Source organism: Aspergillus chevalieri, chromosome 3, assembly GCF_016861735.1.
Source record: "Aspergillus chevalieri M1 DNA, chromosome 3, nearly complete sequence".
NCBI classification, from domain to species: domain Eukaryota; kingdom Fungi; phylum Ascomycota; class Eurotiomycetes; order Eurotiales; family Aspergillaceae; genus Aspergillus; species Aspergillus chevalieri.
This window is the reverse complement of record NC_057364.1, coordinates 3,672,814-4,104,860: the sequence shown is the minus strand read 5'-3', so window position 1 is coordinate 4,104,860 and position 432,047 is coordinate 3,672,814. Positions and strand designations below refer to the sequence as shown.

Genomic DNA, 432,047 nt, shown 5'->3' with positions numbered 1-432,047 from the left:
ACCCTAACCCTAACCCTAACCCTAACCCTAACCCTAACCCTAACCCTAACCCTAACCCTAACCCTAACCCTGACCCTGACCCTAACACCCGAATCACCCATCCCCAATCAATCACCATTCACCCCTAACCCCTCCGGGGGTCCATCCACTGCCCCTAACCCCTCATCCTTCATTCCCTCCTAAATCGAACACATACCACTTCACATACCACTTCCCACTGCCACCGCCACCGCCACACCCACCGCCACCCGTACCCTCCATCATCCATCCCCCTCGCCTGCTTCCCTGCTTCCCCTCCCAATCCATACTCACACTCCCAATCAACCCCCGCCCATCCACTTCGCCCCAATCCATTCACACTGCCCATCACTGCCTCCATCCCTCCATCCCTCCATCCCTCCATCCCTCCATGCCCCACCACTGCCGCTGTTGCCTCCTGCAAATCACTCCCCGCTCATCCCCATTCATTCCCATCCACAATCTCCCTAATAACCTCCTTCCACTCTATCCCTAATAACATCACATCGCTATCCATCCCTACTCATCCCAATCTCATCCTTCCACTCTAACCCTACTAACATAACATCATAACATCATATCCATCTCCTGCATAACCTCACATCATATCCATCTCCTGCATAACCTCACATCATATCCATCTCCCGAATAACAACTATCATCATCACTCTACCCTGCATAACCCCCGCATAACCCCCGTATAACCCCCGCATAACACTTCTATCCCTATCCTGAATAACATCATCCCCTATCCCCAATACCATTCCCAATCCCAATCTCATCCACCCACCCATCCCTGATAACCTCCTTCCACTGTCTCCCTAATAACATATCATCATATCCATCTCCCAAATAACAATCATAACTGTCTCCCCAATAACATAACATAACATCAATATCCTGAATAATGACTATTATCATCCCTCTATCCTGCATAACCCCCGAATAACATCATCTCCCTATCCCGTATAACCTCATCATCTCCCTAATAACATAACACCGTCATCTCCCTATCCCTAATAACATCATCATCTCCCTATCCCTAATAACATCATCATCTCCCTATCCCGTATAACCTCATCATCTCCCTATCCCTAATAACCTCATCATCTCCCTAATAACATAACACCATCATCTCCCTATCCCTAATAACCTCATCATCTCCCTAATAACATAACACCATCATCTCCCCAATAATCTTTCAATCCATCCACCCATCTCACCCCCAACCACCTCCGCCTCCGCCTCCGCCTCCGCCTCCATCCACTCCCCATCATCTTTCATTCCCTCCAATCAATCCACATCCACTGCATATCATCAATACCAAATACCACCCTTCTCCCTCCCCCAACCGCTTTCCACCATCAAAATCCTCCTCGCTCCACCTCGCCCCCATTCACCCATCGCCTCCCACACACCGCCCGCCACCACTCCCCATACACCCATTGCCCACCGCTTGCCCACCGCTTTGTTCACTGCTTGCCCACCCCTTCATTCATCCATTGGTTCACTGCTGCCTCACCCGTCGCCTCATCCATCACCCCGCCCCAATATATATCATCATCCCATTCCCACCCATCGCTATCTTGTATGATATATATCTCTATCCAACCACTCTTGCATCCCAATTCTCTCCCTCAACCAACCCCGTCAATATATATCCCTGTCAACATCCATATCAATCTATATATCCATATCAAAATCTTAATCCTAACCTCCGTACACTGCTTCGGTAACCATCCGAATTCTCCTACCAATTCATTAACCACCTCCAACCCATGCTGCTGCCCCATGCTCTTCGCCCACAAATCCCACCACTCCACTATCGTCCTCGACATCCACCCCAAATCCATCCAATCCCTGCCGCCACACTTGCCCAACTGCTTCACTTCCATCCCCATCCACCATCCCCATCCACCATCCACCCATTGTGGCAATCGTCCAAATCATCCTCCTATGCTATGCACATCCACCTGCATCGCACCACCACACCATCACCACCACCTCCTCCTCCGCCAAATCACTCCCCTGTCATGCCCATTCCCACCTGCGCCAAATCCATCCTTCAACCGCTGGTCAAATGGCGGTTTGAATGGGCTCTCAAATGGGCTCTCAAATGGTCTCTCAAATGGGCTCTCAAATGGTCTCTCAAATGGTCTCTCAAATGGTCTCTCAAATGGTCTCTCAAATGGTCTCTCAAATGGATCTCAAACGGCCAGTCAAACGGGCTCTCAAATGGGTGGTCAAATGGCTGATGAAAATGTGTGCTTGAATACATGGTCAAATGGGTGATTGAACAGTTGGTCGAATGCATGATCAAATGCATGATCAAATGCATGATCAAATGCATGATCAAATGCATGATCAAATGCATGATCAAATGCATCGTTGAATGGGTCAAATCGCTGATCAAATGGGTGACCAAATGCATGATGAAATGTCTGGTCGAATGTCTGGTCGAATGTCTGGTTGAATGCATGGCCAAACATGTGGTTTGAACCGGTCAAATGGGTGATTGAATGGCTGATCGAAATGGCTGATTGAAATGGCTGATCGAATACATGGTGAAATGGGTAATCAAACGGGCTCTCAAATCGGTGGTCGAACCGTTCGTCAAATGCATGCATTGTTGAATGCATTGTTGAATGGGTAATCGAACCGGTGGTTGAATGGATGATTGAATGTATGGCTGAACGCATGGTTGAATGCGTCAAATCACTGATTGAACGCGCTCTCAAACGGGTGGTCGAACGGGGCTTTGAAACGGGTCATTGAATGGGCCACACGGCTGATGAAATGCATGCTTGAATGCATGCTTGAACCGGTCAAATGCCGGATCAAATACACGGTCGAATGGGTGATTGAACCGGTCAAATGGGTGATTGAACGGGTGGTTGAACTGGTAATTGAATGCATGCTTGAATGGCTGATCGAATGGGTGGTTCAACGGGCTGTCAAATGGCCAATGAAACGGGTGATTGAATGCATGGTCAAAACAACTGATCAAAATGGATGATTGAATATATGGTTGAACGGGTGGTCGAATGGGTGATCAAACTGGTGATCAAACTGGTGATCGAACTGGTGATCGAACTGGTGATCGAACTGGTGATCGAATGGTTGGTTGAACGGGCTGTCAAATCGGTGGTCGAATGGGTGTATTAAAACAGCTCATTGAAACGGCTGATCGAACACATGGTGAAATGGGTAATCAAATGCATGCTTGAACCGGTCAAATGCCGGATCAAATACATGGTTGAATGGGTGATTGAACCGCCTGATTGAACAGTTGGTTGAATGCATGCTTGAATGGCTGATCGAATGGGTGGTTCAATTGGTTGTCAAATGACTGATTGAACAACTGATTGAACCAGCTGATTGAATACATGCTTGAACGGGTGGTCCAACGGGTGTATCGAAATGGCTGATTGAAATGGCCGATCGAAATGGCTGATCGAAATGGGTAATTGAATACATGGTCAAATGGGTAATCGAACGGGGTAATCGAACCGGTGGTCGAATGGGTAATCGAATGCATGCTTGAATGGCTGATTGAATGTATGGCTGAATGCATGGTTGAACGGGTCAAATCACTGATTGAATGGCTGATCAAACGGGTGGTTGAACAGTTGGTTGAACAGTTGGTTGAACGGGCTGTCAAATTGGTGGTCGAATGGGTCTATTAAAAACAGCTGATTGAAATGGCTGATCGAAACTGGTAATCGAAACTGGTAATCGAATACATGGTTAAATGGGTAATCGAACACGTTAAATGGCTGATTGAATGCATTGTCAAATGGGTGATTGAACCAGTCGAATGGGTGATCAAACGGGTGGTTGAATGGGTGTATCGAAACGCCTGATATTGAATGGCTGATTGAATGGCTGATTGAATGGCTGATTGAATGGCTGATTGAATGGCTGATTGAATACATGGTCGAAACCGGTGATCGAATACATGGTTAAATGGGTAATTGAATGCATGGTTGAATGGGTGATCAAACTGGTGATCAAACGGGTGATTGAACAGTTGGTTGAACGGGCTGTCAAATGGGTGGTTGAATGCGTGTATTGAAACGCCTGATATCGAATGGCTGATCGAATGGCTGATCGAATGGCTGATCGAATGGCTGATCAAATGGCTGATCAAATGGCTGATCGAAATGGGTAATTGAATACATGGTTGAAACCAATGATCGAATACATGGTTCAATGGGTAATTGAACGGGTCGTCCAACCGGTGGTCCAACCGGTCCATGTCATGCTGCCATGTCCACTGCCTGCCCACACTGCATACCTTGCTGCACTCACACCCACTGCCACCCAATGCCATGCTCCCATACACCACCTGTCATACACATCATTCACCACCCTGGCCCATTCACAATCACACATCATCCATCATCATCCATCATCATCCATCATCATCCATCATCATCCATCATTCATAATCTTCATCATTCACTACCACCAGTCTGCCTGTGTGCTCAACGGCCAATGCGCTTGTCCATGTCCATCCCATGTCCATGAAACCCTCGGCCTTCATCCACTGCCGTACTCAAATATCTACCCTCAACGCCTTCCCATCCATGCTATATATCTCCACTGTCGGACTACATACATACATATATATATATATATACATACATATCGATATACATATCACTATACATCTCTATATACATCGCTATATACATCGCTATATACATCACTATATACATCACTGTATACGTCTTGACATACAACTCTATATACATCTCTATACATCGCTATGGTCCTGGCCAATCCTCCATCTCTCTGCCTCCTGACTCCAACCCCAACTCAACCTCCTGACTCACCCGCCGCAGCCAACAAAACTCCTCAAACAACTGGCTATGGCCCGCCCGGCTGCGCTGCCCCAGCCACCCAATCACCGCCCCAATGTCCGCGCCGTCGACCTGCAATCCCACCAGTCGCCGCTGCCATGCCCCCGAATGCCCACCCCCCATGGCCCATGCAGCATCATCGCCACCATGGGGATCAAAACCCCCGGTACTGACACCGGCCGCCCGGCTCCCACCCGGCGCATATCGTCTGCGGCATCCCACAGGAAAAACACCCGCTGAATCGGCTGTACTGGATCCGCCGGCGAACCTGCAGCATCCACTGCTTGGCCGCCTGGCTGCGTGCATGCCGGCATGAATATAAATCGTGCTGGTCATCCGCCTGGGCCATGGCGCAGATATAACATCGATCCCGCCACTGCTGAGCCTCCTGCTCCCCAAACTCCTCATCCAGCCATGCCTGGGACTGTTGCCGGCGGAATTGAATGTCGGCCGCGGCCCACTGGTGCTGGCGTTGGCGGTGGCTTGCGCACTGGCGCTGCTGCTGGCGGTGGCTCGGGCTCGGGTGCTGGTGCTGGCGTTGGTTCGGGCTCTGGCTCTGGCTCGGGCTATGGCTTGGGCTTAAGCTATCGCTGTGGCGCCGGTGCTGACTTGGGCTTGGGCTCTGGCTTGGGCTCTGGCTCGGGCTCGGGCTATGGCTCCGGCGTGGGCTGTGGCTCGGGCTATGGCTATGGCTCCGGCGTGGGAAATGGCTCCGGCGTGGGCAATGGCTATGGCTCTGGCTCGGGCTCGGGCTATGGCTTGAGCTTGGGCTGTGGCGCCGGTGCTGACTTGGGCTTGGGCTCTGGCTCGGGCTATGGCTCGGGCTCCGGCGTGGGCTGTGGCTCGGGCTATGGCTATGGCTCCGGCGTGGGAAATGGCTCCGGCGTGGGCAATGGCTATGGCTCTGGCTCGGGCTCGGGCTATGGCTTGAGCTTGGGCTGTGGCGCCGGTGCTGACTTGGGCTTGGGCTGTGGCTCGGCCTATGGCTCGGGCTCCGGCGTGGGCTATGGCTCCGGCTTCGGCTTGGGCTGCATGAGCCCGCTGCTCTGCTGGAATCATACTCCATTCCGCGCCTGAGCCCCCGACCATTGGAACGCCTCGTGGCACTGCGCGCCCGCCAGTCTGGGTCATCTGCCAGCCCTAACACTGGCCGAACCGCCTGCCCTGGGCCATGGTGCAAGCCCACACACCCGGCCTCATGCCCAGCCTCATGCCCGGCCTCATCACCACCCACGTGCCCTACATGCCACTGCACATTACACCCATCACATGCCTGCTCGTCCCCGTCATCCCCGCAATGCTGCCGCCGGTATCCATTCACTGTCCCATCCAGATAATCGTCCAGTACCACCCGCCGGCACCCCCGACCTGCCACCACCCCCATGTATTGCTGCACCAGCTCCACCTCCGGTGTGCCCAGCTGTCGCTCATCCTCCGCCCACCCCGCCGGCTGGATAATGATCGCCTGGCTGGCCTGCCCATCCCGCCCGGCTCGCCCGCTTTCCTGTGCATAATCCAATAACGTCCGGGGTGTCCCAAGATGAATGATCACTCGGATATTCGGAATATCAACCCCCATGCCCAATGCACTGGTCGCGCAAAGCACTGTGGAATCCCCTCCCATGAACCGCCCCAAAATCCCACCCCGGTCCACCTGCCCACTGAAATACGCCTCACATCCCAATACCGCCGCCATCGCCTGCACCTGGTGGACCCGGTTGGCATATATCACCATCTTCCCCCCGGGCCCGGGCCCACTGGAGCTGCGCCTGCAGGAACTGAATAATCCAGGCATCCTGCTCCCATCCATATCCATGTGGTGCAGTGTGTGGAATCGGTGGCCGCCACACCCCATATGCCACATTGCCGCGGCTCGTGCGGGCCCGATATATATCGATCTGATCCTGTGGGTGGTGAATGCGCTGGCTGAACTCCGGTTCCATCTCGGGGGGCAATGTGGCCGTTAAAAACACCATCTGTGTACGGGCCCGAACGAGCTTCCCAAGCTGTGCCATGGCGGACCGGAAGTTCTTCTGCTGGTTCATAATGATGTGGCATTCATCAATCACCACCCGGTCCAGCCGCTGCATCACCACCAACCGGTTGATGAATGAATGGAAATCGGGGGTGACAGCCGATTCCGGTGTGACCAGCACAATGGCTGCTTCATCACATGGCTGCTGCCGGTCCCATGCCATACATGGGATGCCTAGCCGCCGGCACCGCTGCTGCATATCCTGCCGCAGCGAGATCAATGGCACCACCACAATGGTGGTGCCCCCGGGGACGGCCCACGCGGGCAACATGAATAACATGCTTTTCCCACCGCCGGTGGGCATGACTGCCACCACGGGGCTCTTGCCCTGCTGGATCGCCGCCATGGCGGGTGCCTGGATGCCCTGGAACTGCATGCCGGCCTGACCGGTCATCTGCTGCAGCGCAGCGGCCATGTCCATGGTCTGCAGCTGGTGGCGCCGCTCCATGTGGTGCTCCTCAGCCTCCACCTGCCATGGGGCCCGCTTGCGTTTCCCAAGCACGGGGCGAGCCCTAACCCGTTCCTGACCGGGATCATTCACCAAGCAAGCCCTAACCCGTTCCTGACCGGGATGGTGAATTGGACAGCTACCTTCATCCACCAAGCGAGCCCTAACCCGTTCCTGACCGGGATGGTGAATTGGACGGTTGCCTTCATCCACCAAGCGAGCCCTAACCCCTTCCTGACTGGGATCACTCACCAAGCGAGCCCTAACCCGTTCCTGACCGGGATCATTCACCAAGCAAGCCCTAACCCATTCCTGACCGGGATCATCCACCAAGCAAGCCCTAACCCATTCCTGACCGGGATCATCCACCAAGCGAGCCCTAACCTGTTCCTGACCGGGACGGCGGCTTGGACAGCTGCCTTCATCCACCAAGCCAGCCCGAAGCCCACCGGCATCAATGTCGGCATGGACATCTCCTGGAACCCCCGTGCCGCAGCCGAACCCCAGAAACTGGTGCCAATCCACACTGGACTGCCGGAACATTGCCCGCCGGTGGCTTGTTGTGCCCGCCTGCTCCATCAGCTGCCGCCCATATACCATCCCCGCCACGTGCGATGAATGGCCCGCCTGTAAATCCGTCATATGCGCCATCCACTGGTCCGCATCCATGCCGTCCTCACAGTCAGCATCCAATGCCGCCGCCTGCTCCGTTTCATCCTGGCGGTCACTGGTGAATGTGCTGGATGCCCGCAGGAACCGCCGGCTGATGCCAATGGCAATGTCCCGGTACGCCGGAATATTCAATGCCTGGCCGAGCCGGGCCTGGGTCTCCCGCTTCAACACCTCCCGGAATCGCTCGGGGGTCCATGGCCGCTGCATGCCCGGGTCGGGGCCCCATAAATATGGGCTGGGGGCTGCCATGCCGGTGTGCCGTTCGACGTGCCAATCAATGTGCCATTCAGTGTGCCGTTCGCCGTGCCATTCGGTGTGCCAATCGTTGTGCCATTCGACATGGCATTTGATGTGCCGGCCTGTGTGCCAATCGGTGTGCCAATCGGTGTGCTGTTCGATGTGCTGTTTGATGTGCCGTTCAGTCTACCATTCAACATGCCATTCACCGTACCATTTGGTGTGCCATTCCATGTGCCGTTCAATGTGCTGTTCGATGTGCCATTCACTGTGCCAGCTCGTGTGCCAATCGGTATGCTGTTTGTTGTGCCGTTCAACATGCTGTTCGATGTGCCGTTCAATGTGCTGTTCGATGTGCCATTCAGTGTGTCGTTTGATATGCCATTTGCTGTGCCGTTTGATGTGCCATTCAGTGTGCCGTTCGCCCTGCCATTCAGTGTGCCATTGACCGTGCCGGCTCGTGTGCCATTCCATGTGCCGTTCAATGTGCTGTTTGATGTGCCATTCACCGTGCTGGCTCGTGTGCCATTCGCCGTGCCGGCTTGTGTGCCAATCAGTGTGCCATTCAGTATGCCGTTCGCCGTGCCATTCAGTGTGCCATTCAATGTGCCGGCTTGTGTGCCATTCCATGTGCTGTTCAATGTGCTGTTCAATGTGCCGTTCGATGTGCCGTTCGACATGCCATTCACTGTACCATTCACCGTGCCATTCACCGTGCCGGCTCGTGTGCCATTCAATGTGCCGTTCGATGTGCCATTCGACATACCATTCGATGTGCCATTCGACATACCATTCCATGTGCCGTTCGATGTGCCATTTGACATACCATTCGATGTGCCATTCACCGTGCCATGCGCAGTGCCGGCCTGCCACGCTGTCAACTGGCCAATGAATGGCATCGCCAGCCACATATACCACACCACCAACTCCCCCGACCGCCCGTGGCACATACCGGTGGATCAGCTTGCTGTCGTTGCTCGCATGGAAGCCCTTGTGGTATGCAGTCACCAGTGTCACCATCCCATCCTCAATGAACACATTGCGGAATTGGTTGTTCGGCGTGTTGACATACTGCACACTGAGCAGCTCGGGGGCCCGTGCCGGCTGCCCCGCCGTCATATGGATGGCCACGGCCAGTTTCTCCTTGAACCGGGCCACCCGGGCCAGATACTGTGCCACCAATGGGCCGTGGATCGCCCCCGGCGCATGAATTGCTGCTGCACGGGGCGCTCTGTGCGCAGCCGCTGGATCATCCACCACCGGCCATCCACGGGCCACCGGGTTCGGCGATCGTGCAAAAAGTTCCAGCCCGGGTGCCCCTGGGTGGGATCATCATACAAGCCCTGCCACGGGATGGCGGGCAGCGGCATGGTGCTTGGGGTGTGGGCGCTGCTGGAACCATCGGCAATACATAATAGTTCACACAGCAGCTCCCGTGTGGCCCCAACCAACCCGTGGATGAACCCACGGAATTCACCCATCGTGAAATGCAGATCCTTGTACAACAGCTCATCGGCTCCCATCCACGCCACATGGCCCGGCGCCGTGCTATTGTAATGGATCTTCAACCCATATGTGCGCCAGTCGAGCAATGTCTGCATGGGCCCATGGGTGCCACGGATCATGAAGCGGCTGACCATCTGCTGCACATGGTCATGAAATGACGGGCGATCGTGCACCGTGGTGGGGGTGTGGCGTGTGGGACTGGCACTATCACAGCCCTCATCGATATCGGCCAGTTGGGCATCTGCACTGGCCAACGGCCATGCTATTGGGCTAGCCGGTGTGCCATTCACTGTGCCATTCACTGTGCCATTCACTGTGCCATTCGCCGTGCTAGCCTGTGCCTGCCACATCTGAATAATGTCCCCCACATGGGGATCCAACCACAGTGCCTTCTGCACCACCATGAACCGCGCAAGCTTGATCATCCGCGATAAAATGGGGGGTAACTGTCGGGATCACGCCACCCAGTCTCCCCCAGCCGAGCACCGCCATGGCACACACAAGGGGGCTTTCATATTCATGGGCACGGTGGCGCTGGTTGAGCAGCTCAATGCAAAACTCCAAGCAGGCACGCTCCATTGGGCTCATCATCCATGCCGGCTCGGTGCTGCCTGCATTGCCAGTCTCCTCTGCTTCTTCCACATGCTCGGGGCTCACCCCATGCCCGGCTGTGGGCTGATCTCCGGGGCTCACCCCACGCCCCTCTGTGGCCCGATAACTGCCGGGGTTCCCACCCTGTTCTAGGATCCGACCGGCCCCGGGGAACATATGGACCGCCCGAGCCCGGGCTCGATGGGGCGCCTGTTGGGGCCTCGCCATGGTGGGCATGGCAAGCTGCCACAAGATCTGCCACTTCCGCTGCTGCCGCGCGGTCATCCCATACACGGGCAGTGGGCCACACCACTCCTGCATGCCCTGTCCGGCCTGGGTGGCCTGTGTGCGTGCAATGAAGCCCAACACTTGCTGTCGGCCATGGACGGGTAACCCTAATCCAACAATAGTGTTCGTCAAGCTAATGGTGCCAAGCTTACGGGAAGGAATCGATGAAGAAGAAAGGAAACAAAGTGGAATCGAACAATATATATATATATCTCTCTCTCTCTATCTATCTCTCCATCGAGCTATATATCTCGCTATATATCTACATCTACATCTATATATATATATACACACCCCCACATACCAAACAGTGTATCCCTTAAGATGAATGGGTGTATAGTGTCTAGTTCTCTTTCATCTCAACAGTCACATACGGCTGCTGCTGCCGCTGCCGCTTTGCTGCTGGCTCCTCCCCTTTCCTCCCCCCCAGCCCCGCTTCCGCGGGCCTAGTGATACCTGAAACCCTAGGAAGGCATGCCACTCCCGACTGATGGCCCGGTATTGCACCCGCCGTGCCTGGATATGGCCAGGTGCCTCCTGCAGCCCCCGGGCATACACCGTCCCAGCAGCCCAGGACCCATGGCCGGCTTGCTGGTCGATCAGCCCATCATCGGCACTGTAGTCACGCTTGAACCCACCACACTGCAGGTGTGCCCGGGAGATGGCAATTGCTGCATGCCGCCAGGAAATCACATTGAGCTTGGTCTGCAGATTGTTACAGATCTCACTGCATCAGCCTCACGTGACAATGCGGGGAGTCAAGGCAGAATCATTGGGCAAAAAGACCATGCAGAAAGAACAAGGATTATGATGAGGAAGATATACACCCAAGCATCACGTGACCACGGTAGAAAGGACGACGGAGGAATTCTACCAATATACCAATATGGTAGATAGGACAAAGAGGGAATGCTACCAATCTATCAGGGAATGGATATTACAGGACAGAAGGAGGTAGCATGGTAGGAACGGAGAATCTACCATTGGACTAGGAAAGGTATATAAGGACATTCATTCATGTACCTAGCTTAGTTCTTCGCGATCAATTCAAGTCTTACAGCATTGGTTACCTTCTAGTTTCTGACTCGTCCGCACTTAACCAACAACCCAGTATACGTACTCGGTTGGCCTTGTTTCTCTACTCGTTACCTTTACCGTTCCTACTTGTTGATTATCTTACGGAGCCTGGAGGGGGCGATATACCCATCAACGACTATTGAACTACGGAGCCTGGAGGGGGCGACATACCCATCAACGCATACGACATACCGAATCGGACCCGAAGGGGCATTGAGCATACGACTACTTGGGAACACTTAAGGTAAGTGTTCAGTCTCGAAATACAACTAACTAGAACCCTAGGTACGACACGAGAGAAGCCAGGTTGTGACACATTGATCGCCAGTCAGTACGAGTCAGGTTTCGAGACTATATTGACTTAAAACACGAACTGCAACCATGTCTAACAACAGTAACAGCAACACTACTCCTAGATCCTCTCGTGGATCTGAGGGACGAACTCCGACTTATGAAGAACTCTTTGGAATGGTTAGCCAGCTGCAGGAAAGCATCACTACTTTGGAAGAACGACAGTCAGCCAAAGCTATCAAAGTTCGACCACCGGAACCCTTTGATGGTACTCGATACAAGTTGCGACCCTTCATCACTCAATTGGACTTGTATGTCCGCATGAACCGGAGCAAGCTCATATTTGAATCCGACAAAGTCCTACTTGCAGCAACTTACTTGACTGGACCAGCATTTGATTGGTTTGAACCTACCTTGCGTGACTTCCAGGAGAAAGATGAACAATACCATAACGACAATACCACCGAGGTTTTCAGCAGCTTCACTGAATTCAAGAAACGACTCCAGGGAACATTCGGAGATATTGACGCCACACGGAACGCTGAACGAAAGCTATGGCGACTCAAACAGACAGGATCAGTAGCCAAGTTGGTATCTGATTTCCAGCAGATCATCACCCATCTGAATTGGGACGAGACGATGTACATTGCGAAATTCGAGGAAATGTTGAAACCAGAGATTCAGGAGAAACTGGTTTGGATGGAACGACCGACTTCATTGAACGAACTCTTTGAACGAGCCGTCAAGATTGACAACACCCTGTATGACCTTAGAGTCAGACAGAAGGAGTCACGATATGGGAACACCTTTAGAGGAAACCCACGAACGAGCCACTATCGATCGAACGATAAACGACCAGCTCAACCACGAAGCCAAGGGTATGAAGATCCCTATGGACCACGACCGATGGAGCTGGATGCCACACAGCATAGGCCCTTCGTATCCGACAAGGAAAGAGAACGAAGAAGGAAAGAGAAACTTTGCTTCACATGTGGAAAGCCGGGCCACATGACGAAGGCATGCAGGCAACGACAGAACGTTAGGCCTCAGCAACAACGAGACGATAACAAGCAACTGCACGCTACCCAGGAGAGAGGAGCGTATGACACCACAGGAATTGTGAACCCTGAACTCAGAGCAACGAATGATTCTGGATGGCACACGCAAGAGGCTTCGGATGAGCATGGAGGACCATGGAGACCCAGAACTATGATTGTACCCAACCTGAGCCCATTGAGGAGGTTGATGGAAGAACAGACGACCCTCACGACAGAGGAAATTGATGAGATCATGAGTTCAAGCGAAGAAGAATATTGGCCCAATGAACGGACGGTGGGATCCGACAGCGGAAGCGACAAAGCCCATATAAGGACGGATGGGTCCGAAAAAGCCATCAATGAGCCAGTTCATGAGAAATCACTCGGCGAACTGCCCAACCAAGATTGGCCAGTTAATGATTTCCTTGACGAAGAGTACGGTGCTCAGTGGAATGGCCACGATCCCAACGTGGAGGAACTCCATGAGATACCGGAGACACCTCAGAACGCAACTCCCGAAAATGATGAACAAGAAGAACAGAGTCTGGCAGAAGATAATGAGGGATACACGAAGTCCAGTGTGTATAGCCCTATTTTGAAGCAACAGCTATGGTCCAAACGGTATACGGAACAACGAAAAGCCGACGAAGAAACGAATACCGACGTTGCCGCGTACTTCATTGATGATGTTGTTATCTCACTTCAGGAGAACCCCAAGAGGCTCTCTAAAGGATTGAAGGAACTATTCAATGAATTGATTACATACTGCCCACATCAGAACTTGAAATGTTGGGAACGAACGAACGAAACTTGGGAAGAACACCTACAGCAATGCGACCAGCACCCATACACATGCCACCACTGTGGACAGAACAACGGAGAACTATGGGGATACCTACGGGACATCACGACCAAACGACTACGAGGCCCCATCCACAGCTCATGCAAGTATGATTGGTGTGATTGCGTGCACTATCGAGAGCACCCAAAGCACAACCAATTACCTTGGATTGTGTGTTATAGTCACGCCTGTGGAGAACATTACGATCGAAAGAAAATGGCGCATTATTTCCCAGAACGACCTAGGAAATACAATGACAGTTGTCCTTGTTGGGATTGGAACTGTGCATGCAGGGGATATCTATTGCACCCAGAGCATTCAAGTATGCACTGGACTGCATGTTATGAAGATGACTGCATAGTTCACTTCGAACCCAAGGATTACTACCCAAGTCCACGACGTCTACGGCAACCAAGATGGCAAGCAAGCCTATCAGCGACACAGCGAGGATACCACTTGAAGTTTACGACACCAGTTCTCAATCAACTAGCCAGAGTGATGGTTGACTCAGGAGCTACTGGAAATTACATGGATCCTAGATTCCAGCGACAATTGGGGATCTTAGGAATTGAGAAGGCGCAGCCAGAGCCTATCTCAGGACTGAATGGTGAGAATTTGGGAAGCCACCTGACGGTCGAATCGGGATTTGTCCCTATGGCTGTAGCGGATCATGAAGAAAGGATCAATTTCGACGTGACACCGCTGGGACAATACGATATAGTGTTGGGGATTCCATGGCTCAGGAATCACAACCCGGAAATCAACTGGAAAACTGGACAAATGAACTTTGCAAATTGCGATTGCCCAAGAACAATGAAAGGACCGAGTCAACGGGAGGCCGGGACCTCACCACGATCTACAGGCAGGAGACCTGGTAGATACGTGAAGCAACCGAGAGGTGGGTTGAGAATGAATAACAGAGAAACGAATGACACAGCGACGAATATTGTTTTAGCAGCCACCAGGGCCTCAGAACGACATTGGCTGATGAATTTACCCGGATGGGCACCGGACACGACCCAGAAGTATTGCGAATATTTGATGGATGAGGATATATCCAAGAGATCAGCGCCGATTGAGGAATATCGCTCAGAAAGAGTTGATAGCAACCAAGAAGCATCAGACTCAGAGCTAGGCTCATGGGAATGGATTGACCATAAGGAGCTAGCAGCAACGACTCAGGAACCACAGATTCCACAGGAGTATATTGAGTTTCAGCACTTGTTCAAGCAGCCTGAACGACCTGAACTACCAGACCATGGACCACACGATCATCGCATACCCCTTATGGAAGGGAAGACACCGACATGCAAGAAGATTTACCCGATGTCAGAACGAGAATCAAGAATACTACGGGAATATATTGAAGAACAATTGGCGAAAGGATTCATCAGACCATCAACATCACCAGCAGGGCACGGAGTCCTATTTGTACCGAAAAAGGATGGAAGCCTACGACTATGTGCAGATTATCGACCACTCAACGCCATCACCATCAAGGATCGACATCCATTACCACGAGTTGATGAAATGCAAGACCGAATCAGAGGAGCAAAATGGTTTACAAAATTCGACATTGTAGACGCCTACAATCGACTACGGATCGCCAGAGGAGAAGAATGGAAAACGACCATCAGAACGAAATATGGACATTATGAATATTTGGTCATGCCATTTGGGCTTACCAACGCACCAGCATCATTTCAACGATTCATTTATGATGTACTTGGAGTATATCTTGACATCTTCGTGATAGTCTACCTTGACGACATCTTGGTCTTCTCCAGCACCTTTGAAGAACATGTGCAGCATGTCAAGAAAGTACTGCAAAAACTTGAGGAAGCGAAGCTACGATTGAAGTTGAAGAAGTGCGAATTCCATGTTCAGGAGACTGAGTTCTTAGGACACTGGATCACTACAGAGGGAATCCAGATGGATAAGAACAAAGTTCAAGCAATCTTGGATTGGCCAGAACTGAAGAACACCAAGGAAGTTCAGCAGTTTACAGGACTTGTGAACTACTACCGACGATTCTTGAAGGACTACTCACAATTCATGACGCCACTGTTCAAATTGTTGAAAAAGGGACAAGAATTTCAATGGGGACCAGAACAACAACAAGCGTTTCAACAAGCCAAGGAAAGAATTGTATCTGCACCAGCACTTGTGCAGTTCGACCCAGAGAAGGAAACCACGATTGAAACAGATGCATCAGACTACGCCATTGGTATGAGAATGACTCAACCAGGACCAGATGGAAAACCACGAGCTGTTGCATTCCACTCACGAAAACTAGTTCAAGCGGAATTGAACTATGACATCCATGATAAAGAATTGCTAGCTATAGTGGTAGCATTCAAGACTTGGAGAGTTTATTTGGAAGGAGCACAACACACTGTACTTGTGAAGACAGATCACAAGAACCTGACCTTCTTCACAACAACCAAAGAGTTGACCCGAAGACAGGCCAGATGGGCTGAAGTACTATCGCAATATGACTTCAAAATCATCCACTGCAAAGGAAATGAGAATGGACAAGCAGACGCACTCAGTCGACGACCAGACTATGAGATCAAGGACAGAACGATCAACCCAGCGATATTGAAAACCAACGAAGATGGAACCATCAGCTACAACCACCAGGTGTTAGCAGCAACGATGCATATCTCAAACGAACCTTTGGAAAAGAAAATCATTGAAGAAACACAAAAAGACAAAATGATCCAGGATATGATTGAAAACTCAGCAGAAAATGACAAATTGACCACAGATAACAATGGATTAGTGTACTTGCACAATCTCATCTATGTGCCAAAAAGCATGAGAAATGAGATCATCAGCATGCACCATGACACTCCACTCCACGGACATTTGGGAACAGAGAAAACAGCTGAACAAATTATGAGAAACTACTACTTCCCAAACACGCGAAAAGTTGTTCAAGAATATGTGAAGAACTGTGAAACTTGCATTCGAGATAAGGCAGCAAGACATCAACCCTACGGAAAAATGCAATCCCCGGATGCTCCAACACATCCATGGGAATGGGTTACCATCGACTTCATCACACAGTTACCGACATCACAAGGATATGACTCGATTACAGTCATCACAGACCGAATGACCAAATATATCCATTTGGTACCAGCCAAAGGAACCATGACCGCAGCAGATATGGCACAAATATTCCTGAAGCATGTTATTACCAACCACGGAATGCCTCAAAAGATCACATCAGACAGAGACAAGCTGTTCACTTCAAAATTCTGGACAACACTCACAAACTTGATGGGTATAGAACACCGCCTCACCACAGCCTACCACCCACAAGCAAATGGTCAAACTGAACGAACCAACCAAACGATTGAGCAATACCTACGGCATTACATCAATTATGAACAAGATGATTGGGTTAAATTCCTACCCATGGCACAGTTTGCATACAACAATGCAGAGCACTCAACGCTCAAAGTAACGCCATTTTACGCCAATTATGGATACCACCCAGTGCTATATGAGAAACCACGACCACAAGAGTCCACATCAGAAGCAGCAAATGAGACAGTCCAAAAGCTGAAGAACTTACACCACCAACTGTCAAGAGACATTGACTTCATGAACCTACGAGCGGCTATATATTACGACAAGCACCATGGAGAGGGACCTACCTTGAAGAGGGGGAGAAAGTATTCCTGCTCCGCAGAAATATCAAAACGAAACGACCAAGTCAAAAGCTCGATCACCAGAAGATTGGACCTTTCACCATTGAAGGAAAAACAGGACCAGTGAATTACCGCTTGAAACTACCGAAATCAATGAAGCGCATACATCCAGTATTTCACATCTCGCTATTGGAACCAGCACCGAAAAACGCCATGCCAACAGAAAATATCGAAATCGAAAGCGATGATGATGAATATGAAGTTGAACGAATTCTGGATTACCGACAAGTCAATGGACGACCATGTTACCTGATCAAATGGAAAGGGTACGATACCTCTGAGAACACATGGGAACCTATTGCGAACTTGACTGGTTGCCACCAGTTGGTGAAGGAATACCACCAGCGACAGCAGAGTCGAAGTTCTCCCAAAAGGAAGGAGAATTCATCATCTGAGACAGACTAGGATCATCTGTCACCGCAGCAAGCTGAGCATCCAGAGAAGCGGTCTCAGCAACAGGCCAGGAAACTTGAGAATCCAACTCCTCAAGAAGAGCCACGTCATTCTCTAACATAGCCTTATTTCGAGCCTCAAGAAACCGTTTATGTTTCCGCAACCGGGCCAATTTGGCAGACGTCTCGGAAAGACGCGCCAGTGCCTCATCATTTGAACGCTCCGCATCTTCGAGGTCGGCGGCTAATCTCATTCGATCACGCTCCAAATTTTGCCATTTTCGTTCATTATGAAAATCACGTTCACACTTGACGCCAGAACGCACACAATTATTGCATTTTCGATTTGACGAGATTCGTTTACATTCACAAGACATATTGGAAGCACTCATTTCGGAACAACGGAGACAAGGAGGAGAAAAGAAACCTTCCTTATCTATTTTATCAGCCAGACGATCACGACGAGGGTTTGATTTGGGCATGATAAACGAAGCATGAGGAAAAGAAAAACAGAAAAACAAAACACTCACCGACGGGAATGCCGCAGTTCTTATGGCTCTCGAGGACGAAAGCCTGAAAGAGGGGGAGGTAATGTTACAGATCTCACTGCATCAGCCTCACGTGACAATGCGGGGAGTCAAGGCAGAATCATTGGGCAAAAAGACCATGCAGAAAGAACAAGGATTATGATGAGGAAGATATACACCCAAGCATCACGTGACCACGGTAGAAAGGACGACGGAGGAATTCTACCAATATACCAATATGGTAGATAGGACAAAGAGGGAATGCTACCAATCTATCAGGGAATGGATATTACAGGACAGAAGGAGGTAGCATGGTAGGAACGGAGAATCTACCATTGGACTAGGAAAGGTATATAAGGACATTCATTCATGTACCTAGCTTAGTTCTTCGCGATCAATTCAAGTCTTACAGCATTGGTTACCTTCTAGTTTCTGACTCGTCCGCACTTAACCAACAACCCAGTATACGTACTCGGTTGGCCTTGTTTCTCTACTCGTTACCTTTACCGTTCCTACTTGTTGATTATCTTACGGAGCCTGGAGGGGGCGATATACCCATCAACGACTATTGAACTACGGAGCCTGGAGGGGGCGACATACCCATCAACGCATACGACATACCGAATCGGACCCGAAGGGGCATTGAGCATACGACTACTTGGGAACACTTAAGGTAAGTGTTCAGTCTCGAAATACAACTAACTAGAACCCTAGGTACGACACGAGAGAAGCCAGGTTGTGACACAGATGTATGTGGGCCTCACGCTGGAGCACCCCCCGCAGCCGGCCACTGTCCCATGCCCCCGCTGCCAGATTGGGGCCCCGTGGCCACAGGAAGGGGGGAGCGTGCCTGCCGGGTGCCATGGGCCAGGGCCTGCACTGCCCGTGCAAAGGGCAGGATCAGCCATAGATAGTACACCACAAGCTCACTGACCTCCGCCGGGAGGTAGCGATGGATGATCTTGGTGGACCCTGTCATGCTGTATCCCTTGTGGTATGCCGTCACCAGACTGACCACCCCATGCTCGATGAAGAGATTGCGATGCTGGCCACACACAGTGTTGCTGTGTCGGATCCCCAGCAGCTCAGTGGCCCGCGCCGGCTGCCCAGCAGTCAGGTGCATCAGCAGGAGCAGCCGCTCCAGGAACTGGTCCACCTGTCCCAGGTAGGCATCCACCACGGTGGTGTGCCACATCACCTGGTGGTCATGCGGCCGCACCCCCACCCACTCAGCCCGCAGCCAGTCGGTGGCCACCACCCGGTCCATCAGCCATTGCTCTCCTGTGGTGGGCAGCGCTGCACGGGTGCGGTGGTCCTGCAGGAAGTTCCATCCACGCCGGTTGTTGGTCGGGTCGTCTGCCAGCTCCACCAGGGCCAGGCGCGGCACCACCGCCTCCCGGGTCTCCTCCTCATGCAGCAGGAACAGCCCCTCCAGCTCCACCTGGGCCAGCTCCACCTGGGTGCGCACGAAGCCCCGCAGGCCCGCCATGGTCAGGTGCAGTGTAACGGGCTAGGCCCGAAAGGCACCTCGAACCATAAATGGTTCTCGATTGAAGCTATTCACAAGAGCGTGCCGAAGTCAGGTGATCGTAGATCACCTGATCACGAGTATATAAATCCACCGCCAGCGTGTCTTTCTTTCTTTCTTTCTTTCCTTTCCCCAACGAGTTCTTTTGTACATATCTATATATTAGATAGCAAGGCTTCGGCCCATTACATTAGAACTCGTTCGCCCTCATCTATCTACTTATTTATTGAACAACGGATTACGCATCGGATTGAACGCGCAACGGATCGTACATCGCACACTGGACACACTGGACACACTGGACACACTGGAAACACTGGACACACTGGACACATTGAACGATTGGACATACCGGATAACTGGATACATTGGACATCGGATATCAGACATCGAAATTCACGGATAGTTGAGCTATTTACAAACAAATCAATAGTCAAGTCAGTCATATGACCACATTTTCAGCGGAAATCAGCGACCACGAGTCAAACGACCAAACCGACGGCAACATGGGAGACAATATACACTCAGGAGGGACCACCACTCCTGTCCCACAAGATCTTGTCGCAGTTATTGCAGGACTTCAACGACAACTGCAACAAATGGAAGAACGGCGGATTGAAGATCTTCGTCGTCTCAAAGAAGAGTTGACGAGCCCACCCAGAGAGCCCTTGCCACAACCGACTATTGAAGAGATAGCCCCCCAACCAATGGCGGACCCTGTTAGGAGACCTCGACCCAAGCTGACAGACCCAGAAGTCTTTGATGGTCGAAACCGAAGTCTCTACCGTCCGTTTCGAAGCAAGCTGCGCGCTAAACTTGAGGTCGATAAAGAAGCCTTGGGCAATGCCTATGATCGTATGTGGTATGCTTTTGGCCGTCTAACAGATGGGGCTGCTATGCAGGTGCTGCCCTGGATGGAGCGGTTTGCTAAGAAAGGAGCTACTGAGAGCCAGCTGGACGGAATGCTTGATCAAATGGACTTCATCTTTCTGGACCGGAATCTGGAGGAGAAGGCTGTACGAGACCTTGCAAGCTTGAAACAGAACAACAAGCCCTTCACAGTCTTTCTCACTGAGTTCAACCGACTACTCATGGAAGCTGATGGCCATAACTGGCCTGAAAACACAAAAAGGTCCTACCTAGACAATGCATTAAACCGTGAGATGAACACACGCCTTGAAACTGTTGAAAAGAAAAATGGATTTGAAGACTATTGCCGCCAGCTACAGCAGATTGCGGACCGGATGGAGAAGAACCAATTGCGGTACTCACGGAACAATAAGCATACCACCTCAACTTCTCCAGCTCACCCTGTGAATACCACCCGTGCTTCCTCTCCACCCCAAGATATGGACTGGGAACCCACAACAACAACTTCTGCACGCAGCCAACCTCGACGCGTGGCTAAGCATGTATCACGAGAAGAAATGGAACGCCGCAGACAAGAACGACGTTGCCTTCGTTGTGGTGACTCCACGCATTTTATCTCCCATTGCCCCTACGACAGTCCTAGGAACAGTACCCGCATGGCTCGCTCACACATTCATGGGCCGGAACTTGAAGATGAAGAAGAGCAGTTGAGGGAACAACCCAAGCTGGGAAAAGAATAGCTCCTGCAAAAAGTCTCTTGCAGGAGCACCACCAGCAGTTGATGGATCTACCTACATGGCGACCGGCCCCAGCAGCTCAGATAGACCTTCAGAAGGAGTGGAACGACTTCCGAAAAAGAGTCAAGTTTGACAGACCTGAATTCAGAGTATCCGCATTAGTCAATGGAGAACAGGTCAGCAGAACGTTAGTGGACACCGGTTGTACTACATATGGTATGGTTTCTGAGAATTTTACCCGAAAACATCAACTGGAGCGTGTAACCATCAAACCACGAACTATCGACGACTACAAGGGCCCAACGGATGATTGTATAAGGGAGGTAGCGAAAATCTCATTGAACGTGGGGGAAACCACCAAAACACTGCATGGCTGTATGTTGTTCCTAAACTGGGTAGGGGACTCGACATGATTTTAGGCCTTGCATGGATAGACGACCAACAAGTGTTTATCGACCCGAATGGTCCGAAATTGCGCTTCACAAATGGCATTGTTGTTAGCAGCATGGAAGATCAACCACAAATGGATATCCAGCCCATCGGGGCGAACGCTTTTGCACTATGGAACCGACAAAAGAAAAAGGACAGCAGCGTACAGATTTTCGCCGCAAGTTTAAAGGACATTGAGAAAGCATTACGACCCAAATTGCTGACAGACCCCCGCACCAAACTACCACCTCATTACCATAAATTCCTATCAGTATTTGACCGGAAGGAAGCTGACAAGCAACCACCATATCGAGGACCAAATATCGACCATAAGATTGAACTCAATAAGAACGCTGATGGAACGACCCCTGAACCTCCATGGGGCCCCCTTTATAATATGTCAAGGGATGAACTGCTTGTGCTACGGAAGACATTGACAGAGTTGTTGGAAAAGAACTTCATACGTGTTAGCAATTCGCCTGCTGCAGCACCTGTATTGCTTGTCAAGAAACCTGGTGGAGGCTTGCGATTTTGTGTTGACTACCGAGCACTGAACGCCATTACAAAGAAGGACCGCTACCCCCTACCACTAATTAATGAAACATTGGAAAGAATTGGGAAAGCAAAATGGTTCACCAAGTTGGATGTTATTGCTGCTTTTCACAAGATTCGTGTCGCTGCCGGCGATGAATGGTTGACCGCATTCCGAACTCGATTTGGGCTGTTTGAATGGCTTGTAACACCATTTGGACTAGCCAATGCACCGAGCACCTTCCAACGCTATGTTAATTGGGTCCTACGAGATTTCCTAGATGAATTTGCTTCTGCTTACCTTGACGACATCTTGATATTTACGGATGGAACATTGTCAGAGCATCAAGAGCATGTCTGCAAAGTATTAGGCCGTCTCCAAGAGGCTGGCTTACAGATTGATATTGATAAATGCGAATTTGAAGTGAAGTCAACAAAATATTTAGGATTCATTATTGAGGCAGGAAAAGGTGTCAGCATGGATCCAGCAAAGGTTGAAGCAATCATGAACTGGGCTGCCCCTACCACTGTGAAAGGTGTCAGGTCATTTTTGGGATTCGCGAACTTCTACAGACGTTTCATCCGAAACTATTCTGAACTTACAACTCCACTAACAGCGTTGACTCAAAAAGATAAACCCTTTGTGTGGGATGATAAATGCAAGGAAAGCTTCCAACAGTTAAAAAGGATGTTTACAACGGCACCAATCCTCATGCAATTTGATCCAGACCGCGAGACTGTCGTCGAGACTGACTCATCAGGGTGGGCCACTGGTGGCGTACTTTCACAGTATGATGATGATGGTGTATTACGACCTTGCGCGTACTTTTCCAAGAAAAACACTCCTGCAGAGTGCAACTACCAGATTCATGACAAGGAACTTTTGGCGATCATCAATGCATTGAAAGAGTGGGAATCAGAGCTCATATCAGTGGTAAATTTCCAGATACTGACAGACCATCGCAATCTCCGTTATTTTACTACCATGAGACGACTGAATGAGAGACAGATGAGATGGGCAGATCTATTGAGCCGATACAACTTCACACTTCATTACCGACCAGGGAAGCTTGCAGGGCGCCCTGATGCACTGTCTCGACGAGAGCAGGATGTTCCTGTATTGGGTGATGAACGGCTAAAGCATCGCGAACAACGACTATTCGATCCTGAGATCCTCAAGGACGGACCAGTGGAAGGAAGCAGCAAAAGAGGACTAGTTGAAGAACCCCATCCTATTAATGTGTCCCGGATCCTTCTAGCACCAGTCGGCATGGAGCCCTATAACAGTGAGCCAAGCGCACCTCAAGGATATGAACAGGCGAACGAACCTACCAATCTCAATAGTGAGCGACCATCGTTGGAAGAGCTACTGGATATGACTCTTGATGAACATTGGGCTCGGGTAGAGCCACTAGATGAAAAGTATGGTCGTATACGAGAAGCAGTGCAAGTAGGAGCACATCAATTCCCACGTGAACTGGGGATCAAAGCCTCAATCTCAGAATGCTCTATTGAACCGAACAACCGCTTGTGCTACCGAGGCCGGCGATGGGTCCCTGACATTGAATCTCTGAGGACAAGGTTGCTACAAGAAACACATGACTCAGTACTTACAGGCCATCCAGGGAGGAGCGCAATGTATGCTATCCTGGCACGAAGGGTCTACTGGCCTGCAATCTCTGAGGATGTCAGACGATTTGTACGGAACTGTGACAAATGCAGTGCCAACAATGTATGGAGAGACCGCCGACAAGGCCTACTGAAGCCTCTACCAATTCCAGACCGAAAATGGAGATATATTGCAATTGACTTCATCGAGAAGTTACCAATCTCAAATGGTTATGAAAACATCATGGTTATTGTCGATCGCCTTGGAAAAGGTGTCATCCCCATACCCTGTGAGAAGATCGACACCTACACAGTAGCACAGAAGCTTATTCAGAGTTTCATTGGCTATCATGGCATTCCAGCCAGTATTGTATCAGACAGAGGAAGACAATTCACCAATGAGATGTGGAAGCGTTTTTGTGAGCTACTGGGGATCAAACGACAATTATCAACTGCCTACCACGCTGAAACCGATGGCCAAACTGAGCGAATGAATGCTACTATTGAACTATTCTTGCGCTCATTCTGTGATCACACACAATCGAACTGGGCGTCATTGCTACCAATGGCACAGCTTGCAATATGCAGCCGGGATGCTGCCTCCACAGGTGTCAGTCCATTCTTCCTTGACCACGGCTACCACGTCGATCCCTTTCAGTTAGAAGAGGATGTTGAAATCAACCTTTCAGCACCAGACCTGGGCACCATGCGTGAACGAGGTGAACGAATTGCAGCCAAGCTAAGGGGAGCTCTTGACATCGCCACAACAGAACTGGCTGTCGCCCAACAGAAACAAGAAGACTATGCCAATCGTCAAAGAGATGTCGCCCCTGAATACCAGGTTGGGCAGAAAGTCTGGCTTGACCTGCGCAATATACAAACAGAACGCCCTAGCAAGAAACTGGGAAGCAGGCAGGCAAAATTTACTGTGTTGGAAAAGATTGGATCCCACGCCTACCGCCTCAACACACCAGGCACAATCCACAACGTGTTTCATACAGCGCTCCTCCGCCCAGCGGCAATGGATCCCTTCCCTAGCCAACGGAAAGATGACTACCAACCTCCTGCAGAAATGATCAATGGGAATGAAGAATATATGGTCGAACGAATACTAGATGAGCGTTTTCGACGGTGGGGACGAGGCGAAAGACATGAGTTTTTAGTCAAATACATTGGCTGGCAGGAACCGGAATGGAACGATGCGAGGAACATGGAGGATACCATAGCATTGGATGACTGGGAAACCTACAAAACGATGAATGGGATTGTTGTCCAATCGGCCTTGAGTATACCAAATGAGCCACCCCACGCCGGGGGGCGATCGCGGAGGCGACGAGGAAGGGGGGTAATGTAACGGGCTAGGCCCGAAAGGCACCTCGAACCATAAATGGTTCTCGATTGAAGCTATTCACAAGAGCGTGCCGAAGTCAGGTGATCGTAGATCACCTGATCACGAGTATATAAATCCACCGCCAGCGTGTCTTTCTTTCTTTCTTTCTTTCCTTTCCCCAACGAGTTCTTTTGTACATATCTATATATTAGATAGCAAGGCTTCGGCCCATTACATGCAGTTCCTTGTAGCTCAGGGTCTGCTGGTCATCGCTCCAGTAGATATATCCCAGACTGGTGGTGGTGTTCTGGATGCGCTTGCCAAACGTGCGCAGCCCGTGTGAGCCAGTTGAAGGGGGCAGCCACCCCCGGGAGGAGGAACCGCTCCCGCATGGCCTCCAGGGCATCTGCCGGGTGCTCAACCTGACCATGGTCCGCCATCTGCACCGCGCGCTGCGCCACCAGCATCTGGGCCATCTTGATCAGCCCGGACAGGGAGCTGGTGAACGCGTAGGGGTCCCGGAAGGTCTGTTTCTCCACATCCACCCCCAACACTGCCAGGAAGGCCACCACCGCACTCTCAAAGAGATCCCCTTTCAGTGGGTGGTCCAGCAGCGCGATGGACAGGTCCAGGCAGGCATGGTCCAGTTGCTCATATGCTGCATGGCGCCGCTCGGTCCTCCGGTCCCCCTCCGGGTCCCGATCCCGATCCCCCACGGGGCGTCTGGATGACGACCCATGGGCCCCCTCCTGTGGTCCATGGTGGATGATCCGCCGCCCCGGGCCCGGGTGTGCAGAGTGGTGGCGAGGGCAATGACAGCAGCTCCGCTGCCGCCGTCTCCATCCGGTCCAGGGCCGCCAGCTGTGCAGTGGTGAGCTGGTGGCCGAGCTGCACGGCTGCATTGGGGCGGCTGGTGCGGTAGGCGAAGCAGATCAGCCGCTGCCAGACCTGCCGGTAGGCCCGGTAGGTGGAGGGCCGGAGCTGGATCAGGATGGGCCGGTCCCACACCCGTGGCCGTTGCAGGAAGCTGTTGATTCGGATCTGGTGGACCGGATTGAACAGGGTTAGCCATCCGTTGGATATTATCATCCATACAAATCGATGTACAGACGGAGAGATATAGATCGATATACATAGTATACACACACACATGCACACGCACATATATATATATATATATATATCTCCCTCTCTACATGCATATGGCATATGGGTGTGCACGTGCGTGCATGTGGTGTGGGAGTGCATGTGGTGTGGGAGTGCCAATATATATATATTTCTCGCTTGCTTGCCGACTCACCTGGTCAAACTCGTTGATCCGCCGCGTCTTGATGGACTGGTAGGCCGCCTCGATCAGCCGCTCGACGCTGGCGCTGAACACTGTCAGAAGGGGCTCAGCTGTGGGATCCGGTGGTGCAGCCAGCGGGGCTACCGCTGTGAAGGCATGCCCATGCAGGAACTCGGGCCACCGGGTGAGCTCCAGCCAGGGGGATATCTCGGTGGGCGCTTTGGCATCCGGGTCCGGCACCTGCTGGGCCCCGGCCTCCGCCGCCGCCGCGTCCTCGGCGAGGGCCCCGGCCACCTGCCTCCGGATGAACTCCACCTCACCCATGGTGGCCGCCTGGCGGGCCCGCTCCGTGTGCGCGGGTGGGGTGACCTGGAAGAAACCGCTGCCGGCACCGGAGGGGAAGAAGCGCTGACAGCTGACGGTCCGATACAGGGGCAGCGGGGACACCTGGCTGGCCGGGGGCTGTCGGCCCCGGGGTCGACGGTCCGCATGGATCCGGGTCCGGTGCCGCAGGAGGCTCTCAGGATTGCACACGATGTAGGCACAGTCGGGGTGGGGGCAGCGATAGCCCGGGTGGACGGGGAGCCCCGGGACCGGCGGACTCCCCGGGGCCGGGGGCGGCGGGACCGGACGGTCAGGCTCCCGCGCGGGGTCCCAGCAGGGCCGCTTGAGCATCAGGGCACAGGCGGCCCGGCGGAGGGCCGGGGTGGCCGCGGAGGGATGCTTGGGATGGCGGTTGGCCAGGTGGGCGGCGAGATGGGCGGGCCGCACGGCGAATCCACAGGGACCACAGATCCACAGGCGATGGGTGTCGTTGTAGAGGAAGAGGTCCATCCTCTTTCGTTCTCGGTCCTTCCTTCTTTCTTTTCAGGTTGTTGCCGGTGTTCGATTGGGTTCGATGAGCACTCACCGTTTATGTGTATGGGTATGGGTATGGGTATGGGTTTGTGGATGTGGATGTGGATGTGTATAATATCTATAGATATATATATATATATATCTATATCTATATCTATATATCGGGGACAGGAAGGAAAAAGGGAAAGAAGAGAAGGGGAGCTCGCAGCGTCTTAATAACCGGACAAACAGATCGAGATCGACGGATCGACGGACGGACGGGACGAAGGGGTGGGACCGGAGACGGGACGAACGGACCAATGAGGATTAGAGAAAACCGATCGGGCCCTGGATCGGTGACGCACTAGGGTATAGAGCAACGAACGATTCTGGATGGCACATGCAAGAGGCTTCAGATGAGCATGGAGGACCATGGAGACCCAGAACTATGATAGTACCCAACCTGAGCCCATTGAGGAGGTTGATGGAAGAACAGACGACCCTCACACCGGAGGAGATTGATGAAATCATGAGTTCAAGTGAAGATGAATATTGGCCCAAAGAACGGATGGTGGGATCTGACAGCGGAAGTGACAAAGCCCATATAAGGACGGATGGGTCCGAAAAAGCCATCAATGAGCCAGTTCAGGAGAAATCACTCAGCGAACTGCCCAACCAAGATTGGCCAGTTAATGATTTCCTTGACGAAGAGTACGGTGCTCAGTGGAATGGCCACGATCCCAACGTGGAGGAACTCCATGAGATACCGGAGACACCTCAGAACGCAACTCCCGAAAATGATGAACAAGAAGAACAGAGTCTGGCAGAAGATAATGAGGGATACACAAAGTCCAGTGTGTATAGCCCTATTTCGAAGCAACAGCTATGGTCCAAGCGATATACGGAACAACGAAAAGCCGATGAAGAAACGAATACCGACGTTGCCGCGTACTTCATTGATGATATAGTTATTTCACTCCAGGAGAACCCCAAGAGGCTCTCTAAAGGATTGAAGGAACTATTCAATGAATTGAACACCTACTGCCCACATCAGAACCTGAAAAGTTGGGAACGAACGAACGAAACTTGGGATGAACACCTACGGAAATGCGACCAACACCCATACACATGCCACTACTGTGGACAGAACAATGGAGAACTATGGGGATACTTACGAGACATCACGACCAAACGACTACGAGGCCCCATCCACAGCTCGTGCAAATACGATTGGTGTGACTGTGTGCACTATCGAGAGCACCCAAAGCATAACCAATTACCTTGGATTGTATGTTATAGCCATGTATGTGGAGAACACTATGATCGAAAGAAAATGGCGCATTATTTTCCAGAACGACCTAAGAAATACAATGACAGTTGTCCTTGTTGGGATTGGAACTGTGCATGCAGAGGATATCTACTGCATCCAGAGCATTCAAGTATGCACTGGACTGCATGTTATGAAGATGACTGCATAGTTCACTTTGAGATCAAGGATTACTACCCAAGTTCACGACGTCTACGGCAACCAAGATGGCAAGCAAGCCTATCAGCGACACAGCGAGGATACCACTTGAAGTTTACGACACCAGTTCTCAATCAACTAGCCAGAGTGATGGTTGACTCAGGAGCTACTGGAAATTACATGGACCCTAGATTCCAGCGACAGTTGGGGATCTTAGGAATTGAGAAGGCGCAGCCAGAACCTATCTCAGGACTGAATGGTGAAAATTTGGGAAGTCACTTGACAGTCGAATTGGGATTTGTCCCTATGGCTGTAGCGGAACATGAAGAAAGGATCAATTTCGACGTGACACCGCTGGGACAATACAATATAGTGTTGGGGATTCCATGGCTCAGGAATCACAACCCGGAAATCAACTGGAAAACTGGACAAATGAACTTTGTGAATTGCGATTGCCCAAGAACAACAAAAGGACCGAGTCAACGGGAGGCCGGGACCTCACCACAATCTACAGGCAGGAGACCTGGTAGATACATGAAGCAACTGAGAGGTGGGTTGAATAACAGAGAAATGAACGACACAGCGACGAACATTGTATTAGCAGCCACCAGGGCCTCAGAACGACATTGGCTGATGAATTTACCCGGATGGGCACCGGACACGACCCAGAAGTATTGCGAATACTTGATGGATGAGGATACATCCAAGAGATCAGCATCGATTGAGGAGTATCGCTCAGGAAGAGTTGATAGCAACCAAGAAGCATCAGACTCAGAGCTAAGCTCATGGGAATGGATTGACCATAAGGAGCTAGCAGCAACGACTCAGGAACCACAGATTCCACAGGAGTATATTGAGTTTCAGCACTTGTTCAAGCAGCCCGAACGACCTGAACTACCAGACCACGGACCACACGATCATCACATACCCCTTATGGAAGGGAAGACACCGACATGCAAAAAGATTTACCTGATGTCAGAACGAGAATTGAAAATACTACAGGAATATATCAAAGAACAATTGGCGAAAGGATTCATCAGACCATCAACATCACCAGCAGGGCACGGAGTCCTATTTGTACCAAAAAAGGATGGAAGTCTATGACTATGCGCAGATTATCAACCACTCAACGCCATCACCATCAAGGATCGACATCCATTACCACAAGTTGATGAAATGCAAGACTGAATCAGAGGAGCAAAATGGTTCACCAAATTTGACCTTGTAGACGCCTACAATCGACTACGGATCGCCAGAGGAGAAGAATGGAAAACAACCATCAGAACGAAATATGGACATTATGAATATTTGGTCATGCCATTTGGGCTTACCAACGCACCAGCATCATTTCAATGATTCATCTATGATGTACTTGGAGTATATCTCGACATCTTTGTGATAGTCTACCTTGACGACATCTTGGTCTTCTCCAGCACCTTTGAAGAACATGTGCAGCATGTCAAGAAAGTACTGCAAAAACTTGAGGAAGCAAAGCTACGATTGAAGTTGAAGAAGTGTGAATTCCATGTTCAGGAAACTGAGTTCTTAGGACACTGGATCACTACAGAGGGAATACAGATGGATAAGAACAAAGTTCAAGCAATCTTGGATTGGCCAGAACTGAAGAACACCAAGGAAGTTCAGCAGTTTACAGGACTTGTGAACTACTACCGATGATTCTTGAAGGACTACTCACAATTCATGACGCCACTGTTCAAATTGTTGAAAAAGGGACAAGAGTTCCAATGGGGACCAGAACAATGACAAGCGTTTCAACAAGCCAAGGAAAGTGTAATGGGCCGAAGCCTTGCTATCTAATATATAGATATGTACAAAAGAACTCGTTGGGGAAAGGAAAGAAAGAAAGAAAGACACGCTGGCGGTGGATTTATATATACTCGTGATCAGGTGATCTACGATCACCTGACTTCGGCACGCTCTTGTGAATACTTCAATCGAGAACCATTTATGGTTCGAGGTGCCTTTCGGGCCTAGCCCGTTACAGAAAGAATTGTATCTGCACCAGCACTTGTGCAGTTCGACCCAGAAAAGGAAACCACAATTGAAACAGATGCATCAGACTACGCCATCGGTATGAGAATGACTCAACCAGGACCAGATGAAAAACCACGAGCCGTTGCATTCCACTCAAGAAAACTAGTTCAAGCAGAGTTGAACTACAACATCCATGACAAAGAATTGCTAGCTATAGTGGTAGCATTCAAGACTTGGAGAGTATATTTGGAAGGAGCACAACACACTGTACTTGTGAAAACAGATCACAAGAACCTGACCTTCTTCACGACAACTAAAGAGTTGACCTGAAGACAGGCCAGATGGGCTGAAATACTATCGCAATATGACTTCAAGATCATCCACTGCAAAGGAAATGAGAATGGACAAGCAGATGCACTCAGTCGACGACCAGACTATGAGATCAAAGACCGAACGATTAACCCAGCGATATTGAAAACCAACGAAGACAGAACCATCAGCTACAACCACCAGGTGTTAGCAGTGACAATGCACACCTTGAATGAACCTTTGGAAAGAAAAATTGTTGAAGAAACACAAAAAGATAAAATGATCCAGGATATGATTGAAAACTCAGCAGAAAACGACAAATTGACCACTGATGACAATGGATTAGTGTACTTGCACAATCTCATCTATGTGCCAAAGAGCATGAGAAATGAGATCATCAGCATGCACCATGACACTCCACTCCACGGACATTTGGGAACAGAGAAAACAGCCGAACAAATCATGAGAAACTACTACTTCCCAAACACACGAAAAATTGTTCAAGAATATGTGAAGAACTGTGAAACTTGCATTCAAGATAAGGCAGCAAGACATCAACCCTACGGAAAAATGCAATCCCCGGATGCTCCAACACATCCATGGGAATGGGTTACCATCGACTTCATCACACAGTTACCAATATCACAAGGATATGACTCCATCACAGTCATCACAGACTGAATGACCAAATATATCCATTTGGTACCAGCCAAAGGAACCATGACCGCAGCAGATATGGCACAGATATTCCTGAAGCATGTCATTACCAACCATGGAATGCCTCAGAAGATCACATCAGACAGAGACAAGCTGTTCACTTCAAAATTCTGGACGACACTCACAAACTTGATGGGTATAGAGCACCGCCTTACCACAGCCTACCACCCACAAGCAAATGGTCAAACTGAACGAACCAACCAAACAATTGAGCAATACTTACGGCACTACATCAACTATGAACAAGATGATTGGGTTAGATTCCTACCCATGGCACAGTTTGCATACAACAACGCAGAACACTCAACACTCAAAGTAACGCCATTTTACGCCAATTATGGATACCACCCAGTGCTATATGAGAAACCACGACCACAAGAGTCCACATCAGAAACAGCAAATGAGACAGTCCAAAAGCTGAAGAACTTACACCACCAACTGTCAAGAGACATTGACTTCATGAACCTACAAGCGGCTATATATTACGACAAGCACCATGGAGAGGGACCTACCTTGAAGAGGGGGGAGAAAGTATTCCTGCTCCGCAGAAATATCAAAATGAAACGACCAAGTCAAAAGCTCGATCATCAGAAGATTGGACCTTTCACCATTGAAGAAAAAACAGGACCAGTGAATTATCGCTTGAAACTACCGAAATCAATGAAGCGCATACATCCAGTATTCCACATTTCACTACTGGAACCAGCACCGAAAAACGCCATACCAACAGAAAACATCGAAATCGAAAGCGACGATAATGAATATGAAGTTGAACAAATTCTGGATTACTGACAAGTCAATGGACGACCATGTTACCTGATCAAATGGAAAGGGTACAATACCTCTGAGAACACATGGGAGCCTATCGCGAACTTGACTGGTTGCCACCAACTGGTGAAGGAATACCACCAGCGACAGCAGAATCGAAGTTCTCCCAGAAGGAAGGAGAATTCATCATCTGAGTCAAACTAGGATCGTTTGACACAGCAGCAAGTTGAGCAGCCTCTTGCTCATCAGCAAGACGCTCAAGCTCTTGGAGATCCTCAGCACTCAAGGGATCCTCCTCATCCAACCGCTCCATAAGATTAGAATCATGCTCCAACATACGACCACCACGCTCCTTGAGAAATTGCTGTTGACGACGAAGACGCATTAATTTCGCAAATATTTTGGCAGAAGCTTCCTCTGCCTCATGAATCTCTTTTTCAATACGATCTTGCTCGCGATTAAGATCACGCCACTCCTTATCGCTATGAAATCGTTTTTCACACTTCCGACCATGACGGGTACAAGAAGCACAATTCCGACTCTTGGATTCCATAATACAAGCGAAACCGCGTTCAAGACAGAAGGAACAAGGATTGGGAACAACACAACCGTTGCGAACAATTCGTTGATACTGAGTTAAGCGGTTAGAAACACGACTTGACATGATGGACCATGACAGGAAAGAAAAAGGAAGTTGGGCAGCCAGGCGCTTACCTGAGGGATGCCACAGCTTTATGACTTTCGAGGACGAAAGCCTGAAAGAGGGGGAGGTAATGTTACAGAACCCAATGTATCAGCCTCATGTGATGGTATGGGGTCAAGACAGAATCATTGGATATCAGTTCATGAGAGAATGGCGCAGGAAGGACTAGGATAGTCGCACGGAAAACCGGGATCGGGATGATAATCAGCGACCATATCACGTGACTGTATACCGTCCTGACTACTTGGAAAAGTATACCGCTGAGTATATGAAGTACGACGCACTGATTGGCTATACTCTGGATATACCTCTTGAAGGTAGAAGGATAGTATATGGAGGAAAGATATATAAGGACGCTCATTCATGTACTTAGCTTAGCTCTTCGCGATCAATCTAGTTAATCAAGCATTGGTTACCTTCTAGTTTCTGACTCGTCCGCACTTAACCAACAACCCAGTATACGTACTCGGTTGGCCTTGTTTCTCTATTCGTTACCTTTATCGTTTCTATTTGTTGATTATCTTACGGAGCCTGGAGGGGGCGATATACCCATCAACGCATACGACATACCGAACCGGACCCGGAGGGGCATTGAGCATACGATTACTTGGAAGACGCTTAGGGTAAGTGTCCAGTCTCGAAATATAACTAACTAGAACCCTAGGTACGATACGAGAGAAGCCAGGTTGTGACATGGAGTCGGCCCCCGGGATGGGGAAAAACGTTTAGTCAGCGGAAGTTTGCGACCCGAGCTCCGATTGAATGGGGAGAGGTCGCATATTGGTCATGACGACCGATAGTAATCATCGGTTGATTCATTCCACGGCGAACCTCATTCCTCCCTTTGTTTGAATTGTACTATAACAAATACATAATGACACAGTGGTGCAAGTAATTAGCTTCTAATAGCCCAGAAGCCCTATTTCGAAATCACTCTTATATACTTTTACATCGCCCACGTAACATACTACCCAACGGCTCTTTACCCATGGTTCCTTAACACGAATACAGCATGGTGTTAATACAACAAAATGGAATTGATAGAGCAGACACTGAATGCGAGCCCCCCAAGTTAACTCCATCGGAATTCAAAGCTTACAACAGATTAGCAGACCGTATGGACATGTTCGTAAGTTTTTACCATCCCATTAGCTTTGCTCATCTAGCAACCCTTTTCAACTTGGCCAACGTAACGGTACTGACTGGTCCTCCCTAGCATAATAATTTTCGTGGGATGTGGAACGAGCTTTACAGCGCTTGCGCCGAGAACAAGCGCCGCAGAGGCCAATCGATACGCGCATTCCTCAGCCTCGCCAAGTCGTTCTGCTATCAACTCACTATGCATCACACAATCGAAGAGCGGCACCTTTTCCCCGAACTAGCCGTGAGAATGCCAGAGTTTCGCAAGGAGCTTAGCTTACTCAGCCAGCATCACGAGATTCATCAGGGACTGGAGAAATTGAAAGCATACGTGACCAAGTGTCGTACTGGCGAGACAGAGCTACAGCTGACACATATGAAAGCCTTGATGGATAACTTTGGTGGTGTTTTGTGGGCACATTTGAATGACGAGGTCATGGCCCTGGGTGCGGAGAATATGAGGAAGTATTGGAATTTACATGAAATGGCCCTCTTGTATCGATGAGAAAGTTATCCCGATGTATTTTCTGCATGTAATGGGCGTTGTGGCTTACAATTGACCATTCTAAATGATAATCTCCATTTCAAAGTCCGCTTCACTCCATCTATTTGTACATCTATCTGTCTATAGTGAAATATGAGTGTTGAACAGATACAGTAGACCGTGTTTTGGCAACATCCTTTGAACAGAAATACTCAAGCAGCAAGTTTGTTTCTCTTCTCTATTTTGTCCATTGTACGTTGCCAACTTAGAAATTAAACTCTTCGCAAATTTCCAAGCCCGTCAAAGTATGTACGTTACCTTCAACGCTAACAACAAGATTGACGGAGGGAAAGGATAGCAGTGTCACAGGCTGCGCCTGTAGAATAAATAATATGTTATCCGGAGGAATGATCGGAGTGGTTATCTGACTACCTGCCCCGCATAACGTACTTTTGTATATAAAAGGCTGTCCGATCGGACATCCGTTCTTCTCTTCTTCAATGAAACCTTTTGTATGATAGCTAGTCATTAGCACTACGGGCTTAGCCCATAACACATATATCTATACTGTCTAAGAGCTCGAGTTTGGGGCAGTTCACCGGATAATATGGCCTAAGAAATCGATCTAAATATGCATCACCTGCCCCATTTCACCAGTCAGGTGCGATCCCAGATCACTGGAGAGCAAGAAGGCCTGTTGTGCTGGTAATGCGGGCTGAAATAATATATATCGTCTCCACTCCCCAGGTTTTTGTACTACCAAAGCGACTCTGCAGCCCAGAACCTTCCACCGATTAGAACGAGGTATCAGGTTAGCGAATTACTACCAGCTTTGGCCTTGGAAAGCAGTAAATGTTGTAGAAGTATCTGAAAACGACATCAATCAGTCTCATAAGCGAGAGTGAAGTTCGGGAGGCATCAGAGTTGTACCTACCTTCCATCGGAAAATTGACCAGTTCGAAGAAAAGAATAAGACTAGCAGATCATGCTTTTCATGAATTCTATGTAGCCTACTCCGACTCCGACTCAATTACCCGATACCGAAAAGGTCCCAATCACAGCGCTGGATTGATCTTTCGGGGTCTATTTTCTAGAAAAATTCAAATCGATGGGCTATCTTTAGCAGCAACTATCACTGTTCTCTCTGGGTTATGATTGTATCTTCAGGAGGGCAGAATCTCATTCATGTCATCTAGAAAGCTGCAAATATTATGCCCTGTTCTTGTACACTTCGTAGAACATTTGGAAGGTTCATTCGTCCACAGCTCTACACGGCAAACCTATCGGCTTCCGTGCCAGCGTGTCTCTTTGCCTACTAGCCGAATAACATAGAATTATGTCGAGGCATGGAGCGGTAACTTGCCGCCTGCAAAGGGGTTATACTGTATGACTCACTCTTTCTTGTGTTTTGTATAGCAACCCGGCATCCTTGGCATTTCGGCCGTCGTAACACCCTGTACTCTAGCCATCTATGGGATATTTCACCCTGGCCCATGATATTCGTTCCCCCATCATTCAACCTCTTCATCCAAGATTGGTTCCGCTTGATCTCATCCTCGATCTTATTCGTCTGATTCGATTATTAGCCAATACTGTCTCAGAATGATTAACAAGCAAGATATGAAGTAAGATCGGCGGCAAGGCGCCGAATTTAGAAACAATGCAGATGTGCAAATCGGAAACCCGAGTCCAGGCGCATTCGTAGTCAAGTGTGGAGAACTGGAAGTGATGGATTACTAAGGATTGACAGCAACGCAAAGAACCGACTTTAGTGGTTTCTGTGACGAAGCGGTCTGCCAAAAGAGGAGGAACATTGGGCGAGATAAGGATTGTAGCTCGAGCTGAAACCATGAGGTGGAAACCCGGCGTTTCGGGGGTTCTCTGTAGCGCCGAGACCCGAACCCATTTGGTTAGTGCCCAGCGATATCCAATCACCAGCCAGATCAGGTTAGGCAATGCATACTTCTACCTACGTTCGTATAGCATCGCTGTGGATCTGCAAAAGAGTATGAGGTGGATGAGTACGAGTTGGCTTCAACTAATTGCAGCATATAGAAAGGAATTGTGTCCCGACTTTCATTCTGGTTCCATTCATCCATTGACTGACAACCCAACGTTGGATAACTTTCATCCTTTTCCATTTGTATTCATCATGTCTAAGATTCTCACTGTTGTTGGTGCTACTGGAGTCCAAGGCGGCTCTGTGGTTTCCTCTGCTTTGAAGTCTGGTGCCTACAAGGTCCGCGGTGTTACTCGCAACGTTAAGAGTGCCGCGGCCGAGGCCTTGGCCGCACAGGGTGTTGAGATGGTAGCTGCAGACGCCAATGATCTCGCAAGCCTCATCAAAGCATTTGAAGTAAGCTTGTCTGGTGGCCCGATACAGACGTATGCTAATCGGCGTAGGGATCTCACGCCATTTTTGTTGTCACCGATTTCTTTGCCTCTTTCGCGACGCACGGAGTTGAGGAAACGGTTGCCATTGAGTCTACGCAGGGAATCAATTGCGCAAAGGCCGCATCCAAGATTGCTACACTTGAGCATTACATCTGGAGTACTCTCCCGGACAACCAAAAGATCTCCGGCGGCAAATACTCCGTGCCTCACTTTGAAAGCAAGGTTAAGGTTGATCAGTACATTCGACAGGATAAGGCTTTGCTGAGCAAGACTACTTTCCTCTTCATTACTTACTATGCGACAAACATTCTTATGCCTATGTTTACGCTTAACTTATTTGTGAGTCATAAGACACCTTTCCAACCTTGAAAATAGATTTTATAGCTAATCTTTTGTTTGATGCAGAAAACCGCTGGTAAGCACGTCCAGCTGCTGCCTATCGCCGAGGATACCCCCATTACTACCCTTGGCGCGACAGCAATCAACACTGGAATCTACGTCCTTGCCATCCTCCAACAGCCCCACCTCACCCTGCCTGCCAGGACTGTCCTTGCCGAGACCGAGACACGGACCGCCAAGGATATTGTGAAGCTCTGGTCCGAGGTCTCTGGAAATCCTGCTGAATTTGCATCGGTTTCCCTTGACCACTACAATAACTTGTGGCCCAAATGGGGTCGTGAGGTTGGTCTCATGCTGCAGTTCTGGGATTACGCTCGTGAGAAGAGCTGGATCGCTGAGGACACGGTTATCAAGAAGGAGCACTTGAACATCTCTGGCCTGGTGGGCATGAAGGAAGTCTTTTCTGGAATCGACTGGGCCACCTTGTGAGCGCTTGGGTCCTGCTAGTTGTTCCTGCGTGTATGCCTGAGGGATCAGGCTTTCTTCCATGCCTTGGTGTAACTTATTAGTTGACGCAATTCGCTACCCAGCTAGACTGCGGCAACTCCAACTCCCACGAGACTTAAGGACTTTCTGTTCCATCTCCTACAAAAACGCATGGCATTTGGACCCGAGGGACAGACAGACCGACCGGAGGATATTATGCTGGGAGAGAAAGGACCCTGAGTCGTACGCAGCAGATGGTGTTGAAGAGATTAGACTCAGCCCCGTCTTTGTGAGTAAAGTAGTATTATGAATCAGATGATACAATAGAATGGATTATCAATATCAATAATCTCGTGTAAGCATGGCAAAACAAGCAATACTTGTAGGCGATACGATGCATTCTAGGCCAATGAAAATGCAACTTTCCGACTAGGATCACAACTATGAAATGCACCGGAAGCTTTTCATCCGGTTTTAGTTTATATTTGTTCGTATTTATTGCCCCTCCTTAGTCCTTCCTTTGTTTCATCCGTCTCTTTCTCAACTCTCAATCACCAATTGTCATCAGCAATATGGGTGTCCCTAAGCTCATCTTCGGCGCTGCTTCCTTTGGCATGAACTTTGTCACTCCTGAAGATGTACAGGAAGTTCTCAATTATCTCAAAGAGAACAACATCACCCACCTCGACACTGCCGGCAGATACCCTCCTACTTCGCCTGGGCGCTCTGAGGAACTGGTCGGCGAGACCAAAGCTGTCACTCAGGGCTTCACTATCGACACTAAGATCCTCACGTTGTCTCCGGATCACCGTGGCGAGTTGAAAAGGTCTGCAATTGAAAAGTCCATCAACACCAGTTTGCAGCGCATGAGTGTCGAGCAGGTCAACACTCTCCACATCCACTTTCCAGACCTAGAGACCCCATTGAAAGAACAGGCGGAGACTTTCGACAGTTTGCACAAAGCTGGAAAGTTCAAAAATGTACTACATATCCCTGAACAAGGCTACTTGAACACAGCTAATGTTTTCTAGCTCGGTGTCTCCAACTTCCAACCAGAGTTCCTGCAGGAATTCATCGACATTTGTGAGGCTAATGGCTATATCAAGCCCACTGTCTACCAGGGCGACTACAGTGCCGTCAATCGGGGCATGGAAAAGAAACTCCTCCCAATCCTGAAGAAACACGGTATTGCCTACAATGCATTTCGGTATGTCCTTCAACTCAGCCATGCTGAGCAAATATTGACACAATATACGCCAGAGTCCTGGCCTCTGGCTTTCTGTCCGGCAAACTCACCAATGGCAACGCCGAAGGCACACGCTTCGATGGCGATGGCCCCATGAACAAATTCATGCAGAGCCTTTACAACCAGGAATTGTTGCACAACGCGCTGAAGCAGCTGGAGAAAACAACACGCACTCTTGGAATCACAACTATTGATGCCGCGCTGCGGTGGGCGTACTACCATTCTTCACTGGAAGAGAATGATGGAATCATTCTCGGAGCCAGTTCCATCAAGCAGATCAAGTCCAATGTTGAGAGCATCAGTCGGGGTCCATTGCCGCAAGAGTGCCTCGATACATTCGAGCGTATTTGGGAGACATTGGAGCCAGCGAGAGGAGATATTCTGTAAGGTAGCAGAGTATATCCGACTATAGAGAGTGAACAGTATCTATCAAAATAAACTTGATAGACCTTGTTGTTGTCAAAATATCTCGTGTCGATGGTGGCCTTCCATCCCGACATGAGCTACTCGTAGTGGTTGCACCTGAGTGTTCCATACCATACAATAAGCGCAATAATAGACACGAAAGACTGTGACGGCCTGGTCACGTTGGTTGCTTATCACGTGAGGTATGGTTGTTTGCTTTGTTGCTTTGTTGATAAATATGGCGTTACCTCCTTTCTTCCTTCCTCATGTTGATTATTCTCGTCGATAGCTACCTAGGTAGAACCCATGAATTGGACGTTCCATTATCCTAGTAGAGCGCCGTGACAAAGACCCGAAATACAAGATCTCACTTGACTGTATATAGAAAATGCCACTATCGACTATCTATTTAAATATATATATCAATGCAGCAACATAAGAAAGCCCATTTAAGCAGTAGATATCTTAAATCCCGAGTTCTGCAGCTTCTGGAACACTTGCTGAGGATCATAGCTGGCAGCAACAGCCGCAAACCGCTGGAAGTTGTCCTCTCCGTAACTCTTGAGCTGACTTTGCGAGATATCTGCATCGTTCTGGAACTGGAAGTCGAGATACTTGCCAGTGCCAGTGGCCAAGTCGGTCATATTCGTCGCCATGCCATTTGCCGCAGCAAGAGCCGCCTTGTCATCGCTCTCATCAAACCAGGAGGCTACCACGTGCCACCAGTTGGTGCTGACGGCCTTCATGCCCAGCCAGTTACCACCGCGTTTCTCACCGGCTTGCACGGCAGCTTTGGTGATGGCCTGGATGGCGTATTGTAAAGTGCCCTTGGTTGGGGAGGTGAAGTGCTGGCGACTGATGAAAGAGCTGTAGGTGTTGTTGTACACATCTAGATCGGTCTCGTAGCTGACCGCGAAAGATAGATACCGAGCAGTCGGGGAGCTAGCATCCAACACGCTGACCAGCTTGGAGATGATGCCGTTGCTTGGAGGCAGGAGAGTCTGGATGGGCGTTGGGACTTGAAAGCAGTGAAAACGGCGGGGTTGGCGGTGGGCTCGGCGTAGACCAGACCGACCAGCATGGTGCCATTGCTGCCGGAGAAGAAGAGGCCGGCGTTGCTGTCGTCTTCCATCTAGCCCTGCGTGTCGAAGATGGCGGAGAGGACGTCCTTATAGTCGGACTCGTTGTATTGGACGACATGGTACCAGATGTTGGTGGAGATCGCGTAGAGGGTGTAGTGAGTGACGATGCGATAGTTGGGACCACCGCCTTTGAGGGCCTTGAAGAGATCAGGATGGGAAGTGGCAGTGGCATTGACGGGGGTAGAGTTGGTTAGGACGACTTCGAACTGCTGGACATTGTCACAGGCAAAGCCGTATTTGGAGGAGAAGAAGGGGATTCCGACTGGTAATTGTTAGAAAGAATAGTTGATGATGGTCCATAGAGAAAGACTCACCTCCCAGAATTAAACCACCAACGCCAACATCCCCGGGGCGTCCACCAACGGCAGCAAGGCCATACTTTTCCAACCGGCTGTAGACCTTAGAGCCCGTGGGCTATAGACTCAGCCCAAAGCCCGCCCGCGGGCCTGCAGAGGTCTACTGTTCCTGGATGTAATGACCAAAACAGCGATGAATTACAGTAGAAAATCAAGATGAATCATCATTTTATGCATCCAAAAAAGGAAACTCTTGGCAGAATTATGCAAATCAGGTTCAGGTTAGAGGTTCCGACCTTTGGAACCTGAATCAGACCATTTCGAGGCCTAGACTACTTTGTAGGCCAGAAAGTCTGGCTTGACCTCTGTGACATGACAACAGACCGCCCTAGTAAAAAACTGGAAGGCTTGCCATGCCGAGTACACCATTACCAAGCGTATCAGCCCTCACGCTTACCAATTGGACACACCCAATGGCGTTCACAATGTCTTCCATGTCGACAAACTTCGCCCTGCGGCTGACAACCCCTTCCCCAGCCAACGCACTGATGATTATCAACCCCCAGCCGTACTTAATGAAGGAAATGAAGAGTGGCTAGTTGACAAAAGTTGAAGAATACAAGGAAATCCGCCGCGGCCGAGGTGTGCAACGACTATTTCTTGTGCAATGGACAGGCTACCAATGCCCTGAATGGACAGCCGCTCGCCACATGGTAGGCACCACTGCCTTTGTCGAGTAGTGTCAGAAACAAGGCCACGACCCCGAGGAATTTGCTCGGATGTTAGGAGGGGGGTGATGTGATAGGCTACGCCTAGGGTAGTACTCGGAACAGGTCCTCGCAAGCACGTGACAATCCTGTTGGATTCCCGATGCGCGGTAAGGCACTCTCCATCCGCACCAAGCCGATCCAAAATGTGTGAGGGTGAGATGGAGCCGTGTCGCTACGGGAACTGCAAGGATAGCATCCGGACTTTGCAGTGAGCATATCTGATATGTCCCGGCAATCTTGGGTCGATGCTGAATCTTTTGTCGATTTCATTTTTCAGAACTTGAATCATGGCGCAATTCGAAAACAATCCTCCAGCACCACCGAAGATCAATTTCCGGGGTAGCTTTTGTCTTGACGATCCAGAATAATCGTACTTTGCTCGGAAATTACTCGAAGTATACCGAATGAGCTATGACATCGTTCAGGCGCATTGTCATCATTACTACGATTATATTATAATACAATGCCCACATAGATGATGTCGAACTGACAACTACATGTCTTCATTCCCGATACATTTTTACAAACGTAGGAAATTTCACTCTGCCACTTCAATTGCACCAAAGACAGAATGTCGCTCTTGCCACGCTGCAAGTTTATTCCCCGAATGCTTTCATACCAGAAAAGAGCCATACAGCATTCTCCCCGGACCAAAACTGCTTGGCAAACTCCAACCGAAACCCAGAAACATGGGTTCGATGCGACCCTAAAGATTCCTGAATTTGGACGGAAGTACGCCTCACAGAAGTCGGTGCGGAGTAATCAGGTGTTTTCGTATTTTATGGTCGGGACACTAGGGGTGATCTCGGCAGTGGGGGCCAAGGCCACTTTGCATGGTATCTATTCCAGGCAATGCCTTTCGGAGGTCATGCTAATCGAGTAGACTTCCTGGTCAACATGTCCGCCTCGGCGGATGTACTGGCCCAGGCAAAAGTCGAAATTGGACTTGCAGCGATTCCCGAGGGCAAGAACGCAAGTGTCTCAGCATGCAATTGGGAGCAGCACGGGCTAATGAAACTAGGTAATTATTAAATGGCGTGGAAAGCCCGTATTTATTCGTCACCGGACACAAGATGAAATCGACGAAGCTCGCAAGGTGGACTGGAAGGACCTCCGGGATCCCCAGCCGGACGAGGACCGCGTACAGAGGCCAGAATGGTTGGTCATGCTTGGTAAGTTAGGGCAGTCGATTCCAAACAGCGGACTTGATTAACGGGATGTAGGCGTGTGTACGCATCTTGGGTGTGTCCCAATTGGCGAGGCAGGTGACTACGGAGGTTGGTTCTGTCCGTGTCATGGGTCCCATTACGATATCTCTGGACGAGCGAGGAGAGGTCCGGCGCCATTGAATCTGGAGGTTCCCCAGTATAACTTTGCGACAGAGGATACTCTAGTCATTGGTTAGAGTGGGATCGGAAAAGGATCCGTAATAGAAATATTCATTAAGGGTAGTTAGTTAATCTTGAAATTTCTCTACTTTGATAGAAATAAGAAATGAAACGACTAGACATGATATAGACCGAATTGGTAGCATGATCAGCATCGAGAGAGCCGACGTCACGGTTCCAATTCCACCAACGCGAGTATTCTCCTGAAAATCGTTGATCAAGAGGCCTCACTAAAAGGCATAGAGATACACGGCAGTCACTACATAACTAGTGATGTTGTCTTACCTAATTCAACGCGGTGTCGGTGATGCCCTCATCAATCATGGTTGTTTCAACGAAAAAATATCCTCCATTGGCGCATGAGAAATAGCACAGGTACTGACTTTCAACCCGGTACGTACGGGACGATAAAGGAATCAAATAGACCTTGTGGAAGAGCACCCCCATCGCCTCTTCGGATAAACACGATCCTGTCTTTTCTCGGTTCCCAACAATGTTACGTCTTGGGTTTGATCAAGGAACAATTGACCTGCTCCGCATTTCATGTTGACGTTTGTGAAAACGATTTTATCGGTTATCGACAGTCATTTACTTTCTTAATTGCCTTTCTTCGATCAAGAGCCGACCATGGGGGATCTCATATTCCAATAAACTTCATGTTCTCCGGATCCCAGTTTCATCCATCGTATACAACATCGAAGGCACGGCAAAGAACAATTGTATCCGCAAGGACGTTGCTTCCACGTACTTCAGTTTGACAACCAGGTTGTTGGGTTGTTTTGATGAAGAAACTGATGATGCGGCGATCAAAACGAAGATGCGAGCGTTGGGGTAATGATGTATCTCATGTCACTTGGCCATTCCGGACATTGGCACGAAAAGAACGCGCGGAAAAAGTGACGACTTTTTTTTTTTCTTTTTTGAAAGAACGATAAATGGAAGAGACCTTTGTAACGCATTTTCGGTGGCTTTACGCTAGCACTAAAGCACAGTTGCTATCCCGATATTGCATTCCTAAACTATGGCTGCTCAAAACGCTTTCATGAACTCAAGACACCGTAATACTCCCGCGTACCCATACTGAAGGAAGGAAGCAGTGCGTTGATCTAGATGCAACAGTTTCTCATCGAAAAAAAAAAAATCCAGGAACTATCGAGGTTTCAAAAGGGAAATGGAAGTAAAAAGAGAAAGAGGAAGGGGAAGAGCAAGAAAGTTGTGGTTGACCAATCCATTTGCTATGTTTAACGAAAGACAATAGAAGATCAAAGACACAAATTTATACCCAGTTGGATGTACGAAAACAAAAATTAATAAAATTAAATCAAGAGAGCGCATCTCCTTCGCTCGCCCTAGCCGACAAGCTTTCCGGGACTGATGTCGGAAATCGACTTCAATCCGTTTCGACCAATCGAACAGCCCTCATTTAGTTGTGAGCGGGCTTAGGCTTGGGGGCGTACTTGAGGTCCTTGGGAGGGGGGACATCGCCACGCTTGTGGTGGTCATCCTTAGGCGGGTTCTTGGGGTCCTTCGGGGGAGGAGGGACATCACCACGCTTGTGGTGGTCGTGGTCGTCCTTCGGGGGAAGGTCCTTCAGGTCCTTCGGGGGAGGGACATCACCACGCTTGTGGTGGTCATCCTTAGGCGGGTTCTTGGGGTCCTTCGGGGGAGGAGGGACATCACCACGCTTGTGGTGGTCGTGGTCGTCCTTCGGGGGAAGGTCCTTCAGGTCCTTCGGGGGAGGGACATCACCACGCTTGTGGTGGTCATCCTTAGGCGGGTTCTTAGGGTCCTTCGGGGGAGGAGGAATTTCGCCGCGCTTGTGGTGGTCATCCTTGGGAGGAGGGGGGAACTGAGGAGGGACATCGCCACGCTTGTCATGCGGCAAGGCAACATCGGCGGGACCCTGCAACCCGTGGTGTTGAAGGCCATTTGGGTCTTGAAAACGTCAGTATGTCAAAGGATAGGTAACCAACGCTGCAGGATATACGTACGAGGGGCCGGAGGAGCGGCGGACACGAGCCCGGCTACCATCAAGGTGGAGAGAACGGCAGACACCTTCATGTTGGCGAGTTGGGGATGGTTATTATGAAAAAGAAAATTCAAAGTGACTGTTTGAGTTGGGAAGAGGATTGTTGTGAAGAGAGTGTAGGAGATTGGATTGGTGATGACGAGAAAGGATAATCGAAGACAGACAGCCCTCTTTATAGCTTTTCGGCAGCCAATATCCCAGCCATCACAACTCCTATTTATTATTGTTACATTCCTTCATGAGAAGCCACTTGACGTAACGGTGTCTACGGCCGTCGTCAGCCGTTCTCCTAGCTATGCTATGTGCAACTGAGGCGGAACAGATTGCTAGAATAGTCCATTGGGCTGTATTGACGCGATTGTGAACTGTACTGAGAGCATCGAACATCCGAGAGTCGTGCCATTACGGAACCGGTGGATCTCAATCTGGACCATGATTCTTCGGCATTATTCGATTGGGACATGTATCACCTCCTATTCTTGGAGTGCTCGGGCCGGGGCATCTACTATTGGACTTGGCAAATGACTATATATGAAAGCAGCTAAGCTCCATCTTCGGAACGAGTCATTCCTTACGGTGGATTGATCTACCTCGACGAAGGCAGCATTCCATATCATACTTGATCAGTACGATAACCCCCATACGCTGAGCCTCGACTCTATACATGTGGGAAACGCATATTACACATAGCAAAACTTTGGATTTATCTGTTCAATACTGCGAGTTCTCGACTTTCCAATGTCTGCGGTGTTTCCATTGCGATCAGCCTCTTCCAGAACGCTATAAACTAGCGCCGTAGCTTAATGCTGGCTCGGCAGTTTTCACTCCACACGCCCCACTGGCTACGTCGCCCTACGCCCGTCAAACGTCCGGATTCGCATGATTGATTGGGCTTTATTTTGACCTAAATTTAACCGGCCGGGAATTGGACACGCGGCATCCGCCGATCTTCCCGTCCTGAGCCAGCCATTTTTGCAGTATCGGCGACAAATCACAAACGAGCGTTGACGGACTTCGAGCCAGGCACGAGCAGTCATTGGCTATCAATCACGCTAGTTGGTTTCGTCACCAGAAGCTTAGCAAGGTTGGCACACCGGTCACTTGCTGACGAATCGGAAGTTGACCATGATTGTGGCTCCGAGACTCCGGGGATGGAACTCGGTATTAAATCCATTGTGCCTGTACATTTCGGGAGAAACTTCGAAAAGGGGAAGGAAAGGAGAGAATCGTTGCTACTGATTGCTACTGTGTGATTGATCCATTTACTATGCATTTTCGCTCCCTAGAACTTCTTAATGTGCGGACAAGTACAGAGTACTGTAGGCAAGTCACTACAACTGTCGCACACAGCTGCCTTCGTTGCTTTTCTGGCCCTGTAACAGCATAATTCATTACTTGAATTCCCTTACAGTACATATGGGCGAGCATCCATTGAGAAATATAGCGTGATGTTGGCTATTCATTGGATGTTTTGTTGCCATTCTATGGAAGGTCCAGACCAAGATTAACTGCATCCACTAGCTTCTTGAGGCTGACTGGCTTCCCAGCTCACGGTCACTTTTGTTATCACCGACAGAGCTTCCAACCGATGGTTATCTCCGAGCGTAGCCAAAGTCGAAATGGAAAATTACTTGAGCGTAATCGCCTCACATCCGGTTACTATAAGCTATCACCAGCGGGATTGTGACCAGGTTAAAAAGGACCGGAAAATGCCTCATAATGGTGGCCGGAATTTGATCTGGGGAGGGGACGAGGAGCGGGATCTTTGCGTCCTTGAGTTCTTGATTGTCATTATTGACTGATTTGCCTTTTGTATCATTCTCCGTCGACCTCTTAGTACTGAATCGCTTCTAACAGTGGCGGAAAAGCGAGAACGGCTGAAAGCATCTACGGCAATCAAACGATCGTACTCGCAGGTTTTGCGGTTTAGTATAGAACTCAAAGTGCGCGTCAGCACTCCTTGCTGCCCTTGTTGGTTCAGGACTAAATGTGTGCACTCCCATATACAACTTCCTTCTCGGTATCGTCATCCTACTCATCCGGATTTCGTTCAGGTGGCTATGCCGGAGTCTGCAAAAGTTAGATATAATCGGACCTCACCACTGTCGTCTTTAGTTGTAGTTACCCAAACAACTCCAATGGCGTAAGCATAAGCAGTGGCGGTGTCTCCACTCATGCCAAAAAAGTCTCATGTGAATGACATGGTATCTGGAGGTCTCTCAAGGAAGTATGTTCTTGACTACTTAAAAGTAGCAGAATTCATGTTATCTTCCAATCCAGAGCAATCGGGTTTATCGATACATTCTCTGTGAGATTCGAAGAAGAAAGAAGATGCTAATCTCAGTATTTCTCGACTGTGGTAGCTCCGTCGATTTGGAGTAAGCATGTTCCGTCAAGTTGGAAAGCAGCTATATAATGAGCGAGGAATGTCTACAAGCCTTTACGAAGATGGTGTCAAGAGCCTGGACCTCTTATTAAAAGTCGTGCATTATATTTTTGCTTCGCATACTACTAATAATGACACTTGCATAGGTTCAAGCATGTGCCCTTCAGAAATATATTTTGGCCGCAACAACGACATATGTATACCACATGCCCAGAAAAGCTGCGCAAGGCGAACCAAAAGAATCGCTACGTGATATATACATCAACCAGACTAGTGTGAAAGGTATACCAAAGAGAAAAAGTAAAGAAACGAAGTTTACAGGCATTTGGCCGCTACCTAAGGTGGGCGATTGCAAAAATCTAGTGTAAATGCATAACTCGATACGGTATATAACGGTCGCGAAGGATATTCGCATATCAACATAAACATTTATATTTACCATCATGAACAGAGAGAAAGACCGGATGCCAAATATTTATGCTGCAACTTGTTGCTTCTGAGCGGGCTGCGACGGCTCAGGAGGAACAATGTCTTCTTCGGGCGTTTTGTTCAAAGTAGGAATCGGAACGCCAGCAGCTCGTGCAAATTCGTTAATTTCCAAAGCATTCTGGGCAGTCTGGCTCCGTGCGTCGCCTTCGTCTTTGAAGATAGATTTGTGCGCCAGGTTCATGAACTCATCGACTCGAATCGCATCAGGGATGAGATCATCAAATTTGAGCGAATGACACCAATCATAGTATGACTTGGACGATCTTGAGTGCTCAAACTCTTTGTTCCTGCCCGGAACGAGGATGTTCAAGAGATATTTGGCATTGCCATATCGGTTCTCTGTTTCCAAGCAGGCTTGCAGATAAGCACGAGCAACGTCTCTCCAAGGAAGTAAGCCGCCTTCCGCCTTTGAGCGGAAGCACGAGGGATTGGCCTCGGCGGATGTAGCAATCATCGCCCCGTCTACATTGTATTCTTTCATCAATGCGAGGCCCTCATCACGCGACGTAACATCTCCATTCATTAGGCATGCAACTCCGGCCTCATGGCAAATATCAGCAATCATCCGCAATTGGTCACGAATTGCTCGTTCACGGGGTCGCATGGGAGTGGTACGGCAGTGTACTGTCAACCCTGTGATTCCTGTTCTGACTAGTCGCGAAACAAGCTCTTTGGTTTCTCCGGGTGATTCTAGAATGCGAATTTTGACTGAAATCCCAATTTGAAATGGATGTCCAACTTCCCTAACCAGCGCTTCAAGAATAGAGACTAATCTATCAGGTGTCCGCAACAGAGCTGCACCCATACCGCCACATGTGCTGAATGGTTTTGGACATCCTGAATTGACATCAATACCTGCCACATCCCCGGCTATAGTCTTGGCTGCTTCCACAGCTAGCTCAGGGGAAGCCGTGCCAATCTGGAAAATCAATTTCCCTTTCTCACGGACCGGGTCGATACGATAGATGATGGATTCCTTAGTAGATTTGGTGGTGCGTCCACCGTTCGAAGGGAAGCGGGTAAATTCGATGTTCCCATTGCGAGGATTCACACGGCGGGACGCACCGATGAGTGCCCGATCGATCGTCTCCGGGCCCCATACAAGATCCGCGCCGTATTTGAGAGCGAGAAGACGAGATGGCAATTCTCCAGAACGGACCATCGGCGCCAGAACGATTTTGCCACGGTAGTCCACCCCGTTGGCGGGGATAGGAACGCGGGCGGGAGAAGTCATGGCAGTCATTACAGAGCGAAGGAATTTAAGCATATCATTCTCTGGTTTGCCGGAAGAGGCGAGAGAAGGAGGGAACGAGTGTGATGGTTGACTTTTTCCGACGGCTTCGGAGTGCGACGATGGCGATAATGATGTGGCGGTGCAGTGGCGGTACAGTGTGGCTGTAAACCGTTGAATAGAAAGGAATAAGAAAAATCGATAGCCGAAGATTACGTTCTCGGAATAGCGAGTAAAGGAGTCAAGTTTGTGCATGCTACTTGTGCTATATATACACACGTCTTAAGTATTGTAAGACAGCTTGAAAACACCAGAGCGACTGATGTTCGCTCCATGCCCAAGAATCCGGGCTATCTCCTCCTTCTCAACCAACGGGCCCTCGCGAGACTGTATGAATAAGATAGCTTCTCCTGGAGTTTCCACAGGACCACCACCTGTTACCGCTTGTCCACGGTGCTCAAGTTCACGCCGCAATCTTTTGACCGCTGCGGCAAACTGCCCCAATGATCCTCCCTCCGGAATTCGCAGCCAGAGCATTGTCGTCATTAGGTTGCCATACTGCGTACCAGTCATGGTCACGTCCAGAAAAGACGAAGTTGGTGGAAGGTGTTTGATCTCAAGGAAGTCTTCGCGTTCTGTATCACACATCGACAGGAGCGCATCGACCATTTTCGAGTACGGCTCCGATTTGGCCATGAATGTCTCGTGGTCGAGTAGATCGTTCCAATCTGAAAAGCATCGTTAGAGAGTCTGATAGTTTTATTACAGAAGCATTTTTCTTCATACCGGTCAACCAGACTAACAATTCCTCCTCAGTCTTTGACCGGCCCTCCTGCAATAGCTGAAACCCAGGCTGACTGGTCAGAGTCTTGATGCCGGTCGTGTATTTGGCATGATTCTCGGGGCTGGACAGGTCAGTTCCAGGCTTCAGGTATAGGACCGTGACTTCACAGATTTTCGTCATGGCAACAACTGGCAAAGTGTACAAGCAAGTTGTATGTTGGTCTGGCAAGATGTTACGTATATTCTGACGTGGGTCAACGGCTCGGATTATCCGGAATTCCCCGCATGTTTACATGTTTCTCCTTACATTCTTCCCGAAACAGCGCTCGACGAATGTCTCTAGAATACATTCTATTGATACGGTCCGGGTCGAATTCTCCTGCCTTTGCTCCATGCCACCCGCGCTCTGATAGCCATAATCGACACAGGCTAAATGAGCCAAGATTTGTAGAAGTATAGCCATTATCAGCTACTGACGGTGTCGAGTATTTTGTTGTTCATATCCGTATGACCCGTTCAGCGCCCGGTCAATGTCCATGAAGGTCCCTGTGGCTTATGATATAAATTTTATTATCTCCCGCGTCCAGATGTGCTTGTTCCACTTGACAGGCCGATGGGTTTGTCCGTTCTTTTCTAGCAAGAGCTTCCTTGACCGAATTCTTTGTTTAGTGATTACCTCTGTCATGAATGCACTACTTCTTCTCCGAACTGCTTGCGCTTTAATAAGAGATCCTTTGCAGAATGGTCATATATACAGCCGCGCGGATTATCTCAATGTCTACGAGTACTATAATTCCATCATCAGTCAATGCCCACCGGCCGGAGATAATTACGGACGAGTTTGCTGGCCCGTTTTAGGAGTATTCGATACGGATAGTGGGGATACCGTTTTACATGCATTTATGCAGCATCGATGCTGTGCATAACGGAATACTCCGCCGCATCTCGAGTATCAACGCGTTGCAACAGAACGCCGAGAGTTCTGCAGAGCACATGGTCCAGGTGTATCGCGTTTGTATAAACCACGTTCAAGCTTGAAGCATCATCAAAGTATATCAGGCCGACTTTTGCTGCCGAATAGCATGTTATTACCTCGGATAGCCTCTGCATGCGGGGAGGAGCACTATCGACGAAACGCGACAAAAATCCCGAACCATACGCTGCAGTCCGTGTACTTCACTATCGGAGTATTTTGTATGTGCTTTGCTGGTCGATCCCGAGTCCAGCAGCCGACAGAACTCCCGAAAAACAGATAAGCTTCGTTCTGCGACCCAATCACCGTCCCAACCACATAATCGGACGACAGGATCTGCCCGTGATGGTGTTCCAACTTCCCCGCAGAACCAAATCCCGCGCATCGATGAACTCCTGTTGCCTTTTGCGTTTCAAATCCCCACGGGGGCAGCAGCGGGGTAAAAACGAGGGGATATAGGGATTGAGTGTCGACGAGACGGACATAAAAGCCAGTGTCTTCGAAACACCGAGAAGTTGAACCACGGAATTCGTTCTTATACATCCATTTACTTATTCACTTATCCATTTATCATGACTCGTTCCACCGAAGCACTGGTCGCCCACTCCCTCGGGGCGGACCCCGAATTCACCCCCGTCACGCTGGACAACCTGCAGCCGACAGAGGCCCTCGTGGAGGTTCATGCCACAGGTATCTGCCACACGGACATTGCCTGTATAGAAGGGAAGCTTCCAGCACAGTTTCCTAACGTTCTTGGCCACGAAGGTGTGCATAATTCATCTTCTCCCTTTTTTTTTTTTTTTTGTTTGGGAAACAACCGCTAATTAAAGCGTGTAGGCGGCGGTGTCGTTCTCGAAGTCGGTTCTGCCGTGAAAGATGTCAAGAAAGGGGACAAAGTCCTCCTCAGTTACAACTTCTGTGGCGACTGCTCCCACTGTACAGAGGGTCATCCAGCATACTGTGAGAGTATGATTCCGCTGAACTTTGGCGGTAAACGTTTGGACGGAACCCAGACGGTCTCCCTGGCCAAGGACCCCTCAACCCCGGTCTTCGCGAACTTTTTTGGTCAAAGTACATTTTCCCGCATCGCTCTCGTTAGTGGCTCGTCTCTCGTCCGTGTCCCCGACTCGACGCCATTGGAGCTCTTTGCACCCCTTGGATGCGGTTTGCAGACTGGAGCCGGCTCCATTTTCAAATCCCTTAACGTCAAACCCCGAAGTAAGGTGGCTATCTTTGGCGCCGGGTGCGTCGGGCTGAGTGCAGTCATGGCAGCCAAGATCCGCGGCGCTGCTATGATCATTGCGGTGGACATTCAGCCGGACCGTCTGGAAATGGCTCGTGAACTCGGCGCAACGCACCTCATCAACGGCAAGGACAAGGATCTCCTCCAACAGATTCAAGATCTGTGCAAGCCAGGCAAGGGCGTAGATTATGCCCTGGACTGCTCGGGTGTGCTCAGCGTGATCGAGACGATGATCCAATCGCTGGGGATGCGAGGGCGAGCAACAAGTGCGGGTGCTCCTGCGCCAGGGCAGCGAGTTGCGGTGGATGTGTTTTCGCATCTTGTCTCAGGACGAGAGTATGTCGGTTGCCATCAGGGAGGAAGTGTTGCGGCCGAGGTATGAAGTTCCTTGTGCACACATGTTTCCGGGATTACTGACTGACGAGAATTCTAGATGATCCCCTTCCTGATTGAACAACACAACCAAGGGAAATACCCGCTTGAGAGATTGATCAGATATTACAACGTGAAGGACGCACAGCAGGCATTCCAAGACATGAAGGGTGGAAAGGTCCTAAAGCCTGTGCTCGTTTGGAGCGAATCTAGCTTACAGAACTAGGATAACAAGAGCGTAATGTGTGCTTGTCTTCTTCAGAATCTTGAAGCATTCCTGGGCGTTTTGACGATACCGAATGATAATGATATTTCTGTTACGCAGTGATTACAGTGCAGGATGTCACATAATTTTTTTATATATCCAAGGGATGTCAAGACACTTAATCGAATAGGATTACCCAAGCTTACCAGGTATAAGACTAGTCGCCGGTATCCAGGTGTATTGACTGTAGTTATGTGAGTTTTCAGTAAATGTGGGTCGAATTCTACGGCCCGAGCCCCTTGCCGTCCGCATCCGGATCAGCAAGACGACCTTGACGGATGGTGTTGTCGACAATGTCGGCGCCGTCCTCAGATCAAATTAGTGCGCACTAATATTTACAGCCTGATATGGTCCATGCTTTGACATCCGTCCATTGCCAGTGCAGATGCGGCAGACAACACGACAAAACTTGAAGCGGAAGGAGATTATTCGAAATTTGCGAAAAAAAAAAAAAAGAGTATTTTCACGGTGTAGCTATTGCCTGTACAGAAAATTATCTCAGCAGAGAGACCACATTTACTGACGAAGGTGGCTGGCTGACTATGACGACCAATGTATAACGATGGACTGCAGAAACGGAGGCATGCTATGCTAGATGATGGAACGATTACAGTGATTCCGGGCGTCCCTCAGGTCTGCTGTAACCATAGGCCCTGACTGATCTAAGCTGATACAAAAGTACCATTGTCTAAATGACTGACTCGGTATGTATGCTGGTATGCTTTCACTTTCAGCCAGCCCCGATTCCATTACCCCAGCTGAACATAGTCTTCGACGTCATGGATACCTTCTAGCCAACGATTAGAACCTCCTCAGCCCGGTTTCAGACGTCAGCTCCCTCGGGAGAATGTGGTACAGTACGTTCCAGTTGTTTTGCGATCAGAATGCAACATGTCCTTGATCATTTGTACTCAATGGTAAACACTTACCGTTTAAATACGCGTGTAGTATCTTACTTTTTGATGAGAGAGAAGATTAACTATTGCACCAGCTATCTCAAGATTTTGTCCTGTGTTCGACATGAAATATTCATTCCTGGGTGCCGTGGCCCTGCTTGCCTCTACGGCATTCTCCCAGCATGCCCAGGTTCCGTTTTAGACCTGGAAGACCAAGCAATCCCCTCACCAAGAGAAGTCTATCACCCCTGGGGTTATTAGAGATCCCTATCTGGTGGCCAACACGACATATGACTATGTGATTGCTGGAGGTGGCCTCACTGGTCTGACTATCGCCGCTAAACTGCTCGAGAACGCAAACACGAATTTCACCGTCTTGGTCATCGAAAACGGCTTCTACGGATCGGAGTATGGTCCAATTATCGACGACCTCAACACCTACGGTCAAATATTCGGCAGCAGTGTGGACCATGCCTATGAGACGAATCCACAAAAGGCCCACAACCGCGTCGAAGTCATTCGATCCGGTAACGGCCTTGGAGGTTCGACTCTCATCAACGGAGGCACATGGACCCGTCCACACAAGGTCCAAATTGACTCGTGGAAGATGTTTGGAAACCCGGACTGGACATGGAGTGAGCTTGACCCATTTATGAAAGATATCGAGAAGCCCCGAGACCCTACCAAAGACAAGACCATAAAATCTGGCTCATGGCACTCATATGATCCGGCCTGCCATAATGACGGCAATGATACGGGTCAAGTGTGGGTAGGTGCTCGTGACCGAGGACGCGATTGGTCCCAGGTCATCCCGGCTCTCATGCGCACCGTCAACCACACCTATCCCGATGCACCGACCCAGCGAGATCTTTGTTGCGGAGATCCCCGAGGCGTCTCGATGTTCATGAACACCCTGACCCCAGGACAGATCCGAACTGATGCGGCCAGATCGTGGCTGGACCCAATCCTGAAAAACGCGACGACGAAGAATCGCATCACTGTCTTGACTGGTCAGATTGTCGGGAAGGTGAATCTCGAGAAGAACGTGCAGAAGAGTCCTGATGCGAACGGTTTGTATAAAGCTACAGGTGTGGAATTTGGTGTTCATAACAAGGACAACTGGCGGTGGAACGTGACTGCCAAACAGGAGGTCCTTCTTGCTGCCGGCTCGGCTATGTCTCCCTTGATCCTCCAATATTCTGGAATTGGGCCCAAGAAAGTGCTCCAGCATGCCAATGTAACACAGAAACTCGATCTCCCCGTGGGCTTAAATCTCCAGGACCAAACTACCACCAACGTCCGATCAGAAGTGACTGCCCAAGGAAATGGTCAAGGACAGGCGGCCTACTTCGCTACCTTCGCCGAGGTCTTCGGCCCCGATGCACAGGCATACGAGGGTATTTTGAATGATGACGATACGTTGAAGAAATGGGCGGATGAAACCGTTGCTGGCGGCGGTTTCCACAACAGCACAGCACTTCTCGAGCAATATCGGAACTACCAGAAGTGGCTTCTGCAGGAAAATGTCACCTATGCCGAACTCTTCCTAGATACCGATAATCGCATCAACTTCGACCTTTGGGATCTCATCCCCTTCACGCGAGGATACGTGAAAATCCTCGACAAAGACCCGTACCTCCGCAGCTTCGAGTATAACCCCCGATACTTCGAGAATGAGCTGGATGTCGCTGGCCAGGCCGCCGCATCGAGACTAGCACGCACGTTGTCTCGATCCCACGAGATGGCCCAATACACCGGAAATGAGCTCATCCCAGGTCATCTCCTGCCGTTGAACGCTACACTGAGCGAATGGATGCATTATGTCAAACAGAACTTCCGTGCTAACTACCACGGTGTTGGTACATGCTCGATGATGTCGAGGGAGCAAGGTGGTGTTGTCAATCAGAAGGCTCAGGTGTACGACGTTGACGGACTCCGTGTTGTCGACGGCTCGATTCCGCCGACGCAAGTTTCTTCGCATGTTATGACAGTGTTCTACGGCATGGCCGCCAAGATTGCAAAGGTGATTATTGACGAGTACAAGCCCTAGAGCAAGAGCTGATAACTGGTTCTATGGCAAGATGTTCGTGCCATCTTTTCCTGTATCTATCATGAACCTCCACCCTCCCCCCCCCCTCTGTACTTGCAGGCCATTGTGGGCGCGAAGCCGAAGGCAACGCAGTTCTATGCGACTATTGCGAATCTTAAGTTAATTTTCCAAATAAAACTTGCAAATTGTGTAACTTACACACGACTCATCACTAAAGATTGCCATCGAACACCGTAATGACAGTGACGGGAATAAATGACAGGTATTCAAGCCAATGGATCATCAAATTATGCATCCTATTTGGGAAAGTTATGCAAAAATGGGCAGGTGACGGGCGGCCCACGGGCTCTCGCGGGCGGGCTCTGGGGTGCCCTTCCCGCCCACGGGCGGTTTTGGCGAGGTCTAAACTGTACAGATGTGTCTTCGATACTGAACCAATGACAAAATATGTGCTTCTCACAGTATAAAGTAAACCCATGTACTTCATGCAGACAATTATGTACAGATGCCTCAAAAAAATGTAAAACTAAAAGAAATGTCTCGACCCTGGCAAACTTTCAACTCTTCCTCTTCGGGCCCTCAGCCGTGCAGGCATGGAAATCTCCTGCATTGGGATTGGCAGGTGTACCCTCCTTCTTCTTGGTCCCCTTGACTTCCTCCACACCATCATGAGAGATCATCCCGCAGTAGTGCTTGTCTTTGTCGTCAGTGTAGATGACACGGAAAGCACCGGGATTCTGCTTTGGCTTGACTGTGAAGGGATATAATTTGCCATCTGCGTATACTGGAGCTTCGAAAACAGTCTTTCCATGACAAACAGGATCAAGCTTTTCTATGACCTTCTGGCCGTTGTAATGGTGTGGGTATCCGGACTGTTCCGTCTTGCTTGGTGCGTTCTGCCAGGCCTTCTTTACCACATCCTCGGAGATTTGATTCGCTTTAGAAGTGAGGGCAACATTGCCACAGATGAGGGTCTGTATTTGGGTCAACATTTTACTTGTCTCCTTTCAACGAATTCACAGCCTACCAGCGAAGGTTGTTGTCAGGAGGACAAAGGGAGCGATGAACTCGATGGCGACCATTTTAATGGTTGAATTGATATAGACAACAGGATCTGAGGTCGGAGAAGCGTTAGATTTAAAGGACTTGATAGCTGAGGATAACTGAAGAAAGCTGAGATCAATGATGATGGATTCAAGATCTCTTCCAGCGAGTATCAGGAAGATATATATCTTTTAGTCGCGCTACATGATTGTGGTGTGCTGGATAGGAGTGATTAGCCTAATGTCCAAAGGAATGTAGCCCCCATCCCAGGCTCAATCTAGATGTAAGGCAGTATAATCAGGGCCCTGTAGAAGGGTCTCAGTGCAAAATAGATAGCTACATAGGATGGCCAGGGTCTCAGCCTTGTTGCGCTGTGGTTAGGCTGAACGGTCCCTGGGGATTTGGGGGATCTGCGGTAAGCGTGGTTCGATATCCGGGTCTTAGCTGGTCTCTAAGGCTTAACCAAGGGCATAATTGGAGCCAAAACATATTTCCTAAAATAACTGTCATAAGTACGAACTGTAAGTGGTATAGTGCTTACATTAAGGGCTGTGGAAGGTGGACCCCACATCACCACCCCCGACAAAACAGCCTTATCCCATCCATCAGTAATTCTCCTTAAGCACCAACATTCCTAAACTCCTGAAGCTCTGAACTACCAAGACACTCTGCAACAATCTGACAGCCCATTCAATCATTATGGGTATCGCGACAGATCTCTCTTTTCGGCTCGAGTCTCTCGAGGTCGACGAGCCTTGGATTGTGGAAAAGATGAATTTCGAAACACTCGTGGAGTATCTCCAACCATCCAGCACGACATCGCCTACTGCGGCTGCCCAGAGCATCGACAACCTGACTCCAATGAAAAGAACCTTTATAGGCACCAGCTTTGGAAAGAAGGAGGAGCCAGAGGGTCACATGTGGGAGATTTGGGGTCTATTTATCGCTATATCCAAGCAAGTCCCCCATGACCATCCGTCTATGGATCGCTTGGTTGCGTTGGTTTATGCACTTGTCGAGCTACCTCCTACTACTGTGAAGATCTGGACTGTTAGTATCATCAGGTACATATTCTTATTATGTTGCTCTAGGGAACTGACTGAAGGCTTTAAAGCAAGATACTGAAATTTGGACTGACCTCCCAATGCTGGGCCCGAGTTTTGCAGAAGCCTGGATTGGTATGTCAGCCACCAAACCTAATCATCAATATATGCTAATATGTATATCAAGGCCCCGAATGTTATCGCGACAAGCTAACCCCTAAAATAAAAGCGGAATGGGTCAACTTCAACTCCTTTGCTGCACGTCTATTAAACCATGATATGGTATCATGGTTCAAGCTGACTGTTTGGTCACTGCGCGACGCACTCGAAAGACCTCCACGAGAGGACCTGTTCGACTGTGACGTCGCCGCGGCTGCTCAGTGGATTATCCACAGTGGTGAACTCCTATTCTCTGTCCTTGAAGATGACGAGGAGGAGCCGGAGACTGATAAGTTCTGGTCGGGGCCCTTATGGAACGGAAAGGGTGTTCTTAACGTGGCCCGTTGGGGATTTTGGAAGCAGCGTTTTAGTGAAATTAGTGAGAAGGAGACTGGGCAAATCAGGTCGGCAGCTGAGATGGCCAGAATGAAGATGAACGAGATTGAACAGATAGGTGCACAGAAGCAGGAGTAGACCGCGGCAACTCCCATGGGACTGAAAACGATGCAAACGTCGAATACCCTGTGACTTGCATTAAATATGCATTTCCGGCCGTATTTTTGAGTATGTCTTTTACAGGCCTCGCGAGTCGCGACTGGTCCAAATCCAATGAAGAGATTAAAACGAGCTTGATTAATAAAATCTAGCAAAAAAACTATATTCGTCCTATTTCTTAACCTTCTAACATCTTGCCATGAGTAGGGGACCACACTGGTGTCAGACTGCGGCTTTAGGATGATTATGACTGCATTTAGCGAAAAAGGGGTAGCGCAATGAGGGGTTCTAGACGGAGGATCAATAGCAAAAATGCCTCACCAAAATCATAGGCAGCAGGGGCAAAAGATGAAAGAAGAAACAGCACAAATTTGGTTGAAGTTGAAGCAGCGATGGAGGGCAACTTTATAGAGCACGCACAGCGATGCCAAGCGGCAATGGGACGCTAAACCTAAACAGGCATGCTATACCGCTTCTAGTAATTCGCCGTCACCCAAGACTACGGAGTAGTCCATCCATGCAGCCCCTCCAAGTACTCCGCATTCTTACAATTGACAGGCAATCGGAATTGGTCCATCGGGTATGGATATTCTTCGCTGGAACAGTCAGGTTAACCGACCGGATACTACAAAAATGGAAGAATTCGCCGTTGCTATCTTGACTCTTACATACGAATTTGCCTGCATCGGACAAAAGTCCTTTCTCTGACTCGCCACAGCGTAGGTCGACGCTAATTGATCCGTGATTGGCTAGGCGGCCCGATGAAAAGTCTACCACGCGCCCACCGGAGGATATCGCGCTACATTATAGAGTACAGAGGTCCTGGATTCCCACTTTTCCGTCTGTAAAGTGTACTCCGGCATACGATTGAGAAAAAGCGCATTTCGACAGTGAAACGGCAGTCTTGCCAAATTAGGCAAGGCTTCTAGAACATTGAACCGCGGACCTTCTCCGCGGCCGGTACTCTTGAATAGTCTGTTAAGATTCTTACAGCGGAGCCGCTAATGCTTCCCACATGGTTCCCTGGGTGCGTTGATTCGCCGGAGGATTTGGGGATCAGCGGATTAGGGCTTGGGGCTTGGGGCTGGCGGGGGAAGAGCCTTCCAGGCCGAAGTCAGGACCCGGTTTAAAAGTTGCTTTTTCCTTCTCCCGCCCCCGCGAGGAGGATCCATTGGGGTCATTCTTGTTTTGGTGTTTTGTTTGTTTTCGTTGTTCGGTGTGAACTATGATACGCGTGCTCCCCGACGATGTTTTGCTGTTAATTGGGGACTTCCTCGAGGATCACCAGGACCGCTACAACCTGGTATTTGTCTGCCGCCGCTTTCATGATTTGTTTTTACGCCTGGCTTATCGGGCAGCTTCGTTAAAATCATGCCAGCACGTTCGATCTTTTCTCGGTTCCATCCTACGACGCCCCGAGCTGGCTCGGGCCATACGAGTTCTGCATTTCGATCGCTGGCAGGACAAGCCGTCTACAGGCTATGTACATATCACCGACAAGGAACGCCCGCTATTGATTGAATGGGCCTGGGTCATCAGTCAATCGGACGAAGAACACGCCCAGTGGGAGCAGGATCTCCAGCACGGCGTGTCGGAGGCATGGATCGCGCTGCTGCTGCCGCTGGCGAGCAATCTCCGCCGGCTTCGTTTGATTTACCCCAAGCACAACACGTATCTCGACCGCACTCTGACCCGTGCCGTCAACGGGGAATGTCCAGCCCTCCGATCGCTACAAGAAGTGTCGTTGAACCATTTGGAAGACGATGCTGACGACATCAAGGGCGACTACCTGCCGTCGCAGATTCTGCCCTTCTTCCGACTGCCGCTCATGCGCACCCTCTCCGCCGACATGGTGTTGGAATCCGATTCCGCTCAGGAAGCCCGGGGCTCCCCTCCGAGCACACCGCTGACTGGCTCATCCGTCTCGGAGATTACGCTCAATGCCAGCAACGGCTCGAAGGGCATGGAGAGCCTGATCGCTTCCTGCTCGTCGCTCAAAACATTCAAATACCAACACTCGGATTCGCACCTCCACGCCGAGGGGTACCAACCTTCCGCCTTCTACCACTCCCTGGCCGGCAGCAAGAACACACTGGAGACGCTCTGGCTCGACACCTGCGGCCATCACCTGCCTTTCACCATCGCGGGCGCCAATGAGACCCACGATGAATGGTTCGGCCCCCTGACCGAGTTCACTGCGTTGAAAGACGTCCGAATTCGTCTCCCGAACCTTCTTGATATCCGCTACCAAGTCGAACCCTCCACCTCGCTCCCGGATATCCTTCCACGGTCGCTCGAGTCGCTCTATATCGAAGGCTGCAAGGAGAGCACACTGTCAATGCTGTTGAACCAGGTACGTATGGTGCTTAGCCAGCACACTTCGCGCTTTCCGGAACTTCGGCGAGTGGACATTGAAGGTTTCTTCCACGACGAGGAAGACTACGAAGACTCGGGGTATGATGGGAGTAGCAACACGACTGAGAAGGTCATCAAGCGGCGGGTCTACGAAATGGTGAAACCAGTACAAAATGGTTGTGCTGGGGCTGGAATTGACCTATTTATTCGGGATAGAGCTTGTTTGGAGACCATGAAGGGGTCTCCTGTTTAATGTTGCCATGACCCAACTGATAGATTTCTTTGCTTTCTCTTGTTGTTTATAGAATACCCGTGAAGTTAGACTTATTCAAGGCGCAATGTTCGTTTTTGCATACAATGTTATGGAACGTCATACATTGAATTACATATCAATTCTACAACTGCATTATCGTCACTCCCTTCCAACGTGAATCCTGGCATCGGCGATGCAGCGATCAGAGGTAGCCTTGAGAGAGAAGGGGGGGGGGAGGTTCCAATGGCAACAGAAACGGTCCTTCCCGAGATTCGTGTTATGGGTGTTTTACTCAGAATACGTCAGTGGCTTGAGTTTGTAGCATACGATACAATGCTGTCCTTTTTTCAATAATATCAACAGGATCAACTGCCAATGACTTCGATTCCGCTCGATACAAGTATCTACCAGTTGCCACCTGAATGATAGATATTTCAACATCATGACATCAATTGTATAGTTCGAATTTTGAAGTCTACAAATTTTTAACGAAGTTGCGAGGCCATGCTACACTATGATATGCAATATGGCAGTGGAACACGGCACGCAGACAGACCTGTCGATTACTGTGGTCTCACGATGCGATAGCAGACGAGAAGAAGAACGAAGACGGTGAGAACGTCAACATTGTTAACTGGGATGGGTCGGATGATTTTGTACATGACAGGCCGATGCGTAAACAAGCAAAATGCTAACACTGCGACAGGAAAATCCCCAGAATTTCAGTCCCCTGCGCAAATGGACCGTCACCGTCATGCTCGGCCTGATGACTATCCCAGTGGCATTCACCTCGTCTGTCTTTGGTACCGCCATGCAGCCAACTTCGCGGCAATTCGGCGTGTCGCAGGAGGTGATGGTGCTGGGGACTAGTCTATTCGTGCTGGGATTCAGCTTTGGACCATCAATATTCGGGCCGCTATCAGAATTGTATGGACGCAAGATGCCGCTCTTCGTGGGTTTCTTTATCTTCGCTGTTTTCAGGATTACAGTGGCCGTGGCACAGAACCTACAAACGATTTTCGTCCGTCGGTTTCTCGGTGGTGTTTTTTCCAGTGGGCCATTGGCAATTGTATGGCTTTTCTTCATTTTCCTTGGCTGTGATGAAGCTAATGACAAAGGTTGGAGGAATACTGGCAGATATATTCGGCCCTGTCGACCGTGCAATTGCTGTCGCGATATTCGCAGCAAGTACCTTCATTGGCCTCGTGGCCGGCCCTGTTATCGGCGGCTTCATTACCATGTCGTATTTTTGGTTGCCGCTGGACCGAATAAATCACAGCCATCATGGCCTCCTTCTTTGGCACGGTCTGTTTTTTCTTCGTCCCGAAGACTTTCGATCCTGTCCTGATTCAGCAACGGGCTAAGCGCCTACGACACGAAACCAAGAACTGGGCCCTATATGCCAAGAGCGAAGAGAAACCCATCGACGTAAAGGTGATTGCGCACAACTACCTTCTCCGGCCAATTGTCTTCTTCGCACTTGAGCCAGTTCTCGTCCTCATAACCCTGTACATGGACTTCATCTACGGGTTCCTGTATCTTTGCTTCAACGCCTATCCAATCTCGTTCCAGGAGGAACGTGGTTGAAACATGGGTGTTGGTGCGTTGCCTTTCATCACCGCCACGGTGGGTGTGCTTTATGGCTGCGGGATTATTATCTTCTTTACCAAGGTGCACTTCCAACGTGTCCTGGAGAAAACTGGAAAGGTGATTCCTGAGGGACGGTAACCACCGATGATGATCGTAGGCGTCCTTTTACTGGCGGGTGTGTTCTGGTTTGGATGAATTTCGAGTCGCCATATAACTTAGGTGCTACAGGTGATGTCGGGTGCATTCCTAGCAGCCGGCGTGTTGTTGATATTCCTGCAGGTGAGTTGACCGGCTATTCAGATGTAATGGTGGCTGACGGTGGGCGAGAGTCTGAATTATAGTATCGACTGCTATGCCGTCAATTCGAACTCGGCTATTGCGGCCAATGGCTTTTCGATCAGCTCCGGGGGCAGGATTTCCCTTGTTTGCATTTGCCAATGGTATGTCACATCCAAGGTTTGCTATGATTGCGCTAACGATGATAGTTTCATAACCTTGGCTTCAACTGGGCCATGACGTTTTTGAGCTGTTTAACGTCCATTCTATTTCCAGCTATGATTCTCTTTTACATCTACGGAAGGAAGATTCGGGAATGGAGCCGATTCAGTCCTACATGAGCTGTACATATATGCATCTGATGTATACCGTAAATGTACCACACCGCGCCTACAATCTCGCAGTATCAACATTCCATTCGGTAGTACACAGTAGGAACGTATCACGAAGAGCCTAGTCGATTAGCATAGAAACAAGACTTCGAAAGAGGCGAACTCACCGATAGTCGATACTTCTCATTGATAGCCTGATAATCCTCCCCCGCAAGCATGTCGCAGAAATGTCGAATAGACGGATAATGCACGATGGAGATCTCATTCCACCACTCCTGCTCCGGCCGACTGCAATCACCCCGGGAGTCAAGATCATTCTTCGTAGGCTTAATCACGTTACCAACCAGCTTGGCATTTCCTCCTCGCTTCCCAGCGACAGGAATAAATGCCTGGCCATATTGATAATAACTCTTCTTCCCATCGGGATGATGAAAATGCAGCAAATTCAGCATGGTCACCGGTCGATCACCATACTCCCTCGTCAACTTTTCCATGAACGCGAGCAACTCCGGCGACACCTCGAGATTCTGCGACGTCGATCGCGCCTGCGACTGTGCCTTTTCCAACGATCCGGTCAATGGAATCGAGGACGTTTCGTGCTTCAGCTTCTCATCGCGCTCGGCATATGTCGTTAGGAGCTTTGACGGGATCCCGACCAGAATTTTGTATTCGTCGCGGACGGCAGATTGGAGGTCGATCGGGAGGACGGGCTTATCACCCGGGATTCGGAGGACGGTTAACAGATCCCATGGATGCGAGGTGAGAGCGTTTTGGTCGATAAGGGACGGATGGATCACGATATGTTGAGGACGTGAGGAAACAACGATCTCGATTCGGTGCTCACGTAGGCGCCGCAGGAAAAATTGGGAAGGTATATTAAGGGAGAAGAGGTGTAGCGTCAAGGCCGGCATGTTGTGTTGGGTATGTTGTTGGTACTTTCTATCGCCCTGGCAGAAGTCGGGGTAGAACTTACTGGACATTGCCGAGGTTATATATCGAGGTATGTGATGTCACGTATACTGTGCGAGTATACAATGCGTGTTTACCCCAACGGCAGACAATGATTTAAAGCTCAAAACGATAATTCTATACTCGATTTCATAAATCCAGCGCTCCTTCGGAATGTACAGTGTATCCTGTACAGACATGCATCATGTATATCACATGACTTTCGAGCACTTTTAGTGGGCAAGCGTCGTTGATTCGATGGGTGGTCTATCGGCTCAGCTAACTATATAACTACCGGGCAGAAAGCGAGGGCGGTGAGGCACGTGACCCGCTGGGTACTAACACCCCCCCTCGCCCGAGCTGGGTGCCCGGAGATCAGAGGTTCTAAATACACATCAAAACGCATACACAATAAAGCAGAAGAATAAACAGGCAAAAAAAATCAATCAAGAAGTGAGAAAGTAGTGAAAGTACATCGAACAAGAAAGGGTGCAAAGGTATAGGGGCTGAACGATTGGCTGCCCAAGTGAGGTGCCGAGATGTCGAATGCCTATTATTGAGCAATTAAATCTTCCCTTCTTTAACAACTTTCTTCATCCGCAGTATTGTCTGTTTGATGATGTTTATCCATATTGATGAGATGAAGGAAGTGGCGATGGGCTGGAGCGTTGAGGATCTTGGTAAGTCCATCTGCCGGATTCTCCTTGGAGCGAATGCTTTCAACGCTGACTAGGCCTAAAGCTTGCAGGTCTCGTACATGATGAAATCGCACGTCGATGTGCTTCGAGCGTTTAGTTCCTTCTGTTGAAGTTAACGCAATAGCGCCCTCATTGTCCATATAGAGCTCTAGTGGTGGAGTTTCATGGCCAATCAGGCCCATTTCAAAACAAAGACGGCGAAGCCAAACAGCTTCCTTGGCTGCCTCAGAGCCAGCCATATATTCGGCTTCATTGCTGCTTGTCGCCACGCAGGTCTGGCGCTTTGATTGCCAGGAGATAGGCGATCCACCAAATAGGAAGATATATCCGCCAATCGACTTCCGGTCTGAGTTGGGGCCTGCCCAGTTGGAATCCGAGAATCCCTGCAGCTGGGCAGTGACGGTTCTTTGTGTATGCGGGTAATAGATGAGACCTTCATCAATAGTCCCCTTTAGGTAACGTATGACATGAAGAAGTGCGTTCCAACATTTCCTGGTTGGTGCAGTGTTGAAACGGGCTAATAGGCAAGCTGCCTCAGCAATGTCAGGTCGGGTTTTCACTGCGAGCCATTGTAACTTCCCAGTACCACGTTGGTATTCGCGGGTGATGATGGTACTGTCGGGTAGATCATCTATCATCAAACCTGTCGGTAGGGGGTAGGCTGTGAGTGAGCTTTCTCAAGGCCAAATGATTTGATGAGTTCCTTGATATATTCGCGCTGATTGAGGTAAATACAGCCGTCTTCGGACTTCACTTCCATGCCAAGATAGTATGTCATATCGCTAACATCTTTGACTTCCCATTCATTGGCTAGGGCGTTCTTCGTCCATTCAATATCCTCAGCACGCTCAGCGACAAGCTGAAAATCATCGACGTGGGTGGTAATATAAAGATGTGGGCGTGTTTGATGAATGAAGAGTCCAGCATCATATGGACATGTCTTGAAGCCCAAGCGGTGAAATACTGCAGTCATGGTGTCATACCATATGCGGGCTGCAGGGGTAAGGCCATATATTGAATTCTTTAGCCTCCAGGCGAGGCCATCGCCCTCTTCAAATCCAATTGGCTGACGCATGTAGATTTCATCCATTAGTAGCCCATTCAAGAAGGCTACGGCGATATCAAATTTCCGCAGATGCCATCCATGTGCTGCAGCTAAAGCAAAGAGCAGGCGAGTGGTGGCTGCAAATACAACAGGGGCATACTTGCAGTAGTCATACTGCATATCATCTTTCTCAACAAGATTGCCCAGAATCACCCATCGGGCTTTATAAGATCGGTCATCTGTGGGCTCATAATCTTCCTTGCTGTCATACACCCATTTGCCAGGGAATATGCGCTTGTTTTTCGGAATATCACTAATGCGGACAAGCTCAAAGATCCCTTTGCTTTCTAGCTTTGCAATCTCTTTTTCCATTGCGTGCAACCATTTAGCTTTATCATCTCGATTCAGAGCGATCTTCAGTGTCTTAGGCACATCTCGAGATGTAGCACCAACTGTGTACGCAGCGAATCCTTTGGCAGGGCGTGTCATGATGTCGTCTGAATAAGATTGGGTGTTGTTCGAATAAGGTTGTTGGGGTGCTTCTTGTTGATTGGTTGATGGAGCGTGTAGAGCCACTGATGGCTCAGTGAATGACGGGTTGCTAAGTGAGACTTTTCCCTCATCGACGTGCCCATCAGGCACGTCAATTATGGTGTTTTTTTCCTGGTCCCAAGCCAGAGCTATGTTGCTCGCTCGATGACCTAGAAGTATGCCAGATGCTCCACGAGCATCTATTTTATCTTCTGGTTTCTGAGTGCCATGGCGATGATACCATATTTTAGCACCAAAGGGGCGGAGGTAAGCTATATTCATTGGGCGGTTTTCCCAAGCTTCCGCAGGGATATAAAAGGCTGACTTCTTGATGTGCTCGTTTAGGATATTGCCATCCGGTGTTGGATCATTGAACAAAGGGGTTGATGTGGGCAGATAGTTGGCTTTCTGCACTGTATCCATTAAGGCATCTAGCCAAAAACGGCGCGGCAAGCCTGATGCATACAAAACGGCTCTAGTGCGCTCCAAAAGAATCCGAATTCCACGCTCACTAACACCATTCTGCCAGGGTGAATATGGAGCGGATGGTTCAATTTTTATGCCAGGCCAATCTCGGGGGTTCTTGAAGAATTCACCATCTCCTCGCAGATAGGCTACTTGATAGCCTATTTTTGCAAGCCAGTCGATATGGTTCTTGATGGTGTGATTGGGTTTATCGCGATTTTGAAGAGGAAATAGCCATCGAATTCGAGTGGCGTCATCAGTAAGGATCATGACATATCTGTATTTGCCGTTTGCAGGAGGGGTATCGTCGTCAGATGGCTTGCCTAGTGTTAGGCCGCCACCAAAAATATCAACATGCAAACGCCGGCCAGGTTGGGTGGCACGGGGTGTCGGCCCATTGCCTACTCTTCTTGTAGTCTTTGCTTGGCGACAGTAATCACAGGTGGGTAGGAGCTTCTTTCCTTGAATATTGATTCGTCCAATTCGATGTAGGTATTGTAGATCGTGCTGATTCATATGGGATAGGCGATGATGCCAGTGTTCAATGGGGGCTGGAGGAGGCCTATTTGGCGTCAAGTTCCTTGATTTATTTTCATCGGTTTCCTTGGTGTCATTGACTGCATATGCTACACCTTTCTCAGCCTCTAGACGGTCGAACATGCCATCTTCAACTGTTCTGGAGATGAGGAAAGCGGAGCCATTGGGACTGATTATCCGGAATCGGTAAGGCTTTTCAGCAGTCAGCTGAATATGAAAGCCTTGCTTTTCGAGCTGGTTAAATGAAAGAAGGCGTGTGTGTAGTGCAGGCACATATCGGACATTTTTCAACTCTACCACGTGCTCTCCAATGGGTAGGTGAATGGTTCCAATTCCTTCTACCTTATGAGTGCTGCCATCTGGCAGTCCAACAGTCGACGTTGTCGTCAGTGGCATGTAATTGACAAATGCTGATTGATCATCATAGATAGTCCAGGTGGCACCAGTATCTAGTACCCAATCATCTGTGTTGGCGGTTGAACGGGCTAGATTGGCGAAGCCATCCGGCTTCCTCGGCGTTGTATTAGAGTTATTTGATGTCGAAATTGGATTGTCAGATTTCGGTGGGGGTCGTTTCTCTGGGTGAAGTATCCAGCAATCATCCAGTGGATGCGGGCCTCGTTTGCAATGAGAGCAGAGGGGTAATCGTTTATTAGGCAACGATGATTCGCTAGAGGTGTTGGAGCCCAGGGAGTTAGGTTGAGAGCTCCCCCCCTTGTGTGTGCCACGATTGGCTGGGTTGGAAGTTGGGTGACTGGGATTCCAGGGATCCTGTCGATAAATTGTGTATGAGAGCTGTCGATATGTGTGTGGTGGAGGTGGTGTACGGCTTTCTATTTGGTCAATCACGTCGGCCATATCCATCTCATGAAAGCGGTTTCTTTTTGAGCCGGCGAAAAGATTATCCAACTGAGTACGGACGAATGAGCGCTGGAAGTCACCTAAAAGGATGATGCCTATGTCATGGCATATCTCTGAGACATCATATCCTTTTCGCTCTATCTCAGTGGTTATACGTTGCCACTGCCGCATCATTGCAACAGTGTTGCCATTCGGTTTCAAATTCATGAGCGTTTTGACAAGAAGCAGGCGTTCTTCTGCAGGTGAGACACCATAAATGGTATCTAAATGTGATAGGATCTCGCTTGGGTGTTGAGTATGGTCTGTATGGACTTGATGGAGGATATCGAGGGTCAAGCGGTCTAAAATTCGGGTATGTAGCAGCTGCTTGGATGTGGTATATTGAGCTAACTGCAGTGGTGTGTCTTTAGGGACATTATTGGGGCGAAGTAAAACATCTCGGGCGCCAATATAGTCAGCATCAAATAGGAGGTTCTTTCTCCATTCGGAATAGTTATCCCGGCCTTGTAGGCGTCGAGTATCTCGCCAGTGAGTCTTTGCAAGTTCATGAAGTCTCTTTTCTTCCTCTCGGACTTCCTGCTTTTCTTGTTGAATTCGTCTTTGTTCATGTTCAAACGCTGACCGACTATCTGATCGCTCAAACAGTTCTGATAGTCGCTCCATAAGTTGACTACCCCCTCCAGACGATGTACGCTTAGGCTGTCTAGCCTGGCGGAGGGTATCGACTTCATCACGAAGTACACGAATGATCTCATCTCGATCATCTGTGGTTTCCGATCGGCTAGTTTGGTGTTCTGATTGGGTATCAGCCGGCTGGGCGGCTCCTTTGGCGTTCATATAGGCAAATTCCTGGGGTTGAGGTTGCGGTTGGTCCCCCCCTTGACCGGGTGGTGTATTGGGAATTGGGTAATCGGCGGGATTTACATGAGTTTGGTCGTCGATATCCATGACAGTTTCAGCATCAGGATTGGTAGAATGGTGGCGTATGGTATGAGGCGTCTCCTGCTGGAGGACTGCCGGCATTTTATTCTTCTTTGGGGGCATATTGGCGAATTTTACAACGTTGCTTCGGGAGGTGGTGAAAAGCGGTTGAATTCAGGGGATATCGGAGCGTACGATAGCTATGAATTCTCACAGACAAATAGCGCAATCTGATTAGTCTAGCAAGAGATTCAAACGCTAAAGGAACCAAACAAAAAACCTCTAAAAGAATGGTCTCTCACTATAGAGCAAGAGGGCTCATAACCTTTTAGTGGGCAAGCGTCGTTGATTCGATGGGTGGTCTATCGGCTCAGCTAACTATATAACTACCGGGCAGAAAGCGAGGGCGGTGAGGCACGTGACCCGCTGGGTACTAACAAGCACCAGCACCTTCCTAATCAGACATCGCATCCGTCAACTTGGTCTCTATCCGCATCTCGGCCCTGTTCTTGGACTCTGTACAAAAGACGATGCATATTTGAATTCGAGGCCAATGTATGGACAAATAATGGCAAATCGATTTCTACAATCCAATGCAAGCCGCGATTCAAGTCGCGCGCGCCAAATCAAGCGTGCCAATTGGCCGCCAGATGTTCTGTTTATAGCGTCCCACGACGGACTTAGGTTCAATAGGATTATTTAGTTGCTGGAATTCCAACGGTATCCTGGATGGCTGTCGCAGTTCATGTTCAGATTTGCCAATGTCAGTTAATCGGACAATTTCGAAAGATTCCACCATCAGCATCAGCCCGGACAGCCTGCCCCCGAAGCAGGGTGGCGTCAACGGTGCTCGTCGGCTGATCACATGGGCTGCGTTCGTTGCGATATTTCCCCTACTCCTCGTCGTCGGGATTATTGTCTATATTCTGATCCGCTATCATGTCCCCCGCAAGGCAGACGCAGACCCAACCCTGCGACTTCCCAGTGACCAGGATGATTCCAGCGTCTTCCTGGTCGATATCGATTCTGCCCGATTTGTCACCATTTCCAGCGTTGCAAGTACTGTGGTAGCATTATTGCCAGGGTTCATTATGATACTGTGCTCGTTTCGCCTGGCCAAGGTGTTGTCAGACACGATGCAGGAAGATCGAATCGCTCATTTGCCTACGCCGTACCAATTCGGGCTGTTGATTGAAGTCATGAACGCCCAGCTCGTCTCACTGTGGGATCTCATCTGTTACAGCCGTTGGAAGAAAATCGCCTTGAGTCCTGTTTTGCGGATGGCGGTTGGCTCGCTGGTTGTATCCTTGTTTCTAAGGTAAACTCACTCTCACTGTCAAGGAGACAATTAAGGCTAACGGAACAGTTATGCAATCTGGGTAGCTGACACTTGGCTTCATATTGTCACAGAAGCGACTGTCATATCCCAAGTGACACCCATAGATGCTCCAAATCACTCGCTAGGTTTTGATTTCTTTTCTGAATGCGCCGGCGTCCATGACGACACTAAGCATTTGCCCGACATATGTGTGCGTCTTATTTACGCTGTAGTCGATAGATCAGCACAGCCATATTTGGTCGTCAACAACTTGTCCGACACTTACCAGGTCAGGCAAGAGGCTCTGAACGACGAAGCCTTTTCGTATCTTGCCCCTGCATCGTCCCCGGCAAATATCGACTACCAGGCCCATACTCTCGCTGCCAGCAGTCATTGCGAGCCTTTTACTCAACAGTGTAATGTCCGCACTTTGAACGAGACTACGAGCATATTCAATTGCTCGGACAACTTCCACGGAACCATGACCGAAGGCGACGCTTTGAAAGGAACGGCCTGTAGCTCGGAGGGATGTGTGAAGCTGTTTACAGATGCAAGTCTGAACCACACAGCTAACATGAACACAGCCACACCATTCTATGCGGGAGTGATAGGGAATTTTCATCCGACCCAGGTTACTTTGGACAGCACTCTCACCAACGACTCACAAGTCATTGTCAACAAACAACAGTGGGTGTTCATGTTGCGCTGCGCCGTGCGCGTCCAGAATTTGACCTACTCGTTTGTCAATGGCTCGATGACGGCAGCTGAGCTGTCGCCTACGAACGATGATGTCCGCGCCATGTCGAGCCGATTTCCGCGTCTCGACACCGTTCTGATAGAGTTAGGAAATATGCTGCAGGTAGCCACAGCAGTGAGCAATACGTCACAGGAGATTGCAGATTACTACTCGACTTCGCTGCAGGCTTTGACGCTCGCCTCGACTGCAAACTTTTTCAAGCCATCACGCTGCCTTAAAGAGCAACTTCGGGAGACTGTACTGGTAACGCAGGTTCCCAAAGTCCCGTTATTTCTACTTGGGTCATTATGCTTGTTATTTGTTGCACTTAGCATGGTGCTGACGGGCACGGTGATCTTCGAACGCCCAACGCGATACCGTGATATTCAAGCGCGATTAAGCGTATTTGGACTTGCAGCCAGTCGGTTCGAAGCTGGTGCTGGTCGACGGGTGTCTGACATGGAAGATCTATTTGGAGAAAAGCGAGTTGGCAGCAGCCGTGTAGGCATCACAATGACCCCGAACGGAGGATGGGATTACTTTTCGGAGGTATAGCTACAGGTTCGAAATACATAATGCATTACGATTAATCATTCCAATGCCACACTGAACCAAGCCGAATACATGTAGAAGACGGCCCGAGCGCTTTACATTCGGAGAATTGCTCTCATGGCCTGATTTATAGTTGCCATAGCCGTCTTCGAAGCAAAGCAGCGAAAAAATCGCAGGGAATAGTATGAGTAACGAATGGTAATGGATAGTTCAGGATTATCAACACCCCTTACCGCTACTTTGTAGAACGTAGCCTGCCATCCCACGATCTTTAGCCGCCGGGGTGGGTAGCGAAGGAATGGTGCCATGCTGTACTTGCTCGGACGAATGAACGTTTGTTTCAGCCTTCTTGATAGGCATAGAACGCAGTTTTGGACAGCGCTTATTTTATTTCTCCTCGATTTTGTCATTTAAAACATCAGCCACATCTCCTCCAGCCCAAAGTAGTGGCCTATGCGCATTGTCGTTTCCTCTGCATTAGCCTTTTTGTTCGCGCTTATACTGTGTATCTATTCCCGTTCGGTCGAGCAAGTGACCGATTCTACGGAGGCTTCCGATGTGATGCCCTATCTATACATCTCTGTAGTTGGCATGGATATTAGGCAATACGCTGAAACTTCATTCTCGTCATAGCAAATGAGAGAAATTCCGCTCTTTCCTTATTTTCCTCTCCAGCCATAAGTCGAGCACATACGACCATAGGGTGTGGAAAACAGGGCTTCCCGTCCGCTCAGCCGTACTTAAGCCACACGCCGGCCGGTTAGTAGTTGGGTGGGTGACCACCAGCGAATCCCGGCTGTTGTATGTCTTTCGATTTCTTTTTGTTTGCGAAGCGAGCGTGTCTTCTACCAAGGAGTATATAAATGGACAAGGTATTCTATTTGTAGTATTGGTGAGGTTTTTTGCGCCGGGTGATCGGGCCACCATTCGCCGGACTCATACTGGGTCCGGCAACAGGAAGGTCGTGATACAGCAGGTCCAAACTGTCTGACGGTGATAAATTCAGTATGGACTACGTCATGGCCCTCGTTGGATCTGCCTTGGCTGCACATGATGTAAGAATGTATATCTTCAAGCTCTAATTCCACTGTACACTTCACTCATTGCCCCTTCCACGAACAACAACAGTCGCCATGGCTCGTCGCACTCGACCCAGCCAACGATGGCTCGCAAGAGATCCCGAGGCATCCCGAAAATGACTGATCAGCTTCATCCGGCAAGTCAAAGCCAAACCTGAACGACCGCTGGCCGACGTACTCCGCAAGTTCCAGCAACTTATTGAGAGCGAACCCAGCTTAGGAGACCTGACAAACGGCATGTTCAACGAGGTTCCCCGTGATGGCTTCTACGGCCACGGCCTCAGTGGCCGGTACGAACGAGTCCGCGACTATCAGCACATGCTCGAGCTCTTCAACGAGGTGCCCGACTTGCCTCCGAGATGGAACGAAAAGGCATCAAAGGCGGCATAGTGGGCGCTCCATTCAATGCCATCCTCCTGGCCGATGGCTACCCCGAGCGGACACGCGTTCTTCCTGAACAGAAATGTCAATTCCGCGCCACAGCGTGTCCTGCACGAATGGGGACGGTTCCTGCAGCAAGAGGGGTCTGCTGATGCAGTTGACAACTGGTTCACTGATAGTCCAGACACGTCTGTTCCACCCAACCACACTGTGGCTTCAGGTCCTGGGATGCGTTTTCCGTCCGTGAATTCTGCGAAGGGGTCCGTCCTGTTGCGGCGTCAGACTATGGAGGCCCTGTTTTGTTTCCGTCGGTGGGTGCTGTTGATCCAACAGCTGTAATCGCCAGTCCTTGCGAATCCGGTACTTACTGGCGATCGATGGCGGTACAAGCACGCGATACGTTCTGGCTCAAAGGCCAGCCGTACTCGCTTCCCGAGATGCTCGACTATGATGCGTTGGCACCCGCTTTCTCCAAGACACCGTGCATCAATCGTGGATCGAAGCTGAAGCTTATCATCGTTGGTATGCACCTGTGGCGGATCGGATCGTCAAGACTGTCCACGTCCCCCGGCGCCTTCTTCGCACAACTCCCATCGCAAGGTTTCCCGGACCCTGACTCCGACGGGCCAGAACTTCTCATTACGCTATCTCACTGCGGTGGCCACGCGCTGTCGATATTTATCGAAGCGGGCAACCCCGAAATAGGACTGAGGTGATTTATCGCGGTGGAAAAGATGTAGATCTCCAGCTGTGAGATCACCGTGCAGCCCGATCAGCATGTGGCCAAGGGGGAGCAAATCGGCATGTTTCATTACGGGGGGTTCGGGCCATTGCCCAGTTTTTCAGCCGGGAGTGAATTCGGAGTGGGTTAAGGCGTCGCCGCCCTTCTGTGGGGATTACTGTGTCGCTCCGAAGGTGATTCCAGTTCAAAGCAGCTTAGCCTGTGTACGTGAAGCGGGTTGGACGAAGATCTCGATAGCTATGTGCTTGTTCATAGGCTAGAAGTATGATGTATGCAGACTCCGATATCAATTGGCTGTTCGGTAAACATTAATTGTTTCCATACTTGTTACAGAGTAGTATCTACGTGTTGGGTCCAGGCTTGCTTTCGAATCACGGCCCCCTCTGTACTCCGTATAAACATTGTAAACATTGTAAACGGTAGCTGGCTGAAATTGATGCAACAATGCAGAATGGCATAAGTGGCGCTCGGCACAGCTGGGAGCTGAGCTCTGCAATGTAGCGGAATGTCGGTCAATGATGGCATCACTATCTGCAACTATGATAGCAACGACTTGCATTTCAGCTGAGCCCTGATTGTGTTGTGTCAGTCTCCCCGCACTTTAATCATCATTTTTTGAGTTGTCGTCTGTACGGAATACTCATTGCATTCCGGTCTTCTCTGGAAAGTGATATAAGGACTACATCGACCATCGAAGCCCTTCTACCAACTCAACCACATACCAAACAGATACTCAGCAACATGGCCTCGATTCTCTCTCCAGTTGTCGCGCAAAGCCTGAACAAGCCTGTCGATCAGTCTTTGAACGCTGGAGCTGGCTTCCGCAACCTCCAAACCCCATTCGATCCAACTGTCGATTGCGCAACCGAAAGCGAAATCGTCCAACATCTGCGCCACCTCGACTCGGCTCTGAAGGTCTACACCCCTTCCTCGCCAAACTACGAGACGCTCCGCAGCGTCTACAACAAGCAAATCTCTGCCCGGCCCCAGGCTATCTGTCGCCCGACGACCGTCGCCCAGGTGCAGGCGATTGTCCGTACCAGCACGCAACTGGGCGTGCCGCTGACCGTGCGTGCAATTGGTCATGCTTTCTTCGGCCAGTCTTGCATCGCTGACAGCGTCATGTTGGACATGCGGGAGATGGACTCGTTGACCCTCTCCCACGACCTGAAGACCGTTAACGTCGGCGGTGGCGTGCTCACCCGCAACCTGATCGGATTCCTCGATACACACGACCTCGTCACGGCGAGTAGCACGGCTGGCTGTGTTGGCTGGATGGGTTGGGCTCTTGCTGGTGGCTACGGCCTGCTGAACAGCTACGCCGGCTTCGGTGCGGATAACATCGTGTCTGCCAAGGTGGTGACAGCGGATGGAAATGTTGTCGACACTGCGGCCGACGATGATCTTCTCTGGGGTCTTCGTGGAGCTGGTGGAAGTCTGGGGATTGTTGTCGAGTCGACTGTGCGGACTTACGCCGTGCCCACGATGTTGGGTGGCCAGATCCAGTACAAGAAGGGCGAATCCGCCAAGGCATTACTAGGCTTGCAGCGTCTGCTCGAAGCAGGTGTTCCCGAGGAGCTCTGTCTGCAGCTTGAACTGTCGCAAAAGGATGCTGGCATGGCGGTTAATGTAATTGCTGGCTGGGTGGGTGATGCCGAAGAGGGCCAGAAGTGGCTGGATATGGTGCGCGGTCTTGCAGAGGTTCAGCTGGACACTGTCCAGCAGAGTGAGTAACCCTTCAAACCAATCCCTTAATTGTACAAGAATATTGACGTGAAAAGCCACCTTCAACGCTCTCCAGGGCCTGACAACTAAGGACATTCCTTTGTCCGCTCACACAACCACTCGCGGTGTCTCTGTCACTCGAATGACATCAGAACTCATCGACATCCTCCAGCAATCCTTGAGCCAGACAGGTGCCTCCTACACTGTCACTGGCCTCCTGAACTATGGCCGCTCCGCACATACCAATCCCTCTGCCTCGTTCGGCCTGCGTGAGGCGCACATCCAACTTTTCATCAACGCGTGCGACGAGCCTGAGCGGATGGTGGACGCTTCCAGATGGGTCAATGGCCTTGCCCACCGGATTCAGAGTACTGGTCAGGCCATGGAGGCTAGCTATTCTAGCTTTGCGGCGCCGGGAGACAACGTTAATGAGAGCTTCGGAGACGGATTGGACAAGTTGCGTGAGTTGAAGGCGGAGGTTGACCCCAAAAACGTGTTCTGTGGGCTTTGGAAGGCGGAGTAAATGGCATGACCCAGTGTATTAGGCACAAGTACGATGAGCGTATATAATGAATAACGATCTATATGTGATTCAAGTGATATATATTGTGTCCGTTTTGCGAAATAGTTTGTTATGTACAAGTGGTTGCCTGGGACAAGTGGTCAGACATTCATTCCAGAATATGTAACACAGATGGACTAAAGTGATTGACCAAGTAAGAGATATATTGATCGATATCGAATAGTAATCTACATGGGTTTGGGAATGATGCGGCGTATCAAAGAAATGGTTTTTTTTTTATTGCCGAGTTTCATATAGATCATGGACATTTCGAACACCACTGTATAAATACTTACCTCCCATCATTTCCAATTCAAAGCCAAGACATAACAAGATGAAGCTCTTTCTACTTACTCTTCCGGTCCTCGCGCAGTGCGGCGAAATCGTCTGGGACGGCCGCATCAACGCATCCACCACTGTTGACCACTTTGACCAGTGTACGACTAATTAGCCAATTCCACGAATATAAACTTGCTGATTTCCATGTACAGGGTCCTGGTCCAACCAAATCCAACCGTATCAATGGTACATCCACGGTGATGGCAAGACGGGCCGGTATCTGGGACTATCGACAGATTTCAAGAACCCCGCTCTGGATGATGGGAAGGGCATGAAGATCAGCATTGTACGTCTTTTCCGATGTACATTCAGAGCTCAACTAATAATCATGGACAGGATCAATCCTCCTCGTGGAACGGCCAACCGATGCTCCGAACTGAATTGATCCCGCAGACGACAGAGGATCTCGGTAGTGGACGGTTGATATACCATTTCTCGCTGCAGACAAGGAAGAAGAATGCGCCGCAGGGGGATGTCGAGCATCAGATAGCATTTTTCGAGGTATGTCCTGTCCCCTGTTTCGGTAGGTGTCTTTGGCTAATGGTAACTATAGAGCCACTTTACCGAGATCAAATACACCGGCAACACCCTGCACTGGATGGCAGACGGCGAGTCGCACTGGTCGACAAGGCTTCAGCCCGGAACATGGCATAACTTTGCGTACGATATCGACTTTGACAAGCAGATAGTCGGATTGTGGGCATCAACTGGAGCACAGCCGCTGAAGAAAGTCGTGAATAATGTATCTGCGTCGGCGTCTAGCAACTCGCAGGACTGGCATGTGGGAGAGTTGAAGACTGAACAGTCTGGAGCAAGAGAAGATTGGTACTGGTCTGGGGTCTACATCGAAAAGGCACCGGTAACACAGAAGATTTCGTGATTCATGACATCCGAGACTAGCTATTAATACAGTAGAGGTATCGACACGATGCAAACAAGAACCAAATGATTACCGCACAGTGTATCCTCCGTCAAGCTTCAGGTCGTTACCGGTCATGTAGGTACTGGCGTCACTGACCAGATACACGTAGGCGCCCTTGAGCTCCTTGGCGTTTCCGTTCCGCCCCATAGGGATCATCGACAGCCACAGATCCTGGATATCCTGAGGCACGAAGTCGGAGAGACCGGTGTCGATATACCCGGGAGAGATGCTGTTGACACGGGCGAAGTCGCGCCACTCGTTGGCCAACGAACGGGCCATGTGGATGCAACCGGCCTTGGCGACGTTGTATGAGGTTTGCTCCTGGGGGAAGTTGGCGATGTGACCGGACATACTCGAGGTGATGACGAAGCTGCCCTTGCCGCGCTGCTTGAAGTGCGCACCGACAGCCTTTGCGCAGTGGAAGGTACCGTTCAGATCAGTCTGGATGACCTCCTCCCAGGCCTGGACGGAGCCGTCGAGAACACCGCTGTCGGCAGTCTTTCCGGCGTTGGCGATGAAAGCGTCGATCTGACCAAATTCGGCAATGACGCTCTGCACGAGGTTGTTCACGCTCTCCCATTCACCGATGTTGCACTTGTAGGCCTTGGCCTTGACGCCATACTTCTCGGAGAGCTCCTTGGCGTTCTTCTCGCCACCTTCGGGGCGGGAGGCATAAGTGAGGGCGACATTGGCGCCGAATTCGGCACAACCACGGGCGGCTTCAATGCCCATACCACGGGGGCCAGAGGCACCAGTGATTACGACAGTCTTGCCCTTCAGGCTGAAAAGGTCGTGAAGGCTTTCGGCGGCGGGAACGGGGATAGGCATGGTTGCTTGCTAGAAGGACGGACTCGTGAAGAAATAGAAGAAATGGTAGTGTAGAGCGGTAGAGAGTAGAGTAGGGTATCGGATAGTAGAGTATACAGAGCTGTGAACTGATTGCAACAGAATTGGCCAGGAACTTAGTTCCTTATATGCTGCCGAGTGGGGAGACTCTGATGTCAACATTCCCGGTGTAGAGTCCTGTTTTGGGCGGTGATGTCATGCTGAGTCAGCTGATATAGTGGGATGTTGGCAGTTTGGAGAAAGAAACAAGAGAATTGACAAATAGAAAAGCCCGCAGAAGAGCAAAGAACAGCTACGAAGCCTCCATGACAGTCTGCCAAGTCGGCGCCGGTCAATCGCCGGTTGACACTACTTAATTGCTTCCGGATCGAGTAACCAGCCCTAATGACGTACTGGACTTGGAGACCCCGGCCTATGTGCATGCTCCGAGGGTTCTCCAGGTCAGTCCACAATCATATACAGAGTCAATGATACCATGCAAGTCTCCACGATTACATACTCTGCTCAGTGATGCTCGAATATGTATGCATATTCGGCAATTGTACCCCAGATTTCTCCGGTGGTGTCATCGGTCCTGTCCGCCTCGGTATCCCGAAGGTTGTCTATAGAAATTTCCGAAGAATGACGTCTCAGGCAAATACTAAACGGTTTTCGTCTTTTTATTTGAAAATTTTTTTCCTATTTCTGCTCTCTTCCGGTGATTTTTTCATAGTATACTCCGTAGTAAAGCATCATGGACGGCGAGCAGCAGCAAAAGCCCTCATTTTTTGGCCGGTGAGCTTCCCGGATCAGCTTGACACTATATATACTTTGGTGGATTGGCACTGACTATCCAGGATATGGTCGCGCTTCTTTTCCGATCAAGGCAAAGAGTCCCTTCGCAACAGCGCTGATATCGAAATACATAGCTGGAGTGGACCGGATGACCCTGATCACCCGTTCAATTGGAGCTTTTCCTACAAATGGGTCTTGACGATCACCATCTGCTTCATGTATGCCTCTACAGAACTCTACAAGAGATCGCGACGGCTAATGATTCCGTAGCTCCGTCCTCACCGGCTTACCAGCCGGTTCCTACGGCGCCGGAAACGATTATATGACAAAGAAATTCAACGTCCAGAATAAGCCCTTCCCCAACCTGTACTGGGCCACCACGTCGTGGAACATGGGTGCGGCCTTCTGGCCGCTTATCTTCGTGCCCTTCACGGAATCGTCGGGTCGCATGCCGGGGTATTTTGTCTCGTATGTCATCTTGATCATCTCGCTGTTCCCGTCTGCGTTTGCGCCAAACTTTGCGACACTAGTCGTGACGCGGTTCTTTGGCGGCGGTGCATCGTCCGTGTCCATCAACATCGTTGGTGGCAGTATCAGCGATGTCTGGCTGGGTGATAAGGCACGTAGTCTGCCCATGTCGCTGTTCGGGTTCACGAGTGTGATTGGAATTGCCTTGGGACCGTTCGTCGGGTCTGCCATCCAGGCCATCCACAAGGGCGCGCCGTGGCGATGGATCTTCTATGTGCAGATCATCTACAACACGGGCTTGCTTCCCATCTTCTGGCTTATCCTGCGCGAAACCCGCCCAGACGTGATTCTCGCGCGACGCGCGAAGAAGATCCGAAAGGAGACTGGCCGTCCTGTCTACGCAGAAAATGAAATCAGCTCCACGCACATGTGGGAGAGACTACGACTGTCCTTCGAGCGACCGACGCGCATGCTGCTAACCGAACCCGTCGTCGCCTTCTTCACCCTTTGGATTGCGTTCGCCTGGGGAATTCTCTTCCTGTTCTTCTCCAGCGTCGTCCAAACCTTCAACCAGAACTACAACATGAACACCCTGCAAACCGGCACTGCCCAGCTAGCCATCTCCGTCGGCGCTCTGATCGGTCTCTTCATCAACCCCGGCGCGGACTGGATTTACCTGCGCTCTGCGAAACGGAACAAGGAAACCCCTGGCAAACCCATCCCCGAAGCACGACTGTACACCTCCGTGCCCGGCAGTCTGCTCTTCGCGGGCGGCCTGTTCTGGTACGGGTGGTCGAATTTCCCGCATGTCCACTGGATCGTGCCCACGTGTGGTGTGGCCTGCACGGGACTGGGTATCTACTCCATCTACATGGCCGTAGTTAACTACCTGACCGATGCATATGAAAAATACGCGGCGTCGGCGCTGTCGGCTGCGTCGTTGGGACGGAATAGTTTCGGTGCGTTCTTGCCCTTGGCGTCGCCGCAGTTATTCTCGAATTTGGGATATGGATGGGCTGGTACGTTGTTGGGATTCATCGGAGTTGCGCTGTCGTTGGTGCCGGTGGTGCTGGTGCTCAAGGGGCCGGCGATTCGTCGGCGGAGTCCGTTTATGCGGGAGGCGTCGTGGGCCGGTGGAGGAGAGGATGAGAAGGAAGAGCCACAAGATGGGGAGGCCGCATGAAAAGTCAATTGTGTAAAGGAATATGTATAGCACAAAATTGTATGAAAGGAGACATTACATAGCACAAAGAAAGCATGTACAGGATGACAGAAGACAAACTCTGGTCGGAAACGATTATTGTAAAAGTCAATACCGAGATGATGGGACTCGATCAGCACAGACCAAGAGATCGAACAATCATTGCCCAGACTATGCCGGTCAAGAAAAGAAGTGCAAAAACCGCTAGACCCAGACCGGGGAAAGACTAGTCGCTTAGGCAATAGTAGATGGTCAATCACCTGAATTAGGCAAGAGGCATAAGCTTTGCTAATGAACCCGTCAAACTCTGTTCGTTTCGCATTTTCCCTCCTGTGTCGTCGTTCCTTCTTTTTATCCCGCCCCTGCCCTCCTCACCTCACGGATGTTTTGTTCCTTGAGCTTCAGTATGCACTATGGTCAGCGGCCGCAGTGAGGTTATCACCATTGTCACCGCAGTCTTCTTCGCCATTTCACTGACGACGGTGCTGCTGCGATGTTTCGTGCGATTGCGGGTGGTGCGGGCCTTTGGCTGGGATGATACATTGATGGTGATTGCCATGGTGGGTTCTGCATTCCTTCCCGGCGAGGCGAAATTGTGTTATATTAACCCCGACAGATCTTGAATACCGGGTTTGCAATATGTGGCTTGTTGGGTGCGAAGTACGGCATGGGCAAGCGACTTGAATATTTCCTCTTCCATTATGACTCATTTCACAAGGCGTTATTTGTATGACCTCCGACTCTCCTATCCTATTTACACCAATTAACAAAAAACAGTGCTGGTGGCTGGGCCAAGTCTTCTACATAACAACATGCATCGTCGCCAAAACCTCGATCATCCTGTCGCTACTCCGCATCACAGTCAGTCGCATCCACATTGGTATTCTCTATGGTGCCATGGGGCTCAACATGCTTGTTGGATTGCTCTTCTTCTTCTTCACCATCTTCCAGTGCACGCCTGTCAACCACTTTTGGAACCGCCTGGATCAGGACTCAGGCAAATGCATTGACGTCTGGGTCCTTATTGCCATCGCCTATCTGTATAGCGTTGGCGCGGCCATTACTGACTTCATTGTTGGTCTGCTTCCAGCATTCATGATCTGGAATTTGCGCATGTCGCGGCGGGATAAGATTGCCGTGGGCGGGATTTTGAGTCTGGGCTGCATGTTCGTTATTCCCCCTTTGCGCCCGCGTGGAATAAACTAATTCAAGTCGCGTTGCAGAGCAAGTGCCGCCGTCATCGTTCGCATCCCTTACATCCACCACTACGCCGACAGAGAATTCCTCTACAAAACCACCAATATCTCCATCTGGTCCAACATCGAAGCCGGCCTAGGTATCACCGCCGGCTCCCTGACGACGTTACGCCCTCTGATCCGGTTCTTCCGCGAAGCCTCGACGGGCTCCCACAGCTACAGTCGCAACCCGGGCTCGTACCCGCTGTCGAGTACGCTGGGGAATAACACGCCATACCATCAATCCAAACTGGAACACGAGGACGCACAGCAGCTGTGGCCCGGTGGCAGGGACGTCGAGGCGTATGGGGTGCGTACAGTGGTGCTAGGAAATGGTCGAGTCGCGGCTGCCCCCGCGAATAGCAGTGAGGAGGAATTGAATCCGCATCCAAATACGGTAATGGGGAGTCGGGAGTTGGGCCGAATGCGAAAGGGGTGACCTTTTTCCTTTGTTTTCTCTCTCCTTTTCTTCGTTTGCTCTTTGTTTCGTTCTGTATATACCCTTGACTATACTGTCTACTCGCGGTCCTACGATCATGTATTATGCGTTAGGAATAGATATTGGTAATAGCCTTAGTATGGAGACCAACCAAACTCGAGCTCAATGGGGCTGCCAAGTGCACCGAAATACCGATCAGCGCGGGGGCTGCACCGAGCGGATCGTAATAAGCTATTGATTGTGCTGCCTTACTGGTCTTCAATATTGCATTGATCTTTTTTCAAATTCAAAACTCGGTCTATCATGAGCAGTCGATGCTTACTATTTGCACTACAATACAGTACATGCGTTGATACACCTCAAATACATACAACTTCAGTACTGTAAGAGAATAAGGTAAAATACCGCCACTAAAAATAAACTCTAACTTCTGCATAATCCCACACTAAGTGGAGCCGCTAGTCGCATGCGGGAACGTGTTACATCCCCACGTGTAATCGTGGCAATACAATACGGATACTTATGGTACGTATGCCAATACCGGAGAATTTCCTACTTCGGCTCTATGCTCTATTATGCCATGTACTCCGTATTAGTTATTGCTATATAGTGTACTCTCTGACTCGTTTGACACCAGTCAACATCGGGATTGTCGGATCAGTGGAAGTGTGTCTGTCCATCTTAAAACAGAGACCCTGATAAAGTTGTGTTGGTCTGCAACGCCTGGAATTTGAGTCGAGGACATCATCGTAACTCTCTTGAATCTTGGCTGTTCGCGCCGTTTTCGTATAGGAAAGTTTAAATTTCAACGGTCGAGAAAATGGACCCGTTGGAAGTTGAGGGGTGTATAGTGGAGTATATCGGTGTATATATCCTGGAGAACATTTACTACCGGTTCAGGAGATCGAACCAATTGAACAGAAACGCTAAAGGAATTAATGATCATGGCTAGAACCTCTATCTATATACGGACCTTGGTTAATCTATGAATCGCTATGATGCATTCGCAACAACCCCTCAGCTTCCTCGTCATCGTCACCAGCGCCACCGCGGTCTTGGTTTAATGTCTCTGCCATGGCGACCCCCTCTCGTCGCCCCTTGTCCGCATTCACCATCCAAACCAATGGGATCGGGCATAGGATCAACACCGCGATGAAGAAGAAGCCCGAACGTACCTGCCCAGTCGCGTCAATGAGCACTCCCACAATCGCGGGCCCGATAAACGAGCTGCCCTTGTCAGTAGCCGCGTATAAAGCATAAAACGCTGCCTCGCTGCCTGGCGGGATCAACAGTCCGAAAAATGACCGGCAGTACGAAGACAAACCTCCTGATACCACACCATGCACAAATGCCAAGGGGAAGATCTCCCAAGGCTGCTGCAGGCCGATCACGCCCCAACGCTTGAAGAATGGAATATATGCCAGCATGCCGTACAGCGGGATAATCTCAAACAATCCAATGCACAGCATGATCGTGTGGTTGGATTTGAGCTGGAACCGTCGCGAGATCACCGGCCATAGGAACGCTCCTGCCATGCCAGACAGCGTCGCCGTGATGGACAGCAGACCCACAGAGGTCGTGCTCATCTTCAATTCCGTCCGTGCAAACAGAATCGCGGTACCTGATACAGTCGCCATCGCGTCTGACAACAGGAACCATGCGACCAGAAACACAATGACTTCGCGCAAGCGCACGGCCACTTTAATGGTCTTCCACAACGATCGCCATGCGAAGCCCATTAGACGCAGCCAGGCGCGCCATCGGCTCTGTCCTCCCGCCACGTCCAACGGAGGCCCCGGCCGGTTGCGAAGCCATCGGCGACTGACCAAGGTGAACGAACCCCACCAGATGCCTACCAGCAGAAGCACCAATCTCGTCGGAAGAGTTCCAGATACCTTTGACACGGACGTTTTGTTCAACGTAACCAACAGTAGGATACTCAGAATCTGTACAAATACCGCCGCACAGTAACCTAGTCCAACGCCTTTAGACGAGATGCGCGTAGACAGCTGCAATTCCGGCGATGTCGACTGAGCCCTCTTTCCTAGGTCGGGTGTCCCTTGTTCGAAATCATCCTCCTCATACGGCGGTGGATCAACCGACTCTCCGTTCGGGTTCAAGTGCGGAAGCTCCTCGCCACGATCCTTGTATTCTTCCTGAATAGATGGGTCATTGGCGACCAACACCGGGAGGAACGAATTGAGCACGACAAACGATGATCCCAAGCACGTCACGCCGACCACGACCAACAATGCCCCGAGCACGAAAACCGGCGGCGCGACAAAAATAAAAAGCATGCTGGCCACCGATCCGATCAATCCGAATGCGACGAGGAGCGTTTTTCGGTTGTTTTCTGGCGAGTCAGCGCGACTTCATTCGCATTCGCAAGGCTGGCAGCAAGTATAACACCCACCATAATCCGCCAGAGCGCTGAACGAGATCAACGTCAACGCCTGCACCAACACCGCCAGCGAAAATGTGTACATGGCGAAACTGGCGGTATTGATCTCCAAACCTAGCACCCCCACCACGCATTGTTCCTCCCCTTCTGCACGTCGAAATGCGGGTGCTGTTCCATTAGTGGATTCCGCGGGCGATCCGGGGCCAACGCATGGCAGATGGCTAGACTGGAGTGTGCCTCGTTCACGAGCCAATTGCTCCAGGGTCAGGGGTAAAAATGAGCCTAGACAATCCCGGTCGCATTGTTAGCGTTGCCAATAGATTGCAATATAAAAAGTAAAGGCATTACCATACCCACACCACAGACCGCAAAGACCTCGGCCGCAATGCCATACGCATACCATCCGCGGATCTCCCGTTGGCTAGTCGGCGTAGTGTCTTCGCCAGGGTATTTGGGGGGGCGATTAGCCGAGGTAGAATCGGAGGCGATGACCATTATGGATTTCGGTCTCTTCACTTCTTTCCGATCGAGGAAAAGAGAGAAGGAGGAGGAGGAGATGCGTCGGTTCGTTTGCGGAGTGTCACGGGATGCTGAGTCAGCAGCGGAACAAGGCGGGAGATCACGTGAATACTATTATCTTATCAAGATCAGATTAGATCAGGGCAAGACATGGACTTCAATCTGGAACTGGCACTGAGAAAATCAGAAACAGTACTCAAGGACAAGCTACAAAGATGGACAACAGACAAACTCAAAGAAGAGATAGAAATTGACACAATGAAGATAAAGAACGGCCAGACAGCAGTCTGGTAATGAAGGCTGCTTCAAGACGACGACTCTGTAGAGGAAGGTTGAAGTGTCAAGTTCAACAAACTATACTCGGAATGCGCCCACTGCAATGTCTTTAGTCTACGACTTCCATTTTATTGCTGTCGCTGCTGCTGCTGGAGTAGGAGCAACGCTCTTCCTGCTCCTTCCTGCGCAGTAAACAGCCCTCGTTCCTTCCCGTTTTGGAACCATTGACCTTCTCCTACAGCGGTCACCACCCTCCGTGCTCTTTTACTCTCCTTCTCGTCATAATTCTCTCGCTACTATCTACCCTTTTTATATCATATCCCCCCGCATTCTCGTTTATCTCGTTTTATTGTCCTAACGGTTTACTCAACTCTACAGCTCCCCCTGGCTGCCATCATGCCTAACCAGCAGCGGCAGCGAAATGGTTTTTCCAAATTCTGCCGGCGAAGGATTAGCACAGTGACCTCCTTTGTTTGCAACAATGACGGCAAGCAGATCCTTCTGAGCCCTGCATTCCGAGGTATTGAGAGCCACATCAAACTTCAGGCCGACGACGTTGGTCCCCATGGCTCCATCCTGCGTAAGGAGCACACCACTGACGCGGATGATGGAGGCCGTTTCCCCTGTCTTTCCTGGACGCACGGGAACCTGGACCATCACAGGTCCTACGCTCTGATTTGTGAGGATCTTGACGCTTCGTACCCCGACCACATGCACCATGGCATCTTCTACAACATCCCCCCTGCTCGCAGGAACGCGACTGTCAGCGATGTTGAGAAACAGGACGGCACCAACACTCCCCGCCTCACCACCACATCTTGGAACTACGTGAAAACCCACGGCAAGAAGTCGTATCTCGTGCCTGACCCTCCTGCCAATGAGGCAACCCATCGCTACGTCTTTACCATCATCGCTTTGAACCTGATGCCGCTCAATTTTACATGCCCGAAGAAAGTCACCAAGAAACAATTTCACAAGGCAATCGAGGGAAAGGTGATTACTTGGGGGCAGTGGATTGGTTTGTTTGGCTCTTTCCGTCTCACAGGGATGCCTGAGCCTAATTTTCGTGACTATGCTAGGATCGTTGGCTCCTCCTACTGACGATAACGCCACCACTGATGGTCAGGCCTTCGCTGGTCAGGCTGCCACTGGCCAGGTTTCCGCTTTCGCCGGTCAAGCTACTGCCGGTCAAGCTTCTGCTGGTGAGGCTTCCACGGGTTGCACTGGTGAAGGAGGCGTGACTACGACCGCGACCTAGACAGCGATTGAAGGTAAGCCTGTGTCGAATGACAACTGATTCACGCTGGGAACATTCAAGAAACACGACTTTGATCTATTTTAATACTGGGCGTTGTGTGCTATTGTCTGCTGGAAGGCTGTTGTTTTGATTATTTTTGATACCTGTACCTAATATGACGATCGTTAATGATAACCAGGACTTGATACGGTTATCACTTGCCCTAACTATTGTAGTAACGGTATTCGGTCATGAATGGACAGATCGTTGATTTTGAAACTACCGGACTATCGACCTAACATCCTCATCCTCATCATCACCATCTGCAACCTTCGATCCGTTTCCATCATCATTACCAACCGTCCTCGTGCCCCTGTCCCCGCCAGCATCTCTTGCGTACAGAACCGAATCCGACGAATAGTTGTTAACAACCCTCCAAGCCTGGTTTGCAGAACCTGTTTGACAAACGTATATTTCTCCTCTTGGGGTACACGAAAGCTCCCAACCAGTAATGGACATGCCTCAATCTGAGACTTGAGAAACGTGCCTCCCCCACCCCCGCCAGCATTCGGGCCACTCGCACTCCCACCCCCAGCCCCCTTGGGGGAAGGATACCTCCCAAACACCTCCTCCACTGCCCCAGGGCCCGCTCCAGGAGAACCAGCCGAAGAAGCCGTAATAACCTCCATTGCCGAAATCAGACTATCAATACTAACCATGAGAACGGTAAGCAGCGTCAGTCGAGTCCCCGCACAAATTGAGCACTGCATTATCGTCTCAGCAAGATTCTGCAGTCCCCGCTGAGAAGTTAAGATTGCATCGATGGTTCCAGCGGGAGCTATGCGGGATGCGGCGCAGAGAGTCATGTTTACACGGATAATTTCGCGGAGAGTGTGCTCGTGACATTGGCACTGACAGGTGTAAGGGTCGATATTGGTGTTGATGTCTAGGGGTGTTGGGAGGGAGGATGTGGATGACGGGTCGGGGAATTGATATTCGTCGTAGGGTCTTCGGGGCATGGGGCCAGGTGCTGATGGAGGGGGTGGTTGTGGTTGGCGGAAGGGAAGGTTCACATTGCCATTATGGTTATGGTTAGGGCTGGTGTCGATTGGTGGTGAGACGGGAGTCGGAAGCGAAGGGAGTGTGTCGGCCGGGGAAATTGAGGTGTCCATGTCCATGGGCAAGAGTGCCATATCCATGTCGAGGGTGTCGGGGCTAGACTGGAGAAGGACGGGATCGTAGTAGGGAATGTTGTGGGGATCTGGATCGGGAAGGCTGGCAGACGTTGCTATCGAGTCCAGCACACTATTCTCCGTCACGGCATCCAAGATTCCAGTGTCTGGGAGATCGGTGATGAAGTCTTGTAGCCAGCTATCGGTGAAGTCGATATCTGACAAAACCGTCAGCGCTTCCCTCTTTCCTTCGTCTATAATGGTTAATACCTTGCGTCTCCTCAACCTCCTTCTTCGGCTTCCTCCTCCTATCGTCCGGGTCCCTCTTCTTCGCCGGTCTTCCCAACCGCCTCGAGACGCTATAGACACAGTCGATATTGTGCTTCTGGCACCGTCGACACGAGGGTTTCTCATGGCTGCAGCGGATCTTAGCCTGCTGACAGGCGTTGCAAGTCGAGCGGACTTTGACGCTTCGAGGAAGGGTCATTGTATTCATTCAGTCGATGTTGTTTCCGACAGTTCTGTATGTATGTGGGACCAACCAGTAAGACTCATTTCTGAGACCACTATGGTATATATAGCTGCATGTCTGAATCAGCCTCTGACCTCGGCACATGTGAGGAATGCCAGGTTTCACTGCCCATCTACAGGGTTTGCAGCACAGTTACACAGCCGTTTTTGCAAATTCAACAGTACTAAACTCTGTTCTTTTCAATTAGCATTACACGTACCCCTCCTTTCTGGTAGTATCACTACAACTCGTTACGAGCGCTAGTGCTGGTACAAGCAACCTTTAATGAAGTCGTCGTAGGAGCCACTTCACTAGCCACAGGTTCGCCCCCGTTCTCAACATAGAACCAGTTCCCGGCAAGCGGACTTCCTAATCCCAATAGCTCGACAAACTCTTTCGGATCGAATCCAACGCGTGCTTCTTTCGTAGCAGGGAGGATGTGCTTGTAGCATTCTGGGAGCTCGTAGTCATCCGGCTTCTGAAAGAGGAGGAATATATAGCGATGGTGCGATCGTTTTGGTGGTTGTGGGGGAATATACGCGGCCGTCTGCTCTGACTCAGGGTCTTCGTATAAAAGACCTGTTTGGCAGTCTGCACGTAGGGACTGAAGCCAGTGCAGGACGATGGTGGAGGTTGTTCCGTACTGGACGTCTGGGTCGATGGTCAGGAGGAGGTACGGGCTTGTGCAAGGGAGAGTGGTTTGAAGGATTGGTATTGGTTTTGTTTCTACATTAGCAGTTAGGCCTTATAGACGGTGCTCATTGATAGTTGGTATATACCGGCAATAGGAAGTGTGTCGCCGGGGGTAATCCACCAGCTATTCGGATATCGCATGTACAGGTAGCCAGGGAGGGCAGACACCAGAGGAAGAAGAAGTGTTGACAGCATCGTTATATGTTAATGTTGGAAATGAAGAAAGGGATATCTTGAATCCCTTTATTTGAATCGAGACAATTGACATATACCCCCGATGTCACACATCGGCAATTTAATTCATTCTCTACAAACCCGCCACTGCAATCCCCTTGAATAAACCAGCCCCAACAACGGACTTGCCAGCAGCATCGCCATCCCAACGGCCGAATATGTCCATCCAATTCCCCACCGGCTGCTCAGTGGGTGCACTATTGCCGTCGCTGCAGCACCCAAAAAGCACCGCACCAGGTTATTCGCCGCCATGGCTGTCGCGGGCGTGGTATAGTACAGGTCGACGATGAGGACGTTGAGAACGTTGTACGCGGCTGTTATAAAAAGCGATATGAGGAAGACTAGTGTTAGACTGACAGCTAGTGGTGGATGTAGAGAGAGAATCCAGCCGTAGGATCCGACAGTTGCTGCTGCTGCGAGCTACTCTTCATCAACTTCGTTCATAGATACTAATAGAAGAGGGGAGAAATACCATCATGGGCAGGCCAATCTGCAATCTGGTCCGCTCGATTGGGAATTCACCGTGATCTTGCTTCTGGTCCCTGGTTACTGGTAACCCCATCCTTATTCGCATGCGGCGATAGTTCCAGTCCACTAGCATTCCGTTCACTGTAGCACTGAAAAGCGAGCCTAATCCAGCTGGAATAAAGCTTAGGCCGATACCCAAGTCTTGTAGATCATACAGCTCATGGAACTGCACCGGTAGTCCAGCAGTGACGGAATAGTAGCTGGCATAGATGATGCCATTTGCCAAAAGCACGAATCCGGTAGGTCGATGAAATAGAAGGCGCAGCGTACCAAGCGGATTGGGAAATGTTATCTTCGGTCGACGAAGCTCACTATCAGTTCCATCGCTCAGAGGGTGACCACGCCCCTTCCACCAGTTGAAGACCGACCGATTCCAACCCCTCGCCTGGACAGACCCATCCCCCACAATCCTCCGACAAGTCTCGGGGAAAAACAGAACTAATGGCACAAAAAACAATACTGCCATAACCCCTAAAAACCAGAACACCGCCTGCCATCCCAAATACTGACTAAGAACACCGCCCAGTATCGGCCCCAGTGACGGCGCGAGGATATTCCCCAACGATGCAATTCCCATGTACATGCCCCGTTCGGCAGAGGTGATTACATCTGCGGCAACGGCGGACGCTAGCGCTACGGTGCCACTACTCCCGCAGCTCTGCACGGCGCGGAGAATAAGCAAAGCTGGGTAGCTGTGTTGTAGGGCGAGAGCGATGTTACCGGCGATGTAGATGGTGAAGCAGAGAAGGTAGGCCGGGCGGCGGCCGGCTTGGTCGGCTAGAGAGCCCATGAAGGCTGGGGCGAGGCCTTGGCAGATCTGTTCATTAGCTAGCGTTCAGGGGACCAGTGGCAACTAGGAGGATACCATGTAGGTGGTGATGGTGAGGTTTATCTGCGAGCTGGAGACATGGAGATCTCGGGCAATAGAGTTGAGCGAGGGATAGTAGATATTAGCTGAAAAGGGAGAAAAGCTCGATGCTAGAGCCGCTGTGAGGATAAGAAGACGTTTTTCGGACGAAGTGAAGACGGAATATGGAGAGAGCAGAGGAGTATTCTCATTTGATTCGGACATCTTGACTTGCTATCCACTGTGTGCGCAGTATACGAAGAATAACTACAGGTGATGCTCCAGGTTTTTTCTCTCCCCCTCATCTCCTGTATAGATATGCGAAGGCCGGAACAATTTCCCCCCTGTCACTGTATAGAGCAACAATCGTTAGGCTTAAATCACCGAGATAGCCAGGATCACTACTTACGCATATATTCCCGCCAATGGGCCATGATACCCACGACACGCTGAGCCAACATGGCTGCCGGGATGATATCAGCCTCGAAGCCACTACAAGCGTTAGTCGGATCTTTCTGCTCCTTCACATATAATCCAAATGACATACCACCCGGAAAGCACGAAATGCCCGTAAAAATCCGCATTGGGATACAATCCACGACGCGCAAACCACTCATCCCCCGATGCAACCTGCTCGATTCTCTCGGCGATTTTCAGCAATGGGTTTGCTGCAGAGTCGAGTTTGAGATCGCAGACGAGTTTCTGGATAAACTGCACGCGTGGATCCATTCCCTTGTACGAGCGGTGGCCGTACCCGAACAGCTTCTGCTTGCCTTGTTTGACTTCCTCGATGAATGAAGACACGTTATCTACGGTTCCAATCTGGCGTAGAGCACGCTTTGCGGACTCGGTTGCTCCGAAATGGAGAGGACCGTATGCTGCGCCGGTAGCGGTGATGAGACAGGAAACTGGGTCTGTCTGGGAAGACGCCGTAACTAGTGCAGAGAACACTGAAAGAGCCATGCCGTGATCGGAGTTGAAGATGCCAAAATATCGATAGCAGGATAATTTGACGGGATCAGGACGTCCGGTCGATGAATCCACCAGACCTGCCATGACGAAGAGATTCTCGAGGTAGCTATTGTCTACGGAAGGAGGTGTAAACGCGATACCCTGCCGGTGGCATCGAATGACCCCAAATGCGACGGCGTAGGTGGCTATGGTATAGATAATGGCATAGTCTGCTGTGTTGGGATCACGGTAGAGATCAGGCTTCGTGGATGCTGGAATCATTTCTGGTCGAGAGGCTAATGAGGCGCTGAGTCCGGCCATCAAAAGCGGTAATGGCGACGTCGTTTTTCTGTTTTGTTAGCAGTGTAAATGTGCGCTGGCTTGAATCTTACGGCAACGCTCGGATTGTCTGGAAGACAACTTCTGGGACCTCCAACATGGCCGTGGCCAGTCGTCGACTCAACGCCTTTCTTTGCTCGGACGATGGATACGCTCCCCAGACCAGCAGATGCAGCATGTCCTCAAAGTCGCTGTCGATGTCCCAGAGATGCTGCAACTTGTATCCCCGGAACAGTAGCAGGCCCGTATCATGGTGTCTACGCTGTTAGCTCATCTAGATCTCTTGTTCTGGGGAAGAAAGCATACGAAACGGTGATTCCCGTTTCGACAACGGTAGTATTCTGCAATCCGGGGTCGTGGACTCGAAGACCGGTCGTCTTCTTTAGGTCGGATGCGAGAATGGCATTATGTTGGATGGGAATTTGGTGCTGCGCATTCGTCCGCGAATCTGTTATGTTGAGAGTTTTTGCCATTGTCTTGGTGATTTGTTGATCTGTGGTAGAAATTTGCTTGATACGACCCGGAAATATATACTGGAGGGATCCGAACATGACCAAAAAAAAAAAAGCCGTGGTAGAAATACCCGATAATATTCATTAATATTCATACGATACATCGCTCATCACCCGACATCAATCCATGCCCTCCCATTTACTGCGGCATATGCTCGAAGGGCTTAGCCAAGTGCTCCGAGCAGAACGGCAACTTGCTGGCGGTCCAGATCTCGGTGTCCTGATTTCATTAGCCATTGTCTTCGAAGAAAACAAGATAGGCGACTTACGGGCTTCAATGTCTTCTTGATCTCGGTATCGAAAGTGCCGGCCTTGAGGGCGATAATCGGGGGCGCAGCCTCGGGGTCATGGGCGATTGGCGAACCGCACTCGCTGCAGAAGATACGGTGGACGGGCAGGTTAGAAGAGCCATTGCTGGTGTAGGTCTTCGTAGGACCGTTCAGCTTCAGAAGGTCCTTGGGGACGATGGCAACGAGGGCTGTCAATCATTAGTGTACATTCCGCATATGTTAAAATAAAAATAACGTGGCATACAGTAAGTCGAGCCACTCTGACGCTGGCAGTCATCGCAGTGGTCATAAGCTGTAGCGAGCGGCTGCTCGATGTCGACCGTGTATGTGACGGCTTTGCAGAGACAGTGACCGGAAATAGGCATTTTGGACGAGAGGCAGAATATAATTGGACTATAGACTGAATGATGATGACAATTATGAGGACCTTTGGGAGGAATGGAACAGGTATTTATACCCTCTCCGGCCTTGTGTTATCCGTCAGTCTTTCGCTGTTTCTCGGTGGACTTTGACTTCGACCGGAATTTGTCATTATTGCATCGCTCTGACCGGAGCTGTAAGTGTAAATGGTCCTAGTGGGCACCGATCAAAGAATCGCTGCTAACATTGCCAGAGTGCGAGAGACGGGGATCACGATTGGATCCGATACTGGGATTACTGGCTTAATTGCTTCGCCTGCGGAGCCAGCATGATTTGTCAAACCAGGCGATCATTCAGCGATTTGGAATCCGAAGAGCCCTCGATAAGGTGTCTCTACTCAGCTGACGGCCAGCTGAAAGACTTGCGGACAGATCTCAGCATATTGACTTTGCACTTTTTCGGAATTTGTCAATCTGTGTGGCTGACCGGAAGGAAGGAAAAGGAACAAAGACGAAGAGGACAAAGAGGACACGGATATCTCTCCACATCCGCCGGGAATAATAATGATTTCAAATTGCCGTACAGGAAGCGTCAAAAATTAGATTCAATAATGTGTACGGAGTATCCAAAACAAAGACCAAAAACCACTCAACCAACGCCATTCGGGTATCTGTGTCCAATCCTGAAGCTACTCGAGTTCCGCAACAGACTGCTTTCTTCGTCTAGGACGCGGCCGTGCCAGCTCCATCGAGACCGACGCGGGGACGTCATTAATCCGGATCTCTGGCGGTGGCGCTAATCCCGGAGATGCTGGTGGTTGCTGTGGTTGCTGTTGTTGTGCTTCTGATCCTCCATGACCCGCCTTGCCAATAAGCCGATCCACCAAGACCCCATGCGACCGCCGCATCGTCTTCTTGACAAACCCAGCCGACCAGAATGGACATCGCAGATCGACCTCTTCGCGCAGGTACAAGCCTTGACCTTCACCATTCAGACCGTCATTCATCTTTGTCGCGTCGGAGCCCGCCTGACCTCCCTCGCCTGCCTCCCCCTCATCCCCCTCTTTGTTTCCCCCAACACTCCAAGTAGCCCGAATATCCACTCCCGTCGGCGCATAAACATGTGTCCGGAGCCCGCGGGGCAGATCCCGGAAACTTCCTTTGTAGCTGATTTTCCCCCAAAACAGTTTCCCGGGCAGGAATGAGATACGGTCCGTCAATTCGTACCAGGTCCAGTCGGAGGCGCGTTCCTCGTCCGGGGCGGAGGGTGTCGGTTGGCAGCGGGAGTAGCGGATCACCAGCGGATTCAGCTCGATCATTTCCTGGTGATTATGTAGTGTGTCGATGACGGTTTCGCGAGGGATGGTCGCGGGGAGGGTGGTCGTTGTGGTGAACACGGTGCGCTTCATGGCGTCTCCTTTTCCTCTCCTTTCCTGAATACCCCTCGGTCAGCGCCCGCCCGTGATAGATATCCCGTAAGAACAACCTGAGAGACATTTGCATACCGTCTTGAACAATCGCGATGCGGTTAAATAGAAAAGGAGACCAGCCAACACAGAGAAATCGCATCCAACAACATGATGATTATCCAGCAAGTGACGTGGGTGAATTGTGGCCAGGCTATTGCCCAATAGTCCTCGTGTTTAACTTTGTCCCGGATTGGCTTCAGAATAGGGGGGAGCACAGGTACAGTGCAGAGTACTATATAGATCGACGATTCTGCAGAATCCCCGGAAATTGGGGAGATCTAAGTGTTTATTTGGCTAGAATACAAAAATGTGGTAGAATACATGTAGAATCCTCATGTGACACATTACCAAGGCATCAAGGCATCATTGGCTGCCTCGTCGCGCATACTCGATCTTGTCGGCCGCACTCTGCTTCGATCAGTCTTGTCCAGCGCGGTTTAGGTGAAGATACTCACTTGCATCTGTGCCGCCATGCCTCCTCGTGGATTCTGTCCTCCGTATACGGTCGATTCAGCGTGTTGAGCCTCTCGCGCATCATCCTTGGTCACGTACACCGGCACATCGACAGCCACAGGAGGAAGTCCTAATGCCTCGTTTCGATTCGCGATGGAGCGAACTTGAGCAGATACGGAGCCGGCTTCGGGAGGTCGATTAAATGCGCGTCCCTGTTTGGTCAGAACGATATCCCACCTGCAACGACAGATGTTTGTCGACACACCTCGGTAGCTTGAATCTCCCGCGCATCTTCCTGCGTAATATGACTCTGAGGCTTACGCGTGAGCTCGTCTATCTTGGTATCAAAATTCATCTGCCTCATCGCCAAGCTCTGTGCCGTCGCTAAAGCGCAGTCAGTTAGCCATCACCTGGTTCAGAAACCATCGTCTTAGGACCCGCGACGACGAACCCGCTGGCCCTCCATGGACAGGACCGGAGCCGGTAAGTTCACTTTCGACCTGCGAGATCACCGAGACATCTTCGGCTGTGATGCGCTGGCCGGCTTCTGCTGCCCGCTTGATTTCATCGACGGATGGGAGGTCGAAGCTCGCGGAGGGGAGATCCGCGACGGGCAAATCGGAGCTGGTGGTCATTCGATCAACCATTTTGGATGGATATTTCTTTACTCAATAGCTTGATACTGGTTTTCGAGAATATCGAGAACTGAAGCGTTTATGTACTTGCCGCTTAAAGAGCGGGTGATGTCACTCTGAATACATCTGTTTGCCTTCAAGTCTCCAAGGCAAATCGAAGGCTGGTTCATTGGTAACAATGGCTTGGTTTGCCTACATCTATGGGGGCGTAAACGCGCCCAGGCTACTGTTGTCATCTCAAATTCACCAGCCACATCTACTCAGGCTACGCAACGCCCTACCTCGCCATCCATGTGTCTAATTGTCGTGTCCGAGCAATTATCGTCCATCACCTGATAATGAACCTCAATCGAGTATAAGCTCAGCTCAAAGTCAACCCGTACGACCATGCACGTCCTACCGTGCAAAGCACAGAGACACGAAGCTAGGCTGCATATCTCCCTTTTGCATTGACCAAGTCGCTGCAACGGTTCATCCGCCGTCGACCAATCGAACCAAACATGGCGTCAACAGACATCAGGTCTCGATTCGGGAACCCCGTACGATGACTTGTCCGGCGGCTACACAAGACACGGGCGAAGCTGTACGATGAAACGCCAGGCGGCAATCATCACACCTCAAACCGTTCAGGATTCAGCCGCAGCCAATGTCACCTGGCGCTGAGGGCGAGGTTATGGGAAGACCAACGAGAAGACTGTCCCACTGTTGCATTTTGAATCAACCGCCAACGCCTTCCCCCCATGATGAATCATCGATGTGGGCATCTCCTCGGCAGCCTGCATGGGCATAGTATGGTGCTGTGGCATCGTAATCACCTGGCGATGCTCGTTTTTGGCAATCGGAGAAAATCTGGCCAACCCACCATCAACAAAGTCGTATAGGCCCTGGAGGATAGCTGAGCACAGAGTGTCCGACGCTGCCCCTCCAACCTTGTGCCACGCTTGTTGATGGCTGATGCTGTCCGCGGACATGTGATGGGGTTGTACCTCGACAGTCGACGGAGGCCGGGCTCGATTATTACCAGTCATCCTAGACTCGAGGCGTTATTTTCACTTTGCGTTGGACTGCAATTTTCGTTTCGAGGTGAAATCGGGCATTATGGTTATTTTCACTTGTAGCCAGACGACGGAGGTACCCGTGATCGAGGGCCTGGGCCAAGCCAAGCCAGCAAGACAGGGAGTCCGGGAGGGGATTCGAATTCAGTAGAGAACTTGGCATGTGGTCTAGGTCATATACCGGTGCGTGCTTCATCATAGTTTGTAGACATCGTGACGCCATGAATAGCCGTCAGTCAGATTTGCCATCAGCTCCGCCACTTGCTTTCAGCTGTTGATGAACGGCAACAGCTCTTATATACTCATCACGCTCACTTGTTCGGTGAATTCAACCTGCATTTGCCATGTTCTTTTTATGCCGGTATCTACGGTCTTGCCGGTACCGGCAAGCGGACCAATCGGATTTCGGGAAATTCCTCGATGACGCAGGACCGGCAGGCCGTGGGCCGGTTCCGGGTTCTCCTTTGTATATGAAAATCGACCATATTGGTGTGTTCGAGCGATCCTGATATACGAGAATATTGAAAATAGTAGTTTATTGCAATTATATCGTCGAATAGCACTTAGACCATTTAGTGCAGTTGCTATATTGGTATGGCGTCTCGTAGCCCGGAGATAGAAGGCTATCTCCGTCCCCCAAAACTTCTCTCCTCTTGAGTCTTTCTACACTCCTTAGCCGACACCAGTATGGGAGCATGACCAGCATCCCTATTACGGCATCCTGATACATAAAGATGTCGCAGTCTCCCAAATCGTGCGTTCTCCGGTTCAGCTTCGAATCGAGCCGCTAACGTCCCTCGTCCAGACCTCTTCCCAAACGATGCAGAATAGCCTGCACGCAATGCAGACAGCAAAAGGTCGTTCTCACTGCGATAGAGGAAAGCATCGCATTAACAACAGTACAGGCAAAATGCGACGCCTCGTTAAACCCGGACAAACCGTGCAGTCGCTGCGCCAAAGTCAAGGCCGAGTGTGTCATTCACGACTCCTTCAAACGGGAGAACAAACGCCAACGCCTCTCAGAGCTCGAAAATGAAGCATACGATCTACGAAAGCGACTGAGGGCATCAGCCCCCGCCGAGTCACCCACCCCGATTGCCATGTTGACGGCGGCCGCAGAGATGGGAGCGCATTCGGATAATAATAACGGGAGGGAATTACAGGCACACTCTACACCAACGACAACTATTTCGGCTTACTCGCAGCCCTTGCTGTCTTCGTCGTGTACGCCACAGATGGATGCCGTTCCGGACAGACGCATCGCGGATTTGACTATACCGCGAACATTGAACAATATCACGCTGTCGGGGAAAGAGATTGACGAGCTGTTTCAGCTGTACGTGGATTGCGCACTGTTTGGCTTCGCCCTCCCAAATTGAGGCTAATAATAGAAGGTTCTTTACTCAGTACGTGCAGTTTCTTCCAATTCTTGATCCCCAGACCACCCCTAATGCCTACTACGCACAATCTTCCTTTCTCTTCTGGGCCATTATCGGTGTCGCATGCAGGACATATTCCAGGAACCCGACGTTGGTCACCGCTCTATCGCGCAGCATCACAGAGATGGCCTTGCTATCGGCTGCTTCCACGTCCGCTCCATGGCACACTATTCAAGCCCTCTTCCTGGTCCTCACCTGGCCGTTTCCAAAAGATATGACCAGGCCTGACCTGACGTTCCCAATGAGTGGAATGCTCCTTCATATTGCAATGCAGAACGGCTTGCACATTCCCATGTCCAGTCACGAGTTTTCCAGGGTCAAGATTCCTGCACTGTCAGAGGTGGATATGACCCGGCGCTCTGAGCTATGGGCTCATTGCGTTATCGTTTATCAACGGTACGTCTCTAGCAGTTATGTTTGTACGCGCACTAATATCCCCAGTGCTTGTATCACTAAAGGACAGTCCCCTCGCACTCTTGTGAGCTTCGAGCAGGACCCAGGACAGAGCCAAGTTTTTTTGCAAAGGATCGCGCCAAGTTTGGTCCTGAAGGTCCGGTGCCATGAAACTGTCGCCAGATGCAGTGCTGCCGTTCTGGAAAATGGTGTGCGCAACATGTCTGTGGACCAGGAACGGGCTTTAGATATTCTCATTCGGAATTTTGAAGGGCAAATAAACGACCTCGACACTCAAGCAAGCTCGGGTATGTCTTCTCTCTCGATTAAGTAGGATAAACTAACAAACTACAAGATGACAAATTCCACACAATGCTTGCCCGTCTCAGTGTTCAAGCCTTTCACCTTTTTAAAGGCCAAACAATTTTGACCACCGGCTGCCTTCCACGACTTCTTTCCACGTGCTGCGCCATGATCGATTGTATCCAAGATCTGGGACAGAGGATTAGGGATCTCGCGATGGCACCAGTGCAGGTTTCATTTGCAATGCTTCTGGCTTCGGTAACAATATTACGAATTCTCAAGAGCACGACATTTTCACGCGAACTAGACGTCGAGCGTGCAAAAGCCTCCTTTTTCACGGCTATCAACCTGGCAAAACAAATGACAATCGACAGCAGCGACATGGCATCTAAAAGCGTCATAATCCTAAACCAGCTCTGGAACAGCACCAAAGCCTTTCGGAAACCTGATGGCAGCGAATACACTGCACTTCGCATTCGAAGCCGTCTTGTGCTCAGTCCCGTTCTCGATGTTGTATGGTGGTGGCGCGATGAATTCGACGCGCAGTATCGTACTATGGTTCTTCCCCAAGAGGCGTCAGAGGGTTTGTTTACGCTCAATGGTGTTATAGTGTACACTACTGATAAAGCTACAGGAGTCGATACTCATGAAAATTCCGCTGCTCCTTCGCATACATGGACAGGCTCCGTCGATCGACAGGATTCTCTGTGCTTGGACGATCAGTTTCTGGCGGATTTCGAATGGGCGCTGGGTGACGGAGGCCTGTTTCCTCCTACGGAGCCTTATTGTCAAACTTGGTCGTCTTTTGGTCTGATTCTGTGACAATCAGTTGCTCGCTTCTGGCTGTTCTAGCAGAATCAAAGTACTTTCAATTTCCCTGAAAGCTTACGTATTACTGAAGTTCTACTGCTTTGAAACACCTACATGGATCAAACCGTTACGGCTGTCTTCCTCTTTGGCCAGTATCAAAAAGGTCTCTTCCTGATAGAGCCACCATGATAGCACTTGAGGATACTCTTCGTTGGAGACGTATTCCCTTTGATCCTGAGAACTCCGGGATCAGTTTGTGATATGGACCTTTACGGAAATCTGCCGAATGGTGACATGGTAGCCGTGTATCCGTTACTGCTGGAGAAAGCATGCTAATGATGCAAGGTTTATGAAGTCTTTCTTATTGGCCAGAGATCCTAAGTACCCCCAAGGAGAACCGAAGGTGAAATTGATGATGCTTTAGAGTGCATGTTAGCTATGTTTTCTAGCGTTAGGACTGCTATGTCTCCTCGTTCTTGCTCTGCGCACACCAATCGAAGCTATGGCATCCAATAGCTTCGAGAGATCATTGGCTGACTCTCTCTCCAAAAGAGGTCATCGTAATCGGGGCACAAATAGGCAATAACACAAACACACTGATACTAATGTGACACTCAATGGGTTACGCACCAGAGACATACTATCTTCAACTCCTCTTGTATCGATCTTGCCGCCAAAGGCATTTCCAATAGGCCAATAGACATGGCGAGTCACAGAAAAGTGAGAGAACTGCATGTACAATGAACTCAGAACGGGGAATCACAGCCAGATTGTGAGAATATTGTGATATTGTCCAGGTCATTGATAAAGACATCAGGCCAATAAGTCTCTCTTTTACATAACAGATATAGCTTCACGTCACTTGAGCTTTCGTCTGAGTGTGTTAAGACCTCTTGGATTTGAGTCATGGTATATTGATGATCGAAAATGAACGAAGTATGTTGCATCCCTATACAATAACACATTCCTTTTAAGCTTATTATCACTCCGATAGCCTATAAGCAAGTCGTTGTGCCGCCAATATCCCTGTTCAGTTTCATGTCAGTCCCGCGGTTACGGTCTTGCTTACTCTCCAACACAGATATTGGCTTCCGACACATCGCCGAAAAGGAAAAGTTGGAGTGACCGGAGGATGGAGCGATGAGCGGCTTCTGTTACGGACGCTCGTGTATCAGTGCTACACGAAATATGGGCTATACACGGTCCTAAAAAGCGGGAGCAAAGCCCTATCCACCTTTGATTGTAAGCTCGAACCCAAGTGTTACTTGAGGAAAAAGCTCATAATGGAGCTGGGAAAGAGAGAAGGAAGCATAGTCCTTAACCAAATCTCGAATCCCGATCCTCAGTCCGAAGGTCCTTGTAATATTTCTTTTTCTTTATGCAGCCTTATTTCAGAGGCTGACAGAGAATTCAGGATCACCGACTGTCTACTACATGCACGCTTCCCGATTTTGTCGCTCAAAATTCAAAGTTGGAGCGCGGATATCCAGCCATCCTCAAACTACATTATCCGGATGTGGGAAACTTCACACCTCGGACGCAGTTAGAATCAGATTACAGTATCGTCAACTACTGCCTGGCTTGATTAATTTGCGAGCTTCATGTCGTCTATATATAGCTCCTTTTGATGGTGGTTTTCTCAGTCAGAGCTCTTCCTGTTATTGTACTGCCAGGTCACTAGAGATCATCATTCGGTATTGTCGTCCTGCTAGGAAGGATGTCCTTTAGACAAGCCCTTTAGTTCATCCAATGTCCCAAATAGTACAATATCCCAGTTCCTCTGGCATTTCCTATTATCAGTTAAACAATAACTATCTCGATTTCGTCTCCCGTACAGTACCCATTCGTATATTCGGATCCTGGTCAGCATCTAGTGAGAATAGCTCGCTCACTCTTGCCTACACTTGCCCAGATTGCTCCGTCCAACTTGGAGAGACAAATACAGTACTTATTCGGTACCACATTCAACCAAGCTTCGTATAAATGTGTTCATCAAGAATTGGATACACTTGCATACAGAAAAGAAATTTCTAGAAGGATGATCTAAAGCTGAAGCCGAAGGCTTTTTATTACTGACGTATGAGCCCACAATACTTAGCTACAGATATAGTTCCAACACAAAGTACTAGCGGCTATAATTATGTGCCTATCAAAGCCCTTTCACACCCTTCATGCTCCAAAATATTTCTGTATTGACTTGAATGGCAGCAAATCCCGCATAAAGTTAGACATCAACTGAAATAGCAGTAGATAACTGAACTGGGAAAGGCTGTATTGCACTATTCAGGACGTTGTCCCTCCATCGAAAACGATTGAGAGATCCGAGACACTGATGATGTATAGCGCACGGGGACAAACAGATAAGACATGCTATACCAGCATTATGAGTGTACGCACTTGTGCACATATTTTTGGTGCATTCCCATACATCATCCCAAATAGGAAGGTGGTTATCAGTGATAGGCATCGGCGAAACCCGTGATGGCTTATCGTAGACAAAGAAAAGAGCTTGGTTTCGCCTTATCGCTCCATGCGATGCGTCAATTCGTTGATGCATGATAAGATCCCTGTCCCGGTTTAGTGCCGGGAATCCCTGCATGTGGATTGAGTCCGGGCGTTAGGGTTACATCCTGATAATGCATACAATTCACTTGACATCTTGTGATAACGCTGGGGCTTATATCTCTCTGTTTTTCCCTCTTTCCCCTCATTTATTATTGATCCATCACCAGTACACTGCACGATGAAAGAAAAAGATATCCAAGGCGCTATTACGACCTCGGCCGAGGTCGACGAAACAGCCCCCGACGAAGCAACAAAGCATCTCCGAAACATCAAGGAAGCCCACCACTGGGACCCCAATCTTCCACAAGAAGTCCTCGATGAAATCGACGACGCCCTCGATACTTCCAACAAAAACACCCAAGACGATGTTGCCCATGAGTTGCTGGACAATTCGCCGTATCCTGAAGTCCGCGCCGCGGTCCCCAACCGTGATGAGGGTGGGCACAGCAACACCATCCGCGCGTGGACCATCGGCTTGCTTTTCGCGACCATTGGCTCTGCACTAAATATGCTTTTCTCCCTGCGCCAGCCGTACATTGTGATTCCGTCGTACGTGGCGCAGGTAGTCGCCTACCCCGTGGGAGTTGCGTGGGCCAAGACCATGCCGAACCGGAAGTACAAGCTCTTCGGTCTTGAATTTAACCTGAATCCAGGCCCGTTCAGCAAAAAGGAGCACGCCATTGTGGTGATCATGGCCAACGCGACCTTTGGCGGCGGTGCAGCCTATGCGACTGATGTCCTCCTCGCCCAGCGAGCCTTCTACAACAAGCGCTTCAGCTGGGCATTTGAGATCTTTATGTGCATCTCGACACAAATGCTGGGTTTTGGACTGGCGGGCTTCTTCTACCGCTTCCTGGTCACTCCTGCTGCGATGATCTGGCCCTCTACCCTCATCAACACGACGCTCTTCACGGCATTACATGACCGCAGCAAGCCGGATCCGCGGACTGTGTCTGGGTGGACAATTGGAAAGTACCGCATGTTCCTGTACACCATGCTTGGGTCATTTGTGTGGTACTGGTTCCCTGGTTACATTGCGCCGTTTCTGAGCATCTTTGCATTTCCGACATGGATACGACCCAACAATGTGGTAGTTAACCAGTTATTTGGAGGCTCGTCGGGTCTCTCGTTGATACCTTTGACGTTCGATTGGACGCAGATATCTGGGTTTAACTTCAGTCCGCTGATTGCGCCGTGGTATGCCATCGCGAATACGCTTATTGGCATGGTGGTGTTCTTCTGGATCGTCGCGGCAGCCATCCACTACTCCGGCTTGTATTATTTCAAGTACTTACCGATCAGCGACTCGAATAGTTACGCCAACACTGGCGCAGTGTATGATGTCTCCCGCATCCTGACACCAAACCTCACTCTCGACGTGGAGAAATACAAATCCTACTCGCCCTTGTTCCTTTCAACCTCCTTTGCCCTCAGCTACGGTCTATCCTTCGCCAGCATCATCGCCGTCCTCATACACACAGGCCTCTTCCACGGAAAGGAACTCTGGACACGCTTCCGCCATCTCGGCCGCGAGGATGAAGATATCCATGCCCGACTAATGTCCCGTTTCCGCAATGTGCCCTGGTGGTGGTATGCAGCCACAACACTGATCATGCTCGGCATTTCCCTTGGCGTGACACAGGGATACCCGACCGAGCTCAGCTGGTGGGCGTTTTTCATCTCGCTCATCATTGCGATTGTGTGGTTCGTGCCGTTGGGAATTGTCAAGGCCGCGACGAATGTGGATATTGGGTTAAATGTGATCACAGAGTTCGTGGTGGGGTATATGCAGCCTGGCAAGCCGATGGCAATGATGTTGTTCAAGACGTATGGGTACATTACCATGTTGCAGGGATTGTATTTCTGTCAGGATATGAAGTTGGGTAAGCTTTCCGTGCCCCCTATTATCCTCAGCTCTATACACGTATATTAATCTATGGCAGGACACTATATGAAAATTCCCCCAAGACTAACATTTGCCACACAAATGGTGGCTGGCTTGTGGTCATCCATCGTGCAAATCGCCGTCATGAACTGGGCGCTCAGCACCATCCCAGAAGTCTGCTCCTCCACCCAAGCGAATAACTACACCTGTCCCAACGGCCGTGTCTTCTTCAATGCCTCCATCATCTGGGGAGCCATCGGCCCAGCGCGCATGTTTTCACCAGGACAGATCTATTCAGGTCTGTTATGGTTCTTCCTCGCCGGCGCGATATTTCCCGTGGTCATTTACATAGCCGCGCGAGTCTTCCCGAAATACAGACTTCTGAAGTTCCTCAACGCACCACTTATATTCGGCGGTGCAGGCCTAATTCCTCCCGCTACACCACTGAATTATCTCTCCTGGGGCATTGTCGGGTTCCTATTCAACAAGCTCATTCGGGATCGGTTTCGCGGTTGGTGGATGCAGTATAACTATGTGTTGTCGGCGGGATTGGACGTTGGTTTGGCGTTGTGTACTATTTTGATCTTCTTGACGTTGAACTTGACTTCAACGAGCTTTCCGGAGTGGTGGGGTACGAGGATTGCGAGTGATACAATGGATATAAAGGACACAGCGGTGCAGATTGTGTTGCCTGAGGGGGAGACGTTTGGGCCGAGGACGTGGTAATTTTAGAATGAGCTACCGCATGCCATAGTTATCTCTAGATCTTTCCAATTATTCCTGGTCGCACTGTGGTGTAACGTACCAGAAGCAAACATTTCTCCAGGATTGCCGCAGTATCAATACAGCGGTCCCGATTCACTATGAACTCGCAGTCGCTCTTGTTTTCTTGTCGGAAAAGGACCCGCCAGCACCAGCCTTTGCCTATATCGTAACATCAAAGCCATCACGTTTGCTTCTTGGAAGTTTCTTTTCTGCATACGGAAGGGAAAGATTGAGAATAAGACCGAGACATGTTTCAACACCAAGGGAATCAACGGCAAGGTATACTTCCCATGGGAGACCCTGGTCAGGGGCTCAGCAATTTAATTTGTAAAAATGATGCAGAGGTCATCCACATTAAATTTTACTCGGAGCTGGCGGAAGGGTATGCAGATTGTATTGCTCAGGATAGCGCAGTCAATTCCGAATACGAGTATTAGGATACTGAATTCGCCAGTATACAGAGATATGCAAACAAGATATACGAAGATCCGAAGTATGGTCTAGAGGCTTGAATAGCTCCAATGGAGGTCTCGAGTTGATTTGAATAGCTTTTGATGTTGTGTAATTCCGTATCAAAACTGGCATGATTCGGGTGTTATAAGTTCGTCTCTTACCCCGAAAAATTTGGCCAATTTTTTAAGATCCTAAGCCGAAAAACAGCAGAAGTACATTGCGAGGTGGCAGTTTCTCTGTTTTCCTTGTCTCCAGATGACTACTGGTTTTGCGCGCGATATTAGTGTCTAAACTATCATGCTTCGCATGTTAGAAGTTCGGCCCTTACCCAAAAAATCCAGTCAAGTCGTAAGGTCCTCGGGAAACAGCAGTAATGCACCGTGAGGTAGCCATCGCAATGGTTCTCCTATCCCCAAATGATTCCTGGCCTTGCGCTATATCGGTTGTTCTAAGCTAGCTTGCTTTGCGTGTTGGCGGTTCGTCTCTTGCCCCGAAAAACTCGGCCAAGTTTGATCGTTTGAAGAGCCAAATAGGGCGTCTACCAGTGACTCGATGCATTACAAGGTTGAAGTCACCGGCATTTTCGCCGGAGGGAATGAAAATACAAGTTGTCTTAACCTATATAGGCGTGTCAAACTCAGCCGTCACCCATGCAGGCTCTCCCGTGCCTCCCATATCCAGCAATTTCTTATGCCAAAGAAATGTAACCGCGCAACAAATCATTGACTGATAATTGTATAATAGCTGACTTCTTGCAAACAAATTTCCACTGACGTCTTTGAACAGATTTCTTTCCCAATAATTCATTTTATTGATCGACATCAATCATCACATGATTCAAGCAGACTTCCTCCCAAGTTGTAACCGTTACATGAGACATGATTCTGATAGAACATAAGAGAGAAAACACAAAGTTTAAAAAAGAGATACATTACAGCCCATCAACCAAGCAATCTAAACAACTCGCTTCTTCAACCCAACCTGCAACCCGAGCGGCTTCCGCAAGAAACCCTCCCTGGTCTCCATAGGGTGGTCCTGCTGCAACTCGAACTCGAATAACCGGAAGACAGTGCTAACAGTAAGCAGGAGCTCCATCTCAGCAAGGTTACGACCAACGCAGGCACGGGGACCAGTGCTGAAGGGAATGAACGCGGCCTTCTGGCGGGAGGTGAGGCGCTGGGGGTCCCAGCGTTCGGGAATGAACTTGTCGGCTTCGGGGCCCCAGATTTCTGGGTGACGGTGGATGGTGTAGCTGGGAACGGAGACAACGTCGCCGGGGTAGAAGACGTGGCCGGAGATGTTGACGGGGCTGCCGTTGGGAGGGATCTGGCGGGGGAGACCCATGGCGGAGGTGCTGTGGATACGCATGGTTTCCCAGATGACCCATTGGAGGCTGCAAATTAGTGTTAGCAGTAATCTTGAAGAGGGCTGTAAAATGGGGAAGACCTACTAAGGAATGTCCTTGACCATGGCGTGGGTTGCAATCTCAACATCCTTGGGAATGGTAGCGTCGAGTTCCTTCTGCAGCTTGGGGATGACACCAGGAGTACGCAGACACCAGTACAGAATAGCGCAAAGAGTGTTGGAAGTAGTGTCCGAGCCAGCAATCAGTTGAGTCAAAGCCTCAGCAGTCAACTCCTCATGACCAAGTCTGTTACCAGTATTGTCCTTGCCTTCCATAAGACGAGCGAGCAGATCGACACGGGTGTTGTTGGCCATAACCTCAGGCTTGGTACGCTCATTGACACGAGCAACCGCAATACCAGCCAAGTTGGAAACAGCCTCAAGACCCTCCTTGAAGAACTTGTCGGGGATAAACTTGGCGAAGGGAATGAGGGCGGGCATGGTACCGAGGGTAGCAGAAACTTCACCACGGCGGTTCAGAACCTCAACAGCCTGCACATACTCAGGTGGAGAGTCGGCAGTCTTGCGCATCTCGGCAATATCCTTGCCCTTCTCGAGCATACCGAAGGGAGCACCAAAGGCCAGGTCACCGATGATGTCGAAGGCAAGGTAGTTGAACCAGTTGAGGGCGTCGATGGTGGCATAACCGGTCTTGGGGTTGCGCTGGAGTTCACAGAGGCGGTTCCATTGCTTGACGAAGAGCTCAGCGTTGACGTGGATGTACTGTTCGAACTGGCCGACGGACTTGGCGCTGAAGGTGTGCGAGACAGTCTTACGCTTGCGAGAGTGCTCTGCACGGTCGCGGGTGTTGAACAGACCGCGACGGATGGAGACGAAGGCATCGTAGAAGTCACTGTCCATTGCATTAGCACCTATTACGCTCAATTGGAGATATCAGGGTACATACGACTTGAGGAAACCGTTACCGTGACCGTAGATAGCCGGGATAGCGGCATCGTCTGCAATGGAAGTGTGGTTCGGCGCAATGCGAACCATCTTTCCCTTTTTCATATGGGCATCGTGCACAGCCAGGAAGCGACGTCCATGGCGAGTCTGGAGCAGCAACCAGAGGTTGGTCCAGGAGGCAAAACCAGGGCTGGGAATATCGGTCAAGCGCCATCGCTGCAAATAAGGAATGATATAGTACGCGGCCAGCAAAGCCAGCAACACGTAGCCGCCGTACGGCGAGATCAAATCAGTGATCATGTTGTCTCGTTGTCGAGAAAGACAAAAAAAAAAATCTGAGTACGTAGTAGAGATGTCAGTTTAATGAAGATCACGTGGGGTAGTTGTGCCTGATAACCGAGGCAGCAAAAGCGTTAGACTAACCGGATGGGGAAGTCCCCTGCACAAGACAAAAGTAGGGCTGTTTACAGTCGAATAAAAGGAGGAATGAGTATCAAATTGATGTTGGACGATACTCAACGTGGTCGAGAACATAGAAATCGGCGTCTCAGACTCTCAGTATTTATGTTTCCTCCCGAATTGAATCCCCGAGGCAATAGCAGCACCCGGAACTGGAGATCGGGAAGTCTGGGGAAACTGCCAGCCCGCACGCCAACCGATTGATCGCTCCGAGTTCGGTTATGCGAATCAGCACCGGTCAAATGTCAGCTTACTCTGTGGCAAATCCACCTGTACGTGGGGGGCATGGAGGGACATTTGTAGACATCATTGTATGGAATGTTGCATTCCTATGTGCTATGATGTTTACTATTTACAGCAGACTACCACTCCTCAACTCTAAACAGCCCATTTCGTCTCTTTTCTCCCTCCCACCGCTCAATCCACCCCTTCATCTTCTCCCGGCTCTTCTGACTACCTACGTTCACCGTGGGAATCACCCGCCCGATCCGCAACGCACAACAAAAAGCCGTCAACTCCCGGAACGAACTATGCTCACTATACGGTACCCCATAACATGCACTCTCCCGCGTACTGCCGCGCTGAGCTACCAGGTCCCTTGCCGAGAACCCCGTCCTCCACTGCGCAGAGTGTAGTACCGTCTCCACCGGAGGATTATCCAGCATCCTGCCAGATGGCGGCCGATACGACCAGCCCGTCGGGCGAAATCCCACAACCCGCGAAAAGTGCGGTTTCATCGACGCCAAGTAGTCCGCCAGTGTTTCCGAGCGGATTTCGAAAATCGTTTGCATGTGGATCTGGGCTTCAAGAGGATCGTCTGTTAGAAGAGCATTAAGTTCGGGGTCTTCGAGACAGGCGCAGACTCTTTGTTTGGCCGGTGTCGCATAGATTTTGCATTGGAGAGCGCGGGCGATGCCTAGACATATTCGTTCTTTGCCGATGCTGTATGTTCCCATCACCACGAGTAGCCGTCCTTTCTGCGATGGCGGTTTTCCTGCATTGCCACCGGTCACTGCATTTACAAACTGGCTCATCATACCACCATCACCCCCGCCGTTCTTCTGCGGCAGAACACCCGCGTCCTGGTCCAATTGCACACACAATTCCGCACATGCCTGGATCACGTCGTTCTGGCTTGGGAACGCATATTTCGGACTCATATACGTCGTGTCCAGATAACAAACGTCAATCTTCTGAACCCGACGCTGTCCAGTATTCGGGTCCATAATCTCCGGGCGAAGAAGCGCATGCTGTACATGCGCAGGAGACGCTCGGAAATCGCCACAATGTAGCACACGCCGCAATCTCGACGAGGGTCCCTGTCCAAACCTCTTCTCAAAAAGAAACAGCGCGCTACCGGGACAATGGTTCGCCTCGATTAGAGTTACGCGCACACCGTCCGTACCAAGCACTTCGGTCGTCTTCTCGAACTCCAACGGTACGATCCATTTCGGATCAACTTTGAGCTGTTGCCGGACAAGATTTGCTGTAACTTTACTACAATAGATCGGGCCATGGCGCCAGGACGATGTAAGGCCCACGTAGTGGTCGCTGTGGTAATGGCTAAGGAAGTAGGCGTTGCAGTCTTGGACAGCGCCGTAGCGAAACGCATCCACGCAGATGGAAAAATTTGGTATGATTTTGTAGAACGGACAGGTTCGTTGGTAGGCTTGCTTTCCGCGCGATGAAACTTCGTTTGCTGCGGCCGCCGCCCACGCTGTGTCTTCAGCATTGCCGGCCATTAATTTGGAGAAGGCAGATTTCGACGGTGCTTCTTTCGTAGTGTACGGGTCTCTTTGTGCTGGCCGCGCTATTGCAGCCTTTTCGATTCGAGTCAACTTGTCGGGCGGTGCTGGTGCCGGCTCTGCTGGTGCGGGATTTGGAGGATCTGTCTTGCCATCGAGGCAGTCGTTAACGTGAACCGATACATCCTGTAAACTATTAGCTTCAACTCGATATAGGACATAGAAAGGAAAACTAACCACCTCGCTCAATCCAACCAAATTACCCTGGCAAATAGGACAAACAGCCTCCTCTTCACACTCATTCCCGGCCGCGGAGAGCGGCTCTAAGAATTCTTCCTCGCCTTCACCTAGATCGTCAAAATTCGCATATTCCTCGTCGATATGGCTCGTGGCTTCTCTTACCAATGGTGGTATGTCGGGCGTTGGCTGATCTGGGCCATCAGTATTCGACTTCGGCTCGTCCGTTGTACTGGTCACTGTCTCCTCGACCTCGACCTCCCGGAATGCGCCCAGATCTCCCTCGCTATCTGACTCGTCGATGAACGGGCCGCTGGTGTTCGCTTTCGGTTTAGCACGCGACTCGGACTTATCCCCGGCACCCTCCTTCTCATTGTCTTCTCCCTTCCCATCTTCGCCATCCTCAACCAGTGACAAACTCGATGAATCCCCCGTCCTACGCCTCTTCACTGCAGACCGATTCTCATTGAACCTCTCCACGTCCTCTTCCTTCCCAACATCCTCCCCTTCCCCCCAGAAATCATCCGGCGTCCGCGATCGCGACCTCGACCTCTCCCTCCCAACATCTCCCGTCCCTGATGCAGCACGCCTCCGATCCTCCAAGAACAAGCTCTCATTCGCCGAAGACCCAACATTCGAATTCTCCCTCCGCACGACAGGATTGCGACCCCGATTCGCATCCCCTGTATTCCTCTTCGTATTCGAACCCGTGCTCGTAGCCGTAGTCCTAGGACTAGGCGAAGCAAACTGCGTTATCCGGGGCTGGCGAGACGTCGCTTGCGGGGGACCGTCTGTTTTCTCGAAGAAGCTTAGGATGCTAGTGTTGCGTTTCGCGGAGTTTTGGCGGGATGTGCCGTTGCTGCTGAAGGCTGGTCGCGAGGGCGCTGAGGAGGGTTTCCTGGGGAGGGATCCGGGCATTTTGGGTGTGTCGTGGTTTGTCATGCTATGCTGGGATGTCCGTTGCTAGTTTCGTAGCGAGTGGCGAGGGCGCAGCGGCTTTGCTGCGGTGGGGAGGTTGTCGCGATAAGGTCAGGAATCAATTCAAGGCGTAGATATCATGCTCAATTGTGTTTCATTATTCGGATTATCGGTAAATGTTCTTGAATAAATTGAAGCTCAGCGGTGACAAGCCGAGAAAAGCCCGCCACGGGAAAATTCGCGTCGCGTAGTCACGTGGACCCTGACTACGTGCAAATTATCATCCTACGACATTTCAAAAACTGCAAAGTGCCTTTTGAGTGTTTCTCATTGCTAGAGGCGTATAGCAGTTGCAGGGTATGCAGATGCACCGTACTCTAACCAGACGGCCGATTCAGTCAACACTGTAGATCCTCCAAGACACCCACACCCATTCCCATTTCTAATCCATGTGCCTTCGTTCTCCCTTTAATATCGCCTCTCACGATATATCTAACCTCCGCTATCGCATAGTACAAGTGGCCTCGAGCCGGGGAATATTCATCACGCAGTATGGACGGAAACGGCAAAACGGCAGAAGAGCGATTCAGTCCGAAAACCGCAGTCACATCACATCACGTCGTAAGTAAAGGGATTGCATCGATTCAATTTAGTAAGAAAGCGTAATCATCATCGAGTTCCGTTTAGGATGGAAGGAGTCGGGTCGGGTCGATTAACGAGCTTTTCCGGCCTGGTTGGCAGCCTCTGCTAGAGGTTAGCACATCCCATAAACAACACCCCAACACCCTCGCAAGCACTCCAGAAAAGGAGTCAAAGCAACAGGGGAAAGTAAGGCTTAGCTTACCCCTCCTCGTGGCATCTTCCAACAATCCAACATCCACCTCCGACCGCGGCAACATGACATAGCGCACGACACTCCCACGAATGAACATATTTTTCACCGACGACAGATGCGGGTACTTGTCCAGGTCGAGCACATCGACATCATCGAGCTTGATGTTCAGGTATTGGTCGACGGATTTGAGAGTGCCGCGGATGCGGATGTCGTTTTTGAGCTCAATGGTCACGGTTTGGTTTGTGAGGGTCTTGAAGAAGCTGTAGACCACAGAAAGAACATGTCAGGCCTGGTTATCATACGTGATTGGACGTTAGATCGGAGAACGCACCTGAAGAAGAGCATGGTGGAGGGTCAACTGAGAGTCGGTAGGGCGTGAATCGGTGTTGATGATGTAACGGGCTATCGCATTGCCCCCTGGGCGATCAATATGGAGAGTGAGTGTAAATGACTGGTCTTCCAGCGACGGTCTATAAGTGAACGGTGTTGAAATCTGGTGGTCGTGGGACGAAGTCGATATCGCAGTCGTATCGGAACTTCTCTGGCGTCACGGTCACGTGACGCATTTGGTTGGAATTGGATTCTGTCTGCACTGAATGAACAGCATCGTGCTTAAGAATAGAGTGGAAGATAGCAATAATCGAAGGATCTGATACTGAGTAATCTCGAATCGCTGCTTCACCATGCGACAACTACAATGGCTGCGAAGTGCTATTCCGCATATATATCTCAGCGGAGAAATTGATCAGGTTGAACAAACTGGGACAATAATAGCTCAAAATGGTCATTCTCATTAATATTACTCCCACCAGGGGACTGGGTATCACTATCTAAAACAAAAAATGATCTAACCCCCAAACCAGTGGGAGGTCTATCTCCGTCTCGGCTTCATCGCCCACCCAGTCAAGCAGGTCCAGCCTGCTCCATTCTTACGACCTTCATCAAAGACACCACCAGCACCTTCCAACAACCGATCTCCATCACGACCCATCTCCATCTGCAATTTCAGAAGCCACTGCTCCCACATCCAGCCGCCGAACAGACCTGTCAGGCTGGCGACGTTGGCGGTGCTTCCAGCCGGATCGGAGCTGTCGAGTTGGCTGCCCTCGATGCACAGCCCGGAGGTCTCGCGCGGTGGTTGACATTTGCGTGGCTCGACTCCCATGGGTAGGAACATCCAGGCTCGTCTAATGCCCGTCATGTTGGTTTTGCGAAGACGGGAGAGGAAGTTCTTCGTTGGGTTCGGATCGTAGCCGCGAGTCCTGAGATTGAATGCGAATTCGACCGACGTTGCAGATGCATAAGGAGCAGCGTGGGATAGCTCCGCATCCATTGTGAAGAATTCAAGGTATCCACCTGGTTTGAGACAGCGATAGCACTCCTGGAGACATAAGTCGTACTCGTCTTTATCCTCGCCGGTCGGACATTCAGTCTTGAGAAGTGCAGGAAGAGAGCGTGCCGAGATCACATCAAACTTGTTGTCACCGAAGGGCAGCTTCCAGAGATGCGACACTGAGACCTGGCGATGGTTGGATGGGCCTTTAATTCCGCGGTTCACCTTTTGCTGCTCTGTAAAGACCGTGTAGACTGAAACATCCGGGTTATCACGCGCCAAATACCACCCCCATTCGCATGTAGCATGGCCACCCAGGTCCAAAACTCGCAGACACCGCTTGTCGTTCTTTGAGGACTTTGTAACAGCTGCCTTTGCGAGTCTTCGCGAGGCAGGGCTAGTGAGCAAATTACCGCCGTTGAGAAACCGGAGAGCATCCATGGCCCAGAGCGATTGCCGGATCTGAGCAAGCACCAGCTGCTCTTTCTCGAGCAGGGAGAAGTCAGCCTTCTCAGCCAGGACAGACATGAGGGTTGAATGGCGTGGAGCCTGGGAAAAAGGACCCTTGTAGGCAGGTCGTTCGTGGCGAGTCAGTTCATAATTCCCCAACAAGCGGTTGGCGTGCAGCTTCGTCAGACCTAATCGGTCGGACTGAACTGCGTCAAAGCGGAGGTCGCGATGCTTGAACGCCTCCAGCTGGTTAGAGACTTGACGCAAATACTGAAACCCTCGCCAGTAAATCGAATCTTTGCTCGCCGTGGCCGAAGGAAGAGAGCTAGTCGGTTCAGGAAGTGTCTCGGCAAAACGAGCAGACTTCTCGCGACTCTGTTCGGAAGATACTCGCCCAGTAGTCCCATCGTCGATGCCGTGAGCCGGGCTCTCGTCAACTGGTGAATTGACTGGATTCGTCTCACTAAGGGCAGCAAGATAGGACGCTTGTGCCGTTAGCCAGACACTTGTTCGATCGCGGCTTGTTTCTGCCTTCCGTTGTAATTCCTCATGGTAATGCTCGTCGTATTCACCACTGGTGTTGAATTCAACGGCGCGGGGAATCTCGTCAACGGTATCGGCTGTTGGACTCAACGGACTGTGTTGATCCTCGGGCGATGTGACCTCCGCGGGAACCCGGACAGCAGTAGGAGGCCCCTCTAGAGCCGGTACGGCTGTCAACTCTCCTTCGTTTGACCGCTGATAATACTCAATAACTTGCTCGACGATTTCACCATCATCATCGCGGCCAAAAGGTAGATTGTAGAAGTCCTCTGCAGCGGCTGACGAAGGATTATCGGGCTTGGGAAAAGACCAGGTATGGCGGGCGCGAGGCGTCAGTGCTGCGAAAAAGCCGCCTGGAGAAGGGATACTGAGACTGGTGAAGCTGTACCCCGACAAAGCTGATGCGGGGGTGGCATCTTCAGTCTTAGGAATGTGGTCCTGGGAAGGATCAACCTGCCACATCTCCTCATGTGCCTCGGAAGTTTCCGACCATGGTTCCGGCGTCCCGTCCAAGTGAATATGCCTCAGGAGGTCCAATGCATCTTCGGGGAGGTTGATAGAGTAGTCTGGAGTCGGTTCGCGGGCTGGCTCAGCATCCAGATTCAGAGACAGCATCGATGTGTGCGGGGCAGTCCTCGAGGGTACTGCAGGGAACTTCCCTAGGAATTGGCGCCAGTCCTCATCTGTATCTTCAATCGCAATCTCGATTTCCTGAGCATCTGAGCTGGTGTTTGGATTAGCGCTGTCCGGATTCTGACTGTCCTCTAGGTTCAAATCCAAGTGCACGCGCACTTCTTCGGTGTTCCAATCATTGTCGGGAACGGACTGCAAATCGGGAGTTGCTGGAGCACTCGTGCTCGACACCTGATCAGACGTCACGCTTCCGTCGAGCGAAGGAGGGGCATGCACAGCGGGGACCGAACGTGCGAGCTTTGACAAAGCTGCCGGCGACACTGGAATCTTCGGCGGGGGCGTTGGCGGGACTGGAGAGCTCTTGTGTGGCCCCTGTACCGAGCATGGGGGAATTGTGAGGCTGAGGTATTTCTTCATTCCGGCCGGAGTTGTCGACGGGCACTCATCACCTTCCGATTCGGTATCCGTGGCGTCGTACAGTTCGTCCAGGCCTTGCATTTGATGCTGCCATTCGGTGTCTGAGCACGAAGATGCTGTCCCAGCAGACAACGGAGAGATAATGCGATGCCGTCTGGATGAGATGCTTGACAGACCGCTTGTTTGGAGCTTTAGTTGTGGCGGGCTCTCTGGCTTCGGAGGAGCTTCTTGTTCAACATGGCTATCCGATTTGGCGTACTGGGACTCTCTGATGTCTTCAGGAATGGTGTTCAACCTGCGCCGCACCCGCTGGAGCGGTGGAGATCTCAAAATTGCCATTTTGTTGGATTCTGCGTTTGAAATATTAGGTCGTAAAAGAAGATTATTATGATACCTCGTCGACCCCGATCAACAGGGCCTAGTCGTGAGCCGTAACGCAAGCAAAACCAACACCAAAGATAATAGCAGCCTAGCTACCAGAGCTTGCGGCTTGAAAAAGGAAAGCAAATAAAAAAGAAAAGAGGTGCAGAATCGAAGCAGAAAAGGTGAAGAACGGCAGTTCGTCCGGCGCGGGGGTGCTAATAAATAGAGCCAGAGCTCCGGCTCTTCACAGCAGCGCATCTTCAGCACAGAACCAGAGCGGCTGCAGACCAAGCTGGGATGTGATGACCAGCCGGCCCTGTCATTGGCAAAGGAAGATTGTTCGGCGCTTCGCTGTGAAGAAAGCATGAGGAGGTCTCCATGCGCCCAAGCATAGAGGCTGGTGATTGGCCGCTGCAGGCGCCCGGGAGTTGCTATCTTTAGCGTACTTGTACAAGTACAATATTCAATATTAATGGTTACTCATAGTGTACTTGTACAGCGTAGGGTAGCAATGGGACGCTATTGTACTCTAAACATCTCATCATTGCATAAATGCCCATTGCTCGTCACGAGGACCGGCAATGGCTGATGGATTCCTCCCGGATTTTCAAAAAGCGATACCCAATCGTACATTACCCTGCATGGGTCAGCGTCAGCCGACCCATGTTGTTCATAGCGTGGCTTCCATTCGTTTACTGTACAAGTAAGTGGTCCAAATCACATATACTCAGGCACCAAGGCTCCTTGTCATCATGTGACAGCCCAGCCCCAGCCCTTATCAGACTGATAACCCGATCGGGCCATCCGGACTGATGTCAACACTATTTTTCACTTCTCCATAATAACCAGCAGGAATCAATGAGAATCCAGCGTTGACTGTGAAGACTGTCCGCGGCGGATGCTCCCTCGCCGCCAATTCTCTCTCTCTCCGATACGTATAGATTGCCCGCGTCTTAAATAATTCACCGTCGCTTCACCGTACTCCGTAACCGTTTCTCCCCTCCGGACTGCTATTCTCCGTTTCATCTCTTCTTTTCTTATACCCCAGATCCTCGTAATTTTCCCTGTATTCTACTTACACCAGTGTTCTCGTCGCAATTCAATCTCCGTCATCATGTGTCCCCCCGCGATCATAGCCCCCTCCATCCTCAGCGCTGATTTCGCTACCCTCGGCCAGGAATGCTCGACCAAGATGGCCGAGGGGTCCGACTGGCTTCATGTCGATATCATGGACGGTCATTTTGTCCCCAACATCACCTTTGGAGCTCCTGTTGTCACCAAGATCCGTTCGCATGTTAGCCGGCCGACGCAGCCCCAGGGCCGGGGCACCTTTGACTGCCACATGATGATCGCGGAGGTGAGTCTTACTCCTTTGTGTCTTCTGGCATCCGGATTTGAGTTCCAAACTCATGCGCATCCATTTCTAGCCGCATAAATGGGTTAGGGAATTCAAGAAGGCCGGCTGCGATCTGTACTGCTTCCACTACGAGGCCGCCGTCAATTCCGCCGCCGGCACCGAGCCCGCAGACACCACCACCCGTCCCACGAGTCCCCGCGAACTGATCCGGTTTATCCACGATGAAGGCATGCAGGCCGGTATCGCTATTAAGCCCGATACACCAGTCGACGTGCTTTGGGATATCCTGGCTGCCGAGGATGAGAAGGATCGCCCGGATGTGAGTGGATATACCGTGTTCTCGTGATGAAAGGTGCAGAGCTGACAAGCATACGCAGATGGTGTTGATCATGACGGTCTACCCGGGTTTTGGAGGCCAGAAATTCATGGCGTCGGAACTGCCCAAGGTCAAGGCCCTGCGCGAACGCTACCCCAACCTCAACATCGAAGTCGACGGCGGACTGGGTCTCGGGACTATCGACCAAGCTGCGGAAGCGGGCGCCAATGTCATTGTCGCCGGATCGGCCGTTTTTGGCGCTGAGAACCCGGGCGATGTCATTGCCAAGTTGCGCGAGACCGTCAACAAGTACAGCAAGGCGTCGCTTTGATTGCATTAGTCTATCTTCTGTCTTTTTATGATTTAAAAGCTACGCGATGGATCCGGAGTCTGGTTTAATACCATTCTTGGGATACAATGATATACGGTTTTACGACGATTCTTATGTCTTTTCCTGAACAGCCTTTGATAGAATAGCAAAGTGGCTATCCTAATCCGTGCTCGGGTCCTGGCGTTATGATGTCATCGCTGTATGTCTGCCACATCGCTCACATGACCTGTAGATCCTCAGAATTGTATTTTATCCATTTGTGCTGCCTGTATCAGAGCAATCCAAAGGCCGTCGATGCTCTCCTAGAGCAGCTTCCTAGGTGATAGTGAATAGCAATAGACATACCCCACTGTCCTTCACTCTTCTTTCTTTCTGGATTCTAGGCCTCATTCCGGCCGTCAAGCCTCGTCCTTAAGCCTGAGTGAATGCCTGGATACTTCATAAAGCCTCTTTGACTTCTTTTCTGTCTTTCACCGCTACCGGGTAAGTATCGTCAACCACTCCCATACAGGAACAAGCACACCGTTCTGCTGTTGAGCATGATCTAGCAGCCATCGCTAGTTGAAGCTGGGTCTGGAGCATTGCTATAAGCAATACAAACAGTGTGAGTGGTGTTAATTTCAAGATCCTTCAAAGTTCGTGCAATTTCATAGCGTTGACTGACATCAAGTCCAATCTATTCCGTGATAGTTCCGTCATGGCTAAGTGTAGCCCATAGACGCATCTCTATCTTGAGCAGAAAGAATTACAGAGACCCAGGATAGCCCAAACGAATCTCGCAGAAGACAGCCGGCCGAGATTTTCAGATGTCTAGTGGAAGCATCATCCAAACTAGCCCATTAAACTTCCTCTGGGTCCTGCAACTTCCGACCACCCATTCTGGACTTTTCCAATAACAGAATGGTGGTTCTCTGGGATACAGTCCGACTAGAGCTTCCGAATGAGTTAGCAGCTTGCTGGAAGCAACCACTGACAGGTGGTAGCCATGGTTCCATTTGCCATTGCTTTTCGAGTTAAATCGTTAAAAATGTTTAACAACAAGGCGAGTTAAACGACCCAAATTCATAGCGTACAACACTGACACTGAGTAGAGATGACCTACACCTTATCGGTGTCCGGGCTTTGTGGAGCCCAAATATCGTCTTGCAGGCATATAACCCACGAAGGAGCGATGGGGTTAGTCCCAATGATTCAAATCCCTAGGTGAACGGGATTTGTCGTTCTCGACAAGCTGCACCCGTACATTGCGAAATGTCACTCGCTATAAATATTCTTTCCAGCCAACCAAGGCCACTCTGGTGCGTCTAAATTGGCTTGTTTTGTCTGTTGGCAGCCGTTGAAACTTTGCAGCCGCCGAAATCATCTCGCTGCCAGGGGAACCCACGGGAAGTTCCGTGGTAGTACCCTGGTGGAGAACTCGACCAATCTACACTTGAATTGAGAATGGTTTATGTTGGGCTTTACCCAGCCCGTGTTGCAACATCAAACGATATTATGCACGAGCAGGATCATGAAAGACGACAAATGGCAGTAAGAAGACGGGAACTGTGTCCCCCCCCCGGATATCGTATTTCCAAAGCTCACAACCTCTATCACTTACCGGAGTCTCGAAACAATCTTGTTTCGCATGTTGGAATGCTTCAAGTACATTCACCGAGTCAGTGCTCATCTCTCTACCAAGAGAATCCACGAGAATTTCTGTGGAAGTACTCTGGTAAAGAACTGAGAAACCCACACTTGATACTACGGAAAGGTTTTATTCGATCAAAAATTGAACGCTTAAGCCTGAAGAACTTAGGCACCGAAGCTTCTAGGTCCTTCTGGCCTACAATCGTTTCGGATTCAAAGTTGACCCAGTCCTTAAACCATTTCAAAGACTTCTCGCAGAAGAGTCCTGTTATCGATTATGCAATTGCAAGAAATAGTTAACATGTGCAGGACTATATGACCTGAAATAGCAAATGACCGGAACGACCCAATCGAATCCGAGTAGCGGCTAAAAGAAAGACCAAAGATACTGTACAAACAGACTCGAGCGGTATCAATAAGGTATAAGGGTTATCCCTTAGCCTTAAGCGACAGCAACAAGTCGTATCGGTGTGGTCTTAGAACTCACCAGATGGATTCGGACGGGTACAATCTCTTCTGTGACAAGAGCTCCAATGACTTATGTGGCTGCTTAATGGCCTCTTTGCAGAATCCTATCAGGAATTCTCTGAACGAGAGCAAGATAGAGCTCAAGAGGATAGATGATAATCTCTTTATTACATGCACCTCGCAATTCCACGATCGATGTTTTTCACATTGATTTCTCTTTACTGCGTTATGTACGCAATATTGCCTAAAGGCTGTTACCAGCTTAAGCTTTGCATCACCCGCAACGCCGGTTGTCATCCGAAAAGAGAAAGGATCGAAATACGACTTGCGTCTGACGAGGGCTCTTAAACTATCTGAAGCCAGGCAAATGGCATCTGTACGGCCTTAAAGACGCAATACATTTATCCATTGCGAAGGGACACGCGCCCTCCTTTCTGTACAGAAGATTCTTGATGATCCGCCACCTCTCTCGTTTTTAGGAGTATCAAAGCTTTCTCATTATCGTTGCTGGGAATTCTTTTCGGTGAATCCACGGAGCAATATTTGCCTCTACCAGGGGAACCCACGGGAATTCCTGTGGATGTACCTTGGTAAATATCACAAGCAACATTCACATTGAGAATGGTTTATTTTGGGGCCAGAATTGCATCACGAATTGATGCGATGTACAGTATACACATTGAAGGTATGGTGAAAAGCTTATTCGATCAAGAATCCAACGCGTGGCGAAGCGCTTTAATTGTTGAGGATTCTGCATCATCCAGCCTTGTTATTCAGCTGGCAAGAGCATGGATGGATTCAATACATTCCTTAAGGCGAGGACTCTTGACCTGCGAAGCCATAGATTGGCACGTGTAAGAGAATATACACAGGTCCATTGTGAAACGTCATTCGCACATCGTTATCTACCCAACGATATCGTTAGAACGCCAGTACTCCCGTTTATAGAAGGCTCAATTGAGGGACAATCTGGCTATTCCAGCCGTTGTTGGGCTCTACAGGGGTGACGGGTCTAGCCAGAGCGACCAGAGCCGCAGTGTCTTCACAGAGTCAATATTTGTTTCTACCAGGGAAAACACGGAAGGCAGCGTGTCGCCCAGGCTGTTAATAAGAGCTTTTCAGAAGTCTGGCATCCGATGAATCCCGCCATGTTGCATTCGTTTCTGTTTGTCCGTCCCTGTTAGGCTGGCAGATCCATGGCCTCTTGGGATTCCTCCTCCGTACAGTCGGAGTTGAGCAACGTGCGGGTTGTTAAAATGGCCAAGAAGGTTGCTGTGCAGATGAACTAATGGACCGATAAGGTAAGTCGCGTGTCCGGCCGTCCTCGGAGTGTGCGTTTGGGCTCTTTCCCTGCTGGTCAGCTTGGCTTGTTCGCCCATTGTTGAGGACAACATTGCCACAGTCCGCACAAGGAGCTCACAAATGCCGGCAAAAGCTAGACACAAAGAAATTTAACCTGTCTAATTCGGTGCCAGGCGTCCATACATGTAATCGGCAGCCGTTGAGGAAGACTGGGCCGCTGAAAAGGATACGTCTGCCCGTGGAAGTACCATGGTAAGCTTGGGGATTTTATCGAAATCCCTGACATTTCTACAAAACTCGCAAAAAGATATACTTCATGGATTTCATCAATTTGGTCCGAGATCGAACCAGACAGCGCAGAGCCAGTTCTAAATTCATGAAGATTCAGGTGTATCTTCATACTATGAGGCTCTTAGTGCAATGTTATGTTCAGATGCGGATGATCCAATTAGCAAAAAGCCGATAGTTCGCTATTGCTATTGAATTTGCATACGCTAACATGATAAATAAACATAGTCTAGTGTTAAAGCTGAATAAATACACCTGTTAATGAATTAACTACGATCCCCATCGGCTTCTTTCAGGCGTTTGCTAGATCGACCTGCATCCTCCACAAAGACTCCAGGAGCTCAGCAAGCTCCTCCCGCTTCAGTTCCACTGCGGCCCAGGTGTACGAAAATGCGTCTGGATCCTCATTATCTTCAAGTCTGCCCATTCCTGGGACAATCTCCATCCGCCTTGAACGAACGCACGTAGCATATTTTTCCGCGAAGATAGAGTAGAGGTCGCCGTGAATTCTATCAGCATGAGAAGCGTAGTTCGGCACGTTGAGATCTTTACCGGGATACCTCCACGAGAAGTATATCTTTTTGTGCTTTCATCTGGTAGACAGATTGATACTGACACCCCGGACGCGCTTCAGGAAGCTCCAGCATGCGAAGCAGGAGGGCTTTGAGACGCCAATACATGACAGAGTGAGCGAATAATCAGGGTGTTTTGATAGATAACAGAGAGCGAGGGCCACCTCACAGTGTAGCGAGCAATTGAGAGAATTTTCCTTCTTGGATGAGGGCCTGGGGCAGAGATCGTTGGGTCTCTGGAGGTAGCCTCTGTGTCGCAGGCACGCAATTCGATGCATGGCCTTTTCGATAAAGGCGATATCCGTCTGATATTGCTATAGGAATGTCCATACCGTGGCAAGATGCCGGCCCGGCATGTTCTGTTCGTTCGTAGAGCAAGTCATTATAACTTTTTTTCTGGCTTAGTTGGACGCCAACAGCGACCACATCACCTGCAGTCTGGTCAAGAATCTCTGCTAGGGCGTCAACAACGGGGTTTTCTCGTTCAGGCAATCCAGAGGGTGCTTTCTAGGGCCACTGATGCTGTGGACCAGGCCAAGCAGCAGTTCCACTTCCATCATGAAGATCTTATGCTGCAGCAGACTACGATTCTATACAGAGATCAGTGACAGGGTTCGAATAGACATGTAACTGGACTCACCTGTAGGAACGGAATCGCCTCGATGGCTGTGCTGACTTCAAAATACTAATGTAGTCGTCACGGAACGAAATCCTCCGTTCAGATCATTCTATACCAAGCGAAACATAAACAGGTATCTTGCTATTAAAACTGAATACAGAATAAAATGCAATCATCCCTCGTATCCCCAGCACCCACTCTTATCTAATTCTCAAACGGATCCTGCTCAATCGTTTCAAACGTCGGCCTCGCCTCATTCCCATCTTTCCCATCACCACCACCCTTCCGCAACGCATTAAGCATCTCTTCATGCCCGCCCGAAATCGACTTCCTCAAATCCTGCGCCACCTGTTCTCGTTCTTCCTTGGACGTCGCCGACACGATCGAACCACGATGATGTTCCCTTAAAGCTGCAGGATTATCAGCATGCAGGTTAGCAGACGAAACCGCAGCATTTTCAGGCACGAGGCGTGGCCGCTGGATCTCCCCTGCGATCTCGCCAATGATCGATTTCCGACGTACAGTTTCTTCGCCGGGGGCTTTCTTTTCCCCGACTTCCGCAGTGCCAGCTGCGGGTGCAGCAGTTGCGTTAGATGTAGGTGCAGCAGCAGCAGCAGCAGCAGCAGCAGTAGTAGTAATGTCCGTGGGTCCAGCCCCGGATTTGGTGTCCTTAGCCTTCGATGCAGCCTCCTCGCTCGCCTGGCGCATGGCAACGGTAATCGAATCGTCTTTTGTGTGTTCCTTCGACGGCGGAGACTGGATCTTGATTGTGCTTTGTTTCGGGGGTGCATTGGGGTCCGTCGCGGAGGGGGTCGTGGCCGGACTACCGGTCAGAGATGCAGGCGTATCGGCGGGGAAACTGTCCAACGCTTCGACATTATTAACCTGCATCCTCAGCTCACCGTATTCGTTCCATTCTTCGATCTGCTCTAGATCCTGCGCGGCGTTAGCCCCTATCATTCGCTCAAAGACAGTTCTGTTTTAGATTAACGTAGATTAACGTACACCAACAATCATCCCCGCCTTGACGAGACCCGGTAACTTGCGACCGCGCGAGCGACGACCCCAGAGCTTGCGGGCAGCATCGTCGGTCGCGACATCGATTGCGCGGAAGGGGAGCTTGTTGGCTTTGAGGATGGTTTCGAGACGGGCGGTAGCGGTGACGATGTGCGAGGAGCCCGCTGTGAGGGAGGTGTAGAGGTAGAGGGTGTTGTCGGTCATGATGTCGGTTATTCAGAGGTGTTTAGAGTGAGGTATGGTGAAGTATTCAGGGTCCTCCGTAGAATAGGAGTTTGAGGAGAGCTATGACGTGGCTGGTGTGGTGTCCCGCCCATCAAACACGCGATAGTCACGTGGTGTCATTAATTGAATATATCAATATATACAGAGTACAGAATTGTAGACTGTCACTTCATAGTAGCTTGTTCAATGTTCAATTGAATTTCCTGAGGAATACCCTACAACTGTTTTATACTAAATATTGCGGGTGGCAATCTGACGTCAAGCGCGCTTCTACCCTGTTCCAGTACGGTGGATGGCAACGGTTCTGTCCGGTTGGTCAAGTTGTCCACAGTGAACAAATCCATGGATGTATACACCAGGGACTTTCTTGCTTTCTTGTCTTGCGCGGAGTCTTCGTAGGAATGATGCCGAGCACACGATCAGTGCTCTGGCCTGGTGAGTGACCATACAAATGTCGTCATGTATATGTACACCCCATTGAGGGAATATCCAACGGGCACGGGCACTTCAATGGCTGTGATACCTCAGAGAATGACATTGCCACTGGATACTTCTACGGAGAATCAACGCCATGACTCGCTCTCAGACTCAAGGTCATATGCCATCCTGATAATGTCAGGGTACTCCGGACAGAGTACTCGTAGGGGCGTTCCATGACCCTTCTAGAACGTTTCCAGAACGGCACTTAAGATCCGTGTCCGGTATTCGACTCAATGGAGGTTCGGAAATGGACTCAACGGGTAAGAATGCCTTAGACTGAAATTGTGGGAATGCGGAAATGAAGGGTCCGTATGTACCCAGGTACCAGATGAGGATCGAAACTTGAGCCGGTACTCGAAAGAACAGTCGGAGGACTGGGCTCGGCGATTTTTCGCAACCTGGCGAGCACTATTGTTATGACTCGACTGTCCGGAGTACTGATCCTCATATCATCCAGTACAAGGCCGAGACCGAGAATTGTCCACAGTGTCCATGCCGTAGTTATTCTGGCACTTCAATAGTAGCAACTACCTACCTATTATGGAGTATCTTTACTCCACAGACTTCATCTCAGACAACGTAGATCAGACCTAGGTCGGTCGGCTATAGCAAACAGGAAACAAAAGCATCTTGCGATGGACGGCCTGAGTAAATCAATTCTCGATAGTCGATGACTGTTTGTACGGAGAACTGCGACCAGACTCAGTCTAGAATGGAATTCAAGTTGTAACGGTAGGTGTGAGCGGTACGGAATACAGAGTACGTAGGCACAGAATAAGTCATGCTTGAGTACACGATTGACATAGTCATAGTCACTGGCATGGCCGTTGGGCGTCTTGTCGCTGAAATGCTTAGGTTGACAGGGTTGTTTGCTAAAAAAAAATGTCGTTAAAAGCCACATGAATGTGCGACACGGCTGACGCGAATGACAGTCTGTCATACATATCGCTGAATTACTACCAATCCCAGACGTAGATGTTGGGAGATGCTTCCCATCGTGGCATAGAAGCATTGATTGCTCCCGACCAGGAACTTATTCGTTGCCTCGCGACTTCTGCGCGTTTCCAACAGGTTGACGTATCTGTTGAACCGCGGGGTGAATCGATGTCGACTGCTAGCAGCGGAAAAGAGTCGATGTCAATCATCGAGGACATGTGATCAGTCTATCGCATGTTCAGTGGTAAGGCCGAAATACGGGGTTTCACTCGGGGATGACCTTCTCAAGTCATCGATGTCTACTCCGTACAGGGGTTCAGATAGGACATGGGAATTACAACAAAGCATTTGTCTATCGCGCAAGTGCTGGCCATCCAGCAAACGTCGAGTGACAGCGCCGGGCCTCGAACCCGTCCATTCAACTATCCCGATAACAAGACAAGCAGACTTTGTATCGACCTGAAAGCAATGGACCTCTAGACCCTGTCTTGGACATATCCTACAAAGTCCCTGTCCCATGGTAGGCCGGGCAACACTGCCTGGGCGGATAGCACAGACCTTGTACAGTTCAGTGGGCTGTGATCTCCACGATCTGTATCGCTGTGGGACAGAACTTGTTAAGTACAAGTACAAGTACTTGTTCGTATGATCCAGGCTCACGGACTTAGCCACCATGGTGGTCAGAGGGGCCTCGTCAGCTCGAGGGTGATTTGCAGGGCCTGTACGGAGGGCTGTACGCCATACGACGCCGGTACATGCGCAGGATGTCCGTATGCCGTATGCCATATGGGATCAGCCCATGGTTTGGAGTTGAGGTGTCTGTTATCCGTATTTCTCCGTACTCCGTGCTTCTCCGTGTGTACTCTACTGGCGCACGAGATTTCTCACGCGGATGCGCTTCGATCGAAAAGAATTGATTGAGTCATGCCGATCATGATGACCCGTGGAGCGAAATTAACCTTTTAGAACCACTTGGACCAATCATACGGGGAGATTCAGGGGTTCTGTATCTACCCCGAAGAAGAAGGAACCAGATCTATTTTTGACGTTTCGCTTTCTTCAGATGTCAGCCGCACTTGTACGAGTACTCTGTACGTAGTATGTTGTTGTCTGTACTCCGGAGTATCTGTACATGCTGCTGTTGAGACAATTATGCATCGGGTATGGAGTACAGCTACTCCGGGCAGAATCTTCGGTGCACAGACATGTCCTCTGTCCACACGGCGTCGTGCCACTGTAAAAATAGCGTCGAGTAATCTCCGGCTATTGGCAATGGATAAATGACCCTTCCAAACCCCGTGGAGCCAGGAACATCCTAGTCTCGAATCGTTGTAGCGTACTCCATAGTCCTACGGTGGATCGCGATAACGGTGAGCCTGACTCGTTCTCGACGAACTGGCGTTTTTCGGTCGTCTTCCACGATTTCCACGATTAACTCCCGAAGACAGCGAGAAAAATCAAGAAACCAGCAATGGCCCCATTTCTCCAGTAACCATGGCCGAAAAGAAAAGTACATGCATGAAGTGTGTCAGGTTGACGATTTTCCTGTGCTCCGTCCTGCGTGCTGCATCTGGAGGGGCCCGGCGTTAGTGATTCCGGGCGCCTCTGCAGAGAAGCGGTGACCAGTTGACGGGACCTGACTGGTAAACTAGCGGTGGATGGAGGGGGGTAGAGGGGAATGGAGGGGAATAATAGGAGGGTGAATGGATGGTTGTGGATGCCAGACAGATGAATCGCGATGAAACGCCCGTGGACGAGCGATTTGGTGTGGGTGGATGGGAGTGATCTGTACGCTGTACCCCTCGGTATCTGAGGATGTACCCCTGGGGCCATCCTCTGTCAACTGAAGCCCTCGACCACTCATTCCGTACCAGCCATCACGTGTAACACGTGATTCTTGAGCAGGGCGCTACGACCGGTCCGTAGCGTCTCCGTATTCCACCATGTACGAGAGAAGAGCCCGGCCATACTACAGAGTACTCCGGACTGATAACGCTACGAATAACACTCCACCAGTGCACTGTGTACGAAGAGAAACGCAGCACATGTTCAGCTCAGCCAGGAACGGTCACGCGCAGAAGGAAGAACCCTGGGACCCTTCCGTATGGATGGCGGGTCGGATCGATACATACTCGTCCGTTGTAGATGTACATGTCCTCCGTACAGACAAGATGTCTACCCAAGTCGCGTTGTTATTGACCAAGTCAACGAATGATGAAATCTGTAGCCTTAGTAGAACTCAAAACCGAGAACACCTAGGAGAGATTGTCGGCTAGCTCGTCATCTGCAAATGTGTGTACTCCGGAGTACCAATGGCTTGTGATTCAACAACAACGGCCGAAAGGATACTCCGTAGCAGATCGAGACGCAAGAAGACAACGAGAGGGAATAATAATCATGTCAGATGAAGGATGGATGGATGCACCACCTCGACGTGGCAGCCGGAGAGTCGTGGAAGTGGCCCAAGTCCAGATGCCGCTGTAGGCGCAATCTAGTGAGTGGCTGCTGATGGCTAGTCTGGATGAATAATCGCTATCTCTCTCTTTCTTCTCTCTTGTCTCTCCGTGGAAGTAGAACCAACACATCGTCCGGAAGGGGAGAAGACGACCTCCGGTTCGTCGCCTCACTTTGGGAGTTATCCACTAGCCCGTCTAGGAAAGTGTACGGCTGACCGGATTGGACCAAATGCGCCGTGGCACTAGTCCCTATAAAGTAAGTCAGTTGACCATTATACGCTAGTCCCTTTTCAACTTAGTGCCGGGTTGGGCAGAGTAGGTGACTAAGCAGGATCTGTGTCTGCTCGTTTCATGAATCTATCTGGAAATAATAAAAGAAAAATAAAATAAATAATACCAGCACTAATAATAATCAAGATGACGATGATTCATGCTTCTTCTTCTCCATACTCCATACTCCTTTCGGATAGGCATAAATCTGTATATAGCGTGGTCTACTTTAAACCTCATCCTCGCCCACTCTCCCCATCCATCATCCTCCCATACAACTCATGCTCAACTGTCTTTCGATTCTGTCTATATATTGACCCTCTTGTCATTCCTTCTTTTCATCTATTTATCTATCCATCTCTTTACTTTCATCTCTTGTCTATCATCTTATCATCTCATCTCCGATCATCTATCACATTCCTCTCTTTATATACTCTCAGCTCTCCACACGCACCTCTCCCTCATCGTCCTTCCACTTGTTGATTCTCCTCGGTCTCTATCCTCGATATTTGCAGCAACGAGTTAGTATACTTCCTCTACTCCCATCGCATACACTGACCGTTGCGCGAGATAAACAGACCCCACCAACCGATCTCTGGTACTGATAACGGACCCTATCTACGAACCACCATATCGCATATACAAACATGGCTGTCTCCATGCCTGACGAAGTCCTCTTTACAAAGGCCGTCTCTGGGTATCGGGATTTCTTCATGGGCCAGCATCCGGAACTTTCTGAGGCGCAAAGGAATCAGCTCTGGAGTCAGTACCTCGGCCAGTTCCTCGTCTCCAATACCAGCTGTGAAGGTGGCCATTCCGCCCCCGAGCCGGGCTTCCTCGACAACGGTGCTTGCCATCTGCTGAACTCTGGGAAACGGCCTCGTCCGGATACTCCAAGGACCCTCCCCGATCTTGGGCTTCCACCTTCAAAACGACGTGCCACCGTATGTGATCCTGGTCTCCCCTCTTGACCTCTTCCATCCGCTCCTGCTGCCTCGTGCGCTACTGCCACCTTAATGTTCCCCCACTCTATACTACTATGTCACATCACTCTCGTCACCCCGCCAGACCCTGGATTGACAATTGGCAGAACCCGGAAGCTCCAGTCATTGACCTGACGCGCGACCTCTCGAATGCATCCTCTCCAGCCAGCATCGTGTCGCCCACCCGGCCTCTGCGCAGATCGTTGTCTTCTCGGAAGGACAGCAACTATCACTACAACCGCTCTCCACGCTCGAATCAGACTGGATCACATACGGCTATGGTTCGCTCGCACACAGTGCAGGTGCCTGCCTCGAATTGGCAGTCCTTGACCTCTTCGGTTCCTGGAATGCAGCCATCTTATGGATTCCACTGTTCCCAGCAACCCCGCTTCGACCACGTTAGTGAATATTCTCCCGCTGAATATACCAAGCAACACCTGAACGACGTCCAGCGCCCAACTGGTGTTTCTGCACTCTCCCAGGCTTTGGCGGCTGAACAGCAGGGGCCTCCCGAGGTATTCACGAACATCGATGGATTGCCTGGTTATACCGATCAGTCGGCCGATGCCGTCGATATGAGCCGGACGGATACGGCAGAGTCCCTCTGCGGTGCTGTCAACATGTTCCGTTTCAACTCATCGAGCGGATCGAATTTGGATTCAACATTTGCCTATCCCTTTTCTACTTCGGCTGAGTTCGCTACCTCGTTCACACCTGCTCTTCCCTTGGGCTTCTCCAGCTCTGCCCCCTCCGCCATCACCACTGAGACTGCGATCACTGCTCCTGCCATGCCGTCTTCATCGCCCTCCGCTGCAGTGGACATGCAGCCTACTATGTCCACCGAAAGCAATAGCTCTTCGGCCTCCCAGCAGTCGAGGGCCGCACGTCGGACGCAAGAACAGATCGTGCAAGGGACTCGCCCGATTGCACCCAAAGTTGAGTTGAGCGACGGTCGCGTGGCTGAGTCGCAACCCCAGGAGACTCCCAAACTGCCCCAGCAGCAGCACAAAATGATCCGCATTTCCTCCTCTGATGGAACTGCTAAGGAGGTGGCTGCTATTCCCAAGGCCTCGATTCAGCGCCCTCCGCGTCCCAAGACGTACTGCAACATGTGCAACGACCAGCCTGATGGCTTCCACGGCGAGCATGAGCTGCGCCGTCACATCGAACGGGTGCACTCTGTGGTTCGCAAAGTGTGGGTCTGCGTTGACATCTCGCCCGACAAGACCTTCCTGGCCAACTGCAAGGCCTGCCGCAACGGCAAGCGCTACGGAGCCAACTACAACGCGGCTGCTCATCTGCGTCGTACCCACTTCAATCCCTGCCAACGTGGTCGGGGTGGTCGTGGCAAAGACAGCGAGAAGCGTGGTGGCAAGGGCGGTGGGAATCATCCGCCCATGGAGGTTCTGAAGCATTGGATGATCCAGAAGGAGGAGATTGTCTATGAGAATGCTCAGAACTATCTCGACGCGGAGGGACTGGGTGAGGATCTGGTTACTAGCACTGCTGCCCCCGTTGCTCCTGGTGTCACTGCTGCCACTGCTGCCGCGCCTGTCCCTACCTTGCAAAATGACACGGCGTTCGGCGAATTGTCGATGCCCCAGGCAAATCAGAATGCGAACTCGGGCTTGGAGTCGACCCTGATGAGCACGGGATACGATGTGTCTATGCCTCCCTTGCCGGCGACGGGCTTGGATCTGTCGTTGGATGCCCCGTTTTACTTTGATACTCCGCAAATTCCCGAGATTGAGAGCCTTGCGATGTGACACGATTGATGACCTCTTTTTTTTCTTTTCTTCCTCATCATTTTCTCTTTTTAGACTTCTTGGCTTCTTTTCTATTCTTCTTGACTTCATCTTTTTCTTCGTCTTTTCGTGGCACTGCCATGTTAATACTTCTTGGCCTTTGGCTTACTTCGCTTTTCATTTGTTTTCGACTTGACTTCTTCGACGACTTTTTTCCTTCTCTTTTTTCTACACTTTTCTCCGTCAAGGGAAATCGGCACGACCCCGGAGTCGGATAGCCGACTTCAGCCGGGCCCGTTAAGGTCCAAACAGAACAGAACAGAACAGATACGACCTGATGTGTGATGAACAGAACCAGACTCGTTCAGCTCATGGAATCTAATAATTTGAAGAACGCGACTGTAGCATTGTGCTCTCTCTCTCTTTCAACATGACAATATATTCTTCTCTGCCAGACCATCTACCATAGAAGTAGATCGGTAGAGATTTGGACCGTGCTTATTAACAGTATCAATACAGGTAACCACATAACAGGCAGCACCATTTCGCCGGCGGTGAATGTGAGTGGCTGTGGTGTCGGCAGTGGCTGAGCCGGAGCTATCGGGGGATTCCGATAACCGTGAATACCAACTGGCAGCAAATAGATGATGAGTTGGCTGCTGACAGTGCCACGGTTGATTTTGCTCTTTCTTTTCTTACTCCGAAGTTCCAGGCAAAGGAGAGCCGGGGATCAGAAAGTGGCAGCCAATCAGCGGCGGTGCAGAGGACCACCGTGGCTGGGGTGCCGATAGGGCTGTGGCTGATCCATACCGTACAGTATCAGTACATACAGGGTGCAGCGTAGATGGTAGGTACATTAAATACCAGAGATAGATAGATAGAATACCCTGTAAATAGATAGTCAAATACAAGTACATAGCCTCGATAGAAATACAGAAAGTACCGAAAAAGAACACCCAAACGTGGCGATCCATGGCCCGTGGTCCCAAACAGCGTAAAAATACGGTACGAAGGAACGCCCGAACCGGACTAGTCGGCCTGGGAGAGAAGAAGAATAATAACAGAGGTTCTCCCTTGACTTTTCTCCTATTCTTCCACTTAACACTGAACATACCATACATACACTTAAGTACTCTGTACTGATTAAACTATTGCTGCTGTCCCGACTAGACGCAGCGAATACTTGGCATTTTCTTCGGTCCGTCTCCTCTTCCCCGCTTATTGGCTGTGCTGCTTCCTTCGTTCCTGTCGGATGCTGACTATCTCAGTTCTTTTCTCTACTCTGTAGCTTAGCCGATTAGCACCACCACCACAATGAGCGCCAACCAGTACTACGCCGGCCCTCCTCCTCCTCCTCCTCAGGCGTGAGTTCCTCTCCTGTTTTGTGCTTTATGCGCGACAAATGCCTGTCGCGTTGTTGCGTTGTCGCGTTGGGCGCAGCTTCGTTTATTCGAACGACCACTAACACTGCACCAGCTACCCCCCTCAAGGCTATCCTCAGGGCGGTTATCCTCCCCCGCAGGGCTACCCCCAGTACCCCCCTCCGGTAAGTCGATTCGAATCCGTCGAATAATTCGTTCGCGACTGACAGCCTCCAGCAGCAGATGCAGTACCAGCAGGCTCCTCCGCCGCAGAAGAAGGACCGTGGATGCTTGACAGCTTGGTGAGTTTTTCTCTCTTTTGTTAATAAATGGAAGAGTGGCTAACGTGACTCTGATAGTATCGCCACCCTGTGCTGCTGCTTCCTGTGTGAGGAATCCTGCGAGTGTTGCTTCGAGTGCATCGAGTGCTGTGAAATGTGCTAGACCATCCACGATCGCATTGATGAGCGATCATCGATGATTCGACCAGACCACGATGATTTTGGTTCTTCGTCCCCGTCCCGAGTCCGCGGTACGTACATAATCAAGCGCCGGATCTCGATCGGTGTTCCATAATTGGGATACGGATACTCGGACATGGTACTCTGGACAGCGGCTGGAGACAGGCAGTTATTTTTTTTTTTTCTTTTACTTTTTACGGCGAGTATTTAATGATCCTGGTTTATGTTTTATTGTTTTATGACTGCAAATATATACCTCTTTAATGGTCGATCGTCCTGTATACTGGATAAATGATTATCCCTTATCAGTCTTGGCTCTGCAGTCTTACTGTCTAGTTAAACCTGGGCAAGACTTGAATAGCATCATGCCATTTTATTTCTGTGCCACCGTACTATGATCCTACCGGTGAATAATATAAGTGAATGACTCCGGGGAGTCCACTCTTGTATCATCCTCGGTTCCAACTTCAACATACTTCGCACTGGATAATGCTTGAATATATATACTCGTAACCTGCTCTTCGTCCTTGCTTCTCGACTCTAGTTGCTATGGTCACTCACAGATGTCCAAACCCGTCGAATTACTTCCGGCAGGCACTGAAGATGTCCAGCGTTGCGGGGAAACACAAGACCAACCATTCCGCTCAGGAGGATCTAGATTGCTTGACTACCGAGCCTATGGAATTCATTTCACGTCCACTACCTCTGTACTTGCACTTCTACATTACCCACGGCACGAATCAAAAACCAGTCAATACTCATCCCCCAACGGCCATTACGTCGTGACATACTTCCAGATTCCACCGTCATTCCGAGATGCGGAGACGACATCCAGAACAAGCAACCAGAACAGGCAATTCGCGGGGAAACAAGGCCTCCCCGCAAGGCGCCAGTGTCTATCACCTGCCAGACAAGAGAAATGAAGGACATAATTCCGCGATCATTCCGCTGCTGCTCCTATCACCATGGCAGATAACAGAGCTGCTCGGAATTGTCCTGGTGATAAGCGTGGTTGTTATCGTGTTGATATTAATACCATGACGGGTTGATAAGGGTTATGGCTGATCATATAGATTCTGCCAGTCTCGGCTGTACAAACACCATCTATACACCATATTGAGAGGAATGGACATCGAAAAGAAGACCAGCAATGTCCCCGAAATCGAACTCACAACCGGCCAAGTCGTCACCGGCCTCCCCCTCCACCCCCATGAAGCGTAAATTCAGCATCCTCAACATCATCTCCGTCGGTTACAACATCTCCAACAGCTGGATCGCCATCGCCACCAGCTTCGCCATCGCCATCCAATCCGGCGGCGCCGTCTCGCTGCTCTACGGCATTATCACTGTCGCTGCAACCATGGCCTGCACGGGTCTGACCCTGGCGGAACTCGCGAGTGTATATCCCACGGCTGGCGGGCAGTACCATTTCACGTCTATCCTTGCGGGGAGGAAATGGAGTCGGGGTTTGTCGTATGGGTGTGGGTTGGCTGCTGTGTTTGCGTGGGTGACGCTGGGGGCGTCGATTGGAGTTGCTGCGACGGAGGCGTTGATGGCGATGGTGATACAGTGGCAGCCGGGATACCAGATGCAGAGCTGGCATAGTTTCTTGGTATACCAGTTGTTGAACATTCTGGTAGTTGTTTATAACATCTTCTTGACGAACCGCACCCTCTGGGTGTACAACGTTGGCTGTACCTGATTTCAACATACCCCGTTCCCAGAATATCTGCTAACTACTGAACCGACAAAGTCATCCTCTCCCTCCTCACTTTCCTCGCCATCACAATAACCTGCCCCATCCTCTCTCCCGACGCAAAGGAAATCGACTCCACCGCCGTCTGGACGCAAATGGCCAACGGCTCCAACGGCTGGCCCAACGCCATCGCCTACCTGACCGGCCTCTCAACACCACAGTTCATGCTCTCTGGTCTCGATGCGGCGCTACACTTAGCTGAAGAATGTCTGGAGCCAGAACGCATCGTCCCTCGAGCTGTCATGGTGACCGTGCTGATAGCATTCGTGACTGCGTTCCCGTTTGCCATTGCCGCGGTGTATAGCTGTAAGGATGTAGCCGCGGTGTTGGATGATCCTACCGGGTACTTCCCAATCATCCTATATATTCTACTATTTCACAAGCTAATGAAGCAGGGTGCCGATATACAAAATCTGGATGCAAGCGACAAACTCCCCCATCGCCGGAACAGTCTTCATGGCCTGTCTCTTCACAGTATCCTGCGTCGCGCTGAATGCCGTACATCAGACCGCGTCACGAATGACATGGTCTTTCGCGCGAGACGACGCACTCTTCGGCTCGAGATGGCTAGGCCGTGTACACGAGGGACTAAACGTCCCTATCTACTCCCTCGTGGCAAACGGCGCGATTGTCATGCTAATAGGAATAGTCTATGTCTGCTCTACAACCGGTACCCAGCCCCACCGTCTCCCAACATAACCCTAACCATGTGAATACTGACAAGAAAAGCATTCAACGCCTTCATAAGCACAACCGTAATAATCGCACAAATCTCCTTCGCCGTTCCCGCGCTCCTCCTCCTTCTCCGCCATCGAGGCACACACTATCTCCCCGCAAAACGCGTCTTCAAAGTCCCCGATGTAATCGGCTACATAGCGAATACGGTATGTGTGCTGTGGGCGGTCGTCGAGACGGTGTTTTTCTGCTTTCCGGCGAGTTTTCCAGTTACGGGGGGGAATATGAGTATGTCACCCTTTTCTCTGCATTTTGAATTGAGCTGTTAGTTTGGTTTTGGGTGTGGTGCTAATTGTGGTGTCGATGGTAGATTATGCATCGGCGGTCATTGGGGCGATGTTGGTGCTTGGGATTGGGAATTGGTTTTTGCATGCGAGGGGGTTTTATCATGGGCCGAGGTTGGAGTAGTTTTATTATGAGTTATGTGTTATGATTTATGCTATTGTATTCACTATGTCGAGAGAAGTTTGCTTTTTGTCTCTGAGTAGAGTAATCAGATTCACGAGTACTGAGTGCATGGGCGCCCGATTTCGGCTGCGAGCATCATATCGTACATTTCCTCTGGTCAAAATTACCGGTAACTACCGTCCTCTATCAAATGTCATTCGACCGCTATGATACCATCCAAATCCCGTTGACGTGCATGTAATGCGGAGACGCGAAAGTACCGTCTATCACAGCACGAAATCACCGGCGGGGATTTCACCATATGGATATCTTAGGGCACACATAGAACCATAAGTAACCGAGTCCCTTCAACTACCCAATTCCTCGGACAAAATCAATTGCCAGCCCAATTGAACAAAAGTGCCAAGTGCAGAATACCAAACCAAGGTTAATGTACCCTCCGCAACACACGATGGCATCGACAACCGCTAACCACCCCAGCGCAACCCAGCGCAACCAGCTCCATCCACGATGAAGCCCTTCGCCATCGCTGCACTAGCAGCAGCATTTCCCCTCGCCACCGCAGACTGGCAATTCAAAACACGCCCGGACCTCGCGCCCCCGCGACTGAACATCACGATCTCCGCTACCCCGGACGTGGACAAGGGCTATCTCTTCGTAGCCCCCTTCCCAGCCTGCCCGACACACCCACCGCACAGCACGGCCCCCGGCAGGAAGGTCCCTACATCCTCACCTCCAGCGGCGAATTAGTCTGGTCAGGATACACATACTACTCGATCTGGGCGACGAACTTCCAAGCCGCGCGGTGGAAGGGCCGCGATATTTTGTTTAGTTTCGAGGGGGACCATAACCCGAACTACGGACATGGACACGGGCACGCGACGATTCTGGACCAGCGGTATGAGACTGTGCGGGAGTTGAGGGCGGGGAATCATAAGTTGATGGATAAGCATGAGTTTCATGTGATCAACGAGGAGACGGCGCTGATTCAGGTTTATCAGCCGAGGCCGGTGGATTTGCAGGCTTGGGGTGGGGGTGTTGAGCAGCAGTGGATTGTGGATGCTGTGTTTCAGGGTATGTATCTCGTTCACTGCTGTTTAGGTATGGTTGATGCTAATGGGCCCAGAACTGGATATCGAGACTGGTGAATTGCTCTTTGAATGGGCGAGTCTCGAACACGTCTCTCCTGATGGTAAGTTCACTATCACAAAAGCTCAATCTAGCCATGTGGCTGACTCAAACAGAGGCTATTATCCCCCTAAACCCCGGCCAGGCCGGCTCGGGCCACAACTCTTCCGACGCCTGGGACTACTTCCACATCAACTCTGTTGACAAAGACGGCGACGGTAACTATATCATCTCTGCGCGCGATGCCTGCGCCGTGCACAAGATCAACGGGACCACGGGCGAGATTATCTGGCGACTGGGCGGCAAGCGTTCGGACTTCGAACTCGGTCCCAACGTCGCGTTCTGTTTCCAGCACCATGCGCGCTTCGTGTCCCACGACGAGAACGAGGAGGTGATTTCTCTATTTGACAACTCAGCGCACGGCACGGAGAGCGGCCGCGGCACAGAACTGCACACGCATCCGTTCTCGCAGGGCAAGATCATCAGAGTCAACACAGCTACCTGGACAGCGACCATTGTCCAAGCCTTCCAGCCTCCAGACGGCCTCCTGGCAAAATCGCAAGGCGGCATGCAGCTCCTCCCCAACGGCAACGCGCTGGTCAACTGGGGCTCTGAAGGCGCTGTGACCGAATACAAACCTGACGGCACGCCCATCTTCCACGCATACATGGACTCTGGCTTTCTGGGAGAAGGCGTCCAGAATTACCGCGCCTTTCGGTACAACTGGACCGGTTTCCCGAACGAGGCGCCTGCCATTGTATCGCAGAAGACCACCACGGGGACAGCCGTGTATGTCTCTTGGAACGGAGACACAGAAACAGCCGTCTGGCAATTCTACGCCGTCACCGACACCTACGGCTCACGCTCGTACCTAGGCGAGACCAAGCGCCGCGGTTTTGAGACAGCGTTCGCGGTAAAAGGAGTAGCGGTGGAGCGGGTGGCCGCTGAAGCAGTTTCGTCCTCGGGGAGAATTTTAACCTCGACCGGTGTCGCTGTGCTCGAGGACGAGATCCGCCCCGGTGGGAAAGCGCTGGCAGCTGCAGCTGAAGCTGCAGCTGCTGGTCGGCCAGGGTTCCTGCAGAGCATCCTTGCTGTGTGAGCTGAGCTGACAAATCTCAGTCAGCGCCAGGAATTACCTGACGAGTAGCAATGGTGAGATTGACTACGAGTACATACTCTATAGATAGCAATAGATAGAGAACGCAACACGTACGGGCTGCAAAGCTTCGATATAAGCAATTGGACTACTGCCTTGCCTTGCTTGGTTGACAGCCAATAATTCCCGAACCCGCCTAGCCCTAGCCATACGCGCCGGTGTAACCTCTATGCTCCGTATACTTCATATGCCATCGGATGCTGGCGTATCCGACAGCAACACATGTATAAATCGGTTCAATCCAGACATAGTGCTTCAGGTTAGCGCCGGAATCGGTGGGCCCGGATGGAATGGTGTCACATGTCATATTGTGAAGAGGACCAGCAAATTCCCCTTTCGGACTAGGGCTTTCTAGCTGCTTGGGGAAATCGGGGAACACTCTTCAGCTTTTGTATAACCTCAAAGTGGTTTGTGCTAGGGGGATCCCGAGCAATTAATTTGTTTTTTTTGGTAGGCGATGGGTTTAAATTCAATACACAAGGGCGTGATGCTCGGATCCCCGTGTTCCCGGTTTCCGTGCCATATTACGGTTTGTCTGCCCTTGGGGGGTTGCACTTTCGAGGGAGGTTTGAGTGTGAATGTGATCTGAGCATCTGGATATTCTCTCCACGGTTATCTGTCGCCAATAGCCAAGGCTTGGTTTGATATGCCTGGTAATCGCTAACAGGAGTCGCCATGTCGCAACGACGGTATGCTCCCAGTCCCAGTGAGGCATCCCAGTCCGGGACGCCTCACACAGCACATCAGCTAGGTCCGATAGAAGAGAACATCGACGAGACTAGTTCCACCCTAGTCAGCCCCAACCCAAACCGACAAAGCAAAACCGACAGCACAGATACAGCGGGCGATTTATTAAAGGACGATATTGGGGAGGAAAACGAGGACATCATCGTCGACGTTGCTCGTAGTATCTCTCGCGTTTCTCAGGAGTTCTCGCGGGTGTCCCGGGACTTCGCGAGTCGGGGCGTCAATACGTTTCTTGATCCTGGGAGTCGGCCAGATCTCGACCCGCAGTCGAGTAACTTCAATTCGAGGCGATGGGTGAAGAATATGCTGGATGTCTGTGCAAGAGATCCGGATCGATATCCACGGCGGAGTGCGGGTGTGAGTTTTCGGAATCTAAATGTTTTCGGATACGGGTCTGCGGTGGATTACCAGACAACTGTTTCAAATATGTGGTTGAAGGGGGTTGGGTGGCTTCAGGGCGTTCTGGGTTCTAAGAAGAAAGTTCGTATTGATATTCTGCGGAACTTTGAGGGTTTTGTGAGGAGTGGGGAGATGCTTGTTGTGCTTGGACGGCCTGGAAGGTATGTCAAGCCACTTAGGAACCGATTACCAGAGCTGACTGACTGTGCAGTGGCTGCTCGACCTTCCTTAAGACAATTGCAGGCGAAACACACGGCTTATTCCTCGACGAAGGCGCAGACGTCCAATACCAAGGCATCTCATGGGACGAAATGCACACTCGCTTTCGAGGCGAAGTCATCTATCAAGCCGAAACCGAGATCCACTTTCCCCAGCTGACAGCAGGCGATACCCTCCTCTTCGCAGCAAATGCACGCGCACCAGCCAACCGCTTCCCTGGTGTCACTCGTGCACAGTACGCAGAGCATATGCGGGATGTCACCATGGCTATGTTGGGACTAACTCATACCATGAACACGCCTGTGGGCAGTGACATGATCCGCGGCGTGTCCGGAGGAGAAAGGAAGCGGGTTAGTATTGCTGAGACAACGCTGTGTGGCTGTCCGCTGCAATGCTGGGATAACAGCACCCGTGGTCTCGACAGTTCCACGGCACTGGAGTTCGTCAAGAACCTCAGTCTGTCAACGCAGTACAGTGGTTCCACGGCCATTGTCGCCATCTACCAGGCTAGTCAAGCCATCTACGACCTCTTTGATAAGGTCATCGTTCTGTATGAAGGCCGTCAAATCTATTTTGGCAATGCTGCAGATGGCAAACGCTTTTTCGTTAAGATGGGGTTCGAATGTCCGGACAGACAAACCACTGCCGACTTCCTCACCTCGCTATCCAGCCCAGCTGAGCGAAGGATTCGACGAGGGTTCGAGCATCTCGTGCCTCGCACGCCCGATGAATTCGCCGCTCGATGGCGAGACAGCGCGGAACGCAAGCAACTCCTAATCGACATTGAGAACTTCCAAAATGAATACCCCCTGGGTGATGGAAAGCTGGAGGAATTCTCACGTTCTCGGCAAGCAGAGAAAGCCAAGTTCACCCGGAATACCTCACCGTATACCATTTCCTATTCCATGCAGATTTCCCTATGTCTCCGTCGCGGATTCCTGCGTCTCAAGGGCGACACGAGCATGACCATGGCCACGGTCATTGGCAACATTATCATGTCACTGATCGTCGCGAGCGTCTTCTACGACCTAGACGAGACAACCGGTAGCTTCTTCTCTCGCGGCGCGTTGCTCTTCTTCGCAATCCTGCTGAACGCCTTTGCAAGTGCCCTCGAAATCCTAAGTTTATGGCAACAACGGGCCATCGTCGAGAAACATGACAAGTACGCGCTGTATCACCCATCTGCTGAAGCAATAAGCTCCATGATTGTCGATATGCCAGCGAAAGTAATCGTCGCGATAGTCTTCAACCTAATTCTCTACTTCATGAGTAATCTACGTCGCACGCCAGGGCACTTCTTCGTTTTCTTGCTATTTTCTGCGACCACGACTCTGACTATGTCTCATATTTTCCGTTGGATCGGGGCTGTGTCCCGGTCGCTGGCGCAGGCGTTGGTCCCGTCGTCGATTTTCATGATGATTCTCGTTATTTACACGGGGTTTACTATACCGACAAGAGACATGCATCCGTGGTTTCGGTGGTTGAATTACCTCAACCCGATCGCTGTAAGTCGTCTTCGCTTTGACTTTCTATTTGGACCCCGTTAACATCAGCAGTACGCATTCGAGTCCCTCATGATCAACGAATTCAGCGATCGCCGATTCCCATGCGCCACGTTCCTTCCCAGCGGACCGGGCTACGAAAACATACCTGCAGAAGCAAGGATCTGCTCTGAAAAAGGCGCAGTAGCTGGTCAAAACTTTATCGACGGCGACGCATACATCAATACCTCATACGAGTACTTCCGCGGGCATCTGTGGCGCAACTATGGTATCCTTCTAGGCTTTCTGTTCTTCTCGTTGTTCGCATATATCATCACAACGGAGATAGTACGCGCGAAGCCGTCTAAGGGTGAGGTTCTGGTATATCCCCGTGGCAAGATCCCAGTGTTCGCAAGGCAAACCCGCTCGGATGATGATCCGGAAGGTGGTGCTATGTCAGAGAAGCCGCAGCAGCAAGATATTCAAGACCATGAAGTTGCGGCTATCCTCAGGCAGACATCGATCTTCCATTGGCAAGACGTCTGCTACGATATCAAAGTGAAGGGCGAGAACCGTCGGATTCTGGACCACGTGGATGGCTGGGTCAAACCAGGTACCCTTACGGCTCTGATGGGCGTAACGGGGGCCGGAAAGACCAGCCTATTGGACGTTCTAGCTAATCGTGTCACAATCGGTGTGGTCACTGGTGAAATGCTGGTAGATGGACGCATGCGAGATGATTCCTTTCAGCGGAAGACCGGATACGTTCAGCAGCAGGATCTGCATTTGGAAACGAGTACTGTACGGGAGGCTCTCAAGTTCAGTGCAATTCTTCGTCAGCCATCGACCACGCCACTGAGGGAGAAAATGGAGTATGTGGAGCAGGTGATCAAGATGCTTGGTATGGAGGAGTATGCGGATGCAGTTGTCGGTGTCCTAGGCGAGGGTTTGAACGTTGAGCAGCGTAAGCGGTTGACGATTGGTGTCGAAATCGCTGCCAAGCCGGACTTGCTATTGTTCTTCGACGAGCCTACTTCGGGGCTTGATAGTCAAACGGCATGGTCTATATGCACGCTCATGCGCAAGCTAGCAGACCATGGTCAGGCCATTTTATGTACCATCCATCAACCGTCCGCCATGCTGATGCAGCAGTTCGACCGACTTCTTTTCCTGGCTCGCGGAGGGAAGACAGTTTACTTTGGAGACCTGGGCCCCAACATGGAGACCTTGATCCAATACTTCGAAAAGAACGGATCTTCCCGGTGTCCCAGAAATGCAAATCCGGCTGAGTGGATGTTGGAGGTCATCGGAGCAGCTCCAGGGTCCCATGCAGAAAAGGACTGGCCGGAAGTATGGAAGGCGAGTCCGGAACGCGAACTCGTGCGAGAGGAGTTGGCATTTATGAAGGAAGAGCTATCGCAGCGACCGCTTAACCCTCGAGCAAAGGAATATGGGGAGTTCGCGATGCCTTTCTGGGCGCAGTTTCTCGTTTGCATTCAACGCATGTTCCAGCAGTACTGGCGCAGCCCGACGTACATTTACTCCAAGGCTGCCATGTGCGTTATCCCGGTAAGCATGAACTTTCCGCACCCTCAGTTTGTGACCAACTGTTGCTGACCGCTCAATAGCCTTTGTTCATTGGATTTACGTTTTGGCGCGAGCCCACGAGTATACAAGGTCTACAGAACCAAATGTTCGCCATCTTCATGCTTTTGGTAATCATGCCGAATCTGGTTCAGCAGATGATGCCGTACTTTGCGATGCAGCGTGCTTTGTATGAAGTGCGTGAGCGACCGTCCAAGGCGTACTCATGGAAAGCATTCATGTTGGCAAGTATTGTGGTGGAGCTCTCATGGAATACACTAATGGCAGCGCCGGTATTTTTCTGTTGGTACTATCCTATCGGTTTGTATCGGAATGCGTCTCCCACACACTCGGTCATTGAGCGGGGCGGAACGATGTTCCTGCTGATCCTGATCTTCCTGATGTTTGCTTCGACGTTTGGGTCGATGGTCATCGCCGGAATTGAGAATCCGGATACGGGAAGTAACATTGCGCAACTGTTATTCTCCATGTGTCTCATCTTCAACGGGTATGTCGAAATTTCCCCCCTCCACGTGCATTTTTCTGGCGGTAAGTCGGGCTAAACCTTCTTTTGTTAGGGTGCTTGCAACCCCAGAGGCTTTGCCCGGGTTCTGGATCTTCATGTATCGTGTATCACCATTCACATACCTGATATCAGCGGTGCTTTCGACCGGTCTGGCCAGAAACGACGTAGAGTGTTCATCAATCGAATTGCTGCACATCCCCCCACCGGAGGGCCAGAACTGTTCGAGCTATCTCGGCCCGTACGTCGAGCAGGCGATGGGAAGGCTGATCAATCCGGAGGCACGATCAGACTGTCAAGTATGCTCTCTGTCCCAAACGGATCAGTTCTTGGCAGGGGTGAGCATTTACTATTCCGATCGCTGGCGCAATATTGGCCTGCTGTTTGCATATATTGGATTCAACGCTGTGGCCGCGGTGTTCCTGTACTGGTTGGTCCGAGTCCCCAAGAAGCGGACACGCAAAGCAAAAACCGAATGAGCGGAGACATGGCTTGAAACGTTGGCAGCCTGTTGGAGATAGAGATCTCCATATTGGCTTTCCCGAATAGATCCTTTATGTGCACATGTGACCACGGTTGGACAATGCATAAATACGCAGATATACATAATTCTAATCAAAAACTCAAGTCTTTTGCTTCATCCGGCACATGCGTACGACCTGCAGGAACGAATGACACGGCGCTTTTGCACTGTGCAGCGCGAAAAGGGGGCAGATTAAAGAGATGACCCGCTGCCAGCTCGTACAACATGGCCAGCATAGTCGTATCAAGTGCTCTGTGCTCTGCTCTGTAACAGCGTGCTCCGTAGGCGTACTCCGTATGTCCATGCACAGCGGCGCAGTGCTATGCATAAAAAATACTAACAGAAACAAGCCAGAGTGGCACAAAAAGAGGCGAAGCCATGCGGCTAAACCGATCTGAACCGCTGATCGAGCGGATCAGAGAATAGGGGTGGCGACCCAGCGAGGCAACCGGAGTCCCTTCTTTCCTTCTCTTCCACTTCTTTGTTCGCTTCTTCTTATTGTCTGAGATTTGATTGATCATTTTATCTCTTGGCCATCTCACTATATTGTGATAGTCGAAGAAGTTGCCATATGGAGTTTGCCGTGCAGGAAACCACGAGGGTCATGGAGTTCGGTTCCTTAGTGTCTGTTCCTGTAACGAATCAAGAACGATTGATGGGGAGGGCCTGACAGCTAGGTAGGCGGTGACCCTGGCTGGTCTCCATGTCTCAAGATGGAGGGTTTGATTTGAATTACTTGGTAGAGGTTGCATTTCGGGCACCGGGCAATTGGCAATAGTGGGCAAAATACGAAATGCCCTGGTCGTGGTGCTTGTAGGGCGGGTGAGTGGCATTAACCAGCGCGGCAGTACTTTCCACCACCATCACGGCTATCTCAATGGACCATTTCAACACGGAGGATCAACAATACTGTCCCCAGCACTTGGGCAAGCGCTCGAGCACCCTCCCAAAGCAGAGCCCCAGACGACGCTAATACCGCCGTCTTACGGACTGGCCTGGTCCAAAAGCAATGAAGCAGCCAACGAGATGTGGAATGCTCACCTGATCTGCACCTGATCCTTCTAGAGGAGGAAGGGTATTCTTGCCCTGCATCACGGGGATTCCGATTATTTCGCGAATGCCAAGCTTGCGGCTCTTTGCTGCTGGTTCCTGCCTGCTGTACGGAGGACTTGCCCCCGTATCCCGTTTTCCCTCCTCGGGTTGATAAGACTCAACAGGGAAAACGGGTAAAAGGGTGATGTTGGGTAAAGGGTGGTGGATGACGACGCAGGTCGATGATGAATGTTCGACTGGGAGATCTGCCCGGGATATTAAAAGGCTTCTTTATCTCTTAGTTCCATTTTGCAGAATTCCATTCTTCAGTTCTTTCAATCTTCTTCATGATCACTGCGGTCGTTCCTTTTCTGGTTACAGACTCAGACACGTTCTCTCTTTGTTCGAGTCATAACATACAAGTTGCTTTTCTGACATCATGGAGTCCTACCTGAACTTCCTGGACCCGCCGGCCGTTATCACGCCGGAAGACCTGTCTTTGACGGATGACGAATCCTTCCCATCTCACATGCATCCATATACCAGGGACCGGACATCCCATATGCGCCAGCATCTGTCCTGGATCGAAGACCATGCCAAAGGCCACTATATCCCATGCCCGTCCAACATCCACGCCAACGATCCTTTCTCGGCCTACAATGCCGGTTGTCTCACTGCGGACTTGACGATGAAGTTCCCGACGGGTGCCAATAGCATCGCCTACTCTCATTCGGATCGACTCCTGTCGCCGCCGCCATGCACCGGTCATCCGTCGTCGTCGTCGGGGTTGGACAGTCCCCGTAGTAGTAACCTTGGTGACATAGGTTGCTATTTTCCGCTATCCTACTCTTCCGACGATGCCATGTTCCCTCCGCTTGAGAACTATTACCCTTCTCCTACGGATCTGACGTCCGCCCCGCCGAATGTCCTGCAGATCGAGCCGGATAACTCTCTGCACGACCTGTGCATGGGGAATAAAACAATTTCTCCTTTGGACGACGGGACGCTCTGGGTTGATGGTACGGAACATAACCAACCAATCCAACAAAGTTCACCTGTTTCAGAAAGGACCCCAACACCCAGCGAGGTCTCGCCTCGGATCAACATGAATCGCCGTTCTAGAACTCGCCGACATACGAGCAGAGCATCGAGAGACGGCGTACATAAGCCACACAACAATCCTCGCTCACCCCCTACGAGATCACATTGTGGCCGGAAACCCTCGCCGACATCCGTCAAGTCAGAGAAAGTCGCCGTCACTGGCGGACGACAATTCATCTGCAGCTTCGCCCACTACGGATGCACCAGCACCTTCAGCTCCAAAAACGAATGGAAACGACACATCACCTCCCAACACCTCCAACTAGGCGCCTACCGGTGCGACATAGGCGACTGCAATCTCCGTCGAAGATCTTCCTCCCTCGACCTCCCCAAACGAGCCGACTCCAACCACCGCGCAACTCACATTCAACAGCAGGACAAAGGCTTCAACCGCAAAGACCTCTTCATTCAGCACCTGCGCCGCATGCACGGACCGCAATCGGCCAGTAAACAGGACCTCTCCACCAAAGAGGAAGAAGCCCTTGTCTCGCAGCGCTGCTGGCATCAACAGCGCGAGCCACCGCAGCATAGCAAGTGCGGCTTTTGTGACCAAGAGTTCAAGGGGGAGAGAAGTTGGGAAGAGCGGATGGAGCATGTGGGAAAGCATTTTGAACGGGATGAGAAACTCCCGAAGGTGGAGGTTGAGGATGCCTACTTGAGAGAGTGGGCGATTGAAGAAGGAATCATTCGGTGGGAAGGGGATGCGTGGGTTTTGGCTCGTGTGTAATGTGATCGTTTCGCTTTTCTATCTTTTTCTTGCCCTTGTTTGTCTTATAATGTTTTATTTAGCTTGTGATACCTGTGTTTTAGTAGATTATCATGACCAATGAGACTTAATCAAATCATGACTATTCAGAGCTTGCTATGAATGAAGTTCATATTACAAACGAACATACAAACAATGAGGTCCCAACATAATGAAGAACTTAATTATTCACTAAGAATCCCAGATTTTCCTATTTCTCATCAATCTTTCCTTTTACACTCTCCCTCCCCTCTTCGTTCCACTACATCTATATACAAAACCCGAACGACGCCGAAATGCTCACTCCCCCATGCTTTTCTTAACGCATTAGTTTAAGTTATATATTATCCACTGAATCTACGCCTATAACCCTTTGCAGACGGAAAATGTTTCACACGATGCATGTGTGTTTCTCTAACTCGCCTACTCAAGCATGAGGGAAAAACGAGCTCTTAGATGGGCCCAGTCCCTCAGTCTATGATAGTGACGATGAGTCTGATCGTTAGATGGGTTAGTCTCACTTCAACATCTTTCATTCGACTATGTCGCTCTTATCTGTGGCCTGGAGAACGTTGATCTCGCTACTCTTGAAGAAACATGGAAACGAGATGGCTCGATCATTGTCCACAGCTTATAGGCTGGTGAGGGCGCCATGGGATTCTCGATATTGCGGCTGCGAAATTTGACTGTTACTGGTATTATCAATATCGAATAAATGGAATATGGCTGGTTTCGAACTGCATACCATGCCATTTCCCGAAAGCTTCTCCCACAGAACCCTGGGTATTGGTTATGATACTGCCTACTTCAGCCTGACTCTCGCTACCGTTTTGTGTCCTACCCATACTACAAAAAGCATGCAATCCTTGGAGACCGCACATGGTTCAGACATATAGATGTCAATGTCGCCAGGGCCGTGCAGACGCAACGAGGGCTACATACCATCCAGGGACACGAAGCCCTGAATGAAGAAGACGAGCAGAACTGCACGGAGATTGTCCCAGACATGCGCCACCGTCTCCGCGAATGGCACAATCGGGTAGCGCTCTCAAGCCCTGGATCTCAACAATGCTGCCCCCAGATCACAAAAGACCTGTACTCCCCAGAAGACACCGTTCACTTTCAATCAGATTGGACAGCAATGCTCTGCCGGAGTCTAGATGCCCGGATCACGCACCCCAGCCTTCCGATTACGTACAGGTCGAATTTTATGAATGGTTATAAGGCCTACTATATAAACCTCGCGCGCTGCCATGCGTTGAATATGATTTTGTTAAGCTATCCCGAAAACTTCGGAAGAAAATGGTGATACTAGGGCCGAAATACCGGGGTCAGTCAAGCAGCAAGTTGCTGCGAAGAGAGCATCAAAGTGAGCGACGCTCGACAAAGGTGTTTGAATCAAATTCAACAGGGCTTGGGCTTTGTTCATTAGCATTTGGGCAACTTGTTATTGCATTTGATGGCATAGTTTTCGAGCATTCTCTCACAACACAAAGGGTGCTCTAAGTTAAGCTGTCTGCCGTGATAGTTCTTTTTTTTTTTTTATCGGTCTCGCCGACTTGGAGGACTGTCACTGCATCACGCACTGGATACTTATGTCTTTGGTTTACCTAGAAACGCTTGAAGTTTGACAAAAAGGGAGGGAAAGGGTCTGCAAATATGACCTAGGATGCAACAAGTCAGGGATTAGAGGTATGTAACAGGATGAGCCTTTTCCATGGAGTCTTGAACTTGCTGAAGGCTACTATTGTGGGATATTTATGATCAGAGACCGTGCTCGGATGCGGTTTTAAATCGCAGACATGAGCTATTAGAATATCAGTTCCTTCCGAACTTACCCTAATTTGACATCCACGGCATGCGAAATAGTAACAATGGTTTCCGGCATAGCGTGCAGAACTAAGTGATTGATTCAGGAGCGCGTTCTCGACCTTCGCGAGGACCCAAACAGCACCAATTCAAGTCGTTGCACCCATTGATTTCGTTGGAACGCTGAGGCATTGAGCTCTTTCTCGAGCTGAGCGCTTGGCTTGTTGGCGGTAGCCACAACCGAGAGGCAAGAAACGTGATTATAAGCCATTGATCTAATTTTAGCATCCACATGGTCAGCCGAAATGACATTTGCCTCTAGACGCGTGCATTTGAACTCGATTATTCTAAGCACGGGGCCTTTGTCAACGAAGACGTATATGGCGACCCGGACTGGATGTTATTGTTGATGCACATACTGTGTTTCAACAACTTTCTATTAAAGCTGACGACAAGGCTCTCAGAGTACGAACGAAGCGATTCGTCGCACTCAACCGGGTGGTGATTTATCGATAACCGCCAAAGAGCACTCAGCTAATACATCTTACAAAATGCCACGCCCCTATTCACTCGTGGCGGATTCCTCGTGGAAATTTGGACAGTTACTATGGAACAACTATGCCTTCTTGGAAATATATGGGTTACTTCGCCTACGAGTCCAAAAGCATGACACCTCCTTTTAAACATGATCGCAGTCAACATCGAACCGTCACTCGGCGGGTGTTTTCTGAACGAATTGACGTGCAAAGTGGGTACGTCCACCCTTGGTGTAGGTACTAGCTGACTGATAGATTGAGAGTCGAAAGAGGGCCATTTGCTTCGGCGGCTCAGTTGGTGAAACTGTGGTCATCCTTCAACAGTCAACGTTTCCATCAATCAACATGTCCAACACGGCGAGAACATCCTGGGATATCGGATTCATCAGATTGGTATCCGGGAACAAAGGTAAACCCTGGAGGTAAAGCTTCTGATTTAGGAACTGGTGAGGGTATCCCACGAGTTGGTACGAAGGGGTGCCCCATCGTCAGATGGTCTTATTAGACCATAGTCTTGCTCGTGCTCCGGACAAGGACGACGCGAAGATCTACCACCTATTTTCAGACCTATCTGAACAGTTTTATGGATCAAGAAATGGGCATTGTCGTCTATGGTGATGTATCTTCCGAGTTTCCGCAAAGATGCAGACTGGGGGTTCATATTTTGTCGTGAAAGAGCATTGGTATATTGCATCACACCTCGAAGACCAACATGGGAGCAGGTTTAGGAAAACGACAAAGCAAGAGGCTAGAGACAACCCTGATTGATCATGCAGACACAACCGAGACGTTACTCGGCGTTAACAGAGAGATACACGGTGTGTATCGCTATTCTGATTATAAAAGCCGGTTAAGAAAAAGGAATATTCAAGGACGGGAACAGACATGAACGCCCTTGTATTTACTGTTCGAAGGGGACTTGCATTCTATCACTACTTCGAGCACTACATAAAGCTGAACAACAAAGATCATCTCCACAACCGGCGCCAGGTGTGAGATGAGCCTCTTAGAGCAAACAATCTTGTTCTGCTCCACAATACTGCTTGTGAGGTCCTGAAGAGCACATCCCCCATTAGCGTCTTAACAAAATCGAATGACCAGGAAATTTTGCTCGAAAGATAAATGCAAGAACTGAGACCGATCTAAGTTGGCTTCGACAAGTGGTTGAATTACCGTTGACCAAATGCCAAATGTGCCTGCTCTCGACGCGTCAGGGAATGAGCTGAAGGCTCTGAATTATCCGGTAGTGAGCCTGCCTTGCATTCATTTCGTATATTTAACAAATGCTGACTATTTTGACAGAAACATGTCATGGAAGCCACAAACGATGATATAGACACATTGATGAGTTGCCGGCTTTCGCTTTACTTGATGAGATATCCCGCCTTGCGCCTGCTGGTCCCTACTGCATTGTTAGGTTGCGATACTAAGCTGTTCATCGCTTTTTACTACTCAAGTAACGCGCAGTACTCCCAAGTCACAATATGAAGACCTCCCGCATTCAAGCCCGCGTAAGCTCTAACTATAGCTGTACTTGACCGATGCTTACATCTTGCTCTAGCACAAGAAATGGTTCAGGTTGAAGGCAGCGGAGTGATGCCGTTCACGATTCATATCAACCTTGGGCGTTACGCAAGACAACTGCGTTCAAATCGACGGCGACTGCTGCCCCGGCTCCGTTCATCGGAGGGTAGTATCGGTGTGTGCAGAAGCCGGGCCATCACTATTTAGGGTACAGAGGGGATCACGATACAGCGATGGGTCCGGGTAACAGGATAACCTAGACATAAGCCATGGACCGGTTACCAGACAAAACATGGTATTTCGAGGATGGAATTCCTAATTCACAAGTGACAATGGCATGGATTTGGGCAACAGAGTTGGCATACGATGCAGATGCAGAAAAATCAAGTGATGATCGACCGGCATATGGGATCTTAAATGGACCAACAAATACCATGAAAGTTCGCCTGATTATTGGTGAATAACAACATACAGAGAATAGGAGCAGTCTTCCACGCGTTACATCGAAGAACATCTCAGCGTATGAAGGTCATGCAAGGAATGCCTTGTAGGGAGGTCATTGAAGACGCTGATGGTTTAAGACTTGTTATGAAGACCGTGCTTAGTTAACTGTAAATTAATATCAATCATTGCCAAAATGCTCGAATGACACAAGTAAAGGCCAATAAACCCCACCCAATATGGCCTTGGCGGGTGCGGAATAAAGACAGCCATCTCTGCTCCGCAATCCAAAATAACGACCGGGAGATAACATCCATTCATGCAGGCGACTTTGTATTCTACTCGACAATTCTCTTGACATCCGATACATCTTTTAATGAATGTGATGATACGAAGTAATCAATAATCTACGCCATACCCCTCTGTCACTGTTCAATCGCCATCCTCTCCTCATCGTCGCGATCTCACCACCTATACAAACCATGTATGTCTCCAATTGCTCAACCAGTCTGCGCGCGCAAACTAACAAAACCAGGACCGTCTACTCCCTCATCATAATCAACAAGGCCGGAGGTCTGGTCTACCAGCGCGAATTCCACTCCGGCCTGCACAAGTTATCCACAAACGACTACCTCGTTCTCGCAGGGACGTTTCACGGGTAACCTCTCACCCCCCTCTATTCCCTCTATAGCACAAAGCAACAACAGCTAATAGATATACTCGAACAGCGTCCACGCAATCACCCGCTCCATAACCCCCCGTCTTCCCCTCGCCTCGACAACCACAAACCCAACAACAGCATCACACTCAACAACAGCCTCCCTCTCCCTAACCTCTCCCTCCGGCACAACAACCCCGACAGCATCAACTCCAACAGCATCCAACAACCCCAGCAATCCAGCCGCAAATACACCGTCCTCCGCCTACTCCTACCCCATCCCCTCCGTGCCCGTGTCCGGGCTGGAGTTCCTCGAGACGGACAAGTTCCGGCTCACGTGTTTCCAGACGCAGACGGGGACCAAGTTCTTGTTGTTTACGGATCCGTTCATGGTGAATATAGATGTGGTTATGAAGAAGATTTATGAGTTGTATGCGGATTTTGTGATGAAGAATCCGTTCTATCAGTTGGAGATGCCGGTTAGGTGTGAGGCGTTTGATCGGCATTTGGGGAGTTGGTTGAGGGGGAGGATTTGATCATTCTGTGTTCATATCAGGGATCGGGTTTCTGGCTTACGAAGTAATAGAATCTCATCGGAAAAGCGCTGGGCGCCTTTAGATATTACATGTGTACCAGGGAGTTAAGAGAAAAACGTATGAAAACGCCGGGTATGCATCAAATCGTCCTCAAAGATACACAAAAAAGAAAGATTATCCTCAGTCCCTCTTACGCAGTATCCATCTTATCTCCACCATCCTTCTTGTCTCCGCTTGACCCCTCCTCGGGAATGTTGTCCAAGTTGGTCTTGCCTTCTTGTTGCTCGCGCTCCTGTTTCTCCTTCTCCTGCCTGTTCTTCTCCTCCTCGAGCGATAACCGTAGAGCAAACGCCAACTCAGGGTCGTTCTCGGCGGCATCTTCGAATCCAAATGCACCCTCACCGCTATCCTCCGCACCAGCACCGGTATTATCACCTCCCAAGATCGGACTAACCTGGAGCTCCTCACTCAAAAGGTTCGGGCCCGGCGGGATGATTGCCAGGTTGGAGCCGTCACCTCCCTTGACATTCTCCACGAATGCTTCCAGCTTCTTTGTCTGGTCGGATTCCAAATCTCCAAAGGCAATCACGTCAATCGACACGTTGATCTTCTTCATCTTCTTCGCCAACTTGACTAGCGTTTTCTCGTCTTCTTCGATCGGGGAGCAGGAGAATACGATAATGCGTTGTCTCTGGGACTTCTCGGAACGGTGCTTCAGAGCAAGCTGTTGCAACACATTATCCATCAGCATTCACTCTCAAGACCATAAAGTAGATGGGGAAGCGACATACAGCAGCCACTTGTATACTCGAGCTCAGATGAGGAGTGCCGTGAATTTTTGTACGGTGCAGACCCGACAGAATCCCGCCAAATTCCGATGTGAATGTCGACAAAACCTCGGGGCCCTTTCCACCCATGCTCATAAGACCAACGGCTGACTGGGGGTGTGCGCGCATCTTAGCACTGTGGATGACGCTAACGGCGTCGACCTGTGCTTGCCATCTTGTCGAGCTGATGTCGTCAGTTATGGGAGTCAGTCGGATTGGAATTGAATCAACACCCACGTATAATCTCCGTTTCTGCTGCTTTCGCTATTGTCGACACTGTAGAATTCCGTTAGCTGATTGTATCAAGCTGGAGGTGGGTTCTGGTTGACGAACATGACCATGGTTGCTTCGAGCGACATCTTGGCGGGAGATTCCAGGGAGGAATCAGGGGCAAGACAGATATAGTGTTTAACTAAGAGTAGATAGAACGGATTAAACGTGTTAAAGCGTTGATGAAGAGAGCAATGACGAAGGAGGTGAGGCGATGGCGGTGGTGGATTGGAGCTGTGGTTGCTGTCACTCGCCGCGGCCGATCGCCAAGCCAAGGATTAAGTCAGCGCTTGTTTATCCCCATCGTCACCACCGTTTCTCCCCTCTACCTCGCCAACACCACCCTACTCGACATCACACACGACTTATTCCACTGCATGTTGAGTGCATTCTGACTTATCATACACGAATTATTCCAGGCTACCCAATTGAAATGGCTTCCTCAACACTCAAGCGCAAGTCCTCCGAGATGGACGACGCGTATCCCAACGATGGAATGCAAACACCCACAAGCAGCCCTTCAAGAAAGAAGATGCGGCTTACCCGCAAACAAAAGCAAGCTCTCATCGATAACCTGCAACTTGAGAGTATGTCAATATCATCCAGCCACCATTCCGCACCGCACACTAACAATTGTAGTCACCGAACGAGCCCGCAAACTTCGCGCCCAGTACGCACTCCAAACCCACGATCTTCGAGCACGAATTGAACGACGCGTGAACCGAATCCCGGTGGCCCTGCGCAAGGCGAAAATGGGCGATTTATTGGAGAAACACAATGCCTCGCTCCGCGCACACCACTCGCCGAGGAAAGTGACGAGCCCAGTCAAGAGAAATGTCACCAACACGACCACTGGAGCAAATGCTCGACGAGTCAGGAAACTTAGGTAAGTTTCGCTCATATTGTACTTGTCAATTGCTTCTTCTGACCGTTACCAGTCCTGAAGGCCCGTATTTCGACAAGGAAAACGCACCTGCAGGAGAGACGCTTGAAGTGCTGAACAACCCCAAGAAACGTGGCAAGCCCGCTGCCGCTGGCGGTCCTTCACGCGTGGTCTCGCAGGAGGTCAGGGGCGCCGATTACAGAATCTTGTCTCCGAAATCCTTGAACTCCAGAACCTACCCCCAGTCTCCATTCCGCGCCTCTCCCGAGAAACCACAACAACCCAGCTATCTCTCAAAGCCCATGTCACCCCTGAAACGATCCAGCCCGCTCAGAGCCACCACGGCTAGCTCATCCGGAGCAAACGGCGCAACCACGAAAGATGGCAGACTCACCTCGCAGACAGCGCGACCAGGAACCAAAGGCCTTCGTTCCCCGCTACCCCGACCAGCAACTCGCCAGCGTGAACGAAGGAACAGCAACTCTTCCAACGCGTCGTCCGGGACAGCGATCGTCAAACCAACCAAAACTGGCTCCGGTGCCCGTAAGGCCACAAATACATCCTCAACCTCCACCACTGCCGCAGCCAAGAAGACGGCAGCAGTACGGAACCAAGTACCTTCATCCACTACCAAGAAGACTACCACCGCCACTGCTACCGCAGGAAAGAGAGCGCCTACCCCAGCCGGCGAGGCGCAGGCCGCAGGCCGCAGGGCTTTGCGCAAGCGAGTATAAATCGTATCGTGCGTTCTCATTTCATTGGCATATCATTCATAAACTTCTGGAGTTTTCTGGTGTACTTGGAATTGGGTCCGGATTAATGGCGTAAAAAGAGGCGACAGCAAAACAACTATTTGGGATTGAGGGAGTTATAAGCATATTTATCTTGTCTGGGTTCTTTACTTTTTTTTTTCTGCGCTATCATTTCTGTTTTGCATTTATAATTGCCTTGTATCGTTCTAAACCTTGGTTTGGGTTGTTTCTTTGCATTGCTTCAGTGTCGAGGATATTGCATTTCTTTCAATTCATCAGTTTGATCTTTCTCTAGTCCCTTTCTTCAGACCGTTCCATTAGTAGCCTTTGATGTTAAAGCATCGATGATATTCTCGCTCTGGCGGTATACCGACCCTCTCTAACCTCAGGCGTACAGTCTAACTACAAATCATAGTGAGAAAAATCTCAGCAGCAACAATTATACGTCCTCATTCACAACAAACAGTATCTATGTAAGTTACACCACCATTTTATCCGCTGGCACTACACCAATGTGCCAAATAGAATCAACGAGGGATTCAAGCAACGTAATGTATATGGAAATGCAATAGGGCAAAAACAGTAAACAGGCAACTTTGGGATATCAGCACGAAAAAGAGCTGTACGCGAACGATAAAGAGAAAAAGAATAAGAGTAAAGGCAATTAAAACAGACAGATCAAAAAGAAGAAACAACATCAGACTCGGCACAAGGTATCTTTGCGATTTGCAGGCGTCCTAGCCAGGACGCAGGTTGGAGAAGAGGAAAGGAAATGATATAGCATCCAAGTTTCAGACATGCATAACCAATCAGTTGGCCGGACAAAATATATGGAAACAGGATCCAAAGGCCAAGCAACACCGTCGCATCGTGATGAAAATATAACTACTCCGTACACTTTTATAAACAGTGGGTCAAGGCCGAAGAAAAGCAGAAAGAAAAGGGAGATAATAGAAATAAGAGTAAGCAAGATGTCGTCCATCCGTCATGGTAGATAGCCGGCTATGCCGGCCATTGTAAGGGAACACTCGAAACTCATGTCAATGCGAAGCAAGAAAAGTCAACTCCATCCACCCATTCCTGACGGTGGAGAAACAGAAATGATGAAAACGCTTGACAAGCCCAACTTTACGCCGGTTGCATTCAAACCGAGCTTCAAAACGAATGCAAAAAAAAAAAGAAAAGAAAAAAAGGTCCATCGACGAGAAAGGAAAGAGACTTAACTGTGCAAGAAATTAGGGTAATGCATATATCGCTCAAAAACAAAAAAAGAAAAACAAAGTCTGGAGCTACCGGTTAACCGGCAACACCCATGGGCCCTGCTCCCTGACGCGATCTGTACGGCATCTGCTGAGCTCCTCCTTCGGATTGAATAGAATTCGGTTGGCTGCCATTGCTGACACTGCGCTCTCGTTTGAGTTGCGGGGCTACAAAGTCCGGAGGCGCAGGGCTGGCATTGTGTGATTGACCTGCCACTGGACTTTGAACGTGCCGAACTGAGCTCTGCATTTGCCACGCAGCATCCTGTGATGGATCTGTTTCGATACGCGCGGATGTCGGGGCATTTGCACTGCGGCTGGAATTGGTGATTGTAAAAGTCTCGCCACCGTTGTTTGTCTTCTGTGAGAAGCTTCCGCGGGCAATGTCTCCGTATCGTTTGAGAATTTCCTTCGTCGTAACTTCTTCTTTGAAGAAGCTTGTATCGTTGAGGACCCCCTGCAGGTCTTCGGGGATCTACAAATAAAGAGATTCAGGTAAGCGACTGCAGCGATCGGACGGTAACAACGGGAAACTTACCTCGGACATGTTGTCGTTGTATGCAATAAGCGCGTTCACAGCTTCAATCGAAAGGAAACTCTCATCCACCGTGCTATTCTTGGCATTGGGGTACAGGATATTAGGGGTCATGACGGTTGCCAGATTGTGAATGTCCATCTTGCTTCCAGACTCTTCATCCACGTGGGAGAACGATGATGTCCAGTTAAGGAAAGCAAAGAGAACTTCCATGGTGTCCCGATGAGCCTTGGGTAAGAGACAGCAGGTAAGATGCAACACTCGTTTCTGCTTCTCTGGGTCAGGGATTTCTGTTGTGCATGTGGTTAGTCTCCAGGTTGTGTTGAATAAAAGATATGGAAGGCAACTTACTTTGAGACACAACGAAAAGGCGATGGAGCTTAAAAGTCAAAAGCGGGTCAGGCATCTCTCGAAGGAATTTCTTCAGAAGCGCGGCAATTTGAACGGGGCTGTCCTTGGTCAAGTCAACTGCCTCATATCGATTGTCGATGAGATCAGTGAGTTCCTTGAGACGTCTGATATTTCCGTTCTTTCGGAACACTCCCTCAACAGACATGTCCATCTGCCGCATGGCCGACACAGCATCGTCGATTAATGCTGGGATACGAAGGGCACCAGGCCCAACACCATGACTTGATTCTGTACCTTCCTTGTCGACAAGAACATCCAGAGCGACACCGAACACGCCCTTCTTTTTACCACCCTTCTTGGGATCCTTGTTGAAGGCACGGCCAAAGACATTCCAGATGCTTGGTTTGCGAGACTCGATCAGCGAGAGCAGTTCTTCCAAGGTAAAGTAGCCTTCCAATAACGGCTCCATAGATAGCACGGCCACATGACGGACGATGAAATATTCCAGAGCGGAGAGTTCAGAGAAATACTTCTTTGTTCTGCCAGTGCTGCCCATAATATGCGGTTCCAGGTTGTTTGCCCCAGATACTCCGCGTTGATGGCCTGGCTTGTATCTGGGAAGCGGTTCGCCGGTCCCGACAAGCTTGGTGCCAGCGTGCCTGTAAGCGTTCGGGCGTTGTTCCTTGGCGTGTTCGGCTGCGACAATTCTCGGAATGTCGTCCAACGTCAGGGCATCCTGATTGCCAAAGGTCAGTTCTGTGACTGTTTCGCCGTTGGCATCCCGTTCCTCTACAATCTGGAAACCATGGCCGCGTGGGTCAGTGCCTTCACCACCCGCAGAGCCCGGCCGTGCGCTTCTCCCTTGGGGCCCGTCGATAATTCGGGAGGCCCGAGCCTTTTTGTACGTTGTTGACAAGGTACGTTCATTGCGAATCGACCGCAGGCGTCGCATTTCACCCACAGTTTGCTCGAGCGAAGACCCTTCCGTGCCCTCTTTAGCAGCATTAGCGTACGTCTTGCGGGTATTGGACCGATGAACGTTACCCAATGGGCCTTGGTCCTGCGCATTGGCGTCGCCTACAAATACTCCGTTAGTGTTGGGGGAAACTGTAGGGTTGGGTGGCATCGTTGACATACCTGGAGCTGGGGGCACAGTGCCTCCTGCCCGCAATACAGCAAGGAGTCGGGCAAGAGCGACTTTGAGCAAGAAGACGAATTGCTGTAGTTTCGAAACGCGAACAAACTGGCCAGCCTCGGAAGGTATGCCTCTCTGCCCTGCGCAGTTCTTGCAATAAGCCCGCTTATCCTTCGAATTGTACACCGCATCCGACAGGTTGGAAAGGAGTTCCCGCTGGCAAGCTGTGCAGTTGAGGTGAGGCGGCTTGACATGCCACCTTTGGTCGGCTGACATGACGCATTCGTCGTCGATCGGTTCCCTGCACGCAACGCAACAGTCGGAAAGTTGATTGGCAAGGCCATCGACACTCGTCATCAAAGCGGCTGCAGATTCTTCCTCTGTAGCTGGGCGGAGGGCTTCGAGGTCTCCAAGATGGTCCAGGAAGCGGTGCAGTCCATCAGGGGCCCTCTTTTCCCTTTCAAGTTTCAAGGCTCCTTGGAGACCGATGCGGATAAGAAGTTTGAGGTAATGAGCAAGACCGGTGACCAACGATAAGAGCTCCTGAGTAACGCCCAGTTTCTGTACTCCGGTTTCTTGTGTCTTGGATAGGAGAGCAAAGAAAGCAACAATCTTCTTGCACAAGAGTTTTGATTCGCGTCCGTAGGCGAGATCTACTAGCGTTTTAGTAGGAGAACGAAAATGAGACGGGTGTGATAAAACTGACCTTTCATGCCCTGCGACTTGATGTACCCGGCCAATTGGTCAATGGCGGCAAAAAGGACATCGACATGGGCGATGAATCGCTTGGCGATAAGCACACCTTCCGTGTATGCACCATTGCTCACATTCAGGAGCATGTCCGAGATACATGCCGCGGAAGACTCTTCAAAACTCGAAAGGATACTCCAAATCTTGTAGACCTTCTCCTCCATGATGTCTTCTTCCTCACGAACCCTGTTCCGATCTTCATCGGTGGCATCGAGGTCCTTCTCCGGCGGCTCCAAAGGCTGACCTGTGGGGGCAAGGCGGACATTCCAAAACTTGTGGATCATATAGCACTCAGGGTGCCAGTGTTGATTCTGACCATTGCGGAAGATTTCGACAAACTGTTTTAAGATCGCAGTGTGACAACCATGACAGCGTTGGGCGAATTGAGTGGAGTAATGGAAATGGCAGTAGACCTTGCCCTCATGCTCGTAATAGGAGTCTTGTGCACCAAAAACCGTTGGACACACGGAGCAGGTGAAATGTTCGATATGGTATTTACGGTCCAGGGCCGTAATATAGGAGCCACGCAGGGCACCACCGCACTCGTGACAGAGCAGATTCAAACGTCGGAAATAGTCGATCTCGCAAAGGGGGTATTGCCCACTGCCGTCTTCCGCATCGACAGGGAAAAACTTGGACGCGACAATTTGGCCGCAGTCCTATATCCACAACCAAGTCAGCGTCAAATCGGATCACGTCTTCTCTTCCCAGCCCAATGCGACTTACCTCACACCTAAAACATTCCAAGTGAAATGTTGCACCCAGAGCTCGCACGAATTGACCAACGAGGGGTTCACCGCACTTCTTGCATACGCGTGGGGTACTCCCAGGAGACTTGGTGTGCGATCGAGGGCCCGGACGGGATCGGTCGCGTGGTGTCGGTCTGTCCCAGTATGCCGTAGGAGAATCGCGCGGAGTCGACGGATCTCTTGCAATGGGGGAAAGATTCGTGTCTAACCTGCGACCCATGCGACCATCCGGGTTCTGCGTGTCGTAACCACTCGCGACTGATCCATTCCTTCCTGCTTGTCTGCGTGGGGAGTCGAAGGGGGCACTGGTATCGGCCGGGGAAGTCGGGGTTTGCGATTGGTGACTGCCACCGTAGCCGCCGGTATTCAGAGTAGGACGGACAGCCCCGTTGCCCGGCACGAGGCTGTCCGGTAGAGGAACGTCGCCGGGAGGCATATCCGTAAAAGAAACCTTATGGAATCAAGCCCGGCCCAAGCCAATATCAATGTCACGACTCGAACAGGGAGAAAAGAATATCCAGAACAAAAACGAAAAAAAAAAAGGAAATGGGCGGATCGGGGAGGTTTTGTTGTCCGAAAATTCGAGAGAAGTCGTGGTCGTGGTGATCGCTGCCAAGAAGAGCTGGGACCGCTTTGTTTAGGGGGTTGAGAGGGGGGTTTTGAGGAAAGAGCGAGGTGAGAGGGAATTGTTCAACGATATCAACACAGCGTTGCGAACGGAGGTCTTCTGAGATAGTATGAATGTCAGAATCAATTCATTGGAGATTGTTCTCAAGAGTGAGTCGGGAGGATTTTCGGGCGTGATTGATTCGCACGGCAGGTCCACGATCAATAGTAGGCAGTGTTTCGCGGGGCGGTGGAAGAGGGAGAGGTCAACTTCGGGGAGCGGGAATGACAGCGCAAACAACAGGTACGGAGTAGAGATAGCACTCACTGTCCACGATTTTGTACTGTTATAGGGAGTAGGAGTAGTAGCTCGCGTCGTGATGCGCTTGTGCACGTTGCGAGTAGAAAAAGAGCAATTTAAAACAGGAGGTAGCGTCGTTTCCTTTTGGATGGAGAGAAGCGTTGGAGCTCAGAATGAGACCAACAAGCGGCGGAGCACGCAGTCCAAGAAAGACACGATCATTCCTGGTCTTCGAATGTATCCCGAGTAGAGGGAATGCGCGCGTCGTAGAGAAGAGGGGGTTGGGAACAATGGGTGGTGTGGGTATACAAGTCAAAAAGGGACCAGGGACAGGGACGACCGCCGCAGAAGATCGGGTTTAATTAAAACGGAGGGAAAAAAAAAATAGACGAAAAAGGGAAGCAGCCGTGTGAAGGTGTGACGGGGGAGGTCCAGGAGTGATGAAAAATGGAACGCAATGCAATGCAACGATGGAGGTGAGTGAGGATGGAAAGAGAGAGGGAGGAGAGTAGAGTGGTCTGTAAGAAGAGGGGGCAGGAAGAGAAAACAGCTTCTACAGTATCTACACAGTTAACTACTCTGTACAAGTGAGTCCTACAATGGGAGGTGGTGTCCTCTCCTAACTATACAGACAGAGCGTCAATATAGAAACTACAGTGTTATATTAATAGTAGTTAATTCATCTCTGGCCCTCCTAATTCCCTCTTGGTCTCCTTAGATTAATCGTTTTAAATTATCCTCTTGTATCAGCCCACACGTCAGTCACGTGCATGTTTCACCGTGGGACTGACCGCCTGCCAGATTGATCATTGATTTGATACGAGGAGCATGTTCTCTTCAGAGAATTGAGGGTTACCTTGTCTTCCTTACCATGTACTATATATCCTTGAGGTTATGCTAGGGGGACACAAATCAAGAAAAATAGCAACAAACAAGGCCGCTAACCCCTGGTATAATGGAATTATGTTTCAACCAAGTTTTGCCGGCAGTACCAGTGGACGTCGAAACATGGAACTGGGCGACCGTTGCGCAGCCCTGGAGATTAATGGCCCTTGGGTGGGAGGCTCACTACGGGATACTATAGGTACTAATCGCCGGTGAAGTATGTCCCTGATCTTGTCCTACCCATAACCTTATTATGCCTGCCCCGGCAAACAGTAAACCTGGGCGTCAATCAGATGCTGTATTTTCCGCGTAGGTTGGACGTATCCATGGAATAACCGAGCACTTTAGCAAACATAATGACCGCATATCACTTCAAGAAGGAATCAAGATAATTGTTGTATGGTCCGTCATTCACTGTCACCTGCGGAGGAACCTTTTATCTTCTGGCTCTCCTTCCCTTTTCTCTAGACGCGCTCGTTCCTTCTATTTGCCTGTCACTCTGAGGCTCTGACCGTCCCAATTCCTATTTCAGTGAGGATTCCACGTCGATTTACTCAGATGAGCTATAACTCCATGGACGACAATTCGCAACGGACGCCTTACAGCTGATCGCGATACCGTCACTACCTATCCTCATACCATGGCCAACCAGTCGATTCTTCGCATTTCCAGAGTAAGAGCGCCTTGCTGGAAAGCACAATACGTTGTTAACACTGAATCCAGGAGATCAAGCAACTCCAGAGCAATATAGACTTGTGTGAGTTACCGGATTTCTTATCGCAGAGGTGACCTGACCTCTGTTAACCTAAGCAGCTCTTGCGATAGCTTGTGACGATGGGGATCTGCGCAATGTTCGTGCTCTAATCATGGGCCCACCTGATACACCCTACCAATTCGGTTTCTTTGAGGTGCGCTGTTCTGATGCTCAAGGAATCTGAAGCCGCGCGCTAACCATTGAATTTCTATAGTTCTCGATTATCTTTGGCACAGGTAGCTTCCAAGCCAGCTCAATGTGAAAAGCGCCCCCAGCTCATGCCTTCTGCAGACTATCCAGCAGGCCCTCCCGTTGTTCGAGCCCTGACGACGAATCACGGGCAGTGTCGCTTCAACCCCAATATCTACTCCTGCGGCAAAGTTTGCCTGTGAGTCTTGTGGCAGATGGCGATACTGACACGCATACTGATATGAGCTTTGTTGTACAGGTCGATTCTCGGGTGAGCTCAGCCATCAAAGCCCCTGTGAGGACACGACTGATAGAATGATACAGAACTTGGCGTGGCGATCGTGGGGAGGAATGGTCATCTGCGCAAGGATTGGAGTCCATTCTAATCTCCATCCAGAGCTTGATGTCCTCCAATCCTTATGAGAACGAGCCTGGGTACGAATTGGCTGAATCAGATGGAGACAAAAAGGACATGAAGGCCTATGCCGCTAAGGTGAAGACACCTTCTCGCACTATATACTGGGTTTGTGCTGACATCTTCGCATTTTACGATGTAGATTCGCCACGAAAGCATCCGGATCTCTGTCATCGAGCCTCTCGAGTGCATTCTCGGTATCAAAGCGAACAGTACGATCAATCCCACTGATGAAGAAGAGGAAAAGGACGTCGACGAAGGAGCCGATATCACCGATACCTTTGCAGACCTGCGTAAAAGGAGGTTCTTGTGGTATTATGATTGTTATATGCAATCCATCGCCCAAGGAGAATGCGAAGTAACGCGCAAAGGAAGATTCACGAGGATGCCATTTGAAAATCCCGGAAATTCAATGGACGGGCACTTTGACTACCCTAATCTACGAAATCGGATCAACCAGGTCAAAGATGCCATCATCGCTGAGACCATGGGTTGGACTCTAAGAGGGAAAGCCGCTCAGGAACAAGAAGCCGGCATCTCTGAAAATTTGAGACGACAGTACGAACAGATTGTCGAAAAATACAAAAATCACAAGAACTTCACCGTGGATCTGCACATAGTCGACAGCAATCCCTTTCTTTGGCAGCTGACTTACTTTGGTCGGCCCATGACTCACTTGGATGGTGGTATCTTCAATATCAAGATCTACCTGAGCCCAGATTTCCCGGAGGATCAACCCCGTGTGTTTGTCGAATCGCCGCTGTTCCACTATCGCGTGGCCAAGTGCGGGATCCTATGTTACTTTCCTGCACGGACTGATGACATGCGGTGCCATGTCGACGCAATTGTAGCGGCCCTGGAAGAGGAGTCTCCTTATGACCCGCGAACAAACGTGCACCCGGAAGCGACCAGGATGTTCTGGGGTTCTCCAGACGATCGAAAACGATATAATCGGGAGCTCCGCCGGTCAGTCGAGAGAAGTGCAGAGTGAGTGCTCGATACTATCTGTATGATACCTGAACACTAATGTCCTTTGCAATGACAGATATGCTTATGCATAGTATTCTACGGTCTGTTATCGGAGATGTCATTCTCAGTTACTAAATATCCGGAATAGTTCCAACTCAAGTTGTAAAGTGTATCTTTTCGGGTTTCAAAGAATAATACTGCTAGCAATGCCAGACAACAACTTATGAAGCAATTCATCGGGTTGAATAAATATTATTTTGTCTGTCATACTCTGTAGAATCGAAAGGGGTCGGAGCTTTTCTACTTTCCCCGATTTGGATATGCCCAGGCCAGCTCCGTAAATTCATCTCCGCCTGAATTGCCCCGTCATCAACTTCCCCCCAACCTTTCACAAACCGTACCTTTTCTTTTTTTTTTTTCCTTCATAAAACACCAAAATGTCGAGCAAGCACCCTACAATGGAGCTGGGCAATGTACTGGTCGTTGGAGGCTGTGGATTCCTCGGCTGGCACATTGTTGACCACCTGCTCAACTTCCCATCCGAGACCGACCCCAGCGTCGCCCTCCCCAAGATCGAAGGCGATGCCCGATTCGACGTCCCCAACCTGAAAGACCGGTATCCGCGGTGCTTAGCGAAGGTTCACGTGGTGGACCTGCGAACGAACAACAACCGTCTCCCCGGCGCGCAGTACTACGATGGCGACATCACCTCCGTCGAGTCGATGCTGTCCGTGTTCCGCGCCGTCAAGCCCGACGTGGTTATCCACACCGCTTCGCCGTCGATGTTGGAGGGAAACAAGCCGTTGTTGCGCAAGGTGAATGTGGACGGGACGAAGACGTTGGTGGAGGTTGCGGGCGGCGCGCATGGGGAGTGGGGTGGGAAGTGTAAGGCGTTTGTGTACACGAGCTCGAGTTCGGTGGTGCATGATACGCAGAGCGATTTGATCAATGTGGATGAGAAGTGGCCTTACGTTCGGGGGGAGCAGCAGTTAGAGTATTACTCGGAGACTAAGGTTCGTCTTTTTATCGCCCGTTTCATGGCTGTTCTGCTTGGTGCTGATGGACAATAGGCGGACGCAGAAGAACTCGTCCTGAAGTACAACCAGACATCTCCCTCGTCCATGTTGACCTGCGCTCTCCGTCCTGCCGGTATCTACGGAGAGAAAGATACCTCGTTCACCTACAAGATCTTGGAACACTCGTCCAAGGCGTCGCCGTTCGTCCTGAAGATGCAGCTGGGCGAGAACAACAACCTGTTCGATTTCACCTACGTCGGCAACATCGCATACGCCCACTTACTAGCCGCCTACCGCTTATCCGCCACCAAGAACCGCTACGACGCCGGCCAGAGCGCGCCGTTGGACTACGAGCGCATCGATGGCGAGGCGTTCAACATCACCAACGACTCCCCGGTCTACTTCTGGGATATGACGCATGCCGCCTGGGCATTGACCGACAAGTACGTCGAGCCAGACCAGGTGTGGGAGCTTCCTGAGGGGCTGCTGGGTCCTATTGGTGGTCTTGCGGAAACCGTCCTGGGTCTGTTTGGCAAGACACCGCGTCTGACGCGACGGATGGTTCGGTATTCGTGCATGACGCGGTACTATAATTCCGACAAAGCTAAGCTGCGCTTGGGCTATCGGCCTGTTGTCTCGGTTGATGAGGGTCTGAGACGGGCTGTTGGGTATGTGTTGGCGAATGAGCAACAGAGTAGTGGCAAGAAGGATCTGTGATGGATTTCGTGGGATATTTGCTTTTTTTGGACTAATATGGCGTATATAATGTATTATACGGGTAATATTCAAAGTCTAATAATTTGAATTGATAATTCGACAAAAAGTATCAACAGGATTCAATATCCAGATGTCCATGTCCATTCACCAGCACAGCTAACGACTCTAAACAAGAACCCTCAAAAGAAACCTGGGCAACTTGTCCTTCTTAACCAAAACCCTGCTAACACCTTTCCCTTCTGCTTCGTGTATTGGGTCAACTGCTTGATACTCATAAACATCTTCACTTTCGCCCCCATCCGTCTCGCATCAAGCAGATCCACGCTATTCACATACACACCCTGCAATGCCTACCATAGTCATTATCAGTACTCACTCGACCATTGATTCAAATAAAAAAAAAAGAAATGACATACAGCTTTACCCTTCGTAATCGACCCAAACCTCGTCCCATCCCCAAGACTAACCTCCCCTCAAAGCCTCTGCCAGTTCTGCAGCGACGAGAGAGTGTTCCCGATCAACCTGTCGTACTCGAGGTTCATGCACTGATTCCACATTTGTTTCCAGCGTCTGGAGTTGATCTTCCAGCCGCGGTGGTTGGCGAGGCGTTGGAAGTCGGTGCTTATGGGGGAGGATGGGTAGGTGTAAAGTCTCGGAAGGAGGAGAAGAAGGGGTGGCTGGTCATTTTGGTCACTGGGAGGATGGGATGGGTGGTATAGGTAAAGTGGGAGAGAGGTTGTTGCTTGGAGGATGAAGAGGAAAAGTGGTTGCTATCGAGGAAATAGTGATAGATTTATATTTACTTATAGTTTCACCATTTACATGGTGCAAACGAACGATTTGTACTGATATTTGCTTGATCACTGCTTATGTCCGCTGACAATGGCTGGTCAGGGTGCCGTGGTTTGCCAAATGGGAAAGAACGACCAGACTGCTATCGATTGCTTCCGCAATAGTGCTTGCCGCAATGGCAAGAACGACCTCGAGACTGCCATTAATAACCTGGACAATCTCCAAAATGCCTTCGACCATTCTATTTCTCTATTCTACCCATCCCATTCCACGCTACTTTTCACTCGTTGGCAGTCCCTCGTTTCTTCACCATGTTTCTAATCTACCTCTTCCTGCTGCTAGCCCTAGCATCAGCTGCCACCATCCCGCCAAACTGCTCGTCCGACACGCCCACCTGGACCGACGCCTTCCCCGAAGAACTTCTCGCCGTCCCCAATCTCGACGCCGAATTCGATTACATCGTCATCGGTGGCGGCACTGCCGGTATAACGATTGCATCTCGTCTGGCCGAGCACAACCACCGTGTGGCTCTGGTCGAGGCAGGAGGAATCTACGAGACCTTGGCTTGGACTGCGAAAATACCGGGGGCGGACAGTTTGGGTGTGGGGTCGGATCCCAAGTCGACGTCTTTGATTGATTGGCATTTCGTGACGTATAATGTTTCTGGGGCGAATGGGAGGGATGTGCATTATCCTCGGGGGAAGTGCTTAGGGGGATCGTATGTTTGTTTTTTGATCGGGTGGTTGCAATGCTGATGGTGTTTAGGTCGGCTTTGAACTTTATGATCTATCAGAGGTATACAATTGTCCTCTGGTGCTGCTGTCGGATATACTAATGTGAACAGACCGACTAAGCAGTCGATGCAGCTCTGGGCCGATCTCGTTCAGGACCAGAGCTATGCTTTCGATAGCGTGTTCCCATTCTTTACGAAGACGGTCGCGTTTACGCCTCCAAGTGTCAAACTTCGCTCCTGCAATGCCACGGCGCGGTATAACATGGACGCTTTTGCTGAGCATGGCGAGCCTCTTCAAGTGACTTATTCCGACTACGCCATGTCGTTTTCCAGTTGGATGGAACGAGGACTTGAAGCGATTGGTATCCACGAGACAACGGACTTCAACAGTGGATCGTTAAACGGCTCCCAGTACTCGACTTCTACGATTCGGTCGTTTGATCAGACAAGAAGTAGTTCGAAGACCGCCTTCTTCTATGGGGCGTCATCTTCACAGCGCTTACGGAACCTGAAAGTATACATCGGTACCCTGGCCAAGCGGATCATGTTTGATTCTTCGAAGCGAGCAACTGGCGTGAGGGTGAAGACGGGATTAGTGACTTATACACTGCGTGCCAAGTACGAAGTTATTCTCTCAGCAGGCGCTTTCCAGTCTCCTCAGCTCTTGATGGTTTCTGGTGTCGGACCAGCCGATACCCTGCGGGCACATGGGATCGATGTCATCTCGAGTCTCCCTGGAGTTGGTCAGAACCTGCGGGACCACGTCTTCTTTGGTCCAACCTACCAAGTGGCTCTTGAGACTTTCACCAAGCTGGCTGCGGATCCTTTGTTTCTGACTGAGCAGCTGACGAAATACATCACCACTCGCACCGGGATGCTCACGAACCCAGTCACCGATTACATTGCCTTTGAGAAGGTTCCCGAAGCGCTACGGTCTAACTTTTTTGCGAAAACAAAGGAAGAGCTTGAGTGGTTTCCCGATGATTGGCCTGAGCTTGAGGTATGGACTCGGAGTCTTTTCCTAGGAAAGAAATTGACATAGCGGATAGTACCTCTCGGCGGCTGCGTATGTCGGCGACTTTTCCAAACCCTTCACTGGGCAACCAAAGGGTGGTCCGCAGTACGCTACGATCCTGGCCAGTATTCTGGCAACGACCTCCAGTGGAAATGTCACTATCAAGTCTGCCGATACAAAGGACCTACCGGAGATCAACCTGAACTGGTTGTCGACAGAAACAGATCAGCAGCTAGCCGTTGCCGCATATAAGCGAATTCGAGCCGCATTTCACAGTGAGGCCATGGCGCCTATCGTGGTGGGAGACGAGTATTTCCCTGGCATGGAACACGCAACCGACGAACAGATCTTGGATGTTATTCGCAACACCGTAATGACTATCTATCATGCTGCTTGTACGTGTAAGATGGGACTTCGTGAGGATAGTATGGCTGTGCTTGATAGCAAAGCTCGGGTGTATGGGGTGGAAGGATTGAGAGTGGTCGATGCCAGTTCATTTCCGATCTTGGTTCCGGGGCATCCTCAGTCGACAGTTTGTACGTCTTTTGCTCACCTAAAAATGATTCTTGCTAATCAGTACAGATATGCTTGCAGAAAAGATTGCGTCGGATATTGTATCGCCTAAGTGTGAGGTTTGATGGATTTCGGTTAGAGTTATGGGGTATAGTTGTATATTAGGATGTATTTGCTTGCTACGTACCATACTGCCAGAAGAGACTGCGAATGACATTGTGAGATAAAACTGCATTAGAATAGACTATAACACAGCATGCAAACCCTGGCCCATATTGTTCATTGACCAAGTTTCCTTGATCAGGTCCGCGCACTTCTCGCCGATACCGTACGCAGGCATCTGGGTGTGTCCTCCGTGAAGAGTAGGCATGATACTGCAGTCTGCCACGCGAAGGTTCGCAACCCCACGCACGCGCAGCTTATTATCCAGCACCGCCATAGGATTATCACCCTTACCCATAGCGCAAGTCCCGGCAGCATGGTAGCCTTCATCATTAGCATACCCCTCTCAAAAAGATCCGGGATAAAAGAAAAACTCACAAGTAGTAGCATGTTCTTTAACATATGGCACCCAATCCTCCCTCGTCGTGAACCCCTCCCCAGGCGTCCCATACCCCAGTCCCTCCGGCCAAGACCCCTTAATAATCCCCTTCGTCCCAGCCCCATTCATAATAATCTCATTCGCAAACCGCACGCCCTCGGACAAAACCAGCATATCCAGCGGATGGTCCAAGTAGTTACAATCGACGACAGGGTTTGCACGTCCATCTTTCGAAGATAGCGTAACGCTACCGCGAGAATGCGGGGAGAACAACTCCGCTATAATCGAGAAGACATGCGTGTTAGGATTCGCGGGGAATTTGTCATATTGCTTTGGGCCACCGTAGCATTCTGTCGTGAAGAGTTCGATGTTTGGTTGTTTCGATGGGAGGAGGGACATCGGGTCTCGTCCGTTTCGATACCTGGACTTATTTTGATTTTGTTGCCAGAGGCTCGTTGGCGAGACGGTCGTCGAGACGCGCGTAGGCGAAGGCGCCGAAAGGGAAGGTGGAGAGAAAGCCGGATTTATTTGTTTTCCAGAGGTTGTAGGTGGTTTCGAAGGCGTTGTCGTGGTAAACCAGGTGGTCGGTTGTTAGGTTTGGGTGGGCGGTTTCGTAGAATATGAATACGATCTAGCCCGTTATTAGCATCGGAGTGGAGAATGATGTAGGGTAAGGTGATGGAAGGTGGTGGAGGGAGGGGTACAGGATGATCCATGAGATTCTGGCCTACACCAGGCGAATCCACCACGCATGGAATATCGTGTTTCTGCAGTTCAGCTCTTGGTCCGATTCCAGAGCGCAGGAGGATAGCAGGGCTGCAGTATGCGCCTCCGCAGATAACAACCTCCCTCTTTGCGTGGTATGCTCTCACATCACCGTTAAGCGTACCCTGAACGAGAACACCGCGCGCCACTAGCTCTCCTGTCCGGGTATCCGGCTCAACGAGCACATGGTCCACTGTACTCCCCGTCACGACGGTGATGTTCTTGCGCGTATACCCGTTCGTAACGAAATCGGCGCTCGTCGTCCGTAGACCATTGTACACTGACCGCGGGGCATGGCCGCATCCGTGCGGTGTCTCGCCTGTAGAGAACATATCTGGGACATGGGGTAAGCCTTCGGAGATAAAGGAGGCCATTATGAGCTGCGAGATAGGTGCGAGATCGTGCGGTTCGGTGTGGAGAGGGCCATTGTAGCCGTGGGCTTGTTCGTTGGCGTCGAACCAGGGTTTTGGGTGGAAGGTTTCTGCCTTCACAGCACATTGTAAGCATTGTAATTGAATCTTGATGGGAGAGGAAAGGGAACGTACCTTCCTCATGTAGCCAAAGAACTCCTCCCCACTCCACCCCTCCAACCCCCAATCGTCGAAGTCCTGCTTGCTCCCCCGGATGCAGAGCGTGCCATTGCACCCGCTACAACCGCCCAGGAACTTGCCTCTGCTGAGCTTGACTTGACGGTTATCGACGCCTTTCATCGGGGGTGTGATGATGTTCCAGTCTGTTTCGGAGTCGAAGTTGTTGGACCAGCTGTAGATTCACTGTTAGTGTATAGTTGAAAAGACATAGGAAGAGCGACTAACCCGCCCACCATATGGACATTTTCGAGGTCTTTATTGTGCTGTCCGGCTTCGACAAGGAGAATCTTGACGTTGGGATTTTCTGCTAGTCGGCCGGCCACGACGCATCCTGACGTTCCTCCTCTTGAGAGAGTTAGTCGAAATTCGAGAACTCCGTGGATTGGACGTGCTCACCCGCAGATAATATAGTCATAATATTCGAGCTCACTGGATAGATCCATTGCGTTGTTCCTTTCTCGTCGTCTCTGTTTCTGACAATTGAACCTATGGGTCCTCAGGTATATATATGCCTCGCATTCTACACCTGTATGACAAGATCCATTTTCACTCTCTTCCCTGACGGAAAAGGATTCTAATTCCGCGGTCGAACCGAGGCTCTCATTGGAGCAATAGCACGATATACGCGGGACAGTAATATATTGTATGGGGCTAGCGTGTACTAAGTGGCCTCGTGCAGGATAAGCAGGTCTGCGCGGAGAAATCCGTGCAGAGCCTCTTTTACCAAAGTACGGAGTGTTCGATTCTCGGTTTTTAGGAGTTTGGGATTCCGGGCATGTGTCGCGGAAATGTGCGGGTTAGCTTTCCATGACTGTGAGAGGGGAGGTGTGTAGATGTTGTGTCGACGACTGGGTGAGTTTCCGCGATGCTTATTGCATTGCTGGGCTACGGGGTACCATCACGCTTAGTTTTTGATGATCAGGCAACGTCAAGCCAAGGGCTGGTGTAACAATGCTGGCTTCTAGAACAGCGATGTATGTGCTGCCGACGTGACAACTGATTTCAACCTCAGCGTCAACACATGGCTCCGGTGCGTGGTTGTACCGTTGTGAGACGACTGTATACCTCCCTTTCAAGGAACACTCAAAACAGTACAGACTCCGACCCTCCTGGGTGTGTTCACCCCGTAAACCTACCAATAGCAGTCAACCCATGTCCTACCATTATCACCTCCGCATCCCAGTCGATCGATGTCACCCCGAAGGTCAACGATTGAGGAATCCTGACTCAATGCGGGGGAATCTGAGAAACCGGTCCCTAGATGTTCCAATCTTCGTTCAGACCTAGTCCAATTTAGAGTTAAGTGGGAGAGCGTTCCAGTGACCGTATTGGTGGGGTTGGGTAGGAGAGTTAGTTCACTCCGCATGGAGAAGAAGACCATGAAACCTGGGGAAAGGCGATCGTCCCAGAGACCGAGGAATTGAGTCTTACCAGTCTATTCGTGAGACCAATTCCGTCTCTTCTTCCGGACTTGACTTGGTTCTTGGACGACCAAAAAGACAGTGACTGGATCGGACGTGTGTCCGAGATGATCCGACCCACTACTCATGATATCCGTTCAGTGATTCGTGAATCGAATGAGGAGGTCTGATGCAGTAAAATGCATTTGGTGTCGTTCTCTGTGCATAAAACCGTATGCTGGAGTCTGCGCTGTGACTCTGTCTGTCCAAGTACAATCCAGCGCCTTCAGTAAGGACGACCGAAAGAGACAGTCACTAGCCGAATGCGGTTAAGCGTTATCGGCTGCGGGATAACCTCCCCGCCGACGTGTTCGACCCCGCAGAGGGAAGATGCGTACCTCCTTCACTCCCATTTGGGTCAGGAGGGAAATTAGAGGAAAATAGAACGACGATGGACGGAATACCTTTGGAACCTCGAGCAGCTTGAAACGTGTTTGAAATGCTGTTCGGCTAACACATAACGGTCAAATAAATGAGACAGGTGAGACCACATTGCAGCCGGCAAGGAGAGCGAAAATCCCTTACCAACCGGCAAAAGAATGAGGGACATTGTGCAGATGGTCTCTGTACGCTGTATGTGCCCGGCCGCTTCGGGTAATAGCTTGTTGTCGTAGTGTTCTCATTGCGAACTTGTACAAAACAGCAGCACCGGAATGACGACAAGAAAACTACGGAACAACGGCTCTAGACAAGACGACAGGTCAGGTGAGCTCAATTTCTCTGGTACTGGACTGAGTCCGGAGGAAGGATCCATGGGTTGGTGACAGAGCATCAGAGCATAATAATGGCCATGGTCAATTGGCGTGGCGTGGCGTGACGGCCTTCCGATTCTGTGGTCGGAACAATGTCCAGACTGCCCAGAGATGGCGTACATCAACATCATCACCACGGGCCAGAGTTTATATCCCTGTCTGTTTGTGTCTGATTTTCATGGCGAATAATAATTTGGCATTGGAACGATTGCCGGTTACAAAGTCCCCGGGAGGAGTCGAGACAGACAGGGGATTCGGATAGCTATATGTACTGTCCGGGATGGTTTTTTGTTCTGGATGCTTGCCGGGATGAGATCAAAAGTACAAAACAAACAAATCGAATCTTTCTGGGCATTCGTAGAAGTGCTGGAGCCCTTCGGTTATCGCGATGTTGATAAGATCGGAGAGGAGATGCCATATAGAGCCGGGGACAGACTACAACTCAACCACCTCTCCACTCGACACGAGACATGGATGCGATGAATTCATGGATGATGATGCCGGCATAAACTGGCCATTCACAAGGCAATTCGATGGGAATAGGTATCCAGAATCACACTACTTGTACTCCGTAGTCCGTAGTTGTATATGCTGGTCGATCATAGTTCAGCAGTGCTCTGTCCTCTGACGTTGAAATCAATCCATGAAGGCAACCCATATATGAACTTGATGGATCCTTTTCTGGATATATCATAATAGCATGACCTTTCCTTTTTCTACTACTAGTAAATACTAGTAATTGGACTGCATTGGTGGTGCGACCTGCATTATTTCCATCCACCGTGTATTTCCAGCCGTAAATAACATCGCAGATACACGGGCGTTACCATACAGCATACATTATTATCTCCCCTCCTCTACGGCTTTAGTGACCTCTATTCCTGTCTCCCTCCCATATATTATCGTTTGACGCTCTCTAATTCCCTCTCTTCTCCGTTTTCTCCATTCTCTGTCTCCTGCTTACCCTTCCATTCCTATTTCTCCATTTTGGGTGTATCACCGTCCCTACTGCTTACCATCCGTCCCCATTCGGCCATTCAACTGGTGAAACGGCCGTCGTCGATCATCCTGGCTTCTTCGCGTTGACGCCTTTCCCGGCCATCGCGCTTTTTCATCTCCCCGCACAGACGATTTCCCTCCTTTTTTTTTTTTCTTTTTCTCTGTTATTCGACTTTCTCCCTCCTACAGGGATCTTCGATTAGCGTCCTCTCAGATTGCCGAATACTGCTTCGCCTCGAAATCCCGCCGTTCCTGTTGGGAGGGCGTGTCTTGATTGAGCGACTGGCTGACCTCTACCCGACAAGTGTGAGGTCATCTTGGGTTCCTGACTCTCCCTGCCATCCCTCCCTTCCATTCTATGCTCCCTCGCCCTCTTCGGTGCTACGACTTCGCCATGGCCAACTAGCCGCTTGCTACGGATGAATTCATAATATCCCAAATCCCTCTCCAGGGCCAACCCCGTTCTGCCCGGCAGACGGTCCGTCCGGTATCGAAACTTCGATTCGTTCGTTTTGTTGCAGCTATCCTACCAGAACCCTCCGCCCCCCGTTCTAGCCGGGGAGGAATTTATTTCCAACCGTCCTCGTGTTGTTTATTCAGCATGGCGGGCAATGGCACACCGAATTCCCAGTTCCTTGCTCCTCCGGCCGTTACTGCCTTGCGGCAGGAGGCCCGGAGTATTGACCCGAAATTCCCACCAATGAGCCGTTCGATCAGCGAAAATATGCGGGAAGAGCGTGAAGATTTGAAGGAGGCGGCGGAGCAGACTTTGAATGTTATTGTCGACTTGGATCTCGATGGTCGGATCAAATGGGTCAGTCCATCATGGAAACAGGTCGTGGGGACCGCTCCCGAGTCCGTTGAAGGCCGCATGATCGCGGATTTTCTGCTCGGGAATAAAGATGTGTTTCAGGATGCCATTGAATCCTTGAAGGTGGATGATTCGCGCAGCCGTTTCATTCGCTTTGCGGTGCCAATGGGTCCCGACTCCCTTCTGAGGTATACCCCAGAGTCACGGCCGTTAGAGGAAGGACAGACGGGGGCTAGTGAAGGAGGAGAAGTCCCGGAGAAAACCGAGGAAGAGTATCCCCATGGCATTCTTGACATGGAGGCGCAAGGTATTATGGTCTTCGATCGTACAACTGATGGATCCAGCCATGTGGGCCATGTAGGTGCCATTCTTCAGTCCTTCTACGCTCAAGATAACTTACAACACTGGCTCTAGGTTATGTGGATGTTGCGACCCTTCACTCAGCCGAGAGAAGTGACAATCGACCTCCCCCCGCTCTTGGTGGAGTCCTTGGGTGTTGGTGCAGAAGTGTTGGCACACTACTTGACGACCCTCGCGGAGGCAGCGGCGAATGAACCCGATCCCTCCAAACATCCAGCACCGGAACCCGTCTTATGCCGCATCTGTGAACGTCAAATCACGCCTTGGTGGTTTGAGAAGCACTCGGATCTTTGTTTGCAAGAGCATCGGTCCGAGATGGATGTCCAAATCGCTCAGGAGAACCTTAATGAGCATCGCCATGCTATCGTCAGAGTGCTGGATGCGCTTGAAGCCCAACAGAGTCGGCCTTTGACTGGCGACGGCAACTCAATTCCTCCAACCCTTGCTCCTACCATTCCTCCCGCTGCCGTCGTAACTCCCCAAGCAGAGTACAAGGGCCTGCCTATTGGACCTTCGCCGGCGAGTTCCGCGCCGTCGTCAGGACTCACGTCCGGTTCCAGTTCCGCTCCTGCGACACCTCCCCAGTCAAGAGAACATTCTATGTCGAGTGCGGGGCATACTCGGGGCCGCTCATTCGCTGTGCGACGGCCACTGGCCCGTATCGTGGAGCTCGTCCTTGATTTGTGTGACACGGCCATGGAGATCAACATGCCAATCATCAAAGAAACCCGTACCGATACCCCGGACGACTTTCGAACCCTGTCGCCCCAGTCCGAGTCGCGTATTTCTCAAGTTATCCAGTGGCAGTCTCCGAGTACCAACACCTTGGAACAAGAGCAGGGCTTGGCGGCTTTGTCGATGGACACAGAGCAGGTCTGCAAAGCCAAGGTGGATGCGGTTATTCGCCACCGCAAAATTGTCGAATATGCTGAGCGAATCCGCATTGAATACACAGTCCTGGTCGAGGAATGCATCGCAGCAGCCCTCAGCAAGGCCGAGCGCATTGCTGCCGGTCAACTGAGCGATTCTTCCTGTTCAGAAGATGAAGCTCCTCCGCAACAGGAAGAGGAGGAGAGGGAACCCCCTCTTGAGCTGATATCAAAGCCTAACCCAGAACCACCTGCCATGCCATCACCCCGTCATCCCACGACATCAGCGTTGACGGAGTCTATTCGCAATGCGCCTGATACGTTCCAGGTGCCACCACCAGAGGGGAGGACATCATCTGCTGCTGTGTCTACCGGCCCGAACAGTCCGATGGAGTGTCCCACGCCACGTTCACACAAGAGTGTGGCTGGTCTGAGTACCTCGCAAACGTCTCGACGTGGCCTTTCGCTGACCGACACCGATGCTGGCGAGATGAGTGATAGTAGCGCTTTGTCATCGGCTATTCCAGGAGCTATGCGAACCGAGTCCCCGTCGTCCGATCGAAGCCTTGAACGCAAACGCAAGAGCTTGGTGCTCCCGGGCCTTGCTAACTCCCCCAAGCGGCAACCGTCTCCTGGCAGGAGTGCTGGGCCTCGTTCTCCGTTGCGGATGCCCAAGCCACGTATGTCGAGTGGCGCTGAAAGCCTACCGTCTCCCATGGCCTCGCCATCTACGAATGCAAGTGAAATTGCAGTTCATCATGCCCACCATCTTCATCACCATACCCACCATCACCGGCGCCAATCGTCCACGGCGTCTTCAGATGTCGCGAAGCCGCCTGTCTCGCCCCGGATGACCCAGCATCAGCCGCGTCCTGCTCCTCCGTCGATTAAGGATTTTGAGATCATCAAACCTATCAGCAAAGGCGCTTTTGGCAGCGTGTACCTGTCCAAAAAGAAAACGACCGGCGAATACTTTGCCATCAAAGTACTTAAAAAGGCCGATATGATTGCCAAGAACCAGACCACCAATGTCAAGGCTGAACGGGCGATCATGATGTGGCAAGGGGAGAGTGACTTTGTTGCAAAACTTTACTGGACTTTCTCCAGCAAAGACTACCTCTATCTCGTAATGGAGTACCTCAACGGGGGTGATTGTGCTTCTCTTGTGAAGGTCTTGGGGGGTCTTCCCGAAGACTGGGCAAAGAAATACATCGCTGAAGTGGTTCTGGGGGTTGAACACCTGCATGGAAGAGGAATAGTCCACCGTGACCTCAAACCAGACAATCTACTTATCGACCAGACTGGCCACCTCAAACTGACCGACTTTGGATTGTCTCGTATGGGTCTCGTTGGTCGTCAAAAACGTCTTTTGAAGACCCTGAATGAGAATGAGCCATCACCCGATCCTCTTAGACAAGAATCCTTCCCTCGTGCGACCTCGATGACTTCGTCGCGGTCTGCGTCGTTCGATTTCCAAGGTGGTAATTCGCCAGGTTCCACGCCCTTGATCACCCCCAACGATGCCGCGAGTAGCATGACCCAGCCGTCATACTTCAGTCTTAGCCAGGGTGGTCTCAGTCGACAAGGCTCGCGACGAGAGTCTGGCTATCGCAGTGACAGTGTAGGAAGCGACAACCTGCATAATATCTTTCGAGGGTTTTCTCTCAATGAGAGCGGCGAAGTTATTAGCCCAGCCCCGTTGCCGGGTCGATTCTCTAGCAATCTGACGGAGGACGAGGGCCAAAGTGAAGCTAGTGACTCTCCATATCTGCATCCCTTGCAGCCAACTGCCAGCAACCAGACGTCTTATGGCACACCACCACAGCAGTCGATGATGCCGCCACTCATGGCGCTCTTTGATCCGGAGGACCAGAACAGACGTTTCGTGGGTACTCCTGACTATCTTGCACCGGAAACTATCAATGGACTTGGTCAGGATGAGATGAGTGATTGGTGGTCGTTGGGATGTATCATGTTTGAATTCCTTTTTGGATACCCACCGTTCAACGCTGCCACTCCGGATGAAGTATTCGACAATATCCTTCACCGACGAATCAACTGGCCCGAAGAGCTCAATGAATTAGCAACCCCTGAGTCTATCGATCTAGTGAATAAGCTCATGACGCTCAATCCTCGAGAGCGACTTGGCGCCAATGTCGATGAGAAGTTCCCGAACGGTGGATCCGAGATTCGCAGTCATCCTTGGTTCTCTGATGTGAATTGGGATACTCTTCTGGAAGATAAAGCTCAATTTGTCCCCAACGTCGAAAATCCCGAAGACACGGACTATTTTGATGCGCGTGGGGCGACAGACCAACAACCGTTCGCGGACGAGCAAGACGATGGAGCTTCGCCGCAACAACCGCTGACTACCGGACCCTATCCAGATCGCCCGCATGATGCACTTTCCAAGGTTCGTACCCAGGTCAATTCGACGAAACGGCCCTTGATGCCTTTGTCCATTCCACCACATGTTCGTGACTCGCGTGACTCGCGTGGCAGGAGACTGAGCGAGCCTGTTGCCGGTGATGACTTTGGTACCTTCTCTTACAGGAATCTTCCAATGCTCGAGAAGGCCAATAAGGACCAGATCAAAAAACTAGCATTGCAGGCTCAACAACGTCAATCCACCTCGGGCGCCCCGGGTCAACCTCAATCTGAAGGGCCAACGCCGCCACCGACTCAGCAACAGCAGCCGCAACAGCAGCCGCAACAGCCCATACCAGCACAACAGCCGCAGGCAACTCCACAATCCCCGTCTGCGACTGCGACTGCGACTGCGCCTTCTCTGGAAGGAAGTCCATTACCGATGCAATTGCAGCGGACTATGTCGCAAAATAAGGGCAACCGACCGTCTTCTCCGTCCAACATGAGCCAAGCCAACTCGTCGCCCAGCCGTCCGTCGCAACCCTCCTCGCCACTTTTTGTTCAGTTTAGCACAGGCCAGAACAATCATGAGCGTAGGAAGACATCGGGTTCCTCGTCTGCTAATTCGCAACAGTCGAGTGGGACATTTGCAACAGGAAGTGCAATGCCATCGACAGGGTCGTCACCCATCAAGTCTGGTCGAATGGGGACGCACTCCCCTGACAAGACGCCATCCGCCCCGCCGCGTCAGAATCGAGTTTCCACCCGGGCAAGATCTCAGACTGTGGGCTCACAGGATGGAAGTGAATTGTCCTCGTCTCTTGCGAAAGAGTCCTACGTTGCAGGTCACACTAAACGCCGGAGCCAGTTATTCGACGCGTCTCCATCGTCGTCGGACAATGAGAACCCCCACAAAGCGCTACTTAAGGTTCAGCGACGTCGCCAAAGCTCCCGCCGTCTTTCTCAGATCAATCTTCTCGACGGTCCCTTCTTCCGTCCGTTGGATGTGCTCATTTGCGAGGACCACCCTGTTTCCAGAATCGTCATGGAACGATTGTTCGAAAAGCTTCGTTGTCGAACGATTACCGCAAGGAACGGTGCGGAGGCTACGAGCTACGCTCTTAGTGAAGTGCAATTCGATATCATCATGACAGAGTACAAACTGCCTCAGCTGAATGGGGCGGACTTTGCGCGCATGGTCCGCGAGACGCGAAGTGCTAATCGCCATACCCCAATCATTGCTGTCACCGGCTATCTCAAGGACTTGCCAGAAACGCACCACTTCGATTCGCTGATCGAAAAGCCTCCTACTCTGCCCAAGCTTACCGAAGCGCTCTGCCAGTTCTGTCAATGGAAGCCTCCGCCTAAGGATTACAACCCTTCTCAACCGTTGTCGTTGCCGACTGTTCCTCCCCGCCATCTTGCTCATTACCGTGAAGACAGTCCAAGTTCGACCACGTCTTCTGGATTTGCCCATGTGCCTCCAAGTTCATATCAAGGGTCAAGCCGCGAAGACTCTATTAGCAGCTATGGTGATACGGAGTCTGTTAAAACTGACGATGTTCCTGTTATCATCAGTCGCCAAGCCGACGAATGGACTCAGACCCAAGGTGGTCTAGGGATTTCCGATGATGCGTCTACTGATCCCCAATCACCATCACACACTGCGCCGGTGCCACATTTGCTCCACTCTACGTCGGCCCCGGGTGTCATGAGTGGGTCGGGTACTGTCACGCCTCGGAAGCAGCGATCCAGCGAGTCCATCCAAGCGAAGCGGAAGTCGTTGGAGAATAAGCGGTACGAATGCGCAGAGTCTGGGGACGATGAGGACGAGGAGCTTGGAAACACTCCATCTCGGACGCGCAGCCCGCAGGGCAGGGGCAATCGACCTGGCTCCAAATTGGGAATCGAGATGATGCGAACGAACAGCCGGGGCAGTGTTGTTAGTGGCAGCGAAGAGCTACTCCAGAAGGAGCGGGAGTCATTGCGGAGAAGCCAGAGTCGGGGTTCTGACGAGGTCTGTGAAATCGACGAGGAACCCTTTGACGAAGAGAAAGAATTGGAAAGCGAGCTGAACCAGCTTCGCATTTCGGAAGACGGCGAAGTCAGTCCACGACATAGCCCATCACCAGAGGCGAGATCTCGACGGCAGTCGCTTTCTGAGCAGAGCACCGAAATCGACTCCCTTACGCAAAGAAGTCGATCGGGGACTTTAATCAACCGACAAGGTCAGATAACGCCTCCTATCGTGTTCGAGCAGGATGAGGATGACTTGAATGCTTCTATGGCTGTGCCTGACACACCGATTATTAAGACGACGGAAGCACCCGAGGCAGAGTCAGAGATGGAGGGATTGAGTCAGACCCCTGATTCAGACGCGACGCCTCGACCGCTGCATACGCCTACACTCAATCCGGACCCAGTGACACCTCGCAAACCTTAGCGAGATAGACTAGAATTGTTGATTCGGAGTTTTTTCTTTTTTTTTTCTTTTTCTTATTTTCATTACGGTGTCCGGGTTATTCGCATTTACTTCAGTGATACTCTCCAGTCTGTCGTTTGTTTTTCCTTTTCCAGTTCCATTCTGCATACTGTTATTCTAAGCGGGTGTTTGGGGTTATCTCGCCAGACTGGCATGTTCGTTCATTTATTTTATTTCATCTGTTCAACCGAATTTCTTCAGATCTCTCATCATTTCGAATCAAGATTGTGTGTATGTACGGGATACTTATGTTACCGTGGAGAAAAAAGGAAAAGAAAAAAAAAAGAAAGTCGGGTGATACCTTCTGTGTATATTTCACGAGCTGTACAAATGAGTTATGATTTATTCTACAGTATGTACAAGTATGTTTTATGCAAATTTATGCAAGACGATTTCCCGGAACTAGGGCTTGTACTTTGTCTACTTGTAAGTATCCGTACACTAGCCGTACTATACAACTGGGTCGCTTAAGATGGTACGCAGAACAGGGGCATATTGTGGCGTCCAACAGAGTAGCCAAGGACCCATACAGGGGCGACCATCGAATAGAACGGTTGATCTCCAACAGCAATCCGGAAGAGGTGTGATTGGTCGGTAGATCTCCGGCAAAGTCAATGGGCATGATGTCAGGACTGTCGTGATATCAGTACTTGTATAGTAGAATTGCTTTTCATGCAGTTCTGCTCATCCTATTAGTAGATACACTATGCATATACTTGTCCGTAGATACTTGTACTCGATAGTATACACTTAATAGTATACAAGTGTGTGTTCACAACTCTGGCCCGCCATAGAAGCATCTGGCCAGCTTGGGGTGCGTAATGCCGTTACATATTGTCCCCACAATGCGGTCTGCAACTCTTCTAGAATCGGCTATCAGTGATAACGTCCAATCAGAGCACGCAGAATGAGCCACCGTCTCGCACTTTGACGGGTGACCCACTGGATTACACTTACCCACCAGAGGCGATACGGTAATTTACGTGCCGAGGCTATTTTAAGACAACAGTGTAAATGGAGTATCCATCATGTTTACCAGTTCTCTCGATATACAGTACAGAGTTGTAGTAGAAGTAGTGGCAGTAGACAGGTGTAGAGATAAAGATATGGAAGTAGTAATAGTAAGCGATCGATCGATATCAGCACGATCTGACCAGACCTTAGAGTACGTGCGAGATCGGCAAGAGTCAATCCGCGGCTTTTGCCATCGCCGTGCTTGCTCCAGTTTTTTGCCTTTCTTGTCTTTTTCATTTCTCTTCATTTCTCTCTCCATTTCTAGCTTCATTTCTGTCTCTTTTCTTCCATTCCTCTCCTGATTGCTGGTCTTTCTTATTACTATCTTTCTATATTTACTATTATTACCCTCGTTCATCTCATCTCATTCACCAATATCCGATGCAGTGCTAGTGTCTCCACTACTTGTACAGCTACAGCACAGCGCAGCTCGGCTACTCGTTAATCTCGATAATCTACTCGATAATCTGCACTGTCTCAGGTAATAACCCTTACGCTACCCGTCCCGAGTCAGCATAAAAATAATCTCCTCTTGGGTCCGCACTTTCTCTGTCTATGGGGAAATATCAGTCTCTGCGTGTCCCGTGTTAATATAGTACCCCTGATCGGCTCGTGCGTCGTCGGAGCTTTTTCACCTTCATTTATTATCATGGGGTTCGCCCATTGAACCGGGAATTCTTGCTAATATCGCCGTCTGGACTAGTTCCCTTTATATTTTTTACAACCCATTTTTAATACCTTGCTACTCTAATTCCCGACTATCTCTGGCCTGGCGCCAGTATGCCGACCCCCGTGGAGGAGACCCCGGAGCCCAAATATCACGACGATAAGGACGACAAGAGAGACGACAAAAAAGGCGAGAAGGAAAAGGACGCCCAGAGTGACTATATTCACGACAATGATGATGATGATGATGATGATGATGCCATCTCCCCCTCCGACAATGGCCACCACTACGCGGAGCCGGGTCCTAGCGATCCCAGCCACTTGAGAGTTGATACCGAATTGGACCGTGATTTGTTGGCCTTGCGCTCGCCGTCTGCAAACCGGGAGCAGTCGTTGCGGCTGGAGGATGATCTGGCGCTGCTCGAGGCCGAACGGGTGGCCTCCGCATCCACCCGGGATGACCACGACAAGGATCAAAAGTCTGCCAGTTCCGCTGCGCTGAGCCGGTCTCGTCGCTCGGAGAACGTCGATGAGTTTGACGAGGCGACTAACCCGTTGCACGAGAAGGCCGCTGTCTACAACCCTCCAGAAAACCCCAACACGAGGCTTGCTCTCTTCATCAAGAAGATCCATCAGTCCAGCTTTATTATCCGTTACTTCACCTATATTGTCCCCGTGGTCCTGCTTTTGCTGATTCCCCTGCTGGTCGGTGCATTGGCCTTCCCCAATGCCAATGTTGGAGGCGTCGAGTTACTGTGGTTCTCGGTTTGGTTGGAAATCGTCTGGCTGACTCTGTGGGCAGGAAGGGTACGTCTCCATTCCCCATCCAGATGAAAATGAACCCAGCTAATTGAACAGATTGTTGCCAAAACGCTCCCCATTCCCATTGGCATCTTGGCTAGTATCTTCACCAACAATGCGAAGAAATGGCGCGACCTGGCCAAGCAACTCGAACTCCATGCGACCATCTTCTTCTGGTGGTTGGGCGTGGAAATCTCGTTCTTACCCACCATGAAGAACCACCATGTCGACCATGACGGGCGTACGCGCGGTTGGGAGAACACTGTCAACAAACTCATCATTTCCTTCTTCGTCTGGACCATCCTGAACCTGATTGAAAAGTTCCTCATCCAGTTGATCGCCATGAGTTTCCATCTCCGTACGTACTCGGACCGCATTGAAATCAACAAGTTCCAGATTGGCAGCTTGACGAAGCTCTACTCCTACTCCCGCGAGAAGATCACCCAGCTGGACGCCGACTTTGAGGAAAGGGGTCCTTCCCAGGGCGATCGAACCGGTTATCGCACTCCCATGCGCTACGCCGGACGTGCCCAGCGTGTGGCCAAGGGTGTGGCCAAGGGTGCAATGCAGAAGGTCGGTGATGTCGCAGGAGCTGTGGCGGCCGACTTTACCGGTAAGAAGGCGACCAACAGCACCCATCCGCACACCGTCGTCCTGACCCTTCTGCGCACCACCTCGGGCTGCCAGGTGTTGGCCCGCCGACTGTATCGGACCTTTGCGCGCGACGGATTCGACGTTGTCTTTTCTGGTGATTTGAAGGAGGCGTTTGACAACAATGAGGAAGCAGACGCGGCGTTTGCCATGTTTGACCGCGACATGAACGGCGATATCTCCATGGAAGAGCTGGAGGCAGCGTGTGTGGAGACTGGCCGCGAGCGCAAGTCCATCACAGCCTCACTGAAGGATCTTGACTCGGTGGTTTCTCGTCTGGACAACGTGTTGGAGTTCTTCGTTGTGGTCATCTCGCTGATTGTCTTTGTGACCTTGATTTCTACGTCGGCTGCTGGTGTTCTCACCTCCGCTGGTTCCAGTGTCCTCGCCTTGTCCTGGCTGTTCTCCGCGACGGCGCAGGAATTTCTGCAATCGGTCATTTTCGTCTTCGTGAAGCACCCGTTCGATGTTGGCGACCGCGTCACCGTGTACGGTAACTCAGGAGACGCAGGTCTGGGCGACGATTACTTCGTTAAGCAGATCTCACTCCTCTACACCGAATTCAAAAAGATGCAAGGCCACATCGTACAAGCGCCCAACTCGTACCTCAACGGCCTCTTCATCCTCAACCAACGCCGCTCTGGTGCCCTAGCCGAAGCCATCCCTATCATCATCAAATACGGGACCACTCTCGAACAAATCGACGGCCTCCGCCAACGCCTCGTCGAGTTCGTCCGCAGTGAAAGCCGTGAATTCCAGCCCAACGTGCTCACCGAAATGCGCGAGGTCACCGACAACTTCAGCATCACACTGAACGTCGTCTTTTTCTACAAATCCAACTGGCAGAACGAGGGCTTGCGCCTCCAACGCCGCAACAAGTTCATCTGCATGCTCATGATTGCCCTCCAGGAGATCGGCATCGAGGGCTCGCGCATGAACCTCCAGGGTGCCCACGTCGGCTTCCCCGTCCACGTCAACTGGCACGGCGCTCCCCCTTCGCAACCTCCACCTAGCTACAATGACAATGACAACGGTAACAACAACGATACGCTCAGGCCAACCCCCGCAGTCGGCACAGACAACACCAGCAACCCGCCCGGCAGCGCCGGTAGTTCCTCCGCCACCGCCGCCCGCCACCCCTCCATCTTGCGCAAGGGCATGAACACAGCTGCGGCCCGCGCCCGTGGCGACTCCATCGCCTCCCGCAAACATGTCGACTTCTCCCTTGGCATGTCCGAAATGGCCTCCGGCGACATATTAGGCGACGTCTTCGAAGACCGCCGGACGAACCCGCGGGTAGACGTGGACATCGTCCGCGAAACCAACCGCGAGACAGCCGAGCGTCGGATCCAAGAAATCCGCGAGGAAGAAGAAGAAGAAGAATCCGAGCGGCGACGCAGCGAGTCGTCGAGGAAGAGTTCTCGGCGCGGCGGCGCGGGGACTCCAGCTGGTGGGTCGAACACGAACCTTAGCATTCCGTCGCATGGCGATGGGAGACCGTCGAATGAGAGTCATGGGAATCTGAGTCTGTCGTCGTCGTTGCATCGAAGGGGGTTCTTTAGGAGGAAGAGTAGTGCTAGTCGGGAGCAGGAGGATTTGGAGGAGGGGCGTGCGCAGCAGGCTCGTGTTGAGGATGAGAAGAGCTGACACTTGCCTTGATGTTTGAGATTTGGGGTTTTGTTTCGTTCATCTCGATGTTGATTGGTACATACGGACATGCATATACATAGACCGAATAATCATGAGTGGAAGAGGTGGATGTGATGTCGATTGATGTGGATATGGACATGACATAGCAATGATGTTCTGTGAAACTAGATGTAGATAATGAGTTTATTTTGTTCTATAACATCGTATACAGCGATTTCTGCTCCCAAGCAAGATCTGTTTCCCTTGAGCTATCAATCAAAGACACATTGCTAGTCGACATTGAGGCATCTCTGTCATTCCAAGGCTTGTGATGTTCTGACACTAGAGATGTAGATAATCATGTCTGGCTTCATATTATTCCATTTCAATTGACACCGAAAAACCTATTCTCATTACTATTATGATGAATCTGAACTCCGTCAATCCCGATCCACCGCCTATTTCTTCCACTTGAGTTCATAATTCGTGACTTGCGCCGCCTGCGCCAAAACTTCGAACCGAGACAACTGAGATTTACTGTCCCGAATCATGCGGAGACTGAAAGATCTCCTTCTTTGTCACTGGCGCTTCTTCATCCGTCTCCACACAGACAGACGGGTATAGGCTGGAGTCCACCCCAATGGACAAGCCGACCACCATCTCCGATGCACCATCAGACATGTACTTGCTTTTTGTCCTCCGTCGCTTGTTGCCACACACGGCGAATCCTTTGCTGCGTGAATCCTTCTCAAACAGACTCATCATCAAGCCAAAGCTCGGGTTGAAATCGTCGAGGTATTCTACTCCAGTGTACGCCGAACTCTCCGCTTCCGTTTTCACCGGGTCAATCAACGATCCATCGGTCCAACTCTACACCTAATCAAGATGAGGCTGTAGTTGCCGTCGTCGAGCATAACGGGGATGCCGATGTCCACACCCAGGAAGTTTTCCGGGAAGAAGAGAGCTGCTGCCCGCCTGTACGCCTCTTTGGTAAAGCTGATCGGGTATTTGTTTATAACGCTTGGGGTCATCTCCGTCAGCGGGCGGGGAAAGTAATTGGAATACAATGTTCCTTTGTCCTAGATCTCTGAGCCTGTCATATTCCTCGGCCCGGTTCTTCATCTCTTCAGCGATAACATTTTTCCAAGGAGTGCAGGCGTCGATGTCCCCTTTGAGAAAGGTGTCGATGATATTCGCGACAATTGATATCTTCGAATACCATCCTGCTGTTCTCTCCGACAAGTTGATGTAGATTAACATATTGACGATGACTGACAGAGAGTTGTTTCACGACAAAACTCTTGCCTATTCCCGATGGACCTACAATGGTTGGGTATGGTGCCACGTAGGTATCACTGCTCTTTCTGTAGTTCTGATGATATGTGCAGAGTCTTTCGTATACGAAGTGGCTCGCGACATGGTTCTGCGAGCAATCCTTCTTTCAGAAAGCCGCCCAACAAAGCCCTCGAGTTTAGAAAAATTCTGGACTTGAAGAGGGCGCCTTAAGCGGGTTGTATTGATCGCATTCTGAGCTTTAACTCATATCAACTTGTCCTCTTTACCAAAAAGCAGAACAGCCAGTAGAGGGATCACTCTTTCAATGTTGAAGCCGTCGGTGTGCAACAACTGTATCAGCTTGTTGGCAATACGCATCTGGTCGGCAGACAATAGCGTAACTAATCTCACGAAAGAATTCTAGCTGGTCTTTTCAAGTATGCTTAGCCCATGCATTGCCAACCGGGAGGCGGGTGTATTTACCTTCCGGTTTGATCTGACGCAGGGTTAGATTAATGAAATCCTGGCGACCTTCCGGGACTTTTTGGATCAGCTTGGAACAGTGAATTTTTAACCAGATTGGGTTGCGTTAGTTACCTTTAAGGTCAATCGCATTCTCTTCCATGGCTGAATTTCCATTTAGTCCCAAACTTCGCCAGGCTAACTTGCACTCATCGCGAAACTCGTCCATCATGGATCAAGTGTTTAGGGAGGCCTGCTGAAGGTGCCAGCATTGTTTTGGATTGCTCACTCAAGGAAAGAAGACTGATATTGTAGAAGATCATTCACTTTCGACAGAGGACACTTGTTGATAGTATGGAAGATGGACAGAGAGCAGTGCGAAGAATTCTGGCGCAGACGAATAAAATTTATGTCCAAACAAAGGAAGCTCATACTCGTCACGTCGCTGCACATTCACTATTCTCTGTATACTACGGGGGACTCGGTGTACCCAGTCAATCTTCAATATGACGCTATGTAAGCGAGAGCGGTGAGGCACGTGACGGGCTACGGAGCTGCGGGCGATCAACATCGACCGCATGTTTGGTCCTTTTAACCTCTCTCAATCAGCCCAGCAGTCCCATTCTGCTTTCCCTATCTCCAGATTCCTCTGAATCGACTACGAGGACAATCTTTAATTCCCCCAAAATCTCGCTGTTTCTCAATTACTCGTCACTATGAGAGGAGAAGTACGTGTATTCCTTATCGCCATTGTTTACTGCCGTCCCCGCATCTCCCTTATCCTTATCCCCTGAACCAGATGGTTACCCCGTGTCACCCACGGAAGCACCACGCGTTGAATTTCGCGTCGTTTCAATGCAACCTGGTCGGGAATGCAAGGCTAATCGTGCTGTGAAACTCTAGATTTGCCATATTCACATTGGCCAGGCTGGTGCGCAGCTGGGTACCAGCGCTTGGGAGCTGTATGTTCTCACCGCTTTTTGTTCCCTCCTTCCCTCCCAACTCCCTCCTCACACCTTTCAGGTACCTGCTCGAGCACGGTCTTAAGGCCGACGGTCGAATTGATGAAGAGAGAATCGAAGAGATTGGCGACGGTGGCTCCCGCGAGACCTTCTTCACCGAGACCGGCAATGGGAAATATGTGCCTAGATCGGTCTTTGTCGACCTTGACCCTTCGGTACGTTTTTATGGCGGATGATATTGGAAGGAACCAGGGAACACTAGGCTTACAGGCTGTAGCCCATTGATGAGGTCCGCACCGGCAGCTTCCGTCAGCTCTTCCACCCCGAATTCTTGGTCAGCGGAAAGGAGGATGCCGCCAACAACTGTACGCCAACGAAATTATCCGAAGATATTGAGACAAAGGCTGATTAGTGACAGATGCCCGTGGACACTACACTATCGGAAAGGAATTGGTGGACAATGTCCTCGACCGCGTTCGCCGTGTTTCTGGTACGCCCTTCTGCATTGACAGCGTGCAATTGAACTCTACTAATCCCCACCAGACAACTGCTCCTCTCTGCAGGGTTTCCTAGTCTTCCACTCTTTCGGTGGTGGTACTGGTTCCGGATTTGGTGCCCTGCTGTTGGAGCGTCTCGCCACTGAGTATGGCAAGAAGTCGAAGCTCGAGTTCGCCGTCTACCCCTCTCCTCGTGTATCGACCGCTGTCGTCGAACCTTACAACGCTGTCTTGTCCACCCACAGCACTATTGAGAACTCGGACTGCACCTTCTTGGTCGACAACGAGGCTGTCTACGATATCTGCCGTCGCAACTTGGACATCCCTCGTCCCAGCTATGAGCACCTGAACCGTCTGATCGCCCAGGTTGTTAGCTCTGTCACCTCCAGTCTCCGTTTCGATGGCGCCCTCAACGTTGATCTGGCTGAGTTCCAGACCAACTTAGTGCCCTTCCCTCGTATTCACTATCCTCTCATTTCCTACGCTCCTGTTGTGTCCAGCAGCCGCAGCTCTCACGAGAGCTTCAAGGTCCAGGACCTCACTTTCCAATGTAAGTTGACCGCATTATTTTTGGTGCGAGTCCAGGCACTGACCTTTCTTCAGGCTTCGAGCCCAACAACCAAATGGTCGTTTGTGACCCCCGCAACGGCAAGTACATGGCTGTCGCTCTTTTGTACCGTGGTGACGTTGTGCCGCGTGACTGCACTCAGGCCGTGGCCAACGTCAAGGCCAAGGCTTCTTTCAACTTGGTTGAGTGGTGCCCTACCGGTTTCAAGTTGGGTATCAACTACCAGAAGCCTCAGCGCGTTCCTGACAGCGAGATGGCGCCTGTTGACCGTTCCGTCAGCATGCTCTCCAACACCACTGCCATCTCCGAAGCTTGGAGCCGTCTCGATCACAAGTTCGACCTCATGTACTCCAAGCGCGCTTTCGTTCACTGGTACGTTGGCGAAGGTATGGAAGAGGGTGAGTTCTCTGAGGCCCGTGAGGACCTGGCTGCTTTGGAGAAGGACTACGAGGAGGTTGCCAACGATGGCGAGCCCGACGTCGAGGAGGAAGCCGAGTACTAAGCGGGTCCCACCCTTCGGGCCTGTCTATGATGTACCTGTTAATATGGCTTCTTTGTCTTTTTACTTTCCTCTGTCCATCTTTAGATGCTTGTTTGCGACAACCCCTTTTGTTCATACTTCCCCTTAGCGACTTTTGAATGCGTGACTTTACCTTTCTTGAACCCGACATTATCGGCAAGGAATACGATACAATGTGAATAATTATTCCAGTCAAGAGTCGCTTTCTTTAATGATACAAACCGAGCGACAGAATTGACATCAGTCTTTCTGATCAGCTCCCACCTTCATCTCCATCAGTAGTCTCAATGTAGTCTCGTAGGACCACATGGTGACCGCACTAGCCGGCGCAGCCTTGATGAGGCTAACAACCAATCCACGGTACAGACCACGCACACCCTGCGTCCGCAGAATCATCCGAATGGTATTAAACACCCCCTGATACTCAGGAATATTGCGATGCACATACATATGCCTTGTCGGCCCCTGCACCTGCAACCTTTTCCTCACAAGATCCAACGGAAACACCCCCGTCTTCGCCAACACACTTGCCATAACCCCCGCCGCGGCATCCCCAGACCCAAACGGCAAATGCTGCACATCCGACATCACCGGCCGCAGCGTCTCATACGTCGCAAAAAACAGACCCATATACGGCACAATCTGTCCCACAGCCGCACTGCACCCGCGGAAGAACCCCGCCGCACCTTCTAGATGTGCGATGTCACGGACGGATGAGAAAAGGGAGAGGTAGATGCGTTCACGGCCTTGCGCGGCGAAGCGCGTGCGCAGGAGGTCGAGGGGGTATGTAGCGGCTGTCGCGACACCGCCAGCGAAGGCGCCGGAGATGAAGGATTCAACGGGTTGTGGGGGGCGGTAGGGGCCTAGTTGGGCTAGGGCTTGGGTTGTGCTGCGGTAGGTGGTGAATTGGACGGCGCCGTAGGTGATGTACATTAGTTCGGCGGGGATGTTGCCTTTCCAGAGGCCCTAACCGGTTCGCATGTTAGTTTTTGCTTCCCGGTTGTCCTTGGTGGGCATTGGTGTGACGCACTGTTATCCCTTCTTCTTTCAAGATGGACCGCATCGTGGAGAAGGTCCCCTTGTAGATTGGACCTTGGACATGTTGATGGGACACGGGGTCCGACATGGAGTGGATTTGGAGCTGGAGGCGGATCTTGACGACATCGAGGGGAGCGATGCAGAATCTATGATTGAGAATTGGAAGTTAGCTTTTCTCTTGTTATGTTGTTGTAATGCCTGGAGACCATACCGTGAGATAAGCCCGGCGATTCCACCTGCCAGAACCACCTGCCGCCGTGTACCCTGGAAAATGTCAGTGATAATTCTTCTGTATATAACAGGAGAAGATCTACCTCATCCTTGAGGTGCTCCCCCCCGGCAGACATTCATGTGAAGCTCTGTTGGGATCTTCTCTATCGGAGTCTATCGGAGTTTGGAGTAGAATCCCGGGATCATCGGACGGGAGATGGAGTGAGGAGCGAATGTGACAGGAAGGGCAGAGACGTCACTCTGAGGCAGTCGCTATCAAAACATGGGCAATTGGAGGGCAATTGAAAGAATTATCAGTCAGAAGCAGGAGGGGGATTGAATAAAACCCCAGCTGTGACGTTTTTTTAATAATATTTTCTTTGCTGCATTTCGATTTGGTGATGCCAATACGCGCACGTGATGTGTAATGACGGCGTACGGGTATTTATGGACATGTCCCCATCGGGTAAGTGCTGCTGCCTGAGGCGGAGAGGTATTTTATCGACTGCGGAGAAGCATCATCTCTTCCCTTCCCCCGCGGCGTACAGAGTCAACGCTGACAACTGCTTCCTGTTGCTGGAAGGGAGGCTAAAATGTCAACCCTCACTATGGCTCGTCCCCTGGGCAGGCTCCTACGATCCTCTCCGCCGATTGCTCGTCCTCTTCCCTCCATCCTCCGTCGTGGTCACCGTTCGAACCCACCGAGGGCACCGTTTTCGAAGTTTCCCGTGAAGTCAGAATATTCTAGGCTGGAATATCCCAAGCTAGAGAAGGAATTACCTGTCGGAATTTCTGTGAACAAGACGCATTTTCAGGTGTCCATTGGGAATGGTGATATGAGAGAGTATTTATTCCCGGCTCTACGTGATTCTTGCAAATGTCCTATTTGTGTCGATCCGTACTCGAAGCAACGCAACTTCCGGACGTCGGATATCCCAAATGAGATCCAACCGCGCAATATTGAGGTCGATGGCAAGGACATAATCGTCCAATGGACCAATGACATTCCTGGCTATGATACATCCCATACTTCAAGATACGACATAGATACTCTTATTGTTCCGGTCAAGTCAACAACAAAGCTCATCGCTGCGTCGAGGCCGCGTAGGACCTGGGGTCGGGAATGGATGAACAAGTCACAGTTCTGGATTTCGTACGACGACTATATGAATAACGAAGTCGAGTTTGCGTTCGCGATGCGGAGTCTATGTGACACTGGACTCATCTTTATCAAGGATATCCCCGATTCCCGTGAAGAGGTCGAGAAGTTGGCTACGCGCATGGGTCCGCTCCGGAACACATTTTACGGCCCGACATGGGATGTGCGCAGTATTCCCCAGGCCACGAATGTGGCTTACACGAACCAATTCCTCGGGTTTCACATGGACTTGATGTACATGCGCGAGCCTCCAGGCTATCAGCTTCTCCATTGTTTAGAAAACTCATGTGATGGAGGCGAGTCGATGTTTTCAGACGGTTTCCACGCGGCCAAGCAAATCTACAAGATGGGACCGGAGTTGTTTGATATTCTTACCGACGTTCAGCTTTGCTACGAATACAACCATGAGGGCGCCATATATCACAACCGCTGGCCGGTAATCGAGACCACAACCATGAGACACCCTACAGAATTCCCACCGATTCGGCATGTCAACTATTCCCCTCCGTTCCAGGGCCCTGTACATTCTCGACAAATCGGGAGAAACCACCACGAGTTCAAGAAGTTCAGAGAGGCCCTCAAAATTTTCTCTGAGCTCCTCGAGCACGAGGAAAGCACCTTCGAACTGAAGTTGGAGCCCGGCCAGTGTGTCATTTTCGAGAATCGTCGGGTCGTCCATGCCCGGAGACAATTCAATACTGCTGTCGGTCGGCGCTGGCTTGCGGGAGCCTATGTCGATGAAGACTGCCTGTGGTCTCGGTTCCGGCGGAGTATCCGTGACTATCCTGAGGCTTGGCCAGGCCAATGGGATGACCCGAACAAAAAGCTTCAGCGGGAATTCGAGTCGCATTAGGTTACAGAAAAGAATATGAAGGCAAACAGAGGGGAAAGTGTTGTATAGTAGCGTTCTGGGCCGTTGTTAAGCCTAGGGTTTAAATTTGTTGATATCCTGTATATATAGCATGAGTATAGCATGAATCTCGAAGCCATGATAGTTGAAAGTTACGAGATTTCATTTCATTTCTTTTGTTTTTTATTTGCCCACTGAAAGGATGGTATAACAATCGCTCAAAAACATCATCTAAGCAGACAATTCGATGCACCGCAACTGAACCCGGCTAGGAATTGCCATTGGAATTTTGTAAATTAACACATAAGGATGCCCTCAAATGCGACTAAGCGGCAGCCGGTCTGTTAACGGAGAACTCGTTAAGGAAGCCCGGGTCGTTGTTCAGCTCTTCCTTGACCTGTTCGAGATCAGTTAGCAAATGATTCCTAGACTTTTTTTTTTTTTTTTAGAAAAAAAAGGATAAAAGGGACGTACAATATCCAAACCACCAACCAATTCACCCTTAACCCACAACTGCGGGAACGTAGGCCACTCCGCAAACTCCTTCAAACCCTGTCTCACATCCTCATCGGCCAAGATATTAAAGAACCCATACTTAACACTCCGCTCGCGCAGAATTCCCACCAATGTCCGACTAAAGCCACACTGCGGCGCGCTGGGACTCCCCTTCATAAACAGCATAACCGGCGCAGCCTTCACCAACTCCTCCAACCTCGCAAACAGCGCCTGCTTCGACTGCTCTGCAGAAACGGGCGCCTGCGTCGCAGTCGTGGGGGCATTATCCTGTCTCGGAGTCGCACTCAGCGGCGGCGGAATCTGGCTTTTCGGAGCAGCACCAGCACCACCGTCAGAAGCGCCGCGGCCGGCAAAGCGCTCAACGGCGTCACGCACGCGAGCAGCGTCGCTGCCGCTGATCGCGTCAAGGACTTCGCCTGCGCGCACGAGAACGACGAAGGGGACGGCGGTGACGTCGTAATCCTCTGAGATGTCGGGGAGTTCTTCGGCGTTGAGACTAATGAAGGACACGGAGGGCGGGGTAGTGACGGGGTATTGGGACGCGAGGGTGGAGAGGACGGTGTGCATCTGGGCGCATGGGGCGGCCCATGGCGCGTGGAAGTAGAGCACGAGCAGGCAGGACGGGGGGATGGAGGAGATGTGCGAGGCGAAGACCGCCTCGTCTGTGATTTCTTGGACGGTCGACATGGTGGTGAATTTTATGCAATGCACCGCAATCGGTGGGGTTATCTGATGGAGGGGCGATGACTGGGCTATTGGAGTAGAGAGAAGTGAGTGGCCGACCTTAGTAGTAAGAGAGGAATTAAGGCAATAAATAAGAGAGAAAAGCAGAAAAGCAAAGAGTATGTCAGACCAGTGCCCAAAGAAAAAGCAAGCACGAAGAGGGACAGAAGACGGTTTGATGGGCGATGGCGAATTTTGGCTTATCAGATCGTTACCGTAATTACCGTACCGTTTCTCCCGGTTTCGCTCCGGAGATGGATCTCGGAGGTTCTAATGATCCGCGCCACTGCCGTTTGATATGGGAAAGGGGCCCCGAATGCCAGATAGACAGTTATTAATCCAAATTTAATAAGTTATAACTAGGGATTGGGTTAGAAGACTAATTATGATCATTACCCCATTCTTTTTGCCCCGTTCTATCTTAAGGTATCGCTTAAGAACCGTTAGTGCTATCTGTTATCGATAAGTTATCATCACGTGCCGCAAAAGTCAGTCAGTCAACTGTCATAACAGACAAGCAAAAGCAATTCCTCCAATTACCCTTTAAAACAGAAGTTGCTCGTTTTGTGCGAAGAATAAAGACATTAGTCTTACATCTTATACGATTACTTTTCTATTCGTCGAATTTCCCCGGACGCGCGATTGACGATTCCCGATACCCCGTGCAATGGGAAAGCGAAAGTTTTCGGACGATGATGACCCAGTCAAGGATACTTCTGGGGCTAGTAATGGTTTTGGAATTGCGCAGACATTGATGCGACTCCAGAACACCAATGAAACCCCCGAGAATGGCGCACCGGAAGAGTCGAGAGAGTCGCAAAACGGTGACGGCGGCGAATCCGATAAACAGGTCAAGAAGCAGAAACGGGTAGATGGTGAGAAGGTCAAATACCCCGTTCTCACATACGTGGAGGGCAGACTATCGTCGTCGATTCGCATCGCGGATCTGCAGGGCCTGCTCCTCTATTGTTTCGCGGATGGTGTCGCGCCGCAGTGGATATCGATCAAATACCCAGGGCATGTTCGGAAAATTGTCGTATTGATGGTTCCGGGATTAGAGACTGGCATGTTTGATGGGACAATATCGTTAGATTCACACGCCCAAGAGGCAAATTGTGAGGTGATCGAACCACAGGAGAACCCGGAGGACGCCAGAAAGGAGGATTTCCAAAGGTGGAAACAAGGACTTCCTCCGGAAGACCGGTCGCATCGCTTTAGCCCCCGTTCGCTATCGCGCGAGAACCTTGCGGAGCCATTACAGCCTCTAGCAGACATGTTCCCCCATGTCTGGCCTGTGAAGACGCCTGGCGACCCCAAGTACAACAAGGTCCACTCTCCACTTCAGGCGGTTCTTATGTCTTCTCTCCCGAAAACCAAGGAGAGCGGGAAGGGCCCTAAACCAGCAAGAGCAGACAAGTTTGTGCCTAAGCGGACTCCAATCACCACTTTCATCAACTCTAAGAATGATCTGCAAGAGAATGATTACGTCTTACACCCGGCTCTCCTACATACGGACCAGGAAAAGCGCGCCAATGAAGAGCTCAGGAAGCGTACTAATACATCCACCGATGATGGATGGGTCGACACCCATGTTCCAAGTCTGGAAGCTGCAAAGATACCCGATACGGAGATCCAACAAGGCAGCATGACGGCGGGTCACGACGTGCTAGCCATGGACTGCGAAATGTGCATCACAGAAGGTGGCAAGTCGGAACTCGCCCGCATCAGCTTAGTCCGCTGGGACGGCGAAACAGTGCTGGACGAGTTCGTAAAGCCGGAACGGCCCATAATCGACTACCTCACCAGATTCTCTGGCATTACGAAGGAAAAACTGGACCCCGTTACGACAACCCTTGCTGATATCCAACAAAAGCTCCTTTCCATTCTCACCCCTCGTACCGTATTGGTCGGACACTCGCTCGATTCCGACATGAACGCATTAAAACTTACCCACCCGTTCATTGTGGATACCACCATCATTTACCCACACCCGCGCGGGCCGCCGCTTAAATGCAGCCTTAAGTGGCTCACGCAGAAATACCTGGGCAAGGAGATCCAGAAGGGCCAAGCAGGCCATGACTCGATCGAAGACGCGATCGCCGTTCTTGACCTCGTTAAGCTGAAATGTGAAAAGGGCGAGCGCTGGGGCACCAGCGACGCCTCAACTGAGAGCATCTTCCGCCGTCTTGCGCGCTCCCCGCGCTCAGGGAAACCATCAGCTGATAGCGAACAGCAAGAAGGCCGTACAGGTGCTGTTGTTGATTGGGGTAACCCGGAGCGCGGGTTCGGCGCGCATGCAAACGTCGCCATTGGATGCAGTGACGACGACGAGATTGTCAAAGGAATTTCCTCCGTCGTAAACGGAAATGAAAACAACCCCTCTATCCCGCAAGGTGGAGTCGACTTCACCTGGGCCCGTCTTCGTGAACTCGAACTTCTCCGCGGATGGTGCAATCGCGCCCCAGACCCGAATAACGCCAACGAATCGACACCTCTAAACCCTCCTCTTGAAGGAACAACACCTACCACTTCAACATCCACAGATGGCCCAGCAGCCGCTGAGAAGAAACTCTCAGACTCCGTCTCCCAAACCGTTTCCAATATCTCCCGCATCTATGACTCTTTGCCTCCATGTACGCTTTTCATGGTCTACTCTGGCACGGGTGACCCGCGAGAGGTTAGCCGCTTACAGAATATGCACAAGACGTTCCGCCAGGAGTACAACTCGCGGAAACCGTGGGATGAGTTGAGCGTTAAGTGGACGGACGCAGAGGAACAGGCTTTGAAGAACGCTTGTGACCGGGCGAGAAACGGATGTGGGTTTATGTGTGTGAAGTAAGCTATTATTTCGCATTATGTTACGATGCATATATGGTTTCGGGTAGATACCATGATTTATCTATAGACTTTTTGGACTTGGTTATCTTTGTCGATAGAATTGATCAATTAGAACCAATTTAGCTAGCCACCACCTACGTAGCCCCATCCAGAGGGTGAGCCGATGGGTGAGCAGCCTGAGTAAGGTAGCCTCAGAAAGATGCACCATGCTAGTGTGTCAAAACCATGTTTGTTTCCCTCATATTCCTTCCGACCACTGTTCCTTCTTACCCTCTCCCACGCCATCCTTCGTCAAAGCGCTGGCATCGTCAATCTGATGGCCAATTATGGTTACATTCCTTTTGCCCCACCAGTGAGGCAAATCCCAAATTGGAACTGACACTTGTTTTTCGGTGCCTACATTGATTTTGCGAAATCCCGAATCAACGTGCATCTGCCAGAAAGAGACCTAGATCCAGAGCACATCGAGCTACCTTCATTCGGAGGACTGGCATGATGACAATTGGACTGTTAGATGATTGTAAAGATACTTTCTCTACAATCTGATATCTATTTTGTTAACTGTACTTCCATGCTGTTCTACACTTGAAAACTAGATAATCAGGCGTTGATACAGATATTGTCCCCTCAATTTGTTCAGATTAAGTTCTGGTGAAGTTTCAGGCCCTCTTGGGATCGGCCTGTATCTAGGGAGTATGCTCCAAGCTCTCAGGAACATAATCGGTTGTCCTCTGAACTAGGCTAAGATTCAGAGGAGACTGAATGCTCCCACGACCGACCCTACGACTTCGAACCCATGAGGTGTAGAAACTGTTTTCTACCATCTCTAATCATATTATTCCCTAAAGGGCTAGTGTACCAGAGCTGACTGGATGGGCGCCTTGTCAATAGTGTTCATATAAGTGCTTTCAGGTTTACTTTCATATACATTTCTACCTCCTCGCTTATCAACTCACCTCCAACCTGAGAGTATTGTCCTTATTTGACTGTGATCCTTGCCTGAGACTTTCATGGACAACACTTGCTAATATTTTGGTTATGCTCGGTATTCTTTGCGGTCTGCCATCGGAGTTTCACATCCCTTTCTTTTTATCAGTCATGGAACCCTCCCTGTTTTGCTCATTATTTTGTCCTTGCTCATTTGCTTCAATTATTAACAAAGCGTCTTTCTCAAAGTTGATTGCTAACTTAGTTTGCTCTAGGGCAAAAAAGTGTATCAATGAAGAGGAAAAGAGAAAGAAGTCTCAGAGAAGACATAAACACAGCTTTGCTTTCTCTATTTCCACTTGTACCCTTTATCCCCTTACATCTCATTCTGTCGCTATTGAATTTGAATCGCAACCATTTGTTTATCTTTACGCACTGACTTGGGATATTTTTGCAATCGTCAGTCATTTTTATGCTGCAGTCACTATAAATGCCCAGTCTGGAAATCTGGACATAAATTGACCATTTCTTAAAATTTATTATCTACCATGTTGTAGTACGGGCATGTACCAATTCAAGCTGGCATCAATCAGGAAACGGTAATTGCTAATGTCTATTCATAAACAAATGCTACTGTGGTTTTCTCCTTGCGGGCAGGATGTAGAGAATGCGAAGGTACCCAAGAAACTGGTTACAAACCTTTTTTATTTTAGACATGTAGTTCCCCCCCCTTCCTTCCCGGTAGTCGGTGGCCAGGAAATATTCCAGGGTCTTCTTGTTCGAGGGAAGGAATTTGAAGAACATCCCCCGGCATTCAGTCAAGTCACTGGATGCTCGAGGACATCCTCATCTCTTTGTATTTGCTCATCTATAATGATTTGACCATGCCCACTAATCGACTCGACAAAAACACGATGATCGAATGGGAATATCAGCTACAGCAACTGCCACTTTCAACTGCGGCTTAATTAGGTCCGCCTCCACCGTCCGTCCCAGTCGAATCAAACATTCGTGATAACCCTGGAGTGCCCACACATTATTTGGATGTTGATTAGCCGCGGTGGGTGCGCCGCCTAGACCAAGGTCTGCCTTGTATACATCCGCCGCTTCTTGAAGGTGGCCCTGCTCGAGGAGTAGCGCAGCGTATGCATGGCGGGCTGGCTGCATCCACCCCCATGGCTCACTATAGTCTAAGCCGTCGTCCAAATCTACTGATTTGCGCAGATGCTCAAAGGCTTGTTTGTAATTGCCACGACGATATTCAATCTCACCGTCCAACATGACAACTCCGACGGCGAGGATATCGACACATTTGACCGGAAAATCCAGGCGGGTGGGAGAAACATGCTTCAAGCTTTCGTGGAACAAGGTACGTTCTCTTTCTGCCTCTTGAACATTCCCGAGCGCAGCCCAGGCTACGCCTTTGGCGTAATGAGCCGTGGCGGTGGTGACGCAGTACAAGTTCTGATCCGAAGGCAGATCAATGCGGGTAAGCTCATCCCACATGCCGAATCGGATCATGACATGGAACCGAACTGCCTTGAACGTCTCCAGCCAGTCAGCCAGTGGCGGTGACTCAATGCGTAATGCATCTTCTGGAAGAGTGCCTTCCATCTGATCGACCATTTCCAATGCAACATCTTTCTTCCCAGCGAACATGGCAGCGTAGATGAGTGACTGATAGTCATGCATACGGTAAAAGCTGTAGAGATTATGTGCTCCCCTACGCCGTAAAAACTCCTCATCGGCAAGTATGGCCTGATAGTTCGATGCGATGGCACGGCGGTAATCCCCGACAAGTATGTCGAGATGTGAGGGCATGTGACGAAGGTGACCGGCGTCAGGAACCAAGTCTCGAAGATGGTCTGCTGCATTCAATCCGTGTTCCGGGTTGGGTGACATTTCAGCCATGTGGATGTAAAGATGCAGCAGGCCGGGATGATGTTTGGCATTCTTGTGTTTCAATGCCTTCTCCAAAACCGTCTTTGCTTCCAGCGTGCGAGCACCGGGGGTTGGCTGTCCTGTGTGGAGATCCCAGAGCTTCCAGGGGGTTAGCTGCATCAATGCATCGGCATATAGGGCTGCCACATCCAGGTCGTCTCCAAATCTGCGGTATACAGACTCCATGGAATCAGCATAGGCACGGTCCTGCAGGGCGTATTCCTGCATGCTGACAGGGCTATCAGTCTGGTAGCGAATCTGGATGGCATCAACAAGAGCACGCTCAATTGACGATGCATTCTCAATGTACGCCTTGGCTTTACGCGACGCATCATAAGTGCGTTTCGTGGTTACTTTCAGGTCTTCTTGGTCAAAGAGTTTCCATTCTTTGTTGTAGTTCGGTCCGAGAGAAAACGCGAGGCCCCAGTAGGCAATTGCACAAGATGGGTCGCAGGATATTGCTTTTTCAAAGCACTCAGCTGACTCTCGATGGTTAAAGCCATAAGCCCACGTCAGCCCCCGATTGAACCATGTCTGCGCGTCGGCATTTTCTGTAGTGATGGGGCGGCCAAATGAGCCGAGGTCATAGTAACCGTCCATAATGGAGGTAAATGGGTGAGGAATGCGACGTTTAGCGACATCAGAAAGCAGGCAAGTCGATTTTAAGCCGAAGCATGCCTATGTCGCAAATATCATAGCCCATTACAATCCTGACGTTTGAATGAGGCATTGGAGGTGTTATCCGGAGATCAATCGCGGCCCAGAGATCAATCGCCGCCCCGGGGTTTGATAACCCTAAGTCGTCTCGGGCTTCTAGGAATCGTTATGTCCGGCGCGAATTTGATATTCTTAGAACACTTCATTTTCCCAATATAAGAACACCGTCCTTTCCTATCTTCAGAGCGAGTTCCCATATTCCAAGTCCAATCATTGTGCATCTACCAAAGATGCAGCGCATCATGCTCTACTCACACCCCATGCGAATATCCTGGTGAAAGTGATATTCCAACTTAAACCTGCTTCTGTTGTTGGCAAATACTTTTCTCAGGGGAAGAACAATCTCATCAGAATCAACTACGACGTCCTGAGCATTGACTATTATTCCGGATGGAAAGCTGATCTCATGTTCACATTCATCGTATGCCCAGCAATCCTGAGGTGTCTAAAGAATCCGCCACGGCAATACTGGTGGTCGCCCAAATGGTCCTGCGCTATAAGGCAGATATAAAGGTGGTTGGATGATTTGCAAGGGCAAAACGTGCTTAGATCATGGTCTATCCGAAGAGGCATGGATCGGTCATAGGTTTTCGCTAGCTCAAGCCAGCTGTTATCTGAAAACACATTGCCACAGCGCTTTGGGTGTGTTCAATAGATATTCAACATCCGTCCGGTGAAGTAGATCCTGTACACAGTTCCATATATACAGGGGAAGGTCTTTCAAGATGCTGTATTTGCTATCCATAGTACAGCCATGATTTATAGGTATGGATGCTCATGAGCCACATGTCATCCATAACTATAATGCGCCGTATGACAGCATACAGAATATTATGCTGTCTTATTCCCTGGGAGGACTCGTATGATTCAATATCCTAGTGAGCATAGTCATCGTCAAGAGCCGGAACTTGGCAAGATCATTCATTATAAACACTCTGGCCTACACATGGGATCTGGAATCAATACCCAGAAATCGTTCGATCTCGGCGGTGCAGGAACCTTACAACATCCCACGAATACGGGGCTCTTTGGTGACGGTGAAGGCATCGCGATCGATGGCAACCGTGCGCTCCCCGTGGACATCACTTATGATAACTTCTATGTCCATGGAAATATTGTCTTTGGTGGCCGGATCGCAGCAAGCCCCAGCGGTGGCCTCAAGGAAGGACGCCTGACGTTCGCTGGGCAATGGCACTCGCGACTAGCACTGGCTATGAAACTTCAATGCACCCAAGCAGGATGTGTTAGCTGTGAGCCTGGTTGAGCTTCAGATTCTTGGGTTTTTATCCATTGGCCCACAAGTGTCAGTCACTGCTGAGGTTGGTTTGTCCTTCACCGCTGAGGCAAACGTCCTCATTGGGGCAGCGTTGGATATGAATCCCAGTTCAGCCAATGTCGACTTTCTGGATGAAAATCATTCGTGTATGGATTCAAACTCGTGTTGAAACACATTCCCAGGCTTCGCAGTGAGCCCAGCTTGAAGGCAACACTGGGCCTGGGCCTCCCACTGGCCCTTGAGTTTGGTTTGTTGAATGGGAAAAATGGAAACGCACTGTTGACGTGGTCGAGTGGCTATCATTCGCAGTGACGGCCGAAAAGAGCGGCGAATCAGGATGTTCTGATGGCATCCAGATCGGGCTGTCTATTGACAAGGAAATCTACCTCGGGCCCGAAGTCTGGAAACAGTGATTGCTCCAATCCAGCGCCCTCTGGAAGCAACCCCTCGCCTGTATCAAAACAGAAAGAAGGAGACTGTGAGCTGGGCCCGACCGCCGGATAGCCACCCGCATTGATGGCGACGGCACCGACGACGATGACAACGCCATCCCATACGACATCCAGAATCCCCAAGCCGCCGTCAATCGCACTTTCATCGACGGGGATGTCCTGGCCCAGTTCCCAGAGGCGGACCACGTCCCGGCAAACACCAGCTTCCTCAGTCGGGTGACCAAGCTCTCGCATGCCAGCGTCATCACTGACATCAACAAGACCGCCGTGCTGTTCGCCGGCAAGGAGGACCGACTGTATCTGGGCCCGTATGGTCATCGAACCCTCGTGACTGGCACCCAGTTTGCTTCCCGGCCAGACGAGAGTGAGTCAATCATCCTGGGTGATACCTTTGAGGGTTATATCAACTACCACCCGGATGAAATGGCCCAGGCGGGTGTAAGTAACCTGCGCTCTTCTCGCTTAACGAATATTCCCAAGGGATCGAAGTTTATGTAAGTTCCCTCCTTCCCCCCCCCCCAAACCCTTCTTTATAGCCCTGTCATCATGCAAGAAAGAGGCTACTGCCAAATGTATCAGCGCCCTGGCTGAAATTCGCAGTAATGAACTAAAAGACTTGCCCGGGATGTACGTAGGCGTGGTCGGGGAGCAAATCTATTCGCTAGCGACGTGCAAAGTGATCAACACGGGCACGCGGATGTACGTCGTGGATGTGAACTCGGACGGCATAGACCGGTTGAATAACAGTGACCTGGCGGATTCGTGAAGAATGTCAGTATGTGTATCTGACTTCTGGACGGTAAGGGTTAGAGTTAGTTAGGGAGAGTGCCTGAGTATGAATAATTGATTCTGCATGGAGTGTTGATGGGACAGATCAATTAGAACCAATTTAGCTAGCTACCACCTATACCCAAAACTCCAATCAAATGGCCAAACTTTTGTTGTACTTGTACAACCCCCACGAAACAACAACAGACCAAGGCAATAATAGAAGCACAAAGGCGAAATTAAAGAAAAGTTAAATAATACAATTATAGAAGGACAATTTCATTTCAATCTTATCGAGCCTCCTCCGTCTCCATCGCTTCTTCCCGCTGCATCGCCATCCGCGCCATATAATCCCGCGTCTTGCGTTTCTCCGCCTCTTCAGTGTTTTGAGGTGGATTCTCTTTTTCAGAATCTGTTGGTCCCGTACCTTCTCTGATTATCAAGGGTTCCTGCCCTTTGGTCTCGACGGTTGGCGGCGGTGCATGTTCTGGATGGTTCCCGTTTGTGTCTGAATGTCGACTTTTGCGACTGTTTGCGGGCGGGGCTGATGGCGCTCTTGATCGGCTACGTGTGTTCCGTGGCCGGCCTGGTCCGCGTCTGGTTGCGGATTGTTGTTCGTTAGGACTGCCGTCCCAGTTCGAGCGCTCCTTCTGCGAGCCACCGCTGATGTTGACGGTCTGCTCATGCAAGGGAGTTTGCTTGGTTGCTAACGGCTTGGGCGTCGTAAAATCGGGTTTCGTGGTTTGAGAGATTGATTTCCGTGGTCGGCCTGGCCCTCTCTTTCCAGTTCCGCCGCTGGACGGGGTTTTATCCACTGGCTGGGAAACGCGCGGACGCTTGACGATGGGATGTGGTTGCCCGCTGCTATCGCGCGTTGAATCTATCGTATGATCGAGGGTTGGAGTTTGTTGCTGGTGTTGGGTGACTTCAACGCTAAGTCTTGGTGATCCTGGCGTTGATTGTGCATATATGGAGTTTGCCACGCTGCGAGCTTCTTCGGGATCTTTTAATGGGATCTTCATCGACTGCATCGGCGTATCCACCGCGGAAAAATCATCGAAGATGTCTCCTTCATCGTCGAAAGAATCCGCAATGGGCTCCGTGCGCCCACTTGGAAACGAATCTGGCCATGGACGTTTTCTGCTGTTGTGCAATATACCTGGACTGTGAACTTGGGGGAGTGCCCCTTCAATGTCGGCCATCGGTAGGGACTGCTTCGCTGCTTGCTCTTCCAGGTACCGATTTTTCAACTTTACTGCCTCCATTTCCAATTTCAGTCTTTCGATCTCCTCCGATTTCGACTTGAGTTCCCTCAGAACTGTCGTTATCATATCGTAATCGCTACTCCCAGGGTTCCCTGTTTCAAGGGAAAGCCGACCAGGACCGTTCAATTCGATGCGAAGCGCAGTGAAAGCCTGCTTCAACTCCGACATGGTATCATGCAGATTGCTGACGGAACTGGAAATGTGATCGATGCTGAAGCCCTGATGTTGGATCTGTCGCGATACAGACAGGTCATATCCTTCCATTTCTGTCGAACCAGCAGGTACCAAAGCACCCGGCTGAATGGATATCCGATCCCGTCGTGCTTCTCTCGTCGTCGTATTCAGAATGCGTTCGAGCGCCCCTTCTTTAAATATGGGTTCGACCGTCCGCATCGTCACAATCTCCCTAAACGCCACTTTCGCGAGCTTCCAGAAAATGTTGGGACTGTAAATTATTAGCCACCCTTCATGCGCGCGCCACTTTCCTGGTCTCTCCAATCCCCTTGCACTTACCCGTTCTCCAGTGTACACAGCACACCCAATTTCTGCTGACAGAGCTTGCATGATATCTCCTGAAGGATGCGACCCCGTAGCAAGTTCATATCCGACGACTGCGGTACTTGCTTTTTCTCCGACGAAATCGAAATGCGATGAAGATCGACGCTCAGCCATCCCGCAACGAGGGAGTAGGAATTTGATAGCTTCGCCCAGTCATTTTCGAGCGCAGCCAGCGAACTCGAACATCGAGAACACTGGCACAGAATCGCGGGCCTCGAGAGCCTCGAGAGATCCATGGTGATAAGCTGTGATATATTATAATAGCGGCATTCCCTGCAGCGCGCCGCACCTGCCGGAGGTGATGAAGACTTCGAGCAGCGCCCGCAAAAAGTCCAGAGGGATCTCGACTGCTGACTCAGCAGCCTACCAGACACGCTGGCGGGTCGCGCTAAGCCTTCTCCGTGATTGATAGGAGAGCGACTACGTCATTGGCCTAATGCGGTTAGGCGGTCACGAGTGACGGGCATTAGGAGCGTCATGGTACGGTATGGTAACGAACTCCGGTGCCATGGTGCGTTTAATTAACCTTCCCTGTATCCATTACTTACCGTACACCCCGCATTGGCGGTGCTTTTGATGCAAAAGTCACATGGTCTCACATTGCTTATCTCGAGCTTACCTTATTTCTTGTTTTCTTCTCAGTTTCCCCGCATAACTGGTGCTCATGAGACAAACGGTGCGGTGCCTCTTCCGTCCACTGCCAGTGTTTCGATCGGTGGTTCCTTGGAAGAGAAGTGGATACGGACAGAGAATCACCATGGCAAATGTGTCAACGGCCTCTAACGCCAATGGCAAGCCTAATGACTGGCACGGCACCGGCGCTGCAGAATTTGACATGAGAAGTGAGTTCCGCTGTACTTGCAGGTACCGAGAATACCACTAAAACTCCAGGGGACCTTAGGCGATACCATGACCAAACCGACCTTATCGATGCTTGATGCGATCTGCCAGACCACCCTACTTGACGATGTTTTCAATGAGGACCCAGTGACAAATTCTCTACAAGAGTATGTGGCAGAGCGGACGAAGCATGAGAATGCGCTACTGGTCATGTCCGGTACTATGGGCAACCAAGTCGCAATTCGAACACACTTGGTACAGCCTCCGTACTCGGTTCTTTGCGACCATCGCTCTCATATCATCTGCTACGAGGCAGGAGGTGTTAGCGCATTGACAGGAGCGACGGTTCAGCCAGTTATTCCGAAGAACGGTATCTACCTCACTCTGGAAGATGTCCAACGACATGCAGTGATCGAGGATGACGACCACTACTGTCCTACGAGACTGATCAGCTTGGAGAATACTCTGGACGGCATGGTTATGCCTCTCAATGAGGCTTGTCGCATCGCAGATTGGGCTCATGCAAACAATATCAAAGTACACCTTGATGGTGCGCGACTTTGGGAGGCCGTGGTTTCTGGGGCTGGGAGCCTGGCAGATTACACTAGCATCTGTGACAGCGTGAGTCTTTGTTTCTCCAAAGGTCTGGGAGCCCCCATTGGTAGTATCATTGTTGGGTCCAAGGACTTTATCAAGAAGGCCCGCTGGTTTCGTAAGTCAATTGGCGGGGGTACCCGACAGGCTGGTGTAATTGCTGCAGCTGCCCGGGTGGCCGTTGAAGAGACATTTGGTCCGGACCCATATGGTAAAAAAGGCAAACTTCAGGAGACCCATTCCAAGGCGAGAAGAGTAGCCGCACTATGGACTGACCGTGGAGGAAAGTTGCTGCACCCAGTGCATACAAACATGGTATGGTTGGATTTGGAAGCTTCGGGAGTAGGGCCGAATGACCTGTCGGAAATCGGGAAAGAAAAGGGCCTGAAGCTGTCCGGGGGACGTGTTGTCGTCCACTATCGTAAGTATTTTTCGACTGTCGGCAGATCTATTCTAACCAGCTCACAGAGGTGTCCGATGAGGCTATCGCGAAGCTAGAGCAGGTGTTCGATGTGGCATTGAGTGGGCAATACCAACGCAGCAACAACCAAAGTAAGCCGTACGGTACTAGATAAAAACAGTATAGACTCGCCAGTTATATTCTCTGTACCACAATAAACTGTTATCGTCGTACTGTAACTCTGCACACTGCACTGTACCTGAAGTATATCGCGAACCATAAAAGGTAATGCAGTCTGATTGGTCGGGGTTGTTGCGGCCTTAGGAAGCGATACATCAGGTGCCATGTTGATGCCTGAGTCCACCACTCAAAATAAAGCGGAAGCTTCAACTAGGCCCATCTGCTTGTTTCTCGGACGACGACGACCTCAACGCATACGCAGGCAGGCAAGCAGACAGCATCGCGTCATTGTCGACTTCCTTTGGTGCATATCAACCAATACTACTGTGTTTATCCTGTGGATGGGCAACACGGCGCTGTGTCTTGCGTGAGTTGATCTACCCATCCTCCCCTTGTATGCATTATTGTTTTGGAGACTGATAACTACCCTTTAATCATCTCTACAGGATTACACAGCGTTGCCCCTCCTTCCTCTCGCTTCGTGTGTCTTACCTTAACCACCTCTTGTCTCAATGATCCAAATCGACTGCATTCGCGATCCAAATTGAGTCTACCGTCAGCGGGTCAGGTTGCGACAAGCAGCCTCGTTATCCAGCTCTCAATCATTGATCTGCCAACGTGACTCGCGCGCCGTTAGAGTCCTTTCGCGATCTGTTTCCCGTCTCCTACATTGCGAAGTGCATACCAATCCACGGAAACTCCCGTCGGGCGACGCAGTTCTTCGGCTCGAGATCATATTGAGCAGCTGGGTTTTTGGAACATACATACATTCAGTCTTTTTGCTGCAATTTAGCGCCTCTTCCATTTCGCTTCTCGACTTATTATCATTACTCGCATACCTTTCTTGCAGCTCTCTTTGTCACCATCTTTGCAGTTTGGGTACAGGTGGATTTGTGTACAATCTTTTATTTTGGGTTGTTCAGGCTACCGTTGAGTGAGTGGAATCCAGCTCAATGATCCCTCTGGCTATTGGTTTGCTAATACACGGCCGCGAGCTGTGGTCTTTAGACTGTTTCATTGTTTGCATTGATCCTGCAGAAGTCATCAGTTGTCAGCGGATATACCCCAGCTCTGTTCCTTGCCTCTAGTCGCTCCTTTTTCCCTTTCTTTATCTTTTGCTATCAACCTGACCCTCATTCGGCCCCATGGAAGCAACGCAAGAAGCCACCCAGCCATGCACGGATCCACGCCGCCTGGGCCACAACAATTCCGGTCTGTTAGGGGATGATGTGTCGGATGTCATCTGCATTCTACACCCTAACTCGCTCTATGCCCATGATGCAGTGGCTGCGACTGCTAATATTCGCCCAGATCACATCTTGCAGAGGGAGAAACTGGCATATGAATCCGCTGATACTGCAGCACTAGATATTGCTCTGCGACTCTCGTCGAACGTCCGCGACCTAGGCTCTGGCTTTTGCTTTGGCCGCAACCCCTCACGCTGTGACATTCTTCTATCGGCCGATGATAGTTCCAAGCGGATCTCCAACTGTCACTTCCGGATTTATCTCACAAACGATGGCATCTTAATGCTCGAAGATACCTCCACAAACGGCACCCTGGTGGACAATAATCGTATCCGCAAAAATGAGGTCAACAGTCGAATGCTCACCAACGGCTCTGTCATCCAGGTGGTACATGGCCCCCTTGCTTCTGACGAAGTTAGGTTTATTGTCCGAATGCCATCCCGAGATACCTTTGCGATGCAGTACACAGAGAACATAGTCCGGTACCTTGAGCGAGTACAGAAGCATCAGACGGGAGTTGTGCAACCCATAACTCGTCAAGGCTCACAGCCTCTGCAGTGGGCTGTCGCTCAGACATTTGGAATGCATTGGACCGGAGGTGCAAAATACAACATAACTGGACAAATCGGCAAAGGTGCTTTTGCAACAGTTTACAAGCTCGCGACGAAACAACATGGCATAGTCTTCGCAGCCAAAGAGCTTGAGAAGACTCGTCTCTTAAAAACTGGTGCCCAGAAGGTTGACAACGAAATGAGGATCATGAGAGATCTCAAGCATCCCAACATTGTGCAATATGTTGATTACCATGAGCACGACAGGTGGATTTACATCATCATGGAGTATGTGCCTTGTGGAGAGTTGTCTACCTACCTTCATAATTGCAGGACAATTTCGGAGCCAGTGGTCCAGCAGATGACTCGACAGATCTTGCATGCGTTGAAGTATCTCCATAATCGCAGAATCACCCATCGAGATATCAAACCGGATAACATCCTCATCTCGTCATTTGAGCCTTTCAGAGTCAAGCTCTCAGACTTCGGGCTTTCGAAAGTGGTGCAAGAAGAATCGTTTCTCAAGACCTTTTGCGGCACGCTTCTGTATTGCGCGCCTGAGGTGTATCCGGAGTATGCATCCTATCGCGCAGGTGAAGTCAGGAAGAGGCGTCGATTTGGTGACCCGTAAGTTACTTTGAACTATCTACCTCGTTACTTCAAGATGACCTCCGCTGATCGTGAAATAGGCCGCCCAAGACGACACCATACGACCAGTCCGTGGATATATGGTCATTTGGTGCTGTCCTCTATCATATCCTGGCTGGTGTTCCTCCGTATACGGGCTCAGCCGAAGATAGAGGCGCCAAGATGCTACGTCTTATCATGACAACTGACCCAGATTATGATCGCCTTCGCCAAGCGGGCATTTCGGAAGCCGGTATTGATTTCGTTTCCCGGCTCCTCAATCGTGAGCCGCATTCCCGGCCCAATGAACAAGAATGCTTCCAGCATCCCTGGATTGCCAATGTCGAAGACGTCGATGAATACGAAGACGACGAAATGCAGCCCGACGACTTTGGAGGAGCTCTGTCAGACATCGGCGAGGACATCGAAGGGGAATTAGATGCATCTCAACTTTCACTCGACGAAGATGCGGAGGAACCCGACTCGGCCGAGGGCAACCAGTTGACCCAGTCAAAACGACCTCGAATTGACAATCCCGCGGCAGATATTTGCTATCCATCGCTCCCAGCCCTCGAAACGCCGAATGACATCCAGCCTGGTCCGGAGGCTACGCCTAAGCGTCTGTTTGGCGAAATCACCCCGGCTGCTCTCCCCAGCTCGCACGCATTGGGTGTGGGTGCCAGTTTGGAAGCCGACGATGGCGACGACTATAATGTTCGTGATTTCTATTCCTCAGCCGGTGAGTCGATGATTAGCGACGCCAGCAGCCTATATTCTATCATCTCCTTTCCCGAATTCCCTTTTGGCGGTTCTGCCCCAAGTTTGATGGGTGCTGAGAACCAAGTTCGGCAGTTGAAAATGAACTCGTCCCAACCAGCCATATTCACGGGAGTCGAAACACCGACAAAACGAACTAGTCCAGCTGACAAACAGGAGGCCCCGACAGGTGGGAACGTACCAACCCCAGGTCGAGCGACTCGCAGCCAATCAACCCCTAAGGCCTCGAAATTTAGTCGTCGAATCGAACTTCCCCTTCCCGACAGCGCCAGTAATACTTCCAGCAACGGGAGCAAGCCAGCAAGTATCACCAGTCGCAGCAAATCACCTACCAAGTCGCCTACCACACCAGCCGCTGCGGCAGCAGTTGATGATGAACTGGCTGTCACACTTGATGCTCGAACCGGAAAAGAAATCCCCGTTCCCTCCGCCCCGAATTCCCAATTCCAGTCCGACTGTATCCCCCCTGAGCTTAGTATTCCCCGAACTATCCCCCCTCTACAGTCTCGCAAAAATCGGCCTTTGCTGGGAAAACTGACAAGCGTTCCGGGCTCTATTCTCGACATTACTATCCGTTTGGAAACCCGAATGACATCTTGGGGACGTGGCCCGCTAGCAACCGTTTGCTATCCAGATCCCTTAGACACCCGCATTCCTGCCTACGCCTTGGAAGTGACATTTTGGACCCCAGCCATTGAAGCACGAATCGCGGCCGGAGATGACTGGATGGCTATTCCTGGAGTGATGGCGATTCTTTCCACGAAGACGCGCAATTGTATTTGGGTCAACGACACGGAGTTACGGCGCGGTGATGAGAATGGACGCCCGGGGCTTCAGTTTGGAAAGCTATACACTGGAGATATTATTACCGTTTACAGACAACGAAACAAATTTCTCAAGCTCCAATGCGAGTTTTACCACGGCGACAGTGCGCGTCCACGACCAGATCACGAGAAGGGCTTCACCGTTCGCAAAGTCTTGAAGTCGAAGAAGGAAGACATGGGCACCAATCGTCAACGGGTGCAGAAGAAAAACAACTTGAAAAAATAAATTTGGGATTGTCCATGTACAGAGAGGACTTATCTCGCGGCTGTTTATTCGCTTGATGGATGTATCCCGTCCTGTCTCTACTCTTTTTGGACATGATTTTTTTGTATTTGCATTCTCTCCTGTTTGGATGTGCCACATCTGAGACTGGATCGAGTTATGAGTGATGATTGCATACATATCCATAGAAAAAAAGTACATAGTTTGGGATTCGAGGTGGTAAATAACAAAGAAGCTGCAGATGGTCTGATCAATGTCTTTTCACGTATATCCACACTCCATGCGGACGGTATTCAGGGTCGCATTTAGGGCCCTAGTGCTATGTATGGCCGTTACGAACCCTTTTACTATTGTACCACTGTCCGTGGTTTAGTTTGGTTACTCTATTGTAATTCCCCGGGTAATAATGGCTATCGCGTGTTTCATGTCCAAGTTGTGCATCGTTCTTTCCTTTTCGGTGGTTGTCTCACATCTTGATCCGATATATATCACCATCCGCCTTCATCATGAACTTCGTTTTCTCATCCACGCTCTTTATACCCAACTGTTACATTCGCTTTTTTAAAGCTTATTTTTAATTATTAAAGCATTCACTCGTTCCAATATTTCTACCAAGCGTCCTTTACGCTTCCTGCGACGACCAATCCTCCGCCATGTCTCGCTCGCGCTCACCCTCGCCTTCACGTTCCAAAGCCGGCTGGTCAACGCCCAGTCTGATATCTATAACCTCTCGAAGCGACACTTCCTCCCCGAATAGCGGCATATCTACACCGACTTTGTTAGGGTCCAGTGGAATATCCTGGGACACGGCCAGAGCCAAAAGCGACGACTTACGGCGGAACAACAGCTTCTTTTTTTCCCGGTCGAAGAACAGCAAAGAAGTCTCATCCTTACCGCTGTTTCAGACGGAGAAGCTGGATTGTGAGGGTCTATATGTGGACAAGGATGATCTTGGGCGGGAGAAATTTATACGTAGTTCGCATGGATGGGGCCGGCGGCTGCTTGGGTTTCTTAGGAGATTGTTGCGGAGGAGGACGTTACGGGTGCTGACAACGCTGTTGGTTCTGGGTACTATAGGGTTCTTGTTCTTTTGGACGTGTGAGTGCTATCTGGCTTTGTCGCTTATGGTTTCGCATGATTGATGAGTTCTCAGCTGTTGTCGACAGCTATCGGCGGTCACTTCTCGGCAGAGGACCTAAATTTGTCGTAATCGTTGGATCGAACACTGAAGGGGGTGTTATGGCGTTGAAAGGTGCACGCGAATGGGCGATTGAGCGCAACAGTATCTGGATTAAACAGCAATACGCAAAGCGATGGGGGTACGAGTTGGAGGTTGTCAATATGATGGCTCAGAGGCGCTATTCGCATGAATGGCGAGAGGGTTGGGAAAAGGTTGATCTCATTCGCGATGCTATGAACAAACATCCGGATGCGGAGTGGTTAGTATTCGACTCTAGCTTTGTGTTTGCTCGTTGCTAACGTGCCCTAGGTTCTGGTGGCTGGACCTGAACACATGGATCATGGAGTCCTCATACTCGTTGCAAGACCACATATTCAGCCGGCTGGACGCTATTTCCTACACCGATATCAATACCTACAATCCTGCCAACATCGGCCCTCCTCCATTCTCATATCCGCCAATCAAGAAACCCCCAGTCGAGTTGATACTGTCCCAGGATTGCGGAGGGTTCAATCTGGGGTCCTTCTTCATTCGACGTTCCCCATGGACAGAACGCTTGCTAGACATCTGGTGGGATCCTGTTGTCTACGAGCAAAAGCACACAGAATGGGAGCACAATGAGCAGAATGCGTTGGAATATTTTTACGAAAAGCACCCGTGGATCCGTCACGGCGTTGCATTCCTACCCCAGCGGTTTATCAATTCGTTTCCTCCCGGTGCTTGCGGTGATGGTGGTGATCCCAAAATTCACTATCAGGAGGATGATCATGATTTTGTGGTTAATATGGCAGGGTGTCAATTCGGTCGTGACTGTCTGGACGAGATGAAACGATTCAGTAGTCAAGACACTCAACTTAAAGTCCAAAAGCGCTGTATGGATAGCATAAAGGGTTTTTTCCGCAAGCTATTCAAGCACGGCGGGGAGCAGGAAGACTGTCAAAAAGCCGTGGTGACGCCGTGGCCGTCATCCTGAGCCTTCGCTGGAGTACGATTTACAATTCAACGATATCTTTACGGACTGCTTTTGTCAACTTGGCAGTCGGGAAAGTGTCCCTCATTCACGCCTCTTTTGTATATAATATCTTGTATCATTAGGTGTACTACTGTAGACAAGAGGGAGAAATGCCAATTTGAAAAAGGTGTAATACAAGAAAAGGTACCCAATCAATCTCGTCATCCTCGTCATCCTCCTCTTCCTCTTCCACCTCAGTCTCATCGGAAATAAACATACGAAAAATAGGACGACGAGTACCATCCCCATCCTCCTTCGCCCAATTTTTCTTCTCAATGTCACCAAGTGCAGCCAGGGTCACACCCCGGGACTCCAACAAGTCGGGCCATATCCCGGTCACCCTTCATTTTAGCGGTATATAGTACAGCATAGCCGTACTCCGAAACCTTCAATCCCCCATCAAGGGGAAGTCTCACCATAGATTCAACCCCCCCCGTAGTACAGCTAGCTTTAACGCAGTCATTTGCGGCCCTACACCATGTTCCAGCAGCACAGGAACAATATACCGCCGATCATCCTTAACCAGTACGATACAACGGCGAAGGAGCACACATATCTGCATCAGCATCACGCCCAAGCAGCACCTCCACCCGCTCTAGATGCCCAGTCTGCACAGCAATGAAAAGCGGCGGGTGATCAACCCCCAAACTCCGCCACCACTTGCGAGTATATTGCGGTTCCAGGCATTGAACGCGGTTTCCGCGGTAGAAGCTGACCTGTGTCCTGCGATTTAGCAAGAGTGTTACGGTATTGGCATATCCGCCGCGAATGGCCACCACTAGGGCGTGCTATATGTTCACAATACTTGGGATGCTGTATCCCTGTTGGTAGAGAGGGCGGGTGTAGATATCTACCAAGTAGGGATCTGTGTGTCCTGAGCGTTCGCCTGGTCTCTCTATGGTCACTTCATCTTCTTCCTCTGCTTCGTCCGAAGGCAGTGAAGTTCGAGCAGCATGTAAACTATCAAGTAGACTTTGGACCTAGAAAAAGTTGTTGTGCTCAGCAGCAAATGAGAGCGCTGCGTCGTTTTTATACCGGACGTTGAAGTAATACAGGAACTTATTGATTTGTTGTATAGGCGACGGTTGGTCTTGATCAAGGCGTAGATGTTGCTCTGGCGGGAAAGGTAGGATGCGGTGATCCACAGAACTTCAATGGGTGGGTGACTGAGCGGCATGGCGATGGGAGGAGATCAATTTGATAGTACGCATATAAATGTATATAGTGTAAATAATTTGGATTATATCTCACTTATAATGGGTAATGACAAGGAATTAATTCCTCACTCATTTTAGGGCCTGGAGTTACTCTTTCCGGCAAGTAATACGCACATAAAATTGACTAAGCCATCTGGCACAAATCGCACAACTCCATCTCACCGCCCTAAATTGCAACCAATCAAACAAAAGCAATTGCGCATTTCACCTCCGCCGCCGGCAACCCATCAAGACCTCATCCAACTCCGTCCGAAGCCCAGTCAGTGAGTTACCCTGAACGCCTCACAGAACCGACGCCCCAGCTCACCGTTCCGCAGCTGAACCGGAAAAAAAAAAAACCAAAATGCCAACCCTCGAGTCCGAAGCCTTCAAGGCCAAGAAGCCCACCGTCCCGCCGACGTACGACGGCGTCGACTACGACGATAACGTTGCCGTCCACAATGCCCGCGACGCGATTATCCGGGAGCAATGGGTGCGCAGCATGATGTCGCGTCTTGTGGGGGAGGAATTAGGGAAGTGTTATGCTCGTGAGGGGGTGAATCATCTTGAGAAGTGTGGTGTTTTGAGGGGTGAGTTTCTTTCCCACTTTCCTGGGATTGAGATTGCGTTGGACGGGATAAGGGGATTGGATTGGGTACAGAGGACAATCGCTAATGGGCGCAGAAAAATACTTTGAACTTCTCGGCGAACGCAAGGTTAGGGGTTACCTTGGACAGGAGAAGAACTATTTCACGGAGAAATAAGCGGGCTTTTTTCTATGTTTCATTGAATGAAAAATGGATTCCTCTTCTACGTCTGTCTGTTTTATGGTATTTTGTCGGATTACTTAGCTTTTCGAATTCATGGACCGGATATCACTTGTACCCTCCCCCGACGACTACAACGGACAATCGGATGGCATTTCATCTCATATTGAGGTGTACGTGAGGGATCTAGGAGGCTTGAATGATGAATAAAGAGGGCGAAGATGTACGTATATTGTACATATATTACAACCATCTGGGCTTTATCGACACTAGGGGATCAAGATATGGCCTTTTCGTGCTCTAACCAAATATAAACATAAATCCAACCAGATCGCTATACAGCGGTAGATACAACATATGGGTATCAATAATAAGCACTTTCATGCTCAGCAGGTCGATCACCTGCGGCCTCGACATCAACAGCAGCCTCCTCGTCACTGTCGTCCAGATCACTTCCTGGTCCTATCTCGTCATCTCCCGGCGGAGCACGCATCCGCACAAGCTCCTCTTCATCCAATGCTGGAAGCTTGTATGGACCAGGAGGAGAATGGATATCTCTGCCGGAGGGCAAGTTTGTAAGAAGGTCTGTTGAAGGGGGAACCAATTGCGTGTTGATCTGAATATCGTTAGTCTAATTACCAGAACTGAAGGGAATGAACATACCGTATCATTCATCCTAACCCATTTCGTTTCCAACATCTCAATAACTCGTCCCTCCTCTTCCCTACCAGCATTATCACCGGGATCAAGCTCACTCTTCTCCCCCCGATCCCGACTCCCAGCATCCTTCTCCATCTTCCGCTCTTCCCTCCGTTCCGACCATTCCCTCTTCAATCTGGAAAACCCTCGCTCCCGCTTCACCGAGCCCTCCATCACACTCAGCGGCCCAATCCTCAGCCCCAACGCACTCTTCGCTGCTCGTAACCAGGCAATTCCCTCCCCAACTTTCCCTGCTAACTCCGCATCGACACCAAAGAACCGACAAGCCCTTGCTCGGGCCACACGGCCCAGCACGCGTGCATATCGAAGCAGATCATCCTCAATCCCACCCTTTCCTTGTGCCTCCACCGCACCTAGTCCGGCACTCGCCTGCTCCGCATACTCCGCAGCGCGGACACACAATCGCGCAAAGAGCATTGCGCGGACTTTGGGAATCTCAGGCGCGCGCACCATCCAGTCCTTATCATTGGGATTGCGCGCCTGGATACATGTTGTGACGTAGGAATCATCCTTCAGCACGGCCAGGAGTGTCGCCTCTGCTAGTGCGAGCGAGGAGAGAGCTGATTGCGTTGCGGGATCGAGATCCGGTACGCTATTCGGCACTGTGCCAGTCGGCGAAGAAGATGTGGAGAGGGAAATATGCACGGCGCTAGCTTGTAAAAGGTATTTCGTAGCTGTTTGCACGGCGGCGGTGCGTTGCTCGGGTGTTGGAGTCTTCGTGGCGTATAGCGTTCGGACAACGATAGAGTGCGCCATGTTACTCAGCACATATCCCAGCGTCATTACTGTAAATGCAATCTCGTAATCAATCCCATGGCCTCGGATACGGCCGGCACTCGTGCCTTTGCCCTTGATAGGCAGCGAAGGGGTGGTGGAGGACAGTGTGGCGCGCCATTCGGACTCGAGCTCGCTGCGGAGAGTTATCTCAACATCCTCTGTATTGTTTCCGATGGTGGATCCACTCAATCCATTCGAAATGGCAAGAAGATATGGCAGGTAATCGTTCAAGGCGTTGAGGACGGTGGTCAAGTGGGAGTCTTGTTGCGGGCCGCGGGATAAGTGTTTATGCGCTTTGAGAGCGACGCGGAGCGCATGGCGGGCTGTTGAGGCAGCTTGTGGTAATGAAGGATGAGTGCTGGACGAGAGAAATGTCTGGAAGGAAAGGTGTGAGGTTGTTGGGAGGGTGAAGCCGTAGACCATGATGATTGATGGTGGAGGAGAAAGTTGGATTGGGATGGTTGGGCTGATGTCACCGCAGCCAAGAAGATACTACCATGGGTATGAAGTATCCAAACTATTTACCAGCTGTGATTAAACTACTTAGAAAGGGGTATTGGATTAATCTATTATTGCTATGTTCGTGGCTCGTCTATGTCGTAAGAGGTAGATACAGGTTGGTCATAACAAGTTCTTCTGTAGACCAAATCCCCAGGCATTGGGGCCCTTTTTCAGTCCTGTCCGGTCCATATCTATTTCACGGTGTACTATATAGTGACATCGTCCTCCTGCTCTCGACTCGGCCATTTGAAGCCACCGGGAGTTCCCTGCTAATAATGGATCGATTGGGGAAACGATCCCTGGTGAGGCTGATGCTGATGACTCGCACAAGCATAACGACTGGAAGAGCCTAGATTGTAGGTCGAATCAAATAGGTATCTTGGACTGGATGTGCCTGTTTGTCGATGCCCTGCACGTTCATGTCGAGGATGTCGCGTTGACGAAATTCAAAAACCTCACCATCACTGCTCACACATCCATCCCCTCAGCTTCAGACAGATTACTAGGAGCACTGCTCACACCAGACGTGTCACTCCCAGCCCTGTACCCCGGCATTCTTGAACGTGCCTGCTGACTCCATTCCCGAATACTAGGAACACCACCCTCGATGATAACAGGATGTTCCTCAGCACTCTTCCCCAGCACAGTCCCCGCATATCTCGATTCCTCACCCGTCTTACTATGCTTCTTCTTCAACGCCGTCAAAAAGTCCTCCTTCTCAAGCGAATCCGGATCAATCATATCGCCCTCGCTGGGTACGAAGCCCGCAATACGTCGAATTTCACGATTAGTCGGACCCGAGAACCAGCTCAGGAACGCGTCCAGTCCACGTGTATCCTCCTCCTCTTGCCAGTCTTCTTCCCAGTCTCGTAGCTGGGGGCGTAATGCACCAGCGTCTTGTAGTGCTTGGTAGATGTCTTCGAGGACCGGGATCGGGTCGCCAGGGTGTGCGTTGGCGGCGTGGGCGGCTGCAGAGGAGGAGAGAATCATGAGATAGTTTGCGACGAGGTCTGTGAGGGTGTCGAGGACTGAGGGACGGGTTGCGTGGAAGCCAGCAGCGCGTAGGATTTGAATGATGGGCGGGCGAAGGAGAGCGTTATGGAGGTTTGGGGCGGACATGCTGGTGATGTGGTAGAAGCTGCAGGGTGGCAGTAAAACGTGTACTTGCGTAAGGATAATTGCAATGTCTATATGCCAGACAAAAGAACGAAATTAAAAGAAAAGAGATGGGAGGTGAATAGAGTCAAGTCAATTGAATGGTGGTGGTGGTTGGAAAAGGCGGACAATCTCTTTTCTTCCGGCGCCTCTCCGCCCCCGTCATTCTTCGTCCTTTTCCACGCCAACAACCCATCACTTGAATCCTCCTTATCCAGCAAGAGTTTTACATATTCTTGCTGTCGCCATGTCCGAGACTCCTCGACCTTCTCTCAAGCTCACTCTGGGCAAGAAGAAGGCGCCGGAGGAAAAGTCTCAAAAAACGGCCGCGCCCGCGACCCCGTCCAGCGAGCCTCGCAAGCTGAAATTGAAGATCGCCCGCAAACCACAAGAGAACAATGACGAAGAGAAGACAAACAAGAAGCCCTCGAAAAAGCGACCAGTGGAAGCACCTGGTCTTCACGAGCCTACGGCCGCAGCTCCGTCCAGCGCGGGACCGAAACGACTGAAGCTGAACCCGTCGAAGAAGCCAGGCGTGCAGTCGATCCGGATAAAAAACAAGGGGCTGGTCCCTAACAGGCCGACTGGTGTTGGGTATGACTCTGAAGCTTCCGATACTGAGGCGGATCCGTCTATCGAGGAACAATTCATCCTACGCATGCTCCCCGGACCCGACTGTGATTATCTACGAAAAGCGATCGAGGAGCGGTTGTTCGACCGGTCCGAGTTTTGTTTCAAACCGCTTACACGAGAAGGACGACGTGCTGTCATAAAAATCCGCGACAAACAGTATGCTGCGGCGCTGGTGGATCTGCCATGCATCATCGAAGGCATGAAGAGTTGGGATAGGAGAGGGTGGTACAAGTCTGCGGATATCTGCCAGATGCTTTTAGTCCTGGGACTAGTAGCCAATGATAAGGAAGCTTTGGAGTATCCGTTACCGTCGGAGGTTGAACAGCTGGATGAGAAAACCCTGCGGTACCCGCACGGACTGACGCCTCCGCTACGTTGGGCGAGAAAGCGACGGTTCCGCAACCGGGTTAGCACACGGACGATCGAACAAGTGGAAAAGGCTGTGAGTGATTTGATCGAACAAGACGAAGCGTCGGTTGCGCCGCCTCGATATGAATTAGTCGACAGCGCGTCGCTTAATCGGGCCGAGGGACTGGTACAGAGCGGAGATTACTACGAGGACGAATACTACGACGATGAACAGGATGCAGAAGGCGAGATTGATGAAGGTATGCCGGAGATGGGAGGTGCAATGGATGATCTTGAAGATGCCCTTGCTGCCGAGATGGAGGCTGCTCTGGCTGCCGGGGCAGAGGACGAAATGACGGGTGCTGCTGCCGCGGCTCCATCAGATAGGGGTGTGTATGAAGCAGGAACACCGACGGTTCCCAAGCCCCAGTCACCAGCGGCAGAGTCATCTGGCGATGAGAGTGAGATGTCAGACGGTGACGAGGGAGATGTGCCCGAAGAGGAAATGGACGAGGAGCAATTAGAGCAACAGCGACAATTCCAGCAACGGCGCGAAGAAATTGTCGAACTTGAGGCTTTGATCAGGTTGGAGACCGTCAAGTGGGAGCAAATGATGAACCAGATCCTGAAGAACAAGCTGGCCAAGCGGATTCAAGATCTGAAGAAAGACCTGTCCTTGAGGAAGGTGGCGATTGGAGAAGGTGACGATATGGACTAATGTTACTCTGCTTTCTTTGGCATTTATACCCCGGAATTTACATTATCTTTTAATTTGCATATCTCAAGAGATTGAATACATGAAATGACAGCGCTTATCTCCCGACCACCGGATCCCCGGTTGCCTCTCTAACTGCATCCTTCACATTCAACCGCTCATCCAACTCCAATTTCTGCTGTCTTATATCCGCCGATGCCTCAGCAGGCTCCGGTGGACTCTGCCCAACCCGATCCCCCAGCACACGATCATGCTCCTCCCTCTTCCTCCCTAAATCCCTCATCTGATCTTGCCCCCCATCCCCATCCTGCCCGAACCCCGAATACCCAGGCCCAAAAGCGCTTCCGACAGGACCTGAATGCGCACCTGCCTGCGTTCGCGCACTGCTTCGGGTGCCCTTATGCTCAACAGCATCCGCGATATTCCCCTCAGCCGGCTGTTGCTCGACGCCGTATTCAAGATCGATGTCTGAGGCGCCTTGTTTGCGGGCTTGTTCGCGCTGCTGGTCTGCTTTGAGGCTGGCGAGGGATTCGTCGCTTGAGGGTTTGGAGTTTGCTGTGCGGCGGGTTGTACTCGTGGTAGTGTTCGGGACAGGGTCGCCTCGTTGGCGGGTTTGTTCGAAGGGGTTGTGGGTGATGGGGTTGGAGGATTGGTAGTAGGTAGCTTGTTTGGGGGGCTGTTCTGTTGCCATTTTGCTAGCGAATGGTAGTAAAAATTTGTATTCAGGGTATGTAGAGTGGTTGAATGTAGTGCTTTCTATATCTTAAGTTAAAGTAGAGGCGAGAACTGATTAGCACATGACGTCATGTAGATTAGACTTGTTCTACAACAGCAACATAGTACAGTTTCTTGACAGTCCTAGAATACATCTAGGATACCGGATATCCGATATAGATCACCATCACAGGATGAGTTGACATTCGGCGCTATAGATATAGCATGCCGCATCCCAAGCATGTGATGCCGCGGAAGACAAGCTACGGCCGCATAACCGACCATGCGCCTATAACAACAACAAAACCACTACAACAACAGTCCCATCTCACAACCCGCAATCAGTGTAACCACCACCTATAAACCCAGACCTCAACAATGTCAACCCTCTTCACAATCCCCATCTCTGCGACAGGAGGCAGCATCGTCTGCTCGAACCCGACCTCCTCGAACGAGGACAAGAACATCTACATCCTCACATTCGCATCGGGGAAGGACAACCGCTTGATTCCCGCGTTTATTGACGCGCTGCTCCTTGCGCTGGATATCATTGAGCACCGGTATCCGAAAGGTGTGGTCGTTACGACGAGCGGAATCCAGAAGTTCTACAGCAATGGATTAGACCTGGAAGTTGCGATGAGCACGGAGGGATTCACACAGAAGTGGCTGTGGAAGCTGTTCCGTCGGTTCTTGACGTGCGTCTTTCCCTTTCCCAACTATACTAATACACTACTAAAATACGCAACAGCTACCCTATGCCAACAATCAGCCTGTTGAACGGACACTCCTTCGCCGCCGGCTTCATGCTAGCCATGTACCACGACTACCGCATCCAAAACCCATCCAAGGGCTTCCTCTGCATCAACGAGCTTGACTTCGGCGTCCCCTTACAAGCCCCAATGATGACTATCTTCCGAGAGAAGCTCACACCCGCGACATTCCGCGACGTCGTCCTGGGTGCGAAGCGATTCCCTGGTTCTGAGGCATTGCAGCGGGGGATTGTTGATGGCGTTGGGGGATTGGAGGAGACGGTGAAGTTCATTAAGGAAAGGGGGTTGCAGACGAAGGCGGATACGGGGATTTATGGGACTATGAAGGAGGAGATGTATCGGGGGTCGTTGGGGGTTTTGGATAATGATGAGGCGAATTTGGAGTGGAGGGAGAAGGTCGAGGAGAGGAATGATGGGTTGAGGGAGGAGGGGAGGAAGAGTGTTAAGGCATGGGAGGGGAAGGCTAAGTTGTGAGCTGTATAGTCATTCAGTGTATATATTTTTCCCACTAGGTGATAACTGATATCCAGAATAAGCTCTGTTCAGCTAAAGAGAAAGAAATACAAAAAGTCTGTAAATGTTCATTGTGATACTTCCACTGCAAACCACACAAACCCTAACCACCCAACAACCTGAGCTCCCCTGTGAATTCAACTACAAACACAAAACGATCTCTCACAAGTTCAATCCCCACAATGCCTCTACCCTATTCCAATATCCCAAAATGCCCTAGGTACGTTCCCTCTCAACAGCATTCCTTTTTGTTATTTACTCTCCATCTAACAATTATTTTCGTCGCCTAGACAAGCAGAAAACAACAACGACGAAATGAAACGGAGCATCCACGACACCAGAATCGAATCTCCTAAGCCGTCGTCTGCGTCGTCTATGTCCACGTCTTCCACTATCCAGAGAACTCAGTTGAAGGAGTTTCAAGATTCTCGTCTGTCAACCGAGGGCTACTGGAAGAAGAAAGCGAGCAATCTGCAGAACGCGTTTGCAGCTGGCCATGGTACGAATAAGCAGCCTCAGCAGCAGATGGTATGACGTTGACCAAGGGTTGTTCAAAAAAATAGAAGAAAGCTTGCTCACTCAATTAGAATACCCTACCCGACCAAGGCAATCAAGCTCCACCGAAACCTCGTCCGACGGCTCTGAATCTGAGTATGGTAAGACAATAGCGCAAGCTCCATTATCTATCCATCAATACTAACCTCGCTTACCAGGCCCGCCCAAACATCCCCGCCATCCGCATCCAAATTCCATCCCCCGAAGCAAAAACCACTATGTCCAACGCCATGTCCAACAGCAAAGCCATAACCAACTTACCCCTCTCCGGCAACGCCATCTCCCACATCCTTCAACGCACCAAACCAACCTGTCCCAAAGCACAAAGCTGGATAACGGCACAGAGAATCAGCGAGGAGACGAAGATGCGTGTTGCGCAGAGGATCGGACGTCTTGGTGTGAATGAGCGTGTGATTGTGGAGAGGAAGATTGCGGCGAGGCTTGCTGAGAAGGCGAGGCAGATGCAGATGCAGCAGGATGGTATGGGTTTGATGCAGAGGCAGGAGCAGAATCAAGGTAAGAAGGTAGAGGACTGGGTGGAAGGGAATTTGACGCCGCAGCAGCGGGTGAAGAGAGCAAATGTGAGGCTTCAGAGGGCAGTTGGGTTGGAGTAGAGTTTTTGCTGTTCTTGGGCAGAAGAGAGGATAGGGAGGGAGAATATGGTTGGAATGTTATGTTGATAAACCTGTTTAGTCTAATAAATAATTATGTACATGAATAGCAAGATCGACGGCTTGTCCAGCTGGCTTGGCCATGGAGTTTCTCACGATTGATAACCCCGAACCAAAGCTCTTCGACAAGAATAATCTCATGCAGGCTCAATACCTCCTGCATGACACTACCCTGGTTAAAGTGTTCAAATCCGGGATTGTCAATCGCGAGAAACTCCGTAAAGACCATAAATATAAGAATTTTCCAAATCTCATAGCAAACACCATGGCTCTCACTCACTCACTTCCTGCTCCTGCCAGCCCCCGTCGCTCTCCCGGGAGTCTCCAACTTATCTACCAACGGCCGATACGGCGAAGCCAACACATGCTCCGGTGCTCTCTGCGCCAAATCCTCCCGTAACGGCTCGCCAGCAGATGGACGCCGTAACTGCTCGGCATGCATTTTATCCAACGGCTCGCCCACAATCTGATACTTGGCCCAGTTGATCGGTGGCATACGGACGACATTCTGTGGCGTTGGGAATTTCCCAAGATTCGAAAAGACATCTTCCTGCCCTTCTACCCCCTCACCACCCTCTATTTCCTCGTCGTCATCATCATCCTCGTCAGCAGAGAGGTTTAAATTGATGAAACCCCCCTTATCCTCCGCCTTGAGATTCCCGCTCGTCAACTCCCTCGCAAACCGCTCCGGATCAGCCGCCGCAGCCTTCTTCATCCTATCCAACGCCCGCATATCCCTCAAGCTCTGCTGCTTTTGTAACTGTAGAATAGATATTGCTGAGCGCAATGCGATAACATCCGGATTATCACTTTCGGAAATAGGGCCTATAGGTACAGGGGGTGGTGGCTCGGTGGCGACTTCAGGTCGCGTTCCTGTGCCTGATCCGGTTTGCGCATTATCTTGTGGAGGGAGGGCTGAGGGGGTTGCTGTTGATGCTGGCGATATTGAATGGGAAGAAGATATTGGTGGAGGAACGATGGGATGGCCTGATGAGCCGTTTTGAACGGGGGCGAGTTGGGCGAAGACGGGTGTTACGGGGGAGTATGGGGGTGGCGGGGGAGTCCCTGGGCGGGCATCGTTGCTGCGATTAATGGTATTGTTGCGGTTGTGTGTTTGTCCTTGTGCTTGCTGTTGTGGTTGTGATTGTTCGTGTGGTTGATTTGGGGGAGATTGCATCTTGAGGGGGAGGAGTGAGGAGGAGGATCGGTGAGATGATGGAGGCGCTGGATCTCGGTTTATCAACGGGGCGCAGCAAACAACGAAGAGCGCTATCAGGCACAACACGAATATGATATGCAGGGTTGTGTATTTCTCTTGTTTAATTTTGTTCTAACTTTGAAACATTCCAAATATATTCAGGGATCAAAAGTGATCAAAAGCCAGTGTAAAAAACACGGTAAGGCTTGTACTTGTAACTTGTATTGTACTCATCCTTATCTGATTCCCCACAATCATCTGATGTCCGCAGAATCTCACCGCCCAAGAAAAAAAAAGAAAAAAAAAAGTCCATCTCCCCAATTCAACCCTTCCCCTTCAACCATTCTCAAAATGAAACGCAAGACAGGAAGAGAATCGCAGGGTACCAATGGCCAGCCCGACTCCAAGAAGCGCGCGTTGTCGCACGAAGAGGTAGCCACGCGCTTTCGCGAAGGCCTGTTTGACAGCGCGGAGCTGCAGAAGTACACCACGGCTTATGCCGAGTCGAAGCCGTACGCCTTCACTTCTGTACGTACAGGCTTGGTAGTTGCTAATGGCTGATAGGTATCTGCATGGCGTAATCCACCCCGTTTTCAACGATTCCCTACTGCGAGCGGTCCGCGACGAAATTCAAGAACATCTCCACTTTACCGAAAAGGAAACGGACATCTACAAGATCTTCCAATCGGGCGACTTGGCAAACCTGGACGGACTGGACGATGCGTCTCTTTCGCGACTCCCGTCGTTGCTGAAGCTTCGCGATGCCATGTACTCGCAGCGATTCCGCGAGTACTTGGCCGGAGTGACCGGTTCGGGCAAGCTCAGTGGACGCAAGACGGACATGGCCATTAACGTCTACAACGAGGGATGCCACCTACTCTGTCATGACGACGTTATTGGAAGCCGTCGCCTTAGTTATATCCTGTATCTGACCGACCCGGATACCCCATGGCAGGCTGAGTGGGGTGGTGCGCTGCGGCTGTACCCCACCACGACAGAGAAGGATGTCAACGGGGAGGACGTGAAGATCCCCAGCCCCGACTACAGTCTCAGCATTCCACCAGCGTTCAACCAGCTCAGTTTCTTCACTGTGCAGCCCGGCGAGAGTTTCCACGATGTGGAGGAGGTGTACTATCCCAAAGAGGGGGAGGACAAGTCGAAGAAGCGGGTCCGTATGGCGATCAGTGGCTGGTTCCACATTCCCCAGGAGGGCGAGGATGGATTCGAGCCGGGTCTGGAGGAGAAGCTGGCAGAGCGCAGCAGTTTGGCTCAATTGCAGGGACGTGGTGACATCTACGACCTGCCGCAGCCGCAGACGGTCGTGTACGATGAGAAGCCAGTCGATGAGGACAAGGGCAAGGGTAAAGGCAAGGCCAAGGACGAGGACGAAGAGATAACCGGAACCGAATTCACCGAATCGGACCTTGGGTTCTTAGTGCAGTACATCAAGCCGTCGTACCTGACCCCGGACATTGCGGAGGAAATGTCAGAGACGTTCAGCAACGAGTCATCCCTCAGTCTTGAGCGTTTCCTGTCAGACAAATTCGCCACCCGAGTGCGGTCATACATCGAAGAGCAGGAGAAGCAGGGTCTGCCCCCGTCAGCAGAGGAGATCCATGCACAGACGGGGTGGACGGTGGCTCGACCGCCGCATAAGCAGCGATATGTGTATAAGCAGCCATCGGCGACGGAATCTAAATCGCCGATCGACGAACTACTGAACGATCTGTTCCCGTCGCAGGCGTTCCGGAAATGGCTGAAGCATGTTACGGGGTCTGATCGGGTGACGAGCCATAATGTATTGGCCCGGCGGTTCCGTCGCGGACAGGACTACACATTGGCCAGTGGCTACGACGGCGAGGAGCCGCGACTGGAGTTCACTCTTGGTCTGACCCCGACACCGGGATGGGAGAAGCAGTCTGATGAGGAGGAAGAGGACGAAGACAATGAGAACAAGAACGGCGAATCCGCAGAAAGCAGCGAACCCAAGGGTAAGATCAAGTCCGCCGACGACGACGAGGACCTAGCCGTTGGCGGCTACGAACTCTACATGGCTGGCGATGGCGATGACGAGGAGGACGCAGCGATCTACCGTTCCGCCGATGCCGATGAAGACGACGGGATTTTACTCACAACTGCAGCGGGCTGGAACCGACTGAGCATTGTGTTGCGGGATCAGGGGACGCTGAAGTTCGTCAAGTACGTTAGTGCAGCGGCCAAGGGCGATCGGTGGGATATCACGGGAGAGATGGGGGTTGAATATGATGACAATGATGACGATGCGGATGAAGAGGAAGGGGAGGGCGATGATGAGGGTGACGATGAAGAGTAGTGTATATAGACTGCTATTCTTTCCGACCAAAAAGAAAAAGACAATTCGATTGTTACTCAAGCAAGGGCAAGCAGACCAAATACCACACAATCACCTCATTGTCTGTTGTCTGCAAGGATGTAGAGTGTACAGCAGTCATCCATGTCAACCTGTACGACTCGACAAAACTGAAATGACCAGTCGACGGCATACTGCAGGGTCACACATTCTTTGTCTCCGATGAATGAGTTGAGTGAGTCTACCAATGGCAGGCGACCACGCAATTCCGAATTAGACCACAAACACGTACTTTGGAGCATCCATACTCGGTACTAGTACTAGTAGTATCCATCTCGGACCAGTCAGTGTCGAGCGTTCACTGTGGGGCGCTGATCGCCACGTGATGGAAGCCTTCTCCATCACAGTATTTAATACTAGTAATTACCATACCATACCGTAAATACAGAAAACGTGCTGACCTCGTGATTCCAACCTTTTTTGCAGTGGTCCGGTTGCGCGTAACCCGATTGGTTGGTTAGCGAACGATCGACCCCCCGGCGGTTGGGTTGCCCCACTTCCCGTTCATCCAGCGACTAAACCCTTTAGGGTAATACTGTGTTCTACACAAAGAATACGCAGTGTTATTAAAGGACTGTGATGGACAATAAAGAAAGATTGTCGACTGATATACATCAGAAGTAGGAAAAATAGTAAACATAGATTAGGAACCTTCCAGTCCAGAATCCCTTGTCTCAATATCGAGCACAGACTCGTTCCCGCATCTGAGATGCCGATCGGGTAGTGCAGTGGAGCGTACCTGGCAGTCTCCTCCAGAGGGGACTCTGCGGACTCTGCATTGGGAACTCAGACCTCAGACTTAAAGAATCATACTCCGGAGTAGACTTACAATGTCTCTGTAAGAATATTACGAATCTTGACTCGAAATACCCATTTCCCAGACTGATCTGCACGAATCACTCGGCAGCTGCAGACACATGGCAACACACGCGACTGACAATTCCTATTAATATTCTTGTAGAGAGTAGTATGTGTGTTACCGTACAGCCCAGAGTACGACTGAATTAATTTTCCCTCTCCTGAAAAAAAGAAACAATACCTTCCAGCCTCGAAGAAACACTTTAAAAAAGAAAAAACGAGTCTAATTGTCAGTCCGGCGTTTCTCTTTCTTTTTCGTTGTTCTTTTTTTCCTCTCCCCCCCGATCGATCGTTTCATTTCCACCTCTTTTCCTCCCACACTGCACGTACCCTTTCTCTCACTCACACACACTCTCTCTTCCCCCTCTATTTACATTTTTCGTTTCTCTCTCCCCTTTTATTCTGTATTATATCCTCGACCAATATGTACCGCACTCTGCAGGCTCGAATTCTGACGTCTCACTAGTCCTTCCTCCCGGTCTCTTCTGCTGCTGTCTGCGCCCGGTCGATTATTGAGTCTACTACCACCTCTCTTCTTCAACTCTCCTCGTCTCTGTCTGCCCGTTCCCGATCATATCGCAAGGGTGATGACCGTGTGATCTCGGTTTTTTATTTTTATTCTGCCCTCTTCCTAAATCCATTACCCCAGACAAGCGACTTCTTTCTTCTGCTGTGTCCGATCGTTTTTCTTTGATCCTCCGACGCCCGTTTCTTTCATCCTCCGAAACCAAAGCAAACGTCTTCCACTTCCCTCTTCCCCGAGAAACATCCCATTGCGCCCTGCTTTCGGATCATGAGATAGACTGAATCGGTTACTATATTGATTACCGAAGAAAAAAACAACATCATCATGGATCCCTCCATCTCCCACCGGCCTTGGGAGACCACCGGCTCGCACACTCCTCCGGTTTCCTCTTCGCAAACTCTCCCTTCCATCTCGACTTTGACAGCAAGCATGAACGGTCATGTTGTTCATCCGGCGGAGAAATCACCCGGCAACCTGTCGCTGAACACCATTGAACGAGATTCGGGGAACTGGTCAATGCCTCATAGCACAAGTACGGACGCGCTTTGAAAAAGACAAAACGTGGTGAACTGAGCTGATAATCTAAAAGGATCCTCCACCTACTCTACCGCAACAACGAGCACCAGCAACTATCCCTCCCTGCAATTCCTTACTTCTCAACAACCTTCTCCAAACCGAGTCTCCTGCGTTCCCGATCGATCCCCCTACCCTCATGACCACTCCAACAGCAATACTCCTTCCTCTACCGGTGCCCAACACTCCCCTGGCTTTGGCGCCTCCGCTCAACCACATCCTTCCACCCTCCCCTCCATAAACTATAATCACGAGGCCGCATCGCAACGAGGTAGCATCGCAGATCCTCCCGAATCGCGACGGAGCAGTATCGACAGCCGCATGAACCAAGAGATCAGCTCATTGGCCATCAACCCCTCTTCACCTTACCATAGCACCAATGCCTCTCAAACGTCGATTGTCTCCAATCTCCAACGCGAACGCGGTATTTCTACCGACATGGGAATCTATCGCGGCCCTCGTTACTCGGGGGGATCGGCCATGTCACCGCTCGGTTCGCGAACAAGCGAGCATCGCAGCTTTGCGGCAGGCCGCACTGCACCCGCCATCTCCAACAACCCTCGCTCTGAAATCTATAATGCAGAGGCACCGACCGCGGGTCTCGCCTACGCTTTCCCTGATCCGGATGTCACTCGATCCAATTCCCTTTCCTCGTCTACTGAAAAGTCCACACCGCAGTTCTCGCGGAAGGGGAGCACAGCAGACTCGATTAGCAGTCTGTACTCGGATGCACGTTTGCCTCGAGGTCAGCATGGTAGGTCTATTTTCGGACTTTGATGGATTCAATGCTCATACGTCACAGAACTCCCTCAGAATGTACACCACCATAGTTTACAGCACAAACAAGTCCGAGATCTCATTGGAGATCCCGATCCGGCCGGAAATACACCTTACAGCCGGACACCCGAGCTGAGAGTTACCCATAAACTGGCGGAGCGGAAACGCCGCAGCGAGATGAAAGATTGCTTTGAAGCTTTGCGGGTGCGACTTCCGCAGAGCCAGACTAATAAATCCAGTAAATGGGAGACCCTTACACGAGGTAGGCATTCCCATCTCTCTCGGGTTGCAAAGTACAAGAATCTAATATGGTTCAGCAATCGAATATATCTCGCACTTGGAGAAAAACCTGGGTGGTGTCCGTCGGGAGAACTCGCTCTTGCGGACCGAGGTGGAAGACTTGCGTCCTCAGCTTAACCAGCAGCAAAACGGCCATGCACGGACTCAATCAATGTATGAGCCGCATTCGATGGCTGGACCACACACGAATGGTCACGGTCATGGCCATGGCCCAGTCTTTACTCATTACAACCATGGGCCTGTCATTACCCACGAACAACCACGGACACTACCGCCGCTCATGAATGGATCCTCAGCGATGCAAGGTGTGCAATACACGGACGAGCGACGGTAAAAAACCTAGTTAAATTCGTTTCACGACGCGCTGTATATTGCCATGAAGATGGCACTTTTACCGTTTTCCTCGTCCTTAATATATCTAGATGTGAAACGTGTTACGCAGCTGTCCACACTGATATGGATTTTTCTTTTTTTTGCGTCTTTTTTTTTTACTTTGTATCCCTCTGAGGGAAATATACCCGTGGATTTCTGCTTCCGCACGATATCCGGCTTGGTTTTGTTACGTTGTGCGATGTCTGCTCTCCAGCGGGAAGTTTCTTCTTTTTTGGACTGAACTGTACGAGGGTTGTCTTAATTCTGCATTGGGATGTCTTGGGATGGGTTGGGATGGATGGGTTTGGATTGGTTTGTGTCTCTACTAAAAGAATCCGAGAAACCGGCGTGTTTGGAGTTCAGTTTGGATTGCGATGGTAACCTAACCTTACTGTAGTATTATTCTACGTACTGTACTCCATAGTAGTCTGGATCTCCATGTCCGTGCTCATGTCGAGATACTTGTACAAAACCCGGCGGCTACATACAGTTGACACGGGCCATGATTGGCGGATACAACGACGACCGACATTCTCAATCTCCCCAAGCGCCGACTCCAGCCCAGCGCGTACTCTAACACGCTGTTTCTGTTTTCCTGCCCAATATTTTTAGTTTCTTCAGGAAACAGCCTCGCAGCTGGCCATGCGCGATGGCGGTCCTGGTCCAATCATGGGGGTTACATGGGTGCAAGCTGCCGCCGTCCAGATCCAGATTGAGATCGGAAGAGTGAAGAAGCGGGCTGGTTTATTTGCTTCTTTACTATGTACAGACAAGATGGACATGTGGACTGCGTGGGCTAATAATAACATGGCAGGGGGCGATTATGTTGTTTTGCTGTCTGTTGAGGGTTTGTTCATCTTTTGTCTTCACTCTTTGGTCTTCTTGTCATTCTTTTGAAGGTGTTGTTTCTCCTTGGGCTCTGGCCTGCTTTGTTTGTCTTTGTTGTGAATGAATGATCAATTGTCTTTTTCTTTGTCTTTTCTTTGTTTCTCTCAATGGGCCGGACTCAATAATAGACCCCATTCAGCATCCACTCCATTCACCACTCTCAACCCCAGCCTTGAATCTAAGAATCGATACCGGTAGTCTGTACGTCCTCGACTACGCAACCACAGCACTATCACACTAACACACACACAGGAAGAAAGGAAAATGACCGGCAAACCAATCATCCCAACCCTCCGCATCCCAACGGTCCCCTCCTTCCCCCTCTCCTCCCCCATCACCGAAGAAATCCCCAGCCCAGCATCCTCAACATGCTCAGATGAAAGACATCACCATCACCACCGGGATAATCGCCATCAACCCGTCGAGGTCTCCAGGACAGCGCGCCTGATGCCGATGTTGCATACCTCCGAGCGGGACGCGCATCGGAGTCAGATGGTGGAGACGGATGAGCAGGGTGGGTTGAAGGTTAATGCTGGTACTGGTACTGGTGTTGGTGCTGGAGGTGGTACGGGTACGAAGAGGCCGATTGGTTTGAACCTGGTGACGGATTTCTCGTCGTCGCTGTCTGTTCCCAAGCCGAAGAAGAGGAGTCCGACGTTGGTTGATTTGAATGATTTGAAGACGCTGTGTCGAACGCGCGAGCGGGAGAGATCAGTGCAGAAGATCAAGGGGATTCTTAAGAAGAGGAGGTCTGAGCGTCTACGACGGGTTCAGGTTTCGGATGGATCGTTGGAGCCGAGGAGGGCTGTTTTTGATTCACATTCTCCAGTGCCAGAGCAAGAGCGTCCGAACAAGAAACGCAAAGACGAGCTCTCGCCGGGTGATGAACCGATTACGATTGGACTTAGTGTTACGTATGCGGACTCGGTGGACTCGGGTTCGAATAAAGGAAAGTCGAGGGAGAGAGGGATTGAGGGTATTGATAGCCAGATGACCCCCGTGACGCCGTCTATTATTGTCACGCCGGCTAGAGAGGATAGTTTTTGGGAGGATGATATCCCAGATCAACAGCAGCATCCGAGACCTCGAGTTGCTTCGAGTGTCTATTCGACGCCCACGCCGAATCCTATGATTGATTACGATGAAGTACCGCCTGTTCCTGCTATTCCGGCATATCACTCTAGGACGCCGACTGCGACGACAACGCCGAATTTACAGCAGGCGATACCGAGCCCACAACAATACCAACGGAGGTCGATCATTAGAACACGAAAATCACGCGCATACTCCACAGGAACCCTCTTCGAAGAAGACGACAGCCCTGCCTCAGCACAACCACCACCCGAACCCCGACCCCGCCCTCGCTCCGAACGAAGGAAAGCCCTGTCCAAGCTCAGCATCAACACGGATACAAACCGTCACCAATCCCAAGGATGGTGGACATATCTCCTTTCCCCATTGCTGAAATCCAGTACCTCAACGTCCGCAAAAACGTTAACGCCAACGAGCCCCGATCGACCACCTCTACTCCCAGAGCTAGGTGCGAACTCGACTGTATCCAGTGAAGACTGGTGGGAGAAAGACTCCACCTCGAAAGAAGTATCGTGCTTCTCGCCTGATACACCCGAGACGGAGAATGCTATTGACCCCGTTGAGTGCGGATGGCAGGGTGTGGCGACAACTACGAATCCGTTTGTAAATATGGATCGGGGAATGAATATGAGAAGAGAAATCGGTGCAGGCGGTGGCGATATGGCATCTGGAATGTTCGCGGGACAGGTGATTCAGGGTTGTGCGGCGGAGTATTATCAAGCGTGCGCGCATGAGTTGTTCAGCGGGAGGCCATATTTTGAGTGCGTGGGGCATGTTTGTTCGATTACGCCAGTGGCGCCAGCTATCCAGGTCTCTGAAGTCGGGAAGGTGGAAGAGAAATCGGGTGCGAGGGGTGTTGCTGCTTTTGCCGTTGTGGATAAGCATGCGGAGATGCAGAGCCCTAAGTCTGAGGGAGCTCGTGCGCAGTATTTCTCTGGATCCACGGCTGTAAATGCGCCATCCGTGAGGGAAGCTGAAACCGAGAATCTCGCAAAACCAAAAGACGGTGCTCACAATCTGACCATCGAAACGGGTCCTCGACAACCCGAGCTCTTGAACCCGTTTTCTCAGACGACAGCAGCCCGTCCAGCAACTCCAGTCACACCATTCTGCGTTCCCCCTGTCGCAGCACCACCTCCACAACCAGTACCTCAGACGAACACAGCTACCACCGTCAAAGTCGAAAGAGCGGTTCCTCACTACATCGTCGTCCCACAGAGTCAACCACCACAGGCCCCGTCCCCGGTGTCTCCTGCGTTCCAGCAGGCGACTGAACGGACTGGGATCCCGCTGTCTAGTCTGCAGAATGGACCTGCTCCAGTGCCTAATGCGCAGGGCGGTTTGGAACACCCGAAAGCACCCGCTGCTCTTGCTAGTCAAGTCAGTTTGTGGCCGAATCCTCATCCCACAGGAACCGCATCAGCAAACACATCCAACGATGGTTACGTTGGCCAATGGCCTAACCCGCACCCAGCAAGAGATGTAAAACCACCCGTCGCCAAGAGAGAATTCACTACAGCACAAATCCACGAAAAACACGACAAAACCACCAAAAACAGCGGAAAGACCGGCATTTTCAGCAAATGCCTCAATCGCAAAAAGGACAAAGAAAGCAAAACAAAACGCCGCTGCTACGCCGCTATCGCCTGTCTCTTCCTAATGATTCTCGTCGTCGCAATCCTTCTCGCCGTCTTTCTAACTCACAAATCCAGCCCCTCCGACCCCTCCACAAATACCAACACTAACAACACAAGAACAACACCCGCCCACTCAAACTGGCTGAACTTAACCGGCTACCCGCCCATGCCCACTGGTCTCGCGACGATTGCTGGTCCCGAGGCGCAGAAGCAGGAAACTGGATGTATTTATCCAGAGACGTTGTGGAGCTGTGCGCTGCCAAAGGAGCAGCAGGAGGGGAATAAGCCATATGATCCAGATGAGCCGAACTTCCTGGTTCAGATTCGGTTCCATAACGGGACATATTCGAGGAGCACGGTGCCGGTGTCGAAGAGGAGTGGCAGTAGCAGTGGCAATAGTACATGGGATCCCTCGCCCTCGGCGCCATCAATGCGAGATCAGGAATTCCTGGGCAATACGACAGACAAAAACGCCGAGCCGTACGCAGGCGAAGAAACACCTTTCTTCATGACCTTCCTGTCAACGCAGACCTCGTCCTCATCAAGCTTAAATTCCGACTCGGGTCTCTCACGAAGGAGCTCCTTCCCCAACCTCACAGACATAGTCCCAGCACCCGACTCCGACTCCGACGGCACGGCGGCCCCGGCAAACCTCTACCCGCTCCCTGAATCCCAGCCCATCCGTTTGTATAACCGCGACCAGGATGACGAGCACTATGGGTTCTACACCTACTTTGACAGATCGATATTCCTCGAATCCGACGCCCCGCTGAATGGAAAGGCAATTGATACAATCTCAAGCGATAAGAACGGCGGCTCGACTAAGAAGAATGCACGGGTACGATGCACATGGTCTCAGACACGGTTTCTGGTCAAGATCTGGACGAAAGGTGATAAATCAGGAAAGACGTTACTCCCCGGCACCACCACCACCTCATCATCATCGGCATCCAGCCCTACCTCCTCATCCAGCATAACAAAACAAGACTACGCCCGCCCCGGCACATTTCCGTACCCGGTAACGATAACCCTAGACCGCCACGGCGGTACCGCATCCCAGAAAATGGTGTACTGCTACGGCATGTCCGACGACATGAGTCTCAACTCGACGGAGATTAAGCTGCAGGTCGAGGAAAGGGGTTATGATGGGACGCTTGTGAATGCGGCGCCGGGGGTGTTCAATAGTACGAGTGTTGTTAGTGATGACGGGAGTGGTTGGGGAGGCGTTGATGGCGGGACGGGAGGGTGTGGGTGTGAATGGGTTAATTGGGGGAAGGCTTAGGGTTTTAGGTTGGTTTGAGCGGGGGGATTAGGGGATGGAACAAGATAGACTTGGATATAATAGTCATGATTAATGTATTATAGCATTTAGCTAACAAACAAGCAAATGATTAATTTGAACTAAAACAGAATAGAACCAGAACGCCTCTACCCATCTATCAATCGGCCTGACTTAGCAGTATCCTTGATATCCGCCTCCAAGTGCTCTGCCTTGCTTTCATGCCACAATCTCCCCAACGGAAGTTCATACAGCAAAATGAGCCCAGTTATTAAAATGGGATGAAACAACAGCAATGTCAGTACTGTTGTTGTGAACCTGCACAGCTTTCGTGGCCGAGAATCTAACTTCTGGTAACCTTTACGGAATCAGCATGGCGTCTGCGTTATACACATAGTGGTCTGCGGAGATTCTCAGTTAAATGCTCTTTGGGATCTGTGCCAGGTTATTTTGCAAAATGCTATGTGACCAAGCAGAGCTCTTACGCCGGAGTCCCCAAAGTCATAGGACTCGTATTTCAGCTCTTAAATACGGTCTCGCTGTTGTTCGCAGCGGTCGTTTCTGTAGATACGGATGGTTGGCCCTCTGCAGTGATAGAGGATGAGAAATAGATATCACAAATGGACAGAAATAATAACCCATTTTCAAGCCATAAAGCTATCTCGCGGTGGAATGCGTAATTTGTGTGTGTCGAAGCTGTGATCACAGTTTCATGGCAAGTTGAATCTTTCTTGTTCAATGAGTTTGACCTGTCGGCTGAACCAGCCCTCAACATTGCTTAGGACAAGGAAAAGCCGAGGATGTTGTCAACTGCTCCTTGATTGATATTAGATACAAAAGCAAAGAAAAGGAATGAGAGAGAGAGAGGGAGATAATACAAGAGGTTAGTCTTTCTCAGTATCATATTCACTGCATAACTCTTCTGGTCACCGTTTCGGTGCACAAATCACGTGTATAGATAACCATGTGTCAGGTACTATCTCCTCTGGATACATTTCTTCCTCTCTTTCTATTTACCAACGCCACTTCCTCTAGTAACATTGGTGATGACTAGCCGCCGCGTCGAAGAAGGTCATGAGTCTTACCATCATGGCGAGTTCGATCCCGTTCATCTGGGAGATGTGATTTATGGACGATACGAAGCCCTCAGGGAACTTGGCTACAGTTTTACTCAACAGTATGGCTAGTGAAAGATCAAGTGTGAGACTCTTGCACTTATACACGGTCCCTATATTTATGCTTCCTTGCTAACCAGGCATGAATATGCGGCAGTTATAGGGCGTTGAAAGTCCTCAGTGCGAAATGCAACGGTGCAGAGAAAGATATCTTCGAATTAGAGATCCCCAAACACCTGCACGATTCCAATTCTGCTCATCCAAGGTATCGATACACACCGAGATTGCTTGATTCCTTCAACATCATGATCCAAATTCCCGATCTCTCAATCATCGATGACTATTTGAGGCAGGCACCTGCTAGCCCTGCTGCTTATGATCCTGTCTGATCCTTCTACGATTGCTTCCCAGCCACTGAAGAACTTCCATATCCGAAAGAACACAGATTCGATGACCCTTAACATCACCCTCTGCGATTGGGGCTCCGCCAGCTGGACGGACAATCACCTCACGCCGCTCATCTAACCCGTGTTACTTCGAGCACCAGAAGTGATCATTGAAGCTCCATGGGGCCTTCAACTGATGTCTGGAACCTTGGGGCCATCCTACTCGAGATTCTTGATGCGGTACGCATTTCTGGTGGTGAGTCACCGGAAGATGGATCCTACAAAACAAAGCATTACCTTGAAGAAATGGATGCTCTATTCGGACCTTTCCCCGGCGGTTACTGGAACGGGGGGGCCGCACTTTGGTGGAGAAATTCTTTGATGAGGATGGAAAAATCCGCGATCCGCTTCCAGAGCGGCCAAAAGCCTTTCTGGAGGATTGGATTGAGAGTCTGTCCGGGAGTGATAAGGAGGAGTCTGTCTTGTTTCTCAAGAGCGTGATGAGGATAAATCCGGATGAGCACAAAACGGCAAAACACTTACTGGATGGGGCTTGACTCGAGGACACTAGCATCGACTAGTCATCCCAGTCCGTCCTATAGAAACTGCTCCTTATTGGTTGTGATTCGGGACCCATCCACCAAGATACGAGAAAATAAACAATCATCGTGAGATTCTGGCAACAACACTTTTCAATTTGACATTGCTTGGAAGATATTTCTATCCTCCCGGAGTGCTCTTCCATAACCTTTCTACTTTTATTGCTATCGACCGGGATGACATCATCCAGTTGAATTTTGTCCAACTGTTCCGTGACACTCGTATCGCTATCACTCTCACCTCTCACCTCTCCCATCGTCACCATCGGTCAGAGATGACCATCTCTATTCTCCTAAAATCAGCATAATCTTTTGCTAAGTGCCGGCACATCGATCATACCAGCATCGCATTTCAGCACGCCAATCTTACGTATTCTCGGAGCCTGTGATATCTCACATCAAGCCTTGTTCGGTGTACATAACCCCTTTCCGTTCTATTAATTCGTATATTCTCCGTATATATTCCATTTGACATGCACATACCAACGCCCTCACTCCGGGGCCAATCCCTCTGGATCCGCTGCATATACGTCGGCGCCTTCATATCCTTCATCATCCTTACCTATTTCCTCTTCGATAACGGGTCCAGCGGTACCGCAAAATACGTGATCAAGCCGTCTACGACATATCACGCACCGCCATCATCACCTGGCAACGAGACGAACGGGCAATGGGAGTTTGTGGTCGAGCGCGATGCGGATAACCACGGGTTGTCGGAGGAGCAGTGTCGCATCGCGTTTCCAAAATTATACTTTGAAATCGACAAATCCGCGGCGTTTAGGGAGAATAATTCCATTACGTTTAAGGAGTTGGATTCGATACCGATCGAAGATGGGATGGTGAGGGGTATGATTCATCATGGAGAGGTGTGTTCTTTTCCCAAATTGGTTACTTCGGAGATTTCTCCCCTAACTCGATTGTCTCCGTTAGTTGTATGTTATCGATTTTGCGAAAGTCACCGTCACGTTCACCCGAGGCAAGGCGTCGCTATACGCACTGCATCGTGCATTGGCTGCGTTCCCGGACCGGCAAAGTCTTCCCAATATCGAATTCGTTTATACCACCGAGGACATGAGCAGAGGCGAATCCCCCGTGTGGGCGTACACTAAGCGGGACGACGAAGAAGGAATATGGTTGATGCCAGATTTCGGGTACTGGTCGTGGCCAGAGGTCAGCGTCGGGCCGTACAAGGACATCAGACAACGGATCGCGGCGGTCGATGACGGGGGAATGACGGTCAACGGCAAGGTCGTTTCTGGCCTTAAGTTCAAAGATAAGAAGAAGCAGCTCTTCTGGCACGGAAGTGTTGCTACAAACCCGGAACTCCGCGGCAAATTGATGGACGCTGCTAGCGGGAAGAGCTGGTCTAGCGTCAAATCGATCAACTGGGGAGATCCGAAAGATGTCGAGGAGAGTCTTTTGCCCATGGAAGACCACTGCCGCTACATGTTCCTCGCACACACCGAAGGCCGCAGTTTCTCCGGCCGCGGCAAGTATCTGATGAACTGCCGCTCGGTGGTGATTTCGCACAGTATGATCTGGCGCGAAGCACACCATGCCGCGCTTGTGGCAACTGGTCCTGATGCCAATTACGTCGAGGTTGACCGGGAATTCTCAGACCTCGATCGTAAGATGGGTTATCTGCTTGATAACCCTGAGGTGGCGGAGCGGATAGCGAACAATGCTGTTAAGACGCTTCGGGATCGATATCTAACTCCGGCTGCGGAGGCTTGTTATTGGAGACATTTGATCCGGCAGTATGGTGCCGTCTCTAAATTCGAGCCGGCGCTTTATGAGAAGGGGTCTGATGGGAAGGAGAAGATGCGGGGTGTGCCTTTTGAGTCGTGGGTTCTTAATGCTTCATAACTTATGAGCATGAAGATTCATAAAAGCATGATGACAAGATTTGAATGCAATGATACAAGTTCAAATATAGGGTCCTTGTACAAGAAATTATATGAATATGGATATCAAGCTATATACTCCAGAAACAGACACCCCCCATAACAGAGGAATCATGCAATCCTAACATTCTCCCCATCAATAAACACATTCGCCGCATAAGTACACCTCACATCCTCCCCACAAAACGCATGAAACAGCATCTTATCCCCACACCCACAAACCGTCCCTCCCCCAGGCGACGTCAAATTTAACCCACCCCCATTACTCTCACCTCCCTTAATCAACTGCTTCCCAGTCTTCACAAACGGCCCTGTCACCGACTTACTCGTCGCATACCGCACATCATACAACGGATCCGTAAAACAATGCGTCGAGTAAAACAAGAAATACGTATCCCCATGCAGAATCAAATTTGGCGCCTCCACCAACGGCCCGTCACTATCATCCCGGTCAAGAATCTGCACCGCATCGCCAACAAGCGTGAACCCGTCCTCTGCAACTTTCTGCAGCATAATCGGCGTCGGGACCAGCGGTGCAACGCCGTTGTTGCAGTCCCCGCCATGCCCGATGCTGTTGCCGTCGACTTTGAAGACGACGTACCGCGAGCCATCTTTGTCGAGGAAACCCGCGGGGTCGATCGAGCCGCCTTGGTCCAGACGGCACGAGAGGGGCTCGGAGTTGGGGATGTAGGGGCCGCTGGGGTCTGTGGATTCGGAGACGGCGACGCCGACACAGTGGTGGCGGACCATTTCTTTGGCTTCGCCGGAGTAGTACATTACGTATTTTCCGTCTTTCTGTTTCTTCGTTAACATCCTAGATAGAGAATGGAGCGTGAAAGGGAGAGCATACCCGTCGGATAACATCTGGCGCCCAATGGTCAACTTCCGTTTCCCACCCCGCCAGCGTAGGTAGGGCTTCCTTGTCGAGGAGCGTCCATGTGTTGAAGTCCGGGGATCTGGCTACTTGGACTCGCTTGCCGTTCCCGTTTGTTCCGAAGGCGTACCATGTCTTGTCGTCTGCTTGGACGAAGCTGGGGTCTGGGAAGTTGGTGTCGAGCGCTAGCCAGGGGCCTTGGGCTCGGGGTTGGATTGGGGAAGCGAGGGCGGTTGTGAAAAGGCAGGCTGCTGCTGCTGCCCATGTGAAGGACCACATTTTGATGCGTTATATGTGCAATTGTTTTATGAAATAGATGGACAATTAAATGCGAGGGAAATTGGTATTATGTATAAGAAGAGAAAAAGAAAAGGATAAAAAAGGGTTGTCAGGTTGTCAATCCCCTTCACGTCCAGGGAGCCAGTCCCCTTATATAGGGCACCGCTCCTACGGAGACCATCATCCCTTCCGGTAAGTCATCTGTCAGTTTTCATTCATCTGATGGCCGAGCTTATGGCCGAGATACAGCGCAGCGCAGTGCCGTGCATGGAGTGGGTCGGGTCCCAGTCTTTGTCCAGTCCAACCGTCGAGAATCGGACCTGTCTGGTCGTGATCGAGTAAGATTCTTTCCTAACTTTACTAATGCTAGTGACCTGGAAGCCAAAGCAAGGCTTGGATCAGGTGTGGATTGGGCCGGAGATATTCCGTTCTGCTGATATGAAAGGATATTTGTAGATGGTACATTATACTGCGTTTCTCTGGTTGGTTAGACTTTCTTAGTTGTCCCTGAATAGAATGAATGATCCAAATGAATCTTCCGAGCCGCAATTGCTGTCAACAAAGGATTCAAGGCGCAGCGCAGTGGTGTCCAAGACACTATTAACAACGCATAAGACAGGAGGGTTCCCCTTGGCTACAGCCGTGAATACGAACTTGGGGGCCCAAAAACCGCCAGATCCGGGTTGTATGCCGGGTTAGATGGAGCGTGAAAGGTGAATGTGATCGATTCAGTGGACTCGGAGTTTAATGGAGCAGCGATAATTGATGCATTGATTGTCAGCCGCAAAGCCAAGAGCCCAAGGACCAAAGAGAGCCGAGATCTATACTCCCTAAGCATGCAAGGGCATGTTGACCGCTCATCGACGTGGCTGCTCGGGTCTGGCTGATAATTGACAATACCAAGCTGCGGATGAGTTTGCCAATGGCGGTGCTGCGTTGGGGGTCGAATCATGGCTCAAAAACAAACATTTTTTTGGTTTTCTTATTCCGTACATCCACTCACGGAGTATACTCGGTAGTAGTTTTGTTGTCCGCATACCGTGTCCTGCATCCATCGCTCCGGTCTCCCTTTCTAGGACTAGGACAGGCCCAAGACAGGATGATGCCTGAGCACGCCTAGCCGAGGCAACCTACCAGACATACTGTCCCTCGCTTCGACGGACTATACCTGCCCAGTTCGTGTTCGGAATACTCCGTTTTTCATTCCAGCCGACCTGTCTTTGTCCACGAGACACGTGGGAGAAGAGAATTATCGGTCAGTTGTTGAGTCGATGTTACTCAATTTTTCTTTGAGCTTTGATAGATCAGGCAGGTCGTCGTATCTTCAGTGCCTCACTCAAGATGGTTGTGATGTGACGTGATCCGAACCCGGGAAGATCGATGAGATGCATCTCGACAATCCGATGTACATTCTGCAGAGTGATTGTCCATTTCACCACACTGCCACTTTTCGAGACTTTTTCGAGTCGCGCTGTTGATCCTTAATCAGGCAAAGTGCAAGAAACCCTTCCTCAACCTTCTTCCTTTGAGCGACATTCAGGCCGGGAGATCGTCGGCTATATTCTTCCTCTGTACAAGTACAGTACTCCGTACATAGTGGATATCCCACCAATCCCTGAGGAAGTAGACGCCAGATCCATCGCCCGGCGACCACGACAGACCGAGGCACTCCCACATCCACAGACCCTCCGATTCGACTCCAATGACTCAATCCCGTGAATACAAAAATCGCGAGTCAATGCGCGCCCACCCCGCATCCGCATAATGTAGATCGCCCGACCCGATCACAAACTAGCGTGGGACAAAATGCCACCGTTGCACTGTTGATCCTCGTGCGGGATGTACACCTGTGCACATAACTAGTGGTTGTATAGAGTTAATACCAGTCAGCCCATCTACCAGATCGGAGCAGGATCACACGGAGGGTTTCTTTTTGCGGGGAAGAAAAAAAAAAGCTAGAGAAGTCTAATTTGAGATCACAGACCGACTTGTCTTCTTCCTCGGGTTGTATTGGGGAGAGTCGTAGTCATGGGAGGGAGAGATCAGGTGTGATGTCAGTTTGTCGGGATGGATGTAGTTCTGCATGACACAGGTTGATCTGCTCAGTCGGGGGATGCAGAGAGTAAGGGAGACGCAGGGAACGGTGGATTATCCCGTGAGTGAAGTGTTCTCTTGGCGAGTGTCGTGAGGTGCGCTATGTAGATGCGAGGGACGGGCGTGGGAGACGTTGAGAATTCTACTGTTGCGTGACTTGACTTTAATTGCTCATGTCGTCATTATGTTAAAAGTACAGATGCTAAATGCAGATGAGAAGACCATCTAAATGCAATATGCCATGTCTATTATGCCTTCCTCTTCTTCAGCACACCCTCCGCCCACTCTCCAGCTCCCTCAATAGCATCCATCGGCGCATGCTTGTGATTCAACAAATACCCCTGGATCTCAGCAGCCGTGAACTCTCCCTCGGGGACCCTCGAGGCAAACTCCGCAGCCAATCTCGCCACGCGATGAGCATCCATCTCAGCCTTGTTCTTCTCGTGAGCAACAACAGCAGCACCATTGCCATTGGCCAGCTCTTGCTTCCTCTTCTCATCTTGCTGCTGGCGCTGCTTCATGGTACCGGTGTCACCCTCGAGAGTGGAGTAGATCGCGGAGAAGAGTTCCTCGATGTCGGCTTTGGAGGTGTATCCGAATGTCACTGTCATGTCGACACGGCCGGGGCGGAGGAGGGCCGGGTCGAGTTTCTCGGCGTGGTTGGTTGTCATGACCAGAATGCGGCCCTCGCTTGCTGCGACGCCGTCGATGACATTGAGGAGTCCGGAGAGGGAGAGGCCGGCGGATTTTTCGTCGTCATCCGTGTTTATAGAATCGTCATTGTCGTTGTCGTTGTCGTTGCTGCTGTTGCTGTTGCTCTTGCTGGAGGTATTGTCCTCTTCACGCTTCTTGGTGATACCAGCGCTATCGACATCCTCCAGAAGAACAATACACCGGCGCGGCAACTCCGAGAACAAACTCATAAGACTATCCTCATCGAGACTCTTCGAGTTCAGATTCAGCAGGTAAAGCGGTAGTCCAAGCAGACCGGAAGCAGCGAAACAAAGACTAGTCTTTCCAGTACCAGGAGGCCCATGCAACAAATAACCCCGACGATACGGAATCCCACGGTTCGAATACCAGCGCCGCGTCTTCGGATGCAAGTAATCCTTAATATCAGCGATAAACGCGTCCTTCTGCTCTGCGTCGAGAATAACCGTGCTCAGCGCACGAGGCGGACGAGCCATGCACCGCACCCAGTCGAACCAATCCCCAGAACCCTTCTGCCCGCGGTAGATAACCGTGCGGGTGCCGTCTCGAGCGACATACGCGCGCTGCGCTTCAGTCAAAAGGTCCCTGATCACAGTGGGATTGCGACCCACGCAAGACAAGTAAAGACGTTCCGGGATGATGCTGGCAAACGGGGACTTCTTGCCAGTGTCCTCACGCTCCCGCGAAAAGGCAATATATTGGCCTTTGTACCGGAAGTAATGCGTGCCCTGCGACGGCGTAAAGCGCAACTTCTTATACTTGTCGCGGTTGATCGTGCGCGACCAGTAATCGTCGAAGCTCTCTCCATCTTCCTCTTCGTCTTCGGCCTCAGAACCAGACTCGTCGTCTGAGTCGTAATAATACCGATTCGGGCCACTTAGCTTCGTCCCTGCGACGAATCTGGTCGTGCGGTTCGTGAACGACTGCCGCGCCATCCAGAACATGAGGTATGTGTAGATTTCATCGTCGAGGCGGATTTCCGCAGTGGAAATGAAGTGGTCTGTGAAGAAGCCGTAGAGCCAGTGGTAGAGGTATTTGACGACGGCGAAGACAATTCCGCCGGCGATCAGCGCGGGGATGTAGCTGCTGAGGTCCAGGTGAAAATATGTAGCGAGAATGCGCGAGGCCAGCCCGTAGCCTGGGATGAAGGTTTCCAGGAGCTGAGTGTCAAACGACGGGCCAGGGATGGAGCCGAGGCCGGAGCCGTTAGTGTGATTGGCGAACTCAGCCATGCTGCCTATCCTAGTGTCGGCGGGGATTGGGGTTGAGATGGTGGTGAGAATGTGCAAGAGCAAGAGGCTCTTTATAAAGCCGGCGATGTTGGTGCCTGTTCATCACCTCGTATTGTGTCACGGATTGTTTGCTGTCCATTGACTCACACAAATGCCCGAAAAGGCAGATTGTAAACATCGGGCACTCAATGCAGTATATGGCGTAGTGAATCCATGTCGCCACATTGAGTCAACGCCTGTGGCTGTGAAGAAATGCTGTTGATTTACTCTTCTAACTACTGGGTATCATCGCTATTCGAATGCAAAAAAAAAAAATCAATCGCTATGAGCAAAGTTGTCCTTCACTGCCCCAACCATGTCCTCTGCCCAATCTTTAAAATCGTGCATCTTGCCCCAGAATGCCTTCCACCAGGCCGGTTGATCCTCGTCCTCGATGTCATCTTCAGTGTCGGCGGTGTTCGCGGGCGCATTCACAGATGCATCGGTCGCGGAGGGCGTGGCTTGAGGAATTGCGCTTGTGAATGCGCTCGGGGATGTGCTGGCGATCGGAGGATCCAGAGGATGCTCAAGAACAGGCACATCCTCATCCGAATGAAGACCAATGGGTTGTAGCGGTAGCCGCAGCGTCCCGTTATTCGGCAATGGCTCAATTCCTAATGAGTCGCATAGGATGTTGTAAACATTCACATTTTCTATCGCTGTCAGCAAAACAATTCAGTATTCAATGTAAAAAGGGAACTTACGGAAATCATCCAACCGACTGTTAGCCGGATGAGGAAACGCCGGGCCCCGGGCAAGGAAAATCGCCCGCATAAGGGGATGTTCATGATCATAACCATGAATACCTTTCGGACTGTAGATCTCACCAGTCTCAAGTGCCTTTCGCGCATCCATCTCCGGTCGCTCAACGATCGCCCAGCCCGTCCTGGGGATCGCCCATAGCGGCGCGATGCGGTCGTTGTTCGAGAAGTGGTAGCGCTCTGGCATGGTCTCGCGGGTGTAGATCTCGACTGCATGGGAGTAGTTCGGTGCTGCACTGAGTAGTTGTTCTTCGAGAATTTTCTCTGCCTCGGGGTTCTTAGGTCGCAAGCCGCGCGACGGCCATCCGTCAATGTGATCTACCAGATCTAGATCGATCAGATCCTCAAGCTGCACGAGTCGTTCCGTGGCAGTCGTGGCCATCCCGTGGTCGGAAACAATCACGACGTTGACGACGTCGGTCAAATTGCGTGCTTCTAGACCGGCGAATAAATCGCCCAGCATGGCATCCACCTCCACGATAGTACTCAGCACTTCTGTACTGTTTGGCCCGAATTTATGCCCGTCGGCATCCACATTCGGAACATAAGCAGCAATCAACTGCGGTCGCTCATCCTCGTCCTGGTCGAGTAGCTCCAACATGCGATCGGTCTTCCTATTTAAATCTTCAGACTTGTTAAACTTGTCGACAATTTCCGGGTCCATTCCCCCGATATGCGCCTCCGATCCGGGCCACATATGTATAGCCGACCGAACATCCTGCTTCTCCAATGTATTCCAGATCGGCTCTGCATTCCACCACTGCGGTCGCATGCTATTCGCTGAGTCCGTGTAGTAAAACTCCTCGCCCAATGCTGGGTCGTAGAACGAGTTGCCCACCACGCCATGGCTCTCAGGGTATAGTCCGGTGACTAGGGTGAAGTGGTTGGGAAACGTGACGCTGGGGAAGCTAGGAGTCATGTACTGGGGCGAGACACCTTGTGCGATGAATGCGCTCAGCGCCGGAGTGAGACCGCGGTGGAGGAAGTCGGCGCGGAAACCATCGAGGGAGATGAGGATCGTTGTCGGTGCGAAGAGAGTCGTGCCATTGGATAATAGCGGCGGATGGTAGCGGGATGCTCGAAACGAGGACGAAGCCTTGTATGCGCCGAGGACGAGGATAAGGAATAGGACGAGAGTCGCTGTGAACACCAGTGCATATCTTGTCCACGATACTCGCGGCTCATCATAATACACCTTCTCCCCCTCATACGACCCCCTACTCAGCAATTCATCACCCTCCCCTTCCCCATCCTCCATCTCATACATCAACTCCCCCTCGTCACTCTTCTGCTCGCGTCTCCGCGCCTCCCTCCTTTCCTGCCGTCGTCTCCTGCGCTCCCGTTTCCCAATCCGAACACTCCCACTCCCCGCGCTAACGGGACTGAAAATCCGTCGCAAGCCATGTGTTGGCCCGCTCCGGGTTAGAAGCTTCTCGAGCTCATCTTCCTCGTCGAGAACGGTGCGGTCGTGTTCGGCGAGTTCAAGGGTGGTGCGCGAGTGGCGGAGGAATTCGTCGTCTTCGGGGTCGGAGTCTTGTTCGGAGGGGGAGCGGAGGGAGGCGTCATCATCGTAGTCGCCTGGGGAGAGGAGATCTGTCATTTTGCAATGGTGTAGGAAAGTGGTGTACGGAGTAAAGAAGGGAAGTTTGCTATTATCTCTTATCCGCCGATCAAGGAGTTAGGGAGCTGAGATAACTACGGCCTCAGGCACCGATATGTAGTTAATTAGTTACTAAGGGTACTCCGTACTACGACTCTCACTACAATTCTCTTCATTTTACTCTGACATACATTGCTAAACCAATTGCCAAAATATACTCCAATATCACTCACTACTACCTCTTTCCCCTTAGTTGTCCATCCTAACGAGATTCTGCACATGTACTCCGTACTCCGAAAACAGCCAACAACGGCCTCCCTATTCATACAGCCAACTCATTCAATTCTGTCTCCGAGTTAGTCCAAGCTAGTCTAATTAGCCTTAGTTATGTCCCATTTTCTATCTAAGAATAGCCCCGTTTTCAACCTTCCCAATTCGTTGGAATGGATCGGCACCGTTTTCCGGAGTCGGGTATCACGTGATATTAATGCCCTGACTGCATTCGTCTGAACAGACGCTGCAAGTAGACAATGGCTCGGTTTTCGATTAAGATGGGTCAAGAGGGACAGAGACGAGTCAGACTGGACAATGGAGCCGCATTGTCGGATTCAGCACCCGTGGTACGTAGTGCATCGGATCCGGTGATGACTGACGAGTCCGTTGACTTGTATAGACGAGTACGGCAGATGGGAAGTAGTATAGAGGACAGAAAGAGGCAAATCTAGTTATAAATATGGCCTTTCCTGCCACCTGAATTTTCTTCATCATCAGCAGCATCGATCAGTCAATTAGTCAATCAATCAACCAGCCTTCTTCTATTCTATCTACAACGAACAAAACCCTCAGAAAAACAAGATGCACTTCAAACACACCCACGCCGTAACCCTCCTGGCCCTCGCCGCCAGCACCACCGCTGGCGCTGTCCCAGCAAAGGAGTCCTCCGCCATCGAAACAGCTACCTCCATCGAAACAGCCAGCGTCTGCACCCACCCCGAGTGCCCCTGGGCCAAGGCCCACGAAAAGACTGCCTCTTCCACGGAGACTCCTGTGCCAGTGACTTCTACGACTCCTAAGCCGGTCACTTCTGCTACTCCTGAGCCGGTCACTTCTGCTACTCCTGAGCCGGTTACTTCTGCTACTTCTGCGAGTACGAGTGCCTCTGCTTCTGAGTCTTGTACTTGGGCTGCTAAGACTTCGGAGTCTGGAGCTGTGCCGATTCCTGTTGAGACCCCGCCTGCTGGTGACGCTGGCGGCTCCAAGCCGGCCCACGAGAAGCCGGCCCACGAGAAGCCCAGCCATGAGAAGCCCAGCCATGAGAAGCCCAGCCATGAGAAGCCCGCCCACGAGAAGCCCGCCCACGAGAAGCCCGCCCACGAGAAGCCCACTGGCTCCGGCCCCGCCCCCGAAACCACCACCCCCGCCGAGTCTGGCGCTGAGTCGACACCCACTGGAGGTGCCGGCGGTTCTGAATCAACTCCCGCCGGCGGTGCTGGTGGCGCCGAGTCTACTCCTTCCAACGCTAAGCCGACTGAGTCTGAGGGTACTCCCGCTGAATCCACCCCTGCTGAGTCGAAGCCATCCAAGGGCACCAAGCCTTCCGAGTCCACTCCCGCCGAGGGCGAGAACACGAAGCCCAAGCCCAGCGACACTGAAAGCAAGCCCTCAGAGAGCAAGCCCGCTGGGACCAAGCCCGCCGGCAAGCCCACCAAGCCCATCAGCTTCACCAAAGCCCCCAAGCCCACCGCCAGCGCTCCCCTGATTCACAGCACAATCCCCGTCTCCGTTCCTGCCGGTGGCGCTAATGCTGGTGCTGGTACCGCTTCCGCATCTGCCTCTGTATCTGCCTCTGCCTCTGCCTCCGCTTCTGCTACCCCCTCCAAGGGCCACGGCCACGGCCACGGCCACGGTCATGGTAAGGGTGACAAGGGCGGTAACGATGAAGGTGAAGAGGGTAACGGCAACGGTGCGTATCCTACTGCTACTGGATCTGACTTCAAGTCGCCTGGTAGTAAGGTGAGTGCGTCGGGACTGGGTGTTGTGCTTGGTGGGATTGTTGGGTTGCTGGGTTTCTTTTACTAGGTGATTGACTGTTGATTGAACAAATTATCCCTCATTGATTCGTTCATTAACAAGTTGGATTGGTTCTAATGGTTGATTGGTGGCTTTATTGATTTGGATATGCTCCGGTGTGGGATAATAGAACTAGACTGTTTGATTTGATGTATGGATAGAGGCGTTTTGTTCTATTTTGGTTCGAATTAATCATTTGCTTGTTTGTTAGCTAATTTATATAATACATTAATCATATCATATCATAATTGTATCATCTAGAGCATATTTATTACGAGCCTTAAACATCGTGGTCACTGATCGCTACAACAAATCCAGCCTCCGAAAAACCCTGAGGCAAATCCACAAGATCTTGAATCAACACGCTATTCAACAGCATCATTATTATATTCTCCAAATAATATAAGCAAAAGAGAACGGGAAACTTTAAAAGAAAGGCGGCTACGATCTTCCCGCAAGAGGAGTCGTTCCCGTTTCTGCGTCCTCCTTATAGCTATTGAACACACTCCCGGCTTGATAGAGTATCCCTGGCTGACATAGGAAGTAACGTAATCAACCGAGCGTTCCACGTCCCGACCTAGGTCAAAGAACAGGCCTACTTTAAACCCCAAAAATGTATTTTATATATAAACTAATCACTACTGCAACTACGACAATGAGTTCTTCTATGTCCCAAAACACTACAATCAGAACATCGTGGTGACGCCGTACATGTGGTTGAGATGTAGATGCTGCGGTCTCCGTCTGTATAGTATCTTCAGCTTCCTGGGCTTCATTCCTCCGCTGCATAAGGTCTATGCCTTCTTGGATAGACAGGCCGCCTGTACGAGATATCTGTCGCTTAGATTGCTTCTTTCTTTTTTTTTTTTTTTTGCAGCTTTTTCTCATGTGCAGCTCCTAAATCCTGGACTTCTTTGGAAAGAAGGATTGCGCTATTCATATGGAGTTCACACCCTTTGACAAGCCGGTTTATTGCATCACTTATTGGGCTTGGAGGACTCTGGGTACACTGTCTTAGAAGCTTCTTGATTGTAGATGCCTGCTTTTCCAGTTGCTTGAGATTGTGAGGTGTTCTAGCAGCTGAATCCGTAGATCGGCTGCCTGGTGGTGTAGGGGTCTTGAGTTGTATATTGAGCTTCTCAAGCATCTTTTCTGGGTCAGATGGAATCAAGCCACTTGCTGCAAAGCTATTTTTGACAGTTTCTGGCTTAAAGGCCTCTGAACGAGCCTGAGGATAGGCCTCAAGGAAGTCAAGTTTATCAATATGGCTGAAGTTGCGCCGTGCTTTATTCTCAACCAGACTGCCATATGCCCGCTTTAAAGGCGCGAAACAGCCCACATCAAGAGGTTGTAGAAGGTGTGATAAATGTGCTGGCATGTAGATTGGTATAATGTCATGATGACTGCATAATTCATCAAATTGAGGCGTTAAATGACTTCCATGGCCATCAAGAATCAGCAGGCGGTATCTTCCAATCGTTCGGCCATTTGTAGCTGGAATAAAGGTATTTTGAAGCCATCGTATTCCAATCTGATCGGTTGTCCATCCATTATCAGACTTCAATTCTCCAGTCCTTTGGCAAAGCTTTGTCTTGATACCACCCTTGGATATGGACCTTTCCCTTGAAGACAATACATGGTGGTAGAGCCCATCCTGTAGAGTGTGACGGTTCACATATGACAGCTCATATGTGGCAGCTCAACACTGCAGCAATGGATGATACATCACAAGTGCTGCTACTCAGTCATGTCGCCAACAACCCCTATAAAACCTCTTCATTGTCCAGATAGATCTCCTTCTCTTTTCTTCTCCAGATTTGATATTCTCCTCGATGGCTACAATAGTCTAGATAGGAATTCAGTTCGTTATTATCTACTATTCCGAGCCCGTGACATAGAATTAATACACTCAATAGATGTGACCCATTCCCCATTTCCTGGCTGTACAAGGAATGGCTTGCCAGTCATCTCTGCTCTGGTAATAACTTTAGCAGTAGCTACAAGGCCCATTGCAAAGCCAGTCTCATCAAAGTTGTAGATATCTTCAAATGCAATCCCATGCTGCATAATTGTGATTTGTACCCGGCTAAACCACTCTTTGATAATATTTGGATCCTCACATTTTGCACGTTGATGATTATGTCGTCGGGAGAAACGTGCCTTCAATTGATCATGTCGTTTGATGAAGTTCGTGGCCCAATTGACACCAACTGTCTGGATATTGGTATCTCCGCGCTTGGAAAGCAGAATATTGGCCATATCTCGAACATGAGCTGGTCGGGGAGCGGCTCCACGTCGGTCCATAGAAAGGATCCATTGTACAAGTGATTCTTCTTCATTCTGTTTCATTTTATGGTTGTTGACGCGTTGTTCGATCCTGAAGATATCTCCATTCAATCGGCGTTGAAGAGTTGTCCAGGCACATTATAGAGGCGTGCAGCTTCACGAATATTACTGATTTCCTTTTTCTGAATAGAAGATATTGCAAGTAATATCCTACCCTCTTGCTCAAGTGATTTCTGTCTCTTGGGAGGCATTTTTGGCTGTATGGTGGTGATTTGAATGGCTTCGATAACGTGGGACGCGTAAAAAAGCGGGAGATGGCCCACCCGCTTGTGTGGCCCACTCGCTTGTGAATTACGTTAACTAACTAGATGGGCCCTTGGCGGGCTGACCATGGGCTACAGGGTCAGCTCACGGGCTGGACCCGGGCTCTAGCTAGGCGGGCCCTGGGCCTTTCCTAGGGCCCACAGGCGAAATTTGCAGAGGTCTATTCTTCGGGAATGATCAGCTGTTGCCTGGGTCTCCGACCATACAGTGGTTATTGCTATTGACGAGTTTCATTTACAATGGCTCCTCCTGAAGTACTACCCTGGCTGACCTTTGCCTATAAGGACCAGAGTCCTGCCTTTATTGTATTCCACTATTGTTGTTACTTTTCTTGTCCCTGCTTTTTTTCCGCTCCTATTTTCTTTCCATTCTACCAACCTCTTACCGTTACTGAATTAGCAACTGGTTACTGCAGTGAGCTGACATAGTGACAAATCATGGAAACCACCATAGCACACATGCTCAAGAGTCAGGAAAATGATTGGCACTTAGCTCTAGAGATTGCGGTGGAAAACAAACTCACCGCTGTTTAGACTACAGTCAATTATTACAGTCAACGATAAAGTTTAATAAGTTAGCTTCATTGCGACAATTACTTACCCCACACTGATTGCTTACACCTTAATTCGTTTCTTTTATTTATTTACTTATTTTTTTCTTGTTGGGTATGAAAGATGGGTGATCTTTGGTATGCAAAGTATCAGCTGAGTATTGGTCACAGCAGTGCTCTCATTAAGACTCATTGATATAAGTATCTGCAGGAGTATATTTTCTAAAGAGATAAGCTAGCTTATGATTACAGATTCTGGCACTGCACGGACTCAACGCGATGGCTGAATTACTTGCTTCTCTGGAAAACTATCGCGTATCTTCAGAATCGGGGTTCCTCCCATCTTGCCCGCCTTTAGAGCGATTGCCGAATCTGTACTATGAACCCTGGGAGACGGTTGCCACCAGTCTAGCGAAATTTATCGACAATGGGACATTGAAAAAGAGAGTTCATTCAATGCCTGTTCTTTCCACGGCGTTTTTGCTCACAGAGGAGGAGTGGCGGAGAGCATGTGATACTGGGGTTCGTGTGCAATGGGTATCTATTTGGAAGTGACAACCCACCAGACGTAAAGCCATCCCATAACGTTTCTCGTCTTCGCTCTGTCCTTTGTGAGACCTTCGATATTTCAGTATGAAGCTAATTTGTCGTCCCAGCGGTTGCCTCTGAGTATATCCCAGCCGATGATCGAAGTGTCCTCTTACCTTGGGCTACCGCCAGTTCCCACATATGCAGGGCAAGCGCTGTGGAATTTCCGCCGAGTGGGGGACAGTTACCTGGCCCTACGGCCGGAAGATGTCGAGACACTGGTGTCCTTCACTGGATCCTCGGAGGAATCGGGGTTTTTTGCAGTCATCCTATCTATTGAGGCTCGTGGAGCAGAGTTGATCCCTACTATGCTTGAAGGCATCGAGGCTGCCCGGAGACAGGACTCTCGGCTGCTGATGGATTGTTTCCGGACGGCTGCTGGAGTATTGACAGATATAGCATCTCTCCTGCAGGGCATGCATAAGAACTGCAACCAAGAGTTCTTTTACCACCGTCTGCGGCCATTCCTCGACGGCATCAGGAACCTGGACTCAGTAGGGCTTCCGGATGGAGTGTTCTTCGAGGAGAAACATGGGGGTCAGTATCGAAAGTATTTCGGACCAAGCAACGCGCAAAGCTCTCTCTTTGCATTTATCGATATCACCCTAGGGATAAAGCACGAGCAAGAGGGTTTTGAGGGGAAGACCGCAACACACAAAAATACATATCTCAAGGTTGGTAAGCCAACAGCTGCATGGGTTTCGGACAGCTCATAGTCTAAATAACAATGATTCGGTAGGAGATGCGGATATATATGCCCCGACCTCACCGTGAATTACTGAATGATGTTGAACGAGTGGCCAATATCAGAGAGTTTGTTTGTGCCCATCCGGAGGACATGCGACTGCAAGATACATACGCAGACTGTCTTGCAGCTCTCGCTCACGTTCGGCAGGCTCACATCCAAATGGTCGCGAGATACGTGGTTATCATGGCTAAGCGGCCACTCGCTGAGAAGAGTGATGGGCAATCGAATAGTGATGCGCGGCGTGGGGAAGGTGTGAATGGGACTGGGGGTACCAGTTCCATGTCATTTCTGAAGTCAGTTCGGAATTCAGTGCTTCAGGCAAAAGGTGAAACTGCTTCGAAAATACATGCTTACCCTCAACGCTGAGTGGTATTGGCTTGCAAATTCGGTGTTATGATTAATCCTACGTTTCCAAACTTTACAAACTAAGTCCTTTGCGGATACCTTTCTTCAAGTGCCGGAATCATCGGATCATTGTACCTAGTGTCCTTCGTTGTACGAGGCGAATTCTAATCCGAGTCAGTATAATCTCGAAAAGCATAAAAGTAACAGCATCATTAGTGCTATCAACGGATTTCAAACCCACAATATAGCACCGCTCACCTCCATTCCGCCGAGCGAGGCGCGCCGAAGCTTGGCGCCTGGAACACCAAGATCAGCACCGCACCCAAGAAAAAGACGTCTTTTTCACGCATCAATCGGCCAATAGAGGCCTCCAGGCCCCTATAAACCATCGTGGAAGCAGTAGACACTTTAAGCTAACTCACAAGCTCTGGACGAAGTCAAGGGGGACTGGCAAACAAGAGCATAATCTCAACCCTACTTGAGAGACACTTGCTCAGCAGAAGACCTAGCTGAGGAGGCTATATGAATCCATGAAGCCCTGACAGCAGTACTGAATCAACATGTAAAGCAGCTGCGAGTGACCCCACAATCAAAGCACTGGTGTGACGGTCTCGAGCAATAGGAATCTATTGGTAGACTATCTGGCGAAATTCTAACATGAGGAGAGAAACGAAAGAGGCAGGCCTGCAGGCGACGAGCTGTCTAGTGTGTGCAAGGGGTTCAAGCGATGCTCAGTGGATGTTCAACGCCAAACAGGCCAAAGTAATCAAACATGTTATACAGCTAGCGAGTGTTCATGTTCCGTGGCACCAAGGCCCGTGGTTGGCAAGGATTACCAGGTCAATGGGAACGTCGTCCTGTGTATCCGGAAGCCTGAAAAACTCTTCTAGACTGTCGCCCGAGCTAGATATACTGGGAGATGATAGACCATTCTCTGCAAAATCTCCCCGAAAGGCGGGCGGCTCGATTGGGATATGTCTTTGGATATCGCGGCGGGGAATCAGACCTAATTCTGAGATGTGAGGCGCTGAATCGTGGGAAGATGTTTTGCCGTGTTCAGAAATCTCTGGATATGTATTCTATTCTGGTACAGATATTTTCAGTGGTCGAGATTGAGAGCTTAATGGTGTATCCAGCTGAGTGTTTGCACTGATACGCACGCAAACTTCGGCTGGTGGCCACGCAGGGAGGTGATGCTTGGGAAGTGGCAGAGTTCTCAGAATTGAATCAGGATAAGGCTTGGAGCGAGGGGATTATTGGGTTCTTGGGTGCATGGATTGGGTGATTTGCATGGTGAGAATGGCTTTCTGAAGGGCGAGCCCGCGGCTTGAAGTTGTTCATGTGAAAGGTAGGGGGCATATTTTAGGAAATGGGGATGTTGTGGGGTATATTATAACAGACAGGTGATTGGAAAGAGGGAAGAGGAGGGGCGTGGGAGCTGAAGGGGAGAGTGCAGGTTGTGGGAGAATTGAGTTGAGATGTTGCAACCTCTGTGGGCTTGTCCTCCTTATACTTGCTCTCGGTCCGTCAAGTCCACCATTCCAGCTTTTATCAGCAGAAGCGATGAGGCAAATTTCTCTCATCTTCAGGATCTTTTCTGAGACCGCTGTCGTCTATCTTCATCTACTAACGACGCCTGGAGGCTGAGATCTGGTGTCCTGCGCCAATTGCATCTGGGCGCTGCAGCTCCAAGCCTCGCATGTCAAATACGCTGAAATGAAAAGGATGCGGCAATTTCGCTATTAGCTGGTAAACAGGGCGAGGATATGTAGACGGATTGATCCTGGTGGGGTCGAAAGACGGCTGTGGAGGGGAGAGGCGCAACCCGTTTCACAACCAGACCTGGTAGTCAGATAACCAAAGTTGCCTTGCCCATATAGAATCTTGGAAGCCTGACTGTAGAAGCAATCACGAGATTTTGAGATAAGAGATGGCAAGAAAGGCAGCCGAGGATCCAGAAGTCCTCGAGGAAAAGTCCAAATAGGATGGCATGGCTGGAAGCAACAACTAAAAACTCAAAAGTCGCTGATCAGCTGGCGGACACTTGAAGGTGCCCATAACTGCAATAGTAAGCAGCAGCACAGCATCAGGGGTGAAGTGGATAACTCAATTTCCAATTAAGTACGGTAACAAGGTCTCAATGTCTCAATCTTCCAGATGACCCGTCGGCCATTCCGAGGGGAGTGGACGGCGCCATACTGGAAAAGGGCAATCATCAGGTAACGCGGCATCTTGGTAGGGGCCAAATTGACGGGAGAAGGGAAAAGAGAAGATAAAGTGCATGGTCCTTTGAGGGAGGGATGTCAGGCTTTTATAGATGGAATGGATGCATCGAGGCGGCGCTATCCCTGACGCAGTAGGCGCCATACCGCAAAGGGCAATGGTATTCCCATCGACGGCTGGCAGTAGGGCTCGGCAGAAGCGCGGTTCAATGGGTGCCGTTCCGGCGCTCCGCTAACCGTCACAACAGACAATTAGATGGTGGTAACCTGTAATTTCAACGTTGTTAGTGACGCTGTGGTGTTATATCAGGAATATATATTTCACATCAAGATGCCAGTGCATATCCTAAGGAAGCTTGATAGTAGTACACAATTTTACCAAATCAAGTCCTGATATTTGAAAATACCATCAAAAGATAGAGAAAGTTATAGGCTACTTAGATGCTCCTTTAAATTAATATACTTATGTAGATAATTAGGAGTAATTATATTTTCTATTTTCAACTTCATTGACTTGGTGACAAAGTGCAGGTTCAGATACTCGGAATCGACGTGGATTGCTAGTCAGGCTATCTACAGGTTCATAGACAAGACGGGTTATTCGGGAACTACGACAAATAAGACCACGGGAAAGAGGAAACGAGGGTACCTAGAAACGTGGATATTACCTTTTGACGAGGAACTGGTCAAGGTTCACCAATGGGAAGGGGCCGTTTGCATTCCTGCTTCTTCCCTTTGGTCGGTAGCACTCCCTCCGTTCTGCTCCACTTTACCTTAAATCAACCCTAATTATATTCATGCTAGCTCCGCCGTATAATATCAGATATCCGACGAATAATCTACAAAAGAACTCTTCCAGTAGACCCTAGTCATTATCCACCAACCTACCCGCCCCTCGACGACCGGCAGACAGCGAGATGGCGTATGGCTACAGCATAATCCGCATAGAAATGCGCTAGCTATGCTAGCGTGAGTCGCCAGACGTATGAGGAAGGGCGGCGGGTGTTTTATGGGCTGAATACGTTTCTCTTTGAGACGGTTAATAGTATCCCGGTGTTATTGATCGGTATTGGACGGCATAATGCTATGTTTCTGCGGTCTGTGAAGTGGAGGAAAGAGTTGGGGAAGTGACAGGATTGGATTGAAGTTCTTCGACCATTTCTTGTGCCTGTTGCTGAAGGGAGTGATGACGGTAGCGATGATAACGAGGATGAAGCCGGGGGAGAGGAGAGAAAAGGCGGCCGCGGCGGCCGCGACGACGACGACGACGACGACGAGGAAACGCCAAAGCCAACAGAACCAACCAACTGGACCGACAAAGACACATATCCAAACCTCCTTAAACTCCTCACCGCTAAACCCCCCCACAGGCATGTACCAAATGTACAACAGCGACAGAGATCGACTTCTGATTCGAAGACGCTGGCAACTATATATCCGGTGACATTCGCGAGCGACATAGCATGAGCGTTACCTTGAGGAGGGATACCAATGCAGGTAGTATCAGGAAGACAGGTGTGGTTTCGTTCGAGTTGCTCGAGCGGGAAAATAAGGAAAGCAGGGTTGCCTCGGGATGTGAGGACTAGTAATGAATACTATCAGGCTCGTCTGAAGGAAGAGATGACTTCCGTTTCGAATGATAATGACGGATACGGACTATCTATCCATCATGTGAAGCCTAATCCGTAGAGCAGAAGTTATTGCCCGCCTGCTGTGCCGGTTCGTGCCCTCCATCCACTTGACGAATAGCTATCGCTTCTGAGCAACATGCCCATACCCGACTAGATGGTCCATTCAACTTCAGAATGAATTAATCAAGAAGGCAAAAGAGTAGAGAATCCTGTTCGTGTGAACTGTATCTTTATCTGTATCTGTATATCTGTATTCAGGTAGGGGTATCTCAAAATCAAATTTAAATCCATAGCATGAAGAAAGTGAAAATCAGCAAAATAGTAAGCCAAGTATTATAACCGGCTAATCCATCAAGACAAAGGAGAAATCGAGTATCAGTATCAATCATCAGCAACAAGACAAGACAACAAGACGACAAGGCAAAGTGCGCAAAGATCGCTTCTCGTAACACTTAGCGTAAACTCACATTATATACTCCTCTTCTTCCCCCTTATTCTTTTTTAAAGGTGATCAAGGTAAAGCAGCTACGTCCTCGCGGGACTAGCATTGCTAAAATAACTCTGATCGATCTTCAAAATCCACTCCACCTTCTGCGCCTCCGTCCTCGTCGCAAACAAGAATGTATTCTGCGTCCCATAGATCGCAAACACATTCGGTTGACCACCTCCGCCCCTCGAAGGCGCCCCCGATCCATTACCAGCAGTACCCAGCAGACGAGCGAAATCCGGCGCATGATCAACGCGCGAGCTCCGCAGATTAATCGCGTTAATCTCATCGCCTTCAGGGACGCTGTAGACATGGAGATATGGCCGGCGGAGCTCGACGAAGCGGCGCACCCAGTGGCTATTTGTGTCGTCGGGGGTGAGGATGTAGCCTGATTTAGTGGAGGAGGGGTTCTTGGGGAGTGTTTGGATTGTTGCGATGAAGCGGGGCTTTAGGGGCGGTTGTTGGTCTGCCGAGTCGCCGCTGGTGCTGCTGCCATCTCGTTGGACAGCCTGTTTTGTCTGGGCGAAGGCTGCTCCTCCGGCTGGGGGTTCGGTGTTTGTGCGGACGAGGATTGCTTCTGTGGGGTCTGTCTTGGTCATCCAGACGTCGAGGTATTTGCGGAGGAGTTTTGCTTTGCGGTCGGTGAGTTCTGGGCTTCGGAGGGGTATTGAGCGGGTGTTGCGGGTTGCGGAGGGGACGAGAGAGCCTGCGCTTAGGGCTCCCTTTGCGGCGTTGAGTTCGGCCATACGTTGGCGGCGCTTGCGCGCGGCGAGGTAGTCTTTGACGAGGGATACTTTGCGCGGGGACCATGCTGTTAGGAGTTCTTCGCCCTTAACGTAGTCATTTTGAGTGTTCATGCGCCAGAGGTCGGCGGCCCGTTTGGCGGAGACAGGTCGGACAGCCAAGGAAAACATGCGAACAGTGGAGTGCACGATGCGGGTTGCGTTGAAGAGCTGCTTGAACATTGACTGCGGGCGCACATACGTTCGTCCTTGGATCTGGATCATCGGGTCGACTTCGAACACCACGGGGTCCTGCAACCGTGACGAGATCAGGTCCCAGCGGACAGTAACCTGCACGCGGTACTTATCCGCAGTAACGCGGTCGAGGAGAAGGGATCCATGCAAACTAGAGTCCCACTGGCCCACGATCGTAACGTTAGACGTCCCGTCAGCATTATCCTTCACTGTCGGCTCCTGGACGAACTTCAATGGCACATCTGGAGTCTGCAGGTCCTGGTCTGGAATCTTGCCCCAAGGATCAAGCATCCGAACAGATCCCACACGGATACTGCGAAGGTCATCCCACGGAAGACTCTCGGTCGAACTATACGTAAGATTGATCGAAATACGACGCTGCAAGCCCTGGTGAAGCTGATATGTTCCCGCATCCAAGCTGTTGTTTTGCACCACTTCGACAGGGAGGTATTCGCCATTCTCCGCCAACTCGAGGATCTGAATCCGAGCAAAGACATCATGCCTCTCCTCCGAGTAGAATTCCGACTCGGCAATACGAGGCGCCTTGCGTTTCTGGAGCCCAGGGTCGGCCGAGTCACGGATATCGTCCCAGCTTAGAAGCTTGTCCAGGTGCATTTGCGTGACTTGAGCGTAGACGCAGACTTTCAGCGCGGCGCTTCGCGGGCTGTTCAGTGGTAAGCTCATGCTATGCACACTCTCGAAGCGAACGGGGCTCTCGTCAAAGCCGCTGGTCATCTGGGTTGTCGTTGCGCCTCCTTCGTCAGAAATCCCCGGTACGAACAATTGAGCGTGGACATCAGAGCCTTCCCACTCATTGAAACCCACCATATCGCGCATAACGACGTTAAACTTCAGAGTGGACGACGGTGCCTGGGCAGAAGATGGCTCCAACGACAGCCTGATTATACCAACCACACTCTGCGTATACGGCGAAGTGACTTCGACAGAGAAATCCTGGACACGAGTCTCAAAGACAGCTGTAAGCGGAATATCGGCATCACCAACAAGCGAGTAACGCGGCGAGCAAGGCTCAGAGAAAGGATTCTCCAGCTTGAAATGCTGAATATAATCCGGGCGATCAATGTACTGATGCAACTGACGCATAGACTGCAAACGACGTTGAAGCTTCTCAATCGACCATAGGTGGATAACGCATTGCTTGTAATCGATGACACGGACCCCCACACAGGGCTTCTTCGCCTCATCCAAGACGAAATCCTCGTCCCCAGAGATTCCGTTCAGCACGAGATCGTAAGAAGACGCCATATTATGCCCATGGTCGACGATGGCAAACTGAAACGAAACGTTCTTGTCCATGATCTGGCTCATTACCTGTGCTTCCTTCAACAGCGATGCATACTGCAGTATCTTCTCCGCCATACGGACGTAGTTCTGCTGCGACCAGTGGTGATATACGGCACGCGCGGTTTCAATCTCCTCGGGCTCCAGCTTGGCAAACCCATTCTCGTAGATCTTCGGCGGAACCGGCTTCCCCAAATCCTTCATCTGCGACTCAAAAATCTCCTTTTGCTTCTTTAGCTGCTCTTCGTACTCCTCCTTAGCCGCGCGAAGAGCCTCCTCCATTCGGACCTTTTCAGACTTTACATCGCCGATGTCCTGGTTTGACGAAGCTTCGGCGTTCTTTAGCTTATCTTGGTATTCCTCCTTTTGTCGATCCAGCTGACGTTGCATATCTTGGCGCACGGAGTGAAGCGTTGAATCACCACTCTGCCCCTCGTCTTCTTGCTGCTGGGGTGTCCCTGGCATCGTGATGGCAGTATCCAGCGAAAAGTTGTCAATCGTACCGTTCGACATGTACTTGTCTCGGACAGGGAACGAGCTGAGCGAGTCGGAATCTTCTTCATTTTCCACCAGCCCCCGACGGGTTGCTCTCACTTTCTGCACGTCTTCGAACAGAGCGTCTAGTTCGTCATCCGGCATATGTGATATATGATCCGGTCCCAGCGCTGCACTAATCGCTTCCCGACGCGCCTGGAACCAATCAGATTCTCGGCCACGCTGCGAGGGTAATGGTGATTCAGCCCTATTTGAGTCGCCATCGAGCTCCGAACCAGTCTTGCTCTGAGTTCGGTCATGGGTCTTCGGCGCCGGAGAACCAAGTTGAGTGCTAGTGACGGAATGCCGTAATAAGCTCTGTTCGACACGCTCCGCACGAGCCTCTTGCGGGTGATTGAATCGGAAAATGTGGAAATCGCCCAGGATGATTCGAAAACCACTCTTCAGACGCTTGGGCTTGTCGATACGCAGGCCGTTAACCATGACCGCTGCGCCTTCAGTTGGAACAATAGTAACGATGTTGTCCACGTTTTCGAATTTGCAGTGGTTGGACATAATCTTAGACCCATTCAGTCTGATCTCAACAGCATTGCCTTGGTCCATGTGCCCGACTGTCGTAGTACCAGGCTTGATGTTGTAGACAAGACATTCAGCAAGCAGCGGGTCGTCACTCAGGTTGACCAAATGAGGCATTTTTTTCGGGGTACTTAGCCCGATAAACCCCTTCTCGATGCTGATACCCAGTTCTTCCAGTGCGGATTCACGCTCCTTGTGGATTTTTTCCGTATTCTGCATCTTCTCTTCCCATGTCTGGTTCAGATCCTTGTAGAGCTTTTCACTCTGGTTGAGCTGTTCGACAATCTCCGCCTTGCTAACTTTGGTCACGGTGCCGTCTGACTGGTGAATAGACACGACTTGTTGTTCTAATGGCGTATCAGGAGGATAGTATTCACCAGCAGGTATACCACCAGGAGCACCCGGTGCAGCTCCAGGTGGAAGTGCGCCGCCAACAGCACCAGCTGCTCCTCCACCAAGCTTCGATCTGAGTTGTTGTAATTCCTCCTTCAATTCTCGGATCATCCGTGCATTCGGGTCTTCGTTCACGACGGCATGGTTCCGGATCCGCTTCGCGGAGTCGGCGTAACGGAGGGTACCCAGCGTTTCTTCGAAGTTGATATCTGCCGGCGAGATTGCAGCAATCATCGCGGTCATGGAGTTTCCTCCCAGCGAGTCCTTCAACAGCCATGTCAAGATCGAATCACGGTACGGAACCATGGAGGCGTTCTTTTTCTTTCCGGCGGCCACATCTGCAAGCGCTGCAATGACACGACCGAGAGTGGATAAAGAACGGTTGATTTCGGCACCTTCCTTCAGCCGGGCTCCCGTGGCTCCTGTGGACGTTGCTCTTTCCGAACCTGCAAGATCAACCAAACTGATTCGCGATACCTTTTCCGTATCCATGGATGTTTCGGCGTCATGGCGTTTCTGGGTAAGGGTAAGAGTGAAGACGGCGTGCGAACGACTGGACGTTTCGTTCATGTTCGTAGCGGCAACCGTTCTCGCCTTGTTACCCTCGTCCATTAAGTTCTCGATCTCCTCAAACGAGCGCACGACAAGCTTGGCCAGATCTTCAACATAAGGACCTGTCGATGGATGCTCACGGACCTTGAGGTTCCCCTTATTTGACGGATTGAGCAAATCGCGAACCCTTTCGTTGTAGATTTCCAGATACGACACCTCAACCGTACAACCAAGCTGCTTATCCCGCTGGATATCCTCGATACGCTGAAACATATCCTGGCAAATTCTCGGAATCACACCATACTCCTTCCCATAACCCATCATCGAGTACGACTTTCCGGAACCCGTTTGACCGTACGCGAAAATACAATTGTTGTAACCCCCAAACGCATTGTCAAGAAGCGGCGTTCCGAGATCATCGAACAAGTTATCCTGGCCGGCATAGTTGGGAGAATTTTTATCGAACGACCAATACGACCTATCGAAGGCGAAGGTCTTGGGCCCTTCCACGGCTCCTTTCGCGCCGCCTTTTCGTTGTTTCTCGTCGGCACCGGGGGGCGGGGTGAGGATTGTCGAGGCACCTTTCATCTGAATGATACATTTTGCACCGCGGTCGATTTCTATATGGAGAAAACATTTGTTTAGCCTTGTTCCCCACGACATCCGCAATTGGCCAACGACTCACCTCTGCTATTGAACGGCCGTACTCTCACCACCACCTTAATATTTCCACCACCGCCTGGAGCCATGATTGCTTATATCCCATACACCCAGGGACGGGGGGGGCGTAAACACACAGTTGTTGCTGCTGCTCACAAGAAACAAATTGATCCCAGAATAACTGAATAGAGGCAGAAAAAAAGGCGCAAGAGGCCGGGCGACACCGAATCGCGAACGCTACAGGAGCGCCGCCGTTTCTATATAGACCGTCGCAGACCGGTACGTTCGAGAATCCGAAATCTGACTTCGACGCTATCCGTTATCCCGTGAATAGACCGTTATTAGAGCACCGGAAGGCCACGCGAAAATCGAATCTCGACGCTAGATATAAGCAACAATATAAAGAAAAAAAGAAAACTCGTGAACCGTGTTCGTGAATCTCGTGTTGGCTGTTCTTATCCCAGCGCGTCTTCTCAGGGGAGTTTTGACGAGAAACCCCAGCCATGTAAACCGGTCGGACTATGCGACAGAGATGGCGACTGGGGAGCATGCAAGGGGCATTGCAGAAGTACGGGGTTTTCGTGGAGAGGCGAGGATAGGACGAAGGGAAATTTCGCCAACTTCGAGGGTCTTTCTCCAAGTCTGGCTCCGGCTGGTCTCTCCAGGAACAAGGGAACAGCCACACGAGAAGTGGGTGGATGACTCAGCCGGCAATGGGTTTGTTGCTATGCTGCGCCATGTGTGGCTGGTGGATTTGTCCATGACTCGGTTTGATTGGTCTGAGAGAATTGCGGGGTAGAATCAACGATTCTGATGAGATTCGAGATATGAGAGATCGAGATGGTGTGTTTGTGTGAGGCGTGTCTGATGGGATATCTGGGATAGATATTTTGAGATACTCTTAGATCTGTATATATGGTAGTTGAAAAGGAGTTGATGTACATTGTGGTCAGAGGACAGGCAGTAAGTGAGAGGCGTATGCCCAGTTGATGCTTATACCGATCATACCCAATATTGACTATATTCGATTATCTATGGTCATCATCGTTTAGAAGTCGATAATCGTTTAATATTTGCTACTGCAAACATAGTTATTCTCGCTTGGTTCGTTAACATCGTAAGCACTGTGGAATATGTATCCGCAAATATGTCTCGCAAACATATATCTAAAAAGAGTACCTACCACCTTTAATGAAGCTACAAAACTTATCCCAATCGACGGAGAACTCATGGCACTCACCGGGAAAGAAAAGAATAGCTTACTCAACATAGGATCTCTATCCCAGTCCCCTACATGTTATAATGCAGCATACCGAAAGTTGCACAACATAAACCACATATCATGCCATATGATGTACATACTCCCTGTGCACTCTGCTGCTTCGCAATCTATAGCATCCTGACCGCTATGATGACTTACTCCAAATGCTGATACATAGACACGTCCAGGGATACAGCTCTGGCGCCAAGCACTAACAGGGAATCGCCTTGTCGCTTATATCGAAATCCTCTTATAGCTACTACTACTCCGTACATCACCTACTAATCTGCGCCGCATTCGCCTCCGGAATAATCTAAGCATCCCCGGATATTCATCCCGGGTTATTGAAGGGTACCATGACATATCACTTGAATATACTTGGAATAATTCCGCAGTAACGATGCGCACATACCTAGCCAGCAATGTAATCTACCAAACGACACTGAACGAGCAGCAACGCCAAGCCAGATGTGCATACTGTAGGTCTAGCCCTTGTCCTTATTACTAGTATTAGGTAAGGGCACAGAGGCAGCGTACAATCCTGATTGAGGAATCATGTGATGCTTTGATGCCCAACATACTCGGTACCCCGTACATTGTACTGTAAGCCGTGCGTAAATAAGCGAATAGGTAATATGTCCGTCCTTAATAGTCTCGACTTGTTTGCGATTGATCCGCAATGGTTTACAATCGGTCAATATGCCGAATACGATGTCTTTTGCAGCAAGAATGCGTGATAGAGTAGTTGCAGAAGCATCAGATTGAGTTCTCCTGAATATCACGTCAAAGTTATGATCACACGCAAATGATGGTAATAGACTGGTTATGTAGTGCGTATGCTGGCGTCTGCTTATGATGAAGCATAGTACTTTGAAAAATAGATGCCTCCATGTACGGAGTACCTGGATAGGCAACTGAACTCCTTGAAGGATCATTGGAACCTGTTCAGTGTCAGCTCCTGCAGAGCCGGGAACAATGGCCTCGCAAGCCGGAAGTTGGATTTGCTTTTTCCAGTCAAAATTTGTAGGGCGATGGGGAAACTCATCACGTTCACACAGGGGTCCACAGCCAATGAACATGGGGCATCACACTGCCTATCAGCCTTCGTCCAGAAAAAATCCCGAATCCTATTGGATAGAATGGAGATTGTCCTCGCCAATTAACTACAGTAACCGGCTCTGTCGGACTTATTCTCATACAGCAGGTGGTCATGCTATTTAGGTCACAGCCATATTCAATACGGAGTAAGCCTTTAGCCGGGATAGTCCTGCACATGTACTTGTGTCAGAAGGCCTTTGTTGTAATTGTAACGCAGTCCTCATGACGATGGAGAATGAGTCTGTCATCTTGACGGTGATTGGCGACTCAACCAGAGCATGACCATCCTCCCCGCGCTGTGTAAGGGGTCGATGAGTTGTTACCGGACATGAAGCTGATGCAAACTTATCATTTCTCGCCCGAGTGTTTCGCCTTGCTTGACCCATTTCTGGGGTCTTGCATGCAGAGGTATTTTGTTTATCGGCACTGATATTGGCGCCAAATCAGACGTCTGGGACTATCTCTTTCCAGAAAGTCTATGAGAAGAATAATGTGATCACATCTCCTGCAGAGCCTTCGGCGCGGAGATTGATGAATGTTCCCTCTGTCACCAATACGAGAGATCTTCACGGAGCTAATAGCCAAGAGGAGCTCGAGCAGGCAGGCGCGTACCCTGTACTCCGTACTTTTACGACTCCAATAAGAAATCCAGTACGGAGTACTTATCGAGACCTTCGCAGAGGCATGAGACAGGGATACTATCCCAAGCATGCTGGGCCGGACGCGGATGATGTCGTAATATGGGCGAATCCGAGATTGCCGTCTGAATTTGACAGCTCATCCTGCCAAAAAGACGATATAGGAACGTAGTATCCTTTCAGGCATCATCAATTGTTGGGCGTACTTGTAATCTCATGCTTTGCGTAGACGAGTAATATCAGCATTCACGCTTTCAGAGCAATCCTGATCGTGATGTAGGCTGCATCAGCCACATATTAGCTGGGCGAGGAAAAAAGCAAAGTAAAACCGCGATGACAGGCCAGGCCTAATTGCTAGGACCAACAGCACTGACTATCAGGTAGTCTGTGCAGACACGACTCGCAGGCCGGCTAATCCTGGACCGTGCAGACGTTGTATCCAAGCATAGCATTCTGTATGCTGGAGAGAAGTTCCGCATTGATGCAATGGCAGAAGCGGTGACTGTCTGACTGAGAGAAAGAACGAGAGATATTGTGTTGCCCTGACGTCAGGTGGGCCAGAGCTGGAGATCTCAGCATCTGTGTATGTATCGGTAATTTACGTACCATGACAGTCTTACCAGTTTTACCAGTTTTACTAGTTTGATATCATACTTGTACTAGTTGTTGCTTACAAAGCCTTCTAGGAGCCAGTCTGGGGATTATTCATCATTTGGTTTGGCGCTCGGCTACAGATAGACGGTTTCAGATCAAGTGGTTTAGAACGAGGGAGATGCGATGGATGTATCGTACAAGTAAATGACATGACCGGTCAAGCTTCGGGGCACGTGGGGTGGGCCAGATCGGCCCTGTAGACGGGGAGACCTTAAGGTTTCTGGTACTCGACTTCATTTGCGAGATTTTTAAATAGGAATGTCATTGTACAATGTGGACTGAAGTGAGCACTACCAGTAGTGTACAAGTCTGGGAATACGTACAAAGTACTCAAATCAATGTTGAAGATTCTTTGTAGCGCGTCTCGAGGTGATGCAGAAAAGGACAAAGCAAAAAGAAATGAGTTTGAGTGGGGTTTAGCGCATCCCATTCGGCTCCCTCTTACTCTGTACGAACACTTGCGCGGGATAGAGTTAAAAAGTCAGTAGCCCAAGTCTGCCCTACTTTCATGTACCGTGTCGACTTTTCTCGAAATGCTCGAAATAGCTTGATCTTGCACTGGAAACCTATCATGAGAGGACATTGGATACCCCATCCGAGTTGAATCAGTGCGCAGATGGTCCGACGCCCGTGACAAAGAATTACCCGAATGGGGAAAGCAACCGAGACTCCAGTCACGGACCACATCACGAGATCGTCGTAAGATGACTCCGTGCTGGATATGAGCTTTTATGTACTCTGTACCCTTAGGCCTAAGGACAATAAAGTAAACCAAGGACAATTAACGATATTGATTGACTCTATCTTAAGAAAGTACAAGTACTCCGTACGAATGCATATTCAACCATGTAAGATACCATACCTGTCAATACATGCCAATGCAATGTGATTTGTGCCCGGCCGTAAGCGTCAACGCTGGGACCAATGGGGGTGGCTGGTTATTTACGTCATGTACGGTATGTCCGACCGTTACACATCGGGATGACCGGGAGATAATAGAGGAGAGATGGGAGATGTACTCGAGGGATGCAGTCTGTAGCAGTGATTACTCGATAACAATATTAACAAATATAATATGTGTTTTTAAGAAAAAAGAAAAAAGAGTGTTGAGATAGATACAGTACAGTACTCAAGTACAAACAGACATTACGTATTACCGTAAATACACGCGGCGGGCAGTGCTAAACGAGGAGTGGTCGAACGCGGTACAAATGCCCCATCGCCCGCTCTCTCTTCCAACAGTTTTTCTTCCTCTGTTGCTGCTTGTTGCCCCTCCATTTTTTCTTTCCTCTCGTTGGCGCGCAGAGGAGGGTTTTTTACACCCCATCAATCAGAGATTATCTTTCCTCCCCGAATCTGATTAATCCAATCATCGGGTCCTTTCGCTCGTGGCTTGTTACGCACAGTGCAACGATTTCCACGGTTGGGATCAAATCAAATCACCACTTTTTGTTGCAGTCACAGCATCGTGTGTGAGTGTGTGTAAGTCCTACGTGTTTTCCCTTTTATTTGTCTGTGCCCAATCATCGTGTGTTCCCTTTCCTCTATATCTCTCCCTGGGCAAATCACCTTTGCGCATGCGGCTCTGGTCGCATTCTCCAGCCATTCAAGAGTCATCATCAATACTCTATACACGCAGGCGTCCAACCACATTGCTGGATCGGTGTGTATACTTCTGTCATCTCCTTGGTCTGGTTGTCTACTGTGTTTGGCCCCCTGACTATCTTTGATCCTTTGCCCTTTACGAGCACAGTCTCTATTTTGCATATACTTCTGTCCCCTTCTACTTCCTCCATCCCCTCTTTCTGACTCTCTTTATCCTTACGCGGATCAACTCGGGCACCGGCAAATCCCGGCCGGCTGACATCACGGCCGCGCATAGAACCGCAGTGTGCTGTCCTCGGCGCCTCTTGTTTCTGCCTCCCACTCTCTCTGTTACGATCCATTCAAGACAGGATTCGTTTCCCTGCTTGGTCTCAGGATCTTTTCTGTTCGGCTCTTTTCTGTCCCATCTGCGATTCTCTAGATCGCGTTGGACTGAAGGGTACGTTGTTTTGTTTGTGTTCGGCCTTGGCTGCGGCCCGCGAACGCGACTGTGATTTGATTTGATGCTTCCCTTTTCCCTGCTTCTTACCCACCGCTGCCATACACAAGCGCTGCAACTAGGCGCTTGTCAGAACCGTTATCCTGCTTTTGTCCGAGTTTCATCGCGTGCCTGTCAGTTTTTATTTTATTTTAATATTCTGGTGCTGCCGGGACTATATGGTATCAAGTCTTTTCAGCTGAAAACAAATGCCCAGATGCCCAGTCATCACGCGTCACATTTCTGTTTACTTTTTCTTTTAATCGCATGCGCTCTTTTTTAGCGCTTCTACTTTTTCTTGACTCGCTTTCTGACTGTCTCCGGAACTTTAGTCGCGCACCGTCTCCCCCGTCGCATCTCTGTCGCTAGCGCACGCGCGTGTGCGCAATACCACCACCAGGCTTGTGTATCGGCGTTGTATGCGATCGACAAGGTATGTTGCCGGCTGCTGCATCTCTAATGCGCGCTTTTCTTTTGCCAACACATACATTCCCATCCTATCGGCCCTAGACGCCCTGACCCGCCCACAATTACAACCCACCACCACCCCGCCGCACTGGCGATTGATAATATCTTCACATATTATCCAATTGTCAGCGCATATTCGATTTACCAATCATAATTTGTGCGCAAACAAGGAAAATAAATTACATGCTAATGCCCGTGTTTCTATAGTTTTGCGCAGGTGTTTCCGACGCGCATTTGACATCAATCGGTTGCGAATTGTATCCTCGCCTCGGAACCGACAATCAGGATATCTTCATCTACCCCGGCTCTAGCCCCTCCTCGCATTCAACCTGAACCGGACCAGGGTCCTGAACAAACAACGACTACTTTGTTCAGTCCGTCACTTGGAGAGAATAGATTGCGTAGTGCCGGCATTCGGTTTCCTGTGTCAGCTTGAAGGCCTCAGGCGCGGTTGACAACACATCAACTGCACTTATTCGAGGACATCCTAGTCTGCTGCATAAAAGCCCAACCACGTTACATCCAGAAGTGGGTATAAGCGACCAAGGGAAAATACGATTTTGCCGGAAAAGACAAACTCCCCTCACTCTGAAGACTGCTCTGAAGGTTCCCGTTCGTTTAATAAACGCGCATCCGTTTTATTTCCGAACGCGAAAAGTTGAAGAGCTCAAAAGCCATAACGAACGAGAAAAAAAAATACAGGTGAGTGCTATGACGCCCGATCACGCTACCCCACTCTCCTCAATCCAGTGACCGGTCGGCGATGCGCTTTATGCTGACGCGATTCTGGGGCCTGCAGTGTTTCGTAGTACCTCGTCGAATCATCGCTCGCAGGCCTCCAAACATTGTGTTGGGTGACTATCTCCCGTCCACGCGCGACTCACGATATCCTCAGTAACTGCACCAGTGCTTTTCACGTCCTATTAGTTATCTGGTGTTCAATTTTTGGTCCCCAGTTAAAAAGCATCATTCTTGCGCATTAACCCTGATTGGTCTTGGTTGTCGCGTTCCTGACGGTCTCATCTCCGCAAATACGAACAAGGAACCGCAAGCGTGTCGGCGAACACCGTCGCGACTCGATGATGGAATATCCGCCACAGTATCAACAACCTCACGGACAACACCCGCAGGGCCCTTCGCATATGTCTGCCGCATACCAACCCGCACCCCAGAGCGCCGGCTCTGCCGTCGGCTCAATGACGTCGCCTACCAACGCCCAGGCGCACATGCCACAAGCTCACTCCGCGCATCAAGCCTCACCCATTGTTCCGTCGCAATCGCATTACCAGCAGACGAACTTCCCGCAGCCATATGGGGTGACGGCCGCCATGCCTCAAACATATGGCATCTCGCCCACGCAGGCGGCAGCGATGGCCACTGCCGCGGCTTCTGGCCAATTCTACCCTCTACACCAAGACTCCATGAACCAAATGTCGCAAGGAGCCCGCGGATCTCCGCGCATGGGTGGAGTGTCTGTAAAGGGGGACCGAAATCCTCGCTCCCCGCCGCAGATGACGGGCCAAATGCCCCCAATGGCATCACAAGTGCCCCTGTCGCAAAGCGCTCAATTGCAGTCACGTCGCATGAGCCACGTCGGAAGCCCACCGCAGCCGGTCCTCAGTCATGTGGGTCGACCGTCGGTAGCACCCTCAATGCCACCGCCGCCTCATGCTCCTGTGCAGCCAAGCCAACCGTCGCCGGAGTTAGTCAGTGGCGGGGCTGAAGAATCGCCCCTTTACGTGAATGCGAAACAGTTCCATCGCATCTTGAAGCGGCGTGTTGCGAGACAAAGACTCGAGGAGCAGCTGCGGCTCACATCCAAAGGCCGTAAGCCCTACCTCCATGAGTCTCGGCATAACCATGCCATGCGGCGGCCTCGTGGCCCAGGTGGTCGGTTCTTGACGGCCGATGAAGTGGCTGCTATGGAAAAGAAATCTGGCGATTCCGTTCCATCGGGGCAAGAGAATATCCAGACCACTGCCGTTAAACCTGCCTCGTCCGCAGGCCATAAGCGGAAATCCAGTGAAGTGAACGACGATGTGGATGCTTCCAAGAAAACGAGGACCGTTGCGCCAGCCCGGACAAGTGCTGGTGTCGAGGAGAGTGAAGCTGACTCTGCTGATGCGTCGGATGACGACGGATGATCTCAACCATATTCATCGGCTCACCTTCCCTGGACCTTTATATCCTGGTCTCAGTTCGATATTATCTTTCTTCGTATCTACTTCTTTTCTTCTCCCCCTCTTGTGTTTTTATCTTCACGGCTTTTACGGATGGATGTTTGGAATTCTCCCCTTTTTTACTTTCCTAGCGAGCGATATATGACTCTTGGTCTCTATCACTGCCTTGTTGATTACCTTGATTTTGTTTGTTTTACGCCTGTTTATATCCTTACGCTGAGATGACGGTTTTCTTTTCTTTCATATTGGCATCCCTCTGCCAAATTCCCTGATGATGCTCTCCTCCCATTAGGATTGCATTATATTGAGACGATTTTATGCTTCTTCCCCTACACTTTTTCTTCTTTGGCATATACTGGCCCCACCTGTGGATGCCAGTATGATGCAATATTCTTCTCTTCTTCCATTCTTCCTTTCTGCTACGTGTTTTCCGAATTTATGGTTGGGTTCTTCAGGGACGAAAATATTGCCGGGAAATTGCAATGGAGGAATGGCTATGAGCGATACGGTACTGGTGGATATCTTGTAACTTGATGTGCAACGGACATATGTGAAGCTTTCAACTTTTTGCGTATCATGTTCTTTGGCTTGCTGTACAGAGAGAGATATCTATACTCTTATGGGTCCGTGATTCATAAAAAAGCATACAACTCATGTGTACTATGTAAAGTCCCGTGACCTCCGGATGTGCCGCGCTATTCCAGATTAGGCCTAGCAACGGCTCTCCAGCTCCGCCGGCTCCAGCCTCATTCTTCCTGGTCTCCTTCGTGTTTCTGCCTCTCTTCTCTCTCTGCTTCTTCTGGTCTTTCGTCCATCGCCTTCGACCAGTCCTTCCTTTCTATCTCGGGTTGAGCTGTGTCTTTCTCATCTCTAGGTCCCTTGGACTCGCTTTTACTTGTTTATTCTCAGGCTTCTTGTAGGTCGCCTACCTTGCATCATTTTCTCTTTTTCTTATCAAGTTCAGTCACGATTGCCCTCGTCTCTCATCTTCCTTTCCCCTGCTTTTCTCTTCATTGTTATTCTCATCTTGAAAGATAGAAGAAAAAAAGAGATCATATCTCTATCCAAATCATTTCCTTTTTTCAATTGATCATCGCGCCGTCTTGACTCTCGAGACATTATTGCGTGGCATTTACAACATTTTCTGCTCCTTTGCTACTCTTTTCTATTTCTCTTTCATTTTCCTATTATAGATGCTGCTTTCGTGCAGCGTGCTATTTTATTGTCTTTATCGATTCTTTTGTTATTCTGTCGATATCATTATGTCTTCTCTTTCTTCTAGGCCGCCCTGCGGACTCTTGCTCAGCACCATCCCCGTTCCCGTCATCCTTCCGTCAACGCCCTCGCTCCCAGCCACTCCACCAATTTGAATTGAAGACCAGCTCTAACGTTGACGATGTCGATTCTTAGCTTTCTTACAGTTTTCGCGACTTGCGGCGGCTTCTCCCATTTGTTTCTGCTTCGCGTTAGGAATTATACCCCCTTTTCTCCCATTCTTGAAACCGCCGCTGGTTGAATATCCACCGTATCACTACATCGAGTGAAACGCTGAGGTTTTATTCGTGCTCGAAAATGGATTCTTACGATGGTTATGGATCTCCCGGAAGGCCCCGCGATGGTGACGCCTACATGTCTAGGGCACCTGTCGACTCGTACAGACGCAGATCTCCTGGTACAACAGCGCAGTTTTATCATTATTCTCTACGAGGATGGCTTTCTGACTTTCATGCAGGTTCGCAGGACCGTCGTGGACGCGGACGAGGTCGTTCTCGGTCGCCTATTATGATTGATCGCTACGAACCCGCCGACCGCCGGCCCTCTCGAGATGGCTACTACGCTTCATCACGTGAACAAGCCACCCGTGAGCGCGAAGACCGCCGTCGTGCCCCTTCTCCAAATGTCGCCAATATCGATCGCTATGTTCCAGGCCAAGATTCGGGCAAACGGCCACTTCCCGCGAATCCCCTTCCGAACCCGCTCAATCTCGATTTCCAGGTCGGTTTCAACTGGTTCGCAGAATGGTGGCGAGCCGAACAATCCGTCAAAGAGGAGAGGGAGCGAGCTAGACATGGTGGCCGTCGTCCGTCGGATCGCGTCAAAGGTGAGCGTGAAGCGCGCGAAGATCGAGAGAGGGAGAGAGCGCAGATCCAGGCGGCGTACGATTCATACAAGCTGGAGCTACAGGTTAAGATGGCACGAGCTTTCGTTCAGCAACATCGATCTGAGGAGTGGTTCAAAGAGCGCTATGTGCCCGAAGTCCGGGATCCCCTTCGTCGACACGTCATGGATTTTCGGTACAGCGCCTTGCAGCAATGGGAGCGCGACATCGAGGGTGGATTATTCGATGAGTTCACTTTGGAGGGTATCTACAAAAACGAGAGCGATGGTGCAGGAGGTGTGATTGAGAAAGAAGAGGGTGAGACGACGGCTGTTGGCGAAACTCTCGGTGTGTTGGATTTGCTTCCGGCCAGGGGTGGAGATCTACGTGACGAGGCTCTGTCGCAACCCGCCTTACTCATCAAGACGCTCGCACCTAATGTTAGCAGAGCAAAGATTGAGGAGTTCTGCAAGGAACATCTGGGTGAGCAGGATGGTGGGTTCAAGTGGCTGAGTCTCAGCGACCCCAACCCATCCAAGAAGTATCATCGCATGGGATGGATTATGCTCCACCCTGCTTCCGAAGTTACTATGGTGGAACGCGACGATGGACGAGGTGAAGAGGGCGAGGAAATGGAGCAGGACGCAGGAAATGGTACGGTTACGGTTAATGCGGCCGAGAAAGCACTCGAAGCCATCAACGACAAAACCATTCACGACCCGGAACACGGAGACTTTGTCTGCCACGTAGGCGTGCATGTGCCGCCTGCCCAGCCCCGTAAAAAGGCCCTGTGGGACCTGTTCTCGTCTCCTGATCGCGTTGAGCGGGACCTGGAACTGGCCCGTCGATTGACGGCGAAACTTGATTTGGAAATGGGTGGCAATGCCGACGGTTATGCCAAGATTGAGGAGCGAGTCGAAGAACTACGCGGAAAAGGATGGCTGCAGCCGCCAGTCACCGGCCCGGTTAGCGTCAAGAAGCGCAAGTCGGATATGGACGATGAGGATATGGATGAGGGTGAGGCTGAGGAAGGGGAGGAACAAGAAGGATGGGATGACGAGGTCGATGACGAGGAGTTGTTGGCCAAGAAGAAGAAATTGGACATGTTGGTCGAATATCTCCGCCGGGTTTACAATTTCTGCTTCTTCTGCGTGTTTGAGAGCGATTCGGTGCACGAGATGGTTCGCAAATGTCCCGGAGGCCACCTTCGTCGTCCTCGGACCGGTCTCACTAGCCAGTCCAAAGAGGTTGCTCGGGCCAGCGCCTTGGGCGAACCGTTCCCCATTAAAAAGAAGGAACCTAGCGAGGAGGGAGAGGAACGACCCCCTTCAGACGAAAAGCGCCAGCAGAAGCTCAGCAAGTCGGAGCAGCAGCTCCAGCGTGCCTACAACTGGGTTAGGACCTTCGAAGAGAAGCTCTTGCAAATCCTCGAACCAGAGAATGTCGACCTTCAAAAATTGGGAGGCAAGCCTGTGGCGGAGGCGCTTGAGGAGGAACTGTCGAAATATATGAAGCAAGAGGATGAATCGAAGTACCGTTGCAAGGTGCCAGAATGTACGAAGCTGTTCAAGGCGGACCATTTCTGGCGTAAGCATGTTGAAAAGCGCCATACCGAATGGTATGAGACCATTCAGAGTGATGTACCTTTCCCACCTACATATTCGAAGTTCTATTACTAACTGAAACAGCTTTCGTTGGTGAACTCATACGTCCTCGATCCAGCTCGTATTGCGCCATCACGGTCCGATGCTACTAGCAACGGACATTTCCCTCTCAACTCAAACCAGAACCAGGCCGGCACGCCTCGTGGATTCAGTCTGGCGAGCATGCCATACATGGGCAACGGACCGATTCCGGCCGGCTTCCAAGGGATGCCTCCAGGAGGTATGCCGGGATTCATGATGAACCAAGCAGGTCCCTGGGCAAGCAATGGGATGATTGCCGGAGATCACCCTGGACTGCATCAGCCCGGCGTGATGCGTCGCGGCAACCGGTACAACAACAACCGGTCTGCTGGGCCGTACGAACGACGCGGGCGTTACAATGCAGCGGGTAGTGGGCGCTTGAGTCCTGTCCAAGGCATGTACAGACCTGGCGGCCGCATGCCAGCCAACGCAGGCGCGGCGTTTATTCCCCCGGGCCATCCGGCGGCTGCAATGGTTGGTCCAAGCGGGTTTCCCGATGCCGGGCCGCAGGGCATGGGGCCACGCGAGGCCGTACAAGGGCGAAGCCTGAAGAGCTATGAGGATTTGGATGCTGTCGGTGGTGCTGGGGGTGGTGAGCTGAACTACTAATCTTTCGTTTCACCGGCGTCGGCTGGCTTATTCATTCATTTCCATTTCCATTTCTTTTCGTGACATTAATATTCTTTTAAAATCTTGGCCATATGGTACAACGTGGCTATTGCATTTGCATACAGCAATTTTTCTTTGTCTGCGAGGTGTATTATAGTCCAGTGATAGTAGTCAATCTAGCTTCAGCTTCTTCTGGTATGAAATATCATCGTGTCTATCGTAAAAGTGTCAGTGTCCAGAACACCCTGATGAATAACACGGTCTGGACTGGCCATCGTCGAGCCAATCCCTCACACCGGGACTTCTGCCCGAATCCTTCCTAACCCAATAACCCTCCTGCACATAGTGCGATCCCGCAGATCCTGAGGGGCATAAGCATGTAAGCAGCAGAACCAGGTTGGTCGGTCGCCATCTGCCATGTAAGATGCAAGATGCAAGATCTAGGATCCCGTGGATCATCCATAAGGATCCTGCTGACTGGCTGCAGATATAAGTGTTTGTATAAAGTGTACATATGTAGGGTGTGTAGCGACCATGAGGTCATTAAACCCAAACCCGGACATCAGTGTACAAACAAGCAAACTAGTTATAGCAAAAGTACGGAGTATTATATATACAAAGTACAGTTCAGGGAGGTACCAGGTCAAGCCATCTGAATAACAACCGCCTCGGACGCATCGCGCCACTGCGTACCCATCCCCCGGATCCGGCGCTCACTAGCAAGATACAACAACAAATATACATGAGGCGCGACTTCGCCCCATGTATACACCTTCAACACAAAATTTCCAGCAGACGGGTTAGTGGTGGTTGTAGCGTTATCCGGTGGATGAGGAGTAGGACGGTGATCATGCCCCCGATCTGGAAACAGATCTCGATCTGCTCCTCCTGACTCGAACTCGGCCTCTACCTCTGGCTCTGATTCTCGCTCGAGAATACACCACACACCCCATCCCGCGCGCCCTTCTTTGGCAATGAGATCGGATAAAAAAGCCCAAAAGCGAGTGAACAGTTCCCTGTCCCAGGTATTTGAATCCGCACGCGCACCCGCTCTTGTAGGATTATTTGCATCCGCAATACTACTATTAGTAGCAGTAGTGCTAGTAGTAGTAGCACCGGACCATCGGGCGTTCCAGCCCCGATCCGAAGGCCGGGGATAACGGGAGTTCAGCGCCGGGTCGCGCAAACGCAGGCGAAGCCACCAATAACCCCGTTCGAGGAGGTGGAGCGGGCGGGCCTGGTGCGCCGGGACAAACGTCCGGGCGAGATTGAGGCGGTTGGCGAGGAGGGAGAGGGTGGGTGTGATGTGAGTGGTGAAGGGGGTTGAGGCAATGGGGGGTGGTGGTGGGTGGATGCTGAGGGGGGGTTTTATTTCATGTTGTTCTTCTTCTTCTTCTTGCGTGTCTGGTTGGGAGTCTGCATGGCGTCTTTTGTTGGGTTGTTCTGGTGATAATGGTGGTGATGGCCGTTTACCCAGTGGCGATTCGGGGATGACAGAGACCGGACTATCGAAGGAGTCGGGAGCTAATCGTGCAGGTGCGAGGGGAGGATCATGCGGGAGACTATTCTCGTCGTGGACAGTCTCCTTCTTGTCATGGTAGAAGGTCTGGAGAATGGCGTCGGCTTGAGCTCGATAGCGGCAGTCGTCGTGAAGGGAACTGGGGGCGGCAATGTGGACGAGGGTTTGATTCAACATCCTGACATCTGTACAGGCAGAGTACAGGGTATAATATAGTGAATTATATATAGCCGTATAGCATAGCTGTGCAGAGTATAACTGAACCTGTATATACTCTGTCGGTAGTGTAGTTGTATAGAGCTCTGTAGAGTCAAGTTCCGCATCGGGAAAAGCAGTTTTTTTTTTTTTTTTTAAAAAAAAAAGATCAACTTCGATAGTGCGAGTTCTTTTGACTGATTTGCTTTATTGATTGTTCTCTTTTTGCTTTCAAGTCACACACGCTCCTTACACACACTACCTCTGTACAAGGCTTCGTGCCACTATCTCTCGGTCTCTCTTTCTCCTATTATTTCACCCACAATTCAATTCATTCTTCATCTCGTCCAAAACATATTCTATTCTATCTGTATACTCTGGTATACCGAGTAATTCCTTTACTTGTCTCTCCTGACACCTGCAGGGCTGAAACTCGAGTGTTAGATTCCAGTGACAGCCATCTTCGCTCCTCTCCTCTCTCCTCTCCCACGATCGCTACATTCCTCGACTTTCCCTTACCAATTCCGTCTGATCTCCGTGTTTCCTTTCTCGTGCGTTTCGGCAGTTATCCTCGTGTCTCCTCATTCCGTTCTTCATCCTTGCTTCGTCGATTCGATCGCGCCGGTCGCATTTCTCGGTCGGTCGGTCCAGTCCGTGGAGCTGCGCTCGTTCCAACTCAACGTCTCCCACGATATAACACATCGCATATATATACCCACCCCCGTGCTATAATCCAGCATGTCCAACAATTATCCACTGGACCACGGCCCCCCTAGTCGTCACAATATGCAACCCCCTCCGACTTTGCGTGGTAAGTCGCCATTTTGGGCGTCTCGTGTTGGAATCCCGGCTAACGGCTGCAGCTCAACCATCGCAGGCCAGTATGAAGACCTCGTTGGGTTCTGACTTTATGAAGTTTTTCGGCGGCGGCGGTGGTGGTGGGGGCGGTGGAAATGCTGCCCAGGCGAAGAAGGTCACTCGAGGTTGGTCTGTCTGCATTTGGTCAATGAGACGAAGCTAACGAGTCAAGATGGCCAACCCGCCAAACGACGAGGTCCCAAGCCTGATAGCAAACCTGCCTTGACCCGGCGACAGGAATTAAATCGTCAAGCTCAGAGGTACTTTCGACGTCGAGACTCACTTTGTTTGGTCCATACTGACTTCCCCCAGAACCCATCGTGAACGCAAAGAACAGTACCTGCGCACTCTGGAGACCGAACTGTCCCGGTTACGAGAGGCCTATACCCAAGACATTTCCTCCGCCAATGTCACCGTGCAGCAGCAGCGACAGGTGATCCACTCCGTGACCGAGGAAAACGATATCCTGAAAGAAATCCTTTCCGCCCATGGTATCTCCTACGAAGCCGAACTCGAGCGTCGCAAGGCCCAGCGTCCGGCCCCTGGTTATCATCAATCGAGTCCCTTTTCTAGTAGCATGGGTGCTTCGACCGTGCCTAGCGGGCCTGCGTCCAACAACAACGCCTACACCACGCCGCCCACTACCATCGCGTCGGGTCTGAGCCCGCGGAACGGATCTGAGAGAGGAGTCGATATGTCATCTAGGTCGGGATCTTTCTCTCATTCTCATGCTCATGCGCATGGTATGCAATGCGAATCTGCCTTCCTGGACGGATCGAGGGGTGGGTCGGCAGGATTGCATGAGCCGGTGAACGCCCAGTCGGGTATTTTTGAGAATGATCCTCAACTCCAGATCGACTTTATCCTGACGTATGTGTGTTCTTACTGCTTTACCAAAGCTCGAAAACTAACTTTTGTAGTTTGGAAGGACCATGTCGCGAACATACCGACTATCTCTGTCGCCGATCGATAACCGAGGCCGACGACGAAGACATGCCGTTCTCCGGCCATGCGCTGATGGCCAGCTGTCCCCCACCGAGCTACATCGCCAACACGACCGACAAGAACCCATACCCGCACAAGACGTACGACCTCCCGGCCGCCAACCTGTCGACCTTGTTCAACCTCAGCAAGCAACTGGTCACGGAAGGCCAGATTACGCCGATCATGGCCCTGCAGCGCCTGAAGGCTGAAGCCCTGTACAGCACGCTGACGCGGGACGATGTCAAGATCATCATCGATACGCTGAACACCAAGGTGCGATGCTATGGATTTGGAGCCGTGATGGAGGACTTTGAGCTGGCGGATTGTCTGAGCAGCGTGTTGGGAACCAAAGTCGACGCAGGGATTCATGCTCACTCGCAGGATGAGCTGATGTATGCGTGACGGTCTGTTGGTCCGACTTGGTTGAAAAAGGGGTTGGTGAGATGGTGTCATACTGGAGTCATTCTCTTCTCTCCGTTCTTATGTTGTTGTCCATCTTTTGCTTTCTTATGTCAATTACTACTATACTCCATACTATCTTTTATTTCCTACTATACTATGTTATACCATATCACACTTTACTCAAACTACACAACTTCAACCACAGCCTGACTTTTCCTCAAATCCATAACATACCCCGCCAACTCCCCCATCCCAACTCCCTCCCTCACCATCCCAACAATGCCCTCCACAACCCCCTCCTCACCCTCCCTCATCTCCCCAAACACAGTCTCCATCGCCTCGAGTTCCCTCCAATCAACCCCTCCTCCAGCCTCTTCTTCACCATTATCATCATTCTCGTCCTCGGAAATCTGCATCTTGAGAGCGCGGATCTTGCGGCGCAGGTCCGCGATTGTCTCGGCGGATTTCATAGCAGAGCGGTCCGTGTCGGTTGTGGTGTAGGTGCATTGTTCCGGGTGCGAGCGCGAGAGGCATGTGCTGCAGGGGGTTTGGCGGTTGCACTTTTTTTTTTTTTTTCTATTAGCCTAGATTCGCATTACGTTGTCTTGCTCGTAGAGTAGAGCGTAAAGAGGGGGGGTGGAGGATTTTATTGGGTTATGGGTACCTTGACTTTACGATTGCGGCATGGGATGCAAGATGCTGAGGGGCGGGTTTTTGTCGGATTGACATTGGAATTTGCACTGGCGTTGGCGTTTTTGCTGGGTTGGATTGTTGGATTTTGGTGGTTGTTTTGGGTTTGCGATTGGGTTTGAGGTTGCGATTGGGGCTGAGGTTGCGATTGGGGCTGAGGTTGCGGTTGCGATTGCGGTTGTGGTTGAGGGTGAGGCTGTGGGTGGACGACGGTGTATTGGGCTTGGGCTTGGGCTTGAGCTTGAGCTTGGAGCTGGAGTTGGGGTGGTAAGGGGTACATTTTGTATGTGGATGAATGGATAGAGTAGAATATAGTAAGAGGTAGATGGAGAAGAAAGATCGATAACGGTGTGGAGATGGTCGAGATGGGGATGACTAACGGCGCTTAATTGGTACAGTAGTGGATCTAGTGTACACAGCTCACGGATCTAGATCGTAGCACGGAGTGCAAAGTACAAATGAAGGTCCAAGTTCATGCAATTCATAACTACAGTAGACAAGACGAGCTTTCTATTATTTGCTACGCTGCGCTTCGCTCAGCAATTAAGCTTCCTCCTCCTCCTCCTCAGCAACCTCCTGCTCCTCAACCTCCTCTTCCTCCTCGAACGTGTTAGCCGGCACACTGTACAACCGCAAGACCGGCTTGTTCGGATCCTTGACCAGCAGGTACTTCTTGGGGGTCTCCGCGTCCTCACCGGCGTCAAGCGCACGGATGCGGTCGACGATGGTCCGCACAATACCCCATCCGTTACCCAGGTTCAGGTTCATCTGGGTAGCGAACTCGCGGGGCTTGTAGCCCACGACGCCGAGGATGACATGGCCGGCGTTGGAGCGGGGGTTGGCGCGCGACACGAAACCGAGCTTCATGGCGTCGGCCTTGGCGAGGATAGCCTGGGTGGTCCAGCGGGCGAGCTTGCAGGAGTTGTTCTTCATTTCGGTGGCGATGACGGCACCGCGCTGCGACCAGAGCTTGTTGCGCCAATCCAGGCCACCGCCGGAGCCCTGGGCCTTGTTGTCGAATTCGTTGAGGGCCTTGACGATGACGTGCTGATCGTCTCCTGTGACGGGGTTGCGCATAGCGGCATCGACCTCGGTGCGGACGATCATGTTGAGGGGCTCCTCGTCGCGCTCGAGGGAGAGGTCGAAGCGGCGGTACTTGTAGCCCTTGGAGGCGAGGGGTTCGGTCTCCTCGGAGGCGTTGTAGAAGTGGTTGGGGTTGGAGAACTCGATGCGGTGCTCTTGCGACTCGGACATGGTTTGCAGGGCGAAGTTGTGGTTGATGAAGGTGGCTTCCAGGGCGAGGGCGCTGGGGGTGTTGATCGAGTCGGCCGACTTGCCGCCTGCGTTGTCGGTGACTTCCATGGGTGCGTCAGCGGCGTTTTCGTTGACGGTGACGAGGTCAATGGAGGCGCCGTCGCGCTTGTCGAAGTAGATCTTGTTGCCCTGGTGCACGATCACAATGTCCCACGAGTAGACACTGCGGGGAGCGCACATGAGCATGGACAGGATATCCGACGAGGCGAACACGGTAGCCTCGTTCTTCTCCGCCAGCTCCTGGATGACGGGGTCCTGCGAGGTGGTGACGTTGTAGGCAGCGCGGTCCATAGACACCAACCGACGCTCCATGTTCTTAACAGGCGCCTTGTCGTACGATCGGTCGTAGTAGTAGAGGAAACCGTACGAGTCAAGGTCCTCGCCATCGGGAGTCTCGAGGTTCAGCTTCGATAGACGGTTGAAGTCCACCTCTTCCAGCAGCGACCACTCAGGGCGTACGTTAACCGAAGGTTCGCGCGTCCGCTGCGGCTTGTCATAATCCTTCCATCCGAATCGACGGCCACGGTTGCCGCGCCCGCCGCGGTTGTCGTAGTACCGATCACCACCCTGGCCACGGCCTCCTCCAACAGCACGCTGGAAACCACCCCGGCCACCACGCTGGCCCATACCACCACGCTGGCCACGGCCGCGGAAGACCGTACCGCCACGGCCACCACCGAAAGTGCGCTTGGCGGTTGCGCGGGTGTTGTCGACAACGGAGAACGAGGACTCGTCTTCGGCGGCCTGGATGTTGAACAGGCTCGATGCGCCACCGGCGCCGTACACCTGCTGGTCTGGTCAAGTTAGTACTCTCTTCTCAGAATATTTCCCCAGGGGTAAAAAGCGTACCTCTGAAGTTCCGGTTGTATTGCTGGCGGCCACCACGCTCGCGGTCCTTCGACTCAGCGGTCCAGTCGGCCATGCGGCCCAGCTTATCGCCCTTAGAGAAAGGCGCGTACGGGACGCCCTCCAGCATGTTGTCGGTGCTGGTGGCGGGGCCCCAGGTGTCCTCCGCGGGGAGGGCAGCCACGAGGTCTGCAATCGATGAAGGGGCCATTTTGTCTGTAGTATCCGTGTTTTGATACTTTGGCGGGGATCCAACAAAGATTGAGATTTTCCCGGATTGGATTTGTTGTGCGGCGTGGCTGATGCAGGGCGGTGAGCCGCACTAGCCACACTCGCTAGAACGCCACATTCCCTTTTTCGTCTTTTTATGAACGAGCATACTTTGCATTGACGGCACAGTGCAGAAAAGCAGCGGTTTGGTACAGAATCCTGTTCGCTAATATGTTTTTATCAGCTACTATCCATGTATTAGTACTGGGGTAAAAGACCCTCGGATTGACGATGTGACTGTATTCCGTACCGGACTATCTTATGCTGAACATAACACTAATGCTTTGACGGAGTATGGGGTCCGGAGCCGGAGCACTGGATACGAGAGCATTCAAGATGACCCATGGACAAACTACAGATAACTGTTTAGCATATTATGCTGTGCGAAATATCTTCGCACATTGACAGAATGTTTTACAAACCTCTATTTAGCGGTGGTTATCGAGCTTATCAGTGACTGCTCATATTTCTTGTTCTGTCAGCCGCATCGCTTGTCCGGTTGTTCTTCGGAGTTTACTTCGGGTTTTGCTTATGATATGTCTGGTTATCAGGGACCAGATCGACAGTGCCTGACCTGCTGACCGGGGGGACGGATGTTCTATTTGGTCACTATCACCGAGTATGGAGTCTTTCACCTTGGCAGTTGGTACCACTGCATTCAACAAGACAGCTCGAGGAACCTATGAACCTATGAAAACAATAATATGATACGAGTTATGAAGTGGACAAGCAGGCAGCGACAGGATGGCGCGAATCTTTGGTGCTTACTGTTCTGTGCTTCACCTCGGTATCAGCGACAGTGGCAATCCGTATCCCTGTTTGGAATATCCCCCGGATCGGTATCATTAGTTCGATTTCAAAGACGTCATGACTAGTGCGCCGACTTTGTTCGGCATCGATTGTTGCCGGTTATCAAAATGGTCATGATATTCTACACTGATGTTTCTTGATTGGCAACCATAAACTTCAAAGGAAGATGCTCCATAGTGAAATCTTACTCCATAGTTTCCTTCGATGTGATAAGCACCGCTTCTCGAAGATGTCGTGCCGCCATTCATCGATTCTAGGATAGCCGGGACTACCATGATCGACATTGAATCGCTATGGTATTGCATCCTTTTCGTTGGATCTTCAAGAGTGCCTGCTGATAGCACAGTAGACAATGCAGTACTCTATTTAAATTGATGTATCACCTAAGCCTGTACCGAAAGGGATAGACTAGCGATCCGTATGCGCGAATACTGCAGAATGGTTCTTCTGGAGAAAACCTGAAATACTCCGATATCCCTAGTAAAAATGAACAAATAACATAAAGTCCATCTGACTTGGCCGACAAAATAATAACTCCTCGATAAACCAATCACAAGCTACGGATCTCCGCGTATCTTTTTCTGTACTCCGTACTCTGGGACTCTCGATACGGACAACCGAAGGCGGATGGCATCGCTATTGTCGATTATTCGCTGGCCTGCTTCTCCAGCTCTCGCAGTCCATTGCCCCCCGGTAATAACAATCCCATACCTCGGCAAAGAACAACCACAATGGACCCATGGACCCAGTAGACCCGGGGCTTCGGCATTGGACACGTCCTGTTATCAGAAACAAGGCCAGTGTGTGACCTACCAGGGACCATAGCAATGCAAAATACAAATCAGTAGCATGAGCTATGAACACCTGGGGAAATTACATACCTGCTGCCAGTGCCTAATCCGAGTAAGCGTGCACGTCGATCCGCTGATAAGGAACTTAAATGACCGGCGCCAAACATATCAGATTGCCTTGGCTAGTGTACGAGTCACTATCAACATGGCCCGATATGAAGTGTTCCTGCGTATAGGGGAGGCAATTATGTTTGGCTAATTGGTTATCGGGGCGCTGGGCTGGCTCTGACCGAAAATAGGCCCTCCTATCTAGAGTTTGCAGATCACGGCGATGATCCATGGGCGCGGTGTTGGTCTAGAATAGGAAATGGATGGATGGAGCCTTGCTCTCTCTGTATGACTTGTATTCTATCCACATCTTTTCTGTGCATCGGAGGCAGAAAAAGCTATATAAACCCATCGAGCAAGCACCCAACAGAATCCTCAGCAGACAACGAGCATTCAATCTCTCATCCTAACTCAGTTCAATTCCTCTGGACCGAACAATACTTTCTATCTCTTCTTCAAAAACAAAGAAAAAACCGCCACAATGAAGCTCTCCATCTTCTCCACCCTCGCCATGGTCGCCCTGGCCTCCGCCTTCCCCCACGAGAAGCGCGAGACCACTGACGCTCAATGTGTCAAGCCCTACCTCTGCTGCGGAGAGCTCAAGACTCCCCTCGACGACACTGTGGACCCTATTCTCATGGGTCTCGGTATCAACGCCGCTAGCATTGTCGGGTCTATTGGTCTTGACTGTAAGTTGCTTTTGCCTTTTTGAAGCATTATGTTGGACTGGGCTAATAATTGTATAGGCAAGGCTTACGATGACTCTTGCAAGAGCGAGCCCCAGTGCTGCACTGAGGCTAACCTTTTGGTAAGTTCACTTTGAGTTCATAAATGATGGTTGACGCTAACTGGATTAGGGTGGCACTCTTGCTCTCGGCTGCGCACCGCTCAAGTCCAAGTCCTCTTAAGTGAACGGCGCTTAAGTGGAGGCTGGACTGTACATTGTTTGAATAAGGGACTTATATATTAACATTCGGGTTGGCATATTCTTATAGCATTAGATAATGTAATGTAATATAATCACATTTGGTGAAGTACTTCTATTTATATAGGAACTTCCTCTGGGATATAGATCCGGGTGACCTGGCAGTATGTAATGCATGAATGATTGCTTGCCATTATCGATACACAACCCAGCGGTAAAATATGTCCAGGCATGTTGATATCATTTTCTTCTTGCCAAAACCAGCCCGGTCCCCCACTCCAACTCAACAACAACCTCCCTCCAACCCCCCTGCACACCCTTCCCACTTAACCTACTCTCCTCAACCCTAATCCTCTCCATCAGCTCATCAACGACATCCCCAGTGTTGTCTGTATCCTCATCATCCACCTTCTTCCTCCTCTCCGGCCACCGCTCCTGCCACCCATGATACGCACTCCAAGTCCTCACAAACTCCGCCAACTCTGCCAACTTCATCTTCGCGCGCATAAACATCGTCCCCTCCTGCGTCTTCGGATCATACTCAACCCGCGTAGTCTCCCAATCCTCACCAGGCGGCTGTATCGCACGCAATTTCCCCAACACGATGTCCCTCCCAGGCTGCTGCCAGTAAGCTCCCAAGAGACCCGGATCAGCACTAGACCCATAATGCTCAATCAACTCCGTCGCATGCGGATAACCCAGAATAACAGGATCCGTATATCCCCAGAACGCAACCGTCCCACCAGGCTTAACAACCCTCCCTAGCTCAGGCCAAAGCCTCTCATAATCAAACCAATGCGCCGCCTGTCCCGCCGTCACCAGATCAACAATCCCATCTTCTAGAAAGCCAGAATCCTCAGCCGTCGCCTGGTGGAAGGAGACATTGGGATGGTTCGCGGAGAGTTCCCGTGCGAGCTGCAGCATCGGCTGCGAGGGGTCTGTTGCGTGGATGTGCGTGAAGAATTTGCTTATTTCGCGAGCGACAAGCGCATGGCCGGTTCCTAGGTCTAGGGCTGTGGTGCGGGGGCCGGTGTGGAAGGAGAGGATGGTGTTGTAGAGGTGGAGAGGGTAGGTTGGGCGGAAGGTTGAGTAGCGGGCGTGGGAGAACGAGGTGCTTCTGTGGTTTTGGCTTGGTTAATGGGAGAACATGAGGAAGGGGAAATGGTGCTTACGAGAAGGACGCCATTGTGGTGGTTTGGATGAATTGAAGTGTTGATTGTTGGGGATGGAGGTGTTTATCAATTCAAGACGGGGGAACTCCGATGCCCCGCTATCTTATCAGATCAGGGCACTATGGCACCACTTGATGGGACAATCTTTATTGGGGTTATTTACAACTAGAATGTGAGGACCTGGGAAATCAACGCCGAAAATGACCGCTACTGAGGCCATAAACGGCCGCATTTCCACCCGTAACTCTCCAAAGAGAAGATGGTGTACTGTCTTTTTTGAAGAACCATATCCTTGACAGATTGCATCTTCTCGAACCTGAATCCGGTGACATGAGCATAGTGACAGCAGGGAACAGTGTTCGCCTGAAACAGTCCAAACCAAGCACCATCGAATGCCGGCCCATTGTGGGAGGTACCGCAGTGGTGGCACATGATTTAAAGAGCTTAAGTTGCCAATTTTATCCAACCTGAAGCTATTCAAACCCCTGATATCCTCTATTAGCCATACCACCCAAGCGAGCCTCCTGAGCGCCCTGCCTCAGAAGCCCTTGAACTATCATCATCCCTGTCAACAGTCCCATACTTTGCACCTGTACTCTTTCAGTATATCTCACATATTATTGGAGCCCCCAACCCGAGTCATGAAGAATATAATGCAGCAACTTTACAAGATTATCATGACCAGAGAGTAAGGTGCTGGATATAGTATACATCATATGCACAACATTCCATGAACACAATAAAGCCCTTAGTCAATCACCGAGGCAAATTCTTCTGACCTCTCATGCGCTTTTAGCCATTGGCTCTTCTCAAGCTCTTTTTTTCCCAACCGCACGCCATCATACTCCTCTCCCATTACCCTTCTCTCCAGCCGCCGTTCAATAACCGATACGTCATTTTCGATAATGTGTTTCTTCCATATGCGTGTATTCCGCCCCTCTTCGGTCCACGACCACGGCCAGGCTGCATGCACGAATAAGTGACTGAGTCCATGGGCTTTCAATCTTTCAAGAGGGCGCACAATGCGCATATATGCACTAGCCACTTTGGTCATGCCTTCTTTACGGGTAATCTTCTTGCGGAAGGGCGAGGCATAGCTAGCATCGTAGAAGTCTGCAAAGTAAACGCGCAGTTTCAAGTTGGGATGGTCCAGCTTTTTCATAATGTTATCTATTGTATTATCCCAATCATGGAGTGCTGAGCATCGTGGTGAGAGATACTCTTCATCCAATGGTGGAAATACAAATTCCAAGAATCTTAGGCGGGGTAAGAAATGTGCAGGAATAATATCCTGCAAGAAAATAGATGCTTCAAAGCGCTCCAGAACTGTTTTTGGAGGCTCACCATACCCATCAACCGGAGAAATGATGAACCGATTCTGCGTGAAAAACACTTCTTGCGCATCGTCCCGTAAGGCCTTGCTGACAAGAAACAGAGGGCTAGGCGGGCGCCAGCACCGACAATGTTTTGAGAAAGCGGAATGGTATCGAGAACAAAAACACCCATGACCATCAGGGTTTTTCCAGCATTTTCGAAACTGGCACCCATGGTGATCATCAGGATCGCAATTCCAGTTGCAGCCTCTCACACCATAGTGCAAGTAATATCCATGACGGGGATTCCAGTCAACTTGATGATATGGCGTGACGAGATTTGTATGCTGGAGGACCCGGAGTCGTAATTCAGCGGGTAAAGATAGAAAGGGGAATGGAGTATGTGGTTTGGTAGCAACATTTATTGAATGGCCCGTGGATTGTTCTGCCACTCGGTGGGCCAAATTTCGGATTGAAGGATCAATGTCCCTGCTAAGGCGGATATTGCACTCAGCAAGTAAGGGAAGGCCCCGGTTCATTAATGGCGTGACAACAGCAACAGCAGCACTTGTACCAGCGACATCACAAATGAAGTATAGATGAAGACGAGATGGTTGAATATATGGTGCAAGATGGTCAACAGTGCGGTACCATTCCGAAATGACTTCTTGGTAGTGCGGTGACCTTGCACTGAGAGGTCCATCATGGTGGGCACAACCAGGGTGAGAATGGTTTGGCCGCTCCTTGCAGCATGGCCACCCTGGCTCACAGCTGCTGACATTAAGAAATATAGTCAATTTAACAAGAGACTGAACAGCAGTTGGTGTTAATCTCTGCAGTCTCTGAAGGTGGGAAGTTCGGTATTGGTCGATAAAGTGTTTTGTTGAGTACACAATTGGCGCCAGTTCATTGTAAACCAAGCGGCATGCCAGTAGCAAGTTCCGGCAGTTTCTGTCGCATTCTGTGATTTCAAAATAATGTGGTCTGGCCAAGCTTTTCGTGGGAAATTGGACTTCATCGCGTGGAATAAGATGCTCATAGATCCGTTGGCGAATTGCTAGGGGAAGATCTATGAATCGTGGGGGATGTGGAAGACCTGACATGGAGAAGTATGATAATTAAATGATAGTATAAGTTGTGACGGTTAGCGGGGCGCCAGAAACGGCTCCCATTGAACCATCCTTCTGCTGAGCCCTACCGCCTGCCGTCGACGGGAATACCATTGCCCTTTGCTGCATGGCGTCTACTGTATCAACATATCCATTGCATTTATAAAGCCCAACATCTCCCCCTCAAAGGACCACGCACTTTCTCTTCTCTTTTTCCATCTCCTGTCTGCCTCGCCCGGTGCACTGCCCTCTTACCAAGATGCCGCGTTACCCGACGATTACCCTTTTCCAGTATGGCGCCGGAGTGGCCGACGGTCATCTGAATGATTGAAACATTGAGACTTTGTTACTGTCGCTTGATTGGAAATCGACCTATCCACATCATCCCCTGATGCTGTGCTACTGCTTATCATAAGCAGCTTATGATTGCAGTAATGGGCCCTTTCATGCTTGGTCCGCCAACTGATCAGCGACTTTTGATTTTTTGGCTGTTGCTTCCGGCCATGCCATCCTATTTGGGCTCCCCTTGAGGACTCCTGGATGCTCAGCTGCGTTGATATAGTCTTTTATCTCAAAACCTCATGGTTTATTCTTCGGCCAAGCTCCTGAGTTTCTACATGGGATAGGGAACTTCCTGGTTATCCGGCATCCAGGTCTGGCTGTGATCTGGATGGCAACTCTCCTCTCCACAGCCGTCTTTCGACCCCACCAGGATCAATTCATTTACGTATCATCGCCCTGGCGTTGCCCAGCCGCCTCTTCTCATATGTGCCCGAGTTCCAGTTCATATCTGCGCAGACACGGCTTAGAACTGCTTACACCGCCAGGCGCAATTACATATGAGAAGCATACAAGCAAGGGTTGCCACCAGACTACAATCGACCTGGCATGGGCTACTGCTGAGGTGACAGATCTCCTGGTATGCTGCCAAGACCGATGGGACTGGATGCACGCAGCAGACCACATGCCAATTCTCACAGAATTGGGCATATCTGTGCAGAAGTCTCCAGAGAAGCTAAAGATGCAGTGGCTGGAAGCTGATTGGGATACCTTTCTGAAGGCATTGACCGCAAACATCCAACCTATACGCCCCCTAGCTACCACCAAGGAGATGCCGCAGTTGACCACTTGATTAAGACTATTCAACAATCTGCAGAGAGCACTGTCCCTGTAGCCAGGATCACTCCCTACTCCCGCCAGGATACCCCCCAGAACTAAAGAGACTACGCAACAACGTTAACCGCACACGACGCTGGGCTGCCTCTGACCAGGAGGAAGATATCAAGGCATTCCGTCAGGCCAAGCACACACTGGGTCGAGAAACCGCTAAACTGAGCCGGAGCAGTCATCGCGTCCGCTTGGAGGATGTAACTGAATCAATGGAGGGTTTCTGGAAACTGGCCCGTTGGGCGTGACGCCGTAAAGGTGTCCAACCAACCTACACGCCAACTCTCCATGCAGGGAACCAAATATACGACACTTCAGAAAGAAAAGCACAGGCACTGCGGGAGACTCTATTTCCCCCACCTCCTGAAGCGGATCTCTCAGACATTCCTGGTTACGAATACCCAGAACCATTGAACCGATCAGTGGCTCTAGCAAGCTAGTCGACCATAATGGTTTCAGCTACTAAAGTAAATATTATAGGATTAACGTAATTCACGGCCGAGTTGCGCACACGGCCGAGTTGCGCACCTTCTCCGCCCCCATCAAATAATTCTTCATGACCATATTCTTCAATGCGGCTTTTCTCTATTCTTCATACAAAAATGCCTCTTTCTAAAGAAAATCGAATGCAAATGGCTATCTCAGCCATTCAGAATAAAAAGATCCAATCAAAACGAGAGGCTGCATCTGTTTTTGGAGTGTCTGAAGCTACCCTTCGCAATCGGCTTAAAGGAATGAAATCACGATCAGAAACACGCGCCAGTGGCCACAAGTTAACGGATTTTGAAGAGGAAGCTCTTGTCAAGCAATTGCTAGATGCAGATAAACGAGGTTTTTCAATACGACCACAATATTTGCGTGAGATGGCACAGATCTTATTTCACAAACGTACACAAGATTCTACAGCAACTATTGGAGTCAATTGGACCTCCTCCTTCATAAGGCGCCGTCCTGAATTACGAACAAGATATAATCAGAGAATTACATATCAGCGTGCAAAGCAGGAAGATCCAAAAGTCCTAAATCAGTGGTTTGAGACTGTACATGCAGCTATTCAAGAGCATGGGATCCATGAAGATGACATCTGGAATTTTGATGAAACTGGCTTTGCAATGGGACTCTGTACAACATCTAAGGTAATTACTGCAGTAGAACGCAGTGAAAGGCCTCGTACAGTTATCCAGGGCAACCGTGAATGGGTTACTATCATTGAATGCATCAACTCAAAAGGGATTTCCATACCACCAGTGGTTATCTTAAAAGGGAAAGAACACCAAGCTCCTTGGTATCAAGAGCCTAATCTTCATCCAGCCTGGAAGCTTACAAATAGCGCCAATGGGTGGACAACAGATGAGATAGGCCTTAAGTGGCTGAAGCAAGTGTTTGATCCTTTTTCCAAACCATACTCAACTGGTGCAAAGCGGTTGCTTATACTTGATGGCCATTCAAGTCACCAAACTGCAGAGTTTGACAATTTCTGCAAAGAGAATGCAACTATCTGTCTTTGTATGCCTCCACATACATCTCATCTTCTTCAGCCACTTGATGTTGGTATTTTTGGGCCGCTTAAACGCGCATATGGAAAATTAGTTGAGACGATGATGGTGGCTGGAAATAACCACATTGATAAAGTGGATTTTCTGCATCTATATTCTCCTGCGCGTGATCAGGTTTTCACTGGAAAGAAAATATGCAATGGCTTTGCAGGTGCTGGTCTTAAGCCATTTGATAAAGGCCGGGTTCTTAAAAAGATTACTTTTCAACTTCGTACGCCGACACCACCTCTTATTGAAGCTGAAGGGTCAATTTCCTCTGCTTTGCAAACACCTCAAAATCCTCGCCAAATTGATCGCAAGGTTTGGAGCCTACAGAGAAGTCTTCAAAAGAAGAGAATGCTTTCTAGCAGTCCAATCTCTCATATTCAACATCTTGAAAAGGCAGCGCAGATGGCAATGAATATGAACCTTCTTCTTTTACAAGAAAACAAAGTTCTGCGTGCTGAAAATGAGCGAAAGAAGAAGAAGAAGGCAAGGACACATGGTTCTCTAGGGACTGATCTCTTTATGTCTGTACAGGAAGGTCGTGAGCGCATTCAGCAGCTGGATACACAGCTTAATGCACAGGTTGATGAGCCTATACCTGTAACTCATCAGCGCGCTCCACCACGCTGCAGTTGCTGTGGGACTGTTGGACATACTATCAGAAGGTGCCCTAGTAAATAGCTATCCATTCCATCTTTTAAATGGCCTAATTAAATGGTGTTTGTAGTTGAAAAGCTTCAAAAATCATGTTGATTGCGGCGAAGGTGCGCAACTCGGCCGTGTGCGCAACTCGGCCGTGGATTACGTTATATATCATTCTTCTTAAAAAGATGGTACATACGACCATAGGGTGTGGAAAACAGGGCTTCCCGTCCGCTCAGCCGTACTTAAGCCACACGCCGGCCGGTTAGTAGTTGGGTGGGTGACCACCAGCGAATCCCAGCTGTTGTATGTTTTATTTTTTTTTTTTGGTGCGGAAAACGGCACCTATTTTGGCTGTAGATTGTGAAGAGCGAGACATCAAAGTCCTTACATTGCTGTCGGGTGCAGCATCATAAACGGCGGCGTCTCCAACTTTGCCTCCGCTTTTATAAAAGGTTACAGCTTCAGCGGCATAAGCACAACTCTCCCTCAACTCCCAACGGGCGGTCCCACTGTCAGCACCAGAGATGCCCAATTGCCCGATCATGAACCTCTGGCCAAAGCGCTCAGTCCATCAGACAAGCCCAACCATGAGCGTCCCAAGGCTCTGGGTTACCCATTACCCAGGTCTACAATCCTTTCTTCTCTCCCAGATTCGATAATCGCGCCGATGGCTACAGTAGCTTAGATTGATATTACCCGTATCTGCTATTCCGAGCCTGTGACATATACCACTAAGCCATGCAGTAGGTATGAAAAATATCAAATCCTCTGAATTCCCGAAATAGTTTCGCGGGCGAAAGGGATTGTTTAGGCGATCCCAGAAAATGCCTTACTGAACAACCCTAACAAACCGCCTCCAGCGAGCACGCTGGATGAGAGCGCTGCCTCCGGCTCTCAGGACAACGAATTCTTACCTTCTTATGGTGTCCGGTGTCAGTGCCCATCATTGAGTGAGGAAACCAAGAAGAATTCCCTGTGGCGGTTGTGCGGATGTGTTGTGATCCCTCAACGCGCCCGCACCCGCCCGACCACACAGAATGGTTGATGCCAACAAGGAGTAGCTAATGTTCCTGCCTGCCTTATCTCACTAGTATCGTTGAATTATAATGCCATGACACGCTGGCATCGTACTGCCATTGGATGGAGGATACAGCATGTTGGCCTCATACTGTCTGACGAACTTGCCTGTGATGTGTTTGACTACTTCACTCTTGCCGATCTGCCTGCGAAAGACATGCTGGCATCACACTGCCACCCTGCCGACAACCAGTCGCGCCACTGTGCCTGCGACCATCGACAATAGATTGTGCCGCTATGCCTACGATTGATTAGGGTCGGTAGCGGCTGTGTTGTGGTATGCACACCGAGTAGGCTCCCAGGCGAGGGATTTTGCCCCAAAACTGGAGGTTCGATTCCCGTCGCCGGCACAAAACTTACCACAAAATACCAGCTCTGGCTAGCGCAGTCCTCAGATGCCTAGTACACCTAGTTCCCCGCCAACCAGCTTGAGCTGGCAAAGAATGTCACGAAACGAGGAGGGTCTATGCTTTAAAGCTACAACCGGATGCCCTACGCAAATAGGCGGAATGGGGCGAGGAGAAGGATAAGAACGGTCAAAGATGTGAAAAGGAACTGAATGTACTGAAATGTAGCGAATTAGCTGCGGTCTGTCATAGCCCAAGGGGCTCCATATAGACCTTAAACTTGAATACAACAATATAACAACAACAAAAACAACCTTAACAAACCTCTCCGCGCATCGCCACGCTTTTGGACCGAATAGGATGATCAAAGGATTTGCAATGTATCAATTGTTTAAGGGCATCGAAGACACCACCATCCCCTCCCAGGCGTTGCCGCCCCAAGGAATTAATTATGGGAGAGACGTCGATGCATCCTATAAGGCTGATTCGACTAATTCAGCCTACAAGAAAATCTTAGGATAAGAAACACACTTATATATGGCCCCCAAAGCATGCTGTTTATGTTCTTCATTCCAGTTTGCAATTCATCCAAGAGACTGCTTCGATTTCTGTATTCAATATACGACAAATTCGAGGCACCATGAAGTTTCCTACGTCCTTTATCCTTTCAATCTTCCTTTTTTTTCCTAGCGTTTGTCTCAGTCAGTGACGCCCTCGCCATCCCTCAGAAAAAAATCGGACATTTCCCCAGAAGAAGGCCAGCACCTTCATTCCAGCAATCTCGTCAAGCGCGGGTGCGTTCCCAGCAAGACCGCCGATGTATGCGCCGACGTTCCGACAGTGGATATCCTAGTCACAAAAATTAGCACGGCAAGGTTGGAAAACGCGACTCGCTCTTCTACAGTGACTTGAGTGGTGGCGGGGCAATTGCCAAGGCCTCAGAATGGTACAGCAAGAATGTTCGGAAGGGTCGGGGCTCTGTTGCCTTCAACGACATTGTCAATGAAAAGTGGTATCAGGCTCAGGGCATGGAACTCGGACGGCAATCTTTGGCCAAGATGGACCAATTCCAGAAGCGGCTCTCACAGGCCTTCGCCGAGGCTTCCAAAGGAACCGTCTACTTTTTTCACTAAGGAGGAAAATGAGGGAACCTGTATGTCAGATACTCAAGCCTGGGGAGGGCGGGATTCCCTGCATTGACGCGCAACCGGGACGTCAAGGAGATTATCCAAGTCGACCCAAGACAAGCTAGTAATTATTATTATTATTATTTAATCAAGTTTATTGTCCATACCGAGCCCTAGAGCTATGAAAGACCATGATTCATGGACTAGGCCAGCAGCTATTCTACAGTCTCTTGTCCCCATAGGTTCCTGAGGCGTTAGCCCCCTTCTATCATCTTCCTGATCCTTTTCCTCGCCCCAGACCGCCTGTATGCGCAGGGCTTTTGAGCACAGTGCTCTCCTTGTGTTTTGGAGCAAGATGGGTGTGGCCTAGGCTGACTCTCAGCCTTGGGCTACCCTCCCTGCTACCCCTCTCCTGTTCTAACTGCTTCCTCCAATGCTTCCAGTCCCCATTCGTCATCTCTTCGGGCCCTTTCCGCCGTCTGCTGTAGGTGCGCCCAGGGTAGAGCTATGCTGGTGCTGGCTAGGAATTGTAGCAATGCCCTCGTAGCTTTGAGCTCTCCTAGGAGTCGTCCTTGTGGATATTCTTCTGCAGTGGTGGGTCTCAAGACTCCGTCAGTCTCTAGGTCCTTGTAGAGCCTGTTTCGTTGGTGTCGCCATTCCCGACATTCAAAGAGAAGATGGTGTATTGTCTCCCTTGATATACCGCATCCTTCACAGGTTGCATCCTCCCGGACCTGGATCCGATGTAGGTATGTTCCTATAGCGGCATGTCCTGACTTCAGTTGAAAATAACGGCTTGCTAGATGTTTGGGAGCTATTGCAGCTGCCGGGTCAAGCCGCCAGTTCTTCTGTGGCCTGTATGTTCGTTGACCTTGTTGGGATCGCTGTCCAAGTTCTTTGTTGAGCCATCTCTGCCTTTGTGCTATAATGGCTTCTGTTCGGGCTCTACAGGTGAAGGCCAGGGATATCTCTCTTGGGCCTCTTCCTGGTGGCTTACTGGCTGCCTGTTTTGCTGCCTGGTCAGCTCTCTCATTCCCTTCTATTCCTGCATGTCCCGGCACCCATTGGATAGTGGGTTGACGACCTTGTGCATGTAGCCTCTTGGCTATAGCATGTGTTTGGATCATTAATGCTTGGCCTGGCCCTGGCTGGGTGTGTCGCAGCCTTGCAATGGCTGATTGGGAGTCCAACAGGATAGTGACTGGTCTTTGATCCCCCACTTTCTCTGCTAACTGGAGTGCTCGCACAACTCCCAGAAGCTCTGCATCAAAGACCTCACATCCCTTGCCTAATGGGAACCCCCGGGTCTTCCATGTTCCTCCCGGCTCTTGCCAAGCAATCCCTTCCCCGCTTTTGCCATTCTCTAATCTTGATCCATCTGACCAGACTGCTAGCTCTGGAGGGAGAGATTGCGCTGCTGCTAGGGCCTCTGGACCTGGTAGCATCTCTATTTGGCCTGGGAACTGGCTACTGGTCGTCTGTGTTGTGCTCTCAAAGCCCCCAGATGGGTCCGCTGGTAGAATATTGGCTAGTTGTCGAGCAAGGTGTTGTCCCAGGGACCATCGGCCTCGGTTGTTTCTCTCAGCCCATTGTCGGTTCCCTGGGGTCTGTTCCCCAGGTTGGGCGTGCTGATCCCCTTCCCGGAAGCTCACCGGGAGGATCTCCTTAGCTGGGTGGTTCTCCGGTAAGCTGAGCAGCCGGGTAGTGTATTTCAATCGTCGGGCCTCCAATAGGGCCTCTGCTGGTGCCAGGCCCGCTTCGCGAACTAGTGGCCCTACAGGAGTGGATTTCAACATGCCGGTAATTGCACGGGCCTGTCAATTGATCATGAGCTGTATACCCACTAGCCGATCCTTCTGACCCTGCCACCAGAGCTCTGCTCCATACAGGGCTACTGATTGCACTGCTGCCACTTGAACCTGACGAGCTAGTCCTGGGGCAAGTCCATGACTCTGGCATAGGCGTTGTACTCTGTTTTCATGCTTGGATTGTGTATATTATGGGATGTTATTTTTTTTTTTTTTGGTATAACTAGAGATTTAGTTGTTAATTTTTTGAATTTTGTTGGAGTTTCTCGGAATAGAATTGGCCCCCGTATTGCGCCACACAAGGCGCACTCGAGGTCTTGACCACCATGGTTTAAATTGGTCGTCTTCTTCCAGATGTAGTCAGCATTAACCCAACCCATCCATGTCGAATATTGATAAGATTACTTCCCTGATCGAGCAGGGTCAGGTCGTCCCAGTGAAAACCTTCCTTGCTAGCTCTCCAGCGACACATGACGATAATGCTATTATAATGCTTCTTCACGCGTCCATCGAATCCATGAACCTCGATATCATGCGTTATCTGCTCGATACATACAAACCAAATAGCAAATCTGCTCTCTTCCGCGACAAAGTGTCGCTGACATCAGTGGGTCATGGGAAAGCCGAAGCATTTAAGATCCTGACTGTATACCACCCATCCATCCTAACATGGCACTTGAGCCATATTGGCGATGCCCTTGGCCATGCAGTTCTGGCTGATAACTTCCCATTGGCACATTTCATCCTGGACGAGGCTGGCTGTGATCCAAATAAGAGCCAGCTGTGCTATCGGCCAACAATTGAACATACGGCATATTGGGGGAAGTACGGAATGATGGAGTTGCTGTTAAAGTACGGTGCCCGGATCAATGGCACCAAGACACTGTATGAGGCTATGCAGAGTGGCAGTGTGGACATGCTTTCATTTTTGATGAGAAACACAGACGGTGATATCAACATGATCCAGCCAGTTAAAAGGTCTGAAGGGCCTGAAGGGTCTGAAGAGGTTGGACTTACCCCTGGACCAGTGTTGCACCTTGCAGTCCAAACAAGAAATAAGGCAATGGTACGTGTTTTGGTCACGGAATTTGGAGCTGATCCACTGGTCAAGGATCAAAGTGGGAAAACAGCTGTGGACTGGGCCCGATGCATTGATGACCCTGCTATTGGCAGACAGCTTGATCCAGCATACAGACCATGCCAGGTTATGTGATGAATCCCGGTTTGGACAGGGAAAAACTTGATGCTGGTTTGGGACCTCCGACCGAATTATTCTTTTCTAGTTCTGCTGCTACCATTAACTTACTATGTATTTGTAGTGTCTGTACTTTGGAATGTGATTTGCAATCAGTAGTATGTATCTGTAATATCAAGACTCCGGGTGCAGTGATCCTAGAGTGATCCTAGCCTGAGCGATCAGGCAGGATCACTCCGGCGCGGTTCCCTCACAGAACGTAGGGAAGTGCTGGGACACCTCATAGAAGGCACCACGCCGGAAGTCGAACAGAAGTGGGTCATCTTCGCCCTACCAAAGGCGCCCCAGCAATACACCAGCTATGATGGAACTCAAGTACCCATAACTGAGCAGATGGCTCTGGATGAATTCAAACTTCAAACAGACATTTCCCCTTTGAAATTCTACCGCTCAACCAAGAACCCACTCTCCAGCACTCTCATCATGGCTATCCCTGAAGACCAGGCCCGAGCCGTCCCTAAATGGATCAACCTCTTTGGCAAGAATGTACAGATCAAGCTGAAGGCCTTCCACACCCGTATAGAGCAGTGCGCACGATGCTGGGACTACCATAACCCACAGACCTGCACCCGTACACCCAGGTGTCGAATCTGCAGCAAGAGGGACCACACTGAAGAGGTCCATCCCTCTCCCGAAGATGATGTGGACCCAGACCTGTGCTACACCAACTGCTGCGGACCATTCCCAGCAGACCACTTCAGCTGCTCCACCAGACCAACATGGAGTCATCCAGCGAGCGACTATCCAGCTCACAGCTCACGGCAGTCAGAAAAGCGGGTGCACGCCAACATATGCTCGGAGACCAGACTGCTACAACTGAGCCCTTCAGAAATTTGGGATCCTCACCGACAGGAGAACAGCCACATTCATGTTAGATAGGATATCTCATCTACAAATCCTCCAACTCAATGTTGGCCGAAATTGGGAAGCGCATCAGACCGCGCTACAACTGGCTTTTGAAAATAACTGACATGCAGTTCTAATCCCAGAGCTTTGGGTATTTACAGACCGCTCTGTCAACTATCTAAACACCACCCATCCCTCCACCAATTCGCTTCGATTGAGGATTGGTCCGAAAGACCCCGAGTCCTCACATATGTACTCAAACACCCACATCTGAAAGCAGAACTAGTTCCTTTCGGTCTACCATCCAGAGACATCCTGGCTGTCCAAATCAACACTCCCCAGAAGACAGCAACTTTGGTCAACTTATATAACAATCCCCGCGGAGCAGTTGATGAGGGACAGGGCTTGGAGTCTCTCATGTCACAGACAGCCCCTTCCCACCCTCGCCTAATAGCTGGGGATTTTGACCTTCAACACCCTATCTCTGCTCGTCCTTTCCTCCGAGCAGAACCCTTCCTATCTTGGGCAGAATCCCAAGACCTCGCCCTAAACTGCCCCAGACTCGCCGACCTGAGGATAAAACATGATCGACCTATCCTGGGCCAATAGCGCTCTGCTCAACCTTGGGATATCCTCGGAAGTTACTACAGACCTAACACCCCTTGAAGATCACGATCCTATCCTCACAGCCCATTCAATGGGGCACAGAAAACCTGCCCCGGGATTCTTCGCCATTCCGCTAGTCTATCTCAACGAGAAGTTACTCCGGGAGACAATCGAAGGAGAGAAATGATATATAGAAGGACTGGCATTTGCCCTTCCCGTGTCACAGGCTGCGCCTGTAGAATAAACGATATGTTATTCGGAGAGATGATCGGAGGGGTTACCAGGTTACCTACCCCGCACGGCGTACATTTGTATATAAAGCTGTCCGATCGGACATCCGTTCTCCTGTTCTTCAACGAAATCTTTTGTGTGATAGCTAGTCATTAGCACTACGGGCTTAGCCCATAACATCCCCCACCCAACTGGACGAGCTTGCAATCAGCATCACTCAAGCACTTTCCACTGCTTTGGAGGCCTCCACCAAAAGGGCGTATCTTCGCCCTTGCGGGCACAAATGGTGGAACCAGGATTGCACCATGGTAGTCAGGACTCTCCGCAGGGCTGTACGGGACCCAACTTCCACATCAGAAGACATTGGGGATGCCAAATGGGCCCTGTGCTGTGTTGTCCAGCACAGCAAACGCCATTTCTGGCGCTCAAAGGTTGATGAATTCGAGGAACCAAAGGATGTATTCAATGCACTGAAATGGAACAGAACTGAAGGCACTCTACCTATCTCCCCTCTAAGAGAAGGAGACCGACTTCACAACTCCATGGATGACAAGGCAAACTACTTGGTTCGGGCCCTTCTGCAAAAGGCCTCATGCTCTGAGGATATGGAGGTCAATTTGGAGCCCATCAGTGATCTCAGGCTGCCGTTCCCAGCCATCACAGAGAAAGAGATTTATACTGCAGTCGCCAAACCCAAGAACAGCACGCCAGGAAAGGACAGTATTACCACCTCTATTCTAAGGATGACATGGCCTGCCTTAGGCCTCACCATCACAGCACTGTACCAGCACTGCCTAGAACTAGGCTGGCACCCTATACCCTTCCGGGACACGTCACTTGTGGTGTTACCAAAACCAGGAAAGAGAGACCGAAGCTCCCCCCAAGCCTACCGACTAATATCCGTCCTGTCAGTTCGTGGAAAAGGCCTCGAGCGCCTATTAGCCTGCAGAATGGCATGGGTTGCTATTAAGCAGAAAGTCCTCCACCCTCAACAATTCAGGGTCCTACCGCTGCGCACCTCAACGGACCTAGCCACAGGTTTGATCCATGATGTGGAGGGGGCATGGTCACAAGGTCTGAAGGCCTCCATGCTCACATTGGATGTTCAAGGCGCTTTTGACGCTGTCCTCCCAGGACGACTAATCAGCCGACTCCAGGAACAGTGGTGGCCTACCAATGTGGTCAGATGGGTAGCTAGCTTCACCCAAGGTCGAACAGCAAGCCTCCGCCTAGGAAACCACATGATTCAAACATTCCAAGTTCCCGCAGGTCTCCCTCAGGGCTCCCCAGTCTCCCCAATCCTCTTTATGCTGTTCGCTGAGCCCATCTTCAAACAAGACTCGATTTGGGCGCGATGCGGCCAATTTGGATATGCTGATGATATATGTCGAATAGTGGCCTAAAAGAAGCTGCTAATTCTCCGGCACCCAACGGTGTGGAGGAGGTCACTCTCATGGCTAGCACTCGAAGAACCCTCCGCATAGAAGCAACCAGTGCATGGAAGTCTGAATGGGCTGCTTCCACCCACGGGAGCTCCCTCCGTCGTTTATGGAAAGAGCCTTCAAAAGCACCAATGCAACTATACCAAGGCTTACGAAGAGCCGCTACATCAGTCCTCATTCAAATGCAAACTGGGAAGATTGCGCTGGCTGGTTATCTTGGTACCTTTAAGGCTATGGAATCGACTGAATGCTCTTGTGGACGCGGCGCCCAAGATTCACGCCACGTTCTCCTCCATTGTACAAATCAGGCAGGCCCCCGGATGCGCCATCTTACACAGGGATCAAGGCGGGAGCTGGATTACCGGGCCTACCTAACACGGCCAGACCTGGTACCGAAGGCAGTGCGCTTTATGCTTGACACAGGCCTCCTAAGCCAGTTTCAGACTCTACCAACCACATACAGAGTCACAACAACGGACACGAAGCAACTGGCAGCATAGTGCAGCTGAGGTTAAACGCTTGCAGAAGTAGGGAAGGAAACGAGGTAGTATCCAACAGGCCCATGGACCTTCGTGGCCATGGGAACAGCAGTACAAAAACAGTAGCACGGGACATACAACATGCGGAATGAGATATCAGGATATGTGTATAAAGGCGACGATGTACATAGCGACTACCATTACGGCGGCTTACCCGGCTGCCCCGCAGGACCTGCCGCCACTCGGCCTATAGGGCTGACAGATGCGTGTATGAATAATAATAATAATAATAATAATAATAATAGTTAGCACTAACGTACTCCACATGCGAATGTAACACACGGGCGAATGTAACACGAAATCACTCCGCCGCGACTTCCGATTTCTACTACAAATTTCACCACACCCAACGATGCCTCAGAAACATGATGAAAGCCAAGTAATATTGGCCCTTCAAGCTATGCAAAATGATAAAAATCTAAGCGCTCGAGCCGCTGGCAGGATCTATCACTTGGATCATGTGAAGCTTAGTCGCCGCCGGGGTGGCATGCGATCACGATGCAATATATCAGCCAATTCACGGAAGCTCACTGATCTAGAGGAATCAACAATTGTCGAACACATACTTGATCTAGATTCCAAAGGGTTTCCTCCTCGGTTGTCTGGTGTGGAAGATATGGCCAACAGACTACTCACAACGCGCGACGCGGGACGCGTTGGGGTAAACTGGGCTAGCACCTTTGTCAAACGGCACCCAGAGCTCACAACTCGTTTCAATCGGAAATATGACTATCAGAGGGCTCTATGCGAAGACCCAGAAGTTATTGGTCGTTGGTTTACACTTGTTCAAAACACAATTGCGAAGTATGGCATCCAGGAAGCAGATATCTATAACTTTGATGAAACTGGGTTTCAGATGGGAGTGATCTCGACTACAATGGTTGTCACAAGCTCTGAACGACATGGCAAGGCAAAAGCAAAACAGCCTGGCAATCGCGAATGGGTCACAGTGATCCAGGGAGTTAATGCTCGTGGCTGGGCGATCCCGCCATACATCATTGTCAAAGGTCAATATCACCTTCTTTCTTGGTATCAGAATAATCAACTACCAATGGATTGGGTTATCGCTACATCAGAAAGCGGTTGGATAACAAATGAACTCGGCTTGGAATGGATCAAGCACTTTGACAAATACACAAAGGCCCGAACAATCGGTCGTTATCGTCTCCTGATCCTTGATGGCCATGAGAGTCACCACTCAACCGACTTCGAGCTTTATTGCAAGAATAACAACATTATTACACTCTGTATGCCTGCACATTCGTCCCATATCCCTCAACCTCTTGATGTCGGATACTTTAGCCCTTTGAAGATTGCTTATGGTAAGCATATTGAAGGGCTGATGCGGGCGCATATTACCCATGTCACCAAAGAAGATTTCTTTCCTGCATTTTACGCCGCGTACCAAGCCACCATGACAGGAAAAAATATTGAAGGTGGTTTTCGAGGGGCTGGACTTATCCCCTTTGACCCTGAGAGGGTAATATCTAAGCTTGATGTCCGATTCAAAACGCCAACACCATCAAATTCACGACCGAGTACCTCCCATAGCTGGGTCTCTAAAACGCCAAATAACCCAATTGAAGCATCATCCCAGACAAACCTTATAAAACGCCGAATCTCTCATCACCAAGATAGCTCTCCAACATCAATATTGAATGCTGTTGACATCCTTGCGAAAGGCACGACGAGAATAATGCATAAGATGGATTTGATGGAAGCAGAGATTCATGATCTTCGGGCGGCAAACGAGGCCCTTAGCAAACGCCGGAGGGCTAAAAAAACACGTCTAAGGAAAGGAGGGTCGCTTTCTATACTGGAAGCTCAGGAATTAGGGGATCAAATGGAGGTTGAGGTGCAACTAAAGGAGGAAACACGCATTAGGGCTGGTCGGCGACCACGGACTGAGACACGCGCGCGGCGCTGTGGCAATTGCGGAAAGGCCGGACACAATGCGCGTTCCTGTCAGATAGTAGTAGAGATGTCTGAGGAAGATGATTCTGAATAGTATTAATGGAATTTTAGTGCATTGGTGGAAATGTTGGAGTTAACATCGCGGCGGAGCGATTTCGTGTTACATTCGCCCGTGTGTTACATTCGCATGTGGAGTACGTTATTATTATTATTATTATTATTATTATTTAATCAAGTTTATTGTCCATACCGAGCCCTAGAGCTATGACAGACTATGATACATGGACTTGAGGCCAGCAGCTATTCTACAGTCTCTTGTCCCTATAAGTTCCTGAGGCGCTAGCCCCCTTCTATAATCTTTCTGATCCTTTTCCTCGCCCCAAATCGCCTGTACGCGCAGGGCTTTCGAGCACAGTGCTCTCCTTGTGTTTTGGAGCAAGATGGGTGTGGCCTAGGCTGAGTTTCAGCTTAGGCCACCCTCCCTGCTACAATTTTCCTCTTTTACTTGCCTCCTCCAATGCTTCCAGTCCCATTCATTATTATCTCTTTGAGCCCTTCCGCCGTTCACTGTAGGTGTGTTCGGGGTAGAGCTACGCTGGTGTTGACTAAGAATTGTAGCAGTGCGCTAGTCGCTTTGGGCTCCCCCAAGAGTCGTCCCTGCAGGGGCTCCTCTGTAGCAGTGGGTTTCATAACCCCATCCATCTCCAGATCCTTGTAGAGCTTGTTTCGTAGATGTCGGCATTTCCGGCTTTCAAGGAGAAGATGGTGTATTGTCTCCCTTGATATGCCGCATCTTTACAGCTTGCATCCTCCTAGGCCTGGATCCGATGTAGGTGTGCTCCAATAGCTGCATGTCCTAACTTCAGTTGAAAATAGGGGCTTGCCAGGTGCTTGGGAGCCACTGCGGCTGCAGGGTCGAGCCGCAAGCAAAGTGTATCCTCTTGCATTTTAAGGAAAGGAGAAAGCTGTTCCAAAAGAGAATGCCCTAAAGGGTTGCGACTTTATGATCAAGACCTTGAGCTCTTTGACCTTACGTCCATTATTAACTTCATTGCGATTAAAGATTGTTGATGGTAGAATAACTCACGCACTGCCCAAGTAAAAATTGCGCTTATTAGATCAGTTCTGTTTTCCATATCATTCTATTTAAGCTATTGACCGAGAAAGATAATCTCTACACAGTTTTTCCGAAACCCTTTAGAAAAGAAATAAAATGAAACGAAAATAAAAAGAAAATAATAAGACTTAGTGAGTCTCTCCTCTCATAGTGCCGTCAATGCCCTCCAAGTCACTGTACAAACGCCACTCGTAGTCCAAACTGGGGTCATTGAAGCGAGCCTTTGCATCCAGAGTTGCAATACAGGCCATGTCTTCAGGTTGCAACTTGAAATCAGCCTCCAAGTTCTCTTCAATCTGCCAGTCAACAACACTCTTTGGGATGACGGAGCGGCCACTGTTGATTCCCCATGCAAGCACTACCTGCACAGGGCTCTTGCCATACTTCTGGCCAATTTCCTTTAAAATTGGCTGGTCAATAACCCGCATCATGTGCGCAATCTTCTTAGACCATCCAGTCTGGCGGTAGAAATCATTCATGTTACCCAGGGGGCTGAATTGGACAACATGAATTTGCTTTTCCAATAGCCACTTATTGAATTTCTTCTGCTGCAGATAGGGGTGGGTTTCCATTTGGTGAACAGCTGGGACCTGAAGAATCAATGATTAGTTTATCATAATGTCGCGACCATATGGAATTAACTGACCGTGGAAGACTCCCTGAGCAAAGTCTCAATTTCACCCTGGCTAAAATTTGAGACCCCAATAGCCTTGGCTTTGCCAGTGTTGGTTAATTTTTCCATCGCTTTCCACGTGTCAACATAAGTGGTCTCGCCTGGAATTATCCTGCCTTCGGCATTCCGAGGAAATCGGTCGGGCCCCCGCTTGAAGGTGCAAGGGTAGTGCATCAACAAAAGGTCAACATATGGCGTGTCTAGGTCTCTCAGAGAGTCATCCAAAGCTCTCTCCACATCATCAGGGTGGTAGTCATTGCACCACAACTTTGTGCTGACAAAGATATGTTCACGGGGAACACCACTCTTTTTGATTCCCCTTCCAACCTGCTCTTCAACGTTGTAGACCCGAGCTGTATCAATCAAGCGCATGCCTTTCTGCAAGGCCTGGCTGACGGTCTCTTCCTGGGAATCAGGGTCTTGGAATGTGCCGAATCCGAGCGCCGGGATCTTCGCACCAGTGTTGAGTGTGTATGAGGTTGCGCGAGTGGTCAGAGTCCGAGTTGAGGGCTTTCGAAACAAGAAAAAAGACCTTCCGAACATCGAGGTCCGGGCTGCACTGGCTGCAAGGGAACACATGGTGATAGTGCGAGGGTTGAGTGCTGCATGCACAGTTTGCGGAGTTTCACCGAGATGCGTATGCGCGGAAATTTTCTTTCTTTTCTTTTTTGAGGCGGGAGAAAAGAGCCGATTGAACAGCAGTCCGATGAAAACTCTTCCCCAGATAATGACACTAGAGCGAGGATTTAAATGCTCAACTATAACAAATCGTGGGGCCCTCAAATTCCTAAGAGGGGTCCAGTGGAGATGAAGTGTTCCCGTGTCGGTGCCCTCACGAGACGAGGGCCCAAGTGCGACGAGGACCTCTCCGGGCTTCAGCTGTGCTACTTTTGATAAATTGGTTTGAGGATGACGAACAAAGTAATCCGTCTGACGAGGGTAACAACTAACTATTCTATCACTGAGACAAATCGCAGGCTCTAATCAAGATAGCAATACATAACAACCACATGGAAACAGAACGTCTTATGAAGAATGTTTTATAATACGCATTAGAGAAATCCCATGATTGACCAATTGCCTACCCTTACAATGTAAATACTGACGGACGTGAGCAGCCCAGTCGTAGCATTGAGGAGCCTCGGTCTGTGAATTGACTTTAGTAGAGTACGTCCGCCAAGATTGAAACGTCAAATTAGCATAGGAAGGCAATTCTTACGAGCTTGTCTTATGCTCGGGATAACCAGATATTCGGCTCGGTGCGTTTGGTGTGTGAACTCGGCAAGTATTATTTATTTATTATATATTTAATCAAGTTTATTGTCCATACCGAGCCCTAGAGCTATGACAGACCATAATTCGTGGACTCGAGGCCAGCAAAAATACAGTTACCAGGGAGCTTCAAGCAGGATCTGCTCATATCGGGTTTCCAAAACATCTACTTGGGAGTACCTCTGCGGTGCCATTAATTCCATTTTGTCAAACTCTTGCCCCGCTGTAATACAGGCGAATCTCTGATAAAATATCCCGCAAGGAACGAAAATCTTTACAAGACCAATACGTACCCCAGGAAAGAAGGGCGAAAGCCTCGTTTACATTCAAAAAAGAATCAGATATTCCATCTGTTGTCTGGCTTGGATGCTTTGAGCTGCACCCCAGGATCCAGCCTGTTGTCTACAAGAACGTTATTGGGCCGGCCCATGAGCTTGAATGACCTCGATCTCATTTACCCCTTGATTGTATACCTTGACTTCCAGTATCGATTCTGCCCTTGTTCCACTTCTTTTCCTCAAATTAGTTCTGCTCTAGAGTACCAAACGATCTATCCTAGCAGAATGCCTATCACTCCGGAAATCTTCCGTACAAAAGATCTAATTATCATGAAAGCCGCCCCTGCTTCGCGTCTTGTGCCCCGAGTCGAGTGCTCCCCGGACTTCGGTCAGCTTCGAATCAGAGTTGTTCTCTGCACTTCCTGTCTTTGAATCCGGGGCAACCAATCTCCATATTTGATACCAGGCTGTCATCTGAATGTAGTCCGGGGCCAACATGGTATGACGTATAGTGGTATTAGGGCATAATATAGTCAGTAAATACCCGCGCTCTTCAAGGGATTACCAAGAAGCATAAAACACATTCATTACTTTCTGTTTTTGTTGGCACATCCTCAAGTACTTTCTCCCCTGTGTGCGTGATGTTCACAATGATAAATGATGAGCGGGCAAGATGGAAGATTACAAGCAAGCTAGAAAAGAAGCCGCTGTTGATAGCTGTTAACTGCCTTGCTGGTCTCGCAATCTTCTTTTTCGGTCAGTCTACCGCAATCTCCCCTGCCAACAATCCGATGTTTACTGTATTGACTTGCGCTGTCCAACCATGCATGCTATGACCAAGGCATGATGGGTGGAGTCAATGACTCCGAGGCATACGTGAACCGGATGGGTTTAGGATACAAGGAGAATGACTCAGTAACTGTGACCAACACACTTTTGCAAGGAGGCATCGTTTCAGTCTTCTATCTGGGGACTTTAGTCGGATGCTTCCTGGGTGGTTATGTTAGTGATCGGTATGGACGAATCAAGTCCCTTGGTTCAGGTGCTGTCTGGGGAATAATCGGCGCTGCGCTCCAGTGCACAGCGATGAATCCGCCGTGGATGATCGTGTCTCGTCTGATTAACGGTATCGGCACTGGAGTGCTGAATGCAACCGTTCCGGTATATGGCTCCGAGCTCTCTGACTACGAGTCTCGTGGCCAGTTTATTGCTATGGAGTTCACGTTGAATATCGTTGGTGTGGTGGTTGCTTACTGGCTGGGATTCGGTCTCAGCTACATTGACAATGGTACATCCGAGTTCCAATGGCGATTTCCAATTGCTTTCCAAATCGTTATGCTGCTCCTGCTGGTAATCGGATGCTGGGCTTTCCCCGAATCCCCCCGTTGGCTATGCATGGTGGGCCGTCGGGAGGAAGCTCTTTATGTGCTCAAGCGTCTTCGCGGGTCCGAGAACGAACGTGCGGCCATGCTGGAGATGAGGGAGATTGATGCTATTGTCGAACTTGAGAAGGAATCGGGCGAGAAGATCAACTACTTCCACATGCTTTTTGGCATTGGCAAGGAAGATTTGCACATTGCACGACGGGTCCAGTTGGTAATCTGGCTGCAGATTCTGCAAAGTTGGTCGGGGATTGCCGGCGTCACAATGTACGCCCCAAGTAAGTTCCCTTTATTTCTTACTCGGGCTACGCAAGTTCTAACCTGTCTGAAGCGATCTTCAAGATTGCTGGTTTCGATTCCCAGAAGACAATGTGGATTTCTGGACTCAACAACATTTTTTACGCCTTTGCAACGCTCCTTTGTGTCTTTACCTTTGATCGCATCGGCCGCCGCTGGACCCTCTGGTGGGGAGCTGCAGGGCAAGCAATTGCCATGTTCGTCGCCGGAGGTCTTGCTCGTGGTGGACTAGACAATCCAAGTTACAGGGGATCATGGGGGATTGGGGCAACTTCCATGGTCTATTTATATACATTTGTTTTTGGTGCTACCTGGCTCACTGTTCCGTGGCTTTACCCAGCGGAGATTTTCCCGCTCAAGGTTCGAGCCAAGGGGAATGCATGGGGCGTGGTTGGCTGGAGCTTGGGCAATGGGTATGTTCCTTGAAACTTCTTCGCCCCATTTACAATAAAAATTTCTAATACATGCCAGATCGCTCACCCTAGTCCTTCCGTATATCTTCGGCTCCATTGGTGAGAATACTCTGCATGTGTTCGGGGCTGTCAACCTCATTAGTATCCCGATTAGTGAGTTTGCCTCCTTTCTGTTCTTGACTGTGCTTGGCTGATAGAATAAATAGTATGGGCTCTCTACCCTGAATCTAGCCAGCGTACACTCGAGGAAATGGATCTGCTTTTTGCTGCCAAGTCCCTTTGGGTCTGGACAGCTGAGGCGAACTTCCAGGCGCTCAGGGCAGAAAATCCAAATATCGGCGCTGCTCGTCGGCCTGCTGACAGCATCACCGAAGCTGAGAAGGGATTGGATGTTGACACCGAGCATGAAGAGACGGTTTCTTGCCATTAGGAAATGTCTTCTGATTTTCGGCCCAATTAACGAATTGAGAATTTTATTTTTGGTATGCTAAGGGACTAGTATCAATGAAGTTTTGTAGACTTAGATTACGAAAGGTAGAAGAAACGTCGTTTTAAGTGAATCAAGTTATTTGCAAATTTGCTCAATAGATTAAGAGCCATGTACAGCTCCGTCTTATGGATATTGCACTTTACTGTCATCTGAAAGCGCTGGAGCACCCGTGAGAGACTTGAAAGACAGAAAATCTATTGGAAACAGGAAAGGGACGGGGTTGAATCTGGATGAGGCTAAATTAATGGAAGAGAGGGAAGAAAAAGTCAGTGAGCGTTGAGGCGTTTAACACTCGAGATCCGCATCATCATTGATTACACATACAAAGACAGCAGGTCAACTTTGGGAAATATATAAAAGACATTCATTTCTAAATCAAACACTATCAATAATCTAGCTGAACCAAGGAGCGGCAATCATATTCGCATTCCTCGTATGTTATTTAGCAGACTGTGCAAGTTAGAATGTACTGTTTATTAAAAGGATAGCTCGAAAGTACTTACTTCCAATAACACCGTTAACGGGAATATCAATTGAGGTAGTGTAGCTGGCAGCATTGCTCAGGAGATACACGTAGGCACCACCAAGTTCTTGCACTTCGGCCAACCGAGGCAAGCCACCATAATACTTGAGTTGCTGCTCCCAGTCCGGCTGCTGAGGAACCCAGTATGTCATAGCAGTCTTGACAAGACCTGGAGAGACACTGTTGACACGGATACCGTATTGTGCCCATTCCATAGCCAATGTGTGGGTCATGTTCCGAATACCAGCCTTCGAAGCACCGTAGGGAGTGGAGGGGACGCGCTGAAGTGAATCAGTCAATATCATTCTAAAAGGAAAATAGGAAAGATGGGAGCATGCCTTGTTGGGTCGGTAGGAAGCCATCGATGCTGTAAAGACAACGGATCCCTTGATTCCAAGCCTGATAAATGCACGAGCAGCGGCGCGTGCGGTATAGAAGGCTCCAAAGAGGTTGACATTGAAGAGGTTCTCGATCTCCTCCTTGGTAAATTCAAGAGCAGCCTTGTGGTGGGTTCGTCCAGCATTAACCACCATTCCATGCAGAGCACCGGCCTCCTCAACTATCTTATCAATTGCAGCAGTGATTGTTGATTCTTCAGTTACATTGGCATTCACAGCGAAAAGCTGACCCGGATAACGCTTATACAAGACAGCGAAGTCCTCTCCAGTCTCACCAATGTCAATAGAGTAGACCTTGGCAGCACCATTAGAGAGACAGCATTCAGCAATACCCAAGCCAATTCCACGGTTGGCACCGGTAACTATCCAATGCGACATTAGTTTTCATTCTTTAAAACTTTTGAACATTCAATTTTACATACTAGCGATAACCTTGCCTCCAAGGGTGACTTGGGTCTGAGGGTCGGCGCCAGCCTGGGGCGTAGTCGATTCTTGGGAGATAGCGGAGGGTGCCATTGTGATGATGTGAAAGAAGATACGAGTAAAGCAGACACAGATGATTGACTTAGAAAGCGATTGACAACATGGGAAATGATTTCTTTTTTATAAAAGGCAGAGAATCAAAAAGACTCATCATGGTCTCCCCCCGGCGGAGGGTGGCGGGATCTCTCGACTCGGTGATCGCTCGATACGGCAAAAATATAGGAGGGGCGTGGATCCGTGTCCTCGAGACGACACCAGAACCAGAATACCCTTTCCTATATTCTCTGCGATTGCCGACACCATTGTGGATAATCGAATGGATACGGACGACAGTTCTCCCGAGTCGCGGGGTAAGCCCCGAAACCTCCAGACTGTTACCATCTGCCCTTCCCCAGCCAGTTACTCGACAAATAACTTGGGCCAGATCCTCTTCCTTTCTCCCTCTGTTCAATTCCATCACGGATTGGAATTTCGTCTCTTGTCTCTATAGTTTATTTCACAAATGTCTCTTCCCGCCTGGAACCTGCTCAAAGGTAAAACCGCTGCCATTACCGGTGGCACCACTGGAATTGGCCGCGCCATTGTTTTGGAATACATCTCTCAAGGATGTAATGTCGCGGTCAACCACTTGGGCCTTCCCAAGGATGAATCTCATCGCCACAGTCTCCTTGAGGAAGTCAAGGCGTTTGAAAGAAAGGGCATCAATGCGGGCAAGATCTTGGAGATCCCTGGTGATGTGACCTCTCCTGAGACCAGCACCAACTTGATCAAGGAGGCAGTGTCTCAATGGGGAAAGCTCGACATTTTCGTCGCCAATGCGGGAGTGTTCAAGCAAGCAGAATTCCTCAAGTAAGATTACTATTCTTTAATTCTATCCACAACGCAAAGAGCCAATTGCTAATAATATACATAGAATCGAGCCATCTTTTCTCAACCACAGCGTCGATGTCAACGTCAAGGGCTGCTTCTATTCCTGCCAAGCCGCTGCTCGCCAGATGGTAAAGCAAGGGCACGGCGGTTCAATCATTGGAGTTTCTTCTGTCAGTGCTCTCCTTGGCGGTGGCTTTCAGACACTTTACACCCCAACAAAGGCCGCCATTCTCTCCATGATGCAGTCCATGGCAATTGCATTGGGCAAGGATCACATCCGATGTAATGCGCTGATGCCTGGTACCATCGCCACCCAGCTGGCGGATCATGACATGAAGAACCCTACCAAGAAGGCTGCTTTGGAAGAGCGCATTCCCCTTGGTCGCATCGGTAGCCCGGAAGATATGGCAGGCCCGGCAGTGTTCTTAGCGTGTGAGGAAATGAGCCGATATGTGAATGGCATGGGATTGTTGGCGGATGGAGGCATGTATAGTAAATTGCAATAATTGCAGGTGATTTGGCATTTCTTTGCTTGTAATTAATATCAAATAGACGGAGAGTTGAACTTTTGTTTAAATTGAAAAAAGTTTCTGTGGTGGCTCAACGCTTCAACGCCGCTTCGGTGGCTGATATCAATAAACCGGCGCCGACATTCGAGCAAGCAAACAAAGGAAGCACTAGCGCAGCCACACACCCTATGGATAAAAACCCTTTTTCTCCTGTAGATAGATTTCTCTTCTTCTTCTTTCCTCTCCAGGTTTGATATTCTCGTCGATGGCTACAATAATCTATATAGGAATTCAGTTCTTTAGTATCTCCTATTCCGAGCCCGTGGCAGTTGCACGATTTCCTTGGAAATCTCTGACGGGACATGGCTATGGATTCAAGAGAGAACACTATGAGCCAGAATAAACAAAGTCTGATGCGCTGGTCAAGACTCATCCGCCAAAATATCAATCAAAACATTGAAGCGCTTATTCTAGCGCTGTATATAATGTACATTGCTCTTCACGCTTTTCCTGCAGACCCGCAAATCTCCATCCACTTGATGGTCAGATCCGCCACCTTTTGAATACCCTCCTGAATAAGCTGCGTGTGTGGCATCTTGCCCATGTTTGCTTGAAGGTGGTCATAGTATTCATCCAACACAAGTCGATTCACGTTGATCTTGGTCACCCCAGCGGCCACGCAGCGCACCATGAGCTCTGGAGCAAACCCGTTGGTGCCGTGAAGTGCCAGATTAACTCTTCCGTTCGCCTGACTGTGAATCTTTTTGAATCTAACCATGCTACTGTCAGTGGGTTATCTGGATGACAAGAGGCCATTCTTACACCCACCTCTCAAAATCCAATTGTGCGCCGCGGGGGCCATATTCACCGTGGACATTCCCAAATGCCGGGGCCAGCACATCCACACCCGTGTTGACAAACTCATCCACCTCTTCTGCGGTCGTCATACATGCCTCCAGCCCCGCAGTGTCCATGACTCCATCCTCCCCTCCTTCAATGCGACCTGGCTCGGCTTCGGTGGCTTTCTGGCGCTCATTGCAATATTGCACCAACTCCCGGGTCTTCTTCAAGTTGATTTCCTTCTCGTAGTGCGACATGTCAACCATAATACTATCAAAGGGCAGATCAGCCGCCCGTTTGATGGTAGCTTCTGACTGTGCATGGTCGAGGTGGATACTGATGGGCACACTCGCACGGTGGGCAGCATCTGCAGCTGTCCGCACTAGTAAGCCATCTGTGACCTCAATCGCCCAAGGGAAAAATTGGATGATGAGGGGGGAGCGAGCAGCCTCAGCAGCCTTAACAAGACCAAGGACTTGTTCAATGTTGTAGGCGATGGCAGCAATGACACCATATTGGCCGACTTCGGCGTCGCGCAGAATGCACTTATGGCGGTTCACGTCTTTCCAGGACATTTTGGGGATTGAAGAAAATCACACTAGATGAAAGCGTAGGAAATAAAGTCGTAATCATTGTGACTTTAGTGGTTGGCAAACCTATTTAAGAGTGGTGAGCTTCAATTGGAGATGGTGTGGCTAGGGATGATTCAAGATGCCCCCGAGACGAGCACTGGAGCTGCCCCACCAGCGTCTTTTCTTTGAGATCCCAAGCCTGTTTCTATTTGTGTTATCTCCCCTCAGCCATTGGCACCATTCCAAAGTGTATTTGTTTCTATTTTTTTGCCTCAAACTTACAAGCTCCGTGATTCTGCTGTCGCCGTACAACAGGCCTTATACCAATTTCTAACTTCTCCCATCTGCAGCAACATCAACCACAAATCAGTGCATCCACAAAATGTCCAAAACCAACAACACGTTCTTTCAAGCCCATGACGAGCGATTCGGCGCAATTATCGGCCCAGCCCCATCGCTGGAGCTACTAGCAGAAAACTATGACTATCCCTTCGCCCACGAGGCCGGGGTCTACAACCCCCTTACAAACGACCTCTTCATCACCAGCAACAGATGCATTGACCCGAATGGACAGCAAAAAGTACACATCACTCGTGTTAATCTGAGTCGAAACCCAGTCACCTGCGAGGAAATACCCACACAGATTCCCATGGGCAACGGAGGAATTAACTATGGCAAAGACCACGTCCTCTTCTGCGCACAGGGTTCCATGACTGAACCAAGCGGGCTGTACCGCATGTCCACCACCGCTCCGTATCAGTCGGAACTGTTGAAACAGGACTTCCTTGGCCGGCCTTTTAATTCTGTCAATGACGTGGTCGTGCACACGGATGGCTCGGTCTGGTTTACAGATCCCATTTACGGCTCTGAGCAGGGATATCGGCCGGCGCCGTGCCTGCCCAATCAGGTATACCGGTGGTGTCCCGAAACTGGAGCTATTCGGGTTATGGCGGATGGATTTGGGAGACCGAATGGCATCTGTTTCTCCCCAGATGACAAGATTGTCTACATCACGGATACTGACCGGGTTCATGGCGACGGAACAATTGATGATCAGTGTGTATCTTCAATGTATGAGCTCCCGCCCCCCAAAAAAAGCTAAAGTTTTCTATTCGGTCAGAATTGCTTATGGTGATTCTATCTAGTTACGCCTTTGATCTATCTATCACGGAGAGCCGTTTCTCACAAACCGTCGGGTCTTTGCTATGGCAGACCAGGGGATCCCAGACGGGATCAAATGCGACCTCAATGGGAATGTCTACAGTGGCTGTGGGGATGGGATAAATATCTGGTCGCCGGGGGGCGTTCTCTTGGGTCGGATCTTAATTAACGGTGGTGTCGCGAACTTTTGTTTTGGGAGAAATGGGGAACTTTTTGCCCTGAATGAGCGCCGGTTGTGGAGAGTCCAGCTCGGAGCGGGAGTAAAGGGAGCATTGCTTGGAATATAGACCCGTGAGGCATAGAAAAAGAATGTGCACAAAGATACCAAACTGGTAGGAAAAGAAAGAATATACTACATGGACACCCTTGCGGCTGCTGCGGTTTTGGCAAGCTCAATGCCTTCCCAAAGCTGCTGTAGCTCAACTCCCAACGATTTAACTGGCCAGCCAGTTCGCTCTTGGCAGGACTCCAACAACTCCAAAATAGCTTGACGGGCATGATTCTCGAACGTAAAGATTCCCGCTTTGCCTTGATTAGCTCCCCACCTTGTCTGGATGGATCACAACATATCACGCACCAATAAATAAAGCCTGCGATGACATCAAGCTGGAAGCAGCATCTTTCAAAGCCATAGCAATGCCACAGATATTTTCCACACATCGCCTTATTACGCATTGTCGCTCGAGATACTGGTCAAGCCCTCGCATGCTGGGCTCATGAGCAAGTAAGAGAATGTGTGATACACTGAAAAACTGAACCGCCACAGCTACATAATCCTGTCAGTTCACTTTCCGTCAATGGAAATTGTAAGGCCAATATCTGATACATACCAAATGCAGGTGGGCGGATCCAGATCGGTTTAAAACAAGTTGACTGTTTCCGCGAACCAAGCGGCAATGGTGAAAACTCAACAGTCAGATGTTGTCGCCAGTCATCTAGCACGGTGTGAAGATGGATTGCCTCATGCATTTGACGCTGGATGTTTTCTTCAGTTGTGGCATCAGCACAGTAGCTAATTACCTTTGCAGTAATGTAGATTGCGCGCGTAGCGAGCTCGTGCGGTGATAGTGCAGAAAGTGGTTTCTGTGGCACCCAGAACGTGAAAGTCTTGCGTTTTTCTCGGAAAGCGGCCCAAATGTCCTGGCAGAGCCATGCCCACCACACAGCTGAATGCAGTCCACCGGATTCTCCATGGATGGTCTGAGACCTCTGGATCAGGAAGACTCCTTCAAGGTGCCGTTCCCAGTCGTTAGTAGAATTGTCAAGCATTTCATAGGCGGAAATGATCAGTGTCGTTGCGAGGAGCTCCAGACTTGTCTGGTAGCTGGGGTATTGCATAGCTCTTTGCACATAGTAAAGAGTCTGATAATAATATTGAAGAGCTGCTTCCTCCTTATTTGGCATATTGTCTTCATCTAGCGAAGAATTTAATGCTAGATGCCGGGATGCAAGAGCGAGTATAGCATTCATAAGTCCAGCATTGTGTATCTGGGAATGTCAAGTCAATCTCCAATGAACAAAAAAAAAAAAAAACCAATAAAGCACAAGTTAACTTACCGCTAGATGCGCAACAAACGTAGAGAACTGACTTGTGGGGTCAAAAAGATCGATCTACAAGAAGGGGTGTTGTTAGGCTATCATGTCGAAGTCGCAAGCGTGGGAAGAGCATCCTACCCAAGGGCTCACTTGATGCACAAAATATTCGAACAAAGTCTGCTCGCCCTGAGAGAGCGCTATTGGCTCCCGTGACTGCCAAATCTGTTTCTCCCTAAGCGTAACGCCTCCCGGGACACTGGCATCTGTCGGGTCATGACTGGCAGGAGGGCTTTCCAGCACCTGAGTTGCGTAATGCAGCGAGCTGCGTTGTATCGGACTATCAGCACTATCATGGCCAGGCGAATAATTTTGGTTCATGCAGGGATTGGGGATGGTCAAAAGTTGTGGGCTGTCCCTCGCAGCATCACTTGCAAGTAATCCAAGCCATCGCACCGCCGCAAAAGATGCATTAGAGGGTGACAAATAGGTATGTTGCAAGGCTATTGGACTTTGGCTTGCAACCAGGTTATCGCCAGACAGGTTGTCTAATAGCGCTGATGGGTGGTGGTTAGCATCCGGCTCGGAGCAAGTCCAGGACAATCAGCTGTTTGTAGAGGCTCATTGGGCACAGAATCTTGGATAACATGACTTGACGGATGATCATTAATCTCTGGGGACACTGTCTGCTGTGAGGGTGGCGCAGGGACAGCATCACTAATGGCCCCATCAGAGGCCGGGACGTTGGTGCTGCGACGACCTGAAGTGGTGTATTCACATATTTTGTCCTTTTTTGCACAAGGTCCGCATATTGGTTTGATCTCATCACATTTCAGATGCCGTTTCCGACACGTTATGCTACAATTACTGCATCAATAAAGGCACGACACGCTCAGGTTGCAGGAGGCACTCACCATCCATTCGTCGTCCGCAGGCCGCGGCCTCGGGACTTTCGTATGCGTGGCCGTGTATAGGGCGAGCGCGGAGGCATCGTTGCGGTGCCATGAGAGCATGTGCTGCAGGTTGTGGTCGAGAGTCGAATTCATTCTGGCTCATGCAGTCCAACGTTGTCCCCGTCTCGGGGGGATGTAAAAAATCCCTTCCAAAGTCGGTATGGTGGAGATTACCTGTGATACCCCGCATTCGGGAGTATGGACACGTTTCGGATACATACCGAGTCCTATGTGCTGCCATCCCCAGGTTTTGTGAGAAAGATTCCATGGATAGCGCAGTGAGCATTATGCGGAGGTATATGCATAGTATTCACGGTCCTAGTCTAACCCATGCAAAATGGCCGTTCTTAACCTGCAATATTCCAACGCCATTCCAAGTTATGTTCACTAGAAATCTAAAATAGCATATTCTATGGCCTACACAGTATATATCTCAATTTTAAAGTATCCAGAGCTATTATTTACCTATGCATTAAACTACTCATTTTACTGATGTGACGGTTAGCAGGCGGCCGAAAAGGGCTACTTCGGCAGCCGTTTTAGGAGTCCTGCTAACCAAGTCCCGTCTTGGAATCAGGGGAGCGTATTCCCACGGCCACAGGCTTTCCCTCCACGCGAGGCCACGGATTTCACGCCCCTCGACGCTAGTCTCAAATGGGACTTTTGTTGCTATTTTGTTCAACATCATCTATCAAGACGCTCTCAGAGAACTAATTTGCATGACAAGTGCACTTAGTGGAAGACCTGTTTACTTTCTCGACCCATGGAGCAAGTAAAATCCGTCTGACTCAGATTTGAACCTTTACGGGAACAGAGGCGCAGTTGGTGGCTCACTCTCTTAAATTGCTCCCGATCAATCCAGTGGCGAGAAGCCACTGATTCGGTCTAGCATGGTACTAGCAAACTTATCATCGTCGACAACATCATGTGCTTTTCTCAAATCTGAGCCCTCGCTCTGTGACCCGACCTGATTGACTACTTGAAGAATCAAGATGCTAGTCACACTTATTTCAACCAATATATTCGAGCTTCTACCTTCTTGAAATCCACCGACGACATGACCAACTGCAGGAGAATATTCTGCCACTGAATTTGTACACCAAGGGGTATTGTACAAAGGACCTTAATGTTATGGGCTAAGCCCGTAGTGCTAATGACTAGCTATCACACAAAAGATTTCGTTGAAGAACAGGAGAACGGATGTCCGATCGGACAGCTTTATATACAAATGTACGCCGTGCGGGGTAGGTAGTCTGGTAACCCCTCCGGTCATCTTTCCGAATAACATATCGTTTATTCTACAGGCGCAGCCTGTGACACTTAAACTCCAACCAACATGACCAGGAGTGACCATTGTAATGGCAGTTGAACAAATGCCAGTTTCCTGGATTGAGACATGATTTCTGAACCACTAAGCAGCTGTTTGTTTGGATTGCTCTCATAGCATCGTTTGCCATGCTGATGGTGTTTGCTGGTAATGGTGCTGAACTCAGCTGTTACAACAGGGAATGAAAAAAATTCACTCAAATCATGAAAGAAGGGTTATGTAGATGATTTCAAATTCTGAGTGAATGTGCTTTACCAGCTACTGTAGATTACAAGGAATTGCTTCATGAGTGTACTAGTGTACGAAAAGCTTCGACATAGATCTCAATTAATGAGGAAGCATCCCAAATCAACTAATTAAAACGCAATAGACCTTCACGCCCTTTGCCCGACTCACAGTGTCTTGGGCGTTAGTATTTTCTATTATGGAGAATTTTGTTACACCGGCTGTTTTCCTATCAATACTTCTGCTTTCTTGACATTGGGTTTGAGGGAAAGCATCTAGATTACTATCTATCATCTACAGACGGCTTCCCGCGGGGGACTACTTGATATTCTGTGGCTGTCAAACAGCAACTTAGCGGGCTTGTAGTCCTCTCCTTCATTTTCAAGGCTGCTCATTGTTTTTAGCAGCTTTTTTAACGGAAATCCGTTGGTTTTCGGGTGATCCAATCCACCTTGCATGGTTTGCTCTGTATTTGCGCGTACATTTTTATCTTACATGTTACGAAGCATGGACGTTAAATAGCAACTATCCAGTATACGTCTACCATACAGCAACGATATACCAGGATGGAAAAAGGTATATAAAGATGCTCATTCATGTACTTAGTTTAGTTCCTCGCGATCAATTCAAGTCATTCAGCATTGGTTACCTTCTAGTTTCTGACTCGCTCGCACTTGAGCAACAACCCAGTATACGTACTCGGTTGGCCTTGTTTCTCTATTTTGTTACCTTTGCTGTTTCTACGTGCTGATTACCTTACAGAGCCTGGAGGGGGCGATATGCCCATCGACGAAAACGACTTACTGAACCAGACCCGGAGGGGCATTGAGCATACGATTACTTGGAAGACGCTTAGGGTAAGTGTCCTGTCTCGAAATACAACTAAAACCTAGGTACGATACGAGAGAAGCCAGGTTGTGACACCGTGCTTGACCTCCTGCAACTCAGTTATGGTGGACCTGAATGTAGTTGTGTGATAGATTTCGTCGCGCCATCAAGTGTTGACCTAGCCCGTGCCATCTATGGGTACGTGTATCTCGCTACTCAACGCTTCCTTCCGGCAAAAAGATGAAGGGTTTCAACTGGCACCTTGATCAAAGTCATTGACAGAAAAGCCAGTGCTGGTTTTGTGGGTGTTTGCGGGAAGGGGCTCGGGTGCTCCCAGGGTGAACCCGCCATCGAGGTTGGCTCTCGCTAGTACAACACACAACATTATTTATCGCGAAAACATCAGCTACATCATTGTCTTCTGTCCATAGGAAGTCGGCTGATCTCTTGTGTGGTGGTTCACTAGACGGTCGGAAAATATTGCGCTTTTTAAGCTCAACAATACAATAGTTACATTAGTTTTCGCCCACGTGCCATGAGTCACCAACTCGAAAACCTTCTGGGAATGGATTCGTTGGATCAAGTACAGCTTGCCGGAATCCTGTGATCCAGGCCGTTCCTTTAACTGTTGGAAGAATTGCATTGTACTCGCCAATCTGAGTCGTGCCTCGAATATGGCCGATAAACTCAGTTCCAGTAACTTATGTATACACAATTACAGTTATTGGATTGACCGACCAGGAAGAATGTCAACGTAACCGCAACCTCAATGCATATGCTGCCCATATATTCCGAGATGGCTCAGCAAATTTAGAGCTCTTTGCCATTCGAGCACTTGCTGCTGCCCTGGAGGGTAGGGCAGTCTAATCTCACTCCGACAATTGTGGGGCTCATCGGAAGATGCGAGCTTTGTGGTGGATCAAGTGCGGGATCATGTCAAACTAAGCTATTAGCATACACCTGAATGTAGTCTTGCAGAATTCCTCACCGAGCACATAATCAGGGCACAAATCAAGATCCAGTGTCAATTGTAATAAACTCCCATGTGGTCCCTTCCCGTCTCTGACTATCCACCACTAACTCCATATTTCCCTTCCCCCCAATCTTCATCGGCGAGAAACCATCATTATCCTTTATCAAGAGTAGCTGACCGCCGTCTGGATGTTGTCGTGGACAAAACCACTCCCATGCCTGATGCTTTGTCGCGCTTGCTCTAATTTGACCCTTGTTGTCATGCCCAAGATACGTGCCTGAAACGTCATTGTAAAAGCCAAGCCACATCTTCTCATTTTCAACGCAACGCCAGTGGCTCGCAGCATTGTAGTGATAGTGAAAGATGTCTTGATGTACCATTATCGGTGCGCCTTCTTTGAGACTGATAACGCGGTGGGTTTTAAGATCGCGAATTATAAATGTCATGTTGTGGAATGGAAGGGTTCTAGCATCAACTGTGGGTTCTTGCATCCCGATACTTGTATAGCTAGTCGTTTTGCCTGAAGTGCTGGTATGGGTTGGTGTAAAACACTCATCGTTTTCTGCGGTAGACACTGATGACATTGGTATGTACCTACTAGTTGTGTCAGAGCTGTAGGCAAAATAGGTTGGATCATTTCACTCACAGTGGATTCTATCTCCAAGTCCACGGGTATTTGTGAGATGAAGCTGCACAATGGAGATTGAAACTGGGCCAGAACAAAAATGTAGGTCGTCATCTCATGAGATGAGCGTGGGGCAACTCGCCAACACAACAATACAACAGTCACATGATGTCAGTACTTTTTTAGTGATAAGGAATAACGTCGGACCAACTAGACAAATTCCGCTGATTATATCAGGCAGCATGTGCGCACATTTTGATAGACAAACACTCAACCAGCTGCGTACATGCGCATATGTTCCTTAGGCAATACACCTCTTCATACAAACTAGTCCTCTCCATATAGGCCTCTTTAGTCCATAACAATTGACTTCTTATTTTCCCCTCTGAATTATGATCTGAGAGACCCCTTCATTTAGCATCTGATGATCACATACTTCTTGCACCGCCATCGTTAGGCCAAATTAGGTAGCTGGCCGGTCCCGACCACCCGGTCAACTACTCTTTCCCATATACTCATATACTTTTGACATGATTTTGTCCACAGTCCGCTATGCACTTTGCAATGGGCCGAAGCCTTGCTATCTAATATATAGATATGTACAAAAGAACTCGTTGGGGAAAGGAAAGAAAGAAAGAAAGAAAGACACGCTGGCGGTGGATTTATATATGATGAGGATCTATCGGACAAATAGTTGGCCCGATTACCGAGGCCAGGGGATCTTTATATAGGTCGATATTTACACGTATTTAGATAGTCAAGCACTCAAGCACTTGTTCTACGTGTGGTTACCATAGACTTCAATATTATTCCCTTCGGCGTATAATATACTCTCCATCTTCTGTACGCCATATAGCCTCGTGCAGTCGGATTATCGGCTCCCGATTCCCCGAACCTGAGCTACCCGCTTCAATATACTCGTGATCAGGTGATCGTAGATCACCTGACTTCGGCACGCTCTTGTGAATAGCTTCAATCGAGAACCATTTATGGTAAGCCGGAACCATGGGCGCCAGGAGAAGAATGGGCCCTGCTACCAGAGCGCAAGATCGCCTGCACTCTATGCGATTGAGAAGTGAGAAAAGACTCAACAAGCACAATGGAAAAGAAGATGCCAGCATGGAGGATGCCCCGGAGGTCTGCAAGACCCCGACCGCGCCTCCTCGAGAGCCCACCACCCCACAACAATCACCAGAACAGCTGAGATGTGAGATACCGATGCAAGCTCAACACTTCCCTTGCAATCCTCCTGAAAACCAGTATCTACCCACACAGCCTGAACGGGATACCCCTCCTACAACTCCGACCCACGAGTCCCCCCAAAGCCAACTGGGCTCAGAGCTCCAGAGCCACATTGCAGCAGCAGTGGCATCGAAAACATCGCAAATAAAGACCACCGGAGATGAGGTTCTAGAGCTTGTCTCCATGGTTAGCCAGAAGGTCATTGATTGGGAAAAGCAGAGCCTACAGGGAGCAGCCTCCTTGGGCAGAGATATTAGGACTCTGGTCCTCAATTTCGGCAAGAATCTAACAACTGGAAATCCTTCTGAACAGGAGAATCACCACCCCCGCACCCGGTACACAACAGCTATGCCAAAACTGTTGGATCCCCATCCACCGCCCCCAGGACACAGCCCAAGCTACCCAAGACCACATACAAGCCACCACAACCAGAGAAACCTCTACGCATTTTTCTCCGCCTCTCCAAAGATCATCCAGCCCGTCAAGCTAGCCCGCACGCCACAATGGACATACTGAGGAAACACCTGGACAAGACCTGTTCTGCAGCTATTAAAGAGACCCAACAAGTGCCCTCGGGCTTGGCAATCTGGCCTAAGGATGGCCCGGGCCTCCAGCTCCTCACAGAACACAGGGAGCTCCTGGAACGCCTTATACAGGGAGCCACAGCCGAAGTCGAACAGAAATGGGCTATCTACGCCCTACCAAATGCACCCCAGCAGTATACCAGTTATGATGGGACCCAAGTGCCTGTAACCGAGCAGATGGCTCTGGATGAATTTAAGCTTCAGACAGGCCTCTCCCCTCTGAGATTTTACCGCTCAAATAAGAATCCGCTGTCTGGCTGTCACAACCTGGCTTCTCTCGTGTCGTACCTAGGGTTCTAGTTAGTTGTATTTCGAGACTGAACACTTACCTTAAGTGTTCCCAAGTAGTCGTATGCTCAATGCCCCTCCGGGTCCGGTTCGGTATGTCGTATGCGTTGATGGGTATGTCGCCCCCTCCAGGCTCCGTAGTTCAATAGTCGTTGATGGGTATATCGCCCCCTCCAGGCTCCGTAAGATAATCAACAAGTAGGAACGGTAAAGGTAACGAGTAGAGAAACAAGGCCAACCGAGTACGTATACTGGGTTGTTGGTTAAGTGCGGACGAGTCAGAAACTAGAAGGTAACCAATGCTGTAAGACTTGAATTGATCGCGAAGAACTAACTAGGTGCATGAATGAGTGTCCTTATATATCCTCCGCTTATATACCATATGGACTACCATTCTGATGGTAGTGATTGTGGTAGTTGTATACCATCTACCAATGCCAAGCCATGGTATATGGTAGTTGATCACGTGATGCGCCTGTTAACTATCACCTATGATCCCTGTCCTTCCTGCATTATTACCAGAGCTTATAGTCCAATGATTCTGCCTTGACTCCCCGCATAATCACGTGAGATTAGTGCCTTAGGGGTCTGTAACACCTCACGAGACCCAGATAGCCCCCCAACTGAATTAGAAATGGCACAACGAACCTTGCGCCGCACAGTACGCCAAGCAAAACGGCAATACTGGCGAACACAACTGGATAACTTCACTGACAGCCAGGATGTTTTCAGAGCAATCAAGTGGAATAGGACAGTGGGATCCTTCCCAATCCCACCTCTCAAGAATGGAGAAACAGTCCACACCACTCCTGATGCCAAAGCAGAGCTCCTGGTAAAAACCCTCCTCCAGAAGGCTGCCTGCGCAGATGACATCCCCTTTGACAATAGTGACAATCCGGAGGCAACCCTCCCCTTTCCAACCATCACATCTGGAGAAGCATACCAAGCTATCTTCCAAGCCAAGAGCAGCACACCTGGGCAAGACGAGATATCCAATGCAGTCCTGAAGAAGGCCTGGCCTGCTCTTGGCCCCCATATTTCAGCTCTGTACAAACATTGTGCTGCAACTGGATGGCACCCAACTCCCTTCCGACAAGCCCTGTTGATAGCCCTCCCCAAGCCAGGGAAGAAGGACTACAGTAGCCCACGCTCATACAGACTAATTGCTCTCCTCTCTACCTTGGGGAAAGGACTGGAACGCCTTATTGCCCGGAGATTAGCTTGGACAGCCATCAAACACAAGGTCCTCCACCCCCAACAATTTGGGGCCCTCCCCTGCCGTTCAGCTACCGACCTGGCGGCAGCTTTGGTGCATGATATTGAAGAATCTTGGGCCCGGGGTCTCAGCGCCTCCATACTAACTCTGGATTTGAAAGGCGCATTTGATGCGGTCCTGTCAGGCAGGCTGAACCATCGACTCCGCAGACAAGGATGGCCTGCCACAGTGCTCCGCTGGGTGTCAAGCTTCACCCAAGACCGAACAGCAGCTATACAATTGGACGGGCATCAGAGCTCAACCTTTGCAGTCCCAGCAGGCTTGCCTCAGGGCTCCCCAGTCTCACCAATCCTGTTCATGCTGTACATTGAACCTGTCTTCAAGATAGGTCCAACAATCGCCCGCAGAGGTCGTTTTGGATATGCAGATGATATTTGCCAACTAGTTGTCAGCAAGTCCCTTGAAGAAAACACCACCAGGCTACAAAACATCACAACAGACCTGATAGCTTGGGGCCGTAGAGAAGGACTCACTTTTGACCTGGCTAAAACAGAGCTCCAGCATTTCACCAGAGGTTGGAAGAGGAACAACCCCACCTGCTCAATCCAAACCCCTGAGGGCACAGTGGAGATTAAACCTCCCCTACTCAATGAGGCGACACGCTGGCTGGGAATCTGGTTTGACCGGAAGCTCAAATTCAGAATACATACCCAGACACTGGCAGCCAAGGCAAAACTGGCCGCTAATGGCATACAAGCCCTGGCCAACACTGTACGAGGAGTCAAAGCCCCCCTACTGCGGCAAGCAACAATTGCCTGTGTGGTCTCAGTCTTATGCTATGGGGCTGAGGCATGGTGGCCAGGACGGCACAGACCAAGGCAGAGCATTTCAGGTGAACAAAAACTGGTATCTAATGGGGTAGCTGCACAGCTAGCCTGCCTGGATCAGGTGCTCCGCAGTGCGCTCCTAGGGACCCTCCCAGTTTACAGGACCACCCAAACAGCAGCACTTCACCGGGAATCGGCTATACCGCCTGTGGAACTCCTCCTCAACCAGAGACGGCGCGGCCTAGAAGTCAGAGTTCAACAACTGGATGCCCGACACCCTCTGTACCGCCGGGCCATGCACCAAAAAAGCCGACACATCAAAACCCGCTTCCGCCGGGCCATCGACCCGGCAAACATCCATCTCGTTGAACAGATAGATCCACTACTGATGAGCCCCTGGGATATAAATCCAGAGCCCAAAGAGCGGCCAATTGCAATTCCGAAGACACAGTCCAAAGAAGCGTTTAAAAAGTGGCTAGAGAGCATCCCACCTTCAGCAATGGTCATATACACAGATGGGTCCAAAGAAAAGGAGGACACTGCTGCAGGCGCTGGCTGGGTAGGCTACTGGGGCACCAGTACGATCAAGATCCTCTGTGGGCACAGGAAGCTCCCCAACCAGGAGGTATTTGATGCAGAGGCCCACGCGGCCCTGCTTGGCCTACAGGCGGCCCTCAAAGACCCCAGAACCCGATACGCAACAGACATATACATCTGCCTAGACAACTTGGAAGCAGTACAGCAACTCCAAGGCCAACCCAAAGGATCAAGTCAATCAACATTCATGAACTTCCAAAAAGCCGCCCAGATTTGGCCACACTGCCCCAGAGCACCTGGCATACAATCAGGCACAGTACAGGTGAAATGGGTCCCTGGACACACAGGCATCAAAGGAAATGAAGAGGCGGATAAGGAGGCCAAGTTGGGCTGCCATGCTCCCTTTGAGTTCCCTCTACCACCTGCCTCAATAGCAGCCGCCAAGCGGGCAGCCCAGACAGTGCACTGGCAATGCTTTGCACAATTCTGGGCAGAGAAGGCCCCCAAACGATATAAGGACCTTGGTATAGGAATAGAGAAGCGGCCACCAGAGCTCCATCTTCCCCGAGCAGCTCTGGGCCGCCTCCTAGCAGCCAGAAGCGGGCACGGCGACTTTGCAGAGTACCATGAGCGCTTCAAACATGACAATGCCCTGTTGACATGCTCATGTGGCCGCAAAAAGGAGCCCTCCCACTTCTATTTCTGCCGAGAGGGTCGCAAAGCAGCGGCACATCCTTGGGGCCAACAACGAGTAGTGGATATCCTCACCAAAAAGACCGGTTTCACTGCATATGCAGATTGGCTGGATAGATCACATTTCTATACTGCCATCTGTAAACGCCATTAAGATGCTAAATGTGTCAAAGTTGGGAACCTCTAGGGCTTACCTCTGGTTCCCTCCTCTCCTTTCCTCCTTCCCCTCCTCTTCCCCTTCTTCCCCCCCTCTTCTTCTCACTTCTCCTTGTTTCCATATCAAGAAAACTCGAAGATGCCTAGATTGCTTTTAACAGCTGTGAAAACCCAAGCAGCTCCCCGCGCGGGGAGCTACCTGTATTTAGATGATAGATGGTAGTTTAGCTAGGAGATAGGCAGTTCCGATCTGCCCGTCGTATGTCCCGCACCGGGACCAGGGCTTTTCCGCTTCCGAGGCTCCCAAGGAGCCGTGGAGGCGTGGAAAGACCCGACCCTCGACGTTAAATAGAGACACACACACACACACTACTACTACTACTAACCATTTATGGTTCGAGGTGCCTTTCGGGCCTAGCCCGTTACACACTTCGTCAATTCAATCTAGCCCGCATCATTTCCAGGGGTTGGTGTCAACTTGAGAGCAACAAAATCAGCGCAGAATCATAATTGGGACCTGCGACAAAGGAAAAGGTCGCAGTCACAATTCAGAAAAGGGGATCTCCAGCTATATGTCCAGATCCTCCAGCTGAGGTAATAATTTCTTGAATTGAAAAAGGAGAGCTGGTGAAGATCTGAGCAGAAATGCAAAGCGTCGAGTCAGCCAAACATGAGAGTGCACAACATATTGTGGAGGTAATTCCAATACATTTCTTGTGGGTAGAAGGAAACAAAGTACAGAGATATTTTGGAATTCAAGCTTGACCATTGAAAACGTGTATTTTTTGTGAAGAGTGTCTTGCTTTCAGAGAAACATTCATTCTGTGTGAGATTATCTTTAGAGCCTTTCCATCTCCTTCAATTTCCTTCTCAATTGATTATTTTAATATGATCCGAAGCAAATGCCTCAGGACTACATTGCCATTTCCCGTCTGGTCAAGATTATTGCGGAAGATTCTGCCAGTTGGTTTGGTATAATCCTGCAGCTCCTTCGGGTTATGGAAGAGCCGTATCTCACTACCATTTTCTCTACTACGAGCCTAATCAATCAGGTCAACAATGTTTAAGTATATCCCTCGCACGGCCTATAAATTCAAGTCAACGTGACATCGCTTTATAAAGACAACTGGACATAGTACACTACCTTTTCGCATTCAAGGCAGCTTCTTGGTAAAGGTTCAATCCTCACAGCACGACAACGTGAATGCCAGGCAGCAATGTCATCCTCTACCCCAAACCAGAATTTGAACTCTTGAGTAAGCGCCTCCTGGTATTGGTCCCAAGCTTCGGTCGAGTCCTCATCGCCTTTACGCCAACCATAGAATCTTTGTAAGGACGAATACGATTCATTCGGTGGTAAATTAGGATCGAATGTAAACCATCAAAGGATTGGAAAAAACATGTTCAGTGGCGTTTTCGGCAGCTGAGCATGGGCAGTCGAGTCGCGGAGATGCTGGTCGAGGGCCTCCTGGCTGCCAAACGAACGGTTGCAGAGATCACACCACATCATGGCAACATATATCAAATAAATAATTTGTGTAAGGCCTTATAAGGCACTTAAAACGTTTATCATTTGATCTTAGCTTACCCGCGTTGTGAAAACGAATCACAGAAGCATGCAAAGGTGCTGTCACAGGCTCAGTAGCTGGTAGATAGAGGAGAATATTGATTCTGGATGAGAAAAGGAAAGAAGAAAGGCCTATCTACACGAAGAAATCATGGGGGCTGTGTGGTGTTGCTAAGCTGCTGTTTTTTTTTTTTTTTTTTGATCGTCTCTATGGCATTGTTTGCCGTGCTTATGTCGTTTGTCAATAGCAGTACTAAGACGCTGAGCCATCACAGGTGCCCAATCATATCAACCGCCAATATCTTGTGCTAGGCATTTGAGCACAACTTAAGAAGCCGTGTGATTTTTTCTTTCTTTTTTTGTAGCCAACGATGATTTTTCATTTAAATTCTGCATGCCCTCAAGCAGCAATGGAGCGTGCTAGATAGGGGAAGACAGGGATCAATGTCCACTGATTTGCCGATGAAGTGGATTTCTGTACGCAACATATTCCCGTGGGATCTATGCTCTAATCTTAAAAGTCATTTGCCTTGTTTTGATTTGATTGTCGTAATATTCTATCCAAACCGCCCACTGTGATTGTGGCACAGTTGGCTCTCAAGGCACAGCGCTTAGGACGGTCATTGATATGCTGAGCCACTGCGCCAGGAACACGGTAAATCCGTCCGGAACCACCCGCGGGTTGGGGACACCAGGCAAGTTGGGTGATTGGCTGATCGCATCTAGCCGAAGGCAGTTCGTACTAGTCCATAACCGTTAACACCAGCCAGCCAATCATATCTATAGGAATCCACAACCCGTTTGTTTTTTTTTTTCTTTTGGTGGCGTGTTCCCAGCACAGTGGTTCAGCGAATCACCGCCCTACCCTAGTCCTTGGAAGAACTTGCTGTTGTTCCTCGATTTCTGACGGCTGTTGAAAGTGGCAGGTGATGGGTGACTGTCCAGGATCGGGAGAAAGTAATTCCGTGTTGGTCTCATTTCCTGAAAGAGTAACAGCTGACATGACTTTGTTTAGAAGCTCGCTGTTCCTGCTTTTCTAGTTTCCTTGCTTTTCTTGCCTTTTTGTCAAGGTGCATTGCTCAACACGAGCTTACCAATACGTCGGTACGAGTCTCAGAAAACACTCAGTACGAGCCTTGGTTTCTGAAAGGAGCGCAGCTCAAGATCGGGAAATCGGGGGAGTCGATAATCCGGACTGCACGAGGCTATATAACCAGAGCATTATCCAATTAGAAGAATATTATATGGAAATCTATTAACACCAATAATAGTAGAATCAGTGCTTAACCATCTGTGACGGTATTGGCTAAGAAAGCGTGGGCTTAAAGCACTTAAACTAAGAAAAAAATGGCGCTAACAGTAAACAGTCCCATACGGCTATCTAACATGTAGTCGGACATCCCTGCCAGTACGAAGTTGGATGGTCACATGCTAATTGACGTGGAAATCATCATGGGTGTGGCACAAGCGGGCAGGAGGATGTGGTGCTAGCAAAAGGGGATGTGGCAGTAGTAGCTCCCTATTTTTATCTCTCTGGGGAATAGTGCCGCGTAAGAAATTCTCCAAAGAATAGAATTAAGCTTTCAAGCCAAGATCAGACCTTTTTAGTTTATTCTTAGGCAGTAGGAATGATTTTTTTCGCCTCGTTTCATTGATTTTAGATGTATTACCCATAGTTGAAGAGGCAACTGTGCCTATTGCAAGCCCTGACCGGTAGCAATGTCCTTCTTTAAGCCATCGATGGCGATCTCAAGAAGCTTAGCCTCATTATCGGAGATCTGGCCAATGGGCAATGCCTTGACGGCACCTGCCTTGCCAAGCTCGATTTTCACGGCAAAGTAATCAACCCCAAGCTCAGTGGCAATCTTCTCACCGCCGGGGACACCGGGGAGATAGACGTAAGCCTCCTCAGTGACAGTTTCACCATTCTTAGCTGCCAGAATGGCCTTGACAAATCGGAAGCCAGCATATGCCATGCACGTGGTGGCGCTCCCGGCACCCTGCTTGCTCTTAACAATCTCATCACCCCCAAACTGCACCCCTGTCTGTGTTTCTGTACAGCTCTGCGAGGTAGCTGGGGTATTGATAGCTTACGGTGGACAACGGTCGCCAAAGTTCGGTCATCGAGGTTGACTGGTGGCTGAGCCTGGCTGTAAAGTGGCAGAATGGTGGCTCCACTGTGGCCGCCAATAACCGGAACTCTGAGAGACTTGGGATCGGAATACTCGCCCAGGGCGTGTGCGGCAAATGTAGAGGCACGTACAGCGTCCAAGGTTGTAACACCGAAAAGACGAGCAGGGTCAAAAACACCAGCTTTCTTAAGGGTCTCAGCCGCGACTGGAACTATCGAGTTGACAGGGTTGGTCACAACGCAGCACGTCGCCTGGGGACATGTGGCTGCAACCTCATTGAAGATGCCCCTGATGATATACGCATTTGTCTGCATAAAGTTAGCGCAGAGGGTCTTCGTCGTATGAAAACAGTAGAAGATGGTTCATTGGTATAGCAACCTTAAAGAGATCTAGTTACCCGTCAGTAACCGCGGATTATATGGTGGGATATGATATTAAGCATTGCGTACCATCTCGAGTCATGCCCGGCTTCCGCGCGATACCAGCAGTTACGACAATGATATCTGCGCCAAGGAGGGCCTTTTTGAGACCACCATTGTCTGGAAGGTAGCCATCAACCTTGGCCTTTGTGTCAATGTGCATCAAATCAGTTGCGATGCCCGGCACATGGACAACATCGTACAGAGCAATCTCATCGAATAGATTGCTCTGGGAGGAATCAGCCACACAATGCCGGCTGCTTTAGCTCATATCGACGACTTACTGCTTTACAGAGAAGGCTGAGGGGCGTGCCAATCTGGCCCGCAGCGCCTAGAAGTGCAATTTTCACCATTTTGAGGATTTGAACGTTTGTCTTGAGAGCAATACTGTTTCTTATTTCGAATTTCAGTTTTTCGAGTTTATAGATAGAATGATACCGATGGGGGAAACCATGACTTTTGACATCAATGTCATGACAGACGCACCCAAGGGTTTACCCGTACAGCCAGAAAATTGACCAACAATTCCTTGGGTAAACGTTTGCCCGCACGTCCAAGTATAGTCGATCGTCCCGGACATGATGGCTTTTTCCATGTCTACCGGGGATCGGCTAATAGTTTGCGGAGCCATCGCTCCTAGGGTATGTGGGTCTTGCCACATACAATCGACGACCAGGGGGAAAAGAGTGTGACGAAACAACTTTTTTAGGATGGAACATGCGAAACATGCAATGACCTCTAAGATACAGATGAACAATTTTAGTGACGTGGTGCTGTAACTCATTGTGGCTGTTTAGTCTTCGTAAAGCGCTGCTACCTAGGCTTTTTTTTTTTTAAACCGTATACAAGTCGTCAACACTTTGAGATCAAAGCGATAGTTTTAACAACGAATAAAGGCCTTACAAGGCAAAATTTATTTTCATATCTGAACCAAAAAAAGCTATACATATAATTTCAGTTCATCTTTGCAGCAAGCCCTTGGTGCTCCGGAACAGGCGACAGCAGGGCCTCGCCAACAATGGCCCGCCGCGCGTTTTCCATGGCCCATGACTCCATCTTCGCCAGCGTCTCGGTGGTATGTGTTCCAACGTGTGGAACCATGAGAGCACGCCTTTGCTTCATGAGCTTCTCATTAATCTCAGGCTCCCTCTCGTATACGTCTAGACCCACAGCGGCAATATGGTTGTTCTCCAGGGCATCAGCCATAGCAGCTTCATCGATGATGGCACCCCTTGCTGTGTTGACGATGACAACACCAGGCTTCATCTTGGCTATCTCCGCTGCACCAATCAGGTGCTTTGTGCTTGCGCTGAGAGGAATGTTAATGCTGATGATATCGCTCTCGGTGAGAAGCTTCTCAAACGAAACATACTCAGCACCTGCCGCCTGCTCCACTGGTAGAGGGTTGCGATTGTGATAGACTGTCTCCAGGCCAAGGGGATCGCAACGCTGCTTGATTGCGCGTCCAATCCGGCCCATCCCGAGGATCCCCAGTGTTTTCCCCTGAGGGTCGTGGCCAAAATCAACACCCGTCTTGAAAGTCTTAGCGCGCAGAGAGCTGATTGCAGGGTTCAGTTGCCGCAATGCACCCAGTAGGAGGAAGACGGCCAAGTCAGCAGTGGCATCCGTAACTGGGTCAGGCGCATTAGTGACGATGATGCCCTTCTCAGCACACGCCTTGATGTCAATCGGATCGTATCCTATTGGTAAATTGTCAGCAGGGATGAATAAATGCAGGTCTGAACCAGTTGCGCCTACATACCAGCTCCGTTATGGAAAATGTATTTACAGCTTGGCGGGAGATGTTTGATTAGCTCCGCGTTAAATTTGCCGGCCACCTACATTACATAGCATATTAGATCCTAGATCAAGCCAGACAGCATTGCAAAGTACTCACTGCACCACTAGCAGATGTTCGGTAAATGGCAAAAATGTTTTTGTACTTGTCTGCAACATCCTTGAAGAACTCCTCCCGACTTTTGCTCGTGACCACCTCCGTGTGAGCAACCTGCTGCAGTTGCTGATAGAAGGACACCGCGTGACTCACGGGATTGAAAAAGAGGACGAAAGGCTTAGATGAAGACATGATTCTTCTGCGAATAATTTGTGCTACCTTTCTGTTCTTGTTCCAGGATCTCCTGTAGCTTTTATCTATGCGGAGAGTGTGGTCTGCCAGCCGCATTATTGCCTAGTAGGGGCATAAGCGAAAAGCACTTCCGAGTGAAGACTAGCTGCCCATGCCCAAGATGGGGTTGTGGGTGGAGTATGTTTGCGGTTAAACCTCACCCTGCCATGTTCGTGCTTTTGCCGCACGGCAAAACGTTTAGGCTCATTTTAAGCATGTAATAGATAGTGTAAGTCGCCACAACTGAGCAAGGATCTAGGCCATGTTTGACTTGGCCAATCTGGGGGCACATCTCCGCACTCTCACTCCGTAATATATGATTGTTGTGGGGTTGCAATTCGAGAGATGACCCATCATAAATCGTAGCATAATCGAAAGGATGCGCCTGGAGCCTGGAGCTCGCTTCCTGTCAGCTTTCGGTAGAGCTTAGGATCATGCATGACGGGCTTAGCATTTAAGAGAGAGCAGCACTCCGGCTTGAATCCCTTGGATTGAGTTGCGGTAATTGCAACACTAACAAAGTTCCTTTTTGCTTCAGTTGTCGCCGTTGCAAGGAGAAGCCTGTCTTAGTCTCAGCATACATTTTTACATAAACCACCTTTAATATCATAGTCTTCATGAATCTGACTGGATCATCGTTGGCCAGAGCCCGTGTTTATCTGATAATCGTCCCTGCATTTCTGTTGTTCGGCTACAATCAGTCGAACATAGGTGGCGTTCTCGATTACCCGTCCTTCGTCAAGCATTTCCCGCCGATAGATACGACCAGCACGTCTGACTCTGTCGAAACCCGCAATGCAACTGTTCAGGGTAAAATAGCAGATTATATAGCCCATCATTTATCTTACCGATTACTGAGAGTGCGGTGTCTTCTACAGGGACGGTCGTCGCCATCTATACCATCGGATGTTTAATCGGCGCCCTTGGAGTTACCCAGCTTGGGAACCGCATTGGACGCCGCAAGTCCTTACTCGTCGTCGCTGCCGTTGCTGCTATCGGCCTTACCATTCAGGCCACTTCCTACAGTATCGGGCAACTTGTTGTAGGTCGTATCATCTCTGGGATTGGGACCGGTGGCGTCAATGCGGTTGTTCCTGTCTGGCAGAGCGAGTGCACCAAACCCAAGAGTCGAGGCAAAAACGTGGTCATTATCGGTATTTTTATTTCCTCCGGCATCGCCATAGCCGGCTGGGTAAACTTTGGTCTTTCCTTCATGCAAGAGAACGAGATGTCTTGGCGCCTCCCTCTGGCTTTACCAACTATCTTCACCCTCATGCTTATGGCGTTTACCATGTCTTTCCCAGAGTCTCCCCGCTGGTTAGTCAGCAAGGGCCTCCGAGAGGAAGCCCACACAGCGAGAGGGTAGGTGGCATCGACTCGTAAAGCGGGTCCCGCCACGCGCAAGTCACCTGACCATGTGGAATTTGTTTATACCGCTAGTAAGTAAAATATTTAAATACCTGTAAATCCTTTGAATTTCACTCCTTAATTTCTTCTTCTTCCTCCCGAATTCTCGATTTCTAGTTCTTTAAGTACTTAGCAACTACTCAGCCACTACTTGCAATGGAGAACACATTCATTTCTGAAGATCCTGGTTTTATCTTACAAGATGATCTATTTAGATCAATTGAAACCGACTTGAGTCAACCCCAGCAGGAGGTATATTATCTGTACTAGTTCCTAACTACTTTGACATTAATTGCTAACTAGATAGAAGGAAGAAAATATTCTTATTCAGCTAAGTGATGCCTCAACGAAGCCATTGAAGGTCCTTAAATTAGAATATACAAGTGATCTTCCGGAATATCCATCTACTGATCCTAATGGATATGGGTATGTTATAAATGTGCCGCCGAATCAGCAGAGGGAAACTGTAGAGGACATGGTTAACAGTGTAAATATTTCACAAGTACCTTACAAGCACTTGGTAAGCAGATACTAAGCACTTTATAGATTCAGTACTGTGTTCGACAAAATTATCGCAACCGGCCTTCCAGCCATTCTTCATTCCTAGGAACATCATATACTAGCTCCTCTTATAGATGTTCTGGTATAAAGATCTGTGAATATGCCGGTATACAACTGAAAAATATGCATCACACTCATGTTACAGATGATTTATGGACAATTTTGCAAGATATTCGACAGCGCATTCATGAGATGGAAAGAGATACAACCAAAGATGCTGCATATAGGTAAGAAGTACTTATCAAGCATTCCGTTATCAAGTATTAACTACTTATGATTCAATAGATTTTATCGATCAGCAAAAAATCTCTTTAAAAATCAACTATCTTGTTATCACTTTCAGAATTCTTGCCAGCCTAAGTTAACCCAAAGCTCCATTCCGGTAATTAATTATCCTAAGTGCTTATGGACTGCTTATTATAGTTGCTAATCAATTATAGAATCCTCTAGGTGGTTTCGATTTCTATGTTAGATGCATCAATGCACCATCAGACCCTGCAGGTCATTATACCTATAGAGTTCCAAAGAATGGCTCAGTGCACCTTCAGTTTCTTGAGGGATTGTTGAATAATGAAATTATTATGGATATGGAAGAGTGCGGTGCTGTTGAATCGATCAAGTCAAAGTCACTGTATTGTGGTAAGTGCTTATAAAATACTTAAAAACTGCTTGCTAAGTACTTATTGTCTCCAGCATATGATCATCCTCAGGGACCTGGAAAATTAGTACATGCTAAATGTAATGTGACTTTCCATTGGTTAATTCCCACTGATTTAAGTCAAAATCCATATTTTGTCTTTATGTCTCATGGTGTTCATACACATGTTCCTCCACCTCCACGAAAGGCACCTGCAAAAATTATGAATGGAATTCTGCAATTGATAAATCAGGCTCGGAGCCCAAGCTTGACACTGGGTAAGTGCTTCCTAAGTGCCTGATAAGTACTTAATGAGTGTTGATAAATGGCTTTAGGTACATTTCTTAAAAGTCCAGCATTACAATCATTCTGTGCTGAGCATAATTGCCATACAATTCAGCAAATTCATGAGAGTTTCTCAAATATGGACCCAATTCAAGCTGTCATTCGAAAACAAAGACTTCTCCATTATCCAGCTGGTCAGAATGTCAATGGTGTAATGTTCGAATTAGGAAAGAACAAAGATCTTCAGGTAAGTACTTCATAACTGCTTGTTCAGTACTCTATAACTACATAATAACTTATCAATTTTTAACATTTAGGAGTACATACATGAAGTTTATCAACAAAATGATCAGATCATGATAATATGCATTCTGAAAGAGCAAGCTGAATTACTTCATACATTATCTTCTATAGAGATTGATATGTCATTCAAACGAGTACAATCAAAAGAGATGAAGGAGGTGGTATTTGCCACATATTTAGCAGATCAGAAAAAGAGTAAGTAAGAGTACTTTTCAACCACTTACTAACCACTTACTAACTGCTGGCTAATTAGTTATGACTCTTTGTCGTGTCTTTACAACTGAAGACACTACAGAGGGCTATTATATCTTATTCAAGAAGATCTATCATATTGTGTATAAGTTGACAGGCAAGAGGATTACCTTTCGTGCCCTACATGGTACTGGTCTTCATGCTCTGGTAATGGATATGGACAATAAGCAAATTGAAGGTATCTAATAGGCACTCCCTGGCCATTTCACAATCAGTTATCAAGCAGCGGCTAACTAATTGGCAATAGGATTGGCTCAGTTTCTAATGGAGATTGATCCAGACCACCATTCACGTATATGGCTTCTAAAGAATGTTCTTCTTCTATGTCGAGTTCATTTCCTACGAGGGATTCGTGAAACTCTTCAAACTCATTCTCTTAATCCATACATCGGGACACGCATGGCTGCGCTTTTAGAATGTGAGTCTGAAGAGGACTATCATAAATGGTGTGATCTGTTAATCAGTAAGTACTTTCTTACTAACTAATTCAAATGCAAATTTTGAATAGTTAATAACTAACTATTTATAGAACATGAACATCCTGCAATTCAGAACTGGGCTCGTCATAAAAAGAGTGCGGTAATTGCAGCAGGTCTCAATAAGTATTGTTCTCTTATACCACATCATATCTTTGATATGGTGCGAAAGAGTACTAATGCTGTTGAACAAACTCATAATAAATCCAATCGTCGTGGAAAGCAATTGACATTGCTTCAAGCAATTCTTGAGTATGTACCTAATAACCACTTGTAAAGCACTTACTAACCACTCATTAAATACATCTAGATCATTGAAGCTAGATATACAGGACGTGCAGCAGAATCGAAGCTATAATTCATATGGTCTTCGACACCGCTATGCAACTCAAACTTTGGAGGCTAGCTTTCTAAGACATATGGCACGATCTGGTATGTATTTATTGTTATAGCTTGAAACCCCAATTGCAAGTGCTTGAGAAGCACATATAAACTGATTAACTCTTATAGAATCAGCTCGACAAACAGAATCTAACTCACCTGAGTTGAATATACAAGATCAAGATCAAGATCATATTTTCTTTCCCTCATCTAGTAGCGGAAGACCATTGCAACGAACTCCAAGTCGAAGGGGGAGCATGAGCCGGCGAGGGAGCTCTCGAGCTAGATCAAGGTAAGATCTATCTTAAATAGTCCTTAACTATTTGACAGCTACTTATAAAGTACTTACTAACTGCTTTATCTTTCTAGCTCATCCCAAGTTAGTCTCCAACGAGTTGCTACAGCTAATTCACATGAGCAATATCAAAATACAGAGCTACAGAACCTGGAGGAGGAATTGAAGATAAACAATCTAAAGGCCGAATTACTTGCAAAGCAGATTGAAATCAAGAAAAGAGAACGTGAGCTACGTGAGTTAGAGTTAGAAAATGGAGGACAGCATTAATCATTAATACATATATTTATGTACTTAATAACTGTTTTTTTAAGTAGTTGTAACTGAGCTTCCAGATAATCACTATATACGGGAACCGGAGAGATATATATACTATAAGTACGCTTTCCCTACACATACACATACACATACGTAAGCCGTCAAACTGCTGAATAGCATTAATAATTGTTTTGCAAATATTTATTAACTAATTTAAATTATAATCAATGCTTAAGCAGTAATCTCAAGTCTGTTTTAAAGCACTCATATTAGCCAGCATCGTAGTTGGCAATAGGTATGGTAAAAGCTCTGAAATTTAAATAACGGTAAGAATATTACACAATGAAGTTACGTGTGGCGCTTGCGTGCACGAGCCATATTCCACACGCCTGACTGGCCTTGGCACGCTAGTGCGTGGCGTTAGCTTTTAGCGTGTCGAACCCAACTACTTTCTGCCACACAGCGATGTACGCACTTACCGACAAAGATTCCGTCAGCCATGAAGCTATCAGCTCCGAAATCGAGAACATATACACTGCTCTCCGAGAGACTTCCAACTCAGAACGTGGATTTTGCGATTTCTTTAAGCATGAGCCTCGGCGACTGTTTTATCGCTTGTGTCTTGCCATCGGTATCAATTTCTGCGCCCAGATGACTGGGGCCAACGTGATCTCTTATTATGGTAAAACAATATTCCAAGAGTCACTCGGTCTTGGGACCAAGAAGGCAGCTGTGCTTAATGCGGGGGTTCTCACTTGGAAGATCTTCGCGGCCACTTCGGCCTACTTGTCAGTGGATCGCTTTGGCCGTAAGCCACTCTTTATGATCGCCTGTCTGGGAATGGCCGTGTCTATGGCAGGCCTGGCTGGAACTGTCTGGGCCATTGAAAATCAGTACACTTTCGGTTCCTCTGTAGCGGCGACCTTCTTTCTCTTTTTCTATATGTCCTTCTTTCCACTTGGCTTTCTGGGAGCCAACTTCCTATACAGCGCAGAGATAGCTCCGCAGGATCTGCGTATCCATTTGGCGGCAATTGGTACGGCGACGCATTGGCTTTTCAACTTTGTTATCGCAGAGATCACACCAGTCGCATTCGTCACCATCAAATGGCGATATTACATCGTCTATGCCGTGATCGGCTTCTCAGTCACATTCGTGGTATACTTCCTAGTGCCCGAAACCAAAGGCTTCTCGCTTGAACAGATGGATAATCTGTTCTCGGATCCTGAACACTGGTGGCAAGTGACTGCTTATGGTCGTACTCCGAAGAGAGACCAGTTGGTGAATCTGGACGGGGACAAGATTGTTGCGAACGACGCCAAAATGCAACCTGCGAATCATATTGAGAGGGTTTAGGATTCTGTGTGACAGCTTCATGACTGCTGAGAATGAAACGGTAATTCCTTTTCCCTTCTTATTTTTCTTTTTTTGGTGGGTGCGTTCTTTGGTAAGCAAATTGATTCCAAGTTCCCAAGATGGATCTTTCCTCCTTGAAATAGTTATCTTTATGTAGTTATAGCATCTTCCACATCAAAGCTATGCTCTCCAAAGTAGTATCGGCATGAAAATATTCACTCATAGAATAAAGAATCGAGAGTGCCGGCTTCGTGCCTTTCTATCTCACTTTTTCTCTCTGCTACTTAACTATGGTAGCATCCAATATATTCGCTCCTTTGAGCCTTGCATTGCACCGCTATCTTGATATTAGGTTGTTATCTCATCATTCTAATGCCATTTTAGGTTCCTCACAGAATCTATGTTTTGTCGAGTGGCGGAAGTCGACGTAAAAAAAAAATCAAGGATTTCTGACTTGACATTATCCGACACCTCGTGGTAGGGGAAGACAGTCAAGATATATACCAGACGATAGAATTGATACGGTCAGTGTGTTCAAGGGTACCCAAAGTATTGTCCTAGTGGTGAGTATTTTTTCCAGTTTGCAAGTAGATGGGCGCTAACCCAATGGATAGAAGAGGCCACGCATGCACTTCAAAACATTACCTTACAGCACTCCGATATCCGCACATTCGTCTCACATTATGAGGTGGACGTTGATGTCGATTATTATTGTTGTTGTTGTTGTTGTTGTTCATACACGCATCTGTCAGCCCTATATGCCGAGTGGCGGCAGGTCCTGCGAGGCGGCCAGGTAGGCCGCCGTAGTGGTAATCGCTATGTACATCATCGCCTTCCTATGCACATCCTGATATCTGATTCCGCATGTTGTATTTCCCGTGCTGCTGGTTTTCGTGCCGCTGTTCCCATAGCCACCCAGATCCATGGGCTTGTTGGATACTATCTCGTTTCCGTCCCTACTTCTGCAAGCGCATACCCTTGGCTGCGCTATGCTGCCGGTTGCCTCAAGTCCGTTGTTGTGACTCGGTATGTGGTTGGTAGCCTGGCCTAGAAGGCCTGTTTCAAGCATGAATCACACCGCCTTCGGAGTAAAAAAATATATATTTTCAATAGTGAAAAGCCAATGTATACAAAATCCACAGCAATAATATGAAACAGCTATTGCGTTCTTTATATTCAAATCAATTTCAAAATTTACAAGAGAATTACATTAGAAGTTGACTATATTGATTATCGTGACCAAAACATTTTTTTAAACGTAATCCACTACCGAGCTGCGCAGCTCCGACTTATGTCAGAAAACAGGAGGCTTTTTAACACCAGAAAAAAAGCATTTTTGTATAAGACTAATTATTATCGCGATTATGCCAATGGGTCCGTTTATGTCCTAATGTATTGCAGTCAACGTGGTGGTGTCCGCACAGAGCAGTATTCTGCCATGGGCGCTGGTTCCGTAGATGTAGTAGGCACGACTTCTTCCTCCTGGCTCCTTCCCTGTACGAGAGCCTGGCCCTCCTGAATAGAAAGGCCTTCTTCAGCAGTGATCTGCCTCCTAGGTCTCTTGCGCTTTTGAAGTTGTTTTGCATGTGAAGCTCGCAATTCCCGAATTTCTTGACGAGCAAGAATACCTTCATTTAAAGCCATTTCATGACCTTTGATCATCTTGTCCAACCGCATTTCTAGAAGAGATATAGGGCTTCCTGTATGCCTTTTAAGCAGAGTTTTAACTGTAGATGTCTGCTTTTCCAGTTGCCGCAAGTTATAAGGTGTCTTTGGTGCTGAATTGGTTGACTGACTGCCCGGTGGTGTAGGGGGTCTTAAGTTGGTCAGTAAAACGCCCAAGCACTTCCTCTGGATTGAATGGAACCAAGTCAATAGCTCTAAATTCACTCTAGATATTTTCAGGAGTAAATGCTTGCTTCCGAGCTTCTGGACACGCCTCAAGAGAGTCAAGTTTATCCATATGGTTGAAACCCTGCCGCATCCAATTTGCAACCCAGGATCCGTATGCTCCCTTAAGGGTGAAAAACAGCTCATATCAAGAGGCTGGCAATAATTCGATGAATGAGGTGGCATACAAATAGGAATTATATCGTTCTCACTGCATAATTTATCGAATTCAGGGGAGAACAACTCCTCAGTGGCGAACCCCCCCCTACCTTCTGAGCGAGTTCCCGCACTGCGGAAAACTCGAATCTTATATTTAATTTCACGCTGAATCGATTGATACTACTTTCGACGTTGTTCTCCCCAGCTGTCGCTGACAATGGGGGGTGCAAAGAAGAAAGGGGTGGTCGGGAGCCGCATCTCCGTGGCCTAACCACTCGTACAACCATAAAGACCACGACGAAAGCGCCCATGCAGCTGCCACCCTTACAGAAACGGCAGAGCTGAGGCAAATCGCTGACCGGACCCAGGGACTGCCCCCCAGGGATCTATTCATCCGGTTTATGAGTTCAGTCGAAGACCTCGCGATGAAGGTGCGCGACCGCGCCAGCAACAACAGCAGAGAAGACCATGGCAGCCAGAAAAAGGTGCTTGAACAAATCCAAACCATGTTCGATAAGCAGACACAGGAGATGAAAACTCTACAATGGCAACCCCCAAAATTAACCAGCAGCCCCCCAGCATCTAGTCCCTCCGGCCATGCAAAATCATTCCGGGATGCGGCTCTAGCAAGTCACCTGACATCAGCAAAATCTTCTTTGGTCTCGGGCTGGATGCAGGGCAACACCAATGGACCTGTCAGTACGAATGGAACACTAAGCACCTCTCCAAGCAGCCCAGCAACACCATTTCCACTGAAAACAGACCTGGAGATCCATATCCAAAGCACTGATCACCAAATTGTTGACCCTTTGCGCCACCAGAAGGAGGCCAGGGTTGTGGAGCGAGCAAACCGTGCTATTAGAGAATCAAACAACAATATCATTGCCCACCGATCAGTCTCTACAGGCCGCATCCTGCCCAGTGGAGACATTATCCTACGTGCAGAGAGCCTGGAGGATGTGGAACAACTGGCCAGAGCAGCAAAAGACTGGTGCCGTGCCTTTGGAGACAATGCAACCATCAAAAGAAGAACATACCGTGTTGTCATGAATGGCGTCAACTGCCATCTTGACCTAGCAGCTGCACCAGCTCACATTAAGGCTGATAATGTAGGGCGTCTGGCCTCTGCCCCCACAATGATCACATATACTGGATGGCTTCTTGGCCCCCGACATATAGCAGAACATAAACCAGAAACATCAAAGCTAATTGTTGAGTTTGATAATGATCGATCTGCCAACATTGCCATACTGCTTGGCCTGGCACTTGATGGCCGCGACCACCCATGTGAATACTACGACCAAACTCATCGGATCCAGCAGTGCTTCAACTGCCAAACATATGGCCACATAGCTCGAAACTGCAAGCGGCCTACCTCATGTGCATACTGTGCACAAAACCATTCCTCTCAGGAATGTCCCACAGCAAGAGACCGCACTAAGGCCCAATGTGCAGTCTGCCAGAAACAGAACACTAAGCGAAGTGAGAAGGTCTCAGAGGACCATTTTGCCTTTGACCGCAGCTGCCCGGCCCGTGTGGAACAGGTGGAGATTGCACATCATAACAGAGCCAATGGACGTGGATGGTATGAGAGTGCTCCAGTCTCCCTTGGCTCTGTAGGCCCCTCAGGGGAGGAACAAGACCCCACCCCTGCAGAAGCTGCAGAGTACCACACCCAACACCGCGGCCCAGGCCAACCCAGAAAGAGCAATAAAAGACCTCACACAGAAGATGAACCTGAACTAAACAGCATTATGGTGGATACCCAACCAGAAAATGAGATGAACGCCTCGATAAGAAAGGCAACTGGGCCAACCATTGCTTGTAAACCTGGAGAAAGTCCTAATTTCTTGAGGCCTTCACAAAAGACGTGCCCGTTTATCTGAGCAGAGCCACACATGATATAAATACATCGTGCCACACCAACTTCCTGGAGCACCTGTTATAGTTGGTTAGTGATATTTTCCTTATAAAGAAAAATTATCTTACCCAGATACGGCGAAACCAAGCTCTTTGTAACAACCCGCATATATCACGGTTTTTCCAAGTAACCGTATCTGTAACTGTAACCGTATCCTGTTCTTGTGCAAGGCAACGAATTCCTTCAACTGCTTTATCGCCATTTTCTGTAGCCTCCCCAAGCCAGACAATGACATGTTGAGCTTGTGCATAAATTGTCCGCATAAGTGGAATCTGCCTGGCTTTCTCATCTTGCTTATCCTGGTCAATACTTATCGCATCAACCCATAGTGTTCTTTCAAGTTGGCGGTTTCGGAGGTACAACAGCGCGGTATGGATGTTCTCTGTAACAGGGAAATCACAGCCGTTTAGTGTGATTGATCGAGATTTAATAGTACCCCCCCCCCCATACATAGGAAAGCGCCTCATAAAGATGCTTTCCATCGCCCATCTCTGATAAACTGTAGTCAGACAGTTCACATTCCATTCAGGCATTTCTATCCTCGTGCGGCAGAAGGCGAACCATGCGAGTAGTATTAGACTATAGCGGAAGCATTGGATAAGTGAAAGAGGGCAGAGTCACAGAAGGGCCATGTTCTGGAATTGAAGACATCTCCTGGTTATAAATTATTCATGCAGTAAATAGTGAGAATTGTAGCTGAAGCTCATCCAGTATCGATCAATAAAACTGGATTAGTTCCTCTAATAATCGGATCTGAGGCAACTACAGACTCACTTGGGAGGGGCTTGTTGAGAAGCTGAGTTGGCATGGCTGAATCCGCGGGGTAACTGATTTGCGACCCAGAAAATGTGTGCTAATCAGCGGTAAGAAAACCAAATGATAAACCTGGTCACAATACATAATTTAATCAAGATTATTTTAGCAATTTGCACAATCAAAAGTTTCCTTTGCCCAAACTAACTTAAAGGTTATACAAATTTGCGTTGACCAGGACAGGAAATCATGAGGTCAAGATCCATGGCGATTGAAAGTGAATAGCTATTACTTTTGAACCAACTTAAGATACTGGATCGGGCCGAACCGATCACATTCCAGTATGTGATTAATCGGTAATTTGAGCAGTAATATTACGCAAAGGGATACTTGATTCGGATTCGGATTTACTAATACCCGTCCCAGCCAATCTTATTCATGGCTATGCGGGAAATATCATGGAGTGATGAGAATTGATATCGGAAGCGGAAAAATGGTTACACTGATCAAGGGAGGAACCCCCGATTATGTGGCCACACGTGGCCACATAATTGATAGTTAAGCACTCAAGCACTCAGATACTCTAGGCTACATTTAATAGAGTATATTACCGTTGTTTAAGGGTTCTACTACCTGCGTGGGCCTCGTGCAATTAGGCCAATTGACTCCCTCTGTCCATTCCCCTGAGCAGACGACCTCCGAGTACAGACTCTTCCCCGAGAATCCATTCAATCGTCTCTAGTAAGTAGGGGCGCTCCATTATCTATTGCTCAACAAGTCATAATACTGCCGTTATTTTTGATCTGCTTCTATTGGGGCAATCATGAGTTGGCTAAAACTTCATCCCCTGTCTTCTCTGGATACTGCTTCGCAGGCCGGGTTGGATAGTGACGACAAAACCAATGAATCCAGAGACTGCTCAGACACCGAGTCCACATACAGCAATGAATGCGCGTCCAATCGTGGACATGGCACGGATGATACTCTTGCCGTTACTCGGGTGTTGGAGCAGCATGGTATCCCTTGCTGTCTGGTTGGTATAGCTGCCCTCGTTTTCTACGGCGCTGGCAGACTTCGTGATGTAAGTCGCTCAGGAGCTCTATCTCCTTCTACCTTTTTATGCAGAGGCTAACATGATCTGTCTCATGTCGCAGGACTGGGAAATTTGCATCCCAACAGAGCTCGTGGGCCAGGCAGCAGAGCTACTACAATCAGAACCATATGCAACACAGTATCGCCTAGTCAAACCGTGGCCCTATTACAGTCCCTGCTCTCTAATCCACACATACCACCGGTTCAAAAGCAGAGGGATTAATCATTACTTCTTCCTTGTTCCTTCAATCGACATGCATATTGACTGTGACCCTTCCAACTTCACACGCAGTCCCAGAGGGTTGCCGTATCCCAAGCTGGATGTCTTTATTCAAAGCTGTTTAGACACCTATGACATGCTTCAGCTTTGCGATGTTATAGACGGTACCAACGTTTCGGAGGAATGGGGCGAGAATAACCTTGACCTTGAGGGTACTAACGATGTAGAATGGGCCAAAGAAAAGAATAAGAGGGGAAAGGAGTTTGGCGGAAAGTGGGCCCATTGTCTGTTTGCCTGGCGAGGACGGAGAAACAAACGGGAGATGTGGCAGTCGTTGGTGCGCACCAAGGAGGACAGGTTCGACTGGACAAAACCCAAGGATGTCTTTATAACTCAATATTGTGTTATAGGCGCGCCTGATCCCTGGACAGAGCTATCTGACATGTCTTAATAGTCTCTAGCGGGGTTATCAATCTGTTTATCAATGGCTCTATCTGAAGTTGAGGGGATATGGACTCACCCAGAGGCTCCAGTCAGAGCACCATCCTGGCCTTCTAAGAAATCACAAATGCCTGGCCCAATCGGCCACTCAGGTGTGAGGCTATCACACCTGAGCGAGTACTTGTCCGCTGGATCCCTGAGCATGCCGGTATTACAGGGAACGAGCAGGCCGATGAGCAAGCAAAGAAAGGAGCTAGGTCTACCCCACAGACCAACACTCCTCCAGCAAGATATGCCTGGGCTCACCGGACTCTGAAGGAGGCTTTCTGGCGGCGATTCCAATCATATCGGACTGAGAAGGCGCTGGAGCAATATCAGGACCTCTCCATCAGCCTAAATAAGCGACCCCATGAATTATTTCTCCCCAGAACCACCCTTGGTCGACTCCTTGCCGCCCGGTCGGGCCATGGAGAGTTTTCCGAATATCATGAGCGCTTTGGACATGAAGACGCCAAGTTGGAGTGCTCCTGTGGGTGCCCAAAGAACCCCCATTACTTCTACTACTGCCGGAATGGCCGCAAGGCATCCCCACACCCTTGGGGGCCCCGGCAAGTAGATGAGATCCTGCGCTCTAAGTCAGGAACAAGGGATCTCCATGAATGGTTGCAAGGTCTCAATTTTACTGCACAATATGCCCAGTACACTGACTGTATGGTACCGCTCCTGCGGGTACGCCGTGTCTGTGGCAGCTCCATTTCTTGAAGTTGTTGCAGGTCTGTGGGTCATGAGTCGGGTTTCTACGATGAGTTCTAAGGCTCCTGTCTCTGTGCATTCTACGCATGTACTATCTTCGATGATGTCCTTCAATGACTTGCTTTCAATTATGAACTAAAAGTGGTCCGTGCTTGTCTATAGAGTGTATCTATTACAGAAATCAAATTGCCACGCCGTCCTTGGTGCCGACCTCCCTCCACAACCATAATATCTCCAGTATGAGCATGCAGCCGCCTCATAACCATCACCATTACCCTTAACATCCACCACCACCGCCTCCACCACCACCGTCACCACCACCTCCTCCTCCCCCATCTCCACCGTGCCCTCCTCCATGTCCGCCTCCTCCATCGCCATGACCTCCATGATGCCCCAACTGGATGAGCTGCGCTATCCCATCCGCAGCGGCACCATAATCAGCATCCCATCGCGAGAAACCGCTGCTCCGCTTGTAGTACGGGCTCGGTCTGTACTGATATTGGTTGTTGGTTCCGGTTTGGGATTGCGGCTGTTTGGCGAGACGGGCTCGTTCGCGCTTTGAGGTGCCGAAGCACATGCTGGATATTGTTTCTCCCTGAAGACTTTTGAGAAATAACGGAGTTTATTGACTTTTTGGTGTTGTAGAGTTTGGTTTTAAAAGGTCACAGAGTGGTTTGAGTTGTTTGAATGTCGGATTAGTGTCGGAATTAGTGTCGGAGTTTCTATATAGTGGAGACTGAGATACGAAGATGAGGCTGAGGCTGAGCACAGGCAGGCGCAGGGGCTGATGACGGTATACGATCATGCGTATAGCGATAAGCATGAACAAGATTGGATTGGTTGCTATACGAGATCGTTCGTAAGATCTCCCTGCGGGATTTGTGGCCAGTAGTAGTCTCGGCGTGTACCTTGTTACGTCTGTTGCTGAGGTTGGATCTACGTATGCTTGATTATTCCCTTTGTTATTGATAGTATGTAGTAGGTATTAGATGTCATAAATACAAACGAGTAGACGATATATGCATAGAATAAATTTCAGTAAGCGCGACGCCTGATCCAGCCAGGCACGTAGTAGGCAAATATCACGACGAGTTGTAAAGGTCATCATCAAATGAGTGTAACATATTTAGTCAAAAAAAAAAAAAAAGCCTAAGGGCTATCCTCCCATTCTCCGAAGCAGTAAACGCAACGAGGTTCTCCACAGCACGTTCCCTTGCAATCAACCACCTCACCGCAACGGGCGTAGGCCTCTGTGTTCTCAACCTTGATCTTCCTAGTATTTCTTTTAGGAACACTTCTCTTCTTTATTTCCTCGTAGGTGGCGCTAGTAGGGGCCTTGGCCTTCTGAGCACCCTTGCGCTTGAGCCTAAGACCAACACCAGGACCAAGGTTCTCCTTGTCAGGATCGGACCGGAAGCGCGCAGGGTCTGGGGAGACAGGGATCTGGATTTCGAGCATTGCCCCAGGCGACGACTCCTCAGTCTTGATCCTCTTCAGCGCAGGGTCGAGAATTTCAGGCGTAGATTCGTTCTTCAACGTGTTCGCATCGGCAAGCGCAGGTGCGACTGTCTTCCTAGGCCTTCCACGTCCGCGTCCAGTGTGCACTCCCGCTCCCGTTCCTGCTGTGGTCTCTGGCGTAGAAGTAACAGTAAGAGCCCCAGTCGCATCAAAGCTCCCTTGGATCGCAGCAGCAGCAGCCTTCTTGCTCGTTCGCGGCTTGCGAGGGGTAGGTGTAGGAGTAGCAGTCGTGCGTGGGCTTGCGGTATCGGTAACGGTCACGTTCTTGGGGCCCATGCTGAAAGTGACTTTGTTGTTTCCTGCACGGCGGTATTTGTCGAGTTTTTCTTTGATGGCTTTGGGGGTTGGCTTGTCGCTTCCAGCTGATAGCGATGCCTTGTGTTAGTGACTGCGTTTGATGAGGAGAGGTAAGATAATGGAGAGGAAAGGGAGAAACGAGAAGCTCACGCCAGGCTTGGGAGACTTTGTCGAGCTCGAAAGTTAGGTTTTGGGTTTGGAAGATGGTGCGCCAGAGCTGTGGATGGAAGAGAGGAGATGGTTAGTTGGAGTGGTTTGCTTTATTTTCGAAGCGGGAACAAGAAGGACGTACGATGTTCTCGTTTTCGGTAGTCCAGCGCATTTTGGTAGGTTATGTTGAAATGCGTGTTCCTAAAGAAGTGGTATTTGACTTATGATGAGAATGAGAGCTGATAATATTATCAAGAGCAGAGATTCTCATATTCTGTAGCTATATTTACCTGCTGAGTGGATCCTTTGCCTATGGAACAATGAATAGCACAGCGTCACTATAGACTCAAGTTATTCACATATAAGGGGCATGTGAACTATTATATTTAATGATCCATTGTTTTGCATATATTGTTGTCTGAATAATACATATCATTTCAAATGTGGTTTGTGAATGGTGTCAAGTTATCATGCTGTCACTGCAAAGCAAACCCTGGAAGTGCATATGATATGTAGCAGATATTAGCTCTCAAAACCATGCATCTCAGTGCAAATGAGTACCATTGAAGAGAACACTGGGTTTTCTGTAGTTACAAGCCCTAAACTCAAGTTATGGAGGATGAGCACTCGATGATGGCTATATCTTCTATGTGTTCCTTGACAGCTCTAACTACTGGTATATGCTGTTATTATTCGCAAAAACCATAGCAAAACATTGTTAGAGACTAATTAGACTCCCACCTCCTTTTTATCACATGCTTTCGGAACAACCACCCGTGCGATCTGCTCAGCAGCTTATCAGTTTGAAAGTGCAAATAGTGCCAGTCCATCTCATCATCAGCTGGAAGTGGCTCAGCTAACAAGAACCCTTTGATACACCGGTCCCGCCAGGATTTCTGCGGTAACACCAGCATCAGAACCTGCATATCGCGAGACCCGGGAAGATGGTCGATAATAAGCCAGAGTATCTCACTTGGGATTCTAAGGTGGCGCGTGCCAAATCTAGACGGACGGAGCGACATTTCATGACTGCGGGATGATATCCCACCGACTGTTCTCTCCCTGTCTTGCAGCGCTGTTTTTCTTTGCTTGCTTCGTGCCTTCTTTTCAATCTTTCCTCGATAAGCCCTTTTCTGATTGCTGAGAAGATGTTGTAGCTCCGGCATATTGAACGGACCTCTCGGCGCGCGGTGACCGTCAAAGCAACCTTTGAGATGACTCAATTTACACTCGCAGGAATTTAAGAAACCACGGATTCCACTCTCCTCAAGCACTTCACTATCCCTGAAGAGCAACTCCGGTAAGGTAATATTTCACTTTACTGTTTTTCGAGCAAGTCCGAATGACTTGTGGAAGGTTTGTCAGAATGCGTATCATATACAGTTTCCATAAGCACTCACCGGCTCGATAAAGATGCTTCTATAGCCACGGAATTTTAAAATAGACTTCATTAAGACCCTCCGGCTTACCACTAACATGTTTCCTTTTTTGTAGGCCTTGTGCCAACTGTCCTTTTCGAAGAATATCCGCTTTGAGTCTACCGCTTGCGTTCCCTGCATTGGGTCCCGAAGCTATGACCGATAAGCCGCACCAATCTATCCTATGCGGGCTACTCAAATTTTACTCTGCTGGTAAAATTATTTAAATATTCCAAGCAAAAGCTGGATGCGGCTTATATGGAAAAGTACTGAGACATCATAGTGAACGACTATATTGACGTACTCTATTCGGTAATAGTTACACAGTCGACGAGCCATTTGCATACCACTCATTGCCGAGCCCTAGTGTTCATCGAAAATCAAAAAAGCAACTTTCGTCTTCTCCAGAGAATCCAATACGTGCTTCCAAAACAACCACCCATGAGACTTAGCCAGCAACTGATCTGCATAGAAATAAAGATACAGCCAGTCCAGCGCATTAGCATTCTGAGATGGCTCATGCAGTGCAAGCTCTTTGATAAACCGATCTCGCCAACATGCCTGCGGAACCATGTGTCTCCACTGCGGAAACACCCACATCAGGGTCTTAATATCGCGGAAGTGAGGAAGGTGATCCATGATCATGATGATGATCTCTGTGGGGCCTTTGATGCGGCGTACGTCGAAAGTGGATGGGCGGAGAGCAATTTGATGGCAGCGTGGTGTTCGTGGTTTCCAAGCTTTTATTTTCTTGGGTTTTGGTGCTTCTGTTGATGCTGGTGCTGGTGCTGGCTCTTGTGTTGCTGCAGCTTGTTTCTCCAACTTCTTTTGTGTTTCCTTTTGGAGCTTCTTTTGGTGATACTCTTCTAAGTCGCTCAGCAGTCTTGCTAGTTCAGGGATGTTGAACGGATCCCTCGACGCAAAGGCATAGTCTAAACAACCATCAACCGTTTCCATTTTTCCCTCGCATACCTCGGCATATTTCGCGGGATCCTGTAATGCTAGTTTCATATATCTTTGACCCGGCTTTATCCAGTTTTGCTGCTCATCAATCAGAGACGTATTTCTTAGTTTGATTTCCTTGATTCGCTGATCCCGCTAGTATATCGGCTCCTCATTCTGCACACACCATGTCAATTTCCACTCTGTACCAGACTGGTATCTGATAGCCCGCGGCAAAACAGGAACTCTGTGACAGAAGCCCCGTCCTCTCATACATCGTTCCTTGCTGTTCGATGGCTAGCGATGAGGAACAGTCTGGAGAGTTGTCGTGTCTTGCACACGGATTCGGCATTGCAGACTACGATTGATTTGATATGCGACATGATTTCCAACGGACAATACTCGAAATTAACATCACATTTCATGTTGTAAACCATGTTTGGTGCTTTCTTTGCTCAAGAGTCGACCCATGGACTAAACTTCTACACTTCAGACATGCTCTCTTCCACGCACTTTGAGTCCCAGCAATTCACTTTGAAGCCATCCCCTCCTCCGTTGAATCGATATCCTGCGTCCAAAGAATCGAGAAAGACAAAGGAGTCTTGAACTATCGTCAAGCCAGCAAAGGCAAACTCTCTATTCACTTCCACGTGATTCTAGATCGTCTCTGTACTCTCACGTTTCAGAGTAATGAGGCTGACGGGGTTGGACCGAAGTGGTGAGGCCGGACGATTATCGCATACCTTCGAATAATATCCTTGAAAACGAGGAGCTGGGATCATTCGATGACAGGATACTGAAAATGTAGTCAGATATGGATCTTGCAGAATGGGTGCATTGTCCTCCTATAATGTGTGAATGAGGTCCGTTTGTATGAGATTCTGAAGAGCGCTATCTAAACAGTATATGTCGCCTTCACGAGTTATTGAATAAGATGTTGTAACTTCATAAGACACCATTTGTCGTAAATACTAGATCTTAGTTAGATCTCCGAGCTACTTCCAACAGAAACGCTTTCTTTGTCCGCTTCAAACTATCGACCGCGCGACGACGGAACATCCATGTTATTTGCGCAGCAGTCGATCGATGTTCGAGTATGGGCAATGTCAATCCAATACAGTAGCAGGTGGAAGTGGCTCCTCCAGTACAAAGTGACCAATACTCAAGGATATTGAGATACTCATAAAGATAGTCCATGATCATATCAGTTGATACGAGACTAGGGAGTAACTCGATACTTTTCCGTCGACCATGATATTGCAATTAGTCACAATCAGAGTAATTAGTGCTTTTACGGATATCAGGACTAGTGGAGGTCTGCCGTATGGTTGCCATCCAAAGAGATTGTTCTTTTATTTACATTTATTCTGATAGTTCTCATGTTTGTAGCTAGTCTCCTGTATCTACTTAAATCATGATCGTAAAACCTTCTATGCACCCTCAGCATCCTTCTTCGTCTGATCATAATGAACCACCGATTCTAGTAGAGCTTGCGCACCCAGAGCACTGTATCACATTAGCAATTGCCCAAAGAAATTCAATGACCATAAGATAAAACTCACCAATCCTCCGGACTACAGTACTCCTCTGGATGATGGCTAATCCCATCCCGACACGGCACGAAAATCATAGCCGTAGGACAGTGCTTACTCGTATAAACACTATCATGGCCCGCGCCACTCGTCATATTCATCCACTTGCCCAGACCAACAAGATTCTCAGCAGCGGCCTGGATAGACTGCACGCAGCCCTTGTCAAACTGGACAGCGGGCGAGTCCGTGTCCAGTGTCCAGTCGAAGCTTACTCCCTGGCCGTCCTGCGAGGCAATGTTCGCAAACAACTTGAGACACTCGTCTTGGACTGCGTGTACCACCTCGTCCTGCGGATGCCGGATATCAAGCGTGAAAGTCACCTCCGAAGCGACGGTATTCGTGGATGCGTTGGATGGAACCTTGAGTATACCAGTCGATGCCAGTGCATTATGTTGTTTGGCGATGTCATTAGACACAGCAATCATCCTGGACGCTGCGAGCAATGGATCCTTCCGGGCGTTCAATGGCGTCGTCCCCGTGTGAGCGTCTCGTCCGTGGACGGTGAAAGTGAGCCACCTGTACCCCTGGGCTCCCTGGACGATACCAATGGACCGTCCTGTGTTCTGAAGAATGGGACCTTGTTCGATGTGCAGTTCAAAATGTGCTCCGAGCTGGAATCCAGACTTCGCGTCGCAGGGGATAGATCCTAGGAGACCGTGTCTTTCCAACTCTGACTTGAGAGTCACGCTCGAATTATGGATGTCGCGCAAGTCCCAGGCTTTCTGAATCGGGATACTACCGGCCCAGACACCAGACGAGCACATGGACTTTGGAAACCGGGCACCCTCCTCACTGCTCCAACGTCAGCTCAATCCCCATACCCGATAAGTAAAGAGAAAACATACTTCGTCCAATTAACAATCCCAACATCATAGTGCGTCCTAAACCCACTCTCCTTCATCGTCCTTAACACCTCAACCGCAGCAACAACGCCCAAAATCCCATCATAGCGACCACCTCTCGGCTGCGTATCCAGATGACTACCCATCGCAATCATCGGAGCCGATGATTTCAGACTTCCAGACTGCCGCGCAAACATGTTCCCCATCTGGTCCGTGGACAGTGAGCAGCCGAGCTTTTCTACTTCTGTCGCGAACCATTGTCGGACGCGCGCGTCGTCATCTGTTAGGCAGAGACGGGCCATCCCTGTTTCGCGGGGGCTTCTGGGGTCGGTTAGACTGGTAGAATGGTTGGTAGGTGAGGTGGGTTGTACGTACTTTCCGTATGGGTGGGCAGAGCCCCATTTACATGTTTCGTGTATTGTCTCCCATAGTCGGTCAGGATTGATTCTGAGGCCGGATGTCGGGGGTCGGGAGGAGGTGGATAGTTGTCGAATAGAACGCGTTGCGTTTGTGCGGAATCGCATGTTGATTGATGTGTTCTTGACTATTGTAGATGCAATTGTGTGGTGATGGATTTCCGTGGTATATATGAGGTCGGAATAAACGCGCCTTCTAGCAACAGGTGCTAGTGGAGACAACTGGGGGATGGTTGAAAAAAACCCCACCTGGTCCAACTGTATTTGAATAAAGGAGGGCAATTTTGTGCTTATTTATTGAAGAAGTGTTTGTCAGGCTTTTCCCATAAAAAAGTTTGAGGGCGCCCTCCGATGACATTACGACCAATTCGGCAAGTGGAAGTATAGAAAATCGCCCGCCTTCCAACAACATGAGAAAATCCAGTTCAACGATAGTCTACTAATCAAGTTCTATCAAATAGAAGGGTTTCAAAAACGCTACACCTTCGCCTGCTGCTCCCTCAACGCGATGGTCAAATACCCCGCTACCAGCGCCACGCAACCCCCAAACCTCATAACCCACGCCACGCTCTCATCCCAAGGTTCTCCCCTCGGTTTTTGCAACAATTTGAACACAGCACTGCTAAAAAGACTAGACACAATCTGCGGAAGCGAAATAAAAACGTTATGTAGACCGAGGACAATACCAGCTTGTCCTGCAATCCCGGTATCGCCACCTTCAGTTGACTCTTCGTCGTGGCTGGACGATTGGGGGCTTTGTTCGGTGTCTTCTTGCCCAATTTCTTCTGCTATGAATGCCCACGGTGCCCATGAGGTGATAGCCCATGGGATGCCGATGACTCCTGTCATTACTGATGCCGCCCCGGTGGTGGATATGAAGAATGTGCTGAGCATGCAGGCCGCGAAGAGGATTTGTGATAGCAGCCAGAGGCGTCGGAGAGTTAGACCTGTCCCAACACGTACTTTAAAAAAATGTATCCGCCATGAGGGCCCGGGATCATTTGCCTCATCCTCTTTGCCAGAAGGAATCAGAAGTGGTAGGATGATACTCGCTGCAAACGACACAGTCGCATTTATAAAGAGGGCAAAAGTACCAATCCGTGTGGCATCCACCCACTTTTTGTCAATCTCATCATCAGGCAGATCGTGATGCTCATCGAAGATCGGATTAACGTACAACTGGCCTATATAAGTCGTCGCGTAAAATAGGAACAAGAACCACCCGAACCAGGACGCAAACTGGATTGCAAAAACTCTCCGTGTTTGCGATGAAAGCCGATTGACAGACTTGTGGATTAGCCGGACGAGCGACATGGGGGTTAGAGCATTTCCTGCTTGTAGTTCCTCATGGTAGACTTGCTCCTGGGTGTAGATGCAAGTTATCAGGAGTGTAACTGATAGTGATAGACTCGTAAGTACGCAGAGCACTTGAAACTGTGTGTTCCCCAAAATGGGGAGTATCTTTGGCAAGTCCATGAAACCAAAGATACAACCCAAGATATTTCCGGCTCCACTAACGCGACTTGCCCAGGCGTTTGCCGTCTTTTGCTGGTACCAAGGGGCATTGTCGACGATTAAAGCACGGGTTGCCGCTTGGACTACTCGAGTCAGATTCCGTCTTGAATAGGTCGTAATCAGAATACTTACTCGTGTTAATAGCAAAGTCAAGACAATACATCAAGATCATCGCAGCGACAATCGCAGCTGATTGCACCTTGTCAGACTGAGCGTCGACGCCAAATATTCCGAGCAAAGTCCCGACTATCTCTCGTATCCACGCCAGCGCTAAGAGGCATATCACAGTTACCGTCCCGCCTAGGACCATAAAAGGTCTTCGTTTACCCCAGCGGCTGCGGCAGTTATCACTGCGGATACCAATGTAGGGCTGTACAAGGGTCCCGGTAAGAGGTCCAGCAACCCAGACAAACGCAAGCAATGCCTTGCTCATTCCTAGAGATAAAAGATAAGGCTTTTGCGGTTAGAGACGATCTATGACGGGTTGAGTAAAGTGACATACAGATCCACTGGAATGCTGGATGGACCAGACTACTTGAAGTCTATTTAACAATTAACACGCTGGTATTGAAATCAATGCAAAATTTAATTCTCACCCTCCCATAGTGAGAGTCAATATAAACAGCTCCCAACTGCTTTTCGGTGCCTGATCAGGCACATGTCGGTCGGCGGTCTCCGACCCATCATCGATCAGGGGCGATGCCTCGTCGTTTGGTTCGATTTCCGGTACGAAACTCGATGTCTCATCGACTGCCATTTCCACATTGATGATTGTAACGTAGTTGGCGCCCAATCGGCCTAACTAGGGGTAACACGAGATACATAGCACGTGACTGATGTCGGCGAAACGTTTCTCCCCTACATCTTTCGCGGACGCATCCGCGCCTGCGCAATCGATAATGCTATGCACGTTGATGCGGAGTGTTGTTCAGGGGCTAGGATGAGGCCGAATATGGCCAACGTTGCGGACATCACGCGGGGTTCTGTCTCGGGCGGCAGGGTGGTACCTGACAGTAACGTTACTGGTTCTTGCTCCGTCCATGATGACATGAGTGGGTCGCCTTTTTCTCTCAAAAAAGCGGCAGCGGTGTCAAAAGCGGCAGGGTATCGCGTGTCCTCCATATTCGCGAACTCATCAAGATGAAGGGGTTTCTGTCACTTCTCAAGGCCGCTGGTCAAACCCTGTGGGAGCACACAGGCTGGGATGCGACTCGCAAATATCTCTTTTCCGTCATCTTCGTCTCCGTGGTTGCCTCCAAAATCCTCCATATCTACACTCATACGTACTATCTGACCCTTAATCGCTTCCTCGTTTGGGGCTCGACTTTTTGCCTACAAGATGTTCTGTTTCTTCTTATCGCACGCGCTTTTGCCAGGTCGTTCCAACGCTGGCCGCTCCGGGTTATGGGCGGCGTGGCCGTCATCTTTCTCAGCTTATACCTCTCGCTCTTGGCCTCAGCGACCATCTCTTTTTATGCCGTCATGGGTCGCGACTTCCATTGGGGACCGGCGATTGGATTTTTCGGGGACATGGTAGACGCCTTATCCCTGGTGATAGGCATCTTTGGTGTCATCTTTTTCGAGATTGTCATCTTAGTCGGCTCGTACTTCGCTACACCATATGCATACGAGGTTACCGGGAGGTTCACCAAGATTTGGTCTTTCTCCGTATCGGCCCTGCTGCGTTACGTCCTTCGGAAGAAAAAACAACAGCCTCTCCCAGATCCGGGCGTCTACGAGCAGGTTGCGCTCGATGACCAAGAAGATGATAAGAGCGACAGTGAGTTCGGATTGCCCATGGAGCCGCTCCGGCCCCGCGAGAGCCCCTGTGACGACCCTCCTGGATCCTTGATGAAGCGCATCGTCATCATTTCGGTTAGTTTGATCGTCATTTTACTCAGTTGCGTTCGACCCTATGATCTGGGGTATCGCATTCTCTCCCGTACCCTTGCTGTCGTGCCTTTCACAGCCCGTGCGCATCCAGTTTTTGAGGGCATTGAGTACCTGCCTGGCGATTACAGCTGGCTGGAAGGTCACACCGCGTTGGACATCCCTCCGGTCCTCGATTGGTTACCTCCTGATGAGCCGCTGGCCGGGTTCAAGGATTGGTATTCCCTTCCTTTGAACAAGCGCAATCAACAGGCTCCCAGGAATTACATCCCAATCCATTACAACCCGGCCAAAGATCCGCTGCACACACCGAACCTTCAGAATGATATCCTCGAGCCATTGCGGGAGGCGCTTAGTAGCGAAGACGTTAAGGTCAAGCATATTGTCCTCGTGAAGCTGGAGAGTAACCGACAGGACGTGTTCCCTCTCCATGCTGACTCCTATATAATGCAGCGCGTCAGGGAGTCTTACGGCGGTAAGATCCCGAAAGAGGTTGAGGATCGGTTGTCCCATCTCACGCCTAATGCCGAGCATTTCACTGGATTCGACAATGGATTCGACAAAAATGATCAAGACCGTCCCAAGCCCCGCGGTGGCCTCAGCGCCAAAAACGCCTACACCAGCGGCACTTTTACTCTCAAGAGTATTACGGGCTCGCACTGCGGTCTGAACCCACTGGCAATCGATATGAACCGCGAGTGGTTGTACGACATTTACCAACCGTGTCTGCCACAGATCTTGGAAGCAATGAACCGCCAACCCAACATCACGAGTGAAACGGATGACTGGACTTCTTGGCCGTGGCACACAATGTGGATGCAGTCCGTAAGTGGCGATTACGACTACCTGACTCATCTGATGCCCGTTCTGGGATTCCAGGATCAGATGAACAAGGAGACCATCGACCAGATCGGCGGCGAGTATGCTCCCGACGGGTCGCAGGTGGTTCCCGAGCGTGGCTACATGGATAAAGTGCTAAAGAATTATTTCCGCGACGTGATTGCTGATGCCGAGCGGAACCACAAGCGTCTGTTTCTCAGTCATCTGACAGGCGCTACGCACCTTCCTTGGAATCTTCCGGGCCACCAGTACGAAGACCTGGTGGCTGATAGGGATCGGACGCTGAACGACCACTTGAACCGATATCTGAACAGCCTGGTCTACCAGGATCAATGGTTGACCGAGATTCTGAATATTATTCAGGAGGCCGGTGTTGCTGACGATACTCTTTTCGTCATGGTTGGCGACCAGTAAGTTCTACCCACATATTCTTGTCATGTACAGCGATACTAACGATCATTCAGCGCTGTTTCCCTCCCCAACGACGGAGGCGTAACACCCCACGACAGCCCACACGTCCAAAACGAGCACGTCCCGCTAGTCTTCTCCCACCCCAAACTCCCGCAAGTCGAAATTGACCTCCCCGTCCAATCCACTCAAATCCTCCCCACGATCCTCGACCTCCTCCTCCAAACCCCCTCCCTCAACCCAACCTCCCATCAAATCGCCCAAGACCTCCTCCCCATGTACCAGGGGCAATCCCTCATCCGCCAGCTCATCCCGGAGCACAAACATACGAAAGAATGGCACATCACCACCCTGAACACCGGAGGGTCATGGATTGCCTTGCGCTCCGCTACGAAGCAGTATCGTGTTGTGGTGCCTCTTATCCCGAATACTAAGTGGCGGTTTACGAATCTTGAGGTTGATCCGTTGGAGAAACAGGCTATTAAGGATTATGGGATTTTGTCGCTGGTTAATGCTGTGCAGAGGAGGTATGGTGTTGAGGCTGCGGAGTGGTTGGGAGAAGCGGTTCATGTTGCGAAGTGGTGGATTGAGGAGAATTATCGCCGTTGGGGGTATGATTCTACTGCGCCGAAGGATCCTTAGATCTTCACTACGGAGTACATAACTTGACTATTTTCGTCCAGGATCTAGCGCGCAATAGGTTGGAATTAGCTTATCCCAACCAAATTGAAGCCAGCCGCATGCCGGTTCGTAGGCATCTTCCCCTACTTCAGCCGGTCATAATTAGGGGATGATCCCACTGAGACCACCAAGGCGCCGGCCAGGAATTTGTGTACCATAACTCAGAATCTTGAAACAACTATGAATATCACCACAATCCATCACCTTCCTAAAAAGTATCGGAATAAATTACTGTTTATTGCGCCTTATGGCGTGCTAATCAAAAGCCGAGAATGTTCTATGTCCTCCTTATCGATCTTTTATCGGCTATGCGCACCCCACATCGCTGACTAACGACTTCCGAAAATGGCTCGATTCAGCATCTTCTGATTTCTTTTCCTTTTACTGTGTCTGGACGGATAATTGAGGGTCAATTCTGGGTATAGAAGAAGTGAGTTATGCGCATCTTGCCAGGTATCTTTGCAGTGTTGCTAACCCATGGTACAGAGTAAAACTAATATATACACATCAGTCTCCGACTACCCACCATGCCAGACACGACAGGTCCGACGAAAGGTACGAACAAGATCGACGATACACGCAGAGAAATCCTCTAACAACACCCTCCAGTGTGGACAACCCTCATCACGAACAACGCCTATCTTCCCGGCCTCCTAACCCTCGAGTACTCGCTCCGAAAAACCAATTCCAAGTACCCCCTTCTCGTCCTCTACACGGACTCGTTCCCCGCCGACGGCCATGCAGCCCTTGATGAGCGGCGGATAATGAAGAAGCGCGTTCCGTATCTTGTCCCCTCGATCCACAAAGACTTCACGAATGATCCGCGGTTCTACGACTGCTGGAGCAAGCTCACGCCATTCTCACTGCTTGAGTATGAGCGCGTTGTACAATTGGATAGCGACATGGTGGTCCTCCAGAATATGGATGAGTTGATGGATCTTGAGTTGGATTCTCCGGCTTTGAATGGGTGTGAAAATCGTGTGTTTGCAGCGAGTCATGCATGTGTGTGCAATCCACTCAAGAAACCTCATTACCCGAATGACTGGTACGCATTCCATTCCTATCCAACAAAATGAATAACAATAACTAACCTAGGCCTTTTCTCGAACAGGATTCCTAGTAACTGCGCCTTCACATCTCAACACCCCACACCCGACCAAGCCCAAAAAACCGGCGCCCCATCAACCACAGGCCTAGGCATACCAAACGGCGGCCTACAAGTCGTCAATCCCTCGCAAACAACCTACAACAAGATTATCGCGCAGCTCGCAGAATCATCGACATCCAACTATGATTTTGCAGACCAGTCCCTTCTTTCCGACGTATTTCACGGCCGGTGGGTTCCGCTGCCGTACATTTACAATGCGCTGAAGACGCTGCGGTGGAAGGGTGTGCATGATACTATCTGGCGGGACGAGAATGTGAAGAATGTGCATTATATTCTGAGTCCGAAACCATGGGATGAGGTTGGGGAGGAGAGCAACGATGTGACACATGAATGGTGGAAGGATTTGAATGCGGAGAGAGTGAGGGAGGAGTTGGGGAGAGGTGTACAGGATGGTTTTCAGGTTACTTATCGGTGAGGGGGCTGGGGTGCGTCCTGTATGGATATGTGGCTATCTGAAAGGATTCATGACCGGTCATGAGTGACAACTGTGGTTATCTCCACTCATTGCATAGGGTTTGCATATATATATATATATTTCATTTATATCTAAACGATGTGATAGCACTATCTGTCTGCCCTTGCGGCCCTGTACCTGACAGCAACCCCATTGTATATATCTACTGATTTAGCATGTGTAAATCTCGATCAATGACTCTACCAAGCATTCTCCTTTAATAGTCAGCAATTAGCTTGCTGAATCTCCGGAGAATTAAAGAAGACGAATATATTGTGATAGTACAGAATGGAGCTGTTAACATAGCAATATCAACGCCACAATAACAATAACTTCATCTTGGAGTCTGACATTTTCACTCAATAGCATAGATAGGTGGCTCAAACGAGAGGCAAAAGTCTTAGCGAGGAGGGAAAATAGCCTAACAGTCTTAGTCTTGATAGTCCGGACTTGGAGTCTTTCTGAAAGGGGACTTCCTTCTTTCTGAGTGGTATAGGGGCTCCAGTGTAGATACAGATGGCCCATATATGTCCTCTAATTGATTGTGTGGGATGCCAACAAGTATCACTTAGTGTCAATGGACACTTTAGATCCGTCGAAGTAAGTAAGCCACTCCATGTCCCTTGAGAAGATAACAGAAGCATAGAAGTCGGAGATGAACCATCCGTCCTTCTCTGCGTCGCTGAGCTGGATCATCAAAAGATCCTTGGCCACTACTATAGTGCAACTGGCGTTGCTGGTGTGCCGGCGCCTGCCTGGAAATGGATACCTCTGGCTGACGGTTCGGTTCAATGCCAGCTGTGACAATCAAGCAAGAGAGGCGATATTCAGCGGCGAAAAAATGGATTTTGGTGATTAGAGTGAGCCGAGCTGAGCAGAGATGGCATTGACCGTGAATTGCTGCAGTGTAGCGATAAAATTCCCGCTTGTTGTGTCTTTATCTTAAGGGAAACACTGGGTTCTCTTGAATACTCCATATATAATATATCCAAAATGTAAAATCTCTTGGTTGTCGTGGCTCTTAGGCCACATAACAGTATAGGTATTTCGGTCCCCATTCTGAACGGCAGACATCCCCACTAAGTAATTCTTTCTCCATTCAGAGTCGTTTTCTCGGCCTTGCGGACGCCGAGTTTCTCGCCAGTGAGTTTTAGCAAGTTGATGAAGCCTTTTCTCTTCGCGTTCAATTGCTGGCTAACTATTGGAGCGCTCAAACAGCCTAGCTAGCTGCTCAATGAGCTGAGTGTTCCCTCCAGGCGTATGCTTCGGCTGTCTAGCCTGGTGGAGAGCCTCAACTTCCTCACGGAGCGCACGAATGGTCTCATCTTGGGTATCTTTTTGTTGCGGCTGTGGATGTGATTGTTGGTGTTCTATTATACTATCAGACGTGGGTGGAGCAAAGCCTCTTGCAGTCATATAGGCATGCTCTTGGGGCTGGGGCTGTGGATGGCCCCCCTGGATCGGGCGGAGTACCGGGAACGGGGTTGTAGGTTTCATTTTGGGCTTGATAGTCGATATCCATGGCTATGGTGGCGTCAGAATTGATGAAATGTTGGTGTGCAGTTTGGGGCATCTCCTGTTGGAGAACTGCTGGCATTTTATTCTTCTTTGGCGACATATTGATGTGGTATGAGAATAGAAAGCGGCAACCATTTGATAGTAAATTTGGGTTCTTGCAATTGTGTTATAACTATAGTCTGCCGTACTGTGCAATATTACCTCTACGTTTTGCACTCATTTCTAACACATCCTGACCTTATGTTTAACCAAATTATGGTATTATATATTAATACCCGAATTATGGACATCAACGCAGAAAGTGGATGTTACCATCTGCATCACATCGCGTTGTTTGGCTAGAGAGTTATATTTCAGAAGGTAAATTAGGTTCAGCATTAAATGGTTTATTATCCTGATTTAGATGAGAATTTTGGAATAAGTTACCCTTACTTGCCTCTCTTGGATAATCGCCCTGAACACAGGGTACTAGGCGATCTCTAAAATCATCCAATCTGGATTGGCCCAACCGGCGCATCCAACGACGTCAACAAAGTCTGCACAAGCGTCTCTCCCAAAATCGCCAACGCGCGCGGATCCAACAAACTTGTAAACGAAGTCGAGTTCGAGCATCCCGCCTTAACAGGAACCCCATTCATCCGATCCTCAAGCCACAACAACGCATCCGGAACGCCAATAACAGCCAACGCAGCATGCTCAGACAGGACGTCACGCTTGTACTCCACGCGAGACCCGGCGTCACAGTACGACGCGACGAGAGAGTCTGTGTTGTTAACGGGGGAGATTTCGTCGCCGACGGATTTATACACGAACAAGGGGATTTCGGGATTGTGGTGGCCCATGGCGTTGGCGTTGATGACTTTGCTCGCTGTTGGGGAGGTAAAGATGTCCTTGTTCTTGACGAATGTATACACGTCTTTGTTGAAGTATTCGAGGATATTACCCGTGAGACAGAGGTTCTTGGTTTTGGCAAATTCGGCGGCCTTGGCTGGGATGATATTCTTTTGGATCAGGTCCTTGATCTCGGGGTATTCGTTGGCTAGGCCTTGGATGCCTGCTGGGATTAGGCCGGCAAATGGGCTCTCGTTGGCCTCGTAGATGACGGGCAGGATCTGTGGGACGGTGCCGCCCAGGACAGCACCTTGAATCTTGAGCTCGGAGGCGTATCTTGGCTGTAACTCGGCGGCGAAACCACTGGCAAGGCTGCCTCCTGAGTATCCCCAGAGGGCGATGGTAGGATCAGACGAAAGATTGGTCAGATTCGTGGACGCCTTGGCCGCCCGAATGTTATCCAACACAACGTGTCCTGACAAGTGGTTGGCCAGGAAAGCCGACTTAGGTCCCAGATGATCGGGCACCGTCACGACCCATCCCCTTTGCAAGGCGGCAGCAATGAGGACTAGTTCCAGTTGCGGCATCACCAGACCCAGTACGCCATCATGGGCCGCCTCGAGTTGGAATGCATACGAAGGGGCGCAGTTCGGATCGGCCGCATCCTGGGCGACTTGGTAGGAGAGCAGCTTTGTATAATCGGCATTGTGAGGCACGAGGATCGTGGAGACGGCCGCAATAGGTTCGCCAAAGGAATCGGTCGTCCGGTAAAGCAGCTGATGCGCCGAGTGAAGGTTCACTTTTGCCAGACTGAAGGCCGCAATGGGCTTTGGGGGTGTCCGCGATCGTAGGATGTCTCCTGGAGCCGCAGATTCAAAACCTTCAGGTGGAATATAGAAGGTGTCATTGACCGGAAGGATAGAATGAGTCGCTGGTGCCGCCAGGGCCGATGTGGACAGCAGCACGAACAGCTGCAGCAGGACGAGAACGACCATGATGTGCCGATAGCGGTTAGGGGGTGGTTGAAAATACCACAGCCCCGAGGGGGTATCTCTATTTGTAGCAGTTCGCCAAGGACATAATCACCCTATTTTCAGGTGCTTAATGACCACCCTCGGCCCACTATCGATCCACTAGATCTAATTAGGCATCATGTTTGCTTTTTTCCAGAGTGATCAACAGCCGAGGGGGACGCCATCGAAGCCTATGCCAATAAGGTTCTATTATTGCGATGGTCGTGAGGAACATCTCGGAGTAAGAAGGCCTGTTCGTGGAGTACTCCGCACTTCGCACTCGTATACGGATTGGAACACGGCCCTTTTCTTTTCTCTTCTTTATTTTTTTTCTTTTGCCCATGTGGAAGTGACCATGGTACGATACCGCTCTATCCGGAGTGTGGAGTGTAGAATCGGACATGTACTCCGTGCCTAGGCAAATTTCAGGAGTTATGCAGCCATTGAGTCTATGCACAAGACATACGCCGTAAGCCCAACAAGCACACGTTCGGGTGTTCCTGAGTCGGAAAATATGAACCACTGTTCACGATTGTTTCAGCTGGACGGAAATTGGGTGCCATAATATTTGATGTACCAAATCTGAGCGACGCCCCAGAAACTGGTTCCACTGCCAAAACTGGGCCATGGGATACTATCGATATCGATAACAGCCCGGCAGGGCGGGCGATCCGGAAGGCGTACGGGAGACCGTGCCCTGCACGCAGTAGAGGACATAACAGTCATCATGATTCAGTGATGCTCGCCACGGGGTTAGACAGATATAAAGTACCGGTAGCAGTTGTACCAGTGGCAGCCCTGGAGTAATTCCGTGTCTCTGCGTGGGATCTGTTACTTCAGCCAGCCATGTGCCTTCGGAACGGATGTCCGACAGGGGACTTGCCGAGAATGGATATTGGCGATAGCGACAAGGCTGGCGACCGTTGAACGGTGGAGATCAGCCGCGACTAAATTGCTATTTTGACAGTTCTATTCGTCTAGATACTGTATTATTGTAGATAACAAGACAGCAATAGACATTTGTATACTCCGAGGACATTGTAGGATAACGCCACCATCGGATGCGGCCGGACTTTGTTCCTTCTTGCTCTTTCTGGCGTCACTCCCACAATAATAATTAATCTCTTCCTTTCGCCTTTCCTCCTTCCTCTGCCATCGCCATCGTTGAGAATACATTAGAATCCCTTTTTGCAGTCAATATACTCATCTATTCTCATCGTACGCCCTGTCAGTCGCCAATCGTCGCATCCGTCAATCTTTTTTTCCTCCTGTCGCGGATCATCGCGCCACTGAGCGCGCCGCAGAACAACCACCATGGCACTCTCCAAAACCAACAAGATCATCATCCTGCTGGTTGTTGATACTGCCTTCTTTCTATTGGAACTCATCGCAGGTCCGTCATTGCCATTGTTCAAGGGTTTTTTCTCTCCAGCGATAATAACAGAGAAACAGGTTATGCGGTCCATTCCCTTGCCCTTGTTGCCGATTCCTTCCATATGGTACAATATATCCTTCAAAACCGAATACAGGCAGCGTCTAATTGACATGAATAGTTGAATGATGTGCTATCCTTACTCGTGGGATTATGGGCCGTCAAAGTCGCCAACCGCGAGCCTAATTCCAAGATGTATACCTATGGCGTGAGTTATCATCTTGTCCATCCCTGTTTGGTGCTGGTGACACAGTCTAATCCCAGAATTCGAATCCTAGTGGCAACGCGCAGAGACATTGGGCGCATTGGTCAATGGCGTCTTCCTTGTCGCCTTGTGTGTCTCCATTTTCCTTGAAGCAATCCAACGTTTGGTGGAGCCGCAGGAAGTGAACAATCCGAAATTTGTCTGCATTGTCGGAGCCTTGGGTTTAGCATCCAACATTCTGGGTCTTGCTCTCTTCCACGATCACTCCCATGGTCATGGTCATGGCCATGGTCCCGAAAATGAAAGTATGGAAGACGTAAATGCTGCAGAGCAGGGTTTCGGCCAACAACATGCTGAGGAGTACGAGAATGCCGGGAAGGCAAATGGCAAGCAGGCCAAGACAACAGAGGTGTCTTCACCCTATAGTCAGCGCCGCAAGACCCTGGACAGCCAAGCTCGCGCTCGTGGTTTTGATGTAGAGGATATCTCTCATCCCGTGACTTTGCGGCAGGAGATCATCGCTGCGAGCCAGACTAACCGTTATGGAGTGGAAACGACATCCGAGTCGGAAGGTGACGAGGTTCAGCCATCCGAACGTTCAGCACTTTTGAACCGCAAGGATCGCAAGTCCAACTACACCGATGAGGACAGTACGCCTACCAACGGACGCGATGTGACCGCGGATGACATCCTTCACCGCCATCACAAGCACGCACAACCAAAGCCCAAGGACGAGAAGGATGGACATGGTCATGATTTGAACATGCGTGGTGTGTTCCTTCACGTCATGGGTGATGCACTGGGAAATATCGGTGTTATCGCATCCGCGCTTATCATATGGTTGACCGATTACCCGTGGAGACACTACGTGGATCCGGGTATCTCTCTGTTCATCACAGTCGTCATCCTCTGCTCGGCCATTCCTCTGTGCAAAGCTGCGTCGCGCATTCTGTTGCAGGCGGTGCCTTCCGGTCTCAGTATCGATCACATCAAAGATGATATTGAGCAACTCCCCGGGGTGATTGGCTCGCACCACCTTCATGTCTGGCAACTGAGTGACACCAAGATCGTGGCCTCGATTCATATTCAGGTTGACACGGAAATCAAGGGCGAAGGTTCGGAGCGGTACATGCACCTGGCTCGGCAAGTGCGGAAGTGCCTGCACGCCTATGGCATTCACTCGTCCACCATTCAGCCTGAATTTGCCCCTGATAGCGATACGGAGGACAACCAAGGTGGTCCATCATCTTCTCGGGAGAGCCATTATGAGCCCAACTCAGCCAGCAAACAGCCCAGCCGTGCTGCGAGTGTCCGGGAAGACGCGCAAGCATGTCTTCTCGAATGCGATGAGAATTGCGCTCGCGGCGGGCAATGCTGTCCTAAGAAGCCTACATAAATGTTTCCATTTTTCTCTTTTTATCTCCTTCTCATCTTTATCTACCCTGTTGATGTCTCCATTATTATCAACCTGGATGTATCATTTGTTTCTTCTCTTCATCGATGTTTCTCATACCCGCTATTCCTACGCTGCGGTTTCGGTTTAATCCAACACTGATCTTAAGGGTTAACAATATCATAGAAGACAAAAAGTTGGCGTTTGACAGGATGGGCGATTATCATGGATTATACAGCATGTTTTGGACTGGCAATTGGACTCTGTGCTATACACTTCTGCATGTATTTTTACTTAATCTCTAATTCGACACTGCATGTTGTTTCTGAGACTTTATATGGAAATTCTGCCGCGGTCAATCACGTGCCACGAGCGGCAGATCGGCGCCATCACAGCCAAAGAGAAATGTGGAATCATCAGCCACTTTGAAGCTCTCTCTTCGATAATAGACCTGATGACAATTCTTATGAAAATATCATGCTCTGACCTTTACATTCTTTTCATTTGACGACCGTCACAGTAGACGGTTGACCCAATACCCACGCCCTGAACCCCCGAGCAATGCCGCAGCGACACGCCTCGAACCGTTGAATATCCCCTTGCTACGGAGTAATTCCAAAATCACCATGAGCTACGCATATCCAAACGCTCCGTTCCATCCCGCCCGTCGCAATTCCACCTCTGGACTTTCGAACATCCTCGTCCAAATACAAAACGCACTCCCGCCATGGGCTCAGCAATGGATTGCGGAGCTGCGCGCGCAGTCGCGGGCAGGGAGACGGAGGAGCCCGAGTGAACTGAAAGCCATGGGACGATCTACGATCAGACGGATGGTTACGATCGCAAATGCGTTGATTCTTTTCTGGGTGTGGACATTATGGTGGGGTGAGAGGACGGTGTTTCAGGAGAGTTTGGAGGGGTGTAGTTGGGGGGAGTGGGAGAAGTGGGTGTGTATCGTCCTTGATTCTCTTGATTCTCTTGATTATAATTATGGATGGAAGCTGATGGTTACTTTGATTGTGATAGCCGTCGCATGCTACTCCTCACCATGTCGCATTCGTCGCCGATCCGCAATTAGTCGATCCCCATACGTATCCCGGACGGCCGTGGCCGCTGTCGACTTTGACGGTGAAGTTTACGGATCAATACCTGCGGCGGTCGTTTTCGTCGATGCAGAGGGATTTGGGACCCGATACGGTGCTGTTTCTTGGTGATCTATTCGATGGAGGTAGAGAATGGGCGACGGGGACGACGTCTAGCCCCGACGAGCGCTACAAGAAATACAAGGATTCATTCTGGAAGAAGGAGTACAGTCGCTTTGGTCGGATATTCTCAGACCAGTTCAAAGAAGGGGATGCACTCTCGCGGGATCCTCTTGGTCGACGGATGATTGCGAGTTTGCCTGGGAATCATGATCTGGGGTTTGGATCGGGGATCCAGGTGCCTGTTCGGGATCGGTTCCAGACGTTTTTTGGGAAGGGGAACCGGGTGGATGTGCTGGGGAATCACACTTTCGTGTCGGTCGATACGGTGTCGCTTAGTGCGATGGATCAGCCGGATCCGCAGACTGGCAGCACGGGGGCTGGGTCTGGGGATGGGGATTCGCCCAATGAGGCGATTTGGAAGGAAGCGGAGGAGTTTCTGAACCAGATGAATGTGCACAAGGCGAAGGCGGAGACACACGAGCTGAAGTCCCTCCGGGGCCAAGCTGAGGGATATCAATTCCACCATGCTGCTGTGGAGGTTAAAGAACCCTCGCTTGGCCAACTCCCGCAGTCGGAGACGGTTGGACTTCCCACTATCCTTCTCACGCATGTTCCATTGTATCGCAAGGCGGCTACACCATGTGGGCCATATCGAGAACATTACCCGCCATCGTCGAGTGACGAGGAACCTCAAGAAGATGAGCAGAACTCGCTGAAGATCAGCGGCGGCTACCAATACCAGAACGTCCTCACACAAACCATCTCCAACGACCTGGTCTCGAAAGTCGGACCTAACCTCGTGCACGTTTACTCCGGCGATGACCATGACTATTGCGAGATCGCACACCGCGAATTCAGTGGCTCGCCCAGAGAGATCACAGTGAAGAGTCTCTCATGGGCAATGGGCGTCCGACGACCAGGCTTTGTCCTAACAAGTCTCTGGAACCCAATCGATCCTACCACGGGCAAGTCCCTCGAGAACGTCTCACCGACTCTGCAAAACCACCTATGCCTCCTCCCGGACCAACTGTCGATCTTCATCCACTACGCAATGGTCCTGGTATTAACCCTGGTCACCCTCCTCGCAAGGGCAGTCCTGGTAACCATATACCCGTCCCAATCAAACAACGCCGATGCTGGCCCAATCCTCCCCCTCACCAAAGTCCAGCGCCATGTCCCTACATCCAGTATTTCCAGCTCTACAATCTTCGCACCGCACGGTCTAGCCAGCCGCGGCACGAACACGAATTCCAGATCCTTTGAATACTACCCAGAGAAAGGTCACGAGGGGAGTCCAACCAAGGGTACGTCTTCTGGGCAAGGGCACGGACAGCGGTCGGGGAATGGGAATGGGAAGGGTGTGTTGGGTGCTGTGTGGGGGGCATTTCTGGGGGAGGTGTGGTTTGTTGCGAAGGTTGTGCTGGGGTGGTATATATTTTTGATATGGAGGTGGTAGTATTCCAGACATTATACAAGCGTACCGGCGTGTAAATAATTAACGGCATATATGGAGTTATTTGGGTTGAGCGATAGCAACTCCGGGATCACAAATCGATCAAAGAAAAGAGCAAAAGAATAAATAACTCATAGGATTTATATCACAGCAATGGCTGTCGAAGACGAGCAGAAAAAAAAAAGACAAAAAAATTCCGATGCGGGGAATCGAACCCCGATCTGCTCGGATCTGGACTGAAAACGAGCGATGCTAGCCGTTACACCACATCGGACTTGTTGAGATAATTCAGTAACATACTGTCCCATCATCTCAATTTGCAAAACCTACTCTACACGGAATACGACAGATCCAATCGGGCAGATGGCTTGAACCAACCAAGACTTCGCACTTAATCTCCAGAACCAAGGGCTCTGTGGCAATGCAACCAGTCCACACCAATCGAAGACCCTCCAACCCCTCCCCCATCAGGGGCTCCAGTGCAACTCGCCACTTCACTGCCACGTTTCGCACCCAAAAAACAGTGCGATATTACACGCAATTGGGTATTCCCCGGTGGAAATGGCATCGGACAACGACCGCTGATTGCACAATCGCCAATCCGCTGAAAACGATCATTGAATGTCATTGGTGAATCCCACGTGACTGATATCGACGGAAGCCTAAAAGGGGAATAGACGGGGGTGTGAGACGCGGACGGGGCATTTCCCCGGGATTATCTCACGGACACCGCATTATTGTCGATTTTTAGTTGAAGGGAGAAGAAAGATGTTGCCGTTCTTTTCCATTACTTGAATTTTGCTTTTCTTTTTGGTTTTTGGTTTTTTTGCGACTCTCAACATGTCGGTGGCCTACGGGGAGAATCCCCGGTCTACTGCTGCCTTGTCTACTATGCAGCAGCCTGGGCTCTTTGATTCTGATCCCATCGAGAACGGTAATCGACAAAAGTCGGAACCCGACTACGATTCCGGTTTTGACTCGATGCGCGACACTCCCGATATGAAAGCAAACTACATACGTTCCGAAATCGAACTGGACAATCTTGACGGGGATGATGGTGACGATGATGATGATACTATGGACGTAACCGATGCTTTGCTGCGGGCGACATCAAAATCGAACTCAAATTCGAAATCACAAGCACCACTGCAGAAACACCAGCATGTCCTCTCGCCGCACCCTTTATTCCCCCCGCTCCCGACATACGGCCAACCAACGACGTTCCGGGCCCTGCAGTGGTTCGCGATACGCTGCGTTTCGTTTGTTCTCTCGTTGCTGCTGCTGATATTGGTTGTGGTTGGGGCTGTGGCACAATGGGGCCGGGTGTTTGCATCTGATATTCGGATGCGGTGGAATGGAGAGAATCCGCATGCGCCTAGGAAGTTTTATGTGGAGGAATGGGAGAGGGAGTCGGAGAGACAACATGCGGAGTTGAAATGGAAAAGGCGACAGGGGAAGAAAGATATTATTGAGGAGGAAGAGGAGGAGGAAGAAGGACCTGATGAATGTCCCCCGCTAGAAGGAGGGAAGGACCCTGTTGTCGCTGACGTCGCGTACTATGCGCGCAGAGTTGGATTAGACGTGGAGACGTTCAAGGTGCAGACGGAAGATGGGTTTATCGTTACGCTGTGGCATGTCTATAATCCTCAGGAGTATGTGCCCCTGCCGCCGGAGGAGAGGCAGGTGAGGGGACCGCAGGCGTTCACCGGTGAGCGGAACCCGCGAGTGTGCTCAGCAGGGGGCAATCGACGGTATCCGATTCTGCTGATGCACGGCCTGATGCAGAGTGCGGGGGCTTACTGCTCCAACGATGATGACAGTCTGGCCTTTTACCTTTGCAAGTCGGGGTACGATGTCTGGTTGGGGAATAATCGCTGCGGGCTGGGCCCGGAACATGCCTCCCTTCCAGCGTCGGATCCTCACATGTGGTCTTGGAATATCCGACATCTGGGCGTGCTGGACCTGGCCGCACTCATGTCGCGGGTCCTTTACGAGACTGGATTTGAGAAATTGGGCCTCGTATGCCACTCCCAAGGCACGACGCAGACTTTTGTGGCCTTGGCCAAAGAGCAGCGGCCAGAACTGGGCGAGCGTATCTCGGTCTTTTGCGCACTCGCCCCGGCTGCTTATGCAGGGCCCATGCTGAAGCGGATATACTTCCGCTTTGTACAATGGATACCTAACGCTGTATTCCGTCTGTTCTTCGGCATCCACGCCTTCATCCCCCTCATGATCACAGTGCAGAAAATTCTCCCGTCTCGCATATACGGCACGCTAGGCTATCACGTCTTCTCCTTCCTCTTCCAATGGAGCGACGCCCGCTGGGACCGTGGCCTCCGTTCACGCATGTTCCAATTCGCCCCCGTCTATGTCAGCAGCGAGATGATGCGCTGGTGGCTGGGTCGCGACGGCTTCGCAAAACAGGGTTGCATCCTGTCCACTCACCAGCTCAGCTGCCATGAAGCCGAGGAGGACCACCGCGTCGAGTCAGGAATGACCGACGGCTGCACCCGCAGCGACACCGCCTGGTACGGGGCGCAGATGCCGCCGGTAGCGATGTGGATTGCGGGGTCGGATGACCTTGTCGACGGGCAACGGCTGCTGAGAAGGTTTTCTAATGGACGGGAACCGCATGTACAGGTGGTACATGCGAAGATGGTGGATGAATACGAGCATTTGGACGTCCTCTGGGCGATGGATGTTATTGAGCAGGTGGGTAAGGAGGTGCGGGAGGTGCTTTGGAAGACTATGCCTGAGGAGGCGCGGGAGGTGTGTCGGATGCCGCGGGGGGTATAATCTATTTTCTGCCTGCCTGTATTATCTATCACTATTATTATGTCTCACGTGTGCATTTACTATTGTTAATACCTGACGAAAGGCGTTTTGGCGGGAAGGGTTTCCGGACTGGGATTCGGTTTTTGTATATGCATCTTCCTGTCAGCAAGGAGTAGAAATAATTTATTTCTGGCAATGAGCATGACTTCAAGCGTAGGGCTGGCCAGGGCTGTACAAGGCTACCCAATCACCGCTTATCATACTATGCATTCGGACATACCGTTGCATAGACCCGTATTCCGTACCCCCGATAACCCGGCATTGTATGTAACCTTGGTGGCAACTATATGCAATATTATCTGCAGGATTAATACATTAATAACAACAGCAATCAAGAGGCATGACAGTAAATCAATCTAGGCAGCAGAGTTATAGAGTTTTACGTCTCGGACAAGCTTTCTAGTTTGTAGGCTTGATCTTTTAGTTTCTCTCTTGTTTTTGATAGAGTAAGTGTAGCGGTGGAGTATAACGTCGTAACCGGTAAATCGGCAGCGAATCTCCCGATGCGATTGTTTTTCTCCAATTTCTAATTCTGATTTCTCCAATTCTGTTATACATCATTGTCCCCGCGCTCGTGCGAGTGCCTTCCGGGTATACGGCAGATACGCTCACCTCAACTCGTTTCATTTCCAACCAGACAGAGACCAGGCGTTGTGGCCCGCCCTTGTCCCTCTAGGCAGACCATCATCGTATAGCAATTACTATGAACATACATACCAAAAACCAGCGTAGTATGGTGTAGCGTTGCACCCGACGGATATAAATACCTGCATATTACCCAGTTGCAGACAACCACCATTGTTCTTCACTCAATCAATTGTTACAACAAATAATAGCCTGTTCACCAGTGAACTATTGCATCACATCATGAAACACATCCTCGCGCTTGTCCTTCTCTTCTCTGCTGCACAGGCGGCTCCGACTTCTAATCCCGGACTGCGTGGCTCGGGTGATCTCGTGGGTTACTCGCCTTCACGCGATGTACCCGTGAAAAACACCTCGGTGCAGTATGAGCTGGTGAAGGGGCAGAAGGAGGATGCAGATGTGGGCGTTTATCTTGATTTCAAGGATGTGAAGAATCCACAGCCGATTCGCGGGAGTCACGGGGGGACGGATCCGGGGCCGAGTATGCCTTCTCTTTCTCTCTATCTATCCGGGAATAACGGCGATGAAGACTGGAATGGGATGTTAACAAGATAGAAAACGACGCCTACCAACGCCTAAACAGCGATAAACTCGCACCTCCCGGCACCGACAACGGGCAGACGATCAACGCACAATGGCCCATGGCGCTCAGCCGCAACAGACTAGGCATCGAGAACTCCGGCTGGGCAAGGCAGGAAAACACCGTCGTGATGCCTGATGCTACCAAGATGGCTGGGGTGGATATGCGGCTTGAGCCGGGAGCATATCGGGAGCTGCATTGGCATGTTGCGGGGGAGTGGTCGTTGGTGCTGAATGGTTCTTGTCGGGTCCAGGCTGTTAATGAGAATGGGCAGACGTTTGTGGATGATGTTACAGAAGGGGATGTGTGGTTTTTTCCTAAGTAAGTATATGGTGGTCTGGCATAATTGGTTATTGAGATGTGGTGCTGACGATGCAGGGGCGTTCCTCATTCGATTCAAGCCCTAGATGGGGGTGTTGAGTTTCTGCTTGTTTTTGATGACGGGTCGTTTTCTGAGGATAATACTTTCCTGGCTTCGCAGGTGTTTGCCCATCAGCCGGTATGTCTCCAATATCCTCTTAAAATGAACGCATGCTGACAGTGCAAAAGAAAGAAGTCCTCGCCAAAGACCTAGGCATCCCCATCTCCTCCCTCGACAACATCCCCCAAAACGAACTCTACATCTTCCCCGGCACGCCCGCCCCCTCCAACATCTCCGAACAAAACGTCACAACCCCCTCTGGTCTCGTCCCCCGCTCGCAAAGCTACACCTACCACTTCTCCCAACAACCCGCGCACCGCGTTGCCGGCGGCTCCGTCAAAATCATCGACCCCGCAACCTTCCCCATCGCCTCCAACTTCTCCGCCGCAATCGTCACCGTGAACCCCGGCGGCATGCGCGAGATCCACTGGCACCCGTCCAGCGACGAGTGGACGTTCTTCATTCGCGGCCAGGGCCGCGCGACGCTCTTCGAAGCGCCCTCGACAGCAACCACATTCGATTACACGGCCGGCGACGTGGGGTACTTCCCGCAGTCGAATAGCCATTATATTGAAAATACGGGGGATGACGAGTTGGTATTTTTGGAGGTGTTGCAGGCGGATGCGTTTACGGATATTGCGCTGGGGCAGTGGATTGCGAGTACGCCGAGGCAGATTGTGAAGGATACGTTGGGGTTGAGTGATGGGACGCTGGGGATGTTGAAGACGGAGAAGCAGTATGTTGTTGCTGGGAGTGACTGAGAAAGCATGTAGTTATCGAGATGAACGTATAGAAGTATTAAACGCAAATGCAAACAGAGCAAACTCAACCGTTTTCCACTTGTGTTCTAGATCACCTTCTCATTATCACCACATCCACATCGTCCCTTGGCCATCCAGTGCTCATTAGTCCCCATAAGACTCGCTATTCCAATCCTTGCTCTTCGTGTATCAATCACTTTCTGTGTCCTGGATCGTCTTTGACCTGACTACCGTATTGAACTCCTCACCATCGTCTGTCTTCCGCCATGGCTACGAGCCGTGAGAATGTGCTTGGGGCTGAAGTGGACGACATGATATCCAATTTCTTCAGTACGGAAAGTGACCTGAGTAGTGTACCGTCGCAATTGGATGAGCGAGCTGTCCACGAGCGAGTTGCGTCGTATTTACCAAAGGGGCCAGATGACCAGACCCGTGAGGTTCTCACGAGCTTTTGGAGTTTTTTTTACCAAATGATGGCCAGCAAATGCTTGCTGAGTTTGTTGTCCTCTTGAATGATGAACAACTGCATTGTCTACACCGGCATCTGCTCACTTCCATTCTGATGCAAAGTGAATCCAATGTTGAATCTGAACTGTGTACTGATTCCTAATCTTGTTTTACTTATCTATATAGTGAAAGCACACTCGGTTACGCCGCAGATGACAGCATCATCGTTCAAAGATTTCCACGAAGAGTTAGAGATTACGGCTAGCTCCATGGGAGTGACGCCAGCGGAGGCCGTGCAGAAATTGCTCAGAATGATTTGTCTTCGTTGGGACGGTTTTCGATGTGTAGCGACAGGCCTACTTGAACTGAACGCAGTGAAGGCTGGCTTGGTTTCAGCAAATCCTTCGCAGTATCCATGTGATAATGAGTTGGCCCATGTTATTCCCTTCTCGATTGGCCATTGAGAGGACAGAAAACAGGTCCGCCAGAACCTTCTATTACAGTACTATAAATATTGACTCACTGCAGGATTACAAAGTGTCTCAGATTTGGACCACTCTCAGAAAGTGCTTTCCGCGTGCCGGCCTTGGTCCCCAGGACATTAACGACCAGTCGAATCTTATGACCTTGGAAGCGGGAGTTCATCGAGAATTTGGCCTCTTTCGTATCGCTTTTGAGGCGACCATATGTTCTCTCAACGTCTACTCCCGGGCAAGAAGTAGAAGAGGCGAAGAGCACGCTAATTCCTGCAGGGAGTGAACCCGAACGAATACTACATATTAACATTCGAACCAAACGTCATACAAGCCTACTTGCCCCGGCTGGATGTCTATAGAATTCGGAACGTCACGTTCAAGCAGCACTCAGATGTCGCCCTCCCGAGTCCTAAGTATTTGAAGTTCATTGTACGCTAGCGAAGATCCTCCATGCTTCAGACATGTCAGAACGCATTGACAAGATTATCCGAGAAAGAGAGGAACTCAAATGCCGGCGAACGACGGCAGCAGCGTCGCGAAGACTTTACTCTTTGCGTTTTGAGCTCCTGACTCCTTGTTCGGTTCGTTGAGAGTAACAAGAGGGAAACAACCGCCGCCGATTTTGGAAAACAGCACCATAGCTTCTATGGTAGTGCGCCTCCATGTGTGTTTCGAGATTAATTTCAGCTTATCATCGGTAATTCTTCACTTTGATCGGTCTTCTTGCTGTGGTCGCTCGCTTCTCAGACAAGGACCTATTATGGCATACCTGATCCAGAATTTATCTGGCTTATAACCTGCCGGGATGTCAGATGACATCCATTCTCTTTCCTTACCTTTGAACCTGAAACCCGGCTATGCGCATCTGTCCTGCCTGGTGCGACTCGACAAAAGTGCATTCCTTATCAACATAATGATCACCAATTGGCATGCTATGTCATCTTTTTTTTTTCCTTTGAAATACAAACAAAGACTACTTCTTCTCCTTATCCCTCTATACAAGGTTGGCATCCAGGAACAGGAAACTTGATCTCAGTCCATATATTAATTCTTCATATTTCACGTTACAATCATTATTCTCCCACAAAGCACACTCATGCAAAGTAAGACCTCAAGCCCTCTTCAACAACGACACCAATAACCCCACTCCCAAAAACAACCCAAGTCCACGGGTTCGCAAGCTCAATCAAGCTAGGCCAGAAGCTGTTCTTCTCAGCCCGCCAGGTCTGCAGCTGCTCGTACTTATGCGGGTCCGTGAGCTTGTAGCGCGATTCCTGGCTCGCTTCATTCTGCTTATCACCGCCGACGAAACGCAGGTAAGTGTAGTTTGCGAGGGGTCCCAAAAGGATGAAGGGGTTGAAGTTGTTGGCGGCGTTGAGGATGATGAAGGAGAAGTGGACGAGGGAGTCGCCGAGGTAGCTACACGAATTAGTTTCTCCCATTCACAAGATTGATTCGGGAATTGGGCGATGGCTTACTTGGGATGCCGCACGATACTCCACACACCATGACGGCACAGATCAGACCGTTCCTGACGGTGCAATTCCAGCTGCGTATCGGCAAGAGCCTCCATAGCGAAACCAGCGCTGAACAAGCCCACGCCCAGCGTCCTCAGAGCACACGACACCTCCGGCTCAACCGAGAGCGTCGACGAGGGCATCCGGAAAGGCAGCGTAAACGGAAGTGTAATAAATGTCAGAAACGCAGCCTCAGGCAAGAATTGCTTGAAGAAAGCCGAATTCCAGAACCCTTTGTCCTGCTTCTTCAACTCATCGTAGCGCGGGTCGTCCTTGCCGCGGGACACAGACCGCGACACGATACGGTAGAACAGACGCGTGCCCCAGAGTGTTACGGAGCTGAGAAGCAGTTTCTCGGTCCAGGGGAGGATGTTCCAGGCGGTTGTGAAGGGGATGTTGTCGTAGTATACGCGGCGGCCGACGGCGCTCCACCAGGCGTTGGCGACCTGGCTGGAGGGCCAGTTGTAGTCTTTGATTTCGCCGCGGTCTGTTGCTCGCGCGGCGGCATAACTGGCGAGTGTGAGGCCGGTGTGCAGGGTGAAAGAGGGTAAGAGGGTGGATTTTAAGATGCCGACGTCACCGGCGTTGAGGTTTATATCGGAATTCCGGAGGGAATTGAGTGGTTGGTCCATGCCGACCACTGGCTTTGCGCCGTAGGCCTCCATGTTGGATTGGTTTTCAAGCAGTTTGTAAAATTGGGGAGTTTCATGGGAATTGGGAGCTTTATGAAGCTTGTTCGATGTCGATGTCAATATTATGTAACTTTCATTGCAGGTTGGATAAATTTGAGTTAGTCCGACATCTATGAAACAGGTCATCTATATTATGATATCATCACATCATATTCTTCACTCGCTTCGCCGAAAAGTAAAAAGTCACTCGAGTCATTGCTATATAAATATGCAACAGAATACTTGCAATATAATGATGCGGAATGAGACATAAATCAGTACTCCCGATAAATGCAGAGTTAACCGGACTCCGATAGATGGCGGATTATTATTATTATTATTATTATTATTATTCATACACGCATCTGTCAGCCCTATAGGCCGAGTGGCGGCAGGTCCTGCGGGGCAGCCGGGTAAGCCGCCGTAATGGTAGTCTCTATGTACATCGTCGCCTTTATACACATATCCTGATATCTCATTCCGCTTGTTGTATATCCCGTGCTGCTGGTTTTCGTGCTGCTGTTCCCATGGCCACGAAGATCCATGGGATTGTTGGATACTGTCTCGTTTCCTTCCCTACTTCTGCAAGCGTGTAACCTCGGCTGCGCTATGCTGCCGGTTGCCCCAAGTCTGTTGTTGTGACTCGGTATGTGGTTGGTAGAGTTTGAAACTGGCCTAGGAGGCCTGTTTCAAGCATGAAGCGCACTGCTTTTGGTACCAGGTCTGGCTGTGTTAGGTAGGCCCGGTAATCCAGCTCCCGCCTTGATCCCTGTGTAAGATGGCGCATCCGGGGTCCTGCCTGGTTTGTACAGTGGAGGAGAACGTGGCGTATATCTTGAAGGCCACGTCCACAAGAGCATTCAGTTGATTCCATAGCGTTAAAGGTGCCAAGATAACTAGCCAGCGCAATCTTCCCAGTTTGCATTTGAATGAGGACTGATGTGGCGGCTCTTCGTAGGCCTTGATATAGTTGCATCGGTGCTTTTGAGGGTTCTTTCCATAGACGACGGAGGGAGTTCCCATGGGTGGAGGTAGCCCATTCAGACTTCCATGCACTTGCTGCTTCTATGCGGAGGGTTCTTCGGATGCTAGCTTTGAGAGTGAGCTCCTCCACACCGTTGGGGTTGGGTGCTGGGGAGTTAGCGGCTTCTTTTGCAAGAGCATCAGCATACTCATTGCCATAGATGCCTTCATGACCCGGGAGCCAATACAGCTGTATATCCCAGCCGCGCTCCTGTAGTTGAGATGCAGTGCGTGTAATCTTGCTCAGGATATATTGGCCAGAAGACCTTCCTGGAGCTGAACATGCTTGAATTGCCGCCTGATTGTCTGTAAAGATGATTGCTGTATAGGCCCGATGGGAACGTTGTGATGTCAGTCTGAACATGTTGCCTATTTGGGTGAGAGCCATCTCTATGCCTCGCAATTCCGCTGCATATACAGTATGAGTAGCTGGGAAGCCAATGTGAACTGCCTGGCGCCCTAGAGGTGAAACCACTGCTGCCCCAACTCCCTGTTCTGTCAAGCTGCCATCTGTGTATGCAATGATGTCAGCGCCGCTATGTACAGTGGCTTGGTGAGCTGTTAAGGCATCTTCCCGAGTTTCTGCTATGTGGGATTCCAGACCTGACCACCATGGAGGGGTCACATGTGGGTGTATAACCTCCAGTCTGTTCTGAGGGATTGCAATTCGCCGTCCCCACCGTTCTAGCGGTGATGTCAGAGGGTCGTGTTCTGGGGTGGTGGCCCGATAGATGGCGGATATTAGAAAAGTTGAGATTGAGACGAGGAACTCCAGACTCCTTAGTCTCATAGTTCTTGTTGACTAAATCTGACAACCTATATTTCCAGATATCGACCGGATACGGATCTTCGGATTCAGACTCTGTAAACGCGTCAAAATCACCTCCATATTGGGTATATAGATCATGCGTCAAATGCTCTTTGATAGAACTTGTCAACTCCGAAACGTCAACTGGCATTATAAGACAAACATCATGCAGATCATAGCCATCGGGGATCTTCTCAAACGGTAATTTTCTGGTTTGGATTCTTCGAGTTTTTCCATCCTTGGGTGGCTCCTGTGGAACGGCGTTTTGACGGATCAAGTATGCCCTTGGGTCAAAAGGACTTAGCGTAGACTTCGAAACGGAAGATTCAAGAGTAAAAGGAAGCTGGCTTTGTTGCTCATTCGGGCGCGAGTTTAGCGATGCTCGAGCTGCGAGATATCGACTGTGATGCGGTGAGTTTGTAGAAGGAGGTCGCTCTAGACGGTTCCTGTTTTCCTCTCGCCGTTGTACAATGGCTTCTTTCTTCCGGCGTTCAAAGTCAAGGGCTTTTTCAAGTTCAGGATCGGACGGAGGCCCGGATAGCTGGTGTAATCTGGTTGACCATTTTTCCATAACCGGAAACTCCTGACGTTTATCTGTAATTTCCGCGGCCTGGTTTGGACTTCTTGATGAACCTTTATCTTGCGTTAACGGCTGATAAGGCGCAGGAGTGGCTTGCGTATAGGCACTGTCATCCTGGGTAAACAAGCCTTCAAAACTTCCTGGCGTATTGGATGGTGACTGATCTGGAGATCCAAAATGCGATTGTGTCAATTGAGTCAAGGGCGGCGCTTCCTCTTCGTTCTCGGGCCGATGGTCTTCACTCTCACGGAGTTCCGGCTGAGTGATCCTTGAAAACCAAGTGTCGAGAGCTCCCTTGCCATATCGCTCCCTGTCACGCTCGCTTGCTCTTCTTATGCTGCTTTGTACCGAGGCAGTGGGTGATGGCTGTACATCTCGCCTATCCGGAGAAGAGTGAGCATCCATAGGCGAGGTCGATGTCGAATTAGGGTTGGAATTCGAAGCCGGTGGGCTTGGCAGTGCTGAGCTTTCCGAAGACATAGGCGACATCTGATTTTCACCGCGATGTCTTTGCACGGATTCTCTCCTAGTAGTATTCGTTATGAGGGGAACTGCGCTTGGTCCAGCCTGGGTTCTCATCGGGGTGCGAAATGGAGCATTAAGCTTCGTCAATGACCATGGGTTCAGTGCTTCTCGATCGCTGCTCCCTCTACGAATTCCATTTTGAGAATTCTTGTCTACTGTCTGTGTGCTGGCTTCGATGCTCCGAGAAATACTAGGCAATGATGGTCTGATAAAGGCTGACGATGGCGTAATAAACAATGATTCCGAATCGTCACCTGTAGTCGGAACCTTTGAGTCTGAGAGAACCGGGCTTTTTTGTGCCATGAGCAACTCGAATCCATCGTTATAAGATGTCCTTCCTTTTCCTTTGTTCGATGATTGCTTTTCCTCGGCAGATCCAGCTATATCGCCGTACATTCCTCGGAATAGATCATCTATAAGAGAGAGAATTCGTTGCGGATCTTCAAACAAAACGTCATCTTTGGCCGGTTCAATGTTGACATCGTAGCTCCCAGGTGGGCACTGAATCTGCAAGCAGAGGAATGGGTCATTTATTGATACCGCGTCCTCGTCTCCCCGAGATGAACGGAGATAATTCCTATATAGCTTTGTGATATCGCGCGTGATTCCTCTTCCGTTTGCTAGCGGTCTGCCGTCGACGCCAAAATACTGGCCTGCGTTGTTGACTTTTGTGAGATCTATCACGGTTAGACAGTCCCAGTTTACAGGATCAAAGGCTCATTACCTGCGTCTTCCTTTGCGAGAAGAGCGACGACCTTGTAATCTGCGCTGTTATCATTGTGCGACCATTCTCTGGCTGTGCAATTCAAGACGACATCCGTGCCGACGACCTTCAACGCTGCGTCCGTGAGGTTCGCGTTTTGACTCCCAGAGTACATCCAATTGTTGCTCTCATTCTTCGCCTTCATGACTTTCAAGGAAAGTCTCTTTGTCGGTTGACACGCTGCATACGTCTGCAAGAGTTTCTTAATTTTTGAGAGCGTTTTGCCCGCGCTCTTCAACGCCGTCTGTTTTCGCACAGGGATATGCTTGAGGAAGTCCGTAATCCTGACAGTCGTTCCCACCGGATGAGATGCACGTTGAGAGCTAATCGCACTGTTAGTGCCCATTCCCTCCCAAGACTGGGCGGTACGCACCTAACCAACTCCCCATTCCTCCCATACTTGATAGCCGAACCAACCACTTCCGCCGCTACCCTAGTAGTAACAGCAACACCACCAGACATCTCCGCGACACTCGCCAAGGCCTCCCCTCTGAATCCCAGCGAGCTCCCTCCGATCTCCCTGAGATCTTCGACCGTCTGGATCTTGCTGGTGAAGGTGCGTCTGCAGACGACCGCATGGTCTTCAGACGGGATACCATGGCCATTGTCTTTTACCTGAATGACATCCAGGGTGTTTTGGGATATCTCTACAAACACAGACGAAGCAGATGCGTCAAGGGCATTGTCCAGCAATTCCTTGACTATGGAGCATGGGTCCGTGATGACGGACGTTGAGCCGATTGCCCGGACGGTGTTCTGGGGGAGAGCCGTAATTGGCATTGTGGAGGTATATCAGGGTATCATGCTCATAAGAGACAGTTTAAATCATAATATATAAAATATCTTGATGATTATAGTCAATAGAGAAGATGTTGTTGAGTGTGAAGAGGAAGAGTCGAGAGACGAGGTTGTATTTCCACGCACCTGATCGATCGGCCACGTGACCAAATCGCGAAACATCGCCAACTCCCTTTCTATCTCGCGATCTCTTGAGAGATACAAGGGGCTCTACGAAAATATGCAGAGCCTTTAAAATGTTCCAAGAGCCCTTTTCGATTTCGCAATTGGCGATACCCGCTGTCTGGGTCCTGATCAGCTTCCTCACCTTCACCTCCCAGTACTTTTTCCTGCACTTCGAAGCCGTACCTCTGCGAGAACATGAGCTATGGGCTATTAACTTTCTGGCGGCATGTATTGGGATATGTTATTACCGGTCATGCACAGTAGACCCAGGGCGCATTCCTAAGCACTGGAAGCCATCGGACCACGTTGGTGGCCGGCAACGGTGGTGCCGGAAATGCGAGGCTTTCAAGCCTCCACGGGCTCACCATTGCAGGACGTGCGAGAGGTAAGCCTTAGTATTCCTGGTATGTGTACAGATGGCTGACAGCTTCAGGTGTATACCAAAGATGGACCACCACTGTCCATGGACTACCAATTGTGTGTCACACTTTACATTTCCGCATTTCATCCGGTTTCTATTTTACGCGGTAGTCGGGATGTCGTATCTTGAATCGCTTCTTTTTGAGAGAGCGTCGACTATCTGGGCTAGTAGACATCTTCCTAGTGTATGTCGCCACGTCGAACAAGTTCTCTGTTTGCTGACACTTTCACAAGTACCTCGGTCCCAGTCTGGGGCAAATGGTTTATTTATTTATTCTCCTTGCTGTCAACAGTTTGATTGCATTTGCGCTTTTCATTCTCTTGCTTCGAAGTCTATGGTCTCTCGGTGCCAACACGACGACCATTGAGTCATGGGAAATTGAAAGACACAAAGCACTCCTACGACGAGCCAGGCATTTTGGTGGCTACTTGGACGCCCCTGGAGGCGTCAAGATACGTATCAGGAAACAAGAATTTCCGTATGATATCGGCATTTGGGACAATATTAAGGCGGGAATGGGAGGAAGTGCAAATGTAAGTTTGCCCAAGACCCATCAGACCATGACAGGAACTGAGCCCAATAGATCCTTGGTTGGTTTTGGCCATTTTCCGCGACACCGGATCGTGAAACAGGTCTAGATTTTGAGATCAATGATTTCGAACGTTTGTTTGGTTATCTGGCCACAATCATTCAATGCTAACACCTGATAGGTCCCAATGTCACTTGGCCACCACCGGACCCGGATCGCATTCCGCTCCCGACTTCAACCGACAAAGGAGATGCTTTCACGGTGCCACAAGTGTACAGCTCCGCCCACGAAGAAATCGAAGCATTCAACCGTCGCCGGGATGAAGACCTGAAACGCGGCAGACCCGGCGTGGTTCAACGCCGCAAACAATTCCATGAGCGATTTGACTCCGATACTCGAGGCGAAAGCGACTCAGAGCCCGATGAGAAGAGAAACTCTGATGGCGAAGAGGCCTGGAGGAATTCCGAGGGAGAGCGGCTACATGATTTCGGAGTAGACGAGGAGATCGAATTCTACGATGAGGAGGACATTCCACTGGCAGTACTCATACAGCAACGGGGACAGAGACAGCAATGATATTCTCGTGTGTATGTAAATCATATCTTCGTAGCAATACCCCTCAAGCGCACATAACCTAACCATTGGCTCCCGTCTTCCTCTCGCGTGACTACGGGTTCAAGTATTTCACAAATCTGCCGCACAGCGACATCCTGCTTTTCTTCCGGAAGAACATCCAAGAACGACGCACCCATCAGTTTGATCCAGCCTGCCAATCCGCCATTGGCTTCAGAAGTGAGTTTTGTCGGCCGATATTCGATCTCCATTTCGTCAACCTGGAAGCCAATGCTCTCGAGAGCATCCCTCATCCATGCTTCAGACGGAAAGAACCACGGATTCGCTGCCTTCGCCTTTTCAGCAGGGACACCGTGTTGCACGAGCGTGTATATGAGCGCCGTCATGACCTCGGGGACATTCCCGTGGCCACCCATTTCGAACACGAAAGCTCCACCAGGTTTGAGACTATCATGTATGGCGCGAAAAGTATTCATGCGCGTGGGACTGTCACGTAGAATCCAGTGCAGAGCAGCATTAGATATACTTCAAACTCGTCAGCCTCTTCATGAACCCCATAGCGTCCGGCTTACACTTTATCCCACGACCCGTTCACAATTGTCCCCTCCTTATCCAAATACCGGCAGTCCACGACACGCCACTCCGCCTTGGGGTCATTATAGTCCTTCTTCGCAGACTCAATCATAGCAGGAGAAGCGTCAATTCCCAGGACGGATCCAACTACAGGCAGAAAACTAGCCGTGAACTTGCCATCACCACAACCCACATCGAGAATCTTGTCCGTAGGCTGCGGGGCCAGGTAGCTGAGAAGCTTCTGGGTGAGCTTGGGGACGAACGATGCAGAGGCTGAGTATGCCTGGTTATCGTTAGATTATCCGTCTATACGAATGGATATGATTCGAGATGGGTGTGTATGTATACCGCAACACTCCATTGGTCTTTGGTGGAGGACATGCTGGCTCTTCGAGAAAACTCAACAGATTCTTGATGAAAATTAATGTTCTCAGGAAATGCTTGGGTTTATATATGTTTGTTGATTCACAGCCTGCGGTTGTATTTGGCTGTTATTTCCGCTCAAACGGGGCCGATATCGGAGTCTGGGGGATCGACCATGATGTCAATCCACATCCGTTATGTCCATACACGAACTATACATATGATACACTATCAGGAACACGAATAAAATAGCGCATATTCACACATGGACATCGCCGTAGACAGAGAGTTTATGGTCCGAGCGGATACCGTTCCCAAACTGGCAGGCGGAGATCCCCGGGTATAGCGCTCATCATATGCAATCATTCACCCATTATCCAGAAACCTTGCATCTATATGTCCAAGGACCAATGCATTTGCTTTTCAACATCTTTCTACCCAACAATCTCTACACCAACGTAATGCCAATCCCCCACCATCTCCCCTCCCCTCCATCTAATCGCCGATAACAAACAGAAACGGCGATCACCACGCCGCCATAACCGTCATCGCCGTCATGGCCGAACAACACGAACCAGACCCAGACCCAGACGCCATGGAGCTGGAAGAAATCCACACACAGGATAGATGCGAAAGCTACGACGACGACGGCGAGTACGCGCAATCCGCGGCGACGGTCTCGTCAGGGGAGAATCGCGTGCCGTATCTGACTGTTGCGGCGCGGGTTGTTAATGCGGATGGGAGGGGGAATGGTTCGAATTGCGGTAACGGTGATGACCATTATTGCGACGGGAAGGGTGTGTTAGTAAAGGGAAAGAAGATCTGGGATGCTGTCAGCGGATTCTGGACAAGTCATGTTGTTCTGGTAGTTCCGCAGAAGAAGAACCGTGATCATTATGGTAATCCCCTACAACACTCTTTTGAATTATCCATCTGCTAAGAGGTTGAGTGCCTGACAGCCCTCGAACGAACCTTCCTCGCCTATATCCGCACCTCCGTCATCCTCGCCATGCAAGGAGTTCTAATTGCGCAACTGTTCCGCCTCCAACGCTCCAAATCCCAAGAAGCTTCCGAGCTCACATACTACGAAGTCGCGATTCCGTTATCTATTGCGTGCCACTGCGTCGCACTGGTTGTTGTCGCGGTTGGCGCTTTTCGGTTCTGGAGGCAGCAGAATGCTTTGTTTCGGGGGAAGGTGCATGCTGGGGGGTGGGAGTTGAATTCGATTGGCATGTTGGTTTTTTTAGTGAGTATGCTCCGATGATTGTGGATAGAAGGGGTTGGCTAATGGGTAGGTTCTGGTTGTGACGTTGGTGTTGTCGGTGGTTATCTTGGTTCAGTTGGACCGGGGCCCGCCTGCTTAGGCTGTGGAACATTGATTAACGGCATGTGAGTTGATCTATATTGTAAAACGAGGACCTGTGAATTCCCTCTTCCGGCTAGTTTTGCCGTTTCTGCTATAGTCTCCCGATACGCCGTACTGTAAACGTTGCCCGCCTGGCCTCCCAATATAAAAGAGCCCTCCCTCACTGTTCTGACTTCGTCTCCTTCCAAACCTTTTCTCTTGCCAAACTCCCTCCCATATTCTGCATTCACTCATATTCCTGGCCCTTTGAACTCTGCTACCCCCTTCCCTTTTTTTTCGGGAATTGCGGCTGCGCCCTCCTTCAGGTTTCCTTTTTCCTCGTTTACATTGACCAGCGCTTCGGGCTGATTTTGTCTCCCTCTATTTTTTGTACAGTGGATTGGTTTAAATTATCTGGTCCCCTATCTTTTACTAAAAAACGAATTTACATAAGGTCATGTCTTTCCGACTGCTCTTCATTAATGGTATCCACCCTTTCTGCGCCCCATGACACGCTACTGTGGAAAGGACAGTGCTATAAGAACAATCATTGCTGATGCAGAATTACTTGGCAAATGACACTATGCTCTCGTGCTCTTATGACCATAACGCTGATTTCACACCTCAGTTTGAGCAATACAGGCAATGTTTGGTTAACCCTGCCATTGGCTGGGCATAGTGACTGTAGGACGACCGTGCCGTAGTGGATTTTGGCGCCAAAGTATAGTTTATCATCTTACGTCCATTCATGCTGTCCTTGTAATGTCGGAAGCATATCAGACTTACCTTTGTTTGGACTGGTCGACATTCTGCTATATCTAAGAATTGGCATCAGTGTCTCCACCTTCCCGAGTGGTTCCGGACGGATCACCAGCTACGCCATGTTCCTGGCGCAGTGGTTCAGCAAATCAATAGACTGTCCTAATCGCTGTGTCTGTGAGGCCAACTATGCAGCAAACACTGTAGGGCTCGGATAAAATGCTATTACGACAATCAAAGCAAGGCGACTGATTCTTTGAGGTCAGTGCATATATCTGCAGAATATGTGTACAGAAACACCAAACCAATCAATTTCATTACATCAGTTCCCTTCATCGGCAAATCAGTGGATGTTAATCCTTCTGCTTATTCGCACATTTGCCTCGTTCGTGCCCGGGTTTTGTCCGCTCATGCCAACGCTCCTCTCCCTAGCACGTTCCGCTGCTGCTTGAGGGCATGCATGTCGAAATTTTGATGGTAACTAGTAGACTGGCTACAACTAATGTAATCTATTTGACCCCAGAGGACTTCAAGACTCTTTGACAGTAATTCACTAAATTAGATTACATGCCTGCCGTCTGTTGCAGTGCAGTGAAGTACTTGGATTTGCTCGTATTGATTACTTACTCATGATTAGGCGTATCCCCAGAGCACGAATTACACGTTCAGTTTCAAGTCTGGTTGTCAAACTCGTCAGTCAATCGGTGTAATGAATGTAAATCCGCTCCTCTAAATTAATGCGTGGTTGTACTCCGTACGCTTGGGTGACGCCGGAATACATGAAGCGGTATAGACTGCCTATTTAGGTTTTGCGTCCCATTATCGCTAGACGTCAGTGTGTGTGCTCTATAAAGTCGTCCTCCATCGCTGCTTCAATTTCAACCAAATGTTTGCTGTTTTTCCTTTCACCTTTCGCCTCTGCTGCCTATGATTTTGGTGAGGCATACTACCATGCTAGAGGGTCAGTATCAGGGTGCGGGGTCAGGTGCAGGAATATAGTAGGAATTGACGAACAGATTAAGCTACAGGTCAGGCTATCTACAGGTTCATAGACAAGACGCAGCTCGAAGAGCTGCAACAGGATCGCGTTGGCGCAGATAGATAACTCTGTGGGTCACGTGCCCCGTCACGTGCATAGATCACGGACTAGCACCGTGACAGTCAGGGTTCTCTGGCAAAGTAAAGGAGCTCACAGTGCTGAGATTGCCTGCTTCAAGAACATCAACGTGCCGGTACCGTTCAGAGAAAACAATGTAGTAGAGGCGGTGCGCATATTCTAAACAGAATGTCAGTTTAAGTTAATGATAACTGGATTAGAGTAATACCTGGACGGGTTTTCACCGGTCGTGAAACCGTGAAATCCAAGACGATGTACTCTTCCATTTCCCTGGATTTTATCATGCTGTAGTACTGCCCTTCAGGTTCAAACCGGTCCATATGTTCCACCAGGCGATCACGACCCCTTAGAAGTTCAAGTCCCCATTTCTTCTGTTCAATAAAGAAGTCAATTGTCCCACCGCCTTTGGTGTTTGCCCCAATTGCAAACTCTGGGGACAGCATAACATGGCCATGAAGCATTGGTATTAGGCAGCGATAAAATTCTTTTTGATATTGGTCCTCAATGGGAGATGCACTTCCTCTCACTGAGCGGGGGGCATCTGTCAGCTGAGAGGGTCTGAAATGCTTGATGGCATCGATTGCCAGATCAAGTGGTGTGCTGTGTTTGATTTCATTGTCAACTCTGCATCCATGTAAATGATGTTACAATACCTAGAGAGTGGGCTATCAGCATGACCAAAAAGAAAACGAAAAGAAAAGGAGGTAACGCAGCTTGAATAGGCACCTACCACCAGTGTATTGGACTGGCAAATACATAGTGAGAATCCGGACCTGATTTCTCTTCATGCAGCCATCCATTGCGACAAATGTTTTCAAGAGCTTGTTTGAATTCCATATCTTCCTTGTTAGCTTCAGACTTCAAGAGACCATGGCAAAGAATAATCCTTCTAAAAACTCTGATTGCATCGCTTGACTGTATTTCATCGGGTCTAGGCATGCCTCTAGCAAATGGCTGGTTAGAAAGGTGTCGAAAGAACAATCGAGGCCGGCTGAAGAGAATTCTAGCCATTGTCTGCCAGTCAAGCATCTTGCCTTTCCGGAGAATGTCGTGGATATCCTATTGAAACATCCATGTGAGAGGTTTCATATCTGAATGGTAAAGAAAGGGCTACTATACTTACTGGTACACCACTTAGGGCACCTAGGAGGCTTATGAGTAATCCTATGTGTCCACCACTGTGACGGCCTGGTCACGTTGGTTGATTATCACGTGAGGTGTGGTTGTTTGCTTTATTGCTTTGTTGATAAATATGGCGTTACCTCCTTTCTTCCTTCCTCATGTTGATTATTCTCGTCGATAGCTACCTAGGTAGAACCCATGAGTTGGACGTTCCATCATCCTAGTAGAGCGCCGTGACATAATAATCAACATCCTCCTTTTATACCTTAGGGAGAGAAATACCAAAGGCTTCTCCCTTCAAGGGATTCGCTGGTGCCGCAGTTCGGGAGCTGGCCAGGCTATAACAGTGTCTCCATTCAAGTTTCCATCCTCAAGTTCATCCTCAAGTCAAGTCAAGCGCTGCTTCAGTTAAGTTTCTAGAGCTCAGGACTGAAACTTCTGTTGTTGGCATATTCAAGTTCAACTTTCAAGAAGTCCAGTGGTTGCGACTATGCTGGCACCCCTTCAAGTTCTCAAGACTTAAGTTTTTCAAGATTCAAGCTCACGATCCCTTTCTTAAAGATCATGGACCCCTTTCAAGAACTCCGAAACGAATTTTCTTCTACGATCCGCGCCCTCCAGAATGAAATCGAATCCGTCAAAAATGAACCCAAACCACTTCAACGACCAAAGCCATGCCTCCCTGATCCCGAGAAATTCAATGGCCAATCTTTGAAGTTTGATACCTGGCTTGCTTCGATGAAGGCTAAGCTTAGGATTGATGCTCCAGCTATTGGTGATGCAGTGGCTCAGTTCTACTATGTCTATCTGAATCTGGAAAGCAAAGTCCAAGCTCTAGTTCTTCCCCAGTTATCTTATGCAGAAGACACCAACACCTGGGATTACAACACCATCCTTGATCAACTATCTCTGGTTTATGACAACCCCAACAAGGTTCAAGAAGCTGAAGATTATCTACTAGTCCTAAAGCAGGATAGTGGTGAATCTGTGGCAGCCTACATCGCCAAGTTTGAGAGGATTCTTTATGAGGCAAAGGGCAAAGATTGGCCTGATGTCACCAAGATTTCAGCGTTCAGGAAAGGCCTCAATCCTACTCTCCGAGGACGTCTCAACCAGCAGTTGAATCTTCCAAAATCATACACTGATTTCCTTCGTGTGGTTCAACAATTGGGAAGTCATTCTTTCAGCTCAAATTCCACCAATGTTTCCCACTCTCAATCACACCAATCTGGCTCTCACACCAAGTCTGATCCTATGGACCTCAGCGTCATCAATATCAACTCCCTGTCAGCAGCGTCCACCTCCCTAGATGAAAGGAACAGACGACGACAACAAGGATCCTGTGTGAGATGTGGCTCCTCTGATCATTGGGTGAAGGATTGTTCCATGAAGGCACACAAGGAATCCAATAAAATATGGAACCAGCAGATGATTGCAAGGTTAGAGGCAAACCGTCTTGATGACCTTAATGATCTCGATGATTGATTTTTGGAGATGTTTGGACATGTTCATGTGTTTTTCTTTTTCAAGTGTCTCATGTATTGTTGCCTTCTCATGTTTTCTTACCTGTGGGTTGACCATGACATTGAGGACAATGCCTATTGAAGCCGGGGGGTAATGTGACGGCCTGGTCACGTTGGTTGATTATCACGTGAGGTGTGGTTGTTTGCTTTATTGCTTTGTTGATAAATATGGCGTTACCTCCTTTCTTCCTTCCTCATGTTGATTATTCTCGTCGATAGCTACCTAGGTAGAACCCATGAGTTGGACGTTCCATCATCCTAGTAGAGCGCCGTGACAACCACTAAATGAAACCAGGCCCTCCTTTAGGTCCTCTGTCAAAGATGGACGTGGCTGCATTTGTTCTGTGATTAGTGTCACCACTTCCAGTGCTTCATCTCTGTCAAGTAGCAGACCCAACAGGCGTCAATAAAGGTGCTCGAAACGGGTCATAATCTCTGACATTCTCATCTGCTCGTAGTGATATCTGCTTTTCAGCGGAAAATATCAAGGGTATTTTCGTATGCTTCTTCTCGCTGAAGCCCACAAAGCCCCGGCCTGGTGAGCCGTATGATGTGAAGAGTAGGATGTATGGGCTGACATGACACTCAATACGTTTGAAGAGATCTGCCCAAAGTGCGCCATCCCAGTACGACTATTGTGCCTCATCTATAATCAGATGGGCCGGGTAGGTGAGCCACTGATTACCATGATCACCTGTCTCGTGCTCCAAGTATGCACCCCAACCGCCGTTTTCCCTAACTGTGCTCTCATCCCATTCAGTAAGAAAATGAATGGGTCTTTCTTTGCCATAATTTTCAGGCAACTGATTGACCACAAGGTTCATCACAGTCGTTTTCCCAGATGCTGGTGTGCCGCGCACTCGAATGATATGATAGTAATGAAGTCGATCTATCAACTCATTGACCAATTTCGTCCGGGGATGAACCCAACTTGAAATATCTGTGGAGGAATGACTTACTGTAAGGTATGGTTATCTTCGATCGAATGTTGCCAGAAATGGTGATGCCAGAAGAAGCGTTGCTGGAGGGAGCAGGACCAGTAATAACACTGGAAGCAGAAGGGCCCGGGGGAGCTAAGTATACAACAGCAATTAGAAACAGAGCCTCAACTTACAGGAGGTATGAGGAACTAACCATAATCAAGGTGCATGGCTACTGGATGCAAGCATGTGTCACAGGTCTGAGCATCATTGAAATTCGAGTTGATGACCCCAGGAACTATCCCTTGGGTACATGGACACTTCAATTGCCACGTTTATAGGTACATGGACCTAGCATGATGAGTACAGTGTATTGCCGTCGTGTGACAGAGAGTAATGTAGATGACTGAGAGGAGAGATGAAGGTGAAGAAGATGGAGGGGTAAAGGACTCTGATGGTGGTGAAGAGGAAGTTGAATTCATCGTGGGCATGTATGTTAATCCCTAACCAGTTGCAGCTGTCTATGGAAGGAGCTGGGTTGTAGACGCTGTCATAGTAACGCCGCCAGTACAGTTCCTGACCGCCTTTCCCATTATGCCGCTTTCCCCCACCAAAAGCCATTCGTGATTGTCCGGCACTTCTCTGCCCTCCATATTCGCTCTCTTCTTTTCCTTTTTCATGCTGGAGTCTATAGGGCCCATTTTTCGCCATCAAAAGATGTCTATCTTGTCTGTATTTCAGTTTGGCTTCCGCCCCCGTGGCCTTTAGTTTTTCTGTTCCTCCACCCAACCTTCATGATAGCTTCACTAGGCTGCAGCATATCGTACGACTTGGATGTGGTCACAAGTTCGCAAATTGCGGATGTTGGATAACTACCCAACAAATATGCGCACTAGCATAAAATTCGCTAATTCACCCTATTCCAGACTGTCAGGTGACAGTTATGAAGTTGACATACCCATGTTTTAAAACTGAATGTATTTATGTTTGGTTATGACAATACTATCTTGCATTTTCCCCTACGTACTAGATGAAATAATAAGAAATGATCTTGTATTTATTATTAAATACTATTAAAATGATAGATTTGGCATGCATTGTAGAGTAGATAAGGTGTGATTGTGAGTAGTTTTATGATTGTTGGTTGATTCACGCAGTCAGAGAGTGGAAATATATATTTAGCACAGAGCGAACTAAGTACACTTTCTTGTAAAGGGTTACAGTACAACGTTAATCTATGGAATTTCGTCAAATTCCCTTTCAGAAAGCACAGAAAGATAGAGAAAAGTAGACCTCGGCACAGCCCTGGGCATGCCCGGCCAGGCTCAGTCCGGACCCGCCCAGCGGGCGGACATCCTCTGCCCGGCGGGCTACAACGGACTCTAAGTGCCCGCCCGGTGGGCAAGAACGGGCGCCCGCCGGGCTGCCAAACAGTGCAAACATAGGGGAGCCCGTGAACCGAATTTGACGCATGGTCCGCCTTAATCAACTCGCGGTCATTTTCAGCGTCGGTTTCACAGGTACTAACATTCTAACGTTATATGTAATGTATATTGGTGTTGTACACCTAATTTATAATTACGTTGTGCTGCTTACATGCATCTGCTGATATATAGTTATTCCATCCCAGGTTTTATCCAAAACTATGCCAACAAAACCCCGAATCCCAGGTGCATAGGCAACGGGACCCTCTCACCACCATCATACACCCCCTTAATAACCGGCACCAACCATGTAGGCGCCGTTACAGCCAAGAAACCAATAACCCAGAGATATCCAACGATTCTCCTCACGATACCTGTGCGTGTACCCTTTCCCACAACAGTGGACCAAATATAATCTACTAGCTGCTCAAATATCATCCCAAAGGCCTGTACAGTGAAGAAGTGCAGTGCTCCGCTGTCTTTTATCGGAACAGAAAATCCCAGATCCATGCCCAAATGCACGAGACCGGAGAGGGCAAAGACCAGGACGAGGCGTAATATATACGCCACGGCCGAGGAGCGGGGGATGCGCAGAACGGATGAGAGGACGAAGTTAATGTTCGACAAAAGACATGTGCGGAGCATTTGATGCCACGTTAGCCTGTGAGGTTAGCTAAGGGCGCCCCAACATAATGACGAGGAAGGGAAGACATACCCCCACAACTGACGAATGGACCACGCATCAAATAACGAGCCACTAATCGGTGGCCACAGCGCTGGCTCAGAGACACCCAAACCAACGCACGAAAGTGCCGTAGCAGAATAGACACCCACAATAACCGCCCGGGTTAAGACAGCGAAAGGCACCATGAAGCTAGTTTGCACAAGAACGCGGTGCAAAACGGACACATCCGACTGTCCCCAAAGAATACCCAATTCCTCCTCAAGACCGGGATACCGCAAATCGACCGTAAAAATCCTAATAAGCGAACCACAAAGAACAGCCTTCCCCGCACAAGTCACCAGGAAAATCCCCTTCCCAGGGACATACTCAGGCTCATCACGCTTAAAACACGGCAGCCGCCTAATCTGCCACGGCGTCCGCACCCGCCGATAATTGTACGGCATCCAAAAAGCCCACGCCAACTGCGATGTCTGCGCCTCCGCCTTGAGCTGCGTCTTCTCCCACTTCACCTGCGCAGCATACGAAACCCGACTCAACAGTAACAACTCAATCCCATTAAGCACGTTCACCCATCCCATCGCCGCAATAGGTCCCGCGGCACGGATATCACGTCCCGGGAGGAGAGCCTCGATTTGCACGGATGTCGCGAGCGCGATGATCGCGATGGCGGCTGCGGAGCGCGCGATGTTCGCATTTGGCGGTGTGTAGGATATTGTTAGGCCGATTGTGGCTTGCACGAGGAGCCATTGGGGGAGTTGGGTTAGGACCATTTTTCCTATACCCTGGTATAACTTAAAGTGAAGAGAGTGAATTAGCTACGATGTCTAGAAAATTGAGTGTTCGTGAGGCTGACGGACTGTGGGGCATGGGGACCCGACACGGCGGTGTGTACGCTTTTCCTATTACGGTAACCAACTATGTACGGAGTACAAGTACAGAATCTGTACATACAAATACACCTAAGGCCGGTTTGGGGTGGATACCCTATAATCTAGGGTCCTTGATATCCACTTTCAATCCCTCAGGAACCACAACAGATTCAAGATCCCCGACAGCCGTATCTTCCGGAGCGTGTACCCTATGAACCAGCACCAATACTCATCAGCACTAACCCTCGCTTAGATACAAGGTGCTGAAAACATACCTAACGAACTGATTTGCCTTGAAGGTATCCGGGAACGTCAAATTTTCACCCACATATATACTGCGTAAACTACCCAGACAATTAATATCCAGCCATTTAGTGATTAACAGCATGGCGGTATAGCTGTTTGATTGATACATGATACAGATATAGAAATGAATTAACGGGACGGGGGAGCGTGATACGTACTTATCGGCAAGTTTCTTGTCCTCTCCGAACTGTTTGAGGGCGGCGTCGTCGTTGTGGCTGACGTTGAATAACTGGATGCTTGTTGTTAGATGAATCGTGCTGGGGGAGGGGGAAGGAAGAAGAGGTAGCTAACGAAGAATTTTCTCATCTTGTCGTTGTTAGTTTGGTATTGACGCTATCGATGCGGATGCAGGTGTATGTATTTCTGGTGGTCACAGTTATGGTGTCGTGTATAATGGGAGCCATTTATATGTACAGACCAGGGGCAAGACTGCTATGACGTTTATTGCCATTTCTCGAGGCGAAATGTCAGGAGACATGGTCTAGAATTGATGGCATTTGCCATGGGAGATAAAATATAGAATGTGTTGTATGTGCATTTTAGCAATAGGCATGTTTTGAGCTCGATTCTGGATGCTGGAAAGCCATTGGTAAATATACACATTGCATACTTCGGCAACCAACTACGTACATAACAGCAACCATATATCATATATTCACATCTTAAAATCCAGAATATCAACTGCCAACCCCGGGACCTCGACGCTCTTGAGTTCATCTACATCCACGTTATCTGGCGCGGTGACCCTAACTTTACAGTCAACACAACCCGAACACACATGAAGAAGACATACCCCATGAAATGAATGGGCGGGACAGTTGTAGTCGACTCGAAGTCATTTGGGAAGGTCAAGTTTTTGTCGTGGTAGATGTGTCGGAGACTGCGTTTATTAGCAGGTATTGATACGGTATAGAGTGGGCGGGACGTAACTTGTCGGCGAGTTTCTTGCCATCGCCGTAGTAGTCGTGGGCGAGTTCGTTGTCGTAGCGGATGTCGAAGGTCTGGTTCGTTAGTTATTTGTATGGTATATGGAGAGGGTGGATGAAGCTGACTAGGTCTTTGGTCATTTTGCTGGTGTTGCTTTTATGCTTGGTGGCGATGCTTATGTTGTTGTTGGTGAGAGGTAGTAGTGAGGAGTTAAATATAGTAGAGAATGCGGGGAGAGGATGAGGTCTGTATGACTTCATTGGCGAGATTTGCCATTCTCAGGGAAAAGCATACTTTTCACAACTGATAGAATGAGCTGATATCAACTGTAGACAAAATGCCATCTATCCACGCTCATACCCACACTACATCTAAACTTCCGTAAATCACGATGCAACTATCTACACATGCACTACCTCGACGAACTCCTCAAATGCCTAAAAATCCCGCCCTTAAGATGCAACCGCCACCTCCTCTTCTGCTCCTGATGATGCCTATCCCCTTCAGACCTCCTACTAGGACTTGACTTTGCCCTCGTCAAATCAAGCTCCTTACTCCCGCTGGTATCGAACGTAGATTGAACAGCGCCAGAACTCACACTTCCGGGCTTGCTGGAGTAGCTGGATAGTCCGAATGGAAAGGTCGAGCGGCTGTGGTTCTGGTTATGAGTATTGTCGTCGGTGAAGACGATGCTTGAGGCGTGGCTTCTGTCGCCTGTGTCTATGTCGGAGGGGCGGGGGGATTGAGGGCGGGATTTCGTGGAGGACGAAGTGTTGCCGCCGGTGAATGGGAAGATGTCTGAATGCGCGTATTCTTTTTGGTCGATTGACCATGTATCGTGATGGAGGCAGGATGTGGAGAGCGGTCGGGGCTGTTCTCGTTCCTGGTTGACGCAGCTGCGCAAGAACGGTAATAGTATTGAATCGTGTAGTAGATCGTACATCTCCTGCAATGCCGAATCAAGAAGCGTGGGGTCCGGAGGATAATCCTCCTGCTTTTTTGGCTTCGACTCGGTGGCGACTAGATCATCCCGTATACCATCCGAGATGTTGATCTCACGCTGCGCCCCAGGGATGATATACATCTGCAGTATGCGCTGCCATTGCAAATGCAATGTCCGACGGGAACTATGATCCCCCATGCGCTGGAAACTATTCCTGTACCGCCGGGCCTCGAGAACGAACTCGAGGATCTCTAGACAGTGCGTTTTTGATAGGAAGGCGATTAACGCGCTTAGTGTGTAGGGGTATGGTGCTTTGTCGTCGAGGAGGTCGTCGAGTTTAGGGTGGATGTGATAAAAGGATGAGTTCATGGTGCATAGCGGGCCATTTTATGCGTGTGCTTGGTAAGAGTGTATATAAGTGAATGAGTAGGACGAGGTGAAAATCCGGGGTCAGACTGACGGGTTGTAGATAACGTCACGACTCTTTTGGGGAGCATTCGAGAAATTCTCCGAGGTTGCCTGTTTGGGATATTGGTATTGCCAAGAGTTGATGTCAATCACGTCGTAATATGTGAAGATCTTTTTGTTGACCCAATAAAATTCATAACGGTTACACGTGCAAAATAGCCCACGTCTAAAGTGCAAATAAGTGAGAATATCTCTTTAATGGCGTACCGGCTTACCCGACAGTCATGCATCGTACAGCCCGACACACAGATCTAGAAGGAACGAAAGCCCAGAAACCGGAAAACAAAAAACAAAAACAAAAACGGCAAAAAAACCGCCCCGGACGAAAGTCAATGATCTCAAAATTGCCACGTACCGGTCAAGTCTAGACGTAAGACCCATCCATGGGAACCCTCGGAAACGTCCGTGGGCCATCGATCATGCCAGGTCGAGACCTGCTCAAGCGTGGTCTAGCCCTTGCTCTTGTTTCTTATATCTATTGTCTTGTCCCATTGTGTTTCTGCTCAACCATTCATTCTTTCACTGCCATTCTCTGTCTATACTTTTCTTCTCTTTGTACTCCTTTCCCTCTGTACTCTTTTAATCCAACATGTCCGTGTCTTACATTCCTCGCGCTCGTCCTCGCCTCTCAACCACAGCCATGAACACCACCTTCGCTCAGAGCCCCTCCAAACTCGCCCTTCTCTCCCACCACAAACTTCAACAGGAATCCTCAGCAGAGGAGCCGGATCTCCGCCGCTGTCTGGGCCACAATGCCGTTCTTTCCAAGACCATGACTGCTGCCCGCAGAGACTTCAGCCGCTACCGCAAGACCTCGTCTTCTTCTCGTTTCTACGAAGACGACGGTGTCGACGGATACATCAACAGAAAAGAAGACCAGGGCAGCGTAGTCCGGGCGCAGCTTGCGAAGGCTGTGAGGGGATGGATTCGCAGACGGTCGATGGCGGCTGATGCGAATGCAAAGATTACTACCACTACTGCCGCTACTACTGTGGCCACGACTCCTACAGCAACTAAGGCACCTACTACCACTACCACTACCCCTCCGAACGACAATGCGCTGGCTCGCGTTGCGGCAAACAACAACCGGGATACCGGCAACAAGTGGAGTATATTTTCGAGTCTGGTTTCTATCAAGAAACGCCAATGCGTGGCACGACTCGTGCCCGGCCGGAAGTTCTGGGCGCAGCCAGTACTCATGCAGGCCAGTGCTGGTTGACTAGTGCGGGTCTACATTTTACCATTTTTTCGTGAAGGAGCGGTTCAGCGAGTGATGAAGCAGTTTACGAGTACGAGTATACGAGTAGATACACTGTATCTTAGAAACAATCTAGACCATCATCCATCACCCACCGTTCATCCAATGTTCCCGTAGAACACCCGATTAAAGGCGATCATGTTCACTACTCTAAAAGAGCTTGATTGCGATCTGTCGTCTTATTGGTCGATCGGTCACATGATAAGAGTCTAGACCGGTCTAGACCCTCTGGGTAAGTCTAGACACGTACCCCAAAGAGGAACACGCGTTGATGTCATCAGCCCTGCGACTTGTTTGGTTCGTGGTTCCTGATTCACGGCTGACTAGGCGATTATGTGTACCATGAGTAACTGCTACCTGCAACGGTTCCTGACGTTCCTGATCGTACCATTGCTGATCGTGATCGTATGCAATTGGTGATTTTTTTTTTTTTGGCTCCCGAGACCGGCCTTTCGGGGATTGTTCTGTGCTCACGTGCGAGGGCACCACTTAATCAGATACAGGAACAGCATTGGATAACCTAGCTTTCGTTGATTTTGCTCCGATAAGACCCCGATACCACCCAGAGCAGTTGACCACTTTGTTATCCGTATTTTCTACTCGCATTTCTAGACCTCCAGCTCGGATCATTTAGCAGCCCCGGAACTGTCGCTCTCAACGCTCACCGCAAGAGCTATTTCCAAGAACTCCTCTCCCTTTCTGCTATATTTGGTGTAGATCCAACACAAAAACCCAACATGGCCCCCAGATTCCAAATGACGAGGAATCCTTCCCCGTATTCGCTTATGGTTGTGGAATTGGCCGAAGTGGACTCCTTTGGATACAGATCCTCACTTTGAGAACAAAACATCAAATGTCGTGGTTGATACCCTACCACTGCCATCGAGTATGTAGCCAATACGAGAAGTCGAGGAATCGTGGATGAGCGCCAAGACCAAGCCCAAAAAATCACGTGACTTGTCAGCGATTGTTTACTCAACATTCCCAATCCTTTTCATAATTATGCAACATATCCAAGCGAGTCCCCGCAATGCACAATCTTGCGAACCCTGCATTAACATTATGCGCTCCTCCGGCACCACTGGAACACCATTACAGCTAATAACAGGATGATCGGCAGTGCAATACGAGGTGAGGCTGTGGAGGTGGGTTTCTGCTTCGGAATCAGCCCTCGAGGCTGAATGCACGATGGAACGCAGGATCTCTATTTTCTTGTCTTGCTCCGATTCGTTGAGGGGATTTGGGATACGAGTGATCGACGATGGGTCTTGGGCGTGTTGGCGAGATGAAGAATGTGAGTGCGCCTTGGTGGAGGTAGGGGAGATGGGGAGGATATGGGGTACAAATACAAAGAAGGCTTTCGCCCCATTGTACTTGTTCAATTGGGAAAGGAAAATTATCGATTAAAAAATGTCTATTAGGGGTATTAGTCTTCTCGCGGCTTCTGCACTGTCGGTCTTCGCGGCTCCGGTCCGCGTGCTGAATACGGATTTCCCCGATCCAAGCCTGATTAAGACCGATGATGGCTGGTACTCGTTTGCTACGGCTGGAAACGGGGTGCATGTTCAAGTGGCTACTTCGTCGGATTTCAAGACCTGGGAGCTGCTAAAGGGTCACGATGCTATTCCTGGTCCATTCCCGGACTGGACTAAGAAAGATGGTCCGGAGGTTTGGGCGCCTGATGTGATCAAGAGGGTACGCCTACTTTCCGTCTAATTAATAATAGCGAAGGCTTGGCTGATAATGAACAGGACGACGGCAAATTCGTCATGTACTTCTCCGCCCTAACCAGCAAGGACACCTCCGCGCACTGCATCGGCACCGCAACCGCCACCTCCATCAAAGGCCCCTACACCCCCAACGATACCCCCCTCGTCTGCCCGCTCGACCAAAACGGCGCCATCGACGCCGTCGGCTTCCAAGATGACGACGGCACGCGCTACGTGATCTACAAAACCGAAGACGCAGACACAACAATCCACCTGCAGCCCATGAAATCAGACGGCATCACTCCCAACGGCAACACAACAACCCTTCTGAAAAAAGAGCCCGAGGACGGCATCCTCATTGAAGCACCGAGTCTGGTTAAGAAGGACGGCACGTATTACCTCACCTTCTCGTCGCACCGGTTCGACACCGCGAAGTATGATGCGAAATACGCGACTGCGAAGAATGTCGCGGGGCCGTATACGAGACAGGGACAGATTCTGAAGACGGGCGATAAGACGAATAACGGGACTGTGACGAGTCCCGGTGGTGCCGATTTCTCAGAGGATGGGAAGAAGATTGTATTCCATGCTCATCGGAATGGGAAGGACGTTAGTCAGGGGCGGGCGATGTATAGGGCCGATATTAGTTTGTCGGATGGGAAGATTACTATCAATTAGTTAGATTTACGGTCCCAGGAGTATTTTTAATGATTAATTATGTAGTTATTCCTTTTGCTACCAGGTAATGATACATGTAGACAGATCACGCCACTCACATGACTGCCAAGACCATTAATCAGCACGAACGTGACACGCGACCCCCAAAAAACGTGTCCACAGATCACGCCACCTCAAAAACGTGGACGCGTGACACTTATGACCGCCAAGACCATTAATCAGCGAGGACGTGACACGCGATTTATTCAAATACAATACCCATTACTCTGAATTTCAATTTCAATTTTCTTCTTATGTTACAGTTGTATGTGATTTCAAAGTATACGTTGATCTTCTCATTACTATGGATCCTCAGCCTGAAATCTTCAATTTAGAAGATTTTACTTCATCAAGTCCAGAGACTGATCCCAATGTCGAGGTATTTATTTTAATTGAGTATTTGTTAACTGATTGCTAACGGCTCAATGCGGAAATAGGGCATTCCTGTACAACTCACAAATTCAAAAAGCCATTCTCTCCAGACATCAAAAATTGAATATATTGATGACTTACCAGAGTATCCGACAAGTCATATTCATGGATATTCATATGTTGTTGCATCTAGAGGGCGATCACAGAATGAAATGGAGCAGCTTGTTCATGAGGTACTGTTGAGTACTTTCTAATTGCTTTTAAAGTGCTTGCTAATCAGTTACAGATTCAATACTCACGGCGTCAACAACATGGACCAAGGAGACCAGTCAAATGCCCATTTTTCAACTGTTTAGTTAAAAGATGGACTTGGAAATGCTCTGGTATCTACGCATGTGAATTTTTGAATCCATTTCTTCAATCCTATCATCATACATTTGTTGATGAGGATTGTTGGGATGTGATTCGAAATACTCAGAGGAATATCCAAATCCTGGAGGCAAATATTGGAAAACGAAATGCATACAGGTATTTAAACATCTCCTAAACAGCTTTGAAGCAATTACTAAGTACTTCTAGCTATTATCGGTCAAAAAATGAATTTTTCAATAAGGGTTATGCATGCATTGACCAGCTTCCAACTTGCAAGCCAGTTTTTAAGCGGCATACCCAAATGGTTGGTTAAATCTTTTTACAATGCTCCAAGTGATTTCTAACTAGTCATAGAATGTCCATGGTGAATTTCCACCATATATTGGCTGTAGTAATGGATCCAATGAGTTTTTAACAAAACATCATCGAGGATCTATTCAAGGCCATACATCAATTGATCTACAGTTCCTTGAGGACCTTTTTAATCATGATATTATGCCACCAACTGAAGAATGTGGTGTTTTTGAATCATTAGCATCCCGACGAAAGTATTGCGGTAAGTGTTTTTTAAGTGATTGTCAATCACCTATTAACTGGTTAAAGATCGAGATCACCTTCAGGGGCCAGGCAGACTACAGCATACTTCCTGTGGTGTTATTTTTACTGCTTTAGTGCCAGTTGATATCAATGAATGTCCATATATCCTCTTTACATCCCATGGAATTCACCAGCATCCACCTCCACCACCAAGCAAGGCACCAGAACGAATTTTACAAGGGGTTAAAAGGATTATCCAACAAATACAAGACCCGAGTTTGACCACAGGTAAGTGGTTGGTTCTCAAGTGATTGAATAATACATACTAACTAGTGTTAGCACAATTTCTTCGAAGTCCACAACTAGAGGCATTTTGTCAGCAGTATGGTGCTTCTACATTAGCAGAGATCCACTCTAGCTTCTGTAATAAAGACCGAATTGCAACAATTATCCAGAAACAACGACTTCTTTCATACCCTAATGGACAGGATATTAATGGGTTGCTATTCCTACAGAACCGGGATTCGCTAATCAATGTAAGTGGTTCTAATCATCCATTGCCTCATTGAATGACTATTAGAATGCTAATGAAGTGCCTAGGAATACATTCAAGAGAAATATCATGATTCTCAAGGTACAATGGTATTTTGTGCCTTCAAGGATCAGATTGACTTATTATCAACTTTATCTTCATTTGAAATTGATATGTCTTTCAAGCGAATTCGATCCAAAGAGATGAATGAGGTTCTTTTTGCAACATTCATGCCAGATCAATGCAAAAGTTAGTATCTGCATAACTGCTTGAGAGCTACTTGCTAACCACTTGGCAACTAGTCATAACTTTACTTCGAGTCTTTACCAGTGAGGATTCTACTGAAGGTTACTATTTACTTTTCAAGCGAGCATTCCATCTTATTGAGAAGGTTTCTGGACGACCAGTTCTATTTGATCCAATTCATGGATCTGGGATTCATGGTATTATTGTTGATATGGACACAAAACAGTACACAGGTAAGCACTCCTGAAGTACTTTTGATGCAGTTACTAAGTAATCAGGGCTTGGGCAATATCTTTCTGAAATTGATCCTCAACACCAAGATCCTACATGGCAGTTACAGCATATTATCATATTCTGTCGTGTTCATTTTCAACGCTCAATTTTAAAGGCAATTGGGACTAAAAATAAAGGATCAGGCCTTTGGAGTCGCATGATGAGTCTCCTAGATTGCCAGTCAGAGGCTGAGTATGATGAGTTGATTAAACTACTGATACGTTAGTATTGAAGTGGTAATAAACCACTCAATAAGTACTTGCTAACTATCGAATAGAATATGAATCGCCAGCAGTCCAGACCTGGGCCATACAAAAAAAGAGTGCAGTTATTAAGGCAGGTCTAAATGAATCATGCTCAAAAATTCAGCCACATTATTTTAATATTCTACGAAACCATACAAATGCTGTTGAGCAATCACACCAAAAATCATATGCTTCAGGGAAATATTTGACTTTGGCTGAAGCAGCTCGGAAGTACTTACCAACTACTCATCAACTGCTTGATACAACACTAACTATCTTAGTTCTGCAAAACTTGACAAAGATGATATTCTTCAATATCATAATTTTCAGCAGTTCAATATTCATCATTCATATCGAGCTTCTACAATGGAGGCAAACTATCTGCGACACATGAGTCGGGAAAGTAAGTTATATAAGTACTTCTTAAGTAATTGACAAGTACTTAATTTAATATAGGAAGAGGCCATAAACGTCAGCGATTATCTTCAACAGCTGAATCAGAGAGGCAAGCAAGCAGTCAAAATTTTGAAATCTCACATGAAAATTCAAGAGGTTCTTCTTCTCAGGTTGCTGATAATGAGTAAGTATACTTTCATGTCAAGTGCTTCTTGAGCAGTTACTGACTAGTTGATAACTACTTAGATCTACAACCTCATCACGGAATCTTCGCCGAGTGGCTTCAACAAACATACTGACAATTGAACAACGCCGTCAAGAATTAGAATTACGAGACCTGGAGGCAGAAGTCAAAAGGAAAGAAGAAGAAGTTCGCTTGAAACAGCTTCAAAATGAGCAATTAGAGCTGGAACTTATTGTAATGGGCCGAAGCCTTGCTATCTAATATATAGATATGTACAAAAGAACTCGTTGGGGAAAGGAAAGAAAGAAAGAAAGAAAGACACGCTGGCGGTGGATTTATATACTCGTGATCAGGTGATCTACGATCACCTGACTTCGGCACGCTCTTGTGAATAGCTTCAATCGAGAACCATTTATGGTTCGAGGTGCCTTTCGGGCCTAGCCCGTTACATTACCCCCTTCCTCGTCGCCTCCGCGATCGCCCCCCGGCGTGGGGTGGCTCATTTGGTATACTCAAGGCCGATTGGACAACAATCCCATTCATCGTTTTGTAGGTTTCCCAGTCATCCAATGCTATGGTATCCTCCATGTTCCTCGCATCGTTCCATTCCGGTTCCTGCCAGCCAATGTATTTGACTAAAAACTCATGTCTTTCGCCTCGTCCCCACCGTCGAAAACGCTCATCTAGTATTCGTTCGACCATATATTCTTCATTCCCATTGATCATTTCTGCAGGAGGTTGGTAGTCATCTTTCCGTTGGCTAGGGAAGGGATCCATTGCCGCTGGGCGGAGGAGCGCTGTATGAAACACGTTGTGGATTGTGCCTGGTGTGTTGAGGCGGTAGGTGTGGGATCCAATCTTTTCCAACACAGTAAATTTTGCCTGCCTGCTTCCCAGTTTCTTGCTAGGGCGTTCTGTTTGTATATTGCGCAGGTCAAGCCAGACTTTCTGCCCAACCTGGTATTCAGGGGCGACATCTCTTTGACGATTGGCATAGTCTTCTTGTTTCTGTTGGGCGACAGCCAGTTCTGTTGTGGCGATGTCAAGAGCTCCCCTTAGCTTGGCTGCAATTCGTTCACCTCGTTCACGCATGGTGCCCAGGTCTGGTGCTGAAAGGTTGATTTCAACATCCTCTTCTAACTGAAAGGGATCGACGTGGTAGCCGTGGTCAAGGAAGAATGGACTGACACCTGTGGAGGCAGCATCCCGGCTGCATATTGCAAGCTGTGCCATTGGTAGCAATGACGCCCAGTTCGATTGTGTGTGATCACAGAATGAGCGCAAGAATAGTTCAATAGTAGCATTCATTCGCTCAGTTTGGCCATCGGTTTCAGCGTGGTAGGCAGTTGATAATTGTCGTTTGATCCCCAGTAGCTCACAAAAACGCTTCCACATCTCATTGGTGAATTGTCTTCCTCTGTCTGATACAATACTGGCTGGAATGCCATGATAGCCAATGAAACTCTGAATAAGCTTCTGTGCTACTGTGTAGGTGTCGATCTTCTCACAGGGTATGGGGATGACACCTTTTCCAAGGCGATCGACAATAACCATGATGTTTTCATAACCATTTGAGATTGGTAACTTCTCGATGAAGTCAATTGCAATATATCTCCATTTTCGGTCTGGAATTGGTAGAGGCTTCAGTAGGCCTTGTCGGCGGTCTCTCCATACATTGTTGGCACTGCATTTGTCACAGTTCCGTACAAATCGTCTGACATCCTCAGAGATTGCAGGCCAGTAGACCCTTCGTGCCAGGATAGCATACATTGCGCTCCTCCCTGGATGGCCTGTAAGTACTGAGTCATGTGTTTCTTGTAGCAACCTTGTCCTCAGAGATTCAATGTCAGGGACCCATCGCCGGCCTCGGTAGCACAAGCGGTTGTTCGGTTCAATAGAGCATTCTGAGATTGAGGCTTTGATCCCCAGTTCACGTGGGAATTGATGTGCTCCTACTTGCACTGCTTCTCGTATACGACCATACTTTTCATCTAGTGGCTCTACCCGAGCCCAATGTTCATCAAGAGTCATATCCAGTAGCTCTTCCAACGATGGTCGCTCACTATTGAGATTGGTAGGTTCGTTCGCCTGTTCATATCCTTGAGGTGCGCTTGGCTCACTGTTATAGGGCTCCATGCCGACTGGTGCTAGAAGGATCCGGGACACATTAATAGGATGGGGTTCTTCAACTAGTCCTCTTTTGCTGCTTCCTTCCACTGGTCCGTCCTTGAGGATCTCAGGATCGAATAGTCGTTGTTCGCGATGCTTTAGCCGTTCATCACCCAATACAGGAACATCCTGCTCTCGTCGAGACAGTGCATCAGGGCGCCCTGCAAGCTTCCCTGGTCGGTAATGAAGTGTGAAGTTGTATCGGCTCAATAGATCTGCCCATCTCATCTGTCTCTCATTCAGTCGTCTCATGGTAGTAAAATAACGGAGATTGCGATGGTCTGTCAGTATCTGGAAATTTACCACTGATATGAGCTCTGATTCCCACTCTTTCAATGCATTGATGATCGCCAAAAGTTCCTTGTCATGAATCTGGTAGTTGCACTCTGCAGGAGTGTTTTTCTTGGAAAAGTACGCGCAAGGTCGTAATACACCATCATCATCATACTGTGAAAGTACGCCACCAGTGGCCCACCCTGATGAGTCAGTCTCGACGACAGTCTCGCGGTCTGGATCAAATTGCATGAGGATTGGTGCCGTTGTAAACATCCTTTTTAACTGTTGGAAGCTTTCCTTGCATTTATCATCCCACACAAAGGGTTTATCTTTTTGAGTCAACGCTGTTAGTGGAGTTGTAAGTTCAGAATAGTTTCGGATGAAACGTCTGTAGAAGTTCGCGAATCCCAAAAATGACCTGACACCTTTCACAGTGGTAGGGGCAGCCCAGTTCATGATTGCTTCAACCTTTGCTGGATCCATGCTGACACCTTTTCCTGCCTCAATAATGAATCCTAAATATTTTGTTGACTTCACTTCAAATTCGCATTTATCAATATCAATCTGTAAGCCAGCCTCTTGGAGACGGCCTAATACTTTGCAGACATGCTCTTGATGCTCTGACAATGTTCCATCCGTAAATATCAAGATGTCGTCAAGGTAAGCAGAAGCAAATTCATCTAGGAAATCTCGTAGGACCCAATTAACATAGCGTTGGAAGGTGCTCGGTGCATTGGCTAGTCCAAATGGTGTTACAAGCCATTCAAACAGCCCAAATCGAGTTCGGAATGCGGTCAACCATTCATCGCCGGCAGCGACACGAATCTTGTGAAAAGCAGCAATAACATCCAACTTGGTGAACCATTTTGCTTTCCCAATTCTTTCCAATGTTTCATTAATTAGTGGTAGGGGGTAGCGGTCCTTCTTTGTAATGGCGTTCAGTGCTCGGTAGTCAACACAAAATCGCAAGCCTCCACCAGGTTTCTTGACAAGCAATACAGGTGCTGCAGCAGGCGAATTGCTAACACGTATGAAGTTCTTTTCCAACAACTCTGTCAATGTCTTCCGTAGCACAAGCAGTTCATCCCTTGACATATTATAAAGGGGGCCCCATGGAGGTTCAGGGGTCGTTCCATCAGCGTTCTTATTGAGTTCAATCTTATGGTCGATATTTGGTCCTCGATATGGTGGTTGCTTGTCAGCTTCCTTCCGGTCAAATACTGATAGGAATTTATGGTAATGAGGTGGTAGTTTGGTGCGGGGGTCTGTCAGCAATTTGGGTCGTAATGCTTTCTCAATGTCCTTTAAACTTGCGGCGAAAATCTGTACGCTGCTGTCCTTTTTCTTTTGTCGGTTCCATAGTGCAAAAGCGTTCGCCCCGATGGGCTGGATATCCATTTGTGGTTGATCTTCCATGCTACTAACAACAATGCCATTTGTGAAGCGCAATTTCGGACCATTCGGGTCGATAAACACTTGTTGGTCGTCTATCCATGCAAGGCCTAAAATCATGTCGAGTCCCCTACCCAGTTTAGGAACAACATACAGCCATGCAGTGTTTTGGTGGTTTCCCCCACGTTCAATGAGATTTTCGCTACCTCCCTTATACAATCATCCGTTGGGCCCTTGTAGTCGTCGATAGTTCGTGGTTTGATGGTTACACGCTCCAGTTGATGTTTTCGGGTAAAATTCTCAGAAACCATACCATATGTAGTACAACCGGTGTCCACTAACGTTCTGCTGACCTGTTCTCCATTGACTAATGCGGATACTCTGAATTCAGGTCTGTCAAACTTGACTCTTTTTCGGAAGTCGTTCCACTCCTTCTGAAGGTCTATCTGAGCTGCTGGGGCCGGTCGCCATGTAGGTAGATCCATCAACTGCTGGTGGTGCTCCTGCAAGAGACTTTTTGCAGGAGCTATTCTTTTCCCAGCTTGGGTTGTTCCCTCAACTGCTCTTCTTCATCTTCGAGTTCCGGCCCATGAATGTGTGAGCGAGCCATGCGGGTACTGTTCCTAGGACTGTCGTAGGGGCAATGGGAGATAAAATGCGTGGAGTCACCACAACGAAGGCAACGTCGTTCTTGTCTGCGGCGTTCCATTTCTTCTCGTGATACATGCTTAGCCACGCGTCGAGGTTGGCTGCGTGCAGAAGTTGTTGTTGTGGGTTCCCAGTCCATATCTTGGGGTGGAGAGGAAGCACGGGTGGTATTCACAGGGTGAGCTGGAGAAGTTGAGGTGGTATGCTTATTGTTCCGTGAGTACCGCAATTGGTTCTTCTCCATCCGGTCCGCAATCTGCTGTAGCTGGCGGCAATAGTCTTCAAATCCATTTTTCTTTTCAACAGTTTCAAGGCGTGTGTTCATCTCACGGTTTAATGCATTGTCTAGGTAGGACCTTTTTGTGTTTTCAGGCCAGTTATGGCCATCAGCTTCCATGAGTAGTCGGTTGAACTCAGTGAGAAAGACTGTGAAGGGCTTGTTGTTCTGTTTCAAGCTTGCAAGGTCTCGTACAGCCTTCTCCTCCAGATTCCGGTCCAGAAAGATGAAGTCCATTTGATCAAGCATTCCGTCCAGCTGGCTCTCAGTAGCTCCTTTCTTAGCAAACCGCTCCATCCAGGGCAGCACCTGCATAGCAGCCCCATCTGTTAGACGGCCAAAAGCATACCACATACGATCATAGGCATTGCCCAAGGCTTCTTTATCGACCTCAAGTTTAGCGCGCAGCTTGCTTCGAAACGGACGGTAGAGACTTCGGTTTCGACCATCAAAGACTTCTGGGTCTGTCAGCTTGGGTCGAGGTCTCCTAACAGGGTCCGCCATTGGTTGGGGGGCTATCTCTTCAATAGTCGGTTGTGGCAAGGGCTCTCTGGGTGGGCTCGTCAACTCTTCTTTGAGACGACGAAGATCTTCAATCCGCCGTTCTTCCATTTGTTGCAGTTGTCGTTGAAGTCCTGCAATAACTGCGACAAGATCTTGTGGGACAGGAGTGGTGGTCCCTCCTGAGTGTATATTGTCTCCCATGTTGCCGTCGGTTTGGTCGTTTGACTCGTGGTCGCTGATTTCCGCTGAAAATGTGGTCATATGACTGACTTGACTATTGATTTGTTTGTAAATAGCTCAACTATCCGTGAATTTCGATGTCTGATATCCGATGTCCAATGTATCCAGTTATCCGGTATGTCCAATCGTTCAATGTGTCCAGTGTGTCCAGTGTTTCCAGTGTGTCCAGTGTGTCCAGTGTGTCCAGTGTGCGATGTACGATCCGTTGCGCGTTCAATCCGATGCGTAATCCGTTGTTCAATAAATAAGTAGATAGATGAGGGCGAACGAGTTCTAATGTAATGGGCCGAAGCCTTGCTATCTAATATATAGATATGTACAAAAGAACTCGTTGGGGAAAGGAAAGAAAGAAAGAAAGAAAGACACGCTGGCGGTGGATTTATATACTCGTGATCAGGTGATCTACGATCACCTGACTTCGGCACGCTCTTGTGAATAGCTTCAATCGAGAACCATTTATGGTTCGAGGTGCCTTTCGGGCCTAGCCCGTTACACTTATGAGGCAGCGGATTCAAATTCAGGAACAGCAGCAAACTGATTAGCAAGTACTCAACAAGCATCCAGAAACTGTTTATATAGTAATGTTGAGCCTTCATCATCTCACTGCCTTTTATTTTTCCATTGTATCTTTTTATCAGTAGCCAGCAAGTGCTGAAGAACAATCTATATGTGAGATTTGTGACCCTAATTTATTCCGCAACAAATATATATATTTTTGCCGGCAAACAACTTCAGGTAGCTATTGGCTGTCTCATACAGGTACCAAATATAGCACCTCTGAATCAATTGATTAGAATCTATATTCCAATCGCATGTACATTGGTTTTTATTAAATCCATAGACGTTTCGATGGATAGGGAAGTCATGTAAGGTAGTTGAAATTAGTGACGCGGACTGAAACTTTACACAGGCCGTTTCCGTCTGTATTTTAGTCACATGACCGCCAAGGCCATTAATCAGCAGGAACGTGACACGCGACCCAAAAAACGAGGCCTCGTCATCTGCAACCACAAAAACGAGGCCTCGTCATCTGCAACCACCCAAAAAACCGAGGCCTCGTCATCTGCAACCACGCTCCGTCTGAAGTGAATACAGTTAAGCCCACCCGACTGATCTCCCTGATCGCTTGATGACAATCGGTCGGATAATCAGTCGATCCGATTACCGGGATTCTCTATATAGGCCAGCGTGTACGCACATGTAGCAAGAACAAGCACTCAAGCACTTGTACTACGTGTGGTTACCATAGACTTCAATATTACTCCTTTCGGCGCATATTAAATCCTCTATCTTCCGTATGTCATATAGCCTCGTGCAGTCGGATTATCGGCTCCCGATTCCCCTAATCTGCTGAGCTACCCGCTTCATCGCTCAAGGATTAATTACGTGAGACCCCTGTAAAAGCAGCGGGATCTGGTCCGTAATGGTAATTCGGAGTTGCTCGCAGAATACACTACACGAAATGCTGTGACCATATTTCGCCCCAACACCAAAAATAAACAGAATGGTATCACATAATAACAGACCAATCAGTTCAAACACGTCCGCCATCCTCCATCTGATGCCAGACCCTAATAACCTCCGCCCTCTCCTCCGCCCCCGAAGCACACATCTCCTCGATCCCCTGCGCAATCCTCGCCGCAATAAAATGCTTCGTCGAGCTCCGCGACAGCGACTTACGCAGATTCTTATGGATCCCGTCAAGCGGATAGCCTGCTAGACCCCAGACACCTGCCCGCTTCATTAGCAACCATGGAAATGAACGAGGGGGTTATGGGTGAGGTACCAGCTACAGGTTTGAAGATTACACACCCGATACCCTTTCCGACGCCTTTGAGGAGGCCTGTGGGACCGGAGCGTTGGAGGCCGGCGTGCGGTTGGGTGATTAGGCCCGTTAGACCTTGGTAGAAGCCGTTTGTGAATTCCTATTGAATTAGCACCTGTATCGTATCCACGCAAGCTAAATCATAAATACAGGGAGATAGGTAGGTGGCTTACACTCCCCGCAGCACGAAACCCACTGCGTATCCCCATGACCTTCGGAAACCTCTTGACCGTGCGATCATGGTATAACTTCGGTGCGTTGTGGAAGCCCTTTGATAAACTGAGTGTTATGTCGCCGGGTAACATAATCGCCCAGTCGATTACGTGTTTCGCGCATTGACCTGCCCGGTAGCCTGCGTCGGAGAGGGCTTCTGCTCTTTTTTCTTTTCGTTTTTCTTTGGCCGAAGTGGTTGTTGTCGTGAGCTTACGGGTTATATCTTCCCCGTTCGCATTGTCTTCTGGTTCATCTGGGTCTGCTGATGGTGCATCTGTATCGGATTGTTCGGGGCCTGGACGGGGTTCTGGTTCCGGTTCTGCTTGTGCTTCTGGTTCTAATTCGGGCTGGTGCTGTGGGCCATGCGCGTCTAGGTTATCGCGTGCTTGGTTCTGTCCTGCTTCGCGTGTAGATCCGACGAGACCGGTCGGTATGTCGCGGATGTTACCGATGAAGGCGGAGATGGCGCCGTAGAGGACTCCTGCGCCGGCGGAGAGGGGGCCTTTGGGGTCGCGGTGGGTGTCGTATTCTTGGGGGAGATATCTGTATTTATTAACGTGTGTGATTTAAGGCTGAGATGGGGAGGGAGGGCTTACAGTTCAACGTTGAAGGGTTTGAGAAGACCAGCTTCCACTAAGACCGTTGCTGCGAATGCACTGAGCCGTATGTCCGAGTGCCGGATTTGCCATGCGGCGGGTCTGTTCGGACAGATCGAGCAGCGGAGATTATCTAGATCTAAGTGGCGATAGAAGCAGTGTACGGCGCTTGCGACGCCATTTTCGGATTCCATGTTCTTGCCGATTTCGTTGGCTCTTTCGAGTGTTGAGGATTCTAGGGCTTTGTTGATGGCGTCTTTTAGCTTGTCTGTTGTTAGTCCTTTCCAGGGTACTGGTTCCGGGCCTGCGCCAGCGCGAGCAATGATGCTTCCCCAGAATTGCTGGTCTCCGAAGAACGGGATGACGACTGTTGGTCGACCGAGTGCGAGTCCGGCGGCTGTGGTTCCAGCGCCGCCGTGGTGGATTACGCAGGATACATGCTTGAATAGCCAGTCGTGGGGACAATTTCCGATGAGGAAAATGTTATCCGGGACGTCGACTTCTTCGGAGCCGATGTTTCCCCAGCCCTTGGCGACTAGTGCACGGTGGCCAGTTTCTTTGACGGCGTCGAAGACTATCCGTGTTAATTTTGCTGCGTCGTCGACGACTATCGATCCGAACCCGATGTATATCGGTGCTGGGCCTTCGTTGAGGAATAGCTCCAGGTCTTCGGGAGGACGGTAGTCACTTCCTGAAGAGAGGAAGCTGAACCCGCAGATGTCGATGTTGTCGCCCCAGTCGTCGGGTTTGGGGAGGAGGGAAGGGGACCAGAGGTATGAGTAGGGGATGCGTAGTCGATGGACTAGACTTGGAGCTCGGCTGCCATCTAGAGGGTCTAGGCCTAGGAGGCGTTTGCGGAATTTATTGATTAGATCTCCAAGGCCTTCCCAGATCATCATTTCGACGATTGCGTAAGAGGCGAAGTTGGCGACGGAGCGTTTGGCGTTGCGCGCGCGGACCTGGGCGAGCGGGTGGGGGAAGTATTGCGTTGGAGACCAGGGCATTCTACTCCATCAATATAACTCTTTCGATGAATATCAAGGTTACTCACGTAAACATCAAATGCAACGGAACCCCCATCTTCTCTGCGCAACTAATATGCGCATAACTAGGCGGATTCGCGATAATCGCATCCGCCACAAACGGCCGACTCCGGTAGTCTACTGTTTCACTCCACGGGTTATCTATAATCTGTTGCTCACCCGTCCCATCGCCCATCTCATGACATGACCTCCAACATCCACTGAAAATTTCTTTCATTTCCTGTCGTCGTCTCGCGATGGCGCCGCTGCGGATGGTGCGCAGGTCCGGCAAAAGACCTGGATTCTTGACCATGAATGCCATCAGTTCGCCTGGATCTCCGCCGATGCTGAAGAATTCTAGGCCATTTTCGTTGACAAAGTCTTTGAAGTCGAGGTGGGTGGCCAAGCGCACGCGATGGCCGTGTCGTTTTAGTTCTTTGCCTAGTGCGATAAAGGGTTGGACATCTCCGCGCGAGCCAACGACGTGGATTACGATGTTGAGGTGAAGGGGGTGAATGCGCTCTTTCTCGGAGAATGGGATCACGGATTCTCGTCGCGGTGGGAGGTCATGCGGGTGATGTTGGAGATGGTGTAGTAGTCCTGCTAGGTTAGGTTCGTCTTGACGGACTTTGATGTCCAGGCGACCATCCTCTGCGCTGTATTAGCAACATACTCTCTTCAAAAATAGGGACGAGGGAATTTGCATACCCAACACCCGCACCCCGGTATTAAGACCATCTTCCCAGAACTTGGCATGATTGCGACGGTCCGGGATCTGCGCAAGGATTTTATCAGGCCAGTCTAGGCCGTTGGCCCCCGGGACAGGTGCATTGGGAGGCATCTGTAACTGTTAAAGAGTAGAACATTAGATTGAATAGTTACAAGCCTTCGTCGCATGAAGTCTTTGATATCCGAAAGAAAGAATCGTAAAAATGAGGTATGATGTCATGTCAGATGATGTCACTATCCGATTGCCCTAGTAAATCCTCAATCGGGCCGATTCGAACGGCATCTCTGGGCCGAAGTTCCTAGACAGTCTCCTGGCCTGTTTCCACTGGTGCTTCAAAGTTGTGCTCACTCATCCGGAAATGGCTACATCTTCCTTGCGCCCTCCGGAAAATTTTCTCCTGCCATTCGCTCAATGGACATGGCCAACAACCCCTCACTCAGCCTTTTCTTCTCCATGAAATCTAGCTGAGGGTCTATCCATCCTTCAACATCTGTATCCAGACATTCCTGTGCAAGCTGCTGGACCTCGTTCCAAGCTTCATATTCAGCAAACCGGTGTTCATATAGGTTGATTTCTTCTTTTGTGAACGAAAAAGGACTCGAACCAGTGAAGCCGGTACATATATAGGATGGAAATGTGAGAGTCGGCGGTTGATAGCTACTGGGAAATCGCTTAAAGGGTTACATGATTACATGACACAGCCTTGTTTGAAAATTCTTGTTTGAATGTGTCCTGACTTGCATCGCTTCTGTTTCTCTAGAAATTAATCGTGAAAATTAAGGGTATTCTATCAACATATTTGCACCGGTACTGTCACTTCGATCGTGGATGTCCTGCTCCATTGGCCCTCGACACGATATGTAAACGATAACTTCACCGAATATGTTCGCGCAACAAGACACGAGAAGAATGTTGGGAGATGCGCCGGCGCATCTTCCGGAAAGACAACAGGTACCTGCACAGATGCCGTGTGTGCTATCGACTCTCCCCTGAGATCCTTTTCCGTCTGCCATTTTATTGAGCCCAATTGGCATGATGGTAAAGACACTGTCCGCACATTTAATACATTATGGTATGGACATATTGACGAATCTATCAAATCCGGGAAATCGGGCCACGGCTCCAGGGAAGAAAAGGTGAGGATATAGAGTCGAGGATGGATGGACTGTAATTCTGGCGGTGTTATTTGCGCCGTAGTAGTATATTGCAGGCTTGCTGTTATCGTTGTAGCAGGGAGACCGGACTGTAGATGTGACTGAATGGCAGCCGGTTGTGCTGTTTTGATGGATAATGTTCCTAGTGCTTGTGGACACCATCCCCCGATAATCTTTTTTTCATTACTCAAGCGGTAAAATTGACTTTTCCGTGGGATAAGTAGCGGTGCTCGTTCTTTTCGCAATGAGTGTATATGTACCGGGCACCTCCATTCTGCGATAGTTCTGATAATACCAGTCTTGCGACAGCTCTCAAACACCCAAAGACAAATTAAATACGTGATCTCAATACCTTCCGGTGCCATATAATCCACGATCCGGTCCTTGAGCTGCCGGAAAGAACGTTGATCCATACTTGGCGGAAGTTGACAATGTTCCGAATGAATCTGCTCGTGGCGATGCAAATGCCGACAGGCATTATGGGGGATCTCGGGCGGCACGACAAACTCGAATGGCAAGAGGTAAGTTGATCCGATCTCTAGGCTTGTGGATTTCGAACACGTCAATTTGGCTAACGGTTGTTGCATTCGTAGGAACGTCTTCGATGCTGTCGATGGTGGTATGGGGATGTTGGTCGCGTTGATGTCCATGGATACAGCGGTTATGCCTGAACGATTAGTTAACAACTCATTAGATGCTTTGTAAAGGTATACCCTCGAATGACAAGTTTAACTGATCCAAAGCAATTGACTGCTGAGGAGTGAACGATATCGTTCCCTCTATCCGGTCGTAGATGCCATAGCTTCGTTGCGAGTCTGTGAGGAACTGCACATCGGCACAGGACTTTTTGAACATCATATACATCTTAAAATCCTGCACCTACTCAGATATTGCGAGTTGTATCAACCAACTTTTCTTAGTCTTTGTATCTTATATTCTCATCGGCATTGTGTCGGAATGCCGATGCTGAGGGCTCGGGATACCGGCCATAATACGAGAACCGCATCGGGAATGGTAACGATGGAAACCCCTCGGGGAAACCGCAAAGGCCCAACTTGATTTTCACTTGCATATGGAAATTAAAGAAATAACTGGTTCCCATCAGATATCCGTGGTTGATGTATCAACATTAACATCCCCAAGTCCCGAGGAACAGCAAGCCCCTTAATCTCTCCATTAATACCTGGCTCGTGAACCTTGAAGACATGCTTCTCAGGCAGCAACAGTTTAGTCGCTGAGAAATAATCCGACGCCTTCATTTTCATGTCCAACTGGGGCGTGGGTGCATCGATTTCCTTCCACCGCTCAGGGATGTGTTTGGCTGAAGTAAAACCGGGTACATCGCTGGTTATGCTGCGATTCGTGGTTTGATTCGGCACCACTGCAAAACTACTCTGCCCTTAATGGGAAGCAAGAACGCATACATGAACAATCTAAGGAGTCCTTGGTACAGTATGCCGCTAACGTCCGCAGCGAGTGGCCCCGGAATGAGAGTGACCAGGGAAAATTCGTGAGCTCATGCCTACCGAGTTGCAGTTTCTAAAACAGCTGACTGAACTCACACAACCCGAGTAAGATAATATGGTCAAGAAACAGATTACCTCGTCTCTGGACAATTATCGCGTGCACAGGTCTATGTGCAGCTCGACCCGCTGAAGGACCAAGTTACGTTTGGCGGCCACGCGGATATCCGAACTGAACCAGGTCCGACTGTAGCTGTTGGGTGCAAACGTTGGCCAAGGAGCCGGGAGGCCGAAATCCCGTTCCATTAACATCCAGCACATGGGCTACGAAATCATTCAAGATTCTTCTGGCACAAGGTTTTGCTTCTCGCACGACTCTGTCACCCTCAGGTTTGAATATCGAGTGGACGAAATCCCAGACAAGACGCATGCCCTGACCAGCGCTGTACAAAATGAACAAAGGCTCAGTTCACATCATTACATGGGGCCTACCGAGGATAAGATCACGCTTGCTTCGCTGGGGCCTTTTGCCACATGGAAGATCCGCGTTGTATGCGGTGGTGGAGTAATTTGAAGCTGGACTTGGAAGGAGTAACGAGGGACTTTTAGAGTTCCGCTGCTCCAGTCGGCCGTTGCATATCAATTCAGCTGCTTGTATCTATTAGATCCCGTGATACATACGCGTAAGATGTTGGATAAGCTACAGCGAAGTCGGTTTAGTTGCACCAGATACATTCACTTTCATCGATCCTTTATTTAGGACTTCGGGATTACATACATTTTGAGTACTCTTTTTTTTTTTTTCAATCGGCATCCCGACAAGATGCCGATTCTTCAGGGCTCGAGAGGACGCCTTTTCGCCACTCGGGAAGATGGCAAAACGCCGACCGACTTTTCTCTCCCCTTAATAATCTTAACCATTTAACGTAATCGGACACCGAGCTGCGCGGGACACCGAGCTGCGCGGCGGCGGCGAGTAACTAACTCTTCTATACGAATTATACGAATTATTTCATCAACCTAGTTAAATAAATGCCACATTGAACTGTATTCGATCTATTAAATTTACTACTATTTAGCAGGACATTTTGACCTATTATGGCCTTCTTCATTGCAGTTGCTGCATCGTGCTGGCCGCCGTGGCCTTCTTGATGGCTCCTGTATCGCCTCCCTCTCAATCAACCTTTGCTGACCTTCAGAGCCAGTTAGACTACCTCCATCTTGAATAAAGGCTCGTGTCATATTCTTCTTCCCTTTCTGATGCTTATTTGACGTGTGGAGCTGATGGAATCCCTGTCTTAATAGAATAGCATCCTGCATTGCGACTTCTGTGCTCTTTATAAACTTTTCAAGCATCTGCTCTGCAACAACTGAAGATAGGGATTGGCTTTGAAGTTCTTGAATCTGCTTTTTCTGCTGATTCAACTGATAGAGATTGACTGGTGTTCTTCCTAAATAAAAGGATTGGTTGCTGGATGAGGAAGAAGGTGGTGTCGGTGTCTTGATGTTGAGTTTTGCAAGAACTCTCTCTGGTTTAAAAGGAATAAGACCAGCAGCTGCAAATGCACTCAATATATTGACCTTAGAGAATGCACGGCCATGGATGCTGGAGTAGATAGATATGAAGTCTTGTTTATCAATGGCATGGATGTTGTTTTCTGCCATCTCTCTGACTTTCTGGCCGTAATAATGCTTGAGTGGCGCAAAACAGCTTATATCAAGCGGTTGAAGTAGATGAGATGAATGAGGAGGCATATATAACGGAATAATCCTTCTCTCAGTGCAGAATTGATCAAAACTAGCAGTGGCATGACTGCTATGGCCGTCAAGAATTAAAAGACGATATCTGCCAGCTGTCTGAGAAGCAGTATGCTTCTCAAACATCTCCTGAAGCCATTCAAATCCCAGAATATCATTAGTCCAGCCATTATCGCTCAAGCTGATTCTATATTCCTTTGGAATAGCTGAATACCACTGAGATTGATGCTTTTTCCCAGCCATAATGATTTGCGGAGGTAGAGCATGTCCAGAGGCATTTATGGCAATTATTATGGTAATCCACTCGCGATTTCCAGGCTGGATAGATTTGGCATGGCTATCTCTTGTCTCTGATCCACAAATAACCTTTGCAGTTGATGCCACTCCCATTTGAAAGCCAGTTTCATCCATATTGTATATATCCTGCTCTGCAATGCCGTATCTCAGGATAGTCTCTTGAACACGATTAAACCAGCCTTTTATAAGCTCCGGATCTTCACATTTGGCACGCTGATAGTCATATTGGCGGGTATATTTGGATTTGAGCTCAGGATGGCGTTGAATAAATCGGGAGACCCATTTCTCGCTGATAGAGATGTCTTTTGATGGCTTAGACCGCGCGGATAATAAAAGCTGAGCAAGATGGCGTACATTTGATACTCGAAGGGGTAGACCACGTTTATCCATGTCTAGAATCCAGTTTTTAAGGGATTCTTCTTCAGTATTTGATAGCTTGCGACAATTTGCAATTGTATGTTGGCGAGAGACAGTCCCATCGAGGCGAGTCATGAGGGTCCTTGGAGGCACATCAAAGGCTTTTGCACAGGCCGTTTTTGATGGGAATTGGCCTTTATGAAAAGCCTCAATGGCCAGTTCTAGACGTTTTTCCTTCGGTATTTCAGTCATGATGAATATGGCAGTAGAAAAGTAGTATATGGGATCATATTCAGGAGAAGCGGCTTCCGACCGCGCAGCTCGGTGTCCCGCGCAGCTCGGTGTCCGATTACGTTATTAACGTTAAGTTACTCATGCTTGGACAATAGAAAGGAGGGGACCTAGAAATGTGAACCTCGCGGAAAAATGCCGGTCCTCAAACCACTAAAGTTCCAGAAAAAGAAGCCCGTGGCGTACGTTTCCCTCCTGTCCTCGGTCCTTTTGCAGTGAGGCATTATAAACTAACACTTCCGCAGCTGCCAACGATGCCACGCGCACAAGGTCAAATGCTCCGGTGACCAGCCTTGTTCCCGATGCCGCAATGTCGGTCGGGGCGAAGAATGTCAGTACTCGCTGCGTGACCGCAAACTAAAGATCAACGAGAGTTATCTCGACCAGATTCTTGCGGAGAATGATCAACTACGAGCGCAAGTACAGCACTCGCGTCAGGCTTCTAGTAGTTCGGATATAGCGTCAGGCTTTAATCAGGCTCAACGGCGAGAATCCAGTACTCCGCCGGTTCGGAATCCACTTCTCGGAGACCGCGCTTGGTTTTATCCCTATGACCCCTCCGCACCACCAATCTATATGGGCGAAGCAGCATGTACAACATTTGCAACGCGCCTGCGCCAATACCTCACTGGTAACCCTGGGACAGCGCACATAGCGCGAACGCAATATACACCCGAATCAGCGCTGGTAGAAGCAGAAACGCAATGGCCGCGTCTCCCGCAGGCTCGATTACTCGTCCGTGTAGCATTCAACCAGCTCAGCCGGGTGTATCATCTCGTTCTGCGCAAAACGACCCTCGACCAACTGGAAGATCTGTACAAGTTTCCACAAAAGAGGGAGGATCCGGCGTGGACGGCCAAGTTCTTTGCGCTGTTTGCGCTGGGAGAGGTTTATTCGTCGAGGGCGGGGTCGGCGGCTACGGCTGGGGGGAGGGTTCCGGGGACAGGGTACTATGTGCAGGCTATGGGGTTGATGTCTATTTTGCCTGAGAGGCCGGGAGTTGTGCATATGGAGAGCTTACTACTCTTGGTATGTTTAATGAGGTCTCATCTAGAACACAACCTGACCATGCAATGCAGTCCCTATTCTCATACTTCCTTAATCGCCGCCACTCCGGGTACACACTGATCGGGACTGCTATGCGCATCGGCCTGATTCTAGGCCTAAACCACAACATTCCCGAACGCCAATGCCCCGATCCCATCGAGCGCGAGCATCGCGTCCGCATATGGTGGGCTGTATACATCTTCGACCGCATGTGGGGATCGAAAACTGGCTTTCCTCTGCAAATTCGCGATGAGGATATCCATGTTGATTTGCCGAAAGAGGTGTCTTCCCCCGCGGCTGCGGAGCAATTCTCAGATACTGCGTATTTAGTGGCGAGTGTGCAGCTGGCAAGGATCGTAGGATTGATTGTTGAGAAGATATATAGCCGGAAGGAGCACAGGGAGTCGTTTCTACAGAGGGAGCAGCACTTACTATTGGCGTTGCAGGGATGGATGCAGGATTTGCCGGCGCATATACGGTTACCAGCGGATGAAGGGCCTCCGGCAAAGCATATTGTTTCGTTGCATTTGCAGTTCAATCAGGTACTTACAACTCCTATCGGGCCTAGTCTGCATTATCTTTCTAACCAAGCAGTGCGTGATCCTCGCCACCCGCCCCATCCTCCACCACGCCCTCTACCAACACTACGGCACCCACAAGAACAAACAACCCCAAATGCCCCAGGCAGTAGTAACCCTCAGCGAAGCTTGCATCCACGCCGCACGACATTCACATGCCCTCGTCGTTGACGAATGGATCAACGGTTCTCTCCCCATGTACGGCTACTTCTACGCACAGTACCTCTTCTCATCAACTCTGACACTAGTAATCTCGAGCCTCCTGGGATCAAGTACCATTGGCAATACCACTGACATTGAAACCCTCGAGACCGGGATCGAGATTCTACACAGAATGACAGATCATGGGAACCTTGCTGCTGCGGAGTTCTATGAGAATCTCATACGGGTTAAACAGACTCTCAATCAAAGCGCAAACCTCGCAGATAAAGACCAGTGTGAATCCCATATCCACGAGCATAACAGTAACAGCAGCATCTATAACACCCCAGATGCAATCGTGGATCTACCCGACCTCCCCAACACCTCTACAACACCTGGAATCGGATTTACCACGGAAATGGCGTTTCTGGAACCTACTATGCAGGATTTTCTGGGGTGGTCGGGGAATGAGATGGATTTGGTGCAGCCGGGAGGGCTTTCGTTTGGCGAGTTGGATAGTTGGCCTACGTTGTGGACATCATGATCTATGTTATGGAATGAGCGATGTGTATATATTTGACGAGATTAGATGTCCATTATTTCCTAAGGAAGATTTTGAAACCGGCCATCAATCCCAATGTTCGAATGTTGAATCCTTTCTTGCGCCAGAATCATCGATTTCCCTTGGAGAATCTCAGACCCCCGCCTCTCGAGAGTCGTCAGGTTTGTTCAATGGCACAAGCGCAAGTTCAACAGACTAAAGGCTGATCTAATCCAGTCGCCATAAAGACATATTCGGCTGGCCTGAAGTCCCCTCGTAGTGACGATAGCATTCTGGGGGGGTTTTCAAGCCCCGGGAAATGTAGTAAATGTCCCTCCAGCGGTCGGTGAACTTCGTCCGGCGGCCATCCTCGAAGTTAGTGATGTAGCGAGCGCTTATCAGTGGCTGCATCCATGAAATAAAGTGCTGGACTCACACATTCTTGTTTGCTGAATCCCAGAAAAGATTGGTTATATCTGCTGCGTACGTGTAAGCACGCCCTATCTGAACGCAGTCCCTGTATTCATCAGTAAGCAAGGAAAAGAAAAACCAGAAAGGAAAAAAAGAAAAGAGAGAGAGAGAGCGAGAGAGAGAGAGATAATGGCATGCTTCCAAGCCTCTTTGAACGCCTTGTATATCTCTCTGCGTTCGGCCTGTGGCTTCCCCCGATGGATAGACTTCTCCAGCCGAATACTCGGTATTGGCTAATCACAAGGTAATCTGCAATCCACCAGAAACCAAACCATCCGAACTCTACTGTTCCTAATTATATGCCAATACAATCAAACAGTACCTACAGTCCATCTCAGTCAATGTTTGGTGGCTATCTATCTCGGACTCAGCGGAACAGATGAGTTCGTTGGAGGCTTCTTCTGCTCTGCCGGCCAATGGACTACCCATCAAGAGTTATTTATGCTTTACTCCATAAACATAGGGCAGTAATTCGGGATTCTCGTACTGCATCCAAATTTTCATAGTAGCAAGCTGTGTCGGATCGTCTGGGCGTCTGCATTGGAATATTTCGCAAGCAGAGGAAAAGCCATCGATATCTTCGAACTCTTCGTCATACTGGTCGTGATGTTCTCCGATCTTCTGCGTAAGATTACATCGTTTTTGGCTATCACCGAAGTTGATTTCTATGCCAAGATAATGCTTAGCAGGGAAGAAATCGTTCCTGTCAGGCATGTTGCCGGCACAAATGAGTCGGTAGGATTATAGTCAAGATTATGAAAAACAGGTTCAAAACAGAGAAAAGAAAAGAGAGAGGCAGGGAGAGAGATGTTGCTTGGTGGTGAATTGTAGTTGTCTTGGTTGCATCACTTTAGTCATCAATAGGGCTAACGTAATCCACCATCGAGTGGGCCACACCACCGAGCGGGCCACCTCCCGACGGTGGTCGAAATGCTGAAGTCAATATCACAACAAGAAAATGCATTTATTATAAAAACTAAGCTCTATTGCGATTCGGACATTGCAGTCTTCTATGCCCAATAATACGACAATCACTGCACCGTGGTGGTGCCCGTACAGGTGGTTGGTTTGTTGCTGAAGCAGGTCCGCCAGGTATGGTAGTAGAGGCTTCTTGGGCATCGTTCTCACTTTGTATGATACCCTGGGCTTCCTGAATAGAAAGACCCCCTGTATAGGCTATCTGTCTATGAGAGCGCTTTCTTTTCTGCTGCTGTTTCTCATTCGCAGCCCTCAAATCATGGTTTTCCTTTGCCAGAATTGCAACATTATTCATGGCCATTTGACAACTGCGGAAAACTTGATCCATAGCAGCCTTTGCAGGAGTTGGGGGGCTATTGCTGTGCTGTCTCAATAGCTTTTTGACAGTGGATTCTTGCTTCTCCAGTTGCTTGAGATTGTGAGGTGTTTTTGGATTGGAATTGGAGGATTGACTTCCAGGAGGTGTCGGGGTCTTCAGATATATATTAAGCTGTGCCAGCACCCTCTCTGGACTGTATGGAACCAGGCCAGTTGCCATGAAGCCATTCTTGATATTATCCATCTTAAAAGCCTCCTTACGGGCCTGTGGGTACGCTGAAAGAAAGTCAAGCTTGTCCATATGATTGATCCTAAGCCGCATCTTTTCTTCCACCAAGCGGCCATATGTGCGCTTCAAAACTGCAAAACAGCCAACATCAAGAGGTTGTAAAAGATGAGATGAATGTGCAGGCATGCAAATTGGCACAATATTATTCTGATTGCATATCTGATCAAATTTGGGCGTCAAATGGCTTCCATGGCCATCAAGAATCAGAAGGCAGTATTTTCCAGTCATGCAGCCATTTGTAGCTGGGATGAAGATATTCTGAAGCCAGGAAAGACCAATTTGATCTGTTGTCCATCCATTCTCACTGAGTTCAATCCTCCAATTATGTGGCAGAGCATCACCCTCATACCAGGCCTGGATATGAGATTGTGACGGCTCAGCTCAGTGCCTTCATGAACATTCATTGTCAACATGGCAAACAATGCCATAAAAGCAATCGAGACAAACAGCTGCTTAGCGAGGCCACACACAACCATATATAAGACTTCTTTGTGTAAATAGACTCTTCTTTCTTTTCTTTTCCTCTTCAGATTCGATATTCTCGTTGATGGCTACAATAGTCTAGATAGGAACTCAGTTCGTTATTATCTACTATTCCGAGCTCGTGACATAATATCGAATCTCACCTTTTTCCTTTCAACACACACCTACTTCATTGGCTCGATCCAGCGATCGTGGAGCCATAGTAGCGTGCCCCCTCCGAACAAAACTGAACGAACTGAACGAGAGATCAACAAAGAACCCCAACCTGCCACCATGGCCAAACTGAGCGAGATTTTGAATGATAATGGACGCCGAGAGTCCCTGTGGATCCATGATGAACCTGACGATACTCCCCATGACTTGACCTATGATGATTTTATTACTGAATATGAGCGAGACCCGAAGAATCTCTATGACAAGTTGCTCCGAGTCCACCAGGAGTTCTATGGAGTCTCCACAGAGAAGGATGTGAAGATAGTGGAACTGGAACTCCAGAACCAGGAGAAGGACAGTGAACTGATCACCTTGAAGCATGAGAAAACAGAAACTGATCAGGAACGAGACGCCTTCGCTACCCAGGTAGCTCGAATGATGATGAACAGAACTACCAGTGCACAGCAGAGCTCCCCCAGAACCATCCCCAGCAAGTCTGCAAAGATTCCTGATCCCCCAATGCTCACTGACGGCAAAGAACCCCGATTTGAAGACTGGTTGCTCCTGATAAGTCAGAAGCTTGCAGCCAATGCAGATCATTTTGACACACCTCAACTGCGAAAGGCATATGTGGTGAGCCGTTGTGAGGGTAAAGCCCGAAAGCACATCATCCCACGCATGCGGGATGATGCAATGAACCCATATACCGATTCGAAGGACATGCTCAACCATCTGAAAACAATATATGACGACCCGAATCGTGTCACTACTGCAAAGCACCAGTTCCGACAGCTGTACATGAAGGCCAGCGACAAGTTCCATAATTTCCTCTCAGAATTCTTGTACCTCGCTGTGGAAGCTGGAGTGGCTGAGCATGATTGGAAGGATGAACTCTATCACAAGCTGACCACAGAGCTCCAAAAGCTATGCATCACTGCTAGTATCCAGAATAGCAGCTTCCAGGAGTTCTCCAGTGCTGTCTCTCAGACTGCAAGTCGCCTTGAAGTTATCAATCACCGAACTCAGAGAAACCGTTCTTTTGCTCCTAGTAATCGGGACACCACCAATAAAGGAACGAGCCAATCAGGAACTGCTGTCAAGAAAGAACCAACCCCATCTCAAGGCACCAGCCCTACCACTCAGCGCATGGGTAATGCTGAACACGACCGATTGATGAAGGAAGGCCGATGCTTCCATTGTCAGGAACATGGACATCTTGCTCGTGACTGTCCTACCAAGGCCTCAACCTCTGAACTAAAGGAACTCGAGCAGAAAGCACCTGTGAATGTGATGAATGATGATGCGGGAAAAGTCTAGCCCAGGAGCAAGTCTCTGACCTGGGCCTAGATGGTGTCAACCTGGGCGAGTTAGATCTCAGTCAACTGATTGGGGGACAGGGATTCAATGTGAATAGTCAGATAGCTTATAATGGAATCAGTATCCCTCTGACGACCCTGGCTGACACTGGAGCAAATGGTTATCTCTTTATGGACACCCAACGAGCAGTTGGATTAGCAAAGTTCTTTGGGGTCCCAACACGACGACTTGATACACCCATAGGAACAAAGGGTTATGATGGAAGAACTGGCTCAGCAATTACCCATGCCATTATTTGTCACTTGCTTATTGATGGGCGGCGGTTCTTGAACCAACCTTTTCTGATTGCTAATTTGGGACAGCATGATGTGATTGTTGGACGAAAGTGGTTTGACAGTCAGGATGTGTGGTTGAACGTCAAACACCGGAAGCTGGTATGGCCAGAGCAGCGAAGCCTCTTGGATGAAATCCAGTGCAAACAGTACTTGGTGGCTCCAAAGCAGATTCTTCAACATTCCAAGCCTGATCCCATCCACCAAGCTGATATGGAGCGACGTGATCGACAAATTGAGAAGAAGGAACAAAGAGAGCGATATCGAGTTCCCCGGAAAGAGGAGTGTGTGTGTGTGTGTATGTCTCTATTTAACGTCGAGGGTCGGGTCTTTCCACGCCTCCACGGCTCCTTGGGAGCCTCGGAAGCGGAAAAGCCCTGGTCCCGGTGCGGGACATACGACGGGCAGATCGGAACTGCCTATCTCCTAGCTAAACTACCATCTATCATCTAAATACAGGTAGCTCCCCGCGCGGGGAGCTGCTTGGGTTTTCACAGCTGTTAAAAGCAATCTAGGCATCTTCGAGTTTTCTTGATATGGAAACAAGGAGAAGTGAGAAGAAGAGGGGGGGGAAGAAGGGGAAGAGGAGGGGAAGGAGGAAAGGAGAGGAGGGAACCAGAGGTAAGCCCTAGAGGTTCCCAACTTTGACACATTTAGCATCTTAATGGCGTTTACAGATGGCAGTATAGAAATGTGATCTATCCAGCCAATCTGCATATGCAGTGAAACCGGTCTTTTTGGTGAGGATATCCACTACTCGTTGTTGGCCCCAAGGATGTGCCGCTGCTTTGCGACCCTCTCGGCAGAAATAGAAGTGGGAGGGCTCCTTTTTGCGGCCACATGAGCATGTCAACAGGGCATTGTCATGTTTGAAGCGCTCATGGTACTCTGCAAAGTCGCCGTGCCCGCTTCTGGCTGCTAGGAGGCGGCCCAGAGCTGCTCGGGGAAGATGGAGCTCTGGTGGCCGCTTCTCTATTCCTATACCAAGGTCCTTATATCGTTTGGGGGCCTTCTCTGCCCAGAATTGTGCAAAGCATTGCCAGTGCACTGTCTGGGCTGCCCGCTTGGCGGCTGCTATTGAGGCAGGTGGTAGAGGGAACTCAAAGGGAGCATGGCAGCCCAACTTGGCCTCCTTATCCGCCTCTTCATTTCCTTTGATGCCTGTGTGTCCAGGGACCCATTTCACCTGTACTGTGCCTGATTGTATGCCAGGTGCTCTGGGGCAGTGTGGCCAAATCTGGGCGGCTTTTTGGAAGTTCATGAATGTTGATTGACTTGATCCTTTGGGTTGGCCTTGGAGTTGCTGTACTGCTTCCAAGTTGTCTAGGCAGATGTATATGTCTGTTGCGTATCGGGTTCTGGGGTCTTTGAGGGCCGCCTGTAGGCCAAGCAGGGCCGCGTGGGCCTCTGCATCAAATACCTCCTGGTTGGGGAGCTTCCTGTGCCCACAGAGGATCTTGATCGTACTGGTGCCCCAGTAGCCTACCCAGCCAGCGCCTGCAGCAGTGTCCTCCTTTTCTTTGGACCCATCTGTGTATATGACCATTGCTGAAGGTGGGATGCTCTCTAGCCACTTTTTAAACGCTTCTTTGGACTGTGTCTTCGGAATTGCAATTGGCCGCTCTTTGGGCTCTGGATTTATATCCCAGGGGCTCATCAGTAGTGGATCTATCTGTTCAACGAGATGGATGTTTGCCGGGTCGATGGCCCGGCGGAAGCGGGTTTTGATGTGTCGGCTTTTTTGGTGCATGGCCCGGCGGTACAGAGGGTGTCGGGCATCCAGTTGTTGAACTCTGACTTCTAGGCCGCGCCGTCTCTGGTTGAGGAGGAGTTCCACAGGCGGTATAGCCGATTCCCGGTGAAGTGCTGCTGTTTGGGTGGTCCTGTAAACTGGGAGGGTCCCTAGGAGCGCACTGCGGAGCACCTGATCCAGGCAGGCTAGCTGTGCAGCTACCCCATTAGATACCAGTTTTTGTTCACCTGAAATGCTCTGCCTTGGTCTGTGCCGTCCTGGCCACCATGCCTCAGCCCCATAGCATAAGACTGAGACCACACAGGCAATTGTTGCTTGCCGCAGTAGGGGGCTTTGACTCCTCGTACAGTGTTGGCCAGGGCTTGTATGCCATTAGCGGCCAGTTTTGCCTTGGCTGCCAGTGTCTGGGTATGTATTCTGAATTTGAGCTTCCGGTCAAACCAGATTCCCAGCCAGCGTGTCGCCTCATTGAGTAGGGGAGGTTTAATCTCCACTGTGCCCTCAGGGGTTTGGATTGAGCAGGTGGGGTTGTTCCTCTTCCAACCTCTGGTGAAATGCTGGAGCTCTGTTTTAGCCAGGTCAAAAGTGAGTCCTTCTCTACGGCCCCAAGCTATCAGGTCTGTTGTGATGTTTTGTAGCCTGGTGGTGTTTTCTTCAAGGGACTTGCTGACAACTAGTTGGCAAATATCATCTGCATATCCAAAACGACCTCTGCGGGCGATTGTTGGACCTATCTTGAAGACAGGTTCAATGTACAGCATGAACAGGATTGGTGAGACTGGGGAGCCCTGAGGCAAGCCTGCTGGGACTGCAAAGGTTGAGCTCTGATGCCCGTCCAATTGTATAGCTGCTGTTCGGTCTTGGGTGAAGCTTGACACCCAGCGGAGCACTGTGGCAGGCCATCCTTGTCTGCGGAGTCGATGGTTCAGCCTGCCTGACAGGACCGCATCAAATGCGCCTTTCAAATCCAGAGTTAGTATGGAGGCGCTGAGACCCCGGGCCCAAGATTCTTCAATATCATGCACCAAAGCTGCCGCCAGGTCGGTAGCTGAACGGCAGGGGAGGGCCCCAAATTGTTGGGGGGTGGAGGACCTTGTGTTTGATGGCTGTCCAAGCTAATCTCCGGGCAATAAGGCGTTCCAGTCCTTTCCCCAAGGTAGAGAGGAGAGCAATTAGTCTGTATGAGCGTGGGCTACTGTAGTCCTTCTTCCCTGGCTTGGGGAGGGCTATCAACAGGGCTTGTCGGAAGGGAGTTGGGTGCCATCCAGTTGCAGCACAATGTTTGTACAGAGCTGAAATATGGGGGCCAAGAGCAGGCCAGGCCTTCTTCAGGACTGCATTGGATATCTCGTCTTGCCCAGGTGTGCTGCTCTTGGCTTGGAAGATAGCTTGGTATGCTTCTCCAGATGTGATGGTTGGAAAGGGGAGGGTTGCCTCCGGATTGTCACTATTGTCAAAGGGGATGTCATCTGCGCAGGCAGCCTTCTGGAGGAGGGTTTTTACCAGGAGCTCTGCTTTGGCATCAGGAGTGGTGTGGACTGTTTCTCCATTCTTGAGAGGTGGGATTGGGAAGGATCCCACTGTCCTATTCCACTTGATTGCTCTGAAAACATCCTGGCTGTCAGTGAAGTTATCCAGTTGTGTTCGCCAGTATTGCCGTTTTGCTTGGCGTACTGTGCGGCGCAAGGTTCGTTGTGCCATTTCTAATTCAGTTGGGGGGCTATCTGGGTCTCGTGAGGCTCTTCGGAGTGCCACTGTTGCATCCTGGCAGTCCTCATTCCACCATCTATGGCCTGATGGGTGAGCATGGGCTCTTTTTGTGGATGCTTCCAGGGCATTTGTGATTACTTGTGTGATTGCAGAGGTGTACTGGTCTAGAGCTTCAGGTGTGAGGTCGAGCTGTGCTGGTGGCGGTTTGCCCAAAGCTGTTGCTTCCTTATGGATGACTGAATGAAAGATGTCTTCCTGCATGGTGGCCATTCGGAGGGGCGGCACAGGCTTTGTGTTGTTGATAGGGTGCCAATGGACAGTTGTGGACAGAGCTATGTGGTCTGCTAGGACTGGGAACCCTGGTGCTGGCTCTGTGTGTGTTCCTAAGCAGACCAGAGGCCTATTGGCCCAGGTGAGGTCAATGGTGTTGTTATCATGTGTTGGGGTGTTTGGCTCGAGCATCAAGGTCATCCCCTGATGATCTACCCATTGCAGGAAATGCTCTGCTCCTGCTGAGTTGATTGTATTGGTCTGCCAGGATGAGTGGTGGAGATTGAAATCCCCTGCAACCAAACAGGGCCTGGTAGGGAGGGACTGGCTTAGGAGGTGCTTCAGCCCCTCCCCTGCATCCACAGATCCAGGGGGAGCATTATACAGATTCATTAGTGTCACTTGTTGGTCTCCTGAACCCACCTGGACTGCTGTCAAGTCCCGGCTGGGTTGGGGGCCATATGGCACAAGCTCTGCTTTAAGCTGTGGATGTTTGCGAGTATATGTAAGGGTACGTGGTTTGTGTGTCCAGTCTTCTATTGGTGTGAATAGCTTGAAGGCAGGGTGGTGTTTAGAGAGGCGTCGTGCGCGGAAGGTGGAGATCCAAGGCTCTTGGATGAGAACAATGTGGTAGCCTTGTTCAAAAGCGAGTTGCAGAGCGGCTTCATGTGGGGATGGGCTCCGGGCCACGTTGACCTGGAGGATCTGCAGTTGTGGGAGAGATTTGTCATATCTCATTGGGGTGATGTGGGACTGGGAACTGCTTCCACAGCAGGGTTCACAGAGGAGGCATCAGTGCCTGTTTGTTTATCCTGGTTGCTGTCCTCTGTAGTTTTGGGTGGCAGAACTTGTTGTCGACCAGATTCAATTCGTCGAATAGCTGTTACCTGTGTCTTGGGAACCCGGACCAAAATGCCCTGCTTGATACTCGGCCGTACAGGGCAATTGTTACAGATCTCACTGCATCAGCCTCACGTGACAATGCGGGGAGTCAAGGCAGAATCATTGGGCAAAAAGACCATGCAGAAAGAACAAGGATTATGATGAGGAAGATATACACCCAAGCATCACGTGACCACGGTAGAAAGGACGACGGAGGAATTCTACCAATATACCAATATGGTAGATAGGACAAAGAGGGAATGCTACCAATCTATCAGGGAATGGATATTACAGGACAGAAGGAGGTAGCATGGTAGGAACGGAGAATCTACCATTGGACTAGGAAAGGTATATAAGGACATTCATTCATGTACCTAGCTTAGTTCTTCGCGATCAATTCAAGTCTTACAGCATTGGTTACCTTCTAGTTTCTGACTCGTCCGCACTTAACCAACAACCCAGTATACGTACTCGGTTGGCCTTGTTTCTCTACTCGTTACCTTTACCGTTCCTACTTGTTGATTATCTTACGGAGCCTGGAGGGGGCGATATACCCATCAACGACTATTGAACTACGGAGCCTGGAGGGGGCGACATACCCATCAACGCATACGACATACCGAATCGGACCCGAAGGGGCATTGAGCATACGACTACTTGGGAACA

At 49.8% G+C, this 432,047-nt stretch overlaps 160 protein-coding genes and 1 non-coding gene across 161 annotated transcripts; 86 read left to right on the top strand and 75 right to left on the bottom strand.

Moving 5' to 3' along the window:
• Positions 1-5,195: 5,195 nt before the first annotated feature.
• ACHE_31423A (uncharacterized protein) lies at positions 5,196-5,960 on the top strand (the record flags this gene model as incomplete). Its single annotated transcript, XM_043278150.1, has 1 exon — positions 5,196-5,960. The coding sequence occupies one exon, from the start codon at positions 5,196-5,198 to the stop codon at positions 5,958-5,960; it is 765 nt and encodes a 254-aa protein (XP_043135958.1).
• Positions 5,961-6,556: 596 nt separating this feature from the next.
• On the bottom strand, positions 6,557-11,958 carry ACHE_31422S (uncharacterized protein; the record flags this gene model as incomplete). The annotated part of the gene is made up of 7 exons (XM_043278149.1): positions 6,557-8,440; positions 8,485-9,141; positions 9,191-9,594; positions 9,687-10,227; positions 10,283-10,767; positions 11,035-11,387; positions 11,930-11,958. The coding sequence occupies 7 exons, from the start codon at positions 11,956-11,958 to the stop codon at positions 6,557-6,559; spliced, it is 4,353 nt and encodes a 1,450-aa protein (XP_043135957.1).
• A 5,965-nt stretch (positions 11,959-17,923) lies between these two features.
• ACHE_31421S (uncharacterized protein) lies at positions 17,924-18,502 on the bottom strand (the record flags this gene model as incomplete). The annotated part of the gene is made up of 1 exon (XM_043278148.1): positions 17,924-18,502. One exon carries the CDS (start codon positions 18,500-18,502, stop codon positions 17,924-17,926), a length of 579 nt encoding a protein of 192 aa, XP_043135956.1.
• Positions 18,503-19,307: 805 nt separating this feature from the next.
• On the bottom strand, positions 19,308-20,036 carry ACHE_31420S (uncharacterized protein; the record flags this gene model as incomplete). The annotated part of the gene is made up of 1 exon (XM_043278147.1): positions 19,308-20,036. One exon carries the CDS (start codon positions 20,034-20,036, stop codon positions 19,308-19,310), a length of 729 nt encoding a protein of 242 aa, XP_043135955.1.
• A 485-nt stretch (positions 20,037-20,521) lies between these two features.
• Positions 20,522-21,685, top strand: ACHE_31419A (uncharacterized protein; the record flags this gene model as incomplete). Its single annotated transcript, XM_043278146.1, has 1 exon — positions 20,522-21,685. The coding sequence occupies one exon, from the start codon at positions 20,522-20,524 to the stop codon at positions 21,683-21,685; it is 1,164 nt and encodes a 387-aa protein (XP_043135954.1).
• Positions 21,686-22,091: 406 nt separating this feature from the next.
• ACHE_31418A (uncharacterized protein) lies at positions 22,092-25,604 on the top strand (the record flags this gene model as incomplete). The annotated part of the gene is made up of 1 exon (XM_043278145.1): positions 22,092-25,604. The coding sequence occupies one exon, from the start codon at positions 22,092-22,094 to the stop codon at positions 25,602-25,604; it is 3,513 nt and encodes a 1,170-aa protein (XP_043135953.1).
• Positions 25,605-25,846: 242 nt separating this feature from the next.
• ACHE_31417S (uncharacterized protein) lies at positions 25,847-26,056 on the bottom strand (the record flags this gene model as incomplete). Its single annotated transcript, XM_043278144.1, has 1 exon — positions 25,847-26,056. One exon carries the CDS (start codon positions 26,054-26,056, stop codon positions 25,847-25,849), a length of 210 nt encoding a protein of 69 aa, XP_043135952.1.
• A 175-nt stretch (positions 26,057-26,231) lies between these two features.
• Positions 26,232-27,702, bottom strand: ACHE_31416S (uncharacterized protein; the record flags this gene model as incomplete). The annotated part of the gene is made up of 2 exons (XM_043278143.1): positions 26,232-26,621; positions 26,881-27,702. 2 exons carry the CDS (start codon positions 27,700-27,702, stop codon positions 26,232-26,234), a joined length of 1,212 nt encoding a protein of 403 aa, XP_043135951.1.
• A 5,351-nt stretch (positions 27,703-33,053) lies between these two features.
• ACHE_31415S (uncharacterized protein) lies at positions 33,054-33,512 on the bottom strand (the record flags this gene model as incomplete). Its single annotated transcript, XM_043278141.1, has 1 exon — positions 33,054-33,512. The coding sequence occupies one exon, from the start codon at positions 33,510-33,512 to the stop codon at positions 33,054-33,056; it is 459 nt and encodes a 152-aa protein (XP_043135950.1).
• Positions 33,513-34,674: 1,162 nt separating this feature from the next.
• Positions 34,675-35,307, top strand: ACHE_31414A (hemerythrin domain-containing protein; the record flags this gene model as incomplete). The annotated part of the gene is made up of 3 exons (XM_043278140.1): positions 34,675-34,720; positions 34,772-34,791; positions 34,879-35,307. 3 exons carry the CDS (start codon positions 34,675-34,677, stop codon positions 35,305-35,307), a joined length of 495 nt encoding a protein of 164 aa, XP_043135949.1.
• Positions 35,308-37,438: 2,131 nt separating this feature from the next.
• Positions 37,439-38,508, top strand: ACHE_31413A (uncharacterized protein; the record flags this gene model as incomplete). Its single annotated transcript, XM_043278139.1, has 3 exons — positions 37,439-37,642; positions 37,690-38,019; positions 38,086-38,508. 3 exons carry the CDS (start codon positions 37,439-37,441, stop codon positions 38,506-38,508), a joined length of 957 nt encoding a protein of 318 aa, XP_043135948.1.
• Positions 38,509-39,077: 569 nt separating this feature from the next.
• Positions 39,078-40,138, top strand: ACHE_31412A (aldo/keto reductase family protein; the record flags this gene model as incomplete). The annotated part of the gene is made up of 3 exons (XM_043278138.1): positions 39,078-39,485; positions 39,537-39,712; positions 39,766-40,138. The coding sequence occupies 3 exons, from the start codon at positions 39,078-39,080 to the stop codon at positions 40,136-40,138; spliced, it is 957 nt and encodes a 318-aa protein (XP_043135947.1).
• A 467-nt stretch (positions 40,139-40,605) lies between these two features.
• ACHE_31411S (uncharacterized protein) lies at positions 40,606-41,237 on the bottom strand (the record flags this gene model as incomplete). The annotated part of the gene is made up of 2 exons (XM_043278137.1): positions 40,606-41,174; positions 41,228-41,237. The coding sequence occupies 2 exons, from the start codon at positions 41,235-41,237 to the stop codon at positions 40,606-40,608; spliced, it is 579 nt and encodes a 192-aa protein (XP_043135946.1).
• Positions 41,238-41,288: 51 nt separating this feature from the next.
• On the bottom strand, positions 41,289-42,090 carry ACHE_31410S (uncharacterized protein; the record flags this gene model as incomplete). The annotated part of the gene is made up of 3 exons (XM_043278136.1): positions 41,289-41,560; positions 41,613-41,712; positions 42,052-42,090. The coding sequence occupies 3 exons, from the start codon at positions 42,088-42,090 to the stop codon at positions 41,289-41,291; spliced, it is 411 nt and encodes a 136-aa protein (XP_043135945.1).
• Positions 42,091-42,935: 845 nt separating this feature from the next.
• On the top strand, positions 42,936-43,769 carry FES1_1 (hsp70 nucleotide exchange factor fes1; the record flags this gene model as incomplete). The annotated part of the gene is made up of 4 exons (XM_043278135.1): positions 42,936-43,200; positions 43,248-43,342; positions 43,386-43,536; positions 43,588-43,769. The coding sequence occupies 4 exons, from the start codon at positions 42,936-42,938 to the stop codon at positions 43,767-43,769; spliced, it is 693 nt and encodes a 230-aa protein (XP_043135944.1).
• Positions 43,770-45,175: 1,406 nt separating this feature from the next.
• ACHE_31408S (uncharacterized protein) lies at positions 45,176-45,813 on the bottom strand (the record flags this gene model as incomplete). The annotated part of the gene is made up of 2 exons (XM_043278134.1): positions 45,176-45,687; positions 45,744-45,813. The coding sequence occupies 2 exons, from the start codon at positions 45,811-45,813 to the stop codon at positions 45,176-45,178; spliced, it is 582 nt and encodes a 193-aa protein (XP_043135943.1).
• Positions 45,814-48,642: 2,829 nt separating this feature from the next.
• On the bottom strand, positions 48,643-49,923 carry ACHE_31407S (tRNA-dihydrouridine synthase family protein; the record flags this gene model as incomplete). The annotated part of the gene is made up of 1 exon (XM_043278133.1): positions 48,643-49,923. One exon carries the CDS (start codon positions 49,921-49,923, stop codon positions 48,643-48,645), a length of 1,281 nt encoding a protein of 426 aa, XP_043135942.1.
• Positions 49,924-50,169: 246 nt separating this feature from the next.
• Positions 50,170-50,851, bottom strand: ACHE_31406S (uncharacterized protein; the record flags this gene model as incomplete). Its single annotated transcript, XM_043278132.1, has 2 exons — positions 50,170-50,615; positions 50,674-50,851. 2 exons carry the CDS (start codon positions 50,849-50,851, stop codon positions 50,170-50,172), a joined length of 624 nt encoding a protein of 207 aa, XP_043135941.1.
• Positions 50,852-52,215: 1,364 nt separating this feature from the next.
• ACHE_31405A (NAD(P)-dependent alcohol dehydrogenase) lies at positions 52,216-53,484 on the top strand (the record flags this gene model as incomplete). Its single annotated transcript, XM_043278130.1, has 3 exons — positions 52,216-52,408; positions 52,481-53,262; positions 53,320-53,484. The coding sequence occupies 3 exons, from the start codon at positions 52,216-52,218 to the stop codon at positions 53,482-53,484; spliced, it is 1,140 nt and encodes a 379-aa protein (XP_043135940.1).
• A 1,542-nt stretch (positions 53,485-55,026) lies between these two features.
• Positions 55,027-56,469, top strand: ACHE_31404A (uncharacterized protein; the record flags this gene model as incomplete). Its single annotated transcript, XM_043278129.1, has 1 exon — positions 55,027-56,469. One exon carries the CDS (start codon positions 55,027-55,029, stop codon positions 56,467-56,469), a length of 1,443 nt encoding a protein of 480 aa, XP_043135939.1.
• A 557-nt stretch (positions 56,470-57,026) lies between these two features.
• On the bottom strand, positions 57,027-57,461 carry ACHE_31403S (uncharacterized protein; the record flags this gene model as incomplete). The annotated part of the gene is made up of 1 exon (XM_043278128.1): positions 57,027-57,461. The coding sequence occupies one exon, from the start codon at positions 57,459-57,461 to the stop codon at positions 57,027-57,029; it is 435 nt and encodes a 144-aa protein (XP_043135938.1).
• A 751-nt stretch (positions 57,462-58,212) lies between these two features.
• Positions 58,213-59,189, top strand: ACHE_31402A (DUF3632 domain-containing protein; the record flags this gene model as incomplete). The annotated part of the gene is made up of 3 exons (XM_043278127.1): positions 58,213-58,563; positions 58,628-58,691; positions 58,744-59,189. The coding sequence occupies 3 exons, from the start codon at positions 58,213-58,215 to the stop codon at positions 59,187-59,189; spliced, it is 861 nt and encodes a 286-aa protein (XP_043135937.1).
• Positions 59,190-60,435: 1,246 nt separating this feature from the next.
• Positions 60,436-61,818, top strand: ACHE_31401A (uncharacterized protein; the record flags this gene model as incomplete). The annotated part of the gene is made up of 1 exon (XM_043278126.1): positions 60,436-61,818. The coding sequence occupies one exon, from the start codon at positions 60,436-60,438 to the stop codon at positions 61,816-61,818; it is 1,383 nt and encodes a 460-aa protein (XP_043135936.1).
• Positions 61,819-62,506: 688 nt separating this feature from the next.
• On the top strand, positions 62,507-63,090 carry ACHE_31400A (uncharacterized protein; the record flags this gene model as incomplete). The annotated part of the gene is made up of 2 exons (XM_043278125.1): positions 62,507-62,887; positions 62,956-63,090. 2 exons carry the CDS (start codon positions 62,507-62,509, stop codon positions 63,088-63,090), a joined length of 516 nt encoding a protein of 171 aa, XP_043135935.1.
• A 12-nt stretch (positions 63,091-63,102) lies between these two features.
• On the top strand, positions 63,103-63,405 carry ACHE_31399A (uncharacterized protein; the record flags this gene model as incomplete). The annotated part of the gene is made up of 1 exon (XM_043278124.1): positions 63,103-63,405. One exon carries the CDS (start codon positions 63,103-63,105, stop codon positions 63,403-63,405), a length of 303 nt encoding a protein of 100 aa, XP_043135934.1.
• Positions 63,406-64,074: 669 nt separating this feature from the next.
• ACHE_31398S (uncharacterized protein) lies at positions 64,075-64,996 on the bottom strand (the record flags this gene model as incomplete). The annotated part of the gene is made up of 2 exons (XM_043278123.1): positions 64,075-64,137; positions 64,184-64,996. The coding sequence occupies 2 exons, from the start codon at positions 64,994-64,996 to the stop codon at positions 64,075-64,077; spliced, it is 876 nt and encodes a 291-aa protein (XP_043135933.1).
• Positions 64,997-70,783: 5,787 nt separating this feature from the next.
• On the top strand, positions 70,784-72,631 carry ACHE_31397A (uncharacterized protein; the record flags this gene model as incomplete). The annotated part of the gene is made up of 2 exons (XM_043278122.1): positions 70,784-71,340; positions 71,389-72,631. 2 exons carry the CDS (start codon positions 70,784-70,786, stop codon positions 72,629-72,631), a joined length of 1,800 nt encoding a protein of 599 aa, XP_043135932.1.
• A 1,047-nt stretch (positions 72,632-73,678) lies between these two features.
• On the top strand, positions 73,679-74,097 carry ACHE_31396A (uncharacterized protein; the record flags this gene model as incomplete). Its single annotated transcript, XM_043278121.1, has 2 exons — positions 73,679-73,683; positions 73,836-74,097. The coding sequence occupies 2 exons, from the start codon at positions 73,679-73,681 to the stop codon at positions 74,095-74,097; spliced, it is 267 nt and encodes an 88-aa protein (XP_043135931.1).
• Positions 74,098-74,112: 15 nt separating this feature from the next.
• ACHE_31395A (uncharacterized protein) lies at positions 74,113-74,427 on the top strand (the record flags this gene model as incomplete). The annotated part of the gene is made up of 1 exon (XM_043278119.1): positions 74,113-74,427. One exon carries the CDS (start codon positions 74,113-74,115, stop codon positions 74,425-74,427), a length of 315 nt encoding a protein of 104 aa, XP_043135930.1.
• Positions 74,428-74,465: 38 nt separating this feature from the next.
• ACHE_31394A (uncharacterized protein) lies at positions 74,466-74,804 on the top strand (the record flags this gene model as incomplete). Its single annotated transcript, XM_043278118.1, has 1 exon — positions 74,466-74,804. One exon carries the CDS (start codon positions 74,466-74,468, stop codon positions 74,802-74,804), a length of 339 nt encoding a protein of 112 aa, XP_043135929.1.
• A 767-nt stretch (positions 74,805-75,571) lies between these two features.
• ACHE_31393A (FAD-binding oxidoreductase) lies at positions 75,572-77,078 on the top strand (the record flags this gene model as incomplete). Its single annotated transcript, XM_043278117.1, has 2 exons — positions 75,572-76,556; positions 76,612-77,078. The coding sequence occupies 2 exons, from the start codon at positions 75,572-75,574 to the stop codon at positions 77,076-77,078; spliced, it is 1,452 nt and encodes a 483-aa protein (XP_043135928.1).
• Positions 77,079-77,451: 373 nt separating this feature from the next.
• On the top strand, positions 77,452-78,336 carry ACHE_31391A (glycoside hydrolase family 131 protein; the record flags this gene model as incomplete). Its single annotated transcript, XM_043278116.1, has 4 exons — positions 77,452-77,554; positions 77,609-77,742; positions 77,793-77,957; positions 78,010-78,336. 4 exons carry the CDS (start codon positions 77,452-77,454, stop codon positions 78,334-78,336), a joined length of 729 nt encoding a protein of 242 aa, XP_043135927.1.
• A 69-nt stretch (positions 78,337-78,405) lies between these two features.
• Positions 78,406-79,206, bottom strand: ACHE_31392S (SDR family oxidoreductase; the record flags this gene model as incomplete). The annotated part of the gene is made up of 1 exon (XM_043278115.1): positions 78,406-79,206. The coding sequence occupies one exon, from the start codon at positions 79,204-79,206 to the stop codon at positions 78,406-78,408; it is 801 nt and encodes a 266-aa protein (XP_043135926.1).
• Positions 79,207-79,957: 751 nt separating this feature from the next.
• ACHE_31390A (putative MFS multidrug transporter) lies at positions 79,958-81,649 on the top strand (the record flags this gene model as incomplete). Its single annotated transcript, XM_043278114.1, has 3 exons — positions 79,958-79,998; positions 80,061-80,216; positions 80,269-81,649. 3 exons carry the CDS (start codon positions 79,958-79,960, stop codon positions 81,647-81,649), a joined length of 1,578 nt encoding a protein of 525 aa, XP_043135925.1.
• Positions 81,650-82,080: 431 nt separating this feature from the next.
• ACHE_31389A (putative integral membrane protein) lies at positions 82,081-83,341 on the top strand (the record flags this gene model as incomplete). The annotated part of the gene is made up of 4 exons (XM_043278113.1): positions 82,081-82,227; positions 82,284-82,394; positions 82,445-82,833; positions 82,891-83,341. 4 exons carry the CDS (start codon positions 82,081-82,083, stop codon positions 83,339-83,341), a joined length of 1,098 nt encoding a protein of 365 aa, XP_043135924.1.
• A 983-nt stretch (positions 83,342-84,324) lies between these two features.
• Positions 84,325-86,237, bottom strand: ATG22_1 (MFS transporter; the record flags this gene model as incomplete). Its single annotated transcript, XM_043278112.1, has 3 exons — positions 84,325-85,694; positions 85,755-86,024; positions 86,096-86,237. The coding sequence occupies 3 exons, from the start codon at positions 86,235-86,237 to the stop codon at positions 84,325-84,327; spliced, it is 1,782 nt and encodes a 593-aa protein (XP_043135923.1).
• Positions 86,238-86,933: 696 nt separating this feature from the next.
• On the top strand, positions 86,934-87,795 carry ACHE_31387A (YbhB/YbcL family Raf kinase inhibitor-like protein; the record flags this gene model as incomplete). The annotated part of the gene is made up of 2 exons (XM_043278111.1): positions 86,934-87,555; positions 87,617-87,795. 2 exons carry the CDS (start codon positions 86,934-86,936, stop codon positions 87,793-87,795), a joined length of 801 nt encoding a protein of 266 aa, XP_043135922.1.
• Positions 87,796-88,061: 266 nt separating this feature from the next.
• On the bottom strand, positions 88,062-89,433 carry ACHE_31386S (Zn(II)2Cys6 transcription factor domain-containing protein; the record flags this gene model as incomplete). The annotated part of the gene is made up of 2 exons (XM_043278110.1): positions 88,062-89,164; positions 89,217-89,433. The coding sequence occupies 2 exons, from the start codon at positions 89,431-89,433 to the stop codon at positions 88,062-88,064; spliced, it is 1,320 nt and encodes a 439-aa protein (XP_043135921.1).
• Positions 89,434-89,698: 265 nt separating this feature from the next.
• On the bottom strand, positions 89,699-90,345 carry ACHE_31385S (YbhB/YbcL family Raf kinase inhibitor-like protein; the record flags this gene model as incomplete). Its single annotated transcript, XM_043278108.1, has 2 exons — positions 89,699-90,183; positions 90,237-90,345. 2 exons carry the CDS (start codon positions 90,343-90,345, stop codon positions 89,699-89,701), a joined length of 594 nt encoding a protein of 197 aa, XP_043135920.1.
• Positions 90,346-90,743: 398 nt separating this feature from the next.
• On the bottom strand, positions 90,744-91,702 carry ACHE_31384S (putative MFS efflux transporter; the record flags this gene model as incomplete). Its single annotated transcript, XM_043278107.1, has 2 exons — positions 90,744-90,797; positions 90,857-91,702. 2 exons carry the CDS (start codon positions 91,700-91,702, stop codon positions 90,744-90,746), a joined length of 900 nt encoding a protein of 299 aa, XP_043135919.1.
• Positions 91,703-92,160: 458 nt separating this feature from the next.
• Positions 92,161-93,522, bottom strand: ACHE_31383S (putative citrate synthase; the record flags this gene model as incomplete). The annotated part of the gene is made up of 4 exons (XM_043278106.1): positions 92,161-92,251; positions 92,307-93,059; positions 93,103-93,306; positions 93,356-93,522. The coding sequence occupies 4 exons, from the start codon at positions 93,520-93,522 to the stop codon at positions 92,161-92,163; spliced, it is 1,215 nt and encodes a 404-aa protein (XP_043135918.1).
• Positions 93,523-93,700: 178 nt separating this feature from the next.
• Positions 93,701-94,216, bottom strand: ACHE_31382S (GFA family protein; the record flags this gene model as incomplete). The annotated part of the gene is made up of 3 exons (XM_043278105.1): positions 93,701-93,781; positions 93,831-94,039; positions 94,096-94,216. The coding sequence occupies 3 exons, from the start codon at positions 94,214-94,216 to the stop codon at positions 93,701-93,703; spliced, it is 411 nt and encodes a 136-aa protein (XP_043135917.1).
• Positions 94,217-94,899: 683 nt separating this feature from the next.
• Positions 94,900-95,619, bottom strand: ACHE_31381S (uncharacterized protein; the record flags this gene model as incomplete). Its single annotated transcript, XM_043278104.1, has 1 exon — positions 94,900-95,619. The coding sequence occupies one exon, from the start codon at positions 95,617-95,619 to the stop codon at positions 94,900-94,902; it is 720 nt and encodes a 239-aa protein (XP_043135916.1).
• Positions 95,620-96,042: 423 nt separating this feature from the next.
• Positions 96,043-96,779, bottom strand: ACHE_31380S (uncharacterized protein; the record flags this gene model as incomplete). The annotated part of the gene is made up of 4 exons (XM_043278103.1): positions 96,043-96,087; positions 96,135-96,344; positions 96,398-96,516; positions 96,584-96,779. The coding sequence occupies 4 exons, from the start codon at positions 96,777-96,779 to the stop codon at positions 96,043-96,045; spliced, it is 570 nt and encodes a 189-aa protein (XP_043135915.1).
• A 659-nt stretch (positions 96,780-97,438) lies between these two features.
• ACHE_31379S (uncharacterized protein) lies at positions 97,439-97,795 on the bottom strand (the record flags this gene model as incomplete). The annotated part of the gene is made up of 1 exon (XM_043278102.1): positions 97,439-97,795. One exon carries the CDS (start codon positions 97,793-97,795, stop codon positions 97,439-97,441), a length of 357 nt encoding a protein of 118 aa, XP_043135914.1.
• A 761-nt stretch (positions 97,796-98,556) lies between these two features.
• ACHE_31378A (Zn(II)2Cys6 transcription factor) lies at positions 98,557-100,779 on the top strand (the record flags this gene model as incomplete). Its single annotated transcript, XM_043278101.1, has 6 exons — positions 98,557-98,576; positions 98,628-99,158; positions 99,217-99,657; positions 99,703-99,962; positions 100,010-100,540; positions 100,592-100,779. 6 exons carry the CDS (start codon positions 98,557-98,559, stop codon positions 100,777-100,779), a joined length of 1,971 nt encoding a protein of 656 aa, XP_043135913.1.
• Positions 100,780-103,510: 2,731 nt separating this feature from the next.
• Positions 103,511-105,943, top strand: optB (small oligopeptide transporter, OPT family; the record flags this gene model as incomplete). Its single annotated transcript, XM_043278100.1, has 2 exons — positions 103,511-105,215; positions 105,276-105,943. 2 exons carry the CDS (start codon positions 103,511-103,513, stop codon positions 105,941-105,943), a joined length of 2,373 nt encoding a protein of 790 aa, XP_043135912.1.
• Positions 105,944-107,389: 1,446 nt separating this feature from the next.
• On the bottom strand, positions 107,390-109,045 carry ACHE_31376S (cytochrome P450; the record flags this gene model as incomplete). The annotated part of the gene is made up of 3 exons (XM_043278099.1): positions 107,390-107,828; positions 107,886-108,692; positions 108,747-109,045. 3 exons carry the CDS (start codon positions 109,043-109,045, stop codon positions 107,390-107,392), a joined length of 1,545 nt encoding a protein of 514 aa, XP_043135911.1.
• A 521-nt stretch (positions 109,046-109,566) lies between these two features.
• ACHE_31375S (DNA cross-link repair protein PSO2) lies at positions 109,567-112,128 on the bottom strand (the record flags this gene model as incomplete). Its single annotated transcript, XM_043278097.1, has 2 exons — positions 109,567-111,135; positions 111,187-112,128. 2 exons carry the CDS (start codon positions 112,126-112,128, stop codon positions 109,567-109,569), a joined length of 2,511 nt encoding a protein of 836 aa, XP_043135910.1.
• Positions 112,129-112,816: 688 nt separating this feature from the next.
• Positions 112,817-113,284, bottom strand: LSM2 (Sm-like protein LSM2; the record flags this gene model as incomplete). The annotated part of the gene is made up of 3 exons (XM_043278096.1): positions 112,817-112,848; positions 112,949-113,199; positions 113,271-113,284. The coding sequence occupies 3 exons, from the start codon at positions 113,282-113,284 to the stop codon at positions 112,817-112,819; spliced, it is 297 nt and encodes a 98-aa protein (XP_043135909.1).
• A 526-nt stretch (positions 113,285-113,810) lies between these two features.
• Positions 113,811-116,654, bottom strand: ACHE_31373S (uncharacterized protein; the record flags this gene model as incomplete). The annotated part of the gene is made up of 1 exon (XM_043278095.1): positions 113,811-116,654. One exon carries the CDS (start codon positions 116,652-116,654, stop codon positions 113,811-113,813), a length of 2,844 nt encoding a protein of 947 aa, XP_043135908.1.
• Positions 116,655-117,792: 1,138 nt separating this feature from the next.
• RPE1 (ribulose-phosphate 3-epimerase RPE1) lies at positions 117,793-118,682 on the top strand (the record flags this gene model as incomplete). The annotated part of the gene is made up of 3 exons (XM_043278094.1): positions 117,793-118,035; positions 118,106-118,354; positions 118,413-118,682. The coding sequence occupies 3 exons, from the start codon at positions 117,793-117,795 to the stop codon at positions 118,680-118,682; spliced, it is 762 nt and encodes a 253-aa protein (XP_043135907.1).
• Positions 118,683-122,661: 3,979 nt separating this feature from the next.
• Positions 122,662-122,814, bottom strand: ACHE_31371S (uncharacterized protein; the record flags this gene model as incomplete). Its single annotated transcript, XM_043278093.1, has 1 exon — positions 122,662-122,814. One exon carries the CDS (start codon positions 122,812-122,814, stop codon positions 122,662-122,664), a length of 153 nt encoding a protein of 50 aa, XP_043135906.1.
• A 1,150-nt stretch (positions 122,815-123,964) lies between these two features.
• On the bottom strand, positions 123,965-124,781 carry ACHE_31370S (uncharacterized protein; the record flags this gene model as incomplete). The annotated part of the gene is made up of 3 exons (XM_043278092.1): positions 123,965-123,970; positions 124,083-124,496; positions 124,566-124,781. The coding sequence occupies 3 exons, from the start codon at positions 124,779-124,781 to the stop codon at positions 123,965-123,967; spliced, it is 636 nt and encodes a 211-aa protein (XP_043135905.1).
• Positions 124,782-129,591: 4,810 nt separating this feature from the next.
• Positions 129,592-131,693, top strand: ACHE_31369A (uncharacterized protein; the record flags this gene model as incomplete). Its single annotated transcript, XM_043278091.1, has 2 exons — positions 129,592-129,888; positions 130,035-131,693. The coding sequence occupies 2 exons, from the start codon at positions 129,592-129,594 to the stop codon at positions 131,691-131,693; spliced, it is 1,956 nt and encodes a 651-aa protein (XP_043135904.1).
• A 1,293-nt stretch (positions 131,694-132,986) lies between these two features.
• On the top strand, positions 132,987-133,477 carry ACHE_31368A (uncharacterized protein; the record flags this gene model as incomplete). Its single annotated transcript, XM_043278090.1, has 4 exons — positions 132,987-133,036; positions 133,149-133,218; positions 133,271-133,335; positions 133,393-133,477. 4 exons carry the CDS (start codon positions 132,987-132,989, stop codon positions 133,475-133,477), a joined length of 270 nt encoding a protein of 89 aa, XP_043135903.1.
• Positions 133,478-134,644: 1,167 nt separating this feature from the next.
• Positions 134,645-138,620, top strand: ACHE_31367A (putative choline transport protein; the record flags this gene model as incomplete). Its single annotated transcript, XM_043278089.1, has 7 exons — positions 134,645-135,188; positions 135,248-135,593; positions 135,646-135,920; positions 135,980-136,213; positions 136,874-137,467; positions 137,520-137,585; positions 137,638-138,620. The coding sequence occupies 7 exons, from the start codon at positions 134,645-134,647 to the stop codon at positions 138,618-138,620; spliced, it is 3,042 nt and encodes a 1,013-aa protein (XP_043135902.1).
• Positions 138,621-139,352: 732 nt separating this feature from the next.
• Positions 139,353-144,109, top strand: ACHE_31366A (pleiotropic drug resistance family ABC transporter; the record flags this gene model as incomplete). Its single annotated transcript, XM_043278088.1, has 5 exons — positions 139,353-139,984; positions 140,035-141,547; positions 141,599-143,092; positions 143,152-143,615; positions 143,686-144,109. The coding sequence occupies 5 exons, from the start codon at positions 139,353-139,355 to the stop codon at positions 144,107-144,109; spliced, it is 4,527 nt and encodes a 1,508-aa protein (XP_043135901.1).
• A 1,515-nt stretch (positions 144,110-145,624) lies between these two features.
• Positions 145,625-147,013, top strand: ACHE_31365A (putative C2H2 finger domain protein; the record flags this gene model as incomplete). Its single annotated transcript, XM_043278086.1, has 1 exon — positions 145,625-147,013. The coding sequence occupies one exon, from the start codon at positions 145,625-145,627 to the stop codon at positions 147,011-147,013; it is 1,389 nt and encodes a 462-aa protein (XP_043135900.1).
• A 4,810-nt stretch (positions 147,014-151,823) lies between these two features.
• ACHE_31364A (trafficking protein particle complex subunit 4) lies at positions 151,824-152,535 on the top strand (the record flags this gene model as incomplete). Its single annotated transcript, XM_043278085.1, has 3 exons — positions 151,824-151,825; positions 151,877-151,999; positions 152,070-152,535. Coding segments are annotated over 3 exons (591 nt in total).
• Positions 152,536-152,725: 190 nt separating this feature from the next.
• On the bottom strand, positions 152,726-153,721 carry ACHE_31363S (proteasome regulatory particle base subunit RPN10; the record flags this gene model as incomplete). Its single annotated transcript, XM_043278084.1, has 4 exons — positions 152,726-153,259; positions 153,327-153,546; positions 153,600-153,638; positions 153,696-153,721. 4 exons carry the CDS (start codon positions 153,719-153,721, stop codon positions 152,726-152,728), a joined length of 819 nt encoding a protein of 272 aa, XP_043135898.1.
• A 344-nt stretch (positions 153,722-154,065) lies between these two features.
• On the top strand, positions 154,066-155,249 carry ACHE_31362A (uncharacterized protein; the record flags this gene model as incomplete). Its single annotated transcript, XM_043278083.1, has 3 exons — positions 154,066-154,219; positions 154,272-154,518; positions 154,571-155,249. 3 exons carry the CDS (start codon positions 154,066-154,068, stop codon positions 155,247-155,249), a joined length of 1,080 nt encoding a protein of 359 aa, XP_043135897.1.
• A 1,314-nt stretch (positions 155,250-156,563) lies between these two features.
• ACHE_31361S (GTPase-activating protein LRG1) lies at positions 156,564-160,482 on the bottom strand (the record flags this gene model as incomplete). The annotated part of the gene is made up of 6 exons (XM_043278082.1): positions 156,564-157,001; positions 157,065-157,351; positions 157,413-158,489; positions 158,550-159,200; positions 159,254-159,956; positions 160,024-160,482. The coding sequence occupies 6 exons, from the start codon at positions 160,480-160,482 to the stop codon at positions 156,564-156,566; spliced, it is 3,615 nt and encodes a 1,204-aa protein (XP_043135896.1).
• A 1,996-nt stretch (positions 160,483-162,478) lies between these two features.
• Positions 162,479-162,984, top strand: ACHE_31360A (uncharacterized protein; the record flags this gene model as incomplete). The annotated part of the gene is made up of 5 exons (XM_043278081.1): positions 162,479-162,511; positions 162,562-162,595; positions 162,652-162,746; positions 162,807-162,828; positions 162,884-162,984. The coding sequence occupies 5 exons, from the start codon at positions 162,479-162,481 to the stop codon at positions 162,982-162,984; spliced, it is 285 nt and encodes a 94-aa protein (XP_043135895.1).
• Positions 162,985-163,184: 200 nt separating this feature from the next.
• On the top strand, positions 163,185-164,257 carry ACHE_31359A (ubiquitin-conjugating enzyme E2; the record flags this gene model as incomplete). Its single annotated transcript, XM_043278080.1, has 3 exons — positions 163,185-163,274; positions 163,339-164,183; positions 164,242-164,257. 3 exons carry the CDS (start codon positions 163,185-163,187, stop codon positions 164,255-164,257), a joined length of 951 nt encoding a protein of 316 aa, XP_043135894.1.
• A 345-nt stretch (positions 164,258-164,602) lies between these two features.
• ERG26_2 (C-3 sterol dehydrogenase/C-4 decarboxylase) lies at positions 164,603-165,898 on the top strand (the record flags this gene model as incomplete). Its single annotated transcript, XM_043278079.1, has 2 exons — positions 164,603-165,178; positions 165,236-165,898. 2 exons carry the CDS (start codon positions 164,603-164,605, stop codon positions 165,896-165,898), a joined length of 1,239 nt encoding a protein of 412 aa, XP_043135893.1.
• A 1,103-nt stretch (positions 165,899-167,001) lies between these two features.
• ACHE_31357A (GMC family oxidoreductase) lies at positions 167,002-169,076 on the top strand (the record flags this gene model as incomplete). The annotated part of the gene is made up of 5 exons (XM_043278078.1): positions 167,002-167,408; positions 167,456-167,485; positions 167,535-168,423; positions 168,473-168,974; positions 169,021-169,076. 5 exons carry the CDS (start codon positions 167,002-167,004, stop codon positions 169,074-169,076), a joined length of 1,884 nt encoding a protein of 627 aa, XP_043135892.1.
• Positions 169,077-169,195: 119 nt separating this feature from the next.
• On the bottom strand, positions 169,196-169,891 carry ACHE_31356S (uncharacterized protein; the record flags this gene model as incomplete). The annotated part of the gene is made up of 2 exons (XM_043278077.1): positions 169,196-169,437; positions 169,492-169,891. 2 exons carry the CDS (start codon positions 169,889-169,891, stop codon positions 169,196-169,198), a joined length of 642 nt encoding a protein of 213 aa, XP_043135891.1.
• Positions 169,892-169,919: 28 nt separating this feature from the next.
• Positions 169,920-171,290, bottom strand: ACHE_31355S (GMC family oxidoreductase; the record flags this gene model as incomplete). Its single annotated transcript, XM_043278074.1, has 5 exons — positions 169,920-170,123; positions 170,197-170,742; positions 170,803-171,019; positions 171,073-171,192; positions 171,244-171,290. The coding sequence occupies 5 exons, from the start codon at positions 171,288-171,290 to the stop codon at positions 169,920-169,922; spliced, it is 1,134 nt and encodes a 377-aa protein (XP_043135890.1).
• Positions 171,291-174,659: 3,369 nt separating this feature from the next.
• RIM15 (protein kinase RIM15) lies at positions 174,660-180,908 on the top strand (the record flags this gene model as incomplete). Its single annotated transcript, XM_043278073.1, has 2 exons — positions 174,660-175,226; positions 175,284-180,908. The coding sequence occupies 2 exons, from the start codon at positions 174,660-174,662 to the stop codon at positions 180,906-180,908; spliced, it is 6,192 nt and encodes a 2,063-aa protein (XP_043135889.1).
• A 1,833-nt stretch (positions 180,909-182,741) lies between these two features.
• On the top strand, positions 182,742-185,726 carry ACHE_31353A (Mechanosensitive ion channel family; the record flags this gene model as incomplete). The annotated part of the gene is made up of 2 exons (XM_043278072.1): positions 182,742-183,434; positions 183,486-185,726. 2 exons carry the CDS (start codon positions 182,742-182,744, stop codon positions 185,724-185,726), a joined length of 2,934 nt encoding a protein of 977 aa, XP_043135888.1.
• Positions 185,727-186,348: 622 nt separating this feature from the next.
• Positions 186,349-186,588, top strand: ACHE_31352A (uncharacterized protein; the record flags this gene model as incomplete). Its single annotated transcript, XM_043278071.1, has 1 exon — positions 186,349-186,588. The coding sequence occupies one exon, from the start codon at positions 186,349-186,351 to the stop codon at positions 186,586-186,588; it is 240 nt and encodes a 79-aa protein (XP_043135887.1).
• Positions 186,589-187,305: 717 nt separating this feature from the next.
• ACHE_31351S (uncharacterized protein) lies at positions 187,306-187,677 on the bottom strand (the record flags this gene model as incomplete). The annotated part of the gene is made up of 3 exons (XM_043278070.1): positions 187,306-187,412; positions 187,467-187,523; positions 187,581-187,677. The coding sequence occupies 3 exons, from the start codon at positions 187,675-187,677 to the stop codon at positions 187,306-187,308; spliced, it is 261 nt and encodes an 86-aa protein (XP_043135886.1).
• Positions 187,678-188,161: 484 nt separating this feature from the next.
• ACHE_31350A (tubulin alpha chain) lies at positions 188,162-189,974 on the top strand (the record flags this gene model as incomplete). Its single annotated transcript, XM_043278069.1, has 7 exons — positions 188,162-188,173; positions 188,349-188,407; positions 188,469-188,622; positions 188,685-188,772; positions 188,826-188,897; positions 188,951-189,454; positions 189,508-189,974. 7 exons carry the CDS (start codon positions 188,162-188,164, stop codon positions 189,972-189,974), a joined length of 1,356 nt encoding a protein of 451 aa, XP_043135885.1.
• Positions 189,975-190,232: 258 nt separating this feature from the next.
• Positions 190,233-191,377, bottom strand: TPC1 (thiamine transporter TPC1; the record flags this gene model as incomplete). The annotated part of the gene is made up of 4 exons (XM_043278068.1): positions 190,233-190,958; positions 191,023-191,176; positions 191,242-191,294; positions 191,345-191,377. 4 exons carry the CDS (start codon positions 191,375-191,377, stop codon positions 190,233-190,235), a joined length of 966 nt encoding a protein of 321 aa, XP_043135884.1.
• Positions 191,378-191,833: 456 nt separating this feature from the next.
• On the top strand, positions 191,834-193,252 carry ACHE_31348A (putative Gamma-butyrobetaine hydroxylase subfamily; the record flags this gene model as incomplete). The annotated part of the gene is made up of 1 exon (XM_043278067.1): positions 191,834-193,252. The coding sequence occupies one exon, from the start codon at positions 191,834-191,836 to the stop codon at positions 193,250-193,252; it is 1,419 nt and encodes a 472-aa protein (XP_043135883.1).
• Positions 193,253-193,574: 322 nt separating this feature from the next.
• Positions 193,575-194,452, bottom strand: GRX4 (PICOT family protein; the record flags this gene model as incomplete). The annotated part of the gene is made up of 2 exons (XM_043278066.1): positions 193,575-193,646; positions 193,724-194,452. The coding sequence occupies 2 exons, from the start codon at positions 194,450-194,452 to the stop codon at positions 193,575-193,577; spliced, it is 801 nt and encodes a 266-aa protein (XP_043135882.1).
• A 703-nt stretch (positions 194,453-195,155) lies between these two features.
• Positions 195,156-197,327, top strand: ACHE_31346A (RNA exonuclease; the record flags this gene model as incomplete). The annotated part of the gene is made up of 1 exon (XM_043278065.1): positions 195,156-197,327. The coding sequence occupies one exon, from the start codon at positions 195,156-195,158 to the stop codon at positions 197,325-197,327; it is 2,172 nt and encodes a 723-aa protein (XP_043135881.1).
• A 1,817-nt stretch (positions 197,328-199,144) lies between these two features.
• Positions 199,145-200,794, bottom strand: ACHE_31345S (uncharacterized protein; the record flags this gene model as incomplete). The annotated part of the gene is made up of 1 exon (XM_043278063.1): positions 199,145-200,794. One exon carries the CDS (start codon positions 200,792-200,794, stop codon positions 199,145-199,147), a length of 1,650 nt encoding a protein of 549 aa, XP_043135880.1.
• Positions 200,795-201,857: 1,063 nt separating this feature from the next.
• On the top strand, positions 201,858-202,175 carry ACHE_31344A (uncharacterized protein; the record flags this gene model as incomplete). Its single annotated transcript, XM_043278062.1, has 1 exon — positions 201,858-202,175. One exon carries the CDS (start codon positions 201,858-201,860, stop codon positions 202,173-202,175), a length of 318 nt encoding a protein of 105 aa, XP_043135879.1.
• A 357-nt stretch (positions 202,176-202,532) lies between these two features.
• ACHE_31343A (uncharacterized protein) lies at positions 202,533-203,405 on the top strand (the record flags this gene model as incomplete). The annotated part of the gene is made up of 3 exons (XM_043278061.1): positions 202,533-202,596; positions 202,692-203,133; positions 203,240-203,405. 3 exons carry the CDS (start codon positions 202,533-202,535, stop codon positions 203,403-203,405), a joined length of 672 nt encoding a protein of 223 aa, XP_043135878.1.
• A 292-nt stretch (positions 203,406-203,697) lies between these two features.
• ACHE_31342S (uncharacterized protein) lies at positions 203,698-205,466 on the bottom strand (the record flags this gene model as incomplete). Its single annotated transcript, XM_043278060.1, has 2 exons — positions 203,698-205,117; positions 205,186-205,466. The coding sequence occupies 2 exons, from the start codon at positions 205,464-205,466 to the stop codon at positions 203,698-203,700; spliced, it is 1,701 nt and encodes a 566-aa protein (XP_043135877.1).
• A 428-nt stretch (positions 205,467-205,894) lies between these two features.
• ACHE_31341A (threonine aldolase GLY1) lies at positions 205,895-207,239 on the top strand (the record flags this gene model as incomplete). Its single annotated transcript, XM_043278059.1, has 3 exons — positions 205,895-206,072; positions 206,132-207,085; positions 207,133-207,239. The coding sequence occupies 3 exons, from the start codon at positions 205,895-205,897 to the stop codon at positions 207,237-207,239; spliced, it is 1,239 nt and encodes a 412-aa protein (XP_043135876.1).
• Positions 207,240-208,389: 1,150 nt separating this feature from the next.
• On the top strand, positions 208,390-211,496 carry ACHE_31340A (serine/threonine-protein kinase; the record flags this gene model as incomplete). Its single annotated transcript, XM_043278058.1, has 3 exons — positions 208,390-209,669; positions 209,732-210,383; positions 210,522-211,496. 3 exons carry the CDS (start codon positions 208,390-208,392, stop codon positions 211,494-211,496), a joined length of 2,907 nt encoding a protein of 968 aa, XP_043135875.1.
• Positions 211,497-212,146: 650 nt separating this feature from the next.
• Positions 212,147-213,646, top strand: MNN10 (putative alpha-1,6-mannosyltransferase subunit; the record flags this gene model as incomplete). The annotated part of the gene is made up of 3 exons (XM_043278057.1): positions 212,147-212,591; positions 212,647-212,932; positions 212,983-213,646. 3 exons carry the CDS (start codon positions 212,147-212,149, stop codon positions 213,644-213,646), a joined length of 1,395 nt encoding a protein of 464 aa, XP_043135874.1.
• Positions 213,647-215,245: 1,599 nt separating this feature from the next.
• Positions 215,246-215,645, top strand: ACHE_31338A (putative NADH-ubiquinone oxidoreductase 12 kda subunit; the record flags this gene model as incomplete). Its single annotated transcript, XM_043278056.1, has 2 exons — positions 215,246-215,471; positions 215,566-215,645. The coding sequence occupies 2 exons, from the start codon at positions 215,246-215,248 to the stop codon at positions 215,643-215,645; spliced, it is 306 nt and encodes a 101-aa protein (XP_043135873.1).
• A 367-nt stretch (positions 215,646-216,012) lies between these two features.
• ACHE_31337S (pH-signaling protein PalC) lies at positions 216,013-217,568 on the bottom strand (the record flags this gene model as incomplete). The annotated part of the gene is made up of 2 exons (XM_043278055.1): positions 216,013-216,264; positions 216,312-217,568. 2 exons carry the CDS (start codon positions 217,566-217,568, stop codon positions 216,013-216,015), a joined length of 1,509 nt encoding a protein of 502 aa, XP_043135872.1.
• Positions 217,569-218,114: 546 nt separating this feature from the next.
• On the bottom strand, positions 218,115-218,765 carry ACHE_31336S (Bromodomain associated domain protein; the record flags this gene model as incomplete). The annotated part of the gene is made up of 1 exon (XM_043278054.1): positions 218,115-218,765. The coding sequence occupies one exon, from the start codon at positions 218,763-218,765 to the stop codon at positions 218,115-218,117; it is 651 nt and encodes a 216-aa protein (XP_043135871.1).
• Positions 218,766-219,048: 283 nt separating this feature from the next.
• On the top strand, positions 219,049-220,500 carry ACHE_31334A (transcription initiation factor TFIID subunit 7 family protein; the record flags this gene model as incomplete). Its single annotated transcript, XM_043278052.1, has 1 exon — positions 219,049-220,500. The coding sequence occupies one exon, from the start codon at positions 219,049-219,051 to the stop codon at positions 220,498-220,500; it is 1,452 nt and encodes a 483-aa protein (XP_043135870.1).
• Positions 220,501-220,594: 94 nt separating this feature from the next.
• Positions 220,595-221,188, bottom strand: ACHE_31335S (uncharacterized protein; the record flags this gene model as incomplete). The annotated part of the gene is made up of 1 exon (XM_043278051.1): positions 220,595-221,188. The coding sequence occupies one exon, from the start codon at positions 221,186-221,188 to the stop codon at positions 220,595-220,597; it is 594 nt and encodes a 197-aa protein (XP_043135869.1).
• A 401-nt stretch (positions 221,189-221,589) lies between these two features.
• On the top strand, positions 221,590-222,455 carry ACHE_31333A (enoyl-CoA hydratase/isomerase family protein; the record flags this gene model as incomplete). Its single annotated transcript, XM_043278050.1, has 2 exons — positions 221,590-221,906; positions 221,960-222,455. The coding sequence occupies 2 exons, from the start codon at positions 221,590-221,592 to the stop codon at positions 222,453-222,455; spliced, it is 813 nt and encodes a 270-aa protein (XP_043135868.1).
• A 221-nt stretch (positions 222,456-222,676) lies between these two features.
• Positions 222,677-223,663, top strand: ACHE_31332A (uncharacterized protein; the record flags this gene model as incomplete). The annotated part of the gene is made up of 4 exons (XM_043278049.1): positions 222,677-222,714; positions 222,785-223,022; positions 223,082-223,150; positions 223,208-223,663. 4 exons carry the CDS (start codon positions 222,677-222,679, stop codon positions 223,661-223,663), a joined length of 801 nt encoding a protein of 266 aa, XP_043135867.1.
• Positions 223,664-224,000: 337 nt separating this feature from the next.
• On the bottom strand, positions 224,001-224,897 carry ACHE_31331S (uncharacterized protein; the record flags this gene model as incomplete). Its single annotated transcript, XM_043278048.1, has 1 exon — positions 224,001-224,897. The coding sequence occupies one exon, from the start codon at positions 224,895-224,897 to the stop codon at positions 224,001-224,003; it is 897 nt and encodes a 298-aa protein (XP_043135866.1).
• Positions 224,898-225,269: 372 nt separating this feature from the next.
• Positions 225,270-227,250, top strand: ACHE_31330A (oxidative DNA demethylase; the record flags this gene model as incomplete). The annotated part of the gene is made up of 2 exons (XM_043278047.1): positions 225,270-225,430; positions 225,483-227,250. 2 exons carry the CDS (start codon positions 225,270-225,272, stop codon positions 227,248-227,250), a joined length of 1,929 nt encoding a protein of 642 aa, XP_043135865.1.
• A 1,765-nt stretch (positions 227,251-229,015) lies between these two features.
• Positions 229,016-230,675, top strand: ACHE_31329A (putative HLH transcription factor (Hpa3); the record flags this gene model as incomplete). Its single annotated transcript, XM_043278046.1, has 4 exons — positions 229,016-229,223; positions 229,281-230,018; positions 230,067-230,303; positions 230,359-230,675. The coding sequence occupies 4 exons, from the start codon at positions 229,016-229,018 to the stop codon at positions 230,673-230,675; spliced, it is 1,500 nt and encodes a 499-aa protein (XP_043135864.1).
• Positions 230,676-231,355: 680 nt separating this feature from the next.
• ACHE_31328A (uncharacterized protein) lies at positions 231,356-235,612 on the top strand (the record flags this gene model as incomplete). The annotated part of the gene is made up of 3 exons (XM_043278045.1): positions 231,356-231,455; positions 231,528-231,538; positions 231,854-235,612. 3 exons carry the CDS (start codon positions 231,356-231,358, stop codon positions 235,610-235,612), a joined length of 3,870 nt encoding a protein of 1,289 aa, XP_043135863.1.
• Positions 235,613-239,724: 4,112 nt separating this feature from the next.
• On the bottom strand, positions 239,725-240,766 carry ACHE_31327S (glycoside hydrolase family 43 protein; the record flags this gene model as incomplete). The annotated part of the gene is made up of 2 exons (XM_043278044.1): positions 239,725-240,408; positions 240,464-240,766. 2 exons carry the CDS (start codon positions 240,764-240,766, stop codon positions 239,725-239,727), a joined length of 987 nt encoding a protein of 328 aa, XP_043135862.1.
• A 2,342-nt stretch (positions 240,767-243,108) lies between these two features.
• ACHE_31326S (BCS1 and AAA domain-containing protein) lies at positions 243,109-244,803 on the bottom strand (the record flags this gene model as incomplete). Its single annotated transcript, XM_043278043.1, has 1 exon — positions 243,109-244,803. One exon carries the CDS (start codon positions 244,801-244,803, stop codon positions 243,109-243,111), a length of 1,695 nt encoding a protein of 564 aa, XP_043135861.1.
• Positions 244,804-245,118: 315 nt separating this feature from the next.
• On the bottom strand, positions 245,119-247,203 carry ACHE_31325S (alkaline phosphatase family protein; the record flags this gene model as incomplete). Its single annotated transcript, XM_043278041.1, has 2 exons — positions 245,119-245,495; positions 245,547-247,203. 2 exons carry the CDS (start codon positions 247,201-247,203, stop codon positions 245,119-245,121), a joined length of 2,034 nt encoding a protein of 677 aa, XP_043135860.1.
• An 855-nt stretch (positions 247,204-248,058) lies between these two features.
• Positions 248,059-249,282, top strand: ACHE_31324A (uncharacterized protein; the record flags this gene model as incomplete). The annotated part of the gene is made up of 1 exon (XM_043278040.1): positions 248,059-249,282. The coding sequence occupies one exon, from the start codon at positions 248,059-248,061 to the stop codon at positions 249,280-249,282; it is 1,224 nt and encodes a 407-aa protein (XP_043135859.1).
• A 3,430-nt stretch (positions 249,283-252,712) lies between these two features.
• ACHE_31323A (indoleamine 2,3-dioxygenase) lies at positions 252,713-254,135 on the top strand (the record flags this gene model as incomplete). Its single annotated transcript, XM_043278039.1, has 3 exons — positions 252,713-252,955; positions 253,090-253,695; positions 253,761-254,135. 3 exons carry the CDS (start codon positions 252,713-252,715, stop codon positions 254,133-254,135), a joined length of 1,224 nt encoding a protein of 407 aa, XP_043135858.1.
• Positions 254,136-258,492: 4,357 nt separating this feature from the next.
• Positions 258,493-263,498, bottom strand: KLP8 (kinesin-3 motor protein uncA; the record flags this gene model as incomplete). Its single annotated transcript, XM_043278038.1, has 2 exons — positions 258,493-263,369; positions 263,435-263,498. The coding sequence occupies 2 exons, from the start codon at positions 263,496-263,498 to the stop codon at positions 258,493-258,495; spliced, it is 4,941 nt and encodes a 1,646-aa protein (XP_043135857.1).
• A 5,670-nt stretch (positions 263,499-269,168) lies between these two features.
• Positions 269,169-269,944, top strand: ACHE_31321A (uncharacterized protein; the record flags this gene model as incomplete). Its single annotated transcript, XM_043278037.1, has 3 exons — positions 269,169-269,277; positions 269,476-269,576; positions 269,819-269,944. 3 exons carry the CDS (start codon positions 269,169-269,171, stop codon positions 269,942-269,944), a joined length of 336 nt encoding a protein of 111 aa, XP_043135856.1.
• A 746-nt stretch (positions 269,945-270,690) lies between these two features.
• On the top strand, positions 270,691-271,755 carry hapB (transcription activator HAP2; the record flags this gene model as incomplete). Its single annotated transcript, XM_043278036.1, has 1 exon — positions 270,691-271,755. One exon carries the CDS (start codon positions 270,691-270,693, stop codon positions 271,753-271,755), a length of 1,065 nt encoding a protein of 354 aa, XP_043135855.1.
• Positions 271,756-273,363: 1,608 nt separating this feature from the next.
• On the top strand, positions 273,364-276,183 carry ACHE_31319A (putative arsenite resistance protein Ars2; the record flags this gene model as incomplete). The annotated part of the gene is made up of 3 exons (XM_043278035.1): positions 273,364-273,463; positions 273,524-275,529; positions 275,578-276,183. The coding sequence occupies 3 exons, from the start codon at positions 273,364-273,366 to the stop codon at positions 276,181-276,183; spliced, it is 2,712 nt and encodes a 903-aa protein (XP_043135854.1).
• Positions 276,184-276,826: 643 nt separating this feature from the next.
• Positions 276,827-277,879, bottom strand: ACHE_31318S (uncharacterized protein; the record flags this gene model as incomplete). The annotated part of the gene is made up of 1 exon (XM_043278034.1): positions 276,827-277,879. The coding sequence occupies one exon, from the start codon at positions 277,877-277,879 to the stop codon at positions 276,827-276,829; it is 1,053 nt and encodes a 350-aa protein (XP_043135853.1).
• A 756-nt stretch (positions 277,880-278,635) lies between these two features.
• On the top strand, positions 278,636-280,141 carry flbB (the record flags this gene model as incomplete). The annotated part of the gene is made up of 5 exons (XM_043278033.1): positions 278,636-278,708; positions 278,761-278,880; positions 278,928-279,015; positions 279,068-279,625; positions 279,676-280,141. The coding sequence occupies 5 exons, from the start codon at positions 278,636-278,638 to the stop codon at positions 280,139-280,141; spliced, it is 1,305 nt and encodes a 434-aa protein (XP_043135852.1).
• Positions 280,142-280,326: 185 nt separating this feature from the next.
• ACHE_31316S (Zn(II)2Cys6 transcription factor domain-containing protein) lies at positions 280,327-281,111 on the bottom strand (the record flags this gene model as incomplete). The annotated part of the gene is made up of 2 exons (XM_043278032.1): positions 280,327-280,701; positions 280,806-281,111. 2 exons carry the CDS (start codon positions 281,109-281,111, stop codon positions 280,327-280,329), a joined length of 681 nt encoding a protein of 226 aa, XP_043135851.1.
• A 263-nt stretch (positions 281,112-281,374) lies between these two features.
• ACHE_31315S (eukaryotic translation initiation factor 3 subunit D) lies at positions 281,375-283,202 on the bottom strand (the record flags this gene model as incomplete). Its single annotated transcript, XM_043278030.1, has 2 exons — positions 281,375-282,939; positions 282,995-283,202. The coding sequence occupies 2 exons, from the start codon at positions 283,200-283,202 to the stop codon at positions 281,375-281,377; spliced, it is 1,773 nt and encodes a 590-aa protein (XP_043135850.1).
• A 2,249-nt stretch (positions 283,203-285,451) lies between these two features.
• ACHE_31314A (hydrophobin family protein) lies at positions 285,452-285,878 on the top strand (the record flags this gene model as incomplete). Its single annotated transcript, XM_043278029.1, has 3 exons — positions 285,452-285,659; positions 285,717-285,778; positions 285,828-285,878. The coding sequence occupies 3 exons, from the start codon at positions 285,452-285,454 to the stop codon at positions 285,876-285,878; spliced, it is 321 nt and encodes a 106-aa protein (XP_043135849.1).
• Positions 285,879-286,135: 257 nt separating this feature from the next.
• ACHE_31313S (putative S-adenosylmethionine-dependent methyltransferase) lies at positions 286,136-287,081 on the bottom strand (the record flags this gene model as incomplete). Its single annotated transcript, XM_043278028.1, has 2 exons — positions 286,136-287,012; positions 287,068-287,081. The coding sequence occupies 2 exons, from the start codon at positions 287,079-287,081 to the stop codon at positions 286,136-286,138; spliced, it is 891 nt and encodes a 296-aa protein (XP_043135848.1).
• Positions 287,082-287,815: 734 nt separating this feature from the next.
• On the bottom strand, positions 287,816-288,919 carry ACHE_31312S (uncharacterized protein; the record flags this gene model as incomplete). Its single annotated transcript, XM_043278027.1, has 1 exon — positions 287,816-288,919. One exon carries the CDS (start codon positions 288,917-288,919, stop codon positions 287,816-287,818), a length of 1,104 nt encoding a protein of 367 aa, XP_043135847.1.
• An 8,664-nt stretch (positions 288,920-297,583) lies between these two features.
• Positions 297,584-298,414, top strand: ACHE_31311A (ankyrin repeat domain-containing protein; the record flags this gene model as incomplete). The annotated part of the gene is made up of 1 exon (XM_043278026.1): positions 297,584-298,414. One exon carries the CDS (start codon positions 297,584-297,586, stop codon positions 298,412-298,414), a length of 831 nt encoding a protein of 276 aa, XP_043135846.1.
• A 4,193-nt stretch (positions 298,415-302,607) lies between these two features.
• On the top strand, positions 302,608-304,128 carry ACHE_31310A (uncharacterized protein; the record flags this gene model as incomplete). Its single annotated transcript, XM_043278025.1, has 1 exon — positions 302,608-304,128. The coding sequence occupies one exon, from the start codon at positions 302,608-302,610 to the stop codon at positions 304,126-304,128; it is 1,521 nt and encodes a 506-aa protein (XP_043135845.1).
• Positions 304,129-305,279: 1,151 nt separating this feature from the next.
• On the bottom strand, positions 305,280-306,403 carry ACHE_31309S (aldo/keto reductase; the record flags this gene model as incomplete). Its single annotated transcript, XM_043278024.1, has 2 exons — positions 305,280-305,741; positions 305,798-306,403. 2 exons carry the CDS (start codon positions 306,401-306,403, stop codon positions 305,280-305,282), a joined length of 1,068 nt encoding a protein of 355 aa, XP_043135844.1.
• A 1,814-nt stretch (positions 306,404-308,217) lies between these two features.
• ACHE_31308A (sugar porter family MFS transporter) lies at positions 308,218-309,896 on the top strand (the record flags this gene model as incomplete). Its single annotated transcript, XM_043278023.1, has 4 exons — positions 308,218-309,034; positions 309,088-309,466; positions 309,525-309,619; positions 309,673-309,896. The coding sequence occupies 4 exons, from the start codon at positions 308,218-308,220 to the stop codon at positions 309,894-309,896; spliced, it is 1,515 nt and encodes a 504-aa protein (XP_043135843.1).
• A 502-nt stretch (positions 309,897-310,398) lies between these two features.
• ACHE_31307S (uncharacterized protein) lies at positions 310,399-311,393 on the bottom strand (the record flags this gene model as incomplete). The annotated part of the gene is made up of 4 exons (XM_043278022.1): positions 310,399-310,406; positions 310,460-310,760; positions 310,818-311,239; positions 311,300-311,393. 4 exons carry the CDS (start codon positions 311,391-311,393, stop codon positions 310,399-310,401), a joined length of 825 nt encoding a protein of 274 aa, XP_043135842.1.
• A 469-nt stretch (positions 311,394-311,862) lies between these two features.
• ACHE_31306A (SDR family NAD(P)-dependent oxidoreductase) lies at positions 311,863-312,736 on the top strand (the record flags this gene model as incomplete). The annotated part of the gene is made up of 2 exons (XM_043278021.1): positions 311,863-312,209; positions 312,274-312,736. The coding sequence occupies 2 exons, from the start codon at positions 311,863-311,865 to the stop codon at positions 312,734-312,736; spliced, it is 810 nt and encodes a 269-aa protein (XP_043135841.1).
• Positions 312,737-313,238: 502 nt separating this feature from the next.
• On the bottom strand, positions 313,239-314,154 carry ACHE_31305S (class II fructose-bisphosphate aldolase; the record flags this gene model as incomplete). Its single annotated transcript, XM_043278019.1, has 2 exons — positions 313,239-313,509; positions 313,562-314,154. 2 exons carry the CDS (start codon positions 314,152-314,154, stop codon positions 313,239-313,241), a joined length of 864 nt encoding a protein of 287 aa, XP_043135840.1.
• A 379-nt stretch (positions 314,155-314,533) lies between these two features.
• ACHE_31304A (SMP-30/gluconolactonase/LRE family protein) lies at positions 314,534-315,296 on the top strand (the record flags this gene model as incomplete). The annotated part of the gene is made up of 2 exons (XM_043278018.1): positions 314,534-315,207; positions 315,272-315,296. 2 exons carry the CDS (start codon positions 314,534-314,536, stop codon positions 315,294-315,296), a joined length of 699 nt encoding a protein of 232 aa, XP_043135839.1.
• Positions 315,297-315,664: 368 nt separating this feature from the next.
• ACHE_31303S (uncharacterized protein) lies at positions 315,665-317,226 on the bottom strand (the record flags this gene model as incomplete). The annotated part of the gene is made up of 5 exons (XM_043278017.1): positions 315,665-315,834; positions 315,890-316,078; positions 316,143-316,800; positions 316,870-316,923; positions 316,987-317,226. The coding sequence occupies 5 exons, from the start codon at positions 317,224-317,226 to the stop codon at positions 315,665-315,667; spliced, it is 1,311 nt and encodes a 436-aa protein (XP_043135838.1).
• Positions 317,227-321,189: 3,963 nt separating this feature from the next.
• ACHE_31302S (uncharacterized protein) lies at positions 321,190-321,735 on the bottom strand (the record flags this gene model as incomplete). Its single annotated transcript, XM_043278016.1, has 1 exon — positions 321,190-321,735. The coding sequence occupies one exon, from the start codon at positions 321,733-321,735 to the stop codon at positions 321,190-321,192; it is 546 nt and encodes a 181-aa protein (XP_043135837.1).
• Positions 321,736-322,781: 1,046 nt separating this feature from the next.
• Positions 322,782-323,534, top strand: ACHE_31301A (uncharacterized protein; the record flags this gene model as incomplete). Its single annotated transcript, XM_043278015.1, has 1 exon — positions 322,782-323,534. One exon carries the CDS (start codon positions 322,782-322,784, stop codon positions 323,532-323,534), a length of 753 nt encoding a protein of 250 aa, XP_043135836.1.
• A 7,046-nt stretch (positions 323,535-330,580) lies between these two features.
• On the bottom strand, positions 330,581-331,790 carry ACHE_31300S (malate dehydrogenase; the record flags this gene model as incomplete). The annotated part of the gene is made up of 5 exons (XM_043278014.1): positions 330,581-330,927; positions 330,981-331,326; positions 331,397-331,407; positions 331,468-331,666; positions 331,722-331,790. The coding sequence occupies 5 exons, from the start codon at positions 331,788-331,790 to the stop codon at positions 330,581-330,583; spliced, it is 972 nt and encodes a 323-aa protein (XP_043135835.1).
• Positions 331,791-332,391: 601 nt separating this feature from the next.
• On the bottom strand, positions 332,392-333,523 carry ACHE_31299S (D-mandelate dehydrogenase-like dehydrogenase; the record flags this gene model as incomplete). The annotated part of the gene is made up of 3 exons (XM_043278013.1): positions 332,392-333,137; positions 333,200-333,275; positions 333,335-333,523. The coding sequence occupies 3 exons, from the start codon at positions 333,521-333,523 to the stop codon at positions 332,392-332,394; spliced, it is 1,011 nt and encodes a 336-aa protein (XP_043135834.1).
• Positions 333,524-334,179: 656 nt separating this feature from the next.
• ACHE_31298A (uncharacterized protein) lies at positions 334,180-334,928 on the top strand (the record flags this gene model as incomplete). The annotated part of the gene is made up of 2 exons (XM_043278012.1): positions 334,180-334,372; positions 334,441-334,928. The coding sequence occupies 2 exons, from the start codon at positions 334,180-334,182 to the stop codon at positions 334,926-334,928; spliced, it is 681 nt and encodes a 226-aa protein (XP_043135833.1).
• Positions 334,929-335,125: 197 nt separating this feature from the next.
• On the top strand, positions 335,126-335,504 carry ACHE_31297A (uncharacterized protein; the record flags this gene model as incomplete). The annotated part of the gene is made up of 2 exons (XM_043278011.1): positions 335,126-335,221; positions 335,277-335,504. The coding sequence occupies 2 exons, from the start codon at positions 335,126-335,128 to the stop codon at positions 335,502-335,504; spliced, it is 324 nt and encodes a 107-aa protein (XP_043135832.1).
• Positions 335,505-338,121: 2,617 nt separating this feature from the next.
• ACHE_31296A (uncharacterized protein) lies at positions 338,122-338,429 on the top strand (the record flags this gene model as incomplete). The annotated part of the gene is made up of 2 exons (XM_043278010.1): positions 338,122-338,156; positions 338,234-338,429. The coding sequence occupies 2 exons, from the start codon at positions 338,122-338,124 to the stop codon at positions 338,427-338,429; spliced, it is 231 nt and encodes a 76-aa protein (XP_043135831.1).
• Positions 338,430-338,882: 453 nt separating this feature from the next.
• On the top strand, positions 338,883-339,773 carry ACHE_31295A (uncharacterized protein; the record flags this gene model as incomplete). The annotated part of the gene is made up of 1 exon (XM_043278008.1): positions 338,883-339,773. The coding sequence occupies one exon, from the start codon at positions 338,883-338,885 to the stop codon at positions 339,771-339,773; it is 891 nt and encodes a 296-aa protein (XP_043135830.1).
• Positions 339,774-345,319: 5,546 nt separating this feature from the next.
• On the top strand, positions 345,320-346,259 carry ACHE_31294A (uncharacterized protein; the record flags this gene model as incomplete). Its single annotated transcript, XM_043278007.1, has 2 exons — positions 345,320-345,577; positions 345,651-346,259. The coding sequence occupies 2 exons, from the start codon at positions 345,320-345,322 to the stop codon at positions 346,257-346,259; spliced, it is 867 nt and encodes a 288-aa protein (XP_043135829.1).
• Positions 346,260-346,658: 399 nt separating this feature from the next.
• ACHE_31293A (uncharacterized protein) lies at positions 346,659-346,865 on the top strand (the record flags this gene model as incomplete). The annotated part of the gene is made up of 1 exon (XM_043278006.1): positions 346,659-346,865. The coding sequence occupies one exon, from the start codon at positions 346,659-346,661 to the stop codon at positions 346,863-346,865; it is 207 nt and encodes a 68-aa protein (XP_043135828.1).
• Positions 346,866-347,279: 414 nt separating this feature from the next.
• Positions 347,280-347,579, bottom strand: ACHE_31292S (uncharacterized protein; the record flags this gene model as incomplete). Its single annotated transcript, XM_043278005.1, has 1 exon — positions 347,280-347,579. The coding sequence occupies one exon, from the start codon at positions 347,577-347,579 to the stop codon at positions 347,280-347,282; it is 300 nt and encodes a 99-aa protein (XP_043135827.1).
• Positions 347,580-348,151: 572 nt separating this feature from the next.
• On the bottom strand, positions 348,152-349,139 carry ACHE_31291S (uncharacterized protein; the record flags this gene model as incomplete). The annotated part of the gene is made up of 3 exons (XM_043278004.1): positions 348,152-348,882; positions 348,968-349,034; positions 349,110-349,139. The coding sequence occupies 3 exons, from the start codon at positions 349,137-349,139 to the stop codon at positions 348,152-348,154; spliced, it is 828 nt and encodes a 275-aa protein (XP_043135826.1).
• Positions 349,140-350,748: 1,609 nt separating this feature from the next.
• Positions 350,749-351,342, bottom strand: ACHE_31290S (uncharacterized protein; the record flags this gene model as incomplete). Its single annotated transcript, XM_043278003.1, has 1 exon — positions 350,749-351,342. The coding sequence occupies one exon, from the start codon at positions 351,340-351,342 to the stop codon at positions 350,749-350,751; it is 594 nt and encodes a 197-aa protein (XP_043135825.1).
• Positions 351,343-352,757: 1,415 nt separating this feature from the next.
• On the bottom strand, positions 352,758-354,285 carry ACHE_31289S (M20 family metallo-hydrolase; the record flags this gene model as incomplete). Its single annotated transcript, XM_043278002.1, has 4 exons — positions 352,758-352,833; positions 352,890-353,711; positions 353,765-354,082; positions 354,137-354,285. 4 exons carry the CDS (start codon positions 354,283-354,285, stop codon positions 352,758-352,760), a joined length of 1,365 nt encoding a protein of 454 aa, XP_043135824.1.
• A 369-nt stretch (positions 354,286-354,654) lies between these two features.
• ACHE_31288S (uncharacterized protein) lies at positions 354,655-356,449 on the bottom strand (the record flags this gene model as incomplete). Its single annotated transcript, XM_043278001.1, has 4 exons — positions 354,655-355,775; positions 355,825-356,146; positions 356,195-356,234; positions 356,289-356,449. 4 exons carry the CDS (start codon positions 356,447-356,449, stop codon positions 354,655-354,657), a joined length of 1,644 nt encoding a protein of 547 aa, XP_043135823.1.
• A 383-nt stretch (positions 356,450-356,832) lies between these two features.
• Positions 356,833-359,472, top strand: ACHE_31287A (uncharacterized protein; the record flags this gene model as incomplete). Its single annotated transcript, XM_043278000.1, has 2 exons — positions 356,833-358,832; positions 358,887-359,472. The coding sequence occupies 2 exons, from the start codon at positions 356,833-356,835 to the stop codon at positions 359,470-359,472; spliced, it is 2,586 nt and encodes an 861-aa protein (XP_043135822.1).
• Positions 359,473-360,038: 566 nt separating this feature from the next.
• Positions 360,039-361,094, top strand: ACHE_31286A (glycosyltransferase family 8 protein; the record flags this gene model as incomplete). Its single annotated transcript, XM_043277999.1, has 3 exons — positions 360,039-360,066; positions 360,121-360,556; positions 360,623-361,094. The coding sequence occupies 3 exons, from the start codon at positions 360,039-360,041 to the stop codon at positions 361,092-361,094; spliced, it is 936 nt and encodes a 311-aa protein (XP_043135821.1).
• Positions 361,095-363,136: 2,042 nt separating this feature from the next.
• Positions 363,137-364,477, bottom strand: ACHE_31285S (putative secretory lipase; the record flags this gene model as incomplete). Its single annotated transcript, XM_043277997.1, has 1 exon — positions 363,137-364,477. One exon carries the CDS (start codon positions 364,475-364,477, stop codon positions 363,137-363,139), a length of 1,341 nt encoding a protein of 446 aa, XP_043135820.1.
• A 1,962-nt stretch (positions 364,478-366,439) lies between these two features.
• Positions 366,440-367,528, top strand: ACHE_31284A (cation diffusion facilitator family transporter; the record flags this gene model as incomplete). Its single annotated transcript, XM_043277996.1, has 1 exon — positions 366,440-367,528. The coding sequence occupies one exon, from the start codon at positions 366,440-366,442 to the stop codon at positions 367,526-367,528; it is 1,089 nt and encodes a 362-aa protein (XP_043135819.1).
• A 623-nt stretch (positions 367,529-368,151) lies between these two features.
• On the top strand, positions 368,152-370,186 carry ACHE_31283A (putative manganese ion homeostasis (Fr); the record flags this gene model as incomplete). The annotated part of the gene is made up of 2 exons (XM_043277995.1): positions 368,152-368,472; positions 368,552-370,186. 2 exons carry the CDS (start codon positions 368,152-368,154, stop codon positions 370,184-370,186), a joined length of 1,956 nt encoding a protein of 651 aa, XP_043135818.1.
• A 191-nt stretch (positions 370,187-370,377) lies between these two features.
• ACHE_t30021S lies at positions 370,378-370,457 on the bottom strand. Its single transcript has one exon. It is a non-coding gene; the product is annotated as a tRNA-Glu (tRNA).
• A 566-nt stretch (positions 370,458-371,023) lies between these two features.
• On the top strand, positions 371,024-372,979 carry ACHE_31282A (putative ab-hydrolase associated lipase; the record flags this gene model as incomplete). The annotated part of the gene is made up of 1 exon (XM_043277994.1): positions 371,024-372,979. One exon carries the CDS (start codon positions 371,024-371,026, stop codon positions 372,977-372,979), a length of 1,956 nt encoding a protein of 651 aa, XP_043135817.1.
• A 906-nt stretch (positions 372,980-373,885) lies between these two features.
• ACHE_31281A (putative oxalate decarboxylase) lies at positions 373,886-375,425 on the top strand (the record flags this gene model as incomplete). Its single annotated transcript, XM_043277993.1, has 4 exons — positions 373,886-374,144; positions 374,219-374,564; positions 374,622-374,742; positions 374,793-375,425. The coding sequence occupies 4 exons, from the start codon at positions 373,886-373,888 to the stop codon at positions 375,423-375,425; spliced, it is 1,359 nt and encodes a 452-aa protein (XP_043135816.1).
• Positions 375,426-377,442: 2,017 nt separating this feature from the next.
• On the bottom strand, positions 377,443-378,530 carry ACHE_31280S (DUF1295 domain protein; the record flags this gene model as incomplete). The annotated part of the gene is made up of 2 exons (XM_043277992.1): positions 377,443-377,767; positions 377,827-378,530. The coding sequence occupies 2 exons, from the start codon at positions 378,528-378,530 to the stop codon at positions 377,443-377,445; spliced, it is 1,029 nt and encodes a 342-aa protein (XP_043135815.1).
• Positions 378,531-379,143: 613 nt separating this feature from the next.
• Positions 379,144-380,349, bottom strand: ACHE_31279S (ribonuclease H family protein; the record flags this gene model as incomplete). Its single annotated transcript, XM_043277991.1, has 1 exon — positions 379,144-380,349. The coding sequence occupies one exon, from the start codon at positions 380,347-380,349 to the stop codon at positions 379,144-379,146; it is 1,206 nt and encodes a 401-aa protein (XP_043135814.1).
• Positions 380,350-383,269: 2,920 nt separating this feature from the next.
• pfa4 (putative palmitoyltransferase with autoacylation activity Pfa4) lies at positions 383,270-384,724 on the top strand (the record flags this gene model as incomplete). Its single annotated transcript, XM_043277990.1, has 5 exons — positions 383,270-383,583; positions 383,632-383,803; positions 383,853-384,152; positions 384,203-384,281; positions 384,330-384,724. The coding sequence occupies 5 exons, from the start codon at positions 383,270-383,272 to the stop codon at positions 384,722-384,724; spliced, it is 1,260 nt and encodes a 419-aa protein (XP_043135813.1).
• A 20-nt stretch (positions 384,725-384,744) lies between these two features.
• ACHE_31277S (class I SAM-dependent methyltransferase) lies at positions 384,745-385,675 on the bottom strand (the record flags this gene model as incomplete). The annotated part of the gene is made up of 3 exons (XM_043277989.1): positions 384,745-385,246; positions 385,294-385,577; positions 385,643-385,675. The coding sequence occupies 3 exons, from the start codon at positions 385,673-385,675 to the stop codon at positions 384,745-384,747; spliced, it is 819 nt and encodes a 272-aa protein (XP_043135812.1).
• Positions 385,676-386,053: 378 nt separating this feature from the next.
• ACHE_31276A (DUF202 domain-containing protein) lies at positions 386,054-387,021 on the top strand (the record flags this gene model as incomplete). Its single annotated transcript, XM_043277988.1, has 4 exons — positions 386,054-386,115; positions 386,174-386,556; positions 386,617-386,903; positions 386,953-387,021. 4 exons carry the CDS (start codon positions 386,054-386,056, stop codon positions 387,019-387,021), a joined length of 801 nt encoding a protein of 266 aa, XP_043135811.1.
• A 1,879-nt stretch (positions 387,022-388,900) lies between these two features.
• ACHE_31275S (uncharacterized protein) lies at positions 388,901-389,339 on the bottom strand (the record flags this gene model as incomplete). The annotated part of the gene is made up of 2 exons (XM_043277986.1): positions 388,901-389,037; positions 389,087-389,339. 2 exons carry the CDS (start codon positions 389,337-389,339, stop codon positions 388,901-388,903), a joined length of 390 nt encoding a protein of 129 aa, XP_043135810.1.
• A 4,747-nt stretch (positions 389,340-394,086) lies between these two features.
• ACHE_31274S (wax synthase family protein) lies at positions 394,087-395,322 on the bottom strand (the record flags this gene model as incomplete). The annotated part of the gene is made up of 2 exons (XM_043277985.1): positions 394,087-394,528; positions 394,583-395,322. 2 exons carry the CDS (start codon positions 395,320-395,322, stop codon positions 394,087-394,089), a joined length of 1,182 nt encoding a protein of 393 aa, XP_043135809.1.
• A 1,060-nt stretch (positions 395,323-396,382) lies between these two features.
• On the bottom strand, positions 396,383-396,794 carry ACHE_31273S (uncharacterized protein; the record flags this gene model as incomplete). The annotated part of the gene is made up of 4 exons (XM_043277984.1): positions 396,383-396,473; positions 396,521-396,607; positions 396,658-396,728; positions 396,780-396,794. The coding sequence occupies 4 exons, from the start codon at positions 396,792-396,794 to the stop codon at positions 396,383-396,385; spliced, it is 264 nt and encodes an 87-aa protein (XP_043135808.1).
• A 272-nt stretch (positions 396,795-397,066) lies between these two features.
• On the bottom strand, positions 397,067-397,966 carry ACHE_31272S (regulator of G-protein signaling domain-containing protein; the record flags this gene model as incomplete). The annotated part of the gene is made up of 1 exon (XM_043277983.1): positions 397,067-397,966. One exon carries the CDS (start codon positions 397,964-397,966, stop codon positions 397,067-397,069), a length of 900 nt encoding a protein of 299 aa, XP_043135807.1.
• Positions 397,967-398,654: 688 nt separating this feature from the next.
• On the top strand, positions 398,655-399,284 carry ACHE_31271A (uncharacterized protein; the record flags this gene model as incomplete). Its single annotated transcript, XM_043277982.1, has 1 exon — positions 398,655-399,284. The coding sequence occupies one exon, from the start codon at positions 398,655-398,657 to the stop codon at positions 399,282-399,284; it is 630 nt and encodes a 209-aa protein (XP_043135806.1).
• A 1,449-nt stretch (positions 399,285-400,733) lies between these two features.
• Positions 400,734-401,710, top strand: ACHE_31270A (glycoside hydrolase family 43 protein; the record flags this gene model as incomplete). Its single annotated transcript, XM_043277981.1, has 2 exons — positions 400,734-401,018; positions 401,075-401,710. 2 exons carry the CDS (start codon positions 400,734-400,736, stop codon positions 401,708-401,710), a joined length of 921 nt encoding a protein of 306 aa, XP_043135805.1.
• A 2,982-nt stretch (positions 401,711-404,692) lies between these two features.
• ACHE_31269A (uncharacterized protein) lies at positions 404,693-405,167 on the top strand (the record flags this gene model as incomplete). Its single annotated transcript, XM_043277980.1, has 3 exons — positions 404,693-404,729; positions 404,783-404,906; positions 404,969-405,167. The coding sequence occupies 3 exons, from the start codon at positions 404,693-404,695 to the stop codon at positions 405,165-405,167; spliced, it is 360 nt and encodes a 119-aa protein (XP_043135804.1).
• Positions 405,168-409,269: 4,102 nt separating this feature from the next.
• ACHE_31268S (uncharacterized protein) lies at positions 409,270-410,433 on the bottom strand (the record flags this gene model as incomplete). The annotated part of the gene is made up of 1 exon (XM_043277979.1): positions 409,270-410,433. One exon carries the CDS (start codon positions 410,431-410,433, stop codon positions 409,270-409,272), a length of 1,164 nt encoding a protein of 387 aa, XP_043135803.1.
• A 1,513-nt stretch (positions 410,434-411,946) lies between these two features.
• ACHE_31267S (putative UDP-glucose,sterol transferase) lies at positions 411,947-414,909 on the bottom strand (the record flags this gene model as incomplete). The annotated part of the gene is made up of 6 exons (XM_043277978.1): positions 411,947-412,143; positions 412,199-412,337; positions 412,411-412,993; positions 413,047-414,051; positions 414,098-414,719; positions 414,777-414,909. 6 exons carry the CDS (start codon positions 414,907-414,909, stop codon positions 411,947-411,949), a joined length of 2,679 nt encoding a protein of 892 aa, XP_043135802.1.
• Positions 414,910-416,383: 1,474 nt separating this feature from the next.
• Positions 416,384-416,623, top strand: ACHE_31266A (uncharacterized protein; the record flags this gene model as incomplete). The annotated part of the gene is made up of 2 exons (XM_043277977.1): positions 416,384-416,473; positions 416,546-416,623. The coding sequence occupies 2 exons, from the start codon at positions 416,384-416,386 to the stop codon at positions 416,621-416,623; spliced, it is 168 nt and encodes a 55-aa protein (XP_043135801.1).
• Positions 416,624-420,253: 3,630 nt separating this feature from the next.
• On the top strand, positions 420,254-422,428 carry ACHE_31265A (Zn(II)2Cys6 transcription factor; the record flags this gene model as incomplete). Its single annotated transcript, XM_043277975.1, has 4 exons — positions 420,254-420,300; positions 420,364-421,147; positions 421,198-421,707; positions 421,760-422,428. The coding sequence occupies 4 exons, from the start codon at positions 420,254-420,256 to the stop codon at positions 422,426-422,428; spliced, it is 2,010 nt and encodes a 669-aa protein (XP_043135800.1).
• Positions 422,429-425,117: 2,689 nt separating this feature from the next.
• On the bottom strand, positions 425,118-425,939 carry ACHE_31264S (uncharacterized protein; the record flags this gene model as incomplete). The annotated part of the gene is made up of 1 exon (XM_043277974.1): positions 425,118-425,939. One exon carries the CDS (start codon positions 425,937-425,939, stop codon positions 425,118-425,120), a length of 822 nt encoding a protein of 273 aa, XP_043135799.1.
• Between the last annotated feature and the right edge of the window lie 6,108 nt (positions 425,940-432,047).